The sequence below is a fragment of the Falco biarmicus genome, chromosome 3, assembly GCF_023638135.1.
Source record: "Falco biarmicus isolate bFalBia1 chromosome 3, bFalBia1.pri, whole genome shotgun sequence".
Classification (NCBI taxonomy): Eukaryota; Metazoa; Chordata; class Aves; order Falconiformes; family Falconidae; genus Falco; species Falco biarmicus.
In genome coordinates this window covers 15,588,607-16,165,322 of record NC_079290.1, presented here as the reverse complement: position 1 = coordinate 16,165,322, position 576,716 = coordinate 15,588,607, and the positions used below count along the sequence as shown (strand labels likewise).

Here is a 576,716-nt window from a genome sequence, read left to right as displayed (position 1 = left end):
TTGACACTACTGAGGGATGGGGTGCCATCCAGAGGGATTTGGACAAGCTCAGGAAGTGGGCTTATGTGAAACTCATGAGGTTCAACAAGGCCAAGTTCAAGGTCCTGCACCTGCACTGGGGCAATCCCAGTATTAGTACAGGCTGGGGGATGAAGGGGTTGAGAGCAGCCCTGCAAAGAAGGACTTGGGGGTACTGGTGGATGAAAAGCTGGACAAGAGCCAGCAGTGTGTGGCTGCAGCCCAGAGAGCCAACAGTGTCCTGGGCTGCATCAAAAGCAGCATGGCCAGCAGGTCGAGGGAGTGATTCTGCCCCTCTACTTCGCTCTCGTGAGACCCCACCTGGAGTCCTGCATCCAGCTGTGGGGTCCTCAGCACAGGGAAGTTATGGACCTGTGGAGTGGGCCCAGCGGAGGGCCCCCAAAATAATCAGAGGGCTGGAGCACATCTCTTGTGAGGAAAGGCTGAGAGAGTTGGGGTTGTTCAGCCTGGAGAAGGCTCCAGGTAGACCTTGTTGCAGCTTTCTTGTACTTAAAGGGGGCTTACAAGAAAGATGGGGACAGACTTTTTAGTAGGGCCTGTGCCAACAGGGCAAGGGCTAATGGTTTTAAAGTAAAAAAGGATAGATTGAGACAAGCTCTAAGGAATATTTTTTTTATGATGAAGGCAGTAAAACACTGGAACAGGTTGCCCAGAGATGTGGCAGATGCCCCATCCCTGGAAACATTCAAGGTCAGGTTGGACAGGGGTCTGAGCAACCTGATTGAGTTGAAGATGTCCCTGCTCATTGCAGGGGAGTTGAACTACATGATCTTTAAAAATCCCTTCCAACCCAAACTATTATACGATTGTATGATTCTATGAGTCTATGTATTTTAATTTCTCTGGACTTTGCTTGACCAAATGGAAATGAGGAGTGCAATGAAGTGTAAACATCTGTTTAAATATCTCCTCCGATGGCTACCTAAGAAGGAAATAATTGGTCTTGCTGATCTCTTTCAGCACTTGTGGCTTTAGGAGCTGAATGATCCAACTTTCTGGAGTGAGCATTTCAGACCTGTGCTGTTTCCTTGAGGTGTTTCCTGGATGACAAAGTGTTAGAGAAAGTCATGAACAGAGAAGCTATTGTGCTAGACTCCATACAAGCTAGACTTTGAGTCCTAGTTTTTGCATTATATTTATAGAATCGTAGAATCATAGAATCTTTTATGTTGGAGAGGAGCTTTAAGATCATCAAGTCCAATCATTAACCCAGGACTGCCAAGTCCACCATTAAACCGTGTCCCTAAGTGACACATCTACATGTCTTTTAGATACTTCCAGGGATCGTGACTCAACTGCTTCTCTGGTCAGCCTCTTCCAATGCTTGACAACTCTTCCAGTGAAGAAATTTTTCCTAACATCCAATCTAAACCTCCACTGGTGCAACTTGAGGCCATTTTCTCTTGTCCTGTTGCTTGTTTATTGGGAGAAGAGACTGACCCCCACCTGCATACAACTTCCTGTCAGGTAACTGTAGAAAGCGATAAGGTCCCCCCTCAGCCTCCTCCTTTCAAGACTAAACACCCCCAGTTCCCTCAGCTGCTCCTCATTACACTTGTGCTCCAGACCCTTCACCAGCTTCATTGTCCTTCTTTGGACACACGCTAGCACCTTGTAGTGAGGGCCCCAAAACTGAACCCAGCATTCAAGGTGTGGCCTCACCAGTGCCAAGTACAGGGGGATGATCACTGCCCTGGTCCTGCTGGCCACACTGTTTCAGGTATGAGCCAGGATGCTGTTGGCCTTCTTGGCCACCTGGCACACAGCTGGCTTATGCCCAGCCAGCTGTCAACCAGCACCCCCAGGGCTTTTCCCACCAGGCAGCTTCCCAGCTGCTCTGCCCCAGCCTGTAGCGCTGTGTGGGGCTGGTGTGACCCAAGCACATGACCCGGCACTGAGCCTTGTTGAATCTCATACAATTGGCCTTGGCCCATCAGTCCAATCTGTTCAGATCCCCCTGCAGAGGCTTCCTACCCTCAAGATTACCAAAACTCCCTCACAACTTGGTGTCATCTGTAAACACACAGAGCGTGCACTCAATCCCCTCATCCAGATCTTTGATAGAGATATTAAACAGGACTGGCCCCAGTACTGAGCCCAGGGGAACATCACTTGTGACCAGTTGCCAGCTGGATGTATCTCCATTCACCACCACTCTTTGGGCTCAGACATCCAGCCAGTTTTTTACCCACTGAAACATAAACCCATTGCAGGATGCTGTTGTGCCAAGGCATTGTACAAACAGAGTTTGCTAGAAATAAATTTTCTACTTCTCAGAATTTAAGAACAATGTATGAAGAGCAAATGCAGAGAGATGGGAGAGTACAAGAACACAAAATGAAATAATATTGGTCACTGTGATAGGTAATGACTGACTGAATATACATGAATGAGACTGAACATGAGAAATGTGGACCTTTTTCGGAATGAGATGGATAATTTATGAGATGGGTGGGATGCATGACACAGGCAAGGATAGGTATTTGGTGCCTTATGTGTCTCAGTCTTCATAAACAAGATTTCCCAGGCCTTTGATTAAAGAGTTCAAGGAGAAAAAGTTCTACCAGCAGTGGAGGAGGGCCAAATCAGGGATTAGTACCAAGAACTTAACTCATCCCAGTCCGTAGGATCAGATGGGCTGCATCCATGGTGCTGAGATAAATGGCTCATGTCTTTGCACAGCCATTCCATACCATCTTTGAAAGGTCATGGAACTTGAGGACAACCCTGATAACTAGAGAAAGGTAAATACTTCATCCATTTCAGAATGAGGCCAAAAGATTTGGGGAACAGGCCAGTCACTTTGGTGTCTGGAACAAGTTCTCTGGAAGTGTGTTTTTCACTACATGAATCATGTTCTGGTTATTGGGAACAGTCAATATGGAGTTTCCAAGAATAAATCATGACTGACCAAACTGATTGCCTTCTGTGGTAACAGGACTTGATTCGCAGATAAAGGAAAACCAGTGAATGTCATTTACCTCCTAGCAAGGCTAGACAGTCTTCCAGGATATTTTTCTGTCCAAGTTACAAAGTCACAGTCTGGCTGGGTAGGCAATCAAAAGTGGTTGCATGATCAAGCTCAAAGGGTAGAGTTTCATGCATTCTGCCCTACCTGGAGGTCACTAACAAGTGGACTACCACAGGACTTGTCCTGTTTATTATCTTTATGAATGACCCAGAGGAGGTAAAAAGTGCATACCTGTTAAGCTTATGGATGACATCAAACTGAGGGAGATAGCAGATGCACTCAGGGGCTTGGCTGCCATCCACAAGGACCTCAACAGGGACAACACAGCTCACAGTGTGTCCTAGTAGCAAAGAAGGCCAACAGCATCCTGGGCTGTCAGACATGAACACAGCTAGTAGGTCAAGGAAAGTGATTACCTCAATCTATTCAGCATTCATTAAACCACACTTAAATACTGTGGATTGGTTTGGATCCAGCAGAACAAGAAAAACACAGGCAAATTGGAGGAAGTTCAGCAAAGACCACCAAGACTGAAGACAAGCCTGGAGCACTTGCCTAGTAAAAAGGGGTTGATGGACCCAGGCTTGTTCAGCCAAGGGAGGAGACAGTTCTGGGGACAACTAATAGCATCCTGTCAGGTGCATACAAGGGCAATATCAGGAAGATGGAGCCAGGCTCTTTCTAGCACTGCAAAACTGGAAGACGAGAGACAGCAGACCTAAGTTGAAATAACAGATATTAAGGCTAGAAATAAAAAGAAACAATGCTACAAGTTCCTCTGCATTAATGCTTGTCTGGGTTGAAGCATCTGTCTCTGTAACATGTGAGTCTCAAACACTGTCTCCTGTACATATGCCTTCTAAACTTGCTTTCACTGCACATGGCTTATTGTAGAGGACACCCATACACAGAGTTGAAAATTAGCTTGACTGTTAGATGAACTATACACTTAAAAGTGCCTGCTTCTCTCTTCTGACCGTATAAGAAGCGAAACAATGAGATTACATTAGATGTTTCCAAAGTAGGCATCCATATTAGGTAAAATTAATATTTTTAGTCAAATTAAGGCACTGTGAGGGGAGTGGAGAAACAGATAGACCATATCAACATAGGCAGTGTAATGTTTTATGGAGAAACAACATTAGTCTAACCTTGTTTTACAATTTGCTTGTTCAGGGAACTCTTTATAATACTTACCATTTTTAAAAGGGCTAGGTTTTTTGGCCTTGCTTTCAGCCATCAGATCTTGTTAAATCTTTTTGTGCTGGACAAAAGGGGTAATTATTGAAGTTTCATTCCCCAAGTAGGTACTAACTATTTGTAATCAAGTCATTCACAACATTTTCTTTGATTAAACTAAACAAATTGAGTTCCCAAGTCTTTCTGTTAAGTATGTTTTTAATCCTTCAAGCACTTTGGTGGCTCTTCTCTGAACCCTCTCCAATTTAGCAACCTGGAGCCAGAACACTATGTATGATTGTATGATCTTCTTTTAAAATTTTTTTTTGTCATATCTTTTTTTTATTTTACATCACAAAACCCACTGACATCCAGCTCTTGGATCCGTTCCCACCAAATGCTGATATCAATCTGTGCGTTTGTAGTGTGCTCTTCTTACGCCTGGCTGGAAGAGTGTTAACATGAGCTCAGTGTTTGGCTGCCTGCCTGGGCTGACGTGAACTTTCCCCTGCTATCACCACATCAGGACTTCTGCTTGCAGTGTCAGTTCTGGAAGCAGCCATAGTCTGAATGGAAGAAGACGAAGAAGAGGCAACTGCAGCTACGCAACTGTCACACCAGCTAGCGATAAAGGAGTGTATCTGTCACACCAGTAAAACGGAGTGGAAAGGTGATGGGGCAACTGCCTGCAGTCCTGTACAGAGAAACCTAAACTACATAGTACTGTATTATTATTGTAAAAGATTCTTAATTTTTGTAATTTAAAGTTGGAAAAGGTCATTGGAACACCCAGACTGCCCTCCTTTCTGTCACAGGTCGTTATCTTTCATCCATTTATTCTTGTAATTATCCGAGCAGTTCACAAGTGGCAAAATTCATCCAGGAAAGTAGTCAAACCCAGTTCTAACTGGTGTCTAAGGAGCGCAGTCCCTGTAGGTTTCCTCCACAGTCAATGGAAAAGACTGAACTTCCTCCATAGGGTGACTCTCCAAAGGAAAAATCTGAATAGCTCCCAGGAGAGACCTAGCATAACAGGCTCCAAATTTGGCCATCTCAGATAATCATTACAGAAAGGCAAAGTCAGTTTGAACCTTTGTATTGATTTGGAGACATGAGGAGTTTTTCCCTTGGGATCCCTACACCATGGCTACTCATCCTGTCATTTTCTTTCCTTTCTGTAGTATCCTCTCCTTGATTCTCAGCCATGAACTTCAGTTACATCTTTCTTTAGCGGATCAGAGAATCCTTTATAACCAGCATTTTATTCCTTTGAAAGGAGCAGATTTACCACATGCTGTAGAGGAGCAGATTGAAGGAGACTGCAGCCTTCTTTTAGGAGGTGGTGATCCGCCAAGTACAGTCTCCTGTAAGCGACAGGGAACTCTGCAGCTGCTGCCACTTACTACTTTGAAATCATCAGGTACTGTAACGGTGTACCACTGCTATCCATTCACAGAACTTCTCAGAATTACCCGGGAAAATGGAGAGGGCCTTGCCTGTGACCAGAAACTGGTGAAAAGTAGAGTTGACAGTCAAGACTGCCTGTTCTACCCTTTCTGCAGTTGTGAATTCTTTGCTTTTATGCTACATGTGTAACTGCTCCAAACCAACATACTGCTCTTGGCCACTCAGTCCCTCACTTCTTACCGTGTTGCCCCTAGATGACGGTAATCTTGGGGAAGATCTGATGGATTCCTAAAATTTTTATTCCTGTTAATAAACAAGAAAACTAGCATCAAGGTAACTTGCAGTTCACAGCAGTCATTGCAGACACAGGCAGAGCCAAGCTGAGCAAGATTATCTCTTGAGATCTGCCCTGACCATCAGCTTAAATCAACTTTATAAGGTTTGCTCAGGGTCTCATAGAAAATACGATATAACAAAGAATCAGATCGCTGCTTCCTAAATTCCACAGTAATTCTTTAGCTTTTAGTCCATTCTATCTCCATGTGCCATTAACCTGTCCTGGAGTTGCAGCTAACACTAACCTAACTTTGAATCTTGAGTGACGTCCTACGATGGCTGAAATGCCTGATGCTCTATTTGTGAATCTCCACGACCAGTGGAAATCAGCAGCAGTGTCTCACAAGCTCTGATCTCCAGCAGCTCGGGGAACTGTGCAGCAAAGAAGTCTGAGCAGATACTTTGTGCATTTCCTAATGAGCTGCTGCCTGAGTGCACAGTCATTAACATTACTCTGGCACTCACCAGCTGCTACTTTGAACAGCCCCTGAATGAAAGGGTCAGCTGCACACGATCAAGTCAGCTGAGTCAGTGATCCTTAATCTACCCTCCCATTGAAATGTAACTCTGATGCACATCCTCTGACTGAGCAGAGAGCCCACCCTGAACAGGTGCTGGGCGGCTTAGCCAGATAAACTCCTCTTGGAACAAGCAGAGAGATGTGCCTCTGAATCCAGATACTTGAAATGTGTCAGAATAAATATAAGTTTTCACAGTACTGGGGGCGTGGGTGTATATGCAACATATGTCCGTGCTCTAGAGACTAGAAGCAGTCCAATGCAATTAGAAAGGAATATGGAAAAGAAACTTTTCAAAACACGTCCTGGGTGGCTGAGTTCTGGTCCATCCTTCAACAGCCAGTTTTGGCATTTCATTCTTTCCAATGCAACAGGACCTAAAAGCTGAAGATTTCAATGGAGGAACAGAGTGCTAACAATGCTCTCACCTATAAGCAGTCTTTTACTCCAATATCTACTTCATATCCTCAAGAGCCTGTAATGTTCATCCCTGAGAGTGAGCTGGCCTGCCTTCTGGGTCAAGAAGTTCTGTATGTATTATGAGACCCACTTAGCTATCTGCCTATTATATGAAAGCAGAATATAATGCACAGTTCATATCACTGCTAGCAGGGTACTTTTTCCCAACAAAGGAAATAGGCTGGACCTATTGGTAGATGAAATTCATACAGGCCAAGCTTTTGATCTGTCTGCCACTTTCTGCTTCTTTATAAACAGCTGTTGTCTTAACAGAACACAATCTTCAAAAAATGAGCAGAGGTAGATGTTTTAAGGTATGCTTTCAATCTGTACATCCAAAATGGTAACACCCTGTCACTGAGGCAATCTGTGCCTCAGAGCTGTTTCTGGAGAGTATCCATGCTGTTGTGAATGTCCTAGTTGGGAAGGGATGGTGGTTGGATGAATCTATGGATGAGTGCAGAAGCTATGGATTATTTATCTTGCAGCTATGCAGAGAGAGATAAAATCAGAAGAAAAACAATTTTTGTTCAGGATGGCTACATTCGAACTTGTTCTAGTGCCTGTCCAGCTGCTAGCACCTATTACATAGAGAAACAAGTATCTTAAAAATTCAATGTTCTTGGTCTCTACAAGCAGAAAAATCCCAATCCGTATGTCTATATTCTATCAACTAGCACCTCCAATAGATCCAAAGGATGGGGTTTGTGCTTCCTTAAGTTCCTTAAATAACAAATCATGACGAGATATTTTTGTTTTTAAAATGTTTTCATCAGGCATCCTACCATAGAGATGTAAAAAAATCTCATAGTACCTGCAGGGATAGGTTTTACCCAAAAAGACACAAGGACTAGTATGTGGATGACTTGTGCTCTCCTATATAAACACAGAGCTGTAGCTCTCCACATCTTCTATTGTAATATCACCATCAAATTCTGTGATTCTATGATTATTATAATGTTCCCACCCAAGTTTTCACCTTCCATTGTTTTCTCTCTACTTTTGACAACTGGAAGCCGTACATGACGTGGTTTAAGCTAGCCTGTTGTACCTTGTGTTTAAATGGAGGAGGAATGAGCACATCATCACTGTTTGTCTCTTTCCACAGATGTGAGACATCTCAGTGTGTTTTATCTGAACCCAGAAGGACGCCATCGTGGCTTTCAGCCATAGTTGTACTCCTTCTTCCTGGCACCTCCTGGGGGCAGTTACAAACTAGCTGGCCTTTCTAAGAACACTCCAGCCAAGCATCATTGCAGTACGCTACCAAAATGGGCCCGTCACCCCCCCATCCTGCCCCTTACTGAGATTCTTGAAGATGTCCTAATGAAGGTAGTCTTATATGTATTTTCTGTAGCATATACGCTAAGAGAATCTTCTCTCTAGCAAACAGAGATGGTGGGAAATGCCTTATAGCACTTTCAGATAACATAAATAAAATGGAACACTATGAACCAAGAAACAAGAGGATTCATCCTTTGCCCTTTGCCCTTCACTAGTTAACACCAGCCTTTCAGATCAATCTCTGTAACATAGCTCACCAGAATTATACATCCAGGCCAAATTCCAGTTAAAAGAATAGTTTGAAATGCAGTGGGTACAAAATTTAGCCTGATATATGATCTAGAGGTGAGTTGGTTTTATGCATGTTAATCTGGGAAGTAAGTAGGAACACAGGTCTCTCAGAAGATAGAAGGAGGTGAAGAGGGAAGCAAGGTAAAATTTTGAAGGTGAGGCAGAAGGCTGAAAAAGAAAGGCCCAGAAAAAAAAGCTGTGAGAAGAAACAGGAATGAAGTTGAAAAGGGCCAAAGTGAGAGTGAAAAGCAACTGAGGGTCAGCTTGGAGCAGGGGGAGAAGTGGATAGGGATAAGTGAAGCACACTGACTGGCCCAATTTTTTTGTCCTTTTCTCCGGCCTTCAGGAAGGCGCAGCCAAGGCTTTGGGGTCTAGTGATTTGTCTTCCTTTCTTCCCCACTACACCCCCTAAAATCTATTGATCTGTGCAGCCTGCAACTGTGATGCGATGTAAAAGCAACGTGTATGGTAGGAAGTGTTTGCAAGATTAGGCCTCTCTAATAGCAAGGCCTTCAGAGCACAGGCTAGATTCTCAGCTGGTATAAACTGAGAGAGCTCCATTGAATCCCCATACTCTTTAGTCTTGAATTAAGTACCAAGTGTGTTAGTCACTGAATAACAACAAGAGAATCTCCTTTTTTAACTCCTAGAGGCCCTACCTGGGTCCTTGAGCTCAAACTTTTTGTCTCTTTAGAAATTTAAACCATGTTTGTTCCATTCTTACATCCACTGGAATTTGCAACATATCTACTTTGTAGTCTGGACAAAGCTCGAAGATTTCCCCAAACACAGTGTGAATCAAACCACACAGGAATGTTTGTAAAGAACGTCTTAGACCCTTTGAAAACCTATTCAGTTCTCAGAAGCACTAATGCATTCCACATTTGGTCATTAAACACTAATTGGTAACATGCTGCGGCTGGGTTCACTCTCTGACCAGTAAGTATTTCCTAGGTCACAGCACTGCAAGACCTCAGTGCCTTCATGTGACCTGCCCTTTTGAACTTTTAATCCTTCAACTCGTCAGAGAGCGCTGGTAGCTCAGGCCACTTTGGAAACCACAGGCATATTTTTTCCCTGGCTGTTTCAAAGTTTGCTTGGTTTCCCTTCCACCTCCTGCTCCTGCTCCCCTCCTCTCTGATGATGCAGGATGTCTTTTGGGGACCTAATTGAAGGCTTCAAAGTGCCTGAGAGTTTATTATGAAACCATTGTCCTTGGTAAATGTCATGGGACTCATGTTTTATTATATTTATAACCTTTTTTCCATTAGTCTGCCATTTCCCTGAGAAATTATGACCTTGGCTCTATCAGCTTAACCAAGCTGGGTTTATATATAGTAAATGTGTGCGTGTGCAAAAAAGGAGAGAAGAGGGGAAGCCACCAAATAGCTTTCTATTAAAACAGTGCTTGTACCGGCCCCTCCTAGAATCTGGTAAGCAATTTAATAGCAGTGATAAGGGAAGAAATCAGGAAACAAATTATGCCAAACACTGAAGTCTCAGGTGGTGTCTCTGACTACAGCGTACATAGGGCAATAGATCCTGGTTGCTGTCAGGTCTATAATTTAAAATAAATTTCAGCTGGTATTTCTTATCAGAAACAAGTTTAGAATTTTCCCTTCTCCCTGCTTGTTCCCTCACCCTCACTTTGAGTTTCTTCACCCTCTATTTTAGGCAAATTTAAACCATTTTGCTTAGCTTATATAAATCTTCCATGGTCTAAGTCTCAGGATAGACTACATATAAACTGTATCTCACCTTTCACAGCAGCTCAGAGGATGACATCCACTGGATCTCTGCAGGAATTTGGTAGAGAAATAATCCAGGCACATTGAGTGTATTGCTTAAGGCTGGGGTGGGTCACAGGGTGCTTTTCCAACAGCAGTCCCTCAGTCATTTCTAAGAGGCCCCCCAGAAATAACAAAAAAACGTCAAACCTGCTACCAGCAGATGTATACCTGAAATATTGAGGTCTGTACCTCATCTGGAGAATGTGGGGGGCTGTGGGCTGGGACCCAGAGCCTTTCTAAATGAACCAGTAAATGAACCAGTGCCAGGAAATGTTCCCAGGCACAGGAATGTGACTGTCTATACACTTACATGGTTAGAACTGTACTGGACACATTAATTTACTAGCACAGACTTAGCCAGAATAGCTGAGTTCTGTATGTATGATCTGAAAGGAGCAGGTTGAGCTCTCATTCAAGAAAAGAATGTGCTTAACTGACATTGGTCTTGCTTGCCTCCCACCGGGAGTGGGTGAGGTCAAATTCATTAAATTTTGTCTCTGAGAAGGAAAATGCTATAACAAGCAATGTTGTGGGGGGTTTTTTAAGGAGCATTTTTTAAAAAAAGAAGTTTGGAGTTGTTTCCATGCTGCAGGACTCGCAATGGTTCCGTTTTTCATTCCCTTAACCAACCTCTTAAAGAAACAAAGTGGTTCTCACTGTGGATGTTGAAAGAGTTCTCCGACTGACTGCCTTCCTAGCCCAGGCATGTGTGGGCAGAAGGACAAACAAACAAATGCATAAATTTTTTAGGACAAAGAACTTTCTCAGAAGACTATGTCCTTATAAGAAATTTCACATTTGAAAGAAAAAAAGGACATTTTTGAAAGAAAACACTTGCTTTTTAATTACAATCTGGCCAACAGCATTTATTGAGATCATTGAAAGTGATCTTTTGTTTTTTACTACCTTTCCCTCAAAGCACATCTATGTATTGTATATATGCAATATCTTTTCCTCTAGATCAGCATGGGCAGGATCTACCCTCTCCTTCAAGACTCCTGTCCTCTTGCCTTTGCCCCCCGCACATGTCACTGGCATTATGTAAAGCCATTAGAGTCATGTTCTTGGCAACATCCCTACTTTTCAATGCTTCATTCCCAATTCCCACGTAAGGGCTGACAGACTTCGGTGACCTTTTGCATCAACACTTGTTTACTAAAATTAGATTTTTTTTCTTCCTGGCATATAACCAGGCAGATTACACTCCTCAACCTGTCATCCATGTAGGGCAGGCAGCCCCAGAAATTGATGATGCAAAGGAAGAAACTACTCCATGAAGAGTAAAAGGAGCTCAAGGGGAAAAAAAGCAAAAGTGAATGATGTTCTAGCAGTTTGTACGCATCTATCTATAGTGTGCGTACACATGCACATATGATATTAAGTGGTGGTGTCAGCCACAAAAGGTTGGGAGGTTAGATACAGGTCAAATAAACATCTAGCTAGTTAGATGTGTCTTGAAAGCTCATTTGAATTAAAGATTCATGAAAGCCAATGGTAAAAATCCAATAGACTTGAATATTGCAGGGCTACTGCACATCTTTAGCTGGCTAGAGCCAATGCTCAGAGTATCTGAATTTCCTCATGATATTTCCATGACTTCTTGTAGAAAGAGAAAATTAAAAAGAAGACTAGAAAACAAAAGGAAAACCTTCAGTGTGACATTTTGAGGAATAAGTCTGCTCTGAAGGGAAAAGCTGCTTAATAGTTGGTCATTATTAAGCCCAGAGAAAGAAGCTGGAAAGGGTACATTGATCCTAACCTGAGAATTACATTACACCTAGACTCATGTTAAGATTTATGGTCCCATGATGCTTACTGGTGTGTTAGCACATATGAAGCAATCACTCTCCTACAAACTTCACAGTCTGGCTCATTCTGAGATCTAGGAAGGTGATAAGTTACTAGCAGAAGACAGTGAGAAGATTAACAGGAAGTTTTGGTAATTTGGGGCTTCTGGTGTTTTTTCTCCTGACCAATGAAACGCTTTGTTAAAGGGACCTAAGCTGCTAATCTTTTTCAAATCAAGAAGTCATCCAGATTCCACTGGAGCTCATAGCCTGTATGGACTTCTGGGTCTCTCTTTTATCAGTGCACCTGTCTGACATGAAACCTGATGCTGTACATTGCTGCTCTTAATGAGTGACTGATGATGCGTCAGTGTTTCAGCATCTGCACCGCTCCAAACTCCAGAAGAGCCATTTCCAATATTGGCTGTTCCACATCACTCTTCCTTCAGGTCACCAACTCTGAGAGCTAACTGAAAATGTGTGTTAACTATATCTCTCCAAGCTGGACTACACAAAGCCTTTGAGTGCTAACATAAAATGATCTTTAAGGCCATCTTGTATACCCTGAAGGAAACAACCAGACTATATTTTCGCTGGCTGTTGACCAGTAGAGACGATGGGTTACTAACACAGGCACTCTGTTGCAGACTAGGTCATGCAGGCCTGTATGTCTGAAGATACGTGCAGGGGGAAAGGAGGGACTGTGCAGCCCTTCCAGCAGGGCCGTGGGTCTGATTCTGCCGTGACGTACAGGCAGCACAATGCCACTATCCTCTCCAGCAGGCAATACGTCAGGGCAGAATGGTGCTCGTGTGACTGCCTCACTCGGCCGAGCGGCCCACATACTTTCCTATGTGATGCTGGCGAAAGCGGAGTGTAGACCTTCAAAGCCTAAAGTTTTCATTCTCTTCATGTGGTTACATTCACAGTTGTGACACTGCAAGTGACGTAAAGGGAGAGGAAAAGGCTGCTTCTTCAGCAAGATGCAAACACACAGATATTGTCTGTCCAATGATTTTAATCTCCCTTCACAAATACTCATGTATAAGTAGATCCAAGCGATGTTGTCCCTCCTTCTCTACCTTTGCTATCAGGTTTCTTAAACCTTTTCAGCAATGGTGTGGGTGTATCACTGCCTTGTATTATACTGGGACAAGGAACATTTCATGTCCCTTAAGCTCACTCATTGCAGAATGTTTATACCTGGATACACAGTTACAGAGCTGCAAAATCCAGGCGGCAGAGGTAAAAACTGGAACTCCTAACTGGGGAAGAAGGAAGGGTTCTGCTCTTACCCTGCCAAACCAGAAGGCAAAGTGTATCAGCAGTAGACTAGCTTGACATTCTCACATTGGAAAAAATGCTGAAACGCTTTTCAAATGAAGACATTTCTTTTTTGGCAAAAAATATTTTTCCTCTTACAGTATATTATTGTTGGAAATGCTGGACTTCCTTAATTATATATATATATATATATAATAAGACCACTGACACCACATTTTTTCAGTCAGATAAAAGACTGAAACAATTCTTTTTTGTTAGCTGGCTGATGTTCTTCATGTTTCTTTACCTCCTTGTTAATTTATATGTGCTCCTTAGGCATATTATGTGTCCCATGATGGACCTTCTTGCATACTTAGACAGAAAGACTGTCTCCATTGCATCCTTTCCACTCTTTAACGAGAAGATCATGGTTCATTAGAGCACAGGCCATTGGCCAGGAGGGTTAATTTATTAGGGGAATTATTCCAGGTTCCACAAGAAACAATAACACTCTTAGTCAGAATATTTCAGTCTTTACTTCTTTGCTGAAAATGTGAGCTCTCCTGAGAAAATATCAGTATGCTTTATTATTTTTTTTTTTGAAACTGCTTTGCATGCTCCTGCCACTACCTCACCCTTTTCTGCAGGTGTGAGAGTGAGTATTCTCTGGCTCTCTGTATGCTGTCATTGTTTTATTTTTTTTATTATTTTCACTGAAAATTTCCAGAAAGTGACAGCACAGGGGCAACACTGATGATTCATTTTCTTACTATCTCTAGTCAGCATTGTTGTTGTGGCTGTGACAGGCATTTTTCCTTTTGCTTTCCTCTGAAGGTCCCTTACATGAATCTCTGGAAGGTGTGAGTTTTATACAAATTCAGTTTTATTGCTTATCCATGATCAATGAAATCAACTGGATCATCTCTGTTAGATTCAATAGGCTTTTGGGGGTTCCCTTCACAGTCTTTATAATGAGCAGAGTAAGTCATGAGTAAAGGTGTCTTCTCGTTCTGCTAAATCAGCAACTTCTACACTCAGTTGGGTATTCCCCTTCTGTTACATCAAAATGTAAATGTAAGCAACTCATAACTTGCTGTCTCTCCTGTACCCACTCCCTCTCCCCACCCTCAGACTTTGATGTTTTCTGGGGTTCTACTTTGACAGCCTCTGGCTCCAGACATGGGCCACCCTTAGTTCTAACACAATGTGGTTCCTTGCATAGAAACAGGCATACAAATATGCACTGATCTCAGTTACCTTTGGAAAACCAAACATAATTTATTCACTTTCTTTTTTTGTTTTTTAATTGTAATGAACATTCATTGCCTTTCAGTAACATGCTTCACACAGATTCTGCCATGCTTTTCACTTCAACATTACACCAGGAGTACTGGGTTTATAAAAAGTCTTAATGTCACATGTATAATTGTTATTTTTAATCATGGCATTGGTCTCACTTTTTTCTTGTTCATCTGTGAAGGGCAGACTGGCTGCCTATGGTGCCTTTGTGGATCTAAACCAAAGGAATGTGGAACTACAACTGGTCTAGCACCCATAATGAAAGGTCACCATGCTGTCATCCACCTCCAGAGAGCCTTGGCAGCGCTGGGTCCAAACAGTCTTGCAGTAACAACACAGTTACATAAAGGTCAGAAGTTTTGAATTTCTTGAGCTGAACTTTTGTTGTTCTGTGTGAATGTGTAAGGTGGGGAAGAAAGAGGGGCTTTGATTGTGATTCAGTTTAGTCATTGGTTGAGAAGGAAAGAAATCCTCGGATACACAACCAAAAAAGCAGTCATTCTCAGTGCCTGAAGTTTTTTGCAAGTGTTTCATTTTACATTTATTTTTTTCATGTTTTCACCACCTAACCCAAGGCTGGAAATGCTTTGTATTCATTTCTTCGGGTGGGATGGTTGCTAGATAGGGACTTGCTGTAGACAGGGACCCGAGTTCAGGGATGGCTTCACCACAGGTTTCCTGTCAGACTTTGCACAAGATGCTTTAGCCCACTCCTCTGTGATGTTTAATTTTCTGTCTCTCGCTGAAAGAAGTAGAAACTGAGCACTAAACACCTTTGCTTTAGTTTTCCTGTTTAGAAAATGGGTATAATTTTTCCTCACTACTTTTTAGAAAAATACAGATATTAAAGATAGCTTTTCAAACTGTCAGAAAAATTCCATTATTGTGTAATTGCCTATCAATAAAAGTGCTACCCATTTTCACTGCACGTGCCCAGGATGACCAGACCTTCGACCTTCACTTATGGGGAGGAGTTTTTCAAAGTCCAGTGAAGGTGAGTGAATGATGACTCTGGCAATGCAGAGGAAAATGCATGTTGCATGGGGAAACTGAGGCACTGAAAACTTACGGGATGAGGTGATAACACCATAAAGGCATTTTCCACTGACTTGTTTCTTACATGTATTTTGATCAAAAAAGATTGCCTTGTAATCTTCTGAAGCTGGCATTTTTTTATTCTTTCCTCTATATCTTTGTGATTTCAACATAAAAGAAAATATTATTCTAAGAAGCAGTTAATTTCCTTTAATGAATCTTATCTGGCTTGGATAAACAAAAAGTGTTAATCCTGGTATCTTTTTCTTTTTTCTTACAAAGTGGTGGGATTTTTTTTTTAGGTTGGTTGGTTTCTTTCAGTTTTAAAGACTATTTTTTAAGCTCGCAGTGATCTTTATTGTTTTTTTAAAATATCTTTTCACTAAAGTTTTCAGTGATGGGCTTTTGTGGAGAAAAAACATTTTTTTCAGGCAAACAATGTTTTGGGTATAAAAATTATGTTGAATTATTTAGCCAAGCTAGTTGAATTTTTTTGTGCTATTGCCTTCAAAATTATTCATAAAATACAATCCAAAACAGTCTTGTGTACACATGCATGTAAGCTTATCAGCAGCCTGGGCTCTGGTATATCCAGGTATCCAGCCATGGCATTTGAAACAATGACCTGTGTAGCAGTCAGTACTGAGGAAGACACGATCACCTTCCCAAAGAGCTAGTGGTCTTAAAATGCAAAGCCAACCAGAACTGGAGATGTTTAAAAAGGATCTCAAATCAAGAACAAAGTGAAGTGTTCATGCAGAACCTCTCCCAAGTATTATATGAGAACAAGAGAGCCCAAAGCTTTGTTCAGGGTCAGAACAGGTGTATCACCCTAGAACAAGCAAACGGGGTTCCCATAGCAGATCTGGGGCTGAACTTTTATGTAATGATGAAGAAGCACATAACTTCCCATGCTTCGGGTTCTCCCGCTGCAGGTGGAAAATGATGCACTACCTTTCCCTTGATGAAGTATTTTGAGATGGATGTAGAGCAGACCCTAAGAGCCTCTTACTGTCAGGAAAAAGAGATGAGGAACCCTGCCAGAGCTCCTATCTGTGGTCATAAGTGAACAAAGGTGTCCTCCTAGGCAAATGATCTGGCTGAGAAATCTTCTGTGCATGCAGTAGAATTTGAGCTAAGTGTACGGAGCTACACTGATTACACTTTCCTTGAAAATGTCTTTTGATCTCTGGCCTCCAAATTGCATCAACCCTCTTCCCTTCTGAGAAGAAGTTTTTCGGTTCTCAGAAACAGCCAGCGCTCAGTGAGGCTGCTTGTGAACTTTTGCTCTAATGGAGGCATAAGCAGGGGGAACCAGAAATGCTCAGGAGTTTTCTGGGCTTTTGTTTTATGCATAGCAGATCTGTATTGGTGATTTTTATTTCCTTCACCCTGCCCCATTTTTGTCTAGTCAGCTTGAGGAACAGATGTAGGCTTTCGTCCAGCAGTGTGTAACATGATAAATATGCATTCTGTGTTCTAATGCCTGGCGTGGTGTCCTCTGGAAATAGCCTTGAACAACGACAACTATACTTGGCATTTGGAGGAATCAGCTGGGCTATCTAGGGATCATGAGGTCCAAATAGGAGAACTGCAAGCCCAGGAAAGGTTTTTTCCGTCAGAGCTGACTTGTTCCAGCCTTACTTTTGCTGATATATCTGAAATCCACTATCAGGAATCCCTCTTTCTGTTCCTCACAGTTATTAGACAAACCTAGGGAATGCTGTGGAGGGTGACCTCACAGATTAAGCACTTCTATCCAGTTTTCTTGGAAGCAGGGTAATTCTGGGTGCCAAATGCAAATTTATAACTTGGAGTCTTGCAGAACAATAAGAAAAAAAAAAAAGAGCACTTTTAACTGAATTTACAGCGAGTTATACATTTGGAGTTCAGATCACTCGGAAATGAGTTTGGCAGATTCTAGCTGTGATAATGATGCTGAACTAGGGGAAATGATCTGGCCATACACCTAAGAGGTGAATCATGCTGCATCACAGGCTTATTTTTAATATAGGGAGGTAGTGTATCTCAAGCTTTTATATACACCTCCAACTTCTCACGTGGAGTTTTCGACACACTTCCCCCACCCACAAGTAGCTTTCTGTGAACTTGACTGACATAATGTAGGATGTAGCACCTGGGTATGCTACTATTTATTGGATGCATTTTATGCTTATCTGGAAAAAGTACTGCAAATGACTCACTATTTCTATTTTTCCTTTAAGAAATTAGACATAATAAAAGTTCTCAGGAAGGAATCTTTATAGTATCCTTATCCTGCGTTGACATCCAGACTCCCTTGTGCTTTATATGTAATTTCAGTGACTAGTAACTTAGGAAATTTGGCACTTTCATCTCTAACTCATTGCTTCCGAAGCCACATTAATTTAGGCTTCAGCATATGTACAGAAGCAGCCTAGGTGCCTAGCTGCTACTTAAGCAGCTGAAATCCAAATAGGAAGCGGCATACCATCAAGGCGTTTGACTAGCCATGACGTAGTTGGCTTCAACCCATCTTTGTCTACAGCAACATCCTGCTGGGTATATGCAGTGGCAGGACTTCAGCCATCTGTAGAAACATACAGCTAAAATAGGAGGCATCCTCCGAGATTAGACCCGTCAGCTAAGCAAGGCTTTTCAGGCTCTCGGGTTTAGACCTAGATTTACTTAACTTGCCCTAATGGCCCCCACACAGCATGCACACCTTCCTTTGAGTTTGCACCCTTAGACACACTGGAAAACATTCTTTAATACGTATTACATTTTAATATGAGGTAAATGTAAGCTGCCTATGACAGGAAAGGCTGGCCTCGTTTCCAAAGGTGCTGGTCATCACACAGGAGAGTTCATCACTGCTGAAAATCAAGACTTTTTTTACTGACATTGTGGCATATGGGCTGGGGGAGGATTTTCAAAGGTTAAAGATAATTTACTCAAAGGCAGTTAACTGCCACTAGTATTTCTAAAATCCCCCTTATTCCCCTTCCTACACAAATACACCTATTAATCATTAACCCCTAAACTTCCACACAGTGGGTATGTTTCAGATCTGGTACACTTTCTGGAAGGAACTGCAAGTTCAAACAGTCTGGAGAACGACTGCTGATGAATCTCTGTGGGCTTGCTTTCTTTTCCACTAGAAATTTATTTTCATACTGCTTTTACTGACCTGCTAGTAATTGCTATTAGAAGCAGGAGAGGAAGACTTCTGGCCTGACCCTGGCCATTTGTACATTCCTGTTCTTAGCTCTATATACTAACGCTGTCTCTGGATTATGCAATTAATAAGTTACAGAGGATATGGAGATTTAATTACACTAAAAAGAGGAAGATGATGTCATTGATTATTTTAAGATGGAAACATCTGAAAAAAGCATAAGCAGTGAGAATTTCTTCTCCATAAGCAACATGCTTAGGACTTGAACAGCTAGACTATGAATTACTATTAATGTAGAATGAATTCATTTTCCAGATGTTACATCAGCACTGAACCCAAAGAATGTTATCTCAGCTGGAGTAATACACAATTGTACTTACTGAAATAACTTAAGCTTATGAGCATTGTAGCCTGCTTACAAAACCCCAATTAGTTACCTGGGTTATGCACTTTTCAACCAGGAAAAAAAAAACAGTTGATTAACATGAGAAAATTATTATTTTAGGTAAGCCTAAATGAGTGATGTGAGCGTGGCTCTTTTTAAAAAAATACAGGCATGAAAATGACAGAATGAGTCATGTCAAATTTTTGACCCAAAGTTAATCTGATTTAATTATCTAAGGGCTGTTATGTATCTGCTTTATATGTCTACCGCATACTTGTATAGCTGTGTATGCTACAGTTACATATCTATGGAAGTGAAAGGAAATGTTTTTAAATTTGAGAAACCATCTTACTGTGTGTGCTTTTGACCTCAGGAATACAAACCATTTAAGCTTATTACAAATACATAACAACAAGATTGATCTTCCCTCAAAGCACTGTAGTCACTTATCCCTGAACCAAAGTTCCTGACTGCTTGGAGATCTTTATCTTACCACATTAAGATGAAAATTCACTGGACACAACTGATCAAAATGATTTTTTTCAATATGCTCAGACAAAACTCGTTTTTTACAAATGCCTTGACAGATCTTAGCTTCCTAAAGGCTTACTGCATGTCAGAAAGTTTTTCAGGTCACAGTTCTGTTCTGTGGGGACACATCTGATCCCTGTCATAACATGTCTTGTTTTCTTTGAGCATACCCTCTGTTACCTCTTGGACACACTGAAGAGGTGCTGGGGAGGTAAACAGTCACAAATGTGTCCCATTGCTCCCATCAGCAGGTTCACCTCTGTGTTATACAATGTTGTAGATGTTAAATCAACACCATAATTGTCCCTATAAACTTATTTTAAAGTCTATTTTGTAGAGCAGAGGAAAAAGAAGATCTGGATCTTCTCAACTAGAAGAGAGAGCAACACATCCCTTTAACAAAAGTTCCTGTCTGCTTCTTAAACAAACTACAAGAGCACAAAAATCCCAAGATATTTTATTTTATCTCCTTTGAGGTGCAGTCCTTTAGCGTGTCTGTTCTGATACACTGACAGAAAGTTATTAGTCTGACTTACAGTTGGTTGCATTTCTGTCACCTTAAAATACTGATTTAATGCTCATCAGTAATATCTAAACATCTTAACAGGTTACCATTATTCAGCTGAGCTTTATTCCTGCTGATACAGATTTAGAAGAGCTATCACTTAATGAATATTTGCCTTAAGTCAAATACAATTAAAGCCACAGATGTGGAGATATTTTTTTTTTTTTTGAGCCATATGTATGTATGCAAAATGTATACAAAATACTGCAAAATGTTAACAATATGTTTGAAACAAATGAATTGGAATAAGAATCTGGACTTGGTTATCCATAAAGAACCCTCTTTCTCTTGGGAAAGAGAGTTTTCAGCAAGCTTGTAAACAGAGAAGAACCATCACATGGTTTACATTATAATTTCTCCTACCAGCTTTCTCTTTCAAAATGAGGTACTTATTCTAAGATTATATGTTTTTGACTTAATGTGTTAGAGAAATAAGAATAAAATATTGAAATCTTTGTGCTCGTGATTAGACCAAATTGAGTCTGATCAAATAGAACTTTAGGAATTCCAGGTATGCTTCAAATCTCCCATGGAAGATGAAGGGGAAAGAAATCAACCCACTACAGTCATCAAGGCTTTTAAAAAAGAGTAAGGAAAAAAAGAAGAATGATCCTGTGATTAAGACATTTGATTCATGTCTTGGCTTGATTTCTTCCTTGGTTTGAATGATTTTACAGTTAAGGTTTAACCTCTTTGTGCCTCAGTTTCCCATTAGTAAAACAGGCAATGATTAAATCCTTCTTTTCCCACCGTTTATGTTACAAATCTTTCCAAGCAGGAATCCATCCAGAATGTGTGCACACAAAGGAAGCTCCTAACACTTGGGTTCTGAAAATTGGTAATACTCCTGTAGGAGCATGGAGACTGCTGTCAAGAGGTGTGCTTCACTTTAATCCCATATTCAAACCCTTTTACCTGGAGACTAAAGGCTAAATTCAGAAAAATATGGGTGCCAAAATCCCAAATTGCAATAACAAAATACAACTTTCTCCAGGGGCTGTTTGAAGGAGTACCTAAAGCCTACAAGTAGGTGAGTTACTAGCAGGCTGTTGAAGAAAAAGAATATAGGAACTAATGAGAGGTAGAAACAAGCCTCTGGTATTTAACCTCCTCTCTAATAAGGCAAAGTCTATAAGGCACCAGGCCATGCTTAATGTTTTACTCCAACTGACGTCTGCACCTCCTCCTTGAATATGTTGGGTATTTTGAATATGTTGTACAGATCTACTTGCTGTCCCAGATTCTGCTGCAAAAACTTAGCACTGAAGCTGGGTATTGCAATATGTGGACTTGTTGCAACTTTCCTATGCAAAGGGAGGAAACTATTTTTTCAGTGAGGGTGGGCTTGTCAAGTCCTGAAAACTGCTAATGACTTTGCTGCTTGAAAAGCAATGAAACCAAAGCGTGTTATCACTCAGGCCACTGGTTCATGCTGGAGATGACTGAAATTTAACATCAAAATTAAAACTGTGTTAATTAATATGCTTGTATTGGGAGTAAAATTCTATCTGAGTAATGTATGATGGGATATCATCCTGTTCATTGCAAAAGCCCCATCCATGAAGAATCATTGCAACCACCACTGGAGAAGATTTTTAACCAGCCTTTCCATCTGATGGAAAGGGGGCTAAGTGTGCGTGAGAGGGAATAATAATTATTTTCTCTGACCCCCTATCTTCCCAGCGCATTAGAAGGGAGGGATTTTTAATGGTCAGGTTAGGATGGTTAGGATGGAGATATGCACATAGCAAGAGGTGCATTGACTGATAGCCTTTTCTTTTCCAGAAGGTTTTTTGAAGATTTCACTTTGACTTCACAAATCATCTTAACCAGCATTTTTAGGACAAAGTTCTAAGGGGAAGCAAAAGTCTAATGTACTTTCCAAGTGGTGTAGAGATCATTTTGTCTTTAAAGATATCTGATTTCTATAGCAAGGGAGGAGATTATTTTACACCATATGGTAGCTGTCCTGTGATGTCATAGTGATTAATGACAGGATCAGTTGGATGCTCCAGTGGCATAACAAATGGCCTGGGTTTCCTGTAATGGCAACAGTTACACGCTCATACTAGGACCCTGCAATTAACTGCGCTCTAGTCTCGGCTCCCCCTGGGCTTAAGAACTATAAAATGAATGCAAAGACTACTACCAACTTCATGAGGATGTGGGTCAAGCATTCTGTGACTTTTGGCAGATACCTTAGACTGTGGATATCTGTTTCCCATCTGTAAAACTGATATTATAATTAGCCGCTCACAGGCTTGATGTACAATTAACCGGTTGAAGGTCTGTGAAACCTTTGTAGAAGAAAAATATGAAGTGGAAATAACATATTTTGGGGAAATTATCTGTGTATTTTAAACTCTGTATCATATACTGAAGAACCTCCAGCACTCTCTGTCTAATGTTCTCTTTTAAATGCACAAAGTTTAATTGGCCTCACGATTATTTGTCAGATAAAAAGAAGTCGTCTGCTTTAAACACTTTGTGCTCTACTTTATGTCAAAGATTTTTGGGGCAATCATATTTCTCTGCCTGAAATAATTCTGGGAGCAGATAAAGTATTCCTACAGTACTGACACAAAGCATTACAAAGAATGATCTCTTTCTTCCAATTATTGATAGCTTGATGACTGTCATTTTAGCTTTATGCCACACGTAAAGACACACATGATTTGTCATTAGCTGATGAAAAAATAACCCAAACAACTGAAAAACTTTCTTTTCTTGATCCAGTCTTTACCTATGGTTTTCTTCAATCTTTCCTGAACATTATGGTCAAAACTACAGTCTTGGACATATGCTGTATTTGGCATCAGGCTTTGCATTTATCTATCTGCTGAGGCTCTTTGAACCCAGGATCTTAAAATGATTTATCTTTTCAGCCTGTGTTTCTCTATCTTTAATGATAGCAGCGTAATATTAATAGGTCATTTCATTATACTTCAATACCTCTTTTCCACTGCTGGTTACTGGACAGTTCAGTCAGCAAATTTAAAGATTCTGTTGCTGCTGGCATCAGGCTTTACTAAAACAAAACCTAACATTTTTGTTTGGTTTAAGTTCTTTCCTTTAGCAAAAAGTGAGTGCTCCTGGGTTATGAAGAGAGTGCTCGAAGGCTGACATGTTTGGACTGTCAGCCTAATATGTTATGATTTTCTTGAATAAATCACACCTCTGACTGGTTTCTGGATCTTGCAGTGTATGACTGTGTAAGTGCTTTGCACCAGTAAGAGGAGCTCACCCAAAACTCTCCTATGCTACTAATAATCGATTGCAACAGCATCCTGGAGGTAAGAAAAAACCTGCTTTTGTACAGACATTTTACTTCAGGTTGGGTGATGGGAAGAGTACAGATATGAACATTGTGCACTGTATAAACTAACACATAGATTCGTGTTTTCCCCTGTTCACTCACTGTTTTTGTGACAGGTTTGGAAGTGAGATGAACACACAAGTTTCAAATAATTCATAGAAGTGAAGATGGAACATTCACACAGCTCACGTTCCAGTGATGACACCCTAGCTGATGTCTGGAGGATACCCGGTGCCAGACACAGCGATGGGAGGAGATGGAGGTAAACACAGGCCATTGGCTGGCTTAATTTTGTTCCTTGCTACTCATGCAAAGACATCAATCCCTGCTTGCTCACAGCAATGTCTTTTACATTGTTCAGAAGTGATGGTTGATGGCTACTTTGATGGGCAGGAGAGTGTATAAAGCAGATCACAGCTCTGATTTTGCAATGACAGTGCTGGTGGGGTTTTCATAGTAAAATTGCACACATCCCATGAATGCTCTCCTGGCTTTTTTCTGATCGTTTTTATGTGACAATCCAAAGATATTGTCAGCTGAATTTGCTTTACCAGGGTAATTTACAACTTTTTTGTTAGTGAACTCTGAATTGGTACCTCAGCTTTTGTAGAGGATGGGTATTCCTTCCTACTTTTAATTCATCTCGTGTAGCTATTGAGTGACAGGGGTTGTGTTAATTTATGATTGGACACCGGAACCTGAAATAAAAAGCGGAAAGGGAGAGACAAGAGACTTTCAAAGCATGAAATTAAAACCTTTGGGCTATGACTTAACTTACTACTTATTTTTCTCATTTTGTTGCCATCAATATTTTTGTTCTATTCTTGATGTGATGTGTTTCACGGGGCATGATTTGGGGGCTTTTGGCTCTTTGTTTTCATGTGATATGTGGGGTATTTTTTATTAGTTTGTATTATAACCAATGCTTTGTCTGTTCTTATTCAGGTATGTGCTATTAATTGTCTTTATTAGAGCTATAAACATTTCTGAGATATTTAAATGTAGTTCCCCTTTAACTTGCACAGGGATCAGGTCTGAGTAAATAGAAAAATGTACATTTTGGGGGAAGCCTGAGAGCCAGCAATCTGCTGCCTCTACGCTAAAAAGGTTCAGGGCGCCAGCATGGCCATTGACTAACAGTCAAGGAAATCATCAAAGCTGATCACTTTTCCTGGCAGTTTTGACCTGGGCCAGCCAACAGTCTGCCAGGCAGTGCCTGGGCCCAGCGTGTGGGACAGGACAGGACAGGACAGGACAGGACAGGACACGGTCAGGGTGGGACAGGACAAGGGCATTTTGCATGATGGACCAAGCCATGCTGTTCAGCTTCTCTGAAAGGGAAATAGCGGTGGGCCATATGAATCAAAGTCTCTCCGTCTGCCACATGGGAAAAGAAGAGGTGCAGGACATTTTTTGTTTTAATTAGTATTAAGAGTAACCTTTAAGAGCAAAGAAGGAAAACAGAAGGACAAGGTGTAAAATAGATGAAATTAACTCTGGGATATATTTCTTAACCTACTTTTATGAACTTTGGTGAAGGAGGAAAATATGAAGTGAATTATTTATTTTCATGACCTCCTGTCCTTAAATGTACTTGAAGTTGTGAAGGTCTAGAAATGATGCTTAGGGGTTAGAGAGAACTACCAGGAGATCTTATTTATGTTCCTCATTCTGCTGAACGGCAGAGCTCAGAGGGTTGTGAGCAACAACAGAGGCTAGCTGGAGGCCTGTATCTAGTGGCGTTCCCCAGAGGTCAGTGCTGCCTCCAACGTTGTTCAACTTATTTATTCATCAGTAACCTGGACAAAGGGGCAGAAGGCACCCTCAGCAGTTTGCTGATGGTACAAAACTGGGAGGAGTGGCTGATACCGCAGAACACTGTGCTGCCATTCAGCAAGACCTGGACAGGCTGGAGGGTTGGGCAGAGAGGAACCCAATGAAGTTCAGTAAAGGCAAGTGTAGGTTCCTGCACCTGGGGAGGGACAACCCCATGTACTAGTACAGGCTGGGGCTGACCTGCTGGAAGGCAGCTCTGTGGAGAAAGACCTGAGAGTCCGGGTGAACAGAGAGGTCAACCTGATCCAGCAGTGTGCCCTGGTGGCCAAGAAGGCCAATGGGACCCTGGGGTGCGTGGCCACCTTAGGAGAAGCATGGCCAGCAGATCGAGGGTGGTGATCCTTCCACTCTGCTCTGCCATGGTGAGGCTGTGTCTGGAGTGCTGTGTCCAGTTCTGGGCTCCCCAGCTCAAGAGGGACGGGGAACTACTGGGGAGGGTCCAGCGGAGGGCTATGAAGATGATGAGGGGGCTGGAACATCTCCCTGATGAGGAAAGGCTGAGAGAGCTGGGCCTGTTTAGCCTGGAGAAGACTGAGAGGAGATCTTACCAATGTCTACAAATATCTTAAAGGTGAGTATCATGAGGATGGGACCAGGCTCTTTTCAGTGGTGCCCAGTGACAGGACAAGGGGCAACGGGCACAAATTGAAACAGAGGAAGTTCCTCCTGAATATGAGGAAGACCTTCTTTACTTTGAGGGTGACAGAGCACTGGCACAGGCTGCCCAGAGAGGCTGTGAGGTCTCCTTCTCTGGAGACATTAAAAACTCACCTGGAAGTGACTCTGTGCAGCCTGCTGTAAGAGACCCTGCTTTAGCAGGGGCTTAGACTAGATGACCTCCAGAAAGCCCCTTCCAACCCTGACCATTCCATGATTCTGTGATCCCACCATTCCAAAATAAGACCCTAACAACCTCTTTCTCTTGTCTGTAATGCAGTGACAGCTTTTTCTCCTTTCTTTTTTGCCTTTCAGCTTCTACATAGATTTCCCTTTTGAAGTATGACATGGTTTACTGGCAGTAAGTCCATAGCAGTGACTGCTGTGAACTGCTGCAACACCAGTTATGACTTACAATTTCATGAAATCATGATTTGAAACCATTTATGTTATTTACAATAATTCTGAAGTGCCAAGCATCTCAGAGGGTGAGTGTGAGGCAAAACCACGGTCAAAAAGGCACGAAGGATTGTTACTGCTTGAAGATTTGCTTCTTGGCTTTCTGTGGTGTCATCAGGTTCTACTACTGCCTTGTCAAAAATGTTGTAGATATGTAAGAAAGCTCAAAGGTGCTATAAACTCATTCTGCTAGTTCAGATCTATTCAAAATATTCTCTTTGCACCAGATTTAATGTTTTGATAGAAGAGGCATCATCTGTTTCCTGCAACAGCATAAAACCATAAAATCAGTATAAATTCTGCAGGTTTTCCTGCAGTGAGTTCAACAATCATGAACCCATTCCAATCGAGATCAGAACTGATGTTTGAGCTGTAAGGAACAGACACTTTATTCGCAATCAGGGAACTACAGCATGAGTGGCAACTGGGTTTGTCCAATAAATAATGCCTTTCAAACAAGTTAGGACTCACATTTCTGCAAGAGGGAAGCCAGGGATTCAGCTGATCTTGTGACAAGCGTGAATGTTAAAAATTGAAAAGTCTGACTAGGAAGTTGTTAAGCTTTTTGCCTATCTCTGTTTCTGAATGTTCACCTTTGGGCACAAACAGCATTGCTTTTCACAAGACTGATGCCCAGTCTACAGATCATGCAGTTCTGAGGGGTCCAAGGTTGAACTCTCCAGATTGTTAGTCATTTGGATTTAAAATCATATATGATTGCTGATATCAAATACATATATGATTGCTGACAGGAAACAGAACAAACTAGTTTGACTAATATCTTGCTATGACAACCCTGTTTTGTCTTATAAATTGTGGACAGCACATATAAGAGAACTCCAGAAATAAAGGAAACTTTACTCATTGTACAGACTCATGCCAAAGGATACAATTTTGTTCTTAACTAAGGAATCTTTATGGCCTTAATTCTCTTATGTATCAAGCTAATTCTGATCTCTGCTATACCAGGTTCAACTGAGATCCCTCCAAGCTCTGTAAACACAGTGTGTATTGCTCAATCAATGCATTATCAGCATGTTAAAAAAAAAAGCACAAATGGAATCTGAATGAACTCTTGGAATTTGTGATAGTTAGAAAACAAAGTATTGATGTATGGTTAAAACTGAGACAGTTTTGGTGTATGAACGGCAGGATAATTTTTTCAAAAAGCTGTTTTGATGTTTTAGTAGGAAAAGGTTTCAATGATAACAACTGATACAGCCCGAAAGAGCATAATGTTGTAGATAAATACTTCGTCCTCTTCTGGACCACTCACTCTGCCGGGTTTGCACATATCTGACAGCCTTCAGAAGCTCTAGAACTCTACAAAAGTCTCCTAATGTGAAGGAATGAGGTGAAGGCGATGAACTAGTTGCAATGAGTCTCGATAAACTATCAATGCAGTGCTCCTTGGTCTCACATCTACCTTTTATAGTGGAAACCCGGCCATGTGCTTCAATCCTCTCTTGGCACAAGATCTTGGTTTGCCTTAGCAGTTGGGCAGGGGGTCCAGGCTTGCTCAATGCTGTTGGGCAAAGGTAAGCTCTTGTTCATGCAGTCTGATAGAGTCAGGCTTGCACAGGGCTAAATGTGGTATGGTTTGCTCTGTTGAACACACATACTGAGCGGAGATCTTCCCAAACACAGGGGAGATACTCTGACCCTGAACTACAGCCAGGAACGTGGCTGAAAAAATGCAGGTCATAGGGTTTTGTGTGCTTAACCCAGCTTTCAGGTCCTTTCTTCCCTTTGAAACAGCAATTAGTATGACATGAGTTCTCCAGTTCTCCTCCTTCATTAGTGTAAGGGCATGAAGGCAGAGGGAAATGAACCTGTCACAGGCATGGCCGAGAGAGGTCATGGATTTGGTCAGGAGACCCCTGCCCTTAGTTCCAGGTAGGCACAGTTTGAGCCATGCTCCTGATGACTAACATAAACTTTCAGCTATTATTTATCACTTTCATTACAAAGTTGAGGGAATTGTGTGTGTGAGAAGGCAGTGAGAAATTCCCACAGAAAACTTGGATTCAGGTTTTGTTGCTGCTTGTTACTTCCTGGTTGAATTGAAAGCACCATTTATTGTTATCCTGCCTGGGTGTCTATGAAAATTATTTGAGTCAGGGCCAGCAGCAACCCACTTCTTCTTTCCCATGTAGCTTTTCTTTGCCAGAGTCTTAAACTCCGAAGGGCTCCACTACAGAAATAATATTATTAACTCTAAGCACTCAGAAGTTTTTAATCAAGGACCCTAAAATTGTGAGACAGGCTTAAAATCCAGATATTCTATTAATAAATGATGGCTATATATATATATATAACACTAAATAATTATCTATTTTGTCTTCTGTTTGTAAGACTGAAGAACACCCTTGATTAACATTTTAAAGCTTTTCCCTGCGATCATGCAGACTAGAATGTTGAGACTCTCATATATTTAAATTCCAGGATTTGGTACTTAAAGAGGAAATTTTTTAAAAATTACCTTTTCATGAGGGTTCTTGCACCATAGAAATTAAAGGATTTCCTTTTAGCTCCTCTATCTTGGTTAAGGAATTATGTTGGAAGCACTTCTTAAGATGACATGATTTGCAAACTAATTCATTTTGTTAAATGCAAGTATCCTGAAAAATCTGACTTTTAAGGAGTAACATCGAGACCAACAATTCTGTAAGATTGAAGAAGGATAAGACAGTAAGCTGGGTAGTAATGTTGCTGCTGAAACAATCTGAAGAAAATAAATAAGCCAGCAACTAACCGCCAGAGGTTTAGAAATCATTTCTCTTTGAGCAGACATTTCCTTTCACCTTTCAGAGATTTCTTTCATCAGCATGGGCAAGACAGAGGACTATTCTTGTAACGGTGCCAAACCCCACCGTAGCAATTCTAAATGCACTAAATAAAATGTTTTATGTCAGGCAGATACAGGTTGAAACACTAGATTGAAATAATCTGCAGATTAAGGAAAAAGATGTGTTTGCTTACTTCCAGCTGGTTGCAACCTCTGTTATCAAGCAGAACAGAGACCAAATGCAACCAGCATCAAGCTTGAAGAAACTCAGTATCTGAGCCTTATTTTCACTCTAGGCTCAGGACCATTTTGCTTAGACATATTTCAAACAACTGAATCATGCCCATCAAAGACACGAGCACCCTTGCTTGACTTGCAGGAGAATGTTCTTCAAGAACACTCCAGTGGGGCAAGCTCCCACAAATATTTCCAAAACTTCAGAACCGGTGAAATGGCCCACACTTCATGCAGGTTTTTTCCCTACACCTCCGTCTCTGTTGCAAAATATATTTCATAGAAAGAAACTGCACTTCTAGTTCCCTGTGCAAAGAGAACCTGATTCATACCTAAATTAATGGCTCCCTGCTCAATGTCGTGTGTTGTTGTGGCTGTTAGGGTAGCCTCGGAAAGGTAGGCTGAGAAAAAGCCACCCCAGATAAACACAAATGAACTGACTAGTGAATCCAGCATCGTGGTCAGTTTTCTGGTCTACAAAACACATTCTCGCCTCCTGGTCTTGTTAGAGCTGGTTGTTTACAAGTCCATCAAGGCACACATGGAGAGCGCTCAGGATAAATACCCCTGCTTCTTTCGTCAAGTGTATCCTTGTTGCCGTAAACCCAGCGATGCGTGATAGGGCACATCTGTGACTTGTAAAGCAAAACTCAGCAAGTGGCCCTGAGCCTCTGTGCATCACGCTCACACGTTCGGACTGAAAATGATTAACTTCTCTGCAGAGATCCAAAACCTGTTAGTTCATGTATGGTGAGGAGAAGGATGACATGCTCCAAGCATTGCAAAGCGGGTGTGAGCTGAGCGTGTCCCTTGCATGTGCCCGGCTGTGTGTGTCAGCTACTGCCCTCTGCTGCACAGAGCCAGCAGCTAACGACCAGCCACCTTCTTCGGTCAGCTAAGGTCGACAACTTCAGATCAATTCGGATCCACACGCTCACGGTTTTGAAGCTGGAGACGTTACTTCCCTCTTGCCAGTGGGATATTCAGAGTCGCCGTGCTTTGCTCTGAGCCCACCATGAAACTTCTAGCAAGGTACAGCTTCCTTGAAGGGGTCTAGGGCTGGGCTTCTGCTCCGGAGCCTGGTGAGTACGCAGATCTCCTCAGCCAAAGCCAAAACTTGCCTGTACTTAAGCCATCTTCAATACTACCCCAGCAGCAGGCAGAAACTTGGTCTGAATCCATATATGAATCCTGGGAACTGCAGTGGCAAGTGCTGTAGCCATGTCTTTAGAAAGACAGCACAACCCAAATGTTTAAGCTTATGAGGTTCCTCACTTTCTACCCCCAAGTTGAGAAGGAGAATTTCCTTCAGCCACCACTGGGCAGGCTGTGCCAGCTCCTGTGGGCAGCTTTTGCCAGACCACGGGCTTGGTCTTATGTCTGTACCTTCCCCATGCAGCAGGGAAGAGCAAGGCATGAACATCACCTCCTCTGAGAGAGAGGGAGAAGGGATGTCCTGCCTCGCTGGCCATCACTGCAAGGGCAAGGGCTGCCGTCTTTGAAGAGCTGCCTGAAGGGCTCAGTATTTGTATGTCTGAGGAGGATTCAGGGGAGTTTGAGTGTGCTGAGAAATCTTCAAGTTAGGAAAACCACAAAACGTGTGCGTTTGACAGTATTTGTGGACAGAAAGCATGGATTAGACTGTGCAGAGACCTGTAGGGGGTCTGGATACAGGAAAAGATTTTTCAACCTAACCTTCTTCCAATTCAGACTCTGAGTCTTCACCTACTGATAAGGTGGTAGTGAAGATGGCTTAAGTACAGGCAAATTTTGGCTTTGGCTGAGCTCAGCTGTGCACTTTCCAGACTCCAGACCAGCAGAAGACCTTGCAGTCTGCTCCCTGATGCTCATTCACACGTCTGCAGGAGATCACAGCCCTTGCTGATCTGCCAGCCAATTCGCTCCTCTGAATGCACCCTAACCTAACACAGGTGCAAAAAAGGTCAGCTAGCTGAAGCTGTTCAAAACAGATTTTGCTGGACTGGCTAATTCTGATTCAGATAATTTAAATAAGTAAATGTGTTGTAAGTAGCAAGCTGGAGCTGTCAAGAGGGCAGTGAAAAACATTAAGGGTGCTGGGCTGAAGGGTGTCAGATCACAAAGTGCAATTATAACAGGACATACATTCAAGACCCAAAGACTGTTACGATAACCAAAGCTCCTAATCTTTTCCTTCCTAAAGATTTAAATTTGCATGTGTATTTGTCAAAGTGTGCACATGCAGTAAGAATAGGTACACAAACCGTGTGCCTGGACAAATGAGGGATTATGGAAAATGAACAGTAAGAAATTAAATTGCTCACAACTACACCTTGTCAAACCTTCCAAACTGGAATACTTTCTCTCTTCAAAAATTGTTACTTAAGACTCTTCAAATAGAATTCTCACATATTTATCTTGCATGTGGTTTTATTCCTTCCACCTGCTCTCCCTTCAAATAATTTATAACTGTGGCATCTGCAAATGTGAATTGATTTGAACTGTTTTAATGTGGTCTGGGGATATGAATAAGAAATAATGGTGCAATGCCGTGTTTACTAGTACATTTTCTGGTATGTGGTTAAAACAGTCAAATTCAGAAAAAAAAATAAAAATGGAAGTATCGTGGTTGTGTGAGCATACTGGATTACTGATGACACCAGCAGTACAAACCTATACTTAAAAACCACAGTTAACCAGGACCTTGCAAGTGACTGATCATTGGTTTTAAAGGACTGAACATTTTTGGCTAATAATTTTTCTGCCATTTCAAATTCACCCACTACCCTCCCTGTGACTTAAATCTCCCCTTTATTATTCTTCCAATACTCTCAGTGTTTTTATGATATCCATGAGAGTAGCTGGTCCTGGCTATATACTCTAAAGGTACATTCAGGACCTACCCCAATCCTCTAAGAAAAAACGAACATGTCTTTTTCATGGTTGGAATCCTGGTCTAGAATGACCACTGTATAAACATAAAGGCTAAACGTGTGACTAGACAGGGTGGATTTCCATTGCACGGAGCCTTCTCTGACTAGCACTTCAAAACCTTCTGCACCTTTTTCTTACACAACTGGCCTCTGAGAAAGCTTATGTACAAATTCTGGGGTTTTGCTGCTGTTCCACTGTTTACCAGGGACAGTCATGTTGCACTTGCTCAGTGACCAAGGGCAAGACATTCTTGCATTAGCACCGTAAGCAGAAAGTGGCTGCATTGTGCCACATGAGTTTAAGGCACGTATAAAATATGAAGGAAGCTTGTCAACTCAGATTAACTTCGCAGACACCTCTTCTTCATCCCGTGTTGCAGAGGAAGGAAAAGAATCGGGGGGGGGGTGGGGGGTGGGGGGGTGGGGAAGAGTGTTTCTGTGAATATATGGCCTTGGCTGGGTGTGATCAACGTTACACTGCTCTTGTTCATCGACTACCAAAACTGACAAAACGGAGCAAGAAAAGTTGCTTCGTTACAGCTCAAGTTACTAAGTGCGGTTCAAGGGGAGGCAGGTCCTTACAGGAGATATTCCCTTCAAACATACAGATGCAAAAAACAGACTCTAAAAATAACAAACTGAGATTATACAAACAATTTCAACACCCAGTTCAGACATATTATCAAAAGAATATGTTCTTGATGGCAGCAGCTCAAATAAATCACTCTTACTGAGGCTGCATTGGCAGTTTAGAGCCTGAATCTCTTCTCTGATTTAAGAGAAGCTAGATTGATCATGTTTCTTTTTTTCCAAATAATTATGGACTTGTTGCTAATGTAGGGCTTTTTTAAGTTTCTGATAGAAGTAAATAGTGAGGATGAACACTAGTTCTTTGTGGAAAATTGCCCTGCAGACTGGAGTTCTAATAATCTAATACAGAGCTAATAAAACCTGTACAGAAAAACAGAAGGGATGATACTGTGATATTATTTGTAAAGGCTGTGTGAGGCTCTGTGAAATACCTTGTATAAATAAGTACTTTCTCATTTTTAGAGCAGTTATAGGATGTGTTAAGTACATTGACTCTTTGTAATTATGGAGATATTTAAGGGAACTTTTTAAATTTGTGTGAAATGTAGAAAAAAATGGTTTTCATTTCCTTTTCAGCTGCATTTGGCATCTTACCTGAGTCTTTAGGCACTCTTTTTCCTCTCTGTCACTAAGCTTCTGATCTATCACGAACAGTGATGTATCATTACTTTGTGGGAAAAGAACTGTATCATGTCTGCTGGGAAGTCAAGTGCTGGTTACTGTTTTCTCTTTCAGGCACAGAAAAGGAATTTGATGAATAATTAGGGCAAAATGATTTTATTATAGCAATTTGCTCTATTGGCTTTTCTGCATATTTGGTCACCCTGTATTTCTACGTATTAACTTTTCCTGTGCTTTGAGAATGTACGTATGCATCATTCTTCACTGAGCTGTGTTCGTAAAAGTCACTTCTCACCTTATTGCTTATGTACCTTTGAACTTACCATATTTCTACTGTATATAATACTCCTTCCCAGCAAAGATAAACCTCTTAGAATTCTGCCCTGCATTCACATCTGATATTTTTGGGGTCTCAATGAGACTGAACTTCATTCAACATTGCATTGCACATCACAAAACTATTTGCTTCTGTGGAAATCAAAATAAAGTTAGTATAAAATGTTACCACGCTGATTCTGTAGCATTACAAGACTGCATCAAAATAGTTCTAAGTGACCACACACAGTGCAGGGAACCAGGAGAAGTAGCCAAATATTTGTAGCCTTTCAGTATTTCCTAGCAATATGCTAGGACACTAGCTTCTATTGTCTAAGAAGGAATTGTGTCACCTATTGAATAAAATTATGGTTTGCATTTGTTTATTGCTTGTCATGTAGAATTAGAGAGTATATTAATCTGCCCGTTGATGTAATTTTGGTGTTCTTTTGCGTACCACTGAAATGCAGCCACCTCTGGGGAGACGCAGGGCAGCTGTGAATAGCTTAGGGCATTGCAATAGTGTGGGAACCAAGTGAAGAACTGTGATTTAGTGGCAACCTGGATTTTTTAACAGTTACTGCTCAATAAGTTCTTTGAAATGGTGACTTTACTGCCAGTTGCAGCAGCTGCTGGACTCTTATACTCCCATAAGGAGAAAATTATTAATACCTAATTTCTTCTTCATGTTTTGTTGTTGTTGCTGCTTCAATAAAACAGCTGGCTATTTTTTGTTTGGTTTGTTTATAGATTTAAAGACATAATAACAATCAAATATTTAGGAAAATATATTATTCTTAGCTACTATGCTGACCCACGCTTGGTAGATACTTAATCTGTTTGCTACCTGCCAATACCCTTATGCAGTCAGTCTGTTGCTTCTCCTTTGGTGCAAGTTTCATCTCCCACTGTTCCCACAATGGCAGATTCTGCATGTTTCTCACAATGAAACCTTTCTTACTTCTTCTTCAGTTCACTGTGGTTGATGTCAACATTCATAAATTGCTCAATCTGCTAATCAACCTGAGCAGCTGGAAATTAATACACTGCGATAAAAGTCAATGGAGCGACATCATTTTCACCAAAAACATGCCTGAAGCAAAAGCTTCATAGTCTGACCCCTTGCAGTAAAAAGTTTCAACAAGCACAGTGTGTTGTGTAATAGACCATAAAACCAGTTAATTTCGATTTAATTTATACATATATAAAAATAAAGTAATTTGATCTACCTATTGTAAAAGAGAGGTATCCAAACGGCTAAACTCACCAAGGATTAGATTTTGGATGTTCTGCCATGGGGTGGAGCCCAGAGAATTGCAGCAGGTGCCTGTGCTCGCCTATTCAACACCAGGAAAGCTGGTGACAAGGAAGAAGATTCTGAAAAGCTAGGATGTCAAGAGGAGACCCACCTGAATGAACTTTTTTTTCTTTTTAAATATCCAATGAGGTTTTGAATATTCAGTGGAAAGGTGCAGCAATTTCAACAAGCCCTTTTCCACAGGACTTTACAGTCCATTCACCTGGACTCCCTCCAGAGAGCAGCACAACTTCCAAGCTGTAAATCCACCTTCCCTCATTCAAAAGAGTGAGTTTAATCAAGGTCTAACTCTTCACCAGAATATACCTGGGTGCAGTCTCATTCTCTGCAGAGTCCTGTTATTGCTAGAGAAAAATGCAAAGGTCTACATTAAAAAAATCAGACAGAAAATAGGAGTCCAGGACTTCAGTCTCTATGCAGCATTAATTAATAACCCTCAGCACATTAAAATATTCAGAAAAATATATTCCTACCACATCTATAAGGAAAGGAACTATAAGTATCTGAGTTTTATGGGTGAGGATACCAAGACATATTCTAGTTACATGTCTCACTTAGCAAAAAAATTCTATATCATAAGTAGCACTAAATCCTAGAAATACGTTGTAATTCTCAGTTCTGTTTCATAATACTGTCCTGTGTTAATAATTTTTAATAATTTTGTTTAAAGAAACATTTTCCGTGCATTTGTTGATTTTCAACATAACAGTACTACAGAAAAATTGTCTGCAATTAAAACAAACTAAAAATAAATGGTTTCTTATCAATTTCTAAATAAATTATAATATTCAGTATGAAACTCAAATAAGATGAGATAAACTTGATGCCTTTCACTTTGCATTGGTCCTAGTAGATGATGGGAACAGTTCAGTCGAAGCTCCAGATAATTAGATGTGAAGTCAGTCCATCCTCTTGTAAAGGAAGAAATCACCCCTGGCCAATTTAGAAGCCAAATGTTGCTGCAAGTAATCATTGTCTGATGCAAATCAAATGATAGTTATTGCTTAAATGTGCTGCATAAAATATGTATAAAGAACACACTTCACAAGCAGCATTGTTTTCATACATTCTCAACACATATGATGCATGAGCACCAGAAAAGCAGAAATAACAAGACTGTGAAGAAAACTATGTAACAGTAGATTATTATCACTTAAGGCTCTGGTCAGTTTTACAGCCTTATTACTCTGACAAATTCCTAACACAGTCGTGGTTTTTAAAAAAATAAAGAATTTCTAAAAAGAGGTGAGGAGGGCTTTTGAATATGTTAGTTCAGTTCAGCTGTAAAATGTATAGAAAATTAGTTTTACAGTCAGTGCCAGTGTCAGAAGGTTGTCCCAGGATTGCTGTCCCTCTTCTAGTGAGACAACCTTCTGCAGTAGGGAAGCTTAGCAAGGGAACGGAACCTAGTTTGCAGCTTCATAGTCTCCTCCAGCTACTGTGGGGTCTGTAGTAGAAAATTATGCTTTTGGGCAAAACACAGCATCCTAAAATTAAGAGTTCAGAGACAATTTCTTACCTAATGCATCTCACTGCATCTTTCTCCTCAGTGTAGGAAAAAGTACATTTGGTTATTGTATTTCCCAGCAGCAGTTAAATCAAAGGATGGGAGAAAAGAACCACAAATGGCTACTCAGCATTTTTATTCAATTTAATGGAGGAGGTAACTTTGCCAATTCTGTTTGTGTATTTTAAAACAAAGGCGATCAAATAATAAACTTTAATTTCCTATGCCTTCATTTTATTCCCCACAAAGCTGCTTTTGCAGTGAGCTTTCAGGGAGTTCTATGAAAGATTCCCACAGCTAGTTTCCTGATTAAATAGTGTAGAATTCTTCATGGATAGCTGATACCTTCCAAAGATTACCTTTGGGAAGAGTAAGTTGTTACTGGAGTAGCAACAGGGAGACAGTAGATTTATAAGGGGAAGACTCTAAGTAGGCTGCCTATGCATATTCCTCCACAGCCTTTGGCATCTAATATATATCCATTGGAAGGAATCCTGCTCCCACTGAACTCAGTGGGAATTTACCAGTTATTTCCACGGGGCTAACACTTTACCTAAGGAATTCTGGAATGCATGTAAGCCGTCACTCTTCAGGACACTGAGGGATCCCTAACTAGCAGAGGTGGGAAGGGAAATTTTTGTGTGCGCAGGTCATTTATGGTATGGTAGAACTCCAGGATCCATGCCCCAGCGCGAAGCCGCGCAGAGAGACTCCAGTCCTAGCAGGATTACAGCTTCTTACAGCAGTGCTCCAACTTGACAGACTCATTCATGTCTTCCCAGTCTCCAAAAGAGTTTATTTAAGACTCTTCCTGGCATTTCTGTGTATGCCGTGTCATCGTGCCCTCAAGGACTGTTCACTCCAGAATTTCTTACACCTTACCCTCATTTATCTAGGACTTGTTCTTTATGAAGACAGGATATTTGACTACATGGACCACTAGTTTGGCTTTGTAGGATCATTCTCATAAATGTTTCATCACTGTCACGTAGGAGATGCAGGAAGCATTTCTTAACCTCTGACACAAACCCAATGCAGCTATGTTCACAGGGAGTCACTGCTGGTGCTGGGATTCCATATTTCACTAATCTATATTAGATTTTCACATTTTTATCTAACCAACAGCCATCTCTGCTCATTCTCCAGCTCTTCAGCATGTCTCTTCTGCCAAGTACAGAGGCTGGATGGTTTTTCTCTTTTTTGACTTGCCTCGTGTCCAGGATGGATTTCATCTATGTATTCCTAACCCATATATCTGACAACTCTAGGTCATTCTCTGCTACCTCCCCATCCTCCCTGGTGCTCACAGCACCTCCTAATTTAGTAGTACCTTCATATTTAACAAATGTGGTGTGTGCTCCTTCTTCAAGATCATCAATAAAAATGTTGAATAATGCTGGGCCAAATTCCCATCCCTACAGCACTTTCCACAGCATGATGCATTGCTGTTTAAATTATACCACAGTGAGTGCTTCCTTGCATTGCACGTCCTCGCACGGAGGATGTGCTGTAGCGGAAAATCATGGATAAGAGCAGACCGGAATATTCTGATATCTTGGGCTTAGTTAAGTTGCATTTCAGAAGATTCCTTGTACCTTTGAAGCTTGAAATGCAGGTGTACAATATCTTAGTAGACAGAGGAGTCATATTAACGGGTTTGGCAGAGCTTGGGAAGTACAGATTCAGCCAACTCTTTGACTTTGGGAGAATGCCTAATGTTTTATTAGTGCTGCTGCTTCTTTTCAAGAGAACTCAGTGGTCGTTTGGGAGGTCTGATGAGAAATGTTTCATCAACAGAGTACTGGTGTTTCCAAGGAGGAAACTGAAAATCACTCTGTACCCCAAAATGTGATTGGTTTGTAAGTATATGCCAAGTTATTCTAACTTGTACCTCCAGTCATAAAAGGCATGAGGTATGAGGAGACTGTCAGGGTAATGACATCCCTTTCCTCCCTAGGCACTTCACTAACACATAAAGCTAAATAGCTGTTCCAAATAGTTGACTTTACCTGGGATTTCTCAGTAAGGTCAGCCTCTTGTCAGATAGCTGTTTTCTGAATTCACCCTAACAGAGGAACTTAATGACCTCTATTTACTTCAAGTAGAAATCCATCAAAGGGACAATTAGCTAATTTTAAACATAAATTGGCTCCCTGGTGAGAAGCAAGCTTATAAATAAACCATTTCATTTGTTCACTGAACTAGACTGTCATGCAAGTGAAATTGCTGACTCCAAAGCAGACAAGCGATTTGAAATGTTTACATGAATGACTTCAAATTGGCAAACTTTTCTTGCCTTAAGTGCCCTGAAAGAAGGACTTAGGGGAAGAGATGGGAAGCGGCTTCTTTCGCCGCTGCTGATGTGCAGGCAGTTTGCAGCCAGGTTCAGCCCTGCTGTACCTCCACCATCCACTGGAGCAAAGCAGCCCCCACTCTCTCCATCGGTGCTGTTAGTGGGTGCTAAATGCTGCAGACCCAGGTTCCCAGCTTTCCAGCTGGCACGCAAGTAACTTGGACCTGGGCACTGCACACGGAGGGAAGAGCAGGTTCATGCTCCCAATTAGACTATGTAGGGTTGCAAAGTGTTTGCAAGAAAGCTGATCGCTGGTTTGTTTTCTCTCTCTTGAGTGCTCCCATTGCCCTCGTACGAGCACCTTTAGTCTTCGCTGCAATCATTTTTCCAGTACAAAACAGTTTCCTGAAGGAGCAGAAGTGCTGGTTTCTGACAGAGTCACTGTGCCTCAGTTTCCTGAAGTGCATGGTGGGACTTAGAGCAAGGAAAAAATCCATATCTCAGGAGGCTGCCTTATGGCATACATGAAGGGCTTTCATTTTCTTTCCAAACCAGCATCCCTGAGAAGCAGCATGCGCACTGAGCATGTATTGCCAGTACTCATCGCCACAGTATTTCGGCAATACTAACTTTGTTTAAGGGGTGAATACATGGCAATAGCCTGAAGATACTTAAAAGATGACAAATGGGGCAACAGAGAAAATGGGAGACGTTGCAAGCCAGTTTCTAGTCCCATGAGATAGGGGGAGTGTGAAAATATCTGTTGAGACCCCATTTCTCAAGCAGAGAACAGGATGGAGCTTTCCTAGGCCAGATGGGGGGCTCAGGAGGGAAACTTTATAGCTGTCTTCACTCTGCTTGAATAGAGCTTTCCAGTTTACTGTGCAAAATGTTATCAGACCAGAGATTAATTGCTTCTAAAGGCAGCCAAGTAACTGCTAGAGGCAAGAGAAAGGGGAAGAAAGAAAAGATCCTTTAAGTAGAATTTAATGACCTTCTCCTGCACATTGTTCTGCTTTGCCAGATTAATATATAGACACTTGCATGAATGCAAGTGTGTGCTTGTGCAAGTGTGTGACTCTGCGTGTGTGGCGAGGTGGCACTTGCATACCCAGTTTGTCTCTAATGATGCTGATTATCTTTGCTCAGAGGAACATGCCATTATTAAATCAACAAATCTCATCTAAACTAATCTGAAAACAAGAGATACAACGGTTTCCACAGCTGGGAAACAAAAGTCATAGAATCATTTAGGTTGGAAAAGACCTTTAATATCATTGAGTCCAACTGTTAACCTAAAGCCTCTCTATTCTGAGGCAGATTATCAATGTTCAGTGGACTTTTGGGACCTTCATCATTCTTTGAAACAGGTGGCAGTAAAGTTCAAATTGTGACACTTCGCTTTGTTCTTTCACACCTGCTAAGTGGTAGGAAGGTCTGTTTATGCTGAAGATTTCTCCCAGAAATATAACCTTGATGGGATTTTTATGGGGCCATAGCTGACACCCCAATGCATTTCGGTGTGATTTAGTAAACTCGTGACTCAATCTATTTCAAAGCACCGAAGTGTCAGATCATTTTCAGCTGTGAACACTGAAGTCTTTCTGGTAATCACACAGGAGGAGAAGCCACTAGGAAAACTCAATACGCAATTTTTGCCCCAGAAAGGTCAAACATGAGTTCTTACTTAGTTGTCTACCATCTCATTAACTACCCATAAACATTCTTTATTATATATATATATATATTTATTTTTCTTAATCCACAAAAGTGCGTCCTGGGGAGAAGGAAGTCTGAGGAACATCTGTCCTAACATTGCTGGAATATTGACAGGTTAGAATTTTCTTTCCTTGAACCTTTGTACAATCAGAGTTGATAAATGCCATAACTGAAATTAACAGTCATTCTTCAGAAGTTACAGATGAGGCAGAAGAAACCAGTAATACAATTAGTTCAGTCCTTATCCAACTCACACCAACATATACCAGTCCTGCAGTTAGTGGAGTTACTTCCAATTACAAACCATGTACAGACACAATTAAACACAAGAAACATTGATTTTTTTCCCCGCCCTCCCTCCCTCCCTCCCTCCCTCCACTTAATCTCAATTTTGAGGACAGAACAAGTCTGTTACAAAAAAAGAGGCTAAGAATAGACCATGAAGTATGTTTGGTAGAAGAGGACTCATGCTCCCAGCATTTTGCGGAGAACCACAGCTGTGGGTCAGCACACATTCCCATAAAATGGTTATCAGATGCAAGCATGCAGTTTCCCAGCAGTACTCTGTGGTTCAGTTAGCAGCTAGCAATTCTCACCACACAGCTGAAGTCATTTCCCTGGGTTTGCCCCAGTTTTTTAAACAAAATGAAACACGCCACAAATTCTGGAAAGCTGAGAAGATAAGTCATGAAGCCAATGCTCAATCTGGGAAAACTAAGAGAGGGAGAAATAATTTAAGGTATGCACATAAGGCATATAGCCACATTCTGTCTTTTAGTGTATCTTCATTGCAACAAAAGAAAAAGTTGTTTTCATTTATTTTTTCAAAGGCAGACCACACACCACCTTCTTTCCAGCTTGCAAATTTTATCTCTTATTCCCACTCTGTGGGAAGGAATAAATGAGATATTCATATCAAATCACAGGCTAGGGTCAAAGCAAGGATCATTGATGCGATGTTCCCAGCGTTTAGAATCATCCCTGGTTTCAGTGGAAAGAAAACCTGTCTCTCTTCTGTTTCTTTTTGCTGGCTGATTTGATCATGCCTTTAAAGGGTAACACTTCAAGAGTGCTGCATGAAGATGACTGCCAGCTATATCATGTGGCTGTCTTGGACCCTTCCCAGGAGGTTAGATCTGAACTGAAATCAAATGCAAGTCCTTTCAAACTTACTTTGAGAAGATATTGTGTTGTCTAGATGGAAAACCAACCAGCTGGATCAACTAGTTCAGCTTATAAAGATGGGAAAAAATTACAAAGGTTTTTCAAAATTCTGGTTGCAGTATGATTGAAGATACCCATTGCTTTCTTGCAAAGAGGTCATGCTGCTTTGGGCATTCACTGGCATAGCCACTTCCAGTAAGTGGCCATGCTGGGAACACTAAACCTACAATTTCTGCTATGTTACCTTCCAGAGGAGCTCTTTAGTCTATTCTTAGGATGGGGTTGAAGAGGAAGGATAGTGTCAGTAGTGTGAATTAACTGAGTTACTGAGGCAAGAAAAGTGGGAAAAGGAAGGAAGCTTGTTGAATTTTGGCAACAGAGATGGCTTATTCTTCCCGCTCATCTTCCCCAACTGTATCGCTGGTCAACAAAGACAGAACAGCATCCCTGGAAGCCAATTCAGGGCACCTAAATCAGACACCTGCTCCTCAGAATCACCTTTGAGAAGAATCTCTGCTTTTATCCATTGACTATAGAGAGGAAAAAAGGCAGATCCATCTGGAGATGTCAATGCCTCTTGACTCCTAGTGTCACCTGAGGCAAAGTCACATGAAAACGCTAGAGGAGAAGACCACTCACACAGGTCCTTCTGTTCTTCCAGGTGCATCCTGTGCTTCACTCATCAATGCATGCAGATTCCACTCACAGTTGGACCACAAGGCCCGTTACTGAGCTGCAGCATTCAGTTTCATTTGCCAGATTTACCCTCCAGACCATTGCAGGATACGGATATTCTAGATGTCAGTATTTTATTTCTTGATGGATGTATTATTATTAACTTTCATAGCATAGTTCAAGATACAAAGAAATCACAGTCCTTGAATTTGAAGATCATACATGAAGGTTGTGTGACCTGATAATAAAAAAAAAGGAATTATTTTTATGATCTGAGAAAATATTTACGTATGATAAAATATTAAAAAATAAGAAAGTCTGATTTAAAAATAAGAGAAAAAAAGAAACAGGGGTTTAGGAAGTACAAATCTCACTCTCTAATCCCAACCTCAGCTCTGCTTTGTGACCACAGGCACTCATGTACTTCCCTCATTTCCTAAAGAGATTCAGTAATAGTTTTTATTACTATCTAGCTCCTAGGTAACATTTTTATCCACCAATCTCAAATTACTTTACTAACTAAGCAACATCATGTTTTTGTTGTCCAGATTTGGGGCAGAGTCTGCACAAGGAGAAAGAAAAAGACTTGTCCAACCTTCCCAGCAGATCAGGTTGGAACAGGACACCCTTCTCCTACATTTCAGGTTATTCCTGTACCTGCTAAGCCCCACTTTGCCCATTGGTTTCTTATCCACAGTGGATTCTGAACTAAATTAATTAAAGTTTGAGGAGCCTACTGGTCCTGAGTTGAAATAAGCGACGTATACTAAGTGCATGATAAATATTTTATGCATTGTCTCCACAAGACACCAAAGACTATTATATCATTGGTCAAATTACAAGTAAGAATTTGCTTGACAGGCAAAAGAAAATGTTGTTTTGTGACTATTTTGTATAGCTGGGCAGAAAATGGATTTTCAAACCAAAGGGGAAAAAGATAAAACCCAGAACCTTACAGAGTTCTTTTACAGAACAATATGTAAAAAAATGTATTTATTTCAGGTTAATGAAAACCTTTTATTCTGATAAACTGAAAATACTATCTCATTGGCAGACCTTTAATATGTCCTTTTAAAATGAGAAAATCTACTTTTCCCATATGCTTTTCTCCTGATTTTAAAAGACATATAATAAAAATCAGGAAGATTTCCAAATTATTCTTTCATTATAGACAAAAATTAGTTTCCCAACTCTTTTCTTCTCCACTCTTCCCATTTTAGATGGTTCTTGCTGTCACCACAGAGATGAAATAAGCATACAGTGTATTTCTGCCACCTGGGTCACTTGCTGATGAGGCCTTCACACAATTCTGCAATCGTGTTGCTGATTGGGAGGATTTACCATTTGTCCTTATACTCAGTGACAGTGAGAGGATACAAGTCCAAAACAAAACTGAAAAAAAGCGTGTGACAGAAATGCGGCCCGTGGGGAGGCTGGCCTAGGTGCTTGCATTCAGCTCCACCCTTCCCACAGAAGTCAAGAGCTAAACACTGTCCAATGGCCACATCTTCTGAAGCACGTTGCTCATTCCCACCAGGAAATTTTGTCCCAGTGTAATCTGATGGTTCATAAAATTGATCAGAGATTTCTGGACAGACAGCAAGCTGTTTAAAAGGCTGTGGTCCATCTGATTCAGCTGCTGTATAACTGTAAATACCTACTTCTCCAGCACACAGATCAACTATCTTATGGGTAGGCATGAAGGAAGCCCTTTCACTGGGTACCAGACGTGGTGTTACACCATTGCTATGAAGCTTTGTCCATCCAACTCCCTTCCCAAGCAAATTCATGTGCAGCAGAAGACTCAAGATATTCATTCCTTGAGAAGCTTAGTTCATCTCAAAGCTCACACATCCCTGTCCAACAGTTCTGAGAGTCCCAGACAGGAAAACACAGCAGATTTACAGCTCTTTAGGCTTGCAGTGAGCATAGTTAGGCTGCTTCAAAGCTCTCTGGAGAATTTTACTTAAATACCACTTTTCTAGTGTTTCTGAAAATCCTGCAAAACATCATAGCAGTAGAAGAAAAGCTAACTAAAATATCCAGTGATGAAACTTTTTCTACTGTTTCTGTTTCAAAAAGCATGAGATGATTAATTTAGCTACAAAGAAAACCTACTACTATCATAAATGTAGATGTTTACTCTGTAGTATGTGCTTTCAACCTGTCTAAATACTTCAGATCTGCCCTTTTACAACAGTTCCTGTATTATTGCTTCTATCTCTTCTGTACTTTTCAGTAAGTACCCTAACTTTTCTTATCAGTGTATTGTAATGATTTACTTAGCTCTAGTTAATAAGCTACTTCTGTTTATATTTGTATTTCAGGATTTTTCACTAATTTAGTTGCTGTTTAACGCTAAAAGTTACAAGTCGATCCAAGTATATGAATGTGGTTTATTTGACCTTGATATCAATGTCAGTGTAGCACTGATTAAAGAGTTATCAGAAGTAAGCTAAATGGGGGCTTTATGGAGCAGAATGCTTGATGGAAGGGCATTCTTCTAATACAAATTTATTGGAATTTCCTTCCAGATCTGCTAAAGCAAAACTGCTACAATGGGAACATCCAGGGGTTTTAGATGAAAATTCATACATTTGGACAAAAATGATAATGGACAAATCCCACCTGCCTAATTGTTCAACTGTTACGCATGTATATGTACATCAACTGGTTATCAAGTTTGTGTGTAGTGTATATCTCATTTTCAGTGTGTTATGCCAAATCGCAGGTGGAAGAGGGCAAAATACAATGAAGCCTTGAGATATTATAATAAATCTCATATTTTCCTGTGGCTGACTTCTGACATTCAAATATTTGAATTTGACATCCCTGCCATGGCTTTCCATTGGCATTTCCCAGTTTTATCTTCTTGGACAAGCTATTAGGATGCTGAATCAGAAGAGAGATGTCAACACTGTAAGCCACGTAGGCCAGAAGGTGTAAGTTCCCATTTGCCACAAACTGGAGATCTGTAGTACCGAGCTACTCTGAGCTTTTTTCCCATGGGGTGCCCTGGCTAAGTGTCTGTAGTGCGCTATCACTCTTACATGTGATGGCTGCAAAAAAGCTTATAGGCAAAAGTGAAGTGGTAAAAGAAAACTGAATTAAAAGCAGTCATTCAAGGTGGAAAAGAACTAATATAGCCTGGCTTTCAACAGCCCTTTCTGATAGCTAGCAAGTTATGTTTGCCTTTCCCTCGATGGAGACATCAGAAGAATGTTCCTTTTTTATGCAACTGCTTACTTTTCTGAAGCTGTTTGGTATTTAACATTGCTTGGGATTTCTACTTCATGAGATTTTCTTGAAATTAGACAAAGACCTCAAACGTTATTAGGAAAGGTCAGACGGATAAATAGGCACACGCACACACAGAGAGTATGATCAAACAAGCCTCATTTCCTTACAAGCCTGAGGTAAAAATAACATTTTGAAATTTCCACTGCCAGAGTTTTGAGCACTTCTCGTTACAGGATCAGGAATGAACCTTGGCACTGCTGACTAGAGTCATTTATTGTAGACAGTAGAATTATTGTTTACCCTCCAACAAATTGTTTCCCCCTTCTTCGGGGCCTCATATGAGAAGTGGGCAAATTGCTTAAGAGCAGAAATCTAAATCCCACCATGGCTACCAGATTCTCTCAACCTTCTGAGGCATACCAAAGGACTCGTAGATGAGGAATAATTGATGTGTCATGCTTAATCTATTCTTTGTGTGTGGATATGTGTCAGCACGTTGCAGTTTCCCTACATCATCGACCCATCGATTGAGGAAAATTCACCTACCACAAGTTCAGAGAGAGAATGCTTGTCTGGGCATGACAGCAGCACAGAAACCTTCTGCAAGATGATCTACAAAGAACTGACTGGTGGGAGAAGATGAATACAGAACAGTTAGTGCCTCATAGTAAAGGAAGTGAGGGCTCACAGTGCAATGCACAGATAGCAACACTGCTGCTAACACAAAAAAAAGGGACAACCTTTTTCACACGTATGGTACTTTCAAGATTACAGCCTGTGTAACTGTGTAAAAACAAAGCCTACAGCGGTGTTTCCTTCGAACAAGAAGGTAACACTAAAAGAAAAGCACGAGCATACCTCTTACTTGTTACTCCATGTAACACTCTTCTCCACCCCTGAGATCCATCATCCCCATTACATTTGTTCTCCTTCCCTGGAGCAGAGAGCCTCCAAGATGAAATGAAGGACTCTCTGACTTGGCAGCTGCCTTGGGAAAGGAGGGATTTACACAAGGGCAGGATCACCTCTCTCTGGCCTGAGCCCTTCCTCGCACTGTAGTCCTGCCTCTTATTTCTGAAAAATACTTCTCTGTCCCCCTCCTACTAGCTACACATTAACTTAGCCAGGGAAGGTGGCAACTATAGAGAGAGACACAAATAGGTCATGAATAAGCATCCAGCTATTTGACAGCAGGATGCAGTGGTTGCAATGACATCAGAAATGACATGCTAAACTTATCCAGCTGAATTCAAGCTGGAAGTTGTAGCCTGTGTCTCGCAATGGGGAAACATGAATTTAGCACAGGCAAAGTGTGTGCTCACTGCAGAGAACAGAGAGAAAAAGCTCCCTTGCATAAATCATCCTCGGGCAATATTTTTGCCAGAAAAGTACTATTGAGACATATCTGAAAAGGTATGTTGCTACAATTCAGCTGAACAATAGTTGAATTGTAATGGTAACTGTTCAGATGAAGGCCTAAAAAAATATAAATCAGCAAGTTTATGGACGGCCCAAATTAGTGCATATGCTGATGAAACTGAAGTAATCCAAGAATATTTGTAAAACCTCAGGCAAGGAGATGCCTGATGTCTCCTCAGAAAAAGCAATGAGCTTTTCTTCATATATCACTGACCTAACAATGAACTCAAATCTTGCAGAAAGCAGTTTGCACCTCATTGATGAATTCCCCTGTGTTTGACAACTCTGTAAGAAAACCAGCTGATGAAGCAGATGCAAGAGGCCTGATTATTTCTAGCACCATACATCAGAAAACTAACTTTATGCTTGTTTCAAGTTGTTGTTCTAATAGAAGAATAAACTCTTTCAAAGCATGAAGTGATGCCTCTTGAAACTTCGCCAAAAGGATTTTGTGACTTACTGAAAAAAAAAAGGGGTGAGTTATAAAATAGTGATAAACTGCATTGAAAACTGCTAGTTGGGGCTTATAGTCACAAAATTGACTCACCTTGGCTAACGGAAAAGATGACAGAAAATCTCTCAGACTTGGAATCAGGCTGGCCATTTCTAGAGGCCAGATAAAATTACTATAGCCATGTGACAGCCAGTAATTATAGCTTTTAATAATTTTTTACTAAAAAATCAGAAAATTCAGTAAAAAAAACCTGTGCAGCAGAAAGAATTAGGAGAATTTGCAGGAAACTTGGGTTGTCAATGATTGAAACTTGGTTTGTCAGTGATTGACAATCTATTAATTTTTTTTTTAAAAAAAGGGAAGTTCCCCAAGAATATGCAGGCTGAATTCAAAAGGGAAGATCATGACAACACTTCAGAAAATTAAACTGGTGAAACTCTGCTCTATCTCCAAACGCCAACTGTGAATATGGAACAGCTGTCAAAGGCAACGCTCTTCTCAAAGACAAAATCCAGCATAAGCTCTGAAGCAAGAGAATTGACCCCATTTTGATAAGTATGGTTGAAATTTTTGGTTGCTCTGTCATTTTCTAAAATTATATTACATTATAGCACCATGTATTCATCAAGCAACTCTTTTAAATGTGCTAGTACTGTCTCATACTACCATTCGTTCTTTAACGAATTTTTGCGGTCAACTACCTGACAATGTACATGATCCACAGATGTATATGAGTGGTTATTTTCAAGAAATTATATCTTTAGAGAAGTTCAGATTGCTTGACATGTAGATTATTTGTGTCAATAATATGTAATAAAGCTACAAATTTCATACACCACATTTTCAAAGCCAAAAACCTAATTTGCTCTCTAGCAAAAACCTGCAAAATAGGTCATCTTGCAGTTGTTTATGGTCAAGATGCAAATTCCAGGTAAGAAAGTGCCTGAAAGTCCACTGCTGGGATTGGGAAGGATAATAACTGCTCCACTATATTTGTCTTCTTCATTATATCCTGATAACTCTTCCCTACCCAGCATTAAATGTCTAAATAGAGATCTGTGTCTGCATCTTTTGTATGCTTTCCTTCATGACCTGAAAGCAGTGTGCCATGATGCACATGGTTTAAGATCCCAGCCTAGTTCCATCATCTCCCTGGCTGCTCTTTCCAGTGGTATTCCATTCTTCTAAGACATAAACAGACCCTTTCAAACAATTGATCTCCTGGATTATAGCCTTGTGTCAGCTTCACATCGAATGGACTCTCTTCTTGATACACATTGGAATGCATAGTAATATCACATAATTTCAATTATATTTGGTTTAGCCATGAGTTTACTTAGTTCTTTTGCCCCTCTCTTAAGACTCTCTGGAAGGCTGCAGTCCACACCGTTATAGCAGTATCTTCCTTGTGGTTTAATATATCTTCACTTTGTTTTAACTCTTGCTGCTTTTGTGGTGCCCTGTTCAGCTTGTGATATAATTTGTACTTCAGCATCACCTCCTTTTATGACAACAATGCTAGAAAATTAGGGTATTACACAGTGCTGCTAAAAATGCCATAAACAGCCAACCATCAAAAAGAAATGTGAATTGGACTGGTAGGGATAACAGGTCATCTGTTAACAACAAAATGCATTGTCTTTTGAGGCCTCTTCCTTGGGTAATAAAACAACCTGTCATAATAAAATTTCTTGTGGGGGCACTTATTATTTGCCAGCTACAGACAACATAAAGACTCTTCTGCTTCTGACCACCCTATGTTCCTATGGCCTGTCCACCACAATTACTGAAGGAAAACTGTTCGTTAGGCACTGCTGTAAAATATTTTCTGTATAATGCTGAAGCACTCAGAGGAAAGAAAAAGAGCTACTAAACAAAAACAGTGACAAGACTGCAAGTCTTGTATTCTTTGAAAAAGAAGTACATTTACTTAATGTACAGTAGGACACAGAATAATGATCTGAGTTTTACAGCAGCTTTTGTTCAAGAGTTCAGATGGTGGGTAAGGTGTCTGAAGTTAAAAGGAAAAATGCCTCAGAGACACTACTTCAGACAGCGTATTTTTAGCCTACTGAGCAAGAAAAAATGGATAAGGCAAACATTTCCCAAAGTCCTTGGGTTTTGTATGATCTGCCTGACATAGTCAATTGAAAAAATCTAAGGAAACAGTCCTTGCGTGTATTCATGCACTAAAATCAGTGAAGACTTATACACAGCTTCTTGGTGTAATTACTCAGGGTTTCCAGATTACCCACATCCACTTGCATTGATAGGGTATTTCATTCCACCTACATTCCTGGGGATGTCTTTTCCAGTCTTAAATAAGCCCATATTCAGACAAAATTCTTACTTGAACTGAGCAAAGGTTTTTGAGCTTAGAAACCAGTCAGAATCAAAATAGTCCATATCTAGAGGTGACCTACAAGAAATCTCATAATCCCCGCTCTGAGAACACAGTATGGGCACAAACAAACAGCTGACTCAGGTTAGACCAACTCATTTAGCTGAGGTGGATACTGGTATTTTTCTGTTTAATAACATTTCCTCTATTTCTTTTTCCTCTCATAATTTTTTTCAATCACTTTTGGAAACCATGAAAGCTTCCACCATCCAAAATGTCCAGGGCGCAAGGAGTTCTTCATATCGGGGTGACAAAAAAATCAGCTTTTGGTCTATGAGCTTACTGCCTGGTAGGCTGATGTACTAGTTCTTGTATTGGAAGAGACAGTGAACAATAATTTCCTATTCACCTTCTCCATGTCATTCATGCTTTTGCAGATCCCCTTCCACTCATTTTTTTTTTTCTCCCAGGCTGAAAAATCCCAGTCTATTTATTTTTTCCTCATATGGAAGGTATTTCATGCCTCTGATAACCCCTTTTGTCCTTCTTGAAAACTTTCCTGATTCTACTACACCTTTACTGAAGGTGTGGGGGGAGGAAAGGAAGCATCCTGAATTGAGCACCATAACCAAAATGCTGGTGTACATGGATTTTACAGTAATATGATGTTTCTTGGTTTGTTCCTTATTCATTTCCTAATACATCCTGATACTCAGTTTGCTTTTCTGAGGGATACCAGGGTGAGGAATGGGCACTTTCACCAGGCTATTTATTGTGACTACAAGATTTTGTCTCTCAGTGGTAGCAGTCAGTTCAAACTCCATCATCCTGTTTACATGGGGTGGGGTTGGGGAGGGTGGGTGTTGCTCACCTTTGCTGTGTTCTTTCCTTAGAGTCACAAAAAGCTGTGAAAAAGTAATCTCTCAGTGTGATATTGCAGAGATACCAGCTGGTCAGCATGATCTGACATGTTGTATCACCTCTTTCCTTGGCATTGGTCTAGCTCATGCCGTATCCAGAGGGTATCTTCTGGGACTGCTCTGGGATTCAGGTCTACTGGCAGTGGGAATGAAGAACACAGTTTCGCTTTGCATCCCACCAAAGCTGGGAAAAGAGGTGACCAGCTGTTCCTTCCCACCAGGCAACAACAGCTTTTATGAGGGTGAAAAAAAAAATAAAAAAACCTCTGGATCTTATTATTGCTCAACATTTTATGTTCAACAGTGAAAAAAGAGGCAGGTGACTAACCAGGACTGTTTGAAGTCCAGCTGGTGCTGTCTGGAAGAGGATGTGTCGCCTGTAGTTGTGAGGTACTGAGGTGAAGTGGCGATTTAGAAGGTGGCTTCGTAAATAAGTCAGGGTTTTATAACTTGAGTGGTTTAGCCTCTATCAAATGCATATCACCTGTTGTCCCTTATCAAGCTCTCCTCTGATGTTTTTGATTCACTTAGTTCATTCATTCTTGCCATACAAAACAGCATTGGTGGGCCTGGTCTCATAAAAGCAGATCACTAAGGCCCTTGGGGCACAGGAAACCAGCAAATGCATGTTAAAAAAAAAAAAAAAAAAAAAAAAAAAAAAAGGAAAAAAGCCATATGACCTAGCACAGGAAACAAATCTAATGAAGGAATGTCCTCAGCTTTCACAGGAAATTATTTTCATTTTATGCCATTTTCTGCCTCCATAAAAAGTAACAGAGTTGACCTCCTGCACTCATACCTAACCTTTCGGCATCAAGGACTAGAGAGAAGTGTTGCCTTGACCAACAAGATGCTAATCCATTAAGAGTGTAACACAGAACAGACTTTTTTCATCATAAGCAGCTTAACTGTCACACCACAGCCAATATTTTCTGAGACTGAGTTTAGCAAGGAATGGGGATATTTGCTGTTTTGTAACCAAACTGAGATATTTAAAAGGTGCTACATTTTTAGAGAAAGCACCAAGCACTTGCTTTCTGGCAAAGAGATCCCAAATGGGATATTCAGAATCACTGACTGTTCCTTAAATCCTAATAGTGTGTATTAAACATTGTAAAACAAGGCTGTAATCAATTACAGGCAGTTGTTAGTAGGAAAGGTGGTTTAACCTGACGCTTTTTGTCACACACATGTGCTGATTCTGTTTGGTTTTGATCTAGGGCAGAAACTGAAATAATGTTTTTATTTTCATCTCCTGTACTCCACACCCTAGTTTGCTTTAGCCTTGTGAAGGAGCTCAGTATCTTCCTGTACGACAGACCCTGTATTCACATCTTTTATTGCTGATATGATATCTAAGGAAGAAATTGTGCTGGGCATGGCCTGACTCAAAGAAAGATAAGCCCACAATGTCCTTAAGTGGCACTGCTAATGCTGGAACAGTTGTTGATTCAAACTCTTGTGTTTGCTTTCTTGTGGTAGAAAAGCTCAAGAAGGTAGAAATAACAGCAATAAAACGACTAGACGTCAAAATGTTATTCCTTAAAGTAACTGCTTCTGGAGACAATTTCACAAAATGCTTTGGGTCAGGAGGTGAATGCCCATGCCCATACCCCTTCATTAGTTATACATGCTAAAAATACAGAAATAAAGCCTCAAAAACATGATTCAAAGGAAGCTTTACAGGGAATTGATGATCGGGCTTTGAAATAACTTTATCTACACCATATTCAATTTCTTTCTGCAACTTCCTGCAACTCTCAAATTAACACAAGTGCAATGAATCTTTGTGAAGTAATGAGTTTAATGAGTGAACAAGAATCAATCAGCCTCCCTTGTTTCAAAACCACTAATAAGAACTTAAACCAAGTATAAACCTCTGAGTCACACAGCCTTTTGTTAATAACATGCTTTTTGCTTTGAAGAGAATAATTAAATCATCACCACATTCCTTTTTCTCTGTATAACTTCCTCTATGATATGAATTTAGATCAAAACATACCCTTTCTCCCCTAAGGGTTCTTTGTTATATCACTTTGGAAAATGATTTCATGAATGACTTTTGTCCTTGAAGGCATACAAATCAGGCAAGGAAGTTAGCAGGGCTGATTGCCTGAACCTCAGAAGGACTTGATAAGCCAGACACACCCTAATATTTTACAACTGTGTTAGATAACATACAGATCTATGCAAAGCTTGTTATAAAGCAGAAGCTGTAAAAATCTGGGCACTGATGCAAGGAGTACAACAGGCAGGTTAGCTTGACAGTGGAGGGATATATCAACAAAATAGGCATAACTGCAAAATACAGAACATCCAAAATCTGTTTAGAAACATAATAGCCGACTCTAAAATACATATGAAATTGAGGCTGGATCAAAGATGTAGGGGAATACGATTTTGCCATAAAATTGGTATAAGACTTTAAGAAGAGCAAAAATCTAAGTGAAAAGAAAGCTACATTAGACTTTCTCTATGATTGTGGACCCTGGGTCATAAAGGAAAAAATGTATTGTAGCTGGTTAATATTACCATTTGCTGGATCAGGTAAAGGCTATTGAATGCAGAATGTGGAGAAAGATCAGAGGCAACCCAAGTCTCATAAAATGGTGATAATGGGTGACCTTTGTAACCTGCATATAAACTGGTCAAATGTCACAATGGGAAAAGGTTAACAGAAGCAATTTTTTGGTACCTTAAACGATTGCTTCTTGGAATAGCTATTAACCTACTGTATTTCCATCTGCCAGTGTGTTTTTAGTTCAAACAGGTAGTGTATTATTACTAACAGCTGCATATCCCATATAGTTATGATGAGGTTCATGGAGCACAGTGAGGTCAGAGCACCAGGGGAGTGAATAAAGTGCAGAACCACATGTAAGGTGACCTGGTTTCTATTCCGCATCCTGCTGAAGATTTGCTGAGTGATCCTGAATTCAGGTTCTTTCGCTTCTTTGGGCTTTCATCTTGCCATCTGTAAAGGAGGGGTATTGTCTACTCATCACAGTCTCTGGGAGGCTAAACTCACTGATATGTAGAGAGCTTTGAGATCCTCTAATGGAAATGGTGGGTAGAAGTGTAAAACATCACTATGCATGTTGAGCAGTTATTGTTTATGGTCTGCGAGTGCCTCAAAAGGATGTCATCTTTCAGCAGATGGTCTAAATCAGCAACATTGTCTCCAATTAGGCTAAAAATACCATGACTGAGACCAAATACATGAAGTCCACTCAGTCATTGACATCATGGTAGATTAATCTTCTTTAACAAGGGAAAAACATACTCTTATTTCAAGTGGTGATGGAAAGAGTCTGAGAAGGCTCAGCGTAGTGGCAGGAGCTTCAGGGAACTATTTTCATGCTTGCCATGGAGCACAGATGGAGAGAGCGCGGGATGTCCTAGCTCCGTGTGGGAAGGAATCTGCAAGCTATGAGCATTTAGTTCCTCGTAATGCATGACTCCAGCTATCAGCTGGTCAACAGGTTTTCTTCTCCCACATAGAAGAGGGATCCCTTTGTTCAACATTATAGCTTTGCTTTGGTTGTCAAGCCGTGAAGTCAAGTCCACACCCATATTTGTCTTTATGCTAAACATAACCCCCCCCAAAAAGGTTAGTCTCACACTCTCCCTCTACTTTCAGCCAACTAACTCCCAACTCTGAATCCTGTTTGTGTAACATTTCCAAAAGCTTGAGCTATATCCCCAAATCTCAGCTTGTTATTTCCATCTTCATTTGTTGATCACTTTATACTCCAACTTTAAAATGTATTTGTTTCCTCTTAGGCATGTAGCTGTTAATTTAGCACTTGAAGTATCTGTGTGTGAGGGCAAAGTTGCAGCCTCCCACAAAATAGATCGCATATAGACTTTTCGTATGTGTATGCTATTTGACTCGCATCCTGTGTAATTAATGCCACCTACAGCTATGCATTTTGCAGAGTCTTTATTATTGAAATGTGTGCACTAAAATTCCGTCCAGTAAATTTGCCTTCCTATATCTTGAGCCAAATTACCAAAAGAGAGCCCTGATTCATGTGTGACCACAGACAATTTATTCTCTTGCTGGATTCAGTTTAGTGCAACCGGAACCTATTCTGGGGAGAAGAAACATTGTCTCTTTCTGGGCTACTGCCCTGGGAAAGGGGGAATTTTGCAGACTGGTATGCATTTCTCTGAAGAGTGGCGTTTCTTTTTAATTATGTTTAAAAATGGAAGGAAGTACAAACAAAGCTTTCAAATATGGATATGTAGAAGCACGATTTCAAATCTATTTTGGGTCTGATCCTACAAATGATAAAGGGGTCCACAGCTTTGATTTTTCTGATCAAGCAGGATCAGACCTTTCACTTTAAAACAGTGTGTCCTCACATTGTAGAAGACCAAAGGTTCTCAAGCTCATTGCCTTTCCACCTAGTGCCTCATTTTCTTACAGGAGGCTAAAAATAATTGCTTCAGCTGGAAAACGTTAGCATGTAAAAGGGCAAGACAAAGATTAATTAAAGGAAGAAGTACATGTACAACAATATACATGTTTCTACATATGCAGGAACAACTACAAATGCATTTAAAAGCTGGACTTTTAATTATGTAAATGTTAAATTGTAAATTCAGCTGAGTTTGCTTCAGTGCAATCCCAAGGCCCACACGCTTCATTTAGGAACATACTTGTCCAAAAGCTGCTACAAACTAAAATGACAATGAATGGGTCACACATTGGGAAAATGTTTGACTGGATGCATAGATGATGTATGTCCATTTCTTTATGCACAATCCACATATGTGCACAGTGACTGTGACTGCACCAGACCAGCAATGTTTTTCTCTGCTAATATGCGTGGCTAATGCAGCAGTGGGACCATATTCACCAGGTGTGAGGTGCAAAAATCCCCACCCAAGCTCTTCACAGATTGGTACCTCCACAGGGCATGGTCCGGTGCCCTTCTGGGACATGATTTCAAGCCCAGAATGCAGGACAACCTTCAGGCTGATTAGCTTGGGCACTGTGCCCTGCTAGGTATCCAAATTCCTTTGAGTGTCTCCCTGCTGTACTTGGGTGTATGCTGTCCTCACACCCTCAGGCTGCCAGAGCCCACACCCAGGAGTCTGCATCAGCCCTCTCCTTACTCCTGCAGAGGTCTCATCCAAGGAGAAAAATCCTGTCTCTTGGCTCTCTTTTTAGCTGTGCAACTGGACTCTGGAGAAGCTGGAGAAGTTTGCAGCCTCTAAAGTGGGTCTATATAATATGCTGCGTTTTGAGACAGTAAGCAAATTTATGACAGAATATAAACACAGTGCCTATAAAACCGTTTTACAGTCACTTTTCAGAGTATGACTGCTCTTTAAAATATTTAGAGATATTTTTTAATATTTTATTGGATATCCTGGTTTACAAGTGCCTAACAACCCCACAATGTAATGCTTGACATTTTCCTGCCAATATCTCTAGCTTCCAGTGTTTCAGACTGTGTTTCAGCAATAATATCAACTGACTTTATTCAGCTCAGTTTGCATCCTCTGAAAATGATGTGAAGAGGCAGAATGAGGATTCCAGCAGTGCAATACATACATTAGCATGGACCAAAAAACCAGGAAACCTCCCATTTAAAAAAAAAAAAAAAGGTGTCCTTTTTGGGGAAGGAAAAAAAAACATCATGCATTAGAATGGAAAGTCAAGACTATGAAAATTTACAGGTAAATTGGCTCACTTCCCTTTGTAGATACTTTGTATTCTTAATTATTCACTGGGGAAAAGTCTGAAATTTAAGGATTGCACTTCTCATACATATCCTAATTGTCAAATGAGAAGTGTTGTGCTTTCTTCATCTCTGTCTCAGTGTCTCAGGACTGTAATGGAGTAAATCCTAAAAAAAAGGAAACAATGCATTTGGTTTGTAGCATCTGCTAGCCAGTGGGGAAGAAAATTCACCTGGGAAAATGAAGAAAGTGAGGTCATGTTGGCATCTTTTTAAAAGTTACTACTTCTCAGCTGTTTGCTTCTGCTGAGAACCACAGCCTCAGTAACTACTTCTGTTTTGCTGTATCTGTGGTGCAGGAAAGATGAAAATAGATTTTACTTTGGAATGGAAATCCAAGGATTTGTCTGAATTGCAGCATCTCAGAAGAGGGGCTGAACCTTGTTACAACGTGCTAATGAAATTGCAAGTAAACATAACCTGTAGTTAAATTGCTACTCTGAATCAGAGAGTTACTCTGAAAATGGCTATGCTCTCATGAGAAGCCTAGCCTTGCTTTTCTCATCTTCCATGAGAAATTCCTCTCCTCTTGGAAAGCTGTCAACCGGCTTAAAATGCTAAGACAGTTAGTGTGACAGAGGTGATTCCTCACCTAGGGTAGCATGTTGAGTTCAAGTCACAGCGTAGCCAGTTGTAAATATTCTTGCAAATCAAGCCAGTGTCAAGAGGAAATACTGCAAACAGCACTTAATGTAGGGCTGGTAGCTTGTGTTTTGCTACAGAGGTCCAAGTTTGCTTCCCCCAGGTGAAGGAGAAGAACGATCCTGGACTCCCTCTGCATGCACCCCAGATAAGGAGTTGACCCCTGAGACACTTGGTTAGAAGAGAAAGTCTTTTTCAGTAGTTCCATAAACTAGGTCTGCTCACTATTAACCCACACTTATCTCTTCCCCTGATTTCCCCAACACCATGCAGAAAAAAAAAAAAAAAGCTTATTAGGAACAGCACAATTAAAATATCAAATTATCATTAAGTCCTCTAATGAACAAATAGTTTCCACGGAATCAAAACAATAAACGGTCATTCTGTTATTTTTTCCCAGCCCAGAATATAAACAACAACAGGTGGTTGCTGTGTGGTGCTGAGTTTCAGCCCAGCTTCCAGAGGCCAGCAGGCAGTTGTGGAGGTAAACCACTCTGTTTAGTTTGAGAGCTTCATCTTGCAGCATATCCTGTGGGCCCGTAAGATCTACAGGCAGTGAAAAAAATTTGTTTGAATCTGTACATTGCCTCTTTGACATCAGTTGCTGGTGGTGACATTATTTTAACATACGGCAACAATCCTGACCTTTGCCTTTCACGCTGTCTTCATACAGCAGGACCTTAGCAATGAAGAGTGGACTTGAATTCCATGGTGGTGTGCCCCATTCTAGGCCATAGGCATCAGAGGTTTGGCATAAATAGAAAAAAAAAAATAATACATTGAAGTCCCTTAAGCTGAAATGGACTTGATGTTGTTTGAACAGAGAGAAGTTGTGCTGTGGTGAAGCAGACAGGCTAAATACTGCTTCTGCTGTGGACAAGAGATGTAAACATGCTGGTGGCTTGTGAGAGGCTGAGAGCAAGGGAGTGTGACAAGCTTGTGCCCCTCGAATGTTAGCAAGTGGTGGCAATACAGAAGTGCATCTACTTAGGAGCACCAGGTAAGCCTCCAGGAAGAGTATTCATGTCAAACAATGGAAATGCTTTTAGAAGAGGGTGAAAATGAAGCCAGAGAACAGCTCATAAAGCATTGTTCATCTCCAAACAGCTCTTTGTGGTAAAGGCACTGCCCAAGCAATAATGCTAGCAATACGTCCCAGATTTTCAGAACAGCAGCCAGGTTTGAGAACTTCAAATCAACAAGTATCACTGTCAGATCACTGAATAATCCTTTTGAAAGCCCTGTTTTGGTCTCAGCTGCCCCTTTTCAAAGATAGTTTGCATCAAGGTTAGTCAACATAGTTTATTTCAATAAACTCATCGAAGAGCAGACTGAAGTCACATAGAAAGGTGAACAGGGCAGTCAAAGATAACGAAGGGTTTCTAATGATCATCAACTAGGTAGTCTAGAGATCTTCACATTTTAAAAAAATGATGGGGAAGACATACTTTCTAACTATCAACCACCTTTCCTAAAGTGGCTTGTGAATGTTTTCCAAGTGCATTAAAGGAAAAAGGTATTTGCATCCTTGATGCACTTCAACACACACACTTTGGAGAAGTAAGTGTTTGGGGTCCTAAATGGTTACTGACCGTGACTAGACCTTCTCAGCTTATACAGCAGGAGTAATTCTTTTCCAAAACAATGAGGTTCTGAAGTACAGCCTCATAAAGAAGCACAGATAAAAAAATATTGTTGTTTCTCTTGAAGGTGAAAGAAAAAGCAGAGATGTTGACAACTACCCGTCCTTGCCTCTTTGACTTCAGTTTCACATTCACAAATGGATGCTAAGACTGTTAACATTAAGGGAAATTTCCTAAGTGGAGGTGGGAGGAGAAAAAAACAAACCAGTCATTCTGGGAATACTCTGTACTGCTCTCCTTTGAGTATTCCGACAAGATCAACACACACTGTGAATACCAAACTCTGTTTTTAAAACTGCAAAACCAGAAGAGTTCAGCCTGAAGCTAAACTTTGGATCTAGAAGCCTCTGTAATTTGGGGAAGACTGAATCAGTATCTGAACACTGTGGCTCAGACCTCTTCCTAAAATATAACAGTCGGCCTCCATCTGCCCTCACTGTGTCCTCTTCTCAGATGACTGCAGCTCCTCTGCTTGCTGTGGCCGACTGCTTCAGAGTAAGACTGCACCAGAGGGCTGTGAGATGACGAAAACTAGAAGCAATAGGAGTCTTTTCTAACATGTTATTCTGCAGTACGCTTTTTTATTAGAGCCTGAAGAAGCTTTAAGTGAATGACTCAGTGTCATTATATCATCCCGTCTTTATCTCTTGAATAAAACCACAATAATCATAACCGCAAGTTTCAATTATGTTTATTAGCATTTGCACAAAAATTGTTGCATTAAAATTAACAGCTTTACTTTTATGATGTATCATCAAGATCTGCTGCTAGTCACTGCCTATTGTAGTGATTAAATAAACAAATATTCCACCATAATTTTCAATTATTAAGGTGATTTTTTTGTTTCATCCACCCTGCAATGTTACATGTCCTGTTAAAAGCCACGGGATCTTCTCTTGGTATGTAGAAAGCCCCTGAATAATGTGGTTACCATGAGCTAAAAATGTTTACATGTCAAGGAGCCAGAACAGTGGCAGTTTTATTATATTTCCATGGTGTTTGATTTGCCTCAGGGAGTTCAGAAGTGTCTTATATAATATTTGTGTTAGAAGTTTTGTAACTGGTGCTTTGAACAGGTTCATGGAACCAATGCTTTGCAGATCCTTCTAAGGAACCTGCTGTTTTTGCTGTCTGTGATGCTTGGACACTGGGTTCAGTGAATCCAAAGGCTGATTGCAGCCCTGCATTCTGGCTGAAAGGGTAACTTACTACTCTAGCAAGAGCAATAGCAGATTGCTAAACTCAGTTTAAGCATCCTAAAAATTTGCAGGAAGAGAATATAGCAAGGGGCTTCAACTTCAATTATTTTACAGTAGCAATCTTCCTGTACCTAACAACTGCAGTTGCATATGCATTTATAGACGTGTGCCTCCAGTGGAAGTGGAGTATGTCTGCACCGTGAGATCTGCAGCTACTGGACACTGTGAAATCTGAATGGGTAAGGCATATGGCAGCTCTGTGGCATTGCAGCTGAGATCTAGATAATCTGTCTCTGCTAAGAGGCCTCAAAATCAGCAAGGGTTTCTGCTTGAACTTGGAGACTTGCAACTGCTGTCTTGCAATAATCAAAAAAGGAAAAAAAAGTGACTTCTTCCAAAGACTGATACCAGTTACTGCAGGAATGATCTTTTAGATTCAGACAGCTCCAGTGGCTCAAGTACAATTTGTATACAGAGATAAGTCTCCTTAGAAAAAGGAAATAATTAGTACCGTCTTTAAAAAAAAAAGAAGACATAAAAGAAAGAAATCAAAGATTTAGTTACCCACATAGGACAAGTGCAGGGAAGAATATCTTACCTAATAGCTTCACTTTTGATATAGCTCTCATCTGAAAGAATGAAGTAACCCACATTACTGACCCTAGGTGGTATCTTTGCATATGATACCTCTGACCAAAATAATTTGTGATTGGGTTTAATAGTTTTCATAGAAAAAGAAGCACTTGAAAAGAATCAAAAGGCACAAATTCCATTTTTTTTAGTTTGCCTTGCAAAACAACAAACAACAAAAAAAGCTAATGATTTCTTATAGCTTGCTGTTAACCTTTTCAAGATATTTGGGAAGTAGAGATGTATTATTAACCCTGATCTTACAAAAAGGAAACAAGAGCACAGATGGATAAAAAGGTCCAGATTTTCAATGAAACTTAGGCATCGGTAGCCTACTGATTCCTAAATATCTTACCCAAGGTCAAAAACGCTTTTGTAACAGAATAGGGACCTGAACTAAATTAGTCCAATACTCAGTACATCTTTAATCTTAACTGCTGTAGTGGTAAAATATAATGGTATTTTGAAAAATAAATTAAAAAATATTACTACGTAGTTATGTTACTACAAAGTTCACAAATTAGGAATGGAAAACACACATTACTACTGGTTTTGTTTTCAGTGTTGTATAAAATTGTTGGTCACGTCTGAAAAACCTGGGTACACTTTAAAATGCAGGCATGTGGGAAATCCTGCTGATATGGTGACTGCATAGTACGTTTGCTTTACAAGGAATCTGAATTTGTGCTTAAACTCCATGGGCTAAGGAAGAGTCCTTGACAATGCATTGGAAGAGAGGAGAAAATACCCAACAACAAAAAGCATTGGTAGATTCTGGTGGATACAAAATAGTCTGAGCATCTAGACATAGAAATTCACATGGTCAGCAATGTGTCAAACAGCTCTATTGTTTTAATCTTAATTTAGTGTGCAGGAATTATTATATTTTTGGACTTTTTTCCCCTTGTACTCAGTTCCTAATTTGTCTGAATCATACACACTTAATGAAATCCTGCTTTATAGTTCAGGCAACGCAGCTCTGAGCTCAGTGGGGTTGTTTTCCTTGTGCCCCAGGCATATCTACAATATCTGGCTTGATTAATCTGTTGCCTTTGTATGGTTTATTTAAAATGTCAAATGAATTGTTAATGTGGGAAAACATTCTGGGCCAAATTCATCTTCCAGCTACACCTGTGCTGCCTAAGCAAAATCCACGTCATCGTATAGCTGTAAGGAAAGAGTAGAATTTGTAACTAATTCAGAACAAAGAAAATACCCAAATCTTGGGTTAAATTTGTCAATGCTTGTAAGAAATGAATGCCTGTAATTAAGACTCTCATCGGTGTTAAATGAAGTCCACTAAAATCAGAAGAAATCTCAGTTTGGAGCCTGTTGACTCAAATTTAGAGGATCAAGATTTTTCCTTTTGTAATGGTCTCACAACCACACACGCCAGGTTTTTTTCCTTTTGCTTTTTCACAGCCACTCGTTCATCTATTCTTTGACAAACACCTGTATTTGCATCTTTCTTTGTCTGAAAAAATTGTATAATTATCTTGATTTCCACCTAAAGTATTGATGAAAGAGCATAAAGTAAGACATGGTGTCTCTCTAACCAAAGATCAGCAGAATATCTGTAAAATAGAAGATTTAGAGATTTATTTCAAATTAGTAACTGATGTTTCAACATCAGTGGACAGAAACTTCGACTCTTCACCTTAGATGACTTCTATCTTTCCGCAGCACTTTAGCTTGAATGAACTAGTTTTAATTAGCTGCATCAATCTGTCTTTTCTCCTAGTAAGTTCTTTTGTTTTGTTTTGTTTTTTATTTTGCCACAGATACATGGTGATGGCTGTATAACCACAGCTGAGGTTACACCAGTAGGTGTCTGAGCACATTACAACTTTTGCAATATTTATGTGTTCAAGGTATTCTGGGAGGTATTTGCAGACGAAGAAGGAAAAAAAATCTGTCATACCTGAGGTCACCTGAAGAAACTACATAGGTAATGGAAATGATCCAGTCACAGAGGCACAAAGCTCCAGTGAGTTTAGGAATAACTGCCATAGACCTCCATGCTCCAGTGGCTGTGCATTTTCTAAGTACCAAATTGAGCAACACTCCAAGGGAAACCAGTGGATGTCTCCAAAACTGTGATTCATCCCATCTTAATGTCTGAGATAGATGAAATGAATCACTCTATGGAGTTACATTTCTCACTCCACAGAGTATGGATAGAGCCTGGGTGACTAGCTTAGGGTGAACGCCTAACTTTGATGGCTACCTGAAAAAATTATCATCCTAATTGACTTGTTACAACCACCATTCATTGATTTTGAGAGAAGAGTAATACAAAAGTCTAGTCCCTGAACCTCAGGAGAAACTTTCTGAACAGTCCTGCAGGGAATACAGAAAGGTCTTGAAAACTAGTACTTAATATAATCAGAAGCCAAACGAACCAGACTGCACACTTCTAAGACTGCCACTAAAACTCAAAGTTTTAGTGTGGTGTGGGTCAGTTACATACTACAAAGATATTCTTTTTTTGCTGACTCATCAGTACTTTTTCAGAGGTGTGTTTTGTTTTTTTTTTTTATATATATGAGTATTTGTTTTTGAGCTCAGCAATATTCTCAGACATTGTGCTGGCAAATTTCACCTACAGGTATCTCTTTTAAAAGCATCCCAAGAGGTTTCCAAATATCGCTTTCTAAAAACCTGTAAGCCAATTGTCCACTTCAAAGGAATGCATTCCTGCTGACCTAGCAAGCTGTGAACGTGAGCCTTGCATGGTAACAAAGCACATGATGCACACCTAGAAAGGCTGATCAGCACCAATAGGGATTCATATATTTGAGAAAATGTGATGCTTTTGCTTCACCTCAAGACAAAGGCTCTGAAGGGAATACGGCTGCATCATGATCTAATGATGCAGGCCCTGCTGTCTCACCTGCTTCTTCAGCAAAGAAAACTTAGGTCCAGAACCTATTACACCAGTACAACTTCAGCTCAGTCCCAGCTTCAGATCCACCCCTGAAATCTCATAATATGTGTGCAGCACAAGCCACATGGGAATAATAATACACACAAAACTCACAGAGGAGAATACTGAGAGAGTAATTCTGAAGGACAGGCCTTTGTTAGCCCTTCCACTTGCAGAAGCTCTTTCTCTTTTGCTTGAAGGTTGTCTTGTGTCCAAGAGTGCTTTTCAGGCCAGTGGCAAGCCCCATACAGCTGTTTTGATCAGCTCTCATTGCATATGTGGAGACAGCATACGGATACTGACAACTTCAGAACCTTTGTTGCGAACTACACTTTATTTTTTGGTACTGATCTTAGCCTTGTATCAGGCAGACACTCCATTGGCAATCTACTCCTCATGCCATGCAGTTAACACAGTGATTCACTGCTTTTATATTTGGTGCTGGAGTTTACTTTCCTCTCTATTTTCGCTCTCAGAAAATACTAAACTGGATTTTGCCTTGTAAAGCCCATATATACTGTTTCTGCACAGACTCCATGATTTTTTAAACAGGAAATATGGCAGCACATCCTGAAACAAAACTGTCAGCTGCCAATAATGACAAGTTTAATGATTTTACAGGCCTGCATGGGAATCAAGTTGTCTTTCCATCCAAATCCTTGAAGATCCACCTCCATTTTAAGGTTTGACTTTTGGTGATTTAGGTGTCTAAGCTGACACTCCATAAAGCCTAGGCCTCTCAAGCTGGCTGCATAGAGAGGAAAGATCCATCAGAAGAGGAACAGCAACCTAACTGAGGTTCAAGGAGTTGCCCTACAGAGTATCCCGTGCAGAAAGATGACCCTCTTCAATCAGGTAAGTGTGAAGATCCAGACACCACTTTAACAATCCTGGAGACTCAGCTATCCAAGAGCAGCCTGAGCAACAGTGTCAAGGAGAGCTTCCTGACTGTGCTCTCCACACAGGCTCCAAGCCTGGTGCGGGGGTCAGAGGGAGGAGTTCAGATTCATTTGCCTGTTCAGCCCTTGGGCTGCCATCCAAGGCCAACAGCAAGAATGCCAATGGTGGTAGAGGTTTGTGTGATGTGGTGTACCCTCTCTGCCGCTCCAAAACAGTCTATGCTTTCCTTATTCTCTTGTGTTCTTGGAAATTCCAAGGTTTTTTTTAAGATCTTACAAGAGGGTAACCAGAAACATTCTATAAAACAACAGCATTCTTCCAGAAGTGCATTTTGCTGCCTGGTAGCTAGCCACATCGCTTCAGTGTCTAACGGCAGTTGACTTTTGAGGTTGTGTTTCTCAGTGTGCCTAAAGGTGCACAGTTATGTGGTTTCCTGACCACCATGGTCCCTAGGGACTGATGAGCCGAATCAGCTCAATACAGAATTCAGTGCTGACAGGAACACAAATGCCCCAGTTTGGCACTGCACCTAAGTAAATGCTTAAATCACACAGAATTCAGTGACATTTAAGCACAGGCTACTTGTCAGCTGCTTTTAACTGCATTAGTCATCTCAGCCACTTTCAGTTAGTATGACATCGGCTTGATTGCAATTTGAAGACCCCAAAAATGTGTCCTGTATAAAGATTCTCAGGGTGCAGAAAGGATCTTAACAGTAGGCAGTACAGGAAATACTGCAGTGATTGATAGGAGACATGGAAATGATTAGCTTAGCACTGGACAAGCGGAGACAGTTTGAAGAGTAGGTACAGAATCACCGAAAGCAGACAGGGAGCTGCTAAATCAGTTTTTATATATACTCCTCCATTCCATTTTTTTCTAGGCATCCAAGGTGAATTACTCCTGTCTAACTCACTTCTGCAGCAAATGCAGTTAAGTACGGAGTCTTACTTTTTGTTCCTACTTCAATTACACTGTACTGTAATTTATTGGTACAGACTCCCTAATGATTTTTCTCTTAGAGAATATTAAGAAGTCACTGGCTCAGAAATATAAGTGACTGCAATGATCAGTTCCACCACCCAATATACTGGCAAGGGAAGGCATTTGTTGTAGTAGTTCGAGACAATTGTCCTTTGAGAATGGCATTTTAAAGTGTTCACCTAAATTATGGTTGTGCCATAAATATGACAGGTTTAAACTATGGCAGCTGAGAAATTATATATATGAAAAATTACATGGATATGATCTTTTTGCACTGGTGCATAAAGATTTAATCTCCTGGGTTAAGTACCCAGAACACAGCAGTTGTGTCAAGATAATAGTTAGAACGATGCTCAGAGAAATGTTTCTCATGGTTATTTCTCAGAGTTTGATGTTTTCTTTGAAGGAAATGCCTTTCATGGAGTACAGGTGCAAAGCTTTTGTGGTGGCCCCTGGGTGAGTACTTTTCTGGGGAAATGTTGCAGGAAGGCAAAGGTGGCGAGTGACCACTGAAGGGTGGTCCCAAATACCAATTTGTATCTCCCCCCCTCATGTTCTAAGAATATCCCATATATTTCTGGTTAAAGCAGCACAAATAACTACCAGGAAAATGGTGGCATTCCAGGAGAATTTGGCAGAGAAAATGCTACAAATAATTCCTCTGAACTTCTGGAACAGTCCCAGAATAGGCTGACAACTTTCTGAGAGACCTAGGTATTCTGGAAAATGTAACCTGTAGAAAATCTAGTATATTAATGGGGCTGTGACAACAAATACCTTCCCCACCCCCCCACCCCAGTTTTTCCTGGAGTAGAAAATATAAACTCTACCTATTATACTCACCCCTTGTAACCACTGTCATTATTCCATTTAAATTGTGGTGAATAAAGTTAAATATGTAGTCGTGAAACCGTCCCTTTTGGTGTGATACTTGAGCTAGCCTTGTTCAACATTCTAAATAAGCTCCTAAGTATCAGGAGTCTGAAGAAGATCTAGGGGACCCTGGGTGCAGGCACGACATGCATTCTGTGACAGAACAGATTAATGTCATCTTTAGTGTACAAGTTAAGAGTACTGAGCCAGCAGAGAGAGGTGACCATGCCCTGTGTGCTGCATAGTCTTCTGCTACCCTCTACAGAAGAATGATGCACACTTTTCTGGCACTCTACCTCTTTTAATTGTTGTAGAAAAGCTGGAGAGTGTTCAGAAGAAAGTTTAAAATGTTTTGAAGATGATGAAAATTTTGTCCATGGAGACACTTAAAAGGTCTCAGTCTGTTTATCTGATCACAAAAAGGATGGGAAAGATTACAAGTATGAACCCTTTTCCCAGGGAGAAAGGAGTGGATACTAAAAAGTTGCTTTGATCTAGGAGAGAAAGGCATCACATAATACAAGAAATAATGGACAAATACTTAACAGTTAATCAGTATAACAAACCACTGACAGCATGGATAGATTGTCTTTCTGGAATACATCTTTAAGATGAAATAGAAGCAGAAATTACAGTTTTCATATAAGAGTAAGTAGGTGATATTTAAAGGGCTGTAATAAAAGACAGTATCTAGGTAAATAGTATAATGGCATCTCTTGACTAAACTGTTAATTTACTTCTCTTAGTGAAAAGAATCATGTATTTATTTCCTTCACATAAAATACATTGCTGTTTATAAGGCACACCCTTATAAAAAACAAAATTCCATCGCATGAACAAAGTAAAATCCCAAAGAAAAGTAATTACACAATGCAGAATTACAGGTAATCTTCCATTTACATTCCAGATACTACTACTGTAAACAGTTACCTTTGCTGAACATAAAAAAAAAAAAAAAAGCAGAACAATTGCTTTTAAGTGTTTTTTTATATATATATTTCTCATAAGCTTTAGTCTGCATTTAAAGCCATTGAAAAAATTCTAGTGAACACAAAATCAGATAAAAGCTGTGGGGTATGAGCCCTCTTCACTTTATGGGTTCTTCACAGCACACTGGGATGTGGGCATGTGCCCTAGAACTTTCTTTCCACAAAGAGTATCTTTATTTTCTTATAGAAGAACTGAACATTTGTGCAATGAATCTCCCAAGGGTACTTTGGATGGACACTGTATCGAACTATGTCTCTGCTATGCATCCTGAAGATACCCAAGAAATAACTTTTGAACTATATGCATGGTAAAGACAACTCTTTAAATCACATGTTGCAAAATACCAAAAATGAAATATGAATGTCCAGTTTTCACTAGGGGGAAGTAAAAAACACCAACAAATTATGTATTAGTATTGATCAGTAGTTCTTTAAGTATTTCCTAGAGGAAATTAACTATTACTCCTTTTTTAATGCAAGAATATCTCAGTAAACTGCAATGATTTGAACAAAGTCCCCAAATATACTAGTGGCAAAGCTAGAAGACCTAGATGGTGTGAATGTCTGCTTGGTGCTCTGTCCTTCAAGCAACTTTACAAACCTTTCCTTTCCTGTATATACAGAATCCTTTGTGCTTAAATTGTGTTCAAGTCTGTGAGATTTTCTGTAAGATTTCTTTACTGTATCTATTTGTTCTATGCATACTGCTGGCAAAGAAAGGAGGAAAGCTGGCCAAAACTCAGGTATTTTACTGTACATCTGGCAGCTGATTTTGCAGACCTGGGGCAAAATTCTGGCCCAACTGTAATTAATGGCAAAACTTCAATGGGGCAGAATTTCACCCCTGGGAACTAAGCAAAAATATCTCCACCCTTACAAGCTGAGAACGGAAACTTGCTTTCAACAAGACGTTATTTGCTACTACCTATTCCACAACAGTTCTAAAGAGAGTTTTGTAGTCAGTCCAGTTAGCTGTTTAAAGAAAATAAGAATAAAAATCATGGTAAATTCCATTTCACTGACTTATGAATACAGAGACCAATTAATTCACATACACAGAAAAATAATAACAAAACCTTACACCTATATGGCAGCAATCTTTTTCTTACTGATTTAGAGTGAAGGTATTCCTGTTAATATTCTCTTTTGGGTTTGGTGTTTGGTTGTTTTTTTTTAAGATTTTACATATATATTTATCTAGATTGAATTTGGAAAAGTTTACTATAGGGTTAAGGTAATAAATCAAAAGAAGAAATAGTACCCTTTCACAAAAATCATAAACAGCCAGAACCTGATCTCCTAAATGAAAAAAAGAAAATGTCTTCAAAACTCAGAAAAAAAATCAGGGTTAGGGGAAAAATAAAGCTTCTTTTTATTTCAAACAAATGTTAATTCAAAGCTAAATGGAAAGAAACACCATAATTGCTTCTTATACGTCTGGGCCTCATTTGTACGGAATTTTCCAAAATCTTTCAGTTCTAAGGACCTAAAGTTACTCTGTGCCTTGTGACTGTATGCTACAAGGCATTGTTGAAACACAAACTTTGGCCTGAGCCATCATAACAAAAAGAGGCCAAGATGTTTACCCAGATGTTCCCTATTCCTCCATTTCAAAATGGAGACCAAAAGGATGTGCAAGCTGGGCTGGGATCCCTCTTTTGCTTTTGCAAAGGGTAAAAGTTGTGAAATCTTTGAGACCAGTCACCAGAACTTCAGAATACCTGAGGTTAGGCCATGGCTGAAGCGTGCTGCTGGAAGAGAATGGACTCTTGAATTAAGGCCCAGCAAGGTGGCATGCAACAAAATTGATCGCCACCCAGGTCCAAACAATAGTCAGCATAGGTTTTATAGGAGGAACTAATTTAAATAATCATTGGTTAACCTTGCCAATTCACAGAGAAAGGCTAAAGACCTGTCCTAATCTAGGCTATTAAACCACACTATTTCTTTCCATTTACAACTTCAGTTTTTTATTGTTTCCTCTCCTCTCTCTCTTTCTTTTTTTTTTTTTTTTTTTTTTTTTAATTTGCTTTCTGGTCAGGTCTCAAGACACTCACCTCCCTGCTTCAGACAAAGCATTTTCAGAGGTGCCACTATCCTAGTAATCTCAGTTAGTAATTGATTCACATATATCACTTTCCAAGATGGCAGTGCTAAGATTACTGTGAGGAGATACAAACAAGGAGGGCTATAAATTACAACAGCACCTTTAGTGGGCACAGAGGATCACATAGCATAGCAGTGGGTCGGCTGCCTCTTTGCTTATATTCTCATGCTATTTTGAAAAGAGAGATATAAGCCCTTATCATATTCTGAGCACAATTCAAGGCTCACCTACTAAAAAATGATGCTTTGAAATGCATTTGATGCCTGCTGAAAGAGCAATAATTGGCATATGAGACTTTCGGATCAGTTTGTTTCAGAAAACATTGGGATTTTGTGCAGATGCTGCTAAAATGTGATTGTGCCGTTTTGAAGATCACGGGGAAAGAAGGAGAAGGGTGTTAACCTGGACAAAGTGAACAGTCACAAATATCAACTAAATGGTTTTGCATCTTCCTCTATGACGTATTTTATAGTATTAGGAAGGCATTTCACTTCAGACAAGTGGGGTCAAACAAGCATCTAGAGCAGGGGCCAGACTTTCCTAAGAACTCAGGATCAGTTCTGCCATTTAGTCCTTAGTCTGACTATGCCTTCTTTTATGCATAGTTTTATGATTCACCTTGTTTCTTGCTTTTTTCTGTTTGCTCATCTTTCTGTGTCCTTTCCTTTCTTTGCTGTTTCTCCCAAGTCTTTCCCATCCATGTTCTCCTCTTCACTCTTCCTCCTAATACTTTTTCTCTCCTTCTGTATCTCATTCCTGTTGACTCAGTTATCAGTGATTTTATTTCTGATGTATTCTACTATTAATACTGTATGTGAAGGCCATTCAGTGTCACTTTGTTCTGCTCCCAACGTCCCTGCATTTTTTCCTAATACACAAATATATGGAGAGTGGCCAAAGCTGGAAGATGGGATATGAAAGGGGGGGTGTGTTAGATTTCATGATATCTGGAGCTGCTGGGGAAGTATAATTCAAACGACTGGAAGAGGCATCAAAATTCAGCTTGCACCATCTGAACAGAGGTAAGTGCCCAGCACCTGACAGTCGATAGGAAACGTGTGAAGAAGGGCTGTGTGAAAAACATTGAACGGCGATGATGAGCTCAGGCAGGCAGCAAGATGCCTTTACAAAACTGGATTTCAGACTGCCAAACTGCTTCCTGCTTTCCTCATATATCTGGGCAGGGACAAGTAGGTTGCTGTTCTGATGCCAAGGCAGGTGGCCCAACTCTCGTACCTAATCCTTTCCCAGAACACCCTTTGGAACAGCCTGAGGACTTGGAAGATGCCAAGGAGGCTTCAAAGCATGTCTATTTTCGCTTACTAAAGTTGTACGTCACTTCAGATGTGCATCCTAGGATATGAGTTTTCTTAAGCCAAAAGGAAGAGGAGGCAAACTGGTTGGGTAACAGTTCAAGATTTACTCAGCCTTTACCATTAGTGGGAACATTTTGTCTGGCTTAAACGGCAGGACCTGACTCGTTGTTACTGTTTCATATTCACTGATAGTCTACAGTGATCAACGCAATGATCTTGTGCCTAGTTCATGCACCTTCAGAGCCATATCCTGGCAAGCATCATTCCCTCTTCTCATGTGCATACCATAGTGAATAAGACATATTCAGCATCCAGGGGATCAGGGCCTTGTGCTCCTCACATATTCTTGTTCTGTTAAAATATAGGCAAGAAAAGCCTTTGAATATAGCTATGAAGATACACGTTCCCCATAATTACCTAATTTAGCTGTACAAAAGAACACCACACTTAGATCTGGAAAGAGGTTGCATTTTTGGGAACTGTTTCGAAATAGACCAAATTTGAGTCAATGTCCATCTGATATCACTTAGTTGTTGTGGTAGCATTGTTTGAAGTGGTTTCTTTCAGCACTGGCTTGGGCTCATAAACCAGTCAGCAATGGTACATGCTGCCACCCACATTTAACTCAAAGGCAAGCAATGCACAGCTGGAAATAGTCATTGCTCTAGAAAAAGCAATAAGAGAAAAGTGAATGAAGAAATTGCTGACTCATGTCTTTGGCTAGCTTGGTTTTCAGGAATTTGATGGTTTGTGAAGGGATGAAATCTAGAACTGCTTAATTGTATAGGAGAAGATGTCAGGATCCTGTAAAAAAATTCTGTCAGAAAATCCTAGCTCTTTCAGCCTACAACACAGTTTTAAGTTCCCTTTATTGCAGAGCTTTGTAAATTTTTATTGTAACTTAGCAAAAATATAGAATAGACATATGCTAATTGTCAGTGAGAACTTCAGAGAGAGGTAAAGAAAAGCAGTGGTGGCAAATCTGCAGAGCTTTAAGGAAAGAAAGAATCAAGCAGGGCTAATATGCTGAAGTGTGAGAAGTGTTTTGCCTGAAGCCTGATGACAAAATATTAGAACAAGTATAACAGTGCAGAAATTAGTCAGAAGTAAATAGACCATAAACTTGCATGGCACTAAGAAAAGTGTCGAAGTCTATAACAAAAATCCAGTGGATGAATGAAATATTCTCTTTATCTTTCTTCCTCCTACAGTACATGAAAAAATGGTGCAAAGATATGGTAATAAATATCTAGTAATTTAATTTTTATTTTTGCTCTTGTTTGTGCTCCCCTGCCGTTTTGTAATTATGTTTTCTGCATCTTGTTAATTATTTGCATTATAATAATAGCATGCTGAGTGTTAAAGGAGATCAGACTCTCACTTAAGTGGGTTGCCCAATGCTAATAAGTGTCAAAAATGTAAAAACAAACAAAGAAAACAACAAGTCAAATAAAGAGGGGAAGGGGCACTCTCACCACTTTACAAATAGAGCACTGAATTTTCTGTAGTTTATAGATGGAGCAGTAAGGTCCTCTAGCCCTTTAGACTTCAAGTGTCACAATCAAGGCTGCAAAAGTGACAGGGTGCCTTGGAAGCAGAAGAAGAACGTTCAAAGTATGGAGGAGCAGAAAACAGCACTTCTGTTTCATAAAACATATCAAAGCTTCAAACATGTTTTCATGGCTATAGAAAAGGAAAGCAAAGCTTTTCAGAATTTCTTGGAGAAAACAAATTAAAGAGAAGCCCCAGGAAGACTTGGTAATAGGTATGTGCATGTGATGTGTGAGACCAGGCTCACAGATGTTCCAGAAAACAAGCAGGGACTTGAACTAGAGTGACTGGTGTTACCTACGAGGGCCTGAAACTGAATCAGTCCACCTACGTTTGCAGAGTCATCCTAGACCTGGAGAAAACAGTCCACAGAATTGATGGGATATTTTAGCTTTAATGAAGTGTCATTTTTCACCAGGTAACTGTTCTGTAAAAAATATATTCTTTCACCTGCTCTAAGTCCTTGTTTACAAGGGTGCAGTGCAGGTTGGCAGCAAATTTTTCCCTTAGTAGTATTTTGCTGACAAAGATTTTGTGCAACATCGGCATATAAATTTGTTGTATTTGGACTTCAAAAAGACACTCAAACTGCACCACATAATAAAATAGAACTGCTTTCAATGCTAAGATCTCCCAGTCACTCCTAGTAACATATACCATCATTTTTTATTGATTGCATTAACTTTAAACATATTTCCTCCAAATTAATTATGGTAGGTTGACGACCTACTTTTTCTAGTCTCAACTAGCCTTTGTTTTTCCACACCACTCACTCCAAAACTGAGAACAGGAAAGGTCAGGTAGGTCACGCCTAGCTAGTCCCAAATGCCACAGTGTATTACCCAAGACAGAGAATATAATTATCTTTTCACAAGTGACAATTAATAAGAATATTCCCCATCAATTCTGTTTAACATTCAACATTTGTAATGTGGCAGAAGCCAAGGCATTACAACAGCAAGGCCAAGTTACCTTAATAAGGTTAAAACTAACATCAAATATAGAAGGGTTTTCTGTCAGCAGAAATGTTCAAAAAACTGAACGTTGAAGAAAAGAAAATACTTATTCCAAATACTTAAAAATACTTTTGTAAACTTCTATATTGTGAAAATATGCATTTGGTTAGGGTGTTCCTTCTGCATCTCAGCACACCATACAGATGTACTGGATAACAATAAGTAGCTAATGATTTAGTATTGTTATCAGGTAGTATGCTGAGAGTATTATCATCTCTTTTCCATAGATAAGCAACTTTATAAAAAGGAAAAAAAAATCATCCTCCTTATTACTAAACTCATTTACAGTGGACAGGGAAAAATGGAGGTAAAGAGAAGTTAAGTCAGCAGTTAAAGACAGTTAATTTGGGATACTTCTGTTTCTGGGTGCCTGATGTAAGTACTTGGAATTATTTTCTGAAGTTTTCAGTTGTGGTCTGGCTTCAGCCCAGACCTCCTCTGTCCCAGGTCTGTGCTTTAACCACAAGATCATTCCTCAGTCCCTCTACAGTGAATAAAATTAAATTATATAGATATTGAAAGTCTTAATTTCGGTATCTACGGACTAACACTGAAAGTATCCTGGATCACCAACAAAGAGTCCATACACTACAAATGTTTATTTCCTATCATGCCATATCCACAGGATCATTTTTTTGCCAAGTTAACTTTCCTATGTGTAATGGTCTCCAGTTCCAGCACTGAGTGAAGTGGCCTTGGACTTGATCATCTGGGACTATGCTACGCATCAATATCCTGAACATGTCTCTGATTTCTTCTAAGCAGTGTCTGTTTTTCTCTTATTTGTCTTAAAACTACAGAATCGTTTTCTGATGGATTCTCAGTTGAAAAGCTCTTTCCTTGTATTGTTGAAGTGAGCAAATACATTCAGTTTAGCACTGAACTCACAGGGAATTACAGTAATTCCCACAGCAATTTATGATCACAGAAATGCCCTATGGGATGGATTGAATTAAATTTCCCCCACCTCTTTCAAACAGCTTAACAACACACAGCATCCTTCCTTTCTCAGAGAGCACAGCCAAATCTGGCAGTCAACCTAGCATCTACTTGCAGCAGACTGACTGTATTTTATATCCAGGAAAATCAGCTTTCTGTTAGTTACCTAGTGGCATAAAAGTCATAGGTTATATGAAGGCAGGGTGATTTTTCTTCTTACCTTCTCTTCTTTCTAAAAAGAACTGGCAACACTGCAGACAATTGGCTGAAATGGAAAAAAACTATTAACAAAATGTGTATGGAGTAGTCAGGGTTATAGGATGCCTGATTAAAAAAAAAGAATTGTGCAACGTCAAATGGCAATTTTCCTTGAACTAACAGTACAGGGTGATGATGCAGTAACTAACGGATTTATCCATTGAAGTTTCTCCCAAGCACTTGCGGGTAGCTCTGGAAAACCCACATGAAATTCTCCTGTAGACACGTGGAAGACTCTGCCAAGCTCTGACTACAATACAGTTGACTGAAAGCTTTAAACCTTTCAAATATTACCCACCCTAATTCACCTGATTTCACCAGCACTTGGTACTTAGCAGAAAATAATACAGAATACCCTTTTGTTGTTACTGATCAGTGGCCAGTAGCCCATCACAGACTCTATTTGCATCTTCTACCATAAAGATGATCATACTAACTCAGTATCAGGTAGTTCACCGTTATGGCTCAATCAAGACCTTTCACATATCTCATTCATGCAGAAATTACTTTTCCTCCTCTCTATTGGTCAAAAAGATACATCATAACTTTCTCAGCTTGTATGTTTTTTATGGTTTCCAGAAATAACATGGGCCCTCAAGACTGTAGAAAAAGCCAAAAAGTCCCGTGGCTGCTTACAGATGGAAGAATTTTTTTAACTCCCTTAAAGCTTATGAGTTCCTGTCTTTTCATTTGCTATTTGAATACAGCGGTGTATAAGATGCTAAAACTCACTTCAGGACCTCCATCTGAGACCTGAGAAGCTCATCATATAACTGACAAGACAAAATACAAATGGAAAGGAGCAAAAACTGCTGGATTTTCACATGCATGAGCCTGAGAGTGGGATATTTGCCTCAGGCCACATGGAGAGTCAGCATCAATGTGAAGATCTGAGCTTGGGACCCCCAGGTACATTGATCTAAGCCTTCTGCTTGCAGTTGCCTCCTCCAGGCTCAAAGGAAAGGGTTTTTCAAAGCTTGCTACGCCAAACCCACCACAAGTCAGAAGAAAACCCAGTTAGTTATCAGCAGTGACCGCACCCTGACCCTTATTTCAAATGTATGTAACATTAAACATTAACCAGCCAAAGAACTAAAACCTTGCAAGGGGATGATCTGAAGCATGGATCAACAATAGCATGCAGTGTGTTAGGGACAGAGAAGCAAACGCCAAAGATGCTCTTGTCTGATCTATTCTTTGGCATTTGGCTACCACTTGAAACCCTTTAAAGAGACATAATGTACTCCAGCTTTCCTTGCCTTGAACTGCTACAGAAGGCAAAAGGAACTACCAAGCAAAAAAACAAGGAAAACAATGGACTTCAGCAATACAGTTTTCACTGTGTATATCACTGACAGCAACATTTTAAAGCACAAAAGTGAAAGGACTTTTTTATAGCTGCCAGAAATCCTGGTAACACACTCTCTTTGTTTCCAAGCTACTGAAGCCAGAAAAACCTTGCCTGACTTCTTTATGTACAAGCATATAACATCCTTGTTCCCGGCTCAGAGGAGGCACCTCCTAATGCCTGCCGTCAACTCATTTCTGACACGTAACCGTAGCCAAAAAGTGGTTGAATTGCCGGTTTTGTAACGCACACACACACATTGTTCAAGATTATCTAGCAGCATTAGCCCCTGGGAAAAGGATGGCTTCAGGATTCTAATTAAAAGAAATCACAGACAGTCAAATCAAGTGCTTCCTATCTGTGTTTTATTTGATACAAAAGGAATGGCACAGTATTTCCTCCAGCCTTGCCTTTTCAGTAAGGGGTAGGGGGGAGCAATGGGCCCTTCAAAGCTCTGCAACAGCCGTAAACTAGTCCCAAATCGATTGCCATCCCCAAACCCCTTCTCTGAAGGCTTAATGGTATTTTCACGTGGGATCCAAAGCAGGCGGTCTTCAAGGAAAGTTATTGCATCTGGTGAAAAAAATAAAGTTGACATTTTTTGACAAGACCCTTAAGTATGCCTCTCCCAAGAGGGTTGTAACACAGAAAAGGCTGAGCAGGTGGTAATAATCAGCATTACATACATTTGAGCATTTTCTATAACATGGATTACCATGGAATTCCTTCCTCCCCCTCCTCTCCTTGGGGAGACTTGCACAAATTGCAGGCATTTTCAAGGCCCTTTGATAAGCATTTCTATCACCAGTTTCACAGCTGTAGCTAGATTGTTTAAAATATATAAAACACAGCCCCACCCTCCCTCAGAGATAAGGAGTAGGGAAGGAGAGGACTCTGTCTGCTTTCTCAGCTCCTACTACACCTTTTGTCTACATGCTAACTAAAAATACTCTCCCATTGTGCTTGAGCACAGCGTAGTGGTGCTTAAGGAGCAACAAGCCACTGTCCCCTTTGCAGTGATGGGTACATGCACAGCAGCAGCTCAGAGAAAGTGAGTGAAGAAAATCAAAGGTAACTAAGCAAGGATTGGTGTGTTTTAATAAAAGGCTAGGAGTCAATGTAAATCTTTTATCCAAATTCTTCTCCTGCCTACACCAGAAAGAGGTAAATAGCATGAAGGTTTAATCACAACCCGAGCCCCTTTCAAGGCTGAGGGAGGAATCCCACAGGGAAGTGAGATGTGATGATCTTTCTCCTGTTTGTGCAGCCTTATACAAGGTCTCCAGAATGGGATCCCATCATGTTCTTGGGAACTCAGCTCCCTGTGCTGAGAAATGGTCTCTGCTCCAACGGCCATACAGTATAGGATGATTTAATGAAACAATGAAATGTGTGGTATTAGTAGTTGACATTAATAGATGCTGTTATAATTAGAGTTCAGTGGTATGTTTTCATTGAAGAGTAAATTGACAAAAATGCAGTTTTTAGAGGTCACTGAAGCAATTAGGAAATGGTGAGTGGTTTCTGCCACAAAAAAAGGGAAGAAATGAACAGTGGAAACAGGAAGAGGAAGGCCCTTCAAGATAATGGCTCATTTCTATTCAGCTACTTTGATAATCTCTTAAATTTTCATTTCAGAACTTTTTTTTTTATTGGGTTTGAATTTATAATTACATTTTTTTTGTTTTGTTCCAAGAGGGGCAGATTTTGCTAGGGAAAGCAAGCACTGGCCAAAGCACTTGGATCAAATAATCCTTTCTGAGTTAACATAAAGCAATTATTGTTGTTTCTTCATGAACATCTATATCTATACCTTCTTGGGTTTCTCTGTATGTTTATTAGGTTTAGGATTTTTTACTTAAAAATCCATTATTGAAATGTCTCTGATTGATAGAAATATGCCACATTCACATGTCCTCCTCAATCTTATAGTACTTCTGCATCTTCATAATTATTTTATTAATTTCTGTAGCATTAGTCCTTAATACTTGAGCAGTGACATTGATGGAGACTTTTGATTCTATCTCAGCTAATATTTACCTCACTCTGATAAAATCAGACTTTAATTTGCATATGTTTGTAAAAGGCTGTAAAGGATTCTCTGGTGGGTTTTTTTCCTCCAGAAGATCTCTAATTGTCTCTTCCAGTAGTTATTGGATACCAGGTTTTTTTTAATCAACAACCCTGACAACTGAGGTGCTCCTTAGCTGAAAAATCATAGATGATAATTTTTCTTTCATCATAAATATGCTTAGTCTCCAAAGAACCACTCTGTCAGCTCTTTTCTGGTTTCAGTCATAGTCATGTTATTTTCTCTTTTTAGGATTTTTTTTTTTCCTCAAAACTGCAACTTGCTTCTATTTTACTTAAGTTCTAGAAGGGCTTCAACAGAGGCAAGCCTCCCTAAAACCTTAGTGTGTTCTCCCATGGTCTCCTCTGGGTAATGTTCAATTTTTGGTATATTGAAGGTATTCTTTCCAAAGCATACAAGCAATTTCCCGTGAAGCCAGAGAAAATAAATGATGATTTTACTGGTGCATTTCTATCACTTGTGTTGCAGCTGTGTCTAACAGCATGGTTAAGACCAGGTTATTAGGACAATATATTCTTACATGAAGCAAGTTAATAGCCATTTTTGCTTTAAAAGATAATTTTGCTAATAATATTTGTATTGCTTCATGGAAAGGTTAGGGATATGTCCAGAGAAGCATCTCTGTGTAGGAGAAAGAGGCTGTAATAATCCTGGGATATGTTACACAATTGTCTGCCTGTGTTTCCACAACTCTGTAAATTCCTAGTGTGTTTGTGAACTAGCATAAAGAGGAGAAAACTGGGGTACCAGTGTGGTCTCAAAACAACAAAGCACTTTCAGTGAACTTATCAAGATTTGACCATAAATCAGAGTAAAATCTGAACCACTGCTGTTGCAAAGCATGTCTCTAGTGTAAAAAATGCCCCACCGTAGACATATGTCTCTGAGTCCTCATTTTTCTCTTGAGTTCTATCGGCTGTGGGTAAGCTACCAGCTGCTACCTTCTGGGATGCTGCCTTCTACCATGTCACAATTTTCAAGGATCCACTTAATGGGAATTACATCTCACTCAGACCTACAGGTCTTGTCTTAGGGATTGGGACCCCCAGACTGATAAAAGAATTCATGCCTTAGGTCACCTTGGACAAAGCCTTATAATCTTGAGGCTCGTCACTCCAGCCTCAAATTGGAAGTCAGTCTCTCCAAGTCCATAAATAAGGAGTTTGAAGCTTATTTCAGATGCCTGAGTGTTGACACAGTAATAGAGCAATCCAGAATGAATTATGACCTTCTCATGTGACAAGGGAAGTCATCTTTCTATTGATAAAGTAAAATGTTAAAACCAATGGCTTTCATCTGATACCTGCAGTCATATAAATGCACATGGGAGAGCAGACTGTAAAATGAGAGCTGGCACTTGAGGTAGCTGAGGTCTGATCTGCATACAGCCAAGTAAAACAAACTAAATAAAACATGGATGCAAAAGCATTATTTCCACACTAAGGGAAAAATAAAAGACTGGTTTTGCAGACATGTCTGTTGGGGAGGGAAAAGCTTATTACTAATAACTAAGCCTGTTGTATCACTATGGAACTTGCTGATTCTGGACACAATATAATGAAAATGTTGATATGATTTGTGGATCAGTGCCCTGTTCTGTGGATGTTTTGCAAGTTCCCATTCTGAGGACTAATATTACTATCGCTGCACATGCTGGTCATTGTAACAAAATGTGGAGAACGAACTCCAATAGCATTAGTAGCTGTATACAGTGGTCTTAAGGAGCTTCTAGCTTTTAGGCTTAATAGTGCCCCTGGCTAATGGAACCATAATTAGTTAAGCCAATTACTTAAAGACGTCTTCAGACTCTCTTCCTTCTACTTCCGTTTTCCTTGCTTTGCAAGCTGCCTCCTATTAGGCATCTTGTTGCTGCCTGCGTTCCGCTGAAGCCTCTGCACGGTCACAGCAGGACACAAGTCTCTGATTTCCATTCACACACAGAGTTCCTGTTTCTAACAGGGGGTTGTGAGATCTTGGACCTCAAAGGGAGAACAGAGGGCAATTTCACAACCAGGGAAAGGGCAGCAGAAAATGTGGTCTGAATTATCATGTAATTCCAAAACGCTGGCTTTGGTTGCCATCAGTTCATCAATACAGCCATGCTTAGCAGTAAAAAAAAAAGGTTCATCTATACTTACAAGAACAAATCTGTGATGCATACTGCTTAGCTGACATCTGTCATTGTTTCTAACTGCCACTGCACACACTGCCCAACATCAGCCAGACTCCAGCATTTCATTAACATCTTATCAACAGAACTACTGGGCTTATATGGTATCTTTATTGCAGAGGCTTGGCATGAAACATGTTCCTCTCCTACAAGAGACTTCCCAGAGTCTAGCTAAAGTCAGTGCAGGTAAGGAATAAGAGAAATGTCAGATGTGCTGCTCCACTGCCACCTGCATCTACTGCATTTGAAACACTGTACTGTGTTGCAAAATCAGATCTTTCTTGAACTGAGATCAGGCCAAAACTGGAAACTGTAAGAGGTGTTCAACAATATGGTTCTCACAGTCCACATAGGGTAAATAAAACTTGCATGGATTTCCTATTTGCATGAAGAATTACATGTTATAATGTATAAGGCATTTGATGTCATATTTACCATTACTGCACTTTTAAGACATTGGGTTTATGCTAGTTTCATCTAGAGTTCAAATTAGGGCTTTTTACATCAAGACAATACTTTCTAAAAGACGTGGGGTAGCTCGTATAAGAGCTGTTAGTTTTATTTGCTGGAATGCCTGCCATAAACAGGCTTTTGCATTTGACTTCTTATTTTACACTTAGGAAACTAGATTTGATACTCTTTTTTTAATGTTAGCAATTAATCTTCATAGTGCTCAACAGCCTATTCTGGACAAATATGGAAGCAAATTCGTGAAGAAGTGAGTTCTTCACGGAAAATAACCCAGCTAACCATGTGCTGGCTGCAGCCTCCCCATCTTTTATCCTGCGGGATACATCACTTGACCAAAGCTGAAAAGATATGCTGATACACCATTCATGCAAGGGAAACAGTTTATGCTCCCAGTTTGCCATTGGCAGAGACTCTCCTTTTCTTTCTAGCAAAATAGCTGTCGCCCACAGAAATGCTGACTTGTAATTGTAAAACGCATGGTCTAAATGCCATTCATAAGCCTGTGGTGACTCATAAGTTCTAGAGACTTTCAGCCTGTTGCCCTGAGCCAGATGGGAGGCCCGGATTCTTTTAACGTTAAGTGCGATTGAAAGAGAGCTTATAGCCTGTTACTGGAGCTGCTAAAACCAATTGCACAAGATGCAATATTAGGCATGTTTAAAACATTTCAGGAAGAGATTAGTTAAATGGTATGCTGGGTCTTTTCCTCCAGCTGGGCCCACAAGCAGTGATAGCAAACCCAGACTTTTCACTGAGGTTGGTAATTAGGTCTGCCGCACTCCCAGGAGATTAATTCTCTGCAGAACAGATTATTACTGTCCAGCTCCTGTATCCACGGGTGGACTCAGCCAGCAGGCTGATTTCAATTAGAGAAGTTAAGTGCTATTGACTTCTTCCATGTACAAGAAGAGGTAGGCATGGGAGGTAGGAGCCAGATAAGAAACCAGATTACTGAGTTAATCTTGCACTTATAAATACTAGAAAGAATCTTAATCTGTTATCTCCTAAAAGAATTGTTGAAGATACATTTCTTTATTTCACTGCAATCAGCTGAATCCTTATAAACAATGACTTGCAAAGGAAGAAAAAAATGTTTGGTTTTGTTCTAGTCCTCTTTCATACGAGCTGAAAACGTGAATGTGTTGTATCAGCAATTGAAGTCCTGTCTACCTTAAAAGGCTCTGTGGCGATGGAGGACTAATCAAGTTATAACCTCATAAGAGGCAGAGGGCTGAGGTCATGGTTTAATGGTACAGAAGCTCAGGCAGCATTAATGCTTTACAATGGATCCACTTCCCTGCCTTCAGCCACATATTCCCACATTGTTAGTACAAAACACGGCCCCATAACTGCAGAAAATAGCCCCGTTTTTTAAGTACTTGGCCACACAGAGTCTGTGGCCTCCTCACCGTGCATCGCAGTTGTATTTGTTGTCTTTGACAATCTCACCCCGAGCAGGAATACTCCATGGGAAAATCATGCATGTTTATGGCTATATTTCTGTTACTTTGGTCACTACCTTCTTAAAGTGTCCTTACTGAGGGATTAAAATTAACTTAACAACTCAATAACTGAGTAAAGCACCTGTGGTATGAGCGATCACTTAATATGTAGAGTGCTTGTTAGAGATCTGCTTTCTGCTGTGTCTGAATCCTGTTGAAAATGAATAGAGATTCATTTTGCTTTCACAGTGATAATCAAAATGTTGATGTTGCTGTTCCCTTTGCACATACCAAGAACACTCACAGACTCCCAAGAGGTGATGTATTCCATAGCATTTCCTACAACACCTATTCAAGAGGTAAGAAAAATGTTCTCAGAGGGGTTCAAACAGTCTATATACCAGAGATGGTAAGGACAGATGTAGAGGAGGGGCTGAGGATATTTTGTGCACAGTTTCACTTTGTTGCGCTGGCAGAAAAGCCAAATGTTTTCTGTTTGGTGACAGCAGGGGCTGCTGAGCAGGTGGAGAGAGATGTGCAGGTGGGGAGATCACACAGGTTTGAAGAGCGACCTCACATCTGTGCTCCAGGCCTCTCTCTCATCACAGCCGCCTTCTCTTCTTTTGAGCACCCTGACTGCACAAGGGTTTGTTTTGTAGCTCAAGAGTGATGCTCAAATAATAATGCTTACCATTTACCTCTTCAAAGTCACATATAAGCAACAATTACTTCAGTCTCACAACAAACCTGTGAAGTGGGTAAGCTCTTTCTGTATTGTTATATGAACAAGGTAAAGGAAGAGATGCAGAGAGGTTCAGTTCCCTCAAGACGCACATACAGCTACTGGCAGAGCCTGGGCTAAAGCTTGGAAACACAGATAACATCCATACAGTGTACTGCAACACGGCAGTGAGGTCAGAAAGCTAAGCAGAAGGTGCATCTACAGGATTCCTTGTGGAGGGAAGCACATAGGCAGGTTGTAAACTCTGTGCAGAGAAGAACTCCTGGTGCTCAGCTCCAAAGACAGGTCTGAGACCCAGCTCTCCCACTTGGAAGGACAAGAGAGCTGAGACAGATGTGGGTGTTCACAGGAAGGATCGTACATTTAAAGTCCTTGTGCTCAGCTTGGCTCACAGCTGGACACTACTATAGCACAGCTGTAAGGGGCTGCAGTGGATTGGCATATTTGGAGGTAGATCTTCCAAAGTTAGTGGCTACAATCTGCCTTGTGATTACTTTTGTTATCTAAGTGACATTTCAGGTTTTCCCTTTATGGTTTTACTCCACTGTTGGTTAATATCAACATTTATTTTCATTCAGAATGTCACGACTCACATATTTCACTGCAATAATTCCACATGGTGCTTAGACAGGAATCAAGTGAAGCTGGTTCTGCCCAGGCAATTCGAGGTATCTTGTGAATGAAGAGTCTGACATTCTGTAGAACAGGGGTCCTCAAACTATGGCCCACGGGCCGGATACGGCCCCCCAGGATCCTCAGTCCTGCCCCTGGTTATTTACAGAACCCCCCCGCCGGGGGTTGGGGGGGAAACCAAGCAGCCGCAGATGGCTGCCTGCCACTGCATCCACGCACCAGCCCGCTGGTTAAAAAGTTTGAGGACCCCTGGGCTAGAACTTATTACTGACACATCCAGTCTGATTTCAGTTTAAAGTGATGAAAATTCAGACAAATTCTATTTCTCCCAAATCAATTTCTCTACCAGTGGCAAAACTGTGAAATTCTCAAATCTTCTTTTCAGCATGTGTATGAATTTCTTGCCACTGCTGGAGATTTTCATGTGTTCAGCTTCTGTACACAACCGGGATTAAGCTACTGCAGAAGTCAGAAGTTTTCAAGTCTTACCGGAAATAAAAGTAAAAGTAATTTTGATAGAGTTATTTTCAAAAAAGATCACTTTTTCTTTAGGAAAAAAAAAAAAAAAAGAAAAAAAAATAAATATGATGAAACTAGGAAAACTGTGGAAACTGCAATACCCTGGCAAATGTACCCCTATACTCTCTCTCTCTAAGTATATAGGAATAGATGTTCTGGAAACTGTAGAGCAGATTTGGATCCTGACACTTCCCCAGCAGTACACAAATATGATTTGACCAAGTGTAAAGCTGCCATGGGATTATAAATGATGTAGCAAGGTGTATTCTAAATACCAGGTTAACTGTGCCTGAATTCCTCCTGATATGATTTGTCTCTCATATTCTTGAAAATTCCTTGTGGTGAAGATATCAACATTTCCCTAGGCAATCTATTCCAGAACTCAACCTTTCTTACTATTAAAAACCTTTTCCTATTGCCAAACATAAATCACCCTCACCATGAGTTTTTGCAGCATCCACACTGGGCAACAACAACAATTTAGTTCTTTCCTAATGAAAGCAGGAAGGTCTAAAGTATGATTAATTCTTCACAAAACAATATGAAGGTGTTTTCCACTTCTTTGAGACTTCCTCAGACACATCTTTGGTCAGTCACCTGAGTACCCTGGGAAGAATTTCCTAAGGCCTGGGTAAGGAGGTACCCAACTCACGTAAGCTGCCCAGCCAGTTCATCCAGTGTCATAATCAGAATTTAGGAAAAAAGGGCTTAAGCCTTCTCAGCTCCATCTGCCAACCTTTTTCCCTCTCCATCAAGTATCATACAAACATTTTGCTCCCCTGTTACAACAATGCATTATGGAATATTGCCCTGCATTCATTTACAGTTGGATCTAATTTTTGTCTTTGCTATTCTGATTTTTTCCTGATTTTTCTTCCATCATGTTTGTACTTGGTCTCAGGAACTTTGATGCCATTTCCACTTTTCTCTGGTCCTAGGGCTCAAGTTCTTTGAAGAACACATGGTTTAACCAAGTTTGAATCTCTCTAGATTACCTTTTTTTGTATTTGCAGAGTTTGTTTTGTATCTTTAATATCACTCATTAGAAAACTGCAAATTCTTTCAAGCACGTATCATCCTTAATTCTGTTTCACAGGCTGTGATCAGGTAGTATCTATGAACAATAAATAAGACTGGGGTCAGCACAAGAATGACAGTACTGTAATTTTCTTCCTCACAGCATCAGCAGACCACATTTGTGCACTGACTTCTGTGTCACAAACCCAAGTCTGATTACAATCTCACAAATGGAGGCAACATCATCACAAAGTCATATATGCTTTGCTTTCTGCAAGTCTCTTTAAAATGCCTCATGCTTAACAGGTAATAAAGATGATATAGTCACTGTTACTGACTTATAGGAGTTACAAGAACTACAGCAGATAATTAAAATTGTCAGGTATGATATCTGCTGAACATTTACCCAATTCATAAATTCTTATTTGATTTATATCCATTCCAATCATTCCTAGTGATCAGTATGACCGCAGTCACTGTGTGCTGAGCACAGCTGCTATAAATAACAGTTCCTGTCCCAAAGATTTTCCCCGTATGCCTTGTCAAAAGCAGAAATGTCTATTCTGCTGGAAATTCCAAAATTCAATATTTTTTTCCTGAATTAAAGCTGAAATCTAAAATACAGCTGCAAATAGTTCCCAAGAAACTAATTCAGGAAACCTTTTTTCTTTGGTATTATTCATCTAGTAAAGTCCAAATATTCAATATAATAAAATAGTTATCTTCTATTGCAGTCGATGTTCTCATGTCAGAATGAGATTGAAATTATGTAAAATACATTAGGTGCATGAATCAGAAAGAAACAGTCACCTTATTAATATGAAAAAGAACAATGCTCCTTAATAATTTTTCTACTTTATCAAAACTTATATTTTCTTTTTAAATGGCATGATTTTTATTAAAGTGTTTTTTCCTGGAGAGGCTAGACAAACAATTCACCGTGTCTCTTTATGTTCTTGTATAACCAATGAAAAGTAAATGAGATAAACAGGCAGGATTGACTCATCAAGAACAATCAGTTGGATGTAATTAGCCAATTAAAAGTGACTATCACTGCATTTCTCGTTTGGGACTTCTTGTTCCTTCTGCTCTGTGGACACATATGCAGTCATGTTCTTCATTCATAGCTGAGGACCTCGCTCTTGAGTTCACATTTCCTCCCACACTAATCCCTTCCTGATGCTGACTGAAGATGGTGAATGTACATGGATGTAAATAACTTCACTTTAATGATAACAGAAAATGTGTCTGGCTAGCTGATCAGGAGCACTAGTGCCTTGCTCTGTCGCAGCTCTTTGGTATTGAGTGGTCTGTGATTTTGTGGTTTAAGAACCCTTGGCACCACGTAAACACACTGACCTTCTAACTTCAAGCTAAGTTTCTGTCAATTCTCCCAGGTTCTCACCTTCCTGCTCCCGTCCCTGTTATTTAGAAGAGATTGGGACTGGGGCCTGTATGATCCTGTAACACACGAGGGAGGTCAGCATTTCCTCAAAGGTCCCCATTAAAAAAGTAAACCGAGGTTTCAAGCCCAGCTAATAATCTTGGGGCTCTAACTCATGATCTTTATATCAGAGACTGACAATACTGGTAGACTCATGTATGTGGCCTCAGCTTTGCAAGTCCTCACATTTCCCTGAAATCACAGTGGGCACTTGCTGTTTGAGTGCGGCACTGAGATTTGCCCAGTTGACTTCTAGAAAAAAAAAAACCAACACCAAAAACCCCACCCCAAGTTGTCCTATAGGAGCACAAAAGCCCCTCTTCCCTTTCCTGCAAAACATAAGCTTTTTCTTGAGGGGTTGGTTTTATCGAGTTTATGTGTCCCGGCGTCAGTAGCAGCAGGGCCGGGGACAGCCTCGGGGCGGGGTGGGGGGGTGGGGGGGAAAGGGCGGTTCGGGGCTGCCCCGGGCCGGTCCCAGCCGGGCCCAGCGCCCCCCCCGCAGGGCTCAGCTTTGCCCCTCAGCCGAGCCGGGGGCGCCGGGGAGGGGGAAACAGGTTTGGGCAAGGGCCAGAGGCGGCCCAGGCAGAGGAGGAGGCAGCCGAGGGGGGAGCAGCAGCAGAGGCAGCCCCAGGCCGCAGCAGGAGGAGGGCAGGAGGTGCCGCAGGCCCGGAGCAGGGCTCCCCTGCAGCCCTGGCGAGCCCCCGCCGGGGCAGAGCCCCAGCCCGCAGCCCGGGGAGGGCCCCAGGCCGCAGCTGGGGGCTCTTTCCTGCAGGAGCTGCGGCCCTGGCGAGCCCCGGCGGGAGCAGGGGGTCCCTGAAGGGCAGCAGCCCGGGGCAGGGCCCGCGCTGGCGCAGGGAGACGGGGCAGGAGGCGGGAGCGGGGCTGAGGGGCTCACACGGGCTGGCACACGGCCCACACCGGCACAGCCCGGCCCGCGGGGGGAGAGGGGCCGGGAGCTGAGGGGGCAGCTGGGAACAAGGAAGAAGAGTCAGGGGCGGCTGTTCAGTTTTTGTCTTTGTTTCTCACCATCCAGCTTTATTTTTATTGGCAGTGAATTCATTTTCCTCAAGTTGAGTCTGTTTTGCCCAGGATGGTGATTCAGGTGAATCTCCTTGTCGTGATCTCAACCCATGAGCTTTGCCGTCCCATTTTCCCCTCTGCCCTATTGAGGAGGGGGAGTGAGGCAGCAGCTGGCCGGGGTCAGCCTGCCATGCTGGTGTATTGTAATATTATTTATCCGTATTCTTGAGCTCCCCACTTTTCTGTCTCGTTACTGATCTGCCAAAGACCTCAGTTGCAGCATGTCTTTCAGATCACAAAGTTACAGGCTGAGAGCGGGAGCCTGCTCCTTCTCCATAGTCAGTGAAGGGGAGGAGGCTCCTCCGGGAGGGATGCGGTGGTGCAGGACGAGCTGCCTGGGAGGCTCTGGGTTTCCTTCCAGAGGAGAGGAAGAGACAGACTGAACTACATGCAGCGGGAAGAATTCCTTCCTGCATTTAGGCAGTAAAGAAGGTGTTTCATGCCAGATACTGTAAAAATGTGTCTTAGGCTGTGTCTGTGTTGGTAGACTAACTGTTCCCAGCACCTTCTCTGGCACAGATGCCAAACAACATGAAAGCTTATAGGGCTATAGTCTTAAACTTCCTTATCTTTTAAGTAGTGAGGGCTGTATTCTTTTTATTTAATGTGAACGGCCTTTGCCTCCGCTGTGCCCTAAACAAAATGCAACATTTTTTGGAAGAGCCTGGGTTGACTTGGGCCAAAGCAATGCCAAGGGCTGTTCTAGCTACATCAGTATAAGCGATCAAGCCCCAGGGCCTGGGACCCCCCCCCCCCCCCCCCAATAATGTTTAATTTACTAATACAGGGTTAAGTTTAGAGTCAAATTTTAATCCCTGCATCAAATTTGAATAAATGTGTTGAGTCACAGAGGTCCTGCAGGAGGCCACAAGGGTGTGTATCCCACATGTGACCCACAACACACATTGACTTGCAGACCCACATCTCCTGTTCCAGGGCTGCTCAGTCCATCCCCTGCGGGGGGTGAGGTCCCCCTGCTATCAACATCATCCTTGCAGGGAAAGCAAATGATCACCACAACTTTGATGCACTGTGTCATTTCCTTCACAAGCTGCTCCTGACTTGCCCCTCACATCTTCAAACTGCCATTGATATTAAAGCAGTATGTATAATACTGGGCAAATCTTGGCATTCCAAAACTTTCTCTACTGTTTTCAAGCACCTTCAGTTTTTACCAAGAAACTAATCAACATCCCTCAGAAAGGCTTGAAAACTCTATTCTCTCTCTGTAATTGAGAACTTGCTTTCTTTCAGTGTGGGAAGAAGCATGAAGATGATTTACTGATTTAGGAACTGGGTGGAGTAGACCACAAAGGAATAAACTGAAAACATGTGGTGTGAATTATTTGCAAAGGAGGAGGGAAAGAGGGGAAAAATTGCCTATAGATCTCTATAGATAGATCTGGATATATAAATATATAATGCGGAGTACCAGTGAAACAAAGCACAGATGATTAGGCCAAACCAAACATTCACATTAAACATTGCACTTGGCCTCATTTCAAAACAGGCAGCAGTAACAGCAGGGAGAGACGGCTTGCCAAAATTGCATCAGACACACATTAGGGAAGGAGGAAATGAGTTTACTTGAGCCAGCTGTGACATCAAAGAGGTTGGTCTTGAAATGGATTGTGGGAAAGGGTTCCCCCTTCGGTTAAGTTTGCAAAGTTCAGCCAACCCTTTATAAAAAGACCCAACTCTAAAGAGAACTACTTCCCCACCCCATCCCCCTTTCTTCTTCTTTCTTCTTCTTTCTTCTTCCTTATTATTATTATTCCTCCTCTTCTTCTTCTTCTTCTTCATCCACTTTCCTAAAGAAAACAGCATGCTCAGTCAGTCTGAACTGTGTGATGGGGAACTGCTATAACAGGGGAATAACCCTTAAGGGAAAGGGTAGAGAGGTGTAAAGATTTGTTCAGGAAGAAGAGGTTTGAATCCTAGTTTGAATACTTTGCTCTTACACAAAGTGCCTTAGTTACAAGTGTTGCTCTGTGCTAAAGTAATTGCAATAGTTTTTCATTAAGAATGGTCTTACTGAGATGAACTAGGAAGGCAAAACTATAAGGAACCGTACTCTGGTTCAATAATTTCCCTGAACCATAGCCAGCCTAATGGAAACTGTAGATAAAACTTAGAAAACAAAACAAGATGACTCCTGGCATCACTGAGATCAATGGCAAAAATCCCACTGACATCAGGGAGACAAGAACGTATACCAGTCCACTATCTGCTCAGTTAAACCATTCTCCCAGCTATCTCGCAATCCTGCTTTAAGGCCTGTTGCAAATTTTCACAGCTGTAATTACTACCCAAGGATGCTCTGCTAAAGGAAGTCCCTGACTCAGTCCAGCCTCACTGATGACAAGAGATGCTTCAAAAAATGCACTGGCCACACTGCTTCTCTTTGGGACATTTCATATTCAAAGTCACATAGAAAACAGTCTGTATCCAAACACTGCTTTGCCGTGGGGCTTATTTAATCTTTATGCCGCTTACAACAGCTTAATTCCATCTCTGTTGTTTCTCTGTCGACTATGTCCTGGAGACTGAAGTTGTAAAAGTAACTCATTTAATGGAATGTTTTACAGTTTTTCAAAATATATTTTTCTTGCTTCTCTTGACACTAATTTACAAGATGTTTATGCTGGTAAAAAACCCCACACCCAAACCCAATGCTATTCAGAATACTGCATCTTACTCTTATGCAGGCAAATTTGGTCAACACCTGCAATAGTATTCTCTTTACACTCAAATAGTTGTTTGGGGTTTTTTTACCAAGTGTTTTCCTAAGACTATTTTTACTTTGAATCTGCCTCGCTGAGCTGTAATTTATCCTCGCAGAGAATGTGTCAGTGTACCATAACAAGTCCATGCACAATACACAATTTAGTATATTTACCAAGGTAACTCAGAAGAGACCCATAATTTAGGGTTCCTCAGTACGAGGGTTTTCATGTATACTGGTAAACTAACAAGTCTCAAAGAATGTTCTTCAGCATTGAGTGTCCATCACCTGAACAATTTTGACCAGGATCATCAGGAATTTTGTCAAGAGGCTCTGGGTGCAGCTGAGTGTTAATACTGGTGAGAACCATTCCCACTATGAAATTTGGTATTGCTTTCCCAGTGGCAGAAAAAATCTGTAGACACATACATATAGCTTATAGCAGTCTTAAATTCCTATTTTGGTTATTTTCAAGGATCTTTTCAGAGATCAGCAGAAACCGAACTGTCCCAAAACTGAGATGTCAAAAATTACTAATGCTTCAAAATATCTGCACTGCAGTCCACACTGTGAAGTATTTTAATGCAACAGCCCCAGCCTCTCTTAAATTTCTTTGAGAAAAAGGAAGACAGCCACGTGGTATTTCAACTTTTAATCATCTTTCCTGATAGTTGATTTAGAGGTTGAAGGACATCTTCCTGGAATCCTGTGATTCATTACTGGCTTCTTTAATTGTGTGGTGATCTAAAGAATTGGCATTCCAATTGCCTTTTACTGGGAATAATGTAACAGGACCTTTGTATTTTTATATAAAAAAAATATGTATCCTCTCCTTTATAGTTTCTCACAATGGTTGTAATCACACTACCATCTTACAAAAGTCACTTGTATTTGTCATGACCTAGGATCTTAAACATATCTAACCACATTTTAAGGGAAAAAAAATAATCCATACCAGTTCTTTTCACAGCAGCTAGATCTCAGGGTCCATCTGCTTCCTCCTTTCACCTGAGATCCTTATACCAACTGGGATTAAATGCTGTTTGTTAATCTTGCAGTGTAAAATAGTGTGTCAGATAAATTTTGCTGCCTCACAAAGGATCCAGTTATGAAGCTTAATCAACATTTACAATGTGCTTTGAGATTTTCAAAGGACAGTTATGCACAAATATTTATTATTACTAATGTTGTAGATCTCTCCTGTCAATGCTTTATCAGTTAGATACAACATTATTTCAGGTGCCAACCCAAGGGCAGTAGCCAGCACCGGTAATTGAAAGTATTGAAGCCATTATAATGAATGTAAAGAGGGAGCATGAAACAATATAAATCAAACATGCAATGTGAGATGGTTGGAATAACCAATTTATTTTCGCTTAAGGGATATAGCCTTGTGTAATTGGCACTGATGGTTTCTCTGCGCTTCACCACTTGTGAATTTAGTGGTCATCCCTCAACCATAAAGATAAACTGATCTACCCCCATATGTAGTAAGTGAAGTTTAAAATAATTGCTAAACATTTTGTTTCCATTCTTGCAGTTGGACTTTAGGTCTGCTTGTAAGAATTTTTTTTAAAAAAATAAATTAAACTATATGAATGGAAAATGGGGAAAACTGGAGCCAGAGCAAAGGTTTCCCTATTGCTTATCTGACTACACAGTTCTAAAAACTTGTGATGTTTATCTAGCTCAGTGGTTTTTTCTCTTAGACTGTAGTGGGTCCCTGTGAAAAGCAAAAGCTCTTGCGTGTTCTGGAGCATCACAATAAACAAACAGCAAACATACACTGGTACTATGCTATCCTCATGTCATGTTCTTCAACTTCTGACTCAACAGCATGCTCTATGTATTTCTCAGATGTTAGGAGTTAATTCCTCCACTCTATTACCTAACAGGTCTTCCTTTGCATGACTCCTTTAGTCCAGAGCCTCTGACAACAACATAGGATTGCAGAGACAGATGCAACCGTTGTTTCTTTGGGCAGACCTCACCTTCTTAATCTAATAAGTTGAAGGAATACTCAGGAAATTGTATGCCTTTCAGGTTTTCTCTATTATTTCTTTGTACAGAGACTTTTTGTCCTTGGTTCCACATTCTTCTTGGGAAGCAGGACACTAGATTTCCCAAATAGGCCATTAACAAGAAAAACAAAAAAAAGTTCAAATGTGAGCAGAGGGTAAATCATATCTTCTAGCATTAAGACAACCAGAAAGCTTAATGATGTGTGTTCTTAAGAAACAAGAGAAGCATTTTAAAAACACCCTAACACTAATGTTTGAAGCTTATATCTTGAGTCCTTCTTGAATTTTAAATATTACTTCTTCTCTCTTTGTTTAAAATTACGTGAAGTAAATTTGCCTTTACCCTCAGTTGCATAATTAAGTTATTTTTTCCACTCCATTTAGCAAGCCTGGAAGCTTGGTGTATTCCTGAAGCAATTTAAGTACAATGATGTCTATAAAATGTATTACTTCACTGCGCTCCTCTAATCATCAGGTTTTGAATTAGAACTTCAAACTCTTGCTGTGCAAGTTGTGTCCCAGTAAATCTAAAACAAGCTAAATTTCAGCTTCACACATTACTGTGTGTGATTCAGAGCTGAGCTGGTGAAATAGCATAATGTTTCAAATAAAAAAATACAAATGCTGAATTGAAGCTCCTGTTCAAGTAAATGTTAAGTCATCTTTCTGTTTTCTAGAGTCAGTGGGCTCATGGCTGCTCCACGTGTAGACCTCAATGCTATTAACACCACCATCGTCTCCTGGCCATGCAGTCAATGCCAGCCTGGTGAGATGGAGATCAACAGTGGGATTTACAACTACTCGTTTAAGGCTGCTATTAAGCCGTTGCTCTGCAAATCCAGAGTATGTGGCAGGATTCTTCTCCAGCATATAAAAACAGAGCCAGACCAAAAAGTCAGCAAGCTTAAACTCCATCTTAGTTCTCAGTAATCTAAATTAATTTCTTGAAATTGGAAAGATACATTTATTTTCATTTCATAATTAGGTTTTGTAGAAGTTGAAGGTGTACTGCCTAGTTTTCCATTAAAACGGCTACTTAATTGTATGGCTTGACTTTGTCCCAGGTCCAAGCACTATTACTGCAAAACTGAGATTTCCAGAGGGTAGTGAAGAAGGCTCACCTCTCTTTTTTCCTAACGGAGACCCCAAACAAACTAGTTAAAAGTTCTGAGAATATGGCTCTGTGAATATCCATGTTTCTTGGTTACTGAATGATGCCTCTGTTGACCAGAGATTGTGTCAGATTATGTTGTAAATTATCTTGTATCTAGAAGGAAAGGAGCATTTTTCTCCTAGTTCATAATTTGGTACATCAGTCCTATAAAGGGTCCAAAACGGAACTTAAGTGACCATGGTAATAAAGGTTTTTCCTGTTTTCTGAAAGAAATTTTCATCAGTAATCTCAAACCTAGGTAGACATAAAACCTGCTTCATTTATCTATGTCAGATGATGCAAAAAATATGAAAGGAGAGAAGCAATTTATCTGAAAGAAAATGTGATCATCTGGTCTGGCCCGTTTTGTAGCTTGGGCTGTCAAATTTTTCAGGATTCATATTTGTTTGAATGGAAGCTTTATTCAGTGTATGTATGCGTGTGCATAGAGATGAAGAACTGTACTCTACAGCTTTCGGGTCTGCAATATAGCAAAAAAGATCTGAATTCACCATATATTGTGACCCTTCTTCAATCAGATTGATAAAATATGTACAATGAAGATGCTGTCCTTTTACTGTTTGTTAGATGAGCAGTTAGAACATTTTCCCTGGAGGCCGGGGAGCCTGCTTCATTTCCTTCTACACCCTGAAGTGATTTCAGCTTGTTATAGACAAAGTGTGGATGTGGACTTTAATTTCCATTTTCCCATTTCAAACATCAGTGTGATGTGGGGGTAGAAGGAGGAGGCTGGCTCAGAACTGATACTCACCTACCTGTTAATGATGTCCCTACCACTTTGTGTGAGTAATTAACCCCTGGTTAGGGCTGGACATGGAGCTCATGTGCTCTGTTGCCCTGCTGAAGATCTTGAGGACCAAAGCCTGGGCTTCTGGTTGACTCTCAGTGCATGTGACTTAACCTCAGGTGCAAGGACATTTTAGTTTGCCTGTCCTGAGGAACTCACATCTATTCATCCTTTAACAGGCCTTTGTTTCCCTTTAAGCCAAGAAGCAAAGCATGCCTCTGAAGAACTCCAGAGGAAGCCCAAACTGGAAGAGTCATTGAGACTTTCCCACAGTATCCTGAAATCTTTATATGGAGTGACAGACCATGGTTCAGACCTCATCTTACCTTGGTTGTTCGTGTACCTAAGCAAGTATCAAAACAACTGGATAATGGCTTGTTCTGAAACAGGCTTTCCACTGTCTCTACAATTAAAACTGTTTTCATGTGTATCAGATATTTAGCAATGAAGCAGATGTCTCCAATAAAAGGCTAATAATCTAAGTAGTGGTCATTATAATATGTTTTACTGTATCCTCCTCAGAAATAAATGCTCAAAGTTGCAATTCAATGTTCTGATCCTAGTGGGATTCCAGAGAAGTTTTCAGGCACAGAAAATAGACTTTTACAATGTAAAAGGTACTTCTCTGCTCTTCTAGAAATGAAACCCAAGAGCTATAATTTCCCTGGAGTCTTTTTCCTTGGTTCTGATTAATAGAGTCCACAGGAAAAAAATCTTGCAAATTAGTGAGTTAATAGTGGTGAGGAAGTAAAAGTAATTATTTGTATGCTACTTTTAAATGTTTTCATTAATTTTTAACTCTGTAAGTACACAGATGAAGCTAGATCCACTGGCCATTTTGCCATGTGTTCGCTGGAGCGCAGTCACATAGGGAGCTGTGTCACAGTGAGCCAGTACCTTGGGTAGGAAAGAAATTTGCAGTGCTGCGCTCGTAGTCCTTGGACTGTTTCTTTGTGGAAAAGCCTGCTAGCAGTTCCTGATTAAGCTGGCTTCCTAAAAGATACTTAAGGCTAGACAATGAGCTCATTGTCACTGTGCTTACTTACACCGTGATTTTTGAAATTATTTTAAAGTCTCTTGCCCAGGGTTAGTATTAATATTTATTCATTTCATACATAATGAAAATAACTTGGTAAAGTAATGCTATACATGTGTTGATTAAGGTTTGGTTTCTGGAATTACATCTTATTTTTCTGACTAAAAGGTAGTTCAGCCAAAGAACATGCACAAGATCTACCCACAAATATCTTTTCTTTTTATTCATACAATAAATAAAACCTCTTGTCTTTAAAGGAAATTGAGGAGTGGGAATCTTTTTTCCTCTTTTCTAGCTTCTCAAGGGCAAAATAATAGGAAAATGTATTCAGATCAGATGTGAAAATCTTATTAGGAACATCTGTGCTAATCAATGTTTATAAAAAATGTAAATAAGTTATACAGAAGAGGAATATTAGAAAAGGCAGTTCTTCGTTTTCTCACTCTTCAAGCTATTACATAAACAAGATCTGATCCTCCAAGTCTGGAGTCATGTGTGTGATCTCTGAAACTGCTGTATTCAGTGAATTAACACGAATAAATTGCTACTCACATGACTCAGAACTTGGATAACTGAAGCTTCGATATAAATATCTTTCTCTTGCGCATCAGATTGAGTAAATCAGCAAAAGAGTTTTTTCCCACTTTTTGAAGACTAAGAGATCAGTTTTAGAAGTGTTCAAATGCTTCATTATTCCTGGTCTAACTTCAGCTCCAGCCCTGAGGCTTCTCCTGCTTCAGAGACTACTAGCAGCTTACAGAGGTCATCTAGCTCACTGGAATCAGAGAGCAGAGCATTTTGACTCTCCACTTGACCCCAGCTATCCCGTGTATTAAATGGCATGCGAAAGCCAGCACAGTGCTGTCAGCTCCACGCTAACAGGAAATCCTTTTGTGCCAAAATTTTTATCTAGCCCTTATTTGGGTGGCCATTTTGCAAGTGTAACTAATCTCTCCTAGCTGAAATTTAGCTGTGGTTAAAGGCAACTTTATAGTTATAATCTTCAGAAGAACTGGGAAATCTCTCTCCTAAATGGATGTTTTGGCTCTCTCCACCAACTGTGGGATCATTCTTCTGCACAAACCTTTGTTAGCCAAGAACAATTCAATGCTAAAATATATACCGCAGGAAAAAATGTCCCTACCCTCTGTTGTTCTTTGTACTAGCCTTGAATCAAGCAGAGAAAACTTTATCATATATCCTGTAAGATCTCACAAAATAACATGACGTAACCTGACAATTCAGAAAGCTTGGCTTGACAAAAAGCTTATAGAGATGTGGCTACCATGAGTCCACAAATGCAAGGTGTATGATTGGAGTAACACAGTGGCCAGACTTGGGACAGTACATCCATCAGTTGCCTTGTACCTAGGTTATTTCTGGGATGGGTGGCCACAGGGCATTGATAAACATTTGTATGGACCAGTTGGTGATGAAAGGCACCAAACTGGTGTTTTCAACATCTTCCTGGGAACAAAAGTTCACTAAAGAAATATTGATCTGTCAGAGGAAAAATATTAACTCTCTGTAAATGCCAAAGGTCAACCACTAACACCCCTAAAATGCATCCCACAGTAGATTTCCCCAACATTTTGAAGTATTTCACATCTCTAATGATTTTTTTAGACAGAAGCCAAGACCTGTGTTAAAATTGGGTGGAATTCCTACAGCAAAAGGGTATTTTTTTCCCATTCACCCTCCTTCAGATTATACTACTTGACCTCTGTTGAATTTTGTTGTAAGGATATTCAGCCATATGATCCTAGATTAATGTTTCAAGTTACACACTCAAGAAAGGAGATGTCTTACTGAAACAAGCCAATGATTGTAGGTCTCTTTCCCTCCAGCAGTAGCCTACACCTGGTGCTTCAGGGGTATTTGAAAACCTATCACTGTACACAATGCTGGTAATGTAATACCCTGTTAATAATTTAATTTACTGTCATTTAAAACAACATAGCATAATCCCTACATGATTCAAATTCATTCTACTATTCAGCAGCTGCGCAGTTATAGAAAGTAAAGAAAAGTACATTCTAATTTTCATTCAAGTGCTGTCCTTTAACATTACTCTTGTTCACTTCTTAGATTTCTTCATAGGCTACGTGTTCAGATTACAGAGACCATCTGGTTTCATCTGTCTTTCAGTAGCCATTTTCACAAGAGTATTGGGCATAAACTTCTGCCGGTGATGGAAATGCCAGTGCTGATTTTTAGTACCATTCAGAGATGTATAAACCATGTGTCTCTTATACATGCATGCATTTAGCATTTAATTAAAGTCTCAGAGTTAATTATTGAGGTTTATTTTAACTGAGACTTTTTCTTTATCTGTGTACAGTCAAAGAAGATGGGGAAAATTTTATTGATCTTATCCAAGAATAAGAATCTAGTATGTTGAAATGAATTACCCTGTACTAGCACCTTCACTGACCAGACTGAATCTTTCATGGTGACAGTCTTGTGGAAAAGTCCATCTTTGTACCACACCCTGGAGCAGGTACTTAGTGGGATTAGAGATAAAGATATTGCAGGTCTTCTGTATGCTAAGGGAGATTATTGCCAGCTGTGCTGTAATTTCACTGGATACTAATGCAAGTTTGGATGGTTTATCTTGGGTTTGATTTTCCAGCCAGCATTTAATATTTCCCTTCTCCAAATCAGGCTGTCAAATATTTCCAAGGTAGACATCTGAAGTTAGTTGTGACTCTGAAAAATCTGGCCATGAACCCTCATATCCTGTGCTTTCCATGCCAGGTATTACTGGTGTCCATTTCTGAGAGAGAAGAACATGAATTTCAACCTTCTTGCCTCTTAGCTTGTGACTATCACAACTAGCTCTTACTTTTAAGCTCAACTGCACCACCAATACAAAGAAGTTTTGTCAGTTTTCTTATTCTTACATCATCACTGCAGTTTTCACCTCCACTTGTGGAGTGCAGAAGCAAACAACTGAACGGTGCTTAACTCAGAAGAGCCCTTAGCCTTGAGGTTAATGGCACTTTGCAATCACAGTTCATTCACATTTTAGATACTTATTCTAAGCACACCCTTTGCAGTGAAGCATTTAGCCCGTGTTGTGTTCATAAATAAGGTATGGTCACTAGAATCCTGATAGTCACAACTTTAAAATCAATTTTATTTACTAGCAAGTAATGATCAGTTCTTATTTATGAAGCTGGATTAAGGATTGTTGAGCCTTCTCAGAATATAAAAGACACTATAATCAGTTACAGTCCCATTCTGGAGCTTGCAGCCAAGAAAGTTTCAAGCTGTGTGATTTGCCTGCACTGTATGTCGAACATGTTTCCATGCCTCCAAGAAACCAATAATCTTGACGCAGTGGAAACACAAGGGATACTCCATATACAAAAAGGAGAAAGCCTGCCTTAGCCAGCTTCATCCGAGCTGTAAACCTTTGCAATAGGTTGAGTCTGTGGCATGCAGGAAACATAGGGGCACTGTACGTAAGGCCAAAACTCACTGTTCTTAATCCCACTGCTGCCAGTGTGGAGGGACTCAGTCTCATTCAGTCCATGGACTGAGGCCAGGGGCTTGCACCCCAGGGAGCTGAGAGGTGTTTTGGCCCCATGTTTCTACTTTTTTTCTTACAAAAGAAACCCCAACAACCCAACTTAAAAAAAACGTGGTTTGTGCTTAGCAGCTTTAAACCCTCCAATAACCTCATAAAAAAGAATTATTTTTTAACAAGTCTAGCACTTTGTCAAGTGAGCTAGCAAGAGGAAGAAAAAGTTCTTCATCCCACATGGAGACAGATTTGGCTTCCCCAGAGAGCACTCGAGGGAGCAGCTGACTCCCGGGCCTTTGCTCGGACACCTACGGGCACGAACAGGACAAGGGCTGCTCCTGGCTCCTGAGTCTGGAGGAAAAAATCATCATCAGCTGCACAATCAAGCCTCCCCTAGATCCCTCGGTAAAAGTCTGACATAAATCAAGTGTGCTACCGTGGCAGGGAGCCCAAAACTTCTGGGAAGTACGCTCTAACAGCTGTTGTGCCAGGGAACTCAGCAACACTTCAGAAAGAGATGATGAGCAGGCTATAATTAGGATGTCGAGCTACCCATGGTTGTTTGCTCAGAAATCCTTTGGAAACCTCGGACAATAAAAGGAGACTCGTCATGTACTTTCTGTTCAGGGGCAGAGCACTCCCACAGATCTCCTTCAAGTGTGAGCTAATGATTACTTTCTCATCTGGCCCTTTGTTTTGTCTTGCCCCACTTCGCCCTTTCCACTGTGCCTCCTCCTTTCGCTGTTTACACAGATTTTAGATAATTCTCCTACAAGACAGAGATACTCAGAAGCAAACTTGCTACTCTCCCTAGCACACTGTCTGTCCAAACACAGCCTGCTTCCCTGCAGCAGGACATCAAAGTCTTCTGACATGTTTCCTGCATGTGCTTTGGGGTATTGTTTTATCTCTTATAGTCTCTTCTTTTTTTCTTTTTTTTTTTTTGTTTTCTTTTTTCTTCTTTCTCTCTTACTGGATGTCTGTAGTTTCTATTAATCAAGTCTCAGAGAAAGACTTAATGAGCAAAAATAGACTTCACGAGCCTTTATCCAGGTGAATCATTTTCTCCCAGTAATGCCTTCTCCCCAACCAACAGAAAATCTGTAAAGGAAGGGGCACGCATCACTAGTGAGTGATTTCAGCCATAGTTGTAGCAATCTGTTGGAATATTTCTTCCATTGTCTTTGAATGGATTTTTATAAAACAGCAGGGCACAGCTCTGCTCCCCAGGTTTTCAAGGAAAGCACTCTGTGCAACAGGACATAAACCGAGCAGCACGATCCCCCTGTCCCCACCGCACGTGTCAGGAGGCAGAGAAGCCAGGCTGAGAATATGTATGTGAGAGTGCCTGAAGGAGTATCTACATGATGTGTGAGATCTGGGGTGGCACCTCTCAGTCTCTCCCCCCTCAGTCATGCCGTGTTCTTGTAGAGACGATCGGAAAAGCAAGCCTGGCTCTTCTGGCCAGGTCTGAACCATCAGCCCTACAACAGCACAATGCAGCTCTGTCTTCGCTGAGAAGCTTTGTGCCAGCTCTGGGGAGAGGTCAGTGCTGGAGAGCCAGGGTGTGGATTTACAAAGCACTAGCTGCGCTTTGGTGGGGGTGTTCCCAGCACACAGCACAACGCCTTTGCAAGACACTTAGTGAAATATTCACGGCACACCACTATCTTCCCCAGACGGAAGGGCTCCCGAGGGGGATATTCAAAGCACCAAAGCAAGGTTCTTGCTTTGAATCATTTTCTGTGGGAGCCTGACTCTTTCCTTTGAATACAGTGGATCCTGGAGGCAAAGATGCAGTAAATTTTTTTAGGAACTTACAGAATAGTATTGTCCTCTTGTAATATCTGCCATTAATTTCATCAGGGTTATTTGTAATAAGTTCCTGACCAGATTCTAACCACAGTATTTTACACAGTTTTGATGGTTCAGGAAGATTTGAGTGGTCATTATAAATATCTTTAAGCCAGCAATAGCCATCATGTCTGGTTGTGTGGACTAGCAAGCATATGACCTTTACCTGCTGGTCCCAAGGATATGGTGAGTTTGTATCCATTTCAAAGATCAGATGATCGTTAGATGGTTCTCTAGGAGTAATTCTACAATAAACCATTCAGTTTTACAGTCTAGGGGCATGACTGAAGAGATTAGAAAGCAGTAATTCACACTCTTGATACCTGAGAGTGATCTTGAAATGAGCAGCTGTTCCCACCCCCACCCCCCACCCCCACCCCCCCAAATTAGACACTTCACATATATATCGTACTGTTAGTTACCCTCAGCAGTGCTGTCTTCACATGTGCTCTAAAGAAATCATCATCCATGTTCCAGCTAGGACTATAGTTAAAAAATAAGTACACACAGGCAAGGCATTTATCAAGTCCATCTTTCATAACATCAAATCAAAATCCACAATGCACAATTCAATGCACAAATAAAATCACAGAGCTAGAAAAGAGTGATGAAATTTGCTGATCCATCACTTTAACTGTGTGAGATTGTTTCTGACAGTGTGTTTGGTAGTGCTCTGATACTGTCTAGACTTTCAGAATGAAATGATCGACTGACTGTGCAGAACTGAGACAATTTCGGAGTGTGTTTGTCTATATGTGTCAAAAGCATGATGATTTCTGGTGTTTATCCCACATGTTTTCACAGTGAAAACAATTTCATTGTGTGACAAGAACATGATAAGGTGACAATTTTGAATAAGCAAAAAGATTTGGATGTTCAGGCTGCTTATTTTATGTTTCACTGCAAATACTTTGCATGCTTCTTGACTTGTGTCCTGGAGTCAAGGAGTTAGAATGTGAGTTTACTGCATCCATCTGCCAGGAAAGAACAGCATCTGTTTAAGTTAAAGGCCTATACTACCAACTGCTAAGGAAGATTCATCACTGATATGTATGGTCTTACAGTAGGATCGTGATGCCCATTGATTTTGAGAATGTAAGTTGCCATGAAATGGCTGAAGATTCTTTTTGAACACTATTACAATAGGTAAATCCCAAGTCATTCTTGTTCAAGTTATTAGTGTGTTAAAAGCATTTATTACTTACTAATTTTAATGAACTCTTCTCCACTTCTGAGCTTCTCAGTTTCTTCTTTATATACAAGATTTGAACTTGCCTATCATAGTGGCAATAGTATTGAGGGAAAAGAGTAGAATTCAATGTTTCTGTGATTAGAAAAATTATTCATGGTTCTACTAGGATGAAAAGCATCTTTCAAATGTTATTCAGCTATTAAATACTGTTCCAGCCTCAGACTGGCTTCACAATTGCATATGATTTACTAATTATATGTGATTAATCTATTTATATTTGGTTCCAAAAGACCTGGTTTTAGCACTTTTGGACACCAGACAAGACACAATTCAGTGCTGACACTGGAGATGGCAATTTCTGCATCCCTTACATGCCATGCCAAATGCCTGAGACCAACCAAACCAGCAAACTGAGACACCCCAGTCTACTGACTGTGGTTTTAATGGCAGTCCTTGAGGAACAAAAGCCCAGTGGAAGAAAACAACTACTGGTGTCAATGTATTTCCAAGGGCTGGACAGAAATAAGTAATCTGAAATGTTGTTTTATTCATGTCATAAAGATTAAGAACAAATCAAAAGAGCTAAGGCAGCAGATTCCATTAATACTAACTAGTTAGAAGAAACAAAAATAGAGACCACAGGGACTGCTTAAAATGTGAATTACTTCCGTGTGTAACTGCAAGAGAGGACTCAGGTTTTGTCCACTCTGAAAGACTTTTTCTGAGGCAAAGTTAAGAAAAGTAGATTCTCATCTATGGCAGAGAAGGGCTATGAGGTGTTTTCATAACAGAGCAAGGGTAAGAGAATGAAAGCATATGTTTTCAGTTGTCATCCTTGATTTCTGCTTTTCTTCTGAACTGTTTTCCAGTTTAGTTTCCAAATACTTTAGCTTTTTGCTTGGCTGAAAAACACTGAACAGTTTGTCCAGTGTTAAAATGCATAAGGGAGAATCAAATGTATGTAAATATATTTGATGTCTTCACATATTTAACAATCCCAATGCCAAACCTGAGTGGGCTTTGTGATCTGTGGTTAGAATCCCAAGTGCTGCAGGTCTCTGATGATGACTTGTCATTGCAAAAGCATCTCTTGTAAGAGGATGTTCTGCTCCCTGACTAAACACTCGGAGAGCAAAGGTACGAGAGGTAGAGCCATCCCAGAGCTTGTTTCCTTGCTGAACTCAACTGATGGGAGGACAAACAAGGAGGCCAAGGAGGAGTAGAAAACACCTGCCAGCCTCTGCTTGACTAAGAATGGGAGGTACCTGCTAAAATTAACATATACTCAGCCACCAGTTCTGCTGCCCTGCGATGAAACACCTCAAGCGTAGCCTCAAGCTAATGTTTCTGCACCAAAGCAGACAATCAGAATTTCTAGTCTCCACAGGAATTTCCATTTTACTCTACTCAAAGTTAGTGTGTGAAAGGAAGGAGAAGAGGAAACCCCTAGGGAAGACACTGACATACATTACCTTTTGGGTGGTTCACCCACCAGTGTTTGCATCCTGCTCAACAGCCATTCGTTTGCTTGGAAATGGAGCCATCACACTGTGAGAGGTTGGATCACGGTATGAAACCGTGATGCTGGGAGAAAAATTACTTTGTCAGTGGGTTCTGGCCTATAGTAGTGGTATATTAATGAGAAATAAACTGCCTTTTAGGGTCCAAAACACAGAGATACATTTGTCTCTCCTAACCTCCAGGAAGCCGGGTATGGCCATCAGTGCCTTACGTTTATTTAAATAGCATTATACCATCAGTGTGAGAGGACTGCCACCCCCAGATCCATATGGACTTCAGTATTGCTGCACAGAGCAGATCCTGGTGCTTAGCATGACCTAGGACAAGTTCAGAGGCATGCTCTGAAGTTAACAAATATATCCTCTGATTGCAAATCTTTATTACTTTTTAAGTGAGCCAATATTCTGTAATGCGAAATGGCATTATCACTAATGAAATAAGATAATTACACTAATGGCATGACCGGTGATGGTAAGTTCACAATGAACAAGTTGTAATGAGGCTTCTGGATCAATAAGCAGCTATTTGGCTGGTCACATCAGGCACACAGGGTATAATGCTTGTGAGAAAAGCCTTTAGGAAATGCAGATGGTTAACTCTAAAGATGCTGAAACAATTCTCCTTAAAAGTCCAGGTCTTTCTCCAGTTGCACTTAATCGGTCTTATTACATGTTTCATTAAACAAAATGATACAATTCTATGTTAGAAATCCTAGTGAGCTAAATGGTGACAGTTTTCTCATATTTATTGAAATTTATGAATGGAACTTTCATTATTATTCTTTGGAAGAGTTAAATGCTATTCTTTTGGCTAGGATGGAAAATTCACTGATTTTATCGGTAAAGTCTTCTTGATAAGAACTATCCCAAGTGGTGAAAAATTTTTCAATGTGTTTCTATTCTCTTTCCACAAAAGAAAATAAAAAAAAAAAACCCTATGCAAAACTAATTAAAAAAATAATTGCATTTCTCTGACACATCTAGTTAAGTAAACAAAACATTTCTCTGTGCCTCTCCCAACTATCACTGTTCTTGGGAAGGAACAAAAGGACAAAGATAGTGAAATCTCTTGTCTGTCAATTTCCTTTGGTGCTAATATTTTAGTATTTTTATTTCTTTTAGTGAAAAAATTCTGTACAGTCCATAAAATTACGCTCTCCTTTTTCAGAAGGCAGACAAGAAAAAAAAATTACTATCAAAAGCAACCAGTTGGAAAGCAGCTTTGCAGCTGTGCCTGCTCCTACAGCAGAATACCACAGTGTAAACGCTATGCCCAGCTCTACACCCCACCCCAGCAGCAGCACAAAGGGGATGTAAAGCCTTGTACTCCTGGGATTTCCCCTGGCTGCTGCTGGTGAATGCCTAAGGAGTCAGGATTAAAGGGAGAAAATGGATGTGGCTGAAGGCAAAATGATCTGAGCACAGGAACTGTCCCTACAGATCAAGATGACCCAACATCAATTAGCCAAAGAAGTCTCCAGGCTGCTTTAACTGCCTGGATGGTCTTGGGATATTGCTGTTGATGGAAGCAACATGAATTCCCTCAGCAAGTTACTCATGGGACTGGAGGGCCATTCATAGGCTTTACTTAGTAAGACTCCATTTCTATTGCCAAACAGCAACAACAAAACCAAAAATAAATACAGGGCATGTCTTGAAATAGTTCTTCACAATATACTTCCCACAATACAGAAAAATTTACAGCCTTCTGCCTGAGGAAGGTATTAATAAAAGTGATGCTCCAGACATTGCGTTGGGGCTTCATGGAATGCCTGAGAGGCAGGAGCGAAATATAATTGACAACTTTATTTAATAATAAACAACACTAAAATATTTTCAAGTAGTATTTTGGTTGATTTTCAAGCCTTTATTTGCCATTATTGAACTGGGTTGGAAGATGATTGCTTAATTGCTATCCCACTGGGGCCATCTCAGAAATGAGATGTGTATCTCATAAGCTTATCCCTCAGAGTTATGTTTTAAATAAGTTCCATGTCAGCTATGAGATTTAGATGTATAACTGATGCTGGGTAAGAGCTTACAAAATGAAACTGGTGAAATATGGGAATTTGCAGTTTTCTGAAGAAATTCTGTCATAATGAGACATGTTTTCATCCAATTTCAAAATATTTTAGTGACAGACAATCAGAATGTCTTAATTGCCTAGTATTTTATATCTAGAATTTTATTCAAGATCAATATTATTAATATTAATTTATTATAACATTACTACAGGAAATTTCTATTTAATGATGATTGCTCAAAGTGGAAACAATATTTGTTCCCATGTCCCTTTTGTTTATATTCTGCATGTGGATTTTCCTACAATTTAATAAAAAGGAGGCAGTTTGATCTAGAAGGACAGATATTAAAACGTAAGTAGCAATTCCCTAGTGATTCTGAAATAAAGTTAAAATAATAAAATCTGCATTACAATAAAAGGCTGTAATTAAGTAACGTAAAATAGAGTGAAAAAAAATTCTAAGCTGAAACTAAAAATGTCCAAAAGACCCTTAAGACTTTTCCCAAATGTAAACAAACCCTGAAACATTTTTGGTTTTGAGTTTAATTTACAAGTTTTCCCAGAGGACCTTTCACTGGTACTGAAATGATTGGGAAAGTGTCCATTTCAACAAAAACTGTTCTTCAGTGCAAAAGATTTGAGCCCCACCGTTATTAGGAGACACAAACAAACGATGGCAATGCCTGTAACATCAGATGTACAGTATAGCTCAGACAGCTATATACTGTTCTGCCCTTCTTTGGACCAGGGAAATCATTGCAGAGTTATGAGATAGATGAAAAAAATCTGCTAAATCTGACTCCTGAATTAATTCTTGGTGATCAGCAGGATATTGACTCCAAAACTTGCCCTTTCGCGATTTCTTCAAGTCCTGCTGTCTTTGCTGCTACCACCCAGCAGAAGGGCTGAGCTTAACACTTGGTGTATGTTGTAGCCTGTGCCACTGCCCCCTACCTGGAAACCACCAAACAAAAAAAGCAACATTTAAAACTGACAGTAACTGGATAGCAAAACACACCTCCTTCGGGTATAAATGTAAGCTGTAAAATCCCTTTTTGCTTTTCACAAAAGACATACGCAAGTTTACCTAAGGCATGAGACTTAAAGCCAGGCAAGGTGTAACGAAGGTAACTTATAGGATACTATAATGTTTATCAGCCAGTGAGATCCTCCACTTAGACTGTTAAGAGAAGTTTTGGACTCTTGTCCCTGAGGTCTGCATGACAAGCCTGGCTGACCTTGGAGATTAAAGTGTTGCATGCAAAAATGTATCTGGAGATAAGTCAGTGAAGTGCTGAAGTGTTACATGGGAGGCTGTAAGAGATGATTGATTAGTCCTTTGTGATTGATTAATATCAGCCAGAAGATCAAAACATTGGTGTTTGTTTACACAAAAGAGAGCATCCAGAAGCTTAACTTCTTAGCTAAGCATCTTGCTAAATTAATAGGAAATTATATATCAAATTATAACCAGTGTGATACTTCTCCTAGGAACTCTTCCTAAGTCTGTGGCTTAAACACTTTCCAAATCAGAGACTGAACATTTCTATTTCATAGCTCTTGGGTGACTGTTCTGTGAAATTCTAGTTGCATTTTTAACCAATTCATGAGTTTGCCGTCCAGAATCCAGTTTGTCATCCAGGTTTATTATCCAGATTTTTCATCCAGAATATCATTACATAGGCATTCAACAACGGAGCTATATTCTCTGTATAAAGGATTTTATCTTAAATGAACAACTCCAAAATATAAATTTTTTAGCTTTCCAGTCTTTTTAACTGCCCTTGTAAAAGGTATTGCATAGAAAGCCAGATGCCAATAGTACTTCCATTATATACAATCCAAATCTATGAATTTGAGCTGGCTTTCCCCACCCACCCCCCTCAAAATGGTGTTTAAAGAACTTTAAATACACCTACCATTTCAATTATAACCTGTTTCCACAGTGGAAGCTTAATTCAGGAAATAGGAATGTGAAGCTCTGTAATTCTAGGTAAAGTAATTTCTGATTTGAGAAAAAATCTGCTCAGGTCTCAAGTGGGAAAAGCAGCGTAAGCCTTGATTGAAGGGCACAAAGCTAATTACATTCTACAGTTATTGAGGACAGTTAAAACATCATTTATAAAGTAATGATTGTTTAAATTATCTTATTGAATCCATTTGCCAATCCCTAACCAATTTTTTATTGCTGATCAGAGGAAGTAGCTTTGCTATTGGCATCAGTTCTTCTATGCAGTAGATTGCAGGAAGAAGCAGTTAAAAATCTATATCAATCTATCAGCCATGCTTTGCTTTGTTTCCCCTTCTTTAAAAAAAAAAAAAAAAAAAATTTCAGGTTCAGTCTCTGCAAAATAATTGTTCAAATACTGATGTCAAATAATTTTAAGGTGTGTGATTACTTTTTTGTTGCATATTGTCAAATAAATAGATTAATGTTTATGATAACTCCGATCATGAAGCTGAGAAAATATCTTTCTGTGAAATAAATACACACAGACTAACCCAACCTGACTGGTTACTCTGCTGCTAAATCAGTTGTTTCTATTCCCAAATGGAGTTACGCTGGGCAGCCCTTCTCACTACAGATAAGCTGGAGACAGACTCCTGCAATGTAGCAGGTTTAACCTTGCATTTTAAATTTTCTGTATTTTCAGCATTCGCTGCCAAGATTATTTCTTCTTTTCCAGCAGATTCAACTGCCTTTCCTGTGATGGCAGATCACTGTGAAGGGAGGATGGTAGGAAGAGTCTTTAGTTCTAGTTTTACCCCAGTTCTTTTCTGCAAACTTTTCTAACCATCACCAGCAGATAAATTCTGCCCCTCCTGTGAGTTTTGCTGCCCTTCCCCATGAACTCTAACTCCCTCCCACCACTGGCTTGGCCATTTTTCCACCCAGAAAGTGTCCACAGAGGTCTTGCTCTCAAATCCTATCCCAGCTGTGCAGGAACTTCTTTAATTTCACTGACAAAGGCTATGGTTGATAAATTATGGCTTAAATATGGCTACTTGATAGTTAGTGTAGAAGCCAGAAACTACCACTCTAAAAATGCAGATTCCCACTTCCTAGTCTTAGTTAAATACCTTTGATCACCTGTATCGTGGTTAGTATTCTCTGTCTACCAGCAAGTTTTATAAAAGAAATGTATGTGTGTGAACAGTACAGCTACATGATAGCCAAGAACAAGTTCGTTTGAACTATGTAGTGCAGATTTTGAAAAATCTTGTGTTTCAGAGAAGCTTGAATTCCAGAAATTAGTTCAGATCTAATTAGCTCAGTGAGAGAGAGAATTGTCACATCTGATTACAAATGACAGCAAACAAAAGCATGAATTGAAAAAATCCTAGTTAGCTACATACATATTAAAGTCTATGGTCTCCATAAACTGCAATCCTGAATTTTCACATAGTGAAGGTTATCTAATTTTGCCTAAATGCAGAAAACAATGCTATAAATCTGTATATTAATGCTGTATATAGGTCTCTTCCATCATTTGATTTCACATCCATCTCTGAAAGGTAAGCATCATCAGCTGACCCATGGCAAAAAAACTCCACTTTAAATACATTTGTATATAGGTGAGAAATTTGACTCACAGCTCCAGGAGACAAATGAGAAAATGCAAAAGGAAACAAAGACCAAATAAAAGATGTCAAAGTTATCTTGAGTGATGGAGCCAGAAATTACAAAGAATGCCAGCCCTCAAGTAGAAACTGCAGACTAAAACCTGTCAGCATGGTGGAGACATTGGATGCTGGGGCTTTCAAAGAGAGTTAAAAGTATGGCAACATGAGATTATTCTGACTTTTGCCAAGGGTTACAGAACTGCACTTTGAAAAGCAGCAGGGACTCATGAGAGTGTATTACTTTACCATTCAGTCTCAACAGGCAGTTTGCAAGATCTTGCAAACTTTCCCGTGAGTGATCATCACGTTTTAGTGAATGGTACTTAGTGGAATAGCTGGAGGCTAATTTTTAAATCCCTCTGTGTCATGGTGAATTGCACTGCTTGTAACCGGCAATAAGATAATATACAGAGCAGAGTCAGGACTGGCACATGGGGAATTAGTGAGACTTAAAGTGACTTTATATGTATTGCATCATTCTAGTTTTCTTCAGTATTAGTGGTGTCAGTAGTTAATTTTTAGTTTACTTTGATCTGTTTGGACTTAGGGTGACCCTGTGTGGTAATATTAACTAATCACAGAATAGGATATTTTCTTATGAGCTAGGAAGCCACACACACGAGACATTTTATTCTATAATAATGTCAAAGAACAAAGAAATAGTCACTTTCCTTCTAAAGACGAACAAGGAAGAACAAAGGAAATGGTACGTAGCCCTCAGGCCTGCTCTTCGTCCTTTTAACTGTTTGTGAAGCCTTTTTTTAATGTTTTAGATATGCAGAAATAATAAGTGGCTCCTATGAGGGGTAATATTTCTGGAAATCTAGAAAAACAATCAGTAGCTGCTGGGTAATTTATGTACCTTTGCTTCAAAACAGCCCAAGTGTTTTTACTTCCAATGCCTAATGAGCACTGTTATAATTAGAAGCTTTTGAAGCAGGCAACCTGGTCTTTTGGTGGTATTTTCAGGGTTCCACTTCATGTGTTAGTCTGCTCCCCAAACTTGTCACCCCAGAGTTTTTATTGCTGTTTTTGTGTTTCCACCATGTAACATTATTTTGAACTATTTTACAAGCTGTAAAAACTGTAAAAAAGGTTTTGCATGTGCAAATGCCTTTGAAATCGTGGAAGCTGAGCTCGCAGGACTGTGCATACTGTGCCGTACCCTCAGTCCTGAGCATGTTTGGCATTGCTTTGTAGTCCTGAATGGCTGCATTGCCTCAGCTCTCTGTGGAGATGCATTTTTAATTCTTTGATGCCAGCAAAATGATACAACTTGGTCCTGTTCCCCCAAAGTAATGGTGCAGAACAGTGTGCAACAGATCTGATGTTAACACCAAAATTAAGTTAATCACAGGTTTTGATTTAAAACAGAAAATTCACACCCCACCCATGAAGCTATGCTTCCTTCACAAACACTGTGCGAGATTTTTAAAAATAAACTAACAAAATAAAGTAAAATAACACTCTGTCCAAGCTGTTGATCCAGTCTTTGTGCATAAAAAGGAAAGACAGGATTTTTATACTTTGATCTAATAGCTTTAATGTGAAAAAAAAAAAAATGGAAAGGAAAGACCTAATTTGTTGGTTTAGAAAAGTAATGCCACTCATTAATCAGAGCACTGAAGAGAGAAAACATAAAGTGACTTGAGTTGGCTTTTATCACACAGGCCTGATGATAAAATATCCACTTCTACTGGAAGCCCCGCCATCCCAGTTTCACTGAATACACAGTAATTCAATCATGACTAGGAATAATTTATTTGTAACAAGGAAGGCTTCTGTTTCTCCATAATGAGTTGATTATATCTTGTCAGAGGAACCTTAAACCCATCAAATGTCAAATGAATTATATCAAACATATTATTTTCATAGCAGCTGGATATGAGTAACTGATGAAACAGAGCTCTCTATTTTCATTTTGTACTGTGAATGATAAAATGTAGCTTGTAAAATGGAGACTGTGACACAAATCCATGCAGGTCCCTAATTTTCTACCTTTAAAAGGTCTGTTTCATAAATATGATCTACTAATTTACTCGAAATATTAAGTTATAATTTGCTGGGGGAATTGTACACCAGAACGTTCTATAAAATATTTGTGGAGGGTTTTTTTCTAACATTCAAATGAAAGTAACCCCTGTTCACATTGCATGGTCTGATAATGAATGCATCCAAAAATTGGATTTGAGATAACATTTGATCCCATCTACCTCTAAAAGCACTTCCTGGAAAAAGGAGTGTGGCAGAGGGTCTGCTACAGGGCCCGAGGGTGGGAGGCAGCTACAGGAGTATCCATGTATCTATCCCAGAGAAAACAGATGCATGGGTGGCCCATGGCAATTAACTTTACATCGCAGCCCAGACCAAGGCTTAGGGTGCCTGCCGGCGCTGGTAGGTGGCATTTACCTATGGCCAGACCTCTTTGACCCGTCTTTCTGCTCCATCTCACTGAAGCAATCAGCATGGGGGAGAGGGAGAGGAAGATGAGTTTCTTGTGAGCACTGCTGGAAGAAGAATCATGAAATGATAGCAAACGGATAGAATACAGTCTGCAGTAGCTGCTAGTAGATTATTAGAAGACATCCCAACCAGTTTCAGAAGCATGCGGTCCCTGCTTACTCTTATATAAAGCACCCCACTTTGGTAAACATTTTGGTGTGTCAGAGACAATCTTCTTTGAAGGGCACTGGGTTCAGATGTGAGATGGAAAGAAGAGACTTCCACATATATATGGAACAATTTTCCCTGGTTGAGAGTTGGAAAAAGCAAGAGAGAGTGGGTGGCTCCTACCCATGCACCTGTCAGCACGCCTAGTGAGTTCACAGGCACTGGTATCTTGCTCTTTCTTCACTGTTACATCTGAGCAGATAACATTTTCTCACTTTTTTAAGTAAAAAAGCCCAGCACTTGTTCCGTATAGATTGTGACATTTAGCTCTTCCACAGAAAATGACCACTCTGGACAGACAGAAATTGTAATGCCTCTTTATGATCTTGGGAATAGTACCTCTCAAATGGGATCTCTCTGTTCCTAAGCTCTATGCCCTTACAATGCATAAAATAGTGAGCATAAAATAGGGAAGGGAAGGAACAACGGGCAGAAGTTGCTCATTGGAGTGAGTTGTTTTTCATGCCATATGGAGACAGCAGAAATTGCAGCTAAAAAGATTAAAGTGTTCTTCTCTTTTACCTTGACAATCTGAGAAGCCTCCAGAACTGACAGAAACTCAGAGCTGGGGAGGTAGCAGAACTAGTCAGGGCAAGGCAAAAAAGAAGCAAGGACTCCTACCTTGTAGGAACCAGCTCTGTGACAAATTATGCTTTTGACACATCACCCCTGAGAGTTTAGTAATGGGATTTTCTAAAGATGGCTGGGCAGCAGGAGGTAGCATCAAAGATGTTTCTGGTTCTCATTACAGATGACTGTAACAAAACTGAGCAAATCCAGGTACGAATTCACTCAATATCCATAAAACTGAAGTCAGTGCAACTGTCACAGATGGTGATCCAAGCAACACTTAAAGACTGAAGATAGACCCTGAATACTTGGACCATGCTGAGAGACACCTCCAAAATCGTGAGATTAATGTGGCAGAGGCAAAAACGAAACAAGTGGGTTTTGCTTCTAGGAAATCCACACCCTTGGACAGGGAAATGAAATAATGTCTAAGTACCATGGTTGTTGTTTTTTTTTTCCCAGATCCCAAAGTCCTTCTTATTCATAAAGTATTCCCTCATTTTATACAGAATTCCTGTGCTTATGGCTAAAGAATCACCACTTCTGAAGAGAATCTGGGGGTGGTAGTTCCTTCCCCATGTTTCCGGGTGTGAGGCTCAAGCTAACGGTACTTCTTTGTTTTACAAAGAAATGTAGGCTTTTTAAATTCAGCTCTCCTTGCTTTGAATAATACATTGCCAGAGAAGTAAATATGTCTGGGTGTGGAGCTAATTAATAGAAACTGTCCCATCTTACGCATAGGAACTCACTGCAGTGTCAGTGTTGGTAAGTGTAAGTTTAATGAGGTTGCTGTCATCAATAGTGTGTTATAGCAGGTTGCACCTTCCACCAGGTGGTATGGTATTCAGTTTTAGAAAATAATGCAAGATAAAATGAAGTTTGTTAGCCAGCTCTTTCCCTACTCCTCCCCATGCATTTTGGTGGGGTCTGTGAGCAGACCCCAGAGTAGGAGCAGGGAGGTGTCCTGCTTCAGCAATTCTGGTTCATTTTAAGACATGACTCTCTTACTTGGTGACAGAACCAAATATCGTTCTAGTTTATACGGCAACATAAGGTAAAGGAATCACATCTGTAAAGCAAGAACAAAATTTCCTCCAGTCCATACTAACAGCACTGAAGACAAAATCGATTATGAACAAGAAAACATATATATGTTTAGTAACTGCAATTCCTGGTCAGAGTGCCAGACCTGAAACCCAGTGGCTGGAACTCCTAAGTTGTTATTTTGTTCCCGTTACAGTAAGGAGATGAGAGGGGTTTTTTTGAACAGGTTTCTCTTAACAAAACTGCTGTATTATCAGTGTGATCATTCTCTCAGTGGATAGAAATATTCTCTAATTTCCCAGAAGTTTAATATTTTAAGTGAAAATTCTAGAATAATGTTGTGTTTGAAAATTTGCTAAGGACGTTATTGTTCTTCTTCTCATATTTGATATCCCTTTTATCTCACCATGCTACTTTCTCAATTTACAGATTAATGTGTTGCAAAACTTGTATTTTTAACTCTTTTCCCAATGTATTTCTCACTCACGTTGTTCTGTAAGATCTGACTGCCTATCCTAAGAGGACGTAGTTATGAATGCATCTAATATTTCTAATTACACCAGTTGACTCAATTCTTCATTAAGCCCAGTGAAAAGTCACAATAAGCACATAGACTCCAGTGAGAGCTGTTCAGTTTCTTACACCCTGAAAGTGAAGTGGGCCTCCCACTTCTAGAGTCAGCTCTTCAGGAAACCTAGACGCCACTACACTTTAACTGTCTAGATCTAACTGAACTGTGGTTATAGTCAAGTATTTAACAGCATTTCACACTTCTCCTGTCATCTGGATTACATAATAATGTGCTGATTTTATAAACAGCAACTACTCATTTTTGTGGTTGAGTTTTACTGGATGCACAAGAGAAACATCTGACTAAATAAAGCTGGAGACAGGAAAATTGAATGCAGAGGAAGAGTAGGCATTCCTAGGCACATGCAAAACCAAACGGTGCCAGGATTTGCAGACTGCAGTGCCACCCTGCAAGGCCCCCGCACACATTTCCAGCCAAAAGACCGTAAGAACTCACTTTCTTGTGGTGTTGAAAGTGCTTTTGCTTGGCACGAGCTCTTAAAAACCCTGCAAATGCCACTTAGACTGTTAAGTGTGTAGGGGGGAGGGTATTTCACTATTCAGCTGTAGGAGGTTAGTGATGCCAAAAAGCGTTAAAAATCAAAAGAACCCACATGTATAAACACAAATGTTGGAAGTGTAATAAAACTAGTGAGGCAGACACTCAGCAGTGTAAATCAGATGGCTCTTCTGCCTTCAGCAAAGCTCTGTCAGCCTAGGATAATTTGGGCTCTGCTCTGATAAATACCTCCAAATCAGACACCTGTATCTGTGCTCTACTTGAGCTCTGCTGAAACAATTTTCTCTAAGCTATTCTTGTAAGAGCAGGGCGAGTTACACTCTCTGATTGTTGTTACTGCTTCAGCAATGTGCAGCAGCATGGAAAATCAGGGAGACCGTTTCTCGCTATGTTTCATAATATAGCAAAAGACTTCTATTCCTATGTCCTATGAAGGTGATAGCAGATATATCTATTGGATATAGGTCAGCAAAGAAGATACTGGAGGACATTCATAAACTCATCTCATATAAAGAGGTTCTGAATTACCGCTTTCTGCATATCACATAAATATTTGGAATTGAAAACAACAGTTAGAGTCTGTACTTAAAAAATCTTTCATACAAGTGGACTACACCTCTCTCAGACTAGAAAAATAGAACATTGCAATTCAACAAGGCCAAGTGCAAGTTGCTGCACCTGGGTCAGGGCAACCCCCAGTATCAGTACAGGCTGGGGGATGCAGGGCTTGAGAGCAGCCCTGGGGAGAAGGACTTGGGGTGCTGGTGGATGACAAGCTGGATATGAGCCGGCACTATGCACTCGCAGTCCAGAAAACCAAGTGTCCAGGGCTGCATCAAAAGCAGTGTGGCCAACACGGACAGGAGGCCAATCATGCTGCTAGTTCCCCATTTTTATAGATACTTGAAAATGTTTGTCATGTATAGGTCTGACTGTGGTGATTCCTGTCATCTGTTGATCCAAAACAAATTTGTGCTCAGTACAAGTTTAGAAGCCAGAGTGGCAAGCATCAGTGTTAAACCTCTAGGTTTACGGTAGACTTTTTTTGTCTCTAAAAATGTTGTGCTAGTTAAGGAATAGAAGATGAAGCAGCCAAACACTTTTGTCTTGCTAGTCAATTTATTATATAATTAGTGCTGAAGGGGTTTTCCGAAGTGATACCTTCAAGGTACTACTGTAAGGGTGGGCTGGGTAAGGGCCACATGAAAAAACAAGAACAAAGGTGTCATGAACACTATTAAACACCCCGCACCCCCTCCTCACCCCCAAGTACACCACCACTTCCTACCCCCCTCCTACTCCCCTCTCCGATCCCTGCTGTGGGTTTAATTTACCATCCCATCCCAGTGCTGACCCCACAAGCCCTGTGCTTCCCGGATGGGCTTGGAAGGGCGCTTTTGCGCTTTTGCCCCAGCTTTCCTGGCCTGCCAGGCTGGGGCAGTGGCACGCCTGGCCCCACATCCCGCAACATCCTGAGCCGCTGTCACGATGGTCTTGAATTGCTGTGGGCTCAGGATGTTGGTGGTGGTCTCAGGGACGCTGTGGTCTGGGCTGAGCATCTCTGCGGGCAGTGATAGCGAGCTGATGCCAAAGCGGTAGATGGCTCTGCCGGTGTCACCATCTTCCCCATACACAGGGATGCTGCTGGGCTCCTCCTGGCTGACCAAGGAGCAGTTCTGCATCATCTCCTGGAGCAGCAGAAGATCATCTGCTGGGCCCCCGATGGCTTGGTGGTGGTGGGCAGCAGCGTGGCTGAAGGTGTTGGTGCCTGGGAGGGTGTTGGTGCCCAGGGCTGCCCCCACGGGGGTGGCCGTGCCGGAGAGGCTGAGCTGTGCCAACTGCTTCTCCATGTCCTGGTACTGAGGAAGGCACGGCAGCAGCACTGAGGGGGCTGAGGCCACAGCTCTCCCCTGGAGGTTGAAGGGTGCACAGTGTTGTGCTTGGCCCTGGGGGGTCCCAGGGACTGCCCAGGCTGGGGGTGTCCCGCAGCCCAGGGGGCCCCGCAGGGCAGTGCCCAGCAGAGACCCAGCGCGATGGCTCAGTGTGGAGGTGGCTGGTGGAGGCAGGTTGGTGTCCGTCCACTGGGTACAGAAGACTTGGGAGAAGGACTTGGGGTGCTGGTGGATGAAAAGCTGGACATGAGCCAGCAATATGAACTGGCAATATGTGCTCGCAGCCCAGAAAACCAGCGGTGTCCTGAGCTGCATCAAAAGCAGCGTGGCCAGCAGGTCGAGGGAGTGATTCTGCCCCTCTACTCCACTCTCGTGAGACCCCACCTGGAGTCCTGAATCCAGCTGTGAGGCCCTCAGCACAAGGAAGACCTGTGGAGTGGGCCCAGCGGAGAGCCCCAAAAATGATCAGAGGGCTGGAGCACATCTCCTGTGAGGAAAGGCTGAGAGAGTTGGGGTTGTTCAGCCTGGAGAAGGCTCCAGGTAGGCCTTATTGCAGCTTTGTGGTGCTTAAATGGGTCTTACAAGAAAGATGGGGACAGACTTTTCAGTAGGGCCTGGGCCAACAGGACAAGGGCTAATGGTTTTTAAACTAAAAGAGAGTAGATTGAGACTAGCTCTAAGGAAGAAATTTTTACAATGAGGGCGGTGAAAAATGGGAACAGGTTGCCCAGAGAGGTTGTAGATGCTCCATCCCTGGAAGCACCCAAGGTCAGGTTGGTCAGGGCTCTGAGCAACCAGACTGAGTTGAAGATGTCCCTGCTTATTGCCAGGGTGTTGGACTAGATGACCTTTAAAAGTCTCTTCCAGCCCAAACCTTTCTATGATTCTTTGATTCTCTGAATTCCCAAGAATAGACAGTATGTCTTTAAGGTTAAGCCTTTAGTGGTGGTATAGAACCTGATGTTCCAAAGGACAGATCAGGGCAGCCCTTGTAAGTGGGCATGTTTTTGTTTATTGTAGACAAGCTCTCCAGAATACTTGTTCTAGGAATTGTGCCAACTTTTATTCAGTCTTATTGTCTTCCAAACTGACTGTTTTTTTAGAGGTAGGCATAAGATATGGGTGGAATGTTGCTTTTCTTACATGGTTCTTATATCATCCAACATGTCCTATTTTATATCTCATACTGTGGAAGAAGGGTTCATATGCTTGGCCACCTTCTGCCCATACTGGCACCTTTTGTATTCACAGCATACTGAAGGCAGAAGTTATTGGAAAGACCCTGCAAACAGATCTTAGCACCAATGGGGGTTCAGAGATGATTTGCTGGAAGGCACTTTCCCAGGGCCCAGCCTAGAATCACAGGCTCTTCTCATCCATGCAACTTAGAGCATTTGGAGGTTATTCAGGATATGGCCCTGTGAATGCTCATACATATCAATAATGCATGGAACAGCCCGTTCCTCATTCATTACCATGTACTTTGGCACGTGTCTTGTTGTGCACCACAACATGTAAGTCAAGAGGTCTGCATACCCTTAAAGTAAGAAAGGAAAAGTTACATCATTGTGGGACTCATCTAAGTGGGGGTACCTACAAGGTAGGTATTCACAGCTGAGAAAATCATCTTGGTTCCCTTTATAATCAGTTAGATCCTGCCACTGAAGTGTATGAAGTTATGTCAGCTTAAATAGGTGATGTTATGAGATCAAATGAATGCCAATCGGCTTTCATTGGCTTATATTGATTACACCTTAATGAGCTTTAACAAGAGCCAAGCAAGTAGGTCAGGACTAGCTCAGATGCAAACACCCATTCTCTAGACACCTAAAGTAAGCTGAGATGAATGCCAGTTCAAGTATGCTAAAGGAGACTTTAAATCCATGTAATTTAGAGGGGGGAAAAAACCTTTTTTCCTATTGTCTCAAAGTTCAGGCAAGTGTGGAATCAATGTGAAGTTTCAGTAATGTACTAGTGCAGTAATAGGTAGTGTAAGAGTGATTTTGGCTCCGTCTTTGGCTCCCATTTCTCATTATTCCACTTCCATATCAAGATACAACCTTGGGGATACACCACCTTAAGAGTTCATCCCCTTCCCTCATTCACCGAAGTGCTTGGTTCTACCTCCCATTGTACAACTTAGTTACCAATGTAGTTGGAAGTGTTGACAAAGATAATTTTAACCAGTTTTGTTTGTTTGTTTTTTCCCAGAAGCACAGTGGTGGTTCAAAGATGGTGCCTCATTACAGCTTCAAGAATGGGGGCTTCAGAGCTCACTCTGGACTGAGCCACTTAGAGCTGGACCACGTCCTTCCAAGTTGTCCTGCCATCACACAAGTCAGCTCACTTCTTTGTGGGCCAGTAACTTAGAAATGCCTTGACAGTAGCCCAGTGGGATAGTAGGTCTTCCACAGATCTTTGCCACTTATTGGGTGCTATTTGTCTGTAGAATTTGATTTAAGCTGTTCCACCCAGACCAAAATTCTTAAACATGATATAGAGCTCACATATGAGGCTTTTCCTTTCCTTTTTTGTCTGTGACTCATTGCCAGACAACATGGAAATGTTAAGTAATCTCAGGAAAGCTGGTAGGGAATGTGCTGCTAGGAGAACTTTCAGCACAGTAGGGGGGCACTTTTTCAGCAGAAATAAACTTTTTTTATCTTCTTTTTTTTTTAACAATATATGGCTGAGTTTATGGAAAACACTCTGGTCTATGATAAATATATGCAGGAGGCTTCCACTTGTTGTCAATAGATTTCTCTTTGTTCCAGCTGTCTGCAGCTTCTTATCCTTAAAACCCAGTTTCTTTTGTTGCCAAAACTTTTGGCTGTAAGAGGAGGTTCCACCTTGTTACAGTAATTTAAAAACACCTGTCATCATATATTTTCATATGGCAAGTTACACTGGAACTAATCCCTACATAATCTTCTTAATATGAGATACTATGGGCTTACTCTGCAGATAGGGGTTTTGCATTTCATGTCTCACCACATTTAGAACTTAATTTTATTTCTGAAATGTCCATACTATGTCTAAATGTGTCTTTCCTTGGCACGTTTGTTTTTCATCAATTTTAAGGAAGAAAAGTAAGCACTGCACTTTTTTTTTCTTCTTTTAAATAATAATAATTTCCACCAAGTGATTATCACTGGTCTTCCCTTTGACCCGTTTGAACCCCAGCCTTTGTAAGCAGCATGGTGTTCCTCACTTGTTCTCTGTAGTGATATGAGTAGTCATGTGTTCACATTTGCAGTGTTTCAAGAACGAAGAAAACCAAACATATGCTTGATCTTAAGCATGTGTCCATATCCTGTTGATAACCAGACACCTTCAGTATTACATGCAAGCAAGTAAACAATACGACAACTAATTTAGAAAATAATTTCCAATATCTCATCTCTTTTTCTGTGCTATTAATGCACCATCATCATGTTAGTAATTAAATATGTTTATTCAAAATCCTTTTGCCTTCCTTCCTGACTGAAAGTCATCAGCTATTTGAACACTCATAGGCATAATTTTATTTTATCATACACATCGCTGGCCTTAACTTTATTTCTGGTTCACAATGTTTTGTGGGTTTTAACCAATATTTTAATCTCTTTTAAAATATTTAAATCTTTTGGTTATCCACAGTTTGTATTTATTTATAGGTCATGAACACTTTGTATCTGTACATGGTCTGTATACAGAGGGCTAGCTCGTTTAGAGGTATGTGCATGTTTTTAAGTGTATAAATAACTTAAATCCAACCCTTTGGCTTAAAGAGTGATAAGGTAGTAAGATAAAGTAATCATCAGTTAGGAAATGCCATCATTCAGGATGAATATACAACTTCAGGTATACCTTGTGTGCACACATTATCAAATTACCTTTAATTACAGAAGGACAGATTTTTTCCACGTGCCCTCTTTACTGTGCAAGAGTAATTATATTCACTGAGTCTACACCTTGTATTTTCTTCCTTCAACCTCACTAATCAGTATCTGCTTTCATGCTTTGTTTAGCACACCATCTTCCAACACTACTCCAAATATAGTTTCTCTGGCTTTTATGTGATTTCTTCCTGGACATTGAACCACTGTATTTTTGTGACGCCTTTTAGAAGGAGTGTCCCAATGTGTGGATTGAGATCCTTTGAATACCTAGACCAAGTACCAAATGAAACAATGCTGCAAACTTAGTGCCACTAAATAAACAGCTGTTCGGAGAGAAAGCTGTTATCCTCCTTCTACAGGTAGAAAAAATGACAATAGTCATCATGATTTATTCGTCTCCTTGTGTTCAGCTGTTTTTTTATACACTATCTCTCTTAGTGCCTGAAAGCCAGTTTCAATTTCAGATCTCTCCCAGGAATACTGGTTTCATTCAAACCCAGGAGCACATCTGTGGTCCAGACTTGTCCATGCTCCGGCTCCAAGCTGAGATAAGGCAGCAGAGAACATCAGCTTTCTGCACTGTTTTCTTCAGCTTCTCACCTGGTTTCCATGAAAGGAAAACTCAAGCTCTAGGCCAGAAGAGAGCTGTGAGGTGCTCAAAGCAGACTCCTCACTTGGACAGTAAGGGAGGTTGGACTACATCAGTCCATTCATTTCAGCCTTCTTCCTTGCCAGCCTTACTCTTATTTAACAACCTCTAAGTGAGCCCTATTGGCTCTTCAAATAAACTTCAGGACTAATCAGCTCATATATCCCAAGATCTCCTGTGTCATTTACCTAGTAGAAAGCAGCACTACAAGTTTCTTCACAGCTGGGAACAGTGGTGACACATTGCAGTACTTCATGGTCAATAGGAAGAACAGTAAGAAACATGGAAAGGAATAGCTGAAGTTCTGGCAAAATAAAAATAAAAAAAAAATAATTCATTCATCAGCCAAATTCAGTCACTGCCTGTGGTTTTTTGGTACATCCAGAGACATTTCTTGTACCTGTAGGCTGCTATCTTTTCTCTGTTGGTCTGGCTTTCATCCCATCCTAAGTCGAAGGAAGATACTCTCCCCTCACCACACCAGGATTTGGATATCAGACTAGAGGAGGGAGGATCACTGCTCTTAGCGGACACATGCTGAGGAAGGAGTCTGGAGCAGAAGTTGCGGGGAGAGGTGTACTCAGCTCCTGCTGCAGCAGCTTAGCATGAGCTCCGTGAGGAGAAAGGCTTTGGAAGGTCACCTGCCCAAAATAAAATTCAGAGCATCTGTTAACTAAGATTTTTCATTTATTTATAGCTTAGCTACTTATGCTGGGATTTTCGACATGACAGCAGCGAGAGATCTATCACTAACAAATGTCACAAACTGCTGAATTTGAAACACTTACTTCAAAACATGGTTTCCATAAAACATGGTTCAATAGGGGCAAAACTGCATATTTTTCCCCTACTTTTTTTTGATGAAAGTAACCGAGACACTTTTTGCTGGAACTTGGAAGTAAATCCCTCTCAGACATATCACAATAATAATCTCCTGAAACAGAGAATTGTCTAGAAACTTAAATAAAATTGTTTACCCTTGGTGAAGCTAAACTACTGAAATCACAGACTTATAGTATGAAATGTCAGGCAAACTTGACTATATATTTTCAAACAGCTAGTCCTCTCACCCCATAAAATGCATATTACATACACAGTTGAACCCATACAGATGTGCACACACGCACGCACTCTCTCCTAGGTTTAAATTGATAATTTTCTTCCATGTTTTGTGACTTTCAAGGTGCAGAAAATAGTTCTCAGCACTTATGAAATGTGGCAGACAGATGCCTCATGTCAGTGTGTATGTGGCCCTCATTCATTTTACAATGATGCTGTGCAGGAATGGGGGGTGCTTGCTAGCAGCATTGCTTGAAACCTACCGCTTCCCTGGAAGGGCAGCTCAGAGCCATGAATGTCATTTCAGCAAATGGCCACAAAAATGGCCCTGGCTTCTGCAATTGTGCAAGTACCCACTAGTGAACTCATTTCATGAAAAGGAATACTTTAAGCTTGTATTTTCACTGCAAATTATGACCTTTGCAAAATTTTGGACCACTTTCCTAAAAGCAGTACTGCTTACCACTCCTCCCAGCTTCAGGTGTTGAAAATTATGGCACTCAGAGCTGGGAATGGCCTTACCACTTTAAATCTAAAGCTCACCAAGCACTATATACAAGCTTAGTTCAACATTTGTGAGTGTGGACCAACGGCAGATAGTACATAGGGCTTTATATTCTTCATGCTGTTTTTCCCTTTAATGTCAGAGCCCTGAGCACACCAGAGGTAGAAGTGATAGCCTGTCCCTTATTTCCCTTGGGATTTGCTTTTAAACTGAGGCTTTACGGCTGGCCCTCGCCTGTGCTACGTTGCAGGTGCATCACAGCTATGTCTCTGACTGGTCTGGTACCTTCTGTCTTCTAGCTTTCTTTACAACTGCTCTTACCAACAAAGGTAGACTCAGCCAGATGAGCTCCTTAACTCCAGAAGGGGGGATGCGCTCAGGGTTACATGCATTCTGGTAAATTAAGTAAACTCAAGAGTTTTACAGTTTACCTTTAGACTTACCATTTTCTCAAGCTCTGTTTGTACTCTCTGCCGTTCTAGTTCATTTCCATGCTCATGGAAGACGTGGCTTTGCTTTAAGTTTCTTGCTTTTTATATTATTGCTGAATGAACATTCAGAGATCTCCACTGGTCTTCCAGGACTTCATGACTGTTTATAAATGGTACTTTTTTCCCTCCTTCCCATTAACATTTTTGACTGCACGACTAGACAGACTTCAGCTCTCAGCAGTGACCAAACTAATAAATTTGTAGGACAGCAATGTCTTGGGGTATTTCGTGGTTTGGTTTTGTTTCACTATAGCATATTTTAAAGGGAGCTATTTACTCTGGCTGTAAAGCCCAAGCCATTGGTGATTTAGAGCTATAACCTTATTGATGCAGATGAGCCTCTGTGGAGATATTTGATGACATTACGTAAATGTAATCAATGGGCTCAATAAAACGTAACAATAATAAATTACTGTTCACATTGTATATAAATAAACGCACATGGACACATGTATGTGCTTCCTACTTAATACTGTAACTATGCTTATTTATACTACTGATCTTCCAGCTCCCTATATGCCATCTCTATAGTGCCTGTTTATATGGTCTCATTGAATCTGTAACATCTAACTAACTGATTAGGATCTTGACTTATGCCAGTAAGGCATGAATCTTCTGAAAGGAAGGGTAAAGAAGCTGAAATTAGAGCAACTCGAAATTGTCAAATGTTGCAATTCAAAATTTTTAAGTGTTTCTTTTTTAAGAGAAACAATTTCAGTATTTTATGTGCCATTTTGTCTCCATTTTAACTCCAGTAGAGGAAGCAGAGTTTATAGTCTTCAAAAAGAAAGAAAAAAATAAAAAAAGAATAAAATATTGTTGGAGCTTTTGTTGCCAGACTATGACGTTAACTCTCTAATCTAAAATTTCTGCAATTATTAGTTAGAGCTGGATTATCAGGTAGTACAATATCTGGGCACATGAAGGAGAAACAAAGAATGGAGGAAGCTATGATAGACCAGTGCTTGCCCAACTCCAGGATACCTGTAATCTGCATAGACTTCTGGGGGAGCACACAGATGTTGAAATATTTATATGTGAACCTTGATCTCACTACTGAACTAGATCTCTCAACAGGGCCTTTAGAAAAACTCCGGTCCTTTATGTTCTATACTGTGAACTCCTTAGACTTCAGGGTTATGTAGTGTGTCACTTCATGTTACTGCTTAGATTTACATTGGAGGTGATTAATAAGTTGGGGCTCAATGTGTTCATAACTAGAAGATTACACAATGTGTATTATATTATGAAAATACATGGTATTTCTCAAAAGATATGGTACAATATGAGTTCAGTCATAAAGGTCATAAAAGGATGACAGCCACGTAATACTACTCCTGGGACAGCAATGGAAGAAAGCTAGTCCAGTGATTAAGGCAGAAACATGAGAACAAAGCTGGCTAGAAAAGAAAAATTACATTTGGAAAAATGCTGATATTTCAACATTTGTTTCTATACTGCTTCAAGATATACTTTTCATAACATCCTGTAGAGAGAACCAGGATCACTCCATCATCATTAACTAGGTTAAAGGAATGATGACTTTCTTCAGGACACCACTTCTGATCTGATACAAGAACACACAGGTATCTCCCTGTGAATGAATTAATTCACAGGGTCTCCAAGTGCTTGGTGATTAGTGAGGCTCTGTAGTCAGTCTTACAGCAGCCTAATTGAAATTTTTTGCTCAAAATGGAACAGGTCCTAAAAGAGGGGCTGATGCCCTAGCCTACCAGTTAGGATGCTCAGGTGGAAAAGGGGAACTCAAAGTTCACTTGTCTGTTCTGAAAAAGCCATAAAGGTTGTCCAGGATGCCTTACATTTCTCTTTTAAAAAAGCCCTACATCTTGGCACAAATTTTTACTGCAACAATTTGGCACGTGCCCAGGTCTTTGGGATATCTGAGTTCAAATACAGTCTCTTCTTTTTCTGTAGGCATTTCATATAGATGGTGAAAAGAGATAGTAGTTGACAATTTAGATTAAGTTTTAGCAGGGCTGAGTAGTCCTCTGGAGATAATTATCTCTTTCAGATAGCTATTTAGTGAAGCAGCGTTGAGTACACTCATAACTTAGTTGTCTCATTTAGGTGTTTAATGTTCTCAAATAGGAGTTTCACCTCTCCTCTTCAAACTTGTATATCTCCCTCTTCCTGACACAGAAGCTATAAACAATCAGTGTAAAAATTATCACAAACCAGATGATAGATGCAGTTGGTTCTGTATTGGTACCAGAGCAGAGAAGCAAAGTGTCTTTTAGTGTGGGGAACACAGATGAAATGAATACTGCCAATTAATTTTACATAGGATGGGGGTGGGGATGAAAGATGAATTCAGAGCCACAAAATTCACAGATTTCTAAGAAAATAGAAGAGAGTGCACTGAAAGGGAGAAAAGCTGAACTGGAAGGAAAAACTGAGCTGAGGAATGGACATGGCACACTACACTTAGTCTGATAAAAGACAAAATGCAACCTCTGTTACCATGTTTCAGTATCATTTGACTTCAAGAGCCACTGGGAATGTAAACAAAGGCAAGTGTTAACTACATTCCCCTCACTTTCTTCCAACTTCAAAAAGTATTTGGGTCAAATTTCAGGCAAAGAACTGGAGGGACCTTTTTTCTCTACCCAAGTGAGTTCCTCGTTCACAGCACTAGTTTGAATTCATGAAGGTAGCTGTGTTATTCATGAATACATTCCTCCTCTTTTCTTTTTGAGTTTAATTATCATGTTATCAGCAACTTGGAACTTGACATAAATCTCAAGGTAGAAACTGCATGAGAAGAAGTTTGGTCCAGTGATTAGCCTTTCTTTAAAAAAATAAAAAAGATTTAAAAAAAAAAAAAAAGAAGAAGAAGGAGAAGGAGAGAGAAAAGAAAGCCATAGAAATCTTTGAAACAGCTGGGGTCAAAGGAACTGTGCTTTCTTCTAATTGTCCCAATAAATTTTAAAGATGTTATTACTCTGTAGTGATTAAGAAATGGTAAAAAGAGATGCAATGCTATAACATCAAGGCCATCAAGCTTAATAGTCCTTAACTGATTGTCACCCCTCCCCAACAAAAATAGACATGCTGTTCTCTCCTTTCCCATCCCCCTTCACTCAAAAGCTTCTAAAAGCACCTCCAGCCAAACCAAGGGGAATTTATACTTCCTGCAATAAAATCCAAAGAACAGAACAGCTGGCAGCTGAACTTAAGATTGCTAAAACAAACATTGTGACATTGATGTGGGGAGGGATTTGGTTATTATTACAACACGGCATGACTGGTTCTGCAGGGAAAAGATGCAAGCAGAGCTTTTTTTTTCCAGCATGCAAACAAAAGGCTTTAAAAAAAAAAAACCCACAGTAAAACAACAAAAGCAACACTATTTGCCCTAAAAATACCTAGAAGAAAAAAAAAAGAAAAAGCTATGGGCCAAAGTCACAATGTTGGCTGCTAAAATTTAGAGTTGAATGACTGAAATAACACGAAGATTGTTCCACAGAGATTCTGTTGCAAATAGGCCAGACAGGATCATTATTAGTTCATCTAGTCTGACAAGTACAAAATATGCAAATGAATACATTATATCATAACAATCCTATACATACCACACTCAATTTCCCTGGTGTATTGAGTCCTGTTGTCTGTGATAACTTATAGCAATCTTCCAAAACCCACCCAAATTTAAGTTGAAGACTTCATCAGACAGCCCGTCACTATACAAATCGGGGTAGTGATGGAGTAATAATAACTAATCAAAGGTTAGATTGATGACAGTGGGTAGTAGATTTATAGCAACAGCAAATGAATCAATACTCCAACATTACATGAGTGGGTTTTTTTGTTATTATCTCACAGCAAAATACCTCATATTGTACATCCCTGTTTCCATGAGGTTCAAGGACAACCGCGTATGCTCATCTAACATCCCCATAAAATCTGGAATTCCCAAGACAGAATTAGGAGAGATAGATTCCTAACTGCTGCCTCTCCCCACTGAGGTTAGGCACCTAAATTAGTGGCTTTTAAATTAGATAGTTTATTAGATATCTACAGTCACATTTCCAAATAACTCTGTGTCGAGAGCACTGACTAACTGTTGTTGACTTTTTCCTGAGTCTGATGCCTTCTATTGATTTCTTCAAAGTACAATAATGTCTTTGTCTGCAGGATCCCGTTATAATGAGAACTGTAGCCTTAAACACTGTGTAGGGTTAAATAAACAGTCTAAGTTCTTGTTGTTTGCACTTGCTATTCTTCTATCCTATGTGAAAAGCAACATTATCTGGCATAATTTGCACTGAGTTAAATCTATTTTTCTAGGTGGAATTAAAAGCTTGAGGTGATATTGCAAGATTGCACATGCTGAAAAAATTTACAGTAATGACATAGAAAATCACCAACCATCCAAAAAGGTATTTGGGGGGGAGGGGAAGAGAGAGTGTTTCCTTCTGCTGTGCTTGAGAAAATGGGTTCAGGTTTGGGTTAATCAAAGATTTAATCAAAAGTGTCAACATCTCAATTGACGAGAGATAAAAAACATATGAAATACAGGCTGCCATTGTTTGGAGTGCATTGAATAAATAAATGAATAAAATAATAAAAAAAAAACTGTTCACACCTATTTTTTCCTTAAGGTCAATCTGTTCACAGCTGTCCCGAAGCTAAGTAGCTCTGGGTTCAAGGGAAAAGAAGGGTTCTGCATCAGATTCCAACTATAACAACCTGCCTGTTTACCACCATCTTCAGTTAGCAGCACTGCACCCAGGTCATTGCACATTGCACAGCCCTCTTCCTGGAAGTTATAGTAGAGGGCAAAGGTAGACTAATCTCTCAGTTGCACAAGAAAGGAGTGGTGGAACATAGGTTAGTAGCCTAGGGAAAAAATAAGACTTCTGCTTCCTAGTTGGGTGGTGAATCAGCAGTCCCCACAACTCCAGATGCTGCTTCTAACACCCAGATGGCTTCTTGGTGGTTTCTACCTTTTCCGAACAGGTGCGAAAAATCTGTTTGATGATGAATTGCACTGGGTTTCATGGTTGAGTTTTCAGTTAAACAAGAGAAACCCACTGGTGCTTTTTCACCTGAGAAGCTTTGTCAGGGACATTGACATAACCCAACCATTAACCACATTATCTTCCAGGTTCATTGTTTAAAATAGCTTTCTAAGTTTCAAAACAAATATGTGGGGCTGAAGCAAGGCGCTTAAAAGAACAATTCTTGGTCATATTTTAATTTGTATTGAATACAGTATAACTGAATATGATGCAGTCCTGGAAGTGTCCACATTGAGAATGATACTTCCCATCACAGACCTTTCCAGTTGTGTCTTTGAAACTGGAGTTTAGGTTCCAGTTTAGCTTAAACATGAGCTTTAAGTTTGGCATTACTTTCAACGGAGCTCAGCGTATGCAGGAAGCTGCCTAGAGGCTTGACTAGCTTTCTGAAGCAAACACAAGAGATGTGTAGTTTTACAATGGTCATACAAGCTGAGTAATTTTTCCTTTGAGTCTAACCTAATTCTGTGATGTAAGTACACAAGAGCAGCTACACCAGCTCACACCAAAGGTCAGTCTAGCCCTATTGTAGATCTCCGTGGAAGAGCTAGGGAAAACATTCAAGGATACTTTCCCAGAATACTCTCCCAGCTGCCAATAATTTGTAATTCAGTGATGTTCTAAACCAGACTTAGAAATTTTGTACTTAATAGCCCTCAATGGATTTTTCCTTCATGAACAGGTCCAATTCCTTCCTGAATCCAGATCCCCCACATCCTGTGGGGAGCAGTCCTACAGCTTAACAACATGCTGTGCGAAGAGTTGTCTCTGGACTTGCTTCCTGATACTTTCACATGACATCCTCTTGTTCTGCAAGAGGTGGAAAGCAATCGCTACTTTTCCACTTTCCCTGTATTGCTTATGGTTTTACAGACTTTTATCATTACTGTCTATTCTCTGGGCTGAAGGGTCATGATCAATTCGTAGTTACCTGACAGGAGCTGTCTTAATGATTTTATCATCCATTCTCCAATCTGGTGCTCTTGTGCGGCTGCCAGTGTGATCTCACAGATTAGATTTAAAGCGTATGGCTAGATCAGTTCTGTCAGAATTTCAGCAGTACAGATAGCATCTCCTTACAGAACTCCTGCCAATCTTATTTCTTTTGCAGAAATGATAAAATTGATTATATCCTAAATAAGCATCTCTCTACAGGTCTTCATGCCCTGTTTTCTTCTGGGATGAGAAGCAGAAATACACAGATCTTCCAAACTAATGCTGGAAGACGAAGGGGGTGATGATGGGACCTTGCTACCATACTGTGTGTCAATTAACAGAATATTTAATTTTTTAAGAATCTGCCACTGAAATGGCACAGTCACCTACTATGTCTAGTTCTATAACTTGCACTACCTCAGCCTTTCATTCTATCTCTATTCATGTGTTGTTTTCTACCTTATCCTTTGTTCATAAGCTGTTTGGGACATGTACAGCTCTTAGCTGCAAGAGGCCAGTATAAGCTCCAACATAAATAAAAAAATTAGTAACAATTGTTTAACCAGTTGATTGTTTCTCTATATTCAATGGAACTTCTGTAGCCCAGGAGCTTCACCTACTCCTTTGAGGCTTAGCATGTCATTTCCCTTCCTGCTCTAGGATATTACACTGTCACTTCCCCACATCCTCAGTCAGCCAGTCAGCCAATTCCCTGGTTATTTATAGTGTGGAAAGGGATGATACAAATAGCGTAAATGTTATTCAAATAATAGCAGAAAATTGCTTGTGATTTTACCAAAATGATGCTGCACACAAATATTGTCAGTTCTGATCAATTCCATATTTTATGGTTGATAATACTTGATGTCTTTCCATTTGCAGATTGTGATCTTAAACCTGTGCAGCTTTAACTAACTTAACACAAAGATACCCTTAAGCCTTGAAGGCTGACATGTTACTGATGCACCATGCTGTGCATAAGGGTAAACCATTTAGGAACTGGTTTTGTGGTGGCAAGAAAACAACATCAAGTGTAGGTCATGACATCTCAGTGCTGTCTCACGTAAGCCTGTATACAAAAATCATTCTGTCCTTTCCAGATGTTGAGCAATAATGATATAATGAAAGCTTATATAAATATATGCTTATAAGTTGTTATATATGTGTCACTATTGCTACTTTTGCCATAGGCGTTTAGAAGGGATGGTTGGCTATTGGGCAACTTCTAACTGTGTTTTAAAAGGTGTCTTTTAATGCACTTTTTAAAGGACTGATTTTTCACTGGCAGCCGTGAGGAATTCTTCGATATTCTCCTATTCACTTTTCGGTTATCTCAGGAACATGGGACAATTTTTCAGCTGTTTTTAGTTAAACAAACATATGTGCCTAAGCATCCCCATCTTGGTCATGACTGTGCTGTGGTAGGGAATAAAGAGGTGGTCCAGATCCCAAGTTGGTAACTTTCTAAATCAGAAGATTGAACACAGATAGACGTAGGCAAGCAAACATACAAACTACATCGGAACAACAAAATTACTTCTTCTAGTAGGCAGTTAGGATTCTATTAGGCCAAAATGCTTTGAAGAAATTGTTGTATGCTTTGCATACACATATGCACTCTAATGGGATTCTGAAGAACCCTGGTCATGAACACAGAAATAAGTAATGCAGAAACAGTTCCTCATTTTTAAAATTATAGTTTCAGCAATGATATCTTACTAGAATTCTCTAGTGGTTTTCTTGCACTATGTACCACCTGAACTTAGTCTGTAAGTTCGTTAAGTCAAGGGCAGTCTCTGTAAGGACTCCCCTTTCTGAGCTAGGACCACTGAACACTGTTTTAAGACAAGTGGTAAATTTAAAAATGCAGAAGATGCTGATTCTTTGATAAGCTGATCTGCAGCCATTTCATTTGGGTTATCTCTGTATAAATTTGTTAGTAAGAAAGTTAACGTTATATCCTTTAGAACATTTATTTTTCATACACAGGACCTCATTAGCGGAGGTTTGGTAGTGACAGTGGAGGTCTGTCTTGCCATTAATGTAACGGCCTCCAGGGAGCAACCAGGGACACCTCAGAGGTATTCTTGTGTAACACGAGAAATGTAAAATGTGAAGCTAAACTCTTGTGGGCGGTCTAGTCACCTGGATTTGTTTCACTTCTACCCACTGCATTAGGGACCTCACCAGATCGTTCATTGGGGTCTTACGGGATAGCTGCTTGTAGTGTGAGAGGAAAAAAAAAATCTTTGGGACCTGAAACCCTCGCACAGTCCAGGCTCACTGTACTAGCATCAAGCTAGAAACCCTTGTACCTGTGGCTGTTTTCATTGACATGGTTTTATTGTTCATCACCTTTGAGAAGAAATCAATGGCTGCTTTTTCCCACCCCCCCCCACCCCCCGAACAATATTTATCTTCAGCAGTTTTAAACCAAAGCCTATGGAAGGCAATTAACACTGATTTCAGTGAATTTGGCGCTGGGGCCAAATGTCCGTACCCCAACAGAAGAAGGTGTACATGCTGTCTTCTGCTGCTTTTGTGCTGCGGTGGAAATCTTGTAGATGTTCTGCACACATGGGCAGGACAAAGCATGGCAGGGGGAGAGGCTGTCCTGAGGTTAGTTGTGGCTATAACCACTTAAGTTTAATTCATTGTAGCCTAAGCATTAGAGCCCATCCTTGGTTTCTAGTACAATCCACATGCCAACAGTTGCTAAATTTTCATCCTATTTAGGATGGCAAATGCCTTAACCTGGATTCTGTGACTTTTGCCAACCATAGGACCCAAGTCCTAGTGTCATGATTCTCTTTTGAGGCCAAATTAGAGACCTTGTCCAGAGCCAACTGCCAGGCTTAGCTCGTACGCACTGGTCTTTGTGTTTTCCTCCCATGTCCACACAACACTCGTGGTGGCTAGTCTCATGTGTCCACCAAGGGCCAGCACTTGAGCAAGCCACAATTATGGCAGCATATTCACTGCCAAAACAGATGTCCCTGTCTCCTCTGTGGAGATTTGGTCCACAGGCCGGAGCCAACCCATAGGCCTCCAGCTGGCCTTTCTGGTTTAGACCTTTCAAAAAGCTCCAGTTAAACAAATAATTGCTGTATAATGAATTAAAAGCTCTGACCTACAGTTACTTACAGAAAACATTAACTTCCAGGGTCAACTGAAATTTAAGAATATAATACAGAAAGATAAATCTGTTTCTGACACAAAGACCAAGAAAATGTGTGAGGAGGTTTAGTGAATGAGAAGATAGAAAATGGTCCCTTCTGAGCAGAAAGTAAAAATAATATAGTGGGAAACAAACTTTTTCCTTAAAAGTCTGCAGTTTCTAACCTGCTGGGAAAGAGAAAATGCTCTAAATTCTTCCCTGGTTAAAGTGTTGTAGCAGAGGGGGAAGATACTGACCAAAGGGACACAGAGGGTCCTGCATTTGACATTTATGAGTGGGAGGCAGGATTACCAGATGTTCATAAAAGCGCAGCTTCCAAATTGAGTTCCATGAAGCCAAATATCTCATTTCATTTGGTTTTCTGTTTCCCCTATTGACTGAGTTACAGCAAGATCTACCAAGAGGATAATCGCATACTGGGTGGGGGGCTGGGTTCCGCAGCTAAGAGGGCTTTTCAGTCTCTGACTGCAGTTAATCCTCAAGCTTTTATGTGACAAAGTACAGGAGACCACAAGCTGGGGTGGATGTATCTCCACATACGACCTACGTACAAGCTTATGTCAGCCCAAGGCAGAGTATGGTCAGACCTCACTTGGAGAAAGTCAGCTCAGGTACCAAATCAAGTCAGTATAATAGTTGTCATAGTTTTTTCCTGTTACCCATAATGGGGCATCTGGAGGGACTGGACTTCACCCACGCTACTGTCCTTGGTGTTTTCTCAGTGTCTGAAGCTGCACATCCTCCCTGTCTAGGCAGCAGGTTGGAGACACCAGTGTTCCTCATCCTTGGAACAAAGACACTCTGAATTTCTGGATCCCACTCCAGAGGCCTGGCTCCTAAATGTCAAACATTGCAGCCCATTACTTCTAGGCTCCTAAATTTGTTTCCAAATCTGACTGTAAGCAGCTCTGAGATCTAAACAGTGGTTTTATTTAGCAGCAAGACAGATGGTCTCAGTGTCTTTTGCTACCTGATGTACGAGGGATCTATTAAAGCACTTGGCATTGCTTTGCATCATGTGGAAGCAAGGAAATTATTTCACTAATGCAACTCCACACCCCTAAAAACTAGAGCAGCCACACACACAGACCCCATCATCTCCCCCTGCTCTTCTGTCCCTCACATGGAGGGAGGATCCCACAGGGATCTTCTTATGGGGAGCTGAATAACACCTACAGCCTTGAGACAACTAGCTGCACTGGGACTACTGTCATCCCAAATTCCTTTATTATAGCCCATTGCAATTAAGCATTTGTGCATATGCATATGCACATATGTATGACACACTGTGCTTGAAGACATCTTCCTTTGTGCATTGCTAGTCCCTAGATCACAGGATTTAAACTGTCTCTTCTGCCTCTTTAAACAGACACTGTTCCCTGTCGTTTCTCTAACAGCTGTGGGCTGCATCCTGCCAGCTGTTCGGTAGATGTCTGGATCAGCTGTTAGGGCTGCATGTTGGCTGGAGCTGGAGTGGGGCCTCTTGGCTCAGCTACAAATGTCTTCACGTATCTCGGTCAGAGCTACTCCTAAACAAGCCTTGCATTAGCTCTCAAGATGAAGGAAGGAGTTTTGAAGTGAATTAATCATCTCCATGGGAAAATAAGGAAAGGAAAAGAATCGCTAAGATGATGGATTGCTCTGAAAATGAGTTTGGGTTGTGTGTGTATGTGTCATCACAGATGTATTTCTCACATCTGTGCAACAAATGTTAGGTATTTCAGGTAGGAACCCTGGTTTGTCAAAGGCCAGCAAAACAAGGTTGGTGGAGATTTAGTGCTGAATTTTCAAATCCAGTGAAATGGGACTGGTAACAATATCATCAACTGCTTTAAATCACCTTAGTTTATTACATGCAGTCTTTGCAAAACCTGGGTTGCAGGCTAGTCAGAGAAGAATGGGAATGAGGCAGAAGGCAAAATGGGACCCTTCCAACTTCAACTGGAGTATAAACTCCGAGACAGAGCTGTAATGACTGAGAGCACAGGTGAAGCAGGCCAGCTGCCTGCTCCTCACAATACTGTGAGACTCCACCACTGTGGAATTCATCAGGTACCAAGAAACAGTGTGTCGTTGCACAGGTAGCCTGGAAAACAAGAATCGAGTGTAAGCCAGGATGGTGACCGTTTTCTGATGATTGTTTAAATCCCACCATTCTTAATAACTTTGCTACTTTGCCAATGCATTCACTTAATGTGCTTACCCTAGAGCTGCAAACTGCCTCCCAAGGCATCCCCAGGTGTCTAAAGCATAGGCTGATAACTCGCCAGCTGTCATAACACTTCTGACAGCTTCTTTGATGCAGTTTAAAGGCTGTCAGTACAAATCTCTGTGCCGTGTTGGAAAATGGCAATGTGAGGACTGCAAAACCTATGCTCAACGCAATATGAACATCAGTTACCAAGGACTGGCTTTCTCAAATTCAGACTAAATTATTCCTGTCTCTGTCATATTATTCACATCCATTGCTAGCAGGAGGTGAAAGGAGTCACTGCTTCCCCTCTCAGAACTGGAAGTTGCCTTCAGATTGCAGGCCCTCCCTTATATATGGGATAACAACTCCTGGTCAGATGTGCCAGCGCTTGTCCATCCTTAGTCTGCGGGTTTCGTGGCAGAGAGTTGAGATCTGGGAGCTCTCAGCTCTGCCATGCTGGGAGTTTCTTCAGGGGAGAATGGAGGTGGGGATGAGTGAGCCTGGGAGAGATTGGGTTGGGGATTCCTCTTTCATTTTTCCTTTTTCTCTCCTCCAAAAGGTAGGTGCGTGCCACTGTGCCTGTGCCAACATAATCCAGCTCTGAGCAGAGCTGAAAGCATCAGTGGCGCTGCCTCATTTGTGAGCACGTGTGCATCTGAGAGTTACTGCCTGCTGGAGTCCCTGTGTGCTGGGGCGTCACCCACACCAGTGAGGCAGGTCCAGCTTGTTCTTTCCCCTCTCTCTTCACCGTGGAATGCAGATGTGGCACCAGGCCTTTTTCTCCAGGGGAAGCATTCTGCGTGGACAAAGCAGGGTGGAGCACTTGTCTTCAACACTGGGCAGAGATGGGAGGGAAGGTTAGCAGAAGGCAAAGGAGGAGAAAAAATGTCTCCACTCTCTCCATTTTTTATTGTTTTGTTGTTGTGGTGGTTGCTGGTTTATGTCTGTCTGTCTTCAAGCTCTTCTAGGCAGGGACTGTTTTACCCTCCACGCTCATGCAGTGCTTGAGACTGCAGCTATGCTATCGTAATGATAGTGGGATTAAATGTGAAGCTTTAATATGCGACATATCAAGCAAGCCTGTGTACATGCAGAAATCACCGGTGAATGCATGTGCAGGAAGATCTGTGTGAACATGCTAAGTATTATCTGAGCAAGAAGGGACCTATAGAGAATGGACTTGTTGGAAAGCAGGATAGTAGCAGAGCCCACGCATGCGGCCAGAAGGAAAACAAAGAGGCTCTGGGAGTTGAATAAAGCTCATTGTTTTCCTTCCACCGGATTTTTTTTTTTATATTTGTTTCTAGTGGCAGACACACGAATGTGCGAGGCCCTTTTAAACCCCAGTCATGTTACAGACAAAGCAACTGGACAGAGATGAAGGGAAGGATGATGCCTCACAAGCAAGTCCAGTGGCAATTCTTCACTTCCCAGTAGAACAGGTTTTAAATCTAGAGGTTATATACTTACACGTGTGTGGGTGCATATATAAAAAAGAGGTATTTCAGGTGCTTTCCTTTATGTAACCATGAGCTCTATCCAAGCGTCTGCTGGATCAGAGCCAGCAAAGTGAAAGAACGTAATGAGGAAACATGCAGAGGATGATGCTTTTAATCCTAGCAAACTTTTCATTCTTCTGATTTTCTCAGCCCTGAACCCTCCCAGCTAGCATTTATCCACTTATCGTCTGCTCACAAAATGAGCTTTCCCCCAGTTCTTCAAACGAAAAACCTCTCTTCCACCACCAGAGCCTGACTTTGATCTCTGGGCTCTGCAGGGCACTTACCCAGACAAAAGTGCATTCAGAGATGTACACACCTGTTCATGCCTTAACATTCCACATCTGGTTATTTCATACTACATCAGCTGTATTCCTCCGTCTCTCACTGCCTCTTTCTCTCAGAGCTGGCACTCCCAGCTCCTCCACGTGCAGAGCACAGCTGAACCAGCGCTATGGTGACTTTCTGATCCTAATGCCTGGGCACCACTGCCATTTCTCCCCCCACTGATTAGCACAGCATTTCTGCAGGCTCAGAAGGGGCTGCCACAGCATGTTTTCTCCCTGTCCTTTCCCCACCACGCATGTGCATATTGTTGCATGTGCATATCTGGGTGTTAGATTGGTGTGTTTCAGGAATAGGCCTCTGTGAGCTTTTCAAACAGGGACCTGGAGGATCTTGTACATGCAGTTGAATAGTTTGAATGAAAAGACACCCAAAAAAGTTTGGGTGAAAATGCTTATCCTGACTTTAAACAGAAGGGCATTAGGGCACTTCCCTATGTGTCAGCTAGTTCCAGAAGATAAACACCAACTATCACTGCATGAAACAGAAGATTAAGTGTTAAAAGACAGCGAAGGAGCCAGGGGTGGGTGGCCTAATCCTTCAGCTGTTTCTTCCAGGTCTCCATAAGTGTTCCCACTCCTGTGTTTTCAGAGATTTTCATTCAAGACTCATCAGCAGCCTGATAGCATTTCATTATCAGGTCTTTTCTCAATGTCTCCTCTTACCTTCAAAAACTATAAAAAGAGAGATTTCCTCTCTCTTTCTTCTTTTCTGCTTCCACATGACCTCCAGTTACACATTTTCATCTCTTGTCCATTAGAGCTGGCAATGGCACACTTTTGGTAAGCAATCATTTTCATGACTTCCTATATAAATCAGTGAAGTTTAGTAACTGCATAATTAATCTGTGTCATGACACTGAAATAACTGTTTATTTTTGGCCATTGATATCTCTTCCTTGAGTTGCTGTTTTCCAGTACCTCCCTAAGTAAGATGGTCCTTGCCCAGTGAAATTTTCCAAATTAAAAAAAAAACACCAAACCAGAATGTTTCAAGAAATGATCACATTTATAAGTCTTTGTTACTTCTCTGTTATGACTGTAGCTTCATATCCAAGGTTTTGCCCACCCTCATATTTGCAGTCGCGTTGGCACACTGACTCCTGTTTGGAAGATCAGCCCTGAGTTTGTTTCTTTGCCAGTTCTGAGTTTTTCTGCAGTTTTCCACTATGTTCTCCAAGATTTCAAGTGGCACAGTCATCTCAACAGCTGGTCCTCTGAGTGCACTTTCATTTAGACATGTGTTTTTCCAACTGTTTCGAATCAAAAAACAACACCTTTTACAGGAAGTCTTAGGACAATTTTATGCAATGCTGCCCCAGTGGCATGTCATTCGAAAGCAAATAAGGATCAGGCTAAACACTGAAACCACTCTTATTTCTCCCATTTTGTTTGCAGCTGTGGGAATGGCATGTTTGTTTTATGTTTATATTTTTGCAGTCATGTCATGGATTATCTTGCTGAGAGTTATGCACCACCACTGGTCAGTGAGCTACCAACCAAATATATCAATCTAAATCAGATTTCTAAACATTTTTCTTTTCATATGCTTTATTCTTCTAGAAAGAGCTGTTCTTAAACAGACCACAGAGTTACGTTTATCTCCTTCTTCTTTTTTTCAGTGTTTCCAAAAGTTGGACATTTTAAAATTGCTGTTATCAGGAAGGGCGATAAAATTCCATAAATAAAATCTTTGTAACTCAGATGTGCTGGAAGAAATAATATGGCTTTGACAGCAGGTCATCTGTGTGAGGACATCGCTATAAAAAGAAATCTTCCCTAACTAGCTTCAGCACAATCTACATCTGTGAAACTCTTAGAATTGAAAAAAACCACTTCTCTTCCTGTGAGAAAAACACAAGAATACAATTGAGCTGAAGGATTTTCGCAGGTATTGACTCACAAAATCAGTACCTTGGAAATTATAAAAATACACTTACTGGAGTCTCATACTTGAAATGTTTTGACAGAAAACACGTGAGCAGTTCCTGGAGCTGGACATGTGCTCATCCCTCTTACCAAAGCAGGTTTTCAGTCTCTATTCAGAGCACTTTTCTTTCCTGGTGAGGCTAATGATACAGCCTGATCCCTACCTGGAGGGAATCCAGTCCTGCCTGCAGATGACAGAGCAAAGAGCAGTGAGCTCCTTTTGACCTTCCATGACAGAGGTGGTGGGTGGTGGGTTCCCACAAATTACTTGGGGTAGGTTGGAAATATCACTTGGCTGTGTAAGAATTGGCAGAGGTCTCCCTGGACAGCCACCAGGGTGGTGGGGAGGAGCTGACGGCTCTGGAAGAGAAAGCCTGAGCTAGGGTTTGTTTTGCCTTTCCTAAAGGAGCTTAACTGTGGGATGAGAATGACAGTGAGCTGATACGGATGAGTAGCTTGTCTTCTAATGCAAGGTAGGGTTTGTTTTTTATCCCGTTTGCAAATACACACAAAGGAAAAAGGTGCTGCAGGTCAGCTGGTGGAGGGGCAGAATTATTTGCAGGACATCCCCTTGCAACAACAGCAGACATGTTTCAGTGGATGACCAACAAGAAGCTGCCTCCCTGGCTTCCACTAATCCTTTATCACTCAAGAAAATCTTCCTTATTTGTATTTACTTTAACTGAATCCTTATCAGTGGGGGAGCAACTCCTGAGGTATCAGCCAGTCTCCTGTTAAAGGCTGTACGTTGTGCTGGGGCTGGGGCTGCAAACGTAGGCTACAAGGCTGTCAAGGAAGCCAAACCATAGCCGGCAGAGATCAAAGAGTCTGGGACTCTTATGCAGCACCCTGCTCTACAGATTGTACTGATGGCCCACAGAAAGCAGTCTGAAATCAGGGAAAGGCCTCAGCGGGAGGGGGATGAAGGTTTGCCTTTCCCTCCTCTATAAACTATTGTTGCACTTCAGGGATCTTTGATCTCACTACAAGGGATGGAAGGGCGGGAGGTACTGGAGGACTCTTTGTGGCTCTCAATGCTATCTCAGGTCTTCATCTGAGATGCAGCAATGAGTTTAATTCAAAGACAAATCGTGTGAACTCCATGTGTGTTCCTAGCCCCAGAATCAAAGATGTTCTCAAACAAGCATAAATTACAAAGCACCATGGAAAAAGGGAGTGAAGTTACACTGCTGTTAGCAAAGTTAGAACCTGATACTTCTAATAATTTTAATAGCTTCATATTGTAATTCCTCCCTAAAACTTTTCTTTTCATTGTAGACAGAGGACAGACAGTGTTTGCCTTTTTATCTAGCCCGTTTTCCTTGATGTGATGGGAGTGGCAGTGATGTCAGTGTAATGCCCTGAAGAGTAATAATGAAGGTTTAAAAAAATGCAGTAACACAAAGGAATGCAGTGCTGTGACCACAGCTGGTCTGCAGCTCCTTATCCCCTGTAGAAACTTGGGCAGGGAAAGGGAGGGGGAGGGTTTTTTGCTATATTTTCCAGACCCTATAATCAAGATAATGAAACCAAAAGGATACAAACTTCATGGATGTAGGTAAAGCTGAACAGCAAAGTTTGAAGATAGATCAAGACAACCAGATGAAGAACCCATCAGCTGCATCAATCGGTTGCATTTACATGGGCAAGTCTCCGTCCCCCTAGGCACACACTTTTGCAGCTAGGGCAAAATTTAATGGGGCATGCTCACGATCCATGTCCATTGTGCCAGACACTCACTCTGAGCCAACCTTTAGGTGCATTGGAGGGTGTGATGGAACTGGAGGGTGATAGCTGCTGAGCAAGAGACACCTAGCAGCATCTCATGGCTGGTACCAGACTGAGACTGCAAACCAGTGTTGTGGCCATCTGACCTTATGCTGCTATTTCACACCCGAAAAAAGATACCTGAATACATGATGTGTGTGTATATGCTGCAAACGCATCTGGAAAATGCATTTTTCTTTTGACAACCCTGGCTTATGTCAGAGAAGAAGTGCTGGAGCAAAACAGTTTCAGCTGTTTGCAGAAACTGGTAGGGAGCAATGGTGCAATAAGCTCCTAGTTCTGCAAGGTGCGGAAAATCCAATGTGAGCTTCTTAGCTTCTTCCATTTCTATTGACTGATAAGAACACAGGGCACTCAGAACATGGCAAAAAGGGCTTGGTATGACTCAGATCAGTAGTTGATATTCCCTACAATTTGTAAAGGTTTGGATTCCTGCCTAAAACAATAAAAAACCCGAGATCAAGCTTTATTCCAGTTCTTTCATGGATATGCTATACCTTTAGAAGAGAAATGAGGTGCTTCCTTTAATCAAATCAGTGCGTCTTTTTGGAGCTGTGATTTCAGAAGAGTCCTTTGCTTCAGACAGATAAAGGAGGAGTATTCATGAAATCAAAGTCTCAGACATCTAAGATCCTCAGAAGAATGTTCAACCTTCCATTAACTACAGCAGCAGCCTTAACTCCAGAATTACGGTGAGTGAGTGTAAATCCTATTAGGTGTAAATGCCCTTGAACTGAGGGAAATTAGCAGCCCACAAGGAGCCTGAATGAAATGGTCCCAAGTTACAGATGCACTTGTGCAGTGTGACTCTAACTGCAAATCAATTTTTGGATTTTCATGAGAGGCAACTAAGCTCATAGTGACAGCTTCCAAGGGCACAAGTATGGGACTTTGCTTGCCAAGAGAAAGCAACTTACATAGTCAGTAGTACTTGAGGATGGGGGTGTGGGGGTGGGGTGGGGGTGGGGAGTGTGCCTACTATTAAGATGCACCACAGTTCTCCATGGAGACAAAATAAGAAGCCAGCTATCTCCCACTGATAGTGGTAGGAAGTGATATTATCAGAATATGGTGAGATCACTCTCCCTGATCCCTAGCCACACAGCAGCTGCTGCAACTTGCTGGCACGTACCTAGAATCACTGGAAAACCTATGGCCAACAGCTGGCACCTTTAGAACCTATTATTCCCTTTGCTACCTCTGCTGAACTAGAGCTTTCTGGAACAGTATGAATTAATTCCCAACAGTTGTGAATCCTGCATAATTCATTTATTCATGTGGCTGTAAAAGGCATTAAAATTTAAGAGTCTGAAATAAAAATGAGTGTAATTGCACCTGTTTTTAGATTCCTTCCCATTCTGCTCTACCGTTTCATTTTTACTGCCATTTAAATGGCACAATGTTTAATTGAAAGCTCTGAATTGCTGATTGCTGTTAGAATGCAACTTCTCAGTGGGGAAAAATACACCCTTTGTAAATTATTTGGAAATGAAGTGGTATCTTTGCTATGCACAAGCTCAGATACAGATGTGGAAAACCAGAATTAGAGCTGTGATAGTGCCCATAATTCCTGGCTTAATGAAGATTCATAGGACTGTTTTTAGTGAGCAAACTGTGTGAACCCTGTGAGAGCTCTGTCATGTGTGGGGACACAGGGCACACATTTCACCAAGACTCCTCCCATGCTGGGTTAATAAATAATCAGAAACCCTTAGAAATATATTAATTTGTTTAATCATAACTTCGGAAATTGAACATCACAAACTTCTGGGAAAAAAAAAAAAAGACAATTAAACATAAATCAGACATAAGATAACTTGGGAAAGCTGCACACCATAGAACTGAACCCAGCCAAAGGGCTGTTTTTCATACCACATAAGTGATGCTTTACACATGCAGCACAGTATATGAGGCACTACTGTGCAAAGTGCCGTACCCAGAGGAAATAAGGTAGCTCTCCCCTAGGAAGAGCAGGAAAAAGGAGGTGAGGGCAACTGAGGGAGCTCATGCTGTCAGTGGTACACCCATGATCAGGGAGCTAAATGGCGAGTTTATACAGTGATCTCAGCATGCCACCTCCAGAGGCTTTCCCAACAGAACAGTGGTCTGTGGAACAGGCTCCTTTCTGCCAAACGTCAGCTCTAGCGAGAATTTTACGTGTTTTGGGATCAATTGTAAAGGAATGACAAAGTGTAAGACTCAAAGGATACCCTTAAAAGAGGAAATGTCCAGTAGGGACAATTGGGGTGAAATACATGGTGTTTGTGCTCAGGATTCCCTGCACACTCCTGCTATTATTATGATAGAATGGAGCTGTTTGGGTTCATTTTTCACTTCATTCCTGATCCAAAATTTTGGCCAACATTTGAAAAAACAATGGACACCTGAGCTGGGTTTCAAGTTGACTCTGATTAGCCTGTGGTTTTAATCATTCCTTCATTCTTGCTAAATTTGCGCCTGAAAAAAAAAAGCACAAAATTCAATGCATATCCGTTGTTATACATTTTCTTTTTAAATTTAGAAATATACAAACCTGCTGGAGAGGGCATAGGAGGTAATATTTCTTGATAGTATCTCTGGGAAATAAAACTGCTGATACTTTCGCATAGCTCTGGTTTCCAGCCACTGTTACGTTTTAATGATATGATCAATAACCATCTAGATAGAAGGGACATTTCCTACCACACAAAAATACAATAGCTTGAAACATGAGAAGTGGTTTCTGCATCCCTTTAACTGGTGGTTAACCTCATCGAATTACTGCACCTGCCAAGACTGTGAGAACTAAATACAGCTGGTGTCAGCGTCTGGCCAACTGAACCCAACCCTATGTTAATTTGAGCAGATGTAAGCAACCACATGGTAGATTCTGGCACAACGTGATGATACTGTGCCTCATCACAAGCTGGAGTCATCAGTCCCAAGGTGCAGAAACCAGGGCAAGATACAGCTAATTGCTTCTCTCTCCTTGCTGAATCCAGCCCTGACAAATCCACAAAATCAAGGAGTAATTCAGGCTGGAAGGGACAGTGTCCAGGAAGCTTGAGGGAGGTCCCAGAGGCTACTTTCACCTTAAGGCATCTCAGAGCAGTTAAGTTGTCAGACAGAGACAAGGAAAGAAGAAAGAGCCTTAGGGGATACCTTGTCTAGGTGTCTGCTAATCAGAAGCACTGTACAAACAATAAAACAATACCCCAGTATTCCAAAGGCTAGGGGACAAAGTAAGTCAACTCAGAAGTGTAAGAACAAAGAAACCATGATCTTGGACACTAGCAGGCAAGGAGAGTTTTGAGAAGGAATGTGATGAAGAAATGAAGTAGTTAAGCAGATATGATTTGAGGAGAGGTCCTATCTGGCATGCTGCTTTTGTTGTATTTGTGTTTCATTTTGCTTTTTTCAGCAAAGGAGCTTCCTTGAAAACTAAGCAAGAGGGTGAAGGAGAACAAGAGAACTCCAGGGCAGCACCCTTTATTTCCTTCCATGCCTTACCCCAAAATGACCTGTACTAATTCTTTTAGCAAGCACCACATAAAATACCAACCTTCTTAAAAGGAGTTTCTCCTGAACCTCTTGCATGGTCCCAAGAATATCTTGCTTGTCCTACACTGAGCACAAGATGTCCAGGAGAGGGATGCTGAGCTATACAGACCTTTATTTTGACTCTGCATGCGGTTCAGCTCCCATTGTCTCTTCTAAGAGCTCATCATACTTAGATTTTTGAAGCCTGGAACAGAAACCTTACTGAATGCAAGGAATGCAGCCAGCCTGTCCCTCATCCTCCAGTACTGCATTATCTCCTGTATTATTTTTGTGGCCTTTATTCAGTTTTAAATGGCATGAATGTAAGGTTATCAAATCCCTAAAGTACCCTCAGTTCTGTAGAAGACAAGGGAATGAAAAAATATACACTTACACGGCAACCCATACTCACAAACATATGGGTACATACACAGACATGTAAAGCCTTCTACCATATGTTTAGAATTACATGGTTACTCTGTGAGATGTAGTTTCTTATATATATATATATGCAGATTATGTAGAGATATGAGGCATAAATATTATAGACATAATAGGAGGCATCACTGAGAAAATTCAGATAAAAGGAAACAGAATTGTCTGTGTTTACACTTCACGTGCATGATTATTTTTTTTTAATGTTTCTGAATTGCAGCCCCTAAGCAGTCATCCATACATAACTTCCTTCCTCTGGCCATGCATACAATAGGGAGCATGCATAACATGGATGTGAATCCTTATCGCCCATTCTTCTCGTACAGAATCCCGTGACCACGTAGTTTACAGTTAAAATGTTACTCAACACTATTTTAATGTCTAACTTTTTATGAATACTGAGGCTGTATGTGCTTTGCCTGAGCAGGAGAATCCTCAGGATTATGTCTTACTGAAGAGATGCAAATCACTGCAATGTAGTTATAAGGTGATACCTAATAACAAGGATGTTATTTCACAGATTGCCATACTTCGGCTAGGAAAACGTCTGAATGAGGTATAAGACACGTATAATGCGACCAGAAGATGTCCTGAGGTCCCTGACATCCTGAATTATTCTATCATGTGATCTTATAATTTTAGGTGACAAAGAGCTAAGCTGGGTGACTGCAGCATGAAACCAAAGAATGGTTCCTTGCATATCTGTCTCCTTGTGCTTTACCCTCATGTCTTACCCCAAAATGACCTGTACTATTACTATATGCTCCCATTATTTTCTGCGTTCTCTTTTTCTGCTCCCCTGCAGAGTAATCTTGCAGGTTTTCTTAACTGGGATTTTTCAGGTAGGGGAGAAGGTCTATGAGAAATGGAAGTTTCATGACAGGTTTGGTGATAACCTTTCTCTTAGCTGCTCTGGAGCTATGTCGGAGTGAGTTAAAGATTTTCCATCCTCAGCAGTCAGGAATTAAGAGGAGGAGAGCCAGATTCTCAGATGTTTGTTTCTGCTCCCCATGCCCACCTTTGGCGTAGCACTGGTACCACCAGTGCAGGAAGCAGCTTAGGTTACTCTGCTCTATGGATGGCTCTGTGCCCCGATCTCCCAACTGACACCTTAGCAGTCAACCACACCTATGTTAGCTCAGTCTATAAATCTCAGCCACATAAGGTGGTTAGACCACAGTAGAAGAGGAAGTTTCTTAATGTACCATCATGGAACAAAGTCACATTCTGGAGTGCTTCCAGAAAGGCCGTAGACAAGTATAGTCTTATAGTCCTTTTCATCTAAGGTGTTAACCAGAAACGTGAGAAACCAACCTGCCTCTAAGGCAGGTCGATTAAACTTTTCGGGTTGACCTCAGGCCATTAGATGAAAAAGCAAGTCCAATATTTTGATACCACTGAAATTTCAGACCTGCCACTCAGTTTCTGCCTACCTTGAAGGCACCGAAGTCTTTATTTTGCAGGGAAGTCCCTCCAGCACCTACATTTTTTTTCTACTGATGTGCAAAGTGACCTGGTGATCTGCAAATCCTCATCTGCATTCACAATTTTCACACCAGGCTCTGTCCCTGCACCTCTGAGCCCAAGGGGGTGCGCACTCTGACAGCAGGGCTGATGCCACTTCTGTCCTCCATGGCCCGGTAGTTACAGCCTGTCCCCGCACCAGGAGGAGCACAGCTTTTCACTCTTCCAGGCCAAAGCAGGAACACGATACTATGACTCAGCTCTAGGAGAGTTCTTGGAACCCAGACTATTATTTTCCCTTCTTGAGGCTGTACAAGTTTATGTAATGTAAGAAAGCATTCAGGAGGCCACAGGGAGTAAGAGAACGACATCCTAACAGCTGTGTTCCTTAACTGACGTCCTAACAGCTGTGTTCCTTAACTGAATTGGTGGGGTCCAGATGTTACCGGGGTCTGATTCTGGACAAAATGGAACTCTTCCAGGACTGTAGTTTTCACTCGCTTTGGAGATAGGAGACCTGACACTCAAGCCCTGCTTGAAATCAGAGGTTGGATTTGAAGCTCTCCTGTCCATGAAGAGCTAAATTGGCCTTTATGAAAAAACAGTTTACATTTCTCTTTCTTCTGGCAGCTATTTTACAAAGACAGGATTTAAGCCTAAGCTCCTTCTTACTTTCTTTACAATCAGCTCAGCAGCGAGCTGAGCATGCAGCGTAGCTTGCTGCCTATTCCTGTTCACACTCCGCTGCAGAGAGCAAGTCTGTGAACTGGCCTCCAATTCTCATCCTTAAAACAGAAATACTGGCAATTTTCTGCCTCTCATGGATGTTGAGAAGGAAGACAGTAGCATGACCTTACACTATATTAAGACCACGTAAGTATCTAGAAGATGAGGAAATTTTTTGGTTTTCATAAGTGGTGCTGCCTGGTTAGATACTCAGCTAGCACCAAGTCTGGACTACTTTAAGACAACACAAACCTTAATTTATTGTACATTAGGATATCTATGCTATCCTGCAAAAAAATACTGATCTGTAAAGAAAACGAAAGTAGCAAAAAGTACTTATCAGATAACACATATTAAGTGTTGCCAGAACATTAGGCAAACATGGATTAATCTCAAAATAATCCAAAATTTTAAAATTCAGTTCAGTTTAATGAATGTTAATTTTCTGTTTAGTTGATCCAGTCTGTCATAAAAGTGTAGCAAGGTCCCTTTTACCCAAACTGAATTTTCTGTAACACAGTTATTTCCACAAAAAATTCCTGGCCAATCCTGTATATAAACTAGGGAAAACTCCGGTCTCCGTCAGTAGTGATGGCTCAGGTAGCTCAGCAGTAGTCTGAACAATATTGGCCTCTTTCCAGACTGTGTCTGGTATAAATCTGAGAAGCTTCTTGGAATTTTGGAAAAAATAAGCCACAACACAAGTTCCAGCCACAGATTAACTTGTCTATTATAAAACTTTTTCTGCTGTGTATGTCACACTAGGAAAATAATAATAATAATAATAGCAACTCTAAAAACTGTTAGAAGTTCCATTTTAGTGCTGCCAGCAGCTGGTATAGCAAGTGAGATAGTCAGGGATGGAAACATATCATCAAAATAACGTTAACAGCTTTTGCTGGACTGCTCTTTTCCAGATGCCACAGAGCTAAATGACAGTTGCTAAATATTAGAAAGGGAGAAAAACTGGAGTTGTTTAGTTTTCTAAGCAGTCAGCACACCATTTGCTTTACAGCAGTTTTGGCAGAGTAATTATCTAAACACAGGTAAAAAACCCCATAACCCTACTGTAATCAGAGTTTAGATTATATTAAGTTTATGGCACTAGAAAAATATCTTATTCAGGGTTTTGTTTGGAACATAGAGAAGTTCTGTCAGAACAGATGGGCAGGGATAGTAAAAGCCACATGAGGAGATTATAAAATAACAATGCTACTGACTTTTAGCGGACTTTAAACTCCTGTCTTCTACAGATGCCACCTTTCCTCCATACTGCAAAATTTATCAATCTCCAGTCCATTCTGTACAATGTAGGCAATTCCACAACGTCCAGTAACATTGCTCAAAATGGCAGTCTTTAAAATAAATTTATCAAGTGTGACTGTCCTGTGTAGTTGGCTTTTAGTTGTGCTAAAGTAGCACTTAAAGCTGCATCTGCAATTAGAACTGTCTACACATAATGTGATTACAGTCTCTATAGAAAGGGAAGAGGAATGAGGGGAAAAAAATCAGAAGAAAAAGTGTCACATTCAGACCTCTTCCTGAAGGTACCAAACTAAGAGCTGAAACTAATTCTGTCTTGACTGATAAAGGCGCAAATGTCTGGCAGCTCTGGATAACAGACAGCCACAGTAGCTCATCACTAAGTGTAGATGTCAAACAGGTAGTGATGGTATGTTTAGGTTCTTATAGTAGAAAGTCTATATGCAGCCTATATAGCCTGAAGCTCAGTTATGAGTCAGCCTCCTGATTTCAAAAAGAATCTTAAAAGCATTGAAGTGCTGAACCTGAATGAGTCAAATGAAATCACAGAGGAAACCCTGGCAGAATGAAAGCTGCATCACTTCTGTCCTCATGCAATGCCTTCCTGCATGACCACCTTTCTTCTTTAAAGGTGGTTGTTAATAATTTTAGTCATGAAAATATGTTAACACAACCAAGACGTGTCATAGTCCCTAAGGATTTACAACCTAAGGACCAAAAATCATGGTTGGACCAACATGGCATAGCTTATATGTCCAAATGGTCCTGTATGTATTTTTATTGCCAGGACACCAAGTTTTACAGAAAAAAAAATACACAGCAAAACTTGTAGCCAAAAAATACATATGTAAGATTTTTTCCATAGATTTTTTTCCAGAAAGATTACATTGGCCATCCAACGTAAAAGTGCCCACACTTGATGCCATTAATATGTAGCATATCATTTGTATGTATTACAACACATCTTTTGGAAAGATGCCTATAGTCTTCATGTCAAGGGTTCAGGAATCTACCAGAGAGCACCACAGAGTGTCCCAGTGACTGATACCACCCTCAGTTCCACACATGTTTCCACTGTAAGTTTCTTGGTTATAAAACCTAATAATACCAGAGAGCCATTTTGTCTTATCGCCTGAAAAAATTTTTCTTTCTAAGACAGGTAGGTCAAGCTCGCTTTTATTGCAAAGACTTTGCCTGCACACCATCTACTCTTTAGACTTTTCAGGGTTGTGGCCATGCAGGACAGGGCTCCTTTCACCTAACATATAGTTACCTAAAAGTAGCATCTTACTCACATCACCGCTATGTTCAGCTCAAGTAACTCACCTCCCTCATAGAGAGCTGGAGCGAATTGCCCTGTTGAGGTACTGTACTAGTCTATACAGTGGCTGCAGAAGGAGCCCAGGGAAATAGATTTTGAATAGATATCAAATGTTTTGACCAAATGCTTTGAGCCCGCCCTTTAAGTGGTAACAGTAATCAGCAGTAGCTAAAATTCTTACCCTGGTAGCTCATCTCCCAGCCCTGCCCAGGGAAGCAGGCGTTATTTCCCAAGGAGATCATGGCTGGACCACATTTCCTAGTAGCTTGTTCTGGCAGGAGCACTTGTACCCAAGCCATAGATAAAAGGCTGAAGCTGACAGAGGAGAAAAAACTGAAAAAGACAGACTGCTCACATAGCATTTGTGAGGCAGCAAAGTTAATTGCTATGTAATTACCACCCAAGTAAATTGTTTAATGTGGTAAAATGTGACCAGGGTTGTTACTTCTGTTGCAAGCAGTGGCTCATGATGCCATCTGCAACCCATCAACAGATCACATAGTGAATTTGCTGCAGATGTAAAGTAAACCCTCGACATCTCCAAGCATGTTGTTAAAAACCCCCATCAAGTGACTACTAACATTTCTGTTGTTTCAGATGTCACTGTGGCTATTTACACAGGGCTCGATGGTGCCGCACTTGTTCGTGTTGATGAGGGAAGAATATGGTTAGTTAAGAGAAGAGCAGGTTGGCAATGGCTTCTGAGGTTAGAAACAAAAATAAAAGGGGCATAAAAGACACATCAGTGTTCAGCCATAATTGGAAATCCAGCTACGCCGTGTGGAGAGGGGAGTGATGAGGGGGAAAGGAATGTGGTCTGTCATGAAAGCAGCTTTCTGGCAATTTACTGTGGGATCATGAGCAGTTCCTATAAACAGCAGGCAACTGCTGGATCAGCTACTGACTCCTTCTGGGTGCAACGCGCTCCATGCTCAAAGCCAGCGGGTGAGTGCGCCAGGTCAGAGTCATAACCACACCAGGCGCCGATGCTCAAATCTGTAAAGCTGAGCTAATACACTGAAAATGGAGTGAAATCCGTGTGCACAGAGATGCGATGCAAACTGCTCATGGACCTGATGCATCTTTTGCAGAGCATTGTAAGGGGAGGCATGGCTCCCTGGGAACCGTAGGGTTTGGGCACAGTCTGCTGCTGCCGGTGTTGCAGGGACTGCCACTATACATAGGGAGAACCTTTATGTCTTATTTTAACAGTATTATTTAATTACCCGCAATCTCCAGTTCAAAAGGTCATTGCAAAAAAATAAAACAGTGACTCTTTCAATCTGTGCTTTAAAACACTGATGTGTTTCCTGTTGCTGCACCTCTGGTCCCCACACCACACATCACTTGTCCCACATTAAGTGCTTGGATTTTTTTCTCATGTTTTTATGTTTTCCTATATTTATAAATTTTTGTTTTGTTTTGTTTTAAAGGAGAACATTTGAGAAGCAGCTAAAGGATCCAGGAACCACCAAGTCGCTTTAGATTTGAGCTCCTTGGCGCCTGAGGTGCCTTTGAAAATGTCTCCCATGGTTCACAGTAACCCAGACACTCAGCAAATCTCATTCAAAGCAGAAAATTGAGCCCTATAAAAAGCTGTTCTTCCTGCTGAAGGGTATCTAGGATTATCAGCACACATTACTTCATGAGAGAGAAATGCTTCCCAGCTCCACTGATTGTCACACTTTGAGCCATCTCTCATGTCTAGTGGCTATAGCCTGCTTTTGGTCCTTTGGATACTTTGCACAGAGTTGTAGGGAGCATGAAGAAAAAAGAAAACAACCTGCAAAGCAGTTTTATTTTGTTTTGTTTTAAACTCAGGTAATAGTACCTCCCTAATGCCATTTTTATGTATCCGATGTGGCTGCTAAGCTCCTTAAAGAATCTGTATTTGTGAAAAATTTGAAAGTTTCTCAAGTACACGTGTTTGATTCCTATACATCTTCCAATGTATTCTTCCAATACATCCAAGCAGGTATAAGCTTATATACCATCACATGACCAAAACAGACTTTGTGAGAGCAACATGTACATATACTTCTAGCAAATGACTCCCAGGAGCCTTTTGGTCTTATAAAAAATGAGACTGATTTTAACTTAACCGGACCTAAATTCTTCCTTCAGGTGAATGCACACACTGAGATGAAGAGAAAAACTTTTTTTTTTTTTCATCTTGTGGAAGAAGAGCAGCTTCTGGATTGTCAAGCTGTTTGCTTGCTTTCATGGAACAGCTGGTTTGGAGAAAGAACTCATGTGCATAAATCTGTGCCATTTTGCACCATGAGAGAATTTGTCTGAGCAAGAGAGAAAGAGAGAGCAAGAGAGAGAGTGATCCACAGCTATCTCCAGCCCAGGGGAATTCAACAATTTGAACTGGAGCAGAAATCTTACAATGGAGTAAATTGCCATAGTTCAGCTGATTACAGTAGCTCAGGGCTTGTTATCACAGGTTTGAAGGATATCAGCAGACCGGACAATCTCTAAACTGTGGAACAATGCTATACACTTAAAACACCAACCCTGGGTCCTCAGGTTTGTACCTTTAATTTTCAGGCAGAGAGTGACAACAGTTAGCATATGCTAAGAACAACTATGGTGTGTACTTTCTTGCATTTTTTTCCCTAATATTTCTAATTGGAGAGATATTTTTATTGGAAAAGTGATCTGCAATGTACAGTAATGCACAGCGATTTTTGCTGGTGTTATTGTGGGGACAAAGCTGTGTCACGATAATGTTTACTATCACAAAATATACTGTAGTAAAAATGGAGCCATTACTACTTCATGTTCTGTTCCATTACAGAGTATGTCAGGAACTAGGTCTTCAGCAGTTTATGCACCATGTAAGGACTGACACTGGTTACACTGGAATCATGACAGATCCACTGCAAAAGCCCAAAACATTTGCTTAACTTTATGGTTGGTTTTATCTGTAGCAGGAAATGGCATTTTGTCATCGGTTTTATAATGCCAGCTAACCAACCAAATTATTTTTTTTTTTATGATCCTCTTCTAATACGTCAAAAAAGATGCTGCAGCAATCCAGAACACAAAATACCTTCCTTGGCCTTGTATTGCTGTTCTTCTCCTTTGACAGTTTAACACTGCAGCAAATACAGTGACTGCACTGTGAGCTGGGATTTAAATCGGCAGAGATCTGGCACGTGAGACATCACAGAGGTGGCAAAGGTGTATCACAGACTGGCAACGGTAAAGGTCTGAGGTGTTAGTGAAGATGGACCATTCCCATCTGAGCAGAGTCTTTCCTGGATTTCTTACAACAGTCGTAGGAAATCAGCTTGAAAAAAAAAATTATTATCCCTAAGATGTAATCCAGTTCTTAATGAGCATCATTTGCCAATTATGTATTTTGATGGAAGCTGTTTTAATAAAATTACTTTTTTCAGTGGAAAAAATATGTCGGACAGCTAATCTTTTTTAAGTTTAAGGTCACACAAGAGAAGACACCCACAGTGAGGAGGTGGGCAGATGGCTATTTCCCAGCAGAAAATTGTATTCAACTTCAATGTCAAAATAAAGAATGTTTAGTTATTTTTAAATCAAACTATTCTGCAGCTTTTTATTCCATCAGTAATAGTCCTTTTATACTGAGTGAAGACCAAAATGAAATACAGATATTCTACAATTCCATGCAGGTTGTAAATTCTATTTTCTGACTGGGTCCAAATACAATAGAAATAAACAAATTGAAGTGTGAGTTGTTTTTTTGTTGGGCACGGGGATCCTTTTGGAAATATATTAGGTTTGCCTAGAGTGTAAATCAATAAATGGTGTAAATAAATCTTGCAATAATTATTTTGAGGAAAACCAGAGGACCAAAAGAATAAATAAAGACAGATATGTTTATGGCATCCTCGTTTTCTTTTTAAGAAACAATGAAAAACAAAGCCTTCACAGCTCAAGGCCAGTTTTGCATTCTAGTTCCTCCCAGACATTTTTTTTAGCAATTTTTAAAGTTCACAAATCAAGGCAAGGGCATGTTCTCTTGTTCTCCGTGGGCAAAGCATATAGTTTTACCACAAGGGGAAAAGGGCAGTGAAGTTGATCTGCAAATCTCTTACTTGAGCCTTAGTAATTTTAGACAGGTGCCCTTTGCTTAGCAATACTTTTTTCTTGAAAGAATGTATCTTGGCACAAAGGGGAAAAAAAAGAAGTATTTGTAGACATGTGGCCTTTAGAAAGCCAATGGCTTACAAATTAATTTTACTGGAGGCTGTAGCAATTACGAGGCTTGATACTACCATCTGGATATTCACCTGAATCTCACCGCAGAGTCCATTTGTCTGTCCAGGTTTCTGATGCAATTTGTTGAGAAAATGCTGTAGATCTTGACATGTCTTAAAAACAAAGTATTGTGGTCATCACACTGTTAAAGAGAATCAAACTCCAGGTCTGTGTGCTGATATTCAATGCCTCTCAGAGTTAGGTGCTCCGTACATGGAAGCTCACCTTTTGCTCTGCAGCTGCCACTTCTTTTTTTTGACTGTCGTCTCGCTGAAAGCAAGAATGCTGCCAGCTAGGAATGAGCACTTGTGCTCGTCAAGGAGATTGAAATGCCTTTAATTGAACATTTTTGTATAGATTGAGGAGAGAAAGGATGCTGTCCAAATGACAGCACCTGTCTGGGAAGCAAAACATTTTTTACGGAGAGGTGCTGGTTTCAGGGAAAGATCTATTGGCAAAGATCAGGGCAAGGGACATATTTCTGCTCAAAGAGTGGGAGACTGAAAGTAGTTGGAGAACAAGTCAGTAACCTAGAAAAAGCCCATTCGGATCTGTCATCTGCCCAGTAATCGCAAGAGCACTGAACTCCTGTATCCAGAATGCCTTCATCGACAGGACGTGGGCACCGTAACTATTGCCCATTTCGCACACAAGACACCAAGGGATTGAAAGTAATTTTTCTGCATAAAGCAGGGCTTTGTTTTCAAAACTACGAAGCATTCTGTGTGGTGCAAGGAACCATTTCCAGCCCAATTCCAATGCTAGCACAAATAAATGAAATCAAAGAAAATAATAAAGTTAATTAAGGTAAGACAAGACAAGGCAATCCTTTTCTGGGAAGCAGAGAAATCCAGTGAGCAATAATACAAAGGAAAAGATCCCAGTGTCATCAGCAAACTTAGGGTTTAGCTTATACCGTCAATAAAATAGTGTCTCCCAAGTCTGAAGGTCCCTCATTCTATAATCTTAGGTTTGGATCCAGGACCCATGGACAGAAATGTATCTCACACCAGATATGTGAGATATCCTTTTCTGTCTTCAGCAGGGGGGGATGACTGCAAAGGCCATCAAGCTCATGGCAGAGCAGTCACCAATGCCATGGTACCTTTTGAGACAACAACCTGATGCCCACCCAGCTACGACCCTTCCAAGCTTGCCTGGGTTTCATGAGACTCAGTCTCGTGTGGTATTCTGGGAACCTCACCCACATCGTTTATGACACTACCTACATGAAACATTTTAAACCCGAAGGTAATGGCACATGTTTTGAGAGGTAAAACCACTTTGCAGTGTTTTTCCCAGCTGTGTCACTGAACTTTCTGTGCTTCTGGAATGTTTGGGTTCTTGTTACTTCTGTGCGGCTTTGGCTTCTTAAGCTATCTGCTTTTGAGGTGCCTTTTTTTTTTTTCCCTAGTAAATAAATCCAAAATTTAAATAATGATTAAACAATAATTCACTAAAGAAGATAGTTGTGGCATGTTGACTCAAATGTGAGTTTATTTTCTATAATAAAATATGCCAATATTTATCCTTATTTAAAGCACAATTTTCTCCTGTAATAGAGTCAATATTAAGGGAACTATCTATCTTAGAAATATATAAGGTGCCATTTTTCATTGTCTGGAGATTGCAAAGCTGAGAAATATTGTAACTGCTGCTATATGAGCATAGCTCTTGAGCCAGCTTTGACAGGGAGACATGAGATTTTTCCATTAATCATTCTTTTACTGCTACTCAGTTTCAGTCATTAACTTGTAATGCCCAGAAGGCTTATAGCACAGAGAATTTGACTGCTGCCAGTGTAAAATCACCAATAAGAGGCAAGGTTTTTTAAAATATCTGTAGCAATTTGCAGAGGTTTTTAACAGCAGAACCCAGAAGGTAAATAACTCTTCAAGGTTTTGAAACTTGTGAAACTAGTTATAAATTCTCAGTATGAATATTGATAACATTATTACAATACAGTTGTATTGTACAAATTGCAGTACAAAGATGCTTACACTCAAAGCCTGACTGCTTTTCCATTGAAATCATACCAGCTGTGGCCTTGAATCAAACCCCTACATCTATGCAGCTTGAAATTATGAGATATTAAAAATGCAGCTCTCAGTGTCGATCTTTGCTCTGTTCTAAATGTTGGGTTAATTTTGCCCCACAGATTGAAACCTTACATTTACAGCTTGGCCTTCCAGGGAAGGAAAAGTATATAGCCCTGCAAATGTCACTGCTTCATACTTCTCAGCACACCAGGGCAGACACATAATTTTAAACAATGCTGTTCCGGAATGCTTAGCTGGCCATTTTTCAAAGGTAAAGAACATCCTTGAATCCAGGAGCTGTATTTTTCCTCATATATTCAATTGCATTGAATTATTTGTGCATAAGCATCAATGAGTCAGTGCTAATCTCAATACCTAGGTAACCGTTATCACCTGCATCACAGAAAATCATCAACATCTTTTTTGTTTGCTGCCTGGCTACCATGCAGCTAATAATGTCAGTGCCCTGATCTGAAGTGAGATCCAGCTCTAAGGAGTAGTGAGCAATATTTAGGTGGTATAAAATGAAAGTTAAACCTGTTGATAACAGCTTTATGTTTGAGGACTTTTACAGGAAAGGATAGTGGCTGAAACTGATTCCCAAGCATGGGTTTGGTCCTTATTCTCTATATGTTGTACAAAACAGTTTACGTGGACCACATGCATAAGCCTGAACTTTAGTGACTGTGAATTCTGACACATAACTGAAATAAAAGGACAATAACTCCAGATGTCTTGAAATAAATCTCGATTCTCCTGCTCCTGGCTACTGTTTCAAATTGACCAGCTTGTTGGCAGGACCAAAAGTGTATGGTGAATTTGATTTTAAGGTGAATGTTCTCATTTTTTAACCTGGTTAATTTGTCTGGAGACCTTCCTGCCGATGGCTATCTAGGTAGGGATTACATTTCAGCCTGGCTTTAAGTAGAGACCTCAAATTCTGCCAGAGTACAGAGCAAGAAAGCTTTCACAGACAGAGAGGTGACAAGAGGCAGCTTAACTTTTATTACATAAAACATTTCTCTGATTGTTTTGGCAATGTCCATTGTGGTTTCAGGGACATTAGTGAATTCATTTGTGGCAATTATATGCGACCACTGTGGAATTCTAAAGGTGTTCCCTGGCAGGACCAGTGTGACCCTGTGGAACTGGGTGCAAGTCCCCTAATGAATGGGAGACACCAGCTTTCCCCAGGTTTAAATTTGCCTTTCCTTCAACAGGTACATTACTGTCTACCCCAGCATGCTATATAACTCTCAGCTTCATCATTTAGTGAGGAAGACTTCCCTAGTTGCCACCCAGTCTTCCTAAGAGGATGCAACTATTAGGGCTTATCGCTCACCTTCCTAGGACTCTGGACTCCATGCTCAGCAAAACCGATACTTGAAAACTGCAGAAGAGAGAGCAATTTTTAAAAGGGGATGAATTCATACGCATGTCATGAGAGCTCTCCCAGCTACAAGAAATGTCTCTGCTGCATTGCCGCAAATGCAAAAAGAAAGGAAAAAAAAAAAAGGTAGGTTTGCTTCACCTTCCTTCATTGCAACAGAAAGCTTCTCAGCCCTGTTGACAGCTACACTGGTGTACTTAAGAAGATACCTGTTGAAGACACTTTCACAGCCACACACCTATGTGAGTGTTGCATATTTCAGCCTAACAGCCACATGTGGCACATCTGTGGTACTTGAGGGAACTCTGACACAGTGTTTGCATTCTCCCTTGCACCCAAACTGCATGCACGCAGCTCCTAGCAGGCAGATTTACTGAGGCTTTGTAAAGAAAATCTCCTTTCAGCTCCATCTGGCATGGTATATGGCATGTACCATATGCAGAAAGGGAAGCTGCGATGGCTCTTTGGCACTGCCCTGTGGAGCCAGGCAAGGGGACTCCGTATCCAGCAGTGTGACAGCTCAGCTTCCCCCAGCATCTGAATGCAACATCACAGAGCAGGACAACAGGGCAACACACCCTGGCTGAAGCAACGCTGCCACTCAAATCAGCACAGCCCTCACACTTACGTGTCCTTGCTCTAGTAATCAGGGCGAGAGGGTGCTGGGATCAGGGAGGCTTACACAGGTTTCATCCCAAACCCCAGATATGGAAGGTGGGCAGTGTATGTAGATCTGTGGCCGTGCAGGTCTCACTGCAGGCACCAATGAGTCCTCTTCCTGCCTGTGTGGTTCCCTTCCTCATGCAAATCTATCATCGTCTTCTTTCCCTGCTTCTTCACCAGTGCCACAGGGAAGGAGCCCCCTTAATGAAGTAAACTGGTTTCTGAAGCTCTTAATCTTTTTTTGCCATCCTGCGCACAAGAAAAAGCAATGCCATGATGGTCTTGATGACTTTGATGGGCTTGATGATCTTAAAAGCCTTTTCCAATCTAAATGATTTATGATTCTATGATCATCATGGGTAAATTCTTATTGTAAATATACTACTAGCAGCATGTACAGCTTATAAATAGTGCAAATTCATTACCTGAACACCAAAAAATTACACAAGATCGAAGCGTGGTGGGATCCAGCCAGGGCCATGGGAAAAGGAGTGTGACATCCCTGTAAGGATGGTGGCTTGTCACAGGTGGGAGATGGGATAGGGGATGGACATGCTGTTCTTATTTCGGCAGCACCATCTGGAGGAACTAACAGCAGCAAGTACTCAGGCCATCACTGCTAACAGGACTCTGTCCCTGCTGATCATACCCTCTCCCTTGGGTATAAAATAAAAAAGCACCGCCTTGGGTCCACTTAGACCCTAACTTCAGGTGGAAGAAGTGGCCACTTGCCTGGGAGTATCTCCCAAGCAGGCAGAAAAATTTTGGGGCAATCATCTCACTTGAAAAGCTGCCTTCTAAGATAGAAATTAGTGGGACCAGTTTTGAGGCCACAGCCAGCATAAAGATATAAGTGAGGTGAAGAAAACAAAGGTTTAAGAAAAGTGCTAAAGCATAAACCCTTGAAACCTTTTTTTTTTTTTTTTCCCCATGCAGTTAGTGATGTTTCACTTTTTTTCTGTTATCAGCAGATTGGTTCATCTGAAATGGAGAGTTGTCAGATCTGTCACAGAAATCAGGGATACGGCTAGAAAAGACATTGTCATAGCTTTGGAAAACTGTCCCAGAGAGCCAGCAACTGAGTAGATAAGCTGAAGAAGCATGAAGAAGTGAAGTTATATAAAGGAATACAGGTTTTAAAGAAAATTAATGATCAATTCTTTCTGGTTTAAAATTAATTGCTAATTCCCAGAAGAATGTGGTATAATGAGCTGGTCAGTGAAACTTCATCTCGGAAAGCAGGTAATTCTAACATTGGGTAAAGAGAGATTTTCCTCTTCCACCACTTTTCAGCTAAAAACACTGTATGAATCTGATAATTCCTTTTTCAACAGAAGTGGGTAGAGAAAAGAAGAGTGAAAGATCTCAGATCAAGCAATGTGACAGCGTGAGACAGCCCTGAGCTGATGCTGCCATTGGAGGTAGACCTAGAACCTAGCACTGTTTGGGACAACCTGAGTTCACAAAAAAGAGCTGTTGGCACTTTCCCATTTGAATTGGAAGGAGCAGATCTGTGAGAGGCATCAACCAGTTTCACTTCAGCTGAACAGTTCTGATATTTATTGTTTCTGTTCTCCTCAACTGCATATCACTGGACCCTCTGATAAATATGGATGAAGATGCATCCCAGGCTTACAAGCGAGCCCCACCGCCTGTGCTCAGACTGCCTTGGTCAGAACTGAGGAAGCCACCACGGTACCCGGCTGGATCCGTGCAGAGGCTCAACCCATCGGTTGATGGGTGGTGTTGAGGCAGCAGAGTAGCACAGCTCTGCTTCCAACAGCGGGCTGTGGCTTTTAAATACAGTGTGTTGGATGGTAACCTCCGCCATGGCTACTCTAACTTTTCCTCCCGAAGAGTGTTTAAACATGTGTCCGTACAAGCATGGAGAAATCAGTAGCTGCAGAACACGACAAGCTGCCTGACAAGCTGCAGGCTAACTCAGACTTGTTCAGCCTGAAGGATCTGGTTGTGTCTGTGCCCAGGACAACAGAGAACATCTGAGTGTCCCAGCCAAACATCCAGCAAAACAAAGACTGTAAGCGGAGCAGGAGGGGTGGCCCCTGCCTTAAACAGAGCAAATACGGCACTGAGTAGGTGGCATCCTGCCCCAAAATGAGGCAGGGGTTTCTTGATCCCACCTTTTAGAAAGTCAGGGGATGTGATCCCTCACAGAAACAAGACACCCACTCGAACGGGACCTTAAGGTCTCTGTGTGAGGCAGTGTTGCAGGGCGTGCTCAGGAAGAGCCCAGGGCTCCCTCCCACAGCTCTGCACTGCGCCAGCATCGTGCTGCTTGCCTGGCCTGTAACCATTAATCCAAGCGAGACCTATGTAAACATCTTTTGGTGTACAGCTTTGAAGATGAGCAAATCTGAACACATTTGTAAAGTAATTAACTTCCTTACAAATTGCTTAGGCTTGCTTCTCTAATCATAAAAAGCTACACAATACAAATAGCACTGGCTTTCTCATTACAGAAATGACCCTGTTGCTGTCTGCACTGTTGTCATTCTGCTAGGCTAGGCTATAGCAGTTAGAATTTAGAGTCCTAATCATCATTCTTCATCCACCCCTCTCAAAGGTAAACTTGGGACAGATCTCTGGGTTCAGGGAGACTGTTGTAAAACTGAAGCAATGTCATTGTGTCCAAAGAGTCAGAGAGAGAGAGAGAGACAGAGCAGAAATCTCTCTGCTGGCTCCCAAACCAATTGTCCCATCTTTAGGAATAGCTAACACAGACCAGTACTTTACTATCAGACTCTATTGTCAGTTACTGCAGGAATCCAGCAAAGGGAATCTCCAGCTTGGAGACACCAATAAAAAAATACCCAGGTAAAACAATAGCTTACCAAAAGCAAAATATAGTGTGTATATTCCCTGTCTTTATTGAATGCAAACACAAATAACTATCAGGTTAAAAGGAACAGATGGAAAAAGTTGTTATGAAAAATTGAAATTAGATTTTCACTCTTTCTTTTTATTTCTCTTCATAAGGGTTTCTATTATCACTGAAGAGTCATCTTTCTAGTAAATGGTTGAAGAAAAGACTCACTTAAGCTTTAGTATTTATGTGCCAGTTGCCTAGTAAACAACAGAATTAATAAAATGTGATCTCCATGTGATTGCTTGTGGCTCAATTTTTGCCACAGTTATTTCTAAGGAATCTGCTTTCACTGAGTCTTGAGTTACATTAAATTAATAGAAGACTTGGTTCATCTTCACAGTCTTAAAAGGAGCGTTCCTGCTTACATTCTGCCCCGTGTACTGTTCAGCTTCAAATCCATGCTTTGTCAAAAAATGTTCTTTAGTATGAAAAGATGCTGCAACATGTATGATTTAAATTGCATGGCCATGGCAGAATAGTGTTCTTAAATTCAATTTTACACTCTGAGCTGTACTCAGCATGGGGTCATTTCCAGATTGCATCATGTCAGAATTATATTGTTGAAACTGTTGTGTTACCAGCCACACACATCTTTTCAAAGCATCACTTCTCTTGCTTCTAAGTTTGAGGAATAGTTGTATGGAGTCCAGGCTTCTTGTGTCCTACAGCTGGAGCCAGCATACTCTCCCCTTTGCATTTCCATCAAGTCTTATTTAAATTCCACCTAAGAAACCAAGGTCTGAAAAGCAGTGACTTCTGGATAATTTCATGGGGATCAGAGGGAGAGTGTGGTTTTATTGAACAGATAAATAAAAAAGTAAATAATCCACATATTAGTTACCCTATACTGTGCAGAATAGTTCCATTGCGTCTCAGCCAGTATAGGCAAAGTTCAAGAGAATAACTCAACATTTCAAAGCGAGTAAAACAGTTGTAAAAGTAGAAAGGCTACTAAACATTACTACTGGATATAAGATACCCATAAATGTATAGATTAAATCAATAAGCACCTTTAAAAATCAACTAGAACATTGTCACCAGTTACAGCAGACCAGATGTTCAGGCAGACGGGCATAAAAACTGCGGCACAAACATTTGCAGAACGTTAGCGAGGGTGTATTGTATCGAAGTCTGTATGTGTAAAAATACATGGACTTACTAAAACCGGCACTAAATTAAGTGAGTCACCATGTATATACCAAGATGTAAGCAAACACCTCCTGTACTCCTTGACACAATTGTACAGCAAGTGGTTCCGATGAGAAGTCAGCATTTCAGGTCTGTATACAGCCATAAGTCTAATCTCTTTGCTCTTCCACCTCAAAGAAAGAGTAAGATGAAAATGGTAGGTGGAAAATGGCTTTGGTTTATGTGCGGTGTCACCTGTTACTGCACGTGACATAGTTGTGACCAAAACCCTTTGGTAATGAATGGCACTGAAGAATCTGAAGCAAAATAGGTGGCCAAACCTCATGCCATGCCTCTGGAAACGTTTCACTTGCAACGTTAACTTGATCTCATCTAAACTTTGAAAAAATTAATGATAGATAATGGAAAGAATAAACTATAGAGTTACCGTACCTCACAATCATTCCTGCCAGATTTACTATGCCAGTTAACCAGTTGCACACACGTACTTAACTGTGATAAGAGCCCTTTTTGAAATATACTGATTGCAGCGTGCCCAGCACTGTAATTAACTCAAGATTTATTAATTTATCGAGACTCCTGAAACAAGCATGTCTAATTGCCCTTCTTTATTAATACATTCAAGGTTTAACATTTTACTGCCATTTAAACAGGAGTTCTAATAAGATACAGTATCAATTAATGGTCCTGTTAAAAGTCAGCTGGTATTTTTACAATAGCAGCAGAACTCCTTGTCACACATTAAACAACACCATGGAGCAATCATAAGGTTTGTGGTTTTGTTTGGAAAGGTGCATTGCAATGATACAGTGCACACTTCCAAGATTTTAACAAGCGTCTCCCACTAGACATTCCTTCCATAAGAGGATGGTGGAAAACTCTTAGTTTTGGGCTTGCCCAGAAAAGGAGAATGTAAGAACAGGAGTTCCGTCAGTGTGTTTATCCTTTAAAAGCAACATGCTTTTCCAAAGCCCTAAGGATGTAAATGCACTACACTGCACTGCTTTTATTTGGTTCTTGAAATGCATTGATCTTACAGTCTGCATTCAGGTTTTTGGTTTTATTTTTTTCTGGGGACTTCATCAGTTTGAACCAAACTGGGATTAATATACATTATATAATGCTTCTAATTCAAGGTGTTCCTCACCTCTGAAAGTCTGATGCTGTCCACAGCTGTGTGAAGGCTGTTGCTGCTGAAAAGCCTTAGTCAGAAGTGATAACTCCCATCCCATGGATAGAGCAAGACTTGATAGCTCAGTTGCACTAAAGCAGTCTTGTTTTGGAGCTACAAATAACAGCCCAAACAGAGCTGACCGGAATGGCTTTTTAACAAGGATGCTGTTATTTTGAAAAGTTTTCTATAGGTGGACTGGTTTCCATCCAATTTTCATTAGGATGCTTTCTTTTGAAGCCTGAGCCTTGGTGATAATACAGGTATAATTAAATAGTTGACTACAGTGTCAGTTAAGACACCGGCCTGTGAGGTGAACTACACACCACAAATGCTCTACACTGTTTTACAGTGGCACTTAGCAGGACACCTTTGAAGTAACCAGACCGAATGATGCATGATAATTTAGCAATCAAACTCAGTTCCTTACTTCAATATTGGCCAATAAACTCATACTTTTACTTACTGAAAGAATTGCTATAAACTTTATATGTTAGATGCATTAAGCCAATTGAAGTATTTTTATTTCCTTTGTGAACACATCACATAAATTTCCATAAGCCACTGAACGCAAGAAACTGGGAAATGGCTTGCTAACTCAGGCATAGCGGGTAGTGTATTCAAAAACCACCAGACACCAGGAGCTACCATTTTGGCTGCCATAATCCTCTGTAGTTGTATCTACTGTAATTTATAACCCTGACAGATCCTAACCTTCTCTTCTCCTTTCTCTTTCTGGCTGCCCAGCAGCCTTTTTTTGCAGGGCAATAGCATAGACAGGCTAGCAGCCAGCAAATGAGGTAAGTCCTAGGAGGTTCTTACTCCCTAAAACAACTGTTGCAAGAATGCCACCGATACACAGTCAGCTTTTTACTTGGAAATTTTTAGTTTTCTTCCCTGATGTGCATACAAAACTCAGGATCTTTGCTGTCAGAGTCCTTATGCTCTTTCAGATGTGTCCTAGTTCCGTCCAAACTGGACATAATGTTTAAATTATTAAGAAAAAAAAAGTATTAACAGCAATAACAATCAAACCTTCCATTGTTATTTGAAGGAATTTAGCTATTCCTTCATCAATAAGACATTTAAGAAACCTGTGTTTGAGCACACATACAATATTTAGTCATGTAAGTAACTTTTTCCAATGAAAATGGAAAAAATTTCCAGTGAACCTTTCCAAAGTTGAGGGTGCTGGGTCAAATCTAGGATACTTTGAACCAAGACATTGAGCCAAGAGATTTCACTATCACAAATCTTTCCTCCTGGTATTGTGTAACATAGGGCTTACCTTGTCCTTCAGGCAGAAGGTTTGTATACTATGATTTAGCTGGGCCAAGAAGGCGGCAATGTTCACAGTCAAGTATCCATCAGGGAAAATGCTCTTCTTTGGACAATGTGCAGTTATCCACCTGTAGTTACCTTATCCATACAGTGCTGTGTAGGAAGACCTAGGGTGGCTCCAAGACCAAACGTATCCAAGTACATGACTTGATGAAGAGTCAGCTTGATCTTGTAGAAATTTTTAGGGCCCACTCACCTATGATATAGTTGAGCTTTGCCAGCTCTCTCTCGTGTCCCTCTAGTGATAATGCCAGCCCAAGAAGAAAAATTGGTTCCTCCCCAGGAGGGGCTGATGTGACCTGCTGGGCCAGTCTTCAGGACCCTGAAACAACTGTGGTCCTCAGAGGGGGTGTCCATCCCACAGACACTGCCCAGAGCTCGGAGGAGACAGTCAGGTCAGCACTGAATCAGAAACAGCACAGTCACGCTCAGACCCACGCTAGGGTGCTTTCCTTGATACGCTGACTTGCTCCAGTGGCCATTATGAAAACTGATGACATTGCCACAGGAGCCAGCTTACGTAGAGCCAGTACTGCACTGGGTCATATAAATAGACTCAAGAGAAGCAGAATACTTTTTTTTATTTTATTTTATTTTTTTTTCCCTTGTGGTCCAGGAGTGTAAATACAAAGAGTTTCAGTCTTCACACCAATGAGCCTGTGCAAAGCCACAAGTGCTCCTTGCCACACTGCCAGGTTTTGTATTCAGGGAGTCTCTTGCACTGGGATTCTGTTACCTTTTGAATACAAAGCCTACATAATTGCTGGAAACAAACTGCTTAGCTGGGAGGGAATGACTTACAATGTTTTAAATGCCATTAAAGGATACTTAGCAATGCCATTGTCATCTTTCTATGACATGCTGACCAGTGGAAGGGATTGACTGCCTAAAATACTGTCTGCTTTTTCTAGCTATCTCAGCTGATCTAAGAACAGATTTTACCCCTCACTATTAAATGTGCTGCTCACACCTCTCATACCGACCCATAACAGTCAGCTCCTGAGGTCCATAAATGAGGCAACAGCAGTCCCGTTTTTTTTTCTCTGAGGAATGAACCAAAGTGCTCTATGCAGTATCATCATTCTTCCATAAATGGCTCTTGTACTGTTTTTGACCATTTGACAGTTTATTTTTGTTTGTTTGTTTGTTTTCAGACTATTAATGCAAAAGGAATAAGGTTAGTATCGGATAGCACTGAACAAGGTTTTAAGACTATTTGGGTTTAATTTCTTCAAGGTCATACTTGGGTCTCTGGAACTCCAGTTTAATCCCTCAAATCTCCATTGATAGCTAGGGGATAATAATTTCTTTGTCTGTCTAGTCTGCTTGGATTAACACCCTGCAGAATCTTGAATTCTTCCCTGGCAAAGGCGGATTTTTGCATGTGGCCTGAAGGTACCATTATAATACACACGATTATTAACACAAGCTCCTTTTTTCTCTCAGAAAAAAAACACTTTAAAATAATCATTGTCATTTCAACTTGTTCAAACATCTTTAATTGACAACTAAAACAACTGAAAATTAAACCTTATAGCAACTAGTTGGGATAATAGGGACTGAGATATTTAGATGCAACCATCAGTGAGCAGAGGAACGTGTGCAATGTGGTTTTGAACACTGTCTCTGCCAATGGTTACTTTTTCAGTGTCCTTTGGCTTCACTACCTTTAAAATGAAGGTAGTAAAATCTACCTTCCCCATTAATCACTTTGGACCACAGACATTTCGGTCCCCTTCTTTGAAGAGCATCTCCACGCCGGCTAATGGAGGTTTCAGAGCTAAGGTAAGCACCCAGGTGCTCAACACATTGAAAGGGAAAAGTCTGTCGTGGAAGAAACCAACACTGACTGCTAAGCTGCAGAGTTAGCAGTGACCAGCAGAAGGAAGAGGTTTACATTCTGTTTGCTACCTCATGGCATTCTCAACCTATTTCAAATCTATTACAGTTATAAATCCTCTTAAAATATAAATAATTTTTTTTATTTTTATTGTTTGGGTTTTTTTAGTTTTAGGGGTTTAGGGTAGGGATTTTTCTACTTTCAGGTGCTTTGGCTTCTGATAATACTCATATTTTCCCTGCAAACTCTGAAGCTGGATAAATACAATTCCAGTTTGTCACAAAACATCTGAAATGTCTAAAACCACTATAACATTATGAGATTTTTACAGGAAAAAAAAAAAAAAAGATTAATCAAAACATCTTTTCCACTCCTCTATGAACCTCTAAGGATCTCCTTTGCCTGTGGCTCACTTGTAGACTCAAGTCCACCAGACTTCAGCAAGCACAGTGTTTTGGTTTCGACACAGCCAACTGCACTCTTGTCACTGTAAGAGCAAAGAGCAAAATAGAAAAGATCTATTTGGTGTCTCTCAGGCAGATTCATTTAGCTTGAGCCCATGGAAAGGCAGCGGGTTCTGCTTGCTGCTTCCACAGTCTCTGTGATATGAAATCGCTTCCTCTTATGATACCACAAACTGAATGGCCCCAGATAGGGGCAAACCTCAGAATTACAGGGAGTATCTCCAGCCCTACTCATTTGTTCTTTACACAGCCATTTCTGAACCAGCAATATCAGAGCAGCTGATTCAGAATATCAAAATCAGGACAAAGTGTACTTGGCTTATGGCTGCCCAGCTCAAACACATAATTTTGTGGTCAGGAGAACACTTGCTGGTGGTCTATAGAGACCTTAGTCATGAGTATGATGATGGCTCCTCCTCTGGGTGTCTGGTGGGGGAAGAGGGACAGTTGGTACCAATGGCACAATTACTGTCTCATTGGGGTTCGGACACTCCCAAATCCAAAAGGACTGAAAATATTCTGCAACCTTCCTAATATCAGTGTGCTGAGTGTATGCCATTGCATCCATTCCAAAAGTATTCTGGTAAGTGAGGGTTAGCTTATGCTAATGCCAGGACATGGGCTAAAAGCCATATGAATACATTGCTATTAAAAGAAATCCCATGACGAGCAAAACTTCGGGAGTCACTGGAATCTAGTGGAAGCTGTGTAAAAGCATCGATGAGTCAGTAAACACCTTGGAGTAAGTTCAACGTCGTAAGAAGGGGTTAAATGCCGGTTAGTTCCTATTGTTATTGCTTTGTAAGATTTGTGCCTCAGAATGGTTTAGAAATACAAATAAGTGAGGCAATGGCTGTTGATGGATCCACCACCACAAACAGGGCACAAGTTGCCACACCACGAGGAGCCCTAAGGCATCCAGGATGTCTACCAGGGGGCTGTCAGGTATGACGCAGGACCTTCAGCAGACCATGATCTGCAGTATCCCCAGTGATGTGTGAAACAATGCTACCTCTCCACTTGAGAGACAACTAAATTACAAACTTTGTGTGTGGTGTTCTACACAATGAGAAGGCATATCTTCCTACTAGACAGACTTAAAATCAAAACAGCCCCATGAGGGTTAAGGGGAAAGCAATTATCATCCTTTTTTTACCTAAATAGGCAGAAAGAGACAGTGGTTTGCTTAGAGTCCCTGAAAAAGTCTGTGGTTCATAGACCAGTCTCATTCCAGTGCATCATTCAACTGACCAGGCTCCCATAGCCCCCCTCGGAGTGCACAGACACCCCATAGTAGGGTGCACCATCTGGCAAAGAGGTGAAGCCTTACCCAACTATTTCTCAAATGCTATATTAGGACTACGTGGTTCCACGGGTGTGCACAAGACAGAATCTCTTCTGGGTCATCTAAATTTTGCTAGAGAGAAGCTGTGTCAGGAAGACAACCAAGATCAAGGAAACATAAATCTTGCTTTAAGTCTGCCTGAACTCCCTCCAGGATCTGTGTTAAGTACCGCTGGCTGAACATGAGAATTTTATTCCTCTCCTCCCTGTTCTCCTCCACAAAAAGTGATGCTCCCGTGCTGCTTTTAGGACACTGCACATAACTGACTGTCATGCCAGGAGTCAGAACGTCCTGACTCTGTCCATAACACAGGCTCCCACCGGACAGCATCATTTATGTGTGGTTAACATGGACACAGAATTGCTTTGCCTCCAGAGCCAAAAAGACACAACCAGCTCATTATTTCTGTACTTTCGGAAACTTCACAGAGAAATAAATAGTCACTGAAGCTCATACTAGGGCTTGGACCTCACATAGCAGAAGACACTTGCTTTCTTGGGAGCCCATCCCCTCAGGGCTCTCAAGTTCCTTTCATGAACAGGACAATTAATGCCCTGCAGATAGGATGGACATTGATGAATTGGGTGTCCTCAGTGACTGATTGTGAGGTCTTTCTTTCCCCCATCCTCTTATAACTTAAGATCTTCCCACTTCGATTTTACATTTCCTCCCCTGCTAGATGCATTTTTTCAGCTTCACTTACATGGGGAAGGGTTTGTCCCAAAGCAGCCTCTCCTCCCGCATCTCCCTCTCCCCCCCACCCCTCACTATGAATAAGACCTCTCTGTCTAAGGCAACAATGGCTGAGAAGCCTCCAGAGTACCCATTTCTCGTCCTCCCCCTGTTTTGATGCACTGATTATCCTCTTGTCAGATCAATAGCCCATCTGCTTTTAGAAGTTCTCTAGCATTCTGATGCTAAATTAAAACAGAGGGAATCAATCCTTAGTTAATTTCTCCAACCAAACAATTTATATCTCTCTTCTGATCTGCCATCATGTGAATTATATAATGCTGACATACTGTGAGGCCTCCCCAGACAAAGTAAGCACTTTTATAATGCTGAATTGCCCTCTTTATTAGTAACTCTCGAATGTGACAAACCAGGAGATTTATTTTATAATGTTGCATAGGCCTTGGTTGAACTTGTTAGAACTCCCAGCTATTGTAATGGAGTAAATCACTAATTAACAGTGGGTTTTGCTTTGTTTTTAATGGACTTTGGGGATACATTTCAGACTTAGATGAAGATTAGTGCAAAACAGAGTTCTCCTTAATTATTTCAAATTGAGTGTTATGCTAATAGTAAACAATTAGTTCTTTCCTGACTGAAAATTAATGTTCTATAAATAATTACAAAACCAAGCTGCTATGTGAGTCCCAAAAGGAGCTGCCAGACTTAGTGGTTAACCCACAAGAAAGAGGCATGGATCTTTTCCATGGTCTTGCACTTTGTGAAAATTAAGCATGCATTTTGGTGGCTTTCTAGGGTTTTCCTACCCTTGCTGAAAAAATGACATCTATATCCATACATATAACCTGCAAAGTATATTTTTGAAGACAAAAATGTATGATCTTAGGGTTTGCCAGTTCTCAGGTCACTTCCCAAATCAAAGCTTAAACAAAATATTAGCATCGTCCCAGTAGAGATTTTTGCTTTGTGAGGTTTTGTACTTGCTTTTGTATAGGAAAAATTTGGAACACAGAAAACTGGGTTATCTCAGCTGACCGCAGTTCAAGGTTAGTTGACAAAGTATGAGACTGTTATACACCATGTTCTAGATCACCTAATTCTCCCATTGAACTCCTAGGAGTTAGGATATTCCTCTTTATGGCTGCAAAGCTCTGGTTACTCATTTTAACCAGCTTTTTTTCAGCACACTGAGCTCTTCAGTGCCTTTCCATGCCCTTACAGATCCCCTCTGCAGTCAGTGGAAAGGGACAGACACCTCTTGTGCATAAATCAGTGAAAGGTGGGATTTCTAATCTCACAGAGTAAAGGATTTCTCATCAGCAAAGGCAAAGTTCACACTGGCAGAGGAAGCAGAGCAGCTCCTCTGGGCATCAGCATCACCTAAATAACTCAGAAGGACAAAAAATCAGTGCCCTGCCCTTGCAGCAGTCCATCATGGCCCTGCAGTACCTGTCCCCAGCCCATTCCTCTGCCACAGCCAAGGGTGTGCGTGCCATGCCGTGGGGTGAAGGAGCCATACATGTACCAGCAGCCAGGCCTCCCACACTTTGCCTTCTCGGCGGAGGAACCCTGCAACACGCAAAGACTTTTGTTCAGTGGTGGAAGAGAAGCTGCCTGGAGGCTGGCAGCCCTGGGGGACAAGTATGTCAGCACTTAGTGCTGCTGATGGGGTTTTCAGTCCTCCCCACCCCATCGCACTAGCCGCAACCCTCACAGAGGCTTTAATGCCGCTCTGAGATTGGGGGGATGCCTCTCTCATTGAGTTTCAAAATCGTAATTTTGCCATTTCCACTTTTCTACTTTGGGCAACTACCTACCTTACCTTTGTCTTAAGCCTGCTCAGTCTTGTGCTTCGTCTTACACACCACACCAGAGCCATAGAAATCAATAAAATTTGCAACAGATTCTTGCCTCAGTTTCCTCATCATTTCTGAGCCTCTGCTTGAGGCCTGTCCAAGCCCTGCGATAACCCTCTCCTTCCTTTTTGCTGCCATCTAATTCCGGCGTGAGGGAAGATATCAGAGGTTCCTCAGGAACAGATGTGGCATTTTGTTCCCTGCCATCTCCTTTCCCTACACAGCCTCCAAGCCTCACTCAGGGAGAGCAGTGTACCTCATCTCTTGCCTGTGTGTCAGGCAGCTGAAAAATCCCAACCATCTCCTACAAACCAACCCTCTGAAGTTCCCAGAGGCCTCTGCTAAAGTGCCAATGAGTCCTGATGTCCAAGAAGTGTCAAAGCCACAACAACCCAGTTCTTGTAGCCCCTGCTCTCTGTCACGGGAGAGAAGACACAGCAGCAATAACTTGGATCTTGATGAGTCTGTGCTTTCCTGATGTTCCTCTCAGGCTTGTGCCAGTCCTGAGGTCCTCCTCTAAGCCCAAGCACCCAGGTGAGAAGGAGATGAATTCTGTCAGCTCTGTAAGTAAAATAAGATTTCAATTTGCTGTCAGATCTTTAATTAAAACACTTATAGATCAACTTTACCATGGCAAATTGTCTGTGCCACTATTACTATAGGAAGATGAATGTTGGCTGTGAAAACAGGCAAAGTACACCCCCCTAGACTAATGTGTAATTTCATAGCCATTGATTCTTTACCTCGAAAATTCTCACACATGCTTCTGGGAATTGGAACTGCTTATAGGTAACCTCGCAGCAGCTTTGGCAATTTTTTAAAACTTTTGTGAATGTGGAAGAAGAGTCATTTTGCCCATTCACGTTTTTCCATGGCAAGCATGACCTGCAAGCACCTACCTCCCAAGTTCTGAAACCAAACCTAATTGTTGGATGACTACATTGAACAGATAATACATAATCTACTAATAATTCCTGTAGGATATTGATAAACAACCACCATCTCCTGTTGTAAGACTAAGCATCTAATTCTGCAGTCAGTCTGAATATTAGCTTTCTTCGGGGTAATAATGAAAAGTCAGATCATGTACCAAGATAAATTTAATTACTGGAATGAATCTGCTTATGCCAGTAAGATACATTAAAAGAGTACAAAATGTAAGAAACTATTACTGACTTGAGAGCAGGTGTGTGATTTAGTATATAACAGGCTATTTGAAACGGTCACATAACTAAATGGGCAATTTTGCTATCAAAATTAACCGTTTAACCCAGATAAATGTTGCAATGTTTTTGGTAAATGATGAACATTTAAAATCAGTCAGCGCAGCATCTGAGCAGTCCGCGGTCCCTAAGCCACCGGGCTCCGATCACCTCCTTGGGGCAGCTGTGTTAACCGTGGCTGCTCTTCGCTCAGCCCAGCTTAGCAGACTGCCAGCTCCCTCAACATGCCCTTAGACATGGAGATGCAGGTAGGAGTGAAGGCTAGGCTGTGCATGGGGGGTCTGAGCCACAGGCAGGCAGGCACCCAACATTCTAGCAGTTTCTGGATGTCTAAGGGATCTGTCCAATGCCACATAAGAAATCAATGACAAGAGCACCAGATTTTACTAGGATACTGCACCAATCTTCACCCAGCAGGTGGGCTTTGAGTTTCCATAAGGACATGTCAGACATGCTCCATCCCAGCAGCATCCCCCAGGGTCACTCAGCAAGGGGAGATACAAGGAATGAGGAAAGCAGGAATCTCCAGAGAGAGAGTAACCTTTTCTAAGCAGCAGAAATGTACTTGGGATTTCTTGTTGTTTTAGATATATTCCACACATCTGCACCATGATGATGGGACTGCTTGAAACTACTGGGAATTAAGATGCACCTTCTGGCAGTCCCTGTGATGGTCCACTTGCAGCATGTTAACCAGAACAGAAATAGACTGTGGTAATTTCATCGCATCCACATCGTTAGTGGTGGCAGAGGATGAGGGTAGCCAATTGGGCCAGATACCACACAGACAAGGCTCAGGACAGAGGTCAGGGTGAGAGTCAAGGCTGCTCAGGGGCAGCTGGACCTTGGTACAAAGCCTGCAAAGGCAGCTGCCCAGCACGCCAGCCACCTCATACCACAAGCCTTCATGCCACAATGAGATAATTGTGTCCTGACCACATCTACCGAAGGGCCTGCCCTAGCACATCTGGGCCTTGTTGTAACTGCATTTATCTAAGATCTGAGTTAAATCCATTAAGAAAGAAATTCTGTACCAGCATAGCTGTGATCAAGAGTCAGGCCCAGCTGGCTACAAGAAGGTGGAAAGAGAGCCTAGTGGGTACACAGTTGTGCAACAATATCTAGCATTATCTGGGACCCACATCCAATTAAAGCAACTAAGTTATACACTGTAGACATGCAATTGCATCAACCTCACATTTACATGCTTAACATCAGTGGCAATTTTTTTCCTTCTGCCACGGAGTTGTCAAAGACATCCTATCCATCAGTGCAAATGTGAGGACTTAATTCCAGCTGCTACATCCGTGGCCTCAGGCACTGATGAGCAGAAAACCAGTGTGGTTTGATTAGCTGAGTTCTTGTCTACACTGTCAGCTGAGTCGCCTTCTTGAGCAAACATAGTCCAGCTGCTTCTTGTGTCATTATGCATTTAGATATGCCTCTATTATACAATAAATGAGAAATCAAGGGTAAACAAGAAGGTGAAGGGTTTATGAAGCTCCTTCACTGTGACTACTGCTCCTACTGGCATTTCCTTTGACTTTTGACCTTCCTTGATGCAAAGGCTCTGGTCTCCTTGCAGCTAAGCTGCGGCTTCCTCTGAAGTACATCAGCTGTAATGTGATGCCTGCGGATATGGTACCTAGGGTAATTAAGATGTTTGTTGACTTTGGTTCTGCCCCCACCAGTGTGTAGCTATGTCCATAGGAAACAGTGTTTGCTTGCTGATGAAGTGTCAAACACTGGTGCATAAAATCACCAATGTTCCCAGTCTTTAATGTTCCATGTTTCTTCATAACTATTTGAGTAAGGTTAAAATCAGTGTGTTTGGTGAAGAACACATGAAGGTGCCATTTACGATGCAGGAAACAAACGTTTATAAATTGTTTATGCAGTGAGGACAGTACTTGGCTTGCTCTTTAATGATAAACACCCGAGGCATCACAGAATTATTCAGTCTTGCAAGAGTGAGTCCAGATGAAATACATTTGGTTAAATATCAATGTTTCCTAGAAAAGACCATACTGTACCCTAAACTCTGCTAACCAGCCCTCCACTGACTACAGGGGAGCTAGCCTAGCCTGGTGCCTGACTTTTTAGTCACAGTTCAGTGAGATTTATCCTCCTTTTATGTTATGAGCAATTTTCAGTACCATGGTTTCTGTTCATCGTTGAGTAAGTGATTTCATACCTTCAGTGCTTCACACACCTTTCATGAAGCAGATGACATCGGCACTTTCCACATCTCCTGGTGCCCCAGCTTGTGGTCCCAGCTTCTGCTCAATTCCTTGGTCTTCTCCTCTCTAGCTCACTTTCTATGGCAGGCTAGTTGTGAAGGCTGTCAAGAGTTTTTCCTTAGAGGGCTTTGATAAACAAGAGATCATTGACAAGTTGTCATGGATGTAGGCTTCAGGAATGGGGCAAACTGGATGATCCATGGGCCTTCCTTACCTTTGATTGCAAGGCCTGGACCGAATTGTCGACATGATCCTTTCAGTCCAACATGTCTAATGTTTAGTGGCACATGGGAATTTCTATCCACTTTCAAGAGGATGGTGTAGTGCTCAAAAATAACTACAGGTATCACATGTAACAGAAGCAGTGAACTTTTATAAGTCTGCCAATGTGATACAAGAAATTCAGGTCCTTCCTTTGAGAATCAGTAGGATCCTTTGAGGCACAGAACTAGAAGAAATTATTGTAGTTTTTCAAATTGTACCTGGAAGCAGGCATTATTGCAGGGAAGTTAGACAGATTAAAATCTTCCCCAGTATTGGATGTGACAGCTCCAAATGCACTGGAAACTGACAGCATGCTTTTGGAAGAAGCATGAGGACTATGGGAAGCTACTGAAACAAGACTGCAGAGAATGAACAGTTTAGGAAATGGATTAGTTAGCAGATTATTTGTAGTGTAACTGAAAACAAGGTCAGAGCAAGGTTATTGTAGCAATGGGCTTGACTTTGCAAAAGAGAGCTGATACTTGCAGGTCAAGTAAAAACTCTGCTTTTCAAATTAAAAGTTCAGTAAGACCAAAGGGAAACCAATTAAAAATGCACACCGATGTGCAAAGATGGGCTGCAAAGGTCAGCAAATGGCCCGGACAAAATTTACTTGCAGAAAATGTGGCATTAATCACAACAAAATGGAAAGGGGTCCATTACCAGAAGAATGTGGCTGTGCAGAGAATACACACAGCTTGAAGCCATCGGGTTCATTTTTTCCACATACTCTATCAGGCGTCACTCCAGTAAGTTCCTTGTAGTTGTTTACCTCTGAGCTAACCATCTAGATTTTCTTTATTGTCAGTGGAGAGAAACAGTATCTTCTGGGGCATAATTCATCTTACAGTGAGGTAGACATCTGAAATGCACCTTCATCGATCTTTATGTGTGCAAAGTTGTTTCTCTTTCATATTCTCACTCCCCTCTCCTCTGACTGCAATTGCACAGCAACTTTTTCTTCTTCTGAAATAAGTTATCCCAGAGGCACTGCAGGTCTCTCTTGGAGCCAGCTGGTATTGGCTCTGCAGGACATGGGGGAAACTTGTAGCAGCTTCTCATGGAAGCCACCCCTGTGGTCCTCCCACTGCCAAAACCTTGCCACGCAAACCCAATGCACTGCTAAGCTCACTCCACCTTTAACAGTAAAGAGGTATGGACACACTGATGGATAACACCACTAGAGCAATTCCCATAGCCCTGGTAATCTACTGGAGCCTGCTAGTGAAGCAGCTGTTGACCAAATAATTCAGGACCAATTTTTCACCCACCAGTGAAAATTACTTGGGTGATCATGAGATTAACAAGTTTAGTTAAAAAAAAACAAACGTTGCTGCTTTTCTAGCTAAACAGCAAATCTGTTTTTCATAAATTTTGCATTTGGAGTTTCAACAATTTAGTTTAATGCTAGGCTGCAGCTAGAAGGTTTAAATATGTGTCTGAGAAAATGAGTGTATTGGGGTGAGGAAAGAATGATGTGATACACACAGATGCATGAATATGAAATACATTAACTGTTACATGAAAATGCTCGCAGAAAACACTGCCAATAAGTTCAACACATTTTAACAAGGGTGCAGAGGGAAGACTAAAACCACGTCTCATAGAAGGAGAACCTAGTTCCTGCTGTTTCAACGTCACTTAAAAGTGACTGTTGCCCAGCCATGTTTGCTGGGGAAAACACTGACACATGCTCAAGGGTAGTGTGTGCTGGTTTGGGCCAAGCCTCCCTCAAGAGAAACAATTGCAGCCTCCACCCCCAGTGAGTGCATGAGCCCGTTCCAATCGTGGGCATATGGAAAGCATGTGTGGGCCAGGAGGTTTCCACAGAGAAATATATTCTGTGAGAAAGGCTGGGAGAAAATGTATCAAAAAAGCACCAGATCCGATCCGGAGCAAAGAACTGAAGCTTACAGACAAAGAAGGAGCAAGTGCTGGTGCAGAAAGAGAAGATGCTGTCAGAGGAGATACTGTATGAGGCAGGCACTAATCAAGCCATTGATTTTAGGCATCTGTTTTAGGAAATCTGATTCCTCCAATGGAAACCTAACCATTGCCTCTACAGATATGTCTAGGCTCCATCCAGGTGTGCCTGCAGGCCAGTGGTTGGGCAGCTGGGCAGAGGCTGCAAAGGCAGGCACCTAAAGTAAAACATTGTGAGCATCCTCAGCATCTCTTACTGATCCTATCAAGGAACAATAACCGTATCATCCTTTGGTTTAAGAAGACTATAACGAAGAGGAGCCTGACACATCCCTTTTTTTCCTGTTACCTAGAACAAACAGTTCTAGATCCCCTGAGTTTTGGGTCATTCCTACAGTCTCCTACACCATTAAAAGCAATGACACCCTGGCAAAGATGACATTCCCTTGCAAAAAGGATCTTACTAGGAAAAGGACGAGCAATGTAGGAGAAAGAAGGAAAACAGAAAGGATGCATTTTCTTGTTCTCAGCTAAGTGGGAGGATATGGTTTAGATTTTGACCATTCTAATTTTAGGTAATGCAACTGAAACATATTCACCCCACAAGACTATAATAAAAATATACATTTCTCCTCCCTTTCTCTTTTTCTGATCTCTTTGAGATCAAGGTAATTCAACCCACCTGGAACCCCTTTCTCAACCACTGTTTGAGAAGGCCCAGAGATCAGTCAGTCACTCAACATTATGGCAAGGGTACCTCCTCCAAAGTATGCTGCAGATTTGGTGGATGGACACAATTTACCTATCCAAAGATTGTGAAATCCAGCGTCTCTCCTTCAGTCTGATGGATTCTTTAAGCTTTTGTTAAGGGACTATTATATAATAGCTTCCAAGCAGATTTGGGTTACTTAAATCTAGGTGTCTGGTGCTATTTGAGATGCCCTTGTGTATCTGAAATAGAGAGATGTGCTCACACTGCTAGATGTGACGCATAAGCCACAGGAAACTTGTGCTTTTCTCCAGCAGCTGAAGGTCAGGTGGGACAAGGCAGGGCATCTGAAATGTCACCAGACACTATATTTAGGCTAAAGATTGAAGTGGAATACAGGTAACACAAAACCTGTCCTAAGTGAGATCTTTGTCTGCCAATAAAGTTGACTTCCCCCTATCTTTCAGGGGACACTGAACTTTCACCTAGGACTCCATTTAGAGACATGCCAATGGAGATCTGTGATTTCCATTCAGCCCTTTCTTAGGCCATTCATACCCATTTTGGCCCATGATTATTCTCTGTAAGCTGAAGATTCATCAGTGGAAAGATACAGGTATCTCCCTTGGTTTTCTTTTCAGTGAGCTAAAGCATGCCCAAGAGAAGGCCATCTCTCTCTCTTGACTCTAACAGCCCCAGTGGTAAAATCTTCCAGTTTGGCTTCTGAATTAAGTAAATAAAATGGCGAATGACTCCAAGTATTAGAGCTTATTAATCTAAGTTGCATGCAATATGCATGAGACGTTTTCTCCTTTTTAAATCCAGAATTAAGCCCAGAATATTTGTCAGGTATGTGTATTGAGAAAAAATATACTCTGAGATTGAATTTCTGCTTTTCTTAACAGGGGACTTCTGCAAGTACATCCACCTATAAGGAATCGATACCTGCCTGCTAGTTAATGTGACTGAGAGAAGGTCGCACAGGCTGTGTTGATGGGTGTGATTAATTGTGGAGGGTCAGCTCAAACATATCCTGCGACTGGGTAAAGGTGCCACAAATGCGAATTGGTCAAGTGGGAATAAACATCATTAATTCCATACAGCATGTCAGATAAACAGCCTATGGAGAGGTATGCATTTACAAAGCATCAAAAGACTAACTTGCATAGAGTTTATCCTGAGATAGCAATAAAAGTAATCAATTTGGATTTAAACATGGTCCCAGAGTTATGATGAACCAATTGAGATGAATGGTTAAACCATGTACCTGCTATCTTGCTTGCACCATCATAACATTATCAGTCAGCGGTACCTGGCACTGTAAAGGGCAAGGTTTGTACTGTACACTTGGCCATCAGCGAAATTTATGTTCCAGAGAAAGCAGCAGGGTTTCAGAAAAATGTTAGTGCCAGATGAGCCCAACAGTAAAAAAACCCCACTAAATCATTTAGAGGGCTGAATGCCCCCATCCACCCATTCCCAGAGCACATTGTATGTGGAGGTACTGGGCCATGACATTTTCTAGGAAAGCTGATTTATCTAGGACTGTCCTGACCACCCCTTCCACCACGGAGTCTCCAGCTCAGATTTAAGATGTGCTGCTTTCTTGGCAGGTGTCAGTGACAGCAACTGAACATGTCATTGGACCCCCAGATGAGTAGGCACCCACCATATTTACAAGTTTCCAAAATTTTTCATGCAAAACTTAAGCTTTCCCTAGTGCAAATTTTAGGTCTGCAAAAATAGCATCTCCTAGTAGGGAAATTCCCAAGCAACTCTACACAAAGACAAATTCTGGCAAAGATAGTCTTAGCCCTTCTCCCTCTGACTTGTCTTTTTCTTCTCCACCCATATAATCCCTGGGACACAGGCACTGAGTCATGGCTGGAACTGTTAAGTACATATCAATTAATAAAAAATAATAGTTTCCCATGAGTAATAGGAGCTCTACTGCAGTATGCTCATAATAATGTAATTAGTGCAATTCTGGTGGGGGTCTCTGCTTGGAATAAGTAATAAATTGAGATCTCACACTGGCACCTTCCACACAGCTACATTCCTTTCATTAATATCTCTTGCTTTACATGTGGAGTTAGCCTGCTTGTCATGGTCCTAACAAATTCTTAAAATACAAATCCAGCCTTCTGTAACTATCCACATGATAAGTAAGTCCAATTTGCAACTAAAAAATCACAGCTGATCAAGACCTACATACAGCCAAAGCCCAGATGCCATGAGTTGGTGTGACTTCACATACATTTTGCAAAGCAGCCACTAACCCTACATTTTGCATTTGTAACACCTCAACAGGAGCACTCTTGTACATTATTGTGGCTTCCAGGCTACCACATTGATAGGTCCTTTGCTTTCCATCATAGCTCTGAATTTAAATCTCCATAGATCTGAATGTGGTTATTTTGTAGGTTTAGCATAATGAGAGGGTAGCACTCGTTAGCACAAACAATTTTAATTTTGATTCTCTTTTTTCTTAGCTGTTTTCCAACGAGGTTACATGAAGCATAAGAAATCGGGCTCTGTAATAGAAGATCTTTGGCTCAGCTGCTTGAAAATGGAGACAATTGGACTAACTTTGCAAACGAGCACATAAAATTAGCAATGAACAGAGAAGCCACTGGCTGTGTGCAGCTCTGAAGTCTCTGCTACCCTGAGAACGTGTTCCCATCTAGAAACATGTCTAGCATCTTCCTTTGGTACCAACCTATAACATAAAGGAAAAAAGCAAATACCTCAGTGGGGAAGGGAATAATTTGTCATGTTGACTCTATATAGATTGGAAATTACATGTTCTTTCTCTGTCCTGAGAAGTGATGATTGAGAAAAGACAAATAATGTTTCACTTGCCCTAGGGAAATATTGCAGTGGTAGATAGGACAGTGAATGTAGATACTGGACTGGATCTCCTCGTGCCCCTCATCATACCAAAAATGAAAGAAGAACTAGTTCCTTTCTGAAACCTTGTATTCCTGCCTAGGTTTATAACCAAGAGTACACATAAGAAACGGGATTTTGCTAATTCTGATTTGGAAAATACTGCATTTACCTTCTTTCTCTCTTTTCCAAAGGGCTGAGCCCACATATTTTATTAACCTCCACTACAGTACCTGAGAATTGATTTCTAAAAGCTTTCAAGGATAAAGTAAGGAGGAAGTCTTGCTGGCCATGTCAAAAACTCTTCTGTTTCCTGCACAAAGAGGAAGTCTGAAATATTCTGAATTCCAAGAAACAGATAAAATAAAAACTTCACCTCATCTGACCAGTGGCACAAAAATGAGACTCCTCTTCCCTAATTCTGCCTGTGATATGAGTTTCCACCTAAACAGAGTGTCCAAGCTGTCTTTGTGGGAAGTTCAGGGTGTGCAACACTTACAACCAATGTGGGTGACCACTTTAGGAAGTGCCCTAGATTCCCCAAACTCTGCTGACAGCTCTCCACTGATTGTAAAGGCAGCCCAGGTGACCAGCTCAGATATAGATGCCTGCACTGTAAATAACCACTTAAAGAAGAGAAATCCCTCCCTGGAAGACTACACACTCCCCTGAGGCTCTGTGCTCCTGGGAAGGGGAAGGATGGTTAAGACCTGGGCCACCAAACTTTCTTCATTTTGTAGGACTTAAAATACCTGCGTCTCCTCAGGGGTAAGACGTTGAGAGGCAACTGAGAGGTTGTCATTTGTGACTTTGTCACAGTGCTGGCCATGTTTTGGATCTGAATGTTTAGGGTAGATGGGAACTGGGGAGAGAGGGGAGATGGGGTTTGGGAATGGGGATGCATAGCTGGAGGTGTTAAAAGAGGAGTCCCAAGGCTGGGTTCTCCTTGAAAAAGAGGGAAGAAAACATTTGGTAGGAGGCAGGAGCTGAAAAAGAGGAATGGAATTAGAGACAGGAGGTTAGGTATACCCAGGGAATGGGCTGCCAAGGGAAGAACAGGAGAACTCGCTGCCTACAGAGTAATTGGGATCCCTGATTCTTTCCTTGAGGCTCCTCTCACTGCCAAATTAAATGAATAAAATAATTAAAATTTCAGTTTTATTCTTGCTTCAACCACAAGTACAGCACCTAAGCAGAATTATGTAGCACTCCTGAAGGAGTAACTCCTGGAGATGTACAGCACCCAGATGCCAGGGAGAGCCAGCACTTGCCAAATGCACGTGGTAAATCAATGCCTGCTATTGCACATCTCATCTCACGAGAAATCTCTCTATGAAACTCATGTATGTCACCCCTGATTCCCCCTTCCCCTCCTCTTCCATTATCGTTGCTGGGATTTGGGTGGATTTTTTTTTATTATTTTTTTTTGTGTGTGTGTGTCTGGTTGATTCAAAACTACAAACTGAAATTGTGTTGCAAATTAACTGCAAAAGCCAGCAGCAACCGCGGTGGCTGTTCCCGTTCAAAATTAAGGCGAGTTTGCCATCTAGAGGGCAAGCAGGGCAGAAATTTTGCTCTGTGGTGGGGAGCGGCTTTCAATTTCAGTACAGACAGTTCAGCATCACAAATTGGGCAGCATGAGAACGGCAGATGTACACCGAAGAAGGAAGAGGGCTAGCGGTTTCTTTCTGAGTCTGGGAGGAGTAGTCGTTTTCTTATCTAAATTGTGCAAGATAAAATAGCCAGACAGTTTAATTAAACTCAGCAGATCAATAGCCTTCACATTCAGCAGAGGATAAACCTTGCCAGAGACTGTACTTTTGGGGCCAGTCTGCTCCGCCATGCATGCAGGCAGAGCTGGGATGTGGATACCCAGCAGTGGGTAAAACTTAGTTTTTCCAGTGCAGCTGCGTGCTGGCTGCAGAATTCTGCTGAACCCCAAACCTTCATCCCATGGGCGTGGAAATCTTCCATTTTAACACTCAGATTACACAGAAAATTAATCATTTCTCTCTGGTTCTACACCTTCCCTAGTATATTTGCTCCATAACATATGCCAAAATATGGTCTCAGGCTCTCTTTTTTTCCTGGGAAAATTACAGGGGGTTTCCCCCTTTCCTTTGTTTCCTTTTCTCTCCTGGTGTTTCTTGACTGTATTAAGATGCTCTGTTCTTGAAAGCCCTGAGCTATGCTCTCATCCATGCAGTGGCTCTGCATTTCACTCCATTTGGAAATATTCCTGCTTCCTGGGGGAGGAAGGACTAGATGACCTCCAAAGCTCCTTTCCACCCAACATTTCTGGGATCCTCTGGGTCCCAGTCCCTGCTCCACATGACATGCCATTAAACATCATGGGTCCCACGCTGAAGAGGGCTTGTGGGTCTGCAACTTGGAGATGGTGGTTCAATTAAGCTGCAAGGCGGCGGAGGCACACTGAACTGTTGAACAAATATCCCCTTTGTAAACTACCTGCAAGCGTTTAGAAACGATGGAAAGGCAAATGCAAGGCAGAGACCTCCAAGCATTTTGAATGTTTGTTGGAGCCCACATCAGGCACTTGGACACCAGTCTATTAGAAAGGCAGGTTTGCACACCAGCAGAAAACCAATTTTGCATACAGGTTTCAGCTGTTCTCCTACTCCCTCCTCTGAGGTTTTCATCTGTTGATTTTGCAAACTTGTCTTTGGTTTCCCTGTGTCTCCTGGCACTCGGTCCTCAATGTGCTTACAGGCTACTGCAGTCGTTGCTGTCATGACCTGTGCAGTACTAATGAAACCATCTGGTGGGTCAATGTGTCACTTTATATGCCATTCCAGGCTCTGATTGCATGAGATCACACAGGCAAAGCAGCTGCAGGCCTCACAGCAGTGCCCTCATGTGATTTTAGGAGGCAGCTAAGCTACAGGAGAAGTTCTTTTGCTGGATGAGACACTAAGCTGCTGTTGTGAACGCTTGTGACCTTTGAAGACCAGAGGCTGCTTTCTCTAATGAAAAAAGCTTAAGTTAGAGGTCCTATTTCTCATTGGATAAATGTAAATTTGGCTTCCTTTTGCCCTTCATTTTCAAGTAACACAGTAAACTGACTTCTGAAGTGTATCCAAGGCCTCCTCTAGCTTATAAAACATGTCCAGGGACAACTAAATGAGATAACAATATAGCTATTTAGACCTTTTCCACCCACTCCTTTTGGGCTGGGGTGCATGAGTGAATTCAGGCAGTTAATCAAGCTACTGATTGTCAGCTAAGCCACGGTAATGGTCAGTGCCTGACGGTGCATGTGTCCTTAGCATAATGCAGTTGCAAAGTAAATTGTGCTTGCTTGGACCCTAATGAAAATGAAATCTACTGTAGAGACAGTTTAAACTAACACACTTCTCACTGGGTCAAGCTTAAGGCGTGCAAATGGTCAGCTAGCATGTTTCATATGATGGGCATCTTCAGTAACTCAGTTACTCCCTATCATGTGCTCAGACCTGGGAATTTATCCATTTGGAACAGTGATGTAAGAGAGGATTAAACTGGCTGAAACTGGTCTGCATAAAGGGCTCGCACAGCTTTGAGTTATATCTGTGCGTAACCTTAACTAGAGATGTGGCAAATTCACTGGGACTCTTTTAAATCAAGATTTTATTTCTCTCTCTAAAAATACACAGACACTCAAACAGAAACTATGAGCCTGATGTAGAAAGTTTGGGGTGAGCATCTTTCACCCGTGTGACACGGTCAGCCTAGATGGTCACAGTGAACTCTTGCTGACATTAAAACCTGTAAAACTATGAATCCTTGTGGTAGCATTCACTGCCTGTGCCAAGACTCCCTTCCCATCCCCCAGCATTTGGCCCACTGAGGCTATACTTCCGTTGAAAAGCTGTGTACTGTGGGTCTAGGACAAATGAATGGGAAAACCTACCTACTTAGCAGAACAAAGCTAAAACACATCAGCTTCCACTCCCTGATGCACTGGTATGTGGAGTATTAAAGGCATTTGAGCCACAATCCCCACTCAGATCAGCTCCTGCATCCCCTCTGGACAACAGAAGAGTGTTCCCATTTTTTGCTGTGTTGGTGATTTGCTTGGCAGTAATATGTGGAAACTCCCTAAACCCCAGCTCAGGTGATATTACGTCCATCCCATCCATCCCTGCTCTGAACAGTTCCCCATGTTCAGTCCAAAGTTTCTGCATTGGAACAGCTTATGTAACAGACAACTATTATTTGTCACATAAATTCATCATAGAAATAAGCATTTTCAAAAATTTACACTAGAAGATTGGATGCAAAAGTATTCCTATGTCTTGGATTTACAGGAATCCTGTTATTGCTATTAATATTAAACTTTACTATGACTATGAAGTGAACTCTAGTTCTGAGCCTCAGCTGGTATTTTGCAATTTTATCCTCTAGCCTACTTTTTTTTAATTGAAACTTCTAGAATATACACTTTCTGTTCAGCTTTTGCAACTTCCTGCATGAATGAAATATCCCCTAAACCCTGACCAGAAAACCCTTCCACATCTCTTTTAGAAATTTGCTTCAGCAAATGTAACATCCTCACCAGAAGGAAACACCAGCTATAAAACATGCTGCAGCCTTCCTTTCTGTCTGGCTTGCTTCAGACTTCATTCATAAAAAAGAGAGAGAGAGAGAATGAGAAAGTGACAGTTGATTCAGAAAGTTGTAAAATGTAAACATTCATCCGCAGATGATGCATGGATGGTTAGTGTTGCATATCTTTGGGGACAACATATGCCTGCCTTTCACACTTGTCAAATCCTAACGGCCTCTGTTATCAGCACACAAAAGCTTCCAAATTCCTACCTGTCACTGAAATTCTTAGAAAATAAGAAACCATAACAGACTGAGGAAAAAAAATAACTGTGATCCTTCCTATCCTGCCACCACCTGGGTCCCCAGCCCTTGCCTGCAAGCGTAATCCTTACTCAGCAGAGCCACCTCATTGATAGTCTCAAGTCATGTAGTTTCCTTGAGTGTTTGCAAGGTCAGATGGCCAAGCAAATTTCTCAGGCTTTCCAAACGCTGCAGACACCTTGGTGACTTTTTTATTTATAGCCGATATTAAAACACTCCTTATGTGACAGGATTGTTAATTCATCTAATTATTATTATTGTTTCCACTTTACAAGCAAGGAAATGGAGGAGAGCCTTCCTTTTCAGCCCTGCTCAGGACCAGTGAAGTTCAGGTTTGCCAGGCACCCAGAGTCAGGACAAGGATGAAAGCTTTCTGCTCTCCTGGGGTAGCAAAAATGTCACTTTCTCCTGAATTCTAAGGCTTTATGAGACCTTGCCCACAGCACACTCAACAGACAGAGCAGTACTTTTCCCACCTTGCTAAGTCTCAATAGTGGAGCCGAGTCACAGGAGGCCACCATAGCCTGTCATCTTCTCTAGACATCTCTTCCCTTCCCAGCTCCACCAGATAGCTGGGATCAGAGATCCAGCCTCCCCAAAAAATCTTTCCCGACCCCTGCCTCAGTTTCACTCTCCAGCAGACGGTGGGATTTGCATGGCACCGGGGCTCTGGGAGCACCCGGGCATCCAGCCCCTGGCCGGTGGTGGTGACCCTCCTGATGCTTTCTCCTGCTGCTCCCCAGCTATATCCGTCCCCAGCACGGGTGGCCCGGGCAGCTCCGAATAGAAAGGCATGCCTGGCACAGGGGACGGGAGCGGGTGTAGCCGTTAGCTGGTGCAAAGGTTCTCCACAGCCTGCTGGCCTCTGGAGCGGCCATTCCATGGGCTGCGTGTCAGCAGGCGGCAGGAATTCGGGGAATGTTAAACCGCAGGGCAGGCCACTTGGGGGGATTAAGGCACATGACTCGCAGACACGAGCGATAGCTGCCGCCGGGAAGGCCAAACCCCACAAAGAGCAATTTCTTCCCCCACAAGCAGGTCCGTAGGGGCCCGCTGTCCTGGCTGGTGCGAGGATGCAGGGCTTGGCTGGGTGGCACTCGGAGCTTCCTACTTTTCATTGAGAAAAATGAAAGCACGGTCGGTATCGGATAGATTCTCTCTCCCCAGGCAGAAGGCCGGTTTAGGAGATGGGTAGGGATGGGGGAGGTATTTTCTTCAATGAATTCAGTTTCCCACTGTGTGTAAAGGTTACTTCCCTCCGTCACCTCGCTGGATCCTGTCACAAGCTTCCCACTCCCAGCAAAAAGCAGAAACTGCCTTTCTGAATGAAACCACTTCTTATTTTGCTGTTTGGGTGGCCAGGATCCCTACCCCACTGCGTACCCCACTGCGTGCCCTGCTGCAGCTTGGTTCAGCACTGAAATTCCCGCGGTGGCTGTTGTGACAGCAGACATGGGAGCCCCCTGTGCATTTTGCTGCTAAAAAAGTTTGTCGTGCCCCGTGGAATTTTGGGTTGCATGCTGCGTTGGAAACCAGGTTCACTCAGCAAAGCCGTTCCGGGCCTGTTCCCCAAACCGCACAGCGGGAGGATATGGCCCTCTCTCCCTTTCTGATAAATTCCACAGGCCCTCAGTGCACAGGGTAGACCTGAGGTCAGATGTCTAAAGCACACCCTGAGAGCTTCCCTCCTTGTCCCCAGGAGCTCAAGGGACCCCAGGACCCAGCCCCAAGATCACCCTTCCTCACACACCACCTGAGACCACTGCCAAGGGCTTCCCAGCAGGGAGGAAACGCTCTCACACCTGATACAGCTCCAAAATCATTAAGGACGATAGTGTCGGTAAGCACATGGGACACTGTGGGCCAGCAGTAGGTAATGGCTTGGGTTTGAAAAGCTCTGTCGTGGTCTGGAGATGACCATGAAGAAAGCAACAAGATCAGCCACGCTGACCTTCTCAACTGCAAAGCATTTGGGCGGTGGAGGTGTGATGGGTTTTTTTGCCTTTTCCTCTTCATTAAGGAGATGAGTTTCACAGAACATTTGCAACAAAACCCACACTGATCCAAATGTTCCTAACTGCCATTCAAGAGCTACACCTGCACCGCCAGCGGGACCAGCAGAGGCTCAACAGGAGGACCTCTCCCTGCCTCTGCTATGTCTGACTCAGGGACAAAGGGCACCAGGGTACCCATGAAATACAAAAGACTTGATCTTGCTCATTGTCACACTGTCCCACATCCACCAACTGCAGAGGAATCCTTCCTTATTCATCCCTGTGCAAATAAAAGCAAATTCAGTCTCCAAATACTCCTTCCAGATTTTCAGTTGCAAACACTTGTGGGGTAAATAACGGATTATAATTAAAGCTGTATACCAAAGGGAGCAAGTTTCACCTTCCTTCTTTCTTCCCAGGCACTCAGCGTCCACAGCAGAATACCAGCTGGAGTAAAGGCTCTGGAAGTTTGACATAGTTGGCCTTATCTTTGCTGTGCAGAACTAGATAACTTCATGTTTGTAAGCTAACACCCAGATCTTATTCTTCCTTGAGAATATATGACCATACATTCTGCCAGATAAGCTACTGCATTTGCAGGTGATAATTTGTGCACAAAGTGTGACAATGCACATTCATGTCTTAAGTTCCTCTCAGAGATTATCAATATATTGTTTATGAAGTGTAGGAATGGCTGTGCTGAATCAAACCAAAAGTCTAGCATCCCAGTTTGCCGTTCTGAACCTTAGCCCCTGCCAGATCAAAGAGGGGACTGAAAAGGTACATTAAGATTTAAGGAACAGAGTAGAGCAGGTTATGTACAGAATAATCCTTTTCACGTCAATTAGCTAGTAACAGCATTCCTGAGATCATTGTATATAAATAGTCATCACTAAAGCCCTCCTCTGTGAGTTATCTAAATTTAAAAAAAAAATAAAAAAAATCATCTCCGTTATGCTTTTGGCACCTACAGCATCCCATGGCAGTGAGTTCCATTGCTCAGTTCTGCACCCTGTAAAAATAATGCTTTCTTTTCTTTGCTTGAAATGTTAAGGCCATGACTTGACAGCCCTAGGAAGCAAAATGAAAAAGAGCAAAAGGAACTCACTAGAGGAGATACTGGCACTGATTGAACCAAACTGCCCAAGGAAGTGTGGAGATACGAGGCTGGGCAGGGGTTGTAGTCAGGGGGGCTGACAGAGCAGACCTCCATTTGCAGCCTTTACCTTAGGGAGGTGATGGCCCAGCACCGCAGAGCTGAGGCAGGCAGGAGCTTTTGGCTGCATAAGTAGCTTAACCTGGAGCTTCATGCTCACTTTAAGCTACCATAAAGCAGCACTGACACCAGAAGTGGTAGTCCTGGTCTTCCTCGCTGCTTCCCTCAACATATTTCTGCTCCAGTGCCACCATGCCTTGAGGCCAGTATCTGTAGCTGTACAATAAATCAGATCAGTTAAAATAATAAAACAACTTTTTGTTGCTGTTTCCTGGATAGTCATAAACCAGGTCACTTCCAAGACCCAGTTGCCTGCAGAACCAAGAAGCGTCTACTCTTAGTGATGGCTACAGAGAGGGCAGGAAAAGACAGAGCTGCTTCTTTTAGTGACAACCGTGGCTGCTGCCAGCTTACAGCAAGCCTGGAACGACAGTGCTTGGCTCCTGGGCACTGCCTGCTTGGTGGTGTGCCCTTTGACCACCGACCAGCGTAACTCACAGCACTTGGATCACCCCACTGAGGCAAATACACCAGATCTGTCGGGAGCATGCTGGACACTGTCCTGATGGACACACCCTCCGAGCAGGGGCACTCAGTGCTTCGCTCCCGCTTGCTTTCTCTCTGACAGAGCTTTTTCTCAGATCGTCACAACCGCATTTTGAACAGTTAATATACTTATTAGGAAATAACTGCTCTTTATTGGCACTGAATGAACCTCTTTGCCTGGCTGAGACTTGGGAATGTAACATGTCATTTACAAAGCTGTCCCAAGAGAGCACAGACAGATTACAAAAATATGCCTTGTATTCAGTCCATTTAAATGAATAAGATGACAGCAGGAGGATTATGAGTTGTATTTGCATGCCGAATGGTCACACTTACAATCCTGACAAATTGCTTTGGAAAACGGAATAGTATTACCTTAGAGCAGGGACAGTGCCGAGTGTTCTCTGTAGGAAAAACAGAAGAGTAGAAGGAAAACTGCAAACACTGAGATAACCTTATCAGCTTCAAATGAGTTGCACAGTTTTAAGAACGGTGGTTTACAGGTCTACGGGGCACAGTCCCTCTGCTGCAAGTGAGCCCACTCCCAGCTTTGAGATACTAAAAGTAAACAGGCAAATTCATTCCTATTTAAATTTTATCCACCGATATGAATTTGGTTTAATAAGCCTGAGGATATGGTTAAACAATTGATCCTGTTCATTAAAAAACCAACATGTGATAGCTGACATTTTTAATTCAGCCCATGCACATCTAAAACAATACCCCGCATATTGCTTCACGCAGCTGAAATACGCTCTTACACACGCCGTGCACAACCCATGCTGGGCCTGCAGTAATTCAACCTACACCCTCTTTTAGAATGAAACACGCCATGTGATGTTATCAGCCTGGAATAACACCAGTGACACCGTGTATCTAATCTCCACACATTTCTCCTCAGAAAACAAACCCTAACAGCATGCCCATCCCCAATTAGGAAAACAAGCACAGAATGCATGGAGGCAGGGTACCCTGAGCCACCATCCTGACATTTGTTTCCAAGAAAAATGGTTACAAGTTAAAAGCAAAGGTTAACTACTGAGTCAGATGCTCGACTTTGCGAAGATTTTGGTCCCAGGCCTTTGTCCTTTGTCACAAAAGGTCCAACTCTGATCTCATTCAGAGGAGTTTGCACCCATGTAACTTTCCCGGCTTGGTTTAAATTACTCCAGTTGTGATGGAAATGAGAACAGGGTCAGGATGAGGGAAAAGACTGATGGTTCAGACAAAGGGCTGGTGAAATGACAGAAGAAAATTATGTAAAGCTCTCCCCTGCTTTTTTAATGTATGTTAACAGAAGGGCTAAAAGGCTTCCCTGGCTCCCCCAGCCATCCGTGGAAGATCACAGTGCCGCCACAGTTTAGCTCAGTCATCTTTCTTCTGTTGTGTACAGAAAGCCAAACAAATGAAAATGAAGATATTTATTTACAAAGCACCCTCAAGAGCTGGCGTGATTGACAGTGCCGTACAGAAAGGTGCCAACTCATGAATCAACTGAATTTCCTTGCTGCGCAGCAGTTCAGAGCAGGTCTGGAGAAGAGCTGGAAGGGAGGCTGGGGCTGGCTGGGGCAACAGCTCCCTCTAAGGATGGCTGGAGGTCAGCCCTGAGGAGGGAGAGGTCCTTGCTTCACTTGAGGAAACGTGTCAGGAAGAGTCAAAGGAAGCAGCTCTCCTCCCCATAATCTGGCGCCCAGATGGAGATGGCATCTCCATTTACTGGTCACTCCTTACCGACAAGCAGCAATAAACAGTATTTTAACAGGAGGAACTGATTAGGGGTTGAACTGCTGTAGTCACACACGTGCATGCACTTTTTTTACCGTGGCCTTAGCAGCTCAGGCTGACTTTCTTTCAGTTGTTGATGGAAGCAATCCCTTCACCTAGACAGAGAAAACTAACCATGTCTAGGTACCAGCAGCAAGGCTGCCTGTGCACTGAAAGAGAAGCCAAGCGCTACTGTGGTTGCATTGAGTGGACAGTCACTACCTAGGTTGGAGAGGGCATTTCTGACCAGGCTGTGCCATTTTTTGACCCAGCTGCTGCCTAACATTATTCCAGGTTTTTCCCTCCCATTGAGCACTGCCTGTTTGGGGCAACACTTTAAGGTCTGTTCTCGCATCTACAGAAATCGGCAAGAATTTTTCTCGTGGTATCAGGGAGTGTAGGGCTGACGATCGTTCTTGATTCATATAGCCAGGGTGAAAGCCCCTGTAACTTACCACATGCACAAAAAGTTCATTGGTTTCTGGACTTTGCTTCACTAATGCCTTCGGGTAGGTTACATGGCTCCTTTTCTAGAAGACTTTTGAACTCCTACCCTCTGGAGCTATCAAGGTTCCCAACCACACAGCACTAGTTACTGTTATCTATACTAGTAAGTGCTGCGTGGTGACCAGCAATCACTTAGATGGTCTAGGAACAGCTGCACACCTGTAGGAGCTCAGTGAAAATGACTAAGTCAAAAAGCTTTTCTCCCTAAGTCTTGTCCTCAGCCAGCCAGGAACGTTAGTCGCTTAAGAGCAGACCACAGCAACCGCACTCCTTAGTCTGACGCTGGAAGTAACCTGAGCTTCATAGTCTAAGGAAGACCCTCATGGCCTTTTCCTTGGACCAAATTTAACTAGTAAGTTTTGATCGTATAGAAACTGGGAGAGTGAGCATTTAATTAGAATTAGTAAATTTCCTAGAGGGAAGTTAATGGTGGTAGGGGGAGAGGAATGCTTGTGTCTAAGAGGTGTAGAAACTTCTGATTGCTATTTAAGTGTCACTTTTTAGTTGTTATGCTGTGTGTGAAAGAATTTTGGTTTTCATTTTTGCAAAATATGCTTGATAAAATGAGCAGATAATATTTCTAAAATGCATGTAGAAAACTGGGGATCTGTAGGAAGCCATTGGGCTGGTTTGCTAAAGGGTTTAGTGCCAGGAAACTGCTGCGCAATATGTCCAGGTTTTAAGGTGTCTAAACAGGATGTCCAAATATTCCAGCTAGTTACAGAAATCAGCATTTAAGCGCTTTAGCAGCTAAACACAAGCTTGATTCACCTGGTTTCCAGCTTCATGTCTCCTCCTGAGGCTTGCCTATGGAAACTGGGATGCGGGCATCAGCCTTATATATAGTAGTGCCTAGTCCTACAGACCACAAAGGAGGGAAAGGCTTTTTAATAAATTGTGCAACAAAAACTTGAAAATGCAAGATCAGGCTACATGACAACAGTCCTTTCTGCTTTTAAAATCACTGGATCCTAGCAAATGTGATCACTCGTTCAGTGCAACTAATTGATTGCATGTTTACCTTGCACACCATTCAGGAAATTGGACACAGCTGCGGTGAGCATCACTGCACAGAAGACTCCTGCGGGAAAGGAGAGTCAACATCTTCTGGCTGTCCCTAACAAATGGCACAACTCTCAGCAGGCACTTCTACGGAGGCAAGAAGCAAGTAAGCACAAACAATGAGCAAAGAATGTAAATACCTGGCAGTCAAAGTGTAAAAGGGAACTGGTTTCCACAAGCCAAGTTTTGACTGGAGTCCTGGGAGGGAAGGCAGCATGTACCTGGAAGTGATCACATTGTCACAAAGTGCAACCAAAAAAACCAACCCACAACTATTGCAGTTATTTTGAATCATTCGCCTCAGCAATTCAGCTCCCCTCTTTACAGGAGAAGGTTTGTGTGGAGATGACAGCCCTGCAAGGCTTACATTTACAACTACTCCTAACATTTGCTGCACCCCATCATACATACTTAGTATTGAGCAGTTTTACCATCCTAAAAAAGACATGTGGATCTTCAGCGCACACTGCATTTGTCAGTTGGAATAGCTGAGAGCACTGAGCTCTGTACAGTGTGAAAAAGCCTCCCTCCTGCCCTCTGAACTGGAGGGAACACCAAGTGAGTCTCATAATGCAGTTCCTTGACCACTGACCCAAAATAGCAAGGCCCTGAACGCTGCCTAGCACCAATACTCACTTCTCAGTGCAGAAGCAGGAGAAAATATGTCATCATCTGCATATTTTTGAAAGAACAGTTTGGGTTTTCTACCTTGTGTTGGGTCTCTGCCTGTGGGAACACCATCTTCCCAAACTGTCCTGTGGACCAGCTCTGAGTTTAGTCCACCCACGAGACAGCCTGGGTCCCAGCCAGAAACAGTTCATGCACATCAGCAGCTTCAGAGGGGTTTTGCCTACATGCAGGCCCATGCACTGTGGCACCAGTAGCGTAATCAGAGCAATGAGCCACCACCTAGAAGGAGAAACCACATCACCAGGGCCACAGCATCAGAGCATCCCAGCCAAGGGGAGGAAAGCTGGTCAACGCAGCACAGGGGATGGCAGATACTCCCAAATGGGTGATCCATGGGGTATGGAAATGCAATGTGTCAGGTTAGACATGTCCAAAATAAAGGATATTAGGGCAAGGGCCAGGGCAGACGGGCCTCTTTCTGGTGTGCAAACCAGAGAGGTCAGCACTGTTGACTGCTTGCCTTCACTGAAGAGAGTGCTGTCCTTGGCAGGCTGTGGTGCCGGGTCCTCTGCAGTAACAAAATGGCTCACGTTTATGAATGCTTTTAACAGTCCAGCCCAGCAATGCCAAATCACTTGTCCAGCTTTACTGCAGACAAAATAAAGCAGTTCTAGCAAGAGAAGTGTATCCTGGAAGGGTGGGATTTTCCAGCAGAGAGGGCCAAGTCTCTGTTGGTGGCAATTGGCACTGTTGCTCTCAACTCCATGGACAGGTGCCAAATGACCATAGCAGAGATTTTGGCAGTGGAACAGCAGTCATAATAAATGGCTCTGAAGCCTTGTGTGCACCTCACCTAAAGTATTACAGCCTGCCCTGCCCCTTCAAAGCACTCCAGAAGTGTGGGATTCTGCTTATCAGCACAGTAAGCCAGCAAAACCCCATCAGGAAAGTTCACTGCCACCCTCAGTGGTGTGAAAGCAGCAGCCACCTTGCCCGCAGTGTGGAGAAACCCCAGCTAGCTTTCCAGAAGGCTCCCATTGCTCCAGCTCCTGAGCCACCAGCCCCAGGGGAAGGAACCACAGCGTCTGGACCAGGCTCTGCGGGGGGAGGAGGGGGGAAGGCTGGCACAATAACTGCAGCCACAACTGAGCACAATAAAATTATGAGTGGCTTTTGTTATGGTTGGAATCTTGCAAGAGCTCCCTCATCCTCTTCTATCCACCTGGGAAGTCGGTATTTGCAGAGAGACAATGATCATGGTGATTCACCGCCAAGCCCAAGCTTACTGAGGGACCTTGGAGAAGCTGCAGCACTTACGGCACTACATGGCATGTGCTTGGGCTGACGTGTTGAAGGAATAGTCACGCTGCTTTGCCCACTCATTGCTAGGGTGGCCTCCTTCTGATCTGGCATCGTTCAGATATGTCCCATGCCCACATGTTGACTAAGCCAAATTGCTTCTTACATCAAAATTCTTTGGAATTGGTCTTTATAAGTCTTCAAATTTGCACAGGTGTTTTGCTTGGGAGTCCTGCACTGGCCTGTCCCAAAGCTAAAAAAAGATGTGCAGGTCCAAACTGGATTTTGCCCCGGCCTGGCTGAAGTGGTCAGCTGCTGCTAAACTTGCCCAGCAGATCGAGAAGTGGGGAAGGGAGCAGGAATCAGGCTTCTCAGTGCTTGATCGTTTGTTGCTCACCCTGCCAGGTCAAACCTAAACCGGACCATGCTGAAGAATACAAAAATAACATGGAGGTGTGCACTTGTTTGGGTGAAGCTTGGTGGCCCTTCCCCAGTTTGTCCTTAATGCTTTACATCTAAAAACCTCATATTCAACATCCCAAGTACACTCATAGTTGAGTATTTCTGAGAACCTTGGGGTGCCTGGTGATGTCTTCAGCTGCCTACCTGCTCCCAGCCAGCACCCAGTGGAGGCTGAGTTTCCACACAATAACTCCCTGAGTGATTTTATTGTATTTTTTTAAATTAATTTCTGCAGGAAGCCAAAGGCCATTCCTGCCCCTGGAACCAGATCATTAGCTGGCAACCTAAACTTCACAGAAAGAAGCAACATGACAGTGGTAATGAAAACAAGACAAAACCAAAAAACTGTGAACAATTTTATTGCCACTGGAGCCACCAGCATCCACAGAGTATATGCAGAACTGTCAGCAACGCCTCTCCTCATTTGGGACCTAGTCAAAACAAAGCTCCAAGTCAAAGTTTCTTGCCTGACCATTGCATCAAGTTTTAGTTTCATTCTCAGTCACAGCCTGCCACTGATTACATTAATTCATTAGGGAAGAGAAAATTGCAGTTCTTTCATTGATGGAGCTGAGTGGTGCTATTGCAGAATAGCTAGGAGCAACCAGGGAAAACATGCCCATTAGAGGCTGGTGTAATCCCACCAGGATCACAGCCAAGCAATCACAGGACAAAGCAGCAATGTGAGACATGCACTGACAGATCACAGGGTAACTTTTTAAAAAGAAGGCTGTTTTGCAAGGCCTGAGATTTTGGGTCATATTGAGAAACAAATGGACCAAAGCCTCAAGGAAATGGAACGAGTGAGAGGCTAACTCTGTTGCAAAGGTTTTCCTGCTGTAGCTATATGTTATAATAGAAGAACCCAGTGGCACCTTTTATTGTCAGAAGTGGTTTAATTGGGAAACACGTAATCTCACATCGCCCAGTTCCTACCTCACTGCCCTTAAATGGTTCATTTCTTATCATTCTCACAGCAAAAGTATATGTCGGAGGAATAATATAAATGAACAGAAGCTGCTCAGTCCTATTCAGAAAGAGACAGAAGGCACTGGGATCTTCACCACAGTCATCTCACGTGTTAGCAGAGACATAAATAAAAAATAACTAACATACTGTCAAGGGAAGCCTGGTTTCATTCCCACAGAGTGGTTGTGATTGAGCGCAGGTAGTTTTCACAAAGGCAATGGTTTTCTTTCTGGGGCTAATTTGAACAATTTCCCACAGAACGGAGCCACCGTGCCGGAAAGCTCGAAGCCGTAAGTCTGAGGACCCCAAACTGACGGCACGAAGGGGCACAAAGCCTGCACTGGTGCTGACTGCCTTGGATAAGAGCACAGTGCAATTCTCACAAACCACAACTGACAAGGTGCACTGGGAGATTGTAGGGAACTTGTTTCTTCTGTTAGTAACCACAGGAGTTTCTTGTGGTCGGTAGTTCTGAGAACGGGAAGCTGGACAAGCCGTAGGTGCGGGAGATTCTCGCCACCTCCAGGGCTACCCACCCAGCCAGAGCTCAACTGATTAGGGGGGTATCGGAGTTACATAATGACATTTCTGGGCTGTTTTACTGTAAAGATGTGGGAGGCCTCTTCGAAGCGAGGGGTGGGGGTTGCGGATAGCAAAACCACAAGAAATTGAATTTAAGTGGGAGAACAATTTAACAAATTCATGTCATACATAGCGTACAGCAAACATAAATTTGTATAAGTAAAATATAGCAAGTAAGTATTTAAAACCTGTTGAATCTATTAGTGTATTTAGACTGGGAGTTCTGCTTTTAAAGTGTCTATAAAATTGCTGGGGATCATCTGAAATATCAACATCTATCTTTGAGCTAATCTCTGAGAGCTCCAGAAAAAAGGAATTGAATAGACACTAAGAATGATAGTTTTAGATGTTTTCTTTAGGATGCATCAAACTGTTCTCTGGTCTCCAATGGCTACTGAGAGCGTGGGGTTACTAGCCCAGATGCAGATATCTGTGCTCTAGATGCCTGTATTTACTCACAGGAATCCCATCCCAAATGTCTTCACATACATTTAATAGCACAACATAATAATGATAACTTTCAACAATATTCTAATGGGAACTAATTCAGCTTCCTATAGGAAGTAATTTCCAGGTTTTTGTCGTTACAGAAGGCATCAGCCACCTTCAAGCTGCTTGTCAAATGGATGCCTTGTGCGGGATGCATCCATGAAAGGACCCCAAATTCAGGTTTTATGAGACCAATACCTGTCAGAAGGCATTGCCACCCCTCACAGCGAAGTTACAGTGCATAGTTTGCACAGCAAGGCTGTGATGTGGTTTTGTAGCTCAGGTGGTTTTGCAGGCACAGTGGGTTTCTGTGTGGAAGAGATACAAGCAACTTACCACAGCAGTGACCATGAGAGATCAGACTGCCTGAAAACAAGTCAGAGGTGAGTCAGCCTTCATACCCATTCCTGCCTCCTGAGACCAAGCGTGGCAATGGTTTCAGCAATATACTTTGTTTTTTTAAACAAGGAATTATTTTGAAAAGACCCTTATTTTCAAATGAGCACAAGCTTCATAAAGCAGGGTATAATTTCTCCATTGTGTTTCTTTCCTGTTAGGTTCTTCATCCATAAGGAAATTCAAGTTTTCTTGTATATACCTGCTACAGCATAAAAATTCTATATGGATTTAAGATGGCAATATTTATTAGACACTATCAACTCACATCAACATGGGTAAAACCTTCCTCCATCACATTATAGGATGTGGGGAAAAATAACAGAAAAGCTGCAGTTGTTTGGATGTTTTGTGTGATAATACTTTGAGAAACAAAGCATTTCTCCTTCCAGCTCTAAAGCTATAGAAAAGATTTTCCTGACACACTCTAAAATGACTTACTGTAGGTCAGAGGGCAATCACAAGAGAAAAAGATCAATCACAAAGGAAGAGATAAGTTTTTCCCTTGATCTTTCTTCTTTTTTTCTTTTTTTTTTTTAAGTGAACAGCTTTACTTGTAGAATTTTAACAATTATTTCAGGACTCTAATTTCTTCAGAGATCGTATTGTTTGGCATTTGCTTATAGTTAAGTCATTTTATATCAGAGAAGGTAAGTTCATGGTTTTGACCTTACAAAAGCAAAAATCCAACCATTGCACTGTAGCAAACAGTCAGCTGAGATGTTGCTGTGAATAAGATATTTTTAGTGAGTGGAAAAAGTTCTTTGTGAGTAAAGAGAAAAATACAAACTAGTCCACAGTACTCTGAAACACAACTCAGTGGTATTCTCAGAGAGCTGCATGTTATGGTCCCATAGATGTCACACTGATTCATCATGATTAATGTTATCACAGCCAGTCCCAAGGGTTGCAGTAATGATTGGCCACTTTTCATGAAAAGCTGTGAAACGTTTTTTTTGCTCTGCATGCTAGACATAGAAATCGTTTAAGTGCAATAGACTGAGCAAAGCCAATTACATTCACGTACAAATTCACTGCATTCACCATGCAAATGTTTTCTTTCTCTCTGCTATTAACGAAGAACATTTTCCTTTCATTTCTCAGGGAATTAGTCGTGCAGATCCTATTGCCTGTCCGGAGAATAGCATGGCCGATTCCTCAGTAACCATACTTAAAACATATCCTTACCTGGTAACCCATATTTATCATACTAGCACACTGCAAGCCTGAAGAAATAGGGGATACAGTGGTTTTGCCTTCATTGCAATAACCTCAACATTTGGGATTGCTTTTATTAGCCAGATATCTGCTTAGCTGTAGTGTCAACGTGTCCCAGCATAACCAGAACTGTAGATGAACTCTGCAAGGGACAAAAACTCCTCCAAACTGTTTTGAAGTCGAGTCCACAGAAGATCTGTGGCACGAGAGATGTTACAGGAGCCAGGACAGGGGAAATCATTTAGTTACAGCAGTTGAGCTAGCCAGCCAGTGACAAACAGAAGCAGCCACGTCAGGTTATGTGGCTGGCTTTAGCAATCAGCCAGGTCTGACCTGGTAGTGTTGCTTCTGGCTGTGCTTCTGATTCCCACTCTCTCATCCCATGTTAGACAGCTGGTGCTACACTCTTCCTGGCAAAGCCTAGGTCTCAGGAAACAAAGTTGAGGGTGTGCAAAGCAAGGTCTGGATACCCCGAAGTGGAGGCATTTATTTAGAAATAGGTGGACAGTGAGCTTGATCACACATCCAGATCAAGAGGAATGAACTTCAGCACGAGCCTGGAGCAAATCTCAAACCCAGACCCACAGAGAAGCCTCTGCACTTTTGACCCGTACAACACCCAGGTTAAGCAAGCCAGAAATAAATTCATCACTTTCATTCTGACAAGCTGATAGCAGATGCATAAGCCTGAGTTGCTAAGGGTATTATATGCACCAAAATTCCATTTTCAGGTACAGTGCCATGACAGTCTCCACTATTTTTGCCTAGATAATGTCTGGCACAATTAGTTGTCAGCTTGAGCAACATATGACATGGAATGAAATCACACCTTCACCAAAAGTAAGAGCAAATCATAGAGAATTGTCATGCAATACAGAATTCTATCCAAAGGTTTCACTGACATCATCCAGGCGTGGTATCCAAGTCTACTCTGGCAGATTGGGCAGCCTCCAAAGAGCCCAGGGACTCAAAGTGGCACTTGGAATGCAAGTGCTAGGAATTGTGGTGTCAAATGTAGTTGCGTATAAGGTAGTTATACGCACCTGAGCATGTGTCTACAAAGTCGATGGAGAGCTAATCAATAGCATGTCTGCTCTTCAGAGTGCACTACGTCTCAGCCTAGCTAGACCCCTGAGCCTGGTGAGTCAAATCTCACCCTGAACTGCATTTGCGGGATTGACACTTCTCTACAGACTGTCACATCAATGCCAGCCATCTCAGATCCAGACACCTACACTGTGAACAGCTATAGTTAGAACACATGAAACCCGCCCTAAAAAACTTCTCTCATTTGATCCTTGGTGATCAATGAGAATATGGAGAATGGCAGAGTAAGCAAGTAAGACCACATGAATGCTGGTCTCCAAAAATTCTCTTCCCTTCTCTTCCCCCCCCCCAAAAAAAAAAATCAAGAATTTTATATTACCAAAGGCCAGTAAAGATTGAGCTAGCAATCATTACTGCTCTTCATATTTCTGCAACAAGATGGAAAAGGCGTATCATTAACTTCCATTGTATAGCATATCCACAACTCAGTTTATAGACACCACTCTCAATGTCTTATTTTCCTCATGATAAATCATAATAGCCTTCCAGGAATGTTTCTTATTACTAGATTTGGTTTTTATCTGCTGGAAAATAGCTAAGTAAATAATTTATCCTCTCAGATTTTTAGTAATGAAATAAATTATTCAACTAGTAAAAGATTGCCCTTTTCCATCTTCAGTTCTCCTCTGAAAGCTGGCTCGCTCCTAAACCCCCGAGTTAACTACATGATTTACCAACTGTCCGGGTTCATTGGCATTGGTTTTGCACTTGTACCTTTGCACTGTATTTTCCCCAGCTATCTACATACCAGTAACATAGGTTTGTGACCAATTAGTCAATCTTCTTGGTGGAACGGAGCTATTTCTGTTCGTCTTTTTTGCAGTATGTGAAGGAAAGCACCTGAGTCATTTGGTTACCCTGGGTGTGTGGGTCACCTTATCACGAGCCACCACAGCCAGCTACATCCACCTCATCATCCGGATCAAACTCCTTGGCTCCCAGTGGAGCATGAAGCCTGAGCACTGAGGCCAAATATCCTTGAAGTCAGTGGAAGTTAGGCTGAACATATTGCAGACAAACAAGAGCATCAGATACAAGATATGCTTAAATTCAGCCCCATGTTTGTGAAGATGTGATACTTCATCAGCGGAGGTATCTGTGTAGAGGGTTTTTTTCCTGTTATCCAGGTATGAAATTCATCATGCATTAATGTCAGGTGTAGCAAAATTATATCAAAGTCTGTCCATATCCATCACTGATTATAATTTCCTGAACGTGGAAATTCATTGCCTGGCTTTCGGAATATAGAACGTGTCCTTCGACAACACATCTATGGTGATTCACCCATTTCCCTTTTTGGATTATGTGTGAGGCAAAAAACTAGCGAGAATTTGTGAACACAAAATTGCATTAATGTGGTTCCCCACTGTTATAGGACCCACACCAGGTAGCCAGTGTGGAAACACCACCGACTGGTCAATGGCAAGGGAGAAGAGCAGAAAGCCAAGTTAGTCACAGTCCAAGAGGAGCCCCTGCTGATCACTGGGAGGGATTGCAGCCTGTACTGAGGCAAAATTCGGGTTTTTTTCACCCAGTCAGGCAAAGAAACTGCGTTAATGTGAATTGAAAAGAAACAGAAAGAAGAAGACTCAAAAGCAACTGGAGAAAGAAAACCTAAAATCGATTCAGTCAAATATGCTTTCAATTTCAGTTGGGTTTGCAACGGGTGTTTTTACAGTTGCAAATATCTGAAAATTGCTTTGTCCAAGTGCATTCTTTTATAAGATGTAATCAAGAAAATACACGTGTTCTCAGGGTTTATATTTATTCATTAATCACCAAAAATAAATAACACTCATCAGACAGACAATAGCTTGAAAGATTGGCATGAACTTCTGATGACTTCATAGTGAATTGGTAAAACTAAAGAAAACACCCCTTGTATATCATGATTTTGTTTCCTTGGTTTTTTATATCTTGGTGGTTGAATATTCTATATTTGCTTTTCCCCCTTCCCCCTCCGAAAGGAGGTACAACTGTGTTTGCATTTCTAGTACCTAAGATCAAAAATGGCCCACGATCAAAACCAAAATCTATGTCATTTTATTTAGGAGAAACTAAAGCATGGTTTCCATATCCCCAGAGCCATATCAGCTCCCCATAGGGCCAAAGACATGTGTGACTCTTGTACCTGAGGAATATACGTGTTCTGTCCACAGGTCCTGCAGTGCCTGAATGGTCTTCAAAGTAGATGGATGGACTGGAACCAACAGTGGTCTTCAGTCTCCTGCAATTCTCACATGGGCTTCACCTACATATAGGTTTACAATACAGATGCAAAGGACCTCACCTTCTTGCACATGTACTTGCCTACTTCTAACCAGTTCAATCTAAACTTGATTGTTTGAACAAATCACATATATGTAATGATGTAAATCATACTACTATCTGCTCGTTAAAAGGCTACATGATGCCTTCAAAAAGTGCAGTGTAGAGTTTCAGAAAAGACAGCAGGAGACTGTACAGTCAGTGAACACGGGGATTGTACCCACATACATCTCACACACATGCAATATTAGCATCTCTTCCATTCAATGCCATTCATCTTAACTTAGAAAAGAAGGAAGATGGACAGCAAAAGTTATCAAAACCCATACACAGTATGTAACAGGTTGAAATTCAATCAGACGTTTGATTTGGGGCCCCAGAAGTGTTGAGACTTACTAATAATATGGTCAGGACAACGACTAGCATCTACAATGCATTATACATCCTGCCTAGAGCCTGGATACCAAAAGCAGAGAAGATAATCTGACCTCTTTAGCACTTTTGCTAATGTAAATCTATAGCATTCAGCTTCCACTGCCACACGCAGCCCTGGTACCTACGTTCTAGAACCATCATCAAAATGGAGCATCTTTGCAACTCATGCTGCTCTTGCTCTGCATGGTCCTACTGAGATAAAGTAAAAGATGAAGTTGCAGATGAGAAGCAGAGCATCCTTCTCCTCTTGAGAGAAGAAGGGTATCTATGGGAGGAGAATACAAGTTGCAACTTACCCAGGATGCAGAGATTGGAAGTGTCAGGGTTTTTTGCAAAATGCCAGGAGATCTTCTATAAACACAAATGGTCAGGGCTCTTTTTTATCTCTGGTATGTTAGCTGGGAACTCCACCAGCTTTATACTTTCAGTGCCAGCCTGTGCAGAAAGAATGCCTCTGTTAAATCACGCACCACCTTCCAGAAGCTCCTACACTATTCCCTAGAGACCAGAGTCTTACCTCACTTGACTTAACCTTGATTTATATCTCCTATTGGTAGTGTGAGCACAAACATATAAAGCTAGTAGGATTTACTAGCACACAACATTTTTTGTCCAAAATCTGTATGGTTAAAGACCTGTCATCTCATTGACTGCACACTACTCCAAAGAACAGCATTGAAAAATTTATTCTGGCTGTGTGAGAACTGGGGCACTCTGTTTCAGTAGTGGTTTTGCCTGCAGCAAATCTTCTCAAAATTTTGCAGATGTCACTGTGTCATTTTTCTAAGGTTGGAATATACTGGAAAAAATTTATTAAAACTGGGTTTGGTAGCTTTAGTTCAGGGAAGAAGAAATATCAAATTCAAACAAATTTCCTTGTAAAAGTATGTAAAATTGAATTCACTTTCCCTAAGGAAAATTAAAAAGTTTATTAAAAGTAAAACTTAAAAGGTTTCATTGTGGAAAAACCTTGAAATTTCACTAGAGAATTTTCTGGAATCATATACTACACTACCACTGCTCACATATCACAACACAACAAAAAAGCTGAACGCTGTTGTCACTTTTTGCTCTGACTTTTTAAGCCGTTAAGAGTAGTCAGCTTATCTTCTCTAGCTCAATATCACATATGTATATAGCAACTATTTTTCTACTTTGTCATCACATTTGAAATCACAACAAATTTCAACCATTCCTGCAGAATAGAAGTTCCAGTTTTCACCCCACAGAAGTGTCAGCCAAGTGTATCTGCCCAAAATTGTATCTTCCAGGCTCCTGGACCACCACTAGAGAGGAAAAGCAGCCTGGTTCACACCCAAAACCATGTCCCTAAGTGCCACATATACACATGCTTTAAACACTTCCAGGGATGGTGACCCAGCCACTTCCCTGGGCACCCTCTTCCAGTGCTCGACAACCCTTTTGTTGAAGAAATTTTTCCTAATATCCAATGTAAACCTTCCCTGGTGCAACTTGAGGCCATTTCCTCTTGTCCTATCGCTTGTTATGTGGGAGAAGAGGCCAACACCCACCTCACTAAAACCTCCTGTCAGGGTGTTGCAGAAAGCAATAAGGTCTCCCCTCAGCCTCCTTTTCTCTGGACTAAACAGCTTCAGTTCCCTCAGCTGCTCCTCATCAGACTTGTGCTCCAGATCCTTCCTCAGCCCCGTTGCCCGTCTCTGGACACGCTCTAGGACCTCAATGTCCCTCTTGTAGTGGGGGGTCCAACACTGAACACAGCATTTGAGGTGTGGCCTCACCAGTGCCGAGCACAGGGGGATCATCACTGCCCTGGTCCTCCTGGCCACTCTGTTCCTGGTACAAGCCAGGATGCTACTGGCCTCCTTGGCCATTTGGGCACACTGCTGGCTCATGTTCAGCCAGCTGTTGACCAACATCCCAGGTCCTTTTCCCCAGGCAGCTTTCCAGCCGCTCTGCCCCAAGCCTGTAGCGCTGTGTGGGGTTGGTGTGACCCGACCCAAGTGCAGGACCTGGCACTTCGCCCTGTTGAACCTCATTCAGATTCCCTCATCCCATCAGTCCTGCCTGTCCAGATCCCTCTGCAGACTCTTCCTACCCTCAAGCAGATCAACACTCCCCCCCAAAACTTGGTGTCATCTGCAAACTTACTGAAGGTGCACTCAGTCCCCCCATCCATTTGGGAGTTACTACCTAGGGTAATAAATCCCAAAATTGTATTCTCTGTCCTGCTGGTCCATCACTGGAGAGGAAGAGCAACCTGGTTCCCACTCACCACCAGCCAGCCGTGACCTCCTCTGTGACAACTAAGGTAGTAACTCCCTTATGTTAAAGTTACAGTTACAAACAGACATCTGCTAGAGAGGTCAGCCATGGCAAGCAGAGCTTAAGGTTAGGACCAGCAGGTAAAAGGTAAGAAAGAGAGGACAGCAATAAATTTAATTTAAGATAAATTTCAGAGGGCATCCACCCAAGACAAGAGCATGCTTCACTGAGCTCCTGTCACAGCACAGAGCAAGTGCTTGAGGACAAGGGGATTACTTGCACAACCTCAGGGCTCCTTGCATGAGTCTAGTGGGAAGTTAAAGTGCCATTTTCATCTAGAAACTACTTTTCTTCACACTGCCACACTGCCCCTTGAAGATACTGAATTACAAATCCTCAACACTGACCGGAGCAGGAACGGTCTGGCCACTCAGCAGTGTCAGGAAAGTCCTATGCTGCCACTTGTCCTGTAAAGATAGATAGATATAGATTGATTATATAGATTACATAGATATAGATATAGATGATATAGACATAGATGTAGATGATATAGGCGTAGATGTAGATGTAGATGTAGATGTAGATGTAGATGTAGATGTAGATGTAGATGTAGATGTAGATGTAGATGTAGATGTAGATGTAGATGTAGATGTAAAGCAAATCAGAGAAGTCTGGACATGAAAAACACAGCAAACTGTCTCAGAAAGTCAGATCTGTGATGAGCACATAGGCCTAGGAGAGGATAATCTCTGGACATGTGTGCATACTCACATTACAACCACAGCAGTACAGCTGTTCTTTGTTCTTATCGAAGGATGAAGAAAGTATGTTTATGGATATATGTAATTGATGTAGAACTCCAGCTGTTTAAAAGGAAACTTGGAGCTACCCCTGCATCCTCAACATGTTATTCCTTATGAAACAGATGAACCTGGACGTTCTTACCCACAGGAGAGTCAGTGGTTAGTGCACTCAGAGTTAGCCAAACAAATGTGAATTAAGGTCACCTTAACTCTGAACGGGAGCTTCTGTCCTGGCTTTTAGTTACACTTGATGAATTCATTTCCATTTCACACCTTTCTTAGGCTTAGATTCATCTCCTGATATCCTGATATCCTGTGGTCAGTGTGGGGATAGGAAGAGCTCATTAGCTTCAGTGAGTGTAATGCCCTTGAATCACAGCCTTCTTCATCCTATTAGTACAAATTTAGAAACACCAGTGATCCACATTGAACCAGCTCTGGACTTATCCTAATTCATGCTAATGGTGACCTTTGCTCACTTTACTTGTATATGATCAACAGCTTTGGTTTCCAGCCAGCTCTGGACATGTGAGTTTTTCTCATGACCTGTTACCTATTTATGGTGTTAGAAATGCATTATGTATTCATTAGATCACAAAATGAGTCTGAACTCTCACAGCCTTTCACACTGAAGATGTATCCTCCCTTAACCCTGCTGCACAGCTATTTGCTTGAGAGCCTTTCCTTCTCTCCTCCTTCTCCCTGCCCAGAGTAAAATAAAGAAGCAAAACAGCTCTATGAACACCAAAATGCTCTAAGTGAACAATACATTTATAACAGCCTTCAGACAATTTTCCCCTAACAGAGCTACCTGGTCCCTCAGTATCCAGGGGCTGCAGCCAGACCAGCCAGTGGGTGGGATTAGCTCAGCAGCCCCTTGGTCCCCCAGTTCCGCTCAGCAGAAGGTAGGGGAATAAACTCAGGTCCAAAGGGATGCCAAGGCAAGGGTATAACACCAAGCATGCCAATATACTCCTACACTCAACAACTAAGCACATAAAGCCCAGCACAGCTTTGATTACAGACTTGCGGTACAGATATTGTGATACAGACAATCACAGTGTGTAACAGTCAAAGGCAGGGATGTAGGATCAGGAGTCCACACGTAAAAAGCTGGGAAGGTGATGAAGTATCGCAGGTCAATATGCTCATTACTGACACTTCAACAAGCACAGCACACCTTGTCCCAAGGTCTTCTTTCTGTGGGAGAGGTGCACTTTATGGTGGGCTGGAAGCACGTCTTAGTTGCTTTACATTGCCCACTCTAAAAACTATTTGAAATGCTCATAACCGTTGCAAAACTTACACTATTTAGGCTCATTTTTCTATATGCAGAGACAAACCAGTGAAAATCTGGGAAAGCTGACCAAGACCTTGCAAATACTGCATAAAAACCCCCACACAAACAAACAAACAAACAAACAAACAAACAAACAAACACACACACACACACACCACACACACACACACGCACACACGCACACACGCACGCACGCACACACACACACACACACACACAAGAAAACTCTTCTTTTAGTAGATTTTTTTTATTTTATTTAGAAGATTCTGGGACCAAACTGGCAGCATGCTGAATCTGTAATGCTATGTGGCACAAGAGGTGGAGGTAATTACAAATTAGTGTACCTAGAAACAGAAAGGTAATAAAAAGAGCAAAGAACATGGAACTGAGAAGGCCAAACTAAGCTCTGACTCCATCATTCCACAGCAAGCAATCAGATCAAGCTAAAAGATTGTTCCTTCATGAAGGCAAGCAAAGATATTGAAAAAGGTGACTAAAATCATCCTTTTCATCAGAGAATCACAAACCTTGTTTGATAGCATGCATGGAAGTCAAGATCAAAATAGTGATGAGATTGTGATCAAGACATTGAAAAAAACCCTTTGTTCTAGATAGAATGAAACTTTTGAGAGAGATCTTGTGACATCTGACAAGATATCATATGAGAACTCAAAAAGATGGTAAGGAGGCTTTTAAGGCTTTGAGAACAGAGTGGTGACTGTTGAACGAACTATTCCTTGGAGGGTTTCTAGAATCCTTAATTGGAGGCAAAAGTTGGAATGAAGAGCCAAAACCAAGAACAAGATTGCAGAAAATATTCTGACTTCAGTTTGGAAAAGGCAATTAGACCATAAGTGGAGAACATCATTTGCAGATTGAAGGCTTTGAAGGAAATCATGTCTCATTCAGAGGATTGGGTTAGTTAAAGGAGAAGTTGGAAGAAAATTGCAAGCTCAAAAAGGAATGGGAAAACCACGCACAGAAATTGAAAGAAGGAGCATGAAGGACTGCACAAAAAGTGGAAAAAACCCACAAACCAAATTTACATTTAGCCTTTGTAAGAAGCTGCTATATTTTGTAACAAGCAAAATAATTTTGCAAAACCCTGCTGGAAAGACAGAATTTACTGAAGTAGGTGTAAAGTACATTATTTCTACACAAGCAAGCATAATTTGTTACTGGGAAGATTTGTGATACCTAAATGGAGTAGATTTTTACCTTGTACACTAGCAGAACCCTTATTAATTTTGGATTGGGTACACATATCAGAGTGATACCTGATTTACAATACCAAGTGTGAAGACAGAACCAACACCACCAATGATCAGCTTGTACAGGGGACAAATCACTCCTGAAGAAGTGGCGTTAAATATAATGGGACAGTCACCTGGCTGGAGATGTGCAACTGCCCATACCTTTCCTCGGAAGTGTCTGCCCAAAAAGATATCTTTACTTTGAGGGAAAACTTCACTTTTTGAATCAAGAAGACCCGGCCTGGTAAGCCAGGATGGAAGGGACAATGTTCTGTGAAACTAAATATCTGTGAAAACTAAAAGAAAACAAACACTGCTGTCATGAGGGCATTTAAGCTGAGATAAAACAACATTTTTACAGGCAAATTTTACAATTACTTTGGGAGAAGGTGCACTTGAAATATAGCAGACTGCTACTGGGAGAGTGCAGATCAGAAGATGACTGCAGGGAAACAGGAAAAGAGAAAGCCAAAAATAGATAAGGAGAAGGGAGAAGCAGAATAAAATATGGAAATTACAAATGAATACTCAAAATATCCAAGATTTAGAGAAAAACCATAAATAAAACAATACAGACTAATATGCTCTGAGTAATGCTGTAAAGAAAAGATCATTTTAAAAGACCAAAATAGTCAAACAGAAGCAGCACAGAATGATAACTCTAAAAACTTACAATTTATGATCCAAGACTGATATAAATTCATTTGTATGTGCTGGGGAAAGAACTACCTAGATTATTATCCTTTTTATCTATAAACAGTGTTATTAGAGAATATAACCACTAAACATGTAATCTCACACGTAAAGTCTTTCTTTGTGAGCCACAGCCTACCATCTGCAGTAATAATGGGTCACAGACCACAATTGCCATGACTCTGTTTCGCAAAAAAAGTTTGATTTAAAAATAACATTATTTCAGCTCTAGCGTAGCAACATTTTATTGCTGCTGTAAAAAAAAATACTACTCAAAGGGTGTTTAAAAAAAGATGAAGAGTCAAATCTGGAACTTTATTTGATGCTGCCAAATTTCAGAGCAATACCCTCAGAACAGGGCTGCCACCTGCAGAGAACATTTCAGCCCAGACTGGCAGGACATTTTAAGTCCTGATGCTAAACGCTGGGGCATTTTCACAAAAAAAAAGTGAACCAGAAAATTTAGTGTGATCATGGATAACATGAACTTAATGGGGCTGCAGGACACCAGACTAGTATATTATCAGAGGACAATAGTCTCTTATGAAGTAGCCTCCCTCCCACGAGGTGATTACTAATGGAAGACAGACCTACAGCTTCCGTAACAAAAGGAACAGGGGAAAAAGAGAATGAGTCTGAACCCTTGACATCAAAACCAGAATCAACAGAAGCAAGGGATAAAGTAAGGGAAGGCACAAGGCTGAACAAAGCAGAGCTAAAACTCATGAGATGCTTCAGAAATGCTCAGGACAGAGGTGGTCAGCTTGGAGATGGGCTGAGACCTGGTGATGCCTCATTAGAAGTCTCTATTTTGCCTCTGAGTGGGGATGAGTCATTAGAGTAATTGGCTCTTTAGGAAGCTTGAGATAAAATATGACATACTCCCTCCCAGCACGTTTGAGTTGAAAGCAGCTGTTGAGGGAGTCAGCACTGATGTCAGTGGCTTGAACAGCACACAAAGATCCCCCGTCCTTCCTTCCAAGCACTTTCCTAAAATGCCTTTTTGCTGATCTCTTGTTGCATTAAAGAATCATCATAGTTCTACAGTCCGGCCCCAAATTCTCCTTAGTTCTGTCCTGAAACCCCTTCCCCTCCATGCCTCAAGCCTTTCCTTTTCCAAATCTCCTCATTCCTCTGCTTTCCATAAACATCTGGGACACTTACAGGCCACATGTTCCATTTCCTTCAAGGCAGCAGGGAAGATGGGGACCCGCCACTGCTGTGGATTATTACCCTGTTAACACACTTGGCAGGGCTTTACACAGTGAATTTAAAGCGTTTAGTCCAGCTGATACCAAGTTCATATTCCCATGCAATGTTACATGTCTTGTTTCGGAATTTTTGAACGTATTGGAAATATAACCTAAAAATGCACTGTGTACCCACTTAAAGATAGGAAGGGATATTTAGATTACAATATAATAAATGTTATGATGAAATAAAAGCCACGTACCCGGCCTCTCTTTGCACATTTTTCAGATCCTTTTTTAAATACCTAGTGCCATACCCAGCCTGCTTTTCCCATGTTCATTCAGTGCACAGGACAAAACTGGTTTGCAGCTGCTGCTGCCTCAGTTGTAACTGGCGGTGCAAGGAGCCATACCCTGAGCACACACAATACACCAAGGGCTCTGAAAAAAACACGGCATGTAATTAGTTGCTATTGAATCTCTCTCTGCCACCAAAAACGAAAATAATAGCTTAACTTCATCTTTTGGCATTAGTGAGAAAATGTTTTCATTAGAGTTGGCATAGCATTTGACTGCTACCATGATAGGAAAGCTCTTGGAAAATGAGTGATGATGCACTCAGAGGATGGTTTGTGTGGGTCTGACGAGTAAGATAAGCCTCACCCTGACCATCCTGAGCTGCCCAGTGTTAACCAACCACCACCCATGGAAGCCCCAGGAGGTGCAGGGATCTGCAATCACATGTTTAAAGATGACTTGTTCATATGGAGAGATCAAGCTGGGGCTGCCTAGACAACTTTATCTTCTTCACCTCCTAGTTTGGGAGTACTTGAATTTGTCACTACGGTAGGCTTCTTTCAATACTCGCCAACGGGACTGTTTCAAAGGTTTTAACAAATACTGCCAGGAACATTTCTGTACTACCATGCCTGAGGTCACAGGTATCGTTTGTCAGAGCTGATGGCCAGTAACTCCTACTTTGTCCTAGGGGTGTCCCAGGAGCTGAGGTATGGCTAGTAGCAAAGGAGCAGGCAAAAAGACTTCTGTGCTGTGCTAAGAAACTGCTCCTACACGGTAACTGCTGCAGGGGGGCTGTGTGGGGGACATTGGGTTTGTTGAAAGGAAGGTTATTTCCTCTGCAAATGGAAGGGGAAAGAGAGGAATAGATATAATGCGCTCAGCCTCTCCAGCGCCTGCCAGGAAGGAAAATAAAGGGTTAAGTCTAACTTGCATTTCAGCATTCACAGAAGGAAAAAACTGGCCATTTTAAGTGGTGATCTAGGGTTATAATAAAGTGACTTCAAGGGATATTTTAAAATCACTTCTGCATGATTGAAACCAGATTAAGAAACTTCATTTACCTGTGACATTGACTGTACTCCACTTGACCACATCAGGTAAGTGATTTTAGCTTTGGCCAGGCTTTGGATTGCCTAAATCCCAAAAGCACCCCAGACACGCCACGCAGTCACAAGGGATCGCTAGAGAAACTCCATTTTAGTCTGAATGATGATTAATCTGAGCCAGAAAGCTTTACGGACACACAAGAAGGGAGAAACAAAGCTCTGATACATAGGATCAAGTACCGGCTTAGAGAGGGTTAAGAGTACTCAACACGAGGTTATGATGGAGTGAAGATAAATAAAGTTATCCGATAAGCTAAAGCAGCAGCCTTTCTGTGCACGTAGGTACCACAGATCTGAATCTTCATTGCTTTGCCATTTATTTTCACCTGTGATAAGGTGGGTGTAACATACTGAGTTGGCAGTAATTTACAGCCCCTTTGAAAGGGCGTAAGAAAAAGATGAGTGTAAATGATTGCCAGGAACCAGGGTGTGGTGAGAGATGCATTGACCAGCTTCCAACACTAGAAATAGCTCTTTTTTTCTTTGTATTTAATAACTTCCCAGAGCGACACACCACACTCATTTCTGGTCCTGGGAAAACACATTTTAAAGTTATGAGATTATTATGTATCAAAAAGCTATTTTGCATCATTTATTATTTATTCACTGAGGCCTTGAGAGTGCTTGAGTTTCATCCACGCATGCAGAAAAGATATAACCCAATCCCATGAAGTTTATTAGCTAAGACATTTGCAATAACTAAACTTGCGTCAGATTTACTTAACAGATTCTTAAATTGATTTAAGTGGTGCAAACCTTTCTGCAGACAATGTAAATTTAGCTTAGCTGTTACAGAAATTTAGTATCCATAATTACTGACTGGAAGCAGGTAAACTGAAGCGAGACTCTCAACTTTAAGATGTTTATTATGTGGGTTGTGTATCTGGGATGTATAAGTGAATTCCAAATAAAACTTTTCATAGGCATCTTTTCTCTAAAAAATCAGCTTTGAAAGAAGTGATCTTTTATGTCTAGAAAACTCCTTGTAAAACATTAACCAGCTTTTACCCTACGGTTTTGCTGCCTGACTTTATACTTAGCTGCAGCTGCCTACATTTTTACAAGGTGTTAATAAATCTACCCATACTATTTTTAAATAATTTGTCACAGAAATGCTTTCTCATTCATGCCATGAAGACCAAATCTGTCTGGGAAGTACTTGGCTTCTATACCAATAGGCACTGTAGAAACCCCCTTGATAAAGATAGCTGATTGTGTTGTAACTAAAAATAGTTTCTGCCTGTATTAAGGACACACACTGAACGGAAAATCTGACAGTGAAGAGGTGCTTAGCACCTGTGCTCGGTGCTAATCAGAGCCAGGCCAAAAGTAGCTTGCAGCCTGACAGCCTCGCTGCCCCTTCCTCCTCTTCCCTGCATACAAATTTAGGTATAGCTGAATTTCTGTGGGCAAGGGGGATGGGCTTGATAGCTTCCACAAAATCCCTTCAGGGCCTGATGCCTATTGCTTTACATCGAGAAGCTGGACTTTCTTAAGAGAAAAGAAACAGGGGAAGAGAGGCGGGGAGAAAGAGGATGGGGAAGTAGCCAAAACAGCAGAGCACCAAGGAGGGCTGACGGCACAAGCAGGATGGGGGTATAACTTAGTAAGGTGACAGCCTCTGCTGCAGTGGGGACCAACTCTGGCCAAGGTGGCTGGAAATTACGTCTGTCTCCTGGAAAAGGGGAAATGAGATCTACAGACCTTTCTCAAGATCCACCGCTGCTCGCCACGGTGGCCCAGAGAAGCCCGTCATGGGTAGCTGAGCTTTCCCTTGCGGTCTGAGTGTCTTAGTAGGTCTTCTTCTGTATGCATTAGAGTCAAAGGCCTTTACACCACGTCAGGTTCAAAGGGGCAGGATCTGACAGTGAGTGGGTGAGAAATACATTAGTACACAGACCTGGGAACCGGCATACCTGCATTTAGCCTAACTTCAGCCTGCCTCTTGAGGTGTAGCTTTGTAGTCCTAGGTCAGAGGGCATAAGAACAGCTTAATACACTTCTCTTCCCTTACACACCTGCCTAAGCACTTAGGTGAAAATTCTACCATTAGAAGACCACCATTATCCAATGGAGTATTTGCAAGTTAGAATTTAAAGTGCAAAAAAGGCACAAAAAATGTAAACTTTGAAGATGCCGGGTTCAGAAGGTCCTTAGAGAGATGTGTTCTTGGCCTGATTTCTTTCAGTGTCTCTGTCAGTGCTCCCTTCCCTCTGTGACACCAGGCAGCCACTGCATGAAGCCCAGACCCTGCTGATGGAGCAGGGCTCCCCCCAGCCAGCCCTGGGCTCCCTGCTCAGAGCCATGGCCGCTGGGCTGCAGTCTCACTCACGCCGCCTGCTTTTCTCAGGGACCTGGGATCCTTCCATTCCTAGTGATGGACTCAAAAGGGGACTTCTGCCCCATCTTGCTGCAGACGCCCTCCAGGCACGTTTGGCAGGACGGTCTCCTGAGATGTGAGGACAGCAGGTTCACATACCCCAGGGTGCACGACTGGCTGTGAGCCGCTTTGATCTCATGTGAGTTTACGTGGGAGAAAGGCACTGACTGATGAAACAGCTCAAGAGCCAGCCACAGTCAGGACTGTGCGAACCATGAAGTGGCACAATCCTGCCTGTGTTCGTAGCATATTTTATCTGCTTATCTCAAAAAGCGTTCTACATCCTGCTTACGGCAATGGAAATGGACACGAGTCTTGCTCCCAGGTTTACCAAGGGACCACTGAAGGTTTCAGTGCATTTATGGATTGAACTCCAGTCTACACGGGTGTAAGAAATTACACCCCTGGCATCAATGGCATCCTGTTGGACAAGGAAAATTGCCACTAAAGTGAGAATCCAATAGGCATGCAGCAATGGCCAAACAAATGAGCAACTCCCTTGGGCTCACACTATCTGCCTCTTTGCATTTCCATACTCAGAGCCTGATCTTGCTTCCATTAAGAAAGATGGAAACACTCCAAGTGCTTTTGGTGGGAGCAGACTCCTGCTTCTATATACTCCAGCCTCCTGGGGTGTATATATTGTAGACTGTATTCAAGCTACGTGCCTGTATGTATTTCCTATGCAGTTTCAGTTTTTATAAACCTCTGGAGTTTGCAGCTTTGTCAGAAATGACAATGACGAGTTTCGTTCCAACTGATGTGTTCCCAGGGAAAGTTTTTATTTTAAAGAAATGCCACTTCCCAATGAAAAAACTGTTCTGCTGAAAAATTCTTCACTGGTTTTGTCTTTTGAGATAATTTAAAAGCTCATCTTGCCTTCAGGTGCCTTGCACACTCAGGAAATACTGAATCAAAACAGCTGATACTATGGTGATTATATTCTTCTTCAGTCCATCCTCTGCAAGCATCAAAATGCACCGTTGTGGGATCTCATTCCAGCTGCAAAGGGACAGCAAACTGTCCCTGGTTATTTGCTCTTGCTCATCCTGCACATAAAGGAGTGGTAAAGGCTTCCAGTTCCTTTTCGGGCTGCTTTTTGGAACAGAAGTTAGCAACCTTCGGAAGGTCTTTTACACATAGCACTTCAGTTCTGTCAATGTCCTCAGTGTAAAAAAACCACATCTATAAGTAGCCTTTGAAGTTTAATGGGAAATTCAAACGACTTCTAGATTTGCATATAGTCTTGATTTTGGCTTCTTCTACTCATGCTATGTATTCCTCCATGTATTTCCTGGTCTTTGGATACTAATATAGCATGTATTCCCCATTTAGTTCCTTAATTATTGTTGGCATCATGTCAGTGGCAAAGAAGAAGCAAAACAGTTGCTTTGAGAGAAAACATTTGTTTGCAAAACAAACTTTTCTTTATATTTGTATGTGATAACAGTCAATACCTTTATATTCTTTTTTGAGACAGATATGTCTGCAGGAAGAATATCTTTCACGACCATTTAAGCTATCAAGCAACGGTCATATTTTAATAGACCTTATCTAATAAACATCAAGTAGAAAAGCATGTTTTAAGTAATTTTTATAGTCTTAAACTACTTGTGTTTCATGTATATAGAACTAATAGACTTCTGCAATGATGCTGCAATCTTAAAAATGCAAGAAAAACATTCTTCAAATAAATTGCCTTGCCTATAACTGAAAAGTTCTTGAAAAATCTTATTTAACTAACATTTAAATTTCTGTCACCAGTTTGCAAAATACTAGTCTGCATCTGTAAGTCCCACAGTCAATAGGCCTGCCTAGACACCTTCAGAGAGGGAGGACCAGGAATGTAGGGAGGGAGCAATGTGTACTAAGTAAGCAATTGTAAATCTCACCCAAGACATTTTGAAGACACATGTATGCAAAGACTAAGTAAAGCAGATGTTAGAAGACCACAAATCTGGGAACAAAACAAAAAACAAAGACCAACCACCACCATCCGCAAGTATAAAATCAGACGTGAAGAGTTCAGAGTAGCTTTGCAGTTCTTTTTGTCAATGGCTACAAGCATATACCACTGAAGTCAATACGGATGATTGCAAGGTTTTGCCATATCCTATACTGGAACATGAAACAGACCAGATCTGGGATATTTTTATGTCCCAGGAGTTGCAGATGCTCTATTACTTGCCAGAATTTGGCTAAAAATTACAACATCTTTTTGCATCAGTTTCAGTGGAGGGACGTGCAAAGGTACTACAAAGGAAGTATCAAATGCACAGTCGTATGAGGTGCCTTCTTTCCCAGGACTGGAAAACACTCTGGAAACATCGTGACTTTAGCTCCTGCAGAAACCCAATGGAACTGGTATCAGAGCCCTTTGTAGAAGCCACAGACAGGGAGGAGGCATGTGCACTGGTATCACTTCAACCCTCCATGCCCTCTTGTCTTTACCAATATTTCTTGATGCCAAGCCAAGAGGGGGTGGCGGTGGTGACAGGGTGGGAGGCGGGGGGGTGTCTTTTCAGGGGAATGAAGGAGACAGCAAGCTCTTAATTCAGTTAACGATTGCAGGAAGTGGTTTGTCAGTTTAGAGGTAGTCCCTGCTCAAAGCCAGTGCCCTTCTCAGAAATTTAACTTGCAGTTCTCTAAAGATAGATTGCGCAAAACACCAGGGGGCCCTCGGGAACCTGCAGCCACAATTCCCCAGGCCAGGAGCTCCAGAAAAGCAGTGAAATGCCCCCCTTTGTGCAGCTGCTCTGTGGACTAAACCAACGCTCAGTGGAGCGGGTCTCTTATGCAAGTTCTCAGGTTTCATATCCGCAGTGACCAAATTTTGTTAAAAATATGACAGCTGCTCCTGTCATTTTTTTTTTTCTCTCCATGTAATTTTAACCGTAACTTCAAACTGCACATACACTGTCTGCCTTTCAGCAATGGTAAGGGAAGGTTTGCATAAAGTGAAGGAGTTACCAGAAGTTGCCAGCTTTGGCACTGAAAGATCAGGTCCCCTTGGCACATCTCACAGATTGCCTAAAAGAGTTTGTTAGGCGATATTTCAGAGCGAGGTGATACGCTAGGTGATATTCAGAGCAGTCTATTCAAGCAACGTGGCAAGGTAGGATTCAGCTGCGTAAAAAATTGCAACAAAACAGGAAATTGTTTGTTGGCTCTTCAAGGAATAACCCTCAGGTTGCCTTGAGAAATAGCAAGGATCTGATCAATGTAACTGTAGAGTATCAGGATGTCTCATCCTTGTTCCCAGGAACCATACAATACATCCTTTCATCACAACCTCTAACATGCCCTGTGAGAGCATTTTATTCACCCTTAAGGAATCGCTTCAGCTAATCCATCTGAATGACATTTCACACTGGTGTAAATCTAGATTATTTGCACTGATGACAACAGATTGACTCAGAGCTCTGCATCCCTGCAACTGGAGAACAGAATCTTTGCGTTATTTTCAACCCAACAGCTCCCCAGCTAATTTATACTCCTTTTGTTAACCAAAACCGCAGCAACTGGCGCAAAGGTGAAATAAGTGCTCCACATAACCCAGTTTCCCGCCCTTGGCAGAAGTAGCTACTTAATAAGGAGACATCTTAGAGTAGGTCAGTCTGGCTCCATAACTGCAGGCCAGACATGACCACCCATCATGAAACGCAACAGTTGTATTGGCAGCGTTATGATCTTGTTTCCATCCATCCTTCCACCTCAGCAAGTCTATATCTGTCCTAAGGCCCAAAAGCAAGAAGCTGGCTGTCCCTTCTTCAATGGTGGTGGTTGTACCTCAAGAGAGGAACGTGTCAGTCCATCACAACCCTGTCACTGTGTCCAAGAGACCATCAGAGTCACTCCAGAGTGACTTCAGCAGTTTGTTATTCTCTCCCACAGAGTTTTTACCCTGTTGCAGGCCAAAGACTTCAGGCAAAAACAAAAACAGCTTTGTGCTTTTTTTCGCTTTTGGAATCCTGTTGTTGTTTGGTTTTTAGGTCTTTGGGGTTTTTTTACCAATAAGGCATTAATGGCAGAGAGAGGCGGGCTTATTTTAAGGTGGTTTAGACAGAAGGGTCACGAAGAGTGGCACTAGCCCTTCCTGACACAGCTCAAGCCAAAACTTGTTCATGACAGCAGCTTGGTCTAATCTCCCATGCCAGCAGCTCCATGAGCTCTCCCCTTCTCCGCACAACAGCTAAGGCTGGTAGAGCCACAGGGACAGGAACCTACCTGGTCCATTATGTGAAGAAATGGAGACTGCCAAAAAAAAAGGTGTCAAAAAGTATAAAACAGAAATCAGTTCATTTTGAAGCGGATATTCCAGAGCGAATGATAATCATTAGGTCAGGATTTATCTAGTTCATTAAGATGGCTTCTCTCCAGGAGACATGGATATCACCGTGCCTTTTTCTGGCCTGTGGCACCACTGCAGCTCATCTGCGAACCTTTCTCATCTCATGTCTCTTCCTGAAGCATTACCCTTAGCTAAGTGTCCTCCTCATTTGAAGGTACTTTCCTCTGCCTCTTTGCTTGTTTCCTTGTGCACCAGTTCCACAGACAAAGAAACCTGTAAGGGATCTACAGAAGACACCTGCTCTAGTGAAAAATCTCGAAGAGATAGTGTAACATCTCAGTAGCTTCCCAGCACCTGGTGCCTCCCATGTCATGACTGGTCTCCCCAGGAAGAAGCACAGGAGCTTCTTCCATCCCCGGGAAAGAAAGTGGTTTGAAATGGTGCTGGCAAACACAGGACCGCAAGCACCCAGGTAGTTTGTTTGTGGCAGCAGCACATCACCCTGTCACCATGATCACTTCCCTGAATGTTGCTCAAACACTCTACACATGTGAGTAAGTGCTCCACAGACTCATCCGTCACAGTGCACAATGCAGCTGGCAGATGTGGCTTTGAATCACTGGCCTGTCTGCTACCGAACCCTCCCCATGTACCTCCTGCATCCTTTTAATGGAAAACATTAGCTTTCAGGAGAACTCATAAGATGGTCATGTATCGACCCACAGGGGACAGGAGTCTGCTCTGCTCCCCGGTGAATGAATCAGACCCACGAATGAGTGGGCTTTGTCTTTCCAACTTCCACTTTCCCAGTCATGGCCTGTTCTTGTGTTCCTCGCTGATGTTAAATTCCCACACTGGGCACTTCTTGTGTAATTTAGACTGAGATTTTCTCCCCTTTCTTTTCCCTCCCTCCCCTCCGCCCCCCGCATCCTCTGTACAACAGAGCTGGCCACACAGCAACAGAGGAAATGAACAACATCTGGTGAGATTGATTCCTCGTTCTTGTAAGCAGTGTAAGCTAACAGCTGTGTCAGGCATTTCATCCAGCTCTGGAATAGAAAAGAAATCAATCATGCATTCCCCTTTACCACACCTCCTCATTCTGGCATCTGTGCCGGTCCTGCAAGATAATTGCCTGGTTCACTTTCCTGAAAATATACTGGAATCCCACCCTTTGTACAGAGGACACTCCTTGATGCAAATATAATGGTTCTTTTAAAACACAGGAGAGTTAAAAAGAAAAAAACCCACCAAACTGCACAACAACAACAAAAAAAAAAAACACAAAAAGAGCAGAGCACTCCAGTGCACATCCACCTTGAAGAAAAGGAGCTCACTGGATTTAATAAAACTACACATGAGCTTATGTGTAGGTTGAAAAAATAGGTTTAGGGGTTTTTCTATGCATTTATATATGTGTTATTTCTCTGGTATGCTATGGCTTTGGGTAGTATCTAGGCACTTAGAAAAGCCACTTTTAGGCACAGATATCAGTTGTACCGTTATACCCGATGATGCCATAATGGTGGCAACATGTCCTGTTGGATTGAAAACTTACTGCTGACCACTCTGGAAATGAAAGCATGGGGACAGATGAGATCCAAGGCAGTAGCAGCCACAGGATGAGCAATAGACATAGCAAGAGAAGGGCAATTTTCTTATAACTTATGGGTCCCTGAGCCAGCTTTAGAGTTAAGGATTAATCTTTTCTTTTGAGTGTTTCTGCTGACACTGCCAAGGAGCTGCCAACTAGCTTCAATCGCCTGGGCAATTTCTGTGATGCAGACGTCTGACCACTAAGAACTCAGCAAAGATCCACCAACAAGTCTTCAGTAGCAATTATTGTCCCACAGCCTTAGCCGTGACCACAGAAAACACAGCACAGCTCAGGAAGGAGGCTTCAAAGGTAGTTTTTAAGAGTCTGGGACAGCCAAGCATTAGGCAACTTGCCCTGTCTGTCTCACAGCTGCTCATGCAAATCATCTCACAGATAAACCAGCTGCAAAGAGCTACAAGCAAAGAGCATCTTCATCTATCCCTTGGGGCGCCCTTCACAGTCATGCTGGTTTTGACTCAGTTTCACTAGGATTCTGACAAAAAGTAAGGCCACAGCAGTTTAGGGAAAAAAAAGCTTATTTATCATCAATCTGGACAGGTCAATAATCATGACCAAAACTTGGATACCTCTGCTGACTGACTGTGCAGGCTGCATGCTGGACTTTTCTGCAGAGGTTTAAGCAACCTGTGTTGTTGCTGTCCAACTGCTTTCCTAGGAGCACTTCAGAGCAGTGATACCCACCAGCAGGTCTCCAGAGATGTTTCCTGAGGGCTCTGTAGGGTTAGTCATGATGCTGAGCAACTGAAAAGCAAAGCATAATGCTGAGAAGCACAGCAGTGTATGATATTGCATGTGGCACACCATCCTGCACAGTTTTGCTAACACTGGAAATGGCTAAATTAAGAAAATGAGGAAGTAAAAAGAAGACTTTCTTAACCTCAGGTACTGTCACAGGTGTTTCATGCCCACAGTGACTTTTCCAGGGCCTCTGCACTGACCTTCATCCTGAAAACCTGAGCAGTACTGAGCACAAAAGCCCAATGAAGTAAAGTGCAGGACATCATATTGTACTTTCCTTTTTGCCAGCTATATGCACACGAAAACAAGTCCTCTTCTGAAACCAGTGAGATTCACTGCCGAGAAGTGGAATGCAGAATTTGGAAGCAGAGGAAGAAAGCAACCAGAGAGAAAGTGGGAAGCAGCCAATAAAAGACATATGTAATCAAGGGAAGCAAGCTATAGCGCTAGGGGTTTGCTTGGGGTTGAAGATTTTCCAATAAGCAGTGTAACAGAACAGATTTATGATTTCACCATAAAGTTGCATGACACCATTTAATGAATTAAACATTCGCATACAGGTTCAGAGAAAATATTACTGACTGGGAGAGCATAAAAGCGTTAGGACATTCTTCATGTTTATTACTCATGAAAAGCTAAAGAAAGAAAGCAATCACAATAGCAATGAAACATACTTTTCCACCCACATACCATCTGATCAAATATTCACAATTGGAATTTATATGGGGGTTTATGGTAGTTTTTTTAAGCTGAAGTTGTAAGTTAGGTTCTGCTAAAATCCAAATATACCCATATATCTTAGGTATTTATGGGAGTCCTATTACCATAATAATTGAGCACTTCAGCTCTTTTAATGTATTTATCCTCACACCATCCTTGGAAAGGAGGATGGGCTACCATTCCCAATGCTGAGATGACACAAGAGAGGCTATGGACAATAGAGTGCCTTAGCTGCCTTCGGTTTGGATATTGTGATGCCTAGAAATCAGGCACTTGGGCACATCAGAGCGCTCAAAAGGGCCAGACCTAGACAGCTTCCTAACCAGTCAGCAAGAAAACCTGTGTGCCCCCTTGGACAGAGCAAGGGGAACTATCTAAAATAGAATTAAACTCCCTAAGACATTCACTTTTTTGAACATTCTTCCAAAATGGGACAGTTCTGCCATAGAGCAGAATTCAAGCAAAACAATCTTGATGAATATACAGATCTAGAAACCAGCATTTTTTTTTTTTTATTGACTGCTTGAGTGGTCTTTGCAAATTATAAGGATCCTTCAGGTCCTAAATTCTGTCTAAGTAGCCCCTTTGAATTCTGCCTTAAGACACTCACTGCAGATGAGTGGGGAAGGTTGTAATAAACTCCCTGTCTCCCAGGAGCAGCAACAGCCCATCAAACAGAAGAGAAAAAGCTCTGAGATTACGATTACGTCCCGTTGCCCTCAGTCCCACACCATCACACCAGTGCCTTTATCCCACCAGCACTCAGCTGGGCAGGGAACGGCTCACCTGAGTGACCAAACTCAGCCACATACCCAAGTGTTCCCCACTCTGACGCACAACCTGAACGGGTCCCTGATGCAATACATTCTTAGAAGTTGCAAGACTGATTTTTCTGAGGTTACCGAGCAGGAGCAAATAACTCTCCTTATGCAGCTTCCAAACTCTTGCTCTTTGTTTAGACTCATGCCACTGACAAGAAAGCATCTCATTTAAGCACGTGTGATATGACACTAAGGGAGGGAAGACTCGCATAATGTGGGCTGTTTTTTAGAAGTATAATTCACCAAAGAAATGACGTTAAGTATATGTCTGAGACCCAGGAAGGGTCATACAGCTGAGTTCACACAAGGATGGGTTTCAATTCGGATTCAATGTGCTGGCACATTGCTGAAGGCCTTGTGCCTATGAATTTTGCTCAGAAGAGCAGAAACTCATAATCTCACAGGGAAGTACAGCCCAAAGCATCCAAAAGCAGTAACTGGCTCATAGCAACATGGAAATACATGTAGCTAGAACTACATTTGCTTCAGACATGGTGGGAAATCATTTAAACTTCAGCATCATTGGGGATGCTAAATCGGTTTGGATCCAATCAGTCTGGAAATTGGGGTAAATCTGACACCACTACTGTGGTGAAAACATTCAAAAGGGTTTTCCCACTCTTCTCCCATCCCACTTCTGAAGATGAGCTCAGAACTGCTCAGCCTCCATCATTTATGAATGATATATACATGTTACTGAATCCACTTTGACAGCCAAGGATTAAAGTTATCTCTATAAACAAGTAAGTTCCATCTAGTTCCCAGTTACCAAACAGAAATGAAATTATATAGCAAAATCCTCAAAACACTCAGGCATCTGGCTTGGGTACTGCATTCATTCCTCCCAAAACACACAACGGCATCTTGCTTGATCACTGATGGGAACGTGTTACAGAGGGATACACACTCGCACACCCAGAGGAAGCACATCACCAGTACCATAAGGTGCTATGTGCCCAGAGCTGTCACTGAAGTCAGAAGTAGGTGACACTGGCCATCTGATACTCATCCCTGCAGACTGTGGCTTCTGCAGGACACTGCTCCAGAGACTGCCTGGCCTTTCCCAGCATCATCAGCCCAGCAAAAGCCTGGACCTAGGGTTGTTCTTTCATGGCAACTAGCAGGTTGAACATGGGCAGTTAGAGAAGGCACCTCCTTCGACTGCCCCTTCTGCCCATTTTCTAGAGAATGCTGCACTGCAGTAGTTACAGTCAAACTGTATGTGATGCAGTTCCCAAACCATCATCTACAACCTGGGTGATGCAAGTAGTTGCAGTCCAAAAATTATTTCACATGTAGTTCAGCTTCTCTGCAAAGGAAAGGAGCAACCTCTGGGAGGGGGAAGGAAGGAGATGTTGGGGAAGGCAATTTTCTCTGCCATCTAGGTTTTATCTTCCCATCCTTGTGAATCAACATCCTTAAGAAAAAAATCCATGTGGAGCTTTGAACCATCCTGCTAAAAACATCCCATGTGTTATTTTTTCACCAGCATGTCTCAGTGCGTTATTGGTGTCATCTTATTTGTTATTGTAATTTTTAAAAATATTTCATTTGAAATGAGTAAAGAAGAAAAACCTCAGGCTCTTTTTTGTTTTGTTCATTGTTTCTAGACTGAAGTTGCAATATATAAAAATCACTTCAGCTGGTTTTTGTCATTACTAGAAATAAAATAATGACTTAATGACTTACTATCACATGGCATTCAGATTACAAAAGCAGCACTACATAAAAACCAGTGCAGCACATATTAAATGGATTAAAATTGAACTAGATTTCTAATAGTGACTGTATGATGTGGTCACTTGAAATAGCTAGGGATTAGACACAATGACCCAGGAGGTCTCTTCCAGAGTTATACTCCTAAAAAGCAATTGTTAATGGGGAATCATCATCAAAGGGTGGGTATTTTCTGTGGGTCCTACAGAGATCTCCTTTTGTCCAATGTTTTTCAACATATTTAGCCAGGATGGCGAAATTTTCAGAGGACACAAACATTTGGAGAACAGTAAACAATAATGGGAACGGGTCAATTGTGCTCACAGCTTGGTAAACTGCGCTATTTTGAACGTCATCCTGCAGTGAAACGCATTATTCCTACATCAAAGACAAAGTCACTTAGAGCATATTCAGAAGTAGGGACTCCCAAAAATCCTGTACACTGTCCTGTAAAACAGGATATACAATGCTTAGTTATACAAAGAGCATGCTGTGCCAAAGTGAAATGTTATTATTACCTCTGCATACAGTGCTGCTGAGTCCATTACTCAAATAACATGTACAGTCCAATGAGGTAGCTAAAACACTGGAAAGGAATCAGGAAAAGGCTACAGCCATGATGATATGTCTGGAAAATCTGCTTTAAAACAAAAGACTTAAGAAGCTCAGCCTCTTCAACTTCTCTAAGAAAAATTGAGAGGCAATGAAATCACAGTCTGTATTTGGGGAATGGAAAACATTTCTGACAATAAAAAGTTGCTCAGTTTAGCAGACAAAAGGCATGCTATGTCTGACCAGCTAGAACTTGAAATTAGATTCAGGTGAGATAAAATACACATTTTTAATAATGAGTTCAGATAATCATTGCAACAACTTACCGAGGAAAGTGTTCGATTTTTAAATCTCATTACATCTGAAAGGCCAGGTATCTTCCATAATGACACAACCTGGCTGAAGGAAGTATTCATCCTGGTATGGGGATGACCAGGGTCCTTGCTGAGAAGAAAGCAGTACGGGAGATCAAAGCTTCTTTACCGATTTCAAAACCTGTGAAAAAAGCTAATCTGCCCACTTTTACAGACTATCACATTCAGTCTCTTGGTCACAATGTAGAGTCTCTCAGGAATCTCTCCATCCAAAAAGCATATTAATTTTTACTTCAGTGAGCCACCTATTAGGCCTTAATTCTTTCAAAACCTTTCCATTCTTTGAGTTCTGTTTTCGTATCTTCTTCTAATCCAATGATTCCTTCTCGCCTTCCTATAAAGTTGTCATTTCCTTCAGATGCTCAGACTGATGAAAGAGCCATACTGAAATAAAAACTAAATGAGGTGAAAATATATCCCATAAAAACCTCCATTAAGGATTTTACGGAGAGATTTCCTACTTCTCTGGCTCAGATAGCCATATTTTATTCCTTCTAGGAAACAGAAAACCCTTAATCCCAGAAGAATGCAGCCAGAATCAAAGAGCAAGAGGAGGCATTAGGTTGCAAGAAGAGGAGGGGGAAAAGAGGAATTTTATAGTCAGCCCTTCAACACAATGTGAATGAATGAGCTATCACCACAGCTACTGTGTGGAGCACAGGCACTGAGCAGAGTGGGTACGGGAGAAAAATATCATAAACTGGAAATCTACACAAAGTCCACGGTCAGGTAGCACTGGGTTACCATGGTGTAATAAGCTGTTGAGTGCTTAATGAGCCAGATGCTGTTAGGAAAAATGTCTATTAGAGGAAAAGAACGGAGAGAGAAGAAGGCATGAAATGCTTGTGTTTGGACACGATTAATTAAGAAAGTGAGAGAAATGGTAGATTTGATAGTTTCCCATCTCTTAACAAGAAACTGATTCTTCTTTAGAGCAAAATATATTCTGTCCCTAACCAGCTCTCATGTTATTGCTTCCCCTGCCCTGTCTGTTTGTCTGTTCTCTGTGTGTGAGTGAGTGTTTATCCTTTAGTATTACAAACTGGTCAGTCATAAAAGGTGATCAGCAGCAACTTGATACAAGAGCCCAGGTTATGGAAAACCAGTATTTTGTGAAAGATGCCTGCTATAAGCATCACATCCTTTTCCCAGTCTGCTCAAGCAGTTACATGGTTTTGTGAGCTATTTAATTTCCATTTTTTATCAGAGTACCTTATGTGGTTTGGTTTTTTATTGTTATATGTTAACTCACGTGAGGCGAGTAAAATTCTTTCACTTACATCTTTCTGGTCTTCTCAAGTTAGTAAGAGACAGAGAGGTAAAACCGATATCTCTGCTTTAGTGAATCAACACTGCACTAGATGGTAGATGAAGTTTTTCCTGGATGTTTTCATGTTTCTGGAACAAACCCTGCCCGAACCTCTAGCACCTTCTGTTCAAGCCAAGTCAGGCACCACACCACTCAACATCACTCAGGATTTGGGCTTGTATCATTTCAATTAATTTTCCCTAAAAAGGAGTCCTCATTATTTTTGCAATATTTCTTGTCTTCATTGTTGTCAAATTGCTTCTAAGAGATGAACACATGGAATTCATTGAGCATACAACAAAACCCACATTCAATGAGATATTGACTGTCTTGAGGGATAACAGCAATAAAATGTGGCCAAGGGGAAAAATAGTTCACGGGTTATGGTACAGTGACCCAAGCGTTGTGGGCAGAGGGGAATGTTGCATAATGAAAACAACGAGGCGAGCGTGGGGGATGGCATTGTCTTCTCCACACCCTGCCATCACAGCACTGTTCCTGGAACCAGCCCCGCCGCTTGTGAGAAAACCTCTTTGAAAATCAACGCCCTAAATTTTCAAATTGCCTCCAGCCATGTAGACCGTAGATTCACCTGAACAGAGCCTGGCTAGTTCTCTGCCATGAGTATGACATGGTTTTTCACTCCATCAGTCAGAGACCACCAAAGTGAACTGTCATCTGTTAAGCAGTTCTTTAAGAAACCATGCATTTGCCCATGATATGGACTAACCCTGAGCAGATCACCATAGTGTAACTAACTTCTAGTACAGCCTTTATGTCATCTGTCTTTGGCTGTTTGTCTAGTCTAAGTTAGTTGTCTGGCCTCTATCTAGTCAAAGGAGAAGGATTCATCTTACAATAACTCATCTGACCCAACAGAGGTGTCTCGGGGAGATGCCTGTTTTGCTCCTTTGATGATGTATGGTGACTGAATGTGCAGATGGCCACGTTAGGTGGGCTGAATTACATCCTTACTTTCTGACTTCAGATGACAGTGTTCAATGGATGTGACAGTAAGCCTACTGAAATCCACTTTACTGACTTAACTTGGCTTTGAACCAGAGCAAAAATGAGCTAAGAACATAAAGAAAAATGCTTATCCTCTGTGAGACCACCAATATCTGTACCCTTCCCTGTCTTCATGGATTATTGAAGGGGTCTAAAGTTACTAGGCTCCTAAATGAGACACTTCACTTGAATGACTGAAGTGGGCTAAATCTCTGCTTTTCTGGGGTTCTCTGCAGTTATTTCTTTGCAGCACCTGGATCTGTCAGCTGTACAAATTCTACAGAACAAATCCTGATCAAAATCCCAGCCCTTTGCCTGCTTTTGCAGAGATACATTCTCCCAGAAGAAGCTGAAATAGCACAGGTGACCATCAGGAGTATCACTAAAACTCGCACACGTCAAAGTTCCAAGTGTATTTTCTTCTTTATTCTCTTCCCCCAACTCACATTTAATCCTTTCCCCTCCTCTGACAGTTTCTAAGTCTATGCATCGTGAAGTTTCTGTGCCACAGTCCTTCCCACTGCCTCCTTTACCATGCCTATAGGAGTTTATATTAAAGACTGCAGTCCTGCTGGACTGTGGCCTGAGCCACAAGACAGTCTTAAGTCATGTTCTTCATATTCTGTATAAAATACTCCCATTTCCTAGAATTCACTCCCACTTTCAGTATTTCTTTGCAGGGAATCTTCTTTGGGAAGATATAAATAATTTTGCTTTTCTCCTGCCTGGCTTAATATCATGGTTGAAAAAAACTAGCTGTTTCCTTTCTTCCCTTTCATAATATTCCACATCTGGACCAAAGCAAGCAGCACCAAGAAGAAAGCTCTCTTCTGAAAACAGCTGAGAATAGCCCATACAGTGTATCTGCCATCATTCATGGCTTGTTTGAGCAACTCAGGAGCAGGACTACTTCATCCCAAGGATGCTTTGGGGAACTGTTTTTGCCTAGTTTTGGGGTGAGAGCGTGGTCTAATTACAAGTAATGATAAGGTCCACCAAAAAATGTCTCTGTCCAGAAGTTTGTGTGACCAGACCTGGTCTTTGGGGTTTTTGTCTACCAGTAGAATGTCTACCAGTGCTCCAGCATTCATCTCCAAAACAAAGGACTTAGCTGAAACTGTCATCCACTGGACAATAATTCTGCTTTTACATATACTTTAAAACAGTTATTTTACAGGATGGGGATATACTTTTCACCAACATTCTGATTTCACCCACCTCTCTCCTGTGCAGCTTCCATCGATCCAAGTCATAAGACTGAAACACTGTGAGGATACTACCCTGAATGAGGCATGTGAAATCCCTTTCCCTGCTGCAGATTCACCACTGGAGTCAGCAATGCCTTCCCATGCTGTTTCCCAAAGGCAAGCTATGGCTTCTCCATCATTCCATTCCACAAACCTGGGACATTGCCAAGGATATCTGCAGCCAAAGGAGAACACAGTTTCTTACCACAAGAAACAGAGCTGCCAGTGCAGATGTTTAATGTGTACTCTTCTCCACAGATCTGTGCTAACTAGGGATGCACAACCCAGTTTACATCAAAGAACCGATATGAACTTTCATCCACAAGTCAAACTACATACTAGGCCAAAAAGCATGGGGGAAGGAAATACCTTGGGATTGGACACAGCTTTGTGCTACTCCAGTGCTAACATTACTTGCTACTTACATCATACCGTACAAGCCATTTCAAGGAGTGCCTTAAAACTAATGCTGAAACATTACAGAACAAGAGTGACTTGGAGGATATAATTCAACCATGTACTAGAACAGCTTCGTTCTGCAGCCAGAGATACAAGACAACACCAGTGGTCTGCTCATACATGCAAGTTACCAGCAACACCTTCCTCAGCCAGGCTAAGGCACAAATTCCTGTGCTGTGCTCCCCAATTCAGCCTCTTGTTTAAAAACAATCATAGAATTAAGCATTGCTCACACCAGTTGCAGCACAAATTCCTGTATTTCAATTTAAATTCACTTACCAAGATGCACAACTGCTTCTTTTGGGCGTACGCTCTGTCTATGAGTTCACGTGATACCTGTAGCTTACAAAGCAACACTTTCTAAGCCGCTGTGACATTCATCTGTTTGACGAGTTCAAACAACCTCTTTCATTTATTCATAAAAATCTCATTCGGGGGCTTCAAGCATCTGGTCACAGAAATTCAATTACTCACAAAAAGCACATCAAGAAGCCAGGAAGAGCCCAGACTTATTTCTAGTTTAGAAAATCAGTTGGCAACAGAATGTTTTTCTTTTCAGCTGTCCAAATGAGGGGCTCTCACATTTTCTACATATCCAGAATCATATGCCATAAGACAAATCAGCCTTCCTGGGAATATTAGCTAACACATTAGATTTTATGGATAGGTATAGCTGAGATCAACACTTACTGCCTTCTGCTCAGTTTGGACTTTGAGAATAAAGAACAGATATCCTAAAACTTCCCGGTTAGATCCACTGAATGCTCATTTATTACAGCCTTTATGCCCTTTGACGTGAATTTTCTGAAGCATATGAAAATCTACATATTACGGTCTGTTGTCTCCAAGCAAGTTTTTTTTAGAAATCCTTGCATTTTTGGCTTGTGTAATCACTCCTTCTTGCAAAGCACTAAGGATACTTAATTCAAATTCCAGTGTCTGCTGGTGCTGGGGAACCAGCACTTCTTCAGGTATCTTTTCATCCTTTTGTTGATTTTGCATCCTGCATCAAGTGTTAGAGGCTGATCCTTCACCATCACACTCTGCTCACTGCCACCTATACACATGGAGAGTAGATGTAAAATTGTTCTGAAGCACAGAAAATCTCCTTCTTCCATCAAGCCCCATCCTCTTCACACCAGCACTGGATGCAAACCACCATGCAAATAATTAACACGCTTGCCTCCCTTTGGGTTGACTGATAAAATGGAATCAGACAAATGAATTTTTGGTGCCCACTGATCTTTGAGTGCACTGTGTTATGACAGGGTGTGAGGTGACATGTCAGATAATGTATCGTGTCACACTCCCCAACTATTTGATGCCATTTAATGTAATGCATCCTGGCATGCCGTGATAGGATGACACAAAATGAGAAAGAAGCCAAACTGGAAATACCAATTACCCACTCTTAACCCTGAGGCAGTAGGGGGAAAATATGCCTGCGTCTGGGTGACCCTTGCTCTGCTTATTGCCTAAGCTTCCTAAATCAGGGAGTTTGTTTCGGGTACTCTTCAGTCCAAGGTCATTACTAATCATTCAGATGGCCAAAATGTCCGTAACTCTCCACTTCATCAGAAATCCAGGAGAAGCAGCAGAGAAATCAACTGAAAAAAAATGTAAATTGCTGTTCCCAGAGTGTCAAGTTGAGCTGATGTTTTGTGTCTAATGAGCTGCAAAGCCACATGGTGTCAGGAATGAAGAAAAGTCAGGAGAGCAGGGAGAACGGAGACCGTCCTAGCAGCGAGGCTGAGCTGAAGATCAGGCTTGCATCCAGAAGCTGTACACACAGACAGGGCTGAGGCGTGTGAGCTCTCTAGCAGAGTGGAAACAAGCAGGACATAGGACTAACATACCCTGTTCTACTGCAGGTCAGCCCTGGGAGAAGGTTATTCTCCCAGCTTACCCCGAGAAGCTTACTGTCACCTTTCTCTCCATCCAAAGTCACTACTCCTCTGATCTACCAACCAACCTGCTTGGCAGTTGCTGCCTAAACCAGTCCACTCAAGTGATCCAAGTCAAAGCACAGCCTCCTGTTTAATCCCTCAAGCACTGAATGAGGGTTCAGTTTCACGTGTGGGTATGTTGGCAGACTGGAGGGAAAGCTAACCACCTGGCAGAGAGGCAGGGAGGATCCCACAGGATCCCATGTCTCTCAGCTGCACCAGAACAACACATGTGGCCAAGCATGGACAAAAGTGCCCAAAATACTCCTGGGTAGTGGTACAAATAGGGTGATGCAGAGTGATGGTTTCATGAAAGCTGAGCTTAATACCACAGACAAGGCAGAAGTCAGCAAGGTTTCAGCAGTTTTCCTTCTCAAAATCACCTTCCAACTTCGTATCTTCTTGCATCCCCACCACATATTTCTAAAAGCAATAATTTCCACCCACATGTCCAGGTCCCAGATTCCAAATGCATCATACCAGGAATAAGTTCAGGTAAAGGCTACTGCTCCTGCTCGATCCAAATCTAACTTTACCCTGTTTCCTGTCTTAACTCTGTACGAGGCTGTGCTCTTCAAATACTCCTCTGACAATCTCAAAGGCCAGTCCCTTCTCCTCACAGCATTCTTTTTCCCCCATAACTAGTTCCTGGGAAACAATATCTGTGCAGTCTCATGGTCTGTGTCTTCGAGCATGTGTCAGTGCGAATATCTATGTACAGTTGCATATGCCTTGCCGTTACTGGCTCATCACTTTCCTAAAACCCATTACGATGGGTTGGCTGAAGACACTTGATTCTTCAGATTTTTTTAAAGGGAATAAAGGAGGTCAAACATTTTGGTGCCATGCAAAACACTCATCATACAAATCCTGCCCACAACATGTACTTTGTTGATACCTCTAAAGGAAAATTTGTAAGGTTATTCATAATACTCTTTTTAAAAAACAACAACAAAAAACCCAACGTGCCATGATTCAACAAAAAATTATACCTCCACAAATAATGTCATAAAGATATGAGGCATGCATTCAGAATATCTGTCAGAGGCTGCCTTGGTTTGTTCCCACGCAGCCTTGCAGCACTCTGGAAACAAGATGTTTAATGGTATATTTTCATTAATTACTTCCATGGTTGAAGAAACATTATCCTAGCTATAGAAAAATGTTTTAGTGATATTGTGAGAAAGATGGAGAAATACTCCAGAGTGCTTTCTGTTAGAAGTGATAGAAGTGGCAATGAGTACATCTTGTTATATCAGTCAACATCTGGCAACTATGAATACAATACGGTGGACCACAACTGCACTGGACTTACATATGGACTAAAAAATTCCTCGGTATTCACAGCCAAGCAAAACTGGGAGATTCCTTATGGCAAAGCTGAAGGAAACACAGATTTACAAAAAGATGAATTTATTTTGTTGGGCTGTATGCTGTAGTTACTATCTACTTTTTTTGAACTTCTTTTTTAAACATGTTAGCCGTTTGTAAAAGAGAAAAAGCCTAGCCAGTCTCCAACAGAGTAGCAAAACTGAACAAATTGCAAAATCATACCATGTAATTGCCAGAAGAAAAGTGCTAAAACGATGCAATCAAATTCCAACTGGATGGAACACTGAAAAAAAAAAATTAAAAAAATATCAGACATCTGAAACTGTTGCACCAAAACAATGTGGCAACTGCAGGATTTACAATAAAATCTCTGTGTCAAGTCCTGCACAAATGACCGTGAGCAGGAGTCTGGACATGAAACACTCCCAGTTCAGACAGAGACACAGACTAAGCCCCATGATTGACACAGCTCAAAGCTGCAGGATTCTTCAGACCTAGTGATGACAGGGGTGTTTTGGAAACACAGCATATTCAACACTTGTTCAATCCTTGAGACAGTCCTACACAAAAGGAAAGTACATTTAGGACTGCAAAGGAGGCTAATAGAGAAATGAGTTTCCCAGAGGCAAGGGATCAGGCAGCCTTGGGGTAATCGGCAAGATCCACCTTCATATATATATATATATATATATATAAAACAAATATAGAATTGTTCCAGTAAGCCACATCTGCACTGAGTAATAAATAACCTTATTCAACACTGTCCCATTTTACTCCTCATCTCTTGAAAAATGCCAGCACAGCCCTAGTAATCATCAGTGCAGCATGCTTTTCTGTTAAAGCATATAGGTATATGTTGGAAATGTACATATATTGACATATACGCGCACAAACAGTTGTCTATAAATAGATGAAACAAGTCTCATCTACTTCCTAATCTATGTTTAATGTACTTATGATTATTTGTGGTTCATTTTTCCTTTTGATTCCAGACTTGCCTGTGTTGTGATTCTCCTATAGTTTAAGTAGAACATCCTTGTATTCAATACTTAAATTTCACATTTTATAGGCTATACAAAATACCATTAAGCCTTTAAGGACAGCCACTATAAGAACAAGAAGAGTCATAAAGATTCCACATGAGCTTTTCAATTGCCATAATTTCTTATTTTATTGCAGTAAAACTTTGCGTGTTTGAGTCATTCCATTGTCAACAGTTTGGTAACTGCAGGTAAACAAAATGCTTAAACAGTTTGGATAGTGATCAGAATCTCAGTCCTGCCAATGACTAGACTATTTCTGTTGTTAGAGAAGTGTTGGTGCATTATGATACTAAAATTCTGTCACTCAAAGGCCAAGCGTAACAACAAAGAAAAGGCTTTTGTTAGTTTGTTAAGGAACCTGTGAGCATTATAATAACCTGACAATTAATACTTATGAGGATGTTTTCCCTTGAAAACTCTTTCCTCCATCGTTCAGCACTTGATCAGTTGACACAGAAAAGACTCATCAACATCCAGGTCGAAAAACTACACTCAACTCCGTAGTAACATGGCCCACATAAGTCAGACTGAAGTTTACTCACAGGGTAATCATGTGCATTTAGTGGGAAGGAGATGCCAAACATGGTTTCAATGTCTGGCCAGAATGGCTCTTACCAGAGCACGATGCCTGCATTCATGCTAGCACTGCTGCTGGGGCTCCAGCAGAAGGGAATATACAAGTTAGAGCAGACGAGCTATAGCCTTATCAAGGGCCTTTTCCAGCCTGTAGTTCAGTATCACTAATCCAAAAGCTCCTTCCAAGTTTTCTGTTGCTAGAGCATTCTAGAAAGGCTTGGATTTCTTTTACACCAATTACTATTCTTCTGGGTTTCTAGCAGGAGCACCATGTAGAAAATGTCACCCATACACCCGACACTATAGCTGAAAGGGTCTCAGATACTTGGTTTGAAAAACCTAAACCCAAAGTTTAGATTTCTTTCTAACTTGGCTCTTTAAATAAATAAGGTTTAGGATAACTATTTTCTGTCAGACAGTCCTTCACCTATAGCTTGAAAATGTCAATCTGCAGCAATTGAATGTGGCAAAGGAATAGCAACCTCAGAGATGCTGCATTCCTACAGTTTTTCTGGATATAGGTAGGTGAGCAACACTTAATGACAGCAAGGTCAATGTGCAGTAATTTATTTCAGATACCAAGAATCGACAGAAATAGTGCCTCTCATGCCCTCCAATAGACAAACACATAAGAAAATAGATTTCTGAAGTTCTGCTTCTCATAATGCTTCCTCCCCTCCATCAGGCAATAGGTAATACTGAGAAAGATCAAGAGGCAAACTCTCTTTTATGTTAACCCAAAGCAGACCATCTCTCTTTTATACTGAAATTTAGAAACAGAGGAAAAAACAAGATCGAGATTGTAAGGACTTCACTCACAATGGCAACCAGCTGTTAAGACATGACTTTACATGACATTGCAATTATCATTCACGCCTGACTGAAGGAAATAGTGCATCCCCTGCAATAAGGTATTACTCAATATTCAGTCAAGTATCAGGTGCTGACCCATAAGCTACCCCATCACCATCACGAGGCTTATATGAGCATAAATTTAAAGTAGTTTTAAACAAAGTCTTGAGCACTGTAGCCGTCAGACTTGATAATTCCTATACGGAATCCTATCACTTTAAAAATGAAGCACAGCCTATGATTGGAAGTATTTTTATTTCAGAACTGTAAGTAACCAGTCTTTATCTAAGTAATTATCACTGCAAGAACAAATAATACAATCTAACTTAAGACAGATTAGACACAAAATATTATCATTCATGGCAAGATTTCTATAGGTAACTCCACCTGAATAATTAGCAGCACCATCTCTGGCCCTCAAGGTTTCAAGAAACGGGTATATACAGGGAAACATACATCACCCTCTGACCCTGTTTCACACAACTAATGACTTGGTCAAGAAACACACTGGTGGAAATTGAGGGGCTCTGGGAAAAATGATGAAACACCAAGTCAAGAAGAACCTTCAGTACTTTGATAAGATTCCCTAATTATAGTCCTCTAAGAGGATGATCTCCCTTACACTCGCAAGGGTTTTGAGGAAACTAGCTTACTTCAGCCCTCATTATGCAGACTTATTTGATGACAGGTTTTGTTGTTGGATAGTTGTTTTTACTTTCATGGCAACGTTAGGAGCCAGTCTGGAAAACGAGGCTGTAATATTCCAGGAAGGAACACAAAAAGTAAGGAGTCTTCCTCCTTTCATCCCCTGCAAAGCAGCTCACAAATTATATCACAGAGGATTAAACCCTGGAGTCCTGGGGACCTGTGATCAGCCTTGGCAGGCACTTTCCCAGCTGAGAAGTGCCATCCCTTTCAGCTCACCTGTGACCTTCTGTATACAGAGATTTTTGGCAGCATTCTGGGAAGTCAGCAGAAGTATTCTGCTTCTCAGCTCTGACATAAAATTCAATCAGAGTATGCCAGGAGAAGCCCAGAAAAAATAGCTGAGAGGAACCATGACCCAGAAAAGCATAAATCTGAAGGATCAGCCATGCAGTTTCCCTCACTTTCACCAAAGCACCTGCAGAGGAAAGATCTGTGAGAGAGAAAGTGACTGGAAGTCTTCCTATGCAATAGGAATATTGTGTAGGAATACTCTTCGATACACTAAGGGGGGAAAAAAAAGGTAGTAGTAGAGCCTGCCTCTGGAGCAGACAGAGTTCAGGTATTAACAGAAGAAAAAATCCAACATAAAAAAACACTTTGTTTTAAAACAATCCTTTTAGCATAAGCTAAACACTAGCGTGGCACTTTGTTTTATTTATTATTTGTACAATGGTACGACACATATGACACAGAGGTCTCCAAGAACAAGGTCCTTTGTGTTAAGTTCCTCACACAAGCATTGGAAGAGATACTATCTATTGAAAAATCTTTCTAAATAGACATGACAAATATGGGCAGAAAGCAAACAGCATAATTTTCCGCATGAGGAACTGAAGAGAAATTAAAGCACATGCCCAAAGACACTGCAGAAATCACTAGCAAGGCACTGATGTGACCCCAGCTCCTTGGTCACAGTCACTAGTAGATAACTATTGATACAGTAATCGCGTGTTAACCCTTCCTGACTACAACTCACTCTCTTACTCAGCCCCCTAATGCCTGTAAAAATGGAAGATAAACAAACTAAAGTTAATTCCAGAGCACTTAAAAAAATCTGACTTTTTTTTATATAATTATGAACACTGTAAAAAAATATTAAGAGAAGCTGCCACATAGTTCTAACAAAACCCACTTAAGACTGTTCCCAGACACCTTCTTAATTCCTGCTCCTAATCCTTGATTTCCTTTGACTATGGACCTTCTAAGTGCTTACCAAATATTTCTGCTTACTCCAAACACTTCTGCCCCTTACCAGAAAACTGAGGGTTCTGTCTACCTTTTCCAGATGACTGGTACCAGTACAGTGACTGGACTGGCTGGTCTGAGCAAAAGCAAGCAGAACTACGCCCTTGAAATACACTTTTCAAAAGGCACTAAGAGATCATGATGAGGACAGCCAAGCATTGGAACAGGCTACTCAGAGAGGTTGTGCTCTCTTCATCCTTGAAAGTTTTGAAAACCCAGTGGGATAAAGCTCTGAACAACCTGCTCCAATCTTAGAACTGACCCTTCTTTGAGTAGAAGGTTGGGCAAGAAATTCCATGAGGTTCCTTCCAACTTGGATTTATCCCATGATCTCATGGTCTTACTGCATGAGACAGAATCTCAGCTCTATGGAAAGTGGATTCTCATCAGCTCTATGGAAAGTGGATTCTTATTTTAAAGCTACACCAAATTCTGCTATATGATTCAGTTTAAACTATGTCTTACTAGAAGAAACAGAAATAAAGATAACCCTTCTGTCTACATGAATTTAATATTAAACACAAAAAAAATTCATTTGTGTTATTGATGCCAGCAGTGATGATTCCAACAGTAGTCAGATAGGCTGACCACTTTCTGACATTGACCTCAGGTGTATAATTCTCCATAGGAATTTTGATAGCACTGTGATGAATGAGCTGTTGAAACCTGATCTCCTGGTCCACCCTGGATCTTGTGCTCCCCTTTCTGTGTGCCTGCTGCACCAACTCACAACATCCAGCAGAGCCACCTGAAGCATCACAAAGTTCTAAGCATGCAGGCGTACGTGGAAGTCTCAGATGAAATACGTTGGATTTGCTGCACAAACTTGGAAAAACTGCATAACACATGGGCAGTAGAGGCCCAGCTGAACCTTTTCAGGTAGCAGTCGGGGCTAGGCAAGGCAATAGGCTACAAACCCATAGCAGAAGATAACACTTGTGTCCTGCCTTACAGATACTGTTTAAGTCGTTTAGGGCAGATGATTTGTTCTCTCTATATGGTTTATAAAACACTTATTATAAAGGGTCTTGAATTCTGACTAGGTTCATTCATTAAAATTCAACATGTCCCGAAGAGCACTTAACTGTTCCTAATCAGTAAGATTATTTTTCTTGCTTGTTACTGGAAAGGTACATGTTATATTTGTTCAGATGCAGCATATTATTTGCCTCTGAAAACTTTAAACCAGCTGTGACCATCTTCCCAAAATGATGTGCACCAGTTGTACGGCATGTTTGATTGATGGAATGTTTGCTAGATGATGAGCTTTGCGCTGTGCCACAAGACTTTATTGTGTAGAGTCTGCTTGGTTTCATTACTCACACCGTAGGCTGACAACTTCAAAGTTGACTCAAATCTATCCACACGACCCTGATTTCAGTTTGCTGAAATGTGAAACTATCATACTTTCCACTAGCACAGCTTAGCCTGATGCTGCTGTATAATTGTTCTGCAGCACATGAAAAGAGAGAACATGGACTACCACTGTGATAACTTGACGTTATACCACTTCACAGAGGCCAGTAGCCCTATCAGGTACTGATATCACCCAGGGCTTGGTGCACACAGCTGAGAAACAATGGTTTCATTAGTTATCAGTGATCAGCTGAATTGTGAAGACTCCATATGATTGCTTATCTCCAGATATGTGGAAATAAAGTGCAACTTTAACGTTCTTTATCAAATTTTAAAATAAGAGACTTGACCTCATCATCGGGTCAAGAGCATGTGCTCAACGGGTTACGAACAGCTACAGCAGCCCAGCTTCTACTCTTCAGTGGGTTCAGTTGTTATGTTTCTATCACATGTTTGAGCCCTACGTACGCTTGATTTAAGCTGCTTGATCCCACTGCCTGAGATCCCTGTGCAACACAGGGGTCTAGCTCTCCAGTGTACCTATGCAAAAATACAAACACCAGCTTTGTTTTTATAGGGACAACAAAGGAACCTGTAAACATATTTTCAGAAAAAACTGGGACATCCAAGGCAAATCATGTTGTGCAACTGCTAAAAGCTAATGACGATTTACAGTCAAGGGTCTGCAAAAAGTGTAACAGCAATTAAAGCCGCCGCTCTTTCTGTTCCCCTCAGCATCAGAAAACACATCAGATATGCAGCAACAGTTATGTAATAGGAAGCAATAATTTCCGGCAATTTCCACATCAGCATATTATATAATGAACACATTGATGTGGAACTGACCAACGACCAAGCCGCAGAAGGATGTAACATTGGCAAGTAGATTTATAACTCTTAAAAAAAAAAAAAAAGAAAGCAGAAGAAAGAAAAAACATGTTAGTTCCAATACCATGGTTCTTCAACTAGAAATCTTCCAGGCACTCTGCAAACATTGTGCAACATAGTTCTACAAAGCTCCAAGAAGGACACTGAATGGGTACAAGTGTCCCTATTCCATATCTGTATAAAACATGGGGAGGATGAGTAGCTGCAAGGTACTGGAATGAGACTGCAGAAATTTGGATTCCTGTGCCACTCCAACCAGGAATACACAACAGGACATTAGGAAAGCTACTTTAGGCCAAAATTCAAAGGTATTCTAAAAATTTGGTTACCCAGCTGGATCTTAAAATGCTCCATAGCTGGAGCTTATTGATTTTATGGGAATTTAGTGTAAAATCTTTTCAGGAATCTTTGGAGAAAAAAAAATTTCTGGCATCTCCTGAATCTGGCACTGGGAATTAGCCACAGAGACTATACGCATGCTTTGTGTTATACATATACCAATCTCACGCCTTGATAAGCTTATGCTTAGATGTCCCTTTGTAAACTGGAGTTGCTAATATTGTCTTCTCATTAACTTCTCTGTTTAGGAGCTAAGGATTTTGGAGCAAGCACAGTCAATAACCTACATGTTTATTCCATGCCTAAAACAAACTCACAGAAGAGTTACAATGCTATAAATAATTATTAATAATGTAACAACAAGAGGCAATATTAAAAAAGCAAGTCCTTTCTAATTTTTAAAGGAGCAAACTCAACTTAACCATGCTTATTCTCCAGCTCAGGTCATCACAACTTTGCCAAGGTGATAGAAGGCCTGATTGCTTAGGCCTTTTAACTTAAACCTTCTAAACCTTAGAAGGGTTGACATTCATGTATATCCCCTTACCTCTCTGGGACAGTAACACATCCCAGGATAGACCATAGGAAGCCACAATCTTTGTAACCTCAATCTTGCATAAAGTACAGTTTAGTTGATAAACACATCCAAGAGTCCTGGTCCTTCTAGGAAAATCGATGGAAGCTTTGCGGTAATGCCATCAAGAAACTATCTGTGGCCAATGTAAAATACCATTAGCTCTGGGTTTTTTTCACCAGCAATGCTGTCTACAGCCAGGACCTGATGAACAGAAATATCAGCATATTAGTATTTATTCTGAAATGACAGCATTGGGTTTGACAAGTGACAGACTGGACGCAACAAGTCTTTGATTCTGGCAGGCACTTTCTTTCCAGAATCCCGAAGGTTATGCAGACTAGGCGACAACTATTTTTATATTCAGTCTGCAAAGTCAGGACTCCAGGGAAATTGTTTTGTTTTACCTTAAAGTCTTTGGAACATTAAATTTTACAGACATAGATTCACATCTGCTTCCACACTTCTAAGACATTTACAGGTGATCTGACCTCTTTTCAGCCTCATTAGACTTACCAAATAATTGCAAGCAAACAATCAGACCCCTCTGAAGGAGAAAAGTGTCCAGACTGTGCAAGTAGGATGCATTCTTAATTGGCATATCCATGCTCCACTGAGTATTGCTTGGCTCATTGCCGCTACGTGATTTAAAGCAGCAGTCTGCACTTCCCCCTGTGTCTGATAGTAACGTGACAAGGGATTTTAAAGTGTATGCGTCTGGGAAACATAATAAAGTAAAAATACTAGGGAGAAAGCAAGGGAGTGGCTGTATATAGTAGGTTCCATATAAGCTGTGCAAAATCACAGTCCTACCAAAGACTGAAATTGGGGAGAATGCATTGCAAAGGGGGATTTGGATAAAAGTCCGTGGGTAAGCAGTAACAGAGCCTGTGGATGCTTAGACCCACTGAAAATCATAGAATTATTTGGGTTAGAAGGGACCCTTAAAGGTCATTTAGTCCTACCCTCCTGCCATGGACATCTTCACTAGATTAGGTTGTTCAGAGCCCTTTTCAACCTGACCTTGAACACTTCCAGGGAAATCAACCCTAAGAGTCTCAAATAGGGAACTTAAAATGGAGGAGTACAAAAACTGTACAAAAGCACAGGTAGTTTTTTGCTTGAGACTTGATATAGGCACAAGGATTTGCACAAAGAGGTGAAATCCAGGGCTCTGTAAATGTTCCCAATTTCAACCAGTAACTTTCTACACTCACATTTCACTCCCATGCCATGCACAGGTCAGGAGGCGATAGAAAAGGCAACACTGTGCCAGTTCTTGATTTCTTCTGTTTTCCAAAGCATCCATCACATCCTTGGAAGGAACAAGAAGAAACCTGAAGTAAGGGAGACACCTGAGCAGTCAGAAGCACTGGGTGAAAGGCAGTGCCTCTCCTTTACCTTTAACTCATGGCCCTATTGACCAAGGGAAGACTCTGCTGAAGTTACGTTGATTCTCCAAACCTTTTCCTTCTCCTGGGGAGCATTTTCCATCAGCTCATTAAGCAGGCTCTGGTGGCAGTGCCTAAACAAAGTGGGTGTAGGGATTGATTTATAAAGGGTCTTTACAGTGGGTTCACACTTTAGAAGCAGTTTAAATGGAAAAGACCAGATTGTGCTATGTGGAAACGGAAGGTACAGGGAATATCCTGCAAAAGTCTTGTTACATTCATGTGCTATGTTAATCCTAAGTGTTTCTAGATCTCTAGAAAATGAAGAAAGCTCAGCTATTTGAGGATCAAATGCATCTTTAACTTGTCCACCATGTAGCTTATGGAGAGTGTTGATTACCCACAAAACTGTTGCAACAAAACCGCATCAGTGGTCATATAATTCCTGCCCCCAGACACACCGTAGTGGTTGAAGGAGAAGTTCAGTTTCACAGTCAAGTCACGTCAAGGTCTCTTTGCTGAAAACATGAACAATGCTCCTAATGTAGCTCCACAGGACTGGTGTACCCTAGGATGAAAATATGTGTGATCACTGAAAAGTGAGAAAATGTTATCATCTCATTCTGCTTTCCATTTCTACTTTCCAGGGGAAAATTTGACCACTACCTGGAAGGGGTTGGTGCAGGCTGGAAATGAGAGATACCTATCCACATCCATGCAGTTCCTACCCCTTGTGTCAGCTTGCTTAGGAGTTATGATCAGTGAGATCACAGGATCATCTGTGCACTTACAGACACCAGCATCAACCAGGAGCAGTGCTCCAGGAGGACCAACAATCCTGTGTTGCAAGAGCAAACAGAAACCGGAACAATTTGGGATTGTTTTAACAAAGTTCTGGGTTGCTCTGGAGTGTACTTCCCCACATTTCTTAAAATTTCCTTCAACTCTCATCAGCACAAAGAAGGGTAACAGTAAAACTCTGGCCAGCTCACGCCCAGCACTTTGTTTCAACAACCTCTAGCCTGGAGCAGTAAGAGGGGAAAAAATGGGCTATCTCTGTTCCACATGGAGTGGAACATTTAATGTGGTACAAGATCTTGTGTCCCACCTTGGACAGCAGTCAGAAGCTGGAATCTAAGAAGGTAGGATAACCAAGCTGGTCCATGGAGGGGGACTAACACACCACCTGCAGACCACACGGTCCTCTGCTTTCTAATGGCAACTGCGTTGCAAATCCAAACCTGTCCTGTGTGCCTACAGCACTGTGAGTTGTTCTTGACTCAACTCCACCTTTTTTACTGATATTATTCGTAAATCTTCAGGGGACTTGGAGCAGAATTAATCATGTCTTTTATTTTCTCTTTTTCGAAGAGAAAGATCCAAGTATCACTGAAGTAAAAAAGAGTTTTCAGCCCTTGATAGGATCTGGACAGCAAGAAAGAGAAAAAGGCTTTATTTCAGAGGAGACCCAGCAGACACTCAGTGACAGTGATCAATGTGTCCCGAAGCAGAGAAAAGGGAAGATCAAGAACACTGATCTCATTTGGCATGCAGACAGCATCTCCAGTTCGCTGCATGTCCAGCTCAGTGGCAGAGCGATGAGTAAAGGTCGCCCTGGTGACCCCAGTCTGGGTAACGTCCCCATATGGTGCACTGACACATAGATCTGTACAATGAGCTGTCAGAGGAGAAAAGACTGGACACTTCTTCACATTCAAATTGCACTGTCAAAAACTTCAGACAGAAACATGTATTTTCAGTCTTAAATCACACTGCTCAACACAGACTGAAAAAAAAGTTAGCGCTTGGAAGTGCTTTTGGGGGTCTTCTTTTAGTAAACAAACAAGGAACTCTGCACTGACTCCCTCATTAAAAAAAAATGTAATCATAGCTGATACAGTAAGATTAATTGGATGAGATTATACAGAAGCATAGCATCATTTATAAAGATTACTCTTAATAACTACAAAGTTACTGCAGGAATAAGATCCTTAATAGGGGTTGCTGAAATCATCCTGGAGAAGTCAATAACAATACAAATATCAATTTTTCAGTCATGTAGCATAGTCAACAAAATGCAGCAGACACTAAAAGCTCTCTCTCTGGCTGCTGGAGAAGGCTCCAATGATTCCCTCAGCGGAAGCCATTCATGACCTTTCAATGTGGTAGGCCAGGCTTAAGAGAGAACCCAAAGACTTTGCAGGCTGTGTGCAGCCAGTTTGAGTACCAGAGTGCGAGGCTTTCTGCACCAGACTTTGCATTCCTCATCCAGCCCTTCACACCACAGACAGGACAAATCCCACAGAGCTCAGCCCTGGCAAACTAGACCCGCTCTTGGCCCCACCACCATGCTCTTACTCCAGTCCTTGTGTCATTTCTACCACCCTATTACCTGAATATCTTTGATACCTGTGAAACACTTCTGCAAAAGGGGAGTCGGACACATGCATAGTGCACTCTGTCCTGGCTCCTTTCAAAATGTTTTTACCCTTAGTAGTCATTGACAATAAAAGCAGCAGCTGAGCTCAGGTGCTGGGGGAAGAATTGCACTGAAAGCCAAGCAGATGCTCGACACAGACCTTCTGTACATCTCCTTGGCTAGATGTGGGGAGGAGAACGTCTCCCTCGCATGACATTGTCCCTTTTTTTGGTGCTCCAGTCATGAGGACAGTCCTTGCTGCCTCACCTCACAACATGCTCTGTGGTAGGTCACAGTACTGTTCATGGGATCGCCTGTCCCAGAAGGTACATGCATGGTGGATGGGGGCTTTGGGATTTCACAGTGAGATAGTGCTGGCAGGAAGAGGATCAATGGGGGATACAGGGCACTTGGAAAAAACCAGAATCCTCCTTCTGGATGTACCAAAAGGATCATGAAAAACCCTCTGGGTGAGCAGGATCTGAAGATATACCTAGTGCTGGGGAACCTAGACCTGTCTGGAAGCCCTGCCTGGCAGACATGGCACGGCAGAAGCAGTGTCTCCACCTCCCACAGGCTGAGGCAGAGCTGAGCTACTGGTGGCACCAGCCAGGACATTTCTGCTGAGGGAGAGGAACTCATAGAACATTGCACCCAGGAAGGGCTGAGGTTGAGCAGCAACTACCAGCCTCCCATACACAGGTACTTAAAATATGACCAACCTGTGTAAAATCCAATGGCAAAGGCTCTCTGTGAATCAGCCCGCAGCAACCCCCTTGGAAGAGCAGGCTGGAGCCACTTGCCCTACGTGTTCACTCTTCATTATGATTAACTCCTCCATCACAGAGAAGGACACAAGCATCCATCTCTGCTCGGCCAACTGGAATCACTGGCCAGCACATCCCGTGCCATTCATCACTGGCACTTACGTGGGAGAGGATGACAGCAGGTGCCATTTGTGTCGGTGTCACTGCGTGAGCCGACTGATTAATTAAAGCCACGTGGCCCCCAGGCTGCTGGGAGGGCAAGGAGGAGCAGGAGGGATCGTTTGTTAGATCTCCCTTAGTGCTCGCTCTCTCCTTCAAAGGCCCTTTGAGTAGCAACACACAAATCCCACAGCCCCTTTGGGCCATGGAGATGGGAAGGGTGATGTCCCCAGGAAATGGCCCTTGGGGTTCACTGCTGGTGGAGGTCCATACCCAAGAAGGGGGCATGAAGGCTCCACAGACTCACCCCATCTCCTGCAACCTTGTTTCTAAATTTGCTTTTTTAAAAACAGTGACAAAAAGAAAAAATAATCCCAGCAGACACTGAGATAATTAAACAATTGCCCCACAGCCTGCAAACCAGGAATCTCTATTATTCACGGAACAGAGCTGATGGGTGCAATACCATTTCTTTTTGTTCTCACATTACAATTGCATCCATCCAGTTTCACCAACCCTCATATGACCCTCAGTTCAACCAGTTCCAGTAAGTTTGGACAGATACTGATGTAAATGAGACCAACACCAGACCCTGCCATGCAAGTCCCCAAGCTGTTACAGAAGAGCTGTAATGACAGATCCCAAAGTGTTTCTTGCCCATTTGCAGCTAGGCTGGGTTTTGTAACTGCATGAACCTCAGTGACATGATATGCCACATCAGGGCTGCCCAAGGGAAATTTGGGTATGAGGCAGGTCTGACTCACAGGGGACGAGGCGACACATTGCACTGGAGCACCCATTTGGGATTGCCATCCATCCCTGGCACAGAGACACCAACCTACTTCCCACAGCTTTGCTGCTGCACCTTCACCCACAGCCAGGCAGTTTTCCTCACTACTCTGGGATGAAAAACTTCCTGATCCTGATCACTGGCCAAAACCCTTTCCCATACTTTGAGACTGGGAAGTAAAAGATGCATTTCACTGTGGAGAGACATCAGCCAGGACTCTGCTGCTTTTCAATACTTGCTTACGTCTTGCTGGAGCAAAGGGCGCTGCTTTCTCTATTATGTATGTGCAATCAAAATAAAGAGAATTCCTGAACTTTTAGCACCCTAGAGGTATTGCCTATTTCCCAGACTCGAAATAGCCAGTTGGCACAGTTTAGAGGCAGCTTGCACTCAGACTTTTAGCCTGCCAAGTAACGTTATTTCAGTGAACAGTGCTGCAGCCCTCACTCCTTAGCAGCTGTGCACACCCCCTGCCCTAGTCCTACATCACACAAAGCTAGAAGGAGCCTCAAGGTTTGAGGTGAAGTTGCTGGAAGACCGAACTTTCAGTGGGTTGTCTGAGAGGAAAATACAGCTTTTCATGTTATCAAATACACTTGCTGGCCTCTGATCAGTTTTCTAGGCCATTGCAACTGAGAGCTCAGGGAAGTTAGGAAAGAAGCAGCCAAGTGGGTAAATTCCCTCTGTTCTCCAGCAGCAATGCCAGGGACACTACGGTCAGGGTCAGGATGAAAGGCCAGCATCTGAGCACACCGAAGAGCATTTATGTGGGTGTGTTCCCCTATACCTGCATCTCTCAGCCCTGTGAGTGTAAAGGATAAGGTGGCTCCCAGCCTGGTTACCCTGCAGGGAAAAGGATAGTAAGGGGTTAATGCACCAAAGCTGCCCCATCAGCCAGGAGGGTGGGCAGAGCTCCCCCCTAAACCAGCATGGCCATTAGCCATGCTCCCTGAAGTCTTGTGCAGCCTCATGTGCCAGATGTGACACACTGATCATCAGCCCCAGCTCAGTTAGGACCCCCATCATTGCTAGGGGTGAATACCAGGGAGTTCACCCCAGAGCACCATGTCCCACCCCGTTGACTCCTTGTCCGACTGAGGAGACAAGAGTCAAACAGCCACAGAGGCTGAGGCGCTGCAGGTGCAGATCAGGGGATACCCCATAACTTGCATCTAAGCCCCAAAGCTTAACATCTGCATATTCTGCAAGGCACTATAATCGAAGCTGGGGGAAAAAAAATGTTTAGCAACCATCAAAACAGAGCAGCAGGAAAGATGATTTGCTGCACCTTTTTCATTGTCCCCTCTGTCCCTGTGCAGTGGGCAGGTCCCTGGGCACCTGGGGAGGAGGCAAAGACCCCCGGACTGCTCCATGCAGCACCAGCCTTGTACATGGGCTGACAGAGGGGCTGACAGCAGCAAAAGCACAGTTGGGATTTGGATAATCCGGACAGGGCAGTGGGCTTTCCAGTCAAACACAGGGTTAAAATCACGAACAAATGCGGAGTGCTGTCCTCTCCCTTCCTGCCACCTTCCTCCTGTCTAGAGGACAGATCCTCTCCAATGTCTTCTTGGCCCCAACAGTGGGACGAACACCCTTCTCTTCCACTGCCTTGCAAAGCTCAGGCCATCCTCCACGCACCTGCTGCCTCCTTGGGAGCTGAGGAAGACGAAGCCCCGCTGTGCCTCCCCATCCTGCAGCCTTTGCTGCCATCTACAGCCCCACGACTCCCCGGGGGGACGGGATGGGGATGGAGACCGGCATGGGGGGCACACCACACAGGAACCCACACTAGGGCCATGGCCATGGCTGCCCTTCGCTTGTCGTCCCCCCCCCACCCCCCCGCCCCCGCAGAGCTTCCCACAGCTGGCTGAATAATGTATGGGCAGTAATTTAGTTCAGGCAATTCGCCCTTTTTTGTCTGCACGTTTAATCATTGGGAGATAAATCGCCCGCATCCCTAGCTTCCCGGACGAGGAATCGTTAGGGGCCAGACCTGCCATTTATTATATTTTGGCAGAGAGAAGGTTTAACCACTCTGGGGTGGGGTGAAAAAGGAAGGAGCTCTCACAAAGACTATGAATTAATGCTGTTAAATACTCACCTCTAATCCCATGCATTCGTAGGCGGAATGTTTGTTGTTAGTTAAGGAACAAGGAGAAACGGAGGCAGTGGGAAGTTGCATGAGACCCTGCATGGTCAAGACCAGGCAGCTCCTGTAATAATCCAAAGTACTTAATGTTGCAAACAAGTGCATTCCCACATTGCCCTCCCTTCCCTCGGTACCCAGCAGCATCTTGTCACACCACCACCCAAATATAAAAATAACAACAAACGTTAACTCCTACAGAAAGGACTTTCTCAGAAGGTTTCCATGGCACAGTGGCAGCAAATATTGCCCTACCTGGATACAAAAGGGCAGAAGTCTCTTTAGATAACTCCTCAGAATTAAACTGGAGGCTAGGCTTCAGCTCTGCAGCAACAGCACCCATGCAGAGATGAGCCTGGTGCCAGTGAGCTGGGAGAAAGCTTCTCCCATCTCTTGATATGCACAGGCATAAATGGTAAACCTAGAAAATTAACCTTAATGTAAGATTATTTTTTACATAATAAATGATAATCCTTTTAAAATCAAATGCATGCACAATAATAGTACATGCTGTAAAAGTATCAGGATGAGATCAGGAAAGCTATGGTATGTTCAGACAGTAAAGTCATCAGGCAAACTTCTGTCTTCAGTGAAAACCATCCCATCTTTTTTAAACATTTTTCCTTTCCTCTTTCCTGTCCTCCCCTCCTCTCCTTTCCCCTTTCCTTTCCCCATTTCCCCCCTTTCCTCTTCCATTCCCTTTTTCTGGATGAGCATTGCCTATTTAATGTGGACATAAAGACAAACTGAGGGTGAAAAGAAACTATATCTCTACATCTCTATGCCAAGATTCCCAGCATACCCTTCAGGATTCAAACACAGCTCAAGACTGGCACATCTCACACACCTGATCACTTCATAGGACTGCACAAACCTGGCAATAAAAAGAAACAAAACCCACAGTTAGTCACATAGCCAGGAAATCTCTTCACATGAAGTTCCTTGCCCACTCAAAGGGCCTTTAGATCCCAACTTCATGAACAGTTCTTTCAGTGATTGCACAATGTGAGGATTTTGGAGAACTTGTAGTGAAAGTGTTCCAAAGATGCCAAGGAAATACATTTAGCAAGTAGATTAAACAAAGCAACCAGCTGGGGAAATTATATCTGCCAGGTACATGCCACCATAGCTAACCCAAAGTGATGCTGTAGAAATGTAAAGCCAAACAGGCACAGGTGTGTTAAAGAGGGAGGACTTTCCATGTTACTGATACCTACAGCGCGACGTGAACCCAATATGCTCCAGGCTCATTGTCCTAAACCCCCACGGTCATCAGAGCTTTATCACGTCAACAGCAGTGTCAACAGCTTTTGTTTATTTCTGACCCATTTCTAGAAACAGGCTGAGAGCTGTCTACCGTCCTGCACTACAGAGTTAAGGCAAAGGTAAATAATCCAAAGGAAAATGAAGACAGGATAAGAAAGGAAAAAAAAAAAAAGTTACCTCTGAGGGACAAAACTCAGCAGTGTGCAAGTCTTGGATTACACAGAAAAGCCAACAAAATTTAGCCCAGCAGTGCACTCGGGGACATCCGACTTTATGTACAGGCTTCTCCCCCAGCACAAAGCAAATGGACCCAGAGAGCAAACACTCTCCCTCCACAAAACACTGCCTCATTTGTCCTGTCACTGCTGGTGACTTGCCGGAGGATACCTAGACTGATTGCCTAGACTTTATCTCAATGTGACTGCATCTCTGCTGGGTCATAGTAAACATCAACTGCTGTCACAGGTGTCCTCACCTTAAAACAATGCTTAAAACAATGCAGAAGTAGTAATAGCGGGGGAGCTGCAGCCTCCCCTGGGGGAATCAGCCCATGAGTTCATTGCATCTCTAAGAGTCTCTTCTAAAGAGCTTTTACTGAGAGAAACAAACATTTTCTCCAGCCTAAGCTTTTTCTTGGACTATTAGCCCCACTTGTTACTACTTTACTACTAGGTTGACTGATTGGCTCAGTTCCAGGTCTTGCACTTGGGTCACACCAACCCACACAGTGCTACAGGCTGGGGCAGAGCGACTGGGAAGCCGCCTGAAGGGAAAGGCCCTGGGGGTGCTGGCTGACAGCCGGCTGGGCATGAGCCAGCTGTGTGCCAGGTGGGCGAGAAGGCCGACAGCATCCTGGCTTGTGTGTGAAACAGAGTGGCCAGCAGAACCAGGGCAGTGATGGTGCCCCTGTGCTCGGCACTGGTGAGGCCACACCTCAAATGCTGTGTTCAGTGTTGGACCCCCCACTACAAGAGGGACATTGAGGTCCTAGAGCGTGTCCAGAGACGGGCAACGGGGCTGAGGAAGGATCTGAAGCACAAGTCTGATGAGGAGCAGCTGAGGGAACTGAAGCTGTTTAGTCCAGAGAAAAGGAGGCTGAGGGGAGACCTTATTGCTTTCTGCAACACCCTGACAGGAGGTTTTAGTGAGGTGGGTGTTGGCCTCTTTTCCCACATAACAAGCGATAGGACGAGAGGAAACAGCCTCAAGTTGCACCAGGGAAGGTTTACATTGGATATTAGGAAAAATTTCTTCAACAAAAGGGTTGTCGAGCACTGGAAGAGGGTGCCCAGGGAAGTGGTTGAGTCACCATCCCTGGAAGTATTTAATAGATGCATAGATGTGGCACTTAGGGACATACTGGTGGACTTGGCAGTGCTAGGTTGATGACTGGATTTCATGATGTTAAAGGTTTTTTCCAACCTAAACAATTCTATTATTCTGTGATTCCAGTCCAGACTGGTCCCTGAATTAAAATATTCTCTTGCCTTATTCCTCCAAACTTGTGTCTACACTTCCAGAAAATGCTTTCCATACACTCCAGATCAGAAAAGGACCTGTTTCATCAGCTTGAAGCTGAACAATCTCCACTAGATCTCCAGCCAAGAATGCAAAAGAATGCAGCCATCAGATCTTGGGAGATATCCACCAGTAGCAGCCAAACCCAAGTGAGAACAATTTGGATCTGAGCTCAAACCTTCTGATTTGGCCCAAGCTGGACTCCTGACCCAGGCGTTTTCTCATGTCTGCCTTTTCTGCACTGAGAAAAAAAAGAGAAGAGGGGAATTTCTTGCCAAGCCCTCCCAGCCTCTCTTTCTGGCAGTCAGGAAGGCATTCATCCCTGTCTGATCCAAGAAACTCCATCTTGTTCATTTTGGTCTCGCAGGTGCCAGCAGGAGTTGCTCACCTTTGCAAAGGAGGAGTTTCTCGTTTCTTAGTAAAAGAAGACTCACCAAGTCTCGCTAAGTTTCTTAGTGGAGAGAGGGCAAGTGGGTAATTTCTGTGAATGCCATTGCAAAGCATGTGTGTTTCAAAGGACACACCGTACTCCCAAGTGCTGGTTGTGTGAAGTAACTCCAGTGTCCTTCCCCATGCCTGCCTCAGAGCCTGACCACCACCAACACAAACTACCGCACCACACCACTGAGACTGCCACCACCAAGGTGAACTGGGGAGACCCACAAGGCTGAGGCACGGCCAAGGAAGCTGGAGAATTCAAAGTAAAGGAAAAAAAAGTAGGAGACTTAGTTCTCAGATATTCTCACCATATTTCATGGTGGCACAGAACTGAAAATAAGGAACACCAGCACTTAGAAAGAACCAGACAGCATTCAAAACAGAGTCCGTGCAACTGTAGCTGCTTCACCCTGGAAGGGACCTGCGACTGGGTTTGGGTCCGTGAATCCCTGAGTCTCTGAAGCCAATGGTCTGAACCTTGAACCTTCTCTGTAGAAAGCCTGGTGATACAACTGCTGTCAAATGACTGGGTTTACTGCCTTACCAGTTAGGTGTCTGCACACCAGTGTTAGGTCCAGAATCGAAAACCTTGTGGATGTCTTCCCTCAAGCTCAGAGAAACAAAACCAACAGCAAAGCACGAACATAGAACTGCAGCTACACCCTAGCACACCACCAATCTCGAGATACAAGCTAGGCTTGCCACAAGACAAAGCAAAAACACTCTAGCCTGCTCCCCCAACAATCCTATTAGCTTCAGAGCACACCAAAGCCTGTTACTCCATACTCATTGCTCTGGTGGCCACAGCCTCTCCTTCCTGGGACACACAGGGACTCCTCTGGAGCACCCAGTCATGCAAGTGTGCAGGTCTCTCTTCACATCTTGCAAAAGACCAAGTCCATGCTGATACCTCTCCCTTGCAAAACTCCAAAGTGGTTTGTCACGAGCTAACCCGTGTTCCTCATGTCCCCGTCACAAGAGGTCAACATTTAGTCCTACTGTTTAGTGACAACGCGAGTTCAATAACTCCACTTGCAGGTTTTTCTTGTTTTTAAGGCTGTAACAGTCATTAACAGCACAAGGTGGTGGACCCTGTTGGCTTGCAAGGATTGCACTATTGAGTGTAGCTATCACTGTGCCATGGAAATAGCTTGTGCTGACACTGGGGGCCCAGAAAGGCAATTCCTGGCATGGGCCAGATCAAGGTCAGATCTAAGTGCCAAGAAAACAAAGGAGGACCAACAGGTTGTGGCTTTGGGCTGAAGCTAGCAGTCAACACCCACTTTTACTAGAGATCTAGCTGTTCTTTTCCCAAATCTGTCTTAAAAATGGACAATTTGCTCATGCACATACCAAAAGCCCAGCGTCGGGAGTGCTTCTCCAAGGGAAGTTAACAGCAGCCCTTTTGAATAGATATGTAGGTCTCATTTTGATTGCTCCTAGGTAGCTGGGAAGAGAAAGAACACATGAAAAATCTATCCCATCTCCTGTTTTCCTATCAAATCATGATGAACAGTGACTTGCCAACAAAGAGTGAGCCTACAAATTCAGGAGACAGGATGAGGGTTTGGGAAGGAGGCTGCAATAAGCAGTTTCACCGCCATATCACTTCCAGTTGCCTGTTGAAGTAGAGGCAAGCTTTCATGTCTGTTTCAGAGATGACAAGTCTGATGCAGAGGTTTTACACCAAGACAGAAGCCATCAGTTCTCCGTTCCTCTTTTAAACCATTAACCCAAACCAAGAAGAAACATCTCAAATCCTTCCATTGTTCTGAATACTAAAGACTTGGTCTTTTTCGTTATAGCATGTTTGGACATCATAACAGCATCATTCTGGAACAAAGACATAGTCCCTATCTGGACCTTGAATGAAGACTTCCCAGGGACACAGAAACATCATAAAGACTAAGTATATTCTTAAGCAAGCCCTTGAACATTCAGCCGATTCTGAATGACTGCAATGCCCAACAGTCCTGCCTTCTGCCCCAGATCAGTATTCATGGTTAGAAACCTTACATTCATATGGGCAAACAAACCCTGGTGAGGGAAGAGGTTTGAGCTTTGAACCATGACTGTCCTCACTATGGACATGCTGGTGGGCTGCCTGACACGGTTGGACCTGTGCCAACCACCTTCCTCCCAGGCAACATTTAGGCATGTTTCAGGGAGCAGTATTTTTGCAGAACTCTTTTGGATATGCCTTCTCTGCTTGGCAGAAGGCAAGAAGAGCAAGCTACATCATGACCTTTGGGACTTGTCCTCGCTTATCGGTGCAGAAGCACTCAATGTCTCCTGATCTGGCTTAATTAAAGCCCAGGTAGCACCCAGCCTTTATCTCCCTGCCTACCTGGGCGCTCTCACTCTCTTCCAATGACTACTTCACACAGACACTGCCCACATCCAATGGCAAGAGTACAAACCCGGGTGTGGTTTGTTGGGGTTTTTTTTGTTTTTGTTTTTGTTTTAAACACACTAGAAAGAGTTGAGAATAGTGTGCAATAGCAACACCCCACAGCATCCACCTATCCAACTGAAAAAGTAAATAATTGCTGAGCATACATTTAATGAATGCTGTTTCTGGGACTGTCAGGCTTTCCTGAGTAGGTTCACAATGACTGCACAGGTTCTCTTCTTCTGGATACTCACATCCTTCTAAGTCTCATTTAAGCTATAGATGATCAGCCAGTTGTCAGGCCATATGAATTACCTCTGGCGTCTACTCATAAAAGTGAAATAAAGACTTCAGGGTCAGCGGGAAAGACAAGAGGAGGACTCTTTGGCCCATTTGGCCATATGAATATTGGCATTTGACACTTGACTACTCTGTATAGCAGATGCAAAGATAAAAGAGGAAAGCTTTAGGGATAGCAGAACATCTTTTTGTTGCATACAGTGAAAGCTTTCTGTCTAAAATCCTCGGTTTCTTAGATCACCAATTAGCATGATCACAATTTTTGCTCAAGTAATCATTGCTCTTTACTGTAGCAACAAAATAAGCATATTTTGAACTAAAGGGGAAAAAAATTCTCTTTCATGCTTATTTTCTACCACCTTAACTATGAAGTGGCAGAATTAAGACTTCAAGCCTTGGATTATCAGCAATGCTTGGTATTTATGGAACCATTCAACATCTTTAATTCAGTAGTAAGGCTGTGGGTAAAATACTGTGATAAATCCTTTGCTGATGTAAATTTTCATCACTTCATTAATTCCATGTTAAAAAAGGATTGGGTGATTTTTGCTAAGAAGAATGACTGGCCATATACTTAGCTGCTGGAAAGCTGGTAGGTCAATTGTAGGAAATTTGTCATGCCAAATAATAAGATTGGAGAAGTTAGGAAGGCAGAGAAAAGCTTTCTGCACCTGTAGTAACACTCCAGTCTGATCTGTAATTTAATTAATTTATAGTAGCAGAGAATCTACTTTTTTATACCCTCTGGGAATCAGGCAAAAAAGAATTAATTAATTTATTTCATCCATCAGATCTGAGACTTAAAGAAATAAAACCCCAATATTTTAAAGCATATGTGGTGGTGGGGACATCTACCAGTCAGGCAAGAAAAATGTTTACACTAATTCTGCTTGTATTTTCCAACTCACATTAGGGCGAATCAAAGCATGTGGTGCTTTGGCTCTGTAGAAACATTCTTTCCCAAATATAAAGGCAAAGGTTCCTATTGGAAAAGCTATTTGGGACATAGCCACATCCACTTCAGCATCGCAGAGTCCTTCCGCACAGGAGCTCCACAGCTGCAGGTGGCAGGGCCAAATACCTCAGCCAAGTATTTTAGCTTAGGTACAGGCTTTTGAAGCTGCCCCATGACTTGCTAAGGATGTCAAGTCAGAGCTCCAGATTGTGTGCACTTGTCTGTATAAAACACAAAAACCCCAAAGAAATCCCATTACTGCTGTAGCACCTAGAAATCTTCATCACAAACCAGAAAAGCATTGGGCAAGCTTCCATTACATAGAAAGACAACATAAAAATATGAAATGAATGAGCTTCCTTTGGAAGAACTTACACTTACTAAATCGTCAATTTTCACAGAGAAAAAAGACTTTTTCATTCCAAAACAGAAAGATTTTCTGTACAGGTTGTTACTTCTGCACAGTGGGAATTGCTTTTCTTTACAGGAACAGAGTGATGCTTTCAAGGAGCTGTACAATGTCAGGAACAGAAAGAGACAGAGCAGAGTCACCTGGAAAACACTGAGTTCTACAGAATATTCTGGAAATGATAAATCCTTTTGTATGTGCAATGCAGATGCGTTTTAGAGTATTGACATCGAGAAACGTGATGCAAGTCAATGACAATGACCATTTTGCCACTGCTCTCACAGTGCCCTGGTTGCACCCCTAAAAAACATACAACAAACTACAGCAAAACCAGAGAGGAAGAGCCTTGTTACTAAATGGGAAAGAGGCTGCCAAGGTATTGAGGACTAAATAATTGTTCTTAACAAACAAGCAGGTAGCTTACAGGTCCCAAAGCTGTAGGCACCATTCAGTATGAAGAGTGTTCTTGCAGAGCAGGAGGCAAATTCTATGTCATGCAATCATGAAGCCTAATCTCTGCTTTGACCAGATTGTAAATGATTGCATTGGAAACCACTGGCAGGAAGGTGTTTTATCTCCAAGGCCATGACTGTTATCACAGGCTAGTTAAGAGTATGCTATTTCTTTTCCACATCTGTTACAGATGTCTACGACAAATGTTTAGCTCTTGCTGGGAAGTTCTTGCTCGCAGCTTGAGAAGTTTAAGCTCCAGCCTCTGCTAGTCTCAGAGACATGAGGTGCTACACACCCCACACTCCTTCCAGATCTTCACCCGGAGATTTCCAGCCCAACAGCTCCTGGTTCAGATCTCTGGCAGCCCACAGACCAAACAACGCCAACCGGCTGCCTTTGAATCAAGCCTGTCGTTTCTGGGTTTGCGCAAACACGTGCGCATGTCCCAGCAGAGAAATGCCGGGGAGGTTAGCAGCTCCCTTCACACACACTCAACCACCAAAAACGACTGACACCAGTTTGCGTCACTGGAGGAAATAAGGAGTGGCTCGGACCACAACAAACGCTTCCAGTCTGGCATCCCGTTGGAGATCTTGTGACTCTCGTCATCTCCACAAGGCAAGAACCCCCTCCTTATATTCGTCTGCCCTGTGCTATAACGGGGGCCTGAGGCCTTCTTCAAAGGCTTGACATCAGCAACACAAGTGCAAAATAAAAGCAAGAGCTGGCTGCACTCCAAGGATTCATCTTGCTGATGTCTCAGCTATGCCAGTTGGAGTTAGTTATGGAGGAAGAGCCACAGAAAATACCACAAGTGATGAAGGGATTGGGAACGTCATGTATGGCGTAAACAGAAACTACAGAGTCTTGGCAAGACCTGCTCGACCTTTACAGCGTGGGAGAAGACATGATGCAGTGTGCTCCAGCATAGTCTTCCTCTCCCTCGGCCCAGAAGGTAACGCTCGGAGACTGCTAACACAGAGAGTGCAAGGGTAAAAAAGAAGGCATTTCTAAAATATCAGATGGAATTCTGACTTCTGGCAAAACAGGCAGGTTTCTTTCCACCTATTTGCTGTCTGACCTAGACCAGCTCTTCCTGCCTTAGCCCAGTTCCACGGGCAAGGCCCGCACCCCAGGCGTGAGGCTGTCCTCAACCTCCACACCTCCTACAGCTGCGATAAGTGATGTGAAATCCTACTAGGGAGGAGGAGATCCTGAGAACTGCAGGTTCAGCTACAAAGCTATTTTTGAATCTCAGATCCCACCTTAAGCCCACCCCCAAGCGCTGCCTGCACCTGGGGTACAAAGTCAGCTTCTTGGTGGGCTACAGATTTCACTGTGACGGGACAACTCCCCGCCCGATGTCTAGAGCTACTGCCAAGTTCAGTCTGAGTCTTTTTTAAAGGGGCAGTTGATGTCAGCAGGACAATATATTCTCTAAGAGACATTTACATGTCTTTGCTGAAAACGTTTCCAGCATAGATAAGAGTTTTTTGAATTTCCTTATGTCCTACTCACTGCAGCGCTAACACACTCCAAGTAAACAACCAGCCCAAAGGGGGAAGCAAGATGCAGCTCTCAGGAAGCTTTTGCAGCCTTCCTTTGCTCCCCCAAACACGTACCCTGCAGATCCTGACAGTGCTTGTGTGCATAGAGTGTCACCAGGAATTACAAGACAACATGAAACAGGAGCACGCTGACCTTCTGGATGCTTTAAACTCTGGTCAGCACCAAAGAGAAAATACATAAGTCAAAAATATGATCTTCTTGGGAGACCTAACATGAAAAAGAGTAAAATGCACCATTTGAGTCCAACAGTTGTTACCAAACCCACACATCTTCCCTTACCTCCCTGCCACTGATTTATGAATCGGGTGCCTCGCCCTCTGGACAGGCGCACACATGTTTCACATTGACACAGGTTTTGTTTCCCACGCATCTCTCCTGTGTAAGGTGACCATTTGAACTCATTAATTCACCATACAAAGTGAGCATGTTCTCTGAGCTGGTGTCCTGCAGAGCTCAAGTCAAGGGCAGGAGATTCAAAAAGACCCCTGGTTTGAAGGAAGGACAGGAGGAGGGAAGAAAGCACGTGAAAAGCCTATACTTTAACCCAGTATGCCTTTGCCTTCTCTTCATCCACAGCATATGGTGTACGCATTATTTGGATGCAGCAAAATCGCTCGTTACTTCATGCAAACCAAGTTGAGCATGTCAGTAACTCTGGTGGGTCCCTAAGTCAACCTGAGCTTGGAGTTATACCCACTGCAGCTTTTCCTTACCAAAGATACCTGAAAGGCTTCTGGCCCTCTGACATTTCACTGTGTCACAAACCCTCCAACAGTTGAAACAGAGGTGGCTCAGATCAACCAGGTGAGAGAGGCTGAAGTCAAGCAGATTTCCCTTGGCCTCACTCTCTACCTGATTCCATCTGAGGGTGTCTCCTGTCCCCAGCATCTGCCCAACTTTGGGAGGTCCCACGTGGGACACTGGCAGCTTGTGAGAAGCTTCGCTCTTCCCTTTCACAACTCACATTTTGGTATGAAAGAGGTGAGAACTTGTCACTGAGGTGAGGTACAGTACAGCCTTGTAGGCGAAGCACAGGGCTCTGGCACATGATCCCCTGTTGCTCACTGCTCCGTACCTACATCTCCAAGCCCCATCTGTGCTCCATCACCACAGTGCCTGGGCCCACGTAAAGCACTTTTACTTATACAAAAGGCTAAAGGACACTCACAGCTCATGCATAATGTTCTCCGTTCCTTCTCCCCAGAGAAATCAGTGAAACTCTGGTAAATTTGCACCAACTTCAGACTTACTCTCGGGTATCACTAATATTAGAGGTTGGGAATGAGTCTGGGTTTGGCAAGCAGAGAAACTGAGGGGAGGAAGCAGCAAAAAATAATTGGTAGGTGGGTGGATATCTTTAAGGAAAGAGACAGAAGTAATTCCATGGTCAAGAAATAAGTTTTTCCAGGAACTTTTGGGGGAGACAATACGTACATGACAAACCAGAGACAGAGGAAAAAATTAAACATGTATATATATACATATACACTTACACTACATATATATATATACACACACACACACACACTTCTTTGTTAAAACTCCAAATCCAAGAGAGGTGCCCGCATCTTCCAGTGAACTTTGGAGTTCTTTATAACATTTCACAAAACAACATCTGTCGCCTCAAATTGTGATGGAGATGAATTACATTTTTTTAAGACACTCAGTACTCCTGACTCCCTCTGACAGCTCTCTGCAATTGCCTAAAAAGCAGGCCCATAATTCGTAGCCGTACGCCATGGATGGAAAAAATCTGCACCAACTATTACTAGAATGCAGTGACATTATTTCCAAGGGATTTTGAGATGCATCCAGAGCGAGGGAGACCTGACTCATTTCTTGTATTTCATTTTTGGCAGGAAGAAGTGGGGAAAAGGGGTTAGATTGAAGCTGCCAAGTAGCAAAAGAAAATGATAAACCTGCCATGTAGAAGTTGGACACAGCAGGTCACTCACTATGGGGCATGTGGGGAAACCATTTGGGTTCCTTCCCCACCACTTCAAGATGCCAAAAACCTCAGTTGATGCAAATTATCATTCCCCCTTTGACTTCAGTGGCACCGTGTCAGTTTGCAGCAGCTGAGGATGTGACACAACAGTTTTCACCTCCTGTGAATATCGAAAAAGTTATGCAAAAATTCAATAAAATGAATTTGAAAACTGACTGATTTTGAACTATGTCCTATTTGGGGAATTTATTTTAAAACTACATAACAATTTGAGGTCTAACATCCTGCTGGGATAATACCGTTGATGGCACTGGTATTTACATGAGCCTCTAAAATAGGCTTTTTAATCTTTTCTGTCCTGACCTTGCACTTAAGGTATTACAAGAGTGGGTGATAAACAAGCAACTAAATTCTTATGGCCAACAAGCAAGGGATCATCACTGCCACGCTGCTTCTGAGCTTCAGTATTATCTCAAGCAATTAAAACTTTAAAGGGAAAAAAGTCAGCTGCAGCAAAACCACCGACTGTGAAAGCGGCGTGTGTCCTTGCGTCCATATGGCTGCGGCATGCCGAGAGGGGAAATGCCTGTAGCCACTGACACCAGCCCACAAGGGGCCAATTCTCCCAGCACAGCACTGAATGAGCAGGAAAGAAATGTGTCCTGCACAGCTCAGTACTATTACCTTCACCATTACTTACCTGGAGAGATGGGTTAATCCTGTAGGACTCATGTGGGAGACTTCCCTGAGCCCAGCATGGGCTGGAGGAGCTACTGTCCCACGGTTAATTGTTCTTCTCAAGTGGAGATGCTCTTGCTGTGATGCTCCTAGAGAGGTTCTTTCTTCACTGAGGCAGACACCCTTATGAACAAGAAGTTGAACCCAGCAAACCTACCTGAACCTTGCCATTAAATCGCATCCAGGAGCTGAGTGACAATGACTTTATGCCGTTTCTTTAGCTGCCTGCAAGTGAACAGATTCTTCCAAATACCCACAATTTTGAATCCTCCCACTGGAAGCAAAGCTAACGGGGAATATAGCAAACGCCCTGGGACAGTGACAGGCTAGGACACAGGCACTGGCCAAACAACACAAATCATCCTTCTCCTACTGTCCCACCAGCCTGGTCTCGTCCCTGCAGCCTCAAGGCACCAGGGCAATTCCTGTTGTAGCAACAAAGTGAACTGGAGGTCCAGAGAGGTTTAGTGTAATAGGCAAGATAACACTTAAAAGTCCAAGAGAAACAGAACCTGGGAGTCCTGCCTTCCCACTGCCAATGTGAAAGGCATTTCTCTTGTAAAGACTCTTCATTTATACTTCTGCAGCATCCTCAGGTGGCTGCGAAGCAATTGTAAGAAAACAATGAAAACCAATACACAAAATTCATCGTCAGTTGTGTTTTCATATGTTAGGAACATCAGTGGTCTTTCCCTAACCTAGGAAAGGGTGCTAAGCCCTACCTTTCTGACTATGCACTTGAAGCAAACGTGCATACGTGTGTGTATGGATATATATACACACACACACACACACATATACACACTCGTGGAGGCACACACACACAGAGATATATACACAGAGACTACTTATGCAGAAGGAAACCTCTAATACTTTGTCTTACCAAACATCCCCAGTGCCTTTTATTACAACACTGCAAGTTTCCTAATGTTTTATGTCCTCAGATCCTAAAGGGAACTATTAAAGGGCCGACGTGTGAGCCAGCATCCATTTGTGGATGAAGAATGCTAACGGCCAGCACTGCCGCGGTGGGGGGGCGGCAGGTCCTGAACGACCTCCAGACAACCAGGAGGTAGTTCAAAACACTGCTGCAGGGATGTTAATCCCATCTCAGCCTGCAGTAAAAGCTCCTTGTGCCATTTTACAATGCTGCAAACGTTCTCCCTCCTTAGAGCAGCAATTTCTCCTCCTCTCGGCTTTCTTGTGCTGCATTTAAAGTCAGTGCCAAGGCTCCTTCTCCAAAATCTCTCAGACACAGCCACAATACTTGCCAGATGTCTGAGGGAGCCGCTGAATTAATACAGTGAGTACACAGTAAAAGTCCTGTCTTTTTAAAGTAATATTTGATTTCCTCAGAACTTCTTTCCCTGCCCAAGAAACAACTGTCAGCTACACGATATATCAGCTGGACAAAACCCAGAAAGCTGGGACAAAGCTGCTGGGCACGTGAGTTTTCTGTGTGATCCGTAACACTGAGGGGCAGCAAGATGCAGCATCTGGTGACCCACGGGGGCTGTTCGATCCGTGGGTTTCATTTCACCGTTACGTACGATCGCCTCCACTCTGGAGTCTGAATCCTCAGCCAGCAGGTCCTTATTTAACTCATGGCAAGATCTTGGCAGGCAGTCTGACATTTTCAGAAGATAACTGCAGTTAATAGCACAGATCTACTTAATCACTTTAGTCAGGACAGAATGACCCAGCGTCGTCTTCTGATGTGATTTATGAAATGATGGCATCAAATAGGATAAAGTAACTGGTTGCTACAGCATCGATGGTATGATCTTCCTGCCGTGCTCAAACATAAGGTTTTGGGGAGAGGCAAAAGGAGAGTTAACGAAGCTGCAGAGATGGGGTCACATCTTCCTCACGGAGCCTAGCCTGGCACATTAGCATTCCAAGAAACAACACTTGGAACACGTTTTTTTCCCACAGGGTAGAGGCAAAAATAAATACCTAAAAGGGGAGATGCAGTCATTATTTCTACTCCCTTAGCTACTGACCCTTCTTTTCAGAGAGGCCACCACCCCCGCTGGGCTAAGAACATCATCGCCCCATTGACATTTATAAACAGCATTGGCTCCTTACTGCAGCCCCTCCATGGTCGCCTTCAGTCACGCTCCTTCAAATAAGTCACCTTATCAGTTCCTCCATAGATTCTGAGATCCTCCTCCCAGGGGATGCACAGGTTCTATTCCCAAATATCTGCTAAACCCGTGGTTTGCAGCCTGTAAGGTATGGGCCATCCAGTGATGGACTGCAAGGAACTGGAGATGGGTCTGTGAAATGCTTTAAGAAAACCCAAACAAACCAAAAGAGAAATGCTCACTTAGCAAGAAGTCTATGGTAGTGTCTATGGAGAACACTGGTGACTGGTCAATTGTCAGACAAAGCTCATGATTAATTTTTTGTCACTGTTGTTTCTCATTTAAGAAGTTTGTAATTACAGCTTTGTATGAGAGTATAGTTCTGGTGAATTCACTGGTGCAAAAACAAGTTGTTCTGCAGCTTTTTCTCAAAAAACCTCTACAGTCCAACCACCGAGGATCATTGGTATACCGACTTCAGGCTATCTGGTCCCTGCTGCTTCCAAAGCAGAAAAAAAGAAAACACAAGATGTCAGGATATATTTGTGCCAGAGTTCTGTGACCTCCTCGGTCTTGCAGAGAACTTGCAAGGCAAGCGCCCGTGCCATGAGTATATAGTATATACCTGGGCTGATTCCAGTGTGGCCCTTCAGAAAAAGGCAGCAATAAAACCCATGATTGATCTGTTGATCGACTTGACTTATCTAAGAAATAAACGTGGCCACCCAGGTTCTCCCTGTAGTCACAGGGAGAGAGAGATACTTGCAGAAAGATGCTGACCTTGTCTGTCTAACGATCCTTGGACAGGGTGAACAAAGCTGGGCACACACCCGCTTCCTTTCACTGTCTATCAGGATAGCCTAGATGAGACTCCTGCTTTGGCACCATTCAAGGTAGCCCAAGACAAAAAGACTTGCCAGAAATTAAGGTGCTTGGCGGAGCTCCTTGCCCTCTAGATCCTTTTATCTTTACCTTCTTAACAACTAATTCCTTCTAACATATACTGCAGGGTGCCAGCACATGGATCCTTGCCTGTTGAAGAGCATGAGGGGTACAGCGTGTGCTCCTGCCTCAGCCAGGCTGGCTCCTCCTGTCACGCTGCTCCACTGCTCGCCGATGCCAGGGGGAAAAGTCCCATTAATTTCAACAAAAGTTGCATCAGTCCTTTTGTCAGCAACAGCCAAGCAGTGAGACACAAGGACTAGGAATGCATCCCATCCCTCCAGCACATCATTTTGCAGAGTGTTCCCTCACACGTGGCTCTTTTAAAAAAAGCCAAAAAAAAAACCCCCCAAAACTCCAACTTACAATTCTTACTGGATTTTCCAGAAAGAATCAATTTACTATTTCTAAGCAGGCACATGAGTTCAAAAGCCACAATCACCAGGAAATTACCTAAATGAAGTTCTGAATAATGAGGGTCAAGTCAACCACCGACTATTAGTGAAATGGAAGACAGAGGGGGAAAATGGTTTTCATCCCAGTCAAAATAACACCCTAAAACCAGGAATGACCTTTTTGTGTTCTTGTTGCTGAATCTTCAGGTTTTGTATCATAGAAAACCACGTGATAAGGTCCCTGCACAAGACGCCAGGCATTTCCAGGCAAACCGTACAGACCGCAGTATCATTAATTTAATCTTCCACTACTCAACTCTTCTCCTGACTGAAAAATCAATGCTAATAAGGAGCTTTGGGAAAAGACTGTGTTGATGCCTCATCTTGTATGGACTAATTTTAACCTGCTATCAAATGACTAAGTGGCTCTAAAGAACCTATAAACCCAACAAAGAGATTTTTAAATGTCTCTTTCCCAAACGGTGCTCTCTGCTGATGAAGACATCTAAATGCATGAGGACGGGTTTATGTGCTACCTCAGCTTGTCTGTCAGGAACGCTGGGGATGGAGGCCAAAGCCTTGTACTTCAACAGCATCAGCCCCTACGCTTGTGTGCAGGAAAGCACCAGGCAATGAATCCAACAAAGAGCAATTTTAAGTAGTCGGAGACACTAATAGGATCTGAATCAGCTGTAGCTGAAGGAAAAGAGCACGGTGCTATTTGCTCATTCGGATAAATTGCCTGCTAGAGCAATAACCGAAGCCTGAAGAACAAGTGTGATCTTAAGCAATGGTTAAGATGGGATAAAAACAACACCCTGAATAGCCTCAGCTTCACTCTTGAGCATCCCCTTCAGAGCTGACTGGAGGTGTCTGCCCTTACCTTCAGGGTCTTTGAAAAGGCAGCCCAGGAGGTCACAAGGCATCTGGGAAATCATTCCTTACCTCTGGGAGCTGTGGAATTCGACTGTTTCGAGTCACACAGCTTTTTCCGACTTTCTGGCAAACTTCCCATGAAAATTTGCTACACAGCCACATTGCCCTACTTTAAATCATGCCACAATGACTATTTCACCTGGGGACCGCTAAGTCATGTCCACTAGACAACAGCTGGGTGAATTAGGATATTGCCTTTTCTGAAAAACTTCATTTTATGACTAGTCAGTTCTTCCAGTTCATTTGTCTCTCCTATTCCATGTCGCATCCCAACATGTAACCACTAATCACTTTGATCTGACCACCAGAGCAGCAATTCTCCTTTTTCTTCTTTCTTGCTACAGCTCCTAGCACTATAAGGGCTCAATCTTTAAATCAAAGATCCTGAGGTACCTTGATTTGTACTTAAATACAAATAAACACACAGATATTGTTACTAGATTTTCAGAAAGATGCTTTGCTTTCTGAAGATCCACTTACCAATATTGGAAAGCGCCTATGAATTTTTCCAGCAAATGCAAGGTCTTCTTCAGAGTGAACAGATTATTTACTGCATATTCACTGAACTTCCAAAGTCAGGTTAAATTTGCTTTCCCTTCTATTCAGCGGCTTTGACCATGGAAGGAGATATGGGAAAGGGTGGATCAAATATTAAGTATTCACTCAGCCTGTGAAGAAGCTGTCTCCCTCTTGCAAGAGAGCCCCTCAGCTGCCAATTTCACAATTCCCTCCTGAACACAATGATACATTTATAACAATGCCTGCTATTAATACAAATGAGGGAAAAGAAAAAAAAAGAAAAAAAAAAGTATCAGGCTGTGGAATACAGCAGAGTATTTATCTCAGCTAAACATCACCGTCTTATCGCTGTGATAGGAGTGAGAAGGAAACTCAACTCCACTACATCAAACCAGCTTTTAACACTGAGATCCATCCTGATAATATCATAGCAGATAGTTTATCAGCAGGATCTCATCCATCACTAACTCGAAACAGGGAGTCTGTGATGAGGTTATCATCCCACCAGAGCCCTATTTCATTTCCCCAGTGCCTTGATTTCATCCAAGTAACAGCATGTCTGGCAAAGAGACCAGCCTGGATCCCACAGGGCTAATCCCAGCGGGACCAAGGTGTCTCAGGAAAGCTCTGTGCTTTAAGGAGTTGCCAGCTGCAGTTTTTCTCCTGCACGTGAGCCACCATCACTTCAGACCTTGACGCTTCAGCAAGGCTGCTCTCAGCTGTTACGTAGTGCCACAGCTGTGGCTCACAGGAAAAACAGACACGGCCGTGGGTTTGCTTGGTACCATGTATTAGCACAAGCATGGCATTTGGCTGTTGAGTTGCCAGGAAAGCAGCTGCTGGATGCAGGCATGCAGATAAATCTCACATCCCCAGGCACATTGGATGTGTCCAGCCCACTGTGCACCTCCATGAAGCTGAACCCCATTCACCTCTACACCAAACGTGGCTAAGTCACCCACCAGGGCCACATCTGTCTCCACACTGGCATGACTTACCTGCCTCAGATGGCACAAGTTCCCCAGCACGCTGTGCTCAGGCTCTCCAAAATCCCACGTCCCCAAATATCTCTGTGCCTGGCTGTCAGTGGTCCTCTTGTCTGCTCCCTGCAGGGGAGCTCTGCCCTCAAGATCTGCTCTTAGTGCATGAAAAGGATGAGCAGGGGGCTGGACCAGCTGAGGTCTTGGATCCCGGCACCTGAGATGGCCCTGAGCCAGCAGCACGTGGCTAGCCCCACTGCCACATCCCCCATCAGGAGGCGTCAGGTCTGTGCATGCACTTCGGGATCGCCATCAACAGAGTTATCAGGGTGGAAAATGATCCCCAAATGTGGTGTCAGAGCCTGTGGCTGTGCTTTTTTGCTCCTGCTACAGTAAGCTACATGAAATGGAAAAACTATATATAGGAAAACTTTGTTGCTTTCCGGTAATTTCCCCAAACTCTTGCCGTTCTTTATTTGGTCATTCTACAGCTCACTGCTTTCACCCATCCTTAGATCATCACACAGCAGGAAAATAGGACAAAGCCGAAAGATAACAAAACCTTGGCAAGACTCCAACCATGATCAGACATTTCGATGAGTAATGAGCATGACCAGAGTTACAGCAGTAAATATTTAAAGTTATTTTTGAAATGAAGTCTCAGGAAAGATGTAAACTCTCATGATTTGAGGCATTAGCTAACCTCTAATTACAGAGGGAAGGGGAGGAATGGAAACTTTTCTGAGATAAGGGATAACCTAACTGCTTGTTGCAGAGTTTCTTGGAACACCCTTGGTCCACCCTGTTCTGGTCATTGTCAAAATCCTGGGCTAGAAGGCTCGCAGGTCTGAGCGAGCTTAACGGCTCCTAAATTCCTAGAAAAGCAACCGTAACTCATACTTTGCTTGCTACAAACATTTGATTTTCTACATAAATTATAGAAATATATTATTATATAAAATCAGATGTTTTGTTACAGGCAAAACATTACCATAGCTACCTTCCCACTTCCCCGTGCCCCCTACCCCCAGGAGCTGCAATTAACAGTTTGTCCGTTACAAACATCTGTTTTTATTTCTATAATATATATGTATATATACACACAAATCAGATGCTGCAAATTATTTGTTAAAGTGCTTTTCTAGTATATGAGAAAACAGCTTCCCACCACAGGAGACCCAAGCTCACTTTCACAGATAAGCTGCATGAAGAAAACAAGACCATAGTACTTTTTGATATACAATATGATCTATTCATATCACTGAAACTTTTAATTATTATGTGCAGTCTGCTTTACTTCTCTTTCCTCCATAAAGTGTTGGATCTATTCCTTGTTTCTTTCTTTTTTAGGAAACTTTTTTCCACCACCCATTTTGAATGGCCAAAGCAGTATCTCTCCAACCTTGACGGGGTCCTTTAACACAAATGTCTTACAACATACATAGCTATATGTACCCAGGTTACTGTCCCTTCTGCTTTCAGTCTGCTGAGGCAGGAATGTGTGGAATGGTTTGTTTTTTGGTTTTTTTTTTGGAAGTGGCTGGGTTTGGGCAAGTCATACAGAAAGGAAGGCCAAAAAATAATTCTTACAGCGGGAAGGTTGATGGTGGTCCTCAGATCCACGACCTCAACACAGTAACATTGCACCTCCTGCCCAAACGTGTTTTGCTGTAGCAGGTCACCAAAGGAATTCAATGGCCAACCCCAAACTTCTGTCCCCAACACCCAGTGATCATTTGGATCGCTGCTGGTAGCAATGGCGTGCCTTCGGTACAGACCATGCAATGCGATCTGCAATCCTCGCAGTGCCTGCACTGCACTAGGACAGCCTGCCTAACAAAATTCTGCTAGTGATGCAGACATCAAATGAAAAGAATAGGAGGAGGTTGATTCCTGCAGAACGTGGCAGGTTTAGCAACACCAATCAGTCTGTTGGGCATTGCTGTTCACTGTGCAAACTCCTCTACGAAAAATTAAAATTATTTTCATGTATTTTCCTGAACGCTCCTCAGCGAGACAGCACGTAATGATCAGCAGAGATGATAGACACTGATGGGATGCGAAGCAGCATTTGCTCTGAGTCCCGATCGGTGATGATCTTCCAGTGATGCTACCAAAGAGTTACTAGCCCTTTCTCCTGGGCTGGGATCCAAAGGCTGTGCTCAAAACCTGAGGTTCAGCAAACGCTGATGCTGTTTGCATGCTGAGGAATGGGCATTTCTGGCAATGGGCTGTTGGTTAGAAGAGGTGACAGGACTGCTGAGTGGCTGAATCACTCCTGAAGAAGAAAAGGAAGATTCTGCCTCCAGATGCAATTTGATTCACATCCCCAGAAACTACAGTGCCTGTTTGTCTGCTTTCCCCCTCTACAGCTCAACTCGTGCTTGTCAGCATACACGTTATCTTTGCACAAAAATCACCTTTAAAAGGGCATCCCAAAACTCATCAGTAGCTCAGTCACACAGAGATCATTTGGGCTCCAGAGCCCCACACCTCAACGCTCACGTGTTGCTTGCTTGATCAAAGCACCAGGCTGCACCTGAAGCAGTGCTCAGTGTGGCCGCTCCTCCAGCATGTCCCCCAAAACCAGCCCAGCACTGGGCTCGGGGCAGCCCTCCTCCACCTCCAGCGCCTTTCTGAGAAGGAAGCGGTGCAGACTGACCAAATTCCGATCCCCTTACACAGCCCCTCGGAGCCGCTCCCCGGGCAGCTCGGTGCAGCCCTTGGCTGCTTGCTCAGAACCAAAAATGTGTTGAAGATGCAGAGCGCCAAACTCTTCCTTTACAAGAAAAATCAAGTGTGGGATATTCCTAGCTTCGGGCTAGTCAGATTCCAGAAATTTCTCTGCTTTGGATGTAGTCTCAAGCTGCGTCTGCTGTTATTGATGTTATTTAAAAAAAAAACAAAACAAAACAAAAAAAAAAACCAACAGAAAAAAAAAACAACACACACACAAAAAAAGAAATACAAAACATTTTGGGAAAGAACGCAGCCAAAGTCCCAGCCCAGGAGTGGGTGGGTGGGAGATGCAGCAGACGGAAGAAATCATTGCAGTGCACAATATCAGCTCTCAGCTCCTCCCTTACCTGCAACAAAGGTTTTATTGTAAACTTATAGTGTTTACAGTAGTGATATAGTAGGCTATTTAAGAGATACATACATCCGCAGACACACAGAGCACTCTTCATAGCAATAGTTGTAAATGCAGATCTAGGTTCAGACCACAAAAATTTCCCATGGTCTGATCTCTGGCTCCCCCAGACTCCAGAAGAAATCTGTCCCCAGTGCAGAAGGGGTAGGCTTGGTCTCCCTTCGGATCTGTCTTTTAAGGATTTCCAGATCCAAGCCCCAGATGAGCCATTTCTGCACTGGGGGGCTGCTCTGGGATGCAGAGACCAGGGCTCAGACCCGAAGAGTAGATTTTAATCCAAAGCGTGGGAAGGGGCTGGGAGTTTGCAGAGCATGGAGCAGCCATTTGGCTGGATGAAAGCAGCCGATGCTGCCCCTGCAAACAGCATCATCCCCCAAAGCCTCGCTGATGAGAGACAGCTATCTCTGCCAGAGGTGAAGTGGAACAGACGCTGAAGATGATGGTGCCTTTGAGGCTGAAGGTCCTTCAGCAAAGCAACTGACTGAAACCCTACTGCTCTGCTCTACCTGCTCTGCTCCCCACGCAAGAGCTTCCCGTGCCACAAGGACCTAGACAGCGCCTTCCATAACCAAACCCACCCTGTAAAACTAATTAAAACACTTAATTAGCTTTTGATTAACAGCGTATTTCAAAATTCTTCACAGACTTGCAGATCGGCAGAGGCACAACTTTGGGGTCTGGGGCACAACTTTGGGGTCTGGGGCTGTTCGTTTTTTAAACGAGTTCCCTCCTTGAGAGCAGACACGCAATTACACCGCAGTATCAATTGTTCCTCATTTGCAAGGCCAGAGCATGAAGCAAGTTGTGTTAATGTGTCGAAATGAGGGGAGAAATAAAGAGAGCAATGGATCACTGAGTCTTTGAAGGGAAAAGTAATATTGCAGTAATTTATAGAAGGGAGAGTTTGTGGGTGGGACGGTCGCTCTCAAAGAACAGTGGCATTCAGCCAGTAAATAATCCCTCATTTGAGAAGAGCATCACTGCCATCTTCAGGACAGCCACCGGTTTCTCTTCCCTGCCATGCGGCAGCTTTCCCCCGAGCGTTTTTTGGTTTACGCAGTACAAAATAAAGCATTTTCTGCAACTCTGGCCACAGTTATATTTTTAGTTCTTATTGACTCTCTGCCGATGATGGTTTGTCCAACTCCTCCCAGCTTCTGAATTTTGACACCTCAAACTGCCCACGTAGGAGTATTTCATAAGCATTCATTTCCAGTACAAACTTCAGTTGAAGACAGAAAAGACCTGGCAGCCAGTCTGGCCCATTTCAGCACAGCAGCATTTCCTAACAGACACCTCTTGCCCTTTGTTCAGTCTAGTTAGGATGTCTCCACGGAGCCATCCTCTTCCACTTCTCTTGCAAGATGCTTACATTAGCGTAAGAGATGTTAGGAAACTCCTTATGACATCAGCCAACTTTCCTTTCCGCAGCATTAAAACATCCTTCTAGCCAGCACGCAGTCAGTCAACTGGTAAACACAGAACCAACCTCTCGCATGGGTCGCAAAGCGGCATTTCACTCCCAGGCACTACAAGCCATTTCTGAATGTAGAGTGTATCATCTCAAAAACAACAGTAAGGATGCTAAAGGCAGTGGCTTACTGCGAGGAACTAGCACAGTGAAGACTTCCACATTCCTTTAGCTCCAGTCTTTCAAGTAAATGCACTCTCACCGTGCTGTTAATTACACCAGCGCTGATCCGGGGCCACGCAGATGGTTACGGGGCCATCAGTTTTATACCTCAACGTCTCCCTCCACCCTGCAATTGGACACATCTCACGTGTCCCTTCACATGATGGGTCTGTTTCCAGCTGCATGGGACGAGCTGGATGCACACACACACTCCTTTCCCAAGCCTGGACACCGGCCCGTTGTTTGGCCGATGTTTGAGCATCGCTTTGGCACAATAGGCACATGCAAAATCACGCAATGCAGGAAGATGGGGAGCCAGGATAAAAAAAGCAGCTCTGTTTCTTCCTCGCCTGCATCCAAGGAAAAGATGGACCACAGATCAGGCCACATACATGCTCTTGCCAGGCCAGCTCTGACTTGAGGCTGTCTCAGACTCCCGTGACCACAGAGGCCACCTCTCCTCTGCCTCAGAGTTCGTGGTGTGCATGCTTACTAGCAAGAAGCCATAGAGGACATACAGCTGTCACCTGCAGCAGAAACTCTCCATGCTTCTGCAGACGGGGACATCACTGATACGCCCTGAATGGCGAGGAAGGGGAGAATACGCAGAGACTCCTCCAGAGACCTTGGGATCAAAAGCCATTTGCCGTCACTGAGAGAAACCCCACGGTAGGAGCCAGGAGAGGGCACAGCTCTCCAATGTCCCACTTCATCACCATGGTCACCAGGTGCTTGTAACTCCTTGCTTCCTTTATCAGACCCCTCTGCCACCTGCAGCCACATATTGGCTTCTTGATACGGCTCAAGCATGAGCCCAGAACATAGCCCCCCTGGGAAGGAGCCTGCAGGGAGTAGCAAATGGCTGTAGTTGACAGCAAACTGCTATGGTGGAGAAAACAAATAACACCTGAGTTTCTCCAATTCTTTTTGCACAAACTGAGGTCCCAGGAGCCAACCTAGGACCCCTCCTCAATCGTTCCTTATCATAGCAGCACATGGAAGACAACAGACAGCACCAACACATCTCCATATACGTTAGATGAATGCTTTTCGAAAGGAAAATGAAGGGTCTTGCATGAGGCCGTTAACTGTGGAACACGCAGACGTGACTGAGCAGGGCAGCCACGGAAAGGCTGAAAATAAGCGTTGGCCTTGGGAGCTCCAAGGCCATTCGCACACAGGGGCAAGCACATTCGTAACACACCAAGTCTGTGTAACTTACTACCAGCCTAACACGCACTCAGGCATTTACTGGTGAAATAATTAGAGTACTTGGAAAGCTTTATTCCTACAGACTTTTTAGTAGGGCCTGTAACGATAGGACAAGGGGGAAAGGTTTTAAACTAAAAGAAGAGAGACACAGATTAGAAGTTTGGAGGAAATTCTTTACTGTGAGGGTGGTGAGGCACAGGACCAGGCTGCCCAGAGCAGCTGTGGATGCCCCATCCCTGGCAGTGTTCAAGGCCAGGCTGGATGGGGCTTTGAGCAACCTGGTCTAGTGGAAGGTGTCCCTGCCCGTGGCAGGCGGGTTGGAACTAGATGATCTTTAAGGTCCCTTCCAACCCAAATCGTTCTCTGATTCTATTCTACCATTTGCCCAAGTCTTGTAACATCCCCACAGCAACCAGGTGAGTTCACCTCTGCCCCACACAACTCCACAAACACCCACTTCACACTACCACAGCTGCAACAAAATGGGACCAGCACATTGCTCAGAATCAAGCGGCAGCCAGATCACACCTGGCTCAATTTGCCCCTCCTGTGTCGTAACTCCGACAGAAGCAATAAGCCTGTCCAGGCACCCTTGTACCACCACCATAATAAGACCAGCCCCAAAGGATCATTAGCATCAAAGCAGGGAGAAGCAGCAAAGTACTGCCGCAGATCAAGGGCACCGAGTCAGTGCAATCATCCAGTTTTTAAATATCCCATGTGATAGCAATTACAAAATATGCAAATTGGTAGCATGAACTTTATACCAGGATTGCTTTAGTCCTTGCTTCACTGTCCCCAGATGAAGAGCTGCCACTATGGATCAGCCAGCAGGCATGATACTGGTCTTGGGAAAAGGAGTGAAAAAACTTCACTTAGGCCAGTAAAAAGACCAAAAGAGAGAGCAAGAGCAAACAGCCTGCTAGTTCAGAGCCAGCTCTCTGTCCTGATAGAAGAAGCTGCTTCACAAAGCAGCGTTTCTCAGAATTCTGAGAAATAAGTAACCCCCCAAGCCAGGAAGGGCATCCCCAAACAGGACTTGTTAGCACAGGTATCTGCAGCACCCAGTAAACATCACAGCGAGTTTCTGCATAGATGCACTTTTGAAATGCCACAACTAACCCTAAGCCCACGACAACTGCATAAACTACTCCTTGTCAATAATTTACATTTATTTCACAGGTCTAAGCCTTTTCAGGGACAGAAAAACAACACTAAGTCTAGAAAACTCAAAGAAAAGGATGAGCAGCATCCTTCTACCAAAGCAACAGCCTGAAGAGTCACCCCATCCCAGGCTGCAGAAGCCACGCTGGCATTGGCTTTGCGAGTCAGGAGAAAGCAGCCAGAGCACAGTGCACCCAGAATGAGATGTTTGCCCAGGAATGCTCCAAGTCCACCTGCAACAAGCCGTTTCAGGATCTCCCTCTCCAGATCTGCTCCAGCCATAACAGAACTACTGGGAAATAGGCAGCACTCTCGGCAAAGCGAAGTCCTGACGTTATAACCAGAAAATACAGACAGGAAAGGACACTTTTTTAGGAGAAATATTTCCATAGTTTGTGTACTTTTTATGTGACATTTTTAGAACCAAATCAGTATCACATAAGCAAGCTGTTACTAAAGAACTGCAGAAAAAAAATCCAGGGCTTGTGAGCCAGCCCACACTATTTATTAGCTGTGTGATCAGAAGGGAAACTGAAGTCACTTCACTGTCTGTGAATGGTGACAGGCATCACACAAGCCACTGTGGACGCACCTCTCCCAGAGACCCACCTGTGCCCAGGACTTGAGGCCCGTAAGAATGCAGCGGTAGCTTTTATACTTCAAGACACAGCAGCACGAGGAGGAGGCCTTCCACCCACAGCAGCCACAGGGTGGTTACACTAGCTCACCAGCAGAGAAGTATGACTAATTTATTTAAACCATCAAGTGCCACCCAGCCCAGCACCCCAAGACTCTAGGGTATTACACAGACCAGAGTGGTGCCACCCAAAGCAAGCAATTTTCCCCCCAAACGTACATAAAAGCTGTTTAGTGGCCAATACTGAGCGCTGAGCCCGCCAGCTACTCTTCTGTCCATGACCACAGATAACAGAAGAATTAAAACAGAGAGAGGGACAAGATTAAAAAGTGGTTTTCCAAGAAACAAGCACCAAAGCTTGAGCAGTGAACACACAGTGGTTCCAGTTCAAAAACGCAAACCGCGGATGCCTGATGCACTGGAAGGCCCGTTTTCTCCTCCTGGAAAGCTCAGGAGTAGGGATGCACGCAGAGCTGTGGGCCAGCCGACTCAAAGGCACGCCAGCTCTAATCTGCTTTCCCAGCTGCGTACACAGAGAAACTGCAGAACACAAATGCTGGAGGAAAAAAAGGAAAGCTCCAATTATTCTCAGACCACAAGAACAACGATGTTTAAAAGCAAAGATATTGGCAAGGCAGTAGAAAGGAAGAGCTGTCCAAAACAGTCGACTGAAGAAATTCTGTGTTGTTTTAGCCAGTAGCCACTGAGGCAAGACAAAGAAGAAATCTGCTCTATGGCTAGTTCTTTCATAATGGCACCCAGGCTGGATTTACTGCTTCAAGTGTTTTCTAACAAGATTGGAAGTAAAAACTGTCAAATACCCAAGCTGTACTTAAAACCTATTCTCTGTAAATTAGGTTTCCTTTAGAAAGCTGTAGTTCCAAAAAATAACACCGGACACGAGTATGATTTGCCCCTCCTGTGATTATTACTTCGTAACTGTATTCACAATAACAAGGCTGAGATGAACTGTTGGTTTTTTGGTTTTTTTTTTTTTTTCCTAGAGGTAATGAACTCATGAGGACAGTTACCCTTTCAGATACATGCAGAATGGTTGGTTGTACACAGTTTGTAACATTTACAATTCTGGGAAAGATATTTTTTTAAAAAAACCCACAAAACAAATCAAGTTTTGTCCTTTCTCAGCTGGATTCAACTGTGATGCTGCCAAAAGAACTAAAGAGCAGTATCATGTCAAAGCAAGAGTATTTTATTAGCCAGCATAGCACATGGTTTGCTTTCTCTGTAGCTGGGACCTCTGCTAATTATCTTTGGCAGGGAGGAAAATGCATTACCCTGCCTAAGATGAGGTACAGATACCAGTAATACACACTTGTACCTCCTTTGAACTCTTCCTCAAGATTCATGATTTAAAATCTTGCAAATATCTTGTTTTCAAGAAACAAAGAAAAAATAAAAAGGTGCAGAAGGTCCATCCACAAGAAATCCAGCATGGTCACACCGGTACCTTATACTGGGAAGCTAGCATGCCACGTAAAGTTACAAAATATTATTTGTCCAGCAAATCAAGCTGAGGGTGTTCACGCTTGCCTGCAGGTTTCAAATCTCCTTTCCAGAATGCTGACAACTCATTTTAGCCATAATCACAACAGCACCACACACACGAGGTGCACTGTTTGCCCACTGATGCAAAACGTGCCATTTCCCAGAGATGCTCTTTCTAGTAATTCTCAAATCTTGTTTTCTCTTTCAATTCTTCCTCTCCCAATACAGTTTCATTTTCTTCACCAACCTATCAACCTGCATTAAAATGCTAGCTGAACACGAAACATTATTTAGCATGCTAAGATTATTCAGTTTTTCTACACAGTTCAAAATATCTGGATCTACAAGGGTATAAACCAGTACAGAGCGAGGGAAGTTAATCTCTGCACCACTGGTACAGGAAAGGCCAAACCGGTAGCCTGATTTGGAACACCATCTCTGATGTATTGAGACATCAGCACAGGTAGCCAAGATGCAGGTTCTTCAGCAACATCCACTGGGATCTGTATGGATTGCACGAAGTTCTTCCCCCCAAACCCTGTATGAGTAATATTTCTGAGAGTGAAGCAGCAGAGCGTGGAGAGCAAGAACCCTGAAACACGCTAGGCTTAAATCAGTGGATTAGACTACTGGTTACTGGTAATGAAACAGCAGAGTTTTCACTATATAAAATTTATAAATTTATTTTTTTGTAAAAATCCAAAGAACACGAAGACATCTCACTCAAAATACTGGTAAATCAAACCACACTTAGAAAAATGAAAGCCGATTTTATTATCTTATCCACAGCCAATCATTTGACATGAACATGCATACGTAATTTTGCTACGCACACACCACAGTTTAACGTTAGTTATTAAAGGTTAAACATACAACATACATCCTTACAAAAATGAGTCAAAATGCAAACGTAACTTTTAAACAAAACAGTTTTTACTCATTTAAAAAAACCTTTGTGTTGGGTACCATTTTGTACAAACACAGTTAATTTAAACAAATCTGCTTTTAGTTTCCTCATGGTTGCACATGAAAATAAGCTGCAATAGAAAATGAAGTCATCAAGGGATTTTTAAATAGCAGAAGTAGGCAGTCTTGCCATGCAGAAGAAGCAATATTAAATATTAGTTTTTCAAAAAAAGAAAAAACCACAAGTTTAAAAATATTTAGTTCAAGTCACAAATCTTTCCCCAGTACAGAGAAATCCAAATGCAACGCATAATTAGCTGCCACTTAGGATGGCTATTCTGAAAAGTAGAAATACCTTCCAGAACTGGTAATTTTCATTGATTTGGCACAGAAAAGAAGTCTGAGCTTACTTAAGAACAAGAAAGTGATTAAAAAAAAAGGTAAACAGGAAGAGAGAAAATAAAAAGCAAGAATGAACGAGATAGTAGTTGCAATCACTAAAAAAAAAAAATAATCTGTGCATCTCAGTCATTGCAGAATACTGTCTGTCTACAGCAGGTGCGGATTCCAGGTAATTGTTATTGCAACATGGATTTAATTTGCTTGGAGGTAGTCTCATCATTCAAATGCTTTGTTGTGTACCTAAACAGAGAAATAAAAATCAAGTTGAGAAAAGCACGGATGTTACTTTACTTCGGCTTAACAAATACACCATTTCTCTGTTCACGGCTCACTCTCGGCCACTTATCACCCCCAGCTCCACAGTTGTTACCCAATACACAGATCAGACATTCTGATCAGAAAATGCTATCATCAATCAGAACGATAACCCAACAGCCTTGCACCAAGGGGCATTCAAAATAAGCCTCAGCTGGATGACGGCATTTGTGCACTTAGGACATTTCATAGTAAATTTACGTTTCCGTATGTGATAAGTAATTATCAGTAAGACTAACTCAAGGTCTCCAGTCCACAGGAAACATCTTCAAATAACACACAGCCTCAGAAACTTCTCTTCAAAACTTTCAGTGACCAAACTTTTCTAAGATTCCTCAATGGTAATGGGTTTAGAATGGATTTAATCGCTTTTCTGCCTAATTTCCTGCTTGCTTAAGTAACTGTGCTGCTAAAACTAAGTAGTATAGACATTCTAGCAACACATTTTCAAGTCGCTACAAAAAACTTAGTCATTTCTTATTTTAAAAGAAAGTACTGTATATCCTCAGTGCTGGCTTCCCTGATCTTCCTCTTCTAACTGTAATGCAAAAGCAAGTAAAAACTTATTTTGCAATTTAAATTTAATATGTTAAATTAGCATTTTCATTGTTATCCACAACTGCAGTGACATTTTAGTTGTTCGCTTCAAGAATATACAATGATTTTTTGATTTGGAAATTACTATCAATATAGATTTCAGCACTTTTTGGCAATTTATACGTTCCACAAACAAAAGGCCTAAGGTTTTCTAAAAGCCTGAAAAGTTACTGCACTTGGTATTCTGCCCATGTGAAAAAGCTGAACACGATTACAATACTTGCATGAATTTCAAATTATAAACAGCTGATCTCTCTCTGAAATCCATACCACCTTCCATTTGTTTTTGAGACACATTATTTATCTCTTGAGAAAACACAAGAACTTCTAACATTCCTCCAGAATCTAAGACTTAGTTTCTCATGACATCATCCTGAATCTGCTTTCATCACACACACAAAGCAGCTCACCTCTGCATCTCTTCCTAACAATTCAAGATGGCATTTAGACAAAAAGATTTAAATATCCCACCCAAACAAGTAATCAAATTTACGAAGCTAGGCCTGTTAAAGTATGCATGCATGAAATGGGTTGGTTGTGCTGGAAGGTCAGCATGAGAGCACAGGGTGAATTTACACTACTTATCATAAAACAACACCGAATGGAGCAAGCACCTGAACTACGCTTCCCAGGTACTTGAATAGTGTCAACCATGATGAGGACAAATGAAGTACCAGTAAAGATCAGTGTTCAGTTGCAGCTGCAATCACAACGAATTAGTCAGAAAACAAATGCTAATTTAGCATCTTCCTTCTGGAAGCTTGTGTTTTTACTGATCACCATCTCAAAGACTGATCACATACAGGAGGTTCAGAGATGAGTAACAGAATGATTCAAGCATGGAAATACTCACATGAAGTCTCAAATTAAGCCCAAATTTACTTTTGTTCTTTAGCTAATAACCTGAAAAAACTTTGCAAGTGAAACCATTTATGATGCCACATTATTTCACTTCTTACCACATCTCAACACAAGAATGAGGGCAAATGAAATTAAAGCAGTTTCAGTGCAGATAAGAAAAACGAAGTACAACTGCACTTTTAGGCAAGACGAATTAGAGCTTCCGCATTTCAAAGCGAGCCCATGAATAACAACGTTCAGTTACAGTTAACTGTTACCAAAACGACACGATACCTTTTCAAGTAGGGACAAGATGAAGTATTTAATTGCCCATCACATTTTGGCACTTTTTGCCACTCCTCTGATGCCGGACACTCACATGAAGAACATGTAACTGACTATAGATGCAGCTTTATGATCGAAAGTAGTGGGTTTTCAGTTTCTATACAGAATCAGTGATTTTTCCTTACCTCTCCAACTAATGTGGCAACTTCTCTCATGTAATCTATGGCAGAAAGATTTAGACTGTTGCCCTAGCACTTTGTGAAAGAAGAACAATTTCTAGTTACATACTAAAAAAACGCAAAACAGAACTACCTGCCCTACATGTTTGAAGCTATCTGTGAAACACAAAAATCACGTAAAACTGTTCTTATATTCTACTAATAATAAACAGAATCATTAAGTCATGGTCAAACCACACACAGCTGAGGATATGGCCAATGCAAACTTCCAGCCATTTCTTTGGTAAGCTGGCACAAGCCACAGTGCGCACACCATGTGGCTTGTTTGGTTGTTCAACCAGTAGATGTGATCACAGTTACTTCTACTTAGCTTTTAGTATGTACTAAATGTTGTCATCAGTTTTAACTTCAGGTACAGCGTCTACTCTGGCACGCTTACCTCTACAGACTCATTCTTAACCTGCACGCAGTCCAAGTATGCAAAAAGTTATTTTAGAACAAACAACTGCAAGTTTATGACCTGGCTTTTAAAACACAGTAGCTTCTTCTTGCATCTCTGTCTCCAGACACATGGGGAGAGAAGCCTGCAATAACCACATTCACCTTTTACCTGCGACACAGACTGAATACTTCGCTGCTGAAGGAAATGCCCTGAACAATTCATGAAAATTCACATTAAAATATTTCAAAAGAAAAAGTAAGAGTACCTGAGAGCATTTAGAAGGCCTTCTACACTGTTAGGAGGCTGGTCTTTAAGAACTTTGATGCATCCTTTCATCTAGGAGTTAAAAAAAATAAGGTTTTTTTATGCTAATACCTTCTAAATTTATAGAATGTTTTATATTCCATTTGTCAGAGAGAAAAGTTTAAAAAAGGCAGCAGTGTAAAGACATTTTCTTAATATTAGAAAGGAATTAAGCTTTCCGTATTACATTTTCCTATGACAATGGCTTAGCTACTTAAAAAAAATATCTGTGTATCTTTGGACAATGCCACTTTGATGTCAAGCTCTGCTTTATCAATCTTAGACAAAAAAGGGACCATAAACAAAAATCTTCATCATAAATCCATTAATGATTACATTCAGCCACTGAAATATTGACAAACTGTAGCTAATACAACGGGAACAACTCATTTGAAACAACCACGACGGAACATACAGTAACAGCATGTATTTCCCACGCTTACTATCGAACAACAGCAGAAAGTTAAAGACTTAAGGACGGTGGATGATGAACCTAGCTTTTTACCAGACAGTGAGGAACAAGCCAGATGCCATTGTTCTTTCTAGTCGTTCTGATTTGGATCTTTCAACACCACCACTGTTTACAAGTATTTCAAGACACTACCTGAATTCCAACAGAACAGATTTTCCCATGACCTAACAATGACCATTTGCGTGTCCGAAAGCCTAGTTAGTATTTCTCGCTACTTATGTATGTGGTTTGCTAAGAGCTACCACTGTGCATTTAGCATGAATACAAAGTGTACATCTGGTACTAGATCCTGAAGGACAAAAAAGGAGCCCCCACACAATTTAAATACTCCAAAGATTATTTAGTAACAATAAACTTACATCAATTTTTGAAGTTTTGGCAAAAGCGCCCACTGGATGCACGTGGTCATAGAGTATGATGACACCCACCATTACCCTCAGACAGAAGGATACTGTTTCCTCATTTGTAAACCTGCTTCTATATTCACTGTAAGATAAGAGTACATACTAGTAATGCTCGAAATAACATCAAACAGAAAAATCCTACTATAAATCCTCAGAGGAAAAAAACCAACACCAAACACCAAAACCCACCAACCCCAGACCTCTGAGTTTTCCTTTTTCCTTTCAATAACCTGCTTACAAGTCAGACTGCTGCTTAGAAAGTCATCTGAAGATTAACAAGGATTCTCAAACCTACCATAATACCCTGCTGCTACGTGCCATTTCACGTTTGGGTTTGTGGGTTTGGGTTTTTTCCTCTCTCAGGGGAAAAAATTAAAACAATACATACTACCTTTGCTTTCAATGCTTCCTACCCTTTTCCCTGCCGCCATCTGACATACAACCCAAATTTCTGACTCAGGGAGAGGTAAAAATAAAAAAAAAAGGCCAAAAAAGGTAAGCTTAAGGAGCAACACTTAACTTTTCTTGTATGGGAGAGACCATTCCTAAGAAGTTTAAGAATATTTGGGGATCTTGTGCTCTAAAACAAGTGTACTGCAGTATTTAGACAAACTTAAGTAAGACATATCTCATTCCTGAGTAATTTTACCAATGGGAAACTACCTAGGAGCCAGAAGAAACAGATAAACCCCCAAAGTTTAGTTTGACTTTTTGTTCATACTCCCAGTGCCTCTCCAATTTACAGTAGACAAAGGACTGCCTTCATGCCTAAAACTCTCATAATTCCCCAGGCAGAGTGCTGTAATTTTGTTACAGCCATCAGCCAAACCAACTTGCAAGGAGGTACCACCCAATGCATTGCCCATAACTCCTCTTTCAGGAGGGCCCTAGGCAATCATGCTCAGATAGTGTATTTCCCTGAATTATACATGAGAAAACCATTTATAAAGGGTGCCAAGAGGTCATCTAGCTTTCATAGCCATTCTATTTTAAAATATTAATACGTTCAGAAAAGTAGACCGCATGATTGCATGGCTAGGAAAATGAGACAAGATAGCTTCATGTCAAGGTAATACAACTAAGCTGGTAAAAAGAAGACAGCATAGTTTCTAATTACCCCAATTATATTTCTTTCACCTTATGCATCACAAGTCATGTCATAAACAGAGACGATTCATACACAATACAAGCACTGTTTATACTCACGGGGTTTCCAGCATGACCCTGCACACACTAGCCATGGTGCTTAAGCAATCTGTAGTATTCTCTATCGGTAAATTTTTATTCTGCAGAAGAAGATAAACAGTTTCCAATTCAATTGTTGTGAAATATTATACCATAAAACCTAAGTCAAGCCTTCGTGATCTGCTGGCATGGCAATGTGGAGGAATTGAAAACACCAACACAACTACGGTAAGTCAGGTAGCCTTGCACTGTTTTTTTAAAATGTTACAATACAGACTCATGACTTCCAGAGCAAAGCCTATCACACAGGTTTTGCTTGCTTATTTGTAGTTATAGAAATACACCATTGACACTATTGACTTTAGGGAAGTTTTAAAGGAATCGTCTAAGCTGTTCTTTAAGACAGAAATTTCTATAGCCAAATACATGCATATGCTGCAATAGTAAAACTTAAAATTGTTGCAAGTAATGAAAATAAGAGGTTGTTTTTCTCAAGGCATTTCAAGTGTAAAGCGTAACTCCAGAAAAAATAATAAAAAACTAATGTATCTTTGTATTAAACATGTAATGTATAATTATTAAGAAATAGTGTGCATGTAAGACAAAAATCACCAGTTATCAGAAGACAAGCACAATACTTGTAGTGACTGTATTTTACCACTAATACTTAGTTAAGGATAAATAGGGATGTGTCAAAATGTTGGAATACTGTTCAGGTTTCTCCCCTCTTTAAGTATACTTGACTTCACACAGCAAAATAAGTGTCTTGGTAAGGAAAGAAGGAAGCTATGTTTTAATTCCATTTCCATTTCAACCACAGAAAATCAAGCTGTTTGCCTTCGAAATTTCTGCTCCAAACCACGACCAAAATGCAGGCAACACACTTACCACTTCCACCTCCCTCCTTGAGGAAAACTATCACTACCAATTTGTAATACTTCAACTTTTGGCAACACATCCACAAGGTGGCTATCTGAACTTATTCTAACCTCTACAGCATCCAAGAAAGATACTGTATGTTCCCTGAGGCTCCAAAACCCAAGTTTGATTTCTAGATGTGAAATTAAGCCTGGTAGAAGAGTTTTGTTTTCCAAAACTATGTCTGGCTCTGCAGTGTTTTGAAGTACACTATCCAAGTCACAAATATACACTCTTACCTCTGACACAAACTTTGTTGTAGCATCACTTAAGGTTTTCAACATTGGCGTTGCTTCAGCATAAAATAAAGACATTCTGTTTGCCAACTCATTATTTACTTCATTTTCTCCCTCTGCCTATAAAACAGAAGGAAAGAAGAACTTAGTTGCTCTGCACATGAAAAAGTTAGGTGGTAGCATAAGCCTGCGTTTCATCTCATCCAAGGGTTACCTACTGGGACATTGTTAATCCTCATACGGCTCAGAGTTCTTCTGTAGTAGCTGAAGTCATTCTGTATAGCAGGATTTGTCATCTATATAGACATGGAAGCAGAAGAGTTGTAACAAACTATATAAGGACAAGTTTTCATAAAATGTAAGACTGAGAACGAGAAAACATTCAGCCTTCTGAAGTAAAAAGGCCTGTGACATGTTGGGAAGTGATATGTATGGATGTAGAGCAAAGGTTTCTGGTTAAATACTCAGATTTTTCACAAGATCTAACAAAAACAAGAAAAGGAGTAGTCTCCTAAACAGGAGTTTGAAATTAGTAGGTTGAAAAAAATATGGATTTGCTTCTTTGCCTCCAAGGATCAGACCAGCAAATTAACATCATTTCAGTTTAGTTCTTTGCACATTAGCAAGAAAACAGCTGGACTATGGGTGTGCACATACAAAAAGCAGCAGCATTATCCCAAGAGATATGCAAAATTCAGATGAAGAAACACGATTAGTATGAACTGAAATAAAATAAATGCCTAAAGCTAATAAGATATTTCATCAGCCTTCCAGTTAATCTAACTCTAGGTCATGCAAACAAGCCAAGCATAGTAGATACTTGAGGATGTGCGGCATGCTCTATCCTAGAACAGAACACAACTAACATTGCTTCGGTAAATAAGACTTGTTCTCTCTTTGCTAGCTTTTGTGATTACAAAATTACAAGTTCTTACCTTGAGCTCATCAAATCGGAGTGTAAAGTGAAGAATTTCTGCAAACTGCTTAGCAAGAGCCTGCTCTCGCTCCAGGTGTTGCGTTGGTGAATATGGAGTGCTTGTCAGGGCTCCCAACAGACCTCGCAATCCTGCCTCTTAAACGAGAGGAGAGTATTTTGCAATATACAACTGCACCTGCTTCTTGTATCTCTACTGACAGATATTCTGCATGCTAGACTTAAAACACACATCTGCCAAAATAGATGGTAATTAATAATAAAGGGGCTTGATGAATTGCTTCCGTGTGCCAGTGTTACTGTATTTACTTACAAACTGCTGTTAAGACTAGGTCTAATCAGTACTAACAGCCATGAAAACCTTCTTGAAAAGTTTTATTCAAGCTCTGTCTGCAACATTTATGTAGGAAATATTGCAATAACCCATGTTAGCAGACTGCAGCCTTTAAGATAACACAGAATTAGAGGCACACAGCTACCAGTAGAATATATGGGGGTTTGGCGGGTTTTTTTGTTTGTTTTGGGTTCTTTTAAGATAAACCTATAACCCAATTTCCTGCTTAGCTTCTTGAGAAGAACATCTCACCTCTTTAACAAAGCAGAATTTACCTGCAAAAAGCTACCAATTTTTGAGCTCATTTTTTCGTGAGCTATGCTAATAACTGTCTAAAAGTGAGGTAACAATGGATGGTTTGTGAAAAAACAAATCAAGTCTAATAGGTTTTATCAGCTTAAGCACATCAGTCAAGCTGGTTTTGTAAAAGGCACGAAGTGCCATCTTAACTATTGCACCTGCTCAGGCATTTCCAAGACCAAAACACTTCTGGTGTTTGGGTGGGAATAACAGTCACTTTTAAGAACTCTTAGTATCAGAAACATTAGCAGAACTCATTGCCAATGAATTAGTTTACTAATTTTCAAAACAATCAGCTAGCTAGTGCTTTCCAGAGTTATTAAAGGGGTAGAGAGAGAGGATAACAAGTACACTCCCATTCTCTCTCTCTCCTCTAAGGTATCCACTGAATTAAGTTTGTTTACATGCAAGAAGGTAGTATGCAGATGTAAGTAAGATCTATTCCAAACTACTGAAGGAATCTATGCAATATGAGCTTTTATCCACTAACAAGGGCCTGACCCAGACGAGATCACATCTGAATATGCCAAACGTACTAACTAATGAAGACAAAACCCCCAAGTTAGTACCATGCCACGTACCTAGTCTTTGAGAAAATTCATAGAATTTCTTTAGTTTGCCTACTAGTGGAACAACTGCACCCCATGCCTTCTCTTGCAGCTTCTCATCATTGGGATGCTGTATTGCCTGAAATTAGACAAGAAAGAGGAAAAAAGTATGCTTAGATTAAGAATAACTGATACAGTACTGGGAAAAAAAATAATCTATGCAGGACAATTGTTTCAAGAGCTAGTAATTAAAAAGCCTACCTACTGAGAAGTTTCCAGTTGAGATACAAGCCTGTACTAACCCATGTCTGTTCCAAAAAGCTCTTAAAAACTTGTGTTGAAAATAAGTATCCTGAATAGGAAAACAACTTGCAGACAGTATAAAGAAACTGCAAAAATAAAACTACTTAAATAAGAAAATTTACATAAATGTACATCAATTAAAATTAACAGCTTTACTGGGGTACCTTCAAGCAAAAAACGTTTAGTGATCAAAGCCCTACTCTAATGTTGGTATCTATTTTGAATTTGCAAAGGGGAAAAAGAAAAATCAAAAATATTTGTTGCAAAATTCAGGCTAAATATTAGACTAGGAACATTTAAGCATAATCAACAACATAAAGTGCTACTAAGGCATGGTGTGTAACCAGAGCTTTGAGGTATATATGCATAGAACTTGTCTTTATAGTAAGCCTCCCAAACACATAGAGCCTTAAATTCAATCTCTCCATGTTTTCCAGATAGAAACTGACTATTTAGAAACTGAAAATTACTAAGAAAACAGAGATAAAAATGCTCATAACTCTCCTGCTGCACCTTCATGGTCAAGTCCTTAATTCCAAAATCTGTTGCAGTCAACCCTGGGCTGTGACTTGCTGCGCACTCCTCTGTGGTCACTATGAAGTTTCCTTCCTGCAATGTCTACCTCCTCTCAGGAATGCCTCTCTTCTTTCTCCACAGATGCTGCAGGCTTCCTTGCTGAGACACACACATTTCTGCCCAATCCTACAGCCTCTCTCTGAACATCCTCCTTCCTTGAAGAGCAAGTAAGCTTCACCATCACCCCTACTAAGGGTTGTGTGTGACACAGTCACCCTTCTTAAATATACCTTACAAATTCAGAGAAAAAAAAACTCATGGTACTCTAATGAAAGCTGAATAGCTATAAGTACCTCAAATTCATCTGGAGTAAGCAGAAACTCCTCCTATCTAATAGTATTTCTTAAGTGTATGTTAGAGCGAGTAACTCCTCACTTCAGGAACACAGCAGCCCTCACTGCTGCATCTGAGGAAGAAGGAAAGGGGGTTGAGAGAGTATTTATTCCACCCTTTCTTAAATGTAAAGGAAAAATGGAGTGACATGCTGTACAGAAACTTCACTTCTGTTCCAAACATCTACTTTAGTAAATAAAAACCAATTAAAAGGGACTGAAAACAAGATGCCTTTTGTGTTAGGATTACCACACATCAGACTTCTCCAATTAGTGTACAAAAAGATGTCAACACTACTCAATATTGTCGACACTACTCACTGTTGTCATGCCATGCTCCTTTCCAAATTCACCACTAACTCAAGAAGAGCTTACATGGCAATATAAAGAAAAAGCAATAGCAACAGTTCCATAGAAAGTTTGAGAAGCATCATTTGCTATTACATATGTGCATTAATATTGCTGAAACAAGCAACATCTGTTTCGCTGTTAAAAAGGGACATTCCAAAGCAGAAATTCAAGACAGCAATTTTAATAGACAACATGCTTTGCCAGAACAGCTCCTGCAAGCAAAGTTAAAATCCAGCAGTATTTGGTTAGGATCGGACAATGAACACCCACAGGTTGTGCACAATCGTAACACTCTAGCTCACCTCTCGTATTTCATGGCCAGCTCCTCTATATGACTGCAAGTCTTCCAGTATTCCTTCTGCATCCTTTAACACTACATTCACCTGATTATAAATTTCCTTTTCAGATTCTGTAGGTTGGGCATCTAAACAGTAGAACATATTAAATATATATATATATATTTAACAACAATATGGAATTCAATAGGCATATACCATCACCTATGGGACAAATTCTTCATGCAGCAGCTCATCAAGAATTTCCATTCTCTGGGCTACTACAATTTATGAGGAACTCCAAGGGAGTAATTGTATTTTAGTAGTCTTTTAGCTTCATTTAGCACCCCAAAATTCCACCTGGAATCTATCCTTCCTGACTTACTTAAAATTGAGTTAGGAAAAGAAATCCTGACAAGTCATCTTTATGACTATCATATCAATGTCACCTTAGGGTGCAGTACAGGCCTAATGGAAGAGACCTCATGCAAGCGCTCAAAATTTTGACACCCTTCGCTGCAGATATTACAGGAGGTGTTTGTGACTACCATTATCCAGAAACACTGCACCTGATTATTTTCCATCTTCCCTGCCTCTCCTTTTACTGGTTGGGAAAGGAGCCATATCTTTTACTTCTAAATATATTTAATTCTCAAAACATTATTTATTGCACTAATTGCAAAATCAGAGCTGAGAACAAGAACTATTGTAAACTCAGTTTGTTTCTTTCCTTTTTCTCCATCCTCTTGAAGAATATATGCTGTCTCCCAGTTCTTCTGTAACAAGCTGAAGACTTCCCAAAAACATATTTGATCACCACTTCAAAAAGCTACATGTACATGTTCAGAGAAATATAATTCAGTAAGAAGTATGTTTTGAGAAGAAACAACAAAAAGGCTTTAACCTTTAAAGATAATCATCTAGTACAGATATCTCAGACCTGGTTTACCTGATAGGGGATCAATTTTTCTTTTAAAATTCTCATGGAAGCTGTAAGGTTAGTTCCTGTTAGATTGGTTTTTTAAAAAAATTAGTTGGTTAATGAAGGTGTTACAAAAAAATCCACTTCTCTGTTTACCTGGGTAAAATATGTTATGAAATAAATACTGTGATATTTTAATTCAGGAGTTCCAATGCCAAAAGTCAGGGTATTAACAATAGATACTTTTTTATAGGGACAAAAGTTATCTATGGACAATATATCCTCGTGATTTTGTACAGTTCAAAGTCTGGAAAATGTTTTTTCAAAAGTGTTTTTTCCATGATGCATATGTATAACTCCCACAAACAGTAACGGAAGTTAGGTACGTACTTACATTAAAAAAGAAAAAAAATATCAAAATCACAGTATCCTAGTGTTGCACACTGGACAAGAGCATTAGAAAACAAAATTTGCATTAGGAGAAAATAAGTTTCATATGCTTTACCTGTCTAGATTTTGCTGTAATTTTAGCATAATACTTTTTATTTTTATGGTTTAATGCATAGAGTGGGCATTTTAGCAAAATATGCCTATATATAGACCTTGCAACAGTTGAACCGTGGTATTTTGAGAACCATCAAGAATTAGCACAGGTAAAAAAAGCTTGTCACTCCTTTAAAAAAAAAAAGTGTTAAGAGCACCACATTGATTAGGCATCGAGTAAAAGTGGCCAGTGTTTTTCAGATCATCACAAAGGTCACATTTGTAATTTTGAAAGCTGCTGAAGACTGCTGTAAGAAATGAAGACAAAAAAAATGAGGGAAAAGAGCAGACAGGTAAGCACCAGGTGACTGGCAGCAGTTCATGCACAAACATGAAATGCTATAGTGAAATACAGACTAAAACATGAAGCTCTGTAGCATTCCAGATTGTGGTGTTAAATAATGCAATCAAGACTTGCCACTTGGATCGTCTCACGCTGAGTACATCTCTTGACTATTTAATTTTTCATGCTGTTTTTTCTTTACCCTCTCTAGTAAGGAGAGTTCGTTTTTCAACACAGGGGGGCACCGCGGAAGGGCTCACCAGAACTCCTCCTCATTTTGAAACCCATCAACAAGCAGAACAGACGTAGTACAATCAGCTTCCAGGTTCAGAAATGAAAATCACCTTTCGGATACAAATTAAGAGGTCTTCACTGAACAGTTGGCTACGCAAGTCAACACCTTCAATACCTCTGTTCGTGTTTCACTTACGATGTAAATCAGCCAGCTACTGTACTTCATTTCCCTAAAATGTTCCAGGAAACCTAAAACAATGGTTTATACTTAATTTTCTGGAGTGGTGGGTTGTGGGGTTTTTTTCTTGATGTTTTGTTTTGATTATACCAAACTTCTACATATAAACATTTTAAAATCCAGTAGGCGCTGGATTATTTCTTTTGATAAGTATTTTATTTTGATGCACCTAGTCCTCTCCAGCAGAAGAAATGTGTAAACCTGATTTGTCGCAACTTAAGTTCCTCTCCCATTTGTAATTCTTCTGCACCTAGAAAAGAGCTCAAATTTAAAAAGTAACCCTCAACTTTTTTATACTTGCTTCACAATACATTTAGGAAGTTAATAGGATAGATTTAAAAGATACAATATAAAAAAAAATCTTCAAGCCCTAGTACTGGCTGGCTCAGACCAATTGGTTTATTTGTTTCTCAGGTGCTGGTTAAGGCACCGTATTCTGAAAGCCCATCATAGGGGGAGAAAGGGAGAGGTTCCTCTTCCTAAGTGCTGCTGTGATCTTGAACAGATGGGAGGTAGCACTCCCACCTATCAGTAGGTACCTTAGGGCTCAAGCTACAGGACTTTCACTTGAGAATCTCCAATTATGGAACTCATTTTCCTTGGCGTGGAGTGCACACAGTAGGAAAAGGAGTTATACTTCTGGAGTTAGTCTTGACAACTAAGAAAAAGCAACCAGCAATGCCAGGCATCCAAACAGCAGGATGGAGGCATACAATTTCAGGGATTTCTCTTCTCTCCTTCCATAGATGTAAATTCCTGCTACACCTTTATGATGAGGCTTTGCCTTTACCCAGCAAAGTTTTCCAAAGGAAGAACAAATACAGTAAGCACAGCACTGCTCACTGAAATGTTCTGAGGTTTGATACTGTTGCCAAAGGAGCCAACCCTTGTTTATTCAAGGCAACTTTCCCATTTTTAATCCAATAGTATGGAAAGTGAAGACTGAGATCCCTCAAGTAAATGGGGAGTTCATCTTTAAATTAACTTAGAATTTAATCAGAATGTTGCTGCACTAGATGCAATTTACATTTAGAGTTCATAAAGCTCACATGTTAACGTATTAAAGACAAAAGAGTAGACTTGAAACAATATACGAACACTGTTATGTAAACTAAATGCTATGAAAGTATGACAACATTGCATGTGGGGAACACACACATCTAGTGACTATTTAAAAAATATTTGGCTAGCCTACAGAACTAGTAGGGAGAGGAACTTGGGGTTAAAAGTTTATACTGCACAGCAAACACTATTTAAACTGAGATTTTTCCCAGGGAAGAACACATCAAGTCATCTGAAACTGTCTGGGACAAATCTCACAAGCAAGGGAGAGAAAAATCCCAGACTGCTGCAGATTAAATGATTTATTCATCTCTATTATCATTATTACAGAGAATGCAATCTTTGCGGCTCCTCTGAAACCTAGCCAAGTTCTTTGGAGGTAATGCAGAACACTTTCAGCTCTAGCTTGAGATCGCCATCTGCAACCAGAAGTACTCTGTGTATTAGCTACTATTGGTATATTTGAAAAGGATTTGCACTGTGACAGTAATGACACCAACATATAAGTTGAGCTGTAAGTTTCCCACATTGTAGGTGGTGGTTTATTTTAACAACATAGTCCTTACCAAGCCGTGCCTTTTCCTCTGCTCATGTTAAAAGTGGCACTGCAGAGACTTCGGTAGAATGCTTAAGACAACTATTTGTTTCAAACAGGTAATGTGAATGACCAAAGGAAACACAAGCATAACCAGCGTTGGCAAGGAAAAGCCAATGGCCCATTACATCATTCATCAGAGGGTTTTTTGCATGTATTCTGATAGTCACACAAATCACTGAAATCTAGCACCAAGGTAAGTATCTGGGAAAAAGGGTATCTTGGAAACCAGTCTAAAACCTTTCTAAATGTGGAGTTTGTATCCCTATAAAGCTTGATGGACATTAGATTTTTAGCTCTTTATGGTATTGTGCAAGAAATGTTTAACTAGTCTGCTCACTCCAAAAATACATATGGATTTAAGAACCAAAACTACTTTGAACTATTTATTATTGGGCCAGGCATAACACTGAACTGGCAAATTTGTTTTTAATACAGAGCTTACTTGCTCTTCCACATAAAAACACAACGTTAAGTATCACAAGATTAAGTGCCAAGTCTTGAAGAAAGATCTTGACTGTGTCAAAGCCAAGATCCTGTCAAGGCAAGCTATCTGAAACAGAGTAGAAAGAAGCATGGATACACAGTATTGCAGCAGAAACAAATGCAGGACAGGGTCCAAAATGAATAAAGAACAGTCTAACAATTCAGCCATAATATAAGTCACTTAATTTGACTGCATATGTAAACATTTCATGTCAGCAACCTGCTTACTCTCATGCCAAATCTTGTTCATGCTCAAAACATGCACTTTAAAACAAAACTGATAACTAAAGAATCAGAATTTTCTTAAAAATAGCAGCAGTTTTTATTGAAATTGATTTCAGAATTATGCCTCTTGTATCCAGCTAACCTGAATTAATTTAGTCCGATGAAATGGTCAGTATTTGCAGATTAAGCTGGAGCTACACAACTCCAGTGTTCTCCCATACCAGTTACTCCCTACTTCACTATGTCGCACCTATTCTGCCATGTGAGATCTGATTTCTTTCTGATTCTTGAACACAGCCCTTGATTATCTTCCCTTTATGAATAATTTGCATGGCTATCATCTTCCAATATCAATACATTCAGAAGAGACAATTGATAAAATCAACAGCACAGGATAAGGATTTAGAGAAGTTATAACTTTAAACATCACTGAAGCAAAAACCTATTTCCCCAAGCATTCACTTTCATATTAGAACTAATATAACCAACTGCTCCTGTTTTATCAAACACAATTGAAAAATAATTTGGGGGAAGAAAAGATGATATAATGAATCTCAAATTATCCATATCACAATACTTGATCAATTTTTTTATTACGCTATTCCACTGTATTTTATTACATGGTCAAAATGCACGAACATTAGTTTTCTTATGCTTGCTGAAGTACAGCTGGGTAAAGCAATAGCGTATCCCAAAAGAAAGTAATTAAACATGCATAGCAACAGCCAACACCACTTACCTGCCATTCTTAGGCTATGTCGTATCATGCAACAAAAAATAAAAGCAGAAACGCTAAAAATATGTGAACCTTCCAGAATGTTTGGCATTGATCAGACAAGCTATTCCTCTCTTCTTTTCAAAAGCAATTTAATCTCTACACTGCACCCCCCTTTTAAAGAGGGATGAGCTTAACTGTCAAATTTCAATGCCAAATTGAATAAGGTTCACATATACACCTTTAACGTGATGGTGTCGGAGAGCTATGAATAACTGTTGTGAGCCAATCTGCACATGCAGCATTATTCGGTGGCACACTGGGAGTGAAGAAAATCAGGTTTCATATTCAGTCCTTCCTCTAAGGTGCATGTTATGTTCTTGCAATTTACAGTAAGTCTTAAAAAGTAACTCAAATTCTTTTAAAAGTTTTGGTTAAAAGCAGACGGAATTTTGCTTCAAAACAAGAACCGTATCAAATCCCAACAGTAAAATATGTTTTGAAAGCCCTCCCTGAAATAAAGATTCTATATTTTAGAAACAGAGGTTATTTTAAAACAGATTATTGCTTTCTACAAAAGCCTGCTAACAATTATCCATAGCTCAAGCATGCAAAGCTGTTAGAAGAATGGCAAAGTGAAAACATACATTTAATACATGACAAATGCAGTCTACTGCAGGCAAAGAGTAATAGATATATAAAATCATCTTCTCACTTTCAAAATCAAGGAAAAAATTTGGCCCCTGCTCAAGGTCTGTGCATGTCAAAACTTTTAGAAGGTTCCCCATGTTAAGGTACCTGCCAAGACAAGAATGAGAGAAAAGAAAATTTTCTTTTTATAAGAAGGAACAGCCCAAATATAGTTGAATGAAGCAGCGGGGGAAAGAAGACCAGAGAATTCCATCAGGCATGAATCCGTCCTTCAGGCTGCTGCCCTGATGGGTGGAGGGAGACCCCCACCTTGTGGACGTACAGCTGGGTGATCCCAGAGATGCAATGCAGCTTTCCTGTAAGAAGTGACTATGTCACCAACATCTTCACAGCTGCCCCTTTGAGAAAGCGGCAGAACTCCAACCGAAGGCCTTGCCAGTGACTAATTCTGCAATTCTGTCCCGGTACACCCTAGCACCAGTGTCCTGAGCAGGAGTACCACACGCTGAGGGCCAAGTACCATATTTTGCAAGCATTGGCATTGTAGCTATGCTACAGATTTTTACCTGATGGGACAAGAAAAGGAAAGAGCTTTAATTTTGTCAGCCCTTAGAATTTTGTCAGAAAGCCATTACAGAAAAACTCATCAAGATACATCATTTCAGTGTGCAGAAAGTGCTAACACAGGTAGGCCACAGATCTTTTACACAAGGTGCCCAAAACATCTGTGAAGCTCAGACAATTCTACTCTGAAATTTTGGATGTAAAAAATGCACATCAACTGCCCCATGAATTACCAAGCCAGGATCAGGAATGACTTGGTACTCACTTTCATCTAAAACAGGATTACAGCGAACAACTGCTCAGCACAGCTTACTACGGCATACTGACAGAATTTTTCATTTTATGATAACTTGATATGCAGGCAGATGGATGGACATCACTGACCACAGCGACCCAAAATGACTAAGCACAAGGAAAGAAAACGTACACAGTAGCATGATGGTGGCTTGGCTACTACTGGAGGGAAGAAAAAAAAAAAAAAAAAAAGAAAAAAAAAAGAGGAAAGGAAAAAACACATGCAACTCTTTCAAATTGCAGACTTGCAACTGAGTCCCCTAGCCTTCACTGCAGCAGGTATAAGCAACCCTACTGTTACCACTTTAAATGCACCAGCTGTGAAGGGCTGACAGACTTACTTTCAAAATCCAAGAAAAAATGAGCTGCATTGTGGTCTATGTCCCTGGTTAGCACCTTAATGAGATTACCCATGCCAGCAAACCTAAAAATAAAAATGGCAAAATAATTTAGTTCCAATAACCATTTCCTATTTTACGTACACGCCTGGGGCTCACTGGAGCAGGGATTCCACCAGGTTTTGCACACTGGATTCATCACAATCTAGTGGGAAGCAGAAAACGTGCACTACACGGTGTATTTCCACTCCCCTTCTCAGGGAGGAGCGATTGTTGAAAAAATTAAGAATTATAGCTTTGACAAAAATAAAGATCTGAATTACTGGCATTTTTTCATCTTGTTTAAGACATTTAAAGATTATGTTACCTATGACTGAGCAATTGTTTTGTGTAACTGCAGCAATCCACAGCCAACTAAGCCATTATTGCTTAGGACAAAAGCAACCTCAAATGGAATTGGTGTCATCATAAGCCTTATTTTTAACTCTCTCTCCATAATCCAAAGCAAATTTTGGAAAGCTTCTTAGTAATAGTCATCTGTGGCCAACGAACAATGCTTCCCATCAAATCACAAAGTGACGAGTTGAACACAAGTTAGACTTTTCTAAAAACAGGAGATAATCAAGTTTCAACAGTTCTTCTTATGCTTGCTGTCACATCCCAGCTAAAAGAAATTAAGTGGAAGAAAATTAAACAGTCATTAGATTACTCGCGGTCAGATAAATTAAGGAAACAGTTTTAAACACTACCATAATTTTCAGAAATCAATACCTTCTTCAGCAGGACCATCAAAACTGCATTTCATAATAGGGCAGCCTTTGCAAGGACCCTCCCATGATTTACAGAGGCTGAAAATATACTTCAGAACCACTGCCCTGAAATACCAAGAATTCACTGGAGTGCTGCTGCAAGACAAACTCAAGACACTACCCAAAAATCTGATCTAAAACTATTCAAGAATAAGCCATCAGCAGTCTGACATTTGAATTCAAGCATAAGAACCAAAAAAAATAAATCAAGTTTCAAATTAGCGTAACTATACCAACCTACTAGTATATGACCTTTTTCTTATTTTTACTTTTACTGAAGACTGATGTTTACCTGGAGGCAGGTAGCATGACCGTAAGAATCATTAATTTATTAGGAATCAAGAAAACTGAAGCAATGTGAAATCAAACAAACTCTCTGGAAAAACAAGTTTTCAGAACTTGTGTTGACAGATTTCTTGAGTTCCGTAAGAGAAACACAACTGGTGTGTGAGGGAAAAGCAAAGTAAGAACAGCATGCAATTTATGTTTTAGGATACACAAAATTCACCAATAACTCACACAATTAACAAAAGCTAGAGAAGGAAGGGGAATTAATCCCAGATTGTGGAAAATTACTGTCTTTGAGCCAACAACTTCGACAGAACGACCAAACAGTTAAAAATCTAGTTTTAGGAAAGCAACTTTGAGCGTAATCAACTGATCACAGTAGATTCTGCACAAAGAACTTTATCACTAGGTATACACTTGCTTTTTTGCACATTCAACTTTCTCCTTGAACCTCAAGAAAATACAAGTCCTGCTTCCTAAATGGTTGAATTTAGTTCTCTGGAAAGTCAGATCAGATTTCCAAGCCTGTCAGAAACACCCATTATTCAAGGAAGTTTCAAATTAGGGTGTCCAGTTTAGACACTAATTTTAAGAACTAATCCATTAAAACATGTTTCTTCAAAGAGGCAGCTTTTCCAGAGCTTCCCATTCCATAGCTCAGTGAACTCTTCAAATGCTACATGTGCACCCATGCTGTGTAAACAAGCAACATAAGAAAGCAAAGATACTACTTTTCCGTATCTTGCAAGCATGTTCTGTTAACACAGAACCGAGTAAGGCGCTTTGTCCACTCCCCGACAATGAGGACGTTCATGATCTGGGAAAAGCTGAAATACAGAGGCATTCTTGAACAAGTATTTTCAATAGGGGCAATAAAAAGCCAAAAGTACAAACTGCCTGATGGTGACCGAGTCTGTAATTTCAGATTTAAAACCCAAGCATCAATCTCAGAGCAGTTTACTACATATTTCAATTCTAATGTTAACAAGCAAGTAGCAAATATAGCAGTGAATGGCATTAACCCCAAAGAGAGTGCTTAACTATACCTACAGTTAATGCCACGCCTCAGCTTTTCAGCTGCACCACTCCCTCCTCCACCAAAATATTTTCAATACCTCAAGTAAATGCCTCTATGTAGGTTTTGCTAACAACCAGTTTCCTAAGAGTTTACAGGGTCATGCATGTGGTTTAAATATTGGAGAACATGACTTCTGAAGGTCAGAGTAGGGGCACACTTACAGGGTTGAAATATTTTGAAGGTAAGTTGACAAAAGAGCACTTAGCCACTGCAGAACAGATTGTTTAATTGAATCCCTACCACCACCTAAAATGAGTAAAGGGTCACGGACTCAGTTTTACAATACAAATACCTTCATTCAGACCTCCATCCCCCAGAAAAAATTGCCAATAAGAACATACGGATTCTTTTCTGGGAGAGTTCAACAAACAGAGAAGCACAATAAAAGGTTTGGCACTAGGGTGAAACAGTAGATAGGAAACAAATTCAAGCAGAAGATGCAACTGACCTCATGGTAACAGTTCAGTGAACAGCCTCTCTGAGAAAAGGATAGAAACTGAAGATTATGAGATCGGATTAATTCAACTACAACAGCAACAAGATGATATATGATACAGGAATACATTTCAATTTACATGAATACAAAGCTGCATGAACACTTGTTTGTAATAAAAGTTTGTACCAGACCTCTTCCCTCATATATTCAGCATACCGAAAAAAACTTCATAAACTGTAGCCACATCATAGTTTTGCATAAAAGATACACATTCACATTTGCTTTCTTAGCAGCAGAACATTCACAGATTTTATGGAGAGAATTGAAATCCAGCTGAAGCAGGACAAACACAGTATTTTTGAAACTTGTATCAAGATGAATTCTAACAGTTATTCAAGGATCGCAAGTATTCCTTAATACTGGAAGATCTGCTGTGTTTTAAGAATTGTGAAAATGACCACTCCTCCCGGTTGCAATCCAAAAAGACTTTAAGCTTGAAAACTCAATTTAGACAGAAGTTGAGAAGATAACTGATCTAGCATTTTTTTTGGAGGACACTTTTTCTCTCCTCAGCATTCAAGGTAACGAATGCAAGATCCGACAATCAGAATTTACTCTTCTAGCGAGGCTAAGCACTAGCTTTGAGTCTGAAACGGCCTTCTAGAAATGAGACCGCAGTGTCAGTGTAGGACCTCCCAGATGCAAGGAAGCGACTGTAGGTCAACATGCCATGGCTCAGGTTAGGTGGCTCTACACTTCTGTGCATTATTTTCCTTCAAAAGGTACAGCTAAGCAGCAAAAAGAGCTGACCTGTTGCACTTGGGTGGAATGCTAGAGAGGACAAAATGAAAAATTACTTCTCTCAGAGGATGCTACGTCAGCAGAGTATCTGGATCAAGCTAGAGTAAGGCAACCTAGTTCAGAGATGCCTAGTGCTCAGAGGTTTACTACAGATTCTTGTTTTGTTCAAGATAGCTCATAATTTGCATTTCTGCTGGGCCCAAAAGACATGAAAAAAGGTCCACTACTAGCTCTAATACCAAAGACCATGACAATCTGCATGTAGTAAAAGAACAGTCTATGAAACTATCCATCAGTTATCTTCAGGGACCTCTTCTGCTATTTGATGCCCTGCGAAAGCATCACCAGCATGGAAGGTTTTGGTAGTTCTAGGCAGACTTATCTTGGTAATTAACCACCACACTGGCATGCCCAGTCAGTACCAATTTACCAAGCAGTCTTCCAATTTCCTTGGAAGTCCACAACTTCAGCTGAAGTAAGTAGAAGTCAGTTTACAGAGTCAGATGTAGTTCCAGTTAACTAGCCCTGGTGCTGAGATACCATTGTCTAGTCAAGCACACCTGCCGGCACTAACTGCACCCTTGTTGAGCACTTTGCCACATCAATCAGCCCCGATTCAAGAAAGATTTAAGCCTGTATGAAGACCAAAGCCAACAGCAAGCACTACTGACTGAGTTTTATATCCTGCAGCTGGGCTTTGTCTCAGAGCCAAATAGCTGACTCAGAACACTGGAGGTGACACTTTCGTAGCTGCTAAAACACCTTTTGACCCACAATTGTTCCAGCTCAACTGGAATAAAACCCACATGGAAGCTGTAAACCTTATTGAGAGGAATTCTGCATACTGCAGTCACCAACATGAAAATATTCCTGTGCCCAGCCCTAAGTACAGTTTAGGTCACTTTCTATTTGTACTTCTACAGCTTCAGATTGTCAACCTCTGTCCAATTTTATTTGGGATTCTCATTCAGAATACAGTACACTTCAAAACTTGCAAACTCTTTTTTTCCCCAGGGGCCTTATTAAGATTTCATAGTGAAGTGTCCAACTCATTAGATAAACTGACACTGTAAGATTCAGTAAAAGTGCACTTTAGACCGCCGAGGTTTTCTCTTGCTATGGATTCAACACCACAGAATCAGAGCAGAAAAACCCCACCAGTCTGTCCAAAAACTGAATGTCCCTGTGAAGCTGCCCAGAGTCCCTCCTGGCATGCTCTGTACTCCAGCACAATAGTCAAGCCATGTGGAGCAGGTTATGGGAAATCGGAGCGCAAGCCAAGAACATGGTTTAAACTTGACCTACTTGCAGAGGAAGACATACGGAATGCCACATTTCATTACAATGATTTGGCCCATTACAGCCTTATGGGGTTGTATGATGTTGCGTGTAGTGTCATGATCAGACAAGCGGAAAGCAAAGGCATATTTTCAAAACAAGTCTGGCACGCATGCCCTTCCTGCTGAAAACATCCCTGACACATTTCAATTTTCTTTTTTCCCTAAGCTAAGCCCAGGGGAAATTTAATAGAAATACATGATGCAATTAAATTCAGCCAAGCACTAAAGAAATCTTCTTCTCTCCCACCTGAAAGAAAAAACATACATTAACAAGCATTTTGCTTGTAATTGGTGAGCAGCTGGAAAACCTAACTCTAGTTAAAGGTTAAATACTACAAAGACAGTCGTAAGTGGCAATTTTAATTTTGCTTTGTTCTATCAGAATAGCATGCTTTCAAACTAGTTAAAAAAACCCAGTTAAACAGATGGAAAAAGTGTGTTTGCAACCATTGAAGAATGCCTGCTTCAAGAAAACATCAGCTCACCTTTTTGAAAAGTATACACTATTCCCAAGACAACCTTTAATGAAGCTTAGCACTGCATAGGAACATCCAGAGTATGAAACCTGAACTCCATGAAAACCTCATAGCCATGCTCTGCAGTCTGAAGGAAGAAGTTAAGCACAACACTATACAGAAAGCACATCTAATGAAAGAGAAAACATTTTTTTCCAGGGACTGAGTTTTACATTTTCTGTTGGTCATATACACGTGGCATAAACATCTGACTCAAGAGGTATTTTGGTAAAATAGCAAGTGAAAAACACTTATAGCATGAAAAGTGTAACATTACAGTAAACCACTACAGTGTTATAACAGCGAGTGGTGCTACATAAACAAAAACCTAGCTGAACGTCTCCCTAAACTGTTTTTCTAGAAGGATAAACCCATCAGCCTAGCAACTGTTTCAAGGCTTACTGAACATTTTCTGCCTATAGTATCAAGCCATGAAAGGAGCAGGGGGTGGGGTGGAAGGCAGTGAATAGGTGGCTGCACACATCGCCTGAATCCAAGGCAGCCCTTAGCAACCCACAGTATCACTGAGCGCACAGCCTATCACATCAAGCGTCGTTTTCTCTCCCGGTGAAGCAGTTAAGCTTCACAAGCAGTGAGAATGTATCTGCCCTCAACCTTAAAAGCCAGAGTGCTGTGGAGATGGAAACAGGCTTGTAAACCACACTGCAGTAATCACCCTTTTCAGGAAGTTGTTAATATTTTCCCTGGATCCAAACATGTTTTTCCTAGGCTAACGTGCATTTATTTCTCTTCTGAATAGTGCCAGAGAAGCACAGATGACTTCTGACAGATTCTAATTCCTACTACTGATACTGGTGGCATTTAAATTAATAAAGATCTGTCATTAAACAAAATCCCCAAAAAATAACATACACTGTCCAGACCAGAAATAATAACAAAGGCAGGGACTGGGAAAATGAAGAACCACCTGCTACAGGAGAAGATCAGGTTTGAGACCATTCAAGGAACCTGTAGGTGCACAAGTCCATGGGACCTGATGAGCAGTATCTGCAGGTCCTGAGGGAACTGGCAGATGAAGTGGTTAAGCCACTATCCATCATATTTGAGAAGTCATGGCAGCCCAGTGAAGTTACCACTGACTGAAAAAGGGGAAACATAACCCCCCTTTTTAAAAAAAGGGAAACAAGGAAGACCCAGGGGAACTATAGGCCGGTGAGTCTTACCTCTGTGCCCAGCAAGACCATGGAGCAGATCCTCCTGGAAACTATGCTAAGGCACATGGAAAATGAGGTGGTGATTAGTGGGGCCATGTACTCTGTCACCAAGGGCAAATCATGCCTGACTAATTTGGTGGGCTGCTATGACAGGGTTAGCGTTGGTAGATAATGGAAGAGCAACTGTTGTCATTTACCTGGTCTTCTATAAGGCATTTGGCACCATCCCACACAACATCCTTGTCTCTAAACTGGAGACGTGGATTCGATCAGTGGACTACTCAGTAGATAAGGAATTGGCTGGATGGTCACACTCAAAAAGCTGCAGTCAATGGCTTGATGTTCAAACTGAGGCTAGTGACAAGTGGCGTTCCTCAGGGGTCACTATTGGGACAATGCAGTTTAGCATCTTTGCCAGTGACACGGACAGTGGGATCGAGTGCACCCACAGCATGTTTGCCAGTGACACCAAGCTGTGTGGTGCAGTCAACACACTGGAGGGAAAAAATGGCATCCAGAGGGACCTGGACAGCCTTGAGACATGTGCCTGTGTGAACCTCATGAAGTTCAACAAGGCCAAGAGCAAGGTCCTGCATGTGGGTCAGGGCAACCCCAAGCACAAATACAGGCTGGGTGGAGAATGGATTGAGAGCAGCCCTGAGAAAGCAGAAAAGGACTTGGGGGTGCTGGTGGACAAAAAGTTCACTGTGGCCCAACAATGTGCACCTGCAGCCCAGAAAGCCATCTAAATCCTGGGCTGCATCAACAGCAGCATGGCCAGCAAGCTGAGGGAGGTGATTCTGCCCCTCTGCTTGGCTCTCATGAGACCCCACCTGGAGTATCACATTCAGCTCTGGGTCCTCCATCATTAGAAGGCCATGGACCTGCTGGAGAGAGTCCAGAGGAAGGCCATGAAGATGATCAGAGGGCTGGAGCAGCTTTCCTAGGAACAAAGGCTGAAAGAGTTGGGGTTGTTCAGCCTGGAGAAAAGGTGGCTCCAGGGAGACCTTAGAGCAGCCTGCCTGTACCTAGAGGGGTCTACAAGGAAGCTGGAGTGGGACTTTTTACAAGGGCATGTGGTGAAAGGACAGGGGGGAATGGTTTTAAATGAAAAGAGGGGAGATTATATTAGATATTAGGAAGAAATTCATTACTGTGAGGGTGGCGAGGCACTAGACCAGGTTTCCCTGAGAAGCTGTGAATGCTCCATCCCTGGTAGTTGCAAGGTCAAGTTGGATGGGGCTTTGAGCAGCCTGGTCTAGTGGAAGGTGTCCCTGGAGTTGGAACTAGGTGGTCTTTAAGGTCCTTTCCAACCCAAATCATTCTATGGTTCTAGTGAAGTAATAGTAAAAAACCCTGTTACCCACTCATAGTCTGAAAGAGAGCGAGACACATGAAGATTATGAACTTCAGATTTAGGAAGGAGAATCTTGGTGCTATTAGCTTAAAACAAGTTAAGAGTTTGAATAAGCTGGTCTCATTTTCAGGACTCATCATAACTACAATAATATTAAAGGTACCAGTTTAAATACTGACATTAACTGCTGACTCAAACACATATACAATATTACCACACCAGTCACCAGCTGTGCATAAGACACACAATTTGATTCATTACTGGACAAGTTATTCTAGCAAACATAACATTTAATCAGTTTTTACATACATTTTCACTACATACTTCAGTCTAAACCTATGCAAAGACCTGTGCACTGCTTTCCGCTCCTGACACCTAGTGGTTATTCTTCCACAAAAACTAATTGCAAATTAATAGCAATAAGAACAGACAGACAAGCCAAAAAAAATATAAAAATACACCATTTAATTCCTGGGGCTTCAACCATCAATATCTTATCTGAATAGTGGAGAAAATTTATACAGCCAGACAGAAAACGTTTTTGTACAGGAAAGTATTCAGGCTACTTAAAAGCTGTTAGAAGCTGCCTCTGATATTAGTTCTTCTGCTAAAGTGACTTTGATACAATGAACTGTTTTAGTTGAAACTGAAGTTACTTTTTTTGAGATCACACATCATTAATAAAGTCTCCTTTCTGAACAAAACTGAATTCAAAACTTGTCATATCAGGAAAATGGAGGCTTGCCAGGGAAAATAGGCTAGTGAAAAAAGGCTCACATTCCTCAAAACCAGTATTGTAAAGTACGGTCAGGTCAGTGTTTATTCAGTCCATTTTTGCACTTAGAGGAAATCAAGGGAAAGGCACTGAAGAATCCACAGTTTCTTTAGAAGAGGCAGTCTTAAAGCCTTGTTAATTCGGGAATATTTTAGTGGCACAGCTGACGCTGAATAACTTATTTGACAGGAGCTACAATAAAATAACTAAGCATGCCCACACAAGTCTGGAATAAACGCCAATTTGTCTGCAAGAATTACTCTTAGTTTTAAAACAGAACTTGTATTGAAAAGGGGAAAGACTATGCTCCAAAAATCTGCTCTGATTTACCCTTCAATGAGAACTGCACAATTCTTCCAAGAGTGAATCTGGAGCTAAAAAATAATTAGATATACTTTCCGATTTCAAAATGATACAAGCTCAAAGCTCAACATGATTTCTACCTTAATTCTGCATAATTATCTTTTAAATTCAATTACATTGCAACTATCAGGGAAAAAAATACTTTTTTTTTTTAGTTCAGGGACATAGACATTTGAATCCAATTTACACTTTGCTTTCTCCAAAGTTTGGAATCTTAAAAGCCCTTTGCAGTGCTGTAACTCCTCCAACAGAGGTCAGTACCTTACAATTTCATCTCCCAGAGAAAGGGAAGCTTGTCACAAATGTATTGATACTATCTTGGAGCTTTACAATTCTTGAGAGCCAGCAACTTTCTTCCAGCTCAAATACTGCATTTAGTCCATGATCTTGTGACATGACCATGGAAACACTGGTTGACCGTGAAGCCTGTCTTTTTACAAAGTAAGTTGAGAACTTTCTATTTTCATCAGGTACATAAAGATGCAAAAAAAAACCCCAACCATTTAACAAGTAACAGATTGCTTTTTATTATTTTACAGAAAAGCTTCTTAAAGAACAAAAGATGGTACGCCTATTGAAACTGTGCTATACAACCACACCACTGTAAGTTTCATATCTCAAGAATGTCAGCCTGTAATTTAACAGCTGTCAAGGTAGTCTCCAAAAAACCAAACCTAACAATAATTTGTATTAAGTCCTTCTCCTGTCAGCTTTTCAACTCAGTGTAAATAAATAAATAAACGAACAAATGAATAAAAACACCAAAAAACCCCCGAAGCCTTCAAGTTCTATGTAACCGCTAGGGAAAAAAAAAAAAAAAAAAAAAATAATAAATCAATCTTTTCAATCCCTAACTTCACTATAGTGTCTAGTCCAATTGATCTGCCACCTTTTACTTGGTATTTCACTTGTGAAGAAGCACACTCCTCTTCGAGCCTAATCTTATTTGGAAATGTGTTTTCTTTCGATATAATGGCATTCTCATCTATAAGAATCAGACTCCCACACATTTCGATACCCAAGCTGGATGAAGTTGCACTGAGGCTCTGGCAAACAGCCTTGGTAACACTGCCATCTAATGTACCAGGACAAGGAGTACAATCATCTACATTGCTCTAATACTCAGATTCAATGTTTTCTTTTAGTTTGCCTCTGAACTGTTGCACCCCTTCAGTGCCTTGGCTGGCAAATCCTACACTAACAAGTTTATGACAAATTACCTAGTCATCAAGTTAATGGATATAAAGGTTTGTGGTCTAGTTCTGTGACATTAAAAAAAAAATAAAATCCCTTGAGACAGAATATGTCTCAAAATCACAAAAAATATGTCTCAAGACTACAAACCTTGCGTGTATGAACTTGACACTGGCTGTCCGTCTGCAAATTCAGTTTAGTGACACACCAGCTCTGAACTACCAAAGAGGAAAAAGGAAGCCCTATAGCCTTCCAAATCACATAGCTGGAAGGGCTGATTTCCATATTTCAGGTTAGCTTTCTGATTATTTTGTGGGTATTTTTTTGAGATGCCAAAGTATGTTTGTGCAACGTAGAAGGCTAATGAAACACAGCAAGGCACTGACTCTTCAACAGAAAATTACTAGCAGAATAATATTCCTTCCCATCTCATTTGTTTTCAGAAACAGTACCAAAACATACAGGCATTAGGCAGCACAGCAGGATAAAACTGGTCTCTACAGTTGTTTGCTTTTTAAAGTTTCAATAAGAGATTTCTTTCAAGATCAAGGTTCTACACAGCCATCTTCATTATTTCTAGTTACTTCTTCAGACAGCCTCTGGACACTTTTCTTGTTAGAAAGCAAGTGTAACACAAAAAAAAAAACCAAAACCAGACAGCACTGGTCCAAATTCCTCTAGCTGTGCTAAATCTTATCTTTTATCTCATTTTCCATCCTTCCCAACATACCTCATATTTTCTTTTAATCTTAAAATCAAACTAAAGGCATCCCGTAAGTGTAAGGTATCACAAGACAACTTATTTTCATCCACCTACTGCAAAAACAGAAGAACATCTGGTATTCTCTGGTGATATTACACAACCTGCAATCTGTTAAGATCAGTAGCAAGTATGCAGAGTATCATGCACAGCTGCCTTCCCGCACCAGTCCATCTGTGAACTCTACAAGTCCATTTCATCTCACAAGGAGTTTGCAGCAGTTCTTGGGGAAAACCAGGTACATATGCAGAACAAAGCCGTTAAAAAATACTTGATGCATTTAATAATTTTATCTGGCTCAGAAAAATACTTGACCTGGAAATACTTACATACTAGTAGCAGAACCACCAATACATGTTTTTCCTGTTCCCACTCTTCCCTAGGCATCTGCTCACACCTGAAGGCTCAAGTTTTATTGGATATTAGGCTTTTTTCCACATGGGTAGGGCTTCTGTCAGTCCCTTCAAACCCTTCACACTGGTGACACCCAGCTGGTTTAAAATGGTATTTGGCATCTGCTTTGCCTCAGCACAGCTGGAGAAGGTGAAAGCATCAGCAGTCAAGACACCTGAATTTTAAGGCTGCTGAAGTGGACACCACCACCTTGACTTATAAACATTTCTCCTTCAATACCTGAAATACTGTTGATTCACAGTTTCTTCAAAGGAAAGAGAAGTTCCTTCCATACGCTGTAGCTGTTTGCTGGGCAGCCTTCCTCCTTCTGCAGGCAGTACCACTCCCAGCAACGCCCCTTGAGTTTTTCTAGCTTTTCTGGATGACTCTTACCTTCCTGAGCAGAAGCAGCACTGTTCTAGTAGAGGAATAAGTGGGGGATGTGAAAGGATGAGCAAAACCAAGTGCACACACACAGAGGGAAGGAAAATGGCAGTTTCTGGAGACTGTACTTGGCTAGATGGCTCCATGGTCTAAGTTTAGTGACTCTTTACAATGTATCCTTTAAAAATGCACACGACACTTTAAATAAAAGTTTGCACTAGTTCTAACTGCAACTTTGCAAATACACTTATCCATTACTTTGGAAGTAAAAGCTACCAAACGAAAGAAGTACTACCACTGCTGGCACTGGGTGTTTTTCCATTCGTTTATTGTAAATTTGGAAAATATTGCTGCATCCTTGCCTAGTTCCTGGACTCATTCCATAATCCCAGAGAGGCAAGACAGCAGCCTAGAAGGATTGTTGGTCTGACCCACTATTGCCATAAGCTCTTCTAGGAACGACAAAAAATGTGATAGAAATCTCATCAAAACCAGTGATCCTGCGAAGCAAGTATTTTAATACATCAGCCATGGACTAAAATAAAGAATAATTACTTTAGTAATGCATTTACAATGAACATATACTTTTAATTCCTGAATGGAGTATTCAAAGAGTTTTGGACACAGCACTTGAAAATGTTTTCTACTGTTGTCAAAACCTGATGACAAATCAATTTAATCAGCTCCCCAGAATGCAAAGAGCTTTTTGAGAACTAATCAGAAAAGGAAATAAACTCCCTACCTCACATTTGGTAGCATTACTTTCCCAATCTGACAGAAGATAGCTAGCTATGCTGGCACAGCACAATAAACATGAACACACACACTCTATGCAGTAGCTCAGATGACAAGCAGCAGGTTACACAACTAAAAGCTAAAACCTTCACATGAGCATATGCTACCTCTTCAGTCTTACAAGCCGATTCAGACTACTCGTTTCTGGCATAAGGCATCTAGTTCAGAAAAGAAGTAAAGTTACACAGTAACTTTAGTAAAGAGACTGAGAAAGAAAAACCACCGAAACATTATCTCTTCATTCATATGTTCCAAGAAGATTAAGCACAATCTTTCAGGGTAAGTTTCTTAAGTGTGACCAAACTATACTCTGTGCACACTAAAATGCCTTTATTGAAAGAATGGGACTCCTCCACATCGCTGTAGTGAAGAGTTAAGGTACTGTGCAATCAAAAACCCAAACACTTGCAACCTGGTTTAGCATCTTTCATCACAGAGATGCACAAAATAGGTTGTAGATCAGGACTTCCTAGTGAACACTACAAATTTCAAAAGTTGTAGAAGCGAACGGGGGGGAAAAAAAAGTTTTTGAAGAGAAGATTGCTAATATTCCGCACAGTCCCATTTTCTGCTCTGTAACATTAGAATTTTTGCTGCTTACATGTCAAGGGAGTTTTCAAGCAGGTTAAGTTTCAGTTCTTACCTACAGCCAGTGCTGCACTCTGTTCTTGGCCTCCAGTCTGTTTTAAAAGAAAAAGAGATTATGAAAATTCATTCTTCTGCATTGGAAGTCTTAAATGTAATGCTGTGTGACCTTGTAAAAGCAAACATGCATCTGTTCCAGACATTGTATTATTCTTCTGGATCTACTTCATAAACACAGTTCTGGATCTATATGTTACTGTGACTTTTGAAAAATGTTAAAGAAAACAGAATCAAGAACTGCGTTTTGTCTCTAGGTGTATAAATAAATAGCGAACACATTTCTTTGGCAACAAACATACTTCTAGGGAAAAAAGGCTGCTGGCATTAGATAATCCATAAGAACACATAGGCCATAATAATTTAATTACTGAAGAATCAAAGTTGCAATAAAATACTAGCAGTAAGTTGTTCCACCTACGTTTCACTTTGCTTTAGAAAGAAACATAATAACACAAGATTTCTAATTTAACCACACAAATTAGCTCTTGAAAAAATTCATGGTTTGGATGCTGACCTTCAAAAAAGGCATTTTCAAGCCACCACTGAGAACCATTTGCTTAAAGAAAACTAGCATTCTTAGACAGCCTCAATCTGCTATATACATTCTTAACCACCACCTTAAGACTGGTGAAATAATTATTTTAATAGTACAGTTTGAAGGAGAAGAGATGGGATACTACAGTATCTCATAAAGCTTCATTGGCAATAATAGTGTAACATTAGCTACGGAAGGCTCTGAAGATCTACAGCAGCATAGGCAAGAAGCAGAGCGGAGACCCCACAGAACTCAACATAAGCAAAAAGACAACTGTCAGACACCGTTACAACCATAGAAATTTCTTTCTCCATTCTTTCCAGTGCATGCATCTCTCTAGTAGGCTTCCCCCTTGACTAGGATTTCTCTGAATAGCATCTGCTTTCTTCTTTGCCAGTTGGCTTCAACTTCCTTTTACTCTCTCAGTAGTAAACAACAGCTAGTACTTCAGGACAACTACCTCACAGGACAAAAAAAAAAAAATGGTTAACAGCACTATCTTTGTAAGAGCTGCTGCAACTTCCTTAAAACCACAGGCTGCTCAATTTGTGCTTTGCAACAAAGCAACAAAAACCAAGCACTAGAAAATGTTGGTTCCTGCAGGTCAGGGATAAACATAGCTGATACTGTGACTAAAGAAACCAAAACCAAAGTTAGACTCAAGACTACTTCAAAAAGCCAATTTCCTGAAAAAATTTTAAAGAAAAATTAAGTAGGACAGAACATTTAAGAACACTAAAAAATTCTACCCAATTTTTTTTTTTTTTTTTTTTTTGTTGTTGTTTTGGTAGTCAAGAGCTCTGATTAAAATTTTGGGTAACAGTCCAACATTCACTGAGCTATAAACAACAAGTAGTCCAAATTCATTAGAATGACCAGATTGTAGAAGTAAGTATGAAAGTAATAAAGAAAAAACCCACTATAGAAGCAAGGCTAGGGATTTTGTAAAAAATGTTTCCTAAAGGTGTTAGTTCATTATTAAACAGAAATGCCTAAATTTCCAACTGATAAAATCATTGAACTCTAGAATTGCTCAGCTCTTCAAATCTTTCTGGACAGAATACTGCACTTACAGTCACAAGCACTTACCACCTGCAAGAAAAGCGTGCTGATGCTCAGGTAGTTTGTCCTGAAGGCTTCAATGAATGAGCAGAAGTTAATTATTAACGAAGTCTTCCAGGACTCTTGTAATAATGAAGGCATAAGGAGAGAAGAGGCCTAGTAGAGCCATTAGGCATAAGAGAAGCAACCAGGAAAGCTGAGAATTATAGGTCAACTGGACTATAATCAGTAACAGGCATAGAGATGTTAGCACAGGAATCCATTAACTGGATTCCTGTCTCTTAGTACCAATGAGGATGCCTTCATGCAAAACAGATCAGACTGAGCATGTTTGATGCTATTAACTTGATTTATACTGGCAAGCTGATAGATATTTGATTTTTGTACGTGACTTCACATCACACGGTACTTTAAATGTAGAGGTTAGCACTATGCGATATAATAAAGCACTGCCTAAATGGGTAAGAAATTGACTTGTAGACCTCTAGCAGTCAGCGGGGAATAATCAGGAAACATCCATTAAAAGTGGCCATATGTTAAATTAACAGCGTGATGGATTCCTTAAACATTTTTTGCACTTTGGATGCACCTTAATTCAGACACAAGAGCATCTAAATGATCTATCATCTATTGTCAGGTTCAAAGTGCATCACTTGAGTTCTCCCACAGTTAGTACAGATGATCTGTAAAACATCAGATCTTCCTTCTGACTGATTCTCAAGGTCTGGATCTGCAGATTAGTATAGAAAGAATACCAGCAGGCACATGATGAGACATGTATACAATATAATTTAATAGCTAGTGAAAATGGAATAATACAGAACCAAGCATTTTCTTCAATTGCTTGTGATTCTGAAGCAGTCAAGTATTTAACATTGTATTACAGAGAGAAGCAGCTCTGGGCAGGAAAACTGCCATTTATTCAATGGGTTAACAGCTCACAGATTTTGTTTAGCTTTTTTTTAATACCATTTTATGGAGTCAAACAGTAGAAGATTAATGTATTCCATCTTAGGAATCTCTGTCACACACCCCTATCCTCTCTCTTGGCTTGCAGCCTAACTCGACCACAGCACAAAAAAAAATTATATGCTAACATCTCAGGCCAACTACAACAGCAATTCAAAGAATTGTCACAACAGCTGAAGAACAAGTGGGAAAAATGTTTACAGCCATTAGAGAGGGTCAGTGAATCACCTAAGCTGCATCTATTAATTTTCAGAAGAAAACGAAGCATCATTCAGTTTGTCAGAGGAAAAGCCTATGTAGTAGACAAATCAACTGGTACCCAAATATAAAAAATGTGCTAAGCAAGCTTGGCATTATTGTGGATAATGAAACTTGAAAAAAAAAAAAAAAGTAACTGGCTAACTACTGAACAAACCGTGTGTTTCGGGCATCCAGATCATCTTGAACTGATGCTCGTAACTCAGCAGTACATGAAAACAGATTTCAGAAGAGAAAAAGCTAACCATTAATTTCCAGTATGAAACCAACATCTTCTGTCCAACGCTGTCTGACCTAATTAAGAAGCCTTTACACACCAGCATAGACTTGTCAGCAGCTGTCAGTCAAGATTTGCTGCAAGAATGGTGATTTTGCAGGCTTTCCAACACTCAAGTTCTGCTGCTTATTAAGAACTGAAAACATTGAGTAGTAAGACAGAAAAATCTACAACAACTTTGCAATAAATCTAAATTACTTTCCATGTACTCGATCGGTAATTCGGCTCATCAGGGAACTTCAGAAAGCATTATTTCATAAAGCTTACAACGTTTATTAAAGAAAGCTTGCACAGGATTCACGTACGGCATGCGAGGTATCAGACACCTAGCCTTTAATAGTAATCTTTGGATCAGAATCCGCTTTGCTGCCTTCACAGACCAAATGTTTAAATTATTTGTTTGAAGTGCAAGCTCGCACTAGTATTTCCCTTGGTAAGCATCACCAACTTGAACTCTGCGTGAGCCAGAGGTAGACTACAGCACAGATGTTCTCAGTCCATGAATCTTAACTGCCCTCTGCATACTGCTGAACAGCACAGGACCTAGCTCAAACACTACACTGCTCCGGCAATTTTTAGACACTCCTGCTCTCTTGCTTCATTTACAGACTTGAAATTAAGTTTCAGGAAACCACTCCAAGACCTGGTTACTCTTCGAAGCACATATTAAAAACAAGCCCAGTCCAAAACAGAATCACAAGTCAAATACATCCCACATCTTGTGGGTAATAAAAAAAAGAACGTTAAGAAATGTTTAGTAATAAAACTTGATTTTTTTACTTTAGTAACAAAGATGGCTCAACTATAAAAAATAAATCATAGCTACGATCATGTTTCAAAGGAAGTTTCAGAGCATCTGCAGATGAACCCATGGTTCAATGCTAAATGGATGGAAACTCCAAGGATAGCATCAGTGATTCAAAAAGAAGATTCTTCTATATCTTTATGATAAACATTAGATTAAGTCTATGCAAAGGTAGTCTATCACTAGTGCAAAGCGGCCTCAGTTCTTTGTAAGAAAGCAAGTCTGCTGGTTGCCTGCTATAAAACCACCTTTTTGACTTCTGGCGGTAGAAAGCTTCAGCTCTAATCTTTCTTCTCCATTCATTTTGAATGTTAACTGTACCTTAAAAGTCTATGTGTCATATTAATCCTTTCCCTATCCTACATAATTTCTCATTGCTGTCTTATAGTATCTTGTATTAGTTGCTATGCTCAAACCCATGTTTTAGGTTTATAATTTAATAATAGAAATGGTGATCTAACATGAAAGCTTTCTTGACAGTTCTCAACCTGTGTTACGACACCTGCCAAGAGCATGCATTACATTTTCTGTCCTTTAGTCACATATTAAAATGCATTTATGCCAATATAACTCATTCTACTGTACTGGCATACAGCTCTTCATACTACACATCCAAACACCTAGCGGCACTCTCAGTTCCACGTGCTAAGGTAGAAGTGCAACTATTTACTCAGCATACTCCAAGTGAGGTCCACAAAGCACTGTTTCAGTTTCTCTAAAGCTTAGCCTAAAGATTTGGCTTCAAGAGGAATACAGCAAAGAGCCATCAGGTCTGCTTTGAAGAAAATATTTCAAGGAACTTTAGATGCTGCACTATAGATTAACAAGGGGAAGACAAGGTTATATACAAAAACCCCTTTTAAAAACTAACAAAAAAAAAAAAAGGGAAAACCACAGATCATTGAGAAGCTTGTATGGCATAAGAAAATGTTTACACATACAAACTAATATACAGCATGAAAATTTCTACTTCATCCACTTACAGGCATGTTTTCCACAACAAACCATTACTTTGGCTTAGTGGAAACAGTAAAATGGAACTACCATAATCCTAATTTTTGCATCTCAAAGCTTTCCATAGGAAAAAAAAAAAGCTGCAAGTTGAAAACCAAATACAAGGGATTTTTTTAACCAAATCAGAAAGTTAGTTTAAATGCTTCCAAATAAACTTTTTCACTTCTCAAAGCAAGTGAGAATACTTAGTTTTGGGTAACCAGAAGACAACTAAGGACTTTTAAGAAAACAGAGATGTGACTTCTTGGGTTGTTTAATTTAGGGTTGGTTTTGGGCGTTTTTTTTGTTTGTGGTGGTTGCTTTTTTGGTGGTGGGTAGAACTGTGATATTTTAGTCCAGGCTACACAACTTCCTCTTTTACTGCAAAGAGGGGAGAGGGGGAGGAAAAAAAAAAAGCCTGCAAGAATTATTGAAGCAAGTCCTGTGTCCAGCAGTCAATTATTCAAACAACTGAATTTGCTATTTCTGGTGGCATATTATCTCCTGTATTTCTTCTGAACCTTTATAAATCTACACCCTGAAGTGATTTACTACTGGCATATAACATGAGCAGAATTTTGAAGAACTCTCTAGCATTCAGGCTTTCACTCCTCAAAAAAGTACTTAAGTATTCCTAAGATATACTGCATACCTTTACAACTTGAAATGATACTGCCATTTGCTGTCTATTGCATGTTGAATTTCCCTATGACTACTTAGCATTGCTATTTTTCTGTAGTTGATGCTTCCTTTGATGTTAGGCTGTTAACACCCAGTTGTGAAGTGCTCCTGAATACCAACCAAGTGATTCAACAGCTTTTTTATCTAAGCTATACACATGATATAATTTCTTAGGAATATGGCAGAGTTTAAGACTAAGAGTTCTGACTCAATATAGCATAACAGAAATGAAACCATACCCCATCCCAGGAAGTTTGCCGCAACACTCATCCACTTGCATAATAAAAACAGTAAGAGAAGAAAGGTCAAAAGGGCTTTCCCATTCAGCATTATTAGTAGTGTGCTATCAGCTCTGAGCAACCCCAAGACCCCATAGCCCTATTCAGTGACACTTAAACAGAGGAGTCATTATTTCTTATACTCTAGATTTCTATGCTTAGGGTAAATCACTTTTCTTGGGACTACATTAGGTCAGAGAGAACTTCAATCCTGAAAGGAAACCAGCCAGAGAAGACTAATTTACCACCTAAAACATCTTTTTACTGTTTTTAGCAAGTTCTAACCATAAACTGCTTCCTTAAGAGTATTAGAAATTGGGAGCTGAAGCCCCAGTTAATGCTCTGATAGTTAAAACTGTAGAATTAAAAAAAAATAAATTAAAAAAGCTGCTTATGCTACAGCTACAGAAGTATCACAGACAGCATCTCTGCTGCTCAGAGGCAATTTATTCCAGATTTCAGAACACAGATTAGCTTTTAAATAGCCTGAAAAGCCCTTCCTATGGAAACCAACAGCAGCATGTTTTGCCATACACTTCTCAGAGACTCAAGGGCTGAGCAGGTTACAGGGGATACCCAAGGAGTTTGCTTTAACTCCTGCCACCGAAAGTCCCTAGTACAGCTCCACTAAGCAAGTCTCAGCAGAGGCAGCTCCTCCATACAAGTCAGGAGGTGACTCCATACAAGTGCAAGAGTGACTCCATGACACAGCCTTGGGACAAGCAGTAATTTCTGCCTAGAAGATCGGGGGAGCTCTGCTCTGGCCCCAGTAACAGTCATATAGCACTGAGACTCTTGAAAGCGCGTCCAGCTTGCCCAGGAGTGCCTTGGGTGCCACCTACACAGAATGAGATCTGTGATGACTTGCTTCAGATAAATTAAAAGAAGGAGGAGAAAGGAGAAGGGGGAAAAATGTTTATTGGGTAGCATTTAATTGGAAGCATGCACAAAAAATACAGAATACAGGGTAGCAAACATAAGAGACCTAACATGGGAGTGTCTGGGCCCAGCTCCCAGGGACCATTGTGTGTACTCACACAACAGTGTACTCCAACAGTCAGGAAAAAAAATGAATCCGAAAGGTCAGGAGACATGTAATAAAGTCTTAATTCCTGCATTGTAATTCAATCATACCGAGTCTCAACAGCTGCACACTATTTCTGCTCAGTAAGTTCCAAAATTAAATTCCACAATGAGCTAAAAGGAGGCAAGCTGCATCAGGGGAAGTTCAGATGAGACAAGAAGAAAAGGTTCTTCACTGAGAGAGAGTGGTCAGTCACTGGAACAGGCTCCCAAGGGAAGTGGTCATGGCACCAAGCCTGTCAAGAGTTCATGGAGCGTCTGGATGATGCTCTTAATCATACGGTTTAGTTTTAGGTAGTCCTGCAAGCAGCAGGGAGTTGGACTTGATGATCCTGATGGGTCCCTTCCAACTTGAGATATTCTGATTCTAAATAATAAAACTGCAGTTACATGGTGAAGCAGTAAGCTGAATACTAACCAGATCTGAAGGACTATATGTCAATAGTCCAAGTCCCCACAAAGTTAAAAAAAATAACCAACAACCCCCCCCCCCCCCCCCCAAAATCTACAAATGTCCTTTAACAAGCATTTAAGAGTCCTTCTGTAAGTCAGGAAGTGAACTAAGTAACTTCTGACATTAACCTAATATAACAGACCACATAAAACATCACACGAAGTCCAATCACCTGTCTCAACAAGCACAGCTTTTCAGGTCAAATGTCTTTGTGATGAGAAAAGTTTACATATTTTCCTAGTCTGTTTAAAAGTGACTTTTTGAAAAGTCAAAACAACCCTTTAATTAATGTCTTTGAATTGAAGGTTCATTGGACAAACAGAATTAAACAGCTCATGTTGCCCTCAGCAGTTATTTACAGGTGGAGAAAAATAGCAGCTTTACCTTCATAAACAAATTGGCAGGGCTGAAATCTCAAGCAGAAAAGTTTACTGAACAAGCCATTAAACCAGATTCACAACTCACTTTTTTTTTAAACTTACTCTAACAACTGTTGCAGTAAGACTACTGTGTGTAAGGAAGGATATTTTGGAAGAGCTCTACACTGAATTCTGCTCAATTACAGTAAAAAAACACCTGTCATTGATCTTTTGCAGATTACTACTACCTTCGTTGAAAATTTTAAGTAATTTTATGTCCACTGTGGTAGAAAAGATACCACTTTATGTTGCATCAGGACAGGCAGATTATTTACATTCATTGCTAATACATACTATTAGACTTTAAAACACACAGGATTGCACAAAAGCTTTTAGCCCCTCAATCCACCCCGATGCTATTGCAGCCAGCCACATTAAACAAGCCCTAAGACAAAAGATAGCAAATAAATAGGAGCCAGCTCTATTTGTCTTAAAAAATTGTCAGCTATTCTTCTTTCTTGCCTTGGATATCAGCATTAATACAAAATAAATGCATGCTGGTAGAACATTGCTAACATAATCAGAATTTCTACCAAAATATTTTACAGTGAGTGCCAAGAACACAGAAAGTCCTTAACCTCCACAAACTAAGAATGATTTCAACAAACCCACTTTCATATGGATGACAAATCAATTCAAGAAGCCCTACTGAATTGCAAACAGAATTTATAGGCAAACCTACAGCAATATATTTAGAGCAACACTATCAAAGGAGATTGTTTTTAACTTGTGGCACAAATGGGAAGTAAAAGTGGTTTCAGTTGTCAGAAAGACATTCATTATTCTTCATGTATGTACAGTATCCTCGCTGTGACTGATTATTCTTTCACCCTTGATGGCTCCCACATTACCCTACTGTTGGTATCTGGTAAGCTCTGCGGTGAAAGCTTTTCAAGTTGCTCAGAAGCATTTGTAACTTCACCGCTTTCTACACTGGTTAAACAGACTTGCCCAAACAAAAAAATCCTTCTGAAAGCACACATTAAATGCTGCGTATTTTTTAACACCTGTTCCCTTGTTTACTAGCAGAAACATTTAGCACTGGTCAAAACAAAACAGAACTTGGCTTTATACTTCTTGCAGTACATCTGAGTTTACATAAACTTCCCAGACAAAGCCAAAGCCATATGTAAATCCCTAACACATGTATTATGGCCTTACTCAATACAGTATCTCTTCTGAATGAGGTCCTCACTTCTAAACTTCTGTAGGTACACAGGTATGGAGACAAATAGAAACAAACTTTCCTGCTCTTTGCAAGTTTAACACATACTAAGCAATTTGCACTAAAAGGCTGAAATCGTTACCAAAGAGATTTTAAAGATTCTCCCCACAAGGAAACAGAACATTGAAAGATATAAGAGTAGTATTTGTCTGGCTGACATAAGAGCCATACTAGCCACAACAAAGAGTTCTCAAAATTAATAAGAGAATGACAGGTATGCATTTGCTTCCACTTTGCAAACATAATACTGGAGGTGTTTTCATATTTATTAAAATTAGCACAAAATGCAAAACCTGTTAATCCACAAACACTGCAGTATCAGTGCTGGAACAGGGACTCTACAACATGTTAAATCAGCTTGCTTGGAATATCTCCCCATCATAATTACAGGGGAACAATTGTAAGTTGCATGGAAAGATTTTTAAATCTTTAAGCATGCAGACAAGTTCAAGCTGCATATGAGAGATAAAGCTATAAAATAAAAATGAATAATTATCAGAGATTATATGCAAAAGCAGGAGAAAACTATCAAGATCTTTTCCAAATGACTGATATGCTGGAAAAATAACCCATACAAGAAAGTTAACATAATGAAAAAGAAAAGCTAATACAAGAAAAATAGGGCAAACACTGAAGTGTTGTATGTCCTTCAGTGTCTGTGATAATGGACAGCTGAAACATTACAAACAAAAGAAATACCACCTGGATAAAATAGGCATACATGTCCTATACAACCATTTAGACTAGTCTGCCCCACACCACAGTCCAGCCGGTTTAATATTTCTATCTTGGTACCAGTCACACAAGACCCATACACTCTGCCCCAAGGGATGAGGGGTCTGGGCACCACATTCACTTTTCAGCATATTCTCAAAGTTGGGAGCTTGAGCTGAAACCTGGGTCAGACCTAAATCATGGCACAGCTCAGCAGGCTCTTAGCTCATGTATTCTCAGACGAAGGTTAATGTTGGAATCAGTGAAATCCTGATTTAGCGCAGCACTACCCCTGAGCTAAAAAGCACTTCTTGGTCCTAAAGGAAATGCTGATAAGATAACCACCACAGTTGCAGACCAAGAGCTGCTTTCTCAGCGCAGTGATCCTGTTAAACTTCGCTCTCAGAGAGAGAGGAGGGATGATGGGGTGGGAAGGGAAACTGAAGTAGGGAAACCGACAGAGGACCCCTCACTACTAGGCTAACAAGCTTTATATTCTTCTGTACAGTGCAAGCTATGCACTCGGATTTAGTGACAGACATATATTATTTATTCATACCATATGTGATCAGAATAATCCAAGGGGTTAACCTAAAAATTACTACCAGATAGTTACAATGTGGTTCAAAACATGTTGATAATCCAGTGCTTTGGTACCTCAAATTGTGACATACCATACACACCACAGGTTCTTTCTCCTGTATATGGAGGGACATGCATTTTCAAACTGGGTATTTGGGAAGGAGGCTCACATGTTTTAGTTTCAGGAGCTGCTATTTTAAAGCCAAGGCAACAAAGCCCTTTAAATTATCACTCACAAATAGATGTACTATAAATGTCATCTTTATAGGAAAAATGACTACATGAAGTCAAACGCTGTTATCACAATGTCATTTCTGACAGATGCACATTATTGACCACTACCAGTCTTCAAAACTTTCCTACCATTGATCTAGGTTCAGCAGAGCAGCAGAGTAACAGAACAAAGTATTTTAATATTCTCTATGAACCCTTGTTATTAGCAACAGCTACACAACACTACTTCACGAAGTTACACTCCGTTACTTATAAAATTTCGACAAATTAACTGGCATGTGAAGATTAACAAAGCTTCTGTAAATATTTGGGTTGTAAATGCTTAATGTTTCCTTACTGGCTAGGATGCTGCTTCTTTCCATGTTCATCCTTGGATCCAGCTGCATCACCCCATTACAGGCTAAGAATCCCTTCCTGACATGAGTTTACTTAGCCCTGTACCTCAAATCGTAGCAGTAAATAGTAAGGCAAGGATTCAAGCTTTATAGAGGGTATATAGTAAAGTATAATCACAGAGGAAAACTGAATGCATACTTAGTTTACAACTTTATGGATGTCTTCCCCCATATCAAAGACTACTATTTCATTTACAAAAATCAAATATTTGAGAGGTGAGCTGTACATCTGGTACCTATTACCAACACACGTACGCTTTAGCTATGTCAAGACACACTCAGACATCCTAAATTCTCATGTTCCCTTATGATTGCCTTCTAATACTGTAGCTCAATGACTTAGTAGCTGTTTACCAGCCCAAAAGTCGTCGTAGCTCTTCACTGATGATCTATACCTGTGAATCACAATACATCCTTAGTTTTATTATCATACATTGTTTTCACTGAAAATTAGGCCTCAAACACCACAGAATAATTACAAGCACTTTAATGACATCTTCCAAAGCACCTGGACACTAATATTAGCATGCTTAGCCACATTCAACTTCTAACCCAGATTTTGTTAAAGCTTCCTTTTTTTCTATCTCTCCAGGCTCTGCAGTATCAGATTTGAAGTTTTAATGTTTGCACTACCACACTTCAAATAGTCTTTATATAGTAAGAGGTACAGACACATTGTATTACCAGTTGAAAAGGCAAACAGACAATGTTTAACATCCCACTACAGCAAAGAGGCTAGTCTTTTTACTCCTACTGTGAGAGAAGGAATTCAATCACTTCGTATTCCTATTTAAATACCCATGTTATCCACTGCTACTAAGCCTTTTATCTGGTAAGCTAGTTAATTAAAAAAACCCAAAACAACCTAAACCAAAAAACCAGTAACATTGCATGAACTACTACTTGCTTTCAGTAGATCAAAATACCTTGTACTCCTTGGCCTAAAATACTATGGAAAACAAAGAAACATTCCACAAGCAAAGACACCTAAGGAAGTGTTTACCAGTTGGTAGAATCGTTTACCAGTTGGTAGAATCTTCTTGCAGTCTTAGAGAATTCCCTCAGATTACCGATGCAGCAGCTTGTCTTCAGAATCTGAACAAATAGAAAAATCTCATTAAACATAAATGATACACAGTATTTCAATTATATAAGCCAATGCTGGAGTAAACCAAAGTTAAACCTGTAGTGTCAAGGAACCTACATAATTCTTTAGGAATGCAAATAAAACATGCTGATTTTATAAACAGTTGTGATTTTATGGAAGTGACATTACCAGCAAATAGAGGTATCCTTACAAACTCTTCTGTGAGTCAGTAAGGCAATTAGCTATCCATGATCACAAGCATCAGAAATAGAGCACTGCATCTGAGAATTACTGAGAAGTTACACATAGTTACTGCACAAAAAAAAATAGAGCATTACATCTCTGCATTACTGAGCCAAGTTACACATAGTTGCACCAGAAAAAAGTAGGTCTGGATTCAAGATTTATTTACAGTGTCATATATATTGCACACAGCTAAAAATGATTCACTGCTACAGTTTTCATCAGTTAAAGCCAAATTTGGCCAATGGCAGTTTTTTACCTTTCTGAACTTAGTCTAGAATTACTTAGATCTACTTCAAAACTAAGTTTCTTGTTTTGAAAACTAGCATATATATGTATGGCCAGACAGAACTGCATTTCCTAGGGAAATGTGGTACTGAGATCTACTGCAAGCATTCCAAGGGTGTTTTCTTTGGGGTAGGTTTATAAAGCAAACTGTCTACTTTTTTTGATGCAGTAACTGGATGAACTGGCCAAAACTGCCACTTTTCTGTTGTTGCGAAAGGTTCATAAGCCTCTTCCACTTGGGGCTTTGTAGGCTGCTTCTATTTCAATTCAATTCAAATACTCGAGTGTTGTCACTCAACCCGTCTCCGGTAAAACCACTGTTGCTCTTACTTCAGGTATTGTTTCCAGTGTCATGATTCCACCCTGCCAATACATCACATCTCAAGGTTTCTTTTAAGGAGTGATCTTCCATTTTGTACAGCAGTTCTCTTTCTGCTTTTACAAAAAAAGTCAAGCACATTCTGCAATGCATCTGTTTTTAGCATAAACTTGTTTCAGAAATATAAAATCCCTGTCATGTCATTGCAGATCCAGCTGAGATGCATGAAGTATTCAGCATTAATTTGTATTTAATCAGCTATCAGCAGCAGCTCTTACATCAGATAATCCTGATTAACAGGCATTTAACAAAAAATATTCTGCTTTGCAGTGAAATTTCTAATCACAAAGGCCATAGTATTACTGATTTGTTCCACCATGGGAAGGGTGGAGGGAAGGGGAAGAGCTACACAATATCGAGGCTGGGTAATGATTTTAGTTACAGTGAAAACTATCACATACTACCCACTCCCTCCTGCCCTGTCTGCAAAAGAAAAACTTGCAACCTGAACAGCAGCTAGGAGAAGAGAAGGCAAGGTCTCCAAGTTACCATGCAAAATTTAGTTGACAAATAAAATCAAGGGCTCCTATTCAAAGCTACACTGAAGCAAATAGTTGCAATAGAGCGCTCAGAAGTAAAAACAAAAGAGAGTAATGTTAGTCAAAAATATTTTTTGCCAGTTTGTGTCAAGGCAGCATCTAAAATAAGCAGGTGCTTGGGAAATTAAGGTGGTTTTGAGTCTGGTGGTTTGGTTTTTTTCCCCTGCAAATGTTGTATGAAGTACTACTACTCTCTCTTGCAGAAAAGGAAATCTAACAAACATCCAAAAAGCCTTATACACTTTGCTAAAGCATAGCCTTCGCTTTAGCAACAGTTCCACTACCCTGTTTCAGTCTATTCATTGACAGTCCTTTTGCCAAGCAACCGTATGAATTTAACAATTCAGTTAAAAATTTCTGAATGGCAGGCACAACGTCTTATCCTCATGTGCTGCTCGGTAAGTTGCTGAGCAGAGCAGCACTGCCCCTGCCTACATCCCAATAACAGTATTTGAAAGTTCTGTCAGCTGAGTGACCAATTATGCAATTGCAACATGTGGTTTCCTTCAACAATCAACAAAAATACTTCCTCCTGCCCTGCTATATTATACTATGAAAAGCTTCCTATTCAGTACCAGAGAATGGGTTGGTTTTGGGGTTTTCTCCCCCCAGGCACAACTGATCATTTCATTAAACGGAAAAACTGGGTTACACTTCCACTGGACCAATGAACATATATATCACCATGATGCCAAATTTCAGTGTTTAAACTTCCTCATAACTACCTGGCATAGCATGCAGGATTTTGTTTTACTGAAAGCAGTAACTATGTCTGCTGGAGATCGTTCTGCCCCTCCGGTCCCACACTGCTCTGCACCGCTGCCTCTCCTGGCTGCTCAGCATCTCCCCTGCTGTAATTCCTCCCCGACAGCCCATTCCTGCCGACTGGCCTTCAGGTGAGAAAGGGAAGCAAGTGCCAGCAACTACAGCTGCACACTACTTCCATATGGGAAAAGTCAATCTGGCAGAACAGCAGTAGGGACAGTGGACTGGAGGGATCATGGAAGCATCCACATGCACAAGAACTATGTAACATAGTCTGATGCGACGGGAGGAACTAGAGAGGAAAGGGGCTGCTGCACGGGCACGCTCGCCAGGAGCGACTGGGCAGCACTGCACATCGAAAGGACAAGGGGCGCTGAAGCAGGGGCACACACAGAAAGCTGCAGACATGGTCCCTTTGGAAGATCTTCCCAGCTTTCAAGGCAACAATTCCTTACATGTGACCTAGATTAATCTGCTTCTGTTGACAAAACCTGAACTTTATTCCTTTTTAAATAATGGATCTCCTGTAGTATAAATAACAGAGCTGAGAAAAACTAAATTAGCTGCTACCTTAGTTTTCAGTCAATATTTGTTCAAAAATTAATTTTCTTTACTTCAATAGACCTTTGTGGAGTAAATTAACACTTCTTCTTTGACAGGCTAATGAAAATAGCAGGTGAACAACAGAATAGTAAGCTCATTCTCAGGAGATATCCTTGCTTGCCCTCCACACGCTGCGTTGGCATAGCTTTGTAGGATGATGAATTCAACAGAAGGAAGCAGACAATAAACCTACCTGTACATATCCATTGTTATATTGATATATATATATCCCTATAACCTGTGGGTACCTACTAGTATCCATAAAGATAACTAAGTGTCAGAAGGCTTATGATAGCTTGTAACGAATTCTGTTGCCAGACATGTAACAGCACATAAATTGAGCAGTCAAAATAATCCCTGCAGAGCTTCTGACAGGTTACTCTTCATAGTAAGGCAGCTACAAAAAAAAAAAAGGCACAAAGCAACACATCCAGTGTCCTACAAAAGTCCAGGAAGTTAGGGACACTTCACCTATCCATTTAGCAACCATCACTGACTTCATGACTTATTTAGGGAGAAGGTGGAATTAAACTCTGAAGTACAGCACCTGATTAAATCTTGTTCACCATACAAAATTCATGCTTAAGAAAAGTGTTAACCATAAAGATGCAAAGTCTGCTGTGAATCGCACAGTGTTAATTTTTCTCTGGCATACCCGTTTCAACAGGCAGAATCACAGCCACTGCTCCCCAAGCCTCCAAGTTTTGCACTCATTGGAGCTTCAAGGAAGAATACTTCTGAGAAATTTATTAATGGCTATGTTCTCAGAAGAGAATGATTAAGCCAGTAATTCAGAATCACAGAATGGTTTGGGTTGGAAAGGACCTTAAAGACCACCTAGTTCCAACTCCCCTGCCATGGGCAGGGACACCTTCCACTAGACCAGGCTGCTCAAAGCCCCTTCCAACCTGGCCAGGAACACTGTCCCATGGATGGAACACTCACAACTTCTCTACAGCACCTGGTCCAGCACTTCAGCACCCTCAAAGAATTTCATCCTAACATCTAATCTACATTTCCCCTCTTTTCATTTAAATCCATTCCCCCCTGTCCTTTCACCACATGCCCTTGTAAAAAGTCCCACTCCAGCTTCCTTGTAGACCCCTCTAGGTACAGGCAGGCTGCTCTAAGGTCTCCCTGGAGCCATCTTTTCTCCAGGCTGAACAACCCCAATTCTCTCAGCCTTTCTTCCTAGGAGAGGTGCTCCAGCCCTCTGATCACCTTCATGGCCTTCATCTGGGCTCTCTCGAGCAGGTCCATGGCCTTCTAATGATGGAGGACCCAGAGCTGAATGCAGTACTCCAGGTGGGGTCTCATGAGAGCTGACGGGCAGAATCACCTCCCTTGACCTGCTGGCCACACTGCTTTTGATTCAGCCCAGGACACTGTTGGTTTTCTGGGCTGCAGGTGCACACTGTCGGGCCACGTTGAGCTTTTCATCCACCAGCACCCTCAAGCCCTACTCCCCAGGGCTGCTCTCAATCCATTCTCCGCCCAGCCTGTATTTGTGCTTGGGGTTGCCCCGACCCATGTGCAGGCCTGTGCACTTGGCCTTGTTGAACTTCACGAGGTTCATACAGGCCACGTCTCAAACCTTTCAAAGTCCCTCTGGGCAGCAATCCTTTCCCTCCAGCATGTTCGCTGCACTGCTCAGTTTAGCACTGTCCGCAAACTTGCTGAGGGAGTTAATAGGTTTTACAGAGAGATTCAGCATATTCCATGCAAGACTGTTTGCTAAAATCTTGTAGCAAACCAGCTAATTATTGCCAGGTACAGCAGCTTCTACGTACAGGCTTCAAGTTATCTTAAATAATTTTCCAGTCTTTGCCACCATCAAAGCCAGACTGCCACTCATAGCCCAGGAAAGCCCTGTGTCAGAGCTGGCTGTAAGTCTTCACAAGCAGGTAACAGGGAGGACTCAAGGCTGAGATCCAGAGGGAAACAGGTCAAAGCCTTTCCTGAAATCCTGCACAACCCGTGGCTGCCGAGCCAATAAACCTGTACTCCAGTTCTCTGCCTTGCTCCAGTCAGACAACTCTCCTCCCAAGGATACCACCAAGGTGACCAGCTGGGGTGGCCTGAGATGCCATTTCATCTCCTCTGTGATTGGCAGCTTACACAGCATTTTCTAAAACCCAGATAAATGTAGATTTCACAACTTAACATGCAGGTTATTTCAACTCAAAGGCTTTCTCTAAATTACATCTACGGCTAACTCCACCTAGCCTATATACCCAACACCATTTTATAGATATGAAGCATATTTAAAATCACGTTGCACACATCATCTTTGCCTGTGCTTGACTTTGCTTAGCACAAAACATAGAAAGCACAGAAGAGACAGCAACAGGGATTTTAGGTGATGTATGCTCCCCAACACAGGTCACAATAGACTGTTAACAACAGCCCATCCACAGGTTAAGACATATCTGAAAAGCAAAGTATACAAAATGAGTAAAAAAACAAATACCATAAAGATAACTAAGTGTCAGAAAGTTTATGGTAGCTTATAAAGAATTCTGTTGCCAGGCATGAGGCAGCACATAAATTGAGCAGTCAAAATAATCCCCGCAGAGCTTCTGACAGGCTACTCTTCATAGTGAGGCAGCTTAAAAAAACCCACAGGCAGAAAGGAACACATCCAGTGTCCTACAAAAAAAGGAAAACCTATAAATACCAGAATTCACAAATAGCTCCATGGCAAACAAAACTTGAGAAATTTATCCCTTACTTTTAAAACAATACGGACTGATTTTTTCCCTTTACCAACATATATTGCCAAAATTTTAATTTTCAGTTGAAAGAGGGAATTCTCCTGTGATTTGAGGAATTGGTGGTCACAGAACTATTAGGAAACCCCCAGTAGTTCTCTTCTACACAGCTTAAAAACTAAGTTCTTATTCCTTTATTTTCAGGACAACAAAGAAAGGGAGTGTTTTAAGATTCAAATAATGACACTGGAACTCAACAGTTTGAGCTTCAATTGTACCTCATACAGTTAATATCAGTGATGCTATGACACAAGTTAAAACTATATGCTTCCAAAAGACTGTCCAGCTCTGCTTCCATGTAACACCATAGCACTGAAGACATACCCTGATAATTTTCAACATCAAATTATTACTTTCATTCACTAGAACAAGATCAGTTATACGACTTAACTGTGATATTCCTTACAGGCTTGAGCTCGAAAACTTCAAAACATATTCATGTACTAGAAGCTAATTCTCCGAGTAAATTAAGATTGTCCAGTTAATTAAGAGTTGCAAAGACAGAGATGAAAGAGACTCACACATAACCTACTCCTGTCCCCACAGCAAACATTTGGCACAGGTTTAAAGAATTATCAGTCCAATACAATGCATTAATTGAAGTGTAATTTACCAAACAGAACACTGACCAGCTTTTCCTCTGTTAATTACTTCTAAGTCACAAAAAGGATTTCCAACTGCAAACAATTACTTCTGTCAGTGCCATATCTCAGTTTTCAAACACTGGACTTGGTATTTTGAGCTCCGTAGTGTCATATGGTTTAGCAACTTCCCTTAAAAATACAGGCTTTCAAAAGAACCAAGTATTACAGAAGGACTGAATCTTAGAAGATGACTACACTTATCAGCTTTTTAAAAAATTATTTAATTACAATTGGGAATAGTGTGTGCTCCAGATTCAGAAGAGCTTGCTCACATTTCCGAAGTCTGACTATCATCAGACCATTTCTCACCTTCAAGCCCTCATTCACCCAGCATCTTGGAGCTAGAGAACCTATGCCTGTATTTATTGTAGAATGCAGCAGTAGGAAGAATTTAGCTCTTATGTAGGACAAAAAATGAAACTGCTAAATACCCATTCCATTTAACCATACAACAAGCACATTCCTTGGTTTCAAAAACAAATGTGGAAGCCAGTCAAATTATTGGCATCGTAAGACAGACTGTTTAACTATGGGCAGTCAAGAATATATTTGAGGCAAGACTTGAAAAAAACATAACCAATATTTTCTTCAGTTCCCTTTTCAAAAAGGGCTACTCCTTAGAGAGCAACTCAAGCCCTTACAGTAACTCAACTCCGAGATGAAAAGGCAGTACACAGATGACGTGTTCTCCAGATTAGTTATGGAACACATTTCCATAGCAGGGTGAAAAGGGCAGGTACATACAGTTACAGGCAGACTGAAAGAGAAGTAATCTTTTCCTGCTCCTGGTGACAGAATGTTGTTGATACAATATAAAGGAGGAGAACAATTAAGCTTGGCTCACCCAACCTATAAAAAGTTGGTCAGAAATGTGCAATCTTTGCAAAAGCTCTGATAATTTTGGCAATCAGATGTCAGGAGTAAATTACTGATATGTATACTTTGACTTGCAAACTTTTAGCCATATAGAGAAACAGGCAGATCTTGGAAGATTTCTTCATTCTGAAGTACAGATGCCATGTATCTTTTGACTCTGTATCTCAGTTAATATATGTTCACTCTTTGGATACAGAACACCTGACCAAGGGATTGAATTACATTGCAGAAACCAGGAATTAACCCATGGAATGAACATTGGGCCAATCCTTATTTTCCTACTCTCTACAGAGGCACAATAGAAGGAGGACCTTGTGTGACCAGAACCAGCAAACCAGTAGGACTGCTTTCAAAGAGCTACTTCTACTATTAAAGGTACGAGCAATTTACATGAACTCTTCAATACGTTAAGGCTTGTAATGACAGGATAGAAGCTGCATATCCCAACTACAAGAACTGTAGTAAGATTTCCATTGGACAAAGATTTATTGTAAGCAAAGATCAAACCTGAAGACTTTCCCACTCCATAATAATTCCTTCTTATCAGGTTCTGTTGTTGGTCTTTCCTGGATCAAGTCCTTATCCATAAAGTGTCTCAGCTTCAGCTAAGTGAAGCACCAGCCTGGCACACAAGATGTTGAATTAAAGACTCTTCAATAGAGGTTAGAGTTTTGTTTCCCTTATGCTACAATCACTAGGTTATTATGCCACCAACTGCCATTTAAAAACTCTGAAGGGGTGGGGGGGTGTGCACGCGATATGAAGTCCTGGGTATGGATAGTTGGTCAAAGTATCCTTTTTTTCCTGTTCCCTAATGAGCTGGATTTAGATAAGCTTGTTATCTAGTCTGCAGAGAGGCAGGCATTACTTCCAGCTCTTAGCCACGTTTGCAGTACCTAACTTACTCTATCTGATGTTAAATAGTTTAAGCTTTTAGCTTAAACAGCCTGAATGATCTTTTCAGGATCCAATATTTACTTTTTTTTTTTTAAAAAAAAAAGATACTGCAGAGCTTAAGTTTGAAACCTTGAGTAGAAAGTCTTACCCTCAAGGTTGTCTGCAGACTATCTCAGCTTTTACATCTGCTTCTCACTAGAGACTTAGTAAAGGCGTACTGGACTCCTATTTCTGCACAGGAAATATAATAAATTTTAAGCTATTTTTACACTCCCACATCCTCCTGTTTATGTCTGTATTGAGAGAGCACAAGATCTTTGTTCAAAGTGTACTTGTAGACGACATCATCTCCAGAGGCATTTTCCCTACATTTAATGTGTATGCTACAACCTCTGTCAAAATAGGAGTGTAACAATTTTTACTTATTACCCCATATTTTGAGTCACAAAGGAAGCATTTAAGAACAAGTCTTATATTTTTCTTCTGAAGTGCAATAAAACCCACCAACATTCAAAGTCACATACATGTTCTAGAGGCTGCAACAAGGGAGTCAGTTCATCCTTTTCAAATGAAGCTTTACCTTGGAACAGCAGTCAAGTAGGGAAAAAATCCGAATTTTTTTTGTCACACTGAAACCCTTTTTTTGCTACTATGAGGCTACAAAGATTTGAAGACTACAGAATCTGAAGTACTGTTTTTCATGGAAAAAAAATGCAGCCACAAAACTTAAGTTAAATACCCACATGAAACAAAGGCACACAAAAAAAATTACAGAAAACTCACTTTGCAGAGTCATGTCCAGCATAATTCCAGTAGACACAAAGCTGCTCTACAGAAGTAAAAAGTCCAGCAACAGACATGCTTACATGGCAGCTTCCCTTCATTCACTTACCATTAAGTTTGCAAGCAGATGCAACAAGAGTATCATCAGTACAAGCACTCCACATACCTGCAAGCATTGAGACAAAGTCTCAAGCTTTGTCAAAGAACAAATTCCAATAGTAAAAGAATGACAGGGATAAATGGTAGCAAGAAGCGTAACCAGACTTGAAATTAAGCTGCCTGGCTTCTGCATATCTCCAAATTCAGACCAGGAACTCCATCTGCAAAGTGCTTTCAAACCATGTGACAAGAGTTGCTCTACAGGTGGAGCATGCTTTAGACTGCTCCTTCATGAGAAGCCCACAGGGCCCTCACCACAATGTGCAACCAGAGCACAGTCAGTGCCACATCTGAGGTTTACCTTCAACAAATGAAAGGCAGAGACTCCAGAGCTCTTTAGAAACATGGCATGTGGAAAAGTATTACATGAATTGTGTAACACAAGCCCTGAAGCAACTACCTGAGAGGAGGTTATAGCAAAGTCGGTGTCTTAACCAAGTAATGAGTGACAGGGCAAAAGGAAACAGCCTCAAGTTGCATCAGAGGAGGTTTAGATTGGCTATTCGGGAAAATTTATTCACAGAAAGGGTTAGCAGGCATTGGAACAGGCTGCCCAGGGAAGTGGTTGAGTCACCATCCCTGGAGGTATTTAATAGATGGGTAGATGTGGCACTTAGGGACATGATTTAGTGGTGGGCTTGGCAGTGCTAAGTTAATGGTTGGACTTCGTGTTGTTACAGGTCTTTTCCAACCTAAATGATTCTGTGATAAACAAAACTGCGTGCACACACACCATAGATGCATACCTTCTAGGAAGAAACTGGATCTATCACGTGATGCTGTAGTACTCATCTGTCCAAGGCCTATGATTCAGTGTCTAGAGAGATGTACAAGGCCTATGATTCAGTGCCTACAGGGCGTGTTGGATTTAGTACAGATGCACAGATTAATTGTACGCACATACGTGTCTGGCTGCTGACAGGAAAAGGCTACACACACACACAAACTAAGAGCACTGAAGAGAAGTTAAATCATATGCTACAACAGGACTGATTCAAGCATTCTTGGCCCCAGATTCACACAGTGCAACTACAGAAATCTAAATCTCCATTGTGACAAGTCTCAGAGTAAGTGAGGCTAGTTAACTTTCACAATAGACAGCATTTAGTTTGAGGCTCATCATACCTAGCATGGGCTAGAACAAATATTACCTACTATGGAATTATTTGCATTGCCATTCATGAACTTACGCAATTTATCAGGGACATTTCATGCAGCAAAGACACTGCCAAAGAACTGGACGATTTATGGATGTTCTTATAACAGAATCTCCTATAGCAGCACCTTTCCAACACAGCATACATTTGCCAGCAACCCTTGAATACTGGAATATGACAAAAACAAGACAGAAAGTGAGAGTACTTACATAACAATAAATCTCATTAATAAAGTTATGCTTGTCACTGTGGCTACACTAGAAAATTACTCTTGCCTTACGGTACTGTGATGAGCATCATGGAAAGTGTATTAAAACAGGCCAACTCCATAAACAGTAATGCAAAACCCCTTTGACTGATCAAGAAGCTTTCAGTAGCTTTTTTGTCTTTCAGTAAAAATTAATGTCGCTTGCAAAGATTTAGTAAGAAGACAAATATTAACTGATTCAGTGTCCTATCACCCAAATCTAGAAATGGATGCTGGCCTTCTGGGCCTCCATCTCCCATATTTTGGTGGAAATTCAGTTATTTGCTTAAAAATACAAGTACCAGCAAAAATAGAATTAAAAAATACCCAACAATGACTGAGATCTGGTAGATCTAAAGAATGAAAGTTTTTCATGTGGACATACTTTCAGTCAAGGTATCATCACAGAGTGGTTTCTAGAGTTCCATGGGCAATTATATCCTCGCTTTTATCTTATAAAAATGTTTTATTAGGTTATGCAACTACAGAAACTCAGTTTAATGTTGCAGTAAGTACAGAAACATGCATTTGATCCCCTTTTTTAACTACAGACTTCCTATTTCCTTTCAGGTAATTAACACTGTTACACCTCAGTTTCTTATCTGTAATGAGGCAAAACACGCAACACTAAGCATAGCAGGACTTCAGCCAGGTCTGTAGTCTTTGAATTCTGCTACAGCAAGAGCCAGTAAGGATGAATCTTGAAAGGGATAAGCATAGCAGTGGCTATTTACTGACCTTCAAGGCAGTCAGTGAGAAAACACTGGGTGAAGCACACGTACAGAATACTTGGAAAATCTCTGCACTACTTCACATTATGAACGGAAGTTGCTGAACCAGTACAGACTCCAAAAATCAGATACTGCATTCCTATCTGGCAAAGATATTAATGTCAAACCCCCATGTGTCAATCTGGAAAGAATGAAAGTTACTGTTTTACTACTGAAAACTTAAGCTTCTTAGGCTTTACAGATAATAAGCAGCTAACTAATCATTTGAGACAGTCCAATCTAATCCTGGGCATAATAAACAGTAACTTCACTTCAGTATGTGGATTATAGCTCTGCCCATAAAATCTTCCATTAAGACTATTTTGAATCAAAAAACCCCATGCAGATGTTCCAAATTACTGATCAAGTCATCCTTTCACAGAGATTAAAAAAAGGAAGAGATGCACATGTTAAACACAACATGCTTCAGGAGAAAAAAAAATATCTAAACAAAACAATCAAACAAGTTTAATCCAGGCCAACCAACTACAACTCTGGTTATTGTTGGATTATTACAGTCAAGTGTCATAAAATGTACTGTAGTTAGAATGTACTTGTTAAAAAAACAATATTGAACTTAACATTAGGACAACTTTCTAAGATGAAAAAATGAGTGTAAGAGTACAATTTGCATTCTACTAGGTGTACTTAAATTTTAGAAAAAACTGTCCCATAGGGAAGGCCTTAGATTCAAAGACAAATTTGTGGTCTTGGCAATGCAGAGCTAGACTCAAACCATTAACAGATCCACAAATTCTATCATATCTCATATACCAAGAGTCTGAAGAATAAACCACCCCTGGAGAGTACAACCAACTCCTTGGTTTGTTGGTCAGCCAGAGTTTTCTCAAACATCACAAACACCATGCTTATGACACGACAGAGAACACATACAATAACAGAGAAATTATTGAGCAGTTCATGAGAATGTGGAAAAAAGAGTTTTCTCAAGAAACTAGGCAGGAAAACAAGGCTAGTTCAGAAAGGTGGTATCTCTCTAACTCTTAGGTTCCATGTCATGTTCCTAATAGATAGCAGAGGGCATTAGCAGCTGCACTCTTTGCCAACTTAACCTGCAAATAAAATGTACCATTCCCACAAGAAACATGTCAAAACCTGTAATTTTTTTAATATTTAATGTAGGTATACTGAACTTGCCCTAGATGGTATCACATCCTACTGATACCGGAAAACGGCAGCAAACATGAAGAACACTGATGAGAACCAATTCATGCCAGTTGTGAGAAACACCGTATTTGAAAGGCAGTTTCTCAAGCCTCATTCACTGCCTTTGCACACATACACTGCTCTACAAAAGCAATGCACAACAGGAAATTGAAGCCATTTCTTCATTACCATAACCCCCTGTACACACACTATCAAAGTTCTGACTATAATAAGGAATTACCGAACAGTATTTTACAGACATTTAGCTTCTGCCATTGAGCACTTTGCCCATAATAGGAAAGAGCTGCTTCAGTACTCATGTCAAGGATCACTATTCCAAAAAGGTACATTGGGATAGTGCCAAGCCACTGAAACAGACTTATTTCAGAAAACATAACCATAACTCTTCTACTAGCCAATAAAAGCTACTACCTAGAAGGCAGTGACTCTCAACCTCCTTCCAGCTGCAGCTCTTTCTACGTTTAGTCATAAACCCATACTCCGTAAGGCCAAAGGCAGAATACTTAAGTTTGAGATGTCTGTATCATTCATAACAGCTGGTGAATGCCAAAAGGGATCATTCCCCAGCACTCAAACTCAAGTAGAATTAAGGCACACCTATGCATAATGAAAAAGACACATAAACTGAAAAGGACAAGTGTACTTAAGTCCAGACAGGGGCAAAAAACCAAAACAGGGTGGGGTGGTGAAGAGGGGGAGAAAAGAAAAAAGGAGAGAGAGAGCAGCCCACTGATGGGTAAACCTGATCTATTCCACTCTTCAGAATGCTTCCGTTGATGAAAAGTTTTTCTGTATGGTCGCTGTACTCTAGAGTACACTGGGCTCCCACAAAGCTGCTGTCTCACACACACAAAAGAGCAGCTCTAAAATTCCAGGTTTAAATTGAATTAATATTTTATGCTATCAATTTTATGTATATCAAAGTTCATTTGTGTGTCCTAGTAAGTAAATAAAATGCTTAAATATGGGATATGCATTTCACATCTTACACCATTTTAGTTTTCCAATGGGGGGGGGGGCAGCGAAGTAAAGAACCTGAAACAACTCGCTCTCTTCACACAGGAATTACTCTATACTTAACTCAGCCACATCAATACCTTTCACAAGTTGACAGTCAAAAACGTGTTCTACAGAACAACGTCACAGTTCAGTATTTTAATCTGAATTTATCACTGCATTTCATCAGATATAAGAACTCCCCAGAAGAATTTTTAACAATAAAATGTCTTGAAAGGTTAAGAAACAAGTTTTTAGTAAGATGTATTATTTGTGTCACTGTTCTTGATTTTGAATCTGTTGACAGCGAATTTCATCTGCCATCAAACTGCATGTTTATGGACCCCCAACAGGCTTCCCCGATATGCAAGTATTCCTATCAGAAATCAATAAAGCACCCAGAAGCACTGCAACACAGTTCAAAGTCAGTACTATAAACACCAATGCCAGCATGCAAATTCAGTTTTCAGCCACCTTCTTAGCCTGTAGCCCTGTGTTGAAGAATAAAAACTTATTTTTGGCCTGTTTACACTTTAAAAATGCTTAAGTCTGTACTTTTAGGAAAAATAAGCACTTCTACAATGACTGACGTTTAAGACTGTTTCTGCTTACAGAAATTCTAAACAAGTCTACTTTCCCCTCTTTACAAAATAAGATACTCAGAGACTGAAATAGAAACTATCTTAAGTTAGAGAAACCAAAACCTGTCCATATGCCTGGATTTCTTTTTACCATTTCTGAAGGCAGAGAGCAAGCAGTTCCAGATGCTCAGCCTAGGAAAGACGAAAAAACCTGTCCTACAATTATCCAAGTAAAAGAGACCAGGCCAAAATAATACACTACTGGGAGAAATCTCTGCATACGGAAGCAAGTTCATCAGCAAATTATTCAAATATGAGGTCAACTTTGAACTTAACTGAGGTGCTAGGGAGAATGAAGAAGTATCTGCAGCTACTAGCCTTGCTCTTATAAATCTCTTAACTCAGAACTATTCAAAATATTAATTTATACAGCTGTATTGCATTAAGGTTAAGTGCAGGCAGGCTTTCAGCCTACCACTGTTACTTGACTAAAAGGGGAAGTTAAGCAAGACCTCTACTATCTGCTCTGTCAGTCTAGAATAATGTACTACTAGTCTTGGCAGTTTATTCCTTTCCATGGCAGAAAGGAGATAAAAATCTACGACTGCCATTCCTTGATGCTTTCAATGTTGAGATAGCATGCAAACTGCAAAAGGAATTTTGTTGTACATATATGAACAAGCATCTGCAAAGAAAAAATGCGAATGAAATACCTCCTTGTAGGTGAAGGGAGTTTCCCATTATACCCTAAAGTACATCCAAAACTATTATTAAACAAACTGGCACAAATGTACAGAATTCAAAGGCAGGCATCTATGCAATCAATCCCATGTTACCTATGAATTCATACTGACTGCGGAGATTGTCACAAAGATCACAGGATTATATCTCCAAACTTATTTAAAGCATTTGCCTTCACAATTTTGATGGAAGAACATCCTTTGAAAGGTATGTGCAAGACAGTAAGTGGTTCCTAGCTTAAAGACCTGTTCTGTTATCATACTGGAAAATGCCCATTTCTCTTCCCCACAAAAGACAGATCAGTTAGCCTGAATGACCAGGGTTGGGGTTTTTTTTAATTTTTATTTTTTTATTTTCTTAGGAAGTCTAAAAGCAGGAAAGATGCTGGAATTTCATAAGATAGTTACAGACATAACCCTTTCAGATCCCACATGAGTAACTTGTCAGTGACAACAGTTTATTGAAGCTGGATTAGCAAGAATTATTGCCACTTCTTTACAACCCTGATAACATCAGAAGAAAAGCATTGATATACATTGACTTAAAAACCTGAAAGTGAAAATGAACATAATGAACCACAAACGTAAATGAGAACTGCTACAAATGTATTTAAGCTTAGAGGGAGTAACTAGACTAAAGAGCTAGTGGTAGGAGGTAATATTAACAATTTTATCACCTGTCTCCATTATCTCCCGGGGGAGACAGGAAGACACATCTTTTATTGCTGTTCAAGACAAAATGGTTAGCTGTAAGAAAAGGCAGAAAAAAAAATATTTGTAAGAACTGGGAGTAGGGGAAGCCTGTTGTGCCAGGAACAGTTAGAGCCATGCTGTAAATGAAAACAGAACTGTAACTGGTTCCAATAAAGCAGCTGTAGTTACGGGTTATGTAGCAGCCTGTCTCTTTACTGAACTCAAACTTCCATCAACTTCTGTGTTAGGACAGAAGAGTCCTGCCTGTCAAGCACTTGCAGGATTTAATATCCATATACACTTACAGCTTTCCCCTGTCTAACCATTAAAAAGAATCTCAACTGTTCACAGGTTAGAGTCAAAGCTGTGATTTTTTCATCAACGTTATTTTCCTCTAATTTACCATTCATCTAAATAACCATGCTACAGAGTAGCTCCAATCCCAAGAATACACAGCCCCCAATGCAAAATGAATGTCAGTCAGTCAACACATTACTGTTATGTACTCAAACAGATTTCAGTTTTATTTTGCATGCTTATTCAACACAATCCCTCCCAACTCCTAAGAATAAATGAAGATTTGTCTGCCATTTGCTTTACTCTTAGAAGGCTGCAACAGCACCAAGACTGTTAAGGACTTAAAAGTTCCCTGGAAAACTCAGTTCTGCCACTATGAACACTACACTTATGCAGTGTGACTGTCTTACCTTCTGAGTTTACAGACCAGAAATTTACTCTCAGTGAGTTTTGGTTTGTTTTTTTTAAACCTGCCACTCTGTTTCCCATACGGCTGAACCTAGTCTTTCTATTTAACACAGCTTCCAGGTATATCACAGGAAGAAAAACACTGTCCACTCTCATGAGATGGTTTTAAATGTAGCCATCTGAAGTCAGACCTAATCAAATGGTGCTTAATAAATACTGAGATATCAACAACAACAACAACAAAAAAGACTCTGTCCATGCACAGAGAGAACAGCAAAAAGAATTTGCTGGAATATGTAAATTTTTTTTCATTTCCCCAGACACCATTCATAGCAGTACGCTAGTTATTTGAACAGCGGCTAGCACAATAATCCGCTGTACATGTGGAGCAGCAATCATTTCCTGCTCATCTTTGAACACTTGCACAAAAGCTGCTGCTCAGCAAGCAAAATTCTTTTTAAGTTGTAAAAAAGTCATTAACAAATATTTATTTTGCTAAATTACTATTTCAGTTGCATAAACAATTTATGTCAGTTTTATACTAAGCTCAGAATTTTGGTTTGGGTTTCTTCATGACTGTGAAGCCACTAAAAACATTAGCCTCCCAATTACCTTTAAAAAAAGCAGTTTGTCATAACTGTCTGAGAAGGCTAGTACTTACATAAAGTTTGCTTAGACACAGCAGTTTAGTAAGACAAGCTCTTAAATGAACACAGTACAGAAAGAAGTCACGTTACGAAAAGAATTCTGAAAGAATCAGAAGTACAAAATTATTTTCAAACAAACATGTAAGAATATCCTATTTAACTCTGTGGTAAGGCTTATGTTTAAAATGAAATCTAAATTAGCAAAATTTGGGATCGTTAGAATCTTCCACTAACTGCCAACAGTACATATGCCTACAGTTTCCCAAGCTAATTTCACTAGCAGCATAGTGTCACAACAAAATAATAAGCAAAATTAGCATATGCAGGTGAGATAAATTCTAGCTTTCCTCAACAGCATGCACTGACTCCTTTTTGATGACCACCAGATTAGGACAAACTGTTCATAGTTTTTAGCTAGGAAAAAAGTTAGAGCTCATTTCAATTTTGCTGTTTGAGCAGGTTCAACTACGCATTTGTGAAGCTGCTCCTTCTTTGTTGACGCTAAAGGAGGCTAAAAGCTGCTCAAGTGATTAAAACGCTCACAAAGTCCAAAAATTAACCTGCTTGAAGTTGTTCTTCTGATGCTGATGAACCACTCGCCCATAACAGAGCAAGGTGGAAGCATGCGATTCAGACCATGAATGCACAAAAAAGCGCCAACGCTTTCCAATCACCACATCAGAGAAACACCTGACAACGGGTCTTCCCAACAAAAAATGACTCCTCTTTGCCTGCCGAATAGCTTCTCAGCGCTGGCGTCCTGTCTGGGCGATCGGCGGTAGACATCCACTACAACATCTTTTGTTTTCCATCCCCCTAATCCTCATCCAGAGACTAAACCACATCAACGCTAACTGTAAAGGGCTGTACAACCAAACCTCTCCCTTACGGGCAGGGCAGTATCTCCCACCGCGCCTGCCCTGCCTACCCCTCAGAGCAGTCTGTCACCCGCCACCCCAGCACTCAGCTCCTGCGATTCATATCACGAAGTCTCACGACCACCAATGACATCGTATCGTAGCTCTGGTGACTGACCAAGGCTTCCTTCTAGCAAAGGCATCTGCAGGCGCAGCGCCCGACAGCCGCCTGCCGCAGGGGCCGCGGGCAGCCCAGCCCCGCTTAAGCCGTTGCCTTCCCAGAGCGCCCTGCGGAGGCCGTTGGGGGCGGAGCGGAACGCAGCACGCCCCAGCGTTCCACAACCGGCCACCCCAGAGCCCTTCGCACCCGGCAGGCGCAACGGGCCATGGCGCTGCCGCCGCTGCAGCTCTCACTGCGAAGCCCCGGGGCTCCCCCCACGCCCCAGCCGCGTCAGCCTCTGGGCCACTCCAAAACCGTCTACCCGCAAGGTAGGGACCAACCCTGACCCCTGTGGCCTGGGGACATTCTTGGGGGTGAGTGGAGGTGACCACCAGGGCTCGCTCATGTCTCTCTCGAGGCTCAGCCGAACTGTGCCGCCCGTGCAGGCAGGGGCAGCCCACCCCCACAGCCCGTGCACCCACCGCAGCGCTGGCACTGCGGCCACCTGCAGTGGGCATGGCACCCCCGGCCACACAGCATTTTTGGCACGAGGGTTCAGCAATCCTGTGTGAATGCCCCTGCCTCACCTGGGTACTGCCTGGCCCAGTAAACACAATTTACAAAGAATTTCCCAGACACCTGGGGACATCTCTCCTGAAGCCATCTCTCCCATAAGCCAGTTTCCTCCCCAGCCTGCAACCCTGTCCCACCAGCACGGTGGCTCACCCCATGGGGGTATGCTGGCCACAAGCTCCTCACGTGCCTGGTACAGACCCGGGCATGTCAGTGAGCGGGGCTGGCTCGGCGGGTGCCCCTGGAGAGTCCCCCGGCCCAGCACGCGTCTCACTCGCCCACACAGGTCTGCTGATGGCTCCATGTGGCTGCCTTTTTGACCCTCAAGTCTTCTGTACCCAGTGGACGGACACCAACCTGCCTCCACCAGCCACCTCCACACTGAGCCATCGCGCTGGGTCTCTGCTGGGCACTGCCCTGCGGGGCCCCCTGGGCTGCGGGACACCCCCAGCCTGGGCAGTCCCTGGGACCCCCCAGGGCCAAGCACAACACTGTGCGCCCTTCAACCTCCAGGGGAGAGCTGTGGCCTCAGCCCCCTCAGTGCTGCTGCCGTGCCTTCCTCAGTACCAGGACATGGAGAAGCAGTTGGCACAGCTCAGCCTCTCCGGCACGGCCACCCCCGTGGGGGCAGCCCTGGGCACCAACACCCTCCCAGGCACCAACACCTTCAGCCACGCTGCTGCCCACCACCACCAAGCCATCGGGGGCCCAGCAGATGATCTTCTGCTGCTCCAGGAGATGATGCAGAACTGCTCCTTGGTCAGCCAGGAGGAGCCCAGCAGCATCCCTGTGTATGGGGAAGATGGTGACACCGGCAGAGCCATCTACCGCTTCGTCATCAGCTCGCTCTCACTGCCCGCGGAGATGCTCAGCCCAGACCACAGCGTCCCTGAGACCACCACCAACATCCCGAGCCCACAGCAATTCAAGACCATCGTGACAGCGGCTCAGGATGTTGCGGGATGTGGGGCCAGGCGTGCCACTGCCCCAGCCTGGCAGGCCAGGAAAGCTGGGGCAAAAGCGCAAAAGCGCCCTTCCAAGCCCATCCGGGAAGCGCAGGGCTTGTGGGGTCAGCACTGGGGTGGGATGGTAAATTAAACCCACAGCAGGGATCGGAGAGGGGAGTAGGAGGGGGGTAGGAAGTGGTGGTGTACTTGGGGGTGAGGAGGGGGTGCGGGGTGTTTAATAGTGTTCATGACACCTTTGCTCTTGTTTTTTCATGTGGCCCTTACCCAGCCCACCCTTACAGTAGTACCTTGAAGGTATCACTTCGGAAAACCCCTTCAGCACTAATTATATAATAAATTGACTAGCAAGACAAAAGTGTTTGGCTGCTTCATCTTCTATTCCTTAACTAGCACAACATTTTTAGAGACAAAAAAAGTCTACCGTAAACCTAGAGGTTTAACACTGATGCTTGCCACTCTGGCTTCTAAACTTGTACTGAGCACAAATTTGTTTTGGATCAACAGGTAACAGGAATCACCACAGTCAGACCTATAAATGACAAAGGTGTTCAAGTATCTATAAAAATGGAGGAGTAGCAGCATGACTGCCTCCTGTCCACATCCCACTTGTTTGCACATCAGTGTCAACAACCCTGAATCCACCCAACTCCCATCTCATACCAACAAGGATACACAGCATTCTGTTCCCACAGCCCAAGAAAGGTCAGGGGATGGTGGTGTGGGGGGAGAACTGGACTTCACACTCCTTTGCACTGAAATTATTTAAATTAGGGGCAGGTTACCTTTTGTGTTCTTTTTTTTTGGCCTTTTTTCCTCCAACTTACATGCAAGATGTCATTAACCACAATGTATTTTCATAAAGCCAAGAACACTCACACATAACTACACTTTCCCTATTTTCCATGCGCAGCACAGCAGTTCTGCATTGATTTAGTAACAATGTGAGCCCTCTGCAAAGGTTTGCTCTAAGTTCAGAACAGGAGAACAACCTACATTTCATTTCTCCTTCCTTCTGCAAGGTTGAGTCACCTTTCAGAAAGGTAACCAAACACAGAAGAAGAAGAAGAATCTTTAATGGAAAGCCTCGTGTTCAAGAGAACATGCAGCACTGACACAGGCCACAGTTCAATTCTTTGGCTCTTTCTGCAGCGACACAGACAAGAGAACTGCACAACTTTTTTCCTGTTAGAAGCAAAATCTATTGCTATCCACAGCCAAACAACTTTGGCAAAGGATTTCAGAGATAAATGAAAGGCTTTAGCATTTATGAAGACTGAATTAGTGCAAACAAATCCCTCTAATTTACTGTATTAAAAAAAAGGAAAAAAAACCCAAACACCACCACACACACACACCACCCTCACATATGGGATAAAGCAGAAAGTTCAACTACCTTCAAAGACGAAGAGCAACTTCAGTATAAAATTGATATCTGTATTTGTTTCCTTTGGTCTCTCTAGAACTTCAAATAAAGCTTTTATGCTATTATATTTTAAGCCATGACTGCTAGAAGAGACAGTTCTTGCTGTATTTCTTGTATTGTACCAATATGAACACCACCAGATGAATGTGGGTAAGTTCCCTGGTTAGAACTACTATAACCTCACAAGTTGTTGGTTTGAAATCTATACCAGTTTCCCAAGTCTGTTTTGCACAGCCCAACCAGTAGACAGGACAGAGCAAGCAAAACTCAAGTTCAAGCTTTAGATCGCTACTTATATTTGTGTAACGTACTACTACAGTTCATCACACTGGAATGGACGGACCTCTTTAAATCATCTATCTACATTACACACTTGTGTATCAGAACAATCAAGCAATTGGGATTAGAGCACTCAGTCAACAAAGCCAATGAAGTAACACCCCAGGTCTGCTGGTATGGTTAGTTTTGTCAGTGCAACTTTCAACTGCACACACCATCTAGCAGATTCTGAAACAGTTACTCACATATCACATAATATTTAATATTATCTGTTTAAATACATATTCTATATTGATATATTATAAATAGTTACGCTTATATGTACTACACATTAGATTATTCATTACTATCCATGCCTTCCAGTGAGTCAGAAGCTGAGCAATAAGACAAATGCAAATGTAGTAATTTTCTTACAAATATGATAGTTAGACAGAACTGATCCCTTGTTACCAGGCAAGCAGACTAGACAACACATTTCCATCTCTTCTGCTCTGGATAGGCTAAAAATATATATATAAAAATAATATATATTATAAATATATGTACTGTTTCAATCCTGGTATTTACTGTAGTTTTCTATAAACACAGGTTAGATAAAACTAATACATGGAAGTCAACTGTAAAATGTGCAAGTCTCATTAAGCATGGGACAGTTCTGGGGCTGTAGCTTTCAGAAATGTTTTCCAAAATAATTACTTTGAAGACTAGCTAGCTATTAGAACAACACAGCATATTTTAAAACCATGACTATACCATTTCTATTTAAAGATTAAATCAGTGCTATTTTACAAGGTACAGAATCAACTGTTTGGCACAGGTGCTACAGAGGAACTAATCTATAAGTTTCTGGGCTGAGGACATGGCTACTGTGTCAGAGACACTTCCCCAAAAGGTTTTCTTTTCATAACCTACAAAATCTGGAGGGGGGAAATGGGGACCCCATCTGTCTAAGAAAAGATCACCTTTTTCAAACTTGTTCAAGTCAGACAACATAAGCCCAGCCAGATTTCCCATATAACTAAGAAATGTACGCCATGATAAAGTCTCAGGCAATAACAGATGCTGACAAAGGAGAGTTGCGTCTTTCAACAGGTATTATCTGCTGCCTATGATAAACACTACTCATCCCAGTCAACAACAACAAAAAAATAATAGGAGATGCTGAATTTACTACTTCTGCTCAAATGATACTAGAAAAGCTTGAAGTATGGACCTTGAAGATCAGTTTCACTGCAAAAGTAAGAATTTGATCCTTTTTTTCTGGAAGCGCTGTTTTGGAAAGGGTAAGAGTAGTGCTCATAGCTCTTCACAAAGATAAGTTTTCTTTTGCAGTGTAAACTTTACTCAGACCCAAGGGGAGTATCTGTCAGAAAACCAGATTACTACAACAAGCACACAGAGTGCCCCAATTACAAGTACCGCGAAACCTTGAGAACGACAGCATAAAGGGAGAAATAAAAAACAAGCCATGTGCTGTTCAACAAGCCACCCCAACTCCAAAGCACAGTTCAAACAAAACCCAACAGGACTTCTGGTATGACTAGCCCTACCTTCAGAGCTGAAAAACAGATCCCAACAAGTGTGCTTCCAGGATCCCCGAACCTGATCAGTCTGGAGTAGGGGTGGAGGGTATAGAAAAAAGTAAAGTTCAAAGACAAAATTCAAGCAAGCAATTTCCCTTTCAGGCAGATCTACCCTCAACTTTGTAGAGATGATTACATGTATTAATGATGCTAAATGACTGAAGCATTTAGGATAACAAACAGAGCTATTGTACTACTGAATTACATGCTACTAGTAGCAGCTACTCTAAACATTGTTCTTTTACCAGTATTCAGGGGAGAATAAAGCAGAGAAAAGTACGGTTGTTAAAAGCAAAAGAAAACACAAAGAATGTTATCTATGTCAGATATTTCCTGAAGTATGAGCAAGAGCTTTCTACACAAATGTCAAATAAAATAGGATTAGAAAGGACAGAGCAATAACAGTGAAACTAGCTGATCAGCTGTAAAACAAGAGCATGAACCCTACCTTCCCATTACTTCTACTACCATGTTCACAGGCAGGACACAGCCTTTGCATTTCCGTCGCAAGCCTACCCTGTAATGGCAGTCTCAGCAATTCATGAAGCAGAGCACAGCTCACAGTAGTAAGGAAGAGATGATGTTACACACAATAACCAGTTGATGAGAGGAAAAAAAAGCAAACTTTTATGAGGTGTCCTCTTTCAGTGAAGGGCAGCAGATGAAGTGTAGAAATCTGCACTCTGGGACCTCCCCTAAGGCAAGGGGGGGGAAAGAATAACTTAACTAAACCACCTTTAAATCAAGCATAAAACTATGTAAGAGCACAAGTACTTTAAAGAATTAGGTTATTTATAATATATATATTTTTATGAAATACTAAGATGACTATTCAGATGTATCTAACAAGGCTTTCACTCACCATCTTCAATTTTTTTTTTCTTTCTCTGGACTTCCAAAGATGAGTTGTAACACTAGCTGAAATTAAGACTGAACACTGTCCTTGACAAAACATACACTTAAGTACCAACATAAAATAGCTTATTTTTCTTATCATTAAGTATCTTGAACTGCTAAATCAAATCTGTGTTTGTTTACAACACAAGATAAAAATGAAACATCCAATCCTTTTGCCAAGTACAGCATTTTGTCAGGACTAAAGTAAATATATTTTTTCTAATATTTTGATCCAGAATCAGGAAATAGACCAATTCTAAGTGCAAACAATTGTGCTTTTTATTTTAAGTAAAGCATTTGGATTTCAATTATTATTTTTAACATGCAAAAATACTAAAACCGAAGATGACACATTCTGAGGAAGTTAAAGTTATGTAACTGTGGAAGCTAAACACAAATTACTTGAAGTTAGTAAGTAATTTTTAGTCCTTTTTCTGCAGCTACTGCATATATACATCAACAACACAAAATTAAGCAGCACTGAATCCTTCCGGCAGTGCTGTAAAGCCAACACATTGTAAAAACTGAACTATATTGTTCTTGGTATTTTTTATTTCCTGACAACTGTTAGCAGCACACAGTGTGCCCTGATGAGTGAGAGCATGCATGCTTGTCCCCTGGCAGGGAGGATCTGCCCTCAACAGATAGAACAAAAGCATAAGCAAAGCCTGTATCACTGGTATACCATAACAGAGGCTTGAAAATCACTTAAGTATTTTGGCTAGCAATTAAAATAGTTTCTTAAAAATGCATGTGGGTTCTATATCAGCTCAAATTTGCTTGGGATACAAACTGCCCTACTTGAGTACTGTATTGAGATATAATATAGCTAACTATACTTAACAGTGTGTGGATGCACATGCAAGTAAATAGGTGCACACGTGTTTTTATAGATATATACACACACACATGCATGTGAAAATCTATACACATAGAGAGTAACTATAAGATGCAAACTACATCACCTTATTGCATTCCCATCCTCTGGGGACAGATGGCTGTTGGATTGTTGGGGTTTTTCTGTGGCGGGGTTTTGTTGTTTTTTCCTTTTTAAATAAAGTCTTATTATGACTGTACTTCCTTTTTTTTTTTTAGCGCTGCTACTCACAGCTCTCTCCTGACTCACCCACACATAGCTATGCTTCAGCATGTTGCACTTCATGTTCTTTTATGAAGTGTCACTATAATTCTTACTTGAACTGAAGATACTTGAATTGCTTATATCCACCCACAGAAGTAGAGGTGGGCAGAGCTGACAGATCACATAACTAAATACACAAAAAGCCTACATAAGGCCAGAAAACAGCACCTGAGGCTCTCATTGTTTGAAGTCTGTGTGTCCTTTTCCACGTAAAGTACCTCAGGTTTGAACACCAATGTTTGTCACATACCCAGTATCACATCAGAAGCCAGCTGTGCTAGAACTAGAAACCCAGAGTACTGATTGACTTTTCAGATCAAAAGCACTCCTGTGATCATTCCCCTCCCAAACAAGGGGGAAATATCTCTACCTTAAGACCCGAAAAGAGATTTGCTATCAACAAATGCAAACCTTTCAAGAGAAAATAAGTTTCCACCAAATTTAATCCACAGCAAAAGTGTTCCTGAAGTCCTGCTAGCTGCAAAGCTGATCAGCCAAATATTAACTGAACATAAGCCAACATAGTAGGCCTGGCAAGAAAAGGCAAAAAACCACAGCTCCATCAGCGGAGGCTGCTGTTCTTTTCTTTACCCAGGAGTAAACACTTTTTTTTCTTTTTTTATACTGTTTTCTAACCAGCATAAGCCTCATTCATAGTATTTCCCTTAAAAAAGAAGCTCCCAAGAAAAACTTAAGAGTGACAAGCTAGTAAGAGGATTCAAAACAAAAAAAAAAAATCCAACCCATCAGGGTAGCAAAGGCTTTTTCCCTTCCTTCTAATGACAGAAGAAATAGCAGTTTTATACCTCTTACACTGGTTGATACAGTTTGTCTCAAAGAGAAACTTGGGATGCCACAAGGCTTTACAAAACAGAACGAGCTTATGGTTCCTCTCCCTTCCAGTGGCCACAGCAGAACAGAACTATCTGTCAAATTAAACATCTAAGCAACAGGAAAAATTGAGAGACACCCAGCTGAAATAGGAATGAGCTCATTTTTTCTTCCTTCACCATGAAGGAGAGAAATGAATTCATTGCTCACAATTCTGTTAATAAAGCTGCAGCCCCACTTTGACTTTCTCATAACATTTACATACCAAAACCAGTGCTGTTTTATAACATGTGGCAGTTTGGCCCTTTAAGTCTGGCCTCAAAGCTGTGTGAATGCAGTCCAGCTAAGGAATGCATCAATCTGCATCAATACGAAAAGTTTGTGGGAATTACTAATACCAGGGTATGAGCTCTTGAGAGTCACACAATGCCAGAATTAATCCTTCATTTCTCTGAACAAGCGACATATTTACACAAGAACAACCTAGAAATAACTTTGCCTTTTTGACAAAATGAAATGGCCACATTCTGCTGCTGCGATAAACAGATTGACCTTTGAGCATTGCCACATTCTCCAATTCACTTATGGGAGCTACATGTCCAAAGAGACTAAAAATGAACACAAGAAACAACTGTGAAGTTAGAATATAGTGTTAAAATGGAATCATAGCGAGAGAAAAGCAGCAAGTTCAATGGGGATGTGGCTGCAATATGTAAACTAGTCTAAAAAGACTCAGTTTCCAGTAATTTCTAACCCATGCAAAACTGGCCGAACTTCTCTTCTTCGTGCTTTTGCCTCTCATGTGTAGAATAGGAAGCAAACCACTTCCTCATCTCACTAGACCATTCTGATAATAAAAACTGTACAGAAAGCAGTACCAGACTATCCAAGAGGAAGTTAATTGCATCTCTGGAACAATCTAGCAAGAGCATGGCACAATATTAAGCAAGGAAGACAAACTATTCAGCACTTGTTCACTAAACTAGCAGCAGCCACTCCACCTTTGGGATAAAGCAAGGTTCCTAATGGAAGAAATGGCACACAATTAGGTGTTCAAGGGTGCTTTCTTTCTGCAGTTTCTTTACTTTTGAGTCCTGCTTCACAGCCTAACAGAAAAGACCAAGTATAAACTCTCAACTAGGAGATTAGCCGAACAATCTATCCTTGTAGTTATACGACACATCACCAGAATCAGAACCATTTGCTTATGACACCAATTTCTACCACTTAGATACATGTCAAGCTAAGATGGTGAAGACATGATGACTACTAATGGCAATGGACTGAAACTCTGTATGTTAGGTTTCATTGTAGCCCCTTCCTCACAGTTTTTCTGACTCTACCATCCCAAGTTCCTTGTCCAACAGACCCATCTGCCTTTTTTATAAAATCCCAGCTTCTACTCTGACTTACTCTGTCCAGCCTTCTCCCCAGCAGCTCTCTTCCATGTATTTTCTTTGTTCAGCAAGTCCCCATTTCCCTTAATGTCCCCAAGATGCCGGGCATGAGGTAGCATCATTCCCACACCGTCCCTTGGTACCTGACTGATACTCTCCACACAGTCAACAAGCTTCCAGCCCAGCCTCTCCACTACTTTTATAACAACTTATCCCCAACTCAAATTCTAATTAATATTATTTCCTGCTTTCAACTCAAAGCAAGCTGACCTTCCTCCTAGTTAATTGCCATCACTCCTCATCTCAGCTGTCCTCTCCATCCAAACCTGTTTCTTTTCCCATGCTGCCCAGCTGGATACATGTTTATTAGAGCATGAGTTTTCACGGGACTGTAATGGGGTCAAACTGAGGCCCACTCTGGACTAGGGACAGGGAGAGAAGCAAAGCAAGAGGCACAAGCCCTGCAATAACCTCTGCTGTAAAGCTGAGCCACACTAAAGCTATTTGAAGAGCTATCAAAATTTTAAGACTACACTGTGTTCCCCAGCCTCACTTTCGGCAGCTACTTTTAAGTAGTTTGACTGACATTCCTTTGAAAACCTGACACAACAGCAATATTATATAACATTATTTGCTCCAAGTATTAGGTCTTAATCAATAGTATCCTACACTGCCTTTACTGTCAGTCCCACCTACAGTAAGTTCCTCACCAGGACATGATTCTACACCATGTTTATTAAGAAGTCATAGTTATAGAAAAATGGATAGTTTCTCCATAACAAGTTTGAATGCTGCTAAAACCAGGAACTTCAGAAAAGGCAAGAAAACAACCTGGATTTTGTTCAGCTAGTTGAAAGCTCTTATAAGGTCATCCTCTGAACTTCGAGTTAGGAGATACCAACTAGGTCATGTTATTCTGTTACTACTGCTAAGAAATTAATTTAGCTCTGAACTCTGAGATGCAAAGGTAAGAACAGTTAAAGCATTTAAGTACTACTTTAGTATCTGGGAGAATATGACTTTAGCCAATTGCACGTGGTAACAAGCAGCAAGTAATCTACAAGTAGTTACCCAAAGCAAAAAATTTGGGAACTACTATTAGAATTCAACTGCCTGTTCAGCTGACAAATTCACATCTCCCCACATAAGGTTCTACACACAAGCAAGAAGTCCAAACTCTTAATTAATTAACTACTATCCATAAGTAATCCTTACATAACACACTGCCTTGTCTGTATGATCTTCATTTGTATAAAAGGTCAGCAATTTTATCTTTGAGATGAAGCCTTACGAAGTCTAGTGGTTACATATTTCACTTCCACATTAAGAAGGAACAGTTTCAAATAACCATATGTCTCAGCACATAAAAGGTGCAAATATAACAAATAGAAATTAACTGGCTTTTCATGCCCAGAATGCATTTTGCCTGAGAAGTTTCACTTTCAGGGACACTAAAAAGGAAGGTTTTGTTTTTAACAAAATTAATTCTTACAGCTTTTTATTTTCCTCTGACTAGCAATGCTAGAATACAGAAAACCACCTTTTTTTCTTTTTTGCAGTAGAAAGGTCAAACTGATTTGTACATCAGAAGCCAAAACAAACACCTTTGTTGTCCCCCACAAAAAGAATTTGCTTTCCCTGTGAGGATGTTCCCTCAAGGAGAACCAGCCACCATCCAGTGCCACACCTGACTGGAAGAATACAGAATTAGATCTAACTTATGAAGTTACAAAACTGCTAGAGCTACTAGTCACAGAAACAGGGTTTTCCAGTCAGCTAATTTACAACTAGGGCTGCTAGGAACTCATCTATTACCTTGTATAGTACACCAGGAAGAAGTTACTCACGCTAACACTCCATTTAATTTAATAATCTAGTACTGAAGGAGAAAGAGAATTGCCTCATGGCTGAATTTAATAGTCTTCTGAACTACACCAGTTAAACAGAATTTGCTCACAGGACAGCCTCCTGCTACTGGGGAATGGTTAAGTCTCATAGTCTGAAGTAAAAAGTGCTTTTAAAAATTTATCTAGGACAGCATTCTGCTGCACTTTCTTATACAGAAAGTGATTACTGACATAACACTTTTTTGCCTGGTGGTCACCAATTCAGGTAAAGCATTTGCTGATGGAATCAGCCTTCCAGACAAACTTATTAACTGCCTACAGGATCAAGCTTTAGGTTTTGGTGTGGGTGGCAGACAGAAGCCCTGTTTTGCAAGGCATGCTATTTCCGTAGCTACAGCCACACCAAACTGAATGCACTCAACCTCTCAAGCTAAGCTGTCCCAAACCCAATCATACTATATGCACAGGGACCACCTGTGAATCCCAAGTGCTGTAGATATAAGCCAGAGAATCGGCCAAACACTTAGTAAACAAGACCAAAAACCACAGAGCATTTCCACTGCAGTAAAAGAATAAAAATAAATCCTCCCATATAAACATTATTAGAGTAAACCAGTTTTATAGACTTGAAGATTGTACGCAAGTACAATCTCTTTGTTTCAGAGATAATTAATCTCCTTTTTTTCCTGCAGTCCCGCAACAGTTCTGTGTATTAGAAAAAAGGTGCTGGGTTTGGTCAGTCACACAGCATTCCCCAAATGCAACACTAGAACTTCAGGTCAGTGCAAGTAAGGCAAATAATCTTTCCTGATGCACACACAAGTTTGCCAATACCTGTCTAGGTACTAGAAATGTAAATATTATTTTTCTAGGTGTTCAAAAAGTAGTGTTAAAGAACACTTAAAAATAATGTCTGGTACCAAAAGTCCATTTATGAATCAGTTTCATGGCCAGTATTGACAATTGCAGAGTTGAAGAAAAATAAATTACTAAACATTTCACCAAGACCACTTCATTCTGTAGCAATAGTAAACTAAGATGATAGCATAACCAGATGACAAAGGTTTTAACAACAGATGCAAGTTCATAAGCCACATACACACACAGCAGAACACTGTCAGCCTTTACCTCACACCTACAACTAACTTAAAAACTACCTTGAAATTCACAGAATCATTTAGGTTGGGAAAGACCTTTAAAATCATCAAGTCCAACTGTTAATCCAGGATTGCCAAGTCTACCACTAACCATGTTCTTAAGTGCCACATCTATACATTTTTTAAATGCTTCTAGAGACTGTGATCCCGCCACCTACCCCTGGCAGTCTGTTCCAATGCCCGACCACTCTTCAAGTGAAAAAAAAAATTCCTAATATCCAATCTATACCTTCCCTGGTGTAACTTGAGGCCATTTCCTCTTGTTCTATGGCTTGTTATCTGGGAGAAGAGACTGACCCCCACGTGCCTACAGCCTCCTGTCCAGGAGTTCTAGGGAGCTGTAAGATCTCCCTTCAACTCCCTCCTCTTCAGGCTAAACCCCTCTAGTTCCCTCAGCTGCTCCTCACAAGCCCTGTGCTCCAGACCCTTCACCAGCTTCGCTGCCCATCTCTGGACACACTCCAGCACCTCAGTGTCTTTTCTTGTAGTGAGGGGCCCCAAACCAAACACAGTATTTGAGCTGCAGCCTCACCAGTGCTACAGGGGTCTGTAGCTAGTCCTGCTGGCCACACTGTTTCAGATTCAAGCCAGGGTGCTGTTGGCCTTCTTGGCCACCTGGACACACAGCTGGCTCATGTTCAGACGGCTGCTGACCAACACCCCCAAGGTCCTCTACCCCCAGGCAGCTTCCCAGCCGCTCTGACCCCAGCCTGTAGCGCTGTGTGGGGTTGGTGTGACCCAAGTGCAGGACCCGGCACTGAGCCTTGTTGCACCCCATACAACTGGCCTCAGCCCATCGGTCCAGCCTGTCCCAACCCTTCTGCAGAGCCTTCCTGCCCCCCAGCAGATCAACACTCCCCCTCAAATGATCATTCAAATTATCATGAGTGAAAGGCAAAAGAATGCACCACTTTACTTGCACCTTTCAATATGCTTTGTCTATAACTAGTTTCACTATTTCCACAGTGAAGGTATTCTCTGGTCATCAGACTTTCATGTGACAAAGACAACAAAATGTCATTTCTAAAAAGAAGAATGCAATTAAAACCACAGGAGATGGGGAACACAGGAGAAAGTGCTGTAACTAAAAATACTTTCAGCTCTACCTAGTCAATCCTAAAACTGCTCATTGTTTGTTGTTGGTTTCTGTTAAGCTCTGCTGTTTATATAATTGCAATACACATATTTCCAGTAAGCACTGGGATTGCAAATGTAAAACAGCACCTATATAAGAAAGCCTATTACTCTCAGCAAATTTTAGACAGTTTGAAACACTCTGCCAGCTGCAGCAGCCAATTTGTGGCACTCGAGAGAACATTGCTGAATCACAGAAGGGGGGGAAACTGAGGTGAATTTATATGAGATCCTGAAATTAAAGGCAATCAAATAAGCTCCTGTCTTCATACACATAAAGAGAAAAGTAGACTTCTCCACACTGGGTATAGGTGTCAAATATTCCAGTCACAAGGAAGAAAATAGTAACACTTTTACATAAAGTTTACATGTCCATAGATATAATATCAAAGGAAGACTTACAAAGTATGCAAGAGGACTACCTGTTTACTTGAAAGTGCTCTTGATACATGCAAACGAATGAGAGAAGAAAAGATGTCTAAAGGTATATGCAACTGGCCATCATTTACAGCTGGAAAATTATCTGAAATAAATCTTATCCTGCCTAAAAGATGTATTTCAGGTGCCACGGCTAGAGAGCAGTGCCAATGCTTCACGTTCCCCAGCATTTCACTGCTTTCAGCCCAAGCATAGCTTCCTTCGTATCCCCAGCCCCCTTGCTCTCCCCACCTCTGAAGCCATGTTGGTAAGACTTGATGGGATTCAGATGGACCAAAATGACTACCATGATGACCCTCTGCATTACAGTACTAAGCACAGGAGTTGGCACTGACATTCAAACCTCGTGTGGATTCAGCACATACATTCGCTTGGGCTGCATACCTCGCCTGCAGCACATTTGCTTGACAGCTGATAGTCCATGAGATGCAATTTGACAACACTCAAAACATTTCAGCGTTAGAAGATGTATTTTCAAACACTTTTACAATGAATAAGTCTCATAAAATTGATTTATAATACCCTTCAGGGTAGTTAACATTACCTTAACAGACAAGAGTCATTCTTCTCAACTGAAGCCCATCTACATCAATGACTAAAACTCTTGGTGTAATTTTAAGAGCATGCTTTTAGGTAGGGCAGGCAAAGTGGTAACCTTGATTTATACTAGCACCATTATTTCTTAAAAAAAAAACAACACACAAAAAAACAACAAACACACCCCAACCTAAATGCTTAAAAAGCAAATCTGACTTCTTGCAAATAAGCCTTAATTTTGCCTGTCTCTTCTACAGGGTATGCATTAGTTCCATCTATGCTCCCAGCTGGCAGGGAAAAAAAAAAAAAAAAAGTACCGCTGGCTGTTTGTGTATCTGTATTCTCCTAGATACACAGAGAGGGGAAAAAAAACCCTGCATTTAAGTTCCCCATGCCCAAGCAGCTACAGAAATCCAAAGTGGCCCCTACATATGCTTTTCCAAATGACAGAGCCAATTTCTGCTACTGTATCACTCAATAATTTAGTAGTTAGCAATATAAATATTCCCCATCCTTCTGTCTCTTTACAGTATTAATTCCAAGTGTCTCATAAGCATCATTACAAGTCTGGTGACAGACAACTTGAATTAAGTTCCCTACATAACTGCCCCAAAACTAGTTCAGCTACTGCATTCAATTAATTTCAAAATTAATTATTCTGCTAAGATGTATAACTACCGAAAGACATAATAAAAAATTGTTTCCTTTTTCTTTTTATCCAGACATTAAGACTCCCACAAAACTCAAATAAGGGGACAGGACAGTTATGTATGCAAGAACAGAACTAGCTAACATGATATTTCTACAGTCTACTGACGTTCCTGCAGGAACGGTTTCAATATGAAGATTTAGAGAATTTCAGAAGACATCTCTTCAACAATCTGTCACCTCAGGTGGTCCCAGCTAAACTGCAAATAATGAAGAAAATCTAGAGCACCTGAAGACAAATGGAAGTCGCGTAACAGATGGGATCAAATTCATTCCTTACTTTCATACAACCACAGCACTTCTTGACAGGATTATTTTAAAACAGATTCTGGGATCACTTCTTTCTACAGCCCCTACTCTCTGACAGTGAATATATGCAGTAAGAAATCTGACAGTCTGACTTGGACAAAATGCTATCTGTTCCCCCACTGAAATCTTCCATTTCCACAATGGAATACTTACGGTATGCCAGACACAAAAAAATCCTACTTTATGGAACAGCACTGCCTTATTCACATGGTTTAGGATTTTGCTGGTAAACTTGCTACACAGAACTGAAGATGTGTTTTGCAAAACAACGCACCTTGCTAGACAAAGATATTTGTCAGGTGGAACCTTCTAAGTTTGGATTCACATTCCAACCTTGACAGGAGTAACCTCAGATCAATTACTAAATGTCTCCTGTCCAACACCCCTATCTATCACAACCTACTATAGAAAATGCTCGTTAATTTAAAAGATATATTTAAAAGTCCAAGCAGTCAGAGCACAAAGCAATCTCTTTGTGATGGGGGGGGCAGGGGGTAAGTATAAGCAAAACAGACTTTGCCGTTTTTAACAACAGAAATGGTAATAAGAAGGAATACAGATTATTAGATCAATCTAGAAAATGTTTTACTGGTGTGAGGATTAACATACATGCTAATCAATACTTTTATTTCCATACTACCTTACCAGAAATGCGGAATGACAGATTTTAAACGTTAGTAAGACTCCGCTATCACAGCGGAGAGACAGCTGTCATACTGTCACTGACATTTGGATCCAGGATGCTGATGCAATGGAACAGGAAAAGAAAAAACACTTCAAAGACCTTCAAAACACATACTATTTCTTTGGTATCTGAAATGTTTCTGTGAAGAAACTTCTTGTGTTTCATTACTGCATGAGATACGATACCAGATTTTAAAAAGTAACAAAACAGAACTGCATGGCATGTGCCCTTATCCTTGAATCGCACAGGAGAGAATTAAAATCCCATTAAAATTTGATTTTATCAGCTATTTAATGAATAGGTTAGAAACAACACCCTCCTCTTACAGCTTCTGAATTCACCTTAACCCTACCTGTAATTGCAGTCCCAGCATCACAGGTACCGCACACAGAACTGCAGGATACACCCTAACCACGACAAATTCGCACGGATTCCTGTATTCTGCTTAACTCGCTGCGTGTCTCAGCTACAGTCTGAAAGACCGCAGATGTCCCTTCAAGAGGCGTGCTCCTCCCGGTTAACCATTCACACTGTCACTCCATCCCGCGGCACTGACCGCACCCGGCGGGGCCGGCGCGCAGGGCTGCACCGCGGGAGGCTGGTGGCGGCCGCCGGGGCGGACGGGCTGCTCCGGCCCCGCCAGCCGAGCCCGGGCGCCGGGGAGCACAGCGGCTCCGCTGCCTCCGACCCGCCGCCGCGAGGGGAAGGAGCCCCGCCGGAGAGCCGGGGAAGCACAGAGGAGGGTTATTCAGCACAGGGCAGGTCCCTGGCAATTCGCGTGGTTTCCCCCGGCGAGGCAGGCGGCGGCCGCCGCTTCTCCCCGCCGCGGGAGGCCCCGGCGGGCCGGCAGCCCCCTCCTCGCCCAGCCGGGCGCCCCGGGGACGGCGCTGCGGGGGCGAAGCGGCGGCGGGACGGGGAGGGCAGGGACGCGGGGAAGTTGCGGAGGGCTGAGGGGAGGCGGGTTTGGCCCGGGGAAGGGGGGTGGTGGGGGGTTAGAGCAACAGATGGGAGCCGGGGCGGGGGGAAGCTCCGGCTCCTCAGGGACGGGCAGGGCCCCAGCGGGAAGGCGGTGGGGGTCGCGCCGCTCGGGCTGAGACGAACGCGGGATGAAGCGCGGCGCCCCGCCCGGCCCCCCCGCCCTCCACACCGCTGACACTCACCGAGCCGCCCCGCGGAGGGCGATGCGGACGGGAGCGGGAGCCGGAGCCGCCGCCTCCCCCCGCTCGGCCGGAGGCAGCGACAGCAGCAGCGTGGCCGGAGCCCCGCGCAGGGGAGGGCGCGGATGGCGACAGCGCCGGAGCCGCCCGCGCTGGGGGGAAGGGGGGAGGAGGGGGAGGGGGAGCGATCTGCACAGCACCACAGGGGACCGGCCGTGCGGGCGGGCGTGCGATGACCCGGATGTAGGAGCGGGAAAGGGGGGGGGCGGCGAGCAGGTGACTGCGCAAGCGCGCCAGGCTGCCAGCGCACTGCGCATGCACCTGCTTCGACTCTGAGTGTCTCGGGCAGGGGCGGGGGAGCGAAACTGAGGCGGGCGGGCAACCGAGACGGCGAGTGGGTCAACCTCCTTAAAGGGGCCGCGGCGCAGCCTGGAGCCCGGGGCGGCTCGGGGAGGGGGCAGCCATCTTCCCGCAGCTCCCGGGGTGCTGGGCTGAGCCCCCCCGCCGCCTCCCAGCCTCCGCTAACGACTCAGTAAAGCCACTTAACAGTATGGCTCGTTGCTTAAGCCAGTTGTGTGATTTTGTTGGGTTTTTTTTTTTTTTAAGGCCTGACTCGGGGGCTTTAAATATTTGCAGTTGGCAAAGCTGGGATGGGAAAGAAAATAAGGCTCCTTCTGTGTGAAATGCGGGGTTCCTGACTGAAAGACGTGCATAAATTTCGTACCAGGTGGATCGTGTTGTAAGATCTAAGCAAAAAAAAAAAGTGGGAATAAGATCCCTGGGCGAGCTCTGCAGTGCCGGAGCCCCGCACGGGAGTGCGTCCCACTGCCCTAATGGCTGACACCACACTGCTCTCCCTCTGCCCTAAAATGCAACAAACCGTGGCAAAATGCGTTAAGAAACACAAAAATACATTTTAAGGGCATTTCATGGACTCACTTACAGACTTCCCCTTCTGTGCATGCATCCTGTTAATGAAGGTTTCGCCTCTTCCTTGCCTGTATCACACCTTGGATTGTGGTGCCATTACATTGGGACATCGCACGCCTGCTGGTGTGGATAGATTCGCCAAAGCAGAGGGATAGCACCAATACCTCGTTTTCAGGCTTGCTTCTTTAGTAAAATTACATACATCCACGCAGAAATAAAGAACGAAAAAAGTTCTGCTCGTCATTTTTTTTTCTTAAAATAACCTAGAACCTAGACAACGCTTTTCAAAATTGCGCTGTGAAGGCCCGTCTGGCCTTGGCCTTGGCGCTGAGCGGCTCCCCGAAGCCGAGGGGCAGCTGCGCCGTGCTTGGCCAAGCCAGGTAGGAGCGGTTCAGCAGCGTGCGGGTACAGCCAAGACAGATCTTGCAGCCTCACACGGTAGAGCATGATCATTGGCAAAAGTGATTGTTCAATCTGAAAGAGGCAAACGAACCACTTGAAAGTCTAACCACTTCTGCTACTTTCTCCTTAGATGCTTAGCACCAGTTTAGTAACTGCCAAATATTAGTGGATACCAAGTTCCTCCAAACCCACTTTGAGAAAGAATGAAAATGGAAAAGACCTCAGCAATCTATTTATTTGTCAACGTGTTTATCTTTTTTAATTATTTTTGTACCTGAATATATGTTGACTTAAAGTGCTAAGCTTTGTGCCTCTTCTAAGTTGGTAGGATTCAAGCTGTATGGAGTCGCTACACTAGTAACTTTGCAGTATTCTAGGTAAAAGAGTCTCCTGGAATATAAAGAAGCCATTTGTGAGTATAGTTCAGCTGCAAAACCTGCTCGACGGACTCAAAGGATATCACTGCACTTTAGCTTTGGTCCGTGGGTAACATTCAGGCAAGACCAGGGCTGGTACGCCACATACCTGCCTGCTGCCGTCACCTAAGTAGGGAAAGGGGAGCCATGCAGGCTCCCAGAAGTTTGTGTAGATTGGAACAAATAGAGATGTCCAAGAAGATACCAAAGAAGATTTTCACAGAAGCAGCTTGGGCAGAATGACAGAGGAAAAGAAGTCCCAGTTCTGCTTCTGCTTGATTTGTCTAAGTGGGTAGGCTAAACGAAGTGCTTGACGTAACTTTTCACTTCTGCTATGGCAAGGGCTTTTTGCGACTAGCAGATACAAACTTTGAGGTGTGGATCGACACACCCTCCTTCCTGAGATGATGGCAGGTCACTACCACATCTCCTTCTTCTCTGAAGTCCTTTGAAAGTCTGTGTGCCAGGCAGGAAGCGATGCAGGTCCCACTGAACTGAATTCAAGGGAAGCAGAATTATGCTGAGTTCATGCTGGACTCATTACTGTGTGGGCTTAGAAAAAACTTGGGCGCTCTCACCTCTCACACTACAGAACTTCACCCTGTTACACAGAGCTAAGGAAACCATCAGTGATGAGCGATTTTTGGTGCTCATAACATTATAAACTGCTTGGGACTTGGCAGGGCGGGGTGAGACAAGGGGAATTTCCTACTGCAACCATAACCAGGTTTATAATACTGTTTATTCTTTAGGGCTCTTCAGAATTGTAAGGTACCCTTGATTTGGATCTCTCATCTTTCAGAAGTACAAGTAAGAAAGGCCAGACCCTGAACATCACTGATGCTTTAACAGCAGCTGCCTACTAAGAAATCCACATCCCACATAATAATTGAAGCATGAAAAATTACTGAACACTCTGGAAAATGTTGCATGACTAAAAAACCCAGCAATTTTCTATTAGTTCTGCCTTCACTTTTAATTTCTTAATTGCTTCTTCTGAACAGAAAATTATTTTACCAGGTTATTACTGTAATAAAGAACAAAATTAAAGATTATATTTGCCAGCTAGTATCATAAAGTAGAGCAGTAACAGCACATAACTGCTTTTGTGCTGCTAAATGCCCATGGACTGTTTTGTTAGTAGGGCTGTGGCTGCCAGGCAGGTATAGCTGACACTTAGGAAAGAAAACAGGTCAGAGCATTTTCACGGAGCAAAGATTATTAAGCTCCAAATGTACTACTACCGGATGTATATGTAGTGTATACATGTGCATATATCCCGGTGACAAAAGATGACTTTATTTTATATATAGATGGCCAGACAGGTAAGTAAAACCACAGAAGGAAACCTGCCCTTAAGTGCCATACACAGAATACTTCGGCTACTTTGAAGCCTAATGGTAGCCTACGGGAGAAAGTCCAAAGGAGAAAAGGAAGTCATCCTTATCCTCTCCCATTTGTACTCAGCTGGGACAATAGGGCGCACCATCCACTGGTAACAGCCCTGTTTGTCTTTGGGGGGAGGACACCACTAACTTTCCATTACATGGATGAAAATAGAAAGCAAGCATCCTGTACCCAAACATTCAATTTTTAGAAAATTTTCGAGGAGATTTCTTACAGCAAAATTTCAAGAATGAGAAAGAGAGGCAGCTTTGCAGACATCCCTTGTTACACTTTTGTGGTTCATAGCATCTTTCAGTTTGGATAAAGCTAACATCAGGTTTTGCCCCCCCCCCCCCTTCCAGATTTCTCCACTTTCTGAAGTGCACAGCTAGTAGATGAGGGACTGCAGAAGCAGTCACATTCACACTAGAGTGTCCTTTCCGGCTTTCATTTTTGGTAGTATAAACCCTCTGATATAAATGTAGCTCTTCAGAAATATAAACAGTTGCAAGAAAATATGAGTGATCTACATACATGTTGAAAAGCACAGACAAAACAAAAAGCCAAGGTCAAATCATTGGATGCTTTCAAGATGCCTGAAGTGCTTCCAGATACTGTAATGCCAAACAATTACAATGTTTTATATTTGCAGGGAGACAGGCACTCGCAATCTCAAAATGCCTTTCCCCCCAAAGAAGGTCACTTTGATATTTAGGTGGCAAGTGGGGAAATCAAGGCACTTCAGAAGTTCATTGGTTTTACTCTGCCAGACCTGATGAAAGTCTGTCATCTCCTCGTGCTGTGCCCCAGTCACTTCAGATGACTAATTACATTAGTCATCTCATCTTCTGCCATTACAAAGTCTGAGATTATTTTCAAGTTTGCTCATCTGTTGATGCAATTGCTCCCTGCAAATGATCAGCATGGCCTCTTCGTACAGGGAGCCTGAGCTAATATATGCACCATGCTTTTGATTGATGAACACTTCTTTAAGTTAAATGATGCAGGAGGATTTAGTGTTGGACCACAATCAAAGATAAGGGTGATTTTACAATATAAAGCTCTTTTCACATTTTGCTGCCTTTCCTCAACAGCACAGCTCACTTGTATGAGACAGAAAAGCAAAAAAAAGGAATAAAGAGAAAACGGCAGCCTATTAAGGCTGCATTAGAAAGAACACTGCAGACCAGTAAGCATAAGGGAAGGTGGAAAGAGGAACTGCAGCTATTTTAATCATATTTTATCTCTACTGGAAAAAAGAAAGATAAATTAGGGTAATAGAGCTGTTACAGAGTAGAGCAGAACATGGTATTAGACACCAAGATCTTTAAGCCACTTATTAAAGTTTGCAAAATACAGAATTTCTTCAGCAACCACCACATGGACACCACTGCACTGAGAAGTACTTCCACGAATTGCAGTGGCAAAACCTATGCTGCTAGCAAACAGGTGAGCTGGGCAGTGAGAGAAAAGGCCTGCTAAGCAATCCAGATAATCCAGCATTACCAGGTTCGGGAGGTCCTGGCCACAGATCACACTTCCAAATTTATGGCACTCAGGTAAGGAAAAACCCAAGATGCACCCATTCTTCAGCAGAGGTTTTCTCAGTGTAGTGGAAAAGCTGCAAACGCTTCAGCAGGTGCTGGATCGTCACCTCTGCTTGTATGAAAGGCACCCTTCTCCAGCAAAGCTCCTAAGTGACACTGGACTTCCTCACTTGGGGTAGCAGTTAGTGCCTTTAAGTAAGGGCTTCACTAAGTCAGGGGAGGCTGCAAATTGGAGAGCAATGCAGAGTGGCAGGCATTTTACTTGACCTCCCATTAGCCCTCCATCAAGCCAGTTTATTAAACACAGTAAACCACCAGGACCACAGTAGGAAATAAACCATATATCCGAACTGGAACTTTCTCACAAGCCTCTTTCCTCCCCCCGTCTCAATGTTTCAGATCAATCAGCAGCATAATAGCATTCCTGTTAATGGACAGAATCAATGTTTCAGAGAACAGGGAAGGCAATATTTAAGAGGACTAGCCTGTTTCATTACTCTCTGGAAGAGAACGCAAATTTGTTTGTTTGTTTGTTTCTTTTTTTTTTGAGCAATCACAATTGTGCTGCCCTGATGGAAACAAATATTCATTGATTCACTGAGAATTCTGCCTACTTCAGGAGCATGAGACTGGTATTTTACTTTGCTCACATCCTTTGTCGCGATGTAATCATCGGAGGGTTTCTCTTTATTGCTTATTTTTTGCCTTTCCCCCCAAAGTGCTTTATTCATTTGTTATTAGAAACCCTCAGAATTGCATTTGGCTCCTAAGAGATTTTTTGGGCTGTGTTTAGGTGTTGCCAAGGGACATTGTCAAGAGACCGTTTCACTTTGTCTCAGCTGTTTCCTTTGCTGCAGTGGTACTTAGTTTCCTCTTCAGATCACAGGGGATGTTGCAGTTTTTTAGTAGGGAAATAGGTAAGTTAATTAAAGCACCTCAGGGAAGGGCTCTGAAGAGTGTCAGTCTCAGGGGCCAGTTTCAAAATTCAGTGAACAAACATCGACTTCACAGAACAACCATGTTAGGCATCGCTGGGCGAGACATGAGCAAGGATAAGCATCTCAGGCTGCATCCCATAGGATGTGTTCCTCAATCTCCGGTGGCACGACCACAAGCTGACAGTGCTTAGCACCCCACGGGGCTGCAGCATCACTGTTGCCACTGTTCTGTCCTTGCACCACTAGTTTGGTTTGAAAGGACCTGGCTGTTTACTCCCATCTAAAAAGCAGAATTCAATTTAGCTGATCAAAACCTGGACTGGTTTTGCAACATTCACTTGAACTATTACAAACTGAATTAATCTTTGTTTGTGATCTGTGATATACAAGGCTACGGAATAATGGGAGAAAAAAAAGACTATGATTTAGTTATTGGCTCACCAACTACATCGAAGTCTTTAAAATAACGCTGTTATGACAGAGTCATCTGCTGTATCCCATTACACTGCTACTTTCATGCAATTCCATCAATATGCTCCAAAGAACAGCAGGCATTAAATTAATTTTAGCACACCCAATTGCTGAACATAAAGAACTTTAAAGAAACGCTTTCCCCATCAGTATGTGCATTTTCCTGTAGACCATCCAGTGACCTCATATGAAGTGGGTAGGTAGCACTCCTTTTCTGTGCAGTAAGAAATTCCCAGTCACCTGTCACTCGCATGGTAGGTATATTTGGTTTCCAAATTTGGTCTTCCAGAGTGATCACTTTAAGCAGCCTGGGTAGCTAGAAGGACAGAAACAGTCCTTACTGCTCACATAAGCAAAAGTCTCTCTGACTGCAAAGAATAGTTTGCTAGCAGAGGAAATGGGAAGCCAGGACTTTTCCCCATACTGTAATCTGTGAGAGACAGACTGGGTGCAGATGAAGGCTGCCATAAAACAAAGCGTTTAGGCATGCACTTAAACACTTCCTTTGCTGAGCAACTGAAACACTGACGTCTTTCTCTTCCTTTTTCCTGAGTATGAATATGGCACCTAGGACTAAATCTAGCACCAGATGCAGCTGTTTAATATTCAGTTAGCAACAAAAGGAAGTAAAGCTGACATTGCACACTGCAATTACTTAAACTTATTCAGAGCTTACCCCACTGATGAAAAGATAGTATTTTTTGTGTCCAGCTGATAAACCCCATGCATGAGCTAGGAAACATTCTGTGCCTGTTTATACCAATCTGGACACAGTCCCATTTGAGACACCTGGGTTCCCGAGTCAGAGCTTAAGTGCGTATTATGTTAGTGATCAGACTAGAACAAGCAGCTTCCCACCGTGACCTTGCTGCCTCTCAGGAATGCATCACAAACCAGTGCTGTTTTTTTTTTTTTAATACACGGTCATATATTCCTTACTCTAAATGACTCCTGTCTCGGGCAGTGAACATGCTAAAAAGTGGAAAGAAGCAAAATAGTCTTCTCTTGTGAGGTAATGGGTTGTAACTCTGAGAAGCTTAGACCATGTTTTTGGCCTTGGACTTCTTGTATGATGTTAAGCAAGATGACTAGGCAGCCTGTCAGTGGTACCTCCCCTTCTGATAACTTGTAAGTGCCTAAAGTGATACAGCTGAACTTCAGTAACTTAAACTAAGTTGGAAAGATTTGTATTGTGCTTTACAGAAACACTGGTGCAATTCCTGCTTCGAGCATCTCACAGTCTAAGTCACAGATCAGAGGAAAACACAAACACTGAGATCAGTCGTACACGATGGTTTTCTATCACTGCAGTGAGGTGTCCCCATAAGGCAAAACAGAATGTCCTACAGCAGTCACCAAGCTAGTCCTAAACCAACTAACCTGAGTACAAAAGATGGAGCAGTACAGCGTCTCTACTGCGTGCTTCCCAGCAAGGCTGACCATTCAGTGCTGCCTCTAGCTAGTCTGTGAGCCCTTGGCCCATGCCAGGCAGCAGTTCTCCCTGTCCCAGGACTTACAGCCTGCCTTCCCACGGAAACCCCGTTTATGATGCTGGACACTAAACAGCATGTGTGTCCTGCCCAGTCAACCTGCACGTGTCATCTCTTGCCCAGCTGGCAAGATGTAGGAGAAAGACTGGGAGGAACTGCAGTGGAGGCTTGGGGAACACGGCAGGGAAGAGGAGAGCTGGGAACAGGGAGAAGTCTGGAGGCGTCACACTGAGAAGGCCCCAGCGGGAAATGCAGGGCACACAGAACCCAAACCAGGAGAAAATTAGGATTCATTAGTTATGCTGTTCACAGGACTCTCTTTTTCAATTACATCTTCTCTTCCAAGAAAAGGCAAATGGTACCTGCTTCTTCATGCTCCCATTATGTTCCAGTTATTATTTTAATCTTAACTGTTTATCTGTTAAATTTTATTTAAAAGGATGGTAGGGGCAGATGTACAGAATATAACATTTCCATGGCTAGTTCAAAGAAGACCATCTTAAGCAGGGATGTGAAAGGGCCTGAGGAACCATGAGGGAGCAGAGAGAAATATAAAAGCAGCGAGACAGTTGTAAGTATGCATGCTTCTAAAATGGTTTTAATGGGGTCACTTCTGTCCTAAGGCATAACACACTACCATTCAGATGACAGACTCTGGCCCTGAGCTTGTGAAAGGTTTTGCGGATGAGTGTGACAAGCTTGGGTTTAGCACAGAGGCGATTGCACTCAGAGGACTTGAATGTGGCCAGATGGCAAAGAAGGGGCATGTGTCCCCACTGGAGACTGAATGGCTACCATGAAATACAGCAGAGAGTAGGAGACTGCCGTGCAGGAAAAGACCTTGTGTCAGACTGAGGCTTGGACAAAGGTTTCAGAAGAAATGGATGGGTTTGGAAAGGCTGCAGAGGGATTAAATTACAACATGATGACAGTAAGAAGGAACGGCTGCAGGTTTTTTCTGCAAGAAACCTTTAATTTGTTCAATGCAGAATATTTTAAAACCTTCCTCATTCTCCAGAAGTACAGCTATTCCACCCAATGAGCCTGTTTTTTCTGTGTCATGTTCTTCCGTTATTGCAGAGAAATAGAAAATATACTTTTAAATTAGGAAACTGTAATTGGGTAGCCAATAAACAACATGGTGCGATTCAAACACATAGCAGTTGGGAACTGTCCTCATTTGGAGCCTTTCTTACAAAGGCATCTGTGGAACCCTGTTCTCTCTGCACTACCGTCCATCCCTGCCATGAGAAATTGCAAGCAGCCCTGAGAGAATTTTGTTAGAATTAATCACTGATCAACTTCTTGTAAAGGCTTATTTACTTCTGAAAGGTGCTAAGGGAAAAGCAACACATGCACCCAGAGCTTTAGGATAAAAGAATTGAAAATATGGTCATATGAGTTTCTCAGGAAAAAGTAATATATGCATTTACTTGTCAATAGGGGGTTACGGGTTAGGTTTTTGTCTGTTTGCTTTCTGTAATCTTTAAAAATGCTTAATACATTGCTTGTGAGCTGCATGTTTCACTTTAATGCAGAGTTAACCATTGCAATTCATTAATTGACTTTTATGTTGCCATTAAATGTTGCAATCAATTCAGTCTCAATATTCTACACTTTTATCCCTGCTATTAAAAAAGCTCTATTAGCTTTACTTGGCTCAAAAACAATACAGTGAACTACCCTTAATTATTAATAATCTGTTTCCCCTTCAGTGAAGCTTTCTGGACCTTTACTACAGCCCTATGATATATTTATTTGGTGTGTAGGGTTCAGAGCAATACAGTGCACTCTCTCTGGGAAAGAACCCAAAAATAACTATCTACTTGGTATCAGCCCAAGGGATTTCCTAAGGGAATGGGAGTATCGTTTCAGGGCAGGTCATCAGTGGTTTAGGGGAATTAGACAAATCTGTGCCTGGGGAACAGATGCCTCAGGGTCTGTAAATGTGCGAGAGAACCTTTCCCCTCTCAGTCACCAGTTCAGGTCCATCCAGCACAGCAGTGACTGGAAGCTATTAAACATCTAATGAACTTCTGGGGCCTCCTGAAACAAGCGGGATTCCTAACAGACACATCTCAGAGCCGCTCCTACTCAAACTGCAGTCTCAACAGTAATACATAGACACAGAAATTGGGAATAAGCATAGTAGAGTGAATAACATTTTAGCTGCTACATGCAGTAAGTAGGCTGCTTCTGGGCCAGCAATCCAAATTTAAGTTTACTACTGGCACTTTCTTGTTCGTTCAAAGAAACAAAATAATGTAGTACAAAGCACTTTGTTATCACCTTTCCACACAAACTCCATCAGAAGGGCCCAGAAGACTTAGAAACCCACACTCGTGGTGTCTCAGGCCTTGGGGAAGATAAAGGAGTAAAGCAGGATTGGATTTCATGCTTGGAGGCCATTTCTGGGAGTCCTGGGAGACTCCCAGAGTGCTACAAGCTGCACATTTAGCTTTGATGCAGGTCTGCTAGGAGAAAGAGGAGACAAACGCTGAGCATTACAACCACAAACCACAGCTGTTGATGGGAATTGGCAAGAGACCAGGGAATGCCAGGAAGCGTAGATGGCCTGCAGCACAAGGTAGGGCTGAGCAGGGCTCTCTGACACTTGAAGCATTTTTATTCAGCTCCTAGTGCTTTTCCATCCTGGCATCTGGTTTCCATGATAGCGCAAGGTGGGGACAGTATGGTGCAATTTTATGGTATGTTCTCCTAGGTTATGTTGGCACTTCCTTTGGTAAACACACCTTAGCACAGGCTCAGGTTCACCATGGCCCTAGGTTCCAATTATTTGCAGCTATACTGTCTGCTTTAGCTTGCTGATAGCTCATTCCAGTTGCCTCCGTATTTCATTTGAATAGGAGGGGGTTGAGACCTGCCAACTGTCCTCCTCCTTTCTTCTGACTTGGGACAGAGCCACACTGAGGAACACAGACAAGCTGTGGCAAAGCCCTGTCAGTTGGCATTGCTGCAACCAGAACAGCGTGTGGTGGGGCTGAGAGCTCTGTGGTCCAGTGCAGGAACTGGTGAAGCTGGAGCCCAGCTTTGCAGCTGCTGCTCAGGTACAAGACCTTGAACATACCCTGACGCTCCCATTTCTTCATGCCCTTTTGAATGGGAGCTCTTCAGGGCTCTCTTTATCTACTCATGGTACATGATTAAACTGTGCCCAAATTCAAGTGCAAGTGTCTGAGTAGTACAGTAATATGAATTGCAAAAAGCATGCAAGTTTTGATGGCTGAAAAAGGAAGAGGGGGGATAAAAAAAAAAAAAAAAAAAAAAAAAAGGAAAGGTTTTCTGTAATGGGATCCACTGCTCACCCGCTTTTATTACCAGCATGTGCAAATCCATCTATTCCAGTCCATTATATTCAAGAATCTTATAGTCAGTGGCAGGTGAAATGTCATACCTCAGGGTAAATTTTCACTGCAGTAGGCAAAGAATTTGTCCTTTAAACACCCTTAGTATTAATGGGAAATTGATCCAGCAATTTAACCTCCAAGAGATACAAATGCCTCATGTGGGACCATTTTCAAATGTGTTGACATTTTGATTCACAAAATGAGATGCTTTAACAAACAAATGCAAATAAATTTCATTCAGGATTTGAGGTCAGCTGGGTACTGGAAAAGAAATGTGCAATGAATGTTTACTACATTCATCAAATACCTTTTAAAGTGGCATCAGAGAAAGGAAGGGCAATTTCTAAAATTCTCTGTATGAACTGGTACGTTCTCTCATGGGGCTGGAACCTAAATTCACCTACTGCATTTGCAATAGCAGTGTCTAGGGCAAAAGGAGGCTTTGGGACTAGGGACCGAGTTTCAGTGACCTCTGAAAATACATCTTTCGTGCTATCGGATACGCTTTCATCTCCAAAAACTATGGTCCTGCTGAGCTCCACCTGGGGGAGTTGTCAATGTTTTACTGAGGTCAGTGAAATTCATGGTAGGACTGAAGCCCAACAATGCAGTGCAGGGAAAAAAACAAAAGACGCCAAGAGGGGGTAGCTTGCCTCATTCCCAGGCAGAGGCTTTGGCCAGTCTTGCAGCTCAGAAATTTTTCAGCACACTGTGAGAAAGACAATCAAAACAAACGTTTAGGACACATCCACAACTGCCTAACAGATAACAAGCTCCTGGTAAGTCAAACCTTAACGAAACCCAACAAAGCCTAAGTGTTGGTTTGGGCTCCATCCTGCAGAAGAGGGTAGGGCAGGCCTGGAGCTGCTTCAGAGAAGGACCAACTTGGCATTAACTGCTACCACCTGCGCTTGGACCAAGGCTTTGGATGCACTGGCATGGCTGCAAGCAGGGCTCTGGGGGCAGAAACAAGGCTCACCTTCCACCTCTCCTGCCTCTCCAGCGGCTGGTACAGCTGCCAACAGAGGGGAGCAAAACGGGCACGCGCTCCCCATACTGCCCCTGGCAGGCAGGGCTGGTAGGGGCTGGCTCTGATTGCCTCCAGCAGCAAGGACACCTTCTGGCTGTCCCCCGACCTCTCCCCAGCAGCAGGGCTGACGCGCGGCCAGGGCATGCTGGACATGTGGGTAGTAATTCGGATGGGGTGTCTGTTATTATTTCACAGGGGGATTTCACAGGAAGCCCATGGCTCCTCAAGAGTGGACATGAGCACCCCCTGTTCCCCTGTTGCAGAGACCCCAGCTGGTGAACGTCCCATGACAGGGAGCATGAGGATTCAGGTCATATGCACGAGGAACCAGGGGAGGAGAACAAACACAGGGGAAGTTCCTCACTGAGGTCCCCCCACAGAGCAGCCTCTGCCCTTCCACTTCCTCAGCAGGGCTGGTGGAGAGGGGGTGGCATTTCTGGGAGCCATTGCCCAGGGGAAATCACACCAACATGGGCACTGACTGACAGCGTGACTTCCCTCACAGACACACGCACAACACTGCCCAGCAGAGTTAAGAGGAAGAGGAAAAGCTCAAACGCTGTGCAATATGCAAATGACTGTATTCAGCTCTATGAAAACAACTGCCCAGGAACAGCTCCAAACCTGCACAGTGCTGGGCAACGTGCTGATAAGCCACGACCTTTTAGGTGGCCTTGTAGGAGATGGTCCTCTCCAAGGACTCTGGGTAAGTGCTCCAGCATGCCAGTGGGATCAGCAGGCACACAAGGTTATCAGGATCAGTCCTTTCCTACATGCTCACTCCAGCACAGTATTTTCCTTCTGGGCCCCTACTCCCCTCCCTTGCTTCCTCAACTGACTGACATGCTGCAGGAGTCTGGGAAGGGGAAGAATTTACTGGTCCTGTACCAGCTACATGATCTCCTGCGAGCCCCACGCAAAAGCATGCAAGGCTTGGCAATCTCCACCCCGGGTGGCGCTCCCCCGCAGAACAAGAGTTCTGAGTATCCACCAACTGCTTTTCACATCGATTAATTTATTTTTTTTTAAAAAAACAAGATGACAGACCAAACAGAACCTCAACAACTTTAAAGGACCTTTGTTTTGGTACGAACAGCAGCGACAAGTCCTAGGCATAATCATACCTTGAATGCATAAATGTATTTTAGAGGTGGTGTGATTCATGTTATATCCAGGTGCAGAACGGGGTAGCAGCAGACCTAGAACAGGTGTAAGTGGACCTAGAACTATTTTTGCTCATAAATGCAATGACAGTAATGCCAATAACCAGGATGTCTGATCAGCTGTGGATCCTGGGCACAAGAAATCCGAGTTTTACAACTCGGAGCCACTCCTAAAACAATCTCCTTTCAAAGCGATAATCCTGGGAAAGAAACTTGGTCCCAGCCCTTAAATAGAGATGTGACTAGCTTCTTCATTCGCATCTGACAGACTGCTGTAGGCCACTGCTAGTGGCTATCTGCAATAGAGCACACTAAAACGAGAACGCTGCTGCACACAGTAAATATTTCTTCACTCCTTAACGGAAGCAGGATGCAGACAGATGTACCAATGCACAGAAGATCATATTTGGTCATACGCTAGTCCTTAAGAGGGGGTTAGGATTCACAATCAGGAGCATCTGCCCTCCTCAGTACTGGGACTGGCAGAACACCCTTAGCAATAGAGCTCCTATTTTCTCCCTTTAAGTTTTGTTCATTAGTCCAGACCCACCACCATGAAAATCAAATCACCCCTGCAGTTTGCAGACTGCAGAGATACTCCCCATCACGCTACTCCCTGTTCCCACATCTCTGGCAAGACACTGAGTTGGGGGGCAACATAAATCATCCATCATCTAACTCTAACCTGACAGCAGCTAGCTGCCCACTGCAAGGAGCACGCTGCTGGGCGATGCCTACAGAGACAGGGCCTGTTGTCCCTCCGTGGGGCAACTCGAAACAAGCCAACTCCAGGTCCTCTTCAGGTTGCTGCAGTCCTCCAGAGAACAACCACATGGCTGTTCCCGTTTTGGGACTGTCCCTCAGCACTGCCCCTTGCCTGCAGCAGCCCAGGCACCTCACAAGCTCCCAGCACGATCCCTGCTAGAAGCGGCTGGGCAGCAAGATGCCTGCTGCAGTCCAGCCCTCCCTGGGCTAGATGGGAGCAAGGTGAGAGGGGCAGGACTCCAGCCCTGCCACCTAAGACGAAGCTGTGCAGTCACCGCTGGCTGCTGACAGCCAAACCAGGGCCCACTCTCTTGCACTGTTAAGAGGGAGGTCATCAGTTTAACCGCACTGGAACACCACCAGCCCTCCGAGTAAACTTTTCAAAGCTGCACTAAGGCCTTGTTTAATTTGGATTTCCAACTGACCTCCAATTCCTCTGGACATAAGGGTGGAAGACCACTCACTCCCAGGGATTTATCTCCGGTGGTGGGCAGAGGGCCTAGCACAGCAGTTCTCAGGGGAGGGGGGAAGAGAGGCAAAGACCCTTGCTGTTATCCCCTCTCTTAGACCCATCACGCCCAGAGATGAGCAGCCGTATGTCACCTCCACCAGCAGGGCTGAATAACTCAGTCACCCCTCCACTACTCCCTTCTCCATCAACTCAAGGTCCTTTTTGCATATAATTTTCCCCCCTACCAGCAAGTTTCCACCCTTTCCCACCAGTTTAATGCCCACTTCAACTTGTGCAAATAAACCTGTTTGCATGGGTCACACTGCAAATTAAAACTATGCCAAGATGTAAAATGAAAAATGGATCTGCAAAGCAACCTATAGTTATTCTTGCGATGTGCATTATTTCAGCGACTGGTTTATACTGCAGCCCCATTAACAGCAAAACAATTACCGTGGAGCTGTAAACCACAGCTGGGGAGAGGGAACACCAAGAAGTGTCTTGGGGGCACCTATCTCACTGAGGAAACAGTGGGTGGACCCTGGCCCCAGCATGGGACTTGGGCCACATCCAGGGCTCTCACATGAGCGTGACCTTAGCACGATGCATCCAAAGCTGCATTCATGGCAGCCAAGCAGTGAAATAAAAGGAGTGTGGTAAAAACACTCTGGCTATTGCTAACATTTCATGGTGCTGAAAGTAGCATTGGTATTGGCACAAAGTTAGCGGCATCGGTACAGCCCTCTGCTAACTAGTGACTGAGCCCTAAAGGGAAGAGAAGCTGCAAGGACAGGTATGGGACAAGGTGAAGTAAGTGCAAGCTGCAAATCTCTGCTTGCCTTGATCAGCATCAGATGAATATTAATTCTCTGCTGGTTTGCACAGCCACAGACAAGCCTGTTCTTACTAATTTTAGACTTTGCCTAATTTGAAATTTCAGACATGCTATTTTTGTGGTGAGGTTTTTTCCCTCTCTTTTTAGCAGGTTGTAAGCTGTCAGATGCACCCTGCATGGCTGAGAAACTGGTGTTCTCCAAGGGGCGATAGGAAACTTTTGTTAGAAATAAAAAGCAGATAGAAAAGCCCTGCACATTAAAACATGCTATTGAGCTCCAAGAACAAGTCTTGGAGGCAGAGCAGCCTGTCTATGCTGGGCTGAGAAAGGGAGCAGGGCCTCTGGCCCAGCTGCATTCTAGTCTGGAGCATGAACCTTCCTCAAACCTTGCACATGCACCAGCCCTACGTGCCCTGCCACCTCCCAGCCGCATACACGCAGACATCTCACTGTGCCCTATCCCTGAGCATACATATAACTATCCTCCCCCGTCTATCTTCATTCCCTCCACTTGTACATCCACCCTACTTACAAGCTTTTGCTCCTCTTGCCCCAAAATACACCTGCACTCAGACCCCCTCTCCCTGCCGCTAGACCTTTCCTCCCACATGTGCAGGCACCTTTCCCCTGCTTCTGCTCCTGCTCTCGCACACCAATCTGCTGCCCGTCTCACAGAGGTGAACAGGACATGAAGTTCTGAGCCTGCCTGCAACAGGCAGCAACCCTACACTAGAAACGCATGTGAAAAAGTGGTGAAGTGAGGAAACATTTGTAAGAGGAAGTGAGTGGGTGGAGGGGAAAGCCTGGAGTGAACAAAAATCAACAAACACCACATTGAAACTTGAGCCCCGAGTGCCCAGGGTGGATAAAAGGACAGTGAATTTACAAAATACTACACAAATGCGTGTGTTTTATGCTAACGTACACCTACAGCATGCTAGGGAACAAGACGTGTACAAGTACTGAAAGTAAAGAGGCGGCTCAAAATAGAAAGAGCTAGTGCCTTAACAGCAGCACAGGTAACCCCTCCAGGGTGAGCAGGGAAGGCATCAGACCGTAGATTATGGCCTCATTTTGGACATGCACCTTACTGGATCCTGAACACCCAGCCAGTAACTGGGAAGCTCTCAAAGTCCAAACGGACTGATGCTGTCATACTAAGCACAAAGACGGGTATTAGCAGTAATTAATAGACTGCATACCCCTACCCATTTTAATTCAGTATTTTCAAGTAAACCACTTTAAGATAATATTTATATAAAAAAAAAGGAACTTATTTCTAGAACAATCAAACTGGAAGCCCAGCACTGCAGTTTGTTTCAGATAGAGCTGTAGTTCCTCAGTTAAGATTTCTCCCTCTCAGATGTAGCAGTGCAAGGGACTAGGAATATGATTCCCAGTTCTTCAGCCTATTTCTGCATTCCCAACCATAAAACCTTCCTCCCTCCTCTAGCCTTGCAGAGCAAGATTGGCAGCACTATGGTTTCAGTAACACACCACAGAAGATCTTGGGGTTTTTTCCATAAAGGACAACAAACTTGATCCAAAGGGGCTGTACCAGATGCCAGCCAGTTTGTCCTCTGAGAATCAGCCCATGAAACCTCATCTCACATTGGTGAGAAGTTATTCAGACAAGTCACTCCTCTAATCACTCACCCAGTGAGTTGGTTGCATCCAAGTTGTGGCCACCAACAAGGGGAATAGGTGATTAACAGGTAAACAGCTATTGCGACATACATAGAAAATTATCCAGCTCTGGTTGCATCTCATTTTCCTTCCCACACGTTTCAAACCAGCCTGTTCCACAGGGATCGCCTGCAGAAGAGGTTCACTTCCACACATAGTAAGACTGCCCGTGACACTTTCATTTTGAAAGAATAACAGAAGTGATCTGAGAGTTGTCTGTATATTATTCCCCAAATTTGGCAGTGGAGTAGCCCAGATATACACACTGGGCATGACACTGCTCTCTCTGAGGCTATGATGAGCCAGCGCTCTTGGAAAGCGGGCAGTGAGTCTGTGCCACGGGTTACAGTGATTGCTACTGACAGGTTCTTCATGGTATCACAACAAATTAGGTCACAGATTAGATTTTCATAGCACAGATTACAACTAGTGTCTATATTTTTTTCTTAAATAGAGATAGTTGTGGCCAGAAGGTTTAACCTCAAGACTGGGAACAAGGCAGATGTTGGGGGGTGTCCCGAATTCTGGCTGAGACAAAGCCTGTCCTAACGAGACTCAGATAGAATTCCTAGTTTTCTGCTGTGGTCAGAAGATTTGGTATTTTTTCCCCTTCTATCCAGCAAACCTTTGAGAAAGTTTTTCCAGTAGATACCCAGGAGTAGATCTTACAGCATTTCTGCAAAGCAGCTGTCAAACTCAGCTTTTTATTAAAATTGCACTTTTGGTGATAGAAAAGCAGCTTGCACCATGTAAAAACCTGCTGGGAATGGAAACCAAAGCTATTAGACTCATCCCACCTTATACCACAAGGTCACACATACACTCAGTTTCTAGATCTCTGGTGTAGAAGGATCTTAAGGGAATAAATTCATGTGTGCCATACCAAAACAAAACAAAACAAAAAAAAAAAAAACACTGAGAGGAAGAGTTTTAAAATATACCCAGCAAGGGCATTAATAGAACTCAGGCACCAAAAGAAGATCCAAGATACATCAAGCTCCACACAGAGCAGCGCAGAACAAAGGTTTCCAACAGCTGAGTAACTACAGACACCATGCAAAGTGCTTTCTACCCATTGCAAGATACAGCCTGACTGCAGATTTGAAATCCCTGCTCCAGCAACTGTATTCCAGGAGACTGCTAGGCCGCCTCCTCCTCCGAGCTGTGCTGCTGCAGGGGAAAGACAGCACCTGGAAGCCAGTGAGCCTGATTCAGCTCCTGGTGGGACCCTGCAGGTCTGCATGAAGGCAGCGATCCAGCAGATAAGCAAGCTCATAGCCATGGTACGCACTAAAGGAAAACATAAACCAGATGGTTAGGAAGATAAGTCTTGGACTGAGCTAACCTCAGAGTCAAGCCTTTCTAAGTCAGCATTGAGAGAGCGCTGCCGGAATGACCTTCAGCTAACAGAAACAGTCCTGATACCCATGATGGGATCGCAGTCCTCCATGTACTTTGCTTGCGTGGCCAAGAGACCCGTGCTGGGTCTCAGCTGAGCCTCTGGAGCATGTATTCAGTCGACCAGAGCAGGCCAGTTTACACCTGCAGACAAACCAACCTGTAGCCTCTAATCAAGTTCTTCAGGCTGTTTGCAGGCAGAGGACGGACACAGCCTCTCTTCCTGTTCCCAGTGAAGCAAGAGGAGCACATGATGCTGCCCTGTTCCCCACTTGCAGGTTTCGACTGGCCAGTGCTCAGTGCCCTCCACTCTGCCTCAGACCTGAATCACCACAGCTATGCCTCCAGCTCTGAAACGATCTCACCCTTCACTTCAGCAAAAGTTCTTCACAGGAAATAAGCTTTTACTTTCACAATACTCTTGGCCTTGTTCTTCTCCAACAAGCACAGGAAGTATCTCAAACACCAGTCTTTATTCTTGTGAGCCATTATTTATCCTCTGATACCTCTGAGTAAAAAGAAAAAGCAGTTAAGAGTGGCTGTGCCCTCCCATGCTCTAAAGGAGGCATTAAGCTTTCAACTACTCTCAATGCATCAGCTTCTTCCACTGCTCTTACTGGGCACACTCACATCCAGAGACACAGAACAAGGCCCAGTTATTTTTTCCTCAAGCCTGAACTGTGCCATGCAGATTATTGAAAATCTATTGCACATGCTCCTTGCTAAGCAGTCTGAACTATCGATCTCAGCTAGAGAAACGGATGCTTTAGACTTTATTTGAAACATTTTTAAGGTCCTGTTGGTATCTGTTCCTGCTGCATCCTGAGCACTTCCTAGTCTCCATGCTGAGCACTGCCTCAGACCTGCTCAGAAACTCCATCGTGCCAGAGGTGCTTCTGCTGAGCCATGGAGGATACCAAACCACCGACCTGGGCCGCGCCCTGGGAAAGCAAGTGGTGACAACTGTCAGAAAACACACTAGGCAAGGCCTCTCAGTCTGATCTGTGCTCAAAGTGAGCAAAAGCAAGTAGCAGGTAGGAACTGCTGCCTGCAGCAGCAGCTTGAGAGCATCCTGCTGCCCAAAGAGGCACAGGCTCCCAGTCCCTGCTGAGTGGGGGGCGCAGCAGAAGCCATGCACTGCTGCCTCTCACTAAGGCAAGATGATCCCAAGCAGCTTTTCTACGCAGGACTGAGCACTGAAATGACCCAGGATGCCTGTGTGCACCCAGGAAGGTTCCTCAGAGCTCACACAGGCACCCTGATTGCTTCCCCTCTCCTCGCAGCAGCAGTACTGGCATCCTCGACATTACACAGGTGGCAGCCTGGTGCCAGGCTTGGTTTCAGTCAAGCACAGAGACAAAGGCAATGTTACACCTCCAACAAAATCCCACATTTCTTCAAAACGCTTCTTGTTTCAGGGTGCAGATATGGGGGTTTGCTTTGTTTGAACAAAAAAAGGGGCCTCTCTCCTGTTTTAATCACACACCTAACAAAACATGGAATGAATAGTATACCAGTCATGGCTTTCTGGGTCATGTATATTAAAGAATGATTATTAGGGATAAGAATTCCTTTTTGAACAGCAAAAGGGTAACGCTGCTCTAAACCATACAGCCAGTTAATCCTCATGGTTTACGTGTTGGTGTGCGCTATTTCCTCCCTATTTCACCATTTTTTGAATCGCTACAACTTGCTTAAGAGAGGGGCAGTTTTCTTGTGTAGTCACGATCACAACCACACTGCCATCCCTGCCCGGACGGGGAAGCACTGGGTCCCCCAAAGCAGAAGCACTCACCTTCTTGCCAGCCAGCCCAGAGCATTTCTGGCTGCTGGGTTGAACTTTGAGATGCAAGGTTTGCATGAACCATGACAACTGAAAAGTCTCTGGCCTGGCACCTGTCCGAACATCAGAGGACAGCCAAATGCAACGCACACAGCTCAGTGCAAGAAGCAGCCAGCTAACATCGTTGCCGCTGCTCCCAACCCAAGCCGGCCGTAAGCAGCACTCGTGGTGCACAGGACGCAGCACCAAACCGCGGCTTCCTCCTGAAGGCAACCGCTCCGGCTCACTGCCGCTTGGCTTCGACCTGGCCATTGCTGGAGATCGCGCCGCTTGGCACGAGGGCTGTTACACCACTCGCTGGATCCGTCCCCTCCGTCCCCTGGTCCCAGAGGATCTCCTGTGCCCAGCCTGACACCCCCGCGCTCCTGGCAGACACGCGTGAAGCGCCCTCGGCACCTGCCGGCTGGGGCGGCCTCACGGCCCCGTGCGCTGAGGGAAACTGAGGCGGCGGCTCCGGCCACAAGGCCGAAGCGGGGCTCGACGGCGGCTCCCCCGGCTGCCCGCGCTGGCTCTGCCCGCGGCCGGACAGACGCCCGGTGCTGCGAGCTGCGGGCCGGGAGGGCGCCGGGCTGCCCCGGAGGCAGTGAGCACCCACCGCCGGCCCCGCGGGGCTGCGCCTCCACGGCCCTACGGAGGGGTCAGGGGGGAGCCCTACCCCGGCCCCACATGCCGCCGGCTGCCCCCAAGTCTCCCCTCAGCCCTGCTCCCTCAGGCGACCGCCACCTCCCTCAGCGCCCACCCCCAGCTCCCCTCGGGCGGCGCCCTCAGGTGCCCCGCCCCGGCCCCCCTCAGCCGCCGAGGCAGGCGGGCTCCCGCCGCCCCGCTCCCGCCGCCCCGCTCCCGCCGCCCCGCTCCCGCCGCCCCGCTCCCGCCGCCCCGCTCCCGCCGCCGCCCCCTCACCTGGCGGCGGGCAGCCCGCGGGCGCAGCCTGGCCTTCCGGGTTGCCGGGCGGCGGCGTCACGGCCGCAGGTTGGCTGCCGGCGGCGGGCGCGGTGCCGCATCGCTATAAAAGGAAGCGGCGCGGGGGGAGGGAGAGGCGGCCCCGGCTCCGGCACCGCGCCCGGCCCCGCTCCCCCCCTACCCCTCGCCCGGAGCGGCGGGCAGCCCCCGCGGGGCAGGTGGCGCTGGGTGGGGTGTCCCTGCCCTCTGCAGCCGCGGGGGGACGCCCGTGTGGCCGGGGAGCAGGTGGGAGCCTTCAGCCCCCCACCCGGGTCGGGGGGCCCGTGGCCAGGGCCCGCGGGGCGCGGCCGGACCCTTCGTGAGGGGCCAGCGATGTCCCCGGCACCGGGGCAGCCTCGGGCAGGCCGAAGCATGCGGCAAGGCAAGGCAGGGCAGAGCCCGAGTGAAGCTTTGGAGAAGCGGGAAGGTGCCAGCGACACCCAGGAGCACTCAGCAGGCTTCAAACGGTGTTATGCACCAAACCCAGCGGCCTGGGGGCTGCAGGTGCTGCCGGAGCATGGCCTGGGGACGATGGGGCTGCCAGCGGCTTCAAATAGAAGTGCCGCCCCCAGCATGGCCCTTCAGCGTGTGGGGTGGGCCTGGGTCCTGCGTGGGGCTGCTGCCAGGGACTGTTCCGGCCGGGCAGCAGCACCTCTGTGCGTATAGCCAAATGGTCCCGCGCACCAGGTCGTGGGCATGACCCCTGCGTGCACAGCTGGTGCCTTCTGCTCCTTCAGAGGCCCTGGCTCCCTGGCCTGCCAGCTAAACCACCTCAGCCAGACAGCCCTCACCTTGAAGACCCACCCTCCCAAACTAAAGAAAAAACTTCATCAAAGCTGAATTTTAGCTTCACACCCCAACAGCTCCTTCAACCTCTGGAGCTGGCGCCCACACGCTGGAGCCGCTGTACCATCCCTGAGGCACCTTGCTCGGTTTCTCCCCCATCATGTGCTGATGACCGACAGCATCTTGGTTGAGTAGCAGCGAGGGTCCCTGCGGGACACAGCCTCCCCATCCCTGCCTGCCCAGCAGGAAGCTCTCCCTCCAGCAACAGATGCTGTTGCTCCCCTGCAGCATCAATCCTGTTCAGGAAGGGATGGGGATTAGGTGGGGGTAGCATGTCTTAAGGTATTTTCTCTAAGTGGCATTTTGCTGCCCGGCTTTACCGTCGGTCACTGGAGTGGGGGCTGTGGTGCTTCAGCTTACCCTGCAGCCCCACGCCATGGCACAGGCCTTGCTGTGGTGACTACAAGTCCTGTCTTCGGCTCAAAGCAGATGGAGATGCGGGCAGCAGTGAGGCCAGGGCACTGAGATGTCACGTAGGCAATGGGACCCCTGTGCAGGGTGTGTGTGCTGCCTTTTGTATTCCACCAGGCAAGCCGCTAAAGCTGTGGATCGTGGGCAGACCAGGTGCCTGCTACACTTAGACACAATGACCCCCGGCAGGTCCCGATCTAAATAAACATTACCAGGGGCCACATTTTGCATGAAAAAAATCCAGGCAGAGCACTGCCATGGATGGGTGAGAGGAACAAAATCCTCCTCTCAAAGTTTTTTTTTTTTAAGTAGAAGGGGTTTTCCACCCTCACATTTAATATTTTAATTATTTCAACTTCTCCTGCATCCCAGCAGGGAAGGGATAACAGAAGGAGCTTTTCTGCTGGACCTGGCTGCATCCCACTCATAGACAGACCTGGTGAGAATGCAGGTGCCAAGTCAAAGGATGATCCTGAGCAAAATCCATCCCTAAGAAAGGCGTGGTCCAAGTAGGTAGCGGGGGTGCCAGAACCGCGTGTGAGGTGGACTGGGGCCCTGCATGGGGCTACTGCCAGGGACTGCTCTGGCCAGGCAGTAGCACCTCCTTGCTTACAGCAAAATGCTCCCACACACTGGATCTTGGGCATGACCCCTGCCTGCACATCTGGTGCCTTCTGCTCCTTCAGTGGACCCAGCTATTTGCATAGTGCTGACCAGATGGTCTGACTGCTCCACTGCCTTCCTTCCCCCATTATCGTTTGCTAAGATCTTGCTGCTTCTTGTGGCCAAGGGTCTTCATATCACTTTAGTTTCTGCATCACCTTGAGCTCCAGAGTGAATATATGGCCCACCTATAGGCAGTGCTCACTGGGGAGCCACTGACTGCTTATGATTGATCTTCGCATCAATGATGAAGTCTTTCATACTCTTTCAAAGGTGTCCGAGCTGTGGTTTGTGTTGTCCCCATCCCCTGCTGTTCTCACACCTCCACCTTGTAGTACAGGTTGAGTTTAGATTTGCTCCCTTACAAATCTTCTGCAGAGTAAGTCCCCATCTTCCAGCGTCACTTAGTGTAAGTTCACTTTGCGTGAAGCTCTGTGCTCCTCGCTTTCTAGATGTCAAGCTGCTAAACTTCCCTTTTAGGCAGGCCAGCAGCTCTGTGCACCCTATCGAGGCAGGTTTAGCATTTGTCCTCCTGTTTCTTTCTGCAGAGGTTGGCCCTGTTCTTGTAGGGAGGATAGAGACTGAGGAAACTCTCGGATCACAAATTTGCCCTTCAGCCCCATGCTTCTATCCACAGAGGTCAGAACTACTGCAATGATCCTGGAGTTGTTCCACAAGGCTTTTTTTCCAGCTCCTGGGTGGGTTTCCACACAACAGTCTCAGCTGCAACAAGAGCACGGGGCTGGCTGCAGCTCACTTACTGCGAAGCTACCTGGGGCTCTTGCTTTCCTGCCTAGAGTTCCTGCAGTAGAGCTATGGTTCTGAATTCAAAATCTACAGTGAATAAAGGGAAGGCTAGGGCATGTGGCTGTGTAGGTCTAATGCCATGAATGGGATGGCTTGCAGTACAGACAGGTGATTACAGGCAGTATTCACCTTTACTAACTTGAAAAAAATGTCTGCTTTTGTCTTTGAAGCAGTGTGTGGCTACTGGTGTCACCAGGTCACTAAGGAAGTCTGCAAGCTCCAACGGAAAACCACTGCAAAACCCCTGCTTAACGAACAGACAGCTGCTGACCTCTTCTGTGCACGTTCAGCTCAAGAGGTAGCTTGTCTGTCTTCAGTCTGAAGTTCAGGAGCATGTTACAATCCTTTCCGATAATATTTAAATAAAAATAAAAAACTTACTTAAGAACTGCAGCTCAGAAGCGTGTTGAGGCTTACTACCATGGCAGGGATGTGGGAGCAGGGAAAGATGAAAAACATTACTGAACTAGAGAGCAGCTTCAGACAAGCTATTGCACGCTACTCAGTACTCTTGTAAGTTTGCAGGCAGCTGTAGTAAGTTACTCCTGGAATATTCCTCAGGGAAGAGAGTAAGGAAATTAATTAGTTACCAAAAAACCAAGCCTAATGCTATTGCACTGAACTAAAGTAAGGTAAATACAATGAAACAACCTCTAATGCAGCCATTCTATAGTCATCTAGTTTGAGCATTCAAGGGCGATTCATCTACACAATGTGTCTGTGAGAAAAATCAGATTTCTAAATTTTGTGTGGTAACTGAAGCACAAGAAACATCTTCAAGTCGGGGGGGGGGGGGGGGGGGGGGGGGCAGGAAAGTAGTCCTGTGCGGGAATGAACTTAGCCCCACACCACCTTTCAGCAAAAAGCAACAAGCACAAGAGAGTGGATGTTTCTGAGCAGGCACTGTAAGAATCAAGACAACATTGCTAAGAACTGCAGAGCAGTTTTAACACTGAAATTCCAGGTAGGCTTAAAGCTGGACTTTGAAGAATGTTCAAAACATTCTTCAGGTGGTACAGCAAACAACCGATCAGCTTCTCCTCTGTTCTGACATGGTTAGCAGATGTGACAGGCAGCTGTCACAAATTGTTTGTCCCCTGCCCCCACCATTATAAAAAGAGACTAGAGCAGACATCCGCCTCACTGCAGACAGGAGGATCTGTTCTGTACTTTGCAGAGGAACAAGGCAAAGCCTGTACCGTGACACACTATCGTTTTTAGTGTTACCCAAACAGCAGCTGATGAGAACTAGTCAAGACTCGCAGGTTTTGTGCATGCGGCAGCACAGGGTGCGCACATGTGTGTGTAAGCTTAAGTACGAGTTGACAAACAGCACTTAGCTTATCTCAAGAAGAAACTTGAGCACTCTCTCAGCAGATGACTGAGCTGTAAATCATGTTATGTATAGCCCCCCAAAGTATCGTTAAAACAACTTGAAATAGTTAGTTTGCATTAGATAAGAAAATTTTTGGCTTGCAGCTATATAGATGAAAACATCTTACAGTCCTGTGTGCATTCTGTATCCATCTGAAAAGCCTCCAGCTGTGTTATACAAGAGCTAAAGTGTCTCATAAAAGCACCCCCCAACAGCCTTAAACTCAAGAAGGCTAAGTTGAGAAGCTGTCTGCAAGAATTTAAGGTCTGAAGCTGAACTTTATGTACTTAGGGACATTTGCTCCTCTGTCATATTCTGGTTTCTTGGCACAGGAGGGTTACTGGTCTAGGCTGTGAGTGGCATGAAACTGTGCAATAGGTAAGCGTGTGGGAAGGCTGGTTGTTGTTGATGCTCAGGTGAACCGTCACAGAGAACTACAAAGCCTGGGGAGGGGGAAGCATCTGAAAACAATTACATGATATTTAGAGGGTTGGAGCGTTTGGGTTTTTGTTGGGCAGAAGGGAGCTGTTTCTGAGCTTCACTAATTGGTGTTTAAGTTTGATACCACTTTCACTGGTCTTGATTACCAATCAGTCTTCTGTTTATAAGCTTTAAGTTTGCCAAGAAAAGGGCAAGCAGACTAAAACTTTGAACAAGGGTGTTCTTTGGGCACACGTTTGTCTTGGTCTCTTCTGCTCCAAACAGCATGTGATACACCCACCTCAGTTTTGACTTGCAAAAGGAAATCAGTATGCCACTGAAGAACAAGTAATACAAGTAGGACAGAGAAATGGGGATATTAGAATCAATGGATCCCTGAATGCTGTTACTTGAAACACTGTGACAAAGCAGAAAATGAGGAAGAGCAGAATATTCAACCAGACTCTTTTCCCTGCCCCATGTCCTTATTTCACACACCCCTCACCCCAAACGTTTAGTCCGTGTAAATTTAAAAGCCCAAAACTAACCAGGCAGAATATCCCACAACAAACCCAGGCTATGGGTTTGCAATTCAGTATTCAAGAAGCTATCTTATCACAGTGGTCTCCTGAGCCCTGCGCTGTTGCAGTTACTGTTTTTGATACAAACCAGATCTGATAAACTTCACACTCCAGCTTTTCCTCTGGCTAAAGGATGTTCTGATTGCTTTCCAGCAATTTCAAGTGACTTGTTCTTTTTGGAGCAGTTTTGATAGTGAATGGGTCTTAAATGAGAAACTTGCAAGAACCGACTCGGGGAGGGGGAAGAATAACCTCAGCAAGGTGGGTCAGAACTGAAATTCTAAGCAATAAAGTCACTGCATCCAGGAGAAGTTAGTACTGCTTAAGTCGCACCGAGAGCTGCCGTTGTGTTTGGCAATCCTGCCCACGGACAGAGGAAGGCCGCGAAGGGGACAGAGGGCTGTGCAGAGCGGTTCTTTCCAACCCAAAGGGCCAGCTGTAGAAAACAAGACACACCGGGCTGGCTTTGCATAGAGGCTACTGAAGCCAGAGAGAAAGGAATCGAAACTCATGGACAAGATAAGTGTTTTGATGCTAACTTTAGTAAGTAAAGTATTCCAGATAAAGGTAATTGCATCCATATTTAACAGCTGTTAAGAGTTACACACATTTACTTGCATTATATAAGGGGTGCTTTATATTCAAGAGAAAACATTTCAAGTGTTTTAGTTCTACCTGTTTGGAATCCAGACTTTCTCCCTAAAAGATATTCCAGTTGACAAAAGGGCCTTGTTCAGATATCTGGGATCAACTGAATACATTTATTTAAAAGCAATTTTAAATATTAAAAAAGTAGAAATTAACACATACAGTACTCAAAAACTGTCACATTAAATACATGTGAATAGACAAGTGTACTGATGTTTTACCTTAACATTCAATGAGAAGTCAAGATTTTAACTAGTGGCATGATCAGATCTGGTTTCTGTACACGTTGATGTACTATGTAATAAAAAAATAAATAGCAACTGTTGTTCAACAGTAAATAAGACATCATCTGCAAAGCATACTTCCCCCTCTGGGGGCACCTTCCCCTGCCCCTCCCCCCCAACCCTTTATCAGCTAGTTTTCCATAAAGATTTAGACTTTCCAAATACTATGTCATATACAAAATTGCAGACAGTGGCTCATTGAGTTCAAATATAATACTGTACTTAAACTCAATCAATATCATACACTTTCAGATTTCTTATGACCCACAATAAGCCAGAATAAACAGAACTATTGTTCCCGAGGGAACTAATTTAATTTTATAAAATGCATATGTATACTATTTTAAAGAGTGTAGAAAAGAATAGACATTTGACTCTACATAATTTTACATGCCTAGGGTTTTCTTTATATGATTTGCTTTTATCAGCTTATTTCAAGATCACTTAAAAATACAATTGACCACAGAAGTGAATAGGTTTTGTTCTTTAATGCAACTTAAAACATTGTAGTAATGGATAAAATGGAATGCTAAATAAATGCTAAACCTGATATCCATTCCTTAAAAAACAGAATAAAGTCTGAAATACTGGAGCTGGTAATACTGAAGATTAGATGCCAGCAGGCTTTGAATAAACTTTTGTTATAAATGATAAAACCATTAAAAGTTGATAAATGTTTTGCATTTTTTCCATGTGGGGTTTAGACTGGTATTTGTTTCTATATTAACCACAAACAGAATTAAATATTCACTGACTACAGTCTTGTAAAGCCGAATTAAAAATGAAAGCCCTCAGAAAGGCTGAGATGTGCTTTTATGAAATGAAAAAAAAAAATCTCTCCATGCAGCCAAGACAATCTGCTTTGAAACAGCAGTACTAGGTACTGAAGCCAAAATAACATTTAAAGCAAGTAATACAAAACTACATATGAAAGTCATGGAACCTGCTACAGACAAACCATGAGAAAAACACAACTGCATTATGTTTCAGAAGTTTAAAAATTATGTTGAAAGTCACATAGGAAATGAAAGTTTCCAGTAATACATTTAAGTGTTTTCTGGCAATGCAACTTTATACACCAACTTTCAAGAAACCTCAGGTCAAATGCAGCCTTCCAGTGATTTTCTTAGAAATTAGTTTTATAACTGTATGTCTGTTATTTGGTGCTTTGAATTAAGACTACTACAGTTACAGTTTAGTGAACTCTACTTAAACCAGCCTGATGCTTGTGATCAGAGTTCTGTCATTAACAGCCTGATCAAATGCATGAGAAATCATCTTAACTTCCACTTTTTGGAGCAATTAAAAATAATTTAAAAATTTTTCCTTACATCACCACTGAAGGAATTTTATTTTAGGTACCTAACTTTTAGCAAGGTTGAAGACAGAGGAAAAAAACCCCCACAAAATCATTTTTCCAAGAGCCAATTTAACTATAAACAAAGACTGTTGCAAGCTCACATTAATCTGAATAGTAATTAAGTTAAAATGTTCTTTTCCTCAAATGTAGCTATATCACTACAGTACTACTTTGTACAAAGGCAGGTTTCAAGTAAGCGTCTAAATGCATGCATAATGTCAACAGTTAATATTTTCTAGAAGTCCTTGGTTACTAAGGATTCAGTGAAAGAAACCAGCAAATTTTACGTATATCTACTAAAGAACAATATGACTAGTTTTCATTAAAATAAGTTTTCGAATGAAATAATTTTTTAACTTTTTATAGTGAGGTAATATCACAGGGGAACTGCAATCACAGTTTGGCATAGGTCCACATAATATAAACATGAAATGCTGTATGCACGCCATAAAACATTATTGTCATCTGTAAAGTCAGTGAATATTTGTCTTCATAATTACACTTAACTGAGCACTATATTAAATAAATACCGAAGTGGGTTTCATAGCTGTAAACGCATACACTTATAAACTGCAGACTGATTTTTAAATTGTCCAAAACCATTCACCCATTCTAACTTTCTGCTAATTGTATATTGAGAATACCAAGTTATTAGGAACAGTCATTTCTGTACAGTTACATGGTTGACGGAGACCATCTATGTTTGGAAAGCTGGCAGTTCATACGTATTTTTAACAGCATAGACAGAGATGTAAGTGCTAGATGCCGAGGATGGCTTCAACAAACCCAATAAGGCGTGCCAGGTTCCAAGGCTACCATAATACTGGCAAAGGCAGAATAACACAGTATATTTACAATACATATAATTCAACCTCATGAGGTGAAACTTAAATGAATTCTTAATTTGTAACAGCAGCTATATATACAGTTGTGCACAGGATTACAGGGAGGCAGCAGCGTTCGCTTTTGCTAAAAAGCCCGTCTTGCATGAAGAATGTGCAATGCTCAAGTTTAGGATTTTTTGTTTGTTTTTACTAGTCTGACAGAATGTGCACAAAGGACACTGGAAAGACCCCTTTCCTCTCTGGCTGTCCTTCGATGTGGCCAATCTGCAACACAGGAGAAAAACGTACATATAGATTACACGTGTGTGTGTGTGTATGCACAGTTTGTAGACGGCATTTACTTCCCTCAAAAGCAGCAGATCCGTGTGGATCCTACAGAGCCCTTGCAAGTTCTTGGACGGTTTAAAGCAGACCTTGGGTAACATTTGAATTTGTGTAAAGGAACAAAATAAAACTGCAAAAACATAAGTAAGGCAAATTAAGCCAACTAAATCTAAAGAAAACAATCTTATTTGGAAACCTGCATATACCACTGAATTTCAAGATTCTCGCCAAACAGAAGACTGATTTTCTTTTGCCTGACAAACTAACTTTCAGCAACAAGACAGGTATCTCTGAAAACCATTCATCTTAGTTAACTGAATAAACCCTAAACATCTCACTCACTCAAGGGAAACGTCTGCTACAGTTGTGAAGTTACTTAGGATAATCTCCACATTTCACTTAAAGTGATAAAAGCCCTGCTATTTTCTCATTGAATTAGTATGACTCCTAATGATTTATGTGCATACCACTGTTTATAACAAGTCATAATATTGTCTGATTAGGTATCCTTCACGTACAGCTTCTCACATGTTTTGCATAATAATAACAACTTATAAAGAAATGGCCAAGGAACCCCTAAAAAAATTAGGAATAATGGCACCTTTTGTATGAACTTTACATGCTTAAAACACATAATTACAAACAACTGTCAAACTGACAGCACTGGAGTAGCAGTCTTGTCTGACCACATAATGCTCTCCTCATCCTGCTACAGCGCTGATCACCACTTTCAGAATAATAGTGTGCCTCCTTCCTCTTCCACAAGCTAACAAAATGGGAAGGGGAAGCATACAGGGCTGGCCATTTCCTCTTGCAGAGCCAAATTTTTGAAGCACATGAGTCAACAGCCCTCGTTTCCCTTCTCAGAAATACTCAGACTGGAACACTTCATGGAACTTTTAGGCATGTACCCAAGGATCTTAAAAAGCCACTTTACAAAACAGATTCAGCAACTAATGCAACTATGATCAGGGACTGGACGATACAGTTAATGCAGCAGCTTTTCACTGGGCATTGCTCTTTTGACACCATCTTTTCAGTTGAAAATCTTCCACACTTAAATGAGGAGTGAGAAGAAACCATGTAGCTAGAACCAAAACAGCAAAGGTTGCCCTGCGCTTGGATTAGGAAATCATAGGCAGCATTGTGATAAGAATTTGTTTTAATCAAAATGAAACCTGTCTCATTTTCCCCAGTAAAAATTCTTAGGAAGGGAAGTATGATGCAGCAGGGCTTTGGAGGCAAGAAGTAGTGTGTCAACGGATGGCTGGAGCCTTCAAGCGGGGTTGGGAAAAACCTGGTGTTAGGACTCAAGAACTAAAGACAATACGCAGTCCAGAGTGGTGGTGGTGGGGGGGGAGTATGATACAAACCAATGGCATGGGACGGAAGAAGGGAAAGACAGTGTTAACTACCTCTCATATAAAGAGGAAAGCCATCAGCTTACAGCCCCAATTAGAAAGTTTTTCAGATTTCCAGCAACCCCTGTAGGTATAACTTCACATTTCTGGTGAACTAAAGATAATTACATCTCTCATTTTTCATGAAGGGTGTAAGCATGCTAAACGGAGTAAAAATCACCACTCACCACTTCTTCATTTAATGAAAGGTTAGTGTGCATTACAAAGAGTGACACATGTAAATACATGTTGTTATGAGCCAGTAATAAAGCCAAACCTAGTCAGGAAGGTTTCTGGCAGACTCTAAGGAAGAGCCAGACCCCACCTACCTACCAGAGAAAGGGGGTCTTCTCTAACACGGGTTTAAGAGCTGGATGTTAGCTCAGGCAAAACCCTCCCCAAAACAAAATCCCTCCCCAAAACGAAAAAAATAAAAACCCACCACCCAGAAACCAAGTAACCACCACCACCACCCCCCCACCACCCCAATTTGGAATAAGAGGCTTTCCTTTAAAAGGAAAAGATACATACCCACCACTCTTGGTCCTCTTCACCAGTTACAATAATTACTTCTCCTTCAACAAACGTGAGCTCATCATCATTATCTGCCTGACAGTCATAAATGGTCTTCACTCGCCTAACTTTGTTTTTCCCCTAAAAACAGAATGAAGTTTTAGATGAGGGACATGAGGAACAGTGAAAACAGATCTGATACTCATTTTGCCTTTTAGTTACGTTTTATTTTACAAGAAGGTGAAGACTATCAAATTGCTTTCCCTGCAGTCAGGGGCATAAAATCAAAAATCTCCTTCAAGGATATTAAGGAAAAAAAAAAATGCCTACACAGATGTAGGTTTTCTTTTTCCCAAGATTCAGAACTCCCAAGGGACTTTAACGTGTAGCGCACAGCTTAGGTTACCTATGTTGTTTAAACTTCCTTTACCAGTGGAAGCAGCTTTACATTGTTCCAGTCCACAAACACCCTCTTTCTCCTTTAATACACGCTTCATTTAAAAAGCCACCATGAACAGAAAATGAAAGCCAGTCTCCTCTGAATGTTACAAGAGAGGTAAGGGCTGAGGAAAATGCTGCTTTGAAATCCCAGTATTCCTTACAGTTTTGGTTTTGGATCTAGTGGAAATCCTTTGATTTCAGATCTCCTTACAGGACTTGAAATTATTTTTTGTGTGATTTTTTTCATCCAAAATGTTAGCAATTTCTTACTAGAAGAATCTTAATTTCAGATGGCTATTTTCAGTACTATTTTGTGATGATAATTCACAACAGATATCCTCTACTGTTCTGAGTCCAAATATTTTCTAGGTCATACCTTGCTGCATACTGCTAATTCATATGAAAAAGCCTGAGCCGTGGACTCCTCCCCAAACATATGTTTCTTACGGCAAGGAAAATGCTTTAAATTATTTCCAAAGAGGGTAAGGAAGCAATATTCACAGCAAAACACTCCTGCTAACTTTATATTCCTGTATTTTCATACACACACTTCTTCCAAAACTACAGGTCCTTCTTTGAACAGAAGCAGTCGGTAGCAAGAATGCAAAAAAACAAGAAAGGCACAAGGAGATGAGAAGCAGAAGGGCCATGAAGGAAAAGTCAGCAGGCTGAGAGGAATTTGAGCCAAAAGTAACTTCACAGAGGAAATTTCCTAGGGAGCCTTCTCTTTGCTATTACCCTACCCACTTGAAACTCCTCCATGTTTTGGCAAAAAAAAAATTCCCTGCAGATCAACAACTGAACAGACACAGCAAAGAGCACTGATACTAAACGCATGGTACATAAAAATAACAATTACAGATGCATCTAAGGGACAAAGCAGTTAACAACTGAAGTCTAAAAATCCCCTATACTCAAGGCAAATGAACAGAAATACCTGAAGTGAAGTTCATATGAGATCAAAGGGGTTTTTTTGCTGCAAGGGTTTGCTGCAGCAAGAAGTTACTTCAAATAATGCTTTCTCTTTTTAAACAAATTTATCTAATTTGAGCAAGAATCTCAGCTATCACTGGGGACTGGAATTCAATATGAATGGGTATTTGGGGACAGCCTCAGCTTTCAACTCCAGAGAACCTTTACAAACTAAGAGCACTTCCAGTCAATTCTCCAGTCATGAAGGGAAGCAACTACTTCGGCCAGATAAAAATTGTCTCATTCAATAAAGACTAAATAAAGTTAAATTCCTCTATACTTAGATAACTGTATGCAACTCAGCTGGTAAGAACACATGAAAAACTACAGCCATTGCTCCTGTTCCTTCAGATTCGTACCACTGATGACATTTTCATATTCTATTCCTTTCACTTCAGAGAGTGGTAAAAAGCCGAATTCAGGACTGAGGTGTATTTAATCTTGGGAAAGTTTAAAGAAGGATACCTCTAAAGAGAGCATATATTTTCCAGAACACAGTTTGGGGCACTGGTGTGTAAAGAAATAGAAGCAATTCCAGAAATGTAATTTGTAACTATATAACAAATACCCTCTGCCGCGCCGCCCCCAACTCCTTGTATCCAATATTACTACATATTAAGAAGAGACTTTTATGCTTAAGACTGACTAATAATCAGCTGCTGTGGTCATGAATAATCCCTCCGTACTCTTATTTATGTTCAACACTTTTTTTGTTTAAAAAGTATTTTGTCTCCTTTATAGAAAACACTCACACACACACACACACAAAAGAACACTCAAGCTCTCTGTGTGACTTTAGAAGCACTCGGAGCAAGTTTCATTTCTCTAAAAATACCCTTTTGAGTCCTTATACATTAACAGCATTAATAATTTTTAACCTAAGAATTCTGAGCAATTGATTTGCTAAAACTTCCAATTAAAAACATTGCGCTCATCTATTTAGTGGCTAAATAGCCACACCCAAGAGTGAAGCACCCACAAGTACCAGTGTCTGCTCTCAGGGGTCTTACTGTTGCACTGTGATGCAGCACTTCACCAGTTTCTGCGGAAAGGATGTAGCCAGAGGATGAAAATGCAGGCAAGATACATTTAAGAGGAATTCTTGCACATTATTACTTGAGCAAGAAAGACTGCAGTGAACAAGAAGAGATAAGTGTGCATGCCATGACGTGTCTGTAGAAAACTGGAAAGTAATTATCACAGATATATATCATACCACTGCAAAACAGTGGAACTATTTAATTTACTGCACATGTGAAAATGGCTGAATTTGAAGGATACCGATTTTTCCCTCAATTTTTCTGTGTAAAGGAGGGTGAGAGCTTAAAGAAAACAAAACAAAACCCCAACCAAACAACTAATCCACTATTTGTTTTCTTTCCTTCTAAATAAAGTGAGAAATAGCTGAGATTAAGCAGGCATATGATGCTGGACATTTTATTAAAAAGTACATAAGTCAACAAACTGTAGTTGCAGCCACCTTTTGACCAGATCCCTCCACTATTTTATGTAACCTCCAGAACACTCAGGAAGCCCAAGCAACAACCCTGCCGTTCTCTGTCCAGGTAGGAGTTTACAGGCAACTCCAGGACAGAGTAATGGCTCCAGAGAAAGAGTGTCCTCAGACAAACAGAAAGGAGACTCTCTGCTTTCACTACAAGAATGGAAGTCTTATTTACTTCTAAATAAGTGCCCTGCATAGCCAATCTGACAAGCAAAACCATCTCATTTTTGATGTATTCTTAATGGTGAAAATCTTAAGAGAGCTCTGGAGTTTCACAAAATTATTTCAATATGCATATGCATGAAGAATCCTCCGTTGGACAGAAACTGCACTGGTTAGCAAGATGAACAAGACGAATTGGGGTTTGAACAAGGAGACTTGGAATCGAGTTATAGTTCCAACTCTGCTACTACACACCATCCAGTAACATCAGTTTTGCCACTTCAGCAATATGTATGTGAACCTTTGTTAACCACTTAAGTACGCTGACATTAAATACTCACGACAGGAGCATTTACTAGTCTGTCACAGTTGACTTCAATTTTTTTATCTCACAACAGGTGCTAACAACCCTTCTTAAAGATTACAGAAGTCAAATATATAAATATTCTAGTAATCTAAGGCATACAAAGCAGTGAGCAAAGACAACAGAGAAAACCACCAATTAACTCAGAATTACAACTGGCACAGATAAAAATGTCTGAGCTCCCTAATAAATCTAAACAGGCTGTCATGCTCCCAAGGCTATCGTTTTACATTACTAGTATTTGTTCCAGCGTGCAAGAGGCCTTGTAAATGCCCACCATTTGCTGAAGCTGCTTAGGAGCACAAGGAGAGCCCCATCCTAGCCCATAACATTATGTTGCTTTGTGTACATAGCACAAGGGTGGGTTGTTGGTTTTTTGGTGGTTTTTTTTTTTTTTTTGGTTTGGGTTTTTTTTTTGTTTGTTTGGTTGGTTTTTTGGTTGGGTTTTTTTTTTTTTTGCACAGATAGTTCTGCAGTACCTTCAAAACTGCCCATGGGTACTTTCAGCTAGCTGGCATAATACCTACCATATTTATTTTCCTGGGAAGTGGCACAGGGGTTTCTGGCAGGGTATGTGTTATGTCATTAGACTCTTCAGATGCTTGCTTTTGGACGGTGTCTCTAGCTTGTACATTTGGAGAAAGATCCAAGGAGTGAGATTTTTGATTTGCCTCTGAGGACTGAGGCTTAGGTGATGCTTCTCCACCTTGAGTTTTACTCAGCAGCTCTCCTAGCTGAGGTTTTGGAGGAAGGTCCTTCATTTGCGGCTTTGGAGGTAAGTCTCCAAGTTGTGGTTTTGGTGGCAAGTCTCCTAGCTGAGGCTTTGGGGGTAGTTCTCCAGGCTTTGGAGGTAAATCTCCCACTTGAGGTTTCTGAGTTAATTCCAGAGGCAGAGGCTTTGGGGGCAAGTCTCCAGGTTGTGGTTTCTGTGGTATATCGATGGACAATGAGGGCTTCTGAAAGATTTCCGTGTGCTGATGGGATTTATCTATTGAAAGATGATGACTGGTTTCTATTTTTCTTAGTGCCACTAAAACACAAAAGCATAAGAATAGTTTTTCACAATCTCATTTTAGTATTAAAGGACTTGGGCACATATCAAAACCGTAATTGTGTAAATGACCACATGTTCACCGAGCCCCAAGAACTGCCAATACGTCCTCCTAGTCTATGAAAAATGCTAAATAATACGACTTTATGTAACCCTCTTTCACTGAGGTCTCATTTCATTGCTCCTCCTGGAGGCCAAAAGTGCTTAATCTAACAGCTACTAGGTGTCAATTTATGGATCGACTAATTAAAACGAAATATAGAGATTAGCTACTTAAAATGATGTAAAGTGATTGCTTTTTGGACCTAAAATAAAAAATATCAAATATAAGACATATTTTGCAACCCACTCATGTAACTGCAATGAAAATTCTCTGAAATGACAATTATTCATATATACAGTTAAACTCCATATTAAAAAAACCCCCGAGTTTCAGGATTAGTATCTGTAAAGTCTCAAAGAGAGTGAGTGAATATATATGTTTATACAGTGTATAAAACCCTGTATTATAGACATTCAAACTAAACCTAATCCAACAGTATTATAAAAATTTACAATTTAGTAAACATGAGAAGTTTTAAAATGTGTATTTCACAGATTTTTATGGAAGAAAATTGAATATATCTTTTCAAGTGCTTTTTTCTCTGTGTCATGTATTGATTCTACTGCCAAGTTCCGAAAGAAAACTTGACAGAAATCTGCCTTAAAAACAAAACCATAAGAACGCAACAAAAACCCCACAAAACCCTAAACCAAACCACCCTATTTAAAACAGATGAAGGGGGTACAGGAGTGAAAAAAGTTACAACCCATGATGAAAAGAACATATTTTGACTAGAAGGAATCATTTCCTATTGTACTCAGCATTGTTTTAGTATCATACTCTACCAGCCAAAATTTTACTATGAAAGCGACCACCGTCGCCTTGAATATCACCTACTGCAGTAACATTTCCATGCTATATTTATTGGTTATTTATAACAAAAAAAAAAAAGAAAACTTTGCGTAATTTCCATGAAAGAAATTGTATAGCTACTATCAGATGCCCCATTTAAAAAAAAAAAAAAGGTCTGTGTTGATACCTGTACATGGCTTTGTCTCCTAGACTTACCTAGTAGCAAATGTACAAGCACTGATCATCCACATTGGTTTCAGGCTTAAGTAAATGATATGAAAAAACTGATCGTAGCCCTTATCAAAATGCTTTGATTGAGCCCATCTTAAATTTTCACCTATATAATATATCAAGGAAGTGTTGACTTCCTTTACAGTGGTACCTTACTGCGCCACTGGTGTCTCTTTCAAAGGATAATACCATGTCATAATAATCAATAAAGCTGGAATTTCACATTTGCATTTTCTGTTAAAATTATCTGCACTCTCAGTCATCTAGCTTCAGAGGTTTGGTCAGGCATCATTGCTTGATCTTCAGGCTCTATAGTGATCATCCACTCAGTTACAACGTATCTTTAATCCAGTCTGCATCAGACAGAGCTACAAGGTAGGGTCTACTTTCAACTTTATAGTCAACTTCTGCAAGAACTCAGAAAAATAAATAAAACCTGCTGTAGGAGTTTGAAGAGAGACTAACCCCACATTTCCAAAAAGAAATAGCCATAAGGTGGTCACTGGGATGATGTTCTCAGCAAATCTGTCACTGATACATAAGCGAGCATGTAACAGTACTCTATTCTTGTCAAAGTAGTTATAAGGACAACAACCCCGATCACCAAAACATGGCAATAGACGCAACTTGCTTCAAGGGTATCAGGAACCTGGACTTAGGGGTATTAGGAAGAAAAAAAAGAATTTACCAACAAGAGTGGTCAAAGATAGAAACGGAAGCCCAGAGTGATTATCCATGGAGATACTCAGAACGCGGCTGGACATGGCCTTGAGCAACTTGCTCTCACGTCACAAAGTTGGTCCTGCTCTGAGCGGTGGATTGGACCTGCTGATCTCTTCTGGGTTGGATCAGAGACCTGAGGCTTCTTCCAGCTTCAATTAGTTTTTGGGTTTTTGGTTTTATTTTGGTTTGTTTGTTTGTTTCCCTCCTTATGTTCCATAGATCTGACTGGGTTTTTTAGTTTAATAAAACCCCTCCCGATCTTCCAAAATCCTTTCAGTTTTGCTAAACTTCCATGGTTTGTGGCCTTTTAGAAATAAAACTTTTACTGAGAAGATCCATATATTTAAAGCAAGTATCTACTTTCACACATATTTGAAAGATATCATTATGAGAATAAAGAGAACTCTTACCTTTTTGAGGTAGTTTGGGAAGAACTCTAGGGCCAAGTGCAGTCTTTGCAGTCCCAGTGCTAAATCAACAGATGTGAATTATTAGCGCTAACAACTGTTACAAAACACACTTTTTCTTTCTCACTTTTCCCCTCGACACATCCACAATTTCAAAAATAATAAAATGCACATTTATTTTCCTTCTTTTGTATAATCATCTTGTCTGTGAGTCAATCCCAAAATTCAAAGCACTATTAGAGAATGAACTGCTTTTTTCAGAGAAAAAGACATAGATATCCCACACAGCTTTGATGCTACAAGGCAGATTTATTCTATGAACTATGGAATGTGCAAAAATGTACTCTGAAAGTAAGTGAAGCTGAAAGACCAGCTCAGTGGGTTATATCCTAAACTTTAAGGAAAATTCAAAGTAATTATACTGAAGCATCCAAAACATAGTCTGTCCTTTATGTCTGGTTTGAAGTTTTCCAGGACTGAGCTTATGCCTTGTAGCCTACTGCATAAGCACGATAATTGTATGACATACAAACTGCAGCTGCATTAGGAGACAAAGTCCCTGCTACTCCAAGGAAATATCGATGACTCTGGGGAAACAACATGTTTTACTCTGTCAACCTGTGTTACAGCCGTGTTAGCTACTCATAGAATACAAACAGGACACTTGTAATTTAATTACAGCATAAAAATCTGAGATAGTTGCATATTGCCAAAACTTTCTATCTATGCTTTCTGTCATAGACAATTTTTTTCAGAATTACCACCAGGTTGGCTCAAATTTGCAAACATGGCATGTGAGGACAAAACATTACAAGTTTCAACAAAAAACTATCAAACTTTTTCCACCAAAAACACACACAAGTTGCTTTTCTAGAAAAGGATTGGGGCAGAAAAGAAGAAAGCCAACTGATTTAAGGCATAAAAATCAAGCAATAAATAATCAAATATCAGTTATCACATCAAAATGATTACTCAAAATAAAATGAGTGAGGAAATGGCTAGAGTATATTCAAGTGAGCAGAGCGAGTTCCACATCAACAGCCTTGATCTGGTATTATTTGCCTCTGAAGCTAACATTTCAAAATTAGTATGACGAAAGACTTTTAATTTCCTACCTTTTTTATAAATAGTCAAAAAATATCATGACAGAAAAATGAAAGAACAGCCAAGCTCAATCCTAATTCAATAAATAATTACCTCAACCTTTACCTCATGCCATGAAGCAAGAATGCCACACTTTTACCCTTGCCTTACAAGCAGCAACTACAGGACCAGCTCTTTGTGCTGTAGAACATCACCACCCTTTCCCTGAATACCCAGTGCCTCCTGGATGGATTCAGCAAACATGGTGAGTCAGCTGTGATACCAGCACCACTTCCACTGCCTGTCCTGATCACAGACTGAGGAGTGTCCAGAAACTGCCTACACACCTTCTACTGTGATTGGTGTGATGTTACACTTCCATTGCCAGCCATGGCCACATCACACACACCGGTGGACATGCAAGGCCTCTTGTTACGTCGCCTGAGGCACATGTTCATTAGAATTATCATATTTTGAACCTCGGGACCTTGGAATCACAACGCAGATGAAGGAGTAACGCTCAGTGAAACACTCAGTGACATGGAGGTATGGCTATCCTTACTACTTCAGCTACTGAAAAAGTGACTTGTAATGTATTGACCTGATGAACTACGAGCTAACAGCAGTTTGTGATATGACTGTGTGTCAGCATGTAAGCTCGACAGACTGGAAAACAGTTAAGCTGGAAGACCGAGAAGAATTCTCTCCCTTACAGAGCTGTCTTTGATGCCAGCCCGTACTCAGAGTGACGGTTCTGCAGCTACAGGCACAAGACCTGACGCTGAAGCAGATAAAATAAAATGCCAGGAGACATGAAAATAAAACTTTTGTCCTGCTGGACTGTAGTCTGAGGCAACATTCCGCAGCTCAGAGAGCACTTCTGTAGGAGCGGTAGATAGATTCTGGTACAAGTTGTTCTGTCCATCCTACTCAAAGGATGAATTGTGTATGGACAGCTATGAACAAAGCGTAGGAGGCTCAATGAAGCCAAAGTATTTGTATGGTAGTAAGGCATGCATAAAACTAATGAAGAAACATAGCTAGGATTTTACTTCATATGAAAGGCAATTTTTCTCTAGTTTACAAATTAGTTCTGTTTAGATACATTTGCATCTTTGCCTTCATATTCAGAGATTTTACCTTGACTGCTGAGACATCCCCTCAAACTTGTTTGCAGCCTTAGTTGAAGGTGGGCCCAAATCATTACCTGAGGTGAAAAAAAAGCACAATTAAAAAAAATAATATCATTAGGGTAGCTGAAATATAATCAGAAGAGGAGGCAACTTAAAGTGAAGTACACATTCTTCCAAGTAACCTCTATACACCATGTCTAAGGATTTTAAAGATCATTCATTATTAATTTGTAACCGAAAAAGCAGCAGGGACCATAATAATCCAGCTTGACCTTTTGTATAACACATTTTAAAACAACCCACTGGTAGCTCACATCTGCTGGCAAACAAAGATTAAATAACATTGCTGAGTTACTGCTGTAGGGCATTTGTTTGGAATATAGTGTTTCAATTTTCTCTGAATAGAAGGAGATACTGCAGGCCAGTATCAAATAAATTTATCACAGATGTTTACATTTTGCCTTATGTGACACATCTTTTTAGGTCCACCACGAATTTAATTTTATTCACAAAACATCACATTGCTAAGGATTGTTATTTTATCCTACATGAAGAACAGCCTTTGCTGATTTAATGACTAAGTCAGTATGTTACCATAACCTGAATGTTAACTGCTGGTGAAGATCCTGGGTATACTCAGTTCTGTCAAAAGGCAGCAAAATCCAAACCCAAGTGCTTCCGCTCCTGCAGCAAAAGGCTTCTCTTTCATTAGCCATCACCACTCCCAAGGTACAAGTACACTAACTACTTTGTGTTACTACCATTACCATTCCCCCGCTTCTGTCTTCTATTACAGCATGTCTAAACAATCTTAGAAACAATTTCCACAACCATTCGTAAATGTTGTCACTGAAACAGATGCGAAGTGACATTTAATGATCCAAGAACGCAAAATACTTCCCATGCAAAAGAATGACATATCTGCCTAGATACCATGCTTAGTGCATTGAAGTCTAAATGAAACAGCAGAAAAGGCTTATGCTGAGCCTTGCTAGAAGTATGTTTATATTTAAAAGTGTGTGTGTGGGAAATATAAAGGTAAGAGAAACAGCAAACCCTTCACATGTAGATCCTGTGGATAAAGCAAGGAAAAACACATCATGGTTGCTATGGAAATCCAAAATAATCTAAACAGCTTTTCTAGAACATCTTTGAATAGTAACTTTATTTGCTTAGACATAAGCTAAGGGTTGCTTTGCTTGAAACTTCAATTAACGCACAGATTAGAAAACAAATGCTAAAATTCAACAGAACAAGAAATATAACAACACAGAAAAAAAAGATTCAGAAAGGCAAAACAGTGAACATCTGACAATATTCTTAAAAACACAAAGGCAAACAGAAGAAACTCCCTCTTTTAAAATCCAAATGGACTTTGAAGTAAGTTTTTGTACAGATCTCAGCTAGGGAAAAAGGGGAGAAGAGGCCCCTCTTCCACCCACTGAAGTTTTGACTGCACGGTACAGCAGAAAAGAGACAGAATAAGCAACGTTCTTCTCTGGCCCTGCTTTGGAAAGGTGTTCTACTGCTATAAGGTAGCACATCTTCAACTCCGCACCTGCACCTTTCCCATGTTTTCCTTTTCCTTTATCTATCTATGTTTTAAAAGAAAAGTCTGCACTAGCTTAGAATCTGCTCCTACCACGCTTTCCATTCTACTACTTTACATTGTATAGTATACTAGTATATGGTATTTTAGGTGCTGGTTAGGACTTAAATATTTGGGCTTTTTTCAATTTTTAAAGTCCAAACTCTTAAAACTGTCTTTACTACCTCTGAAATAGTACAGGGCCGTTAAGTCTCCAGAACACAGGAAACTTTTTCCATATCCCAGACATCTGAAAAGCAGAGAACTGAAAAGACTGCCATTATTTGTATTCCTTGAGAAAAAGACTTTGCTTTTCATTGGACTCTGTACTTCTCATCGTATTAAATCATAGATTTAAATCACATATTCTACATGAGTACTGAAGGATTTACCACATTGAATTCAATTTGCTGGAAACCCCACCCCAGTGCTTTTAAGCCGGCAATTTTTCTTCAGGCTAGTAATTTTGTGTTTATGTTAGAAGTGAGAAAGGACACTCCTAACATATAAGTAGCGTATGGATGACCCCACTGTGTAAGCACTGGATTCCAGTTCACAAGTTTACAGATTTATGGAAATCCTGCCACCAAGACTAAAATTATAGAAAATCACATGGGGCTGAGATTTATAGGTACCGGGAGAAGCTGACTGCATAGAACAATGTTTATTGAAAAGAGGAAGAATTTGAGTAGTCTGGAAAATAGTTGCTAAAAAAGCTTCTGTCAGAAAGGTATCCTGTTTAAAGAAAAAGAAAAAAGAAAAAAAAAAAGAAAGAGAAAAGAAGTGCTGTTTCTGTAGAACTTCTGCAGGTAGAAGGATGCAAGCCTATCAGTCTTTGTGTAGGTACAGACAACATCACAAAATCCAAGAACATATTAGGACAACACACCCGCAACTAGCTACAGGAGATGCCTGGCACAGAGCCCAAGGAAACAAGCTCCTCCGGCCGTCAGGAGAACCACACAGGTGCACTGAGGTCTGTCTGTCCCAAATCAAGACCATCTAGAGTAATGAGCTGGCCAGAACAGTAGCAGGGTGAGGAGGCAGGTGCAGAGTAGATGCAGCAGATGAGGGGGCTGCGGTGAAGGCAGCCTGGGCAGCTAGGGTAGAGGGAGGGAGGGAGGCAGCAGAGGAGATTGATTTGGGCCCCAGGGGAGCAAGGAATATTTTCAATTTTCTCAAGTGAGACTCAGATACAGAAGCCTGGAAGCCAAAGCGACAGAAGATAGAACTATTGATTTATCTGAGCTGACGTTACATCAAGCTGCAATCATTGGAAAGCAAGCATCAGGTAAAAAGAAACCAGAGATCATGTATCATCCATCATAAAGGTTTTCCCCTGCCCTTTTGTTTTGCATTTTGAAACTCACCCCAAGGAATTGGGCCCTTATTCTGGGGTCCATGAGGTAGTGGGCTTGGTGGGTCAGAGAGGGTTCTTTTGTGTCCTGGGGGTGGGGGAGGTGGTCTCTTCTTGGAAAGAGTGGAGCTGCCACTAGAGGTTTGAGTGCTTAGAGGGAGGGTTGAAGGTGGGCCTGCAAAATAACAAACAACCTTCTTACAAATACATGTGCATAAACGTCAAAGCAGCACTGAAAAATTCACAGTCAGACCCACAGCAAAGTGCAGCAAAAGACTAAAATAAAAAGACAAGCCATGCCAAAACACTGTTTAGATTAAACGACACGTTCACCACATTTTGAACCATCTTAGCTGTGGGAATATAAGCAACTTTACAATAGAATGACATGTGTACTTATGTTTAAAAAAAACCCACATGATTAATCACTCCAGGCTTTCTAATTTTAGGCATTGTTTAAAAAAAAAAAGAAGGCATGACATCTTAAAATTAAGTGATATTTAGCATGTGGGATTAAAATTACTATTAATTTGTATCAGAATGAAATAGCTTTCTAGATGTTCAATTATGTGGGGATTTCCCCCTGCCCCTCCAGAGCATCCCCTATGAATTCTATTAATAAACTGGGGTGAGGTGGGGAATAGAAATCTACCTACAAATTTTCTCTGCATTTTGAAAAATCGGATTGTAAGCTTAGTATGTTTTCATATCATTACTTTCCCTTTTATTCCTGCGAATTAAATACATCAGAGTATGCATTCTAAGAACAAGCTGGGATTAGATATTTAACGGTAGCACTGCTTGTAAGAACTTAGGCAGTCACCCACCCCTACCCTTAAACACTTTATTTCCCCCTGCACCAACGTGGGCACAAGTATCATTGAACTCAATGCATGTTTTACAGGATATGGGAACAGATACAGATTAAAAGACAAAATAATCCTGAGCAAAGACAAGAGTTTTCCCTAATCAACTTCACCATTCACCATCAAAAAAGTCTTTAATAAGAAGCTCAAGGAAGCAGGCAGTGCAGGGCGCAAACATGCTGTGAGAGGGACAACTGCTCAAGTCAGCTGCCATTATGACCAAAGGAAACTACTTGTAACACTTCTCTGAATTAGTTCTACATTACGTTAGAACAGCTCTAAGGGTTTTGTTGCCAGGTCTTTTTTTGTTGTTGTTGGTTTGCTTTTTCTTTTATAAATTTAACCAACAAGTAACACTTCACTGCAGTCATGACCTCCAATAAGTTTTGCATGAAAGAGAGCTTTGCCAACACAAGCTCTGGATAAATCCAGAAAATAGATAAAAAATTTTAAAAGCGAAGTTTATTTATACTTGAAATTTCAAGTCTACCATCACATATTTTGCGCACTACAGAACCAGCGTGCTAACCTATTTGGAACAGTATTTTAGATAAAATCTTCATGTTGTTAATTAGCATAACCCTAACCTGCACACAGAACTAGAGCTGCCTCTTTAAAAATATTTATTACCAGTCTCTATAGGTAGACTGAAAATTACCAAAGTCTGCGTTTCTTCCCAAATTGCCACATATCATAAAAATATTTTAATCAGTGAAGAACAATCTTTGTTAAAATTCCTTGAGTGAAATAGTAAACACTGAAAAAAGTAAACTATGCCATAAGCATGTGCATGTTTGCAAGATGTTTTCAGTGGGTTATCTCCCTCTTTCTTCTAAACCCCAAAGAAAAGATTAATAAAATTGTCCAAAATGATTTAATGATTCAATCTATTCTCTTCTAGATTCAAGCCTGGAAAGCCTTTTGCTGCACAGGAGAATCTCTCGACCACAAGCCCAGCAGGTATTTCGGCCCTGGCTTTCCATTAATTACTTACATTTGTAAATCAAATTACATATTTTGCAATTGTTCCTTTCAATTTACTTCCGAGTTCACAAAACCATTAACTGACAAGAAGTCAAATGTTAGTGCAAATTAATGGCTGTTCCCCAATTTGCATCCTTTCTCATTTTAATCTCTTCCTTGAGCTTAAGAAAACAAGCTAAATTAAACGATGCATTGAAATGTTTCTGTCACCAAAAATAAAAACCAGAAACTTTTCTCATGCTAAGTTTTGACTGACGATCCCCTTAGACTTCTGCAAGTTATAAATTCTTTAGTTCACTTATAATACATATGGATCAAAGGTTGTTGTATAAACTGTATCTCAGAGTATATCTAGCAGCGGCAAGGGGGAAAGGAAAATTCAAGATCCAGTGTTAACAGTTATTTTTTAGAGCATATCAAACACACACACAGTATGTCCGTATAGTATTTTTCTCTTGTCCAAACCTCTCGAAAAGGAGTTACACACTTGCAAAATGTCTGCAAGTGGGAACAGCCATCGTGGCAGAGGCTCTGTCCTACCACCACCGTGTGTCCTGCTGTTTGTACTGCACTACAGCTTTACACAGCCCTAGCACAGCCTCCAGCTCTGCTGCAAGTGACAAACAGTTCAGACTTGGCTTACAGGAAAAAAAAAAGTGGAGGAAGTGTACTCAAATAGTTTTGCACAGTTGTCACAAAAATAAAACTTCAGACTTGAATTAAAATTTGTACTTCCTATTGCCAATAGAATGAAGAATCCTTCTCTACAGAAATAGCGTTTACTAGGATTAAAAACGCCTTAAATGTGGTTATGTGGATATATTTTAGATTTCATACTACTGGTGTAAATCCAGACTTCTCGAAAGAGTTGAAAAACATTATCACTTCACAGATTTCAAAAGTTCAAATGGCACACAACAGTTAAGAGAGAAAAGGTATTAAAGTATTAAAGATAGTACATCTTTTCAGACTCCTAGCATTTGTTCCTATATTAATTTCACAGAAGGAATAAACATGAATTTAGAAGTCAAACACTAATGAATAGATGGCTGGAATACAAAATAACTTACTTTCAAATAAACAGAAAATAGATGAAACCATCAAAACATCTTTTCAGAAAGAGGTATAAAGTCACACCGTGTTTTGAATAAAGTAAACACGGGAAACATTCTGAAATCTACATCAGTTTATGGGAACAACTGCTGAAACAATACAATGATCTGATGATGTACGAAGTGTTGGTAAAATTATGAAATACTTTGTATTATAGAATCATAGAATCATTTAGGTTGGAAAAGACCTTTAAGGTCATAGAGTCCAACCGTTAACCCAGGACTGGCAAGTCCATCAGGAAACCGTGTCCCTCAGTGCCACGTCTGTGTCTTTTAAACACGTCCCGGCATGGTGACTAAACCATGTCCCTGGGTAGCCTATTCCAATGCTTGACAACCCTTTTGTTGAAAAAATTTTTCCTAATATCCAATGTAAACCTCCCTTGGAGCAGCTTGAGGCAGATAAATCTTGTATTATCACTTGTTAAGTGGGAGAAGAGATCAACCCCCACACCTGTCTACAGACCCCTGTCATGGAGCTGCAGAAAGCAATAAGGTGCCCCCTCAGCCTCCTTTTCTCCAGTCTGAACAGCCCCAGTTCCCTCAGCTGCTCCCCATCAGACTTGTGCTCCAGACCCTTCCCCAGCCCCGTTGCCCGTCTCTGGACACGCTCCAGCACCTCAGTGTATTTCTTGTGGCGAGGGGCCCAAAACAGAACCCAGCATTCAAGGTGTGGCCTCACCAGTGCCGAGCACAGGAGGACACTCACTGCCCTGGCCCTGCTGGCCACGCTGTTTCACACACAAGCCAGGACACTGCTGGCCCTCTTGGCCACCTGGCACACAGCTGGCTCATGCCCAGCCGGCTGTCAACCAACACCCCCAGGGCCTTTTCCCACCAGGCAGCTTCCCAGCCGCTCTGCCCCAGCCTGTGGCGCTGTGTGGGGCTGGTGTGACCCATGTGCAGGACCCGGCGCTGAGCCTTGTTGAACCTCATGCAATTGGCCTCAGCCCATCAATCCAGCCTGTCCCCCGACCACCCTGTGGAGCCTTACTGCCCTCCAGCAGATCAACATTCCTGCCCAACTTGTCAGCATCTGAAAAATTCCTAAGGATGCACTCAATCCCCTCATCCAATTAACCGATAAAGCTATTAAACAGAACTGGCCCCAATACTGAGCCCTGGGGAACAGCTCTTGTGACTTGTTGCCAGCTGGATGTAACTCCATTCCCCACCACTCTTTGGGCTCGGCTGTCCAGCCAGTTTTTCACCTAGCAAAGAACAAACCCATCCAAGCCACAAGCAGCCAGCTTCTCCAGGAGAATGCTGTGGGAAACAGTGTCCAGTGCCAAAGGCTTTACTAAACTCTAGGTGGACAACATCCACAGCCTTTCCCTCATCCACTAAGTGGGTCACCTTGTCGTAGAAGGAGATCAGGTCAGTCAAGCAGGACCTGCCTTTCACAAACCCATGCTGACCAGGCGTGATTGCCTTGTGGTCCTGTACATGTTGTGTGATGGCACTCAAAATGATCTGTTCCATAACCCTCCCCAGCACAAAGGTCAGGCTGACAGGGCTGTAGTTACCTGGATCTTCCTTCCTGACCTTCTTGTACATGGGCGTCACGTTGGCTGACCGCCAGTCAACTGGGACCTCCCCAGGTAGCCACGATTGCTGATAAATGATGGAAAATGGCTCAGTGAGCTCCTCTGCTAGCTCTCTCAGTACCCTTGAGTGAATCCCACCCAGCCACATAGACTTGTGCGTGTCTAAATGGTGCAGCAGGTCACTAACCATTTCCCCTTGGATTACGGGGGGTTCATTCGGCTCCCCGGCCCTGTCTCCCACCTCGGGGGGCTGGGTACCCAGAGAACAACTGGTCTTACTATCAAAGACTGAGGCAAAGAAGGCATTAAGTACCTCGGCCTTTTCCTCACCCTTTGTCACTATGTTTCCCCCAGTCCAATAAAGGACAGAGATGCTCCTTAGGCCTCCTTTTGTTGCTAATGTATTTATAGAAACATTTTTTATTGCATTTTTGTGGCAGTAGCCAGACTAAGTTCTAGTTGGGCTTTGGCCCTTCTAATTTTCTCCCTGCATAACCTCACCACATCCCTGTAGTCCTCCAGAGTTGCCTGCCTCTTCTTCCAAAGGTCATAAACATTCCTTTTTTCCCTGCCAGCCAAAGCCCTCTGCTCAGCCAGGCCGGTGGTCTTCCCCACCAGGTCATCTTTTGGCACATGGGGACAGCCTGCTCCTGTGCCCTTAAGATTTCTTTCTTGGAGAATGTCCAGCCTTCCTGGACTCTTTTGCTTTTCAGGACAGCCTCCAAGGGGACTCTGTCAACCAGGCTCCTAAACAGGCCAAAACTGTCCCTCTGTAAATCTGAGGTGGCAGCTCTGCTAATGCCCCTTTCCTTCCTTCTCCAAGAATTGAAAACTCTTATCATTTCATGATTGTTGTGCCCAAGACGGCCTCCAACCATCACATCACCCACAAGTCCTTCTCAGATCGCAAACAGGTCCCGCAGGGAGCCCTCCCTAGCTGGCCCACTCAACAGCTGGTCCCTTCCAAATGCTGCAGGAACCTCCGGGACTGTTTCCTTTCCACTGTATTTACTTCCAGCAAACATCTGGTAAGTGCAAGCCCTCCATGAGAACAAGGGCTAATGATTGTGAGACTTCTCCCAGTTCCTTATGGAATATTTCATCTGCCTCTTCATCCTGCCTGGGTGGTCTATAACAGACTCCCACCATGATATCTGCCTTGTTGGCTTTCCTCCTGATTCCTACACCTAAGCACTCAAACCTGTCATCACCATCATTAAGATGTAGACAATCAAAACACTCCCTGGTGTACAGGGCTACCCCACGCCTCTCCTTCCTTGCCTACCCCTTCTGAAGAGTTTGCAGCCATCCACTGCAGCCCTCCAGTTGTGCAGGTCACCCCACGTTTCCAAGATAGCAACAATATCACAGTTTTCCTGCTGCACAGTGGCTTCCAGCTCCTCCTGTTTGTTGTCCATGCTGCGTGCATTGGTGTAGGGTGCACTTCAGTTGGGCTGTTGACCCTGCCACCTTTTTTGCAGGAAAAGCCCCAATTCCTATGTGATTCCTCTCAGGCACTTCCATGGTTTCAAACACATCAATAACCCTTGTGTCTTTGCTGCCACATGGATCTCCATTCTCTACCTCCACTGAGACAGCAGGCCAAAGGACCTTGCTAGCACACCATCCCTCAAACATTGGTGTGCTGCCCCCAGGCTTATCTGTAGTGAGCCTGTTTCTATCCCTTTCCCCCTTCAAATGTCTTCAAAATAAAGCTCTTTCAATGAGCCCTGCTAACTCCTGTGCCAAGATCCTTTTCCCCCTTTTGATCCAAGTGTAACTCCCCATCTGTCGCCAGCAGGCCTGGTGTCACAGAGGCCAACCCATGAGCAAAAAACCCAACATTCTGCTGGCGACACCTGGCTGGGAGCCAGGTATTGAGCTCCTGGGTGTTCCTGTTTCTTTCCTCATCATTCCCTGCAACTGGAATGATAGGGGAGAACACTGCTTGTGCTCCTGATCCCCTAAAGAGATGTCCCAAGGCTCTGAAGTCTCTCTTGATTGCTCTTGTTGCAACTTCATCGCTGCCTACCTGAAAAATCAGTAACAGATAACAACCTGAGGGCCGCACCATGGTAGGAAGCTTTGCCTCCACATCTTTAACCCAGGTCCCAGGGAGGCAGCACACTTCCCTAATTAAGTGGGTCTGGCTGGCACACTGAGCTTTCCGTTTCCTTCACAAGGGAGCCTCCTATGACAACGAGACACCTTTTTTTCTTTATGGAAGCAGTTCTGATGCAAGGCATAGGATGACTTAACCTCAGCAACACCTTCATGCTAGATAAACCATCATCCTCGTCGCTGTTCGGTTCCACTTGCAGAGCCTCATACCTATTACGCAAGGGCACCTGGGCAGGTGGGGTGGTCACAGAATTCCAGGCAGGAACTTGTCACCATGGCCCCCAGTTCCTTAAGTCACCGTGTTCTGCCGGTTGGAGAGAGGATAGGGAATGCTCCATAATGCATCCTGTCTGCTGACCGGCCTGTCCCAGGGAAGGTAGGGTGCCGTTCCAGTAGCCTCTCTCTCTCTCTCTCGCACTCTTCCAACACTCCTCAGCCTACTCGCCTCCCCTGGAGCTCTGTCACTAATCGGAGCAGTTCCCCTCCCCGGGCACATCTCCCACAGGAGCGCAGCCCGGCACCTGGGTGGCTGCGCGTTCCCACCGCAGCTCTGTCTGGGTGGCTGCATCCGTCATGGTGGGTGCAGAGCTTAGAGGCCGTGGCTTTCTGCCGGGTAGATACCATTGCTCCCTGCTCAAGCCAGCTCCAGTGCCCTTCCTGGACACCCTGCCATGACACCTGCTGTGCCACGCCAGGCCCTGCTTGCCCACTCTGCTGGCAGCACTCCCGGTCAGTCCTGGCCCCTACAGGCTTCTTTTACAAGGGGCCGGGGCAGGGGGGAGCTCTTGCCTGCTGTTGCTTCTGGCCCTGACCAGGTCCCCATAGCTGCTGTGGCACAAACGGCAGGCTTCTAGTGAGTCTCTACACTCCATGGAGGTTCCCATGGTTTGGGAACCCCCCACGTGCCATGCTGGAGTGCTCGGCTGCCGCCGATTGTGCTGGCAGAATGTATGTATGTATGCGTACGGATACACACACACATATATGTAAACACAAAATCTCAAAAACAATTCTTACATGATGTTTTTAAATACACATGGCTAGCTATGTATTTTTAAGCGATAATCAGAGAAGTTATTTTTCTAGATCAAAGATATTTTGTGATTCTAGTCAGGCACCAAGGAAGCCAGCCATTTATTCTCCAGTCATCCGAATGACTTCTCACATAGTTGCGAAGTTTACATCTCATGAAGAACATTTTCCTCACATAAGCAAAAATATTTATCTTGACCTAGAATTTTTTTGGATTTTGCTTCCATTGGGCTCCCTTTTCTTCAGTTAGCTGGGGAGCAGTTGTTTTCAGTACAAACTGCTGTCATCTTTTATCACTTTTTCATATTACAAGGGTCATGCTTTCATGTGTAAATAGACCAAATAATCTCAAATTTATTGTACTAAGGTAAGTAACTGGAAAAGATTCACAATTAATAGTGCATTGCCCTTCAGCTTTTGTGCAGTTAGTATAGTCTCTATTAATCTGTGTACTTGTGAAACCATGCAAAGCTGTTACTATCCACTTAAGAAATGGTGGGTTTAGAGTATAAAGTGTCACATTTGTATTTTTTTTACCACTTAGTGAGAGATATGGAAGAACCAGTATTCCAGTTAATGGTAGAACAGGTACTGCAAAGGAAAGTAAGTTTATATTAAAAATGATATTTTCATTAACAAGTAGCATCGTTCTTATTTTTAACGTTCTTATGAATGTTTTTGCACAGATTTTACTAAAAGCCTTCTTCAGTTTGTCTTACTTCAGATCATTTATTTTCAGTACTGAGAATAAGATCATAAAAGAAAAATTATCACAATCATTCTGAATAAGAAAACTAATATACCTTGAGTCAACATTGCCATTTGAAGCACATTCTATAATTAATGTTAAAAAATGTCCTGTTAAAAAAAAAAAGACAGACCCCCAAATTATATTAAAGAAGGTTGTATTTTGTATGCATTTAGAAGAAACAGGATGACCTCAAAGGCTGAGGTAATGGAAATGAGATTAAAATCAACAGTATGCTGGATAACGTTAACATTCTACACTAAGGAAGCATTTGTATTATAAATTAAGGACTCCTGTTGAAAATTGCAGTACAGTCTGCATAGTGCCTGATATGCCATAGTATGATGGAATCATGAAAAAATAAATAGGATGAAAGGATGTTTTGATGTAGCATTCCTATCGGAAACAGCAAGATTTTAGTGCTGTCCCTACACTTCCAGTCACTTGTATCTAAGAAAGCTGATTTAAACAGAAAAGGGCTAGTATGATGAAAAGGCAACCTGAATGACAGGAAAACAAAAATACTCTTCCATCAGAAAAGGTGAAATATGCTTGGTTTGTTTAGTCGAACAAAACAGACGTGGAGACCTGTACGACTGCTTTCCTGGTAGTGCCCTGATACAGACACCAATGACAGACAAATCAGCAAAGGTAAATGACAATGGTGGTACATGAACAAAGTCATTTAGTGGACTTGAGAAGATTTCTAACCTGTGAGCAATATAGTCAGAAAACTTCCAGAAGTTACTGGTAAACGCAGATAAACCAGTCTGGTTAGAAATTGAGTCCGATCAAATGAAGCAGCAGATTATATGACATGGTGTCTGCAGTAACAGTGGACTGGAACCACAAACCAAGTACTTTTGAGTTTACATACCTAACACTAGAGCTGTGAAAGTATAACATATGCAACTTCTACGTATTGAAGGCCCAACTTCATAAACTTGATCCCTGACCTCTGTGTTCAGCCTATATGTGAGAAATAGGCAGAATCATTAAAAAAATATCATTAGCTTTCAGCTAAAATTAAAGAAACTTGGCTTAGATTGCCTAACGTTTCTACAAAACCAGTTAGCAATACTGCTTTCACATTGGATTTGCTATTAAGGTTACGCAAAAGTTTATTTAACTACTGTGCTGAGTTATGCAACTACTTAAATACTGATTATTTTTTTTAAAGCTTTTTGTAAAATAACACACAGAAGACCTGCTAGATGTCCAGAGCCATAACACAGATGTACACTGGAAAGACTAACAAAAAAGATGATTCTCAGAACGTTACAAACTAAAGACTTGACTGACAGCTTGAGTAAGCTGAACCTGAGTAGACACAGACAGCCCACTGGAAAGGCATACAGGGGTTGGCTTACACAGCTACTGTACTCCTACTGTACTTTTCATTCCATTAGGATTAACTAAACCTGTAGCAGACAGCAGAAAGTAAGATGTATCCACAAATAAGCTAGTTTAGGATAGAATACACTACCGTTCCAGCATTTTTAGGAATATTTTGAGAAGTTACCAAACTGGAAAATCTAAACTTCCACTGTAATTCCGTATGAAGAAACTGGAAAAAAAAAATCCCCATATACACATTCTCCATCAATTGTACCTAAACAATTTTAACGACGAAGCAAACTAAGTTTTAGACACCTTATCTACTGAAAACCACGAGGAAGAGTGGCGTGCGTTATGTAAATTGCTTTAAACTTACCTTCTCTCCCCAACACAAAGTTCAGACTTGATTGCTTCCAGTCCACTGTGGCATCTCAGCAAACACCATGGAACCTGCTACCAAGGAACTTCACCGGCAAATGAAGCCAGCTTACAGAGGGCTAAAGGGAGGTGGTTTTGTTTAAATATACAACATGTTTTGGAAAAGAGTTTTCTCTGTATGCCTCAAAGTATAAAAAACACAAAACTTTAAAAGTCCTCTGCCTCCTTCTCAAACACAGATCCCACCAGCTATGTGCTCTCTACAGACTGTCTCCATGTTCTAGCAGGATCCCATGGTATCTGCTGGGGCCTCACAGCAGAGCAGGGACAAAGATGAAATGACATTTCGGGACAGAAGGTAAGTTTAAATTTAATTACAGATTCAATGCTCTTCTCACTTTGCTATTTAGTATTATATTTTGCACTAAGTACCCTAAGTTTTCATATAATTTTAAATCTAATAGGTAGCTATTAAAATGAACTTTTCTAACAAAAAAAGGATTTTGTAAGTAAGCTTGTACTTTACACTTTGATGTAAGGGATATACTCTATTACGACTAATCTCAAAAGAGCAGATAAATTCCAAAAGATTATTTTTTCCTACAGAAACAAAATTAACTCAGACTGTTTCAAAATATTAAGATGTGCCTTATGGAAGTGGAGAGTCTCTGCTTCTTTTTCTTGTAAGCAATCTGTTTGGGAGCCAGAAGCAGGGGAGATAACAGTGTGTAACAAAGTTTATAATGAAGCATAAGTGCATCTGCAGTGATGCGTCTAGAGTGACTTTTCCACACTGATAAATTGTTCTATGCATTCGTCACTTTGTTCCCCTGTCCTTTTGAGTCTTAAATTGCTCCTGTAATACAATTGCACTGTAATACAGTGTTTAATGGAAACTTCTAGAACTGATGTCCTGGTTTCAGCTGGGATAGAGTTAATTTTCTTCTTGTTAGTACAGTGCTGTGTTTTGGTGCTGATGTGAGAACAGTGTTGATAGGACACTGATGTTTTTAGTTGTTGCTGGGTGATGTTTATATCAAGTCAAGGACTTTTCAGTTCCTCAGGCCCTGCCAGCGAGAGGGCTGGAGGGGCGTGGGAAATTGGGAGGGGACACAGCCAGGGCAGGTGACCCAAGCTAGCCAAAGGGATATTCCATGCCATATGACGTCATGCTGAGTATAGAAACTGGGGGAAGAAGGAAGGGGGTGGGGTGGGGGTGGTATTTGGCATTATGGTGTTTGTCTTCCCGAATAACCATTACACATGATGGATGCCTGCTGTCCTGGGGATGGCCAAACACCTGCCTGCCCATGGGAAGTGGTGAATGGATTCCTTGCTTTGCTTGTGCGCACAGCTTTTGCTTTACCTATTAAATTGTTCTTATCTCAACCCCTGAGTTTTACATTCCTTTCCGATCCTCTTTCCCATCCCTCTGGGTGAGGGGGGAGTGAGCGAGCAGCTGCGTGGTGCTTGGTTGCCGGCCGGGGTTAAACTACGAAAACTGATTAAACACTTTACAATATTACTCAATGAAAATGAACCAAAAATACAGCATCAGTCACTGACTGCAAAATTTTAGCATGTTTGAAGCACAGAAGCCTAGTGACTTCAACATAACAGTAGTTCCATTCGACCTCTCACTCAGACTTATACTGTGAATCTGCCATTTTCCACTCATTTTAATGTAAAGTTACATTACATTAAAAGGCAACAGTTCTCTGTATTTTGTGATAATATCATATTATTTTGTTGTAATAGAAATAAGGGTTTCTTTTGCATAACCCTTGACAGGAAACCACACAAGAATTTAATGCTTCATTTCTTTCCTAGTAGCTTTGATGTATTGGTTCACTTGTCTAGGAGTTTGCACAAACACCTAGGAAAATACCTGACATTTCTGAATCTTGAATACATACTACAAATGAAATAAGCATGTAAATATTCCCCTTCCTAGAGAAAAAGGCAATTTTCTGAATAACTCAATATGAGAGCTACACTATATAATGACAAAGAAATAACGTTCGTTATAATCCATTGAAAGCTGACAACATACTAAGTACTGCACAGATACAAGACACAAGCTCCTCAGCCTTCTTAAGGAAATGGGATTCATGGTTAGTTTCCAGGTCTTGCAACTTCATGACAAAAAGAAATTATCCTAGATCAGACTGAAGGAACATCTAAGCCAGTATACTGCATCTGACAATTGACAATCAGCAGCAGAATGTTAGAGCATGTAAAAAAGATGGGGGAGAGGAAGGAAAAAGTTAGAATCTTGCAATGCCAACAGGAAGGTAAACATAGTAAAATTACAAGTAATACATGAGTCCCCAGCGAATCCACTATAAAGAAATGTGGATTATGAAATCTCATGTGAAAAATGTATACCCTGGCAAAATCTCTTGGCCTCTTAATGAAGAGCAAATTCTGTTGAAACAAAGAGAGAAGAGGGTTTCATTTGAAAGTTGCCAGTACATGAGAAAAGAACTACTGTTCCACTGTCAGTTTAAGCGCAGCATCTGAACCATGTAAAAGCAGACATCTGATGCCAACACTCTGTTATGTCCCTTTTACTCCTTCACATTTTAGTGAGAGATTTTCTTGTTTTTGTGGTGTGTATGGGGGTTTTTTTGTTGGTGGTTTTTTGTTTGGTTGTTTTTTTTTTTTTTTTTTAAACAAAGTTAACCACCCTTGAGAAAACAAAGTATGATGTTATAGCAGTGCTAACAGAAGGGGGTATCAGCATAACTGCTGAAATCTTAAACTATGCTATAGCCTTCATCACAACTAAAGTTTTCTCTAACAAGTATACCATAAAAACACAATTTGGCTATTTCTAAATTAAACATGTAAACAAAGGGGAAAAGATGAAGAAGATTTTTGTTCTAAAAGGTAAATTTGCACAAATTACCTTAAACAGGTTTTGTTCCATACATGCATCCTCTAAACTTGAAGTTTGTAGCTATCTAGGTCAAAGAACCACCATCCACTACAGCTGCAAGACTAAGTCTCATATGAAGTAAGTTCTTCCTTTTCAAACACTACCAAGAATGTCACTGCTATTACTAAGAAGAAAAAGCATCTGATTAATTTCGACTGTGAATGCAGATTGCAAAACTGATTGATTGAACTGTAGTGCAAACCTTCCTAATGGATAATCTGACATGGTTGTTTCACTCGGGAAAGAATGGGTATTTAGTTTAGACCTTCCATGCGTCAGTGACTTGTTAACTATCCTGCAGTAGGCTTGGCATTTTCTCTGCCCTTCTTGAGAGCCCTCTAGCACTCACTACAATGGAGGAGAGTGCTGATGCACTGAAAGGGAAGGAACTTTAAATACCAACCTGCTTAGCACTTCACAGGTCATCTGGGTATTTTTCTTTTTCTACACTGACTGCAAGGAGAAGGAGTCTTCTTGCATCTCCTCTCCGCCAAAGCTTGCTTTCTTCCTCCTCTCTGCCAGACACTACACAGCATATGATCATACAGCACTATGCACCATCAGCTTTTCCTAAAACAGTTACACTGTTACAAGTGAGTTCATTACAAAGTGCCCCCATCTTTTTTTTTTTTTTTTTAATAATGTTTCAAACATACATTGTACCGTATTACCACATCGGTAAGAAAAACAGACTACATCCTGAAACACTGTAATGTACCTGGCTAAAGGAAGGACAGCTGTGGAAAGATCACTGCTTGCAAGCGTAGTTTGATGACAGACTTACCTTTACCAGCATTTCTAGGAGGAAGAGGAGGAGCATCTGCAGTCGGAGAGGTGGGTGAATCTGTGCTTGTAGATGCAAAGATCTGATTGGTAAAAGCTCCGTAGGAGAGTCTTTGCTTGTCTCTAGGAGTGCTAAATGCAGGATGGGTCATTTTGTCTTGGGGAGAAATGCTCGAAGAGTGACAAAAACTTTGGGGTCTTGGAGATCGTTCTTTTTTTATAGGACTAGGCTGTGAATAGAAAAAACAAATATATTATACAGCTGGCTAAATACTAAATATAATTAATACGTTTGGGAAAGAAAATAACAGAACATATTCCAATGACCACGAGCAGAGTTTCTTCCTTTATTGGACAAATAAGCCCACATTCCTCCCTTTCTCAGGGATCAAACCTGAAAGATCCTCTCCTCTAACTGAAAAATCAACACGTACACAAAGCCAGGATTTGTTCTTCAAGCAGCAGGTGCACAATAATAACATACTAAATAATAAACTAATAAAAGCCTACTAAGGTTTATAGAGTATCAGAGTAATTTTCAGTTCAAACAGCTCTTTACTCTGACCAGATAGTTATTCTCAAAGATCAAGTATATTCCCCCATTGATGCATATTAGAAATAAATAACCACTTCTGACACATCAGATTTATTTGTTGATCGAACTAGCAATATATTCATTGGTACGGCTCTTTTAAATGTATATAATTGCTCTTTGAAGAAATTTTACACAGCAATTTATGACTGCTGTATATGAATAGCTGCATATGGAGCACGATCTGTTTCACTGCAGCTCCGGTTCAGGCAGGCTCTTCTCTCCAGTGCAGCATTAGTCATCCTCCTGAGGCTCCTTGCACAGATAATCTTTTTGTTCTCTACTGTCCTTGAGGACATGTTAATTATTTTGGTTTCTGAATTTTTCAGTCCCAAGTGTCACAGAAAATGAAAAGCTGACCACGTTCCCTTCTACAGAACCCATATAAAATAGGAGAGGTGTATTCGCATTTATTACAGAAACAGAGCACAGAGTAATTAACTGACTTGCTAAAGTAGGACACTGCGGCTACATTTTCACATGTTCTAGGATAGCAATTATCCTATGCCCTCAAGTTTTGTCTTTCTGTTACTTTTTTCAATCAGCAATAAAGTGCACAGCACAGTGTGAAAAACAGTTACTTATTCAACAACTAGGTTTTTAATTAATTTATGGAAAAAATAAGTATGTAAGCTTTGTATTTCCTCCAGCTAAAAAGTAACAACCTAGAGTCAGAAGTGGATGAAATGACAACAGTAAAGTGCATGTATTGATTTATATTATACTGTATGTCTTGTCAAAGCAAAACTTCTGAAACTCAAATCCATAACAACTAGGCTGATCAAGTGCTTTCAAAAAGCACTTTGGCAGTCTTTAATACAGGCCGCAAAATCAGCTTCCCGCCCCCGCCCCCCCACCAAAAAAAATCTGTATAGTGAAAAAATTGGTTAAAGTGGGTCTCTAATTTCCATAGAACAGAAAATTTGACAGTTTTTGTACAAAGTCATATCAGTAATTCATGCTTACCTTATCATCTAAGTCATCGTCACTTTCATCAATTTCTTCCTGCCGAAGATTCCATTCATACTCTACATGGACATGTGGGTTTAGCTTTCCTGCCTTGGCTTGAGAAAGCTGAAAGAAGTAACAATTCATGTTAAAATATTTGCTGTTCCTTTGGCGTCACTGAAGTTGGTTTTGTAACAGCAAGCCATCAACCGAAATATTTAGAGGTTTAAAACTTTTCCAGACATTAAAAAAGAAACAATTTCAGGGCAATCACACAAATATCCTTCATTTATTTGAGGTACAGAAAAACTGCTAAAAGGCAAAAAGGGAAAATTTTCTCAAAATGGGTAGAAGTTGCCATGTTTTGAAAGCATTGGAAAAGATGGAATGAAGAGAAGGAATATGCACAAAAGCAGAATGCATCTGGAGCCCTCCTTTCCAAAACGGAAAGGCGAAACTTACTTATGAATTCTAGCACATATAACTATTATCCCTCTAAAATCACAACCCTTATGTTGGAATCAAAATAAAAGGTATTTATCCTTTATTTAAATATCTCCCTCCCTCTCACTTGACAAGGCCAATTTATCTTAAGCACAGAATTCCTCTACTTTGCCAGCCCAAATAATGTATTCATATTCTTTAAAGATCTACTACTTCAACATTCAGCAAAAAAAGCAAAAGAAAAATGCAGTTCATGGATGGTTAGCCTGAGGAGTATTGAATTGAAATTCCTTGAATTTAATTCCACCTGAATTCTCCTTTTCAATGCTTCGACTTTCCATCTTTATTTATTCCTTCACATCCTCTGAAATGCAGTCTCACTTGGTACTAGTTGATTCCGGAGAGCCTTTAACCATCTTCCCAAAATAAAATTTGGAAGAAAGTATTTTTAGTCTGTTATGTAAGTATTAATGAACCCACTTGAGTTGAAATTGAATTTAATTACACAGTTAAGACTCCAGCTAGTACATCTACCATATTCCAAACATGTAGATATTTATTTTGTACTTTTTTATGGGCCATGATAAAGAATACGCTCAATCATACTTCTTTTTTACTCAACCTTATCTCATTGCCACTTTTCAGAAAAATGCAGAAATAATTTTCCTCTTCAAAAGCAACACAAGAGAAAAGGTGTAAATGTTCTATTATAAGTTAACTGAAATAATCAGTGAGGTATTAGTGGAATTTCAATTACTCTAATCGAAACTATTAATTGCTAGATAAGCTCACTGATAACGTCCACTTGTTTTGTTTGTTCTACAACACAATCAGTTGGTCCACATTAATGGCAGATATTACTTTATTAAATATATACTACAAGGAAAAAGCAATCCATACATATGGTGTGTTGCACAGCTGGTCTGTTTTTCAGCAGACAGAATACTCAAACCACTGGAAACAGCCCTTACTTACAGAGCAAACATGGGAGCAATTGAGAAGTCTGTGAGAGTACCACTTTAGCAGCCATAGCAGAGTTGACTTGCACCCCCAGAAATACAGAAAATTATGACTTTTGAAAGACAAGCTCTGTTGATTATGCAATCATTAATTAACACATAAAAAGAACTTTCCGTTGTCAAAAGAAAGGTACTAAATTACCAGCTGCAGAGCAGAGCAAAACTAGATACGCTCCTTAGATCATCAAGAAGAAGCAAAGAAGTTCTGATGAACAGAATTAAGCAGCAAGTAATAGCTCTTGTAAATTCCTCTGGTTTTGTCTTGAAACTGCCACACTACATGGACTTTTTAACCCTTTGATAGTCCTTCACTTGCCTACTAAATGCATGCTGGTGAGAGGAACCTTAGAGGGCTAAGAACAAATATGGTTGTTGGTCTACCTGGATAACTGCTTCAGAAGAGTACCTAGGAAAGTCCTTTAACTGACTTGGTTATTTTTTAAATGGGAATAATTTTCTCGAGTGGCATCTATTAACATTTCTCATACATTCTCAAAATTCCAGAAAGCTTTTGCTTTTGATCACGTTCAGTAGAGGGACAAAGTCCCACAGAAGCTAGTGTTCTACATTTTTTCATACCCTAACTTCCAGACATTAAACTTTTGCTTCTTTCTCCTTTGAGGAGTTTAAATTCAAGTTGTTCCAATTCTCCTTGTAAGAAGACTTTCACCATCTCTGAACTATCTGTACCGTTAAATCATCTGTAAAAAGCCAAAGCACGGAAAGTCAAACAAAGATCCAGACCTAACTGGTCTTGACAGATGTAATAGTTCAGGGGTTGTTTTGTACTCCTGGTAGAAACGTCACAAAATAAAACGTCTGAGGTGCTGAAGCCCAAATATCCTAGAATACCAATGCATCAATTGGTATCCAAATACCTGACCCTCCAGTATTTAAGGTCTTCAAACATGCTGGTTAAAATAACAACATACTTCTAACAGAAGTAAGACCTTTTACCTGAACTATTACAAAGAAAATGACTGTTCTGTTTTGCAGTTAGAAGACATTCACCTATAGTAGGGCCTTCGAATCAGCATATGGCCAAGCTGGCAGCAATACCAAGTTTGAGATACAGGGGCAATATGATCTTAAGTAGATCACATTTTTAAAGTGGCAAACATCCTCCCCCTGCCTCCTGCTCCCAGTTCTTACCAGTTCCTCACACTGGACAGCTTTCACTCTTTTTGCTGTGTCCAGAGCCGTCTCTCCAGCTTGGTTTACTAGAAAATAAAAATAAAAAAAAAAAAAAAAAAGAGTGATTCTTTGAGATGTCTAAAGCATCAATTCATCAAATTTCACTATTTTTATCAGAGTAACTTCTAAAAGTGATCAAAAATGCCTATTTACTCTATAGCAGCTGCGGCTCTAAGATTCCACTCTAAGTGCCCATGCATTTCATGTATCATCAGGTTCTTTCTGAACAGCAGCATCTGCTGGGACAGTTCCCAAATCCCTGCTAGCCATCCTGGCAGAGAATATAAAGAAATTTAGTCATTTCAACCTCCACTCAACTCCTCCTTTGCCAGTAAAACGCTTACATAAATAAGCAGGAAAAGCAAGGTAGGATAGAATAGTTTTCTTTTCTAAGTTGTTGTTTTGTTTTGGGTTTTTTTTTTTTAAAAAAAAGGCAAAATTTGATCCAAGCACGTTTTACTTTGATTGACACATCTTGGTTTGAAGCCTGAATTTGAAGACAGAAGTCCTATTCTAAGATGACATTTGAGGAAGAATAATTTTAAAACGTTCTAGTTATTTTGTCTTTATAAAGGATATCAAGTGGTTTACGTTTTAAAAATAATGCCTGATCATAAAAGAAGGTTGTATCTGAGCACTCTGGAAAGTTCTCTGACACCACATGTACTGGAATTCTTCCTAGATGCACAGCAGCAAGTCTCAAGAAACAAAACCAACCCCTACATCCAAACCTTATGTGGACAAACCTTAGGTAAAATGTATTGTTACAGTATAGCAGTGAGTGCCACGGAGCTGGCACAGTATGCTCTACATCCTATACAGATGGTAAAAATGTCTGTCATGGGGAACTGAAAACAGTCAAACTGAGGTCTGATAGACAAACATGTCTATGTGTAATATTACATATTGGAATTCCAGTCATGAATTCAATAAACTACAATGCAGTCATCTAGAAAGGCCTATGAATTTGAGAGTATTAAGATCCCTAGAAGAAGAAAGGTTCCTTATGGGAAGATCTATTTAAGACCGTTCAGGAGTTTTAATACGAAAAGGAATGAAAATACAGTATCTCTTAATGGAAGTTAACATACAGATAGCTTAATAGATTACATAAATTCCAAACTTTTGACATTTAAGTATAAATGTCATGTTTCAAGGCCTCAAGAAGATGCAGTTCCTATGTGAAAGCACTGGGAGGGGTGAGAAGACCCCAAAAAGGTAAGAACACTCTTCTGACATCTACCTAGGAGAGAGTTCAATGGAAGCACCAATAAACACGCTTAAGCTTATTCAGACAACTTTCCCATTTTCTTGATTAGGGACATATTTTCTAAAAAAGGTCACATAAAATTCTTTGACTTATGATAATATTAGAACATATTCTAAGGATGTATAAAAAGGCCAGCCACGGAAACCAATGACTTCTGCCACGGAGCTATGAACTTAAATTTATGCAACATTTTTTTTTTTACTGGGCAGTGGAAGAAAATCATGGCGATGAGGAAAAAGGGAGAAAAAAATATTCATATTCCTCAGTTTGCACCAACTGTTCAGAAACATTCCCTCCTATACCAAGAACTGACAGAACGCAGAAGCTGATGAAACTTGGCTCCTGAGCCTGACAAGCAGGATTCACGGAATACCTTCCTACCTCTCAAAATACGGCAGGGAAAGGAGAGCATCAAGGAAACACAAGATTATCCTAAGTGTGAGCAAACGGTTTACAGAGATTCTATTTTTAATTAAACTTTTGGTAAGCCATGATGAAAAACCGACTGATTTAGGTACAGCAAGTGTTATACCTATCTCACACATCTAGATGGCAAACAGAAGAAAGGCAGCTGAGAATGCGAATCCCTTCCTTTATCAGCTGCAGTGGTGGCTAGCGCATGCTGGGTAACACTGCAGTGACAACTGATAGTAATATTAAAAGAAGAGTTAACTTTTGTGTACACAAAGGTCACATACTTCTAGAGTGGAATAAATGTGACCAGGCATTGGAAGCATTATAACATACAAATACTAGATAAAATCTACAATGTAAACAACAACCCACATTCTGGAACATTTATAACACATCAGAAATAAAACTCTGCAGAAAAACTACGGTTTACCATTAGTATTTCCTATTAGAATTTTTTTGTCACTATTATATTCTAAGAATTTAAGTTCCATTTTTAACTGAATGCTTCGTTTAGGCTTGTTGGTGGTAAAGTTTTCATCTTCCTAACACAGTTTTATTTTTCCTTTTAAAAGTTTGTTTAACACAGTAAGACATAAATAAAAGTGGTTAAAATAATGGATAGAAATTGTAGTTTTAATTAGTTAACTTACCCACATCAATAGTTGGCTTCCCCCTCAAAAGCAATTTCAAACACTCAGGCTTATTATACATACTGCAGTAGTGTAGAACTGTATTACCCAATGCTGTTTGCTTATCCAGGTTTCCACTAAACACAGAAGAAAAAAAAAAAAAATCAAAAATACACTATGCTGTGCTATTTGTTCCAGATCTACAGCATCCCTATAAACAATAAATGCATAAATCCTTCACTGGACAAATACGAAGTAGAAAAAATATTTTTAAATTAAACATTACTTTCAAAGACTATTAAGAATAGTTCCAAGCATACTGGAAATTCCTGAGTGGTGGCTGAAAAGGACTAAGCATCTACAGATGCTCATTAAAAAAAAAACAACTGGTGTGACCTTACAAAGGATTAGGTTCAAATCTTTCACCTAATCCTTTGTAAGGTCACACCAGTTGTCTTCCACTTGCCATTTTGCTGGAATTTCTTTTTCAAACATACTATGTTAGCCCAACAGAAAAATAACTGAAAACCCATTTTGATACAGGTTGAATAGATAGTAAGTCCCATGCATTCAAGGAACGATGAAGAGGGTGGCTGTGAGGATGCACAAGCGAGTCACGTGAAGGAATGTAAGGATACACATGGAATTAAGGCAAGACAAACTGTGCAAAGGGGTTCACAGGGCTTTTTAAAACTGTACTTTCTTCAGTTTTCAATTTCTAAAACTATGTTTCTCAAGAAAAATTACTGACATATTAGGATCAGTATAATACATTTATGAAAATGGAAAGAAAAGCTTTTCTTCCACTCAGTATTACCCATACTGAACAGTAAGTGCAAAGCCCATATGGTGCTGAAGATGCTCTAAAATTTGAGACTGAGACAGAAATACAGACAGCTGACAGAAACAGATAAAAGACGATAGTTGTCTGAAGAAACTATGAAGCTTTAACTAAACAGAATAGGTTTAAATAATAATCCAAAATAACAAATCCTTTAGTAATGATCAAAATAGTAAGTTGGGCTTCTATAACATTTTTCAAATTATGATCTCAAACAGCTTGCCAATATTAGTAGCTTATATTTTATTTTATTTTTTACTTTAATAACATCCCTACAGCAGCACTCCATTTAACATGAGGGAGTAGTGGTAGAATAAAGTTTATGTGAAGGTTACACAGCTAGGTCACACAGCTCATGAGATAGTGTTAGGAACATGACTCCAAATTTATGCTGTTCCCAGAAGACCAAATTACTCTCTTAACACTCCCTGTATACATCAACTATTAGAGGGGGGAAGGAAAAGAAATAAGTATTCACTGACTGCATTTCAGTAACAAGTATGATTTGCTATATGCTAAAGGAAAAACAAAACTTAAAACTGCCCTCAAAGCCTCCCCATGACCAGCTCAACCAAGTCGTGATGAGTCTTCTCTTTCCCCAACCCACCTCTCATCGTTCTGCAAAACCCACAATCTGACACAGCAAGTGACTGCTGCTGCTTTCACTTAATGGTATATTACACAGGTAGACTGGAATTGATCTCAATTAGTCATTACCCATATTGTGAAACCTATGAAAAATAACGCTGTACCATTAAAACATTTCATTTTTAAAAAATATGTTTGCATTAAGGTTTTCACTGTCAGAAGTGTATCCCTTGACAACAAAAGACTAGCTCAGCCAATAAACTAGATATTGAAAATTACTGATGACTATGCTCTCAAGAGCTTTAATACAGTTTATTCACTATTAGAATGCTTTTTGAAGTCAGTCTAGCTTCTGTTCAATTTTCTGAGCAAGATACTTTTCTACTTTTATGATTTCTTTACATGCATCCTGTATTTGAAATGTTTCCTTGTCACCCCTCCTCTACCTGAACTATTTGTTCGCATTGTTTCATGTTATGTGTTCTAAAATAACGCTCTCTTTTGCTCTACATAGTTTTTCCTTTCATCTTGTTTTTATGTAACTGCTTGCTGTGTTTTTAAATCTGCACTTCTTTCCCTCTACTCATTAGGAACAAAGGTCAACTCACAGGTATGTTTCAAAATAACGTAATTTACTATCTACGGAGAATGATTCTAAGTGATGAGCAAACACTGACCAAAGTACTGCAAGAATAGCTTTGAGCACATATATTTTTCATGCACAATTTAATGAAAAATGAGCAATCCATACCAGTTTTGTACAAGGAAGTCAACCAGATGGAGAGAGGTTTGGTCAGCAGTCCGGACTGCTAAATGAAGTGCTGTTTCACCTGGCTCCTAAACACATGGAAATAGAAGTTAGATTTCTGGAAAGCTTATAATATCACGCCTACCGAGATATATGTCACTCACTCTTTTACAACAAGTCTTTAAAAAGAAAAAATATTAGTAGGAAATCACAATGTTATTGCCTTTCTGATCTCTAGAAGACCACATGCTTCAAAGGAAATGGCATCACGCTTTCTGAGATCACAGCTTCTTCAAAACCAGTCTTCCTTTTTTCCCAGCTGGATGGAACAATCCCAAGGAGCCTTTAACCATTTTAGCTACTAGCAACTAACAGTGATCCTGTCAAGGAATACTGAGCAACTTTACAGTACTCGCTTTAAGACAACATGGTGAGCACCATGCACAGCCACAACTCTTATTTCCTACAAATCCAGGGGAAAAAAACTACAAAAAAAAAATATCATAGTCCTACACACTTTACATCACTTGCAGAATCACAGAATTGTTGGAGTTGGAAGCGACCTGAGGAGGTCATCTGGTCCAACCACCCTGCCCAAGCAGGGTGGGCTACAGCCAGTTGCTCAGGACCACATCAGGTATCTTTTTGACTATCTCCAAGGTCAGAAGGGAAAAAAAAAAAAAACAACAACAAAGAACCACATTTCCTGGTGTTCAAAGAGAACCTCCTGTATTTCAGTCTGTGCCCACTTGTCTCTGGTCCTGTCCCTGGGTACCACTGAAAAGAGCCTGCCTCCATCCCTTTGCACCATCCCTTCAGGTATGTATATACATTGACATGACCCCCCTGAGCCTTCTCTTCTCCAGGCTAAACAGTCCGAGATCTCTCAGCCTCTCCTCACGTCAGGTGTTCCAGACCCATAAACATCTTTGTGGCCCTTTGTTGCACTCTCTCCAGCACGTCCAAGTCTCTCTTGTACTGGGGAGCCCAGAACCGGACACAGTACTCCAGCTGTGGCCTCACCAGTGCTGAGCGGAAGAGAAGGATCACTTCCCTCAACCTGCTGGCAATAGTTTGTCCAGTGCAGCCTGGGGATACCATCGGCCTTCTCTGTCACAAGGGCACACTGCTGACTCATGTTCAACTTGGTGTTCACCAGGACCCCCAAGTCTTTTCCTGCCAAGCAGCTTTCCAGCTGGGTGGTCCCCAGCAGGTATATATTACTGCATGGGGTTGTTCCTCCTCTGATACAGGGCTTCACATTAACTTCTCCTTCTCTTTCCTTCTCCTGAACTTAAACTGAATCATACTTTAATTATTTTTTATATATATATATATATATATATAAAACATATGCATCGATGTATTTAAATGAAAATATAAATGCTGTTTAATTCACTTTAAAAGTTGCATGAGAAATTAATCTAAAACCAGATTTCATTAACTCCTATTGAGCATAAAGGGCACTGGAAAAAAGCGTATTACAGTACTTATATTTAGAACTAAAGTCACAACTTTTTAAAAAAAATACAACTTTATTAAACATCAGGGAATTTACAGTGGAGAATGTTGCTATAAATGTCCTAACTGCAGACCACATTTCAGCTGGTGTTCATACCTTTCTAGGTATCACCAACTGTAATAGCTAAGAAATGCTAAGGAGCTAATTCTGTGGTAACTGCTATGGATGACAAATATAGCAAGTTTACCTTTAGTTAGAGAATTTGTAACGTGTTTCCATAATAAGCACTTTGTGATATCTCTCAGGTGCTGAGACTATACTGAACTTGCTCCCTCCACTCAGTACAAACAGGTATTCTGTCCTTTGCCAAGTTAGTATTTTCACAGAACTTGTTGCAAACATTCTCTGGACATCTCTCCAAGTTAGGTTCAAAAGTAATAGGAGAAACCACGACTGACCAAGTGGTTACAAAGCATCAGTTACCTATAAAAACAGGTTATGTTGCTCCTAAGCAACATTACTACATAGATATTTGAGGTCAACCTGGACCGATTTTTCAAATAAACCCTGTTACTGCCTTCAAAAGGAAGAACAAGTATTCAGAATTTCATCTAAAAAAAAAAATAACCACCAAAACCCCCTCTCTTCCTAGTTGAAAGAAATTGTAGTTTTTGTAAATGTTTCCACAGAAGCTGAGAAAGCATCGGATTTACTCTTTTCTAATACAGAGTGAAGAGACTTGCATACAGTCCATAATGTGTTCCTTCAGCAATTAAAAACATGTATGATACTGTCTGTGATCTCAGATGACTTCAGGTTATCAAGTCAAGGATTCTCTTCTCTGGGCCTTTTCCTAAAAAAACATACTGCAGAACAGGTACTTTTCAACGTATAGTTGCACCTAAACCAACGTATGATATTACATTTCAGACTCCTTTAGAACAATGGATGACAACAGATACAGTTGCCTTTCTCCTTTCCACAAGGGTGCCACATTAAAGAAAGGAGGAAGAAACCTCACCATTTTAATCTGTTATTTATTTTGTTTTAGCATATAAGGTAGCAGCCCTGGGTCCGGACATTTAACAAATACACATTATTTAAAATACTCTGCTTTGTTTACCTGATAAGCTTACCTGTCCAGGCTCTAACAGTGGCTCCATTAGCTCTACCCCCTCTGCATAGACTTGAATTAGTGCAAGTAAATCCCTGGATTTGACAGCCTCAAGTAATTCATTCAGTTTAGCTGCTGCAGATGCACAAGTCTTCCTAGAGAACTTATGATCTACATATTTAGCAGTGATAAATTCCTTACGTGCAGTCCTGTGGGGTGTGAAAATAGAGCTTGGTTTAGAAATTTTTAGAAAAAAATGGGTCAATGATTTAAATTTAAAATCACCTTGTCTAACCCAGGAGTTGAGAAGGGAAGAGGAAAAAACTGATACTGTTGTTTATTATTATGATGCATGTCTTTCTTGCAAACCAGCCTGAAATAAGGTACATATGCAATTTTATCCTACCTTCTTGTTACGATACAAAAATTACTCTGACTCTGGGGACTACGACCAAATTAAAAACAAAATCCCAAAATGTGATTTTTCTTGGAAACATATCTACATGTTAAAACAGGACAAGCATTAAAAACAAGCTAAAAACACAATAAACAGGTTAAACGGTCTTCTGTGGCAAAACTACATCTGTTTGCTCTGTCTAACTCCTACACCAAGGAAAAGAAGAGAAAGCTCATCACTATCTCAAGACAGTATCTGAAAACAGTGTCATTTAGTCCAACTCTATTTATTACCGAAAAGTATAATACAAAACTCGAATACATTAAAGATTCAAAATAATGAATCTTTAAAGTCAAATGTAACATTTTTCTGCACTGAGAGGCTGAGGTAGCAAAAATGTGACCACATGACAAGAGACTGTACTGAGAAACTCCACAGTTGAGTAAAAAACCCCAGTCTTCTGCCATCCCAGGCCTCCTCTGGCTTGGTTACTGTTTAAGGCATTTTACATCATATACATATTCCACAGTAAATTTAATGTTAAAGAATTTAGACAGTCAAAACTTACATATCACTTGATGGACTGGGTTTAGGTGAAGGACTAGGTAAATTCCCTTCCATAATATCATTAAAACTAGTATTTCCTACATTCTTGGCCAGCTGCAATGAGAGGAGAAAAAGAAGTTTTTTATATTTATATATAAATATATGTAGGTGGTGGTTTTTTGGATCTAACAGCAACCTAAACACTGGCTATTAATGTGCATTTTCCACACTATTAATAAAAGATGGAACACACAGGACTGCAAAATTAAAGCACGATAATTACATTTAAATATAAAGCAATTAAAAAATACTTTAAAGTGTGAAACCTATCATCCCAGAACTTGTACAGCAGGCTTCACTGTCACAGCTAATTATTTATACTTCAAGACAATCTGCCTCCAATACAAAAACAGAATGAGGAACTAGCAGCACGAAAACTGAAACAGTGGTAGTACACTGACCAGGAAGCTACTTTTGGGAAGAAGCTCAGACCTACTGGAAAGTCATGCTTAGTAAAATTTGATTTAAAAGAGTAGTACCTTTGCAAACAACTCAAGATTTCAAAACAAGTAGTAGTGCTAATGTTAAACCTACACACAAATCCAGAATTGTCTCCTATCAATTTTCCCACACAAAGTTTCTGTAACAAGTGTCTTCTCACAGGCCAGACACAGCTGAGGAGATAAAATCTGCCATAACTGTATTAGAAGATTCATCCAACATTTTTCTATCGAAGTTAGCAATGGTCGTTCTCACTTCTCAAGTTAAACTAGCTTTCATTTTTTTTTAATCACATGAGATTTTAGTCTGCCTTGATTAAGGGTTAAGATCAGCTAATGAGGCAAAATTCTCATGGCACTAACCACAATGGATGTCAATATTAATTCTGCAAAACCTCAAGAAGCAGTAAGGTCAAAAGCATCGATAATACATAATAGTAAAATCCCTCCCATAAGATACATACAAAATTATCAAGACAATATTCTGCAAAACCTATAAACTGAAAAAAATTAACCATCAATTATATACCTGAATGTTACCTACACACAGGTTAATATTTATATTTGACTTCAAAAAAAAGAAAATCAAACCAAATTAAAGAAATTTACCAAGAGTTCAGACGTTCCTAATTTGTCTAATTCCAAAGACTGGATTCGAGAAATATGGACACCCATTTCTCTGTGTATACCAGAACACTCAATGCAGGTTAAAATGCCCAAATTAGTTGATAGCCATGTGGGATCTGCAGAATTGAAAAACAAAGTATTTAATCAAAGTCCAAGCATAGGTTTTCAAATGGTGGTAAGAAATTCCAATGTATTCTGAAACTATTCTTCATTTAATGTTTTAACAGATGGAAATATTCCATACTTTTCTTCAAACTGCAGTGCAAATTCTACCACAGATTGCTACCAATGGAATTAAGTTTTTCAGATTCAGGGATAGTCCCAAAGGCACTGAATTTAGATTTATAAATCCATAATAAATGATTGTATTTGAATAAATTTAGGATTTGTTTCTTGTAGAAATAAGGCAAGGTTTTGTTTCCTGTTTTTAAAAGGAACAGATCTCCTAAATTCCACTGCTGGCAACCTCTGAAGTTTTAATCTTTACTTTTTTAGCTTTAAACAGTATTCCTTCAAAAAGATTAACCATAGCACTTTCCAAAATGTAAAATAGTAGGAAGTCGTAGAAAATTTAAGGAATGATGGGGAAAAAATAACTGCTGTCATAGAGGAGATCTGCACATAATATTAGCATAGAACTTGTACTATGAATGCTACATAGGAAGCAGGACCAGTTTTTATGGAAAAGAAAAAGCTCCAGACATATTTTGCACACATACATATCTTCTAATTAATCTCTTCCTTGATCTTAAATAGTAACTGATAAATCATTAAATCAAGAGTTTTAAAGCAGCAAGCTTGGGTGCAGGAGTGAAGCTAAAATAAATTAAAAGATGATTGAGAACTATTAATCCACAGTATCTGTAGCTTTACATGATGAAATAGTTGAATGAACCAACTGCAGGATTTGACATAATTATATTCCATTTTATGTTTTTATCTAGGTATTTCTTATTTGGATCAGTGCTGCATCAGTAAGCATTTTCAAGATACATACTATCTCCTGAGTTCCAAATGAACATCACCTTCTTGAAGTGTCTCTTTAGATGTGAAAGCTGTAACAGCTGCCAACTACCATATCAATTCAGTAGTGCTATGACAATTTTGACGCTTTTCAAACTCTAAGTGACATATAACTGACCTGTAACTCTGTACTTCTGAAGATATTATCTGATAGGATTCCAACTCTGGATCTCATTCTTTGCACAAGACTACTTATTTAACCTCTGAATGTTTTTGGTACTGCAATCCCAGGAGTCTTATGCCAAGATAAAACCTCAGAGTAGGATCCTGGCCAGGTCAATTTTTCCACAATCATTGTCTAAGCATTACTCACTTCTACTTAGTAGCATGCACAGGATCAGTGATGCCAAGCAACTTCCATTCAAGTGCAACAAGCATCTAGAGACAGTGCAACAAGAACAGTTCAAACTCCAGAGGGGCTTGAACTGCTGGAAGTAAGCACAGACAACACAAAAATATTTTAGTGAATTAAACGGAACTAATGTATAAAAATTGTATTTGTTCTTTTAAAAACAGGGTGAAGACTGATCAACATATCACTTAGAAAATGAGTTTGCATTCTACAAACACTTATTTAAAGAAATTACTTTGCTCCCAACAAGAAGTTGATGACATTAACAAATTGAGATACCTGGTGAGCCACAATCACAACAGACTTCATTGCCGGGTAATCTCTGTATGTCATCAATAATGGCTTTTGTCAGATCCTCTAAACTGTTTTCCCCTGTGCTCTGCTCTCCACGGAATGCCATATTTAATGCTTCTTCTTTGCTGTTAGTCAATACTGATATCCATCTAGCACAAGATAAAGACCTTAATGAAGATCTGCATTTGCAAATACAAGTTAATCTATAAAAATGTAGAAAGCTTGCCAGGAACAAAATATTAGTGGGAATATAGGGAAGGGCTGTATTGTGAGAGAGACCAAGTGGGGAAAGAGGGGAGACTGAAATGACGATGTGAGAAAAGGTAAGTAAGAATGAGAAAAGAGAAAGGAGAGAAAGTCTTAATTCTAAAGTCCTTTTGGTGAACAATTTTAGAGCCAAAGCAGCACAGTTCTCAGGTTCCTCAAATAAGCAGAAGCTGTGGAAGAGAAAGGGTGCAGTTAAGCTCCTGTAAATTGAACTGCTTTAAAAGTAGGTGTCCAAGATATTCCTGAAGTCTACCCCATTATTAAGGCAGAAAATTATAACCACTACTTTCTCCAGCATGCATCTCTCTCTTCATAGACAAGACAGCAAGCACATTTTCGAATGTGCCGATGTCTAGTTGCCTTTCAAAATGCAGGTCTCAGTGTGCTAATCACTCAGACAGTAATGTCCAAATTAATCAAAATTACCATGGCAACAAATGGGGTAAAGAAGAGAAGATGACAGCAGAGTAACAATGCTGATAGCCAACATAAAATTTTAAGAGCAACTGTTGACTAAAATAAATCAAGATTTTTTAATGCTATTTCAGGCACTAGTTCATCCCACCCCCCCAACCACCCTGCAAGATTTTTGTTTACACAACAATGTTTTAATTAAAAATGAACAAAAAACCTCTCAGTGGCTGCTGCCCTACAGGTGGAAGTAAAGAGAGGAAAGCAGTTACACTAAGAACAAGCACACTGCAGATGCAGTGTTGTCTTATTTACAAAAAAGCACAAGTTAAAAAACAAATAATCCTCCCAGGTATAGTGATTTTATGTATTTTTAGATTCCCCTGCAAATACACATGTTTTACACAGAAATACTTTAAATTGGCAGTGGTGTCAATCCATTTCCTGTTCACAATATCCCAGTTATCTGCAATCTTCAATCTTCTGATGCGCTAAAACGGCTATGGTCACCTAAACAAACTAAGAAAACCTCAAACTGAAATTCCTGATTTCTCACTGAAATAATAATGCAAAGACTAAAGGACCTGAGGGAAATTTATGTATATAATCTTGTAATACAGATTCAGATCCTGAACTGGTACATTGGCACTGTATATTATATACCTGATATGCACATGTTTTTGAAATTTTTATGGGCAGAGAATAATCTGGGAACTTGTACTTAACAGAAGATGCTTAAAAATATTGAAAAATAATCTTTAAAAATAAAGAAGAAACTGAAAGATTTGAAATTTGCTCCATAGTTTACAGATATATTTATATTAATCTCTGTCTCTCTAGTTACATGATAAAATATAAGAACCCACACTAGATGGCATTCTTCTGCAATTTTTCTGATGAAATCCAATGTTAAAGAAATAAGAGGCAGCAGTGTCTTGTTTCTAATATTGTACTAATGTTGGGTTAAACACACAGAGTAAAATAATCATTAAACTCAGACAGACAACATTTATTCTGACATTTGTTGACAACTTCTTTCAGGGTTACAATTTGATTAGTTTGTTAAAAAGTCAGAATTTTAATAAAACTCAACTATGCAGTAACAATTAAAAAAATTATTAGATGCAATTAAAATAAACACAACATGACTGAGCCAGCTGTTAGTTTGATACGGATTTCTGTATTACAAGTTTCTAAACTGTAAGATCAAGAATGATTTGGCTTGCATTTTCCCAGCTAAAAGGAACTTGCTGTAGCCTTGGGGCTGCCCATCATTGGTGTCATCTCTGAGACAGTCACAGCAAAAAGCATCAGTGTCAGCTCCTCCCAAACATCAGGAGCAAGGCCAGTTTAACACACACACATCCTTAATCACTGGTATTAATTATATAAGACTACCCAGTTGGTCACCAGGCCTTCTTGGCAGTCTGTACACTCAAAAATAAACAATTCAAAATCAGCAATTACAATATATTAATTCAATGTTGATAGCTATTAACAAGTGTCTTATGACTGCTGTTCTTACTCTTTGTCTTATCTGTACTAGTCTCTCCCCCTCCTTGCCCTTCCTTTTTTTTTTTTTTTAAAAAAAAAAAAGTATTTGCTCTATTTCACAAGACCACCAGTGTCAAAATAACAACCAAAAAGCTTCTGGTAATACTCTGATATTTCAAATAGTCTTTCAAATAATTTAAAAATTACTCAAGTCTTACAGAATCACTCTGTCTTCTATATAATACAGTAAGACAGGTTGTCCAATCTTCTACTACACTTCTTTTTCTGGATCTCAGCAGTTTCTTGTGATCCTTTAAAGCATTTTGTTTGCTGGAGATCCTCTGTTTTGAAGAGACTCAATAGGCTAAACAAAAATCTGGCATCATGGTTGACTTCTGGATCCAACGAACGAAACAGAAGTCTTCATTAATCTCGGGTGGCCAGACTCTCAGATTCCTCTTATTTTTCTTCAGTATTTCTAAGCCAATAAAAGATCCTTCCATCTCCCCCAAGAACAACCACCAGTCTAATAGTTTTCTGGTTTGCAATAAAAAAAAATAAATATCTCTGTCTCTTCTGACAATTGCTACTGCAACATTGCTGTTGCCAGATAAATGCATAAACAGCACAAGAATACTATAATATTTTTTCAAATATTCAGAAACAATTTTTTTGTGAAGCAACAGATAGTATTAACTCAGTCTTCTTAAAGTAAAAAATGTCTGAAGACTGTTGCTGAACATGAGACTGAAGTTAGATGTGTGCTTCTTCATCGCAAAAATTCCGAATCTAGCTTTGTTTATAATCCAGGTATTTCCTACAGAAATGGATACACTCTTGACCTTCAAAAAAAAGGATAGGAAAGAACTAAAAGGTCACATCTAGAATATGTATGGCCCTATCCACAATTATAAAAAAGCAGAAAGCATCTATTATTATATGCATTAAAAAAACCTAAATCTGGTAGTTTTAGAAATCTGAGGTTATGTTCCTTATAATATACCCATAAATATATTTATACACACACACACACACTTTCCCCCCTAACCCCGGCACACACCTTGCTTCATCTACTAGAGAAACTAATAATCCACTGAGAATTTAAGGACAGTCAAGCAGTAATTAAAAGGTCAACAGACAGCTAGCTGGATAGAAATCAAGAAATGCAATGGACTAAAGGAAATGTTTGAGGGGAAGCAGCACTAAAACCTATAGCAGAATGTAGGCTTCAGTGATTCATATTTTAAACCATCTGCTTATTTTAATTATTATTTTTAGGTAGCTTGAGAAGCTATTTATGGAAGCAGTTTAAAATGATCACTAGGAAAACATGTGCAAGGTCAGTTGAACTAGTGTACGAAGAAATGCATCTTGCTTTTTCCTCTATTTAGATACAAGCCTGGAAGGAAAGAAATTTGAGAATCTATGCATTTATTTTTTTACTGCTGCATGAAGAAAACAAAAAAAAGACAGAACAGAGGCAGCACTAAAACTGGGTGGACAAAACACAAGTGAAGAAGAAAGGGTCAAGAGAAAGGCACACATATACAAGTCAAGTGGAAACTGGAACAAGAGGATGACCACTCTGAGGAGCTACATCACGTAGTTCCTGCAGAACACTCTTAAATCAATGAAGGACAGAAGTAAAAGGGTGCTGTTCACATGACACCTGAGATAATAAAGCTATTTAGGACCTACTCAGTGACTGCACAAGAAAAACAGAAGACTTGGTTATATTGCAGTTTTTCATATATTAGCAGTCATTATGATTCATGAATTTCAATTAACTGAAATTACTGCAGAAATTTTCCTAAAGAAAAAAAAAGTTGTGCACTCAAAGTACACCCCTCTGAAACAGAACACTTGTCTGAGTAGCATTACAATACCTTTTTGTTGGTGACCTACGGTGCCAATACAGAAAAATGCACTTAGCATCTATTAGTTTGTCTGTATGTATTCCAACACTTGGATGCAACTCTTATCTTTTCAGCTAAATGGAACTTTTCAAACTTGCAACAACATAAAAGTACTACACTCCACACTGCAGTGGTGTGACTCCACCTTGAGTTCAGAGTGTAGTTTTGAGCACCTCAATGTGAGAACAACGTCAAACTATTAAGGCATGTCCAGAGCAGGGCAACCAAGATGGTTAAAGGCCTCAAGCACAAGACTTCTGAGGAGCACCTGAGGTCACTTGGTTTGTCCAGCCTGGAGAAGAGAAGGCTGAGGGGTGACGTCATGGCAGTCTACAACTTCCTCAAGGAATGGGGAGGTGCTGATCTCCTCTTTCTGGTGACCAGTGATAGGACATGAGGAAATGGAATGAAGCTGCATCAGGGGAAGACCAGATTGAACATTAGGAAAAGGTTCTTCACTAAGAGAGTGGTCAGTCTCTGAAACAGGGTCCCCAGGGAAGCGGTCATGGCACCAAGCCTGCCAGAGTTCAAGCAGCATCTGGGCGATGCTCTTAGTCATATGGTTTAGTTTTAGGTAGTCCTGCAAGGAGCAGGGAGTTGGACTCAATGCTTATGGGTCCTTTCCGACTTGAGATATTTTATGATTCTGTATTCCAGTATCAATCATTTTCTCAGCCATTGGACTTTAAAGCAATAAACCAGACTTCAGTGGTAAACAAATAGGAACTATGCTTCTAATGGGAAACAAAACCAGCCTGGCACTTCAAACCGTTCCAGCAGGCAGTCAGCTAAACCAAATTTATTGACCTGCCAATCACAAAAAGAATGTTATTAACATATTCTTCCCCTACTGTGCTCACGAGTTAAAACAAAAAAACCCCAAACAAACAGAAAAAACCTTCACCTTTTAAAGCAACAAATAGAGTAAAAACTAATTCATGGCAGAGACACAAAAACTTCTGACTCTTCTGACCAGTAATGCATTTGACATGAACTGTATTTTCTTCTCGACTGAGAAAATTACTGGAATAATTAAGTTCCAGAATGAATGCAGTAAGGATGATTAGCGAGTCAGCTTTGCACTCTAAGAGACAACATAAAGCGCTGGAGGCTCTGGAAGGAGCCAGCTGCATGACAAAGAACTCTCCAGCCTTCTCATTTCACCCATGCCTCCCAACACTGAAATGTCAATGCCATTGCCTCCCAACACTACCAAACACATGAAATAACTACAAACATTCCCTGTACCTTTAAAACACACATGGAGCAGCAACACAGCCTTCTGTTAGAACATGGACATGTAACAAAAGAGTGCAACAGTGCTGAAGAATGAAGCAGCCTGGGAAGGCTCAGGCTTGCTGCCCTCTTCACTAGTATCTTTACTCCCCAAATTGTCAGGTGATTGTAACGTTCTGCACAACACATGTCTGATGACACCAGGAGCAATATTCAGGAGGAAAGAAGTGGTACATGGTTCTCAAGACAAGAAGTAGTTCTGAGGTAGCAGGACACAAGATTGTTTTAAAGGAAATATGGTTGGAAACATGAATTAATGAAGCAAGTTAATGGATTCTGAAGTACAAATCTCAAAGAGATCTGCTTTGCTGTTTATTTCTAGGCCTACAGTAAAAAAGATGCATTACCTGTAAATATTTTTCTGTGTTACATGGAGATTTTTTATCTATTTATTATTTTTAATTTAGAGGACAAGGTAGGATCAGGAGGAAAAGAAGTACTGCAAAAGAGTAACTGCAAAAGAGGGTTGACACAAAAGATTTAAGAATTTTAAAATATTTCATTTGAACCCTCATAACCTGACCTACTATATCATGCTAATATCAACTGCACACGAACCACATGCTGGCAGGGTAACACAATCTAAATTTTTTTGGGGGTTGGGTTTTTGGTTTGTTTTTAATGTTACAAGGTTTTCAAAGAGCCCTGTTGCGTGATACAAAATAGTTTGCATTTCTAGATTAACAACAGCAGAAAAACCAGACAGTAGGCACTACTGCATTAACTGAGAAAACTATTTTAAGATGTTATGTGTGATTTTATACATCTATTGGCAAAATAAACTTGATTAAATGTAAACATTCTTACGCTACGTATTCCTGTTCGTCTTCTGCTTGAAAGTGGTATGTTCTGTTATCTGAAATAAATAAAGACATCTTTTAATTTAGCACATGATAAATTTTAAGATATCTACATATTTATTACTAAAATACATTCGGGAACTAAAGCCTTTAAGAGCAAGTGCTCTTAATCAGCAACATTAATACTTTACTCATAGCTATGGAAAACAAATCCAAAAAACAGAGAAAGAGGAAATGGTGAATTTTGATTTACAGCAAAAGCATGTATTTCAGAAGTCTTTATGTTTAGAAATATTAAAGAAAAACAAGCATAAGAATCAAATTCTGCCCTGAATTTCAGTCAAATCTGAAATATAAGTAGCAGAAAAGAGCAAAAAGTATTTTTTTCTATTATATACTTTTCCCTCCATTTGGGTTAAGAAACTTCTTGTTACTAACCAAAGGATGAGATATGAACTGCGTATTATGACTCACATTCAAAGGTTTCATAGACTGTCCTTGTAAATATAGAATATTGGAACTGTTTGCTGTTTAATGCTATATATGCAAAGACTGAAAACAGTAAGTTGACTCGTTGACTTCAAAAGTGGTTTAAAAATTAGACTGCATAGAATACCTGTTATACAAGACCAAAACGGGAAGAAAGGAAATCACAGGAGCTTTAACGCTGAGAAGACAAGTCACTATCAATTTTAGACAAACAGAAGCATGTTTTAAAAGGAGGTTAAGAGAACAAAAGAAATTGGCTCTTTCCTGCCTTCCTCAACTCCCCCTGGCCCTCCCCAACAGCACTCAAAAAGCAGAACAGACAATGAAGGAAAACCAAGATGAGGCCAAAGGCTTGTCCACCTCCTGGTGGATATAGCTCCTGCATGTTCCACTAAGCTGTTAAACATCTCTCTGAACTTTGGGGAACAGTACATACGCTGCATTTCATGGCTGGTCACAAATGAACGGCATTTGTGTCATACATACACACACAAAAAGGTTCTTTATTCATTTGTCCATTCAATCCATCTTCAAAGCTAGAAGGATCTGAACATTTGTGAGGTACTGCATGTATCTGGATACAGCCTGAATTTTGAATGGTAGCTTTATTTTTACTCAGATTATCTTGTAATGACATTTTTTAGAAATCCCACATAATGCAAGAGGAGGAGGAGGAGGAGTACACTAAAGTTGCTACTTACGTGATATTAGGTCGAAAGACTTCTTATCTTCAGCATTTGGCTTCACCTGGCAGGTCAATAAATTCAATTTAGCTGGTTGCCTGTTGGACTAAAAGGAAAATTTGTTTTACTTCAAAAATGTCTTGATTTAGGACTATTTTTCCTTTCTGGGGAGTGGGCGGGTGCAACATGAGAGCATGGGCATGCATACATGTACACCCCCAAAACTTCTGAGACCAGCATGACTTTGTCTGACTTGGTCTGTCAGAATGGACAGATGGCTACATCCAAACGAAATTTAAAGCTTCACAGAAATTCTTCCCGATTATTTGAAAGGTATTAAAAGAGTAAATCTTAACTTCGAATATGCTAATACTTAAGGTTTTTTATTATTTCATAAACAGTAAAACTATTATGCAATTTTTCATTACAGCATGCCCATATTCCAATTTTCCTCCCATTTTAAATAAATTAAAGATACAATCCTAAAACTTAAAAAGAAGTGGGAACCTGGAGCTCTAGAACTTGGAATAAATACAACTACTAATATTCTCTGCTGTAATTATGTTACTTCAGACATGATAAATCAATGTGTCTTTGAAGTATTTTGGGTTTATACATGTTTATCAGAAACCATAGAGATACTGAATCAAAGTTAATACAGCCAGCAGATATAAACTGAACATGAGATGTCAGTTATTCTGAACTGAGTTTTGGAAGTTGTTCATGTTACAAATTGTAAACCAAATATAAAAGTAACGCAAAACCAAAAAACACAAAAAAATAATCTCAAAGTACATTTCCCACATTGTCAAATGTTTGTCAGAACAAGCTCAACACCACAGTATTTTTCACACTTAAGGAGCAAGAATTCCTTGAAGGAATAAATAGGCAATTGGAGTCTCAGTTTTCCAAGTTTAGTCATGAACAGACTGTCAAGACCTGAACTTTTCATCACTGAAAACAAGAAAACTACTTTCCCCTTAGTACTGCAAGAGAAAAGAGCAAATGGCCTGCTTTTACACAGCTACGTACAGGAAAAGGAAAACTACAATCAGTAGTGTAAGTCAAAGAATTCTAAACTGCTTAGTCTTGAGATTGACAATGCACTTTTTTTTTTTTAATGGATATGACCGAACCATTACTAACCTAGGTATAAATAATTTGACTGACTCCTCAAAGGAGGTGAGAATTTCTTTCTTCCTAACCATTAAAAAAACCCCTAACACTCCAGTAAAAAATGTAGTGACTTCCCTTTAACTTGCTTAAGACAGTTAACTTTAGACACTGATATTGCATGGTCATCAGTGGAATTTGGGGCGAAGGGGGAAAAAAGTGTTGATGAAATAGGACTATTTCCTTCAACAAGTGCAACCGGAGTTACTCCTGTTTGCGGGAAGTGTGTGTCATACTGCTGCGACAGTTCTAGGACTGCCTCCACTACAATAACGTTGTTGCTTCCTTGTGATTTAGCACTCCTAGGAAGTTATTTCAGAGATATGCCCGATTCCTAGAACTCACCATGACCAAAACTTTCCAAAATTTCAACTTGTTGAAAGCACTCAAAATATTAATACATACACTCATCTGTCAGACTATCAATAACACATAACAAACGCTTCCCAAGCTTCCAAATTACATGCTTCACAGATATACCGTGACAATCCTTATAAGCAAAACCAGTTAAATATTCATTGAAAAGTCTGTCCAATATATATATGCCATTTTCTTATCAAACAATTGATAAATACATTTAAGTATTAAATCAACTGTCAAGCTACACCATTGGGAAAGGAAAAGAAGAAAAATTTTAGAAAGCTAAGGAAGAGTTTATGTACTTCATGCAGTCCACAGGAAGTACTGAAATTAATTTCAAAGTAGCCTTTACTCCTGTTTTCTCACTCTGATCAGATGAACAATTTAATTGTTTTTACAAATTTAATGTGTATGCATTAGCATATTTTAAATACTTAAAAACCTATGTAGGAATAAAACATCTGTAATACAGACATCTATGTATGAGCTAGTTATTGGTCTTCCAGTACAGTCAAGAGCCAGAACTGAGCTTATAACAAGACACTTGACCAGTTACCCAGACTCCTTTGACTACACTGACCAGCTCTCCAGTGGCTGAGAGGAGCCTACAGGATCTTGCTCTGATGCAAACAGCTAAACTGTAGACACTTCATTTTATTCGGATGAATCACACACATGCCATATCCCGAAGGTACAGTAAGAACAGGTGTACTCCTCTACTTAATCTGAAGCACTGTTCCCACCAGTACTCAGTAGCAGACAACTAGGAAAAATTTTAACAGAGCAAGTATAACAATATTTCCGTAAGTCATTCTCTAACTTCTGATAATTGATAGAATTTCAACAGTCAGAAGCAGAAGTGTCATCTTTTTTGCAACAGCAGATTAACATCAACAGACTCACCAGGACAGGATAATGTTATTATTTTAGTAAAAAGGTATAAAAATAACTTACCGTTGCATGTGATATGGTAAGAATCCCATTTTTAACAGTGCACTTTCTTCTTTGCCATACTTTCCTTAACCTACATAAGAATATCAACAAATTTAGTAACTAGACATGAATCCAAAACACGTTAATCCCATTAACGTTTTGAGAAGATTAGTCTTGAGAAACAAACAGATGCAGTCAAAATTTTATTAAATGCCTCACCAAAAGTAACTTGGAAATCTACAACAGGTCTTAATCACCTTTTACAGACTTAAAGACAAAAGCTTTCTTTTTAATTACTTGTATTTTTATGATTGCTTGTCATGCTTTTTATAATTACTGTATTAAATTTAGATCTGTGTTCAGATCCGAACTGCGAAATCCTTGAGTGCTTGTCGCACATGCTTTAGAAAAATGTGCCTTAAGCACTCAGTAGAAAACAATAACAATCAGTGCACGAACACAGTGATAGTTCTCACTATGTATTATGTGCTCCAAGAACATACCCATCACTCTTCTTTAAAAGATAACCTTTCTTCTCACTGCCATATTCCTTATTCCCCTGAAGTTGATGCATACTATATCCTCCTTGCCTGCTCTGTGAATCCTAAAAAAAGGGAAAAACACCATTAACATTTCCTGAGGTGCACAGGAAGTTTTCCTAACCTTTAGGCCTATCCTACTTTACTTCTCTACCACAACTCCACAAATTAATAAAGATTAAAAAAAAAGGGAACTCCTAATGCTTGTTTTACATTCACACATTTGATTGCTTTCACATCATGTGATCTTGAACTAACTGCACATTAAAGATTCAATTACTTCATTAGGCCTTGAAGTATAGCATGGATTCAAATATGCATCTCAAAGTGACTTTTTAAAATACAGAAATTTAATATTGTGTAATCTTATAACCAAAGAGTAAAAAGGCTAAGATAAAATTTCATAAAGCAAGCAACAGAATACAGCATGCATATATACAGAAACACACATATATAAACAAACAAAACCAAATGCTAATTTTTTTTAAAAATCCAATTTAAAATATGTATAATTCAGGAATTTTAGTGAATAAAGTCAACTGAAATAAGTTTTGGCCTGATCTAGTGGAACAATTAAGTGAAACTTATTAACTTGTTAAAAGTATATCAGAAAAAAAAAATCCCCAGAAGTTCATTAAAACATTGACTTACTCTCCTAGACTTCGATCACGAAAGGCAAAAGCAACAGAGGAAAGAGAAAGCAAATAGTTTAAAACAACAATTACCATTTTATTTAAAAACCATGTTCCTCAAGATAAATAAGCAAAATAAATTTCACAGCCCCCAGATCTAGTAAAACAATGTTTCCCCTTTCAAATTACACTACCACAAAGAATACTAAAGAGAATTACTTTTTTAGGCACACTGGTGCTTTTTCTCATGAAGTAACAAAACATCGTAACAAAATTCTGCACAACCTTGCATATATGACATTGGCTCCAAAAAGCAACTAAGCTGACTACAGGATCAAATTTTACTAAATGTCTTCCAGTCTTTAATACATTTAAATTGTCTAAAGTGATAGCTATGTTGTGTCCTCCACCAAACTGGAGCAAATTCTGAATTTCCATCAAAAAAGATCAGGCCCAAAGTTAATTTTTAATTTTTGCAAATCTATATAAAAAGGTATAATTAAGAACACATTGGTAAAGTTTTAAATGTAGCTGTGAAAATTATCTGCAAGACATCTGACAAATCCCACAAAAAAAATAATCAAATCAGAAGAATGAGAAGTTCAATCACTCCCTTGGCAATAATCTTTTCTCTTTCAAAGCAATTTCTTACAATTAGCACAACCAATACACATTTACAATTACTCCCTCCTATTTTATTTAGGGTCCTTACAACTGTTTTTCATTTTGTAACAAATTTGGCATAGGAGTTTAGAGAGAAATGCTTCAGTAAAACTGGCAGTTATGGTTGGAAGCAGCATGAAGGCTGCTACATGCAATCTGCTGTCAGCAGTGTTAACACCATCACAATAAGGAGCTAATTTGTTGTAAGTAAATTTCAAACCCCCTTTGGAATTAGGGTCCTATTGGAATTAGCATAGGAGAGTATGTAATGAGATGTAATTCCTGTTTCAAAGAGCATATCAGATGGAGATTTGGGGAAATTAATGAAAATGTAAAGGAATAGTTAACAAAACAGACACAAAACATGATTCTGAAGACTTAACTATATTCACCTTAAAGCTGGTAAGTTACATTTGTACCAGTAATTCATATATAAAACCAGGGACTAGAAGCCTGTATTAAAGGCCTGGTTTCCTTCAAAATGTAAGCTTCTTTACATATAAACATTTTTCAACATACAAAATAAATACTTCACACATTTAAAGTATTTTTCCCCAAAAGCTTTAAACCACAATTATTCTACAAAGTCAGATAATTCTTGCACAAAGTAACAGAAACTGCTGTCACTTGGTACCAAGCCAGCACACAGTGGCAGTAAGAGACATTACACATAACAGAGCCACCAAGTAAATTGTACTTCCCGTAGCGAAGCTACGGCACCAGCACTTCTGCACCACCCCAAGAGTCAAAGGCTGTCAAGATCTGCTCTTCTAAAAAAGAGGCAATTGCAAAGATTACAGTAATAGTTTTTTTCACTGATGAAAGGACAGGTACCCCAGCAAAACGTGTAAGAGCATTACAGGTGTCCATAATGCTAAACAAACACCTCGAACGCAGGCAACAGTGAAGTAAGTTGCATTATGAGAACTTGAAAGTGTAGGGAATGAGCTTTGCTCATTTAGCATGTTAGTGTGTTTTCCTCAACAAAAGTATGGGTGCCAAACAGTAATTTTTCCATACATATTATTTGAGATTCAAAACAATCCTAAATGCTTTAATAGATTTAACAGCAATGCAGGAATCTCTTTTGTCATCTGTGAAAGCAAGTCAGATGAGCAGGCAGCCTCACTTACCAAATGGCAACTCCGCAGAGGTTAAAGGTAGCATAATTTACAATCAGGAACCACCAATTCCTTCTCTTGCGCAAAAGTGCAAAGAAACTTAAAACTACACACAACCAGAGCCTCAATTTTATTGTTTCAAACTGCTTCCCTGCCAAAGTAATTTTTAGTAAGTGTATTTCTGAATCTTTACAAATCCACCCGAGAAAATCTCATTCATTTCATGTTTTTCAATATCACCATTAATCCAAAAATTTTCCATGGAGAGATTATAATGCACTAATATAAAGGGGGTGTGTGGGGGTGTAATGTATTCTTAATCACAACCAACCAGGCCCATCTGTCACAGCAATAAAGCCCAGCTTCATAGAGTTGAAGAGTCAGATACACACAAAGACGGAGAGCCGACTGATGAAACTCAGGCCGTGTGTCTTCAAGTTTTGTTGTCACTTAACTGAGGACTAATGAATGCTTGCATGCTACTTCTGGATTAAACTACTGAATATCTAAACAAAAGAGACACTGTTTTATCAAGCTCCTCTATCTGCCAGCATCATTACGCTCTGGCTCATGTAACATGCAGAATCACAAGCGAAAGGCCTCACGGTGATTTTGAAAGAAACACTTGAACATCAATGTGATCAAATGGTAATTCTTCAAAATCAATCTCTCCCCATGATTTGCCCAAATATCTGAGAATCACAGCATTGCTCCTTTCCCTTCTAAGCCACAATTTCAATTCTCTTCAAGACAAACTATCTTTATATCGACAACTTTTTATATAAATATCATAAATAAACACACACAGTTGTTCAAGAGTCCTAGGACTTGTCTATACTATGAAGTCAGAAGAATTGCATAATTTATTGTGGTGATACCTATGAAGCTACTCTTTATTACAACATGTATCTAAGTTTCAGAATTTGACTTGTTAAATTTTTGTGTTTTCAAGAAGGTTACTTCCCATTGAAACAGAGTAATTTTTACTACAGATCCAGGAAATAATGAAAAAAACAAACACTGTATTTCATTTAGTTATTCTACATCATAATACTCTGTGAGCAACTTTTGAAACTTGACTTGTACTGTAGGCAGCCACATATGTACAATACACATGACCAAAGAAGAACAACCCATTCATCCTACTTTATTTCCGAGAACTAGATGATCACCAAGTCACTTGAACTTAGTAACATACACAGCAATCAGAAGAGGAGGTATTTGTCTTTGCTTCCCAGATAATCAGCTTGTGGAAGAAAAAGGTACCTAAGAAGAGAACAGGTCTTGCTCCGCTGTGTGTTGGGCATCTCTTCATAAAATCACTTTAGAATTTTAAGATATTTCCAAATAGCTTTTAAAATCTAATGTTCTCTGTTAAACTTAAGGAAAACAAGCATGAGTTATGTTCAGTTCAGAATGGTCTAGATATTACGGAGATTACATATGTAATGCATGTATGGGAAGCTCTCTAAGTATTATGGAAGAGATCTATTAGGTCCACAAGCACACTGGAGATGGAAGGAAATATATATTAAACAGAACCTGTAGACTATGAGATAAGAGAAAAGTGAGTACTAGAACAAGCTGGCAGGTCTTACAATAAACTGGAATCTGTTCAAAGGTGCTCTATAGTGCTCCTGTCATCATTTGAAACATCTGAAAAATTCTAAAAAGCATGTGTAGTGCGTTGTAAGGTTGTGTTGTCCTTCACAACGATGGGATTAAAGATGCAGGGAGAGGAACAGCCTTCTGGCCAAGGTTTATCTGTCATAACGTACATCTACATTATGAAAGCACACACAGGCAAGTATTGAAAAAAAAGAAAACCACCACCACCACCCTGTAAGGAATAACTAATCAATCATTCCTTATTAACTGTGATTTCACCTGAAATAATTTACTAACTTCAAGCCATTTATCTGTGTGCAGTAGCCATGATCACAATGTGCTACCTACAAAATTACATGAAAGCCCATAAAAATACTTAGTTGTCCCAGCTATTAAAGTATTATTTTTGAAGAAAATCCAGAAGAATTCCAGAAAAGTAAAGATTAGTAAACTTCACGCCACATAAGGCAGATTAATGAAAACTACCTTGAAGAGTGGAATCATGTCACAGAATGGTTTGGGTTGGAAGGGACCATAAAGACCACCTAGTTCCAACCCCCCTGCCATAGGCAGGGACACCTTCCACTAGGTGTCCTCAAAGCCCCATCCAGCCTGGCCTTGAACACTGCCAGGGATGGGGCATCCACAGCTTCTCTGGGCAACCTGGTCCAGTGCCTCACCACCTCACAGTGAAGAGTTTCTTCTAAGTCTAATCTACATTTCCCCTCTTTTAGTTTAAAATCATTCCCCCTTGTCCTATCCCTACATGTCCTTGTAAGGAGTTCCACTCCAGGCCCCCTCTAGTTGCTAGCAGGCTGCTCTAAGGTGTCCCCAGAGTCTTCTCTTCTCCAGGCTAAACAACTCTCTCAGCCTATGATCATAGGTGAGGTGCTCCAGCCCTCTGATCATCTTCATGGCCTTCCTCTGGACTTGCTCCAACAGGTCCATAGCCACTTTCTGTTGGGAACCCTAGAGCTGAACACAGTACTCCAGGTGGGGCTCACATGAGAAGTAGAGAATCACTAGTAAAGAAGTAGGCAGAATCACCTCCCTTGACCTGCTGGCCACGCTGCTTTTGCTGCAGCCCAGGCTACAGCTGGTTTTCTGGGCTGCAAGTGTACATTGCCGGGCCACGCTGAGCTTCCCATCCACCAACGCCCCCAAGTATTTCTCCTCAGGGCTGCTCTCAATTCATTCTCTGTGCAGCCTGTATTTGTGCTGAGGATTTCTCCAACCCACATGCACCACCTTGCACTTGGCCTTGCTGAACTTCATGTGGGTAATTAACGAGTCTTCATGAGCACATTTAGCATTATATATAGTGGAAAATCAGTGCAGCTGTTGTAGAGAAAGGTTACGTCTCAAATATCTCCTGGGGTTCTCTGAAGGAATCAGTAAGTAGATACACATGAGAAATGAGACTGATACAGTGTACCTTCAATTGGCACTTCTGTGTTCCTTATGAAAGGGGAAGAATTACACTGCTGCAGGGCAAGAGGAAAAGCCATCAGATGAACTAACAGGTTAAAGCAGAAAATAAATGAGTTTCACAGAAAGCTGTGCCACCACATGTAGCGTCTTAACACTAAAACAATCTGGAAAAGGATAACAGAAAACTGTCGAAGTTTGCTAGATGGTATTACATTATTAATGTTTTAAGGTTACACAAGAAAGGGTGACCGAGGCATTTTTCAAGGACCTCATGACAATGAGTAACTTCACGATAAATGACACATTAAGTTCGGCATAAACAAATACGAAGTGATTTAGAGGGGGGAAAAGAAGAAAATGAATTGACTAACAAGATTCAGAAACAGGATGATATGGTTAAAGCTTTACAGCTGATTAAACATTACACACCTCCTCCTCCTCCTCTGCAATAAGCACTGGTCAAAAACGTCAATGTCAGGACATTAAAAAAAAAATATCAAAAACGATCTAATGATGCTATTGTAAATATACAAGCACTCACATCTTGAGTAGGGTCTCAAGATCTAAGAAGTTAAAAAAAAAATAAAAGGAAAAAGATTTTTTCCACACAGCACATAGCAATGGTAGGAAAGATAAAGCAGTAACAGAAGCTGATAGTTTACACTGCTTCAAAAAGCAACTGCACAAATCCAAAGGCAGTAAACTCACAGCAAGGTGGAGAGACTTCAGTCAAACTACTAATGGGAGGATGTTCTGGGGAAGTATCAGTGTTTATTACCCTGTGTTTAACTCTAAACATCCATTATTGATTGCTATTGAAAAGTTGGATGACCCAGTACATGTGATTGTAAATGACACTCTTACATGTATTTGATACTAGCAATACTGCCCAGTCATATGTGGATGCTCATATACATGCAACAGAATGGCATCTAATATTTAATTGTAACAATACTACTAATTCATAGGTATTAATAATTATTTAATAAGCTGAGTAGTCACCTGGAAAATACTAACGTTTTATTTACCAAAGAGAAAACTGAACAGAAGATAAGCTATCTTTTCCTAAAGGAAAGGTACCTCTCTACCCCTGCCCCAACACTGGTTCACCACAGGATATTCAGTATCTCTGACTCTCAGGCACTATGATGCCTAGAAAAAGTCACATTATCATCTTAGGTAGAAGCTGTATATTATTTTTTATACATATATACACACACATATATATATATCCTATCTCCTAGTTCAAGGATTACTCCAGAACATCTGCAATGGACACTGCATGTTCCCCCTTGGCCTCTGATACCAGCACAGCTGATGATATATTTTCCTTTTTAACCGCCCTGTCTCAAGCACTGCTATCAGGTTAACATACAAATTTTCTTGCTTATGATATAGTATTAGCAAAAGGGGCTTGCAAAGAAGAACAGCAACACAAAACCCATGTGAGTTGGCAGTTGAATAGCAGTATGGAAACTGTATGTAAAGGCAAGTCTCCCTTTCTCATTCTGGCTCACTGAGGATCATCTAGGTTAGAAAAACCCTGAACACAATCTGGCTGCAGGATGGCAGGACAGAAGAAAGATGTGTACATCCCATTCTTTTATATTTTTCCCTTAACATGTATTCTTTATCATTGTCAAGAACAGGATATTGGGTTAGATTAAGCATTTATCTGACACATTACAACTGTTCTTATAGTACATTAAAAATATAAAATTACACAAAAAAGTATAAAATTACAGAAAAGGCATACATTTTCACACACAAACTGGAAACAGCATATTAATCAAAGTCTTATTTGTTGATATGTAGTTGAATATTCTAAATATTCAACTTAATTCTAAATTGTCATTATGTTTAATGTTCAACTCTTCTGAATCAATAACGAAACAAACTGAACATTTCTTAATACAGAATTCATAAATTCACATTATCTCTGAGAATAACATGTCTAAATTATTTACCTCCTTCTGATCGAGCTGCAGGGAAGATTTTATCAAGTCACGAAGAGCAGTAAGTTGTTTCTTTTCTTCATCCTGTGTCTGCTTTATCTATAGAAAGAGATTGCCATTATACGCTTTATGGATGCAACTTGAATTTTAATTTGTTTATGCATCCCAATACACCATTGTAGATGTCCTGAACAACCAGCTCAGCTATTCTGTGCTTCTGTAATATTTATTTTCATAGATTAGTCCACTCTTATGCATTCGCCTTCTATGCATGTACTACTTGAAGAGCCAGCTAAAATGAATGTACAACTCTGCATGCTCTATTCTGTTAGGCTTTAATGGTTCACCGTAAACAATACAACTAAATCAGTCTCTGAAATATGAGTAACTCAAATAAGCAATGAAAATACAGTTTAATTTAGCCACAGACTACAACAGCAAATGAGATTATTGCAATTCTGATTATAAAACACAAAAACACTTGGGTGACAAGTGGGCTTTGATTCCACATTATTACTTGCCTTCAACGATCATCACAAGTTAATTCATTTAAAAGCTGCTATCAACAGGCAGTTTGGTTTTGAAAAACTAAAAGTGGTAGCTAAAATTGGTGATAATAATGCAAGCTGATTCAAAGATTCCCACTTTAAACTAGTTTTATTTTAAAGCAGCACTAAATTAGTAGAATGAAAGCTACTTCTCCTAATAACTGTAAAAACAGAACACAAATTTTAAGATAGTCAAGATGTTCTTTCCTCAGTCTAGCTACATTCAAATGTTTCAAACACACTTTTCATTTACAAGATACAAATGAAATATACACCCTTGCCGTCATATCTTCAATGTACTCATATAAACAAAATATTTCTATTTTCAGACATTAAATTACTTCCAAGTAAACTTACATTATACAAGTCAGCAGCCAACTTTTCAATATATTGTTTAAGTTTATCAGCTGTTTTCAAGCCATCTTGGAAGAAACTATAATGAAAAATACCTGTGATTTCTCAGGAATACATGTAATTCATAACACATAGCATATAGTCTTGTGGAGAAAAACAGCAAAACCAATAAAGCATATCCCATTCCTCCCATATTCAGGAACAATAAGAAACACAAAAAACCCCTTCCACCCCCAAAAAAAACCCAACAAACCCCCCTTTGTAGCAGTTTTAAAGTATGATATCTTTCAGCAGTGGAGATACACCATTGGGACTTTTAACAAATATCAAATTAGAAAGAATATAGCTTAGCTTTTTATCACTGTTAGTCAACATGTTTCCCCTTAGTAATTTCTAAAAGCATTTTCCTGTATTTAAGTACAAGTTTCTACATGTTTGCTTCTGGTTCTACTGATGACAAGGCCAGTTTCACTCCAAGGAATTTCAATGAAATTACTGACTTTCACAATGGTTTTAAAGTTTACATAAAGACCTAAAAGCTAATAAATAGAAAAAAATCAGCTAGTTCTAAAATCACAATCTAGATCTATACCTCAGGAACTAAAATTAGTTTTGTACACAACAGACAAGGTTTTCCTTTGGCCTTTTTCTTCTCCATCACTCCCTTGCCCCACTCACATTCATACTCCACTGAAAGACTACAGCCTATTAACATGAAGTTGCAGACACCTGGCAGATTACAATTATAATAAAAATTCCTGATGCAACCAAAACAAATTCAAAGCAACAGAAAACAAACACTTGTGTAAAAAAGAAAACTGTAAATAAAGCTTAAAAGCGTTGCACTTACTTGCATTGTGCATGATAATACTTAATAAGGTTCTGCAGAAGGTCCACACCTTTTTTTGTCTTGATTTCATTAACCTTAATAAGATACTGTGTAGACAGTGAAAAACATGTTGATAATCACACTTCACAACCTTCAACAGTTTTCAATCAATAAAACATCATTTGCTCAATGAATTAATTATCTCTGTGTTTAACCTGGGTGCTGACTCATAACCCATCAGTCCACCACAGTCAAGTAAAATATAAAACAGGTAACAGTTTATTTCATCACTCGTAAAAAATTCAAATACTCCAAAACATACAACAAATCAGGAAAAAGTTTTATCTTTTACAACTGTCTGAAGATGTCCCTTTTTTAGTGCTACTGCAGTACTTACGGAAATATTCTAAAAATACAAATACTATGCAATTTAAAGTAATTGCCACTAAAATGAAATAAAGACAGCTATTAATACAAAAAGCAGTTTTATGGAACTAACGTATCACTATCATTTATCACTGCATTAGAAATTTTAGAAGGCTTCAGAAAGCATGTTGGAAGAAAGATATCAAAAATACTTCCTGAACTGCTCAACCATAAAAATGATAAAACAGAAATATTCCCATAGTTTATTTTCAGCCCAAGAACCTTAGCATAATAATCTAAAAACAAAGAAAAGGAATAACTCAAAAAGGAAGCCCAGTTTTGTACAGAATTGCCAGAATAATTATCTTTATATTGTTGTACTATGTCCCTTTTAAATCATTTCTTCCCTCCACCCCCATTAAACAACGAAGCAGACTTCACCCCAGGTGAAAGGCCCACAAGGTACTTTCAAGTTATGGTGTCTTAATGAAAAGCTGAAACTTGTTTCTTACTTCACACATCTGTAGCTGAAATAGACGCCTTTCCTTCTCCATTTCCTCTGCTATCTCAGCTCCTGTTATTTCAGTTCTTATCATCCCATGCTGTTTTGCATGTTCTCTTTTTTCCTTCTCAATTTTTGTACTGAAATTTTAATTAGAAAACATTTTAGAGGATATTTTTTTCCTACCATCACATGATCTAATATTAATTAGGGAAAAAATAATCAAGAAATATTAAAGAAGCCATTCTGAAGATCAGTTCATTTATGATACCGAATTCTATTTATTTTTAATCATGAAGCTCCACTTCTTTCCTCTCATCCTGTAACTCTTTTCTCTAGTTTCTGTGCTGCTGGGGGTGGCGGTGGAAATCTCATTCATTCTATATGATGTGCTCCATAGCCTTCATCTCTATATACTGCAGTGTAAAGCACACATACAAGAAAATACTCGGCAGGAAAATAGCAGAATAACTTAAATGTTTCATGCTTGTGAAACAGGAATTAAGAAAAACAACCAGGCAGCATATGAAGCTTACCACCTACACTAAATGAGAAGGCTCATAGTCGTCACATTCTCAGAGAAGGCCAACACTGAAATTCTGAAATAGTGAAATGCAAATATGGAACGAAGAGGCCTGAGACTTCAATTAGAGCTCTACAGTGTGGCTGTCCTTACGTATCTACTTTGCAGAAAAACTGGAAACTGTATTTGTAAGCAGACTTAAGACTTCCAGCACAGAGTAGAAAATTCTAAACAATTTTCTCATTTTTTTTAAAAATAGTTTTATTCTCTTGAAGCCTTTTTGAGAAAAATAAACAAGCTGTACTTCTGTAGAACAGGTGACAAAACACCGTGGGGTTATTAGACTGGTACTCCTTGTGAAGGGGGGGGAGAAAATAATTAAGAAGGATTAGTTCATTAATTTTTGAATTCTGCTTTTCTCCAAGAAAGAGGTAATGTTTGCACACAGAACAAAGCACTTTTTAGCACTGTGCCACCAAACTTGACGATATTTGGTCTTGAACAAGTTCAGGGAAATGGGGTTCTCTCAGAAATTTAAGGGATACTTTCTTGGGCTTAGTAAGCCCAAGTGAAATTTGCTCACCAGAGTTGGGGGTGGGAGGGAATCATAACAAGAAAACAGACATCTGTAAACTTTCCGAAGTCAGATGATTCCATGTATTTATGGTATATATGAGATACCTCTGTCTCTTAAGTTGTGTTTAATGGCATTTGATATAAATAGGCTGGCAAAGACATTCCTTGATACTTTTAATATCATATAGCAATTACATATAGCAATTTGACAAGCAGAAATATTTATTTTTTCAACCAGCTTGCTGCCTACAGAAAACTGTTCAATATTTCTGCCAAAACATGCAATATCTGTAAGAACTAAATAACTAAACAGGAAAAAAAACCCCACAATTCTGCATGTAAATCTGAATGTTTAACTGAGTATGATGGTGCGATTTTAGGACAGGCATCTCCTTTCTGCCTTTCCATTATTCGACCTCATCTGCAGTTCAGTTGTTCACAAGGATTTACCATTGTAATGGATTTTGAAGGCAAAAATTACTACATTAAGTTAAGAAAATAGTGCTGATAATAAATGTTTTAGCAGTTCTTAAGTGGCCTGACTTTTCTTTCAGTGTTTTTCCCCTTCCTGGTTAGACATAAATGAAAGAACTAATAATGGGATTAAAAAGGGAAATAAATGAAAGGATACAAAATTAACTTTTGAAAGCTCTGGAATTTTGATAAAGGAACGGCCCATCACTTCCTTGAGAGCATTCTGAACCATTCCAATAACATTCCTGCAACTATGATAGTCCTTGTTTCCAACCTTCTATTTTTATAAATCTTTTATATCCACTGAAGACAGGTACTATAGTAAGAAAACATTTTTTAAACCACAGATATTTCAGAAATCATACCAACTGCACTACAATACTTGCCTCTCAGAAACATGCATTTCCACAATACAGGGCAACAGATAAATCTCTTAACTTTTACTATTGATAGAATTTTATGCATGTGGTTATAAGAATGTGTAAATGTAATCTGAAATCTCCACAATTCACTTTACAATGTCCAGTATCAAAGCATTAAGTACCCTCCTCTACACTAAAGAAACACTGGGCAGTCATTTAACTACTTTACAGAGCATAAAAAATATTTTCTTTCTATTAGTGCAGAAGAGAGATCCACAGAACAGATGTCTTGCTCATATTCAAATTTACTTGCAGAGATACAGTACACAGTTAGGGACCAGGAAGGGGAAAAAAGAAAACACACACCCCCACACCCGCCCCTCCAAAAAAATAAAGGTGAGGTAGGGGGCAGATACTTACAATTTGGTTTCATAATCCTTCCAGGCTTTGTCAAAAGGCTTTTTTAAGTCCTTTAGGAAACAGAAAAATTACTTAGAACATTTTTAAAATATTGCCTTTGTAGTTAAGATATCACATTATAAATAGCAACAAAAAATACAGTTTTCTTATAAAACTTTTCAGAGAGCTGTCGGAAAAAATACTATTTTTGAATCTTGTGAAGTATTGCTTTCCTGTGCACATTAAGACAGGGATTTACATTGAAATTCTGAAGAAGTATCACAGTTACACCAATTTTTAATTTGTTCTTTGGACTACGTACAAACTATTAATGGATGCCGATATAATTATATATTATATATTATATAATATATATATGAAATTATATATCTCATGGGTAAGTGGAACACAGCTGAACCTTTCCCTAAATAAAAAGTTAGTTTTCAACACTTACCCCTTTAACACCTTTTAAGTCTCCTTTTAAGAGAGAATCCAAAGTGAAAATAACATTGTGGCTTAAGCCCTGGAGCTAAAAAGAAAAGCGTTAAACTGTAATCATTCAAAAAAAATTATTATGATCTTATAAAATTTGCCAATAGGTCCTTGAACTTCACTAATGAAGTTGCAATCATGTCAAAATTTCTATTTCTATTAGTAACCTTCCAACCCAAATACTATCTCTAATAGTAAATTTAAGTCTGGGAAAAATTAATAAGCATTCACAGACATAGAAGCATCATAATTAATCTTTGCTAATATATAGAGTGATACAAAACCACAATTATTAAACCAGCATATAAGCAAAGTACCTCAAGGTAATCTTCAGTCTCTCAAAGCAAATATTTGAATGTTGCTTAATTACTCAGGAAGCAAATTAGGTTTTGGAACAAATGTTTCTTAATGGCCTCCTGACTAAGAAGCAAGAACCTGCTGCGCCTACAGGCAGATAGCACAAGGCACAAAGTTAATTCAACCACAAACAAAAGGTGCAAGGAGAGTCACCAGCTCCTTGATTATTCCCAGCTGTTTGGAAAGACTGTTCCTTTCCTTGTCCAGTGTGGAAACGTGACATCTCCTTAAACTCTCGAGAGTTAAAATTTCATGCTCTTAAGTTCATGCCTTTTTGACTGCTTATCTGTGGAAACATTCTGTTTGTCTTTGCCAGTCTGAGGGCAGAAAAACCTACTGCTGTAACCCTATCTGAACACATATGGTGTGTATGATTCCTGAAGAGTCATGATCACAGGAAAGAAATGTGTATCAGTATTGTCCCAGTCTAGTGAGAAGTCTGTTGCCTCTCCTACCTTTATCCCTCCCTTTGTTTCTTCCCCAAAATACTCCATGAATTCTTCAGTTCCTTGCTAAGGAAGGACAGGGAGAACAACAGGAAAGGTGCAAGACACCACACCATCTGCTTGTAAACCAAAGGAGTAGGGAAGCGTTACATTAGTGTTTTTAATCTGCCATATATATATATGGCCACATTTCCCCTCTCCTATAAGGTCCTTTGAGCATATTTTAGTCCATGAAACTAATTTTTAAGGGATTTTTATGAAATAGGTCATCTACACAGAAGAGAATATAAAAATGATCAAACAGGTTCTCTATGTATTAAGTTCCGTTCACAAACTCCTTATATATTCAAGACACTTACGAAAAATTAAATATTCAAATGCAAAAAAATGCCATTATGCAACAATAAATACAAAAAGTAAATACATGCACATAAAAGAATTTCAAAAAATCTCACTCGTATCATGGTTTACTTCTTCCATAGGCATAAAATACAGTCATGATGAAACAAGGTGTGACCTGTGTGCATTTGCTGCCATTTTAAGAGCCAGGGGCTCTTACCAATTTACAAGCAACTTCTTGTATCACGTCATTATTTACAAGAACTACATCACCTATATGTAAAATGGCGTATTTTCCTTCATTAGAGTCACTATCAGTCCTTAACTGAAAATAAATAATAAAAAAAAAAAAAAAAAAAACCAAAAACCCAGACTTGCTTTGTTCTCCAAACATCCTGGGCAGAAAGGTTTACTGTTCAGGTCCCCTCTAGATTACCAACAAACCTGGCCACAAAGATCTTGAGCACAGTTCAGCTGCCTGCTGTTCTAACAGACACAAAGCAGTCCTACAAAGCGTGATACTCGAACCTGATGTGCATTATCCTCTGGAAAGCACTGGAGTCTCAGAACGGCAGTGGGGAAAGCAGATCTTTTGAACACAGGCTATTATACAGCTACTTAATTATCACCTGATAGCTTGTCAGCCACCCCTCACGTGTTTTTCTTTTTAAACGGCTTGCAGATACCATAGTTGATGAGGGCTGGAGCACCTCTCCTAGGAGGACAGGCTGAGCGAGCTGGGGTGGTTCAGCCCAGAGAAGACAAGGCTCTGGGGAGACCTTATTGCAGCCTTCCAACACTTAAATGGGGCTTACAAGAGAGACCCAGGACAGACGTCTTAGTAGGGCCTGCAGCAATAGGACAATGGATAGTGGTTTTAAACTAAAAGAGGGTAGATTCAGACATGACATAAGGATTAAATCTTTTACAATGAGGGTGGTGAAACACTGGAACAGGTTGCACAGAGGGATGGTAGATACTCCATTCAAGGTCAGCTTATATGGGGCTCTAAGCAACCTGATCAAGCTGAAGTTGATGTCCCTGCTCACTACAGGGGGATGGACTAGATGACTTCTAGAAGTCTCTTCCAACCCAAACCATTCTGTGATTCTTCTTAGTATGAGATGGATTCAAATTCAGAAAGCATGAGACACACACTTGTATCTTCACATTTAAGATAACTTGACAACTGTTTCAAGTGTCAATATTTTGTATTTTTCAAATTCACAAAATCTTATATTCAAAATTTATTCAAAGCAAGATGAAGGACAGCCACTAGAACACTTTGAGCTGCAGCCTCAAACAGTAACATGAAAACTGAGCAAAGGTTCTTCATGGCTTAAAAGATCAAGATTTGACAATGGAGTTTTTCCCTAATTACAACAACATAAGTAATGCTCAAATATCGATTTTACTTATAAAGCGAAAAAGTAACTTGATCGCTTTTACTGATTAAAACCACAAAAGATTTTTTACTTTACTAAAGGAGTTTACAGTGGATAGTCTAAGCTGTGATTCTATTTAAAGAGCTAGGTTCTGTTTTTCTTTCTACTTGGCTTAAACATTTGCATATGACTGCAACACGCTATTTCGTTACAGAAATAAAAAGGAGCCAGGGAATTTATAAAGGATTATGCCTTTTCACTATTTGTCCTCTGTTGGCTTTTTATCTCAATAAATCACAACTAACAAGCCCTTAATAATGTCAGTTTTGTTGGAGGAGGAAAATTACAAATACTAAACCAGCAAGTGATTAAGGTAATACCTGCTTTATCTTTTTCTTTATTCTCAACCATTTGAATGTTTCCACTTAACAACCTAAACTGAAATTCGTATCTCAAATGTGATTTTTGAGAAACAATATTCAAGAGATTTTAATCTCAGCCTAGTTCATAAGAACAGAGAACACAAATTTCTGCAATATGGGGGATATGGCAGGCTTATAAGCAGTTATCAAAGCAGGTATGAACAAGAATACATTGCTGTAGCTTTTTTCATTTTTCCAAGTGTATCTGTTAAGGATAACCAAATCAAGCCATTAATACTTGGCTTGAAATTACTGAACAGTAGCCAGCTAGTATATCAGCTAGGAAAAAAACCCCTAAACTAAATAGCAGTTTATTACTCCAATACGGTAAGATTTTGGAATCATTTATTTTATCAAGTCTTTGACAATGTAACAGTAACCCAAATGAATTAGAAACACATCTTAAAGTGAAGCAGTCTCATATCTAGAGCAAAATAAGGGGACAAAACCCACCATCCTCTGATAATTTGTGGAGAAGGGATGTGAACAGAAGATAATTTGCCTGCAAAGATTAGCTAAGGAAATTTACAGGACAGAGATACGGGAAAAAACAGGTTTTACACATCTGGAAAACGCAAAGTGCCACACATAATTTAAAAACAAAAACACTCCAAATAATCCACAAGTGCTCAAAATGTTTTTCCAAAAATGCCAGATTAATTCAAAAAGATAGCGACACACTTGATTTCACATACTGGGATCATACAAATTTTTAATACGGTATTATAATGAATTACTGCATAAAGAATGAAACCTGGAACAGGAAAGGAGGTAGAAGTAGTAAAAGTCAAAGAAACTGGTTCTGATGGGACACTCAGAGATTGCTGAAAACATAGGCCAGTGTTGACAATGGCCAGTCACAATGCAATTATGCATGCATTTACAAAATGTTACAGAAGTTGTCATTGTGTGTCATTCTTGTAAGATAATCTTAACGACAAAAACCGCACCGTCAGAAATACAACATATTTATAGGTTTTAATTTTCAGATATTATATTTAGTGGTAACATCAAGAGTTTATAGTAAGTGATCATAGTAAGTGAAGATGACTTTTAAAGTTACCACTCTGTAATTCCTTCACACAAGAAAATAAAATTATTCTGTACCTTCCTTCTAATGAAATATACATAATATCACAATTCATAGGAAAATATTCAATGAGTCATAATTAAAGTTCAATAGGTTTAATAAAAACAGATCTAAATTTTTGAAGGGTTTTTTTTTGTTGGCTACTATGTAGCTCTACTCCTTATTCATCTTCCTGTTTTTCAAGATAATTCATTATTTTATTGTACTTTTATTAAGTAAGGCAGCAATCTGCTTTATGTAAAAAAAACCAAACCAAAAAAGACTAATAGGTTGCCATTCACCTTAATACCTATGGCCATTTTTTGTATTAGATTTTATTAACATAAGCCTCAGTGTCAGTGATAAAACACCACAGTAGACATTATACAGTCCTCTCAACTACTTTTTCACTGCATCTCAACTTCTACTTTGATATTATAGAAAAATTTTCTTTCAGTGTAGTTATATTAATCAGAACGATGCTTAAGAACAACAGTGGGTCAACAAAGAATTATCTATCATTGAGAGAAGAAAGGTGAAATTAAGTGTTTCTAAAACACTGACATTTGTGAAATAACCTTGTTGCCTATTTGAGACTGCTGAACAAAAACTGGGGAACAGCCTGTTTTAGATCATATCAACAAGAATTGAGATCGATAATGCATCACAGTCTAGCTGAAATAGTATAATGTTTTGAATGAGTGCAGCTTCTTAATTTAAAAATGTTTTTTCCTCTTGATCAGCACTACTTTAAATAAATAATCCCCCCTTTCTGTTTGCCAGTTGAAAGAAGTTAAAAGATTTCTGTTTAGGCTCTGCAAGGAACGATGAAGTCCTGAGAACTTCCAACAAACCTGAGTTCTAGTCCCAAACTGTCCTCAAAATGCACTTTAACACCGGTCTTAAAATACTTCTTTTTGTGATCTAAATTAAGATTAAAGGAGACTGGAAGAGCCCAGAATGACAGAAGTCTTCACAGATAAAAGCAGGTCACTTTGCATATCCTACCGCTCTTTAAAACTGCCAACATTGAAACGAAGGATGATCCAGGTAATTGGCCAGAGCAAAGCCCTTAAAGCAAGCTTTGTTAGGGTAAGTGTGACCATCCTGAGATAAGTAGGTGATGAAGAGGCAAGACTCAGAAGGCAGAAATAAGCACCAGCATGAGAGGCCAGAAGTGACACTCCATTCTGAGTGTTGTTAGGGCCTTCGTAGTCCAAGAAGCTTGTAAGTGAATCTCAGAGGAGTGCAGAGAGTCGGGTGAGAATACCTGCTAATACTAAGCTATTCTGGGCAGTAAAGCAAAAGCCACATATGAAGAGTTGCATAAGAACCTTGTAAGACTTACTGCTGAGAGAATGAAATTAAAGATTGAAGTCTATGCTGAAAAACCGAAAAATGCAACGTGACACTTAAGGAGAAAAAACTGCATACAGAATCATGCTTATGAAATAACAATCATCCAGGAAAATGGATCAGGGTAAAAATACCTTGAAAACATCAAGCTCAATGCTCAATAGCCATAAAGCAATCAGCCTTCAGAAAAGGCAGTAAGAAATGGGACCATCTTCATGTTTGTCCCCTCTCATTTCAGAAAAGGGTACAATAGTAGTAAGAGAAGATATTGAGAGGACCAACAAAACCAAGTCAAGTTACGGAGTAACTAAGACTCAGCTAGAAAAGTAACAGAGGAAGGGAAAGGAACAGTGATAGCTACCTGCAAGTTTCTGGGGAAAATAAGAGAAATTCTTACACATCTTGTAAGAATCAGGGAACAACAAATGAAAGGATCAGGTTCAAAAGAACTAGAATTGACAGAGCAGTTCATTTTAGCACTCTGGAAGAATCCACTATATTCTGTGCCAAGCATAGCATACATTCAAGAAATCCTAAAGACAAGTTCATGGAGGTAATACTAACAAGGACTACCAAGTAAGGGATACTGCCTCCAACTCCAATGTCTCTGAGCTGAAGACTCTTTTAATGACCACAGTACAGAAGGTACCTCCATGTATTTGCTCTCTTCCTACACTCCTGCCTAAACATTTACTCCTGGCCAACTGTCAAAGCCAGGGTACTGGCTACATAGACCTTTGATGTGACCTAAAGCAGCTGTGTTCATGCTACGGACTCTAGGAAAGAAAGTCTGTAATATTACTTATACTTTACACACCAAATAAGCTTCTATGTAAGAATGTAGGATAAACACAAAATTAAAACATACAACTTTCAGAACACAACAGCTATCAAACCCATGAAACATGATTTCCCTAGAAATGTGGCTTCGTTACTTTCAGGGTTGAAAGATACTTGCTATGACTGAAGTTTTATTATCTATCTTTCTGAAGTAAAAGGCATGAACATCAGATGAGACAAATATTTAAACCACCTTCATCAGCCTAGTATTTAAGCAATGGATGCTTTGTATACCACAGGGAGAATGGACTATTAACACCATTTAAGCATGCTCGCAAATTATTCTTTTTCCTCCAAAACGTGGAAGTTTCTCTTTCTGAGGTAAGACAAAAGACTAATTGTATTGGATTTTTAACTGGAAAGATTTCAAGTCAGGGAATGATTTAAAATTTAGGTCCATAAGGAGATATATAACACTGTCAATCACTTGAGAATGATGCTTCAATGTGATGTCTCAACATTTATATCTTTCTTCTTACTGCCAATTAACAAACACAGTGAGTGTGTAATAACATCATTTAGAAATAATCTCTGCAAAATTGTGTTGGTTAAAAAAAAAAAAAAAAAATCAGACAAAAAACCCCCAGAAAGCATTTCAAAAATTACCATCAGTCATCAGGATCATGCAGTTATACTAAACTTTATTTTGGAAATAAAAAACTAAGAAAATTTGAAAGTCCTCACCAGGTTCTTCAGCAGCGTTGATAATTCTTTAGTGAGCGTGGAAAATTTTACAAAAGCTGTACCAAGATCTGGATTATCCCGACTTAAAAAATTACTTCCAAATTTATCTAGCACTTGTGCATAGTTTTCCTCATTTTGAACATGATCTGCAAGGAAAAATTTAAAGTCAGGAAATTTTTCTTGTACAGTCTGTTATTTTAAGCTTATGTATTGCAACATAGTGACAAACCAACTAACACACAGTACTTTCAAAAAAGCAACAAGTTAATGCATCTACTGAAAAACACATTAATTTTAATATATAAAATAACTACTTAGCCATAGAAATAGGTATACTACTTTTAAAACAGCAACTTGAATTTGTAATACATCAATGAAAAAAGCTCTGTAGTTTATAAATAAAGTAATAAGATCAGTAAAAGGTCAATCAAACAATACAAACACATTTGCTCATTTTGTAAACAGGAATTTTTCTTTGTCTACTGTAATGCAAACTTGTTTTTATTACAATGCAGCACACTTTTACAGAACAAACAAGTCAATAGTATCAGACACAAAACTAAGATGACCAAGTCTGAATCTGACCGCAAGTTTAAAAGAAGAAACATGTCTTACAGACAAAGATTCCTTTTTCAGCAGCTTTAAATGAGTTGCCCCACAAAATGAACCGTACACTGGTACATAGTCAAACACTTGTTTGAATATATTTAACAGCAAACTGGCCATACAGAGAGGTCAGAGCCAAGAAGATGAAACTGAAGCCAGTGAAAGGAAGCAAAATCCTTAACTCAAGGATAAAGGAAATTCTGATAATAGACCATTGTGCCTGAAATGCTTTTCCTGCTTCTATTACCTTCCATTCTGGCATCTGTTTGCATGGTTTTTGTTACTTGCATTTTAGCTTCTTTAAGTAGAAAATTTGTCACTACAGCCCTTTAGGACACATTTTATCGCCTTTATCTCTCTTACAGAAATGTTGTTGGTATTAATTAAATCAACACTTTAATGATTTTCCTAGTCTTACTATGTTTTTTTCTGTAAGCCATAAACACAAAACCACACAGCTATTACAAGTAGAACAAGTTCTGTGCAATGAAGGGGGGCGTGGGGAGCCGGGCATGTAATACTTACCAATAGGTACCATGTTTTTCCCCTAAGACAAGTTTTATATTCCTGAAGTTATCATATTGCCTGAAAGTATATGAATTACAAGGGGGGCGTGTGTGGGTGTGCGTGGGCACACTGATAAAAGAAGAAAAATAATTTAAAAAAAGGCAAATTTCAAACAAGGCTTGTGGGTAATGTCCCACAATGCATGGATCTACTTTGACATTACCTAAGAGTTGATGAAGAGTTAAACAATAACGCTTCCAAGGTATTACAGGTATTAGAAACAACAGTGCACTAAAGCTTCAACAACAAAAAAAGTGCAAACCTCTTGGAACACAAAAAAACCCCACCCATAATGCTTATTTACCAAAAAAAAACCAACCCCAAACCCCACCACACAAGTTACATTCTAAAATCACACATTAAGTTTTCAAAAGGCCAAACATTTAATCATATGTTAATACAGAGTTGTAATTCAAAGAGTATGTTATCAATAAAACTGTTCCAAAATAATACGGTTTTTAATCAAATAGCTTAGCATTAAAAGCAAGGAAGCCACAATATAATAATAAAACATGCATTTTGTTTTGATGTAAAAGCTGTTGCATAAATATACACAGAAGACTATGTAAGAAGGAGCTTTGGCTTATGCAGTCCTGAGCTAATAAATCTCAAATGGACCCAACTGTACTGAAGGAAAAGGAAGGATAATGGAACAAGGTCAGGAAGTCATCTGCTAGATGATGGAACCCCTGTCCTTGCCTATGGAGTACTTCTAACCCAGTGAGACTTCCTAGCATTTTGATTTTAAGTACTGTGTTGTTTCATAGAGGATTTTAAAAAATGATTTTGTAAAGATACTGAAAAACAGCTGAAGACAACTCTTTCCTTTAGCTGGGAAAGGCAAAAGAAATTCCTCATCAAAAGAGGATGCAAGAAGCAGATCATTGTCCCAAAACAATATATAGGAAATCCTCATGAAATCCAGATTACGAATCACCTAAATCTAGAAACAAGGCTTTGATTACGACGTAAAAGGAGTACTTCTGTAATTACCACACACACCTCAAGTACTGTGTAAGAATGTACTTTTGATTTTTATGTAATTATCAATGAATATCTAGCAAAAGACGTAGTATTTTCCACTGAAGAGTTAAGATAGTTCCCTACTTGACCTTAAAGGCACATAGATGAGAAATTAAAGCTGCAGAGCCTACGCTAAAATGCAACATACGAAAACCAATATGCTTAGAGCAAAGAACATGCTTTAAGCTCTCTGTAGGTACCTCATGAAAACACACAAATTTCTTCCTAGTTCCTCAAAGAACTTCCTTTGCATAAAGAAAGCTCTAACGTGCATGATGATATTTACTTCCTTAGTTACAAGTACTGTAGGAAGGACTTTGATAACCCTAGACAGCGACACACAAATACTGCCAACAGTACATAAAAAAGATAATGTTTGTCTTCTAGAACTTGCTCATGTCTGCTCAATATCATAAACAAAGCTCAGTACTGTGATGAAAATAGAACAGCATCCCTTGACAGACATCCTCCTCTGACAGCAGCTCCCCAAGAGGTGCCAGAATCATGGACAATAGAGGATGGGCTCTGCATGCACTGCCAAGAGCAGCTCCCTCCAGAGGGGCTACGGGCAGGGCAAGGGGCCTCACCAACCATCCCCTCCCCGATGGGGTGCGGCAAGGCAGCCAGTACCTGAGCCCCTGTTCAGGACCTCCCTGCCGACTGGCAGATGTAGTATAAAGCAACTTACTGGATGGACTGGATGCAGTAGTAGTATTTTCTGGAGCAGAAACATATGCATCTTCTCCATAACTCACACCTTCAAGTCTTGAGAAAAGCACAGCATTTACTATTGTTTTGAGAAAACCCTGGCAGGGCCCAGTTACGGGATCCATTATTTCTATACTCTAACATGTTTATTGAGGATTATGTGTAAAGAGGAAATACAAATACATCTGAAGATGCAGCTCCAAGCAAATGAAGAAGGAACAACAGCCACAGTAGCTTACAGCAGCCTTTTGCTCCACAGCAGTACCCAAAAGCAGGGACCGAGCACTGCAGAGGCTCAGGCTTAAGGACTCCCAGGGCTGAGTCCCACCTTGTTCTGCTGCCCCATGCAGTCACCTTAAGTTGTCTATGCCTACCATCACTTTGTGGTACTATGCTAAGTATTGTTAAGTATGTGAAGTCACTGCATTATGTATTATGTTTATTTCCCATACAAAAGTGACCAGAGTCTTAGCATATGCTTCTGAATCTGGTGAAATTCATCTCTACTTGTACATATTATGCAAGGAAACCGAAGAAAAAAATACTGTGAAGAAAGGCTAAAGAACTGCCTTTATATATTGGAGCTAGAAAACACATCATTAAAGTCTTAAAATTTCCTTTGCCTAAAGCAGTGGTGTTCAGATAGGTTACCCTGCAAACATGGAAGAACAATAAAAAAATACTTAAATAGTTTACAGAAAAAAAATAATGTACAAACACAGCTCCTTCCTGTCACTGACTATGTAGTACAATATGCCCAAAGAAACCTGCAGAATGTCTAAATTACTGAGAATTACTTCTGCCTATCTGGTTAAGTCAAAAAAACCCAAAAGCAACCACCACAATCACAAAATCACAATTCAGAATCCTGATCAACCTGAAAGCACTTTTAAGGTTGCACTTATAAAATGGTTTTGTTCCCCAGGTAGCCAGAAGAAAATTAACCAAGGTCAGAGCCAAGCTGTATTTATGAAAGGGAAAAAAACAAAAACCCCAAACCACACCACACACACGAAAAGAATCAGGCTTTAGAAAAAGCAAGAGAACTGGCAAGGTTAAAAAGAATGGCAAAAGAAGTTATTTGAAAACAGAAAGCATCCTTTCTCATTTCATCCTTCACAAAGCTGAAATCTAATGAAAATATAATAGGAAAAAATATTTGACCACCATATTCTTATCTGGACTTGATAACAACAATGCCTTCTGGACTGAGATTGCTCAAGGGACAAGTAATAAAACCCTCTTTCAAAGATTTCCAGAGCAAAGAGCATTTCAGCAAATCTGCAAGGTCCTCTAGATGACTACACTATAAAAGCACCAAGAGATAAGCCAGCTGAGAAAGGTAAATGACTTCTTTTTGCATCTGTAGTCATCACTGACATGCTTGAAGAAGTTCTCATGGAAGAATTTTCTTTCAGCTCCGCTTCGGAAGGTTTATACCAAACCTAAGTACTAACAGCAGAATTCATAAAAGCTGACAAAATGAGCAATGCCAAGTCACTTAGACCTATATATAGAAGAATAAAATAGTCAAACCGTACAGTTGTAAAGTAAAGCCTCTTATTTATAAGAAGCTCAATACTACAGGAAGAATGAGAAGCAAATATAATAGCTATTTTTAATAAGCGCTCCAGAGAGAACTGAGAATTCAAGTATGCACCAGCACAGCAGTAACGCTTATCTATTCCTCAGGCAATCTGTAGAAACTGCAGTGCAGAAGAGAATTGGTGGACATGTGGATAAATACAAAATGCTGAACAGGAAACAGGTTTTATAAAAATAAATTTCTGCTTCAAGAAACTCCTCCCTTCAAGGGATCAACAAGCATACGGGGAGAGGAAATCTAAGTCAAATGATCTGTTTGGATTACTGATAATTTCTGTCCCACTCCAAAACACTAAAAGGAGCTAATCAAACTAAGAGGGATGAGCCTCACACAAGAAAGACAGGTCTAAAAGGTGGGGGTGGAGGAAAGAATAAAGAATTTTCTCAACAGAGGAAGGTCCCCAGTGAAGTCCTGTATGAAACAGTGATAAAGCAGTCATCACTTAACAACATATAAATGAGTTAGGAAATAAGATTCACAGTGATAAGCTCTGTTCCTTTCACATACTATAAATTTCCATATTATAAATTAATTGGGGTGCAGAAACAAAATCTGACTCTAAATGTGAGATTAATCTGTTCAAACAGATTTCTACAACAAAGATATCCACACAGGAGCTTGGGGTCTGCCCTTCCCCTTACATTCAGCATTGGAAAAGTTCCAGCTCAGCTTACCCTAAAGGCAAATGCAGTGGAAGTCTGATGTATCTCACCCTAGAAGTCTCTACATACATCCTTTAATTGTGCAGAGTCTACGGCAACAGGCTCACATCTGGGTAGCTCCCAAGTTAGATGTGGAATGTCACGGTAAGCGTCCAATGTGTGAAAATGTGCATTAGGTAATGTAACACATAAGGGAAAACACTCCTAACTTTATAAAGTCTAGTTATGCATTTGTTTTCTAAAGAAAAGTTCTGAGTTATGGGACCTCGACATTCAGTACCAATAAAACCAAAGCTGAATGTCAGCAATTATTAAGAAACACAGCATGCAATAGAGCAGATAAGCACTGCCATAGCATGCTTAAACCCTTAATATCGTGTGCAGCTCCTGTCCCTGTTGCCCCAAATTCACTCCTCCTCTTCCCTGTTTTAAAAAAAGAAAGTCTATGCTGCTGCTTTAGAGAAACAGAGTAAGGATGATTAAATGTGACAGTTTATGTAACAATCATGCAAAAAACCCGCACCCTCAAAAACCCCTAGGGCTGCTGAGTTCAGAAGAGAGATATTGTGGGTGATTGTGGAAACAACTCAATCCAGAAACCTATTTCATGAGACAGAATGGACAACACTGAGTCAAGTTTGGATTCATCCACCAAAAAGTCCTCCTGCGTTACTCTAGCAAGCTTTGGCACTTCAAAGCCCCCTACCAGCTCTCATGCCCCAGAACATGGAAAACTCCCTCAATTTCCCATCAAATGAGTCATTCTGGTGGGCTTGAGGCCAACGCTCCGAGATGTGGACAGGGCCAGTCTCCTTCTCAGGGGACTTAAAGCCCGAGGAGCATGCACGGGACAACGTTGCAAGGGAGCATTTAACTAGACTGATGCAAAACTATGAATGATTAAGATCTACATGAAATTAGATTCCTTAGACAAAATGAATCGTAAAAGTCTGTTAAGAAGTATCAAGCACCATGATATCAGTCATGACTCAAGTAATTCCTGGCCTTCACATCATTGTGAGCTGAGAAAGTCTTAAACAACAAAATTAAAAAAAATTCTCTCCAATTTGCACTGTTCTTCTATGCACACCTCAAGCATCTGCTGTTGATCATTGCAGGAGACCATGTGAACTGCTGGTCCAGCTCAGTACCTTTGGTCTGATATAGACTTTATGTTTTTATTTCTCCATTGCGTACATTCTTTTGACTGTACTTGGGAGGGGACTAATGAAAAAGATCTACTGAGCAATCTACAACAAAACTAATTGTGCCATCTACTGTTTAAATTCAATTCAAATGTTATGGGAAAGCTAGTCAGAACAGATTCTCCGTTAAGTTCAAGCACCATTCACTAAGATGGGTTCCTAGTTACAGATGCACTCTAGCATGCCAGAAATTAACAGCAAGCCAAATAAGGAGAAAGTGGTGAGAAAGTGGTATCAGTTTGTACATCTCACTGGATTTCATAAACAGTACTTTCACAGAGAGAAAAAGGGATGGGACCTTTCTAAGGGATTTCCACATTTCTGTGGTGGTATATTTTCATTTTTTCATTTCAACAGCAGTAGATCTACATCTAAATACAACAAATGGCTGAGGAATGCACACGAAAAGCAAAATGTATCTGGATGACACTTAAGCTCTCTTTGTAATGGTAAGAGTCCCTTGCAGTTCATAACTCATCATCGAAGAGGAACAAACCGACATGCCAGAGGGCTAGGGTTTTCTAAAGAATTCTGCAGGAGACATTGCATTACGTGAAATGTCACTGTTCAAATGTTACTTGGGAGTGGGGATCAAACCCCCCAAAACCAAAACCCCAATACAACCCCAAAAAATCTTATCTATGACTTTTGGTAGAGTATGAATTAGATTACTGAACTGAAAAGAATTTCTCCGGCCCTGAATAACCGTTTCTCACCAGTCCAGATACAGTTCTCAAAAGGAGATTATGAACAGGGGAGTTTAAAAAGCCCCACCCATTTCCTACTCTAGCGATTTAAATACGGTCTTATCTGCTAACAAAATATCAAATTTGTAAAACAAAGTTCCAATTTTGAGTTGTCAAAATATAGTTAGAAGCTTCCTTCTGAAATAAAAGTCACCCAATTCTTTTTTTAGCTGATAAAATGACAATGCATTTTTACAGCTGGTTTCACTATGTTTTATGTTAAGTTAATTATCAACAAAATCCACTTTCATCACTGAAGCATAAGAATATAGCTAGCTGAGCAATTCTTTTTGTACAAGCAGGCAAAATGAGTTTGATTTTTAATTCAGTCACTTGATTTTCTGATTCATTTTTACAAGGTCTCACATAACACATGTAGTCTTGCTCTTACTAACCCAAGTTTATATTTATTAATTACTGCACAGCTTTTCAAATGAGAATGTATCCTATCTATCACACAGCATTCTGAAGAGGGAGCTAGAGTACAACGTACAGTGCTTCCTTGAGCCAAAAGAATTCATACTAACTTGTACTTTGGAAACAAGACTTGTTAAAAAAAAACAAAATAAAGCCATCTACTTAACTATTTCTGGTCCTTTTTAAGTGCAGAAGCAGCCAATTAAAACCATTAACAAACCTTCTACTGCTTTTACTCAGTGTAACTAGCTCATGATAACAGTATGGCCTACAATATTTTATTATAAGACTTAAATCAAATGGTAGCTAAAATCTCTAGTATCATTTATATCTTTCAAAACAGGAAGAACATTTTTCATGTGTTCTACAGTTTTCATCAGTTTTGAAATTCAATAAGTAGGTACTTTCAAACAGAAAAGCTACTTGGAGGTTCTGAATACTTCTAAAAGCATAAAACTAGACAAACATGTACCAAACACTATTCTCACTTTTGTATCAGGCAGTCTTCACAGTCTATTGGGAAAACATTCATCACCCACCAACAGTACAGAAAAGCTAATTAAAACATGGTGCTAATAGGGCAACAATATTAGTGACTGGCAGAAGAGACAAGAATCTCCAGCACATCCAAACACGAATTAACGGGACAACACTCAAAACAACACAGAAACTAAGGTCACTCGGAAGTGGCTCTGCATAAAGAAAATATTTGCTAAACTGATTATTATCACTAGGGAAGAGGAACTGGGATTTTTCTAAAATCCAGTATTTACAGCCAGACGGTTATTGGAAAGTATACAGTTCTGGTACCCTGTCTGCCTTTGGCAGAGTTTTTAGACTTCAAGAGAAACAGAGGCAGAAGCCAGTTATACTTTATATTTTAAAAATCTAATTTGTATATTGATCTGTGCTTGATCATAATCTGTTTCTGAACTCAAACTGATTATCAGTTCATACTCCAGCCACCTATCCTCTCAGTTATTACTATAGCTCCAATAAAACATCAACAGTATCTTGAAACAAGCAAAATAATGATAAATTTTTTACTACTTTAGGTAAGAAGGAAAAGACATAAATTTTTATTTTACATGTTATGAGAAGAGCATGTGTTAAAGAAAAGACACATCTGTCTGTAGGTATCTGTTTTATTAATTAATTTATTAAACTTTTGAACAAGTTCTCATTCTTATTTCACTTAGAAGTGCACTCCATAGATTCAGTCCAGGACACTGTCTCATCACTGCTCTAGTTGGAGGTAACTGAAATATTACAACAGCAGGAAAATTTACCCATGGGAATTCTCCTAGAGGCTTTTGAGAAGGAATACAAGGGCAAAGAACTGGAGAGCACATTAAACTGACGTATAATCAGAAGCAAACAAAGAAAATTTTTAAATTCAAACACTCTTAAACAGGTGAGCATCTCTTGTTCTATACACTTCAACAGGATAAATTGCAAGAAACCTGAATCAAATGCTTAGGTTCTCATGCAAAACCGAAAGCAATGTCTTACCTTGCCCCGAATTATATATTGCTTTCACAGATTTTTTCACCTTCTGTAGTGCAGTTCTGTCTTGATCCAACGCCTACAATAACAGAAAATAAACAGACTTTAAATATTTACTTCATTCATTAACAGAATACATAATAACATTTCAAAAGAAACCCCCAAACTCGAGTAGCCTCTCAGGCTGGAGAAAACTGCAGATACAGTATAATCAGCCTGCAGGAAGGTCTGTGGTCATTCAACCCCTTCAAGATGAATTAAAGAACTGAAAATGCTCTGAAGGCAGAATAGAGCAGTAGTGACAGTGCTAAAAGTAGAACATGTTCATTTTGCAAGGAACAAAGCATTTATCAAATTGTAATATATTAAAAGAAAAAAACCCAAACAAGAAAGTCAGTAGATGCTTCTACTATAGCCCTATAGTTTCTACCACAACTAAATTACTTAACTTCTATGCTTTTCCCATAATAGCATTCCAACTATAGACACAGATTATCACATTAACCTCTTGCACCAAACTCCACAACAGAATTTTATAAATACTGAAGATGAAAAGTAGCAAATCAAAAGAAAATAACTAAGATTTGATTTTGTGCAACATAATGTGACTGAAGGGAAGTATTTATAATAATAGTATTCAAATACGCATTTTCAGGATTCCATCATTCTGAACTTCATATTTCCTGCAATAGTTTCAAAATCCAGAATAAAATGTTGTTAAGTAATGATGAATTTAGGATTAGATTTCTCGGTACTTTCTTTTTCAAGCAACATAACTTCACCCTACCCATTCTCAATCTAATGTAAGAAATCAAATTAACGTGAAAAAGAACTACTATGATAAAGCAAAGAATAAAATCAAAATAAACATTACTCAAGACTTGTAGAATCAAGACACTTAAAAAACACATACTGGTACTGCGTGCAGTGACACAGTTAATTTCACTTAAGCATGAGTTTTGAATATTCTGCTTACTTAACGTGTTGCACATGGTTCCCCTGCAATCTATGGAGAACATACGTTTAAATTATTTCCTGTATTTTTTCCCCATTTAGATCATAGGCAATTTCCCATCATATAAGTAACGTTAGATCAATAATCTCATGTTTTAATGAAGCTGAAAGCGTTTACCACATTACATTCAATTTAAATCACTGAAGACTGGAGAACCTGTACTCAGAACTACCGTCAGTATAGCAGTCCAGATGAACCTGTCAGCTGTTGCAGACCGCAAAGTTCATATTGCAGAGACCCTTGTGTAGCTGCATCATCCAAACACTTACAGCTTGAGGTTCCCATGGGTCTGATATCTGAAAACTGGCAGACAAAGGCAGAATGGCAGCTATTCTTACAGCTGGGTGTACCTCAGAGAGGGTCATCACCAACAACGTGATGCCAACCTAACCAAAAAGCAGAGGTTTCACTGTCAAAGCTGAGATGACTGAAGTATACTGCACTGGGTTTGAAGCTCAAAAAAACAAAACAAAACAAAAAAACCCACAGAAGAAGTTCCAGGTCAACTAGAGTGTTAAGTACTGGAGATGGTCATACATGAGGGTACCGGTCCTACCTAAGTTTGAAGCACTGAGTGTTTCAGTGTACACGCACTTACAATAGGAACCCATATACAGATAAACCAATTAATATGTAATAGTTCCGGTTTGGAGCAGCCCAGTTTTAACCAAGCAAAATGTTATAGCTGAACAATACATGAAAGCCTGTAACAAAAAGAAAATGTAGTGTTTCTGTGCTTTAACTGGAAACCACCATATTCTCAGAGCACACTTCTGTGGTAGCTAAAATGAGAAAGTTTGGAACCACAGAATTTAAATAGTATTAGGAAGCACGTATATATCTCAGGTTTCGTTTGCACCAGAACAATGGATTCAAACATTCAGAACTGCAAATATTATTTCCTTTGCTCCCCAGTAAAATAGTGGATTTTACTTGACTTTCACTTGCAAGAAAGAGTTACAATTTCTAAATTTAATAAAATATTCAAAACTGTGTTCCTTTTCAAGACAGTGCACAGCAAGTGATTCTCCTTAGGTTCCTTTGTGAATGCTGTCAAAAACATTTGTTTCTGCCTGCATGCTATGCCAGACAGTTGTTATCATACATTTCTACCAAAGTTCCCTCCACCTTCAATGACCAGAAAAAAAAAAAAAAAAAATAATCATGATTCATTTGTCTTATCAAGAGTTTGAATGTAGGATAGTATAAGAATTTGAAGCCAGTATTTTGGAAGAAAGACAATGGTCAACACTGATGAGATTCAGAGAGAAAACTTTGTACCTAACTTCTAATATTGAAGCAAACTGGACACTCAGGAAGAGGAAAAAAAACCCAAACCAACAAAAACTCCAAGAAAGAGGTACTTATTCCTAAAGTTATCAATCTAGAAGGCTAGGACAAAGAGATTAGAAAACTCTTCCAAATTGGATTTGATATAGAATTAAATTTAATCATTAATGTGGAAGCAGGAGGGAACATTCATTATTTTAAGAGAGCAATCACTGAGCAAAGCAATATAGAGATGACATCCACTGCCTGAAGGAGCCAGTGATCTAAGTCAGAATGACATCACAGTCCAATTTTGTATTTTTATATTTGCAAATACGAGCTTTATGTGAACTAGCCTACTTAGTCCAAAACTCTACATAAAACAAATCCACGTGCACTTTTAACTGTACACCAGGGTAGAGTTCAAAATGCCTGCTGCACAAGGAACCCGATGCTATGTAGGATTCTAGGTACACAAAAACTGTAATCTAAGGGGTTTTGCGTGGGTTTTTTTGGTTGTTTTTTTTTGTTTTATAAAACTGTAGGTAGTTTGTTTCCAAATATATTACATTCCTCTTGAATGTCTTTAGCTAATAATTTTTAGCTGTACTCTTCTGTAAAGGAATTAAGCTGCACTCAATACCCAATTCAATTATTATTGCAGAGTAACATTACCTTTTAACTATGTTAAACTAGACAGCAACAGCCTTGCTTTTCCCCATCAGGTAAAAGCATGCTTTTGCAGTATTCGTTAATTTTTAGAGTACTAAATATTTTTACTCCCATCTTAGAAAACACAAAAACTGATCTTTCAGTAGAAGTGACATACATTTGTATTATTGAAAGCTACAATGCCTCAGAGAACCCAGGAGTCTCTGTGACAATCTCTAGGTACTCAGATGCACTCTTTCCTACATACTAAACTCTTCCTCCTCATCACTCATTCCTGGAAAATGCTTTTTTATTTTTTTCATTCCTGTAATACCACCTCCCAGGAGGCCTTTTTAACTTCCCTGGGAGAATGTTTTCTTACCTTCTTACGCATTCTGAAAAGACAGATTATTTACTAAAGGTACCTGCAACACACATTTGCTGCCTCCTTGGCTGAATAAAGCTTTATTCTTGAAAATGGTCATTTTGAAGACAAGCTCCATCCTGATTCAAAATAATGCAAAATTAGTGTTCACAAAAACACCTGAGGCATTAGTGAAGAAATGAAGAAAAAAACCTGCCAACACCATATGTAATCTGTTTTACATAAAATTAAACAAGGAAAGCTCCTTGCTTCTCATACTCAGCAGATTTGCAGTGCATGGTGTTTGACATATGCCCTGTCAAGGCTTTGTGTTCCTGCATTCCCTTGTATTCAAGCTTATGCTCAAGAAGAAAACCTCCCTATCACGCAAGATCAACTCTTCTAACCAATCCGTTTGGAATCTTGCAGACAGGCACCCCAGATTTAATTTCTCCTTTCTGCTGCAATTTAGCTACTTTGGACCCAGCCTGCAATTCCAAACCACCAACCTAGTTCAAATCTATACTATTGAAGAAACCAGTGTCTCCTTCATACCAGTTCAGGAGCTTCTGCGGTGACCTCAGCTCCATGAAAACCATGGGTTCCTTTTAAGCACTCTGGATCTAGCTCACCTTCCCTCAGTGCATGGCACATTGACAGAAATTGGTACTTACAGCTACCATTTTACATTCAGAGGCAAGACTTCTCACAGCATCCTCCCTCATAAGATGTACATTTACCAGTAACTATTCATACCAATATAAAAATTTCAAAACTTGTCCACCTGAGGAAACCAAATTAATTTTGGGGTGAAGGGAAGGTGAGTCCTCCCAATGGTTCATTTCACTGATACAGATCACTGGGTAGCTGCACACACACTTTTACCAGCATAAGACAGCACACAAGTCAGTATCAGGTCAGAGAGGGCTTATGTTGACATCCCATAACCACACCGTAGTCCCCTCCACTAGAAGAAGCAGAGCTGTGCACTGCAGTTCGCACAGACCCTCTTCAACCCTCTAGAACCTGATCCCTTCTCAGTAAAGGGTATTTCTATTTCCCTTCTCAGTAAAGGGTATTTCTATTTCCCTTCTCAGTAAAGGGTATTTCTATGTTTGGGCCTGTTTTTATTTCTTTCTATTTTATTTCTCTGTTTTAATAGCTACTAATTTTTAAACCAGAAGTTATACCACTATGTAGTGTGTTAAGTGCTAGATTCTGGATTGCTATCCGTCTTTAATGTACTAAAAACGGCCAAACACTCATTTAGATAGACAACTGTTTCTTTAGAACCTTGTGTCCTTTTATTCTTATAGATGTATTTGTGTGCATGTGTGTTTATGTAAAAGTCTATATAGTGGAGAACATAATATTTGATATACTAATTGCTGATCAACATGAAAAGCATGGTTTGAGCAACACAAAAATCTTCCTTTCTTGACTGATATAAAACTACTATTACAGAAACTGATCACAGAAGTGCTTAGTCTTCATATTAAATTTAGGTCTTCTAGTAATCAGCATCATCCTAAAGGCACACATTTGCTCAGAGGATGCTATGGCCCCTTCAGTCCACTAGATCTACTAAAATATCAAAGGTGTTTTGTGTACCTTTCAAACCTTCAAAATTTGAAGAGGAAAGAAACACCACTGATTTCTGTTTCAGCCTTACAATAAAAAAAGAGGGGCTCAAGACACTGACAATCATATTAATATGCCAACATATGTTATTCATCCCTTCAAGTAGATTATCATCCAGACGAGATGAGTTTTCCAACTGGAACAAACTGTTCATCCTAATATCAGAGAAAGTTTAGAATTTAACCCCCTTTGTAGGAGGTTTTCTCTAAAAAAATTCCATGTCCTACCCACTACCAAAACCCATCCACAAAAATTATACCAAAAGAGAAATGTTTTAAACACAGGTTTGTCGTGTTTAAAATACTATGACAGAAGCTTGAAGGCTATTAGAGCATGCACAACCTACCCACTCATGACAAACTGCCTCTATATATTTTAAGAAATTATTTTTGTATGTTAAAAAGCAATCCATGTGAAGTATAAAATATTTGAGGTTATATACACAAAGGTACAATGAATGCTTGGTAGTCACATGCATGTGTTGTCAGATACAAGATTAAATATTTCACAGAAAATACATGGATGATATATTGGTTTCAAGGGACTAAAAGTCCCTTAAAAGTAGTCAGTCTTTCACTTATCAGTTTACATACTAATCTAACCTGGCACTGAAGTAACTGACAGTTACTATTGTCTGTGCTAGAAAATAGGCTTGCTGTCTGCTCAAGCCCTGGTCACAATATCCATGTAACAAAGTAGAGCAATGGCACCTTACAAAGTTACAGCTGTTCAACACCAGTATCAGTTTTCTTCACAATAAAATCCAAACTTCATCGGATGGATAATAAACGCAGGCTAGACAGGTTAATAAGTTATTACATGCCAGTGAAATTGCAACAAGACAAAACGCCAGACTTGCCCCAGTGAAATATAACCAGAAGAGTTGGTAAGAGTCTCCTGTAGTTTACCTATTCAGAAGTGAGCAGGCTACCAAAATCACTTAATTCTGTACAGGGAGATGTGATTCAAACCACCCTTCCTGTCCTTCCCTCTCCGCTCCATTTGTACCAGCCCTGCCAGTCACCACTGTGAAATCTGCTTCCGATTGTTGGTCTCCACACATATCTAGAGGACAAAAATAGAGGAGTAAAGAATTTTCTAGAGACACTTAATCCCTTCGTGCAAAAGATGGATATAGACAGGCACAGTCTGAACTTGTCCTGAATTACTTAAAAACCCAAAGGGTCCAAATAAGAGAAAGCAAACCAAAACACCACATCAACATGCACGTATCACTGTAACAACTGCCACCAACATCATTTTGAACCCCATCATGTACCAGCTACTCCCAAAATAAGACAAACTAAAAGATATTATTTTTTTAATTGTGATTTTCTTAAAAATTGGAAGCTTGAAATATTTTAACCATAACTAATGAAAATAGCATAAGTAATCAAGTTTAGGAAATACGTTTTTCCAGAAAATAATTTTTCCAAGTAATACCAAAGCTTAACAGAGATCCCATCAGATGAACTTCCCTCACATCTACTGTTGGTTACATGGCCTGATGCAACGCAGAGCCTCTCTCCAAACCAGCATCCATGAGAAAACTCATCAGCCCTACGGTGCTGTAAAGGTCACATTAGATGAGCAAACTCATTTGTGTGATCTCTAAAAAAGAGTTGCAAAAGTAACAGTCACTGAATTATTCTTCCAATATTACTCAAATGGAAGCCCAGGAGATACTGCTTGTAAAATCTCTAAGTCATCCAGCATTGCTAATTGTAATTGTCTTGACAATTGGTCTATTGGACCCTTCTTTGCAACCAGACTCCTTTTCTGCAAAAGCATGAATGTAGACACTAATTGCTATCTATGTAGGATTACTCCTAGATAATAGGAAGTTAGCATCGCATTCTTCCTAATGAGCGTGCAGCTGATATTTGATCTTGTGCACGCTCTGACACATCTGGGAATATTTAACAATATTTTGGGCAGTTACTTCCTTTAAGTTGTCAGTTGAGTTACATTAGTATTTCTGAGTTTAGCTCATTTTGTGCATAAGGTATATTTAGAGATAACTGAAAAATAAAACTATGAGATTTGTTTCCAGATAGGATGATGACACAGATCAGATTCATTTCCTAACTTCTATTGTGCAGGAGATGCTGAAAAGCCCACAGGTAGTGGCAACACCTGAAAACATCTAGTTACAGGTATAAAATTTTCTTCCACAGGCACTGGGTCTAAAACAGCTGCCACTGGGTTGAAACTAATCTCAGCGATAAGTAACACAGAAATGGTTTGGGGTTGGAAGAAACCTTAAAGACCATCTAGTCCAACCCCTTACCATGGGCAGGGACATCTTTTACTACATCAGGTCGCACATAGCCCCATTCAACCTGACCTTGAACAGTGCCGATGCTCGGGCATCCATAGCTTCTCTGGGCATGATGGGGCATCCACAGTTACTTTAGTGCCAATGTTCTTACCTTTAAGCTAGCAACAACATACGATGAAGTAACACGGTATGTTGAACAGCTATCATTCACTATATCCAGACTCACTTGATTATACTAGTCAGCTTTACTAGTACTAATTAGAAGCCTAAGACAGCAAAACCAGTGAAGAAGATTCACCACTTTTCAGGTCACTGCAGCACAATTTTACCTATGTCTTACTCCAGCAGCAGATAAACACACTGGCATGATTAACAGGGTAATACACAGTTAAAGCTCAGAAACCAGCAAACCCATAGCCAGGCCCCCCATAGCTCCTGAAGATACCACTGCGTCCAAGATTCTCAAGTTGCACACACCATTTTTGCTAGCATTAAAGCTGCACAGCACTAGCAAGTGGTTGCACAGAACACAAATAGAAGAGCCTTCCTACATTACAAATGCTTCTGTGTTTAAAAATAAGTAGTACTGTTGTGCTCTACTTTTTAGCAAGTCATGGCATATTGACAACCTTCCCCCCCACCCCCACACCGAGTTGATTCTTCTTGTGCACATTAGCAATCTACTAAATACTGCTTTAAAAGCACAAAGGGAATGATCTAACAAACAGAAGCCTATTCTGTACCTGTGCTCTCTCTCGCAAACCTCTCCTGATGCTTTTTTCAAAGTCCAGTGGAAATACATTACTTCGAGTGAGAGTATTGGCTACCAAATACTACCCTACAAAATCCTTTTTTCCAGCATACAAATATACAGTTCCATAGAAATAGCATCTAAATGAATTTTTTTATTAATTTATTGAAGATGCTTGTAATTTGAAAACCCAATCCACTATAAAGCACCATTCAACAAAAATCTAACTTAAAAAGCTTATCGACAAAAGACAACTAAATGCAATTCAAAACAGTCCAAAACAGAACAAGATTATTTTTTTATTGTTCTAGAAAATAAATAAACACATCAGAAGACAGCAAATAGTTGAGGTAAAGTCTTTCACAAGGAAGCAAACTGACGAGAACATGACATGCAAGCAACAAACAGAAACACACTAAATAGATGTGCTAGCAGACCTAGATTTATTAGAAAGAAATGTGATTCTTAGCAACTTGGACCGGAAAAAAGTGCAAAAGTCTCTGGAGAATTGCTCCCCCCACCCCCAGATTTGACTGTATATTTCACTAACAGGAAAGCTCTCCAGTTACTGCACCAAAGTTAAATACCATAAAGTATTTTCCTCTCGTGTTAACTCTTTCTTCTTCTTTTGAAATCCCAAATATTTTGCAGTATATTTGGTATTTAAGCTGTTATCCCTGTAACTCTACTCAAGGAAGGAAGATGCACTAGATCAGGACTCTTAAGATAGAATTATTACCACCTTCTCAAGCAGCAAAATTCTTCAAATCTTGTACAGCGATTCTATGAATGTTACAGAAGCTCAAAAGTGACACTCAAGGACAAATAAAGTACTCCCTCACTCAGCCATTGCCAGCTTCACAGCAGTGCTGCAATTACATTGTACACTCACACCTCCTAGCTCTCTACATTTCAATCAGTATTGTTATTTATCAATACCTGCTATCAGCTAGCAGCAGAGACATGAAGGACATCAGAAATATATTCATGGTAGACCAAGCCATTTACTATTATAAACCCTTTCTTCTTTAAATATTTGCATCATTGGATGGGTAGGATGGGTGGGTGGGTTATGGTCCTCTAAGAACAGAGGCAACCCATGTTCCTTCTCCTAACCCATGAAGAAATACTTAAATGCATATACTGATGCATGACTGCAATATTCCATTTCAGAATTATTCCTTTCAGAGAGAAAAAGCAGCTATATTAATGCATTAAAATTGTTTTATGTAAGATATATATATATTTAATTGTGTCTATTTGTTCCAAGCTTCAGATTTCAAGAGTGTCATTAATTTAAAAATAAAATATAATAAATGGGATTTCCATTACAACACAGACCTTGAAGACAACTACAGTACTCTGGGACACCGCTCACAGCTCAGTTTCATTCTGTTATTGGAGAACACTATGATGACAGACTTGAGACTTCACCTTACATCATGTTGAACCTGTAACCACCACCACTTACTATGAATTTAGAGCTAAACACCAATGACCAGCTAGGAATCTACCATCTAATACTTCTTACAGTGTATAAAGTAGGCTGCTGCTATAGGGCCACAACAAAGGGAGAACAACAAATCTAGAAACAGTCTAGAAAAATTCTAGAAAATAAGCACACATTCAACTTTTTTTTTGTTTTTAAGGTGAAAGTTAAAAATGGAAGTAGTATAATATACAACAGGAGTTCTGTTTCTAATCATTATGATTAGACTTTGGCTAGAGATTTACAGAATGCACAAGGAGGGGTTTGAGTCTCCCTTTCCAAAAGGAAGAAAAAAATAAAAAGACAAAAGCACAATTTAGATGTGAAACATTAGAGTTCATTTTGTATTTTAATGTCATGTTCTTTGATACAAACATATTCTCTGAAAATACTGAATTTAATGGAGGGTATTACAGGAAAATAAACAATATAATCAGAATAGTCAATTCTATTATTATAACACAAACCTCATCTAAAAAACAATACTTTGTCCTACATTGTCTTTCATTTCTTTTGATCAAAATGCAAAAATATCATAAGTGTACATTAGAAAACTAAGATGCACAACTCATCTTCACTGTGGTACAGAAACCCAACAGACCTCTAAAAGCAATATAGGCTGAAAAAAAACCAACCCATTAACGTGTGTATAATACATAGCATGTAAGGATATAAATCCTTTAATTAGTAGAATAAGTCTATATATAAACTTAATACCAGAGTGAGATCTGCTTTCTCCATCTACAAGTAAAATACAGTGAAATGAGAAAGTATATCCAACCTAAAGCAAAAACCTATAATCTAGTTAGATTCCCCAGGGTTTATTTTGAAGGTGCTGGCACACATTTTGACCATTAGCAAACTGGTTAAGTCTAGAAAAGAATTTATGTCTACGTGCAAACACATAAGCTATAGCAAACAGTCAAGGGTGAAAGAAAAGGATACACTAACACCACTGAAATCCTACCGCGTAAAGGTAACCTTAATTTGCCTTAACTGTGCCTATGACCTGACAAAGTCATTGGGACAACACAGAAGCTACCACTTTCCCTTCCATAGGAAGAACACTTTACAGTCCTGATTTTCAAGGTATTGTTTTAAAATAACAATGAAACTTAAAAGAATTCAGCAGTAATTTCCAGTACATTAGGAAAAAATATGAGTGCTTTTCAAGCAAACTGCTACTTCACAGCACCTGTTAAAATACTATTGTGTTTGCTAAAAACAGTCCTATGTTACTTCTAAGATTGCATTAGAGAACAGATGCCCTTGGAGAATATTCCGTAAATTTTCTTAACAATATTAAGCTTCAGACATAACTTACAGCCAAGATTATAAATACAACTAAATTACACTAGCAACAACTTTCTTTAAAATACTCACTGTCAGATCTAAAAATAGCTGCACTGCATTCCATTTAGAAAATGCAACTGATTGGTCTGATCAGGTTTAATTTAATATTAATGTAAGTAATGCCACATTTATAAAATGAGTATACAGTCATGCTACTAGCCAAGCAAAAATACTCCCTAACAAAAGAGTTATAAGTGCCAAAAAAATAATCCCAGATTTATGACACTTTTCAATTACATTGTTTAATCATTTTTGGAGGCGCAGTGATGCATGTACATTAGCAAAAACACAGTAGTGTTTTCAGGAAGGGAAAAGGCTTAGAAATCAGCTAGAAGGGAGGTGACTGAGGACCTGGGGCTTCTGAAGAATTCAGATTCCACAGATTCAAAAGCAAAAATTAGTCGAAGATAACATTTTCCCCAGATATGCTGCAGTTAAGTAGAAGGTTCAAGTTCAGTAGAGAAGACCACGCACCATCACCCTTCTCTTCCTTAAGCTAGGACTTAAAAAGACTTTTGCTAACAGCTGTGCTAGACTCCCAGGCATACATCCTCACTGAATATCAAACAACTGTGCAACAAACTCTACTCTGTAAAATATTATTTCAGCACATTCTTGTCAGATAAAACACAGGCTTTGTACATAACTCACATATAGTGAATCATAGATAAAAGGGACCTTAAACACAGCAATAAGTATTAACTTCTTGGAAATCAATATTCTTGCTCTACTAAGGGCAACAGTAGTTTATGCAATAACAGCCAGATGCTAGATGACTTTTAATTTATTTTGCTTGGAGAAAAAAACCCCAAACAATAAAACCAAAACACACACACCCCCGCCCCAAACCAACAAACCTCCAAAATGCTCACAGTTTATAATTTCCTTGTGATATTAGATATTGTAGGGAAAGAGGTTTTCAGTTTGTTTACTCTCACCTCCCTCTTTGGAAGAGGCATTCCTACATCCACACTTCAGATAATTACTACTTATTTAAGGGGATCATACAAACACCTAACACATGGGTTCCTGGACCCTGTCTTCTGCAAGAAGCAGCAAGGAAGGTGAAAGTAGAATCAGCTGCAGTAAATCAACAAACAGTATTTCTGGCAGGATTAGCTACAATATAAAGTAAATCACTCCGGGCAAAATAAGTTTGGAAATAACACTTTTGCTTACAGGAAGAATCAGAAAACACCAGTGAAAAGGAAAATACTGTTGGGTTTTTAATTTGTTTATTTTGCTTTGGTTGGGTTTTTTTGGGTTTTTTTTTAAATAGCACTGACAGCTGAAGAGGCTATATATCACTTTGAAAGAGTAAAGGTTGGCAATATTCTTCTCTAAAAAAAGGAATATAATTTATGATTCAGGATCAAGAAAGGAATCTGGGAAAGCTAATGAAAACCATGACTGCTACCACAGGGTAACAAGAGTGCATGGACAAAGCTGATCGTTACCACGTAAGCTTTTCATACTTGTATAATATGTAACCAGAAAATATAGGTTACACTTAAACATAGGACAAAGCAATGGCATAATTTAAAACCCACCCAAAAGAGCAGTAATTACATAATAAAGTATATTTAATCAGAAACTATGTTATTCATATTTTAGGCCAATGATTTTTTCTTTTAACTACACAATCCTCTCCCACATGCACAAAATTAAGACTAATACTAAAATCACTAATTTATGACATTTATATTAAAGTTACCTTGGTTCTCAAAACCAATTTATTCATTCCAGCTTACTCTAAAAATTATATTAGCTAATCCTAATGGATGCAGTTAGTGCTTAAGTAAAATTAACATATCAACATCAGTCTTAAAGATACTCAAGAAGCTTACAAAATTGACAAATGATTTTACATAAAAACTAGACAGAGATACTAGAACAATAGATTAATAGGCTGTTATTTTAAAATTAAATAAGGGCACAGTAGCTCTCACAAAGTTGTAAAGAAGCAGCTATGAACAGAGCAAACTTCTAAATTTATGCAACAGTGTACTCTTTTGACAAACACCCTTAGACTTAGATGTTATGGGATATGACCTAATGTTATCACCAATAAATGCAGTACCTTTTCATGAACACTTCTACTTAGCCACAAAGATACTTTCTTCATTTTTACATTTCTGCAGTTTCTTCATTGTGCTCATTAATACAAGTTTAAAACCTCTAAATGCAATTTAATTTAGCAAACGCATATGAATGAAGGCCTTTTTTCCTCCTTTTTCTTAGGAAATAACGGTTTCAGATGTCAACAAAATACAACAGATGTCCTATATGCTACATGTGTACGTATGGTTAAAAGACTTTCTGGAATACAGAACGAATGTATAGAAAAAATGGTAAGTAATATCGTGAAAATTTGGACAGGAAAGTTGAAGTGGTTAAGCAAATGAAAGTTAGAATCAACAGCATTCCACATTCCAGCTGGTCTAGTATGACCAGAAGCAACAGGTCAACAGGTATTATGGCAAGCTTCTGTGGAAATCTCCGTTGCCCCACAGGACCTAAAAAATGGGTTTCCTTATTTCCCTCTACCAACCACTCATTCCCACTACCTCGTCTGTGCCAGCACGCTAGCGTTCAGAAAACCACAAAGTCAAGAAATGACATCAGATGAAAATTGCCTTTTCTGTGCATTATGGCCGGCACAGAGAAGGGCAACTACACATGTGGGGGCTCCACCCCTTTCAATGGATGCACAAGTTTATTATAACAGATTAAAACTGCCATGTGACCATAACCTGAGAAAACAGATTATATTTAATATTTTAACTACATTAAGATCTGTTCCATCTCCCTGGCATCCCTTGCATTCCACCTACTTTTATTTGTGAAGATACGCTTTGAGACTGCAAAACTTAGATCCCTAGAAACCAGCCTTACAAAGCTGCAATATTAATGCATGTAGGAGTTAAATTCAATTTTTCTTTTGCCAGCAGGGGTGACTGAGGCTACAGATTTCCTTTTTTAATTTCACATTCTTTCTCTTGACTTTAAAATAGTTATATCCTTCAGAAACTCAGTCAACTATCTAAACTAGAGTTCCTTATGCCTTTTCTCAGGATCTTCACAAGTGCATAAACCATTGCTGAAGTACGGACTGAAGTTTTGAATTTGCAGCTACAGAGAATTACTCCCCTTGACGATACCAATTGAGCAAAATCTACAAAGCACTTCATGCAACTTCCAGTGTGCTGTATTATTAACTCTCTAGTAACCTAGTTTCAATACCTCCTGCACCACACATCACTCCAAGCAAGCAGCACTTGCTCTCAGCACACTTCTTGCCCAGAGAGAAGATGTTATTTAGTAAAGGCGCATTTGGAACTAAAGCCCAGAAGCTGGCCTGGATAGACAATTAAGCAGAAAGAAAACACTACAGTGGTGCAACAGAAGTTGTAGGAATTGACAGTAGCTTTTCCAGAAATATTTTACCTTGAATTTCCTTTCGCAGAGCAGCCCCTTCAAAAGTCCCACCCACTCCTCCTTATCACCTGAGAGAGTAAAGCACAACCCTTCAGATCTCTGCAGAGAAGCCACAGCAGGCATAACCTACACCTCTGGAGATGAGCACATGGCAAGGCAGAGACCAAGAACCCTGCCTGACCTCACAGGCCTGTAAAAACCCCTAATGGCAAACTGGATACCCAATGGCTGAACACAGCCTATTCCAACACAAAGGGCAGAGGACCTTAAAACAAACTAGCAGGTACCAAATTCAAAATAAAAGTTAGAAAAAAATAGAAGTATAGTGTAGAAGAATGCAGCTGAGTTAATTATCATTGATAACATACAGCTGTGGGTTAGTTTCAGGGGCAGAGGGTTGGCCAATGTAGATAAGGTGCAGGCGTGGCTGGTTCTGTGAAGAGGTTGGGCAGCCACGGAAGAGGGAGGAGGAAGAAGCAGAGAGAAGAGAGGAGAGAGAACAAGCACCCTGGGTGAGGGGAGACCAGGAGAAGGCAGCAGAGGGACTGGCATGAAGAGATGTTGGTATGAGATGGTAAAAGACCATGTTGCAGCCGGCTAGTTTGGAGAGTGCTGCAACAGTATAGTGCTTTGCACTGCATATGGTAAGCTGTGGATCTCCTTATGGATCCTAAAATTTTATATACCTCAAAAAAACCCCAAAAACAAAAACAAGGAGTACAAAGTCATAGAGGAGAAATTCAACAAGGCCATTAAATATAAATTCAACACCTTTGTTCTGCCATACCCTGAGCTGCAAGTTACTGGAGACTGGGAGATTACATTGGAGAAGGTACGCCTAACACATTTGCCCTTTTCCTACACTCTTCACTTGTCACCAACAGCAGATGGCATCAGAAAAGATCATAGGCTTTTATCAACTTCTGGACTATCCCAGCACAGCTGTTCTTCCACTCACTAATGGTATTTCTGTTATGTAAGCAGCAAAGTGAAGGAATTCACCAGTAAATAACCATATAAGCACAACACCAAGCAACAGACAAACCTCAGTAAGAAAGTGGAAAAAAACCAAAAAGTCCTGTAGCAAACAAGGACAACTCTTCCTCTTCCTTCATACAGCTTTTGTTTTCTTCAGATCTGAATACCGGCCATCATTGCAAAACCCCCAAAAGCTGTTTACATATAAAGGGGGAAGATCTGCTGAAAGGTTTAGCAATAATTAAGTAGTACGGTATTAACTGAACCATTACATTCACTGGACCAACAAAACACTTCATACATTTTGGTTTCTAAATGTACATAGCCCTTAGACATTAGTCCATGTTTCACAAACTATGTTGATGTGCTCTAGCAAAACAAAATGGTTAAACTTAAAGTGAAAAATTTGTTCAAATGTCCATTGTATACTTTACAGTATGTCTTAAACTCAAAAGAGAATGAAAGTCGATTGTTTCTTGTACAGACCATAGAATGTTTGTTTTCACAGACACAGAAAAGCTGTGATTTACTGCCAGTCTTACAAGGACAGCTGTTTGATACTGTATCTTTTGCCCTATACCCATTAAGAGTGAAATTCAATTAACTTTACATTATTCCAGAACATCCAGTCTTTATGCAGTGAATGGAAATTTACTAAACTAAGGCATCTAATTGAAACACTAAAAATATAGTCTTTTCAGAAAGCCATTTTGTTTTAATAAAATCTACAAGCCTTTACAGAAAAATGAGCTATTATTAAGCTAGCTCCTAGCCTTTTAAGATTAACATTTTTAATACAGATTCTCTTTATACATATCGTTTTGAAAACAATCTTGGTGCATCAGACACTGAAAAAATCCACCACGTTGAGTTCAGCCCTTTTACTGATCTCTTTACCAATGAGGACAACAAGGTATGCTACATTTGAGAAGCATCTACTTTGACACCAAAAAAAAAAAAAAAAAAAAAAAGGAATATTACTGGTAAATATCTACCAGGCAAACCACAACAAAATTTCAGTTTACATCATCACAGGTTTGGATTAAATTGAGGTTAGGGAAAACAGAAACAGTAAAAGACATGGTAGTGATGTTGCCTTTAAGTCAGAAAGCCTTGGTTCAATTGCAACAGCTTTTATGGAACTCCAGCTCAAAACATCCCTGTTCATAAACCAGTGGAACAGTGTACCAAGACAAATACCACTGCACACTGTTCCTACGCTCTTTCCATAAGCATCCATTTCTCACCTTGGTTAGAGACAGCCATGGGCCAAGCAAAGACACTTACATTCCCATGACCATAAATCTTCCCTTGTGAATTCACAAGAGAATATCGTGGGATTCTATTTTTGTCTTGGTTTATTACAAGTTACCATTGGGCAGCCAGAACAGAGTAAATCCTACACCTGGCAACTGCAGTCTTTCAAAGCTTTCATGAACGTCGCATTGTTTGGCTCTCTGGAAGCTAGTACTGCACAGAATGCTAAAGGCTGTATTCCAGCAAAGCTGAAGGCAGGACACAAATAGAACGGAGCAACAGAAAAGGAAGCTGTGTGCAATGATGCAAAAAAAAAATCCTATTGCTGATTTGTATTCTGCCCGAATACCAGGAAGAAAGTAAGAAAACCTTCAGCTCATTCACATGCAGAATATAAATAGAAGGTTCAGTAAAGAACTATTTTTCTAAGCATTCACATTTGGAATATATTCGAACTCTAGTTATATACTGAATAAGCATAAAAGGCAACCCTTGTTAATCACAAAATTGGAGAGTTCCAAAATTTGGAACTAGAGTGATTTAATGCCAACGTTACATATAGTTTGTGTAATGTACACAAATAGAAGTCATAGTTAAGGACACATAATACAGTAGTTGATAGCAACTGTAGATTACTATCTCCCATGGTGGATGCAATTGTATGGTACATTTCACAATAGTTACAAGAAGATGAACGGCTGAGTTTGAGGACCATAAACAAGGGATTATTTTACAGGCATTCAACTGACAGTCATAGACACTGAGGAAAAAATTGCCATTAAGGAAATAGTACAAACAGTGAAGCAAAATAAGCAGCACAGTGGAAAAGCATTTAAATATACACCATAATAAGGAAAAGATGAAGCAGATTTGCAATCCAGAATCTTTTCAAGGGGTATGTATTACTTGTAGCATCCTCATCAGGATGGTGCACAAAACACAAAGCCCCCTTAGACAGCCAGGGAAGGCAACTCCTCCTAGGTGAATCTTTGCTGTTTAAAGGAGGAAAAGCAAACAACCAACTAGTCCACACCAGATAGATCTGTGCTGCTCCACAAAATAAAGACCACATCTATAGCCACAAGTAAAGCACAGTATTAGGATAGGATCTGTAAAACAAACTATACTTTATCCACATAAGGTGCAGCATTTCAGACAGGTTTACTCCAGACCAGATCTAAACCACCCTGTGCACTGAATGCTTGGTAGCAGTTGGGGGTGCATCTTCAATTGTTTTCATCTGAACATAAGCCAGTTCTGTCTACCATAAAACTGTTTCATGACATAAGACAAAGCATAATAACAGGGATAATTAGGAAATTCACTTCAAAACAATACTCATGCTCCAACCTAGAACACAACAAACAGTGCTGAAAATTGAGACCACTATCAAGGACTTGTTGTTGTCAGAGATGAGTCTGATTTTCAGAAGGCAGACTACCATATGCTTCCTCACACTCCAGTTCTTTAGATTTTGTGCTTATTTTATACAAAAATCTATCCATTCATTATTCCTTAGAAGTGGGAACTATGGGTTATAAATTGTCAGAAAAGGGCTGCTATCACTAGGCTACCATAGGAAGAGGCAAGAAGCCCTCTTGATATTAGTTATGATCTTCAGATGGCTCCACCAAAAAAACCCAGAAATCTAAAGCCAAGAGTGATACTTGTTACATCTCAATAAATATTTGCTATCTTTAGACTCATAATTTGGTAAATTAAATCTTTTTTTAATCAGAATCTATAAAAAGACTCATTGCCATGTTGGATATATCACAAGAGTCTACCTTGTACTATTTTTTAAGCCACACACACACACACAAAAAAAAAAAAGCAGAGGAAAAAGACCACCACAGGTACAAACTCCATCCAAGTAGGTTACGGGTTGCTGATTCCAGTAGCTCGGTAAGAGGTGAGGTTCCACATTCCTAGTTCCAGCCAGTACTGGTTGAGCATGTATTTCCAGCAGAGACACACAGCACAAAGGGCTCTCATCCTGGTCTCCACTACGGCTGACCAGCACAAAAGCATATTACTGCAGTCTACGACACCTCGGGCACAGACATACACATGCAAACAGGTCTCTCAACCAACCCTGAGACCTCACCATGTCTCCGGTTGTTGGCTTGGACCTGCTGGTCCCCCCCAGCAGCCAACTGGCAGACCTTCTGTTCACTCAGTCTCTCCTGGATTTACAGCAGCTTCAGTATCTGGCTCCCAAGTATCTTACCTACTCATCAGCCTAGTGACAGTCCTGCTTAATATTGCACACTGATATACATATCCCCACAATATGTATGCACTCCAGTTGCTGGCACCCCAAGATGTGCAGGCCCCTATGACACAATGGTCTGACTCCAGTCTGGACTGTGGTCTAACACTGCCACTTAGTGCTCCACATATACATATGCATATAGAAGAGAGCCCCCTCATTCAGGAAAATATGAGTAGCCCCTTTATTCCCCTATTCTCCTGTTCTATGCTTGTTCCCCTCCAAACCACCTCAAATCCTCCTTTTACCCTGCCTTTGGCGCTTCCCCTAAACATTGCATAATGAGTCCTAAACAATTCCATGATGCTCTTTCCCTCCATCCTGTAATGAGTCTCATGCAGCTGATCACCCTTCTGTGGCATACTCAGAAACAGCCAGGTCAGGGTGCTCCATTTCTCACATTTTTAGGATTTCCCCATCTTTCACCATTCCACTGGGTCGCTTTGTCTTTATGGAGATGAGCCTTTTACCACACAACCTAACCTCTCCCTGCACTTAAGAGTAAAGCCAGAGAGGATTCCACCGTGGTACACTGTGTACCTCAAATCTCAGGAGTCAAGTGCTGTGGTATGAAAAAATATTACAAAGATTTATTTTAAAGCCTGCAAACCAAATCAGAAACTTACTCGAATGTATATGCCATTCCCCATCCACTTAAAAATGAAAACAAGAAATTAATTTGTACTGGCAGTAAGGACTTGCCGTGACCAATTAATGACAGCTTCCCTCACAGATAGTACAGTCTAACAACTAAAAAAAATAAAATAAAATTGAAGTTAAATTGTCAGCTTCAGCAAACGCTAAAGTATTCTTACTTATATTACCAAAGTGCCCAAGCATAACCAAAGTCCTTTGGGGTAAGAACTCTGCAAATACTGAACAAAGCCTCAGATCTGACAGAGGCAGCACATGAAAGAAAACAAATCTGCTTTCTTACACAAAAGAGTACAAGACAGCACTTGATAACATGACATACAGCACTCTTCTTCAAGTTTCTACTGCCATCATGAAAGAGAAATATGTAACATTGGAGCACACTAATAGGGCGCCCCTAGCAAGCATTAAGAGATATCACAGAAGTCAAAGCAGCTCCCTTTAAGTTTACGAGCAAATGGGCACAGAAGGCCAGAGTCAAGGATGGGTGCAAGTGGAAGACAGCAAGAAAGAAACAACAGGTTAAGAAAAAGTGGAAAGCTGTAAGGTTACTCCTCCTCTCAAAGAAAAACCAAACAGCTGAAGGTGTACATACAAGCCGTCACGGCTATTTTAGAGGAATCATATGACACCCAATTCCCACAAGACTACTACTAGAAGATACTACTTCAAGATAACACATATTCTTCATCTGTATTGCAGAGATCAATTAATTTGTCAAGGACTGGAATAAAAAAAAAAAAATCCACATAAAAATCTCTGCAAAAGCAAAGAATCTTACTCTCACCAAGTTCGGACCTTGGCAAGATCCACAAGCTCCAAGATGCTGCATTTCATGCACCTCTGAAAGTGCCATGATTTCCTGATGTCTGCCTTGCTGCACGTTGTTAAAAATATACCACCTTTGGTAATATTTGTTTTAACTTACTGACCTGAGAGATCTACAGCCCAGTCAAGTAACATTTGGCATCCTTCTCTCTGCCTGCTCCTAAGGTTCTCTGGGCTCCTCTCTTTTCTGAATCCTTGTTTGTCTAAGCTCATCCAGCTTTCCTCTAGTCTGTCTTCTGTCTAGTCTCTTCTTCCTCCCACTTGCCCTTTGAGAATGTCAAGGCTTTTCTCCTCAAGTCTCCATTATTCCCATTCTCTCTTCCTGTTTGTTAATTGATCAGTGGTTTGCAAATAACTTACAAAATGCATTTAGCTACAACTGTTCTGGCTGAGAGCTCAATAAAAGTTCACATCTTTAAAAAAAACCCACAAATATGTATTTAATTCCACTACCTAACCAAACAGCTAACAGACAAGTAACACATGTTAACACACTTTAAAGATAACTACAAAAAAGGCGAAGAACACATCACATATTCACAGGGTAACCAAACAGTTGAGTGAATTCATAGATTAAAAATTCATAGACTACAAATTTAGAACAAATTAATATGATAAAATACAAACCTAAAACCTGTGCAGTTAAAAAAAAAGTCACTGTCCCAAGGTGCCATTATAGGCACTACTGATTAAATAAATGGGGAAAATGCAGAATTTCTTCAATTTTTCAAATTTTATACAGTAAATGGTTTCCCAGTTACACAACCCAAATCCATACTGCTGCTGTGCCTTCCACGTGCACGCCAGCATGTGGAACAACAGAATTTGCAGCCCAGGGCTAGAAGACAGGCACAGACTGCACCACTCAGTCCACAAACCACTCAGGCTCCTGAAGAGAGAGCACCTCCACCTGGTCACAGTGCCTGTCCCTGCAAAGAACAGATACTACAGAAACTCTATCTGTGAAACCGAAGAATTGATGGTTTAGGTTTTGGCCTGTAATTATGAGTTCCACAAATAATTAGTTCACACTTGCGTTGCATACTGCTAATATTTATGGTGAGACTTTTTTTTTAATAACTAAGAAATTTAAATTCCAAGGATTCTTTCAGATTGCTTATTGCACTAAGCTTCTTGAGTTACCTCCACATGACAACAGGGTAAGACTGCACGGTCACTCAGGTAACAACACATGTTCACCTACTGCAGCTACTGTGTGCATGCTTTTACATACAGGGCCTGTGAAATTTAGAAAGAACTTCACTGCAACATCACTATTTCACAGCAATTCATAGCAACTTTGCTTGTCTTCTTAACCTTGTAGAACAATTGAGAACTAAAACTTCCTGGGCAATTTGTGGTAGTATGTAACTTTATTTTGGCTATGTTACTTAATTTATAAAGTGTTATTTCTATGACGAAGTGTTAATTACTTCAGATTAATCTGAAGTAATTCAGAGAATCCTCAGTCTTACAAGAAAGCAAGCCTACCATAGTAGAACAGTAAAAATGACATGCATAGGGATCTGAAAATAATGTGAAGTAAGCTATCGCAGACTCCTAGAGTTAAGTATGGGATTATAAGGTGTGTATTTGATGTCTTGGGAATCGGGGGGGGAGGGAATAAATAAATCTTAGTTATATTCTAAGCTTTGTGAAACTGAAAGAAAAAGCATACCAAAACAATTAGCTGGAGGCAGTTTTCTACTATAAACAGAATAGCCCAAAGATGCACTCATGAAGCTACCATAGGATATTCTTCTAGTATACATTTCCAAAATCCACAGCTAAAAACACAAACACCTTGTGTGCTGCAGTTTCACAGCTGAGTGGTACATCAGCTAATCTAAAACCTCAAAAGTAAAGATTTTTTCCCCCTAGTTCACACAAGTCAAAAAACTCAGTGCTGGTTCTGTTGTTGCAATGAATCCAGAGTACCTTCCTGGTAAGAGAACAGCTGATATAAAACCGTCACTCCAAAACAGACTCTTATTAAAACACTTTGCATTTCAAAGGTTTGCAGTGGAAGGGACAGTCACATGGCATCCTGCCTTTTTGAATATGGAAACTTGTACAGACCCCTTATTCAGAAGCAAAGCTGTCAAAAACATACCACTATTTGAAATCAACTTCTCCCCTTAATGCCTTATAGAACACAGATGTCTTGGCAAGGTTGGCAGTGAAAAAACCCCAAGCTATTCAACCAACTGCTTTGATTTTGTTATGCCTGAACAGTCACATGCTCAGCTGAGACCTCTATTCTGTTTATGCCTTGAGTCAGTATAAAGCTTTTTGTTGTTTATTAGCATGAGCAGCAGTTTTCAAATGATTTCCTGTGATACAAAGAAACAAAACAACTCCTGTAGAAATAATTCACCCAAATTAATAAAAATAAAAGCAAGTCTTGAAAAATCAATAAATTAGTAACAGTGTATGAATGTCCATAGACCATACAATAAGCGCTGGGGTTTTTTCCAAACCTTAAATATATAACCAACATAGTGTCTTAACAAGTAAAGTGAAATTGAACCGTTAATAACTACCCCTGTGCGTGCTCCTAGCCTGCAGCGAACACAAAGCAGCTCAGACTACATTTTTACAAGTTACTTTCCATTAACAGCACTGCCCAACCATTGCAACAACCTAACTTACAGGCACCTAACTGCATCTGCACCATAGATTACAAAGGAGTATTATGACTAGAAACATACTTTCCAAATCCCTAGTGGCTTCCAAGCAACTCATTTGTTAGGAGAAGCATTATTTTCAAAAAATACCAGGAGAGACAGTAAAACATACCCACCTTAAAGGTATCTTTTAAGCACTCCAAAGATGAAACATAACTGTCAGCTTGGAGCCCAATCAACCCAAACTACTGACAGAAGGGGATGAAAAACTAGCTGTCCACTATTTTGCTTTCCCTGTAAATACTATCACCTGAGCCATCACCTTTATCCAGGGTACTGAATGGGGTATGATCACTGCTGTATAGAGAAACAGAGTCTGTTCCATCAGAAAAAAGAAAAGGTTAAATCAGAAAGACTTTGCAGCATAGCATACTTAGCAAGTCACAAAAAGAGACTGGAAAATTTTACCACATTCAGGCAAACATCTGTTAATCAGCCTGTCAAATATGGCAGGCTAGTTTGCAAGATACCTTGACCCATATCTGCATCTCCAAGGAGGAAAGAAAAAAAAAAATGGAGAAAGATTAAAAGTCTAGACCCCTCCCTCTTTTCCACCCACAACTTCAAGGAAAAGATTAGCCATACACACAAACACTCTGCACCAAGACTGGCTGTGCTTTCTACCAGGTGCAGCAGGAGGTAGGATGAAAGAAAGCGTCCAGGACAGACAGTTCTTCAGCTGACTCCATGTGCTAACTTGAGAGAGGGAGGAATAGCTCTAAATGGAGTCAGGTGCAACTCGATTAAGTATTATTCGCCCATTTTTTTCTGTACATCTTTTAGAAACATCTGCAACAGTGTTGTCCATTCTCAAAGTCATGATGAATACTTTAAACTTGCACTAAATTTTATCCTGGGTTCGAGTTGAGTGTAATTTTAAGGTAAAGAAACCATAATAAATTTTTCGTTCTACCATGTAGCAAATTACCAAAGAAGGGCATGTTACCAAACACTCCAGCTGCCTATTATATCCTACAGATCATTCAAGGGGTTATCAGAAGCTCCCATTACAACTGAATGGTCTAAGCAGTGAAGTGGTATGACAGGCTAAGAAACTTGGCAATTGTGCCCACACACGCTAAGGATTTTCTGCAGCTGTCTGGATTTCCAGAGGTTTTGTGACCCAATGTAAGTACTGGCTCAAAACACAAGTAGCAGAAACTCCTGCTGGTCCTGTACATACTCAGGAATCTGGACTTCAGCACCTGCTCATTACATCCATTCTGCAAAGTCTACAAGGCACGCACAGCAACTCCTAAATGCATTGCATTTATTATACTCTTTCAGACCAACTGCATTGAAAGCCTAGTTCTCCCAAAATTGTCAAACTTGCTATACGTGCAATAATCCTCAAGGACTGATCTAACAACCCTTTTGTTCTGGTTTAACCCTAGCCAGCAGCTAAGTATCATGCAACCACTTGCTCACTCCACACCCCTCCACAGTAGGATGGGGAGGAGAACTGGAAAAAAAAGGTAAAACTTGTGGGTTGAGTTATTAATAGTTTAATAATTGAAATAAAATATAATAAATACTAATAATAACCATTTTAAGGAAAAGGAAAAAGAGAGAGTGGAATAAAACTCAAGAAAAACAAGTGATGCACAATACAATTGCTCACCACCAGCTGACCTATGTTCAGAGCAGTGACTGGCAGCCCCTGGCCAACTCCCCTCAATTTATACATTGAGCATGGCATTCTGTGGTGTGGAATAACCCTGTGGCTAGTTTGGGTCAGCTGTCCTGGCTGTGCTCCCTCCTGGCTTCTTATGCACTTGCTCACTAGCAGAGAATGGGAAACTGTAAAGTCCTTGACTTAGAGTAAGCACTACTTAGCAACAACTAAAACATCAGCGTCTTATCAACATTACTCTCCTACTAAATCCAAAATACAGCACTGTGTCAGCTACTAGGAAGAAAATTAACCCTATCCCAGCTGAAACCAGGACACCTTTAAGTACACCTATCAGTCTAACTAGTTCCTGGCAAATACTTCTAGGCAATTTCTTGTTGGGATCTTACAAAAAGCATTACACTATCAAAACGCATGCTGATGTCAGGCATGTTTTGATCAGTCTTTCACTACTCTATTTGCTAATCGACAACCACATCTGACAGTTGTTGTTACCACAATTTGGGTAAGGACATTTTCAAATTCAATATTAAAATAACTTTACTGCTAGGTAGATGTCCTACTCTGCATATTGGGTTTACGTGGCAAGGTTTTGGTAGCTGCAGGGTGGGGAGGCAGAGAGGGGCTGCAGGGGTGGCTTCTGTGAGAAGACACCACAAGCTGCCTCCACGTTGCACAGAGCCAGCTCAAATTCAACAACAGACCCAAGAAATTTGGCAACATTTTTTTAGTTATAAGGGACTGTTGATTTAGTCTTTCATCTTCGGAGTAATTTTAAAAATATTTTACAATTTCATTTCTCATTTAATTTATCATTCATTCAACTTCAGCATGAAAATTAATCACTTCCATGAACTGGGTTAAAGCTCTTCAGGTATGTTCCTTACAATCCCTTTTAATGAAACGCTGTAACAATCAGTAAATGCTGTTCATTAACAAACAGAAAATACTACACACATGAAAGGCTAATGAGAATCCTTAGAAGACCTGACTTCTCTTAAGACAACCTGCAACATCTCAGTGGTATCACTGGTTGAAAACAACTGTTCCCAGCTGCCGCTGCAGTGGTGCCCTGTGACCTATTAAGGCCGGCCTGGGTCATAACACCATTACAGAACAGGAATCTAGTTTGTTTATCAACCTTCAAACAGCAACTCTCCTATCAATCACACCTAGTAATCTTTACTTCTGGCCTTAAGCTGAAGCCTGGTAACTTCATATACATATTACATAGGTGTTTCATTATTATCACAATACTCTGACCTTCTGTGCAAGCTCCTTTCTCTGTTTCAGTGTCTTTTAATCTGTTTAGTAAGCACACATGACACCTGGCTGAAGTACTGGCTTACCCGCATTATTTCATATAGAAATATTCATATTTCTAGATTCCAGAAATATTCTAGAGAGGTTTAAATGTATTGAGACTGAGGAACACAGTAAAAAGCAAGTACCAGACAAATCTATGCAATCTAAAAATACAGTAACAGTTGCCATTTGCTATAGTGATGGCTTCCAAGGAATAACTACTCTTTTTCTTCCTAAACAGTAATTTAGTTTAATTATGACACCAAATATAAGTTCTGCTAATTTTGTGGAGTTGTCTCTCAAAACTGTGAAGAGATTCCATTAGACTTAAAACCCAAACATTTATTTAAAATTACCTGAAAAGGAAACACTGAAATACTCAGAACATAAACAGGAAATAAAATTAACTTACAATTTACTGTCTATCATAAGAAAAATAAAAATAATTAAAAAAAAAAAGACCAGAGCATGACATGAAGACTGTAATATTTTACATACTGGCTTTAATGACCATATGGGGATAACCTATCCCTTCATATGCCACTTAAATACTAACATGCTGTTAAGTAAAAAATTAGTCCTTTGTATAAAATAAAAAGAACACTAATAAAATTCCATTTTCCCTTGCATTAAGTTAAATTCCACAGAAGTCAAGATAACCAAGTTTTCTAAAGCCTAAGAGCTTCTCTGGGAAAGAAAAGCGAAATAAGAAACATTAGCAGATACAGAAGAAAGTAAAGAAACAGTAAGACTGCAGTTTGCAAAGGAAACAACAAAAAAGCAACAGGATAAAGTAAACATTGCCTGGCACAGAAACAGAACTACTCCCTAATGAACATCAAAGGCTCCCCCAAACCCCCTATACTCTCAGTACCTTCAGGCCTCAAACAAATTCCTAGTTAAATCTAATGACACATTTTGCTATCTCTATATAGAAAAGAAGAAACAAGATGAGGAGCATCCCATGCTGAAGATAACGTAGAAGTATATGGCCCCACCAAGCATAAAGAACTTTATCTCCCTTTTCATCCCTTTTTCTTCTCACAGAACTGCATCATTTTGCATTTCCAGCACTATGCCACCTGGGGGATAGGTGCCTTCGGGTATTTTTTTCACCCTTAAAAACCAGCAGCCAAAACATCCAGCTCAGGAAACAAATATCCTATTAGAAAAGAACTACTAACATCCAGCCAACAGGAATAAAAGCAAGGAGAGGCAAGCAATCTCATTTTTTCACAGTAAGAGCCAAGGAACAAGCCCCTGCTACAGCACAGCAGTCCAGTGCTGCCCACTCCCTGTTCTGGGCACACAAGTCAAGAAAAGCAGGCTGGGGAAGAAGGGCAGTAGCAAAGGCCACTCCTGCTAAACACTGCAAGTAGAAGGGGAATTGTGTAACACCAGCACAGCGGTGCTCTTACCTCTTGATTTAAGGATGCGTATTGAAACAAAGAAACTTCTTGGTTACCAAATTAAACTTGGAGGACTACACCTTTTACTTCTTCCATGCCTACTACACAAGTGATCAAAACAAAAATATCAAGAAAAACAACCCCAAAGGCAACATGAAAAACCAAAGTTACCGTTTTCTTCCACTAACAGTTAACTAACTGTTAGTTAACTGTTAAAAATATGTCTGCTACATGTTTTTAAATCCTGAACTGATCATCTCTACTTGATGCTTGGTAACCTGACTTTTCCCCCATCTCAAGCCCATTCCGGAGGGGAGCAGAGAAGGCATGTTCTTGCTGTCAAGAGGCAGAACTTCACACCAGCCATGCCACCTACACAACCAATGCCACAACTTCTCTTGCAGTGCATGCAAGAAAGTTTCCATTTCCTGTGCAGGCACTCATGTGGTTAATGCATGCTCCAGCAGCGCTGCAGTAAAGACTCTGCCTGACAGCCATGTACTGAGGTAAAAAAAGCAGCCAAAATCTTCTCAGTAAAGACACAAGGACAACACTGTAAAAAATAAAGGGCTTTGGTTTATTTTTAATTTAACTCATCCAAGCAGGTAAGACAAAAAGCAGGCACACCGTGAACTTTATCCCTCATTTTACTGAATTAATTACTCTGGCTTTAAGTACTTTTCATTATTTTGAAGCAAACATCTGCCCAATTCTCATATGATGTAAGAAAGCACTTAAGACTTTTTTTCTCTGTAGCAGGATATTCTAATATTAGCTTTCCCATAGAAATGTTGTCTAATTTTCCGCAGGGAAAGAAGGAAGTTTCCTGACATTTTGAATATCAGCTCAATGGACAGGGCCAATGCATGGAAAACATGATCACTGATCCCATTTACCAGCCAGTGTCAGAACCTCTTCAAATAAATAATAAAAGGAAATTTAGATGCTGGTGTCTTCACTGTAATTCTAATTAAAATTCCTCCATAAGTGTCTCATACATGCTTTTAGCAGATGCCAGCTATTTAAAAAGGTCTTTCGTCTTGAAAATGTACTACCATAGACATTATTAACCCAATTGTAACTTTATTTGGAAACACGCTTTTCTGAAAATACATTAAAATTAATGTGAGGCAGTCTCCTGAAACATTATAAATATGTAGCTGTACCCAATTAGTATTCACATATAATTTTCTAATATTATAGTGTTTCAGCAAGGTATACTGAAGGAAATCTTCGCCCATTCTCCTTGATATACAACCTCTGATTTTTGACAATAACATGGTAAGTGACTGTACCTAAGTAAATGACAGCCTTTCATTTCAGAAAGACCACAAAGACAAAAGAGCCAGTAAAGGAGATTAATAAAAGACAACATCCTTCAACAAGCTGAAGTCACGGTCAAATAAGGATATCACACAGGTACTCTGCAAATTAAGTGTAAAAATAACAAAACAGGAGACTTACAGTAAAGAAATTTCTAAATGCATAACACCTAGTATATTTTTCAAACACCTTCTAATCAAAAAGCTTGTCTTAATTCTGCTGTGTCTCCCCTCTCAATCATATGCCTCAAATCTACCATTTCCTAAGAGAGATGGGGTTAAACGTACCTATGCTAAGATTCTTCAACATCAAGAAGAAATGACCGATATAGAACATGGGAAGTCTACAAGTTGAAAGGGACAGAAGAAATAAACAGGGATTGATTACTTATTTTCTCATGCTATTGAAACTAATGACACAAATTATATCATCAGGATGCAGGCTTCATTTAAAAGTCTGGGTTTTGCCCTAAACACCACCTAGGTAAGCTGCAAAATTTACGTTTCCATGGATGCTAAAAAATTCTTTCTGAACTCACGTAATTAATAAGAGGGATATCCAAGACATCTGTGTGTTTAATAGTTCATCACCTTCAGCTCAGAAAACTTCAGAGCTGCAAATTGTTGGAATAGTATCACAGCAAGTTGCCCTGCTCTTAGTGATCTCCCCAAGGAAGCTGCTATTGATCATGCCTGTTAAAAAGCAAGATACAGGGTTAGGTGAACTTGTGGTTTGACTCAATGTGTTGGTAGTTTCTGGTGAAAGAAACTGACAACCTAGAAAACTTTTGAGAATATCTTGTGCAAATAAACTTTTTACTGTTTCAACCATAGCACATAATTCAACTACATTTCTCAACCCACACATTGTGTTTCAATTTCTACCAATCCACCTTTCTCGTTTCGCAATACAGACTGTCATATTCACATAAGCCAGGGAGTCTGAGAAGTTTTAAGTTAAAACACCTACAAAAAAAGGATAACAGAATAGAAGTTATAACTAGTACGGTTTAGAGGGACATTTATTGTCTTTCAGAACAAACTACCCAGCAAAACAGAACCTACTAAGTTGTGAATAACAACTGCACTTCTGCAAAATAAAAGCACTTTTATAGGAAGGGCTGTTAGGCAGGTCTTTTGGAGATCTTACTACAAGCAGCGAAGCATTTAAAAGCCTTTCACACAGATCTGGTATCAGTTAACATCAAGCCCCTCAAGAAGGGACAAGATACAACAGAAAGATGGAAAACTGGGTGGAAAGCATGAACAACAATGTAAAACCTGAGTCAGCAAAAGAAAGGATTTTTCTCCTTGTAAGAATTTAATAGTCAGTAGCAAATATACTTAAATCTTAAGTAAATCTTGTAAGTAAATTTTTATCTATAGGTAAATTGTTCGCTGTGGGCTACAAATCAGTACCATCCAAATGTTCTGCTCAAAGTCAGAGCAGAAATTCATTATAAAATCTGCTCAAGTTTAATACTGCTGAAGTTTTTAAACATCACTTCCTCTTTCCTCAGTTGAAACTGAAAAGTTTTCTGCCTCCAACATTCTGGAGCAGTAACAGGATACGTCAGCTTAAGTACTAAACTCTATTTGGTCCCCAGCAGTTCCTGAAGCATGAACATAACCTTTCATGATCTACCTTTTGCTTTATTCTTATCATATGGCTCATGCAATTTTTTTGAAAGAAATGTCCAAGACAGCAAATCCATCACAATATATCATATGCACTTCAGGAGCATATCAGTTTGTCTGCCTTTGACCTGTCATTCTCCTGTCTGCATTTTCGTTTGTCTAGACAAACTATCTTTTCAACCAACACATCTTTGAATTCCATTTTTTCAATCCTATCATTAAAAGGAAAAGAAAGGGGGAAAAAAATGCTTCAAAGGCTGCAAAATCAGCGTGGCAGAACAGTAGATCCAAACCAGGCTGTAAAGGCCATCTACAATGTAAAAAGTATGTGTTTGACCACATTTACTTTTAGCAACATAGTAAGTAAGGCTTCTTCAAACTAAACTGAAAGCTTCCTAAGAATGCTCAAAATGGATCTGAACATTAACTCACAAAATCAAAGCCCAACACAAATATAACCAATGATTACTGGAAGCCTGTTTGGACTACACTGTAGTCCAAAAAACCCAAGCACTGAATCTGATCTAGTGGAAGATGTTCCTGCTCACTACAGGGGGTTGGACTAGATGATCTTCAGAGGTCCCTTCCAACCTGAACAATTCTATGATTCTATACCACCCTAAACTGATCGACTGTCTAAGTTTCAGCAGAGAAGTGATATGCTCAGGGCAATGCCTATTCTTTATGCATCAGCTTGATTCAAATGAAATGCCTATACTGCTAAAGAAAGAGCACCGTTTCTCTACATGCTACATCTGCCTTGCTTAGTGGGCCAAAAACTATAGCACAGAAACAGAAAAGAAGCTCCATTCACATGACAGTTTTGCACTGAGGTACGCTTATATTTTTTTTCACTGATAGGTGTGTATACACCCTCACACAAAGGGTAAAACAGTAAGGTTAATATAGAACACAGAAGCCCAACTGCAGGCTCCATTCACATCTTACCATGATACCATAAGACACACACCTCTATACTGTGCCACTAAATGACCATGAGTCTCTATAGCCTTTTGGTTTAACTTATTCTGGCACATCTTGTATAAAGGCTGTGTGGTGAACTCCTTTTTAAAGCATTTTCAGCCTGCTCTGATCATACACTTCTAGGCTTGCATTCTTTTTCCTTCCTGTTAAATACACATGCTGGTCAAACCCCACTCTGACCACAGAAATACTAAATTTCCTCTTGGAGTTTTACAAGGCTCTACTATAATCTCAGAGCTTTACAATATGAATGAATTTGCCTGCACCCCTGTCAAAAGTAAGATGACAGCTTAGGGTTAAAATCCTCCATTAACGTTAAGTACACAGGACACAAGCATTTTATAAAGTTTTTTATGTTCAATGAATAGATTAAATTGTCTTCAATTGGAGACCTCAATATTCTTTTAATTCAACTAGACTACTCAACTTCAAGGCAAACTCTCAAAAGCTATGAAATCCCAATTACTGGTCACCTGCAAAATGTGTTGTTTACATAACTTTTCTAATATCTCAAGCAGATTCATTAACCAGACAGGGATGAAACTCACTTATCTAGCATTCAACCAACAAAGACATCTTCATTTCTTTTTACTGCAGTTGCTCACTTTGCATACAGGTTTTTGCAGCTGGACAGGAAATAACACTAAAAAGTCTTACAGCCCGTATAAGCAATAGTTAAAAATTCACCTTATCAAAACATAGGTTCATCTAGAGTTGTTTTAAGAGTGATCTAATCTTTATTTAAAAATTGTCAATCATGGTCAAGCTGTAACTTCTTTGCAAAAATTCTTCCAACAGAAGCACCAGAAACTCTTGATGTGGTGTAACTACGCAGCAGGCTGGTAGCACAGTGCATGTCCACACTGAGTGGGAAGTCCTTCAAGCACTGCACTGCACTCATACTCTGGAATCACAGATAGCATGTTTCTTGCACCTAATGTGTTCTCTACAGGTGCATCTACTTACTTTTAAAGTCTCAGGCAAAGCTCCAGCTTTACTGTGCATTGCTTTATGATGAAAAAAGTTCAGGTTTTCTTCCTCCACCACAGATTATGGGATTGTTTCAGAATTAGAGATTCGTATAGCAACTTGATGAAAGATATTCCAAAACGCCTTGTTGAGCAAGTCATAAATCACAGCTTTCTGGTTTAACTTTTGGCAAACGGACAAAGGTCCAGCCTGCATGTTTATAATGGGCAAAATCATTCTACCAGAGAAGAGGCATCCGTTCAAATATCTTTGTACATATTGTACATGTGCTTTCAGCACACTACAACTATCAGCAGAGTATCACCACTCCATCCAGTAATTCAGTCTTTTGTATTCATGAGTATGCATTCATTCTTTTGTATTCACAATCAATGATTTCACACTAATCCCCGTATCAGTCGTAGTTTCCAAGGTTTATAGTATGAACTATGCTCTGCACCTAGCTAGACTGCCTGTACTGACTTTCCCTATTTCCCTTTGCTTTTTTTAAGGCAAACACAGACACACACACACAGAGTTTCAAAGAAATAGTTGTATTATAAAAATAATCACACTATGCAATGTTCACTGCAAAATAAATGAGACTGTTTTAATAAATACTTCTACACATCAATTTTATTGTATAATTATCTTAGGATAGGAGCACACACATCTGGACTCAATGAAGTAGTACCATTACTTGTAGGAACAAGTTATATGACATGCAGCAATAAAGGTAGTGACTGGGGAAAGTATAAGGTAGAACAGCTCTTTATTGTTACCATCAAAAGACAGCAACAGAGAACAAAAAATAAATCCAGTGAAATTGAAGAGGAATGCACAGAAAGGCAGGTAATTGCTTATTTGCAACCAAGCTTGGCTTTCCAGGCAAATATTAAAACTATAGAAAAATATCCAATCATTTTGTAAGATTCAAAGAGACATTAGTTGTTTCCATATTTAGAATATGCACAATATTCACTGACTCAATTTAAAGGAAGCTGCTTTGCTGCAACTTGTTGCCCAATTAAGAAAGTTGAGAAAAATAGGAAGCTATACTAAACTACAAATGATTTCTGTACATAGACTAGGCTTTGCTGAAGTACAGCAACACTGTTACAGATATTTTAACCAGAAAGTATCATACCCAGGGACAACACTATTTTTGAAGAACCTATCCTAAACATGATGGAACAAAGCAAGTAAGCAAGCATTTGAAGTACTTCAGATGAAATGGGGAGATAAGGGCAGGCAGTGAATTTGAGGGTTTAAGTCAGTATCACCTATGACAAAGAGCTTCACCAACCTGCAAAGTGTCAGCAATGAAAAAAAAAATAATATGCATTTCTTCTCACATTTTCTCTGCCAGTTTAAACAAGATCTCCTTCCAAGCACTTCCTGTGAAAGCAACACTAGCTTGGCAACAAAACCACCACTAGAGGACTATAAACATTTTTAAAAGGGAGGTTTTAAAGAAGGCTAGCATCTCTTTCCCTGTAACTGTACTAGTGAGCAGACAATATTTTGGGCACTCAAGCTTCTGCAGGTGACCCCACCCCACAGGACATTACATCCCTTGCATGCTTAAATCACATCAGCTACGTAATCCCACCATTTTTTCAAATCTGCACACCAACACCCTTGGTATCATAACACTGAAAACTAATTTAAGTAGGTTTTCACAACAAAGAGCCTCTGCAGGCTTTTTTCATCCCTCCCTGAAGATGCTGGGGGGGGGGGGGGGGGGGGGCAATTACCAGAAGAACTCCCACAAAACACCCCCACAAAAATTACACTGATACAGATGCTGCAGACATTACAATATACTAAAAAAACTATAATACAATTCTGATTTTTGTAAGGCATAGGGTTATTTTGTCTAAGTATTTTTTCCCAAATTAAATCATAAAAGCTTAATTTTGGCAAGGCCTCCCTCACATGAAAAACAATTTCCAAAACAAATCAAAGCATAATTTATAAGGTTAGAAAAACACAGTGTGCAAGATCAGTTTTACAGTAAACACAAACAGCTTTGTCAAAACGTTCAAGGCAATTTCATTCACTTCTCTCTTTATAGTTAGCCACACTCATTGTCTGTTATGAGTTCCATCTTAATGACTAATACAGATAGTATAAGCATTCCTCTAGCATAAAAGCTTGCATTGGACAACAGACATAGTCAGGATACCCCACTTGCATTGTCACAGCATCATTACTCTTGGTTTTATAATTTTCGCCAGAATTCTGACACTTAGTGAGGGAAGAAAAATACAAAATAAAACATAACCAACAAGAATGTCAGTATATCTTACATTTAAGCTTCTCCATTAAAAGCCACCCATTCCTGCTCACCTCAAGAACACTTACCACCACCATTGTACATCACATTATTAAGAACACAGGAATGGACCATCATGATGGTCCTGCACGCTTACAACGTGGCAAAGGCTGGCAAAGAGTTTACACATTCTGTTATACTTTACAGACCACTTTTCTTGAGTTCCCAGACAACAACATGCTAAGCATGGAAGGGACTGCTCAACATGTCAATGGACTTAAATTTCCCAGACCCATCCCAGCATCATTCAACTTTATTAAAATTCAACAGTTTCATAAATTGACAGTTAACAAATAAATAGTTCTTGAAGGTTGTAAACAGGCATTCTATCATCACTGAACAAAAGTGTCTAAAGTCTGTTTTAACATCACTGTTACATTTTTCTAACAGTTGTCTTCACTTCCTTGATACACACTGGATAAAACAACAGCACAACTACTTTCATAGTATTGTACTTTCAAGACAATGACACTGACATGTAGAAGTATTTATTAAAATGGCCTTGTTTGTTTTGCCGTGAGCATCACATTTACATACTTTCATGTCATCTGCCTTGACTTCTGTAAGGCCTTTGACATACTCCCACACAACATCCTTGTCACTACCTGAGAGAGAGACAGGTTTGATGGATGGACTATTCAACGGCTAAGGAATTGGCTGGATGACCACATCCAGAAAGTTTGAATCAATGTCTCAGTGTCCAAATGGAGACCAGTAACAACTGGCGTCCCTCAGGAGCCCATACTGGGACCAGTACTGTTCAATATCTTTATTAATGACATTTACAGTGGGATTCAGTACACCCTCAGGAAGCGTGCAGATCACACCAAGCTGAGCGGCACAGTTGATACACCAGAGGGAAAAGATGCCATCCAGAGGCACCTTGATCAGCTTAAGGAATGGGATTAAGTGAAGCTCATGATGTTCAACAAGGCCAAGTGCAAGGTCCTGCACCTGGGTTGAGGTGCAGGTATCAAGAGACTGGGGGATGAATGGATTGAGAGCAGCCCTGAGAAGGACTTGAGAATACTCATGGACAGTTATAAAAAAAAATAAAAATCAGACACGAGCCACCAATGTGCACCTGCAGCCCAAAAAGCCAGCTGTGTCCTGGGCTGCATAAAACAAAGCATGGCCAACAGCTCGAGGGAGATGATTCCCCCCTGTACTCCGCTCTCATGAGACTGCCTGGAGTCCTGCATCCAGCTCTGGAGGCCCCAGCACAAAACATAGACCTGTAAAAGGAGGGCCAGAGGAGGGCCACGGAAGTGGTCAGAGGGCTGGAGCACCTCTCCTATGAGGACAGGCTGAAAGAGTTGGGGTTGTTCAGCCTGAAGAACAGAAAGCCCTGGGTAGACCTTATGGCAGCCTTTCAATCCTTAAAGAGGCCTTATAAGAAAGATGGGGACAGGCTTTTTAGCAAAGCCTGTAGTGATAGGACAAGGGGGAATGTTTACACTAAAAGAGGGTAGATCCAGACTAGATATAAGAATTTTTTTTTTACAATAAGGGTGGTGAAACACTGGAACAGGTTGCCCAGAGAGGTGGTAGATGCCCCATCATGGGAAGTATTCAAAGTCAGGGTGGGCAGAGCTTTGAGAAACCTGATCTAGTGAAAGATGTCCCTGTCCATGGCACAGGGGTTGGACTAGGTGATCTTTAAAGGTCCTTTCCAACCCAAACCATTCTACAATTATTAGCAAGCAGTGCTACTAAATGTGACGTAGTGCTACATGTCACTTTCATGACTTAAGAACTACCAAAAACAGCTCTACAAAAATGCCATGCAAGCCAAATTTGAGCGCAGCAAAAGAACACTTTTCCAGAAAAGTGTAATAATCTAAATATTACTTGGGCAAAAATAGTCTTCATTAACTGAAACCCAAAGTATCTCAGAAATCCAAGTTTCTACACGCAGCAGTAACACGACAGTCTCATTCTAAAATGACTGGAATACAACAAAACCTAATTCTCTCAATAGCATCAAAAGCATACACACTGAAATTTAATTACTGAAACACTTCCTCAACAATATGCTTAACATGAAAATTTCTGAATTCTAAATTAGATGTAAATAAAATGTGAAACTTTGACATAACTCTATCAGGAGCAAAGTATAACAAAAATGTTAAGTGAGTTTCATGCAATCATTAGGGGGGTTCCATCTTGTTTTAAACAAACTAGCCAACTCTGAACGTATTGCTACTCCAGCTGGTTGTGCTTAAGTCTCTGGGGCCCAACAGGATTCATCCCAGAGTACTGAAAGAGCTGCCCAGTGTCTCTGAAGGACCTCTGTATTATTTTTCAAAGGTCTTGGGAGTCTGGAGAGGTCCCAGTCAACTGGAAGCTGGCAAATGTTGTCCCAGTTTTCAAGACGAGTAAGAAGGAAGACCCTAGTAATTACAGGCCTGCCAGTCTCACTTCAGTGCCTGGTAAAATTATGAAGAAGATTGCTCTGGGAGTTATTGAAAAAACACTTGAGAGACAACACAGCCATTGGTCACAGCCAGCATGGGTTCACAAGGGAAAAGTCCTGCTTAACCAACTTAATTTCCTGTTATGACAAGACCATCCATTTACTTGACCAAGGGAAGCCAGTGGATGTGGTGGTTTGGGATTTTATTGATACTGTCTCTCACAGTATTCTTCCGAACAAAGTGTCCAGCACACAGCTAGGCAAGTCCACTATACACTGGATGAGCAATTGGCTAAGGGGTCAGGCTCAAAGAGTTTTAGTAACTGGGTTACATCAGGCTGGTTGCCAGTCACCTGGGGCTCAAATTTAGTGTCAGCACTCTGATGTTTCTATAAATGATCTGGATGCAGGAATCAAATGTACCTTAAGTATGCTGATGATACTAAAGCAGGAGGAGCTGTAGACTCCCTTGAGGGTAGGGAGGCCTTACAGAAAGATCTGAATAGACTGGAGAGCTGAGCAATCACCAACTGTATGAAGTTTAACGTGAACAAGTGCTACATTCTCCACCTGGGACAGAGTAATCCTAGTTCTACATACAAACTGGGGGACAGAGGCTGGAAATCAGCCCCACGAGAAGAGATTTGGGGGTCTGGGTTGACAGCAAGTTGAATATGAGTCAACAGTGTGCTCTGGCAGCCTAAAGGGCTGACTGCATCCTGGGGCGCATCAAGCACAGCATAGCTAGCCCATAAAGGGAGGCAATTGCCCAGCTTTACACTGCACTGATGCAGCCCCGCCTCAAGAACAGTGTCCAGTTTTGGGTGCGTCAATATGATGACATTAAACTATTTGAATGTGTCCAGAGCAAGGCGACCAAGTGACCTCAGCCACTCCTTGGAAGTCTTGCCCTAAAGGATTTTCACCACCTTGGTTTGTTCAGCTTGGAGAACCGAAGGCTGAGGGGTGACCTCATGGCAGTCTACAAGTTCCTCAAGGGGGGCAATGGAGGGCGAGGTGCTGATCTCCTCTCCTTGGTGACCAGTGATAGGACATGAGGAAATAGAATGAAGCGGCATCAGGGGTATTCCAGACTGGACATTAGGAAAAGGTTCTTCACTGAGAGGGTGATGAGTCACTGGAAAAGGCTTCTCCTGGAAGTGGCCACAGCACCAAGCCTTCCAAGAGTTCAAGGAGCATCTGGGCAATGCTCTTAGTCAAATGGTTTAGTCTCATGAGGAACAGGGAGTTGATGATCCTTATGGGTCTCTTCCAACCTGAGATATTCTATGAAATGAAGTCTTAAGAATCTAAACAAAATAGGATATCTAAATCCTAGTAGTTTCATAAACTCTTCTGGCAAAAATACCTGTTAGACACTATTCCTTCTCATCTCTGATCCCAAAGAAGTTTTTTTCTGAAGTGCTATGGAAAAGATTAAGTTTAATATCAAGAAACATCATATTGTTTCCCTCTTCAAAACCAAAGTCTTGCTTTATGAATCAAAAATTTGAGAGATAATTTACCAGAAAAGTAAACTATAACACAAAAGGAAAGGAAATCAGTGAACTAAATACAAGGCAGGAGCTCTAGAACTTATAATTCAGATCATCTTCCTCATAGAAGTAAAGTTAATCCAGCAGAGACATTTAAACTGTAATACAGTCATTCCTTTGCAGAATAAATTAGCTGACTTTCCAGAGGTGCACGTCGATCATTTAAAAAGAACTGTATCTTTGTCAAACAGTAACTACTCAAGTTATTCTTAAAATTCATACAATACTCCAAATTTGATAAACATTCTGAAAAACAGACTTGTAAAAATGCTAGTATCCCATTTCCTCTATTAAAGAAGTCTTTCATTGAAGAAAAAAAAAAAAAGTTATCTACTTTGATTACATCAGTTTTATTAGGTTTAAATGCGCCAGTTTGCCAAGAATAACTTCAGTGTAACTTTTAACTGAAAAAAAACAAAAAACACGTTCATGAAAGTAAATAACCACTTTACTCCATCTGCATATCTTTTCAAAGATTAAATTATGCAGTCCAAACTATTTTAAGGACTACTTCTACAGTCAAATAGAGTTCTGAATGTCTCTGTGGACAGAGGTTCCACAGTCTCTCTGGGCACCTGTTCATCAGACTCATGATTCAAAACAAACAAACAAAACCACCCCCAAAATAATAATAATAAAAAAACCACAAACACTACACACACAAACTCCCCTCAAATCATATCAGAATTTCTGCCTTCTCAGTTTCCTTCCATTACATACTTAAGAAAACAGTATAACCTTCCCTTTGCTTCTCTTCTAAGGTTGAGGAAATCCTGTTTCCCCTCCATAAGTGATGTGTTCTAGGCCCCTGATCATCTTGGTGATCCTCACCTGGACTTGCAGCAGCATCTAATTTCTCTCATGTATTGGCAAACCCCAAACATAGTACTTCAGACATGGCCTCACAGTTGCTGGATGGAGGGGAAGAACCATTATTTTCCAGTTGCTGGCTGCAGTCTTACTAACACAGCCCAGTTCATTGCTGGCCTTTGTCACCATCAACACATATTCAACTTCTCATCCACCCAAGTCCAAGGTCCTATCCTGGAAACCTGTCTTCTAGCCAGCCTGTACCGCTGCACAGGGCCAAACCAGCGCTGGCACAAGATTTCATATTTGTCTCCAGTGAGTCCCACAAGGCTCCTCCTGTCAGACCCTTTCTCCAGGTCCCACTGAATGATGACCCTGCCTGCCAGCATATTGAGCAACTTGGTATCATACAAATATACTCGTTGAGATCATACTCCAGCCCATCATGCAGACAATTAAAAGACACAACACAGTACTGGCCCCAAAACTGATACTGGAAGAATGCCACTTGCAATCTGCTACCAGCTGGACTCTGCTTCAGTGATCACCGCCCTCTGGGCTTGGCAACTCAGTCAATATCCCACCCACCCTGCAGGTCACTTATCTGGTCCATCTCTTACCAACCTGGAAGAAGGCTACCAGAGCAGGCCACGTCAAAGGCCCTGCAGTCCTACAGACTTTAATTTTGCAGAAAGTTTTGTCTAACATCATATCAGATTTTTAGTTCTTAGGCAAGGAAAAACCAACAAAAGACAAGACTATATGTATGGCAAATATCTATTTCTAAACCAGAAAGACTTCTGTATTTCTCCCGATAACAATCGTTACAAGAACGATAAAACAAGTAAGATCAAGACTGAGATGGCTATTAAAGAAAAAACATACACCCTCTGGCTCAACCATAATGTGTACGCCCATACGCACATCTATGTGTATAAAGGGGGAAACAGGATCCCAACAGTGTTTTGCTGCTTTTTTCACAGAAGCATTGAAGGAAAAGTTTCCCAAGATGACAATGAAACCCACTGTCCTCAAAAATCTTACTTGCCACAACGCTTATACAAAACCTCAGCATTAGCCCACTGGTATTTAAAACCCAATATATATAAAATGCAGATCAACACTGTCTCTTTAGAAATATAAAATAACTGTTTGCTGCACTTAGCCATAGTCCTTCAGCAAAGAAAACTCACACAATTATCTCCGGAGTTTTCCCTCACACTCACCAATAAACTTCAGGCCTCCTGGCCAGTATCAATCAAACCTGACAGAACAGTCTCTAGGAGAAGCAGCATGATATATGCTATTAACAGGATTCTGAAAATCTTGCCATGAAATACAAAAATATACTATTGGTTTAGGGCACCTTTTTCAGAACATGCTTATATTGCCTACCTCTGCACTTGAAACAATACTAATAATTAGCATTCTTGGCACAATTCCGTCTAAAAGTTTTATTGCAAGGTACTATTCCATTCAAAATAAGATCTTACGATCTTTCTTACAGTTCTCCTCTATAAATTTGTTTCACATCTGTTTTTAAAAATTATTAACAAGCACTCATTCGCATCATTATAAAATAGTTCTGAAAATTGAGTTTTGCTCACTAGAGTGAGAAAAATACAGGAAATGAAATGAACAAATTTAACTGTTCCAAATCACTCATCTGCAGTCTTTCACTGATACCATGTTGGATTACAAACATGGCTTTGTGGATTGTTTCCCCACACATACTTTTTTTTTTCCTTCAAACAACTTACTCCCTTTTATTGCTTTTTAACTACAGAAGGTATCTCCACAGAACTCCAAGCTAAACGCCAAAACCAACATTAAGTCATGTCACTTTAAGCGTCTCTCTTCTCCATCAGGGCCCAAGTTCCCATGACTACATGGCACACACTCTGTTAGGATTTATCTGAATGGCATACTGAACAGAGTACACCAAAGAGCACTTTCACAGTTTCCTAACTGATGAGCAAACATGAAGCAGCCTGCTGGGAGTTCAAAACAAGAAGCACTACTTTCCTAAAAAACCATGAGCTACCAAAAAGCAGTAAGTACTTTCAAAAATGTCTTAAATGAATACAAATTCTCAAAAAGCAAAGCTAACCAATCTACCATGACTGAAACTTTGAGGTACCAGTGAGTATTTTTTTTGGTTTTCCTCTCATCAGTCACGTTTCTGTAAAAGGAGATTGCCTGCTTACTACAACCATGTTTTGACTACTATCAAATGAAGGGTAAAACCAATTACATCCTAAATTAATAAGTACTGTAGCAAGTAAATGTAAAAGCATCCTCAACTGTGTTTTTGTGAAACATGCTATTGTAAATACAGGGTATTGCTGTCAAATCTCCTTCTTCATCACATTTTCAGTATCGTGATAAGGAGTCACCCATGAGCTGACACTGGCATCAATTTTAGAATGCTCATGTACCCATTTTTACGTCTTTGGTGCAATTTGCCATTCAGCGTAAGAACAGCAATAATTATCCTGAGTTTCATTTACTAGGCAAAGAACTTTTCTTATCTGTTTTTTTTAGGACTGTTTGCTACCAAAAAGCATATTTCATTGAAAACTGAAGATTCCTTGTGGTATATTACATAAGAATCAACTCCTAAGTACAAAGCTCTCTGATGCAAGACTGCTTCTGACTACCATAAGTCACGGGTCACAAGGTTAGGAAAAGCTGGTTTTAAAGTCCAGTGCTGCTGGAGTCTCCTGGATTCCCTCCACAAAAAATAAAAAAAATATTTTAATTTAAAAAATAAAGACAGATAAGGAATAGAATGTTACAATTTACCTGCTGTAATTATATAGAGGTGACACTTCAAGGGAAATGAAGTGATAGAATCAATAGAAAAATTTCTTCCTCTTCAGACACATACACAGAATAGATCTTACCAGTTTTCACAGTCCAAGCTAAGGAACAAAGTCTGTACATATGCCAACTAAAACAAAAAGTTCATTTTAAATGGAAGTGCTTCTGCTCTCTTCAGTGGTTTCACCTGTCTCTCTTGACAAAATGCTTTGCCACTGCAAAACAGTCTTGTGGTAGAAAAGCATATGAAATCACTATAGATGAACTGATTGCATAGCAGTTTCAGTGCTACACAAGTTTCTACAAAACCATATGGAGGAAAAACCCCAGACCCTTACCCTTGTCCCAGAATTCCTTCCCCCAGCAGAAAATGAAAAATTCCTAGAAACTGAAGCATGAAGGGAAAGTTACATACAGGAAACTGAAAAGGATTCATACACAACTTATTTTAAAAGAAAACAAAAAGGAAGACAAAACAGAAAGAACAAACAAACATACTTTCCCCTTTCCCATCTCTAACCTTATATAAGTGTCCATGACAGGGTGAGAAACATTGAGAAATCTTCCCCTTTCAAGTGATCTTAGTTTATACCAGACTTACACTGACAACAACAAAACATATGCGAGGCTGAGCAGGAACCAGTCAGTCATTCTTTCACTGACACAGCACGCACGCATCTGTTACAGGACCTGTCTAGACCAACAGACCTCTAAGCTTGAGCAAATCAACACAATGAGACACAAAATGAGCAACACTCATTGAGGGAATGGTGCTTTGGGTTGTTAGTTGTTTTTGGTTGTTTTTTTTTTTGAAAGAGCCCAAACATATCTGTAGCCATATTTCATTATACTCATCAGTTTAAATATTTATGTTTTAAAAATGATGCATATGACAAGAGCTAATTGTCAAAAAGCACATTTTGAGTTTTTAACTTCTCCTTGAAGACCAAAAGAAATAAATAAAATTTAATAAAGACGCCCAGGTAGTACCAAATTATAACAGCAAAACAGGCATCAGAAACAACTGCAGCTATTCTTTATTGTATCATCAGCTTCTAACTGTCCCTTCTTATCTACCAGCCTGCCTAAAGGGAATTTAAACATTTAAGCTTAACCTCTGTATCTCAAGATAGTCCTGCAAAACATCTGCTGCTGCAGGAGAAAGACTCAGAACTGCCTGGTCATGATAACCAAGTTATCCCTTGAGTGCAAAGATGCCCATTCAGCTGGAGCTGGGACACAGTGGAAGGGCAATCAAGACAGTCTTGCGGTGATCCCACATGTGCACTACTTATTCTCAGAACAGATGTCATCATTCCTTAAAAATTCCAGCTAGCTCACACAGTAATATCAGCTAAAGGATTAAAATCAACTCTTCAAAATCTAGTTGAGTAACACAAATCACAGAGTTATTGTGGATATAAAAAGCACATCTGCCCAGAACAAAGCAGAGGCTATTTTTTAAGATGCTGTAATCTGTGTACAATCGTAGGATTTAAACTTTTTTCTCAAAAAAGTAATTAACCACCCACCTACACATGCAATAATCCATCTCTTCACATGAATATTATTAAAAAACTTCTCCCAGTTACATGCAGAAATATGAAGTTAAAAATGTCTTCTTTGCATGAACGTAACATTACACTGAAGAAATCAACACATAAAGGACTACAGATTGCAACTTCTCTCAAACTAGACCTAGACTACAACACAATGGTTTTGTTCCTTCCCATCAGTTAACAAAAAAAAAAAAAATCATTACTTTAGCAATAGAGTGAACCTTAAAATTTGTGTCTACTGATGGCCATAAGATAACACTCATGCTTTAGAAAAATTATTATTAAAATAATCTTGCAGTTCTTTGATAACTATTGTGCAAGATTCCCAAGCCTGACTACAAAGATGATAGGGTCTTTTTTTTTTTTTCCATCTGATTTTTCGTCTTATAAGGGAAAGAAATGCAAATTTACAACATTTTCACTAGTTTAAATAACACAGCATGAAACCTTTCTAGTCAATAAACTGCTACATTGCAGCATGTATTTACTATTTTCTCCTCTGATAATATTCCAATAGGTTTAAATAAAGTTGGGGGTGGTAGTTGTGGTGCTTTTTAAATTATTATTATTAAATAAGTCAAACACACAGAGAAGTCCTTCGGAGAATCTTTCCTAGGATTCCGATTTTTGGGGGGTATGCCTTTGCATTTTGTTGGGCTTTCCACTAAAGACTTAGAAAATGCCAAGTCATCAGAATCGGTAAAAATACCTGCTCTGATTTTTCACCTGAAACTCATCCCAAAATTGCATCTAAGTGGTTCCAAAGTCTCCTCTGAAAATAATTTTAGTTATAGGAGAAGAGTCACAACCAGGAGAGAATATGTATCAATCCACCCGCTTTAACTAACTGCACTTCTACTGGAGGACAACCAAGTGAAAAAAACAGCAACTGAGTTCGTCATCTACTATATTATTTCAGAGAACTTGTTAATTGTGATTAAGGAACAGTAAATTCACAATTCTGCAATACCTTCATGCAACTAGACAGACACAGCCACATGCAGAACAGTCTATTTCTTTTTTTTTTTTTTTTTTTCATTCTTTATGAAAAGGTAGTTCCGATCTAACCACTGATCTAGCTATGGCAGGAATTACACCAAACTGAGAGGCTATGAAAGAATCTAACTTTCATTAAATCTGTTTAATTTACCTACCATTTCTGTTCAGAAAATAGTTCCAGTTCTCAATCTTGTTTAGAATAAAGAAAATAGTAAGTTTATCCACAAACTGGCTTATAGCCACTGAGGTAGGTACAGGTTGTGTTGAATTAAGTTAGCTTTAAAATGACCTAAGATACTTCAGGCTGCAGCACAATAACAGTGCGGAGCCTGACAATGCCTGCAAAAGCCCATTGAGGGCTCCAACCCACATGCAACATTAAGTTAAAAATCAAACAGCTGCAAGGATGGGATCAACCCCTTTGCCTTAATATAGTGGGCTCAAAACTGATGTTCAGGAGCTGCTTGAAGAGCTCTTCAGTCATCCACGATGCATGGGCAATAGCAGCAGTAATAAGAGCTACATAACAGCCACTTCAACCATTCAATTTCAATCTCCTGCTTCATATGAATCACAGCCTTAGGTAAGCAGATGTACAGAAACCAACCTTTCTTTAAAGTAGCAGCAGCAGAACCGCGTATGCAAACTACAACTACAATAAAAACACCAAGACTAACAGAGCACTTGTCCTGCCACACTCTGACCATCTGTATTTCTCCATGAAAATTAATAAAAAAAAAATTGGTAGAGTTGCAGATTTTTTGCAGTATGTAACAGTAAAGCATATTTATATCTTTTTCTTCCCCATCAAATAAAGCTTTTTTGTAATATTTGCAGATAATAAAGAAATACAAAACAACTCCACAATCATTTTAAACTGCGAACAGTTTAAATAGGGCACATAAAGTAGTTATACAAACAGAAGACATTCAAGAAAAAGCAACGCAAGCACCAGAAGCACCCACTATTCTCTCTTCTTCTGATTTACTGCTTTCAAATCAAACATAAAAGCTTTGAAAATATACACAATCCACACAAATAGTACAGAACACTGTGTATTTATCATCTATATTTTGATTTTCTTTGCACAGGCATTACCACACTCAGACTGTACTGATTTATCTCCCAAATCATGAAAGCACTATACCGTATTTTTACCCTAGAAGTCACCAGTGATGACAGAATACATATTTTTACTTAATTCTATGAACACTGTCAACTGCACTAGTTAAGTATATCAATGGCTGTACCTATTCCACATTGTTAAGACCAGGGGGCAGCAATACTGTCAAACACAAACCAAAACAGGTTGATTTCTGACAAATCTATAAGCAGCCATGGCTTGCTTACATGAGGAAAAAAAAAAAGGTACAGTTACATAAAAGTTACAGAAGTTAATCTAGGTTACATACTAAAAATAAAATATATAATTTTAAATGCAATCTTACATTCTCTCTATTAACAAGTTGATTATTGTAAACAACAGTGCTGTTAAAATTTTGAATGTAGACTGTTTTTCTACTAAGCCAACATTAAATAATTTTAACCCTATGGAATTATATTTTCCATACCCAAAACTATCAGAAGAATGCCATGATTAATACTCTGTCCTTGCATACCAAATGCTTTGCTCATGCCAACACATTCAGCAAAACTAAAAAGAATCTATTAAATCCATCTCCTACATACCAGCCAGCTCCTGAAGGACTGACAAATACTTGATGAACTAAGTGTATAAACAAAACCAACAGCTAACTGCAATCGATGAAACAACAGCAAAAAAACTGCCTTCTTTCAGCATCATTATGCTAGGGCAAAAGAAGACCTGTATGCTGTCTTGTTTTAGGGTCGTTTGGAAGCTGTTTCCTCGTAACTGCTGACCCAGTCCATAGGAAGTCACACTGAAACCTCAAAGGGGATGCAGTGGGCTGATACCCCACAGAAACCAGCTCTGGAAGTTTACATGTTTTCACACTCCAGTTTCTCAACAGCAAAGCAGGATGAACATTTAAATGACACAATAAGCATTACAACAAACCAAACACTGAGGCTTTCAAGGTTGAGGTGCCGAGTCTGTATAACTGCCTCTGCTGCACTATTTTGCTCCTCTCCTTCCACCATCTATGCCGTTTTATTATTTTCCTCACTCCACATTCATCCCTTCATCCTTACCTCATTTGTTAAGCGAAGTCTCCTTTGGCAGGTTTCTGCAGCCAGAGTTCTGTGCTGACTTGATCTAACGAGTGGCTGGGGAAAACCTCTGCTAATGCTCCCAAACAAAACCCAACCTTCATCTTCCCTCTAAAAATCCCAACATTAACGCTTTTTTCTACTGCAACAACTGCCAACACCAAAACCACCGAGAAGTGCAACAGTAATATTAAAGTTCAGACAACTGCTTTACGCCCTAATCTTTAAGACGCCAGGGCAGGAAAGCTTTCTGTAACTAGCTCAACACAAGAGCAAAGTCCCACAATTAAAAGACCAGATTACATGCATACCAACGCCTCTAGCTGCCGTGGATTGGAGCGGGTGGCCCTGATGCTCTTTCTCAAAGACACAAAAAAAAAAAAAAAAAAAAAAAAAGGAACAAAAAAAAATCCGCGGGGGTTGGGGGGGGAGGTGGAGGGCGATTTACCTCTTCCAGCAGTGTGACCGTATTCCTGCAGTTCTGCAGCCGGGTGGTGAAGCTGGAGGTGGTCGGGGAGTTGTAATCCTCTGTGGTCTCGGCGATGAACTCCGACACGGTGATCTGGTCCGGCATGATCCTGCCCCGCCGGTGAAGCCCAGAAGGAGCCCAGCACACGGATCCGGAGGAGAGAAAGCCAAGTTTCGCCGGGGGTGGGGGTGGGGGGAAGATGAAGGGATAAAAAGGTGGGGAGGGGTGGGGGTGAGGAAAAAAGCAGAGGGAAGATGTTAACAGCCAGCAGAGACCCCCAGCATCAAAGCAGCGGAGCCGCAGACAGGCTGAGGCTTCGCCCTCTACATCCAGCCTCTGCCCCGGCCGCCCCCTCCTCCTCCCGGGCAGGAGGTGAAGGGGGGAGAGGCCTCGCCGCGGCCCCCTCGCCCCGCGCTCGGCCCCGCCGGTGGGGAGCGCTCCCTCGGCTGCCTGCGGCCCCCCGACGGCTGCGGGGACGGGGCCGCCTCTGAGGAGCCCGGCCCTGCCGCCGGCGCTGAGGGGAGGGCGGCGGGAGGAGAGGGGAGAGGCGCCCGCCAGCCCCCACCCCGCCGGGCTCAGCCCCTTTCCCCACCCCGCCGCCGATCCCCCTCACGCCCCTCGCCTCCACCGCCGCTCCCACCCGCCGCCAAGTTGGGCACTAACTTGTGCGGGCTCCGGCTGCGCCCCCCGGCCGGGGGGAAGGAGGGGAAGGGCCGGGGGAGGGGGCGGCTGACCGGGGCTGGCGGGGGCTCCCGCCGCCGCTGACAGTCACCCGGTGACTGACACGCGCTGCCCGGCGCCCGCCCGCAGCCGTTACGTGGGGCCAACGAGGAAGTGCTCTGCGCACGCGCGGCCGCCCGCCTCCTCCTTCCCCCTCCCCCGGCCTCGCGCACCGCCCCCCCAACCCCCCGCTCCTGCCCCGCGGGGGGCGCGTACTGGGGGGGGCGAGGGGGCGGCGCGCGCGGGGGGGCTGCGGCGGTGCCTCTCCTTGCCTTTTTTTTTTTTTTTTTTTTTTTTTAATTTTATTATAAAAAAAAAAGGGGTGAGGGGCTCCAGCCCTGTCCCCAGCCCGGAGACCGGGGCTTCTCGCGCCGGCGGCCGTGTGGCAGCGGCGGCCCGGCCCGCGCCTCAGCCCCTTCCCCAGCCGCAGCCCCTTCCCCAGCCCCTTCCCCAGCGCCAGCCGCTGGCGGGTACACCCCAGGGCCAAGCCTGCGGCGCTGGGTTGTTTTCCTTCTCCGAGCCCCTCAGCCAGCCGCGGCCCCTTTGCTTCGAGCCCGTGTGCCACAAGCCCTCGGTGGCGTAAAGCCTGACGGCTTCTTCCAGCCACCGCTGGTAAAGTCATCACTCGAAGCAATCTGACTAGGTAGATTTTTACCCTCTTTCTACTTAGGTAATGTTTAGAGAAGTCCTGCTATGTCTCACTGACACCCTTGAAGCTGCTATTACTGATGCTGCTCCTGAGCCCTCCCAAAGAGAGCTGTGTTACTGCCCAGACGGCTGGACACCCTCGTACCACAGAGCAGCAGCAGCACAGGCTGCCACCTTCCTTGCATCCCTGGCATGCTCCACGTGGTTTAACAGTCCAGCGTCCCCTCACAACCAGTATTTTTGAATAAGTTAACATATCCTTGATCTGTTATTGGATCATGTAACCCTGGGAATTGACAGACAGCACTAATAAGGTTTTTTGGGGGGTTGTTGTTGGTTTTTTTAGCTTAGATTTTGGTGCCCATATGTGCTGTTCTAAAGACAGCTAGGTCTCAGGAGACTCAAGTAATTATGGTCATCTGCCGTTTCAGTCTGATTTATTTAGTCATCCTATGTGTTTTCCTTCTCTTTGCATTTGGGATTCTTTCCATAGAAACCAGGAAATTCAGGAATGGTAAATATTCTCAAATCTGAACAATTGAAAATGAGCAATATTATATGGCTATATCCATTCAAAGGTTTTAATGTTCTGTATATAAGGACCTACTGTATTAGAATGCACTTTGGCTTTTACATGGTTTTCACAGAATCACAGAAGGGTTTGGGTTGGAAAGGACCTTTAAAGATCATTGAGTCCAACCCCAAGCATATAACTCTAATAAAATGCTTGCGCAGCTCAAATAAATTTGAAAATATCAACTAAAGGCTGCAATGCCTGAGTAAGCATAAAAAGGAGATACCTGATTTGTGTATACCCATAAAAAATGATTTGCATGCAGTCCTGCCAGCAAAAATATGACCAATACTCCTGAGAAATGGTCCTGCCTGAACATGTTTCTTTGATTTCATTGCATTAGCAGAAGCCCTCCATATGGCCATGTGATTGCTGCTGCTACTGCTTCACGTGATCCCGCTTTCCGGCACAAAGGCTCTGGGCTCATACAGATGATTGTTAAACGTCATGAGACTCTGAAAGGTAGAGTAGGCAAGAGGAGGAGGAAGCCAAGAAAAGAACTGCGTGGGAGTTGCACTGAAAAATGGATTTGGGCGAAAAAAATTGAAGCACTGAAGAAGCAACTGGAGGGGTGGGACGGAAATCAGTTGAGGATCGTGCTCATAAAAGCAGTGGAGGAGGTGGCGAGATCAAGAAGATAAAAATGGCTGGTAGCATCCAAAGCAGTGTGGAAAGGAGAGTGAAGAACTGTGTAGGGGTTTAGGCTAGGCAAGAGCTGTTGGCAGCATCAAAAAGAGCTGTTTCAGTGTGCCTAGCCTGCATGGAAACTGGATGGGTGAGCAGCTGGGATACTGCCTGAGGGCCAAATGGGGTCTCTCTGGTCATCCCCTGTAATTTCCTGCAGAACATCAATCATAGGCTGTCACACAGCCATTCCTAAGCCAGACCTATCATCTGCAGGTCAGCTATGGTGTTCACATTAGGAGGAGTCCCGATCGCTCTCCAGCAGATTTCAAGTGAGGATAAATCCATTGCACTGATGGGTAGACTGGTTTAATTAATTGACTTCTTTCAATGTTAAAGTTGAATTGTTCTTCAGGCTATTGAGCATGAACAGTAGCCTTTGGATCGTAAAATAACCTCATCTGGTATCCTAAACAAATCCTACCCCAAAGAGTGTGGACAGAAGCTGGACATGTTGCTAGAAACATAATTTCTTTAATATTATTTAGAGGAAATTTCAACTGCAGAATTTAAGAGCATGTCCAACAAAGAAAGGGAGGGGGCAGGCCAGGGAAACTGGAGCAGTGAAGAATGACAGAAATGAAGGCACAGCAGAGAGTAACAGTAGCTGCACTTCTATGTTTCCTCATCAGGAGAATTTTATTTTTTTTTTAAATACTGAATATATAAAAAATAGAATACTGGGAAATAAAAAGAACAGTGCAAAACCTAAAGATTAAATAGGAAGATCAATAGCTCCCAATCATAATTGCCTATTAGTCTGGTTTTTTGACAGTTCTGAAATTGTTTATTAAAGAGGATATGGTACTCAGTTTTGCTGCTTCGAAGCAGCATTTCCTCTTCGCCTATACAAATGCTAGTGGAGAAAATAGCCCTATGGGCACGACCTCTTTAGGCTTGGATTATCTTCACTTAAGGTCACTGGAAGCAAGATTAGTTAATTACTCTGATATTAATAAAAAAATGATACCACTTGCCTGTAAAAGTGTGCTTACATTTAGTCAAATTATATAAGTGTTTCAGATAGCTTTTAGTGGATTTCAGATTTAACCATGCTTCCTGTTTTGAATTGTGATCAGTATCTGAGATTCACTTCTAAATTAGTAGGATGCACCTCCTTATAAATTGTCACTAACTGAAATCACTGTTTCACTTCACAAATGTCAGAGAATAATCAGCAGAGTGTGAAAGTTACATTTCACGGCGTCTGCTCTAACGCTATCTTAGTCTGTGCAAGATCCTGGGGGAGGCTGTGCTGCAGCCTTTTTCTCATGTAAGGCTTGCCAACAGAAGTTATGCCTATCTCACTCCTCTTGATATTCTGATGTGAAATGCATCTCTGTGTCCACCCTGGGACAAGCTAGCGTGGGTGAGGATCGTGCAATCAGCCCTGGAAAGCACACTCCTTACTGATGACACACTGCAGTCAAGGAAGTTGTGCTGTCTTGCCATCCCACCCAGTGATTCACTCTACAAATCCATTTGATTCCCTGTCCTTTTTTACTGTGATTGCCAACAGGAGAGTTAATTACAGCCAACTGATAATATTTCTGCAATATTGGTGATAGTCACCCTGCTTAGGGAGAGGCTAAGGAACACAGCAACGACAGCACAAACTACTAATGCAGGTGTTTGGCAATAAGCTGAATAGCGAGTATGGTATTTTTCATTTTATAGTACTCTAGTCATATTTAGATTGAGATCATCAGTTCATTCACAAGAGCTGAGCAGTACTCATCAGGTGATGATGACTATTGTCATCATTGTGAACTTTCAAACATTACAGGTATGTGCCAGAGGTGAAAAGCTACATTGCGCTTGCATAGCTCTTCATGTCCTCGGTGCAGTAACTGTTTAAACGATGCAGCGGTGAGGTAGAGAACAGCAAGATTATCTTTCTATTGTAGATACGGAGACAGACAGGAGGCTGTGGCCCTGCTGACCAAAAGCAGGGCTGTATTTTTGGCTGTCTAGAGTTAGTCATGCAAAGTCAGCTCTTCAGGGTATCAGCGCCTCAGCTGTGCTGAAGCCTCCAGTGGATCTCCGGCATGATACAATTAAACTACCTTGCAGAGAGCAGCCCCAGGATCAGCCCTGAGGCCACGCTTGCCTGCTGCGCAGATAGCGAGTGCACAAACACAAACTCAGGTGTGGTTGCCGCTTGATTTTTGGAAACAAGCTTGACCCAGGTCCCTGGCTGTGCACCAGATGTGCTGGCAAGCATGCTCAGACAAGCTGCCTTCAGGGCCGTTTGCAACCTGTCAGTGTGGCAGTGAAGTGAGTTGTTAGCTGAAGAAGGAAATCACTGTGCACATGGCTACTGTGCAGATGACTCCTCTTGATTAGCACAGACACAGTAATGCCAGGATCTTACATGTCAAACTCGTTTGTTTTTTCTTCTTCAGTATGAACAAGATGATGCCACTTTGCAAATCTGGGTTTACACCTACACTCATTTCTTTACTTTCAACGTCCCCATCTTGACTATTACTGCTGATAGGAGTGGTATGGGTCAGGCATTAGTGTTTAATTAAAACATCAAATCATTGAAATACACATGCTTTTGTTAGTAAACCATATAGTTGTTCTTTTTATGCCCCTTAGAATCTTCACGAACATGGAAAGTATCACCAGTTCAGCAGCAAATAGCAACAGAACTAGTGACATGCTAAAACTCATCAGAAAAATATCCTTAGGCTATGCTGCTCTACTATTCTGAATAATTTTGTAGTTTGGTGTTATATTCATCCATTTCAGCTAAACACAGCAGTCAGCATTGCTTCCCATCCTCCTTCCTATCCTAACTATGCCTAATGGGATCACACTACGGCATAAGGCAACCATGTCATTTGATACCCAATATAGTCGGTTTCAGATTCCCTGAGAAAACATCTATATGCTAAATTGCTGTTGTTACATTATTATAATTTCATTTTCAGGCTACTTTTGACAAAATTAATGGGAAATACTTATTTAAATTTAGGGCCATAAGTGCTAGAATATCCAGAAATATTTCTGAACAACAATTATTCTCATTTGAGTTGAATGTTGGGCTTAGAGGAAAAAAGGAGCTTCAAATCAATAAGAATCTCAGCAGGGTGAGTTTGGCTTTCAGTTTTGGAGTATCTCCTGCTAAAACTCCATAATAAAGGTTTTCTGTTAATGGAACTCTCATGATTTTGTTTTGAAAAACAAAACCACCCCATTTATGTAAGGGCACGTAACATCATCACTTTGTACTTCAGTGGGAAATGTTTAGTCAGGAGGAGTTTCACCTCCAGGAGCAGTGCCCTCTCAGAGGATGATCCTGTTGGCTGACTGAGCCTTGTACAAAATGTAACAACTACATATTTTAACCTGCAGCATGTTTACACTTTTAAGATCACGTAAGTGCATGATGTACTCACAGGAAAAGGCAAAGTCTATTTTAAACGTTTAAGCCTACATCACACATAGTGACTGGTGCTGATTTGCTTTAAGGGAACTTACATGGTAAACTTCAAAGTGTTTCTGCTGGAGAAAGAAGGCTGTTGGATTTGACATTTGCAAACAAATCTTATAAATTATTGTGTTATTAGCACAGAATTGTCAGGTAACTTTCTGGTCAAAGAAAAATGTTCTTATCTAAATGGTATCACTGTACATGCAGCAAACAAAAATCCAGATCCAGCAAACCAAAATCCACATCCAGCAAACATGCTGATTGCAATTCTGTATTTTTAAGCAAGGGTATCTACCAACACGGCTTATGGAGCACATTAGCTGCATCAACAATGTGTCTTACTGCTGTGACTGTTTCGAATACAAGTATCAGATGATTTCAGTTTTAATACTGGCATCTCTGACCATTTGTCTTCACTTGGTATTTTTAATTAGATAAGAAAACATAAGCAACTGTCTTAGAAACTACAGTATTAGTTTAAAAGCCTTTTAGCACTAGCATAGTGGCTTAAACAAAAGGTTCTTTTTGCATTCTTTCAATATTAATATGACAGCAAAAAAAGAACCCATTGTGTTCTCATGATAAATGACATTTTGCTAACATTAAGGTCTTGAGGTTTTAACACTATATGTACCAAATGAAAAAGATTAAATCAAAACATCAGAAACATTCCAATGTATTATATATTTTGCATCTTATTTACTTGAATGTCCTGTGTGAGAAGTTTGACTGAAAAATAGGTAAAGCTCAAATAGCCATCTCAAAGGACAGCTGAAAATAACAGCACTGAAAATGAAGTGCAACACTGAGTTACACAAGATTAAGCTGACTAATCTGCTGATTCAGTTTTGCCTTTGTTTTTTGGTTTTGTCATGCAAGATCAAGAGTCATGCAGGCAAACACATAATGGCATTCCAGGCTCGCAGTAACTACAACAAGCAACAGGCTGTTCCCCTGCAACCCCTGCATCCTCCAAAGAGAAACATGGCAACATGCTCACTAGCAACAAGAGGCAGCAGGCTGAGGATGGGAAAGGCATGCTCTTTTTTTGTCACAGGTGTGCTGAAATTGGTATTTTTATTGCATGAAGGTTTTTTGTTAGAGATGCTCATTTAAAAAACCGTACTTTCTTTCATAGAAGGTGCAATACTGCACGTGTTGGGAGAGATCAGATTCAAATACAGCCCTTAAAACATCTACAGAACATAAAACCACAGCTGTATATTCATTTATAAGGACCATATTTTGGACAGTCCAAAGGTATCAAATGCTTGTGAATGCTGATGGATAAGAAAACTGTCAGTGGAGCCTCTGGTGAGTGTAACCCCACACATTGCTTGCAAAGGGAACAGTGGCACAAGGACTGCCGACCCCACAGGAGCTGCTCTCCCAGCAGTACACACCATTGCCGTGTCATGAGGGTGAGGACCAGCATGGGGAAAACCTGTTTGTAGCTGTCCTTGCAGTCCTTGGAGGATTGCTGTGAAGGTCACAGCGGACACATTAGCATCAGAGCAGGCCATGCCAGTGGGATTGCAAAGCACAAGACAAAACCAATACATCATGAAGGAGTACTCTGAAACAAGAGAAAAAAGAATTCTTCCAAAGCAGGAATCATAGTATCTGAATAAGTTTGTTTTTTTTTTTTAATATGAGAAATGGCAATGACTAAAATCAGAGAGTGATACTGCAGAAATGAACATGTTGCAGGGCAGCTGGTATAGCAGGCTCTCCAAAATAAAAAGAGAATGAAATAAAGCTTCAGCCCGCACTGCAAACATTTCAATATTTTCTCTTCCCCTCTGGAAATGATAAGGCTGTGTCATTATCCAGGCATGTCTCTGGTTCTACCTAAGCTACTGAATGTATGCTGATGGCAGCATGCATCTTGCCTGCAGTGACACTGGAGGTTCAGGCCAAAATGAACCTTGGAAGCAGCTTACGAATAAAATAAAGGCTTTGTGGACCTGGGATCACGTCCTTGAGCTACCACTCATGGCTGTGACATGGCATTTGAGCTCTGTGTGCATTGTTTCTCTGTCTGTGGAATGCAGGCAATTACCTTTATTTTTCTAGGTGAAAGCATGGTGGGATTTTCCAGCTGAGTAGTGCTATATCAGAACTAATTTATTTTTATTACACAGTTTATTGTAAGAGTTTCAAAAAATAGCTTAAGGATGAGAAGCGCTCTCAGGCTAAACAATTTCATCATCATTTTACTGGTTAGATAAAAAGGATTGGCAGGTAAATGAAAGGGTTTCTTTCTACTGGTTGTTCATCATATGACAACATGAAGCAGAGAGATCTGGTTTTGTGAGGGTTTTTTCCCCTCTGTGTTATGAATTTATTAGCATTAAAGCAGTACTTAGTGGAAAAAGAGGGACTGAGACCCCATCATGCTGAACAGATACATGGAAGTAATTTGTGGCTTCATACAAGCTTTTCTATGACAGTTTGCAGACGTGCACATGTATGGGCTTACTGAATTGAACTCAGAAACTGGCTCATAGTGTTGACTGAACATACTTAATTTCTTAATTTCATCTTGTTAGAGAAATGCTGGAAATAAATCTGCAGATGTTGGATGTCATAAAAAAGGCCCTTGCAACCACTGAATTTACTGGCACATCTGCATTTCCCTTATACAAGCCTTTATTTTCAAGGATGCATCACTTGGCCACACTCTAGGCTTGAATTCAGCATAGGAAATTTTCAATTCAGGAGTGATGTCTTTGGGGTTTTGGTGGGGTTTTGTTTGTCTGCTTGTTTGTTTGTTTATTCAGATCAAGAAGTTTAACAATACGTAAGACTTGATATCTGCTTTAATGCTCAAAGTCTTGTCACCAAGCAAAAGTTACTCAAATTTAAAATTAGTGTCTGAATGTTTTGTTAAAGTAGACTTTTGAATGTTGTAGTTGTGGCGTTCTGTTAAAACCCAGGACATCAGACAACCATCTGGAAGTTTTTGGAAACTGGTCTTGCTGCATGGACCTAGTCTCTGTTCAGTCAGTGTTCACATGGTACTAAATGAAGTAAAGTTCAGAATTTTGTTCTAGAAGTCCATCACAACATCCCCTCTCTCTGATTTCTCATTTGCTTCTGCTTTTAACCACTGAAACTGATCTTGTTGCTTCCTAGGTTAACGGGCTCTTACTGTTGACTACAGCAGAGGGTGATCATACGCTCATCTGTCCTGCCTCCAATGATTTTTTTTTAATGCATCGCGGGTCTCAGTAAATTTGAAAGGAGGGCAGGAAAAGTGTAAAAAATCTTCAGTTCCTAGCAGTTTTGTGGGAAAATAATAATTAAAAAAAAAAAAAACAGAGGAAGAAGATGTTTATTAGCCCTATGGATAGAAAAGGCTCACCTTCATCTTGTTCTTTATCAAGGTAAGCAGTGTATGAGAAAGATCCTGTAAGTGTCCCAATCATGGGAAGAGTTTCATTGATAGTTTGCACCTCCATAGGAGCTGCAGTCAAGACACAAATCTGTAGGAAATTAAGTTTCATTAATTTCAGTGATCTTACCACTATTTATTCACTTGGTGGTGGTTATGTTTTATTTTATTTCTCCAAGAAAATTTAGGAGCAGTAGGACATAAAAACTTAAGTGCTGTTTTAAAATCAAATAGGAATATGCAGCTTAATAGCTTCATACTTTTCGAAAGATGATTGTTTGACTTCTGAACTCTTGCTTATTTAAGGCATCATGGACTTAAAAAAGAAAAATATGTGTAGCCATGTGAGAAAGCAAATGCACCAAAGGAAGGTTTATTCAGTTTTCAGAAGATCAGCAGTAGTGATTCACCCTTCTTGGCTGGGCTGGAGTGCAATATGGTCAACCAATTTCCCCAGGGAAGAAGAAAAGATGAAAGTCCCACACTGCTGCGATGGCCACGCAGGGAGCAGTGACCTGTGCCAGGACAGCTCCAGCCAGTGTACCAGGTACAAAGAAAATTTCAGCCTTAACCATCAATGTTGTTCTGTAGGGGTTAAAGTCAGGCAATCCAAACGTAGCTTTTAGTGGTTCAGTGAAACACAGTAAAAACTTTAAAACAAGAGCATTCACCACCCAGAGACTGAATAAACAAAAGCATATTTAGACAACTGTGTGCTGTTCAGCACTTTACATCACAAGAAGAGAGTCCCTCCTCTTTCAAGCCCCCGCACAAATCTTGCCATAGATTTTTCAGGCTGATCTCAGAGATTTGTTGTTTTCAAAGTTAAAACAACATCAGTTACCAGATCTAGATGAGTTGAAAGGAGTTACAAAAAGCGTCCCTTTTATACCCTGCCCCCCATCCAGCTTTGAAATCTATGAAAGAAAAGCAAAATACTTAATAAATGTTACTGTTTGTCCTGGTACTTGCTCAGGCAGCCAATACTTTTTTAAGGATTTTTGGAATTTTTGATCCTTGGAAGGATCAATAGGTTAGAACTTATCTGAAAAACACCCCCTGTAGTAGTGTCCAAAGTGGCCAAGGAAAAACCCACTGGCACATACTGCAATTGATAAAACCAATTTCTTTTAGGTTTTGGGTTGTTGTTTTTTTTTTCCATAGATTCTGACCTGCTTTTACTCTTTAAACCAATTATTTATATTTATATCTTTCTACTTTCTTACCGATTCCATAGTGAATCTCTTGAAGAAAAACTTGAAAGCCTGGAAGCTGAAGATCTCATGTCTCATCTGTCACAACCAGAAACCTACCTAGATGTGGAAAAAAGATGAAGTAAGTGAAACTGACCAAATCCATGCGTCTGACAAGAGCATTTACTCCAACAGTCAGTTTGAAACTATGTCTATTAATTGTTCAGTGATGGCAATTTATCATATCTTATTTGATTGCTGCATTTGATATTGGGATGAAATCACTGTGGTAAACAGATCCATTAGAAACAGCCTGAAAATAACATCCTGTTAAAAATTGCTACAGAAGAGCTTCATTTAGCTGACTGGGAAAACTCTTCATTTAACTCAATGTGGCAACTACTCACTCAGCAGCACTGATTGCAGAGCTGGTAACGTCACCTGTCCAAGTTGTCTAACACTTCAGAAGACCTAGTTTTCAGATATAACTTCAGTCTAGCCATTCAGGCTGAAAATGTCCATATCAGGAGTATGCACCAGACTGATCTTTTTTGGAAGATGGAGATAGAATTTGAAGGATAAAGAGACTGGAAGCAAGAAGTGGCTGGGTGGGGTGGAATCCTCCATGGAGGAGAGGTGTGGGAAAATGGTCATACCAGGACATGGACAAGTGGTTTCAGAGTTTTTCATCAGACTTCACCATTACATTGCATACTATTTCCAGTTTAAGACTTATGTTGCTGTGGGGGAAGGAAGCTATCACCGCCTCTGGAGGAGGTGGGTAGGACTGGGACATGCCTTTTGCTTTGGGGCCTGCTGGGCTGATCTCTGTGGTGGGTCCAAAGGGACAAGGTGGGAAAAGACTGATCAGGGCTTGGGGTGAGATTAAAGGATATCTTGGGGAGAAAAAGGGTGCTGGGAAAGAGAAGACTACCCAGAAGCCATTGCCTTTTAAGATGAGGTGGTAAAACAAGGAAGCTGGGACAAGCTACACGACAGAGAGAGATATGTGGACCAGGGCTGGCAGAATGGGAGGTCTGACAAGGACCTGACAAGGACTCATAAGGATGAGATCGGGATCAAACAGAGGGGCCAAGGCAGAAGGGGAGAGGGAGGGTGGCCACCTCCAGATCACATCTTTGCTTAGCTAGTCTTCTCATTTCCATTTGAGCACACCATCTGATTCCATGAAGAAAAGCATATCTCTTCCTCTGTGAGTTGGGGTTTTTTTAACCTTCTCTCTAAGAGAAGTCTTGTTGCTTCTGTTGACCTATTTCCCCAGAGAATCTGTAGTTTGTTTATGGGGTTTGTCCTGTTTGTTTTATGTTTCCAAGTATGTCATGTGGGTCTGGAGGGTTGCCAACCCTTAACATTAAAAATAACATAGAATAATCCCAGTCTCCAAGACACTCGGGATTTCATTAAAAATTGCGACATGAAAGTTTTTGGAAGGGATGTTACTGTATCTCTTTCCCCTTCTGTTTCTGAGCCCCCGGGATACTTTCCAGTGAGGTCAGGAGTTCTTTTGCCATTAGGAGGGCTACACATCTCTCAAACCAGCAGATTTCAGATTTGTACATACAGGCTGGAAAGCATCTAAGATTCTACCAAGTATGCCACCAGCTCGGCAGCACAGGAGAAGAAATGGTTACAGGCTCCGTCTGTAAGAAAGAGGTGTGTCCATTTAATACTAAGGCAAGGGTGTAAGAGGAGAGGTATCTACCTTAAACCAAACATATTATGCTTGATATCACTTTACATGCAGGAAAAAGGTGTTAGAAGAAGATCCGGACACTGCACTGGTTTTTGTGGACTGGGAAAGGCCTCCACCAGCAGACAACCAAGTACCACTGTCTTACAACAAAACCACAGCCACTGGCAACCCTGGATCTGACTCAACCCATGACATGTCTGCTTGCTGTTCAGTTTTACAGCACATCTGTTCCTTTTAATGATATTATCCATCTCCTTAGGCAAAACAGTCACCTTCATGATTATAGGTTTATGCTATTCAAATCAAAGCAAAAAGAAAAAAATATAATGGCTATTGCTTTCTAAATTGAATGCTGACCTAAGTTCACAAGTAACTATGATTTACATTAGATTATGTTTTGAATTGATGGTAATTTATTTTTCGTAAGTCCAGAAAGTCACAGAATCTCCTTATGTCTCCTGTAATAAGCTACTGAATGTTATTTAATTACTCATTTGCTATAGGCAGCGTTGCCAGCATTTGTGGTTAGATCTCAGTGGATCAGGTTGATTATACTTCCTTTCTAGGTCTCCGGCTCATTTCTGGGCCTCTCAGTACTACAGCAACTAGCAAATAAAATGAAATATGAAAGAAATCCAGAAAATTATTTATAAAGAAATCAAGCTGGTTGAAGTTATCAGGATTGATTGATGAGAAATAACACTACAAAGGAAACATATGTGGCTCTCCTAGAGAGAAGAAAGGTGGCCCGGTGATGCTTATGCTCATGTGGGTTCAACTTGGACAAGTTATTAGGGTATCATTCAGATGGCAAACTCCTCAAACCTTATGCCCATGTGAATGTTTTGTCTGGGTAGAGTCTTCTGAGGCTAAAGAGAGCCTCATGGAACTCTTGACCCAAGGACAAATTTTGTCTGTGTCAAGATGGCATCTTGGCTTTGTTTCTCACCCCCCAAAAAACCCCCAGAAAAACAGTGCTTCCTAACCATCTTTGGCAATGAGAAAGTAATGCTCTCAGATTTATGTAAGGCAGTATGTGAGTGGGGGTGGGGAGTGAATAGGAAATGTAAAACCCCGGAACAGAGAGGGAACAAGGAAAACCTGCGGAAATATGATTGCTTTTTACCTAGGGACACCTACACTTCAAAAGAGAAAGACTAGTTGGGGCTTAGGTAAGAAAGAGGCCTAACTGAGAACAGAGTGACATTAATGGCAGCTGGGTGACACTTAAATACAATATAATAATACAATAGCAGATTCTATTAGTCCATGAGGAAATAATCTGTTCTTGTGCCTGATGATAAATACACACAATCATAGTGAAATAATTGGTACAATCTAAGTGCTTGACTAATCCTAGCTCTTAACTAGTAAGTATAATGTGTTGAATCCCTGTATTTTTAAGCTTTTAGAACTGGTTAAATAGTGTAGAAAGCCAATGGATTCTCAGGAACAGAATACAAAAATCGCCAATATACTGGATAATAGTAAGAAGACAAACCTTATGCATGGATTTTGCAGAGGGAAGGAAAAGATCAGGAAACACTCTTGCAATCTTATTACTTGCATTTGATATTGCTTACACTCTGTGTGATTTCATGCGTAAGTCATTTAATGACCTATTTTAGTTTGCTTTTTATTGTGGAGGATTTTTGCTTTCATAATAGAATACACAACCTGAATAACATTAATATAAATACATATTTTGCACGTCTAACGAATATTTTAGGACAAGTATTAACCAGCCAGTTTTCATGTATGCCTGAACTGGAGTTAACCTAACTACAAAAACTCAAACAAGCAAAAGTTAATATTGTTTCTACAGTCACTGATGTAACAATAATAGTAGTTGTACACCACCATGCTGAAAATCAACTCCCTTTATGTCCAAACAATAGCGTGAATCACAGAATTCTGACCTCGATATACAAATGTGATCATGTAGTAATTATAGCTCTTGTGCTTTCTGTATAAACAGACTACTTCATCTGGAAATGCTGTAGGGTACTGCTTCATTCTGCAATTTACAGCTAATGACTGAGCAGAAAGCCTTTATATCCCAATGTCCTAGTTTTAAAGTAAAGCAGGTAGAAGAAATCTTATTTCCTGCAAATGAAAAAATTAAGCTGGTTATTTGAACTACAGGGAATCAAATCATTGCTCTATCTATATTCTGTTCAAAAGCATATCTTACAAATGTAAAGATTGTCTTCAAAATCATATTTTTTCAAAGGCTATTGAAACTATTTTCATGGGCAAAATATAGAATTCAATTACTCAGTCCATGTGATAACTGGCGTGTTCTGGAATAAGTGTGAGATTAAAGAAGATGTCTTTCATTTTGTGCCAAAATCTGCTTGTTCTGTTTGTATCTGCATTGATATAATCCAAACAGGATGTGACGAAACATACATTCTTCAGCATCACCTTAATCCATGATTTGGGTAACGCTATTAGGATGTGGTCTAACAAACTTCAGTGAAGCAAATCCAAGGATATTTGCCTGTGGACAAGTCACCTCCGGCTTGATTTTAGTATGTCCTAAGCAACAGAAGCTCTGTCCTGACCTCATACGTTAGCTGTATGTGTTTTCCGCGCTTCCATAAAAATACACGATCAAAATACTAGTGTGCCTATAGGCACGAGCTGAATCTTGAAAGAAGCAATAATGGAAAAGCCATCACTGAATTGTACTAACTCAGCACAGAGCTCAGGAGTGACCCTGAAGAGCTGACTGACATCCTCTTGATGATGAGTCCCTATTTATAATGGTTTCTAAGAAACGTCAATTGCTCAGTTTTTAATCTATTAAATAATTACAGTGATGACTTTAGATAACTCTAATTTCTTAATCAGGATTTTGTTTGGTGCCCAAAGTTCTACCAAAGTTCATAAGTATGGCATCAATAGTATAGATTTTGATTTTTATTTTTTAATCAGGAAAATGTAAAACCTCAAAAAAATTAAGATAGCTTTCTTGAAATAAAATATATTTTTCTTAACTACATACTGGTTGGCATAAATTGCATTACTTTTCTCTGATTCTTTATGAATAGTGCCTGGAATTAGCCATACCAGTGTTTTACACTGGATTGATGGCAGGCTGAGAGGGTTATTAATCCTCAGGTCATTCCACTGAACTTTTAAATGTACTGGCAAAGTATCAGCTTTCTTCCACTGATCTTGAAATACCTATGTGTTTGAATATGTATGGAAAATCAACTTAAAATTCAGATAGTTTCATGGCCAGTACTTTTAGAAATAACAACTGAATAAAAAACAATCTAGTTTTAGGAGATGGCATTACTGTTAGCAGAGGAATTAGTTCGCTATCCTCATCTGTAATGATCATCATATGATTATGAAATGATCACAGTAAGATGTATTGGCTGTGCAAATGATATAGAATAGTTACACTGGACAGCTTAAATGTGGTTTAGAATTCATGCTGCAAAACATGATAATTCTAAGACTCAAATTTTGTAATATATCACCACTGTGTGTTGTTACGACACATTGCTGTAGAGGGCCAGAGGGCTTAAGTGTACTTGTTTGGTAATTTTCAGCAGTGTCATTAAAAGGTAAATTTTCTTTAAAACACAGATATACGGCAAAGAGATTTGTGTAAGTACTTAGACTGAAGGACTCTAGTCTTTGAAGCCTGTCTTTTGTTATTTGTCTATGGGCTTCAGGATGATCGTATTGTGAGTTAAATCTCCTTGTATCCACTTAAGAGTGACCTTTTTATCACTCCTGACTGTATCCATCATCTGTTTCTTGGGCTCAAGGAAGAATTTTCATTTTGTGGAGAGAGCAGCTAATCAGAATGTCTGCTGCCCAGCTTCAGACCTCTGGAGAGCTTTCACTGATCTCATCAAGGGTATTATTTTATATTTGATGACAAGGCTGCCATCCACAGTCCAACATTTCTGAGTTACTTACAAGCCACTTCTGAGGACTTTCAGGGGCTAATAACACATGAGAGTGCTTCCCATCTTCTCTGTAAGGTTAGTCACTGCTTAATTTACTCAGTACATAGTCTATAGCAAAATAGCCTGTACACAGTATATAAATAATAGATTAATAATGTAATCTGAATGCAACATCAAGTCCTCTTGTCACTGCCCCCACTTAATAGCCACTGACTGTGGGCTGTATTCAGTATCAGCCATGTGCTGGATGTATTTTTAGGAAGGAGTCATTATAAAAATCAGAAACTAAACCTGGCATAGCTGTGCTGAAGATCAACTTGTCTCTGCGTGAAAAGTCTGGTGTGTCTGAACTTTCCGTGTCCTTCCTACAGCAGCTTTTCTGTGTTGGCAGCTCTCAAGCAAAGCAAACAGCACACCTCCTGCTTCTACCCCTCATTGATTAGTCAGGCACTAGTAAGGTTTTCATTGCCCTTTGTCTGAACACCTCACAGAACCTGATGAATAGATTCCATAGATATTTGTAGGATGGCTCTATATTGTATGAAAGACTGGCTCTGTACGTGAGACCCCAGACTGTGGCTTCTGCCACGAACCAGAGCCCGATGTGCTCATCTTCAGTCTGATGTCTCAAGTACAGAGCCAGTCTTTCATCACAAGGATGACTCCACAGTGCCTTCTGCCAGCCCCTTTTGTCTTGGTACTGTTCTGCCCTTCAAAGTGCTGTGTTTTACATGCCTTCCTCTTCAACGTGTACCAAGTAGTACCACTCTCCTACTTAGCAGCCCTGTGAAAATGTCACATATTTTGGCTGATATAATACTGCTAGCCATCCTGTCCTTCAGCTGAGTGCAGAACGTTCAAAGCATCTCTACAGAATATCCCAAAATACAAGGCACATTGAAACCTCAATAAAGGAATACAAAGATGTTCCTAAATATACTCTTTTGTTCTTCAAGTCTGTTTCTACCCCTACAGTGAGTCATTCCCAGACCCATGAGCATGCTTTTTGAAATCATAAGTACTATCTACATAGAAAAATGAGATCAACTCAAAGTAAGTGACAGAACACAGCCTTTAAAACTTGATCCAAACTCAATCCAATGTAAATGGCATTCTTTACATCCACTGTAGTAAGCTCTGACTCAACTTTTAGACTGTAAAAGTGGGATATATCTGACAAAGTGTCTTTGCCTGGGCTCTATCATTATTGATGATACAGTCAATACAGACAACTGAAACTAGGTTGCAGCTCACCTCATCCTACAAAAGTAGATGTCTAAAACTGAGATGCTAAAGTGGATGTCTACAAAGGTCAGATGAATCACAGTCTAAACTGCCTCTTTCATTCTACTGACTAAAAGAGAGAGACTAGGGTGCTGAGCCCAGAGGTAGACACCTACCCCAAAGTTGCTGCATGCCCTAAGTGTGTTGTGGCAGGGCCGTCTTATTTCTGCCTGAAACATGCTATGGGCAGATACAAAACCATACCTCTAATTGCACATTCAAGAAGTGCCAGGAGGAAGAAAACAAATAATAAAAAAAGAAACTTCTAATGGAAATGCCTAGAAAAAAAAACCTATTGGTGCACTAATGTGGATGCTGACATACTTTATGCTGGCAATCTAATGGGAAGTTGTAATGATCTTTAGATTTTCTTGCATAGAAGAAGTTACACAAATAAAATACAACAAAATTGTATGGTGTACTATAAGTATATTTTTAACAAGAGAAGAATGATACAGCTGAAAAATAACTTCCTTTTTTCATTTTCATTTTTATCAGTTTCCTGATCAAGCTTGATGTGACATTCCTTGGACTGCCTTTTGTGCTGACAGCATGAATTTATACTGAGACAGAAGGAATCAAATCATACCATTGTCAAGAAGGTGGGAAAGTACTGAGACTGAGTGTCTCCAGGCCCTGGTGGTATTTAAAAATACTGAATAACTCACACATTACACTCTCTAAACATCTCCTATTATTTAACAAATCACTTCATAAATAAATTAATTTTACCAGTGTATTAATTATTTAAACTGGCTAATGAGTTGCTAACATCTTGTCAAGTGACAGTGAGATGACTATTTTGCATGCCCTCGGATATGGTTGGCTCACACTATAGAAAGCAGAGATGCGCATGGTGGGAATCTTGAGGTTTCTTCTGCCCCTCTGCAGCTGTGGAGCTGAGCTGCCTGCTCAGTGAATACTTGCCAAGTGGCAGTGTTAAAAAAAAAAAGAGAAAAACAACTATTTCAAGGGGCAATTATCTAAATGAGATGGAGAAACCTGGGATGACTAAGTCCTCAATCTCTGGAGAGCTTGTTCTGAGCACTTTGATGAATTTTAAAATGGTATTGCATTCTGGGTTTTAATAATGTAGCCTTGCTTTTCTTCTTCTGGCTCTAGGCAACTGTTGTTAAGTCCATTTTTTACAAAAGCCTAAGGAAACCGAGTTAATAAGGCAAAGTCACTAAACCCAATGCTGAATTGCTGCCCGGTGCCTGAGAGCAGACGAGAAGGCAGGTGTGTGTGTTACCTTCAGCATTGTGCCTACCAGTGTGGGCCTTTCTATCTGTCATATTATGGATCTGTTTCAGTTCAGCAAATAAAATTAATTAGAGGGGGAAAGAGTTTCGGTATCTCCAGCATGATCAGTGGTCATGCAGCTTTAGTTTCCTTCCTCTGATATACTTGGGAACTGAATCTGGATCTTGACAAAACAAGAGACATCTCTGATGGGAAAAAACACCAACAGCCATGGGAAATGTCAGTCTCTGTCATTGGTTTACAGTTTTAAGTTGATTTCTTCAGTGAACAGTGCTAGGAGCACAAACATTCTGCTGCTTGAGGTTGGAGTCACAAGCAAATCTGGCACTGAAACACCAAGCAAAGTGTAGGTTTGGATGCCTTAGTCCTTGGGAAAATTCAAAAGCCTGAGTCAGCTGCCTATATGTCTCTTTATCCAGCATCTGGAAGGCTGGGACACTTAAAAGGGTGTTCACAGAAAAAGACACAGCAAGAAGGAGGCACCTAAACCACCTGACAAGGAACACAAGAGTTGCAACTGGGCTCTGATGACAGCCTTTGGGAATGCAGGGCTGTCTGCCTCGGTAGCAGACCTGTAATCATGAATCTGCGCCTGGAGGTGGGAAGTAAAGCCAGCCCTTCATATCTTGTAAAAATACAATGCCCCCTGTTAACACCTGAGCAGTTAGTGGCATTGTGTGCTGGGGAGGCTCCGTGGTCAGTTCCCTCCTCTGCCTGAGCGGGACCAAGATTCCCAGGCAACGCCTGTCTTCTCCTGAAGGCCCCTACAACCACTCTGCAAGGCCTCGAAATTGTTAGTTGTTACAAAACAATCAAGTTAAATCTTCCTTTGTGAAAAACAAAACCAAAACTACAGAGCACTGTGAATCTAACTCAAGATTTTTTCCAGGGAACATCTGATCCGATTTAATTCAGTAAGTCCCATTCCAGTCATTAATCTCCAGCCAAATTTTGCTTCTTATTGTATTGCACATTATGATTTACTGCACAGCTCTCTGTTCATTATTACTTAGAGAAGCAGTTGCTCACATCCTCTTTTTCTTGATCTCCTGATCAAATGTGAACAGAAGTAAGACTATTACTCCTCTGAGAGAACTCTTCCCCAATTAAAAATAGTATCTGTGAGGGAAATTATGATCTTGCAAATAGCTTCTGCTTCTAAGAAAGACTATCTTAACAGCACAAACGAGGCCAGGTTTCCTTACATCAGGTCTACTGTTTGCTGCAAAAACACTGCAGTAACTGACACAATTAATATTGCACAAATATCCTGGGAGGGCGTAAAAATGTTGAAATCCCACATTTGCATCCTTCAGTACTTAGAAGAACCTGATCTGCCCAGCACATTCCAGAATGAACCTATTTCATTTTTTGGAAACAAATATCTTGCTTGTTTTTGTCATGCACAGGGAAGGACAAAGCAGAAACATATTTTCTCGTGATAACTACTGTCGAAATCAGAGGGTGTTGCCAGCGTTCATGCAGATGCTGCCTGGTCACTGTGTTCCCACATTGTATCTGTGGGAACCAGAGCAAAGCCCGCCGCAGTTTGCATCTGGAGTAGGAGCTGGATATCACTACTCAGTTCTGGTGACCACCACTCATCTCCTGCCAAACCTGGTAAACCAATATACATTGCAGATGGCTGGAGGTGCCAAGGAGAGAAAGCACTAACCTGCCCTTTCTGGGGATCTGAGCTTCTTTCCCATCTCAGTTCACATACTGGAGGGAGCCCAGTGCCTTTCTCCAAGATGCAAATTAACTGTCTGCCCAGCTGATGATTTCTATTTAGAAAGGGCCTTTAATTATAAAATCAAGTGTTCTGCAGCTCAAGACTGAGATACACCGTCCTGCACTGGGAGACTCAAGAGGAAGCGCAGAACTCTTGCCTACCAAAACCCTAACTGAAATAACCGATGTCACTTTCGAAAGGACACTGAAGTAATTTATCCAGGACTTTGTTACGAGCTAAGGCTCTGAATTTTAGGCAAGCAGCTTTTGAAAATTACTGATTTAAGCTTTTATCTACAATGGCCTGCTTTAACAAACAGTCCTCTCCTGGTATCGCTTGTCTAAGCAAAATGTTGCCACTGTACTAGCAGCCAGCACTAGTATGCAAGCAATACTGATGTCAGGATATTATTATCCCCAGGAAACATTTTTTGCATTAACATGGCAGTTTAATGGCTTGTGATATTGCAAGAAGGTCTTTCTTCCAAGGAGAGAGAATTTAAGCACTGGGATAAATAACAACAGGTGTCTTTCTCCTGACTGTTACCGCTTCTGAAGCTACGCTGGTACATGCAGGTTTGCATGAACACCAAGAGGACTTGGGAGCGCTGAAACCCCACACAGGCAGCCCTGAAGGGCAAATGCCTGTGGAAGCCCAGGTCGTGGTGAGCACAGCACTGCACTCATGGAAATTCACTTTTTGTCTTACAGTAGTTGTGGCTTCTCCCTTGGGAAGGAGATAGTCAGAGGTTTCAAACATTGGTTTTTTTTTCTTCTAGCCATCTGCCTGTTTTTACAAAATGTATAGGAGCACTTGAGACTTCTGTTCCTCCACCTGTCTTGGTTGAGACGGGTTCAAAGTCTTGGGGGGACACATGCACACACAGTGCAATTGCCTCAGCCTCACTCATAGAGACCAGGCTACAAATATTGCACAGTTCTCAGTAACACATCATTTAGACTCCATTTAAATGTTCTGAATTTGCATTAAATAAGTTCTTTTTTTCTCCTGGAATGTAAATCACAACATGAATAATGTTCCCTTAAATAATAATGTGTTCTTCAGTATCCAGCATTGTGAAAAAGTGTTGTGTAAGAGTCTTTGTTTTCCTTAGGGCCATGCTAAACTTGGTATCATTGGTTGGGGTCATGTTCCCTCTTGTGCCTGATGGGTTTAATGGTGCAAATCTATTGTAGGAGTTTACTTGGAAGTCTACCTCTCTTGCTGAAGCTGTAGCAATTGGAGGACTTTGCTTAGGACACTGCCAATATGTCTGACGGGACGTGGGCTTATTGCAGATCCCAGCCTTGAGAAAGAAACGAAACAGTCTTAAAATGGACATAGTTAGTGTTGGAAATGATTCTTGGGGAAGGAGGATTCTGGCTGAAGAGGAACCTTGCAGCCAGGCTGTTGCCTACACTTCAAGGCAACAGAAGGGCCGAAGTATAGGAGTTTATGATATACCACGTGCATACATGTATATACCACCCTATAGGAGGGGCTGCATAATTACTGTTCTGAGCTTCCTAGGAACTTTGGGAAGAAAACCATAAATCTCAACAGCCAAGAGATTTTTCTAATTCAGACCAGGTGTCAGGTAGGCTGTCGTATGGCTCCAGCATACAGGAGCAAAACATGACTTACAATCACCTTTTTATCCTTGTTCCTGCTGCTACTGACACCCTGTAAGTCTAATATTCTCAGTGGTAGAGGAAATTTGTTTCAACTGAGACAAATCCCATTTGCCTGTCTAGGTAGCGAGAATAAATAGCAGTTGTAGATCATCTTGGGTCGGAAGTAGGTTTTTAACCCCTTCCTGGTCAACACATGAACATGACAGCTCCTTCTCAACCACAATTTCATAAACATAGAACATAAAAATGATTAAGTTTAAATGACTCGTGAGATAGGCTATGACCTATCTTACCATTTGTTTAATCTGGAGTCAGATTGTGACATTAATTTAGGACAGGTGTAAGATCAAAATTATACCCTGCTGGTTGATATTAATTTGAAAGCTCTACATTTAATGTAGAATTCTGGTACTCTTTAGTTTTTATAAAATACCTTCAGAAATAATTCTAACAAGGGAGAGATCCTCTTTGTTCATGAATACAGATAACTACTGAATTGTAGGAGTTTCTGATCCTGACAAGCTTTGCTAAGTGCTCAGCTACTAATTATGAACAGGAATAAAAGGACAGCTGCTGAAATAATTATTAAAGGATATGCAACTACAACCTGTCTCTGATCAGATGGATGGAGCCAGTATCCTACATCAGCAGAGAATGCAGTCTTAACACATTTTGTGACAAATATACCATTAGGTAAATGATTACATCAGTAAGCATATTAATTTAGGTGACTAGCGAACTGCTTGGATTTGAATGCAGAAAGAAAGCAGCAATATAGTTCCACACTAAATTATGTAAAATAAACATTAAGAGTTCCATGGTGCTGGCATAGATCTTGTTTACCCACAAAAAACCCTGGAATATTTCCACAAAATTCAGTTTGTAGCATTACTATAAATCAGATAGGAGAGCAGGGTTGGACCCTTTCTGTCAGTAATGGTTTAATAGCTGTAAATTAAGGACAAAATTCTCCATGTATTTACCCGTTCTTCTCTACCGATTTGTTGTACCCATATAAGCCTTTTTTTTTAATGAACGCTTAAAATGTCTATTTGTTTAAGTAGAAAAAAGTGTACAAAATCATGTTGCAAATACCTGCAGGACAAGAACATACTACATACGAGCTCTGGCTCAAAAAATCCACCAGGTGAGATCCTGGAAAGCTGGGGCCATAATCTGGGGAAATACTGCTACATGTCCTCCCTGTTCCACTCTTGCATCCTACTGGATGCAAGTCACTGCTGGAGACAGGATCTTGAAGTGTTGGCTCAGATGGTTTTATCTTAGGTAGAACCCTAGTATTATGCTAAGGGCTTGGTGCTATTATGACTCTAGATACCGTACGGCTTGTCCTAGGGCCTGAAACATCCTGCTGCCCCTTTGGCTGGCAGTTCTGGCCAGAACAAAATTGCTTTCTATGCATTTGGCCAACTGCTGCAAAAAGGCTGTGCAGCTGTGCCAGCCTTAGCAGGAGACATGTCCCTCTTCTTACCCCAGTAGTTTTGAGGAGCACATCAACTATGTGCCCTGCATGTCCTACTTACGTGCTCCCTTCTGGCTATTCCAGAGATGAACAGGACCAAAGCAGGAGCCATCCATGCTTCTTCTGCTGCTGGTCTGGGTAGTGCCATGCCATGACTTGCCTGTGGCCACGCTGTAATTCGGTGCCAGCAGGTGGCAAGCCCACGGCTGTCTAAAAGCTGATTACTTTTCTCCAACAACTGGATAATTTGGATATAACTGGATACAGAGAAATGCATGCGGTTGCAGATTCTTCCAGGACTCTGGGGCACAGCTTGGTTTCTCACCGCAATCCTACCCCATCCCCATGCCACAAGGCCACAGCTCCAGCCGCTGTAACCAAGAGAGAAGACTTGGCAAGGCCTTATTTGCCCTTTCACCAAAGCAGGCTGAATTTTCAACCTTAAGGCCACACTCCAAAATCATTTGCTTTCCTAGATCAGGGGCCACTCTGGTGACTGTACAGATATGGTATTTTTACTACTGAATTACCAATGAGGCTCACTGATGGGCAAAGGAGATTAATTGCACTATTTTATTTGCACAATGAACACTTAGGAGCGTGTCTGTTTGTAGCCAAGGAGAAGCTCCCCTAATCACAGACTAAGGATGCACTGGAAACTGGTGGAAATTAAAAAACCTTTGGGAGTCACAAACCACTTGCAGAATGTCTCACAGGCATCTCCTCGCATGGGGAGATGTTGCAATCTTCAGTTTCATCGATTTCTTTAAGCCCAAACTGCTTTAAAACTGGATGTTGGTATAGCCCCATGGCTCTGTGATAACAGACACCATGGCACCATGCAGGTGTTGGGGTCTTTACCCACACAAGCATGACTGCTCATGTCTTTTTCACACATACACTCCCTCCAGACCTTCTTCCCTGCCCAAAAAATTCAGGTTTGAGGGGTGGAAGAGCTCGAAGGGGGTGTTTTACCACCCTGAGTAGGGTTGCTCCTTGCCACCCTCCCCAGAGCCTGGCTCTCCAGCCCCACACCACTCGCCTTGCACCACCTTCCCCGCGGATTGCCCAATGGTCCCAGTCAGGCTCGGCTTCGCAGCAGAGCTTCTCTAATGTTTTGGTTTTTTTCCTCCATCTGTATTTATGAAAGCTGTGTGCCAAAACGCCCTCCTCCTCATAGCCACCCCTTTTCTCTCTGTTTTGTTTCCTGCCAGGTATTTCGCCCTGACACACCAAAGACATGAAACAGGAGGTGGGGAACATCTGGCCCTGGATGCAGAACATCAGCAAGAGGAGAAGCTCCTATAAATAAAGTCAGCGGGCTTTCCCTCTTTGTGGGACCTTGCTGTGGGATGTTCAGGGCTTTCTGCTGCAGCCCCCAGGGCAGCCAGCAGCCCCCGGCCAGGGCTTCGCTCTCCCTAACACAATTGCAGTCTGCAAACGTTTACAGGCAGTTTCTTTTGAGTTAGCCACATGCTTCAAATTGTTATGTGGTTAACCACCGAGAACAAACCCCCACACAAATACCTACGGATCAACTTGCTTGAGCCAGGGTGGCAGCGGTGGGGGCGGAAGGGGAGGGGGGAGGTTTCCTTATTTTGCTTTTGATGAGAAGAAAATAGTTTTCTTTCGACTTTTCCAAACTGCTAGCAGCCGCTGTGTCATGGTGCGTGCTGGTTGTTGCCATTTGCACATTTGTTCACGTTTACCGCTGATGAAAGGAGCCTTGTTCAACAGCTGTGGCCATGTATGTTGTGGGCCAAGTCCTCTGCTGGTGTAAATCAGCTTGTCTCGTGAATGTGAACTGAAAACGTGACCTCTCTGTGCATGCCGTACAAATGCTGAGCCAGGGGAAGACTTCTGCACTTTGACATTGCCCTATCCCATGTCCCTTAACTCTTATAAAAGCCGAATACTTTTCTGCTGACTCATAAAGACAGATGGATTTTGTTAACTCCAGCCGAGATAAAGGAGGATACACGAAAAGCATCACTGCCTCTTGGCGGGACTAAACCTGGCTTTGACGTTCAGGGAGGACCAAGAGAGGACCCGGTTCAGCATAGATGGAGCTTGGCTCATGGGTACCACACGGAGGAGAGCGATAGGAGGTCCAGGCTGAGCCCTGCAGCTAGCTGGTGTCTGCAGTAATGAACCATCCTGTCATTCCCTCTCCCACCTCGTGCCCTCTCTCTGAAACACTGCAGCTCCCCAAAGCCCAAGAGGGAGACTTAGAGAAACGAGCAATGAAAAAAAAAAAATACCCCCAAACAAGCACAGAGCTCAAAACCCCTCAGTAATGCCACTGCCTTTACTTAAATCTTCTTAAATTACAGAGGTTTTTAGTGAAATAAATTAACTTCCGTTTGCTTGCATTTCCTCTTATTTTTGAGGAGTATGAAGCTGCTGAGGAGGAAATTGTCTCACAAACCCAGTTCTACATGGGGAGAGTTTCCAAACACAGTTGGCATAGCTGTTCATGTAGCACTCATGAGAGTGGACCCAAGTGGAAATATAGATAATTATTTTGCCATGGGACAACTTTAAGATCCATTTAAAGTTTATTTTCATTTATAAAATGGCCAATTAAAGACTCTACAAGGTGGCTAAAAAAGTCTTGAGGGGAAAGCTTCAATTCAAATGTGACCTTTTGCTCAGGTGCGCAACGAAATTTCATTCTTTGCTTTTTGCAAATCACAGTGTGAAAAGGAGGGGTTAAAATCTTTGGATATGGGGAACACTTCAGTGAAAGTGGTTTAGTTCTTCTGGTCCATTTATCATCTGAGCAGAGAAACATTGCTGTGTGTATGAAGTTAGCTCTGCAGGACTCTGCCTGTCAGAATTGTTTATCCATACTTGCCAACAACAGCAAGAGAGGCAGGAGGACTGGCAGTCATGATGGTGAATAAGTTGGACACATGGAGTGAGGGTGCATGAGGTGAACCTCCGCACTGATGCAGAAAGGGAAAAAGAGGGAGGCAAAGAACATTGAAGTATGAAGGGTCTAATCTTAGAGAGTTCAATGGTCCAGTTGGCTACGCCAAAAAAATGACCTATTTCAGAACTTCTTCATAGGCAACTGAGTAGATAGCTCTTAGCAGGCAGTTAGTTCTTATGCTGCCGAAAGTTCAGGGGTAAATGCCAGCAGAAACATCTACTGGGGGTTATTGGTACATTAACATCATTCATAGAATTATAGAATAATTTATGTTGGAAAAGACTTTAAAATCATCAAGTTCAACCATTAACCCACACTGCCAAGTCCCTAAGTGCCATGTCTATACGTCTTTGAAATACCTCCAGGGATGGTCACTCAACCACTTCCCTGGGCAGCCAGTTCCAATGCTTGATAATGTTTTTGGTGAATAATTTTTTCCTAATATCCAATCTAAACCTCTCCTAGCACAACTTGAGGCCTTTTTCTCTCATTCTAGCATCCTTACATCCACTTGTTACTTGGGAGAAGAGACCTACCCCCACCTGTCTACAACCTCCTTTCAGGTAGTTGTAGAGAGCAATAAGGCCCCCTCTGAGCTTCCTTTTCTCCAGACTAAATGACCCCCGTTCCCTCAGCTGGGGGTAGCTAAGTTGGGAATACTGCACCTAGATAATTCAAAACTAATATGGTAATCACTTATTAAAGAACTATTTAGTGCACGGTATAGTTATATGAAGAAAAATATAAAATTCCCAGCCTAAATCAAACAGAATCTTAATCCTATGTGAGGGCTATAAGGACAGGATAAGGGGAAAAAAAAAAAAAGAAAAAAAAAGGGGGGGAGGGAAGAGAATTCAGGTTTATAAAAAGAAACACGTACACAATGAGCTGAAGGTTGTGTTTCTGCACTTCCTGGTCTGGGTGTGAGCAGAAGAGGAAATACCAAAATACCACCAGAAAAACTTATTCCCACAGCATTTCCAACCTGACTGAAACCAGAAAGTTCTGACAGTCGTGCAAAAAAAGGGAGGGGGGGGGAACCTCACAATCGACCCAGTCCCAAGCATCGCACTCATCAGAAAGCCAACAAAATTTCCAAAGCTAGGAGATTTGGGTAGTCTTTGTATTTCCCCTGAGTCCTCATCTGTGTTCTGTATTTTCTGTGGTTCACTGATCGTTGGTGATATTTGGACTCTTCTGCCAACTTTGAGAGGAGCACATTTCTGCTATAGCCAGTTTAATCGCATCTGTGGCCACAGACCACCAAATTCCATGTTAACTGCAAGGCAGGGCACCACGGTCCCGTCTAACCCAGGTGACGGGTTCCTTGTCCTCCCTTTCATTTTTCTGAGGGTCAGTCCCCTGCAATGAGAGTACAAACCTGCGTACACAGCAAGATCTGACATTTCAATGCATAAAATGCCATCTTTTTCAGTGTTGCCCCACGTTAGTAAGCAAAACCGAATAGTTGAAGGCTTGCAGGCAGAAAAGAGTTTGGCCTGGCTGGTCTCATAAAAACCTTCCACTGATACCAAAGAAAACCCTGAAGAAGAGTAGCAGGATCACATTCAAAGGGTTGCGTGGAAAGCTGGCACATCAGGCAATTAGTTTAAAACTTCAGATATGGAAGCTCTGTAAAGACTCTGGAAGATGGCTCCTTCCCTTTATCGGCATAAAAAAAAAAAAAAAAGGAAAGTATTCTGTCCTGCTAAACCCCAAGAATTCAATGTTAAAGTCTCTTCTTGATTGACATACAGTGTTGTACACGAGAATTCAGGACATATTCAATAGTCTAAGGAAAATGAGAGCTGAAGTAGAATTACTGTAGAAAGCTGTTTTTCCTACAGATGTTTCCTAACATCTAAGCAATTTCTGAATCAAACTTTTTTCCCCTAAAATTAGAGAATCGAATCCCTGGAGCAGCTCCAAGGAGCAGCTCAGGAATGTTCAGCGCAACCACAGCCTCCAACTATGGGACAGAACAAAAGTTGCAATAGTGATGATGCTTTAACTTCCACATCTTACTCCAGCAACACTTCCATGGGTGCCAGCAAGGAAAATCTGCTTCAAAAAGGTCTGGAAAGAAGGCTTTTTCTTTTCAAATGCTGGGTCACTAGTTTTGAGACTAGTCAACTCATTGCATGTGTGACCGTGGTTTAAATAAAACCACCTAAGGCGAATAATGCCGTCATAGACTCCCACATCCAAAAATGAAGTTAAAACCTTAGCTAAGCCTCACGTCTGAATGCAGCTTTCCAGTTCATTCAGAGCAGCATAGCACTCAGCATTTTTCCCTCCAACAACAGAAAGCCCCTTTCTGGCCTCCTGGAACATTGCTGCATGAAATACATTGTCACTCCTACTTGCAAACTTATTTAAGAGACAATAGGAGAAATAGCTGGCACATGGATTCCTCTTAAAACCGAAATCTAGATCAACAATAAAACATAAAAGGCCAAGGAAACATGCAGAGACACTCATAAAATTCTCATTTTTCTTTTAAGATTAATTTTTGCTGAGATTGAGGCATTGCAGTTTGCGCAGTGGGGTCCCCATTCTGCAAGTCTTTTCTTACACGAGCTCTTTGTAAAGTCACTGAGGTTGTTTACATAAGTGAAAGTTCCTTACGTGAATAAGGACTCACAGAATCTGGCCTTACACATTTTGCTAAAGTAATGTTTGCCTCGACATTATCTGGGGTGTAAAGCAGCATGGATTTTTAGGAATTAAAAATGGACTTCAGCAGTGGGTTTTTTGCTTTTGTGTTTGGTTGGTTGGGGTTTTTTTTTGTGGGAAAAAAAAAAGTCCTAACTTCAGCTTCACCCATCTGCTTTTTGCAGTTTACTCAGCAGCCACACTGAATGGACGTGCTCAGCCTTTGTCCCAGGCTCAGAGCTGCTCATTACAACCACGCTCAGCCCCAACATGCTGCAACTCACCAGGACGCGGGCAGTCTGAATTCCCATTCCAGGTTTGGTCCTCAAACTTAAGGCCATTATTTCATCTCAGACTAAAACATATTCTTCCACGGGCAGCTGCAAAAGAGCATGTTTCTTCAGGTTTTCTTGCCACAAAATGATAAAATAAAGTGAAATAAAATAATAATAAAGAAGGAAATCCAATGTGCGGCGATCCTCAGAGTTCTGGAGTCTTAAGAGTGTTGATCTGCATCCATAAATGTCCTGACCGGTGAGGAGACACAGGCACTACAACTGGAAAAAGAGCAGGAAGGAAAACCTACCATGTGAGCAAAGTAAAAAAAAAAAAAAAAAAAAAAAAGAAAAAAAAAGGAAAGAAAAAAAAAAAAGAAGGGGGGGTGGGGGGTGGAAAAAGAGAAAGAGAAAAAGGTCTGCTCAGTGGACAGCACTTGGACTGATAGCAGGGATTTCAGGAAATCCAAACACTCAGACAGGAAATCTGAACACTGGATAAACATGCCATAATCTCCGCAGATCGAGCGGCCGCGCTGCGGCTCCCGTTAACCCTTCCCCTGCCGCGGGCAGAGCAGGCGCAGCGGCGGGGGCACAGCCTGCCCGCCCCTCGCTCATCTACACCGTGATGCTTGAGTTACAAAGTGTAGGATTTTCCTCCCCTGCGAAGGCGATGATGTTGCCCCCCCAGCCCACCTGAGCACCTGTGTGCTGCCTGCCTGCCCGATGGTCCTGAATTCGTTTCTACCTGTTTTTTCCCCTCTTTTTTTTCCTTTATAGGGCTGGATGATTTACTCCAGGGCTGGTGCAGCAGGGGTGGGGGGCACCTTAGAAATTAGAGGGAGAGGCTTCTTAAAGGAGCAAGGGAGTTTGGAAACTCTTTTCATGCCATTTTGTCAAGGAGTTGAGGATCAAACTCCACAGTCTCAAAGAAATCAAGGTGAAGCCTGTTTGGTGGCTTGTTTCCGGAATGTAGAATCTGGTCTTTGGGTCTTGTGGTTCACTCCACATAATTTAAAACATTCCTGCTTTTTTTTGGTGTTTGTTTGGGTTTTTTTATTTTTTTTTCATTTGCAGCTTCTTAATTGACTTCTTTATATGACCTACCTTAGTTAACTTATTAGTGTAAAACTCTCAGCTACAAAAGGAGGAAGAAGCCGTAATATGTTATAGAGCTGACCGCTCAGTCCCACAGATGTAATTAATACAACATGAGGGTTGGCCAATTTAAATCCATAGGACTGTGGCACCCCCCCCCCCCCAGAGTTAAGCCCCTGCATGTTGGCAGGGTGGGGACTGCACCCTGTTGTCTGTAGGACAGTTGCAGGCTTCACTGCCTTTCAGAGGTTACTGAACTCCTAAGTTCTCCTAAGGCAAGGGCCCGCTTCCAAAAATGCTTCTTCTCTCTTAAAATTGACTCTTTGGGACAGTCCTGCCTAAAGCAGGTTGGAAAGCAAACATCGTGTCTTTCAATTTTCTGGTTCTTCCAGGACTTCATAACGATTAAAAAAAAAAAAAAAAAGATAAAAATTAGTAGCTTGAATTTCCCTTTGCCATTTGCTGGTGGAAGTAATTAGACACAGAGGTAATATCCACCGACTGGTGCCCTTGCTTAAGGCATTGGCAATTAGCTCATCTGAAATAGCCTTAATGTAAGAAGTCCCACATGCAATATTAACCTGTATCATTATGTTGAGGTACCCACCAGGAACAAATTAGGAGCACTATAGGAAAAGGCTTCCTTCAGCACCTTCTACTACTTACAGTGTATTTCTGCTTATTATTTCAAAGACAGAAGCTCCGGCAAACCAGCATCGGTTACAGCATTCCCTGGAAGTGGCCAGGCTTGGAAATCGTACCTGGTCTACTGGGATAGGTCACGTTGGCCAAGCAATGCCACGGAGAGCCTGGCAGCAGAGCTGGGGTGGAAAACAAGGCTTTTGGGGCATGCCTGCCTCAGGAAATCTCCTCTGGTCTCCAGCCCAGTTCTGAGTCAGGAAAGAGCTTTCAAGTTGGGTCCTCACATTCCCAGTCATTCTCCTACTGCTTTTTAGGATGCATGAGGCCAGTGGTGGAGGCTGGTCCCTACGAGTGTGGCTGGAGCACTGGCGGCCGCATCTGTGCAAATAGCTGGTAGAACAAAGGCTTGACTTTAGAGGCATGAGGTCATTCACCTTGCCGAGCACGTGCTACATGAAACAAGTACCAAATGGTTGCTTGATGATGTCAGGAGGGAACTGGTGGAAAACCAGGGAAAAATTAAAACATGTCAAGGTTGGATTTTTTTTTTTCTTCTTGTTCCATGTACTTTGCCAGTGAGCTATTTCAGTTATTCACTTTTTTCCATAGAAGTTCTGTTGTCACGTTTTTTTTTCACCTTCCCTTCTCTTGTATTTTCCCCTTAGTGCCACACTTTCCAGTAGCAAAAAGAAAGCAAAAATAGAAGAAAATAATAAAGCACTGCTTTTGCTTTTCAGTATAACCAGAAAAAAAGAGAAAATACTCATAAACACTCAAAATATGCATTTTGGAAAAAATAACTTTAAAAAATACCTTTTACCATCGAGAGACTTTTCATTTGAAAACATTCAAGCAGCTCTAGAAAAAAAGGAGCTGGGGAAGTGGAATATAATTTATTACCACTAACATCTGCTGTAAATCAGTTAGAGGTAGGCAAACATTCCCTGCAAGGGCACAGTTAGGTCAAGGTGAGAAGGGATAAAGCAATAATTAAAAAGACCAGCGTCCTCCAGCTACCTTCAATAGGCTGTAAGCACCAGAGCAAGTGCTTGCTGCAAAACTGTGGGGTTTTTTGTCTAGCAAAATTTCAAAGTGGGAAAAACATTCATTGGTGTATTCAATGGAAAACAATCAGTTTATAAAACAGTTCCAACAATTTCCATACAGAACCACAAAAAGTTACACTTTTCTGTTTTTCTAGTTAAAAATGAGTTGAAAAAAGGTTGTGCTTATTATGAAAAGTTTCATTTGATGAGAAATTTCTGTAGAAAAGCTCTACAGAAAGGTGTTATTGTCAGTCTTGGTGAAAGGGAGAACAGGGACAGCATGGTAGGTAGAATAACGAAGCTGACAAAAATAAACCATACAGAAACAGGGAAGAGAGAAAACTTCAAACTCAGGCCAGCAGAGCTATCAAAGCTAAAAAGTGGATAAAGATTCCTTAAAGGGCACAGCAGCTGCAAAAAATCCACCATCACCTGAGAAAAAAAAAGCCAGTGGCCTAATTCAATACAGATGTGAAGATGCTTGCTTTTAAGTTGGAAAAAACCCCTCCACCACATCCACCCTTGATGCACCCACAGCGGCTGAGGTTTCTGCTCACTTGCTTTATATCCCCAGGGTGTAATGTTGTATAGTCCTCAAGCTGATAACGAAATTCTCACCCCTTCCACAAAGAACTCTATAGCTACTGAATTAAGACGAATCAGTTCATTAAAGATTAAAAGGGTTTAGCTATTTATGTGAAAGATAAAGAACATTAAATTATAATTGAGATTGTGAAAAAAATGCTCGAGAAAGAGTTATTATTAACCTACGAGTCTCCAAGCTCTGTTATTTTTCATGTTTCAATGACAAGCCTTGGCATTACAAATAGTTAGGAATTTTTTTTTTTTTTCAGTACAGATTTGAAATAAGGATTGGTCCTTTAATTTTCACCGCCCTACTTACTGGATTTGGAGAAGTCTTCAACAGAATAATTAAAACATTTAGAGAAAGAAATTGCATATCTCAGTTTTGTCATTCTTCACCCTTCAGTCACCTTGTGGCTTTATATCCTTAAAAAAAAGACTTAATATATTCATGTGAAAATAATTTACTTTCCCTTTAGAGCATGGCCAGCCCTGTGTGCTTAGCAATGCCAGACCTCTCACTAGCTACCAGAAACTGGATGCCAGAGAAATTTTGCGACACACTTAAACAAAGTTCCCCATTCACACTGTGACTCTATCTGGATTTACAACAACATACGCTAAAACTTAGCAAATGTTAGAGAAAATGAATAGAAAACAGTAACCAAAAGGATTTCATAAACACTGTCACAACTTACCATAAGCTATAAGTACTATTTTTCTTGCAAAACATCAGGAATTAACAGGTTTAAAGACTTCTTGCTGCTCTACAAAATGTATCTCTTTGTGTATTGGCTTTAAATTCTAACATTTGCATGGAGCTCCCTGCCACCTTTATTACTAGTCCGCTCCTTCCTAAATGAGCAGTCAAGGAGGTTTACTTTTGAGATCAGCATCCCTGCTGGCAATGTTGTGTTAGGAAAAGCACCGAGCCCCCTTCATCCAGCAACAAACCATGTGCTCTTACATTACACAAGAAACGTTGCCACTTGCCCCACTGTTCATTCAGTGAAATACAGCAGGAGCTGTGTTCGAACAGCTTTAACGACTTGTTTGTACATTTATTAAGCAAATAGCACCTCTTGACGTTGCGAAAAGGTCCAGGCATTAGAAACTGCCTTGACAAGAAGCACTTGACCCTTGGTGGTAACTACAGGCTGCACCAATGCGCAGGAAGCTGTGCACATTTCATTTGCAACTGTTTTTATGTTTTTATAGTTTTCATTTTTAATAGGAAAAAACCCCACTGAAACATTTCCTTTTTTGCCTCTCCTTTTTATTCATTCTTTCTTGCTGCAATGGCAAAAAAGGGGAATTTTTTCATAGTCCTCTTTTCTCCCCGCTTTTGTTTTTCCAAGGTGGCATGTGAAAAGAGGAAACCAAAGACATGTCCAAACTATTTTTTTTTAACCAGCTCTGCTCAAAATATGCTGTATAGAAATACAATCAGTAAAGGGTACTGAGGAGAACAGCTGTCACCTAAAGACATCCCCATGGGGTGAGTGTAGCTTGCTGGCTTCATCATTTGCCAGAGTTTGTGGAAAATTCAGATAACGTTCAGAGACAACTATAAGTTGAATTATACACCACAGACACCAGTAGTAATGAAATGCTGCTGTGTGGGGAAATGGCTGAAATTTGAATGTCTGAGTCTTTTTACATCGTTCTCTATAGGTTCCCAGGCTGTCAGTTGTGAGGAAAGGGCTGGGTTAGGACACCTTGGACATGCTGTGAGTGTCACACCAGGCTTGATCTCCCTTTGCCATCAAAGCCTTCCTCAGCTTGCTTTCTAAAAATGAGTGAAAAAAGACGCCTCCTGGGTGTGTTGTCATTAGTTTGTTGCAAAAAATTTAAATGACAAACACAACACATGAATTCCTGACATTAATAAACACTGTGACAAACACCCACATGATCACCAGATTGGTTTAGCAGTTATGGAATTTTTTAAAAAATGAAATGTAAACCCCTCATGATCTGAGTCTTTGGAAGTCATATGAGAAATAATTGTAAGCATTTTTTACAAAGACTAGACACATACATAAAAATTAGTGCTAAAATTCTTGTCATTGCCTTATCACAAGGAGCTGAACATTTAAAAGTATGGATGGGTGCCATAAGACTTGTCATAGACATGTGAGAGTCAACACTGTTACAAATGCTGCAAACTTCATTTGCTACGAGCACGGTATATTTGTATACAGCACAGGCTGTAGGACAGCCGGCCTAGGGAGCTTTAGTGGGATCTGGAAAATGAAAGGCCACAGGAAAAAAAAAAAAAAAAGTTATTTCTAATTCCACATACAGCTTCTGTAAATAAGTGATGATCATTATAGCAACATGTCTACAGCAAGGAAGATAAACTCAAAGCCAAAATTTCCCCCCGACTGTGATCCTTTAGGCCTTTAGATTTTTATGTGTATACGTATGTATGTGTAGTTAAAATCCAAATCCTCTAATGCTGATGAGGAAACAGGACTGAAAAACAAAGCAGAAGGGTGAAATACAAGCATGGCCTGTTATGACCCTGAAGTCTGTAGATGAGAATGAGATGGCCCACCAGAAGATAGAGACTGCTGCAGAAAGGTGGGACTTTTGCAGGAAGAAGCCAGGACAGTGGGGAGCAGGTGGCAGTGTTGCCTCCATTAGGTCCAATGGGTCAGAAAGTGCTGTACCCCATGCTCAGAAGGGCTGCAGCTCCTGTCCTCCACTGCCAATGCAGCTGGGACCATCACTAGAGAGGCCTGATAGCTCTTGAGAAAAACATAGTGGTTAGAGAAGAGACTCATTATTGTCACAGAAAGACTGCAGCCCTTCTCTGAAGGAGGAATGGGCACTGCAGATGTCTTGTTTCCATATTTCTTCCCATCACACCTCTGTTCTGGCTGGTTGTGTTCTGGTTATAGGCTTCTCCTCGGGAGAGGCTCCTTCAGCTCTTCTGCAGGAGGTAGTGGCTGCCCTCATCACACTCTTGCTTGCTGCGAGTCCCTCTGTGAGTGTTTTCTGGCTGAAGCATTCATCCTGGCTCAGTCAGGGTATCTCACTTGCACTCTGATACCGTTATCAGAGGTTACAAACGCTGCAGTATTATGCTGACTGCACATCTGTTTTAAGACTACACAGCACGTCCATGGGGGAAGGTCATATGACACCGAGCATTAATTAATCCTCTGAGTGACTCTTCTTGGGTTAAACATCTTGCTTTCCTACCTTTCACTTGCAGCACACACTGCCTCAGTAGCTTTGTACTTCAGAAGAAGCTACCCATATCTCCTGGTGCTCAGGGCAACCACATAGTAGTGTTTGTCTGGTGCTTCTCATACAAATGAGGGATCATGGCTTTTCCTCACGTGGAGGTCAGATGAGTGATCTGCTATTCAGTCTTTGTTTACTCAGTGACTAAACGCCAGGGGTTTATAACCTATTCCTAGCACCCTAAATCAGCCTTTCTGCTGCCTGGGGCTCAGAACATGCTCTGCCCCAGTGGTGGCCGTAAAGTTTGGTGTGGGTTGCCCCTTCTGATCCCTTTACAGTCCCAGGTAGCAGATTGAGTTGTTAATGAAGATTCAATAAGCAGATTCATGGATAATACTGAATTCAAGATCTTATGCTGGCTTTGGTCAACTCACCCAGACTTCCTTTGAACTGACAAACCCCAGGGCACTTCCAAACTGCTGTCTAGTTGTGTTTTGGCTTCATTCCAACCTGGAGCTGGACCCAGGGATGTGCACTAACCCCACTCCCCTCATATGCTGCCCCACACCTTCTGCTCAGGCAAGATACAGCCTGGGTCTCTCTGACTGCATAGCTGTGCCTCAGGGTGGGGTCCATTTTCTTGTTAGGTGCTTTATGTTGATTGTGTTTGCACTGTCCATAAGGACTGCACCTCGATTTGCAGCTCTGTGCCTGAATTTCTCATGAGTGGTGAACCCATGGTCTTCCCCAGACCAAAGTGTGAGTGGAGGCCGATGCCTCAATGATGTACATGATCAATAGAATAGACTATTCCCGTTAGAAGTGACCTACAATGATTATCTAGTTCAACTGCCTCACCCCTTCAGGGCTGACCAAAAGTTAAAGCATGTTAATAAAGTCATTATTAAACACTGACAGGCCCGGGCACCTCTCTAGGAAGTTTGTTCCAGTATTTGACCACCCTTTTTGTAAAGAAGGATGTGCCCCTCACTACAAGAAAGACTAAGGTGCTGGAGTGTGTCCAGAGAAGGGCAATGGAGCTGGTGAAGGGTCTGGAGCACGAGTCTTATGAGGGGCAGCTGAGGGAACTGGGGTTGTTTACCCTGGAGAAAAGGAGGCTAGGGGGAACTTTATTGTTCCCTACAGCTACCTGAAAGGAGGTCGTAGGCAGGTGGGTGTAGGTATCTTTTCCCAGGTAACAAGTGATAGGACAAAAGGAAACGGCCTCAAGTTGCAGCAGGGAAGGTTTAGGTTGGATATTAGGAAAAAAAAATTCACCAAAATGTTATTAAGCACTGAAACAGGCTGCCCAAGGAAGTGGTTGTGTCACCATCCCTGGAGGTATTTCAGTGCTGTGTAGATGTGGTGCTTAGGGACACGGTTAGTGGTGGACTTGGCAGTGCTAGGTTAATGGATGGACTCAATGACCTTAAAGGTTTTTTCCAACCTAAATGACTCTGTGATTCTATGAGTCCATGAAATGATTTCTAATGTCAAGCCTAATCCTCCCCTGGTGCCACTTTGAACCATTCCCATGAGTCCTATCTCTGGATCCCAGGGAGAAGAGATCAGCACCTCCCTCTCCATGTGTCCTCCTCAGGAAGCTGCGGAGAGACGACGAGGTCAGCCCTCAGCCTTCTGTTCTCCAACCTAAACAAACCCAAAATCTTTAGCTACTCCTCACAGGACAGGCCTTCAAGCCCTTTCACCGGCTTTGTTGCCCTCCTCTGGATGCATTCAAGGACCTTCAGATCCTTCTTAAATTGTGGGGCCCAGAACACACAGGAAAGTATAATGCAAGCTTGAGCCCTAAGCCACCACAGAGGCACAAACACATGTGCCTCAATTCCCTGTGTACAGATGGGGATAATCACAACTTATGACCTTACAACACATGGCTCGGATACGCTACAGGCCACAGGTTGCACGGATGCTTCAGGGATGGGATTTGTAAGGCCTAAGCATGAGCTGTAAGGATGGGATGCTAACATTTCTACTGGCACAACTCTAGTGGTCAGATTGAATTCCTCACTGTGTAAGAGACTAGAGGAAACGTACAAGGCAGGCTGGATGGTATCAGTTTTCCCTCTCTTGCTTCAACACTTTATATTCATTCAATATGAAAGCTTCATTTTGTCTCATAAAATGTACAATAAGTTTAAAAGAAAATAACATTCTTGTCTGGGGGAGCTCCAAATTAAATGATTTCTAAAATGGGCCTGAAATCAAGAGCCACTGCTGTTTGCTGTGTGAAAAAGGAGAGGAATATTAACTTCTGTGGGAGGAAGAGCTGTACCTTAAAAAAACCCCCGTTGCTATTGAACTCAGAGCTGGTATGGAAAGCTCAGATAATTGGAAACACATGTTCCTGGCTGCAGGCATACAGCACATAAACTGCAGAAGAAAAATAATAATAGGAAAGACATACAGTACTTGAAAATACAGTGAGAGAAGTCAACATTTTACAACTTGTTAATAGTGACTACACCTGAAATAGTGTTTTACTTTCCTATTAAGCTTAACATAAATTTATCTGTAGACTTTCCGGTGTACGCCAACTTTATAATAAAACAGAGACCCCAGGTACTTTGGATGATAGTATTACATAAGGAGAATATTTTAGTAAACTATCTGAGCAAAGATGACTCATAATGATACAGATGAATATTTTATTTTAAACACAAAATGTTGTGAATTACTTAGCACCTAAAAATAACACGCCCCCCTTTTAACTTTCAATGAACTGTGTTGACGTTGCAGGAGTTTCTAACTTTTTCAGTACAGCAAATCACCCGTCTTTTGTAGTCTGTTAACTCAAATATCTCTTTTCAGGCCAAAGCTTCAAAACCAAAGCACACATAAACCCCCTCACACCCACACTCCCTTCGCTTTGCAGCTTTTTGTTCCACCTCGCTTCCTTCTTGGGTAGTAAAAATCACAGGAGGAAGGAAAGGCTGTGAAAATCTGCTCAGAAAAATGAAAATTCAGTGTATACTTTAGAACAGTCTATGGCATAGCCACGCTGGGTAAGGGAGCACAGATCGGTCACTTAAAGCCTTGTGGGCAGAGCTGCTGCAAACCTGCCTCTTCCCCATCTTTGCCCTTCAAGTTTCTTCCCATCCCTGATGGATTTGTGGATATATGTTTCTCTGTCCTTGAATCATCCCTGATTTTCCCTCCCTCTCTTAGCAGTGGTGAATTTTGCAGCTCTCAGATGTCTGTGCACTGGCCCAGTTGTGGTCTAGACCAGTCCTAGTCACCTCTGGGCTGGCATAGCCTGTGTACCAAGGGTGTCTTGGGCAGTTTTGGTCACTGAAACCTAGATTTGTCTGTGTATGTGCTGGCTTTCAAAGATCTGAAAGCACATCTCTGTCTGAAAAGCCATTTCACTGTCAAATTTCAAGTTCTTCTAATGGAGGGAAGGAGTGAAGTTCCATGAACAAGGCCCCCACAGTGCTGTAACGTGGGGGCGGGGAGAGGGGGTGGAAAAGGAGCTTTCCCTGCAGCTTCATCATCTCAAATGACTCAAGCTTTTAAACTTCCAGAAAGAAATAATTATTTCAAATAGATCATCATCCTGACACAGCCAGCTAAGGTAGAAAACGTGGCAGGAATAGATACAGTTAAATTAACTCATTTTTCTCAGAGTTTTGGTATGATGGAGGCTATTTTAGTAATTGATGGTGCTTCCTGCAAAGGATTGTCATCCAAAGGCCACTGGAGTCAACAGGAAACTTTCCCTCAGCTTCTGTGATCTTCAGGTCAGACTTCTGAATCATTTGGTGCCCTGCCTTATATTAATGACAAATACAACACATACAGTGCATCAAAAGCCAATTCTAGCTCTGCATCTCAGGATTAGAGTATTCTTGTGTTTCACGTGCTTTATTTCCTCACTTCACTAATGACGCTCAGCTTCTCTTCATCATGGGCCACCTTAACTATAGAGTTTAATGTTTTTTCATCTGCTAGAAGCCAGGTAAATTATCTCATCTGAAAAAAAATGGAAGGATCTTTAAGAGGTCAGACAGAAATAGATGTTGTATGCTGTGGGATCAAACCCTGCAAAATGACCAGGGTGTATTTTATTCCAGTAAGAGCAGAAACTTATTCCCACGCCTACAGGTGTTTTCCAGCTTTTCTGTGATGAGCTCCACATCTCAATAAAGAAATTGCCTCATGGGCACTTATCCTCCCAGTCGTTGTGTAACAACCCTGTGGCAATTTACATTACATGGAAAACCATACTGTAAAAGCATTTGTGCCTCTTTTTAAGAGGTCTTTAGAGGAATATGGGTATTGACCTTCCTGTAAAAGTTGACCATGGTTTCTGCTTTTGCTGTTTATCTCATCTCTTCTCCTTCCCTTGGCTCTGTTCCTCTCAACTGAAGTTCAGGACGAAAGCCAGCATACTGCAGGCACAGTGAGCTCACCAGTGCACTGTGGACCACAGCTAAGGAATCTCCATCCCAGTCCTTTTCTAGTGTGAAGCTTCAGTGTGACATGCAAAGTGCTAAGGATCACAGATCATATTTAATAAGCAAAATAAAAGAAAGGCAAGTCAACACGCCCAGTGATTACTTAAGAGAGAGCTTTACCGCCAAGTATAACACCTCTCCGTGATGCATTCCACTGTATTTTTCCAGGGTCATTTGCCTTGTTCTTGCAGAAACAACAGGATGGCACTGGGACCTGAACTCTGACTCTCTGCTGTTTCTGCTGTTCTAGATGCTGATGCTGCTCTTTCACAACAGCTGAGTTGGATCCAGATGGAAATGTAAGTTATCTTTTCTCTAAAGAAGAAACATTGACAAAACCCCTGACACTTTTATATAGTTAAGAAGTTGCTTCTGTCGTTTCTTGGCATGATAGATTGTAGGCTATTAACATACTCTAATTGCTTATGGAAATACCAGATTGTTTCTTGTTAAAGTAACAGATTCACATCAATCCCCATTCATTATAAATCCATGATTTTCAGCACTTTCATGTAAAGAATGTGCAAAGAAAAGGACTTGTAGGGTTGGGCATGTTGGAAATTTCAAAATGGAATAATACGTAGAGTTGACATTAGCTATGACTGCCTGGGAAAAATATTTTAATACATGGAAATGTATATACATGTGGTGAACATTGTTCTTTTCTTACAGCAAAGACAAATCTATAAAGTCTGGCCTGTTCTAAAAGGCTTCTTTAGGATCTGTCAGACATCAGCTTCTATCATGCCATGTAGGACAATCTGGGATAAAAAAATAATATGACAGTGATTAAAGGTAGAAATACATGTATTAGCAGCAGGAAATTCCTATTAGCTGATGTCTACCCCAGCTCTCCAGCTACTTAATGTCAACTTTTGTTGTCAGATTCTTAATATTTGTTTATGTTTTCAGAAAGAGTTATTGAACCAGTCAAAACATGTGTCTGCATGGGTGGCATAAAGCAAAAGCTGAAAACTGAATTGCTGGGAGAAATTGTCAAAGCTTTCAATTTGGGACATTGTCTCTAATTGAAAGGACTCTCACAATTTCATAATAATAATAATTATTATGAATAATATGCAAGGGGGTCATCTGAGTGGTCTTGTTCTAAGAAATGTTGCGACAACTGCCTTAGAAGGAGGTTACAGAAAACAGGAAAAAGGAAGGAAGCCATGGCTAGCCTTCACTTCAGATAACCTAGGACTTAAGTGACTGATTCCTTATCTGAGCTTTTCCTTTCTAGGAGCTCCTGATGCTCAAGAGGGGGTGTGCCACACGGCATCAGGTGATGACAGTGTTGACTCCAGAGCAAAGGAGGAGGTTGGCCAACACCCAGGAATCAGAAGCCTCTCAAGCACGCTGCAGGCTGATAAAAAGATGCAGTGGAGAAATTTTCCTCTCTTACATCCATAGGCGGGAGAGCACAATGCATGCCCTGCTCACATGAAATGCCGCACCGTGTTCTCAGCTCTGCTTTGAGCTCAACTTTAGAGGTGAAGCTTTTGAGGGCTTAAAGGGAACCATTTGCATGTAGTGAAATCTCTGGTTGTTTCAACATCAGTGAGTGCTGGGGAGCTACTTTGCTGGAGTCAAGCATGCTGAGCAATACCTGATTTTAATACAAACCAAAGTGCTCCTCAGTGCAAGCGAAGGGGGCAATGTCATTTCCTCACATCATGCTCCTTCTCTGAGGGTTCCTGGGTCATCTGCTGTGTGTATGGAGACATCTTCCCTCACCTGTCAGAGCTGCAGCAGCTGCTTATTGGTGTTCAGAAATGCAACCAAGGTCGCAAGAGAGCAGGAGCCTGTGCTGGCAGGGTCACCCATGAAAGTTGAAATTACAGCAGTTGGATTCTGGCCAGAAACACCAGGGTGAAAAACCGAACTCTCCTAAAGAGCTGCTGATACCTTACGTGGTGGTCACGGGCAGGATATTTGTTTTCCGTCTCCTCCAAGGGACGACACATCCAGCTGTAGTTTCCCATCTTGAAGCCGTGCTGGGACTTTTGTTCAGTACTGACTCAGAGGAAAGGGTGCCACTCGGTGAATCACGGTGTGACTTCCCCCAGTTTGGGGTTTTTCCTTAGAGACCTTATAGCTCACTCTGGAGCAGTCCTGCCCAACGGAGCTGCTGGGACAAGAGCACAAAGTGTTGCCACAGGCAGGGCGCTCAGCAAGCCCGCTTGTCCCTGGGGGCCTGCTCCAGCAAACGCATACACATATGCTTAACTCTACACTTCTGAGGCATAATCCCATTAATTTAAATGGGATTACTCATGGGCTTAAATTCCTGCAGGATCAGCACTGAGGTCTGTTGCTGCAGCTGCCAGGGGCAGCACAATTAATGGTGTAACAAGTTTTGCTCGTTCTATGACCAAGGGCTCACTGAGCATCAACGCTGCTCGTATCCTCCAGCCTCAAAAATGAGCCTGTCCTCAAGTCAAAGGTCTCATGGATTTTATCTTTGCTTTGTCTTCCTTTACCTGCAAACCAGACTTTCCCAAATTGAACTCTCCTACGGTTTCTACCTCCTCTTCATTGTCCCCAGGCTGCATGGAGGATTTTAGTGTCTGCCACTGCTTGTGGATCACCTTAACTGCCTGCATCAGTACAGCACAGTGAACCCGTCCTCCCTGCTTATCTTCTCTAAACAAGCATATTTCCTCCTACTTAACATCTTTCTGCTAATCTCCTCCATCCTGCTGGAGCAGACTGCCTCCTAAAAGAAATATTGTCTCTAGTTGCCCTCAGGTCATTTTGGTCATTGGATCCTACTGCCAGCCCAGGGGTAAACCCATTGTCTGCAAGAGGAAAGCTGGGGATGAAAAAATGCCCTAAAATTGCTGCCCTCCCCGTCAGGCTTTTCATAGGGATGGATAATTTCTTTTGTATGTAGTTACAGCTTTTCTATCTGAAATCACCTGGCCACTTGTATTTTAAATAAATCAATAAGGCTGTGAAGTTAATGGCTCTATTTTAATAAACAGCTTAATAAATTAACCAATAGTTTGCTTTTAAAGGCCCATGCACAATGTGTGTACATTTAAGTATGTCTAACACATAGATTTGGGAGAGGCAGTCTCTGAGGGAAAGTGAATTTCTTTTGTTTAACTGCATGTATTTTAACATTTTGCATTTAGAAAAAAAAATATTCTCCCACTGGAGACCTTTTATGCCAAGTTTGAGCCTGGAGCAACTTTTTATGGCTCAGTTGCAGTAACCCCTTGAATATGGGGGTTTATAATGGAAACTCTGACAAACCCTTAGCTAAAGCACTTCTAACAGATGTTTCTGTAATGAAAGGGCTCAGCAGAACAGGCAACAGAGAGCAAACTGTACTTTGTATTTTGCAAAGATTACGGATGATTGTGCACAATTTATAAAACGATGGTGGCTTTAACCCAAAGTCGCAACACTCACACCAGGCTGAGCACTGTGTGCGTGCATACATTAACAGCATAGCATTTTGGTAATGCAACCAGCTGTTGGCCCTAACTCACCGCCTTTCTTGTATAGATTTGAAAATACAGGTCACTTTGCTCTTCTGAACAGTGACTTGGCCATTTGGTAGCAGTGGTGGTGATAGGTATGCTTTTGGTCAAAGTGCCCTGGAGGTGGAGGATCAGTACTCCATTAAACAACTGGTCTGAGTGGAATCCAAATGTAATCCTCCATGCCTGAGAGGAGCCAGTTTGACACCTTGGGACAGTCTTGGCTGTCTCTCTACACTGTGGCATCTCCAGTAGATCGGACCTTCTTGTCTTTTCCCTGAGGTGGGGATGGGTGTAAGTTGAACGCCTGGGGTGTGCTGTGCTGGCTTTTCACCGGCTGGCTTGTGGCCCTGGGGACACTGTGGATTTGAGCAGGTCAGGAGGCTCTAGGGATGAGATTGGGCAGAGGGTCAGGGAGCTGTGTCCTCACAGCACACTGCTAACCCCAGAAACCCAGATGTATTGGTCGATGGTCACTGAAATGTTGACGTCTGTCTTAAAAAAAAATCATTAAAAGAAAAAAGAGCTCAAGCCTATAGCTTCACCAGAAGAGGAGGTTTTATATCTAGAAATGTTACCAGAGGGTATTTTGGGTTTTGTTCTAATCTCCCTGTCAGTGCTCATTAAGTGGAGATCAGTCACTGGACCATCATCTGAGGGTGTACTTGATGGTGCTGCAGAGACCTTGACAGCCAGCTGCAAGCCACAAGGCTTGCGGAGCCTTCACAGGCACGGTGCAAATGGCATTTATATGTCACACACACATCGATTTGTTCCAAATGCCTTCCTTTTTATGATCGTGTTTTGCCAGGCTGAATTCCTTTTGGGTGAGCAGCAGCGACAATGTGTAATTAATGTTCTCCTGGTTAATGCTCTGTTAATGCACCGTACCCAGAAAAATGCAGTCCCTGGGGGTGTATTCATCACTGTCTTGCAGGTAGTTTGGAGTAACTGTGTTCCTTATGTGAAAACTTCATTCTCCTCCATCAGTACAAAGAGCACGGGCTGTGTTAGTGCTGAATGGCTGAGATTAAACTGTACTTACAACATCCTTCAAGCAACAGCGGAGAGAAAAAGCCCCTGGATTGACTTTATCAGTTCACTTTTGATATTGTTGTCATGTTATTTTTAGGGCTTAGTTCATGTGAAAGCATGTGGGTTCAGGAGTACTTGCTGTAGTGGGCTCCTCATTGTCATCACATTCTGTACAGCAGTGGACCAAAAGGACCCATTGCCAAGAAGACGCTGTGCTTTTGTAGTATAGCTTGTGGCATCGGCATGTCATCCTTGTAGCTGAGATGTCCATTTGTCAGTGACTGGCCAAGTGCTTTTAACTTCTCACTTACCTGCTCCTTGGATATGGTTTGCCTGCAGTGCTTTACCCTTTTCCTGACTTTCTGTCTTTGCTTTTCGTTTGTCATGGTCCTGACACAAGTCGAAGCAATGGCCGCCTTCCCAAATGCCACCTTTGATGCATCAGAGCCAAAACGCTGCTCCAGCTGCCCCACGGTCCGTGAGGAACACACAGCCTGCCCTGGAGCAGGAGCTCCTCCAGCGCCTGCCTGTCCTGTGGCCTTTGATTTCCTTGTTATGAGAAGCTCCATGTTTTCACCAGCTGTTCCTTATCTTTATGTGGTGGAGCTATCAAGAAGCAACAGATAGCTTTTTCCTGAGTGAACCCAGTAAATTTGTCGTAACGGATTCAAATGTGGGAAAGTTATGTTTAACCTAGCTGAGAGACAAATAATACAGTTGTAGCCATAAGCATAAAAGAAAGGAAAACCAGAGGAGTGCAGTGCAGGAGCTGTCTCAGGAGAGCACTCCCTCAAGCTTACCCTTCATCAGTCACTGTGGCTTAAAGGGATAAACATTTTATACCTTCCTTCGCCTACGCCACAGCTGCCTCATCTGTTGGTAAATTTGGGCCTGTGCTTTGCTATCTTTAACAGACCCCTAATAATCCTCCTCTGGAGGACCTGTTTTGATTTTTAAAGGAATTACATTCAGAAGGAATAAGCTGTAATTGAGAGTTCGCTGCCTGGACTTAAGAACTGCTGATCTCTGATGTGCCTGCCAAAATTGACTTTGGGTAAGGCACAGACGTGAGTGTTTTAGTTGCCAAAAAAATCAATGGCTATTTTGGACTGAAACTTTCAGTAGCTCTGTTTTCATAACTGAAAATGCAGATAGCCAAATTTCAGCTCATAAAACTACTATGGTCATTAAAATATACTGATGCTCCAGAAGTGCTATATATGTTATTTTAATGGGAAAGACTTGACAGTGTATTCTAATTATTCTTTAAGTGAATGATAGTTGCATCCATCTCAAGTGATCAATATTGGGTCAAATCTGGCCCATAGCAGTGAATGACTTTCACTACTTACATACGAATATTATATGTTTCACCTGGTGCAATGCTTTCCCCCATGTTCAGTATTTTAACCTCCTTGTTCACTGTCTGGCTTCTTGGCAGAAGGTGGTGCAGGTTGCCAGAGGAGTCCGAGTGAACTCATCTGTCTGTTTGCTGACCATTTGAAATCCTGGATGTCTTCCAGTTATTTATCTGTTCCTGCCACTGAGGCTCATGTATGAAGAATAAATTAGCTAAGACTGCACAGTGACATACTCTGAAACTTTATATCTATGTGTGCCTATTTAAGAACATCCATTAAAAGGTATTAGGGTATTGCAGGAGCTGAGGGTGTATTACTGCATTTGGTTTATACAAAGGGATCCTGAGGTGCAGAGCGGTAGGGAATCAAACCCTTTTAGTGCCCAACATTTTAGAACATGAGTGATAATGATAGATTTTAATTAGCAATATCATCTTGGTTTGTGATATCATTGTCTTCAACTATTTATTGTATCGATGCAGTTCATGGTAGTGAAGTGGCTATGAAAAATGAGGATCAAGGGTTAATTTCTGGCTGCCTTTAAGCTGATGGCAGAACTCCCAATGACTTCAAAGGGTGAAGATCTTACCTCAGTTTTCAGCTGGTGTAAGTTGACATACCTCCATATACTTCAATAAAATCAATGAAGCCCTGATGATTTATTGCAAGTGAGAATCCAGCCCTAAAGCTATTAAGGACTGTAATTTATAAAGCTATAATTATGGAACCATAATTCCATCAAGGGCTTCTGGCGATATCATAGACCAGAGTTAAGTGAATTGTGCAAATAAATGTAATGGTCTTGCAGTGCAGTGGAAATGCCTCTCTCTCTAGATAGGATTCTTAGCACAAAGATATTAAAATATATTTTATCCACTCACAGAAATAATTGGAAAAGAAATATTAGCTGCAGACTTGAGAGTCCCAGGGCACTGAAACAAAACATGCATTTTGCATCAGCCACTCCAAAACTGCGGATGGTCCCCTGCATTGCCATAATAACTCAAGGCATAAAATCTCCACTTGAGTCTGATTTTTACGTTAGTTATCATTATCTATCACCTTTGATAGCAGGGCTCAAATTTCAAAGCTGGACACATGCAGATAGCACATAGGTATTTGGATTTGTATAATGTAGCAATGTAAAGTAACACCTGTGTGTGCATGAAGATGTGCCCGAATGGCAGGAGTGGATGGAGCCCAACACCAGGAAGGAGACAGCATAGGGGTTTGGGATGCAGGAGCATAGATTGCATATGATGGAATTGATAATCTACTTTTCTACTTCTTTTCAGCCTTCTTTTTCCATTTTTTTAAATGAATCTGTATCTGGCTAATTAATCTCCCAGACAAAGGCATATACAAATACTCAATCATTTTGTTCTTGCATATATGAACTGGGCCTTTAAAGATGTATGTGCACCAGTGGGCCTTCCCTCATGTAAAAATCTGCCTCTGCTGGTCTCTCTGCAGCCTTTATAGGTCTCTGAAACTGCAAGGAAACCCATATGTAATTAATCTTCATTAGGAAGATGCACCTGAAGCACAACCCTGAATGTGAAACAGTCTGGGGCTTGGATGAAACACATGCAGGCATCAAGGTTTAGTTTGAACCAGATGTGATAATTCTGAGGAGAGAGCTCTCTCTTGACTAGGGAAGCACACTTTTTCTGAGTCAGCCTCTTAAAATCAAGGCAGATAAAGGATGAAATGAAAAAAATAACCCTGCAAAAGTGAAAAGCTTTGAGTAATATATTTTCCCCTTCTCATTTGCTCATATAACAGGATTTTTCAAGCAACATACTCAGCTGTGGGCATGAGATATAGTCACAGCTCCAGGTATTTGTAATGTCAAGTGATTGAAAAGTGAATTCAAATTCAAGTCTCCCTTGTGCCACAGTAAACTTTATTTTGTCTATATTTGCTCAGTGAGGACCGGAAAGAAAATAAATGACAGATTTCCCCTGTGGAAAACTCCTTCAGAATTTATTATTGGTGCAACCATGAGGATCTTCAAGGCTGGGGGACTGCAGAAAAAAATCAGCACTACCCCCTGAAATTCAGCAGGTTTCTGATCTATCCTATAGCATTTTATATGTCATTTCCTGTTAAAATTGAAAATATTTAAAAGACCTAAAATAAGCATTGGCAAGGCTGGAATTTCCTATTATGTTGTGAAGGACTTTTCCACAAAGGCTGTGGCAGGTTAACTGCAGCATCTGAAAGCTATGGCAGTGGCATGTGGTAGACCAAGTCACAGCGAGAGCATCCGCCCTGGAAAGGCAGCGAGTCTGCAGCAGCATGGCTTGGTGCAACTCCTGTTCTGGTTTCTAGAAATCAAACAAACGCAGCCAGGCCCTGAATCAGCAGCATGCTTACCATGTCCTCAAATCAGTCTCTGGAAAATCTCATTTCTGAGTCTTGCTGAAGTCACTGAGAATGAGGCACATGGTTAAAGTTAATTACTTTTTTAAGCAGTGCTTTGCTGTGCCAGGCTTAGGCCTGATTCTAAAATCTAGGTGCAGCTTTTTGCTGCCTTCAGTGGGCTCTAGGGCAGGTGCTATGACAGCACCTCCCCCACACTATGATCTATAATATGTTATTCCTCCTGAATTTCTCCAAGGATGCAGAAAAAGCGAGTGTAGCTTAGGGCTGAAGACATATGCATGAGTAAGATAAGGATCATATCTGGGAATTTGCAATGAGGTTGCTCCAGTTTATACAGCTGAAGATCTAATCCTTGTTATCTACTAAAACAGCTAATCTTCAAAATCTTTTCGGTAGACTATTCCACAGGAACCCCAAACTGGCAATTAGATCAGTTTTTTAAATACATTTTAAATATCCGCATATAATTCTGGGGAAATGATTCATAGCGATGCAGGCAGACCTGAGGTGAAAAATATCTCAGAATAAATTGGACAGCTGATGACATGCATCAGTTCCTTTTAGGAACAGGAACCCAAGTTTTATTGAAACCTCAGAAAAGGAAGCCTCTTCTTTATATGGAAACCTCACCAGAACTGAGTGGGATCACCTGCTTTAGTAGGCACTTGTCAATGAGTTTCTCTTACCACAGTATATATTACTGCATACTGTACCACACACTGTACATTACTGCTTCGTGTCATATCGTTGTTTTAATTGACTGCAACATGTCATCAGGCTTATTGAGATATGGCGAAGCATATGGATGCTTAACTGAAATACATTTAATTTCAACAAAGCTCTGAATAAGTCCAAGAAGCAGACTCCAGATCCAGATTTTCCTAGTGTTTGGAATAGTCTGTGTTCCAGTATAGGAAGCAATGCCCAAAGCTTGTGGGCCAGCTTTGCTCTGGGTTTCTGCTCAGCCTGTTCACAGGTCCTGTGCATGGTGAGTACGAAGGCAGTCGCACAAGCAGCGCAAACGGGTGGGTGGTGTGGAAGGAGACGGCATGACCGGCCCGTTCAGCACATCCCCTCACTGACATTGCTGGCGGGCATCCGAGGCACTGCTGGCAGCATCCCAGCGGGGCTGGAAACACCTGCGGTCCCCAGCTCTGGATCCTTCCTCATGTGTAGGAAGCTGGGCTGGGGCAGGGAGGTGCGAGCGCAGCAGCGGTGCGCTGTGGTGTGATGCTCGGCAGATGGGCGGGTGTGCAGCGAGAACCCCGCAGCCGCTGGCTGCAGCAGATGTGGCGGATATGAACATGCTGAATAGACTCATGCTCAGATTAGTAATGGCTTTGGCTCGAGCAGTGATAGCTTTCCCCAGAACGGCAGCCCTACAGCATTCTCCTACACTGCTGGTGTTTCAGCTCAGCTCCTTCAGTCAGAGAAGTCCTGCATTCGCTTGCATGTACTGAAGGCAGATAATCTGTATTTTGACAAATAGTGCTAGAGGTTTTTTCCAAGCACTGTAACTTGTCTGTGCTGTTATATTTTTAGAGAGGTCCCTAGCGCAGCTCAGGAATTAGCGTAGGTCAACCACCTCTCCTGGTCAACAACTCGTAAGAGGCTACGCTGTTTTAGAGAGCAAAAAAGCTTAGGAGTATGGGTGCAGGGTATTCTAAATTGTTTGGCCTCAGTGCTGGAGAAGAGTCCTTCTCTCAGTGCCAGATAAGAGAAGGCATGTTAAATTTGCTAGCACAGGTGCAGTCACTGTGTCCCCTGGAGCACTGCGTGTAGTGAGGAGCCCTGGCAGGGCATTGCTTGCAGGTGGGCATGGGGAGCACCCCAACCACAGGGCTAATGGGGACCGGTCATCACAACCCAGACTCCAAGGGGCTTCCCCATCACTCACACATGATCGCCCATTCTGCAGGCTCTGGCTCAGGGTGGGACACTTAAAAGAGGGCACATTTAAATGCAAAGGTATAAAACACTCTCTGCGATGGTTTTGATCAGTGTCACTAAACAAACCTGACAAAGGACCAGGCACAAGGGTGAAACAAGCACCATCTCAATGAGAGAGCTAATGTGGGGCTCCACACGGTGCTTTAGGGTAGCAGCAAGGGCATAAGGTCTGGCAGGCAAAGGCACCACAAAGGGGTGCACAGCTCATCCTGGTGCCTCTGGAAAGATGTTCTTTCTGATGGTGTAAACCTTGTGGGAGTGCTGGGGGATTAGTCAGTCCCACTTGGGCAGGAGCCAAAGGTTGAGCAATGCCACCCAAACCTGTGCAGAAGCTCAGGCTGCATCACTTGTTTAGTTTTTGTTTCTGTTTTTGGAGGATTAGTGAGGATTTGTCACCGGGGGTGGGGGTGGGGGGGGCGCCACTAGTCTCTCCTGAGCTGCCTGAATACACACCAGCCAACCATCTCTCCTGAGCCTGTCAGGTCATCGCACAGCCCCAGCAAAGCAACACAGACACTCCCCCCTTGCTGGGCAATCCCCTGTGTGGGGCTGAGTGGTGCCCACACGTGCCCTCAGTGGGAGTGGGAGCTGGGAGTGATGGGCCAGCTTGGGGTGCTCTGTTCTGCATCCCCATGCTCTCCCCCCAACTCCCCTTCTCCTCTCTCCCGCTTTCCTCGTCCTCCCTCTGCAAAGGTGTGCTTCCAGTGCAGTAGCTGCCTGTGAGAAAACCAATGAAAGATTTTTGTTTTTAATTAGGGTTTGATACTAATTGCCTTCAATGAGGCTATTTTCACATCACAGCTGACCAAAGCCAGAAGACATTAAGTCTGTCTCCCTAATAAATCATTCCTCCTGCTCCCCAGGGTTGCAGATGAAGAGTGAACACGCAGTGTACACTCCATTGGCCTAATTGTCTCCTAAATTATGCAAGCAACTCCCACAGCAGTCAACAGAAAGGCACGTGTGCATCTGAGGGGGCCTTGTGTTATTACCGATGCTCTCACACCAAGGGAGCCATTGTCAGCTTCCCCCTCCCTTTCCAGCCCTGACAGGAAAGCCTCCAAGTCTGCCAGCCAGGAGGATGAGCTGGAAGCAGATGAAGAGGAGGGGGTATCTCTTTAAAGTGAGACAAAAGAAACCTCAGTCCTCCCCTCGCCCACTCCCAGCTGTAAAACAAAGGCTGGGAATAAATCTTCCACTTCCACTGAGGCCAGGTTTGGAGAGAGAGATGCCAGTTAGAGATCTCTGACACAATTAAAAAATAAAAAGACTTCTGTGGATAAGCACTAGTTTGGCACCGCAGCCTGACAAACCCTTCCCTAATCCATGTGAAACCTCCCAAACTAGGCAGAGAAACGCCCAGGGAAACTCAGCTGCTCTGAATCCATCCACCACCTTCACTACATGTAGCCCAGCTCTGCCGGGAGCTCCTCATCACCCACTCCATATCTCCGATCCCCAGAAGCACAACTTTGTCGTCAAAATCCTGTCCGAACTGAGCTGCACAGCCTGCTGAGCCCTCTGTTCCTGCAAGATAGTGCCTGGCCTTGGCTGCTATACTTTGTAACAACAGGGAAGACTTGATCCCTTGTTAAATAACAGACATCATAGAAAAACAGGGCAGGGAGGGACTCCAAAGAGCTGTCTGGTCTCTCTCCCTCGCCTCTGGTTAGCATCAGTAAGAGCTAACCTGCTCCTGGCAGATATGTTCCCAGTGCCACCAAGGTGATTCCCCTTTGAGCTCAGCTGAGCAAACACCTTCTCTTTCAGCAGCTTGTGCAGCCGATGGGTTTCTCTCTGCTTTGTGATAAACGTATTTTTCATCTCTGAGTGCATATGATAATTAATAAAGGCTGAGGGCCAGATCCCCACCTGGTACGAGTTGGCAGAGCTCTTAGAAAAGCAGCGGAGCTCCGCCAGTTTAGATCAGACGAGAGCCTGACTGTGCTCCTGAAATCCCTGCAAACCCTTTGAGCCGGTGCCATTCCAGACTTTGCTCCTGCATCCGTAGGAATTGTTTAATCCAGGGTTGCCGTGAAGGAGGAGCACATTAGGTTTTTAACAGCACAGCTGATGCGATGCTCCACCTTGAAGCAGGAACTAGATTAAGGCAGGGAAATCAAGAACACTTCTTTTCCCAGTCTACCCACATACACTGGAAAAAATAAACCCCCTTATTAATGAGACGAAGGTTAAACACACTCACACACACACACACAGAGACACACACAAAAGATAAATATTAAAAGTACCTTTACATTTTCACAACGATGGGGTTAGATTTCTGATTCTCTTATTTCACAACACTGCAAAGGATCTTAAAGGGATTGATGGCTCTGCAAGGCAGAGGCTGTGGCTCTATTTTCTTTGGAAAGTACCATGCTGGCTGTTGGTTCTTGCTACCAGAGAGAAATAACAAAAAGCTGAAGGGATAAGACAAATATGCTCCTTCAAGGGTTTCTAATAAAATGATAACATTGAGCGAGGCTGCCAGTACGTTCTGTGTCCGGATGCACTGCAGCAGAAGGGAAGAATTTAACATGTTTTGAAAATGCCAATTGTCTATTGCTAAAGATGCATATGATCCCACTGCCAGCAGGGTAGGCGGCAGGGATTAAGATGTCAGAGGAGACGTCATTCTACCTAGGCAACATTGATTTCACTGAAGAAGACAATGCAAAGACAGTCCTGTTTCCTGCAAGGAAGATTCCTTTTTCCCTCGTGGTTCACTCTGATTTCTCCCTTGTGGCAAACCTATATCTGCAGAAGCACTTTTTGCTCACTGGAATATCTTTATGGTGACAGCAACCAGGACATAGGACAGAGCTACTGTTCCACCTACAAACAGGGACTTCTGTGTTCCACCATAGCTGAGAGCATCTCTTGGTCCTGCACTGTCACGTGGGAGGCTGGAACAGATGTTCGAGTCACCATGTTGCAGTGGGAATGCAGCCCAAGGTCATGTCCTGAGCATGAGTCAAAAGAGCAAATGGGTTTTGTGAGTCCAGAGCCAGTGTCCTCAGCATCCACTTGCCCTGAGCCTGTAGGCACGGCATCTGTGTGGGAATGGTGAAGTCCCAGGTGTCATCAACTCCTGGCTGTGCTGCTGCATCCTGGGGAGGTGTAATTGCCATGTCTTGTGGTTAGGATCAAACCTAGCTTGCACTTTTGGCTCCCTAAAGTGTCTCCAAATGATCCTGCTGTTTTCTTCAGACTTTTTCTTCCCCTTGTGGGTCTCCCTGGTGCACTTCGTAGAGACTGGGTGCAAGTTTGGATTCCTGGTCTGGCCAGCCCACACTCCAGAGGCCTTTTTGTAACCCCTGCCCCAGCTCAGAGGTTTTAAGCATGTGTCTAAATCCCTCCCTATTGGGGCCAGCATTAACCACACGCTTAACCTGAAACATGTGATTAGAAACCATATTTCAGTGAGAGTTAAGCATATGCTTAAATTATGCTCTGTTCTAAACGGATACTTTCTTGAACTGGAGCCTACTTCTTTTTTTTTTTTTTTTTGTATGATCCATCTTTGCTTCTCTGCATACCTTTACCGCAAATTATTCTGCAACACACATATGGCTCAGTAACTGTATAGCTCTGTGGCTTTTGCACAAAAAGCCCAATTGATACATCACATACTTAACCTCTTGAACAAAGGAGTTAACTTTACAGGATCAGTTTACTTGCAGGGGCCAAAGCTTTTGGATGGAAACTAGCTGTCATGTGGCGTGCAGTCGAAAGAGCAAACAGCTTATTCATTATGATAGCATTGGATTCAGAAACAAAACACAGACGGCAAAAAGAGCCTGCTCAGATTTCCAAATATATCTCCTGTCCCCGCACCGAAGCATGTTTATTTAAACCCTTTCTCTGTGCATGCAGTCACTTGTTAGGCTTATCTCCCAATTTCCTCATGTGAGGTGGTTTGACCTGGACCCTACTGCTCACGCTGCGCTCTCCATCATGTAAGGGCAGTTCCTACCAAAGCGAGCAAGAACTGTACTTCTATGTCAGCAGTACGGCTTTGACACCAGTGCTCAAGCGGAAATCAAACATTGGGCTTATCTGTCAGTGTGGCGTGCTTGTGCAAGAGCACACACCACTCATCGGATCCACAGACTCCCTGGGTTTGAGCATGACTCTTTGAACGACAGTCCCACGCTCTTCATATGGTTTCTTCACTTTACCCGCTCAGTTGTCTGCCTTTCTTTTTCTTTATTAATCATTCTCATCTCTAGGCACCCAGATGTGCTCATTTCACTTTCAATATAATGCCTGTGCAGGCTATCAGGATGATGACTTATGTCTGTTAGTGCTTGGCCATGCAAACTTAACGCCTGTCGGCAAATGCCTGGTCACAGAAATGGTTTCATTAATCTGTTACTGCTGTGTGCAAATCCTTGCTCTATAAAGCTCATGTGGGCTAATTCTGCAGGACCTGATCCAAAATTTACTAAAGTGAGTGGAAGTTCTTCTATCAATCTATTTGGCTTGGCACCAGGGTTATAAGTTAAAAAAAAAAAAAAAAAGCCTAATAAGAATGAATTCAACTGCTTTAGACGGGTGTTATTTATAATGTAACATGGCATCATCAGTTGCCTCCAAATTTAATTCAGCAGGACACCTACAATATTTTGCATGTCCACCTATGGTAGTATCCATCAGAAATACAAACCCAGAAATAAAGTGACTTTAGCAGGTTATTTTCCCCATTTTTTGAAGTTGAGTGTAGGGGGATTTCTGTGCATTTCTTTTACCACGTACCCAGCCTTGTGTTATTGATGGGTACTGCTCTGCGGTGGCGTGTTGGATCAAACTCGGGTGTTAAGCCCCACGTTTATGGCTGTAATGCCATGTCATCTGGAGTCACAGCTGCAGTCAGGCTGCAAGAAGGAGGGAGTCACAGCTGGGCAAACAGACACATAAGCAGCAGGGAGGGAGCGACAAAAATAGGGAAAACATGTTTTATATCAAAACCAGCCATCTGGGCCCACTGCCTGTCCAGTGGAAATGGGCTCTCAGTGGGACAGTGCGCGGTCTCCAGACTCCCTTACTAAGTACAGGGGAATTTAGGTCCCATTGGGAATTCCCAGTTTAGACTCACAGGCTCAGCGCAACCCGCAGCGCTGAGAAAAGTCAGCTTCGGACTCCTGAGTCCAAAGGTCTTGACTACTGAGCCAGGCCCTCTGGCTACACCTAGGCTGGTGAGCTGAACAGGGCCAGGGCACACGCCAGAGACCCTCCCTGTTAATTATTAATTAGCATGTTCCCTCCCAATTAGTTGGCCTGTCCCAAGCAGTGTTGCTGCGGATGCTGTGGCACAGCTCAGAGGTCAGCAGGGGCCAGCAGGTAGCGAGGATTAAGCTGTTCTGGTTTGGGGGTACAGAGCTCAATGGACATGAGCTGTATCGCTTCACTTGCCCTTAAGAACATGCGAAGTGTCCTGGCTTCTTTAATTTGCCAATACAGGTTTTTCCTTTAACCCAAGCATCATTTTTTATGTCTAGTCTGTGTGACAACACTGCTTCTAACCGATACGTTGGGGTCTGGCTCATCTGCCCATGCACATTAGCAGGAGCATCCCTTGGCAAAGAGACTGACCATGAGTGATGCGCTGCTCCCTTCGACCACACCACTATCCTGCTTGCTGTGGTCATTGTCTGCCCACAGAGTCAAAGCACTGGCACTGTCCCTGCTCATACCAAAGTCCATCACTCAGGCAGGCAGTTTGCCTGGTAATGCAGAGCCGGGGTTAGGAAACAGGCTTTGTGTTTTGGCATTGGAGGCATAATGCAATAGGGCTGAATTAGCCAGTTGAGTTCTGCTTCCAGTAACAGCGCTGGGGATCACCACTAACAGATGGAAACCAACTCAGGATGCATCTATGCATTTCTCTTGAATGCCAGATGAATATTTCTCCATAACTGTAACTTGTTCTGTTTCGGAATTTTCTTCCTGCAGACCAAGAGTCTCTGCAGTGATTTTGGCACAAAGCCTACACGTATCTTGCCCCGGGCCAAGTGATGAGCAGGGACATAAATGCTCACACAGATCAGTTCACAGTGTGCCTGAGAGAGTCCTTGCCACAAGCTGTGTGCAGAGAGCCTCTTTTCTTCCAAGTGGGCATAACTAAAGGAATTAGCTGTCCTCCCTTCCTGAAAAACCTCGGGAGGTAGGCATCTAACCCCCTTACACATCTGAAAGTCCCAACCATGGCACCCAACTGCCCTGCTTTGATCACCACTTATAGCAACATGAGTGGTGGTGAGGGGTCACATCTCCCAGGACTGGGAAATGCTACAGACATAGTCAAAAGCAAAATAATAGCTGTAGCTGTGCTAAAAGGCACCTACACAGGGTATGGAAAGAGACCGGGCTGTTTGCATGAAGTGCAGCTTTGCTCTGCAAGCTTTGAAATGCTGCTGAAAGTAATGGGGAAGGAAGCAGGAAACCACCTCGCAAAGCAAGTCTTTTGTGGCCAAGAAAGGATTGGAGAAGTGTTTTGAGTCTTGCATAGATGGGGATTTGCTGTAGGAGTCTCATGAGGTTAATGCTTGTGCTCAGGGGTCTGAGCTGTGTGTAGCGCACAGCAAGCAGGAAGCTGCTCCGTGTACCCAGAAGCTGCCTATGGCACCATCCCCCAGGTTTACCAGCAGCATTGTCCCAGTCATCTTCCTCTGGTTGGATGTAATCTTGTGACTTGGTATTTCTGAGCGGTAACAGCTCAGGTACTGCCCCATCTCCTTGGTTTTTGTCCTCTGCCCTACTCTGCTGAAGAGATGTCATTATCTGGAAGGTCTGCTGCATGGCAATGCAGAGAAACAAACAGAGCCTGTGAGTAGGCTGCTGTGGTTTCTGATTTGCTTGCCTCTGTAATCAGAAATTTTCAATATGTTCTGGGCAGATCAGCATGGCTTTAATGATTGGGAAGGAAAAGAAAGAAACTCCAGTCATTAGCTGCTAATCGCACAATTACTATTTTACATAGTCAGACCTGGCAATGAAATAGCTGTCTCACTGGCTGCAAAGAGATCACCAAATCAATTTTTTGCATTAACATTTTATTCCTTTCCATACTAGACGTTTGTTCAGCTTGTTTATACTCACACCACATGGCCACAAGCTGTGTAGTTAGTAATAAATGAGGGAATAGATTTATCTTTGGAAACTTAGGCCAAACCAAAAAGTTGATCGCCTGTTTTGCTAGGAGAATAACACATGTGAGATTTATTCAGATAAAGCCCATCAGCGGTAATGGGATTGCCCATGTTAGTTGCCCACATAATAAATTCTGATAACAACAGCTAGGATTTTACAGTATACAGGGGGTTTCTAGCATTCAGTATCTGATGATCACAGCAATGTGGTGGGGAAGCACGGGGCTGTTATGTCTCTCTAAACAGAGGCAAGTCTGAGAGCTGGGTTCAGCCTGTTGGACACCAACTTCTAATGCAACTTCTGCTAATCTCCTTTGCAGTCAGGCTGTGGGGTCACGGGCAGACTGCCACCTCCCTGCCCGAGCACCTTAGTACCTACCACTATGAGGGTCTCTTGACAAATTTACGAAAGGGCGAGTTTTTTAATGGTTCCCACCTCCTCCTCCTCCTCCCAAAGTACAGCCATGCTTAAACCCACCAGGGAATGCTGTGTAGTCAAGAGAGACCACTTGCAAGGGTGACAAAAAGCATCCTGCTGTGATTGCTGAAGTGCTCTAACCCTCGCCACTCTTCCTTTTTGCCTAGTTTTGCTGTGTATTTTGGGTCAACTCGGGACAGCCAGCACCCTTGGCTAGTGATGGCGTACACGGCCAGGCGGGTGGCATGTGCATGCCCTGCCCTGTGGCAGCCTCCCTGTCTAGGTGAATGGAAGGATTTCAGCAATTTCATGTGTAAACCGCTGACACACAGGCTGTGCTTCTGCTGCCCCCCCTGCTTTCTCCTGCATTCACAACAGCAGCTCCCAGGACCCTTTTTCCCTTCTTATCAGGCCCAGCTTCCTTGTTTACTTCTCCAGCCCCGTCCCATGCAAAAGCCGACTGAATATGCACGAAGCAAAAGGAGTTCAGTATATGTCAAAGACTGAAGCTTACATAGCAAACGGATTATGCAATTTTCCCTGCCTAAGCTGCTTAGATCTTAGGAGAACAAAACATTCCAGTAACTTTTTTGGAATAAAACCCTGTGATTGAGAGAGAGAACAACAAGCAGTTTGCGCACGCAGCCCCCGTGTTATCTCCAAACTGGTTATTTTACTGGAGTATGGCTGAACAGAGTCCTCCAAAGCCAATGCGTCTTTAGAGGCACACATCTCTCCTCTTCTTACAGCGTAGAGCAGCTCATTTAAAATTTAATTTCCTGAAAGTTGCCCTTCTCACAAACACAACCAGGTGCCCACTCTGTGATGAATCTGTTTATATCTTCAGCCTGAGTAAAATGAAGCTACTGTTCTGAAATCTATAAGGGTAAGTGGATCTGATACTCACGTGGACATGGTCCTTTTCTGCTGGGAATCTCTTACACACAGAAACGTTAACAGGATTTACAAAATCCGTCTGTTTGCAAAACCAGCATCTCCAAGTGCATTCAGTGCATTCAGACTTGTAAGTCACAGCAGATGCATAGACTGTGGCTGACTCATGCAGCATACAGACAGCCTAGTGCTGCTCCCCGGTCCCTCTCACTGACAAAGAGCACGTTTCTACTCCTTGTACCATTGTGAAAAGCGGATTCGAGTTTGACAAGTCAGAAAATTCAGAACTCAAATTATTTGAATCGGTTGAATCAGTAGGGAAGAGTTTGAAATTCGGAGACCAGCAACAAAGACGCAAAGCGCTTCCACTGGCTTTTCCAGAGCCCCTTATGGCTGAGGATCTCTAAGCTCCTTATAGATATTGATGAATTAAAGCTACAGCATTCCTGAGTGCTGGGTAATTTTATTATCTCCTCTGCTAAGAGGAAAACTGCAACAGAGAAAGTAGCTGGCCTGTGGTTTGCCTGCTCAGCTGCTGGAGGAGGAGGAGGCTTCGGGATTTCAGTGCAAACCACACGGCAGCCGCGTTACAGGAAAACTTGTTGCCTCTTTTGGGGAGCAGGGATGGTGTCTAGTGGGTAGTTCTCCTTGTGAGCATAAATGCAATATATTCTGCCTTTTTAAGGGTGCCAGAAGTCTTCTTTTTCACCCTCGCTGTGGTTCCCAATGGATCACAGCAGGAGAGCAGCTGGGGCAGTTTGCTCAGTACAGACTCCTCAGAGAGGAGGGGGGACTTCAAATAAGGGACAGCTGACATTTATTTGGACTTAGTTCTGGTATGGGATAAAAAGAGCCCTTTCCATGTATTTGGCACTCTAGAACTGACCAGGGAATTTGTCTTTGCAAACACAAGGGTGAAGAAAAGCCCAGGGCTGCCAAATTGGTTTCATTTTGCTGTTCTTCTGAACAGCCTTTTCTTTCTCCTCCATGTCTTCCCACTGGTGTCTCTTTCATCCAGGTTGTTTTCATGTCAGATTTTGGATGGATGTCTTATGCCAGCCCCAGCAAAGGGGGGAAAACTCCCTTGCTTCAAGAAATGAAATAGTGAAAAAGTTTCAGGTGTCAGAAGAACTAGGATATTATGAAACCAGACCAAATCTGACCAGTCTGGCAACATATTTCAGTTCTCCCAAGTCTTTGGTGACTTTAAATGGAAGTCTGGTGGTTGCCTTCATTCAGGAAATTGCCAGACCTGGACCGGGGGGTCAGTGGTCTCATGGACCATCTGTATTGTGGTGTATGCCAGCCTGTGGGAATGGGTATCTCCCCTTTTGTCTCTGACATGTGCACCTGAGCTTGTCAGGTGGCCTCCCTGCATCACCTGATGGGGAGACATCAGCCCCCTGAGCTCCCCTAGATCTGCTGCCTGCTTTAGGGTGGATGAATTATTGCCTCCAAGTGCTGGTTCCTCTTGAATCATTGCTAGAGGACTATCAATGATTGGCTCAGATGCACTTCTCTGTATTTTAGTTACCTTCTTTTTGGATTAATCCCACCCTTCCTTTCCAGATAAATGCCTGGCTAAATCAGAGGCCAAATTTTAATCTACTGCCAGCATTAGTACTGGTGAGATGTGGCTCTTCACGGCTGCTGTTTACGTGAGGGCTGCAGGCAGTCAGCCGGGGCTTGGCAGCAATATTCAGCTGCGTTTGACTTAGCTACTAGCAGGATATAAGCTGCAGTGACACAAAGCTCGGAAACTCATTTACCCTCTCTCTTGGATGCTTTTTGCAGGTCAGCGAGATGTTTGCAGTGTGAATGTGGCCTGACAGATATCTCACTAGCAGCAGTTTCCTGGATGCCGAGATTCACCGCCCTCTCGCAAATGCTCACTCACACTGCACCATGCTGTTGTCTGTATTTCCAAGGCTTCTTCCCAACCACTTCATGTGATGATATTGTAATGAATATTTGTAGAGCTGTCTGTAGCAGTTGGTTTTGTGTCTTCAGCACTTGCTTATTTTCCTGCTGTGTTTCTGAGTTGTCTTCTTGCTGTACTTCCTTTCCCCTCCCCCCTCTCCTTATTCTGGGAAAGAGATCTGTGAAGAAGGTGAGTCATGTGCCATGCGCGCGGGGAAGGGTCATGCTTACAGGCTCATTCAGATTCTGTTTTCCTGTCAGGGAGGTTGAGTCAAGAAGGAGCTTTTGTCTGGAAACGTTTGGTCACCAGCAGAGCTGGGTCAGCAAGTCATGAATGGAGAAACTGCCCAAGCAGGAGCAGATCCTTCAGTTGCCACCTGAAATGGACTGGAAATGGCAGACCACAGGTAGTAGCAGTGACCTGATACAAAGGGTCCTTGGCCTGACTCACAGTTGATGTGCTCCTCCACCTTTTAATTGTCATGATCTGGCAGTTGGGGGTCCTCTAGCTAATGTTCCCTGGGGAACTGGTGTTGTGGATACAGTTGACATCTGTGCCATGATGTGACATGCCATTCTTGCGTGGTCTGGTTGGACGGCTGTGATGCTGCGGTCTAGTGTCACCGACAGCTGAGAAAAGCAGAAGAGGCTGGTTGGATTTGGTCTGTGGAGCAACGCTGGTGCCTTCTGCTGCCCCTCTGCCTCAGTGCCAGAGTCAAATCTGGAGGTCGGTGCTTCACCTGCTCTGCTCTGAAAGGAAGCAGATATGTGGAAAGGGAGGAGATCAGGAGAGATGAGGAAATCAGGTTGCTCTACAACCACAAGGCTCAACGTATTTTCTTTTTGAACATGGCCAGGGTGTGCAGCCTCATGGACACATCACCAGGACCTCTCCTGTTCTCAGTGTGACCCAGCTTCCCATCTGAGGTGAAGCGAGGTAGGTTCTGCTTGGGCTGAGGATGGCATGTGGCCACGCAGGATGGGACCAGGCCCCAGGTGTCCTCATGACGTTCTGCCTGCCGTCAGGGGAGAGGCAGACACCTGCAATGGAGGAAGTAGTCCTGTCTGCTCTGTGCCCCATCTGACGTATCTGAACCCATTTGAAGAAGCAGGTTTTCATCTCACTGTCACCTCTGTGGTGCTTTACATGCTGCAGTTACTTTTTGGATTAAACAGGTGAGACATGAAAGCCAAGCAGAGAGTTAGTGAAAGCTGCTGTCATTTTCTATTGTGCTCTGCTAGATGCAAATCAGCTCTTTCAGGAGAGCACCTCGCTTCAGCCCTCAGCAGCCGATTTCCCTGGGACAGGACAGGGAGAGATGCAAATTAAAGCTCTGTAGACCTTTCCCCCAGCATCTGCCTGTGGCACCCACACAAGAACATGTCTGCTTCGGTGTCCTCTCCTCACCGCAGTGCCTGGAAGTACCACAGACTCCTACAATGCTAAATAACATCTGAGGCCTTGCCCCTGTCTCGGAGAAACTTGACCTAGTTTCTCCATCAAATGTTTCTCCAAAAACCTAGTTTCTGTGTCACTGAGCATACCTAAGCGGCAGATCACAGACCGAGCAAAATCTTAAACGTTAAGAGTTTTTCTTTCTTCCTCCCCAGAATTAAATTAAAATTAAAGAAAAAGTGGCTGCCAAACAAATTCTTATTTCAGTTTGATTTATTCTAAGCTGCCCTAAATACTTTGTTTTCCTCTTCTGTTGAGTGCAGTATTTTTTACGGCAGGCTCATGGAAACATCGCAGAGATCTGGGAGAGATGGAGATTTCTGGATGTGCAAATGCAATGAGAAGCAATTGAGTGCTGTGGAATATGCCCATGATAATAATAACTATTGTGAAGTTTCTGTTAAGATGGATCACACAGAGAGAATTAACAGAATTGACATTTATGTAGGACGCCATGATTAAGGTGGCCAATGTACCTGAAGGTTTGATTGCAGTCAGATTAGAGAAGCAAATACCCCTTCTGTATACAGGATAAAGTCCAATGAAAGAGGTTCACATGTCAAAAGTGCTATTTTTTTCCCCCCAGCTGCTTGGGCTAGGAACTGGGTTTCTTTAAGAATATCATGCTTTGATTCTTCAGCCTGGGTCTACAATTTGTTATTTTCTGACAATGTCCCAGGCCAGGGAGCTGCAGAGCAATGAAAACAGCAGGCCCCATCTTTATGGAGTACTTTGCCGCCATCAAAGTTTGCTTGAAACTTTATTTCAAGCAAAGAAATTAAATAGTGGCCCTCAAAGAGGGGGGCAGAAGAGGCAACCTGCACCTCTGCTTGCAGGGAGGATAGGGATTTGTATTCATATTTCAGTGGAATTTCAGAAAGCTCAGCACCGATATGGTTATTCTTTCAGTTGTGTTGGCCTGAGAGTGATACCATATAGCTCTAATGTTTTCCCTGGGGTTTTACCTCAGCTGACAGACATCCCAGGTGAACTCTATCTCCCTGATGCCCTTCTGCCTGCTTAGTCACCTGCGGGCTGGGTGCAGAGGTTTGGCTGTAGCAATGGTGCTTTCCTGTGCCCTGTTATAAATGCTCTTGCTGGAAAAATCTGGTCTCTTAAGGGCAGAGGCTGTTTCCCTCAAGGGAGTGGTTTTATTAGACCCATGTAATGTAACTTTGCCAGTATAGATGCCAGTTCAAGAGGACTTGACCAGTAAAGCAGTCCTGGGGTAGAGGTAACCCAAGCGCTGCCTCTCTTACAGCAAGATGCACTGCAGCAACCTGGTGAGGATGCTGACAGACATTGAATGTGATTGCAATGGACACAGAGTATATTGTTCAACCTTGCAGAATTTTCCCTCGTGCTCAGCATGGTTTATTTTGGAGTTCACTGCTGCCAGGAAGAGCTGCAGTGGGGCTGTAAGGTTTCTAAGGCAGGTGTGAAGCATCTTCTACCAGCATTTTGCTTATCTCATGCACCACCTTGTGTCAGCCTTGGCTTCTGAGGGCTACCTTTCTGTGGTCTGGTTATGCAGAACTGCATCAGCAGCTGTTTTATTTGGTGAAAGTTATTTTGCCAGACAAAAATTATGGCTGAGGCAGAGAGTGATGGATTGTTTTTCCCTCTGTGTGTGTAACAAGTCTGCCCAAGGCTATCTGGCCACACTTCACAGCACAGAGGAGAGAACTTCCCTCTTGCTCATGAATTCATCCAATTGTCCAAGTTCTCCTGTTGTCTCAGACTCAAGTGCTTCCCTTTTGTCTTTTGAAGGCAGGAAGACTTGCCAATTCCCCACATGCATGTGCTCATATTAGCACAGAGAAAGCACCATTTAATACTCACATGCATTATATTTAACAGCTGCACAGCTTTAGCAAAACAGGAGTCAGACCAAAATGCAGCTCATTGTTTTTAATAAAAGGAATACCAGTCTTGCCAGATGTGGTGTATGTTTTTCCAAATGAACTAGAGTAGTGTCCACGGCTGAGTATGATACAGGCTTGTGCAATAACATCACTTGTTTTTGCATGCCCATGAATGGCGAGGCACAGACTGATGTGTTTAATAGAAGGCACAAAAGGGTTTTCCTCATGAGAACAGAATGAATTTGAAGTAAATGGAGTACATGCTATTTGCTATACTGCTAGCACTACTATAGCAGTAGCCAGCCCAGGGGTCAAGAGATGTTTCTCCCAGCAAAGATAAACAAAGTTGATGTGTCCCTTATGACTGCTATTGTCATGTCATACTACTGAAAGCTGATGGGACCAAAATATAGGGAACAAGCTGAATATGGAAGATGGAAAAGGTTGCTGTCCTGTTCCCTTTGCAAAGATACAAATACCCAAACTGAGCAATGTACAGAGTACACTGCAAAAAAAGGGATGCACATAAGCTCAGAAAGGTGTGTGAAGCTGAGCTGATCAGAGCTTTCCTCAAACCAAGACAAGAGCCAGGAAACATTACTGATGCAGGACCAGGTCGCCACCAGGAGTGGACCTTACTAGCATCATTGACTGTGCCTTTCTAGCATTTCTAAAGCTTTTTCTACTTGAGCTGTAGGCAACTCCAAAGGTTGCCTTGACACTCTTGGTATGACATCTCTAATTCATCATGGAGCTCAGGTTGCATCTCCACAAAGAATTCCTCTCCCAACACAACAAGTGGATGTGGGACTCCTTTCCTGTGACTAGTCCGACTACTGTTTGACATCACCATCCGTTGGCAACCTCTGACATCTGGAATATTCTGGGAGAGAAAAAAACAAATATTCTCAGAACACACCACCTCTGAAAAGGTAGCTGCCGTCATTCTCTTTCCTGCTTGATGTTAGGATTTTGCTAAATGGAGAGGAAAGGAAGGATATCAGGCTCAAGGAGACTGCTTGTCCTCACCAAGCAGTGTAGACCCCATCTTGAGCATCTTTAAAGCAGTTCTGCACATTGTAGGGCAGATGGGTCCTGGAAGAGGGAGTATGTTTAGGGGAAGTCTAGGTACTACTGTGCTGTAAACAAACTTCCTTTCTAAACAGGTCATTTCAGTGCTGGCTGTGGATAAACATCATCTTGTTTTAATCACCGGCTCTTACTGCACCAGCAGTGCCTGCCACAGCCACTCCAGGTCTTGATCCTGACATCATAAAAAAAATAAATATTTCCTTTCTTTGCTGGTATAGTGGTTCTGACTAAAAAACTTCACAGCCTGAGAACAGATGCACTTAATTCACATGTAGCTGGGTTTATGATGTCTATATGCTAATCTGGTTATTATAATTTTTTTTTTTTTAAGCTGGTTACCATAAGGGTAGCACAGGCAGGCGTGGCCACGGTGATTTCAAAGGCAGAGGAGAGTACACCCTAGCTCAGGCAGGAGCTAATTGCTTACAGGCAGCTTTGCTGCTGCCGGCAGGGTCCTAACTCCTCTGCTCTCCATGCCTTCTCCAGCACAGCTCGATTTGTAGGATCAGCCTTTGCATTCTGTGTATGCCTGTGAAAGCCATTCAGTGGATGAAAAATGAGAAATGTCTTCTTTAGTGAAGATAAGGTCTTCAAAATACGGAGTTTTGGAGGGAGATTTCTCTCATCTGGGCAAAAGCATCGGTTCAAGTTTGGCTCAGGTGAGGGACAGGCAAGTCCCCAGGCTGGGAGTTCAGATTCTGCCAGAACCAAGTGATTCCTCTTCCAGGATTTAAATGCTGCTGTGTTATCTGAGATCCTTCTTAGACTTGTCATCAGAGGCATAACTAGCAGCAATCACATGTGACTCCTCCTCCATTCTGATCCCCTTGGGGAATTTGGGTGTGTGCTTTTTGTTGCTGTCGCATCCCAGAGTCATTTCCTACCAGGGTAACTTCAAATAAGTTTACTGGGAGTGGGAGTGTGGGTTTAGAGACCCTCGGTACCACCCCTCCCTGAGGTCTTCTCTTCCAATGCTCCCAAGTAGCAGGACCAGGGAAATGCTGTTGCCACACCAGCAACACTATTGGTGCAGAAGTGACCTGGTCTTTCTCAGAGGAGGAATAAAATTGTGTTATAAAAGACTTGGCTGTTCTCATTGATGCTGAAGTCCGTGGAGT

General features: G+C 41.2%; 3 protein-coding genes and 1 long non-coding RNA gene across 24 annotated transcripts; 1 reads left to right on the top strand and 3 right to left on the bottom strand.

The window, feature by feature from the left end:
• Window positions 1-42,816: 42,816 nt before the first annotated feature.
• Window positions 42,817-46,983, bottom strand: LOC130146847 (uncharacterized). Its single transcript, XR_008821034.1, has 2 exons — window positions 46,800-46,983; window positions 42,817-42,939 (listed from the first exon to the last, which is right to left on the bottom strand). It is a non-coding gene; the product is annotated as an uncharacterized LOC130146847 (long non-coding RNA).
• Window positions 46,984-273,431: 226,448 nt separating this feature from the next.
• CYRIB (CYFIP related Rac1 interactor B) lies at window positions 273,432-372,296 on the bottom strand. Of its 14 annotated transcripts, none has more exons than XM_056333886.1 (14): window positions 372,199-372,296; window positions 316,344-316,435; window positions 304,375-304,411; window positions 291,272-291,354; window positions 290,137-290,219; window positions 284,146-284,267; window positions 282,315-282,420; window positions 281,101-281,237; window positions 280,384-280,461; window positions 280,169-280,285; window positions 279,033-279,112; window positions 277,782-277,908; window positions 276,913-276,983; window positions 273,432-274,229 (listed from the first exon to the last, which is right to left on the bottom strand). In XM_056333886.1, the coding sequence occupies exons 5-14, from the start codon at window positions 290,207-290,209 to the stop codon at window positions 274,166-274,168; spliced, it is 975 nt and encodes a 324-aa protein (XP_056189861.1). In that variant the 5' UTR covers window positions 290,210-290,219; window positions 291,272-291,354; window positions 304,375-304,411; window positions 316,344-316,435; window positions 372,199-372,296; the 3' UTR covers window positions 273,432-274,165. The 14 variants fall into 14 exon arrangements, with proteins under 14 accessions (XP_056189861.1, XP_056189862.1, XP_056189859.1 ...); XM_056333887.1 differs by having other exon boundaries at window positions 316,364-316,435; XM_056333884.1 differs by lacking the exon at window positions 291,272-291,354 and having other exon boundaries at window positions 372,199-372,295.
• Window positions 334,213-335,889, top strand: LOC130147095 (uncharacterized). Its single transcript, XM_056333895.1, has one exon. It carries the CDS (start codon window positions 334,845-334,847, stop codon window positions 335,784-335,786), a length of 942 nt encoding a protein of 313 aa, XP_056189870.1. The 5' UTR covers window positions 334,213-334,844; the 3' UTR covers window positions 335,787-335,889.
• A 5,568-nt stretch (window positions 372,297-377,864) lies between the features above and the next one.
• Window positions 377,865-539,821, bottom strand: ASAP1 (ArfGAP with SH3 domain, ankyrin repeat and PH domain 1). 8 transcript variants are annotated; one of them, XM_056330385.1, is made up of 31 exons: window positions 539,540-539,821; window positions 520,657-520,743; window positions 509,945-510,074; window positions 462,624-462,696; window positions 453,572-453,717; window positions 446,636-446,710; window positions 446,203-446,252; window positions 443,858-443,987; window positions 443,001-443,086; window positions 442,154-442,229; window positions 441,261-441,347; window positions 433,803-433,903; window positions 433,321-433,390; window positions 430,852-430,939; window positions 429,669-429,717; window positions 423,463-423,626; window positions 421,791-421,924; window positions 420,704-420,795; window positions 419,761-419,947; window positions 417,166-417,251; window positions 415,007-415,122; window positions 412,631-412,698; window positions 410,034-410,141; window positions 408,477-408,705; window positions 402,825-402,878; window positions 394,639-394,800; window positions 391,688-391,754; window positions 389,468-389,526; window positions 386,685-387,187; window positions 382,733-382,855; window positions 377,865-380,741 (listed from the first exon to the last, which is right to left on the bottom strand). In XM_056330385.1, exons 2-31 carry the CDS (start codon window positions 520,713-520,715, stop codon window positions 380,667-380,669), a joined length of 3,447 nt encoding a protein of 1,148 aa, XP_056186360.1. In that variant the 5' UTR covers window positions 520,716-520,743; window positions 539,540-539,821; the 3' UTR covers window positions 377,865-380,666. The 8 variants fall into 8 exon arrangements, with proteins under 8 accessions (XP_056186360.1, XP_056186362.1, XP_056186361.1 ...); XM_056330387.1 differs by lacking the exon at window positions 446,636-446,710; XM_056330386.1 differs by lacking the exon at window positions 402,825-402,878 and having other exon boundaries at window positions 539,540-539,819.
• Between the last annotated feature and the right edge of the window lie 36,895 nt (window positions 539,822-576,716).

Coding starts and splice junctions, on each gene's coding strand:
- LOC130147095 (XM_056333895.1), top strand. CDS start 334,845: ATGGGGGTATGCTGGCCACAAGCTCCTCACGTGCCTGGTACAGACCCG.
- ASAP1 (XM_056330385.1), bottom strand. CDS start 520,715: ATGAGATCTTCAGCTTCCAGGCTTTCAAGTTTTTCTTCAAGAGATTCA. Junction 419,948..420,703: donor CCCAGTCCATCAAGTGATAT/GTAAGTTTTGAC, acceptor CACACCCCACAG/GACTGCACGTAAGGAATTTA. Junction 412,699..415,006: donor GAAGCCAACTATTGATGTGG/GTAAGTTAACTA, acceptor TTTATTTTCTAG/TAAACCAAGCTGGAGAGACG.
- CYRIB (XM_056333881.1), bottom strand. CDS start 350,395: ATGCTGGGACTGCAATTACAG. Junction 316,436..350,374: donor TGCTGGGACTGCAATTACAG/GTAGGGTTAAGG, acceptor CTATTTGTTCAG/ATTCTGAAGACAAGCTGCTG. Junction 274,230..276,912: donor GGCCTTCTAAATGCTCTCAG/GTACTCTTACTT, acceptor TTCTCTGTTTAG/GTACACAACAAAGCATTTGA.